We start from the raw sequence: 533,706 nt of genomic DNA, 5'->3' as shown, positions 1-533,706 counted from the left end.
TTCCCTGGCTGTGCTGAATTTATGAAACCTTTATGATGCTTCTTTCGTGTGCACCTGTCCCCCCAAGACTCCTGTACAAACATCCCAGCTAAAGGAAACTCCAAAGGCCACATGACTTTTTCCTTGTTATTTACTTGACTCAGTGTAACTATTCTTTACTAATGGTGTACATTATTTCAATATAAAAGTGATGAGGCACCACATCTGTGTGGAACTTTGGTACTGAGATGAGGAATATTTGAGAGAAATGTGCTCCATGAGCATTCAAGGCACTAAATGCTGCATGGCTACTGTGCAGACAGGCAGATCAAGCGGCAGTTGTGCAATGGGACTCCACTCCACACAAAGTGCACACACACTTCACAGCAGTTGTTGCTGCACCAGCACACGGGACCATTTGGGATAGAGGAAGAACAGAAACATGAGCAGGGCTATAAGTATATGCAACTGCTGGACAATATGTTCCATACAAATTATACAGGCGTCTTAGCCTACGGCTGGAGGTGTGTGCTAAGGTTTGACTTACATGGAGATTTCTTGCAAAAAGCTACTTTAATTGGGCTTTTGACTGAAAACAAGCATTTGCTTTGGGCTGAAAAGCACCATAACGATGTAAGATACTGCTGGTCTCATTAAGAGGCCAAAAAGGCATGGATCTTACAAAAGCAAAATTTTACAAAGCGTTTACTGATACATATATATATATATATATATATATATATATATATATATATATTTTAATTGGAAATGGAGCAAAATCCATTTAAAAGGCACAGTCCTACCAGAATTTTTCCCTGACGGTATATTTTGGCTTTATCCCAATGAGTCATGACACATTCACAAGTGGCACAAACTGTTTTATGTTCTGGCAGAGTAACTAGAATCAAGCAACAGTCCACAAAGTACTCTAGATAAATATAGAATTGAAACAAATAAATTATCTCATTAAGGTGCAAAGAGAGGCAAAGTTATCATACTTAGAACTTTACTTATATTGCATTTTAGCTACTGAATAATTTGATGATTTAGAACAATCTTAACATTGTTAAGCATAGTTCTATAAATTTAAATTCTTTATTCATCCTACTATGCTTACTCAATCTAATCCTTAAGTATTCTCATTGAAGTCATCTATCTTGTGTGAGTAACTACTCAGTCCAAATAAAGACTGCAGAGCATGCCCCCAATATAGTTGGTACAGTTCAAGAGATCAAGCCATGCTTACAAGCAACACTCCCTACCGTGCTCCTCAGTTATGGAGCATCTCAATGTGCTCATGAAGCATTATAATAAACAGGGCCAAACATTTCAGCTGAAAACTAGCTGTGCCATGGGGTATGTGATTATAGTTGTTTACACTCACAGCGTTCCCTTACTGCATTTTCTGGGCTAGTAGTTTTCAGTGTGCTAAACTAGCATCTGTGGAAGGAATGCCTCTTTTTTGTCTGTGTGAGGAGCAATATCAGATCAGCACAGTGAGGGGCTGGTATCCAGAGAGGCAAGACAGAGGGGTAAGTGTAGGGACTAATGGTGACCTGGCAAAGAATGTACAATAATTAATAACATAAAAATAATTGTAAAAATACACATAAGAAAAAAGTGGCTGGAGTTAGAGAACAAACTATTGGGGGTTGGTGGAACAGGAAGAGGATCCTGAAGAAATATAAAAGTGAGCTCTGAGCATATTAGCAATGGTTATAGTCATACTCTACCTGAGACAACAGGAAATCAAGATGCCAGTTCCCTTTAAACCTCTAAATCAGTGGATCTCAGCCTTTCCAGACTACTGTACCCCTCTCAGGAGTTTGATTTGTCTTGCATACCCGCAAGCTTTACCTCACTTAAAAACTACTTGCTTTCAAAAACAGACATAAAAATACAAAAGTATCACAACGCATTATTACTGAAAAAATTACTTTCTCATTTTTACCATATAATTATAAAATAAATCAATTGGAATATTAATATTGAACTTACATTTCAGTGTAAATATATAGAGCAATATAAACTAATTATTGTCTGTATGAAATTTTAGTTTGTATTGACTTTTCTAGTGCTTTTTATGTAGCCTGTTGTAAAACTAGGCAAATATCAAGATGAGGCATCCCTGGTTAAGAACCATTGCTCTAAATCATCTCCCCTAAGAGGAGGTCAATGTAATAACTCATAAAAAGGCCCTTTGGCCAACAGACCAGAGAACAATGATTTTACTAGAAATACAACTAATTTTTAGAACTATGGTAAGAACATAGAAACGGCCATACTGGGTCAGATCAAAGGTCCTCTAGCCCAGTATCTTGTCTTCCGGCCGTGGCCAATGCCAGCTGCCCCAGAGGGAATGTACAGAACAGGTAATCATCAAGTGATCCATTCCCTGTCACCCATTTCCAGCTTCTGGCAAAGAGAGTCTAGGGACACGATCCCTACCCATCCTGGCTAATACCCATTGATGAACCTATTCTCCATGAATTTATCTAGTTCTTTTTTTAATTAAAAACAAAAAATTAAATTAGCCTCCCCCTTCAGCCGCAAGTTTTTGGCATTGTCCTTTACATGTATGGTGTGGGCAAGACTCATATTGAGTTATTTGGTCTCTGGCTCTGCCTGTTTCCAAGTTAAAGCAGGTTGTTGTGAATTTAGTGCTAACAAATAGCAGAAATGGCATGGGAAAAGCAGTGGGAAAACGTGGTTAAATAAATATTTTATGTATTGTAATAGAATCCAATGGATAACAAGGATTTATAGGAGGAGAATGAACAAAGGAAAGAAACTGAACATCAGGAAATACAGCTTATTAGTTAAATTTATTAGTGGGGCTTTCTTTGTCTTTACCCTATGGCAGGAGTGGGCAAACTTTTTGGCCTGAGAGCCACATCTGGGTGAGGAAATTGTATGTGTGGGGCCATGAATGTAGGATTGGGACAAGGGGTTGGGGTATAGGAGTGCAGGGTGCAGCAGGGGGCTCAGGGCAGGGGGTTTGGGTGCAGGAGGGATGTGGGGTGCAGCAGGGGGCTCAGGGCAGGCGATGGGGTGCAGGAGGGGGTGTGGAGTGTGGGAGGGGACTCAGGGCTGGGAGATGGGTACAGGAGGGGTGTGACGGGATCAAGGCAGGGGGTTAGGGGGCTCAGGGCAGGGGTTTAGGGTGTGGGGTGTAAGAGGGGTTTGGGGTCCGGGCTCCAGCCTGGTGCCGCTTACCTTGAGCGGCTCCAGGTGGCAGCGGAGTGCAGTGGGGCTAAGGCAGGCTCCCTGCTTGCCCTGCCCCACGCCACTCCTGGAAGTGACCAGCATGTCTGGCAGTGGCTCCTGGGGGTGGAGTGGGGCAGGCAGCTCCACCACACACTGCACTCGCCTGAGGGTACCACCCCTGAAGCTTCCCTTGGCCGCGGTTCTCTGTTCCCGGCCAATAGGAGCTGTGGGGTGCTGTGCCTGCAGGCGAGGGCAGCACACGGAGCCCTTTCCCACACCCAGGGGCCGAAGGGAATGGTGCCGGCCACTTCTGCGAGCAGCGCGGGGCCAGAGCAGGCAGGAAGCCTACCTTACTCCGCTGCGCCATGGGGCTGGCAATCCTGCGGGCTGCATTGAAAGTCCTGATGGTCTGGATCCGACCCATGGGCAGTAGTTTGCCCTGCCCTGCCCTATGGTGCACCTTAGAAATTTCCAACTGGTTTATTTTTCAGGACATTTAAATGCTGATATGGAAGAGCTAAGAGTTTAAAACCATGTGTCGTCATGGCTTGCGTGGCAGTGTCGCTAAAAGCTGTGTAGTGTAGACATAGCCTCAGTGCTTCTACCACCCCACTCCACCCCAATTTTATCATCTGTAACCCTAGGCACCCTGTGTTCAGACCTAAATACTACTGCAATGATATCTTAGGCTGGGGAGGGATCCTTTAGCAGTGAGCCGGAAACCCAATAGGTACTGCAATGATATTTGTACACAATGTGCCTTGTGAGGTATCATCTGAAAACTCACTCATCAATAATATCATTGAGAAATGTATGGGAGAATGCATTGTGAGGAATCATGGATACTCAGTGATATGCTTTACAGTCTGTGACTGAAAGGTGTTTAAACTAGGCACAGCAGGGGAGTTAATAACAGGTTTTCTAAAGACAAAGCAAAGAGGCTAATTGAGGTGTGGCCTAATTCAATGGGCTATTAATTTGTAGCTGAAGTTGCAGGAAGATAACATTTACATTGTAAATTGGAGCAGGAAGCATCACATTGGAACACAGCAGGGGACACCTTATTCAGTATAGAGTTGCCCCCCCCCCAGAGGAGACAGAAACTGAACCTCAAAGGCTTAGGGTATGGCTACTGTGGGAGCGCTGCTGGGGCAGCACTTTGAAGTGTGAGTGTGGTCGGAGCGCCAGCGCTGGGAGAGAGCTCTCCTAGTGCTGCACGTAAACCACATCCTCTACGGATGTAGCTTGCAGTGCTGGGAGCCGCACTCGGGGGGTGTTTTTTCACACCCCTGAGCACCAAAGTTGCAGCGCTGTAAAGTGCCACTATAGCCAAGGCCTTAATATGACTGTAGCGGGGTGGGAACCTGCTCTGGCCTTAAAGGGCCTAAAACAGCCCAGGAGAGGGCTGTGGCTGGGAGCAAGTAGTTCCCAGGGTGATTGGGGAAGCAGGCTCAGCTGTGGCCATGCCCCAATCAGGGCTCAGCTGGCCTTTATAGGAGGACAGTGGGCCAGGAACAGAGTCAGTCTCTCTAGCTTGAGAAGGGTCTGTCTGCTGGGAAGTTGAACAGTGTACTTGAGGGGAGCAGAGCTGGAGAATAGGGTTAGGGAGCTCTTGCCTGGAAAAGCCCCAACCTGTGGCCTTGTTGGATGCAGCCCAGTGTAGGCAGAGGTAGCTGATCCAACCACCCCACCCACCCCTTGCCTATGATGAGTGGCTTTTACACTGTTGTCTGCCACAGTGACTGGGGTCTAGATGGTGACTAGCAGTTGCCCAAGACTGAGTCAAGGTGGGGAAAGTGGGTGGGGGGTTCCCCGGGTGAGCAGACCCTAAGAGTGGGTGTACTGCCAAGGGGCAGTACTGGTGGACAAGGGGCACTGGGTCCAGGAGGGACATGGGGGGGGAGGTTAGTGGCAAGCAGGACACTGGCCTGCAGAGGGTGTCCAGGTCAAAAGAGCTAATTCCCAGGATGACTGACAGAAGGTGTTGCAGGGGTGAGTCTCACTGTATTACATGACCCTTGAAACAAAGGCAGATTTTGAGAGATGACACACAGATACTTTGGATTGCCCTTCATCTAAGGAGACAAGGAAAACTAGCACCTTAGACTCCGCTGTGGAGCCTGGATACGTAAGCCAGCTATTGCTGGGAAAGGAAGACTGGTGATGAAACAACTGCGAATAAAATCTGTATCTTTTTAAAGTTAGGTCTTAACTATTAGAAATAGTTAAAGTTAAAAATATGGCTTCTATCTTCTATTTTGTATCACTTAACCCATGTCCTTTTTGTTAATAAACAGGTTTTATTTTTATTATAAACAAACTCATTCTTGTGTTTAAAGGGAAGAATACGGTTACCTGACTAATAAGCTATAATATACTGATTTATTTAAAAGAGCAGCAAAATGAATATCTTCTGTAAATACTCAGTGATCAAGGCTATGCATTGCAGAGGAACCTCTGAGGTGCTCAAGGGCTGGTGTTCATTGATAGGCCATGTTTGAGCCAGCAGAGCCTTGAGGAGTTTGCTGCTAAGGAATACAGACTCATTTTGTAGGAAGCTACACACAGTCTAAGCTCCAACAAAGCTCACTCATGAGACAGAGGTAACAGTGGCTTAGAGCTCTGAGTGTTCCCAGCAGCATGTTACACTGTCCCAATACAAACTGGAGCTGTATAGAAAGGGGGTGATGTTGAGGTGGATGGGGGTTACATCCCAAAAGCAGAAGAGAATGCATTGGCAGTCTGAGGAAAAGTTAGTCACAGCACTCATTTCTTCCTAGGAAGATTATGAAATTTTTATCATCTGTGTTCCTGGTATCTGGCCTCTCCTCACACTGAGCCATGCTTCCCAAGCTAGGGGAAATGTGAGTGGGAGAAGGATGCAGTTGGGGAAACAGTATGGTGTCCTTTTGCTGTGAAGAAGCATGGGCTCTGTGTGGTGCTCATCTGAAACATGACAAAGTAAAGTTGTGATGTCTCTTTCCTTCTCCATTTCACTGTTAGGCAGGCATGGGGACAGGATTTTCTGGTGATGCTGCAGTGTGTGTGTGTGTGTGGGGGGGTCTTCATTTGCATCTCCCTTTGCTTGGAAACTCCATATGCAGCTGAGAATATAGTCAGCTCCCAGTCAAATTGCTTCCCAGTTGTGGAAGCATATTTCAGCAACTACCTCTGACCCAATGGAATACAACTGTATCTAATGTTAAAACTATAGACCTCTGATACTACAGCTTATTCATCAAAACATATTTTAATATTCTGGTCCCCACAAAGGCTAATAGTAATGGGCCTTATAAATGCTGATCACTCCTGGAAATGTAATTCCCTTGGTCTAGTCCTACATTAGCTCATGTTTTGAGAGTGTCCCATCTCAATTTCGGGTATGACATGGATCACAGGACCAATCTGATATTGGGTACTAGGCTGGAGCCTTCCCCCTTAAATTTAATTCTTGGATATGTCCCCGGTTGGTGGAGATTATGTGGTAACAAGGCAGCCTGGTTCCAACATACAGCTGTTGTAGCTAAAAAAATTTAATCCTGCAAAAATAGAGAAGTTGATCTCCACCAAATATTGATGCCTGGCTTGGTGCTATGACTAACATCACAGCTAACAAGCAACTGGCACTCCACAGAAAGAGAATGCCTGAAAAATTCAAGCAATTGTGCTGACTTTTTGGAGGTCAGATTTAAGATATGTTGCTTCCCCTCCCCTCCCTTTATACTAATCCTCTTTATTTACTTTGTGTGTTATGGTGAATCTTGTATTTTGGCATTTTTTCCAAATGCAATAAACTTTGTTTAAAAACCTCACAGGTTGGTGTTGAGGACCAGCCCAGTTTGGAACAGCACAGCAGCTGGCCTGCTCCCTGACTAACCCAGTTGCACTGCCTCGGAAGAATCAGCGTGGCCACAGCCCCTGACCTGCTGCTGGTTTAGCAGCACTGCTTAAAAACCTGGCCCACAGAGCAATTCAGCGGTTACTCAATGTGTACCATGCTTACAGCTGTGCTTGATCTTAGTACAGCCCTTGTTCCAGTCCTGCTCCGGTCATCTCCTCTCACTTCAGACATCTAGCTTCAGCCCCTTGCTCTACCTCTAGATTAAGACTCCAGTCCAGTTGACCCTCCAGTTCTGGTATTTGGCTAGTCTGTTAGTCTCATGCTGATCCCTGGCTGTCTTTTGCTTACAACTCTGATTTACCTGCTCTGGCATTTGGCTTCTGCCCTTCCAGTACTGACCCTCAGTTTGTTTCCTGGACTCTGCCCACCCTGGATGCAACTCTAACTGGTAGGCTAAATTCTTGCCTTCACAACTAGGCCTAACCACCCATGGCATGGTGAGCAACAGTGGGTCACTAAATGAATCTTTAATATCTTCAAAATGTGCCTTAGATGTTGTGACATACCAGGGCACAATTCAGATCAACATGTAGCTGTGTTATCCCTGCCCTGCAACCTGGGGTGCCCTTTTGTCATGGTATAATCCCCCACTCTGAACTTTAGTGTCCAAAAGATGGGGTACCAGCACGAATTCCTCTAAGCTCAATTACCAGCTCAGTACTTGCAGCGCTGCCACCAACCAGGAATTCCAGTGCCTGGTACACTCTGGTCCCCCCAAACCTTGCCCGGGGACCCCCAAGACCCAGTCCCTCTGGATTTTAACACAAGGAAAGTAAATCCTTTCCCTCACTGTTGCCTCTCCCAGGCTTCCCCTCCCTGGGTTACCCTGGAAGATTACTGTGATTCAAACTCCTTGAATCTTAAAACAGAGAGGAAAATTCACCTTCCCCACTCCTTCTCTCTCCCCCTCCCAGACTCTCCCTGAGAGAGAAATTAACCTTTCTCTCCCCCTTCCCTCCTTTCTCCCCACCAATTCCCTGGTGGATCCAGACCCAGTCCCCTGGGGTCTCACCAGAATAAAAAAACAATCAGGTTCTTAAACAAGAAAAGCTTTTAATTAAAGAAAGAAAAAAAACAGTAAAAATTATCTTTGTAAATTTAAGATGGAATATGTTACAGGGTCTTTCCGCTATAGACACTGGGAATACCCTCCCAGCCTAAGTATACAAGTACAAATTAAAATCTTTTCAGTAAAATACACATTTGAACTCCTTCCAGCCAAATACACATTTGCAAATAAAGAATACAAACATAAGCCTAACGCGCCTTATCTACCTAGTACTTACTATTCTGGACATATAAGAGACTGTATCAGAGAGATTGGAGAGAAACCTGGTTGTACGTCTGGTCCCTCTGAGCCCCCAGAGTGAACAACAACCAAAAACTAACAGCACACACAAGGACTTCCCTCCCTCAAGATTTGAAAGTATTCTGTCCCCCGATTGGTCCTCTGGTCAGGTGACAGCCAGGCTCACTGAACTTGTTAACCCTTTACAGGCAAAAGAGACATGAAGTACTCCTGTTCTATTAACCCTTAACTATCTATTTATGACACCTTTACATTGACTTGCTACTATAGCCATCAGCATGAAACTCACGCCCAGCCAGGACCGGCTTTAGGATGTGTGGGGCCCGATTCGAAAGCTGCCACTGAAATGCTGCTGAAGACAGCGGTAGCAATTTGGTGGCAGCTCAAATGGCTGCTGCTGTTTCTGGCGGCACTTTGGCAGAGGGTGTGGGGCCTGATTCCTGGGAAGCGGGAATTGCCCTAAAGCCAGCCCTGTGGCCAGCTATGACTGTGTGGTGCAGCCAGCACGCCCCACTCTGCAATTACTAGCTTTAAAGATTACTACAGGGTGACCCCCAATACACTCCCAGTCCCGAATTTTCCTCCAGAAATTTGTCCTGTACTGCCTGCCCTCTTGGACAGCATAAATTTATCAAGTCTGTTATTCCTTTAAAGGAATAATATGCTCACAACTTGTTACCCCAAAGGGTTACCTGACACTTCATCTTGAACACACTCAATTAGATAAAACAGTAAAACAAGTTGATTAACTACAAAGAGAGATTTTAAGTGAGTACAAGTAATGAGGCCTAGAATTCAGAAATGGTTACAAGAAAAATAAAGATAAATCACTTACTAGTCCCTAACAAATTATAATAGATTGAAGCAAAACTTCTTGCCACATGCTTCCAGCAAGATTACTGACCAAACTCTTTCAGGTTAGGACCTCTCCCCCAGAGTCAAATAGCTGCTTCCAGAGAAGGTAATAAGGAGGGAGAGAGGGGTCCCTTGGGGGCAAGGAGGGTGTCTGTCTCTCTCTTTTTGTAGTTTCAATTCCCCTCTTGAAAAGCATTTCTATCTGAGAGACAAGGAGCCTATGTGGAAGAAAACTCCTGGGTGTTTCTTTGCTAAAATGTAGATTTTAAGACTCTGCCTGCTTTCTTGCCAAAGAATCGCCACTTAGCAGGTAATAGTCCATCAGCCTGAGGCATCAACTTGCCCTTTGTGGCTGAGGAACTGGTTTGGCCACTCCCCAGGTTTATCTGGAAAATATACTTTTAGTCATGAGGTCAGCTTATGTTTTATAATTTCATGTACAATGCTGCCACGTGCATTTTGCTAAGATACTGCAAAATTATGCATATTTTGTCAAAATAACAGTATAATCACACCAGTTTCAATTATTTTTGGTCATTTATTTCAAAATACCTGTCAGCAGGTATGTCTGTAACAATACAGATGACAACAAAGATTCAGGAAATGTTTTTTGACAAATAGATTCCTTACTAGGCATATTAATACAGAACTCTGAGTAAAAATTCATTTAAACTACAATACAGAACCATATTTCCCACAACGTTCAGAAGCAGTGCAAAGACTTGGGGGAGTCAGGGGTAATGGAAGATCTGAGAGAGTGGGAAGTAAATTGCTGGGGAAAAGCCAGTGTGTGAACTTGGAGGGTTGTTGGCTATGGGTGGGAAAAGTATGGAATAGGTTTTTTGGGGGTGGGCAGGGAGGGATTGTTAGGGAGCTTCCCTGCAGACCCAGGCTGACCCCTATCCTCTCCTATTCAATCAGGCACATCTTCTCCTGTCCATGTGTCCCTCTACTCCCACTCAAACATCTACTCTTCCCATACCCATGTGGCCTTCACCCCTCCCCTTGTGGCTCTGTCTCCCATTACCACGTGTGTCTATGCTACCACCCAGCCACTCCCCTGTCCCTATGTAGCTCTACACTCCCTGACCCATCACCATGTGGCCCTGTGCCTCCATTCCCATTCAGCTGCTGACCCAGTCTGTCCTCCCCCACTAGCCCTTATGAGTCCCGTCTGACCCCTCCAGCCCTCCATGCTGTCTATCTCCCCATAACCCGTCTCCTGACTTGGCCTGACAAGTGCTGCAAAAAAGGCAGGCTCTTTCTCTTCCCTAGCTGGCTAGGTGCTGCTGCTGTGTTCTATCGCTACAGTACCCTCTGGTGGGCAAAAGGCAGAACTGCAGCAACATTTCAGCAGAAGCTTTTTTCTGCACACAAAAAAAAATAAAAATGTGCCCGGCTCATTAATTATGCACATGCAATAGCACAGAATTCCCCCAGGAGTAATACTATTGATCAGCAATTTATGAGTGTTAAAAGGGTACCTCAGAAGGCAGACCTTCCTTGTACAAACATTATAGTAGTGTGCAGAGCATGAACATGGGTATATTCATAGATGTCTAGATAAACCTTATGGGCCTTTGTGCTTTATAAACACACTGGTCATTTGCATCTATCTCCCCCTAGATATCTCCCAGGAAAACCACTTAATACTTTTTGTTCCTAAAGTCCATTCTCGTCTGGCATAATATAGTCCTTTGAACCCCCTGGTCTCACATCTCACCCCCTTGAGAGGTTACATACAATCCTGGCCAACAAGAATACATAAACAATTCACTTAATATAACAGATCTCCCCAAAGACACTTAAACTTAATTCAGTCAGGTCTCCTAAGGATATTGCAGGAAATGGCTGTATCTGTTACAACTGTTATGAGGATCTTACAGTCTAAGTGGACCTCTGGGATTTCAACTACAAATAAAACAACAGTTGACAGTGCCTTTTGACACAAGTTGTGCTATACACTACTGAAACACGAGGGCCTGTTTTCCAGGCATTAGGCAACACAAGGAAGCAGTGTAATAGATTATCCTTCTTTTTAAACTGACAACAAGGGCCAGATTTTTTTATAAGGGCAAGATATGAAGCATGAGCATATGCGCCAAGGGCTAGCGTGCCTAATTCCTGTTCAAGCACAAACTGTTTTGCAGTTACTCTTCAGAAAGGCAGCTCCTGTCGGAGAGACTGTAGAACTCCACTGTATGGGAGCTATAATATAGCAGAACACTTCTGCTATGACTAGTGTATAGTGGTTGCCATGGAAAAAGTCCATGTTTACCTAATTACCTTGCTGTCGTAATAGAGATCTAGAATAAGAATATTCCAAGGTACCTCAGCTACAGCTCTGCCAGCAATGAAACCATGCGCATATGAGATGGATTGAGGAAGCTTAGTTTTTGTTGAGCAAAACCCAAACCAGCTGCGATTTTCAGACAATCAACCTTTTGGGACAAAATGTGCCTGTTCTAGTGGGCATAATTTTGGCTATCTAAAAAATTCATTGCCAAAACACTGAAATCAATGGTTTCACATTAACAGGTGAGGCTGTGGCCATGAAGATTAACAGTGATCAAAAATGCTTTGATTTTAGGACCTTTCCTTCCAAGATGTGCAAGACATTTTTCTAACCACTGTAACCTGATTCTTTAATAGTTAATGATTGCATTGGTTACCAACTGGTACCAATTCCATGAGGAGGGTTCTAGTTCCAGAATCAGACACAACAGAATTAAAACAAATTAGTTCAATAACCTGTTGGGAATCCCAGGGTGTATGGCAAAGCAAAGCCTTAGCCACTTTTATTAACACAATCAGTAAAGACAAGAAAGCTCCAGAAATCACATAAACAAACATTCCTTGCATATGCTCGTATACTCACACCCCTCCGTAGGGATCTGGAGGTTAGAGACAAAGGACCAGCTCTGTCCCTGGCATGCAAATGAGTCCGACGGTCTAGACCCCAATGCCCAAAGGTCAATGGTAGATAATCACAATGAAAAGCTGAAGGGTCAGTGGGTTGCCTAGTATTGTTACGTACTAACTCTCCTCTTAAGCAAGCTATTCCCAGTTTCCCAAAATCTAGGGTGACTGTCAGGCCATTTTATCTGTGCTAAGGGTCTTAGGCCTGCATCACTTATACTAAGCTGCTTAAGCCAGTATCTTACAGGATACAAGCCTGTAGGTTCCTTGAGTAAAATAAAAGGCTACGCTAGCTCTATTGGCTATACCACAGGGAGGTAGTTATTTCACTGTACTTATGATGTATAACCCAAATAAAAAAACATGGAGTTACATTTCTGTGCTATTCCTTAGCTACGCAAGTGTTATTATTGGAACCTGTCCTCTGTAGCCGTTGATAGGTTTATTAATGCACCTTTTTCAAAAAATAAGGAAAAAAATTCAGATTCAAATACATTTCCAGCTATCCTACAGTGCCAGGAAATCCTGAGTTTCATCAAAATTAAGGCAAGTATTTTTTCCGTTACACTTGAATCATACAGAACAGCAATAGTGTGCAATCTGCTGAACAAATGACCTATGCTGTGTTCTTGTACAATAGTTTTGATCTGAGGCTTTTCTTGAAATTGCATAATATACTGAAGCTTTATATTCCCTTAATGCATGAAACACCCGTTGTTAAACATTTGGTACATGGAATTATATTAAATATTTGACAAAAGTGTGTCTTGTATGGCTTGAAGCCACAAACACAAGGAAAAAAAATCAGAGTTAACTCAACCTTGTTATGCTTAGGTATTGTAACTCATTATATGTAAAATTACTGTTAGCCCTTTTTACCTGAGTGGCTAATCTAAAACCAGGGTCCAGCAGGTGTTCCAGTTGGGAGCAGAAACTGACAAGGGAGTCTGATATTTTCTTCTATGCAGCCTGATTGATCTACACAGGGCCGGTTCTACCATTTTTGCCACCCCAAGCAAAAAAAAGAAAAAAAAAAGCCACCCAGACTGTGTTGCCCCAAGAATGGACGGAATGCTGCCCCTTAGCATGTGCCGCCCCAGGCACATGCTTCCTCCACTGGTGTCTGGAGTCAGCCCCGTATCTACAACGAATATACAAAATTCTGTTTTTCTGAACACAGTAGGAAACAAATAGCATGTGACAGTTCCCCTTTTTGCTGTTTCAAACCTACCTTTTCAGCCAACGTTCTGTACCAAAAAAGCTTTTCCTCCCAGGTTTTAACTCAAGGCCTCCTTATTGTGCTTCTAGGCTTTTTGACTGGCTTTCTCCCTTTGCTTCTGTGTTGTCTCTGTCCCACCCATAGATAATGCCTTGTAGAGCTCTCTCTCTTCCCCCCAAATCCAAATTACTGGGGGAGATTATCTGCTCTTTTTGTTTTAGGTGGGGCTGTTGCTCACAGATATCTAAAATTAGAGCTGAAGATCACAACAGCTCTGGTGAGGTTTAACCCCTTAACATTATCCTTTTATTTTTAAGAGCTGTGAAACTAGGTTACATGTAATGATTTGCCATAGAGTCTCAAAATGGAGTAAGCTAAGAATGGAGTTTGCTGCCTTAATTTGGAATTTGCTTATGTCAGAGGATTTATTTGGGTTTCCCCATTCACAGTTTAGACTGTGTCTCTAGTTACACCTTTGCATTTGCCCTTTTGGGGATGGATAATTTGCATGACTAGTATGGATAAACTGCCTCCCACTAATTTTGGTCAGAAGAGCATTTAAAATGCTGATTAACAATTGCTGCAATGTTCTGTTCAGTTTGAGTGGCTAATTAATTTTACTTTGACACTTTGTTTTATTTGGCAATTGTGAGATGTTAAAATTCTCCTTTTTCCAAAATAATGCGTGATATTTATGTCTAATCCCTTTAGGTTGCCCTGTTCCTTTTGACTTCTGTTGACGCTGGCCGTGCTTTGTTTTTAAAGGGCAACTTTATTTGTTCTTTGAATTCTGACTTTTCCTAGCTGTTTCTTGCAGGCTGCATCCTTCCCAGTAACCTCTCCAACACAGGAGCACACACATCACAGTCCCTACAAGAGCCCACTCGCATTGCCCCACTGTATTTTAAGGGGCCATAAAGCATTTATCTCATTCTTCCATTTCCATCATTACATAAGTAAAAAACATGGCTATTTTTAAAAACAAACTTCAAAAACAAGTACAAATTACAACAATAGTAATAATTTTATATATTATATCTGTAAACATTAGGAAGCCATTTCTAAAACTTTCTATTCTAGTGTCTTCACACATGTATGCATCCTATGCTCCAAACCATATTGCTTTAGTGGGAGCTGCGATTAGCCGAACCTGCGGACTCTGCAGGTAAACAAACCGTCCCGGCTCATCAGTGGATTTCCCTGATGGGCCACGTGTCAAAGGTTGCCAAACACTGATGTAGTGGATAGAGCCCCGGATTAGACTCCAGAGACCTGGGTTCAGTTCCTGACTCAGTCCCAGACTTCCTGTGTGATCTGATCATGTAATCTAGCCTAGTCTTGTAACTTTTTTTCTTTAAATTGAAATTAGAAGTGTATGGATAGGCGAAGAGAGGGATACTTTTGGGGGGGAGGGATCACTCAGGGGTTTGAGCATTGGTCTGCTAAACACAGGGTTGTGAGTCCAATCCTTGAGGGGGCCATTTACAGATCTAGGGCAAAAAAATTGTTGGGGATTGGTGCTGCTTTGAGCAGGGGGTGGGACTAGATGACCTTCTGAGGTCCCTTCCAACCCTGATATTCTATGGAAGTCAGACTATCTGCCAGATGGCTGAACCACAGCCCACAGAGTTTTACAATGCAACTTCCAGCTGCCTTCATCTGTATCATGTACAAGGTGTGATAATGTAAAAGGGTGAGACTGCCTCCTGCTAGCCAAATATGTCTCTGTAGTACCCTGCTTCAGTTTCTCTTCTTGCAGGGCACAGTCCAGAGTTAAAGACAAAAATTCCCTGCTGGGGTTCAGCTTTAGCAAGTTCAAATAAACTTGAAATAAAGGCTCTCTGGCCTGTATGGGTTCAGGGATTGCACAGCCTTCTTTCCTTGGGTCCTGTGTTTCTCAATCTTGGCCTCCCTTTGGCTTCAGGGGCCAAAGTTTACACAGCATCTCCACTTGGCTTCAGGGGCCACAGGTTATTAAACAAGATCAGATTACACAGGAAGTCTTGGGGAGGGGGAAGGGCCACAGAGGGAGCAGGGCTAGGGTATTTGGTTTTGTGCCAATAGAAAGTTGGCAACCCTACATGGGTTGTATGATTGTAATTCCTTGTAGCTTGTATTTCTGAACTCTCAGCACCTCCTCTAGCAGCTTCCTCCAGGAACTCTTTCAGCAGCTGCCTCTATCATTCTTTCCCTTACCTCCCTAGGCTAAGAGGTCTACTACTAGCAGTCCTTCCCCTACTGCTGTCTCCTCCATTATTTTTATGTGTTACTGTGAAGCAGAATCATCTACTGAATCTGCCACCTACAATATTCCCAGTATGTTTATGCCACTACACTCTCACCCTGCTCTAAAAGTAGAGTTTTTTAAATGTTACCCCACTTTCCCAATACTCTCACTATACCCCTCAGAGTATATTCTGTCACCTTAAAGCACCTGAATTCTTCAGAAAGAGCCTTTCTTTCCTGGGCTCAACGGCTTCTTTAACCTTACATGTGTTACACAGCCCATCTTTGTGTCTCTGATCAATAAAAAGTATTGTTTGAACCACAATGACCAGTTAACAGTATAAACACAAGCACTTCACTGATCCTTTCCTAACTCTGGAGTACTGCATTATCTTCTCTTTAGGGCACACTTCATAGAATCTTCTTCCTCTTTTCTCCTTGATCCACAATTCTTGCCATTCCTTTTAAAATCCTTTTAAAAACTAAGCTCTTAAATTCCCCCTTTCTCAAAGGAATCTATATCAAATTCTCCATTTTTTCATTTTTTTTGCTTCTGTAGTTATTTCATTGCTAGGTATCCCAGTATGTGCTGTAATCCAGGCTAGTATTTTGTTCATGTTGAAGCCTACTACGCTACTGTCAAAAACAACATTTAATGTTTTGGATCATGCCTGCTTTCTGAGGTACCCCCTTTAATTGCCAGGATAGCTGATGGAGCATCTGAAAAGATAACAGGTGCAGCTAGGCTATATGTCCCTTATCCATTTGAATGCTAATGTTACTCCTGCCAATTCAGCTGTTGTAATGGCTACAAAATTATATATTCTTTGAGATTTCATAACTTCAGTTTTAAGGATGCAAAAGTCTACTCACACTCCACCTGTTTTTCATCTCCTCCATTCTGAGGGAAGACACAGTGTGCGTGTGTATATATACAGCCTTCTTCCCCAAAGAAGGCTTCTTTGTCCTGATTGGCTGGGAGAGATGGCAGCCTTGCCCCACTCACTCCACAAGGCTCCTGGTCCCAGGCCCTTCAACCATAAACAGGTGTTGGACCGACCACCAGTCTTCACTACCTGAAGGGGACAGTCACTCTCTTACACTCAGTGAGACTGAGAGTTTCATGGTGATCCATCTTCATGTAACAGACTACATTACCAGCTGGTACTCGCAGCTTCCCCAGATAAGAACTCTGTATTAAAAATGAGGATGGCTGCATTCTGCTCTAGTTTATGCCATTCAGATGCAATCCTTAACTAGATGCATATATTACTGCACAATCAGCCTTCTCTACAATTCTTGTTAAAAGGTAAATGGAATGGGACTTGCTGCAAACCATAAGAAAAGCTCACTTGCCTAACAATTATGTAATATTCACCCAGATTTAACAAAGCTCAAGTTACCTGAGTTGGCAAAGTTCCTACAGGTGGTAGAACCAAGTGGCCAAGGTATGCTTACCTTTAATAAATATAATGAATGCTGGAGGAAGTACAAATAATTAACACACTCTCGCTCGGACAAGCTTTAAAAGCTTCACACGATTTTCAAATTAGACCCACATCCCACAAAGTAATTTTCCAAGTCAGTATACCATATGACTTCATTTTATATACCATTGTTCATACAAGCTGTATTCCCATAATGTTTCACAGAATTAATTATTGCAGTAATTGCCTAGTTCAGCCATTGACTTCCATGGAATGACAACAGGGATGACTCAGCCCACAAAGTTAACATAAATATGTTAGTAGACAAAAAGTTAAAAGGAATGGACAACATATAGTTCTGAATGAATTTTTAGATTAGATGAAAAGTGAGTTAGAGAGAGAGAGTTTGAAGGAGAAAGGGGCAATAGAGGAAGGCTGCTCAAGATGTTGGCTATGCTACAGAGAAGGCTCTTACTCTGGGCAATGAAAACCTCTCTTCACAAGGGAAGCTGCAGTACAGACAGAAGCATTGCAAGTACAGTCAAAATACAGATTTTTGCATACAGCCCTGCTAGGTTCAATTAATATTTGGACCAGCTGTTGCCTCAGCTATAGAGCAAATCCTCACAAACGCTTTGATTAATAATTATAATATGAATGAGCTGAAATTATAAAGGCTTGAATAAAAAAAAACTCCATGACAATGGAATCAAAAAAGTGATGGGTTTCTTTAAAAAAGCAAGGAATTGAAATTTAACATGTTTCAGCTAGTTATTTAAAGCCCTTTATGTGGAAACAGGACAGAATTATATTGTAGGACAGGAGCAATACAGCCTGGAGACATCTCTGCTCTGCAGTAATGGGACTGTAGGTCACAAAGCAACAAGACAATCACTAAAAACCCCTTTCTCTACCCAAACCCTTTACTTCGCACACACGTCTGGAGGCTCCCATGCCAGCTGCCACGGAAAGTTGGCTTTCATACAGCAGAGCATGCTGGCTTGCCGATGCATGCACGTTCTATTAAAGCCACCTGCCACCACAGATTTTCTTTACTATGTATAGAAAATACATTTGGTCTCAATGGCTTTGAAATGTCAATGTCATGTCCTCACTTTGCCAGTTTATGGGATCTTTTGGAAGGAAGTCCCCTTCTGAAGGTGTGTCTGTGCCTTTCACTAGGACAGGTTCTGCTGAGCCAATTATCAGTTCACAAACATATGAATATGTCTTTGTTTTTATGTAACATTTTAGTTTAACATTTGGTTTTAATCAGAAGACTTCATTTTGTCCTCAAAGGAGGGGAGTATGGGAAATGCTGTTTCTAATTTTGTCTGAGAGGAAAGTTATTTAATTATTATTATGAAAATTAATAAATTTACTGCAAGCCACTGTCTTCCTGTCTTCGGAGAGTCAACAGTGTTTTGGGATTTGTTTGGGGTTTTTTGGTCAGAGTTGGTGTGTTTTTGGTACTGCCCATCGGCTATTTACAAGAGACAGTTAAAGGAGGGTACTAGGACAAATACCCTGATTGTGGGAATAGCTCACTAGAAGGTTCCTGGACCCTGGGAGGTTGTCTGCCCTCTTCCCCAGGGCAGCACACATTCGAATACTTGAGGAGAAAACTGGTTCTTCATGGGGCTTTACTTGGTAAATCAGGAGCCATTTTGAACCTGGGAAAGGCTTTTTCACTTACTCATCTATAATCCCATGATAACACATCTGCATGGGGAATGGAGTCCTTATGTGGCTCTATTCTGGCCAGCTTATGGAAAGAGACCCCTCCCCTCCTTTCAGGTCTGAGCTTCTTTCCCTGGAAGATCAAGTGTGTGCTGGCTGAGAAGCAGAGTGGCACAATTCTTATTCGGTGGCTACCTGCATTCCGGGTCTCCTTCCCTGGCAGAGCAAGGATCTGCAGGGCTGAAAGCCAGACAAACTCATTTCTTATTTTGTTGTAGCTGGAGGCCTGGCTTCATTGAAATAATAGGCTTCTCCTCATGCCCAAACATGCTGCATGGAGTCCCATAGAGAGCACACAGAGCTTCTGCTCAGGAAAAATACCTCAGCAAACACTTCCTCAAGGTAGGAGGGCAAAGGAGAAAAAGTATAAACTGTGAATTTAAAACCACTTGCCCATTAACAATGCAAATTATTTCCTTGCAAAGGGGATGCTTGCTTTTGCCTTTTTAGAGACCTGGAATCTCTGCAGTTTGGAAGACTTACACCTGAGCAGGCAGTGGGGGGTTCTCTTCTCCTTGGGAATCCTCATGCTCCTGGTTGAGATGTCTCATGACCACAGTGTGCTGGGAGTGTTGAGGATCTGCTGTACAGTCCAACTCAAAAGTCTTATGCCCTGGCAGAGTGAGAGTTGGGGCTTGGAGCAGCAGGACATAGATCATCCTTGATAGCTTCTGAAAAGCTGTCTGTAACACCTCTTGGACTGTCACCTGACTCAGTGCTTGCAGGGCTTTTCCACTACTGTGGTGGAGGCGTAGAGGGAGTCTGCTGAAGGGGGGTGGCACCTGAGGAACCAGAGGGCTATACCCTTAGTGCTACAGAGTTTTCCTAATTGAGGGACAGCAGTGCTAGAAGCTGAACCAAAGTTGCTATTATATGAAAAAGGATACACCTTTACCTTGTAAAACAAAATGGTCACAGGAAACTTAACAGCCAACTTCTGCAGCAGGAGGCAAAATTTCTGGTGGTTTTGATGGAAGAGGTGAAACTCCATCCTGCAGCCTCTACAAGCAACCTTGGACCTCCTCTTAATGGCACAGGTGAGAAATACTACCCATTTGTTAGGAGAGCAGCTGGGCAGCAGAATATAGCAGAGATGAAGGTTCAGATTCTGCCCTTTGAAAGAAGTGCTTTAGTTAAGAATTCTGGGTAACTTTTATCTGTTATACAAGCAGAGGAAGTTCTACCAGGATTATGACCATTCGGAAAAGTAGATCAGATTGTGAGCAGATGGTGAAGTGATTTAGATTCGCCTTCAGAAAACACAGGGTCATTGTTCAACCAGTAGCTAATGTCATGTTTGGGATTAGATTTAAACATTTTATTTTACATTTATTTCAGTGTGTCATGGATCCAAAACACACAGCAGGTTTCCTTAGTAATTTTTTTTTTTACATTAAAGCACATGTCAATTCTTAACCCAAAATAGCATTAGCTAAAGCACAATTTTGTTTGTGGTTTAAAAAAAAATCAGGTCTGAGTTTAAAATTCACTGTAGTACAGGAGATCCCTGCAAAGCCCTGCCTACTACTTAACTCCCATTTTAAGATGTAAGTCAAGTTTAGATGCATGTAGAACTTTGTGTGCCCTTTGCACTTTGCAGAATTTAACCCTCAATGAATAATCCTAAAGATTGTTCTACAATGGACTCTCTGGAGTGATATTTACCAAAAATATGAACCAACAGTATTCAGTGGAAATCTATGACCAACATACAAATCATTACGATATCAGACAGTATTTGAACTGCAGTACCATGCTCCTTCAGTTTAGTTATCAGATACTGGGATGCTTTTAAACACTGAAAGATAGCCCCTACCACAAATAAATAAATGGAGTTGCTGCAATAACTAATGTAACTCATATGCAAAATATTTGACAAGAACACTACAATTTAAAGCACTGTGACCCTACAAAATTAAAGGTACATAAATATTCTATTGCCCTTCATACGTGTTTTACAATATTGACATGTGAAAATTAATTTTACATATTCAGATAATAATCTGCCTCCAACTTTTGACATAAAGTGTATATTTGGCTGTGGAAAATATGTATCTGTTGGAAGAGTTGTTAAGTATGATGTGGAGAAAAAGTAGGGGGGGAGGCTGGTGGATCAATCACTAAAAAAAGCCACAGGCCTGTATCTGCCCAGATTGGCAAGGAGCCTTCCTGTAATTGAAACCTCAGACCAGGAGAATTTCCTAACTTTAGGGGTTCCAGTTTTCAGAAAGAACTTGAAAATACAAGCTTTTGGGACTGAATTTTTGTAATTAAAAAAAAAAAGTAAACAAACAAAAGGAGAAAAATAACCTCAATGGTCACAGTCTCTTCAGATCAGCTGAACAGAATTTCTTTCTATGTAGTACTGTATTAATGGAAGTAGTGAGAGCAGAGCATCACGCCTGAGAGTTGCTCTAGGACACTTTTTGCAACGTTAGCTAACTTTTTTGTCTTTTTTGCTGAAAAACAAGAATTCAAAAATTTTGACCACATCCGTTGCTGCGGGTCTTTTGTACTGGATACCTCAGCCCTGCAAATAAACAAGCAGGGATTGGTGAGAGAAGGGCCAGGAATCCCGAGAGATGCTGATTCCCCCATCCAATGCAGCTAGCCCATAGGGTTAGATGGCATCAAACTGTACTCCTGGACTCCAGCAGGGGTGAATCAGTCAGTTTGTGTTCACCATAAGTAAATACCCAAATATAACCAAAAGTGTTAATAATAAGATTTGAAAATTTTGTTGTGGAAATACTTCACAAACTGACAGTACTTTGTCATAAGAAAACTAATGACAACTACTTTTTTTTAACCCCTTCCTTAATAAGATGAAAAGGAATTTTTTATTTTACTAATTATAAAAGAGAAAAGATGTATTCAGTGTACAGAATACAGAGACCATCATGATTTTGGTGAGCATAACTGCCTCCAAGACACAGCATATTTGGCTGAAAGATTATTAGCATCCTCATATGTGCTACAATATCAAAATATTCCTAGCTATGGAATCAGTATCTATTGTTTGATAAAATAAAAGTTTATTTAAAAGTAAAATTTTAAATACTACTTGTTTCAGCAATAAGTTCAATTATATGGGTGTAAGATTTTGGCCCTGATACTGGAACAAGATGCAGGGAATGGGGGCCTGTAGCAGCCCTGTCCTCTTCAAATGACTTCAACATGCATTTTGCCTTAGCAGGATCAGGCCACATGTGATCAGGAATCTACTCTTTTTATTTGTGTTTGGAAATACAAAAATAGTATTGCTATTTTGAAATGCATATTTACAAAACAGAACGATTTGGTAAATATAGGAAAGAAAAATTACTACTGAGTGCAAAATAGAAGTATAAAATTTATTTAAAACCACCCACAAAGTTCTGTGTAATCAGGAATGATACAATTTGTAATAGTCTTTTTTTAAAAACTCATGACAAGATTTAAAATATATTTTCAATTACAGTATTCATTTAGCCTTATTCAGTTAGGACGATAAAAAAATGAAAATTTACGTTCTAAACAGATGAGACACACACGAAAAATATAACAGAACAGACAATTTCCACAACAACAATCTTTACATGTATGTTTCAACACTATTATCAACATTGCAATGCATCTTGCTACATAAACATGAAATCGTGTACAACAACTGCTTGCACCAAAAACATAGTTTAAGTAAGTCTTTCAAGTAACATGCAGTCACAACTCACAAGTCTTCAAGTACTGCTGGTAAGAGTTCCCTTTGCTGCAGAGAAGATTTCAAGGGTCAGATCCTCACTGATGTAAATCCACATAGCTCCACTAACTTCAGTGGGAGTATGTGGATTTACACTAGATGAGAATCGGGTCCCAAATGTATGAGAAATGAAGTAACTTTTTAACTTTCTTCTGTACATACTGTGACATAATGAAGTGCTTTTTCTTTCTGTTTTTTTTTCTCCATTAGGAACTAAAAACATGTTAATGTTAAAAAGAAAATTGTATTTTGTCTTTCAAAAGTTATTTCATTTTTTCAGGTCTAAATACAGTAGGTTGATAACACCAAAAAACAAAAAAAAAAACACACCACCACTAAATCCCCAAAACACAGAAGTTCAAAACTGCAAAATAAATATTAAATGCATTCCATATAAAGAAATCAAGAAATATACAGAATATATTGATCAAACAAAAATCAATTTTTCCGCTTTGGCATACTGTACCTTTTTATTTTTTTCATAAAAGTCAGGAGAGAATCAAACTGCATTCTCGGAATGTAACATTGTAGCCTTAAAAAATAATGTTGTGTCTGGTAATGCCAAGCTTTTAAACAGCATTTATGACATGTCATGATATTGTGACATTACCAAGAACTGTCCCCTTCCAAACTCAGCAAAGAAATAGCCGAAGAATTTAATGTTAAAGTATTAAATGTCCAATATTAATATTTAAACAGATTTTTCTTTTTATTATATTGGAATATTCAGTTTGCTTCTCTGGATTTGTAATAATTCTTTTAATCTTGGGAAATATTTTGAGGACTAGAGGCTCATAACATTCAGAATGCAAGGGTTGCCATGTGTTTTGCTAGAATTATAAAGTGACATTCACAAAAGTAAAAAGAAGTCTGTTATAGTGATGTACAGCATCACCACAGTTTAGACGTGTAAGAATGAAAAGCAAAAAATTTTTTCTCCCCAGTATTTATTTATTTGTAGGGGGTCATTTTATAATTCCAATACAATAGTACAGGATTATAAGGCTCAATACTTGCTAATGCAAAACTCACACTGGCAGCAATGGAAGTTTTGCATGACTCAGGCATGCAGGATTGGGCTAATGATTTTGCTGTCTAATATCACCAAAAGTAGGGTGGTGAGAAAACTTTGGCTTTTAGCTTTGTGCCTCACATTTCCCTCTAGTGTGGCAATATTACACAGTATAACAAACCTCAATGGATCTTATGTCAGCAGAGAATGGAGCTGAGTGAATTCTCACAACCCCGCTTCAAGTGGTCGAGTAAAGCTGTATAAAAATGTTGTGAATAATTATTTGAGGAAAAATTGCCTAAATTTGCAATTAATATTATTCACAATCCTACCAGTTCTATAGCCAGGTCACTAATTTGAGGTACAAATCCCTTACCACATTCTTTTTGTAGGCAAGTGGGGAAAGAAGGTCAGCCTACAGTTGGATATCTAAATCCTACAAAAGAAGCTAGATTAGAATATCTTTCTAAACTACATTTCTAATTTTCTCTAAACTAAACACCAGCGTAATGATTTGGATCTCGCTGGCCAATGTGTGTGTGCAGCAGAGATATTGTAAAGAAGATCATCCACTGATGATTGCACAGTCAACTTTGAGGCTTGACTCTCTGTTACACTAAGACTTCTTCACACTGCCCTGCTAGAGTAAATACACCTTACTATGTGTCAGTTTCATTCACTTCCACTTGAGTGCCATTTTGTTCTCCCAGAGGGGTGTTAAAGGGCCTTAGCGTAAATGAGAAAAAGGCCCTTTGTTTTTATATTTAAAAAAAAATGTGCATTATAATAGTATATAACAAGAAACAAGTAAGACATCTAAAATGTTTATCAAACAATTCATAAATTCTTCCACAATACAGTATTAAAATGTTCTGTGGCAACAACTGTGATATCGATTAAGTAGCAAATGATTGACATCTATTCCAATGTGAAGCTACAACAGCAATTTTTTAATACATTCAGTCTACTGCATGTGACAACTCTATGTAGCTTAATTGTCAATTGTGTTCTACTTCCTATGCATAGAACATTTTGGCATCTATTTATAACAGTATTATGCCCTTTGACTTTATGTGGAAGGCTGTAATGGTGCACAAAGTCAGTAGAACAGTTGAGTGATACTATAGCCACATTTAAAAATGTTGTCAACCTGAAACAGTGATTGATGTATGACTCAACATATAAAACAATTTAAGGCCCAATCCTGCAGTCATTGCAAATAAATCATTGGGAGCTTTTAGCATTTTAGAATTAGACACCAATGAACACCGTGTCACTGTACCATCAATTTCACTTCATTTGAATTAACTCTGCGGGTTCTGAATCACACAACAGTACAACTTATCTTGATATAGCAGCCTTCATACAAAGTGTCATAAAATGCTTAACAGAAAGAGGCAGAAGAGAGAAGACTTTCAAGCTGGGCACAGCAACTCATAAAAGGAAAAATGACATGGATGAAGATCCAGTAAGAGAAAAGAAAAGAGTTGACATTAAAAGTGATAAACATGCAAGTGTTCTTGCAGATTAGCTATAGTGGGAGAAGAACTGAAGTATGTAGTACTGAGTAGGATCTAGTGTCATTTGTAGGCTAAAGAGAATGGGAAGATTTGGGCTAAAACGTGGCTTATGGCTACAGCCCATTTGGGGTGGAGGGAGTAAGAGGAGGCTGGGGAATAGTAGGAGTCCCAAAGAGAATTGTAACAGAGTGGAGAAGCACACAGCTAAACTGGAACCCCTACACCCCTTCACAGAGTGCAGTTTATGTTCAACTCCTTCCTGCTGAAGCCAAATCAGCCCTGCGTGCTGCTGTGGAGGGAGGAAGAAAAGGCAAATCCATAACTCCACTCCTCTTTGGAGAGTCTAGTGCCAGTGGTGGCATTAACTTTATGAAGTCCTTGAACTCCCCATTGGGACTATGGCTGATCCCTGCACAGGGACAAATAGAAGACACAAAGCAACACCATCTCCTGCTTGTGGGTCTTTGCAGGGACAGTCAATCTTATCTGTTATGTTAAGATCTGAACAGAGTAAATCATACAGAAGGAAGGACAGAATGCCAGAGATACAGCAGTACAAGCAAAGAATGATCTTCAGCTGTGGAGAGCTGAGACTGGGGGCAAAATGGACTTTGTTGGCTATATGTGCATAGAGGGTCAGAAAGGTAGGGTGCCAAAAGTTTATGGAGAGTTTTGAAAAATAAATGGGCAGTTTACAAGTGGATATGAAGACTGATAGTGAAGGTGAAGGGATGGACTGAAATGCCCTCTTCCTTGTCATGAAAAAGTAATTTAACTGCAGCATTCTGGACTCCATGGAAGAGTAAGGCTATAACAGGATGATAGAAAGGGAACTATCAGCGTTAAGACAGAAAATGATTGACATGAATATAGATTTTGAAAGAGTTATATGAATAAATTCTTGTAACATTTCAGAGGTGGAGATAAACAGATTTACAGCCAAGCGAGAGGAGAGATTAAAAAACAAAAGTCAGGAGCAAGGCTGATGCTTACATTGCTACTCTTGGGAGCAAAGGTCTGTACTAAGGAAAATTAGAAGACTTGTATGCTTTAAAGACTTATAATTTCCTGCGTTCAACAGCAAAAGGGTATAGGGTCACCAAGCACTGACAGACAAAATGGGTAAATACAGCAGATGAGCTACAAAGGAATCAGAGCACGAACTGAGCAAGTTGTAGAGTTTGGTGTCATCTATACAGAACAGAAGTTAATGCCTAGGGTTGAAGCTAGCAAATAAAATGCCCTAGAGGGAGAAGATACAGTATACATTAAGAATTATCTCCATTATTTAGAAAACAAAGCAGCACACAAATGACACTTGAATATTACACTCAAACTGAGACATTTAACTAGCTCCTCTGAAACATCTAAAATATTTTAATATAATGATAAAGTTAACATGAAGTGAGTACTAACTTTGAATCATTCATAGAAGGAAAGAGGCAATCTCTAGCATGGACAGAGTCTGATCTCAGTAACACCTGCGTATATATAGAGTAACTCCACTGACTTTAGTAGAGTTACTCTGGATATACCTGAGTGTAACAAATCAGAATCTGGCCCATAATATTTAGAGGCTATTCCTAATCTTCTACATACTTGTGCCTAATTAAATATTATTAGAGATTTTTTAGTCCCTGGGATAGCCTCAAGTGATACACGTCTCTCGTCTGTCAGAGCATCAGGAGAATAGCATTCATATAGTTTTACAGCAGCATACATCAGTACCATATAAACAATATAATTTAAGACAATTTGTCTAAAATATCAGGTAATCCCAGAAAACTCTGATCTGTGGTTTCACTTCTACTCCACTAAAATACTGAGCAATCAGAATCTCAGTACTTTTTACACTGACCATGTTTTTACCATAAGATTAAAACAGGAAGAGATGGATATAAATGTGCCATAGTTTTACAACTACTAAAAAAGGATTGTGTATTTAAAATTTGATATATCTAAATAAACAGTGGTGATATGGCTACACACTACCTAAGCAACCAAGAAACGGCTTAAGGAGCAACTCAAGTCAGGGCTCACAAGCTGCATGCAGTTCTTCAGAGTCTGGTTTATAACTATTTTGGGCTTCATATATCTGATTAGTCCTCCACTTGCTCTATCTGGATCTGAGGCAGAGTGAGTGATGATAGCAGTGCTCCCATCTCCATCCAGGGAACATGTATCTGGCAGATCTAAGTAAGAGTGACCTCTCTTTTTCCAGAGGCCAGTACAGATTGGGGCAGAGAGAATAGAGAAGAAATTGATTCCGCAAGAGGAAGTGGAGGAATGGAATTAACATACATCAGTAAACAGTGACATGATGTGATGACATATCCCTATCAAACAGAAATTGTTATGGCACAGAGATTGCAAGGCAATGCCAGAATGTCATAATACAATTATTGTGTTTCTTTGCACTTTACTTTTTGATGATAAAGTGGCCTTATAGCTGTTACTGGTTGAACAGCTACTTGGCTAAATTAAAAAACAGTTTCCATATGTGATTGGCCTATTCCTCATCTATAATTTCACTACGCGTGATCAAGGGCTTTCATAACGTGTTATAGTTAGCCAGCCAACTCTTCCATAGTAAGAAATAAAACACGATGACAATTTTACTGCAAAGACTTGCCACAAAGATCTCGCTACTGAAGAAATGCTATTTTAACTGCCACAGTGGATGTGAGAGGCCATTCATTTAATACTGCATGAATATCACAAATGTTGATACATGTAAATAGGCTGAAAATGGCATATAAATTAATTTTTCAAATATTGGGAGGGAGTATGTATCCATAATACAAGTATTTCTGTGCAAATTTGAGAAGAAATGAGATATTTATGCAGCCTGTAAATTAGAAAGCATATTTTATCACTTGGCCTGACCAGGTAGCTGATTTCACATAGAATCATACTGATCTTCCCCTGTGTAATTTTTGGTAGGATTGTGCCCTACATTTTAAATATAAAAATGCAAATACAATTTTGTTAACAAGCTTTCCTAAAAATTCTACATTTAACTAGAAGCATATTAACATATTGGCCCAAATCCTACTGCACTTGCATCTGCAGAGCTCCACTAACTGCAGTGGGGTTGTACAGATGTGAATGAGAGTAAAACTTGACCCACTAAAGTTAGCATAATACTGTAATGGTGTTTGAAAGGTTTTTAAAGGAGAAAACAATTGTGTATTAGGTATACTAATAAGCATTAAAAAGTTTCCATTTACCTACAGTTATCACACCATGTTACTTCAGATACTAGAGTTATTTCCTATTTTAAGCATAGGGACACATTCTGGTAACTACACATGACTTTGTTCTAACGGTGGTCACTGTAAGTACAAAACATTGACTTATAAAATTAGGATTATTTGCAGAAAGATATGATCACATCTTAATTGTAGCTTATGAGCAATTAGTCTTTGTATGAGTTTTGTACAGTATTATTACAATATTTCAGGTGAGCTGGAGATATGGCCTTATAGTCGTACTCTCTGCTACTATCTGTGGGTTCTAAGTGTCAGATCCCAGCTTGGTACCTCATTCCTTGGATCAGCATGTGCACGAGAACTGCAGTGGTGACACTCACAATTTCAATGGGAGCTATTTTACTATTGCAACAGTGGCCCTCTTAGAGTTAAACAGGAATGATATTCTCTAGAGAGCATCACTCCTTTCCTCCAAAATGAGGTGGTTGATGGTGCAGGGCCTATTAGAGGGAGGGTATAGGGATATTCCTGCTGGAAATTCAAAGGTTGCTATGTTGTGTTGCAACAGTCCTTGGTGGTATACTGTGAGGTGATATAAAGGGGGTGGGGGACAAACTGTCGTCAACTCTGAGTTACAGATTTGGAGCCCTATAGTGCTGTCTTGTCTAGGAGCATAAACTCCTATTGAAATCAATATAAGTTTGTTACAGATCAAGGGAAGTATACAGTTTTTCCTAGCTGTCTTGTCTTCAGATGTGGTTCCTGACCTGGCTGGCCAATCTGGAAGGATTCTGCTGCTGCAATGTGCAGGAGGTCAGACTAGATGATCATGATGGTCCTTTCTGACCTTAAAGTCTATGCGTCTATGAGGGTGAGAGGAAGTCTTAGAGCAGTTGTGTGGGATGGAAGGGAAAAAGTCACTTTCTAAAATTCGTAACTTTTAAGAGGACAATATTGTTGCAAGTACAACCTTACCCAATACAACATTGATCTGTGTGCACAAGACTGATAAATATTCTGAAATTTACAATAAATAGCACACAGCTGTAAATACAGTAAATAGATGTATTTCTCATACTGAAGTATATTTACTAGAAAATATTTGCTTTTCAGATCACAACCTGCCGAGTGCCACATCAGGAAATAAAACTTGGCTAGCTAATTTTCTTATTAGGTATGATTTACCAAAATGTCATGTTAGAAATTTATTATACATTGTAAAGACAATATAATTTTGTTTGGACAGTATATTTTAGCTGTATCAATAACCTTAATAAAGCAGTCCTGAGGGTTTTCTCAGCTATCAATTAATAACATGAATATCTGTTGTTATGTTAAGACATACTGTTCTCTTTTAACATTGCCATTATGAATCTATTAGGGCTGGATTTCCCTGTTGGACTTGCTCAGTCTCTACTGATAGGCAACTGAGAAGACAACCATACTTAAAGATGCCATTTAAGATCACCTCTTCTGCTTCCCAGCTATTTGAGGAAGCTGCTGTTTTCTCTGTTAATTGTTTTTAGCATTTGAATTGCCTAATCACACACAAGCCTAAAGGTCTGGAAGGATTCAAATGGAAATTCCAGCCATTTTAATATTTCTTGAATTTCTTGTAAGCAGAATAACGGCAATGAAACTTTTCCTACCACATTTGAAATAAAAATATTTAGTAGAATTGCTGAGAAATAAAGAATTCCTTCATTCTGCACTATACATGCATATGGCATAGTGAAATTATTGTGAAGCTAACGTGTTTAAATCTATCAGTGTTATCAGTGACACTTACTAGTAGCAAAGTAATCCTTCTGCTAGAAAATTGACCATGATGCTAAACAAGGGCACTCAGATAGCAAATACGCTGTTGGAGCAACTTAAAATACTACTTACTGTATATACAGCTGTAATTTTTACTATATCTTAGCCTCACAAAAAATAGACAAGTTTTAAAATGGAAATCTAAGGCACACAAAATACCATAATGATTTAATGTATACTGTACTTTACATATTCAAGAAGCAGAAAACTGCTGGTACAAAATGATGGCATAATATTGACTTTTTTATTATTTATAATCCCTTCACATCCTGTACTTGGACTAACAGGCTTTAAACTAAAATTTGCAGCATATGGGGTTTTCACAAACTTTACTTTGAGCTAGATAAAATACAAAGAATGGGGTCCAATCCTCCTGTCCTTATGCCATCAAAATTTCTGCTAATTTCAATAGTCAGTCTACATAAGGATTTTAGATTTAGCACAATATCATTGGAACTGCTCCAACGTGTAAATATTTTCAGGATCAGGGTTCTAGTTAGCACTATATGTAAAAAATAAAATTCACATATTCTTAGTACCAAAACTGTAAATATCACAATTATAGAACTTTTCAAGAAAAAAGCACCTTGTCTAGGTATTAGATAAAGTGGATCTAGACATTTCAGATTATTTTTGTTACAGCACCACTGCATTATAGTATTATCAAGTATATTATTGGTATAAGTTCTCAATAGAAAATACTAACCTCAGTTACATCTATGGGGTTACATAAACTGTGAGGATTCACAGGTAAAATTAAGGTAGAGCTTGATCCGTAGGATCTCATCCCACAACCATTATGCACAAGAGTAGGCCTTACTTGGGTAGTCCCACTAATTTTAATTGGACTGAGAAGGTGAGTAAGGCTTGCAGGACAAGGTCCTTACTTAAACAACTTTTTTGTCTGATGATTAGATGATTCAATAAATAAATAATAAAACAGAAATGAGGAGGAGAGGAGAATCAGAGAAAGAAGAGTGGGATGGATGCTACATTATTTATGAATGGAGTGTCTACTTTTCCTCATTTAGCAAAATGTAATGATAATCATTTGGTGATGTGTCAATTTTCCAACTGAAATGCAAAACATAAATTCAAATGTTTGGAACTAACAACTGTTTCCATATGCAATGTATAAATCATTGTTGAAAATGATACAAAACATGCTTCTAAAAAAACTGAACTGAAAAAGCATTCTTATTAGCTAGTGAACATTCTGGAAGGGAATTATCAACTAAAAACTGCTGTTAAACATTAGATATTTGAAAATTTCTTACTTTTTTTTAATTTGTCAGTTTTATAACTTTTTTTCTGAACAGAGTAAGGCAACTCTAGGGGGTACTTTTTTTAAAAAATCCCAAAACGATCGTACCCCTGAGGCATTAGGAACATTTGGTTGTGTCACATAACTTGCAATGCTTTAGATGAGTGAGACTAATGTGCTTATTGCTCAAATAAATCATAATAATTTCTGTCTTAAAAAAATTAATTATTTAATTCCCAATAGCAACACACATTGACAAGATGTTTCTTCATTCCATATTTGTAAATAATTAAAAGTTTCTGCATTTTATTACTCCTCTGTTTATATGTAACATAAAAATCTTCAACGGAAAAAGGGAAAGTCTAAAAACAATCACATATGTTATTAGCATACATATTGCAATTGTAACAGTATGGAAATCTACACAGCAAGATCAAAATGATTTCTTCTGTAGAGTATGCACAAACCTTAGACAATATGATCCTTATACTATACTAGTTCAAGTTAATTTTAAAAATAGAAAGTGCTTTTAAAATATATATTTACAGCTTACAAACAACTTCCAGCCATCACTAGTGATAACTTCATTTTATACATTATGAAAACTCTAGAGAGAGAAAATTTCATTGGTTCTCTTAAAAGGTTTATCTGTAATTTGGACTTTTTAGCAATGATTGGAAGTTGTTGGAGCAATGGCACCATGAAGTAATAATTCAGCTTATTTTTACTGTTTGATGTGGTTAAGCACCAAGAGCTGTGTAGAGCAATCACTGTATAACTTGATTTTACATCATAAAATGTGAATCTGTTAAAATCCCTATAAATGACTTGTTCTGTAGTAAACAGATTTGATTTAAAGCACCAAAATATAATTTCCTAAAGGTAATAAACTGAATGATTCAATCAAGGTTAATAACCTAACCAAAATCTTCTTTTATAACATATTAAAACTATACAATTTTTTTTGCTTAAAATGTGCTCAAGCACCACCAAATGTTAAAATATAAAGTCACAGTTTAAGATAAATCCCCATTTTTACCTCAGCCTTAAAATGGTTGAGATGAACAAATAGTAAACTACACATGACTCTGTTCTTTAACAGCACCTTAAAGAAATACTGTATAACACTGCACCAAGGCAAGGCATCAGCTACTAAAACCTATGCCCAATGGTTATAGGGCCCTGCAACTCGAGTGAGGGCATAAGAAGACACTGTTATTACATTATCTTGAGTTACTGTTAACGCTCTGCGTGATGGAATTTGGTTGAACTCATTTTCTTCATAGAAAAGCTCTCTGGTTTCACTGCTCTGCTTGGTTTTCTTGCTGCTAGATTTTAGTTCAGTATTTTCAGTCCCTAATCTTTCTGCTTCTTTTTCCTTCTCTTTTGCTCTCTCAGCCATCTTTGCTTCCCACATTGCTAATCCATGTTTTGGCTCATTTAAATTTTTGTGTTGGTAGAAGACTAAAGAGATTCGTGTGGGATGACTGCGGTTTGGTTTCTTAATGGGTGTTGTGGCATGGAGTTCACGTCTTGCACATTCAATTAAGATAGAACCGTGAGAAGGTGCCACAGCAACACCACCAATATCATTGTCCAAAAAATTGTGCTCACTGTCTGACCACATTTCCTCAGCTTTTTCTTCAGAATTCATTGCTTCTGCCAGCACATTTTTTTGCTTTTCATCACTAGCTTTGGAATCACAAATCTGTTCTTGATGGGAGCCACCTTTTTCGACTGGACATTTATGAGATGTGTTAGCTTCATTTCTGGTTACATCCTTTGCTGGAGAGTTTAATGGTACTGACATATCACAAGGGTTGATCGACTGCGAAGGAGAATTTTCTAATTGAAGTTGACAATTTTGCTTGTTGTCTGGTTGGTGTTCAAGTATACTGTGCAGGGGGTCTTTACGGGTTGGGTAGTCTGAAACAGTAATATCTGGAAGAATTGGTGGCACACCATTCCTCTTTTCATTCAGGAAAATTCCAGTATAATCTTTAACTGACACATCAAAATTCTTACATTTAATATAAGGTGTGACATGAGGTTGCTTACTACTGCATTCAAAATACCCGTAGGGAACTGAAAAATCTTGTTGAATATCAGTCACTGCTGTTATGCTAGGCTTATGTGTTAATGACGAATAAGGATGTAAACTATCCACCTTAAAAGGGGAGGAAGCAGTATATTGTTTTAATACAGAGCAACTTTTAGTAGCATTTGAAGTATGTTTCAGGGCATAAAGATGATCTGAAGTCTCCATTTTTATTCCAGGTTGCAAAGCATCTGTTTTGTTCCCTAAAAAAAAAAAAAATGTATACCAAAATGTAAGTATCTTTTCCTTGTTCAGTTATTCAAAATATAGCTATTACAATGATGTTTCCCACTTGTTCTATAATTTGGAAGATATGGACAGTGACTGCATTTTTTCAAAATGATCAAATTTATGGAACTATTTGTATGACTTTAATCACCTCATTATAGACTCGTCAATGCCGGTGTATAAAACAGAAAACGTGCATAAAGATCTTGCCTAAATTATTTTATTCATCCCTCTGCAAAATATTCTTTTATCGAATAAGCGCCATATGTAGAAATATCATAATTCAGTGACTGGTTTACCCCAAATTATGATCCAAGAACATGTTTATTTTAGCTTGTTTCCAATTTAACACAAAAACCTTCCTCTATTATAAGAACTGCTTAATGTAATAGCAGATTATTATTCACACAGTTCAATGGATTTAGCTGAAGATATGATCCAGGTAAATCCACTTTTGCAGAGTGGCAACAACTTATTTGGCTCTGTCTTCTGTTTGTTTGCCAAAGACTAACACGTTTCCAAATTTTGTCTGAAACACACTGGGCTCAATTTGTGTCTGTTCTTGAGTCATAGCTAGTCTTTCTTGACCTGTTGCAAATTGTGCACTTTCATGCGGTGCCCTCCTCAAATGGCTTGTTCTTGTAATAAATAAGAGTTTGAGCTAAAGTCATAGGAAAGACTCCCATTAGCTTTGATGGGCTTTAGATCAGGACCTGTAATTGTTTAATGGCTGCCTTGCTGACAAACTGGCATGCCATAGAGAATTCTTGAACATTTTCATAAAAGATAGGTTCTCAATAAGTTTCTTCCATGCCTCATAAACATATGGAAGCTCTAGTATCTAATGAATACTAACTACAGAAGTATTATTCCCTTTAGTCGATGGTGATACATATATGCCTAACTAAAATGAAAGAAAAGGAAACTGAGGTGTAGTCAACACATAATCCAATTAGTACACATGTGATTTAATTTATGGAGGTTACTTATCTAGATTGACATTTCTGAGTATTAAAAATCATATAGTTCTTTTCTTTTAAAGACTCCCTCAATGAAATACAAAATAAAACCTCAGTCATTTACTTAAAAACAATACAGACACCTTCCTAAAAATATAATACGGTATGTCTAGCCTAGTAATTAAAATGGAATCTGAGTGACATGGTGGGTTCATACCATAAAATCAAGAGAGAAACAAAAATACATTTAAGCTTAGTAAAGACAGAAGAATCACAATTAAATTCCCAGTTGCTGGAAAGAATTTGACATTGCTTGGTGGTTACTAGTATATATTCTTAGTCACCTGGCAGTGAACTCCAGTTGAAAAGGCAACTGTGAATGTTGAGACTACATTTGACATAGTGGTAGAAGTTAATATTTTCCACCTAGAGAATATCCATATTCAAGCAGAGAAACACAAAAACATATTTTTTTGTAGATCTTGTAATATGTGGAGCTACAAACTCTTCTGAAAATAAAACCAAAACAAAAGAGACAAGAGATGGTTATGACTGGAAGAAAAAAATATTACAAAGGAGCCTGAAAAGTTAATTCAAAACTATTAGTACACAGAAATTACTAAGTGTATATGTAGTTTCCAGGGACCCTCTCTCTCCAAACAGAAACTGGACTACTGGAGTTCAGCATATTGCCCTGTTTTGGTGTCACAGTTTGGGACCCATTTTTATTGGCATATAGGAACCAGCTGAAAAGCTTAGCTACAGAGCTTTTCATCTTTAAATTACTGGTTCAGTTCTGCTTCCACCCAATAGAGACCACAAAGTCAGTACCATCTGATGACAGTTTGGTGACACATATTGGACTGAGCAAAGTCCAGTGACTGAATGGTTATGAATAATCCTTTATCTTTAGAAGTGATTCATCCAGAACAGAATATAGGCACATTAGCAGGACTATGTGAGAAAGTTTGCAGTATCTCTACCTTTCTTGTACTTATTCTGTGCATATATGATTTCAAAGGCTGCGAAAATGGGCATTTTTCCCCAAGCACAAAAGTTTTTAAATTATAGAGGTACTCAGATCAGGAGGTGGAAAGTATTTGCAGGGGTCAGAGAGGAGAAAACCTCATTTAACACTCAGTCATCCACAAAGGACTCCCCAGAGCCAGTCATTATATATCAATGCGGCATGCATGCTGTACCTGCTCAAAGCAGCATCCAAAACATGGGCTGAGACTTAGGCCCCAACTCCATGGGTGCTACAAGGCTGGAGCACCCACAGAAAAAAATTAGCGAGTGCTTAGCACCCACTGGCAGCCAAGGTCCCCTCCCTTCCTCATCTACCCCAGCACCTGCTGCCCGCCGGCAGCCCCACCTATCTATTCCTCCCCCTCTCTCCCAGCGCCTCCTGCCTGCTGCAGATCTGCTGTTCCACAGCAGGCAGGAGGCACTGGAGGGAGAGGAATAAGTGAAGATGGGGTGTGCTCAGGCGAGGGGACAGAACTGAGCGGGAAGAGGTGGGGTTGGGGGATGGGGCCTGGGGCTGAGCACTCCTAGAGAAAGTTGGAAGCCGGTGCCTGTGGCCTGAGGGTTGAAAAAAGCTCTTCCTCATCATCATAAAAACAAACAATAATAATTTAGGGTCTCAGCAGAGCAAAGTATGTGCTTAACAAAGTTCACTCAATCTGCTTCTGCTACCACAATATTAAAAAAAATGCAAATTTTATCTGATTGAAAAATTTGTCATGATCACTCCATGGGCACTTCAGAAGCAGGAATACATTTTATAATAGGAAGAGAAGATGTATTATGAGTTATTTGTGGGTACTCCAGTGGAAAAAAGAAAGTAGAGCTAAGTTCAAAGGGGAGCTTTAATCTTAATGGTTTAATAAACACTTGAAAAAAGGACTGTACTGTTTGCCATTCATTTTCCCCATAAAAGGTTTATAGTGATTTACTTAATGAAGAAAGAGGAGAATAAAGGGGTAAAAAAACTGAAGTAAATATGATCAAGTGGCACTCTGATTATAAGTAGCATGAGATAAAGTCAGAGTATTGTATTCTAAGGCCAAGAACTCTAAAGACTATGAAGAATTGTATTCCCAAACCAAAAAGAAAAGGCCTTTGCTAAATGGAGTTAAGGGCATAGGCGCCAGGATTTGTATAATTTTTGGTGGTGCCCAAAACAGGTCCAAGCAGAGCCCTCCGTCCATAGGATGGACTGGGGCAACTGGCCCGGGCCCCACGCTTTGGGAGGGCCTCATGCTTCAGAGGGATGTGGAGTCCAGGGGGATTAGCGGGGGGCCTGGCGCAGGCAGCAGTGAGCGATGGTATGGCATGCAAGGATGGCATGGTATGGTATTGCCACTCTTACTTCTGCACTGCTGCAGGCAGAGTGCTGCCTTCAGAGCTGGATGCCTGGCCAGCAGCCACCGCGGTCCGGCCTCCCAGCTCTGAAGGCAGTGCAGAAGTAAGGGTGGCAATAGTAATTTGTGCATCCAAATTGACTTAAATTCACAGACTATAAATTCTCTAAAAACAATCCACTATAAAATACAAGCCTCTGACAATAGACACCACATATATCCCTCAACTCACCTGGTTACAAAAGCCCAGGAAAAGAGAGGCCTCGTAGATGAGCTAAGGGTCAAAACATTCAAGTTCTGTGCAACCAATGGGGGCTGGTGAATACATCCCATATTCTTTTACATGACTGAATTATGCTGTGGCTTCATTTTGCTTCCAGCTGGCTGCAGTTGAATATCTAGCAGCAATGAAGTGAAAGAGCAATATTAACCAGCTTCCAAAGTCTGTAGCTGGCTTACTTCCATTCTCTGGCTCCTTTGATTAATCACTTCCCAGTTCTTTTCAATTTTTCCTCTAGCTTTGATTCTAATGACATACTGTACTTTTGGAGCCCAATTAAACAGTATGATCAAACTGCTTTGTTGTTGCTCCAGTCCTGCACAGCATCCTAAAACTACCTTAACTGTCTTTCCGAATCTCCAAGTGGCATAGCTGTGCTGTTGGGGAGGTTAAATCCTTCCCTGCTCAGCCACTGGCATAGGGTGTGTGGCCTGGGCACTTCATTGATCCCTGGCTGTGGGAACCAGGGGCAACCAAGTTTAAACAGCCTTCACAGAACTCTAGTGTGTATCAGACACCAGCCCAGTCCCAAGCCAACTCCAGAAACAAGAGACTATAATGGTTGCTTAAAGCTATCTTTACCCTTCCCATTTCTCATCATCTTACTGCTCCATATACAGCTCATCTGCATTAAGGAATCTAGCCCTTGATTTTTATAGGAAAATCATAGTCTGAAGTGGAAATGGAACTCCCTCACTATATAAACATAACTTGATTAAATGCTTCTTTAATAATATATTCATATAGTTTTCTTAAAATTAAAGTGGACAAATTTGGATATACAGCTATCTTTAACACTGCTGAAGTTCTTTGAAGATATTGCTGACAGACAGAAATGGGAGAGTCACAGGATTAATAACAGATGTCAAAAAGTATTTGAGAAAGCAGTTAATTTCTGAGGTATAACCTACAGTAAAATATCAGAAAACTGGAAATCAAATAGGGTGCTGGAGAGAAAGAGTAGTTGTAGTGATTACAAGTTTGGTGGCACCTCCACGGTCAGTTGGAGGATGCATTTTGAACATAACATATAAATGACCTGGGAAACCATCAAAAACAAGATAATCAAATTTGTGGACAAAACTAAAACTGGCGACAAAGGTAATAAGGAAAAAGGTAACCATGTTCCAAAGGATTTGTATTTCTTAGGCAGCTGGGCCAGCAGATGGCTAATGCAATTTAAAGTAAGGTAGAAAAATGTAAAATAATTAGTCTAAGACCAAACTACCAACCAAGAAACCAGTGAAATAATCCAATGTACTAATCAGGAAAAATGATCCAGCAGGTATATTAAAATCTCTCTAGGGAAAGAGTGTAATTTTTAGTGCCAAGCTTCAGGGACTCTCCTTAATTTTTTTAGGAACACAGAAATTGCCGTATCAGATCAGAGCAGTGATTCATTTAGTCCAGTAACCTGTTCCTGACAGTGGCAACTACTTGATAGTGGAAAGGATGGTGAAAAGGTCCCTAATTCTCCAACTTGTGGGCAGGGAGGATTTCTTCCTAACTCTTCCTTGTACCATCTTCTGTTAATTGTCAGCCTCATGTGTCCTGAAACATGAGAGTTTGTATCTTTTAAATAAAATGCTCATCCCAACTAATGTAATAGTGGCGGTTCTCATTTTCCATATCAATTTTAATCCTTTTAAATTGACTAAGATCTTGTCCTCAATGATACCTTTAAGCAAGGAGTTCCATAAGTTAACTATACATTATGTAAAAAAGTATTTCCTTTTATTAGTTTTGGACTTGCTACCTTTCAATTTAATTAAATGTCCCTCTGTTCTTATATTATGAGAAACATTAAACAGGAGCACCTGAGCTGCTTGCTTTGTAACATTCATAGTTTTGTCTAGCTCTTGTCATGTCACTTCTCTAAACTACAGAGCCAATCCTTGCGATCTTCTCATGGGGACGGTTTTCCATGCTTCTAAATTTTCTAATTCCCTGTCTCTGATCCCTTCCATTTCTGCTATATCTTTTTTTAAACTGTGTGATCAAAACTAAACACAATAGTTCAGGTGAGGATTGGTAAATTTCTTAACTGATAAAGTCCTGTCTGCTATCAGAATTGTGGAAGACGTTGCTACATATGGGCTATTCCCCTTCAGCGTAGTTTCCAGAGGCAGTTCAAAGCTGTAGCACAGCCCATGCTAACCACGCTCCTTCTCTAGACAGCTGCCAGATGATTCATTCCAAAGCTATGCAAAAATTTGTAAATACAACTAATAACAATAACGTCAATGCTAACCAATAAACTGTACAGTAGACTATGGTCTACAAGCATAACTATCCAAATTAAATACTGCTCCGTGACTAGAAAGCCATCCAGGGAGGGTAGAATTCTGGGAGATGCTGCTAGCTGCTATCAGAAAGGAAATTATCAGGTAAGAAAGTGATTATTCTGCAGCCCAACATCTCTCACCATTTTGATATGTATGGGAAGTATCAAGCAGTGAGCAGAACTAGGGAGGAATAAGAAAAACAGAATGAGATAGAGAAGACACCTCCCTCCACCCCGGGTTAATTGCCAGAGTGCCAGTGGTATTACTGGACCACCATCTGCAGCACCTTTCTACCAAAGGAGGCCTCTGTGGAGGACAGAAAGTCCACTAACCCATTGTGCAACTGAGCTTGCCTGAGGAGTACACAGTTCCAAACACTTGGGAGGATAGTCTAGCACGGCTAACACTTCCCTCTCAATAGCCAGGCTGTCAGATGTGGACAGTCTGGGTCTGGTGGAATGAGCCTCGCTAAAGGATGTCTGGTCTCACCCCTAGCTGCAATGGTGTTTCCAATTTCAGTTCTATCAGACTGGATACCTCTGGTCTCCTTTGCCAGTGCAGAGCTAGCATTATCACCTTTGCGCCTTCTCACTTTATCTTCTGGATCATCTTTTCTAGAAGTGGAAAGGCAAGGAATGTGTATAGGAGGCCTTTTGGCCATCTCTGTGAAAGAGCATCAGTCCCCAGGGATCTGGGATCTACTTCCGTGGTGAAGAACTTCAACTGCCCTTTGTTCTTGTAATTGGTGAACAGGTTGACTGCCAGAAGGCCGAACTGTGAAATCACAGTTAAGACTTCCTGATTTAGGCACCATTCTGAACTGTGCATCTGTTGAGCCAATCTGCCTTTTGATTCAGTTCTCCTTTTAGGAGTCTTGCTCTTATGGAAGGGAGAGTCCTCTCTGCCCATTCCATTATCTCCACTGCTTCTGTGTGTAGAGTTACACTCCTTGTTCCCCCTCAGTTATTGATATACAAATCACAGTAGTCATGTTGTCTGACTTGAATAGAACATGTTCATCCTTTAGGCGGTCCAGGATCTTTCACAAGGCTAGCTTGATAGCTACAAGTTCCAATGGATTGACTTTCTAGTACCTTTCTCTGGAGTTCCTGGTATTCTGCACTGTCTTGTGCCTGAGATAAGCTCCCTATTCTGTCAAGCTGGCATTGGTTGTGAGTACCTGTGAGTCTGGAAGGCATGTGGAAAAATCCTTGTGGACATTCTGTGGGTCTGTCCACCCTCTAAGAAAATCCTGTACTCAGTTTGGGACCAGTAATCAATCCTGCATGCATGCTGGTGAATGGTTCCATACCTTCAGAAGAAAAATCTGCAGGCATCTGATATGGGACCTCACCCATGGGGTGATTCCACAAAACCAGAAAGCCCAGCAGCTGTAGACACCGAGCTATGGCCAATCTTGCTCACTTTACCAAGACGGATATCAGGTTCTGGATCTTGTGGAATCTATCCAGTAATGGATAGACCTTTGGCACTGAAGTGTCAATTTCAACTCCCAAGTGAACTATCTTTGTGGAGGGAGTCAAGGAACTGCTCTTGGTATTTATCATAATTCTGTGTGCTTGAAGTAGATCCAGTGTCCAAATTGTGGCACTCTGTGGTGCTGCTTGGGTTGGAGCTCTAATCCTGATGTTCTCTAGGAAGGAATACAGGTGAGTGCTGTGAGACTTGAGTCTATCTATTATTACCACCAGCACCTTTGTAAAGACCCTGAGCCTGGGCCCAATGAAAGCCAAATAAGAGAGAGTTGTACTGATAGGACTGTGCCATATGCAAATCTCAGCAGCCTGCGAAGGCATAGTCACATGGGAATGTGGAGATACACATCTATTAAATCCATAAAGCAAGGAAGTCCTCTTCGAGACAGGGGTGCTACTGTTGAAGCTAGGGTCTCCATCTGGAATCTAATTTTCTTCATCCATTTGTTGAGCTGCTTGAGATCCAAGATTGCTCGACACCCCCATCCCTGCGCCTTGTACACTTCTGGATAATCAAGAAAATGAGTATAGTCCTAAGAATTTTTCTTCACAGGGGACCTTGTATATATTCTTCTGTATCCAGGAGATGCAAGATTTTGTTTAAACACTCACTCATGTTTGATGGGATTGCTGTCCCTGGTGAAGATTTAGACAGCCTTTAGGTTTGCCCACTAGCACCTGCTCAGGTTGGATCTGGATTGTAGATGCAACCTTTTTGCACATGGTTTCAAACACTTCAGGGCAACCCCCTGCCCACCTTTGTTGCATTTCTTCTGTATCCTGCTCAGAACCTGAATCTGAGAGCTACCTTCTTCGGAGGAGGAGGTGTCTGAGGGTACATCTACACTGCAATAAAACACACACAATTGGCCCATGTCAGCTGATTTGGGCTCATGGGGCTCGGCAGGGTCCCAGAGCCCAGTCTCTAGCCTGAGCCCAAAAGTCTACATTACAATTTTATAGCCCCATGAGACCGAATCAGCTGACATGGGCCAGCCACAGATGTTTTACTGCAGTATAGCCAGACCCTCAGAGCCCAGGCTCCAGCCTGAGTTTGAGTGCCTGCACTGCAATTTTTAGCCCTGCAGCTGAGTCCTCTGAGCCTAAGTCAGTTGACCCAGGCTCTCAGACTTGGTGCCATAGGTTTTCATTGCAGTGTAGATGTACCCTTCATCAGAGGATAACTACCTCTTAAGATTTTTTTTTGCCTTTTATTTTCCTTTTTCCTATTTTTGGATTTTTTTTTAGCCTTTTTGGCCCACTTTGCAGGTATTGTCACTTGGTTGTGGACAGAGCATTGTCTTTTGTGGCTTGCTTTATGCAGTGCATTGAGCCCTCTGAATATATCTCCCTCAATGTCCTCCACCTGAGGGTTCCACTCCTTGTGGCTGGGGAGTTTCAGTATCAAATTGTTATCTCAGATACAGCAGTGTAAATCTAAAGTAACTTAGAGTGTAGTGGCGTTATGCCACATTTACAATGCAGAAAGTGAGATCAGAGATTCTCGAGAGAGATGTGCTCATTTGTATCTCTTTGTAATACAAAGCAAAATCTAAGTGTGTTTTATTCAGCCAGTATCAGATTCTGCCACTCCCTCCCTTAATCTCAGTATTTAAAAGGAAAAAATTAGAATGAGAAATATTAAAACAACTTTTACCTTTAATTTGATAAAATTGACTTTTTGCAAATCACTTGCTTTGTTGCACCATCCATATAACCAAAGTGATGCAAATAAGAAAACTATAGTCAATTCATACTCCTTATGAAGAAAAAAACATCACAAACAAGCTACCACACAAAATGTGGAGAAACAGTCATTGTACTTCTTTGTATAAATGACTGACATTTAGAGAACTAGCCCTGAAGTAACATTTCAAGATCTTCCTATGGTCATTATTAGAATAAGCAATATCTGAAATCTTTCCATTGTCACCATATCATTATCTATAATTTTTACAATATAGTACTATGCATAAGTTTTTGTGTGATCACCTGCTCCCTTCTGCAAAAATATCTGAATATAGTGACTCCTCCACAAGTCTGTAGAAGGTGTAATATGCAAATATTTCTAAAAAAGTGAATGCTGAGGAGGCAACTGTTTTTTTAAATGAGATAAGACACATAGCACAGTAAGTGTCACTTACCTAAATACTGTGAAGTTTTACCAAGAGTTTCAGGAGCTCCATTTTTCAGCTTTGCTGGTGTTGAATATTTCTTATCCGCTAATGTCTGCTTTTCAACTTGTGTCTTCTTTGTATCTGGCTTCTTTTTCTTTGTAGCTCTAAGTGGCTCAGCTAACATCCGTACTTCTCTAGGAAAAGCAGTAAGCACCTGTATTGCTCCTGCTTTTATCTTAGCTTCCAGTCCCTCTTCGGTGCCAAATTCATCTGTCTGTGAAATTTTGTAAAGAGGCAACACATGTAGCTGTTCATCATTCGGTATCACCCCCACTGAACGGTTATCTTCTTTTGTTAATGTGCAGACCTGACCAAAAAAAGAAGATATAAATGAAAAAATAGACCTCTGTTTACAAGTTATTTGAACACTTAATCATGTAACTGGATTTATGTCCCTAAACATTCCCTACGAGATTCACAGTAACAAAGGAACAGGCCTTTTAAACACACACATTTGACAATCTCAGTGATGGTCTGAAAGGGGATTTAAAATAGGGATGGATTAACTGGTTCTTACAGAGTAATAAGAAATGGCTCCCAACTCTAATTCAAACCTTTGTGAAAGTTTGGTTAATTAACCCCCTTTTCCCAACACTGACTCCGTACTGCAATAAAGTGATGAGGTCCAGAAATCTACAGTCTCTCTGTTCAATAAAACTAGATGCTGTTCTAAGACGCAAGATTTGAAAGGAGAAACCTGCTTGGATTGAGCCTGACACAGACCCCACGCCAAAGTTTTGGATAGATATTGGGGGTATTTATTCTAATAGTTCAAAACCAGGGCTGAACCTTTGAGGTGCTTCCAAACTTCTGGACCTCTGGAGGTTTGCCCATTACTAATGCAATAAATTCACTCTAAAAAAAGTTATTAAAAATCACCATTACCCTTCCTTCATAACTACAGAAGCTTTCTTACCAAGAGAAACATAGACTAAATTTATCTTGTTACATTCCATGCACTTCAAAGGATAAACTTTGCTGTACAAGTTTATGATTAATCAATATATTGATGGTATTCATAAGAGAATGATTAGTTTTCACAAAAAATATACTGCATTACTAGAAAACCATGCATGAATGTCATGGCTTAGCTAATTTTCTATTTGTCCTGTGAGGTATTGACTGCACACCATATAGCCATTGGAGCACCTCCCAAAGATGAGAGTTGCTTTCTAAATAGAAACATGTCATTTCATAAGAATGTAGGTTATACGTGATCCCAACCACTGATGCTGAACCAAAATTTCCAGACTCTTGTCATCTTGCCCATAGTTCCAGGAGGGAATAATAATAATAAAACCTTTATTTTATAGCACATCTGTCATAAAATGCATCACAAAAAATATTTATAGAATTAGTAATATAATTAATAAAACTAATAAAAACCTAAATTAGTAATCTATTTAGGGATCTATAAAGTAGTTGTATGCAATGCTGAATGACTGCAGAACATCAGAGAGAGAAAGAATTTAAGAGGCATAGATAAGAAATGAGAACTTTTTAGGTGATATTTTAAAACAGGATTTTGAGAAGGGCTCTTGAGAAGGGAAGATGAAGGAACAATTAAAAGCTGAAGAGTGGCATATACTGTTACATTTGTCCACATTTACTTAACTCTACTGGCCAGCCTGTTGACTATGGGTGGGGGGGTGTGGAGAGGGAGGAGATCTTCAAAGTCAAAAATAGCAGTTAGGCATCTAAACTCTCATTAGCTTTCAATGGGAGTTATGTACCTGTGCCTTTGAAAATTTTCCCCTATATCTGCAAACATATCTGCATACTAGCCTCAAAAACATGTAAAAATTAAGAAGACTGAATCCATAAGGGAAAGTTACTTACTTTATAGTAAATGGATGTTCTTTGAGATGCATAGTCTCTATCTGCATTCCACTGAGAGTACACGTATGCTCCATGTGCCTGGAGCCAGAGAATTTTGAAAGCAATGTCCCTCGGTCTGCACATATGCCCTGGCTCACCTTGTGCCTCCAGTCGAGGAGGTAAAAGGCAGGATGAACCGATTGCCTCTCCAGTTTCTTCTCCACCTCCACTGCGAATCAAAGAAGAGCTGAAGCCGAGGGGAAAGAGGGCAAATAGTGGAATACAAATAGGGACCATGTATCTCAAAGAACCTCCAGTTACTAAGGTAAGTAACTTTCTCTTCTTCTTCGAGTGCTGGTCCCTGGGTGTATTCCACTGTGGGTGACTAAAAAGCAGTACTCAAATAGGAGATGGGTGCGAGAATGTAGATGGCCGAGGCAAGTGAAGGACTGCCATTCCAAAAGGCACATCAGTGGAGAAGGCCTGTACCAAGGCATAGTGTCTTGCAAATGTGTGGATGGAGCACCATGTAGCTGCCTTGCAGATATCAAGCAGAGACAGCTCTTGAAGTGATGCCATAGACATTGTTGGCATACTTGTGGAATGAAGAGGGGGAAGATTAGACCGCTGATACAAGAGCAAAATGCAGCCCAAGATCCATTTTCAGATTATTTGAGAGGATATAGCCTGATCCTTTCCGCTTTGGTGACAAACAGTATGGGACACTTTCTGATTCCTTTTGTTCTCTGTAGGTAAAAGGCTCAGATTTGCTGAACATGGATGGAAGGAGCCTCCTTTCTTTGGAGGGTGCATGTGGTTTTGGGAAGAACACAGGTAGCTGAATTGACTGATTCAGCTGAAACTGTGCAATTACTTTAGGGGTGAATTGAGGAGAGTGTTTCTCAAATGCAGCCCCCAGGGGTTCTTCTTGTGGCCACAGCCTCCTGGGTAATGATGGGGGGACAGCAAAGCATTCACCCCTTCCCCAAGGCCACCAGTAGGGGTTGGGCCCCGCCCCCCCACTGAAGCCACAAACACCAGAGTAGCAGGCAGCTAGTGTGAGTTCTCCCCTTTCCCAAGGGCAGTGGAGCTCAGGCTTCCAGCTTCAGTCCTAGGGCGCTGGTGGCAGGCTCTGGCCATGGGGCTCCAGGTTCCAGTCACGGGGCTTCGGGCTCTAGCCCCAGGCTCACCCGTCTCCCTTCACCTCTGGTCCCCGCTGCCTTTCCCAGCCCATGGCCCCTGCTGCCTCCCTACCCACCTCTCCATTCAGAGCTTAATTTGTCCCCCGGCTTGCCAGGGCTGAGTAAGTCTGCTGTGAAAAGCAATATTAACAAACCTATAAATATCAGTTTTCACTGGAGCAGACTTACTGGCTAGTAAGTCTTAAAAAGAATGAAAGAAAGAAAGAAACAACAAAAAAGAGAAGAATGTGTAAGGCACCTTATTTTGTTTCTATTCTGTTTAGGTCTAGTAAAGAATAGAAACAACTGTACATTATTTTTATTATTGAGTCTGAAAAAAAAACCCTATACAAATAAATTACAATGATTTGGACATGTATATATGCATATTTATTTGTTTTTCCTAAAGTTAATTAAGTATTTTAGGAAAAATTGTCAGAGTGGCCACCAGCAAGAGTTGGTGGCCACATTCTAAGGCCACCAAAAATTTTCTTGTGAGAACCCCTGATTTAGGGTGCAAATGTAAATGTAATGATACATCGTTCTTATGGAATGCAATGTAAGGACGATCCACCATCATTGCCCCAAGCTCACCAACCCTTTTGGCTGAGGTGATGGCTACCATCAATGCAATCTTCCTGGATAGGGGAGACATGAAACAAGAAGCTAATGGTTCAAACGGAATCTTAGTGAGTACAGAGAGAAGAAGAATTAAGTGAGAAGCCATTGAGAAGCAGACTTTGTAATAGGCAGAAAGGTTCAGATTAAGGCTTTCCAGAATCTGCTAGTCAGTGGGTGCACAAAAATCGAGTAGCCAGGCAAAGGTGTATGGTATGCACTGACTGCTGCCAAATGGACCCATAAGGAGCTGATGGACCAACCTACTGTCTTGAAGGAAAAAATATAGTCCAGGATGACAGGAATACCTGAAGCTTCTGAGGGTATACATCTCTGATGCTCCCACATAGAAAAATGCTTCCACTTAGCTAGGTAACATTTTCTAGTAGAATGCTTCCTACTGTTAGAAAGGCTGTTCTCCACAGCTTCAGAACATTATCACTCTAGGGATGTTCTCCACCCAAAAACCAAGCCCTGAGATAAAGCGGACATGGTTTGGGATGTTTGATCTTGCTATTCCCCAGTGTCAGGATATTGTGAAATATTGGTATAATGATCAGTGTCCAAGATGACCTGAATAGGGGGCTCATGAACTAAAACTGTCTGGGCCAGCTGAGGGCAAAAGAGAATAACTCGTAACCTCTCCTGTCAAATCTTGTGTAAAACTCAAGGCAGGAGTGGTGGCAGAGGGAAGGCGTAGTTCAGATAGTCTGACCTGGGAGAAATAGAGTATTGCCCTGTGAGTGGCAACCTTCGTTCCTCTAGAACAGTATATGTGGCATTTCCTATTTGTTTGGGGGTGAACAGTTCCCTGGTGGGGGTCCCCACAGAGCAAAAATATTGTTCACCAAGTTATGTAACTCCCACTTGTGAGACAGCAAAGTGTCTGCTGAGAGTCTACTAGCATGTTCTGGTTCCTAGGAAGGTAAACTGCCAACAGGATAATCTGATTGCCAACACACCAGTTCTATTGATTGACCACTTCTGCATGCAGGGGGATGGATCACGCTCCTTCCTGTTAGTTGATGTAAAAGATGGTTGTGATGTTGTCTGACATTATGAGGGCATGGTGAGTTTGAATAAATGGAAAAAAGGCTTTGCAAGCTCTCTGATTTGCTTGCAACTCCAGAACATTGATGTACATCCTGGGTTCTCGATATGTCCAGGTGTCTGGGCTGTACGTTTGTCCATATGTGGGCCACAGCCCAACAGCAATGTGTCAGTAATGGTTGCCCTGGCCAGAGCAGAAGCAAGGAAGGGAATGCCATTGCATACGTGGCGGGGATTCTTCCACCATAACAGGCACAATATCACTTTGGCAGGCAGTCACTATGGTGTTTATGAACTGCCAGTTTGGTCAGTACACTGTTTGAAGCCACACTTGTAGGCAACAAAGGTGGAGTCTTGTCAATTGTGTGATGTAAATGCATGAAGCCATATGACCTATGACAGAGACACAAATCTTGACAGGTACTCGGGGGTTGCTTATGACGTAGCTTGAAACCTTGTCCCTCAGCAGATAAGCCCTTGCTGTGATTTAATTTAAGGATACCCTGATGAAGTCTAAAGCCTGCATAAAGGTGAGGATGGATTTTTCAGCATTTATGCTGACCCGCAAAGAGGAGAGGAGTTGCAGCATTGTCGAAGTCGACATATAGGTATTCTGGCATAGAGATGAGGAGCTAATCATTGAGTAGGGGAAGATGGTGAAACCACAGTGTCTGACATAGGCTGCTACTACAGAGACCACCTTAGCGGTACTGTTGGTAACTGAGGCTCCTGATGATCACTCTTCGTTGGTTCCAGTGGATCCCAGTGTTTGTGTTTGGGAGGTGCCGGTGCCACCAGATTGCAATCCAGTGCCAATGAAGCCCTAAGCTTGTGGGCTTTTATGTCACAACTTTGAGACTTAGGATGAACTAAATTCTCTTGGGCTGAGCTTAGAGAATTGCTCAGTTTAGAAAGGGCTGAATCCAACTTCTTCAAAGTGGATTTGAAGGAAGATTTAGTCTCATGCTTATGAGAAAGCTCCCTGCTCTCCCAACAGGACCCTGCCAAAGGACCTGTGGGGATAGACTTCCTGGCTCCTGAGTTTGGACCTCATGGCGGGCGATGCACTCCTTGCTTAGTCAGGCCAATGTATGGGGTTACCCCAGCCTGGGTCCGATTATGGCCCCATGGCCTTTTCCATTAGGTGCTTCCTAAGATGAAGTTCTTGCCCTTCCTGGGTATGGCTGGGGAATGAATGCCAGATACTGCACCTCACTGTTATGTGGGCTTCCCCAAGGCAGTGTTGGTGGTCGTCATTGACCAAGAAGGATCATGGGCCCGAAGCACAATTTTTGAAGCCCAGAGTCCTGGGGATAGTCCAGTACCAAAAACGAGGTACGGGGGGCGGGAAGGAAGGGGAAAGAGGGGTTCTCACCTTGACAAGGCTAACTATAAAACTAACAAATACAACTTTTAAACTCTGAAACTTCTAAGAACTATTTACAGATATCTAAATATGTTAACGGATAAAGGAATAAAGCTGAAACTTTGGGCACTTGAGGTTCCAACCCAGACCATACTGTGATGAGAAGGAACTGGAGAGGTAGTTGGTCTGTCTTGCTCTTTATCTCCATGGTTGGAGGCATGAGGTGAGCCAGGGTGTATGTGCAGCCCCATGGACACTGCTTTCAATATTATCTGGCTCTGGGCGCATATGTACCCATGATGGAATACACATAGGGACCAGCAGTCAGAGAAGAATGCATGTCTATTTTAAAAATTAAAAACCTGGTGCCACTTGTGGTGGCACATTTGTACATGCATGCATTTTTGCACATCAACAGACAAGTGCCTGAAAATCAAGCCTTGCATGTTTTTAATATTTATTCTCATCTCCTATGCTGGAATCTTATCTGGGAATTTCACTTCTTTTAACCATTTTAATCTTTTCAGCTGACCTATAGGGCAGGCAGGGACAGGGAAATACATTTTGCCATGCAGGGCCAAATGAAAAAAAGATAAGAGGAAAAAATATGGAAGGGGGAAGCTCATCCAAGTGAATGTCTATTTATATGACAAAACCAACACAAAATTCTGCACAAGTGGCAGTTTTTGTTCAATGAGGTCCTGGACTTGCACTGAAAGACTGTTACAGGTCAGGGTTGAGGTACATTGGCAGAGCTGTGGGTATGGACAGGGTTACTCCAGAAGACAAAGCATTAAGACTATATCAAATAGAACAGTACATTTATTTACAAAATAATTAAGAGACATCATTATGCATGTATCCAAAATGCAGTGTTGGGAAGTTTAACATTTAACATAGGTAAACTTTCATTCTAAGCATCTCACTTATATACCTGTAAATCTAAGAAGAAGAATCAAATAGCAAGCAGACCAGACTAGTCTATGGATTCAAAAATTAGTCCTTAGAGGGCAGCAAATTATGATCTAAGAGTCTTTTAGATGCTCTAACCGTTTGTAGACAAAGCAGAGAAGTTCACTTAATGTGAAACATTAGGTTCAAAAGCCCTTTTATTAATGGTGGACTCTACATAAAGTAATCCATTGGAAAACCTTTGGAATGTACTGCTGAGAGCATTCAAAGTAGCTTTTTACATGAATTACTATTAATATTCTATTTCAAACCAATCAAAGCAGATTGAAAAAGACAAAATGCTATACTATTTTGGATTTTAAGTATGAGTTATGTCCTGCTGCATCTCCTGCTGTACTAAATATTTTTTTCAAAAAGACACACTAGTTGGATCATCAAGGACACTTAATAGCCAAATGAGAAAATGCTGGCCAAATGGTTTGTTTGGATATCCAATGAACTTGAAGATAAAAACAGTTTCATGTTCAGATAGAAGCTGTTTTATACCCCTGCTCATTTCTGTTACCTTTCTCTGTACCTTTTCCAATTCTAATATCTCTTTTTTGAGATGAGCTGATCAGAACTGCATGCAGTATTCAACGTGTGGAGACACCGGGGATTTCTGTTCCTTTTCTAAGATATACCCATAAATTGAATGAAATGATTAAACCATTTGAAGAAACATCTGTAGCCAAAGAGTTCCGAATCCTGTAGTTCTTTGATCTGCATCTTTGGCCAGTTGAACTTCTTGAGTTGAATCTGATGTAGTCCTTTTCCACTACATCATTAGTAAGACAGATGTTTTGAACTGAAGATGCATCAAAGTGGGCAAAATGCATTTCTGAATTTGGAAACTAAATTTCCTGTATAGTTCTTCTCTATGTAGATTGAGAACAGAACAGATGTCCTTTGGGAACAGAATAGATGTCCATTCTCTCAGATACGCTGCATCATCATCTAGCTCTGCAGTGGCCTGCTAACATGGTCTCAGCACTTTGACAAGACTATCCATTTAAGGTCCACTCGAGTCATAAGAGTGATTCACCAATTTCACAACTGAATTACTTAGCTTACTTTACTTTTACTATTTTCTGAGATCTACAGTAAGTAGTTCTATTGGATTATTACAGGCAGAATATGTTTACAGTAGGTTATGGAAGCAGTTTTGGAAAGCATTTCTGAAGCTCCTCTGCTTTTACAAAATGGAAAAAGCAGCATATCCTTTGAAATGATATTGGTACTCTGAACAACCAGAAAATGCATTTACAGAAAGCATGAGACATGTTCCACAAATAGCTATAATTAGTTATGGTGTGTATCATGTCAGGTCATTTATCCTTGACAACCATCGCATGTTGCAGCTTGTAATACTGTATACATTTATCAGACACATTACTGATATTGTCCAGAATAGTAACATACAGTCACCTTTATCCATTCTGAAAGGGCATTTTAGCTACTACTGTAAATGTCTGAACTTGCATGAAAAGATGATATGATAGATTCATAACCAGAAGAAATTCAATGAGCTGTTGGGGATAAATATTCATTCCACACACTAATTCTAGTGCATGTCAGTAGAAAAGTGGTCTTCTGATTCTTTTTTAGGAACTATTGATTGACTAATAGTTGATTGACAACATTTACTGAATCTTGCCTACAATATACTCTATATTATCCTGTGAAATTCTCACTCTTTATCTGTAGAAAAGGCTGAAGAAACTGTTAATCAGTTCTCCTAGTGAAATTGGTATTTTATTCAGAAACTGACCCCTTGCCTAGGAAGAAATATTTAACTTTTAAACTCTTTATGTCACAGAGTGACTGGTCCCCTGTGATGGAAATAGTCCAGAGCCCTTACACCAGAACAGGTACTCCCAGCTGAGCAATTAAGAGGGTGGAACTGCACCTGGGTGATAAAGGGTCAAAGAGAGTTCAGTGAGGACAGCTAAGAGGTGAAAACATTATCTAAAAGCTATACAGAAAGTCTCTTACTATGGTCCCTACAGAAGGGTGCTGGGGCTGGGTCAGAAGACCCCAACTGAAAGTTTAGTTTTCCTTTGGGAGAAGGCAAAGGCGGCAGGGCAGGCCAGGCCTTGCACTGTCTAGCTGCTCAGACAGCAGGAAGGGACAGTACCTCAGGGAGCATAAGGCTGGGGAGAAGATTTATTGTTTGTTTGCTTTTTGCAAATTGTTAATAAAGAAACCAGGCCCTAGGAGGTCTGTGATTGGATTAGCAAGACTGTACGGTATTTTGTTTAAGGAGTCCTGAAGAATGGGAAAACAGAGGGAGGGCACTGCAGAGGCACTCTTGGCCATGAAGGCGGGGTGCTCAGGTGGAGATCTATTATACTTTACTATTGACATTTGTTTTGTTTTCACAATGAAGTCTGTACTAAGGACTTCCAATAAGCAACTCACTGATGTAACCATATAAAAAGGTATCCTTGAAGTTTCTAGCACTATAAATTCAACCTTTATTTATAGGCCATCTCTGGCAAACAACGAATTGTTGCAGGTCCATTGAGTAGGTGCTTGTAACGAATTTTTAACTGCAGGTTTCTCCACGGAAAAAACTGATGGTAAGCTAAAAATGAAGCCAAACTCAGTATGAAAGATTTGTACAGGACACTTAGATTCAGACAGGCAGACAGCTGTCCTACTAAAGTGTTTTCAAAATCACAGCTTTGCCAAATGAATTAATACTAGTATTAGGTTTAGTAGTACTGGATGTTTGTGTGGAACTTTTGTTGGACTTTTCACCAGGTGGATTAACAGAGATTTGGTGATTTTGATTAATCTAATTACTTGCAGTTATATGATAGCAGATGGAATTTTACTGATACTAACACAGAGATTGAATGACTGTTTTTAAATGCAGAAGGGTCTCTTTACTAATTATTATTATTAATTTGTATTGCAGTAGCATCTAGAGGCCCCAACAAAATCAGTGCTCCATTCTGCTAGGTACAGAGTAAAGGACAGTCCTTGCCTTAGAGAGCAGAGCTGACAGTCTAAATCTAGTTTATGGATTTGCATGTGAAAAGAATAATGGATTGTAAGTTGCATGGTTTAAAGTCTTTATTTTTCACTGTGGACTGTGTGTTTTTATAGAAGAACTTTTCCGCTTTTTGGTTTTCATTTCATGTTTATGTCTGGAATGGAAAACATTAGATACTAGGTTCTAAAGATTAATCGCAAACAGTAAATCAGATTTAGAGAAACATGTCTTCAGTAAAGCATAATGCTGATACAGATAAAAAATAATAATAATTAACATTGCGGAACGTTATCTTTGCCATACATTTTGCATACAATACCAAAAACCAAACCTCTGGAGAACCAACATCATGAACTCAAAGTCAAAGGACGTTTCTCACTTCCTTATGACCATTTTTCTTACGTCGTACAAGTATGTGTGTCCAGTAGGTTATTGTTGTTATGTTTGTAGCAAGAGCGGGGTTTTTGTTCTCTTCTGCTGACATTTTAACTTGTTTACCATGCAAAGTTGTGCAAGTCAGCTCTGCTTTTGCAAGTGTGTTTACAGGAAATTCCAGGAAGCTCTGCCAGCTACACATGACGGTGGAAAGACCTACTTACAGCACTGAACTAATGGAGGGTCGTCATCAAGACCAAATATGGAGCTATTTTTAAACAGTTTTTTATTCTTTTTAAAAGATGGACTGACTGGTCTTTTAAATCCAAATAAGGCTCTCATTTTAAAACAGCTGTCATCGACACCAGCTTTGCTTTAAACACAAACTACAGATAAACCCTGAAAACACCTTCTATTTGTGTCACATGAGCACAATCTGACCTTCAAACTACCCCTTCTCCTCTTTCGGGTTTCTCGAGAGATGTAACTGCTGGCTCGAGCTTTACTTCAATGCTTCAGCTCTTGTTCTATGGAAGTCCTGGAGCATGGATTTGGTTCTCAGGGGCCCAGACTAGTCCATTCACCCCCATCCCTTTCCTTTAAATTATTTGATATAGTTCTTCAAAGTTTCTTGTTTAAGTAATAATAAACTTTGAGAAAACACACATAGAAACAGGAATTTACTTAAATCCCTATGCAACAGCTCGATGAGAGCTATGACCCTATAGCATGGTGAGGCAACATCATTGGAGCTGGCTTCAACCAGATATGACTTTAAGGGCCCTAACAAGCGAAAGTTTGATTTTGTATAATAAAGTGCTGGGCGAAACTAGAGATCCAAGACAAAGCCTGACTAAGGAAGAATTCTGCAAATATTGCTAATTTTGAAATTTTTATTTACAGTTCATCTTTAACAAGGATTGCTGGGAGATAGCCACAATAAGTCTTGCAAAAATTAGTTCACTAAGGTAGAACCTTCTGCCCAAGCAGACGACCACCTGGAAGGGTGCTTTACACATATCTCCACTAACCAAACACCATGAAACAGTCTGTGAAGCAAAGAGAAAATTTTGCAGAGATTTTCTCTGAGAGCAATGTCTTTCAGAGGTGAACAGAGTAATGATCATGCATCTCTGTCAAAAGTGCTTTCTGTCTCTAAAGAAAACTCAGTTAATTTCCTCGTAGTCAACCAAAGCTAGTGGATAACTGTCACAGCCCTACTGGTCCACAATACACAAAGTAGAGCAACTTCAATTACTTTGTATGCATTTGCCTACCAATTCTCCTTCAGCCCAAATGCACAAATTTTCATGAGGGATTGTGGCATGAATCAGCAGTAATCATCCCTCCCTTTTCATATCCTATTCTATAGCACTCCTGAGGAGCTAGAACCTGCTTTTGATGTTCATATTTATACAGTTTGTACAAATTTCTACCAAATCCCTGTCCCTGTAACTGCTTGATTTCCAACACCTTTTCCTCTATTGGCTATCATGTAGTATACAATATGGTTTTGAATGACAGAAAATGCACTAATACGAGGAAAAAATAACCTCCTCGAATTAATTTCTGGTCCTTCCAATTTTCATCTCCCTTGTGACCAAGTCACCAAGTTTTAAAGTGCTAAATAAAAGTATATTGGCCAACTATAGTAAACCATGGGTTCTCAATCTCTCTCTTTCTGAGGCCTCCCTAACATGCTATAAAACTTCAGGGACCAGTGGGGGTAGGAGGTGAAGAGGGATTCAGGGCTTCAGCCATGAGGGAGGCGCCTTGAGGCTCTGGGCTTCAGCTGCTGGGTAGTGGGGGAGGGGAGCTCTGGCCTTCTGCCTGATGGGAGCTTCTGTGCCGTGGGGCAGTTGGGAGCTTAGGGCTTCTACCCCATGGGGCGCTGAGGCTTGGTGCTTCTGCCATGCAGGGTGGTAGAGAGTGTGTGTGTGTGTTGTGGCTTCAACTCTGTGCATTGGAGGATCTCCAGGCTTCAGCTACAGGATGGCGGGGCTCAGAGCTTCCTCCCTGCTGGGTGGCGGGGCAGCAGGGCTCTGGACTTCAGCCACAGGGGGTAGGGCTTTGGGCTTCCACCCCATGGGGTGCCGAGCTTTTTGCTCTGGATAGTCCAGCTAGTCTAATGCCGGCCCTGCCTTGGCTCGCAGACCCTGGGGGGCTACAGACCCGATTGAGAACCGCTATAAAAAATCTCAGCCATTTATCAGCCATAAACCAGATTAACTATCAACTCAAAGTTTACAAAAGTGCACACAACAACTAATGCATGCATGAAAGTCGGGGTAGTGTATATGAAAATCTACAATTTACACATGTGGATTGGATAATAGCACTATGCAAGTTGAGCACATGGTCTTTAGTTGGATGAATTTTGAAAATGTGGGCCCTGATCTTTAAAAACTACTGTACGTGTACCATATGAGGTAGTTAGGATGGGGCTGACCCCTGAACACTTCCAGTTTTAACAATAAAGCACTTCTAGTATTATAATTCAGTTCTTCTTAGAATATCCATTTGTGGCCAACTGATACTTGTGAATTTGTGAACAGGGGCTGCTAACAGGGAGTTTCTCAAGGGAGTTCTCCAGGTGAAGGAGGAGCAAATACAGCATCCGTGGGGTAAGTGACTGTCTGCAGTGTGTGTTTGTGTTTGGGGGTTACTTGCTGTGTGCTGAGCTTGTGTTTGTCAGTCTGTTTGTTTGAAGGACCGTGTGCTGTGGCTGGCAGTTGGAGGCTGTGAGCTTTAAAGGAAAGTTTGAAGCTAGAAGCCTCTGGTAATTGGCTGAGCCTTAATCAGTGGGCGGGGCATTCACTCAGGCCTGGGCTTTATAAAGCCGGGCACAAGCGACCAGGGGCTGCTAACAGGGAGTTTCACAAGGGAGTTTGGCAGGGGAGCAAGAAGAGAGTGGGGGTCCTTTGTCGGTTCTAACTGTGCCCCTGTATTCCCCTTAAAACCTATAAACCAAACTACATTCAAAACTTCTTCCTTTAAACCACCCTTTCATTAACTAGGAGACAATGCAGGCAGAAGCCCAGCAGCAGGGTGGGGCTATCCAGTTTATTATTACACTGAGTGTAGCATGTATGATTACCTGCCCTGTGGGCGGGTGGCGTATGTGTGCAGTCAGTGTAAGGAGCTCCTGGCCCTCAGAGACACGTACAGACTTCGGAGGTCAGGGTGGCGGAACTGGAGGAGCTAAGAGAGACAGAGAGGTATGTTGATGAGGCTTTCTGGGATACTGTAGAATTGTCCCACCTCTGGTCTGACAGCCCCTGCGCTATTGAGGAGGAAGAAAGGCCCAGGGAAGCAGAGCAGTCAATGGGAGCAGAGGGAAACCTTCCCATAGTTGGGCCCCTCCTTCCAGATGGTGCTGGGGTTGCCTCTCACACTGAGGTTACCTCTCTGGGGGAGGAACTCCAGTTGCTAGGAAAAGGCAGGTGTTAGTAATGGGAGATTCTATCATTAGAAATGTAGATAGCTGGGTTTGTGATGACTGGGAGAACTGTATTGTGACTTGCCTGCCTGGTGCGAAGGTTGCAGATCTCTCGAGGCATCTAGACAGACTTATGTGTAGTGCTGGGGAGGAGCTGGTGGTCGTGGTACATGTAGGTACCAATGACATAGGGAAGGGTAGGAGAGATGTCCTGGAAGCCAAATTTAGGCTGCTAGGGAAGAGACTGAAATCCAGGACCTCTATGGTGGCATTCTCAGAAATGCTCCCAGTTCCACATGCAGGGCCAGGTAGGCAGGCAGAGCTTCAGAGTCTCAGTGCGTGGATGAGATGATGGTGTAGACAGGAGAGGTTTACATTCATTAGGAACTGGGGAAACTTTTGGGATGGGGGGAGCCTATACAGGAGAGATGGGCTCCACCTAATCCAAAGTGGAACCAGACTGCTGACGCTAAACATTAAAAAGGTTGTAGAGCAGTTTTTAAACTAGGAGATGGGGGAAAGCCGACTGCTGCAGAGGAGCATGTGGATCGGACACAGACTTCTCTTAGGGGAGAGTCTGATGATAGAGAATCTCCAGTTTATAGTCAGGAGCAGAGGATGGAAGAGGATAATGTAAGGGCCAGATCAGATGATAAACAGTCACATAAAAAAGAATCTGGTACATCAGAAAAGGGCAGACAAATAAACAGGGACAAGTTTTTAAAGTGCTTGTACACAAATGCTAGAAGTCTAAATAATAAGATGGGTGAACTAGAGTGCCTTGTGATAAACGAGGATATTGATATAATAGGCATCACAGAAACCTAGTGGACTGAGAGCAATCAATGGGATATAATCATTCCGGGGTACAAAATATATCGGAAGGACAGAACAGGTCGTGCAGGGGGAGGAGTGGCACTATATGTGAAAGAAAATGAATAAGTAAAAATCTTAAGCGAATCCACATGTTCCATAGAATCTCTATGGATAGAAATGTCATGCTCTAATAAAAATATAACATTAGAGATCTATTATCGACCACCTGACCAGGACAGTAATAGTGATGATGAAATGCTAAGGGAAATTAGAGAGGCTATCAAAATTAAGAACCCAATAGTAGTGAGGGATTTCCATTATTCCCATATTGACTGGGAACATTTCACTTCAGGACGAAATGCAGAGATAAAATTTCTCGATACTTTAAATCACTGCTTCATGGAGCAGCTGGTACGGGAACCCATAAGGGGACAGGAACTCTAGATTTAATCCTGAGTGGAGCGCAGGAGCTGGTCCAAGAGGTAACTATAGCAGGACCGCTTGGAAATAGTGACCATAATACACTAGCATTCAACATCCCTGTGGTAGGAAGAACATCTCAACAGCCCAACACTGTGACATTTAATTTCAAAAGGGAGAACTATGCAAAAATGAGGGGGTTAGTAAAACAAAAGTTAAAAGGTACAGTGACTAAAATGAAATCCCTGCAAGCTGCATGGGCGCTTTTTAAAGACACCATAATAGAGGCCCAACTTCACTGTATACCCAAATTAAGAAACACAGTAAAAGAACTAAAAAAGAGCCACCGTGGCTTAACAACCATGTAAAAGAAGCAGTGAGAGATAAAAAGACTTCCTTTAGAAAGGGGAGGTCAAATCCTAGTGAGGCAAATAGAAAGGAGCATAAACACTGCCAACTTAAGTGCAAGAGTGTAATAAGAAAAGCCAAAGAGGAGTTTGAAGAACAGCTAGCCAAAAACTCCAAAGGTAATAACAAAATGTTTTTTAAGTACATCAGAAGCAGGAAGCCTGCTAAACAACCAGTGGGGCCCCTTGACAATCGAATACAAAAGGAGCACTTAAAGACGATAAAGTCATTGCGGAGAAACTAAATGGATTCTTTGCTTCAGTCTTCACGACTGAGGATGTTAGGGAGATTCCCAAACCTGAGCTGGCTTTTGTAGGTGACAAATCTGAGGAACTGTCAAAGACTGAAGTGTCACTAGAGGAGGTTTTGGAATTAATTGATAAACTCAACATTAACAAGTCACCGGGACCAGATGGCGTTCACCCAAGAGTTCTGAAAGAACTCAAATGTGAAGTTGCGGAACTATTAACTCAGGTTTGTAACCTGTCCTTTAAATCAGCTTCGGTATCCAATGACTGGAAGTTAGCTAATGTAACGCCAATATTTAAAAAGGGCTCTAGAGGTGATCCCGGCAATTACAGACCGGTAAGTCTAACGTCAGTACCGGGCAAATTAGTCAAAACAATAGTTAAGAATAAAATTGTCAGGCACATAGAAAAACAAACTGTTGAGCAATAGCCAACATGGTTTCTGTAAAGGGAAATCATGTCATACTAATCTATTAGAGTTCTTTGAAGGGGTCAACAAACATGTGGACAAGGGGGATCCAGTGGACATAGTGTACTTAGATTTCCCGAAAGCCCTTGACAAGGTCCCTCACCAAAGGCTCTTATATAAATTAAGCTGTCATGGGATAAAAGGGAAGGTCCTTTCATGGATTGAGAACTGGTTAAAAGACAGGGAACAAAGGGTAGGAATAAATCGTAAATTCTCAGAATGGAGAGGGGTAACTAGTGGTGTTCCCCAAGGGTCAGTCCTAGGACCAATCCTATTCAATTTGTTCATAAATGATCTGGAGAAAGGGGTAGACAGTGAGGTGGCAAAGTTTGCAGATGATACTAAACTACTCAAGATAGTTAAGACCAAAGCAGATTGTGAAGAACTTCAAAAAGATCTCACAAAACTAAGTGATTGGGCAACAAAATGGCAAATTAAATTGAATGTGGATAAATGTAAAGTAATGCACATTGGAAAAAATAACCCCAACTATACATAGAATATGATGGGGGCTAATTTAGCTACAATGAGTTAGGAAAAAGATCTTGGAGTCATTGTCGATAGTTCTCTGAAGCTGTCCACGCAGTGTACACAGGCAGTCAAAAAAGCAAACAGGATGATAAGAATCATTAAAAAGGGGATGGAGAACAAGACTGAGAATATATTATTGCCCTTACATAAATCCATGGAATGCCTAGATCTCGAATACTTGTACAGATGTGGTCTCCTCACCTCAAAAAAGATATTCTAGCACTAGAAAAGGTTCAGAAAAGGGCAACTAAAATGATTAGGGGTCTGGAGAGGGTCCCATATGAGGAAAGATTAAAGAGGCTAGGACTCTTCAGCTTGGAAAAGAGGAGACTAAGGGGGGATATGATAGAGGTATATAAAATCATGAGTGATGTTGAGAAAGTGGATAAGGAAAAGTTATTTACTTATTCCCATAATACAAGAACTAGGGGTCACCAAATGAAATTAATAGGCAGCAGGTTTAAAACAAATAAAACAAAGTTTTTCTTCATGCAGCGCACAGTCAACTTGTGGAACTCCTTACCTGAGGAAGTTGTGAAGGCTAGGACTATAACAGTGTTTAAAAGAGAACTGGATAAATTCATGGTGATTAAGTCCATAAATGGCTATTAGCCAGGATTGGTAAAGAATGGTGTCCCTAGCCTCTGTTGGTCAGAGGATGGAGATGGATGGCAGGAGAGAGTTCATTTGATCATTGCCTGTTAGCTTCACTCCCTCTGGGACACCTGGCATTGGCCACTGTCGGTAGACAGATACTGGGCTAGATGGACCTTTGGTCTGACCCGGTACGGCCGTTCTTATGTTCTTATTGCCTGTGCCCACTAAGACATTAATGAATATCTATAACTGCCACAAGTACACACAACACAAGCAATATTTCCTTAGAAACAAAGGTCAACAAGGGTTTGGTTTTTTTGTCTACGCTGGATGCAGTACATTTCTGGCTCCACTGTATACATGCCCAGTTAAGCAATGCTAGTTTAAATATTTTGATAGTCCTTATCCTCAGGGCTTTAATTGTTTTTCATTTTGTGTAAATCTGTTAGTTTTACTTGGTGCTGTAGGGGGTGTGGTAGCCAAACACATTTCTGAGCACCTTTGGTAGCTACAGTATAGGCATGTACATGCTTTGCAGGGTACCTGAGCATAGCTGCATTATGTTCCAAAACTGCAGTTGTTCCATATCATAGGTTCTGCTACTTCAATTAGTCTTTGTCTCTGACTTAAGAAACTAGTATTAAAAAAACTTGACCAGTTAAATAAATCCAGTCTCACCTGATCTCTCTCGTTTTCTGAAATGACTTGGTTGATACCACTCCTCTGGCACTTGGCAGTATGCTAATAGTGATTGCACTAAGATGTGATAAAAAGAGTTTCCTGTAAAGCCATAAATAACACAGGCTTCTCTGACTTCCTCTGCAATCCTAGGTGGTATTTGGCAAGTACTATGCAATGGCTAGCCTTTCAAAAGCCCTCAGTATTAGCCTCCTATAACGGTAGCATTTTTTGTTTTTTTCCCCAACAACCACATCAGAAGTCAAGATGAGTTGATGAAGATAGTGTGACTTTAGGTGGAGCTAGATCTTCAGATCTTAAGCGTGCACCCTGGTGGTAAATTTGCAGTGTTCTAATCAATTCAAACCATCTCTTATTCTGATCTTCTCTCTTCTTATCTCATTCTAGAATCCTAGGGATGGAAAAATCCTATTAGATTATCTACTTCCTCCTTCTGCTAATGCAGGAGTGTTACCTACAGAACATCTAAGTACAAGTTGCCTCGGCCAAGTTTTAATAATTCCAGTGATGGGTATTCCAGCACTTCCCTTTATTCAAATTATTCAAAAATTTTCCTAATGTCCTGCTTAAATTTTCTGAATGTTAATTATTATTCTCCACTTAGAGCAAACTTGGACAATTCTGCTGTCCTTAACAGTGACATAATATATCATTCCTTCTTTATAATCTATCTCCACAACACTTACAATTCTCCTTATCTTCATAGGACAATTCCTCCTTTCCCTTAACCATCTTTGTTTCTCTTCTCTGCTCCTTCTCTGGTTTGTCAATCTCATTTGAAATACTGGTAGAACAGTGAAAAACATGCATGGTACTCCAGATTAAGTAACACTGATGCTATATAAAGAGGAATTATTGCCTTCTTAACCTGTGATATTATACAGTTGCATGTCTGGCATCTCCCTTGCTTGCAGTAGCTTTGGTTCACAGTATTATTCCAAAAAAGAAAAGTTTACTGCATTTTTCCCAACCTGAACCTCATTTTATTAATCTCTGTCATTTTTCTGATCTTTCTAGTTTGATATTTGGGGTGTGATTCTCTTCTTGCACCAGATTCAAAAAAGTATAATTTTGTTAACTTCAAATCACTGACTTATGGTTTACACTGTGTGCATGTGTCTAACAGAGAGGAGAATCAGGCCCTAGATTTGTACTTTATATCCTTTCAGTGTTTGCAGAGGATTCAAAGCCAAGAGAAGTTACATCTTAGTTCATTTTTTTGCTTCCTCTTTCAGATCATTGACAAAACTACTAAAATAAAATAAAACTCCTATGTTAACACTTGTGAAATCCAAACTGATTGCAGTGCCATTTATATTTATTCTTTGCCCATCAGCCATTTTTCAGGCTTTTTAAAAAGTAGTGTTGCTTATGTTTATTTGAATTTAATTTTTTTGTAATAAATGTATTAACACATGGTTTCTAATACTTCAAGAGGTCCCAATATGTCTCACCCACTATATGAGCTTCATGTATCATATTAGTATTCTATGTAGATCACAAAAAGTGATCAGACTCATATGGCATGATTTATTCTTCATGAACCTCCATGCTGCTTATTGTTCATGAACCAGAGTTATGAGATACTATTTGTGCTAGTAAAGAAGAAATCTTTAGGTACCCGTGTGCTGTTGTGAGAGTGAGAAAAGGCACTCTTGCCAAGCAGTGAAGACAGTGTGAAAAGAAGCTGAATGGGCAATTTGAAAGGTGCCATCATCTCTTCTTTTCTCACTAATTTCATTCAAAGCTAAGGAATGCTTCTGCAGTAGGGTCTGAAGCATGGCAGTTTCCTCACAGCCATTGACCCTCTCTGTGCAGGTATCTTTTGCTACCCTACCAACCTCTCCTTCCTATTCAGAAAGGCCAAAAGGAAACAGGCAGCAGCCCTTGGACCACAGAGTCACTTTCCTCCCTTGACTTTTTCCCCAGCCAGTGCCACAGACTGAATGGTATGAGTAGTCACCTATAATTGTAGTTGGTCTCCCCACTCATCCCACCCTTCACCCATTGTTAGAGGCACTGTCCAATAGGACATGAACCACCAGTACAATAGCTATTACTGCACTAGCCATGCTTTCATTAGTTACTTTGGAGCCATTCTTTGTAAAATCCACTGGGCCAAATGAATCCCTTGTGTAAATCCACTGATTTCAATGGATTTACACAGGCATGAAGTTGACCCATTTCAGCTAATCCTTTGAAACAACACAAATACTTAAGAAAAATTCAGATTGACACCTTTAATTCTTATACATCTGTCCTTGTGCCATTCAACTGTAATCATGGCTTCTGCCTCACCAGGGAACACTCTACCTGGTACCTGAATCATCCTAAGAAGATTGTTAAAAAGATTACAAAAGAGTCTGATGGAGTGAAAATGATGCTATATTTATTGGGTAAAAAAGGTGCTTTCATAAAGATAAAGTACATCCAATATTTCCAGATACACAGGTTAGTACATACCCTTGTAGAATTTCTAAGTATTTTTATACCACTACAGAGCAAACAGGAAATATTCACAGCTGCCCTCTGGTTAGCTTTTCCACATAAATATAGTTTTAATACCTTCATTTTTTTGCTCAAATGTGATCTCCACAGAATCAATTCCCATAAAATAAACTAGATTTAAATTGCTCTAGCTAAAGATGAAGTTAATAAAGAATATGATTACACAACTAATTTGATTTGGAAAATTTCACAGAACATACTGCATATGACAATATTCAAAGAAATACAGAAGCGTCCCTAATGAACGTTTCCTGGTGCTGAAATAACACCAATGACTCTAGATAAATAAATGTATATTCAGTTAATCCCAAAATGTTCTTTATAAGGAACCCATATTAATTTAAGATCATCTAAGACATTCCTACTCTAATATACTGTATTTTCCATCATCATCATCATTTCTCTTTTCAGGATCTATTCCTAAATAGGTGGTAGTAGACTTAAGTTCCATGTAATTATGTCTTTTAATATGAAATAATATTGTATGTACCAAAATAATCTTATTTTAGATAGAACCAAGTTATATTAGCATACAAATGTCAAATATACAGTTTAATCTCCAAAGGCAAGACACATTTTCAAATTCTGAATTCTTAAATCTTCCCTCTGAATTTCCACATTGAGGAAGTTCTAGTTCAATACAGTTACACTGAATATACTTTAATTAGTTTTATACTTTTCTGTAAGGTATATTTTGTGAATAAGCTATTTCATAATCTTATCTGAAGACATTCACTACTAGCAAAACACTACAAGTCAATTCAGGTTTGCTGTTCATGGATAGCCATTAAAGACTCTTACAGCCTTAAAGTCAGAGATCCCTATCCAACAAAGCACATGATTAACAGTAAGCATGTGAGTAGTTCCAGTTAAGTGACTGGGACTACTTACACACTTAATGTTGGGCACATGCTCAAGTAATGTGCAGGATTGGGCTATATTTCTTAAACTACAGGAATATGACATTAAATTTTAGATTTTCCAATTTTTGAAGAAGACACTAGCCCTAATTAAGGCAAAGATTTTACATATACTTTTAAATACAGAGATTATGGTTGAATGTGATTTCCAATGACATTCACAAAAGCATCCCGACTATGCAGGAAGTGCTTGTAATTAAACCTCACACTGCTGAAAACAATATATTTACAAAAGCATTCTTGGATTTATTTTGTTCTGAGCTTACCTGTCTTCAGGCTTCATTTTCTAAAAGGTTATTTAACAGAAATGGTGTTCCTTCTCTCACTTTTTTCCACTAATCATACAATGAACATCTATGGTATCAACTACATACCACGGAACGACAACTAGAGGCATTCCTTCCACACTGGGACTATGGGAGACTATCCCCCTTAATTAATACCACAAAGACTTTTTAAAATAACTTCAGCACATGCTCCATGATGTTACCTGGTCTATTTTCCTACCAACAGCTACACCAGCCTAGAGTCTCTCGGGCACCATGGTGATAAGGAAGGAGAGGCTGGTGAATGTGAAAACCGAGAGTGATAAAATGTGACAGATATGAGCTCATTTACATAAGAACTTCTTCTGCAGGAGCGTTATGCAATTCTTGGCTGCAGGGCATGTTTCTTTTATTTTACTTCGGACATCAAACCTTTATTTTGAATATGTTATCTGTCCTGAGGTAGACTGAGCATGCAGGACTTGTGTATCTGAGATAGCTGTAGGTATTTTATCCTAGATTGCACCCTTGCTTTTCTTATTCTGCAGAATAATAAGATGAATAATAATAAGACTTCTGCAGGCTAAGAATAAACACACCCAACTCCTGTGGATATTTATACAAAGATACACTCGTAATATTTTAGCACCTTAAATGCTTCATGCAAATGTATCACTAAATGAAGCAGCATTTAAAAATCACAACAGAGACAGCACAAATGAGAAAATGAAATGTACATACCACAGTGCTTCCATTGTGCATGTTGTGTGTGTCCTTATGGGCGTGGGCACAGAAATCTATACAAGCTGTAACACCAGAGAAAGGCCTACCATCCTTGGATCCAAGCCGACAGTCTGGGCCCATGTGCTCATTTTCCACCTAAAAATAAAATAAACTAGGTTTATTTGGAGATGGCACTGAGAAACTTCAGACTCCGTGGGACACACTAGTATTGATTTTTAACTAAATAAAGGTAATCAGGTAAACTGCTTTATCAGAAAGTAAATACTTTGTTGTGCAACTTGTAATTAACATGTGGCATTCAGTATAACACATTACTGAGACAAACAGCTGAGCCAGATTTAAAGAATTATTAGACTCCTATAAATAATAAAAACTCTCTAGTTACAAAATAATTTACCAGGGTTATTAATCTTCAAGGCATAATCTGAACAACAGTTGGGATCAGGAAGACATTTTCTCCAGGACACAGCATTACAAAATTAAGGTCACTTATCACCACTGCCTGAATCTCACAGACCTACCTGATTCTGAAAAGCATCAGGAGCAAGTTTCTTATAAAGTGGAGCCACATCAGTAGCTAAAGTTTGCAAATTATTTTCAAGATGTTCTTCCTATAGACAAAAATATTTACAGAGTTATAATTTACTTGGAACATTTAGCCCAGTTTGGAGAGGTACGGACACAAACCATCAAAGTCAGGAAATTCAAAATGAACATGGCTTCAATTTTATATTTTATTTATTTTACTTCTGTGGTTCCTATGGTTAAAATAAACCTGCTGTTTGACATGGCAGAGTGTTAAAACTGGTAAAAACACTGTAAATTAAAATAGTCAAACAAATAACAGAGTAGTAAACAATTCATGTTTGCTAGTGGATAGGGGGCACTACTTCATAATCAGTACATAACGGGTTAACTTCAGTTTTGTTTTCCCCTTCACTTGCACAGGTAGTCTAGGAAAAGCAATAAAGCAGACATTCCAGAGACAGAAGGGAATGCTAGCACACCCATGTGCTGAGTACTGGGAGAACCCCATCTCGGAGAATCTTTTTAATATGTTTTTGCTTGTGGAAACTCGTTTTGATGGTAAAAGATCTGCTCCACCTGAGAAATCCTACTCATTAGTGCTGCTTTATATCTGCAGAGTCATCCCACCAATTTAGAACATCATCTTCAACTCCTGTTCGGGAGATAGCTCCTCCCACTGCACCACAGCTGTTGATTGTTTTATCTGATAATGACTGCCTAGGGAGGTATGCACGGGTCTCAGTTAGGGCGTGGACTGAGGAGGTTTCTAATAGAGGGACAGGACTCTTTTCCTCATAGAAACAGAGCTATGAAAATTGGATAAACTAGATGCCTTCCCATGAGGGGGTAATATTTAAGCTCTATTACTTGCCCCAAAATGTGTGTGTTTTCCCTGAAGAATGGCCATCCCAAGAAAATCAGCAAGTGGCTGGGGAAATCGAAGAAGGCAGATGGAATAGGGTGACGTGCTCCTGATTATTTTTTTAAATGTGAAGACCAGACTTTTGCACTTGCAATTCCAGTTGCAGCCTTACAAACACATTACAAAGCAGCAAAGCATTATAACTTATGTTCTGCATGAGACTTTTCCTTCGGAGAATGCATGTGTAGCTACATGCACACATGCACGTTTCAGTCTTGAATTAGATTTACATAATGGCATCACACTGAATTCATACAATAATCAATTTATTATCTAGAGCTAATCCATGTTTCTTCTCTACTGTATTCTAGGTAACAGATCTTTAGTTTAAATCTATACTATATGCTATTCTTACCTAAATGTATTATCATACACTTCTTTACATTAAACCTCATCTGACTCCGTCCAGTGCCTCAAATGATCAAACGATCCAAATCTCTCTGTACATTGAATCTATCTTCTTCTTTATTTGCTATACCTCCTAGTTTTATGTCATCTGCAAAATGATCAATATCCAACATTTAGCTAAGATGAAGAAATACCTATTTGTTAGAATTAGTGACAAACCCAAAAGACGGGAATAAAGGTTTTCTGATGACTTTTCCCTGAACTTTTTCCTGTATTTTTTTTAAAATTGGAATTGGAACTCATTATCTGTGAGTGGAAAGGTGAAAAATGCAGGACTTATAGGAAATATTTAGCTTCAGTGGTATGCAGAAGATTTGGGTTTTTCAAGGCTGACTTTTGAGAAGGAATGAATGTCAAAACGCACAAAAAAGCATGAAAACACCCTTATTGTCTGAACCTGAACAAGTTGGATGTTTGGGTTCTGTGGCAGCAGTGGGTAGGACAGAGTAGCAGGAGAGGTTCACTGATGAAATAATATACAAGTATATATTGAATCCAATTACCTAAGAATAACGGCAACTTGCATATGATGTTTTTAAACAATATGTATTTTGAAGCATATCAGGATATCTGGTCAAGGTGCAAACAATCTTTTCCCTCAGACCTCCAGAGAGAAGTGAGGCTAGAGACAGCTAAGGTCAGAACAAAAGGAACCTTGAGGTTATTTTCACATTCCCTCATGCTGGGTGAGCAAGCATGTCACCGCATAAGACAGGAGTCAGCTGTCATTTTTAAGAGCGTAAGTTTAATGGTCTTCACCTTTCATTGTAAAAAGCTTCGCAACAGCATAAACAAATCCACCAGACACTTTTTAGTAGTCTACTTTTTGTATAATCAGTTTTTATATTTCCTGTGCTATACAAACTGTCCCTCATCAGTCATGTTCACATGCAATAATTAAACAATTATTTGACTGCACCATGTTTAAGGACATGTGTTATCTCAGGGTCTCATGGAGGCATGATACTCAAAAGAAAACCAGTCCATTATACATGGTAGACAGGAGAACCAGTCCATCAGCTGGGCTGACAGCAGTGTTAAAGAGGCAGAACCCAGAGAAGCCAATAATTTATTCTAACACAAGATAGGGAGACTGTACTACAGGAATGCAATCTTTGGGTGTCCAACAGAACTCTACTCTTTTTTATTTGGGTGAGCCCTGAATGGACACAATGTACAGGCATCTAGGAGTGAAGTCTGTAACAGCGTTTCTGAAGGTGTTACTCTGGTATTATTGCTTTTAAAAATATTTTTTTGTTCTATTAGATGTTCACATAGTACATTTCACATGAACACAAATAAAATTACATAGTGTTGCTAAACCTGCACCCAGGAACAAATCAAGAGACACACAATAGCCATATGAAAATAATTTTTAGGGCATTACATTGCATAGCAAGATACACTGAATTTTCATCAAGTGGTGAGAAAGGTAAACGTATAAGTTCTGTGGTGGAAGGGGCGCAGGCAAAGGTGAATGTATGCGTATGTGAGTGAGTAAGTGGACATCTGTAGACTCTACCACTAGTTCTCTAAACATTCCTATCAAATTCTTTTCAGAGAAAGAACTTACTTGTTTAGGGTCATCTGTGAGAAGTCTAAATTTCCTGGGGTTTTTGCTTCTGGCAAATTTACAGCCATTGAAATACATACTCCATGAACAGCCAAATGAGAATGAGGCTCCACAAGTTTCAGGATCAAGTCCTTGACATGCACAAGTGCGGCTACAAGACAGGTAATTACATGACAATCAGCCGGCAAAGCAGAAACTTTCTTTAGATACATAATTACTTACATGACTTTTATAATCCATAATGAAGTAACTGAATGATGTATAAATATTTCTGAAACCTTTAATCAGTTGTTTCTGTTAATAATTATCTATTTATGAAAGTATGATTGGCTTATTGTTCTTAAAGAGTCACTTACAAGTAACTCAAGCCTCAAAACTTTTATCTAACATGAAAATATATATCTCCTTGTTATATACCCACCCTACTGTAATTTTGACGTCTCCAGCTTTGACTAATTAAAAAAAAAATGCAAGTAAGTACCACTCTTATTATAGCTGTCCCGCAACCCAATAAATACTGTCCACAGCTCTGACTGTGTGTGGAACAAGTATATCGAAAGTCATCCACATTTTGAAATGAAAGCATGCTAACATGGAGAAACCATTAAAAATAAATTAGATTTAAGTCACTGAAGAGTTGTAAAAGGATTCTGATTACAGACAGGCCCTCCAAGAATCTGCACTGAGGCAGAGCTGCTCTTAGGGTCTCATCTGGCTGCTGTAAACTTTCCAGTCCATTTACCAACCAATGGGATGAATTAGTTTCATTTCTGATGTGCAAAGGAACATCCCAGGCTTGAGTGCCCAGGCTCTCTCACCTACAAAGCTCAAGAAGTTTGATCAGAACCTACTCTATTCTGAGCAGCACAGCATCAGTAGGAATGTAGCAGGGGTCCAACTAATGCAGAAGCTTAGAGCATGCAGGGAAAGGTTTTGTTTTTGTCTTTTTTAAAGTCTGGACATCTGTATAGAAAATTCGTGGAGAAAGAGAGAGACAGCCAGGCTTTTGGGGAGATGAGAACTGACTCGAAGAAGCCAAGCTGGTAACATTGCTCAGAGGATGGCTGAGCCATGGATGCCTGAAAAAGCAGACAGTTCTTTTATAGCTGGGTAGCTAGGAGAACTGTGCAGACAGTTGAGCAAGGTGAGTGTGGAATAGGACAAAACTACTGAAGTACGCTCTATTTCTGTCTTGAAAAAAAAAACAGTAAGAGGCCTCCATCATCCCCCCCAGTATCTTGGTGTCTGCATTTATTTCAGAAGTTCCATGTTGCAACATATAAAATAATGGCAATCTTCAAAAACAAACCCACAAAACAGTCCAATCAGGGGAAATCAAAATCAATACAAAATGTGGGTACAACTAGCTAAAAAGCATAAGACACTTACAATTTTCCATTTACAAGAGAGCTTGAAAACATTTTACATTTAATTTAAAAACCACCCCATTTAGAGACATTATGGGCTAGATTGTACCTGATATGACATGCACTGATAATGGGGTAGAGCCATACTGCCTGAGAGGGAAGTCCTGGAGCAACTCTACCACCAGGAGATGCAATTCCTCTGGGACTCCCACCATACAGAATAAGTTTACACACTGTGCTGTTCCTCAGGGAGGTGCAGTGTGCTTTCCACTCATAGTCCAGCCAAAACTGATACAGGGTGGCAGTCACATTTCTCCTCCTTCCCATCTCTTTGGGTGATGAGAGGCCTTGGATGTAAACAGAGGGAGCAGTCCGTGTACTCTCTTAGCACATGCATACCTGGTGCACAGTCTGACCCTTAGTGAATAACAGGAATTGAACATCACACTAAAATGACACCCAGTGGTTTGTGTTTTAAATAAGCTTATATATTTTGATTTTTAAATCAAATATGTTTCCTTTTATGCAGAACAACCTACAAAAAATAGGAGAAAATAAACAGGTGCTATGAACGTCACTTACTCTTCATTTAATGCACATCTACGGCTTGTGGGACAGCCGTATTTTCTGAGACTCTGTGTCAGTTCTTTATATAATGTATCAGCCAAAAGATGAGGAATCCCTTCCCAGGCCAAAATCAGAATCACTATGACGGCAGTTTGGCAGTGATGTCCTGCACGCTGACGTACCAAGCACAGCAACTTTTCCTCATCACTACTTCTTCGTATCACCTGCAAGAATCATTTTATTCATTCTTAGATAGGAAAGGATAGGATATATTTCTAAGATCTTGATGCCACATCTTTACTCGCAAAATAAACCCTTACTGACTCACCATATCATCTTATTATGCATTACTAAATAAATAAATTAGATTCAAAACAAAAAACAAAAAAACAAACCAAAATACTTAAACAACAGCTATGTATGTACTTCTCCCATTGAAGTCAACAAGAGTAATTTTTGGGACCTGTCCAATTAACTTCAATGCAAGTTGCATGCATTTAATTAACAGCAAAATTGAGCCCTAACACTGTTAAACAAGCTAGCAAAAAACAAGAAGAGCCAAGGTTAATGTTCTATAAACTTGGAACTTCCTAACTTTAGCTCATTAATATCACAAGCTTAATATTACTGAAGTATCAGAGGGGTAGCTGTGTTAGTCTGGATCTGTAAAAGCAGCAAAGAATCCTGTGGCACCTTATAGACTAACAGACGTTTTGGAGCATGAGCTTTCATGGGTGAATACCCACTTCGTCAGATGCATGTAGTGAAAATTTCCAGGGGCAGGTATATATATGCAAGCAAGCTAGAGATAATGAGGTTAGTTCAGTCAGGGAGGATGAGGCCCTGTTCTAGCAGTTGAGGTGTGAAAACCAAGGGAGAAGAAACTGGTTCTGTAGCTGGCAAGCCATTCACAATCTTTGTTTAATCCTGAGCTGATGGTGTCAAATTTGCAGATGAACTGAAGCTCAGCAGTTTCTCTTTGAAGTCTGGTCCTGAAGTTTTTTTGCTGCAGGATGGCCACCCTAAGGTCTGTTATAGTGTGGCCAGGGAAGTTGAAGTGTTCTCCTACAGGTTTTTGTATATTGCCATTCCTAATATCTGATTTGTGTCCGTTTATCCTTTTCCGTAGAGACTGTCCAGTTTGGCCGATGTACATAGCAGAGGGGCATTGGGGCAATGTATATTACATTGGTGGACGTGCAGGTGAATGAACTGGTGATGGTGTGGCTGATCTGGTTAGGTCCTGTGATGGTGTCGCTGGCGTAGATATGTGGGCAGAGTTGGCAGAGGTTTGTTACATGGATTGGTTCCTGAGCTAGAGTTACTATGGTGCGAAGTGCAGTTACTGGTGAGAATATGTTTCAGGTTGGCAGGTTGTCTGTGGGCGAGGACTGGCCTGCCACCCAAGGCCTGTGAAAGTGTGGGGTCATTGTCCAGGATGGGTTGTAGATCCCTGATGATGCGTTGGAGGGGTTTTAGCTGGGGACTGTATGTGATGGCCAGTGGAGTCCTGTTGGTTTCTTTCTTGGGTTTGTCTTGCAGTAGGAGGCCAGACGTGTACCCAGAAGCCTCCCTGATTGAACTAACCTCATTATCTCTAGCTTGCTTGCATATATATACACCTGCCCCTGGAAATTTCCACTACATGCATCTGACGAAGTGGGTATTCACCCACGAAAGCTCATGCTCCAAAACGTCTGTTAGTCTATAAGGTGCCACAGGATTCTTTGCTGCTTTTAATATTACTGAAACATTCTGTATTAATTGTGGATTTCTATTCTTTATGCTGCAATGCCCTAGATTTGAAACATTCTAGCAGGAACCACTACTGCCCAAAGAGGTCCCACAATCATGGGCTCTGAAGAGGACCATATCTTACCCTCTTCTGTGGAAAATATTTCTGTATTGCACTCTGGGCTGTGTAAGAAATCAGGAAATTTTTTCTGTGCCCCATTGGGTAGAAACAATCAGGAAGATGGGTTAAAAAGGAAATAATTATAGGGGAAAATGACAATCCTGGTATAATTGATCCACTGAAAACCTAACCTCTCCTGTGAATTGATATTGTAATGACAAGACTACCTCTAAAAAGTAAAATGCAGGTACATAAAAGAACATATCACAAAATTACATATACTTATGTGTTAGGATAGTTTCTATAGTTATTACTGGAGATCATATAATTAGAAGAAAGCAGTGAAAAAAGAGGTACATTGTTTTCTCCCTTTTGGCAATAAAACTATGAGTAAGACTTTTCCTTGATGCTGTTTATGTCAATATAGGCCTTAAAATAACTTTAAGAGAACTTGGAAGTTAGACTGTGTTCTGTTGGTCACATAATTTAATAAGTTAGCCAACTTCACTCATTTGATATCGCATACTGAAGACTAGACAGAATACAGGATCATATTATTTGTGATGCTGCAGAAAGGGGAAAAAGGGATACTAAATACCTCTAGTATCAGAGAGGTAGCTGTGTTAGTCTGGATCTGTAAAAGCAGCAAAGAGTCCTGTGGCACCTTATAGACTAACAGACGTATTGGAGCATGAGCTTTCGTGGGTGAATACCCACTTCATTGGATGCACCTCTAATTCCTCTGTATTTAAATTGTAAATTTTTTAGGGCAGGGACCATCTTTTTGTTGTGTGTTTGTATAGCACCTAGCACAGCGTACTCCCAGGAAAATTCTGTGCCACTGTGCACATGCAGAATTCATGTCCCACCCAAGAATATTTTTTTCTCTGCAGAAAATATGTTCTGCTGGAGAGGGGCTGCAGTTATGCCTTTCGCCCATTAGGGGCTGCTGTGTTGCCAGAACAAAAGACAGCTACTCCTGGGTGGGAGAAGCCTTGCAGATAGGGAAGAGAAGAAGCTGTGTTCCTCACATAATCCTCCCCGTGGGGCCAGGTGGGGAGCAACAGGATAGGGGGAGACAGGCAGTGTGGGGTACATGAGGCTGCTGGGGGGAGGTCACAGGAACCCCAAATTCAGATGGGCTAATAGGGAGGATAGATTGGGGCAGAGGCTGAATGGAAGTGGGGGAGCAAAGACAGGGGGAGTGGGTGACTGAGTGAGAGTACAGGGCCACATGGGCTGAATGGGGGGTGCAGAGACACATGGGAATGGGGCGGGGGCCACAGGGCCACTTGAGGATGCGGGAGGGAGTGGCTGACTAAGGGTGCAGGGCCACATGGGAACAGGGGAGCAGAGGGCTGCAGGGCCACATGGGGATGGGGAAAGGAGGGATGGCTGAGTCGGGGTGCACGGACAAATGGGGACAGCAAGAGGGGTTGCAGGGACACGTTGGGATGGGGTAGATGTGCCTGACTGAATGAGAGAGGCTAGGGGTCAGCCGGGGTCTGTATGGGGGACGCTTCCCAACTCCCTAACAATCTCTACCCACCCCGCCCAAAAAAACCCTGTTCCATACTTCTCCCATCCACACCCAACAACCTTCCAAGTTCACTCCCAGGCTGCTTCCCAACAATTACTTCCCTCTCTCTCAGCTCCTCCTTTACCCCTGACTCTCCCAAGCCTTTGGACTGTTTCTAAGGGGGGCAGCAAATACATTTCTGTATTGTAGTTTAAATGAATTATTACTCAAAGTTCTGTATTAATATGCCTAGTAAGGAATCTATTTGTCAAAAAACATTTCCTGAATCTTTTTTGTTGTCTGTAGTGTTACAGACATATTTCCTGACAAGTATTTTTAAATAAATTATCAAAATAATTGAAAATGGCATCATTATATTGTGTTATTTTGACAAATAAAATATGTAGAATTGTAAAGTATCATGCACAGAATTTTTAAATTTTTGGCACAGAATTCTCCCAGGAGTAACAATGAGGTCCTGGTCCATGCCTAGTAATACAAATAATAATAGATAATCAGGAGTACTATTGACTTTATAAGACATGCAAAATTAAGGAAAAATTTGCTTGCTATCTTACTCCTATCTGTTCATTAGGTATTTGCCATAATTAGAGTCAAAGATACATTATGTAATAAACAACAAATAACTAAATAATAACAGGTAGATTCAAATTAGCTTGGCAAGGACTTGTATTCTCCAAATAAAACTGATGGGGTACAGCGGTCTCTCCATAGGGCATTGCCATTCCCACTGAAGGGTCAAGGTTCCATTTATGAGTTTAAATAACCACATAGTAGGAGCTTGGACCTCTCATGGGTAATACTGGGACAAATCTCCTCTTCACAGTCCATTCACACCCAAAATTGAACTATTGAGAGGTAATCCCCACACCTGTTGCAGACATTTGATCCTTAAACTGCTGATATTCTGTTCCAGTATCTGTGTGAGAGAGCAAATCAACCAACCAGTTTATTTACCTGACTATCCCCTTTTGCTAACTAGGATTATCTGTTACAAAGGACAAGTAGTACAGAAATCATATATATGAACCCTAATGTTGTGAGAAAGTCATGAATCACATATGCAGTAACAAGCATGTACAGGCACAGAATGGCAACCGTGACATCATGACAGAAATACAAGCAATAATATACAAAGACACAATCATTCATTACACTACACTACACAGAAAACCCAAACATTCAGCATGTGGGCAAGATAGTGCAAATGCAAGAAGGCAAGAGGCCTTCACCTGCCCATATGATACTTTTAATGTCTGGGTCAACATGTGGGTTGCCTATCAGATTAATGACCCAGCCTCCTTGTTGTTGCCACACGAGTCTAACTGTAGTACACGATCCTTGACCAAGTCATCCATAAGCATATGAAACATTCTGACTAGTTAATGTGAGGGGCTAGCCTCCTTTGCAGTTTCCCTGAAAACTCACAAACAGAGGGTGTTGAACACATTTAATATTAATGGATTCAGAGGCAAACTGTGCCAGTTTAGTTGGAAAAGTAGGCACTATGCTCACTTGTGGTAAGAGAAAGGCAGCTTCAAATAATTTAAATTGAAAGCTGAATAATACACGTAACAAACACTGATATACCTTAAATTTAACAAAAAGCCTACTAAGTACTTCTAATTGCAGTACCAATCCTCAAAAACAGTCCTGGTAGTGACTAAGCAACCACAATTTGTTACATAGACAAAATAACAAGAGTAGGAAAATACTTCATTTTCCATTTGGTCTAGGTTGGAAGTATTTACAGGAAGTTTATTGTGCCTGATATACAATAAAAATAATTTAGAATTCATGACAGTTAATATTTAATAAACTTTTTAAAAACATAGTTCTTCCAACTCAACAAGAGAAGGAGGATTTAATTTAATTGTTCAATATAAAATATAATGTTTCTAGTCTCCCTAGTCTTTCTCTTTCTCCAGCTTCATAACTGGTATGAGAAAGGTTAATACCTCAGTTTCTCAGTGCAAAAGAAAGTTGTCCTTTGTGAGCTCTAATACCTTTCTAAACTGCAAATGTACAGTTCAGAAAATATGATGGACAGGAAAATAATTTATAGAGCCATCATACCTCCCTGGAGTGCAAGATGACTGGAATTTGCTTCTTTATGTATGCAGAAAATAATGTGATACCTTTATTGGCCCCCGAAACCACATTATAATACATTGCCTTTCAGGTCATAAAGATGGCAAATAGATTTATCAGTTGTCTGAGTTTTATTTTTGTGGCTCTTCTGAAATTATGAGTATACCATATGCTCTTAATTGTATTGTGTTGGTTTGATTTCTGCAGCCTTAGTGACTTCTGCTCTTTGTATCCAATGTAAGGTACTTTTCTCGCCTGGTAATCTAGTTGGAATTCACCATGAGGCTAAATAGATACGTTCGGTTCCTCCCTGCCAGCAGATGGTGACAGTGCTGCTAGAATTCTGGTGTAACGTAATTCCCCATATAAGTAGAGCATGCCAGCTCACATTCCACAGCTGACTGGTTGAAATCAGTAAAAAACAAACCCTGTCTCTATTAAGACCTACTCATTCCACAGCAACACCATATCCAACTTTAATTCACATAATAGCAAACATTAGTGGGATGTCTGCACGGCTTGAGGGCAAATCCAGCAAACAAAGTTAGCAGGTAATTCTTGCAATATATCAACCCTTCCAGCGAGGCAAATTGCCAGAAAGAAAGAAAGAAAGAAAGAAAGAAAGAATGTCTTAAGTCTCAGAGTGACTTAACTGTGAGCTCTATTACATCCTTTTATTCATGGATTCCCAAAGAATTATTTGCAGGCCAAGAGCAGCATGTTGAGCTCTATAATACACAGGGCTGCCCAGAGAATTCAGGGGGGCTGGGATCTTCAGCGGCGGGAGGCCCCCCCTTCAGCGATAATTCGGCCACGGGGGGTCCTTCCGCTCCGGGACCCACCACCAAAATGCCCCAAAGACCCGCAGCGGGGGGCCCCTGCCGCCGAATTACTGCCAAAGCAGGCCCCGCCGCTGGGTCTTCAGCAGTAATTTGGAGGCGGGGGTTCCTTCTGCCCCGGGGTGGAAGGATCCCTGGCCACCAAAGACCCGGAGCGGAAGAAGCTCTGCAGGCCCCGTAAGAGTTTTCTGGGGCCCGCGGAGAGAGTGAAGGACCCTGCTACAGGGGCCCCAAAAAACTCTTGTGGGGGACCCTGCGGGGTCCGGGGCAAATTGTCCCACTTGCCCCCCTCTCTGGGCCTCCCTGATAGCACACCTCTCCAGGACTTACAATACAGCCTCGACTATTATAATGTAGGTGCAAGTCAGCTGTCCACTGTTTTTCCCCATGTGCAGGGATGGGCTTCTGGAATCCTGGGTATTAGCCAGCTGGACTGCTCCTCCTTCCTTCCATGGGATTTGTTCTTACAAGTGGGACCCTAAAACATTCCAACATCATATTATTTTCCAATGCACTCTGAGATCAGAAGTAATGTGGCACTTGACTTCTGACCAGGCATTCTACAAAGCAAGTAAAATCAAGGTTTCACTTGATTTCTGAGGAACACTTAATGTACTAGTTTTGGCCTATAAAGTCCTAGATGATTTGGGTCCTCACTACTGAGGAGACTACCTCTCTCGCCGTGCAACAGGAGGCAGTACAGGGTTTCTCAGTGAGAAATTCTGAGCTCTGGAATCCACTTTCTGCATTGATTCCTCTGGACCTAGATTTCATAACCTTCAAGATACCGCACAAATCTCACCTGTAATCCCAGCTGTTTCCTGGGCAGAACAGAGGATGCTACAGAACAGGGTAAGGTTACAAAAGAAGACATAATATTATGTTGGTTGTTAGGGAGATTAACAAGTATAGTTTTGAGGATTATAACCTATTGAACTTATTTTGTTTGGTAAGGTTTGTTTTTAATTGTATTTAATGCATCTAGAGTTTATGAGAGGCAAATAAATAAACTAAAATATGTACTAAAATAGGACTAATGAATTTAACAAAGTATCATCACAGATGGCATTTTAAATCCTGTAGCCTGCAAAATATGCCCAAACTGAGCTAGGCAAAAACTTTATGCTTCACCAAAATATACCAATTCAGTGGGGAAGGATGCTATTCCACTCAATGGAACTGATTGAGAACTGGGTACTCGATGTCACTTAAAAATCCTAACTGCACTGACTTAATCTGTGACAGGAAACAAATGCAATCAATCATTAATCCTAGTATTAATAAAAATCAGTGAGTAGTGATATCCTATTGGATGAGTAGAGAAATCAAATTTTACAAATGTCAGTCCTAGATATTGGCTAACTTGCTTTAGACTGAAGGTCGAATGGTAAAATTGTTGCTAACGTTCAGTTACTTTTACCACACCAAGACAGTGTATCTGTGTTCAGATTTTTAAAATGTTACATCTTTTCAACATTTTACTTTGTTGCACTGAACAAGTATGATGTAATTCAATCAAATATACAAAGAAATACTATTTTTAAAATGGCACTTTCAGATTTGTTTTGATGATTTGTCATTTAGGGCACCCTTTTTTTTTTTACTGCTATTAATATCAGAGAGATTTCTAATTTCTCAGTTACATTCAAATGCCTGCTTGTATCAAATGCTTTACTGAAATCTAAATAACTTAAGACCACTGCATTCAATTTTACTATAAACTGGTAATTATCTGAGTGACTGGCATGATCTATAAATAAGAATCCATACTGCTTATTGTTCATCAAGTTTTACTCTTAAGTGCTTACAGATTGACTCTCTTATTGTTTGCTTTAGTACTGGACCAAGAATTAAAGTTACTGTCATAAACAGATAGTTAAGGGTTAATGCCTCTTTTACCTGTAAAGGGTTAAGAAGCTCAGTAAACCTGGCTGACACCTGACCAGAGGACCAATAAGGAAACAAGATACTTTCAAATCTTGGTGGGGGTAAGTCTTTTGTTTGTGCTCTTTGTTTTGGGGGTTGTTCGCTGTTGGGACTAAGAGGGCCAGACGTCAATCCAGGCTCTCCAAATCTTTCTGAATCAGTCTCTCATGTTTCAAACTTGTAAGTAATAGCCAGGCAAGGCGTGTTAGTCTTATTTTTGTTTTCTCAACTTGTAAATGTTCCTTTTTTGCTGAGAGGATTTTACCTCTGTTTGCTCTAACTTTGAACCTAAGGCTAGAGGGGGTTCCTCTGGGCTATATGAATCTGATTACCCTGTAAAGCATTTTCCATCCTGATTTTACAGAGATGATTTTTACTTTTCTTTCTTTAATTAAAAGCTTTCTTTTTAAGAACCTGATTGATTTTTCCTTGTTTTAAGATCCAAGGGGGTTGGATCTGGACTCACCAGGGATTGGTGGGGGGAAAGGAGGAGGGATGGTTAATTTCTCCTTGTTTTAAGATCCAAGGGATTTGGATCTGTGTTCACCAGGGAATTGGTGAAGTGCCTCAAGGCAATCCAGGGAGGGGAAAGTTTTGGGGGGGACAGAGAGTGCTCTAGACACTGGAATTCTGGATGGTGGCAGTGTACCAGATCTAAGCTAGTAATTAAGCTTAGAAGTGTCCATGCAGGTCCCCACATCTGTACCCTAAAGTTCAGAGTGGGGAAGGAAACTTGACAGTTACACCAACTGGTTGATCATTTCTTGGATTACTCTTTTTATGCATCTTAAAAGATGAACAGTACATTTTCCCCTCCCTCATTTGAGTGTTGTAAATGAGTTAAATAAGAGAGTTAAACAGTTTCCTTGGCTAGCCTTTATGAAACCTTAGATCGGGGTAGGTAACCTATGGCACACGTGCCAAAGGTGGCACGCGAGCTGATTTTCAGTGGCACTCACACTGCCTGGGTCCTGGCCACCTGCCAGGGCAGCTCTGCATTTTAATTTAATTTTAAATGAAGCTTCTTAAACATTTTAAAAACCTTATTTACTTTACATACAACAATAGTTTAGTTATATATTATAGACTTATAGAAAGAGACCTTCTAAAAACATTAAAATTTATTACTGGCACGCGAAACCTTAAATTAGAGTGAATAAATGAAGACTTGGCACACCACTTCTGAAAGGTTGCCAACCCCTACCTTAGATGCATGTATTCTTTCACTGTTTATCAGTTCTTTTCATCAACATCAAACATACAACAGCAGTAATAATCTAATAAAATTCTCATTACAATATAACATAAATTCCATATTCTCAATGTTTTATTAAAGACTGAGATGAAGTTACTGAGTGTTGCAGCAAACATGAACACTCTAATATTGAATTCCTCATCTCTTTTAACTTTGGTTCTGATCTCTGCTTGACTTGTTATTTACCCCTAATATACTTTTAAAACTAAATTTATTTCCTGTAGTTAATTCATTTTTCAAGTTTGCCTTTCAACTTTTCAAATTTTTATTGATACCACATACTCATGTCTTCCTCCTTTCCTTTTTTATTAATTTCACTATTATAATTTCTCCGCTTCCCTTGGTCATCAAAGTAATCACAGCAGCATTTTCTTATTCTTAGGTAAGACAACTGCTTCCTGACATTTATCTGTTACAGTATCTCTTAGGCTCTTCCATTCCCTCTGCATCACTTTGCTTCCAGATATTTGTACACCTGGGTCCTCCTTGCCTGCCTCTGCACTAGTTCATCTGATTTTCTACATTGTCGGACAGTTAGTATATCTGTTTACTTAAATGGTCCTCCCTCAACAGAACAGATTGTTACAATTATGCAGAATAGGATGGTTGTGTTTTCAATTGTAAATGAATTGGCAATTAAAGTGCTTAAAATCAATCTCATCTTACTTATTATTTACATTGGACCATATGTATACAGGATATTAAAGGAGATATGCTATGAACGTATCAAAGCTAGTTGCTAAATTTGCTTTCCAGATTGCAGAAAGTGCAGAAATTAGTTGGCAAAACCTCTCCCAAGAGTTTTTCTGATATTACTTATGATGCTAGTGATGCAACTGACAAAATAAGAAAGTAAATAATCTTTTGCTACCATCTGATTAATTTTGCTCCTTACTGTATAGAAGAGGGAGAAAGGAAATCAATATTTGCAGGATGTGAAAGGATAAAGCTGTTAGGAAAAGAAATAATTTTCAGACTTTTAAGGTTTTATTATAAAAGACGGAATGCAAACACATACACACACAATAAATACTAGGGAAAGTACTGCCTGTGTTATCTGAAAACAAATGGAAATAGCAATTAACTTTTAAAAGTTAATTAACTTTTCAATTGCCATTTTAATTTTATTGGGCTAAAATTTGACATACAAACTATAAAGCCAGCAAATAACTTAAAACTATTACGATGGATAGGTGATTTACTTAGTGTGCAATTATACAGTCAATAAAATGGGTTTGCAATGGTTTTAGATGTTTTTCTAACTAAAAAACTTCCTAATTTTACAAGATTAAATTTTGCAGCCATTTGGGGTTAGATTTTCAAAAGGTCATTTTGGCCAAACTGTAACTATAAGTATTCATTTACACCCATCAGAAAATTGCCTAATTTACAATGACTGTAAGCTATAAAATGTGTTTTGAATGTTTTAAGTGAAATCTAATACTTGTTAAAAGTAGTGGACTAAGCACTGCAGATTGAAACCTCCTAGTCTCAGACTAAGTATAGGCAGCAAAGAGGACCAACTCCCCACAGTGTTCTGCCAACATCCATCAGTCCTATTCTAAAAAGACAGCTTTTGGACATGAGTGTAAACTGAGTCTGTATGACCATTCTATCCTTCGCCTCTCTGCTATTATAGCCTTTTCTAGGAACAACCAGTGATGACTGCACTGAGACCAACAACTCATTCCATGTAGTTTTGATAGGAGGCCCATACATATTTGTACACAAAGCTATACTAGGTTTCATATATACAATATGCTTGATTTTATTTTTTTTTTTGGTACTTTCTTTCAGTGTTGCATTTGTCACCTACTAGTCCTGCACTACTCAGGATGCCAAATCTTCACAGTATTTTACAGCTGGTTTTCACCGCACTGAGTTATTTTGTAACGTAAACTCTATGCATGACATAACAATTCATATTTACTGTTTATATGTAAAAATGTAGGCATCTGAAATAACATGCTAATTTGCAAATTTTTTTTAAAATCACAATTTCAGTCTGTCTGTGTTCAAGTTGTTCCTAACCAGCATCTTTTATTTTGGATCAGTGATGATAAGAATCATGCTTTATACTAAATGACACTTTCTTTTAATTTTTAAAGAATTAAATGTGTTTGTCTCCTGCTCTGATTTATTATGGTATATCCATGGGTTCAATCTAATCACACTAGAGGAGATCGTCATGTCTTATTTAAATAATTCATCTTTTGGTTAGTTAAAATAAAGATGTTTTAGTGAATAAACTGTAATAGGGGAAGATTTTATGGGTAACTGATGAGACAACAACCTCTTGGTCAGAGCAGAAATATAATAAACAGTTGTTATGAAATAAATGATAGCTCAACATATGTTGCAAAAGGTAGAAGTGGGCATCATTTTCTTCTGGAAATACATGGCCCAGTAACTACAATGGGATTACTAAAGAATTATGTCATAAAAAACTGAACTTCCTCCAGCAATTAAGCTAAAAAGTATAACAGAAACAATAGGAAAAGCCCATCTCCCAACCATGACATAATTACACTGCTGCTAAAAAAGCTCAAGAATATAAGTGACATGGAGACTCTCATTGGAACTACTTTGCTCTTTCTTAGTTCAGCTGAGTGTGCAATTTGCTTCAACTGTGCAAATGCTTTAGTTCTACTTACTTGAATTATTTCTTTAAGATTGTTGAAGTAATTGTCTCAACCATTTGCAGGAGCTCTGGAATAAGGAATAAGTTCTCTGTGAATAAAAATTACTTGATGTATATTTTCCCTTAAAATAAGCCAGTCTATCTAATTAGCATGTGCATGAATTAAGGTACACAAGTAGATAAAAATTAGGTTTTTTGGTTGAAGCCTAACATGTTAGGTGCTGAACTGTTTGTGAATAATAAATTACTTTGCAATTTGTTAAAGATTACCAGTATGGATCAGTTAAAACTCAAATACAGTATGAATGGGACACAATCAATTAAATATGAAATTTTACTTGCAAGTAAAATATGAGAACACAGGAAATTACTGGACCAAAAAAATCACGTGACCCAGCAAGTCCTCGTTAGGGCTATTTCATTTCCCCCATTCTCTCCCACCACTCTGCTCTGGCACTGCATGCCTCCCTCTCTCTCTCTCTCTCTCTCTCTCTCTCTCTCTCTCTCTGTTGTCCCATAAAAGTGCACAGATGGCTCCTTGTGGGGTTTTTTGGTGTCTTTTTTTGTATAAGGGTTTTTCTTGTGTCTCCAGGTGGGATTAGATTGGAAGCATATCTATTCCCATAACTATTCTATTTGTGAGTTTGTTCTGTGTGAATTGCCTGTTTATTGACAATTTCCTAATGTGTAGACTTTTTTGACTCTCCCAAGCAGCAGGAACAGTTTATTTGTGTCAACATCTCTCAACTACCTCATTCATACAGTCTGATTCTCCACTGCCTTTCACTTTTGTAGTCATTTACACCGGTGCAACAGGAGTGCAAAATGGGTGTTAAACATTACCTGCTGATCTAGTAGCTTTTTATGCACTGGTATAAATAACTACAAAAGACGCAAGGCTCCTCTAAATTCAGTGGCTAAAGCAGATTGAAACAGGAAGGGGAACTCTCATTGCTCAGTGCTCCAGCCAAAGAGGATGGGATGCTACTCCTACAAGGCAGTGAGAGAAGGGGATGCTCTCACTTTGTTTGTAGCACTGGAAGTGGGAGCACACTCTCCTCTGCTCCCTCTCTCATTAATCGCTGTATACATCTATTAAATCATGTTAAATTCTTATCTTTTCCATTGAGAATATGTGACATATCTTTACATTTACCTTGTCACAGAGATGTTTAAAAATGAATTAACCTACCTGATCTATGATGAAGCTTCTCTAGAGTACTAGCAGACTTTCCGTGAGAAGTGAGCATAGTATGATTGTCCTTAATATACTGAACGTATAGAGCAGTATTTGAGATCTTCTTACAAAAAGTGTTTTACAAAATTTAATTACGCATCATAATACTCCTTTGAGATAGTTACAGTGAGCACTAAGAGGAGTTTCCTTACCTGTAACTGGAGCTTCTTCATGATGTGTGGTCCCTATATGTATCCCACTGTGGGGTTATGCATGTGCACCATGTGTCCGGAGCCAGAGAATTTGAAAGCAGTGTCCGCTGGTCCGTACATGCAGCCTGGCTCACCTTGTGCCTCTAACCAAGGAGATAAAAGGCGGGGTGGACTGACTGCCTCTCCAGTTCTTTTTCTACTGTGATTCAGATAAGATCCAAAGCAGAGGGGAAAGAAAGTGGGTAGTGGAAGACAAATAGGGATTTCACATCTTGAAGAACCTCCAGTTACAGGTAAGTAAGGTCCTCTTCTTCTTCAAGTGATGGTCCTTATTGTATTCCACCACAGGTGACTGACAAGCAGTACCTAAGTAGGATGAGGGTGTAAGGATGTAGACGGTAGGACTGAACAGAGTACTGCTGTCCCAAAGGAGGCATCCACAGAGTAGTCCTTCACCAGGGCATAATGTCTTACATATATGTGCATGGAGCCCCATATGACACTTTACAGATGTCATGGAGAGGCACTTCCTGAAGAGATGCCATAGTTGTTGCTTGCACTCTAGTGGAATGAGCTCTTATCCCATGCAGGGTGGGGCATTTGAAAGCTGATAGAACAGAATGCAGCCAGTGGAAATTGTCTGGGTAGAGATAGCGTGCCCTTGGATTCTTTTGCTATAGCAATGAACAGTCTCAAGGATTTCCTGATTGGTTTTGTTCTCTGTAGGTAGAAAGCTGAACACTGAAGGAGAGGAATCTTCGTTACTCTGCAGAAGGCATGCAGTTTTGGAAAGAACACAGGTAAGTGAATAGACTGGTTAAGATGAAATTTTGCTTTCCCGGAAAGCAGACTGTTGATATGGTGATTTGATTGCTATACACCAGTTCCACAGGGTGAGTTTCTGTACACAGGGAGAAAATCTCTCCCTCCACCCTCCCACTGATGTAGAAGACAGTTGTAATGTTGTCTGACCATAAGGAAACAGTGAACACAGATGAATAGAAGAAAGGACTTGCATGCCTTCTGGACTGCTTGCAACTCCAGGATATTCATGTGCGGGGGTGAGAACAGATTTTTCAGTGTTTACGCTGATTCCCAGTGAATAGAAGAGACACAGAAGTATGGAAGTTAACACATAGGCTTCCCGGCGGGACTTGGCAACAAGGAGCCAGTTGACGAGGTAGGGGAAGACAATGAGACCACAATGTCTGACAGCTATTGCTCAAAATAACTTGGTAAAGACTCAGGGTTGGTCGCTCTTCTGAAGGGGAGTACTCTGAACTGAAAATGGTTGAAGCCTACCATACATCTGAGAAAGTCATTCATCCTGCCCATAGACACTATGTGAAGGTAGGCATCCTTCATATTAAGAGCCGTGACCCACGTGCCCTTTTCTAAAGATGGAATTATCGCTGCCAACAGGACCATATGAAATATGAGTTTGCGAATGAAGCAGTTGAGATGGTGGAAGTAGAGGACTGGTCTCAAACTGCCCTTTTTCTTGGGTATCAGGAAGTAGGCTGAATAAAACCCTCTCCCTTGGAATTGAAGAGAGACGAGTTCTATCACACCTCACTGCAGTAAGGAGTTCACCTATTGTTTGAGGATACTGTCATGACAGTGGTCTCTGAAAAGAGGTATAAGAAAGGGGGTTTTGGAGAAAGTAGGGATGCAAGCCCTATCGTATAGTCAGAGTGGATGACATTCTGCACCCACCCTGTTCATTGTTATCACACTCCAGGTGTTGAAAAAAAAGTGCTAGGTGACTCCCCAAATTTTGTGTGGAGGTAGGAAAGTGTTGGGCTTAGTGTTTTGCAACTCTTGAGCTCCCGTCAAAAATAACATCAAGCCAGGGGCTGAGACTGACATCCCAAACCTGTTGCACAATGTGTAGGGAAGAGGGACTTTTAAACCCTCAGCCTTCTATGTGGTGGATCACAGGGCCTCTGATGGAAAAACTGCAAAGCCATTTGTCTAGATTTGACCGATAGGTGGTGTATATCCCCACCAAGCAGAGGGAAGCCCATCAATCATAGGTGCTAGAACTAGAGATGTGGGGGGTTCTGCTGTACCCCCTGGCTTGAAGTGGTTTCCATTATATACAGGGTTTACAGTTTGATTCAATGGCTGTCAGCACCCCCACTATAAAAATTGTTCCAGCACTCCTGCCTGCAATCCTTCAGGGTATGAAGGGACTTGTTTGTCTTCTGGTTAAAGAGGTGTGATTAATTCATGGGTAGGTCCTCAGTGGTATTCTGGACTCCATAAGGAACACTGATGCATGGATCCTGGGGTTTGGGAGGAGCCAGAGATGGTGGTACTGACAGAACACAATCTAATCTCAATGGAGCCCAATGCTTATGGACTTTCTTGTTGTGCTTCTGGAGGACTTAGGACATCCTAAATCCTCCTGGGCTGAGCCGATCGGCTTGCTTACTACCAAGTCCGACTTTTTTTTGAAGTGGACTTAGAGAAAGACTTAGTCTCATGGTTATGAGAATGCTTTCTAGCTTCCTGACAAGACCCCACGTGGGGTCTGTGGGGGTAGATTCTCCAGCACTAGAGGTGCACTTCGCAGCAGGAGGTGCACTGCTTGCTGAATCAGACCGATATACAGAAGGGGGACGTTTCCCTGAGCTGGGTCCGATTCAAGTCTCATGGCCTACTCCATGAGGTGTTTGTGGAGATGAAGTTCTAGCCCTTCTCAAGTACGGCTGGGGAACGATCAGCAGATACTGCATCTCGCTCCGATGTGAGCTTCCCCAAGGCAATACAGGCAGCACTGATGGTTGTTGTTGATCGAGGATTGTGGGCAGGAAGCCAAGAGTTTGAAGCCCAGAGTCTTGGGCACAGTTCAGTACCCTAACAGGGTACAAGGCAGGGGGAGGTCCCCCTGGAGACTAATCTAATGCTAAACAATAACAACTATAAAAACTGTTAAGCTATTTACAAATTAGATTATTCCTATTTTGTAGAATGAAGCCAAAGCTGTGAACAGTAAAGGTTCTGACCTGAACCATGCAGTGATTAGAAAGAACTCGAGAGGTGGTCGATCCTCCCTGCCCTTTATCCCATCAGTCAGAAACACGAGGTGAGCCAGGGTGCATGTGTGGACCAACAGATGCTGTTTTCAAATTCTCTGGCTCCGGGCGCATGCATAACCTCATAGTGGAATATAGATAGGGACCATCACTCAAAGAAGAATCCAGTTTACAGATTAGTAAACTGAGGCACAGACAGGTTAAGTGACTTGCAGAAATAGGAACAGAATCCAGTCTCAACTCCTGCTGCCCCTACTCCAGCTACCAAACAACTTTCCTTCCTGTTGTATTAGAATTTCAAACCAGTGCAGTTTTCACCATCAGGAAACATTTTCAGAATTTGTATTCACTCATTTGGTTCATATATCGGGTTTTTGTATATTGCCATTCCTAATATCTGACTTGTGTCCATTTATTCTTTTATTTTATTGTACTATGTCTGATTCACCACTGGCCTAAGGCCTATGAGGGACCTTGTATTAGTGGTGTAAATTTGGGCTGCTAATGTGAAGTTCTCACTTGTGTCAGGGCCAAGCAGTGCCAAATCAGGGAGCTTCAACTATATTGAGGCCTTTACCTTTACTGTAATATACCTTTATTACCTGTACTCCTGCTGAAAATGCTGAACTTTATATAATTTATTTCAATCACAGAGGGAAGAATGGCCTGGGTAATTGTAATTATATTATTGGCAATATTTTCACATCAATCTTCAATTTAGAAAGGGCTTATATAATAGGTTAGATTGTGGTTTTGAAGCCATAGTCACAGCAATGGGAACCTCGCCCATACCTTCTCAAAGCAATTCTGGTTGATTCAGTCAAAATTCTTTCAAGAGCATATACCAGAGCAGCCGCTTGTACACAATTTATCTAAGCTTAGTGTGTCTGCTCCCTTGCATACCACTCACCCATGTGGCATTTCCTTCTGCCTTCGAGGTGTTGGGCAGTGCTTGACTTTCCCAGCCTTTACACTCAGACAGTACAAAGACTAGGATTGTGACTGGTCTCTGTGAAGGGGCACAAAGGATTAAGGCTTCTTCCATCCCTTGCCCTACTTGCGAATCCATGCAAGGTCAGACACAGGTAGACCCAAATAAAGCAAAAACACTGGCTGTACACACTGACCAAAATGCTACTTTCAACTGAGATTGGACAGGGTCACGCCGCAACACTGAACAACACAAGAGTGAGCACAAAAACCCATCTGTACATTATTAATTACAGAGATATGGGAAACTAAAAAAACAATGTTAACCCTACTGAAAAACAACCTACCAAATTAAATTCATTTAGGCCCAATCTACACCAGTTCACATTAGTACAAAGCTCCAGTGAAGATCCACTACATCAGTGTACGACAGGGATTGCACTGCTGCTATTTACCCCAGTAAACTATAGAAAAGAGGGAGCAAAGTGAGGAACGGCCAGGTTTACAGTGTACAAACATAATCAAACTGTGGAATTTACTGTTACCAGAAATCAAGGCAAACAGTTTTGAGAATTCAAAAAATGATACTGATATGAATAAGTATGCACTAATTTATCCTCGCTAGATATTTAGGTCAAAAGTTACAAGAAAGCAACCTTCATGCTCCAGTACTTAAGGTGTATATTTACAGGGATTAGGAATTTTTTATGCCATAGGTGTATTTATGGGATGTTTCTGACTTCCCATAAACCATCAAATACAGGCCACTACAAGAGGAAGAATTCTGGAAAGAATTCTGAGCAATGATTTGCTTCAGTATGGAAGATCTTATGTATGTATAACAGAGTAAATAACGGTGAACAATATAAACAGATTAAGAAGGATTTGGTTCTTTTAATTGATTGGGCTAGCCTGAGATAGCAAAGCCTTCTGAATTACTAGTGGAGTATTCTTAAAGCTATTTTCAAAACAGTGTAAGGATATTGGTTCAATAAAAGCTATACGGCTGACTTTTTTATAGTTCTCCAGAACTCTGTAAACCTATGATTAGATATTAAAATTCTATTCACTAGTTTTTCTAATTTAATTGGCATAAATTGTTTCTAAAGTCTGTAAAGAAATCTGTTTCCACAACTATTCGGTCATTGCTTCAACAAGCCTGCCAATTTTCCGTATCTTCATAACATGAAATTCAATATATCTGCTGTCTAAGAGATTCAGTTTTTGATCAACTTTTGTCTTTAAACAGTTCCCTTCCTTCTCTTCTTCCATACTTGCAGGTGGAGAGTTGGCCAGTGAATATAAAGAATATGGAATCTTCAGTGGATTAGGGTAAAAGTTTATAATTTATCATTTTAGCTTTCCTTTTTTATCTTATTACTATTAACTTGTATTACAGTATTGTCCTGAATCATAGCCAACCTCAGGGCTCCATTGTGTTAAGTGCTGTACCTACACATAGTAACAGAGTCCTTGCCTTAAAGGACTTGCAATCTAAAAGACAAAACATACAAAAAGTCTTGACATTTTATTATGGAACTCTATGCTCTATGAAGTTTTACCCCAAGCATAATCACAGTTCTTGGGACAGCTCTTTCCAGAAGCTCTAACAGCCATAACCCACTCTAAAAGGGACAAGGAAGAGTGGAGTGGAGGCAGAACTACGGTCTGCACAAGCCTTGATAGGAAGACCCCCCCACCATGGTGTAGTTCCACTCCACCAATTACTTATTGCTGTTCCTGAATGACAAAACTGACCTCCAAAACCTCTCTCCTCCTTTCCTTTGTAATTAGTACAGGATTTCTCCAGCTATTTCTGTTACTTACACAGTATGTCCAGACTACCTGCCGTATCGGCAAGTAGCGATCGATTTTTCGGGGATTGATATATCGCGTCTCATCTAGATGCGATATATCTATCCTCCAACGCGCTCCCGTCGACTCCTGAACTCCACCAGAGCGAGCAGCGGTAGTGGAGTCGACACGGGGAGCCACGGAAGTCGATCCCGCACTGAGGACCTGAGGTAAATCGATCTAAGGTACTTCGACTTCAGCTACGCTATTCATGTAGCTGAAGTTGCGTATCTTAGATCGATTACCGCCTCAGCGTAGACCAGCCTACAGTTTCCTCTATGTAAAGCAGACTTTCTGTTATATTCTCAGTAATGCTGCTCAGACATTATGACTATAGTTTTGCTTTCCCTTCTTTCAGAGCACCATTCAAATGTCTTCAATAGAGGAAATTAACATTATCTAACACAAATAGTCTTGAAAAACATAATACAATGGAATTCTTCAAACTTCCCGTATCAAACACTATCATCTTCATCTTCTCCCATTGAATTCTATGATGGGCAGTGTCTTGTCTGCCTAACATGACCTTAATTAGCTATAGCAAGTTTATTTAATATTTAGTGTTATATAAATTATGCTTTAATCTTGTAATTTATGCTGGGTGACAGTTAGCTTGTGAAAGGAGATAGGTCCCTTTACATGGTAATGAAACATTCTCTTCCAAACAGCAATGAAGGCTATCGATAGAGCTGATGAAACTTTTTGTGAATGTCTTAGGTACCTCCAGCTAGTTTTACATAATCAAAGTGGGACAGAAAACCTTTAATTAAATGAACGTCAGTGTTTCTGTGACAGCAGATAGGAAAGGAAACAAGAAGCGATATCAAAGATATGATGCCGGTATCAAGAGGGGACAGAGTCCTGTGGCCCCTAATAGACTAACAGACGTATTGGATTGGAGCATAAGCTTTCGTGGATGAATATCCACTTTGTCAGACGCATGTGGTGGAAATTTCCTAAGGGAGGATGAGGCCCTCTTCTAGCAGTTGAGGTGTGAAAACCAAGGGAGGAGAAACTGCTTTTGTAGTTGGCTAGCCATTCACAGACTTTGCAAATTTGACACCATCAACTCAGGATTAAACAATGAACTGAAGTTCATCAGTTTCTCTTTGAAGTCTGGTCCTGAAGTTTTTTTGCTGCAGGATGGCTACCTTTAAATCTGCTATTGTGTGTCCAGAGAGGTTGAAGTGTTCTCCTACAAGTATTTCTATATTGCCATGGTGATCCAGAGAGATCCATGACTAACACAGCTACCGCTCTGATACTTGTATCAAGAGGGTATTCCATGATACCAGGGACAGGAGGAGGAAGAACTTAGTACAGTGCACACAAACTTCCTAAAACTAAGCTGACAGGCTAAAATAAGCCCTTTTTTGTTATTTCCCATGAGACTGTAGCCACAGACTGCCCTTAGAAAAGATTGCTGCTGTTTCATTAAAAGGTTAGTATGTGGGGAAATGAGGCTGTCCCTAGTAAAGATGGCCAACCATTGCCTATTGTTTTCGTTGGGAATGAAGCCAGCTGGCTACTAGGAAAGATGGCTGCCCTGTATGCTATATGTTTAGAAAAGTTTACTGCGAAGACTGACTATGATGATGTCAGGAAAAACTTCACATATCAGAGTCTGCAATGCAAAACCTATAAGTGATGCTATTGAAGCTAATTTAGGGTATACACTAGAAATGCTACAGTGATGCAGTTGCAGTGCTGTAGCAGAGATATTTACTACAGGGACAAAACGAGTTCCATCACTGTAGTAAACCCACCTCTCTCCAAGAGGCGGTAGCTAGATGAATGGAACAATTCTTCCGTTGACCTAATGGTGTCTACACTAGGGCTTAGGTCAGCTTCATTACATCGCATAGGGTGTAAAATTTTTCACAGCTCTGAGCAAGGTAGTTAAGCCAACCTAACTTTGCAGCGTAAACCAGCCCTAAAATGCTTACGCTCATAAGTTAAGACTGATATTACTATGAACCCAAAGAGTATTTTACAACGATCTTACAAGCAAAATTCTGTTCTCACAATTGTTTTATAAAACAAAAATTACAAGAAAAAAGTTCACTTTCTTGTACCATTTCACAGTTGTCTGTAGCTTTATTTTGCTAACCCAATTTCACATTGTCACATAAGCAGCTAATAACATGGATTTAAACTCTATACTTAGCCAATAAATCTCAAGTGATCTAATTGTTTCAGGAATTCTAGGAGTGATACACTGACCAAGTTCTCTCTGACACAGAAAATAACAGGTTTAAAATCCTCTACAGTTCACTAATTCCGCTTATCTCCTACCTCCATGCAAAACCCCAGCGGCTTCTTCAAGACTTTTTAGTGTATATGGGCCCAAGCCAATGCAATCAACAGAAGGGATTCATGGGAGGTGGATTATACAAAAAAGAGTTATACTCTCAAAGTATCAAATACACACAGAGCCTGATGTTGCGTCCACTGAAGTAAGTAACTACAGTAGTTCAGGATCAGGCCCAGAGTGAACTGCTCATGATCAACCTATACAGAAAATTAATCAGCAAAATATTTTACATAAATTAACTACAGTAAATCTTGATTTGCCATCAGACAAGGCTAAATTAACTGAGTAAATTACTTCCTATGAATGATTCACTTAGCTCTTGTCACAAACACTGATAAGATAATGGAACCAATTGTGTTCACTTCATACATCAATGGCCTGCAATAAAGAATGTGCAGTAATGTCATGTTGCTTCTACTATACAATTGGGCTAGCATTTCATACAAACAAGGACAAAACAATTCAGAATGACTAAGATCAGGAATACTGGCTTTATCAATTCAGTATGAAGAAATGTAAGGTAATGACATTAAGTACAAAAAAGCAAGTAAAAGAGATGCATTCACCTTGGCAATATGGCACAGAACAAGGAGATAGTAGCTGATCACATATTTATTACACATACAATTTTGAAATCTTAGGCAAAATTCTGACCTGGAGTATGTAATAAGCCAACACAATTTGATGATGAATAAAATAGAAGTCACAAAAATGCAAGTCTGTGGAAGTTATTTTGTCAGTGTATAAGAATATAATGAGCCCAATGTTTACATTTGTTACACGCAGTTTAGCTCATTTGATTATAAAAACAGTATTACAGGTACCAAAGTGCTAATAGAATTCAAAGGGAGAAATTTTGGTCCTACTGACATCAATAGGAAATGGAAACTCCTTTTTCTTGTGCACTTAGAGTTAAATATGATCTATGAGTAAATTTTTTAATTTAGTTTTCTCTCATCACATTCACAATATTATTTGCTTCATGGTAAGTAACGGTACTTTGTGACTGTGATTGGTGAAGAATAGTGAAAACATTTGATATAGACAAAGTTTACAACAAAATTTCTTCTGCCATGCTCAAATCCCAAATATAGCCACTTTCCGTGAACATTTTGCATTAAGAATATAAATTGTAAATTCTAATACTAAGTATCTGAACTGAAAATAGTATATTTTGTATGGGATGGATCTCTTCTTAATAACAGAGGGAAGAGGTTCCTAAAACTGCTTACCAGAATCTTTGCACAGTGGCAGTTAAACTAGCCAGACAAGGATCAGAATGCTCTCATACTAACTAGAGCCAAAAGCTGAACCTCACACTTAAGAGTTCACTATTGTACCACATTGTACTCACTGGTTTTACAGATTAGGAAATATGGAATTATACAATAAATAGGGCTGTCAATTAATCGCAGTTAACTCAGGTGTACAGGGCTCACTTGATATTATTATTTTTATTACAAATATTCGCACTGTAAAAAAGCCAAACAAAAGAAATAGTATTTTTCAATTCACCTGTACTACAATGCAATCTCTTTATCATGAATGCAACTTATAAATGTAAATTTTTTTACATATCAGCCAATCGCTACGACAAACAAGTTTGTTTACATTTATGGGAGATAATGCTGCCCTCTTCTTATTCACAATGTTATCCGAAAGTGAGAACAGGCGTTTGCATTGCACTGTTGAAGTCAGTGTTGCAAGGTATTTACATGCCAGATGTGCAAAACATTCATATGTCCCTTCATGTTTTGACCACCATTACACTGTACACTTTGTATTCCGTGTTGTAATTGAAATCAATATATTTGAAAATATAGAAAACATCCAAAATATTTAAATAAATAGTATTCTATTACTGTTTAACAGTGTAAGTAAATTTAAATTAAATTAATCATAACTATTTTTATCGTTTGACAGCCCTAGTTGATAGGAAAGATCAATTCCTGTGGGGTCGATTTCCCCGTAAGCTGTGAGATTTGGAAGCATGCGTTCCAGCCTATCAGGGAGACATCTGTAGTAATGATCCTCGTGGGCGCAGGCTGCAAGAATGGAACTCCCCCACACCCCTTTTGTGGATCCTTCCACCAGTTTAGAAAATCGAGGACCCTCCAAGGTACAGATGCCTGCCTGGATAGACTGTGGTTGTTCGAATGTAGACAGTTCTCAGACATTCCTGAAGACACCAGGAATGCAGTCTTGCTAAGGGCGTCACAAATGTACTGGTTGCCATATGGCCCAGAAATTTCAGGCAAGCCCTGTGTTGTTTGTGGGCTCTGTTGTATTGCTGAAATGAGGCTGGACATTGTGGCAAATCTGTCCTTTGGCAAGTATGTTATGGCAGTGGAAGAGTCCTGAGGGGCCCCAATGAAGTCTATTAGCTGAGTGGGTGTGAGGGCAGACTTTTCCTTGTTGATGCAAAGGCCTAGTGAGTGGAACAGAGAGAAGGCTGTGCTGGTTGCTATCTGTACTTCAAGAAATGAGCAATTTTTCAGGAGCCATTCATCCAGTAGGGAAAGATAATTATTCCCATCTGGCAAAGATGGGATGTGGTGGCCAAGAGAACTTTGGTAAAGACCTTTGGGGAGGTGGAAATGCCAAAAGGTAGGACATGATACTGGTAGTGGTCCCAGCCAATCACAAAACATAGGAAACATCTGCGCAAGGGGTGTATGGTGATATGAAAGTAAGTGTCCTGAAGGTTGAGGTGACAAACCAATCTCCCAGATCCAGAGAGGGAATCATCACTGCTAGGGTTACCATCCTGAAGCACTGAGAGCAGACAAAGGTGTTCAAGGTCCTGAGATCCAGAACTGGTCTCCCACCCATCCCCTCTCCCCAGATTTTCTTTGGGATGAGGAAGTATCAGGAATAGAACCCTTTTCTGACTAAATCTGGGGGAACATATTCAATCGCTCACAGTGTTAGGAAGGATTGTATCTCCTGCCTCATGAGAACCTTGTAAGTAGGGTACATGAACAGGGACATGATAGGGAGGGGCATGGAGTAAGGACGGGAACTGGATGGATTAACCTGTAGAAATCACCTCCAAGCTCCACCTCTCTGAGGTGATAAGCCCCCAGGAAAATAGAAAATGAGAGAGATGGTCCCCATAAAGGTGGAAGGGGGAAAGGTGCAGCATAGGATCCAAACTAGGAAAATGTTCATGACCCTCAACCAATGGGTCAAAGGGGTTGTTTTGAGGATGTCACTTTCTGGGAGTTCGCTGTAGAGCAGTGGTTTTCAAACTTTTGTAATGGTGACCCCTTTCACAGTGCAAGCCTTTGAATGTGACTCCCCTATATTTAACCCCAGTTTGAGAACCCCTACAGAGGTTGATCCTTTCTTAGTGAACCTGGGCTTCTTCCTAGAGAGTTCAGCTATTCTTATTTGCTGGTAGTGGAATATGCAAGACCATTGAGCCATCTGTAATCTACTGTATTTTCCCTTTGCCGAAGGTGGCCCAGAGAGCATAGTGTAACCTGATAATCTTTAAGAGAATGAAGTGACACGTGGCATCACTAAGGGCCCCTCAAAAGGAAGATCCTTGAGGGTAAGTAGGCTCCAGGAGGTGAGCTGGTCCTGGCTGAACGTGTCTCTTGGAACCCCTCAGCAATGATGATTCATGCTCTCCTGTAATTCAAAGGTCCTAATGGAGTAGGACCCTGGATGGTACTGGGGACTCTGGATAGAGACCTTCAGGAGTCAGTATGTCAGATGGCTCTGGAGGCAGTACTGAAGTGTGATCAGTATGCCTTCAATGTCTGGCTATAGAAGACAATACTGATGACAATTTCAGCTTGGCTCTGGAGTCCTTGTGTTTCAAAGGCACTGAGTTCGGTGCTGATGCCAATGGCACTCTAAGCTGTTTACCTGATTGCTTCTGGGTATGCGGCATAGTCTTCTTAGCTGGTGCTCTGCCCTTGGTACTGGAGGGGACGGACCTTCAGCTGTACCCATGTGAGGACACTAGGTCTCCTGAGACCCAGATCAATAGGGTGACTTTCCCATTTGCTTATCCCATTCTGGAAAAAGGGGTCTTTTCTTCTTTGAGGGTTCAGATGGTGTTGAAGGACCTCCAGGGTCTTTGGTTAACCTTGTCACAGAGATGGTTGCCGGGGCTTTCTGAGCAACTGGATCCAAAGTACAGGGGGTGAATCTGATACCCCTCCTCCCCCCCGAGTCTCACAGAGTGCTTTACCAACAGGAGTTTTAGTCTGTCCTCCCTCTGTTTCTTAGATATGCTTTAAAACCTGAGCAGAACTTACATTTGGAAATGATGTGAGTCTGACCATAGGCCAGTGGCTCTCAACCTTTCCAAACTACTGTACTCCTATCAAGAGTCTGATTTGTCTTCAGTACCCCGAAATTTCACCTCAATTAAAAACTACTTGCTTTCAAAATCAGACATAAAAAACAGACGTCACAGCACACTATTACTGAAAAATTGCTTACTTTTCCATTTTTACCATATAATTATAAAATAAATCGACTGGAATATAACTATGTACTTACATTTCAGTATATAGTATATAGAGCAGTATAAACATGTCACTGTCTGTATGAAAGTATAGTTTGTACTGAGTTTGCTAGTGCTTTTTATGTAGTCTGCTATAAAATTAGGCAAATATCTAATGAATTAATGTAATCCCTGGAAGCAGGGCTGGCGCTTCCATTTAGGCGGCCTAGGCGGTCGTCTAGGGAGCCAGGATTTGGGAGGGCGGCATTTTGCTGCCCTTGGCGGCAATTCAGCAGTGGAGGGTCCTTCCGCGCTCTGGGTCAGCGGTGGCAATTTTGCGATGGGTCCTTCACTTGCTCCGGGACCCGCCGCCGAAGTGCCCTGAAGACTGGGAGCATGGAAGGATCCCCCCTGCCGCAGAATTGCCGCCAATGACCGGGAACGCGGAAGGACCCCTGCCTAGGGCGCCAAAAACCCTGGCGCTGCTCCTGCCTGCAAGACCTACATGTACCCCAGGTACGCGTACCCCTGGTTGAGAACCACTGACCTAGGCAGTAGAGGCAACTTGAATGTCCATTGCCGGGGGGGTGGGAAAAGACCTATGGCTGATCTGGCAGAGTTTGAAGCCCAGCGTGCTGGACATAACCCATATACAAGGCTGCAGATCAAGGCACAGACTGGGCAAAAGAGAAAGGGAAGGGAATGTCCACCCCTCTCCACAAAGCATAAATAACAAAGAAAGAAACAAAGAAAAAGAAAAAAAATACCAAAGAAAAGAAAGGAAGATAAGTGAGAGAGATAGCAAGCTGCATAGTTAGGTAACAGACACCGCAACACTCTGGCTCAAGCCACAGGCAGTAGAGAAGTAACTTGAGGGACAGTGGGTCTGCCCACTCCCTATATACCAGAGGTGGGCAAAGTACAGCCCGCAGGCCACCCTCCTGTCCGGCCCCTGAACTCCTGCCCCCTTAGGCTAGCCCTCGGCCCCTCCCCTGCTGTTCCCCCTCCTCCAGAGCCTCAGCTCGCTCCGCTGCCAGCACAATGCTCTGGACGGCGGGGCTGTGAGCTCCTGGGGCAGCACAGCTGCAGAGCTGGGGCCTGACCCGGTGCTCTCTGCTGCACGGTGGCGTGGCTGGCTTCAGGTGCTCTGGGCAGAGCAGCTGTAATACTCTCAGCCACTGGTGCTCCAGGCTGCGCTCTAAGGGCACAGCACGGGTTGGATAGAGAGCAGGAGAGTTCGGGGTGGTGGTCAGGGGGCGAGGTTGAATGAAGTAGTGGGAGGCAGTCAGGGGCAGGGGTTCCAGGGGGACAGTCAGGAAGGAGCGGGGGGAGTTAGATGGGGCGGCGGGGGGCAGTCAGGAGCAGGGTTCCCCGAAAGGCAGTCAGGAAGGAGCAGGGGAGGGGGTTGGATGGAGTGGCAGGGGGGCAGTTGGGACAGAGGTCCCCGGGGGGCAGTCAGGAAGAAGCGGGGTGGGGGTTGGATGGAGCAGCAGGGGGCAGTCAGGGGCATGGGTTCCAGGAGCAGTCAGGAATGAGAGGAAGGGTTGGATGGGGTGGCGGGGGGCAGTTGGGGCAGGAATTCCGGGGGTGGTCAGGGGGTTGGATGGGGCAGGAGTCCCGGAGGGGCCATCAGGGGGCAAGACGCAGGAGGGGTCAGATGGAGGTGGTGCCGGGCCACACCTGGCTCTTTGGGGAGGCACAGCCTCCGCTAACCAGCCCTCCATACAATCTTGGAAATCCAATGCAGCCCTCAGGCCAAAAAGTTTGCGTGGCCCGCTATATATCCTCGTATCAGAACACAAGGGTGTTTAGGGTGCACGGGCAGACCCACAGGGACACTATTTGAAGATTATTTATTTTCCTCTGTGAAAAGAACTTTATAATCTTTTTTTGGGTCCTCAATTCACTTAAAACTTATGAATTTTAAAACATCACATGCACATGTAATGAGGAACACTTGCTGTGCTAAGTCTCAAAAAATGATTTGGTAATTCCAAAATTATAGGTAATATGTGCTTAACATACAATATTGCTCATGCACATGTATATAAATCTCTTCGTTTTTGTTGTACAGTCACTGTATTATTATATACACTTTATCTTCACCATTTCAGCTATGAAATTACTTTCTAAATCTACCTCTGATTAGATAGTCCTGAATGTCACAATGAAAATATTTCTAAAACCACCTCCATTAAGATTTCCAAAATCTAGCTGCAAGATTTCTGCCTACATCAACCGTTCCAGCAAGAATAAAGACAACCAGTTCTTTCCTAGCTCCTTCCGGAAACTTGTCTCTGTTACCACATTTCCTGGCTCCCATAAAACAATAAAGTGATACAAGTCATAGGGTAAAAACTAAATGCTATAGCATCTACATTTCCGAGATCCGAGTTCACTTCCTCAAAGATAGTAGTGAGTGCTACGGTATCTCAAAGCTGCACTTCTTTATCCACTTCCACCACACTTTGTTTGTTATCTTCAGGCACTCACAGAACTGAAAGGTGGTTTTAAAATGTCACTGCACAGCTTTCCATCTCTCCTGAGCAACCATGCCTTCCTTTATCTCTTTTACTCACAGTAACGTTGTTCACTAGAGACTCTACCTTCCAAAAACTGTCATGATCCTCCTTTTCTTGATTTGGTCACTTCTCCTTTGAGCACCTTTCTATCTTTCTGTAGAGTAAACTACATTACGACACAATGAACCAGAGCTTAAAAATATAAAACAATACCATGAGTGCACGTTTTCCTCAGCTGTAACAGGCAGGAGATATCTATGAAGAACTACATATTCAACCAAGCATCAGGTGCCATTTATGCTGCAAAACTATATTGTCAAAATGTAAACGCACAAAACAGAATTACACTAACAGAAAAACTTACCCATTTGGCAATCGGACAACCCTGAGAGCTTTTTCCTTCCTTGCCTGTATAAACCACTACCTCTATTCTTACAGCACTTCCTTTTGCTCCATACCTGCATAAAATGAAAAGTTTATGAATATAAACTAGATGCTCTTTTAAACACCTGTTAGTAGTTTAAACTGGGAACTGAAAAGAAACAAAATATTTGTCTATTTTAAGATGTGAAAAAGCACTTTTTAAATTAAAAATAAATCTGCAAATACCATTTTAAAATCCTCCTTTCTTCCCCCAAAAAACTACTGCAGCTAGTGTTGTGTCATTTTGGAAAAAGAAATTGTCTCTTTGATTTCTGTATGTAGAGAACTTGTTCTATAACTTCATTTATTCTTTCATTATTTTGACTCCTCTCTATATTTCTGCATATATATATTTGCTTGTTTGCCTACAGGGCTCTTGAGAACCAAATCTTGACTTCCTTGGGAGTTGAAAGAACCCAGCACTTGGCAAGATTGGAAATTGCTTTTGCTTTAAAAAGATGACAACATTTGGTACTGATGCAATAGTTCAGTCCATGTATATCAGAAAGAGAAGATGTGGTACAAATAACTATTGGGAGGGAAAAGAGGCGAAGGCAGGCAAAGGCCAAACATAATGTCAGCTGTACCATATTATTTTCTTCTTTCATGTTTATACAATAATAAATGATTTTTATCACTATGTAGTGAACTGATTTTTCTCACCTGTTTTCCATTATTTCTCTGACAGCAGCAACACTTGGTCCTGTCCCAAGGTGTGTATAATATGGGCCTTCATCTTTCTCTATAATTTGCTCTGCAGGAAGGATCAGAAAAATAAATTTGGCATTTACAAAATTTATTTACAACATTAAATAATAACTACACAAGTTTGTTACATAATTAAATGTTACAAAAATGGAATTAAATGCATAAAATCTTAAAGCCTTTAATCATGATTAATACATAGTATATTAATAGGCCTTTTCTTAAAGAAGCAATAAAATGCAACCTTTGTGAAATTTGCTGTCTTCCATAACCTGATAATGGACTTCTTCCTTGACATTCTAAATAAATCAACTAACAACAACAACTATATTTTGTACTTCTAGAGCACTTTCTATGAGAGAGTTAAAATATTTATGAATATTTATGAATTAAACCTCACAATACCCCTCTGAAGTAGGGAAATTTTCTTTCTTCAGTTTAGACATAGGGGAATTAAAGCATAGAGAAGTTAAACCCAGTGTCACACAGGAACCGGCAGCAGAACTGGGAACACGACACAAATCTCCTCACTCTCTATTTGGTGCTTTATGCACAAGACCAGAATTTTAGGACCAGAATAAGAAATCAGCCCCAATGAGCATGTTCTGTTGTTTGATCTGATTTAGTTCACACAAGCTGGGGAGTGATTTAGTTCACACCCCTGCACTAACCTGCCACAGATTTAGGTCTTGGCTACACTGGCGCTTTACAGCACTGCAACTTTCTCTCTCAGGGGTGTGAAAAAACACACCTCCAAGCGCAAGTTACAGAGCTGCAAAGCGCCAGTGTAAACACTGCCCCAGCACTGGGAGCGCAGCTCCCAGCGCTGTAAGCTAATCCCCACGAGGAGGTGGAGTACCTGCAGCTCTCCCAGCGCTGGCGCTGGGACCACACTTGCACTTCAAAGCGCTGCTGCGGGAGCGCTCCCGCGGCAGCGCTATATGGCTGCAAGTGTAGCCATACCCTTAGGGCTTGGCTACACTTGAGAGTTACAGCGCTGGTGGTGGCTTTACAGTGCTGTAACTTACTCCCCGTCCACACTGACAAGGCACATACAGCGCTGTATCTCCCTGGCTACAGTGCTGGTTGTACTCCACGTGGACGAGAGGAATAAAGAGAACAGTGCTGGTGCTGCAGTGCTGGAGTGCCAGTGTAAACAGTGATTAATCTTACTACCCTGTAACTGACCTCTGGAATTTTCCCATAATGCTTTTAACTAAAGAACTCTCTTTGTTTTGTTGTGATGCCTCTCTTTGTTTTGTTGTGAACTGGGGGCTCCTGGAGCTGCTTATCTAAAAAACAAACACAGCAATTGTTTGCTCGAGCAGAGGCAGACAGGGAATGTCCACAGCTAGTGTTTGCTTGAGGAGAGAAACAGCACAGGGGGGAGGGAGTCCCATGGAGCAGCTGCTTATCTGGTCTGAAGGTTATTTGCATTTAAGAGTGAATGAGAGAGGGGTGGGGGAAGTGGTCAGAATTTGCAAGGCAGGGTGCTGACACAGTGTTAGCTCCAAAAATCCACACTCTCTCTCCCCCACGCTCCCTGTCACACTTCACCCCACCCCTCTTTTGAAAAGCACGTTGCAGCCACTTGAACGCTGGGATAGCTGCCCATAATGCACCACTCCCAACACCGATGCAAATACTGCAAATATGGCCACACCGCAGCACTGGTAGCTGTCAGTGTGGCCACACTGCATCGCTTTCCCTACACAGCTGTATGAAGAGAGCTTTAACTCCCAGCACTGTACAGCTGCAAGTGTAGCCAAACCCTTAATCTTTGTCACCTGAGTTCTCTGAAAGTCAGAAAACATGAGAGAACTACATATCATTGGTGCCACCAGTTAAGCAGTGTCAGTAAAACTCTGAACACCACATTTGTTCTGAAGGTTTCTAGCCAGAACTTTATTAAACTTTTTTAATGCCAGACCTCAGAACAAATCAACCAAAACAGTTACCTGGTACAGCTGGTCAAAAACATTCCAACATCTTTCCATCAAAATTTGTCAATTTGTCAAAATTGAAATGTTTGGTAGAGAGAGTTTGATTTTGACAATGTTCCAATGGAAATCTGCCTTATTTTCTCCCAGTTCACCTGCTTAGCTCCTGGTCAGCCTGCCAGGTGGACTACCACAGGCTATATCTACACAACAGACCTTAGAGCGGCACAGCTGTACTGCTGCAGCTGTACCACTGTAAGGTCTCCCATGCAGCCACTCTATGCAGATGGGACAGAGTTCTCCTGCCAGCATAATTAAACCACCCCCAGCGAGCGGCACTAACTATGTCAGCAGGAGAGCATCTTCCGCTGACACAGCACTGTCCACACTGGCGCTTTTGTCACTGAAACTTATGTCAGTCAGGGGTGTGGTTTTTTCACAGCCCTGACTGACAAAAGTGCTAGTGTACACAAAGCCCCAGAGAGCAGGGAACTCCTGGCTCCAGGGCAGCCCTGCCAAGGAGATACCCAGAGCCACAGCCTCAGTCCATTTTGTAGTGAATTTCAAAATGTTGCGGGGAGAGTGTTCTGAATTAAAACTAAACCCATTTTCAAAATACTGAAATCTTCCATGAAGTGGAATTACCTTTCTCCCCCCTAGATTTATTCCTTGGCCAACCTGAGTCCTGAAGGTGTCCTTTCACTGTAGGCTTTGAAGGCCTATGGGGTCCCATACTGACCTGTGGACTGCAGTCCCTTCCCACCACAATCCCTACCCACAGCATTCCCCCATGTAGAGTATGTCTACATAGCAGTGTGAGCAACACCCTTGCATCCACACACCAATTGTGCCAACCTTGAGGTCAGACCCAGGGTCCCAGGGCCTTGCAGAGCTGGAGGGTCTGAGCCTGTGCTAAGCTGGGACCTACAGTCCAAGCCCTATTGCTTTCCTATGTGCACATGCCTCTCGTTTAACTTGGGTCTTGGAAGTCCTCCAGATGTATCCCAGAGTTCCCAGCAGCAGAGGAGCAGTGCTGCAGGCAGCCAGTGTAGCGGCTGGAAGTGCCATTACTGCCTAGCCAAGTGTGCTTCCTCTTCCTGCTCTGGATCCTCCTCTCTGCTCCGCAGAGCTTGCCCAAAGCAGGGAGCAAAGCTGACAGGTGGTAAGCGGCTCTCAGCTGCCAGGATTTTGGGCTCATCCCTGCCCCAGTCGTGCTTTGCCAGGACCTCTCCTGCTCTCTCTCCCTGCAGGGCCATTACTTGGTCTAGCTCTGCTTTCTGTTCCTTGCTCCCAGGAAGCCCCCACCCTCCCTAGGGTTGCGTTTGCAGAGGTGCCTGGGTAGCATGCACTGTGAGGGCAGTGAGTGAGAGCCAGCCCCAAAACTTCCCCCCAGTCTCCTGGGGATCTCTTATCCTGCATCGTGGGGTAGGTATGTGAGGGGGCAAGGATAAGTTATCCCCCAGGGGAGGGCTGTTGGAGCACACTGCACCCCAAGCCCTGGAGATGTTCTTCACTGTTTTGCAGCTGGCAGCAGACAGGCTGGGGTTTGTGTGTGTTTTTCCTCTGAAACCTACATTTTATGTGAAATTTCAAAACAAACAGACAAAAATAAATAAAACACAAACCAAAGCAAAACACTTTCATTGAACATTCCATTTTAAAAATTAAGAAATTACAAAGTTTCATTTTAATAGTTTGACAACCCGAGAGACTGATGTCCTAATTATCCTCAGAACATTGTCCTGCCAATGTGACAGCCTACAGGGTGGAGAGTCCAATTCTCAGATTAGATGATAGTTCAATATAAAGCCTTCTCAAACTGCAGTCACTGGTTCTACTGAGACTGCCAACAAATGAGTTAATTATGCAGTTTATGTATTTGTGGGCTCATGGGCGCCTGAGTCCCATCAACAGCACTGCCAGTTAAGAAACAGGGTGGGCAGTAGAGTTTCCCTACATTGCACCACATTCCTAGAGCTAGAGTGTCAACATTGCGTGTAGATATACCCTTAAACCGTTAGCTTCACCCTGTGAAGATGCCCTGTGTCTATGTAAGGCATCAAGGTCCCACACCATGGGTACAAACTGTTATGCCATTAGCCTCATCTCCCACACCCTAGCTAAGGGATTGTCTACACTACCAGAAAGATCGACGGGCAGCGATCGATCCAGCGAGCGTTGATTTATTGTGTCTAGTATAGACACGATACATCGACTGCCTGTCACTCTAGCATTGACTCCGGTACTCCACCTCAACGAGAAGCACAAGGGGAATTGACGGGAGAGCGTCTCCCATTGACACACTGCAGTGAAGACACCATGGTAAGTAGATCCAGGTATGTCGACTTCAGCTACATTATTCACATAGCTGAAGTTGTGTAACTTAGATCGATCCCCCCTATAATGTAGACAAGCCCTCAGACTCTGGGATAACAGACATTCATAATCCTTCTGCAAGGACTCGCACCACAGTTGTGACAAACCAGTTGTAAGGACCACCAATTAAGGCATCACGATCACCCATATCTGTGCCCTATCTCAAATTCTAGGTATGAATGTTCTCCTCTGCCTTGTCAGCCCTGTGCAGTATTTAGAAGGCGGCAAAAAATTCCCTGTGGCTTGGCCAATCTGTCATGTGGAAATTCCTTCCTAACCTTGAAAACAATGATTGATGAACTGGAGCCCATTCCCATGCACCAAGCCAGTGGTCACAAAGTCAAAGGTGGGAAGATAGCCCTTAGCTGGAGGGACGAATGAATGTCTCTCCCTCCCCACACAGGCCAATCACTGATCTGGTGACTTAAAACTTACCAACTGCAAGGCAGAGAAAGCCCATAAAACCACCTCACTGAAGTTACCCACATAAGATGGGGTGGAGGGAAAAGCACCTTCCTCCCTCCCCTTGATGTCTAATTGGCAAGGTCGCAGCAAACAATGACCCTCATGGAGACGGAGGTCTGCACATAAAAATAGTAAAAGGGTGCTTTCTTCTATTAAGAGGAGTGATGTGAATACATATTATTTGAAAGGTGCATGCAATAATTACCTAATAGGCACTTACCAACACAGTCACAGATTGGAAATTCAGACTGTCCTTTTTTGGTAGGTGTATCGATCAGATTTTTTGTAGGAGTGTCTAGGAACTTCATAGGAGATTCAAGAAAACTGCTGAGTGTATTCTTTGCCGGAGAACATCCCAAGTCACCTATACTCCGGGGGTTTTCAGTACCCAAGCTTGTTGATGTCAGAACTGTAATTTCACCTGCACAATCTATATTCCTGAGAGTTTCTATTGTGTGTGGTAAATGGGTCTCACAACAGGTAACTGGGAGTGTTTGCAACTTCTGATCCAATTGTTGATCTGCAGCTTTCTGCTGAAAATTTGCTTGGCCTTCATCAGATATTTCATGAGCTCTCTGGTTAGACTGATTAAGTGTTTGAGGCAAGGGATATGTCTGAATGACATTCATTGTTTGCTGTACCTGAGAATTATTATATTTTTCTGTAAACATCTGTACATTTTCACTTGGTCTGTTTGAATATGATTCTGTTTTAAGTTGTGAAGCAACCATAGGATTACTGGACAGCAGGCCATTGTACTGTGAAGAGGTAACAACAATGTCACTTTTCAGTGGATCAATACCTAATGTGTCACTGGAGCCTACAGTTTTAATGTGCTTAGTTACTACTTCACAGCCAAACAGCCTGTCTTTTGTTTTCTCCCATGGTACCTCAGGTAGATGTCTATGGATTTTTATCTGAGTTTGTGGAAGAAATAATCTAGTTTTTTGTTGTGATGATAAAGTACTTTGATTCAGTTCCTTCTGTACTTTGGTTCTGGGAGATTTTTTTTTTGATGCAGCTATTTTCAAATCCTGTGGCATGGTACGACCAAGTGGTTTTGATGATATCCAAATGTCCTGCAATTCATTATGCTGGTATGCCAACTGCTCTTGCTGTTTTTGATTATTTTCTTGATAGTCCGGTACTTGAGGCTTCTTTTTGTGTCTTTGTTTCCATGGTACAGTTTTTCCTTTTTTATGTGTTGGCTGTTTTTGCTTTACTAACAATGAGCTATAATTGTGCCTTATAAACACAGATTGTTTTTTCTTCAGTAGGCACTGGTCCTGGTTATGTTTTGGCTGAATCTCATGTGATATTAGACTGAGAAGTGATGTCTTTACATCATTCTTCTGCTCTGGACTTGTCTGATTTGATTCAATTATTGCTGCAAGTTGAGTTAACTGTGTAGCTACATCTTCTTCATCCTGGCTGTGAATTCCTCCTTCCTTCATTGCAAAATTACTTTTCAAGTTCAGATCATTATAAGCTTTGTTTTTCTCAAACTGGCTCAATTTGCTACTTGTTTGATGGACATTACATGAATTATTAAAACACGTAGCAATGGTAACTTTATCATATAGAGAGTTTTTCTTGGTAGTATGACCTGAACATGACTTTGCACTAGGTACTGAAACAGATAAAGATTTGGTATCTCTGGGGGATACATGTGATCTATATGATCCATCGGTAGTATTAACAGATTTATCATGGGGTTCAGAAACAGTATTTTGACCGTTGTACAATACTGCCTTATTAAGGGGCTGCTTCTGTGAACGAGCATAGCGACTAAAGAGATGTTGTTCATTCTGTAAGTAAGTCTCTTTGATTTCTTTTAATGTAGAAGAAGTCAAAGAGCAGGAAATGTCCCTTTTGTAATTATGGAGTAAATGGGACGTTGTTTGTTCTGCATGTTCAATATTTTTTGTTTTATCTGGTGCAGATGCTTCTAATGGGACTTCTGATAATTTTGTTAATGCTTCAATAGCTACAACCTGCTCTATGGTTAAATTTCTGTTTTTAATCAGGGACAAAAAAGTTGGCTGAAGTGAGGAGTTTTCAAGTTGTGTCTCTTTGTTTGGTATTTTAACAGCATCTTTTTCAACATGGACTTCCTTTTCAGGCACAGGTGTGTAACATGATCTTTCCTGTGTGTTCACGATAGAATCAGTTTGCAAAACTGAATTGTCAGATCCTTGAAAGGTCTTGCAGATACAGTTTGACTTCTGCCTCAAGAAAACATTTCCTTGTTTTTCTGGATGAGCACAGCAAACACCCGTTGTTAAAGTGCTTACAACATTATTCAGATTAGCAGTATTTGTTTGATGTGAAGGAGAGTTGTTTTCTCTGCAATTGTTTGTCAAATCTGCCCTTTCTTCTACAATTACTTTTGTCTGCGATACATCTGATTCTGATGGTGGATAATGTATGTTTTTAATGCCATTTCTAATGGTTTGTACAAACAACTTTTTTGGCTCAACTAACTCACTAGGAGAGACTGCTCTTTCTTCTTCAAAATTTTGAAGGTGTTCATTATCTGTCACAGTTCCATGGATATCTCCATTGACACAGATGCTAAATGATGGTTTTTCGTTATCTGTCCACTTCTCTGCTTCTAAGCCTGTCATGCTTTCTTTTTCATTAGACTGTACATTTTCAAAGGATACTGTTTGATTTGTTTTCACCCTGTATTTTTCACCATGACCGCATATACTGCATTCCATGAGTTCTGGTCTGAGGCCATTTACTGGTTTGTTTTCTAAATCTGCCTAAAAAACAATACAAAAAATAGTTGTATCAGCTGTTTAAACTGTAAGGTAAGAAGCAGTGACCCTACGCTAATTAAACCCTTTCATGGTTGATGTAAGGAATGCCATGATTGAGCATTAGCAAACAGAGCAGTTCCAGAACAAGCCAGTAGCACAAGCAATCCATAAAAGAATATCTGAAAACTAAGGACTTGATTCTCACTTATACTAAGGACCCCTTACACCACTCTAGCAATAAGTGCAAATGTAATGGACTTTAGTATAACAAGAGTCAGGTCTTCAAGCCTCAATCCTGAAATGAACTTTGTACAAGCAGACACCTTATGCCCCTCTGGAGCTCACTAAGTCTAAGGCAGGGGTAGTCACTTGGCGGACTACTGGCCAAATCGGACTGCCAGACACTTTGAACAGACCCCAAAATCTTTTTATTTACATAATAAAATACTAATAATTAATAATATTATTTTCTCTGGAGTCTGAACCTTGACTATACCTTGCCCAAGAAAATTTGACCTTGACCAAAAATAACTGATTAACCCTGTTCTAAGAGCTTGTCTACATGAAAAAGTTTTACCAGTTATATCTATATAATTATACCAGTATAATTAAGCCAGTATAGTTATACTTGTGTAACTCCCCATGTGGACACTCTTATTTTAGTATAAGAGTAACTTTGGAGGGGGGGGGGCTAGCTTAAACCTCTTCTAAAGCAACATAAGCTAACTCCCACAAAAGTCACTCTTATTCCTGATTAGGTGTCCACATGGAGAGTTAAACTGGTATAACTGTATGTTTAAATTCACACCTTAAATTATACTTTAGACCTTTCCCATGTAGAGACACTCTATGAGAGATTTAAACAGTAAATAATACTTGTGTGGTGATTTTAGATTAACTGTATTTTACCCAATTAAATGCTTCATTAAGTATCAGTACCTCCTGCACAATGCACCATCAAGGCTGTTGTATATACACCATAGTGACTCTAGGAAGAGTATTAGGAGGGTACTCTTTCACTGCACCAGTTTAATCAAAGTCTTCCAAATTTTAGACTTTGATTTAAAATAAAAAGTTTCTAGTCCTAATCACTGTGAATAAAACCTTCCAGATGTGACACAAACATGTCACAATACACAACCGTCTTCCTGAAACTTCAGAGAGCTTGAAACAATGGACAGATTCTACCCCAAGCTCTCAGAGTTGCAACTGACAGCAGGATTTGGATGGAAAGAGGGAGGTCTGAACTTGCAGCATTCAGCTAAATACTGCTCCAACTTTGAGGTCTGCCTGAGGACATTATAAAAAGTCTACATTAATAACATTTTCAAAGCAGGGGAGATGGGTGGGGATCTGAGCACATGCAAATCCCTGAAGGCTTGTGATCAAACTCTACACACCACTTAAGTTCTTTTTAAGCCTTAGCACAGAGTTTAGGCAAGACTTAACTGTATAAGGCCTTGTGAAGGCCCTCTGCACAGGGGTGAATTTTACCATATTTAATGGAACAGAGCACTGTGAAGTTCCTTTTGTGTGGCAAATTGATGGGGATCGCCTGATGACAAGTGGAAAACTGGCACATATACATGGCTCAAGTGAATGTTTGCATTGTATCTCAGCAGAGCACTTTCTGACCACTGAACATTCTCTGATGTAACTGAGCAAATATTTGTATTTTTCCATTTTAACTTCAATATTCTAATAATTTTTTAAGTGAAATGTGTTCTTCATCTTCACTGGGACTACACATATATTACCAGAATCACGTCAGGTGACTAGACGGAGTTGGAACATTTCATATTGGGAAGAATGCTAATAATGTGCATCATACAAGCTATTACTTTATGAAGGAAGGATCTATGTAGTTTAAGAAAACATTAAAGCAGGCCATCTGGGGTGAATAAAAATTGATGTTTTGGTTTCTTTTTTAATTAAGAAATTGATTATTAATTTTAATTGAATTTTTTATTGAAATGAAATACATTTTTATTTTAAAAAATAAACCCATTTAAAATTAAACTTGAAATTATGACAATCTATGTTAAGGCCTAAACTTTCTACAATCCATTAAAATCATTTAACTTTTTTTTTTTTAAAAACCTACATCAATATGCTCTCCTCAAATTTTAATAAGTTAAAGAATGTTGCATTTTTAGTTATATAGAGACTCAGGAGAAAAATATTTTTAACTTTGGGGTCAACTCACGTTATAAATATGTCATAATTTCAGGTACTGCATTAAGTATGTATCTGTATTATTTTCAGTCTTTACAATATTCAGAAACACTTCCTGTTTCTGTGCAGAAAAGCTTTTGTATTAATTACTTTTGGTGTGAGTTTAGCAAACAGATGCAGAGACAATATTTTCTTCATTTTATTCAATGTGGAATTGAATTGTTCAATCTGGGAATTGAAAAAGCAGGAAAGCTTGTTTTTGTTTTCCGATCTATAAATAAAAAACCAATGGCAGAGAATCAGATCTACTAATTTTAAAAATGTAAAGGACCAGATTTTCAAAGATATTTAGGCATCTAAAGAAGCAATTCCTAGCCAGATTCTGAAAACATGTAAGTAGGTTAAGCACCTAACTAGCTCCCATTGATCTCAATAGCTGTTACACACCTAACCTGCTCTGGCACTTCAGAAAATCCCACTAGGCACCTGTCAGCATCTAAATACTTTTGAAAGTCTGGACAATCGTGACCAGAAACAAACTGTCAATTCACTACATAAAATATTAATTGTATCTGCTTAATAAATCAATTAGTTTTAAATGCAAAACATGTTTTAATATGCTTTTTTCTTACATATCTATCATATTTAAGGTAGTTTTATTTAAATCATATAAACTATTTTAAAATGCTGTTTTTGTGCATGTTTATTGAATTCTACTGTCTATCCAATTGCAGAGTGACACAAATCCTGAATAAAAAAATGATTGTCCAGTAAGAAAAATAGGGGTCATTCTCTATTTCATAACATGAAAAAAGTAAAATTTAAGACTCTTGAATAATTATATTAAGCAATATTATTTCTTAACTACATGTGCATATAGTATATCTCCTCGTTAGCAAAAAGAAACACCAAATTTAGTTTAAAGCCTATATTTAATTACAGATCAACATATTTTAATGGTTATATCAAACAATAAGAATGAACCTTTCTTCAGGAAAATAACTAAAAAAGTACAAATGCAAAAGAGGATTAATATCCATTATTTAAATCAAGGTTTCCTTTCAGTCATTTAAATCATTTTGATTTACATCAAACCACCCCAGTAGGCAATGCTTCCAGAAATCCACCATTCAAAACTAAATTTACAGCTCAGACACCAGATGGAGCTTGGTGTTCACTTTAAAACAGTTTTCTCTTTGATAAACAAAATAAGATAAGAAAGCGGGGACCCTAAAGTACACATAGATAACACCATCGATTTTATCAGAGGCATCACGAGACCTGTTGGGTCATGGTTGTGAAAACAGATTATTCAGCAACTATGTAGTAAACCAAAATCTAGGGAAACCAGGTTATGAAAATATGAGACCTTATTTAACAAATTTCATTAAACTGAGATATTTACTTATGTTCTTGTAAGTTGCCCCTCTCTGAACCATCTATCTGAACCAGAAGCTGCATTTAAACTAAGACTTTTTTTAATTTAATTTCATTTTATAAGAAGGTGAACTCAAAGGTGAAACTGTACTTTCTGTTCAACAGAAAGTTTGTCATAGGTACCAAGATCCTTGTTATCGAAGGCAAAAAGGCACTATAAACTATATTATGCCAGTTGATACAGAATGTCTAACAAGTTAATAATGTCTATTCAATAATTAAACTGAAAAAGATGGTTCACAATTGATAAAGGGCCTGTGTGAAGCAGAGCAAATCAGGCTCAGAGAAAGCGGTAGCCCTTACACTGAGGCAATTACCTTAGTCCATGTAACTGGGCATGCTGAATAGGAGGCCTGGGGTGAAACCGTGGTCCCCCTGAAGTCAACAGAAAAACTATCCCTACTCTTTAATGCCTTATCCCATGCCAGAGCCATTGTCTCTCTCTGACAGGAGACAAAGGGATTCTGAAGTATATCCCTCAGCTGCTGGTCATTTTGAGCACATCCCTCAGATCAGTTCCAAAGTTGCCCATGTTCTACACAAAATTGGTGTCCCTCTCACTTTTGCCTTTAGAAGCAAAGAATTACGAAACTGAGGTAAAAGGAAGAGTTCTTTATGTTAAAGGAATGAATCCCCACAATTATTTAAGATTCCAGTATGAATAAATTTATATTCCTTGCATTCTGGATCATTGTCACTCACTTGCATTTTGGGCATTGCCAGACTGAGAGGCATATTCTGAAGAGTCAGAGAGTTGCATAGAAAAAAGAACAGGACAATGTACCAATTTGCTTTTATTCCCAGAGATTGGTTTACCTACCAGCTGGCACCTTCAACACACGAGGGCCATTGACATAGAATACTGGGGTTGGAAGGGACTTCAGGAGGTCATCTAGTCCAACCCCCTGGTCAAAGCAGAACCAATCCTCAGACAGATTTTTACCCCAGTTCCCTAAATGGCCCCCTCAAGGATTGAACTCATATCCCTAGGTTTAGCAGGCCAATGCACAAACCACTGAGCTATCCCTCCCACAAAATAGATAGAGATATACCTTTCTCATAGAACTGGAAGAGACCCCGAAAGGTCACTGAGTCCAGCCCCCTGCCTTCACAGCATGTGAACTACATGATTCTTCAGAGCAGACCTTTAATTCTTTTGTTGCAATATACTCAATCATTTTGTTCTTTAATAAAATAATTTTAGCAAACCTAGTATTATTGCTGGGCTTGAAAATCATCTGGAGAGTCACATAGGCCCCAATCCTGCAAGTGACTAAAGTGTGCGCAGGTGCACTGCTGTGCCTGTGCAAAGCCCCAGTCACCTCAGTAATAAAGGGCTTTATTCTAAAAATCAAAATATTTCCTGTACTCCATAATTTCCACTAACATTTTTGGAAGTTATCCATATGCACTGAGCAGAAAAAACATCGTGATGAATCATGTCATTGGCATGGTTTGGTCTACATCTCATTTTTCCATATAAGAACTGGAATTATCATGACATTTGATAATTTTTATTGGAACATATTCTGTACCATTTGACCATTAGATTTTTTTTTCTCTTTTACTTGTGCAAAGATATTAACACAGAGTCACAAAATACAACAGATTTGTGTTCTTGTGATCAGAATTTCTTGTTTAATAATTAAGGTTGTTTTTTCTTTGCTTGCTATATGAACATAAGAACTGTCATACTGGGTCAGAACAATAGTCCATCTAGCGCAGTATCCGACAGTGGCCAATGCCAGATGTTTCAAAGGGAATGAACAGAACAGGGCATTATCAAGTGACTCATCCACCCCATCATCCAGTCCCAGCATCTGGCAGTCAGAGGCTTAGGGACATCCAGAGTATGTGGTTGCATCTGTGACCACATTACTAATAGCCATTGATGGACCTATCCTCCATGAACTAATCTAGTTCTTTTTTTAATCCAGTTATAGTTTTGGTCGTCACAACATCCCCTAGAAACGAGTTCCACAGCTTGCTATGTCCCACTATAAAAAGAAATATTCACAGAGGACTTAGCAGAGCAGGTTTCACTTTATTTTCTTGGGTCTAGGTCTGGCAGACCAAGTACAGCCCAAGAAAAGCCTCTGCTATAACTGAACAACCTGAACGTAATATATCTTGAGAGCTATGTTGTAAAACTTGAAAGCTGCACAGCCATGGAGCAAAACTTGCAAGTAATGGTGCCTCCAAAAGCCAGGATTTCAAGCACAAGACTCATCTGATTAAAAAAATTAACAAAACTGTGAGTAATTTCAATGAGGGACTAAAGAATGAAGTGGAGTCCTTAAAAGCTGTTTCACCTTCCCCTCATTAAGGTGAATACTGCTCTGTCTGGAAAATGTGAAGTGCTAAGAAATCATATTCAGTCTAAAACTATACAGTGTGGGGTGTAAAGGAGGAAACTGGGGGGAGCTGAATCTGTTGTGAGAATTGCTTGAATATTTAACTTGTATCAGATATTAAATCTAATCCACTCCTTCAGAGGCATCTGCTAATGCTCCTTGCATGGATGAAAAGTCAATCGGAAACAAAGTTTCTGATAAGGGTCAGAATTTAATGGTGACTTTTTTCTTAAAACAAGAATGACCGTGTTCTGAACATACCAAGACAGCTTGGACAGAGACTATACCTTTTTCTTGACACTAAACAAGCTATATAACAAAAATAATGAGTGCCTGACACCCTAAAGGAAGAATTTTCTCATACCAGTGCAGAGATTAGTTCACAGTTACATAGTGTTAAATACTGTTTTTCAGCTAATAAGCTCATTTTAGTACAGAAATATGCAGGAGAAAATGCCTGTGCATCTTCCCATTAGTACAACTCCTCACTTATTCTGCTTACATATTGTGACAAAGAATGGACCAACATTCACCACAGGAGTCCAGAGCCATCTCCAAACTCTATGCAGAACCAAATGCTCTTGGTTGATATAAAGTAAAAGATGATGGTCCTTGGTATCCTGGTTTCAACCCTTTTGTTCCCTACATACAGTAGCACGAGGTACTGTGATAAGCAGATGTAGCCCAGAACAATTACTTCTATGACCTGGAATACAAGATAACACACAGACCCAAATCCCAGCAAGAGCGGTTAATGGGATCAGCCACTCCAGAGGAATTATATAACAAGAAATTATAAGATCCTTGCCCTTCACTGGATGCATGGGGTTCTGCCTAGGTGTTGCACAATGAAGCCGCAATGCAGGCACCAGTCTGATATTCATAGGAATGCTACAAACTCTTAGCCCCCGTGAACGACAGCAATGACTTGAGAGTGCAATTGTTCCCTTGCACATTGTGTCCATACACAGGGAACTGATGTGTGTGTGGGAGCTGAACAGTTGTGCACAAGACTTCTCTTCATCCAGTATTCTAGCTGTACCTACTGCCACACTATTTGAGAACACACAGTTTTCCCTGCAAGTCCATTCAGATTGGCACAGAGCTGGTGGTATCGGAGGGATAACTCTCTATGCTGACAGTGTGCTGCACATTGCTGCCAATGATGGAGGCTTGTACAGGATTTGCTGGCAGACTGCAATTAAATATAGAACAACAGTTGATTCATGGGCCCACCTACTAGCTGATGCTCTGTGTCTCAACATGGACCTCCCTGGCAGTTTTAAGTAATTACATTGCACTACGGCAATATCTGAAACTTTTATATCTTGTAGTAAACTGCATACTTGCTGCTGTGTACACTGGTTTATCTATGCACTTCTTTGCTAATATACTGAATTGCGTCCTATGATAATACATTAAAAAAATCCAGACGCAAAATGTTTTGCCCATCAAGACGAGGATAGGTTGTACTGGCGCAGCACCAAAGGAATAAGCTGGTGACGCCCCTTCCAACTTTAGACAATATTAAAATAAAAGAGTATTTCTAAAAATTACTGAGGTTCTATATCTCCTTACCCTAATCATTTGGGAATATTTCTGAATACCACTCAGAGGAGGAGTTGTGGAAGTGTTTTAGCAGAGGCAAAGGTCAGTTTGTGAGTGTGGGTGAAGACTTGTCCTGGGATTGGAGGGTGCCTTTGGAAGCAGAAGATGATGATCAGATTGATGATACATAGATGAGATAAGTTGCTGAAGGGATTGGGATGATGGTGTTTTTCACTGGGGGGACAAAAGGGGATGCCCTCACTCACGACCTTCCCTTCCTCCAGGATTTCAGAAGTATCCACCATTGCCTATTCAAATATATAAAAGAAGGTACATTCAACCAAAGTAAATAAATAGAACAACTGTCCTCCTCAAATCACTTCTCTTTACGCCTTTTTTTTTTTTTTTTTTAGTAGAACAAAAGATAAGAGCTCAGAGCTCCTCTTCCACCTACTCACAATGTACTCTACAGCTCCAATTGGAAAGTTTGCTCTAGCTAACAGAATTTACATTTGCAGTACTTAGTACCCTTACCCCCACCTGGAAAGAATTCTCAAAGAAGCTTGAGTCTTAAACAAATAGGAGATTTGGAAAACAACAGTCTGCTCCTGTTTTCTCCCTCCCTCATAGAAATAGAGTAAGAAAGGGTTGGCAAGAGGTTCACACATTCAGAGTATGTCTACGTAGCACAGTAAGATCAGGCTCTGATTCAGGTTTAAGCCCAAGCTCCCTTCCACCCACAGAAAAGACTCAAGTCAGGAACTCCTTTGGACTCGGGTCTGCAGACCTTGCTGGAAGGGTGAGTCAGAGCCCAAGTCTTGCTGTGATCTAGGACAATACCCAGGCATCTTGCAGTATGGATGCAAAACAAGTCTATGTTGCTAGGCTTGGGTCTGTAGAGTCTGCCAATACCATCCCACAATCCCCTGGGCTGTGCTTCCCAATCCTTCAATCCCAACACTTCCCACTCGCTTCCCAAGAACAAGCAACCTCCCAGTTCAAATGCTCCTGCTCAGCATTTCAACCTTAATTTCCATGTGGCCTGCTCAATTAGAAATACAATCAGAGTGTGTATTTCATCCATTGCTTGCTTTAATATTAGAGTCCAAATTACAGCAGAGGGAGGCAGTCTGTCTCTGTACAGACACATGATACTTGTAAAGAGATTCTCCTGCATCTCCATGTTAAATCAGCACCTTGTTGAATTTACCAAGAAGTTTCACCATTGCTGACTAGTGATGAAAGTGAACTTCTCATAGTGTAAGAACTCCAGATAGTTGATTATGATCCAGGATAATCCACATGTACTAGGGCTACCTCTAACTCACAAGCCCTCTCCATTATGAGATGTGCTGGTCAGCCACTAGATGCCCAGATATCTCCTTCTCATACATGGATAGCTGTCCTCCACTGACCTGAAACAGAAGTTCATGCTTCCATTGGCAGCCTCCTGACTATCAGTCAGTCCTGCCTATAAGGACTGAAAAACCATAGCTAGTGATTAGACTATTCATAATTCCTCTCCACCCCTGGAAAAAATGATGGGGACGTACAAATAATTTAAATTTAATTTTCCATGTGTATCTTATGATGTGTGATGACTTTCTTTGCTACTCCAACTGACGTGTGAAGTGGCCAGTGGTTTTTGTATGAATAAAATAAAGCTAATTGATAAAATGTATCATCCTTAAAACTTGTATTAAAGCAGCCTCTTTAACAGAGTGGAAAATGTAATTTTTTATCATGGTCAGACAATAACATGGTGTCTCTCTTTTCTTTCAAGGCCCTTTCACGTCCGCAGGGCAGACACACAGCATCAGCAATCTGGGGGAGCAGACCCACCCATTGCGGGCGAGGAGAGAGTCTGGGATGAGCTGATGGAGGAGATTATGTGCCAATTAGTTTTGTCTAGAGAGTTCCAAAAGGACCAAATGGAGCATCAAAAGAATAAAGATGAAAGAAGGGCAGCAAGAGAGAGAGAGAGAGAGAGGCTGCAAGAGGTAGGAGAGATTGGTGGACAGATTCATGGAGCATGACCTCAGGTTGAGAGTGTAGCAGAAGGAGCTGTTCAAGCGATTACTTGTGCTTATGGCTACCAGAGTGCAGGCTCCACTGGCACCATTAGCTCTTGCTCCAGCCCCATGCCCTGAGTCCCCTCCATGTTATTGTGTCCTGCAGACTATGCAGCCCTTGGACAATTCAGGTGGTGCCACACCGCCACCCAAAGCTGATTTGCCAACTCCAAGTGGTTAGCCACAGAGCTGAAGCAGTTTGGGGTAGCCAGCTTCCAGGTGGCTATAGCAACCCACTTTTGGACTGCCATGGCCTTCTTCACGTGGATGCTCACACTGGAGGGTAAGGGTCAACTAAACAAACCTCCAGGAACATGTTCTCCTTAATGCAAAAGTTTAGAACCCACTGTTGGTCATCCCTGGTCCTCAAGATGATGTACTCCCACCAATCTGTGCTTGTAGCCTAGTTCCAGAAGCACTGGTCTACATGGGGGAAATCTGTGACTACGACAACTGTCATGAGCAGCATCAGCATTGCATCTGGCATGTCAATATCCCCTGAGGTGCCTTCAGCGGTTCAAAAATTGTCACCAAAATGTCCCACAGTGTCTTGCAGATGCTTGAAATAGGAGTGACAGCATAAGGTGGAGAAGTTCTTCCACCACATCGAGATCTATGATGATGGTTCCAGCTGCTGGTAGTGTGCAAACACAAAATGGCTAGGCTGGATGTGTTCAAAGGCTAAAATCACCTAAAATACATCTGGCCAACTCCCATGGGACAGACACACAAGTTCTCCCACAACCCACTATGAACCAAACCCTAGAGCAGCATCAGCAGGAGAAGGCCCTGGGAATCCTGGGATATAGCGGTATACACCCAAGTTCTGACTTGGATCTGCGTAGTGCAGTATGGATGCACCAGCATGGTTGTGGGGCCCAGGTTTCCATTGAAGTATGGATGCTCAAGTGTGGGCTTGGAAACACTGAATATGCAAGCCTGCATCATGCAGACTCAGATTTAGTGTGTTGTGTAGACACACCCACACCGGCTTCTGTGTCTGATTTGCCTCTCACTTGTACCAGAGTAAAGCAAGGGAAAACTATTTGAGTGATTGGACACATCAGTGCAAAGTTATTAACAAGAGGAGAATGAGGCCTACAACCTCTAGCTTCCAACTCACTGCAATCCCACCTTCCCATGCAATGACCTGCAGCAGCCCCTGACATTCATGATGAACTTGGGACGCAACTGCCTCTGTATGCCCTCTGCCCCCCTCACTGTTTGCTTCTGCGCGTGTTGGAATAACACAAATTGTGGGTGTGATCTGGAACACAAGATCAGAATTTGAAATGCCCTAGCTGGCACACAAGGAAGCCAGAAAGTAGCACACCAGGTCTCAGAACAGTGACAGCTGGGACTAGAACTCAAGTTAGATATGGAGGAGCGGTTAGGCAACTGAAGATGCAGAAATGGAGGCAATCCCTTAGTTTCAATATAATCAGCTAGTACACCAGTACATCCCCACACTGTTGACAAATGTGCTCACTCTACCCTTGAAACCTGCAAGGACAATTGATTTTACTTTTTCAAAATTGAGTTCTGTGTACCTCATCTGAAACTCCACCAGAGAGGTCCTTTGGGGCCATCTGCCTGTCCCAAGTCCGGATAAAGGAGGAGGGTTGGGCGTGGGGCTAGCAACTCCACCTCGTAAAAAATCAACCTGCTACAGAAACGCCAACAATAGAGACAACAGAGACTTTTACCCCGGAAAAAGAACAGTCTTCAACTCGAAGATGCATGACGTTGGGTGGTAAAAGCCATGAGGAAGCCACTAAGCCGATTATCCTTCTTGCAACCACGAGGATTACCATAGGCACATGGAACGTGAAGACCATGTACGAGTCAGGAAAGACGGCGCAGGTTGCAGCAGAGATGAGGAGACCTGGCGACGCAACCTTCAGGCTGATAGCAAAAAAATGGGCTATACCTGGAACCAGCTAGAGCGAATGGCCCAGGATAGAGGACTCTGGAGATCTGTGGTTGGCGGCCCAAACCCCAATTGGGGTGACGGGCATGAGTGAGTACCTCATCTGTGATCTATGGAGCAAAACCTGTGCTAGTCAAGGAAAGGAGTCACACTATTAGTTCTTTGCCTCCCCCTTCCAGTTCAAACAGAGAAATAAAATACTCCAACTATATTCCAATTCCAGATCTCGCCTTTTTTAAAGTTCTTCTATCTTGCATCTGGGACTCAGTCTACCAGAAAAACATCCAAAGCATTTTAGGACATGCAACACCCAAAAGGTTATGGATACTGGCAAATCTATTCAGCAAAACGGTCCCCTAATGTAGGACCATATTTAAAAAACGAAACCCATGGCTCCCAACCTCTTTAGGTCAATATTGTAACTTCAGTTGGGAGACAAAGAGTTCATGCAAATGATCTCTCAGTTTACCACTCCCCCCTGCTTAAATCTTTGGTCACTGTATTTTCTGCTTAATGGGTGCTGAGAACAGACTGTAAAAAAGAAAGAGGTAAAGAAAGCAACTCATGGCGGATTTGAAGACTAGGAGGAAATACTGGCTTTTGAAATGGAGCATTTCCAGTAAGGACTAATGTTGAAAATAAAAGAAATTTAGACTCAGGAGAAGGCCAAAATGGATAAAACATTGGTATTGGCTGCTTTTAAAGATAATAAATGAGATCACCCAATACCTGAGAAAAAGGTTAATTCCTGATTTACAAATGTAACATTTTTTTATTTCCATACTATGAAAACAGAAATGTCAAAAGCAATCTCACACCACACTATTAGCAAAAGTCTTTCTATCTTTGAAGTTTCCAATACCCTTTGCCTCCTCTTAGCAAACCAGTTATTTATCCAGGAATGAGTGGAATGACAACAGATCTGGTGGAACAGAACTTTTAAAGCAATGTCACTTCACATATTGTTTGGAATGGAAACACCATTCAGAATGACTCTCCTCTTATTAATATTGATCTGAATATTTTTAAAATGTACCAGTAAGTATTCAGATATAACATTGATTCTACTTGCTCCTTCCACACAAAATTCATATTCATCCCTTCTGTCAGGTCCTAAATGTTTGGTTTGTCATCAAAGTAGTTTGCTTCCTGTGTCTTTGGGGTCAGTAAATTCACTTGAGCTCACCTTCAGAACATTTCCCAGACCTGACATTAGACTGCCCCTCTGCCAAAACTTTCACTGATCCCTCCCCTTCTTATTCCAGTAATTCTTTCTTTACGGCCTTCAACTCCCCTAAGCTCCACGTTTGCTCAAAATATAGTTTCATCCCATCCATACTTGTATTAGGAACACATCAGCCGATCCCCAGAAATCTTCACTAGCTTCCTGTCCATTAAAAAAATCCAGCACAAATTCTCTGTAGCTATTACCTCCCTCCCCCTCTTTCCTCTCATCTCCATTTTATCTATACCCTTATCTGTGCTCCACAAATAGCAAGCATCTTTCCCCAGCTTGTCTCTCCACAGAGAGAAAGATCTTTCTTCACAGCTTCTTTCACTAATTTGGAACTATTTCCTTGTGCATGATCCAGATTCAGAAAGACAGAATAAGAGAACCACTCTCTTTTCTTCAGCTATAGTTCCTAATTCTCTCTCTAAAGGCCTGATCCCAAAAGGTGCTGAGCACCCACAATTCACATTAAAAACAATGGGGGTTTGGTGTGCTCAGGACCTCTCACAATCAGGCCTCAAGGGCCTGATCCTGCTACCCTTCTTCCTTAATAACTTCAATGAGACTACACACATGAATATACAGGATCAGCTCCTAAATGATGGTATGTATCAGCGGTATCTATGCTGTAGTTTGGAGCCATTTTTGGCTCTCAAGATTAAATTTGCACCCTCAAAGGCAACTGCAGTAAGGAAGAAAACTTGTATTTGATTATGAATTTAAAATGTGCACTGAGCTTTAAAATTATTTCCATCAGACCCATTGCTACACTAAGTAGATAGGTGACTTCTCTGCCAGGTTAGAGAAGCCTCAGGACGGGATACAATTTCAAATAGCAAAGGACTGTGCTCCTCCCCCAACAGTCACCCAACACACACCTCAAGACAAGGATAAAAGAGAAGCTGAGCACAGAATTGTATTTCTACTCTAAAAGATGCTAATTCAGCCTAGTATCTTTTCTTCTTACTAATTTTTCTAAAATATATTTTAGCATTTGTTTTCTAAACTGAAATGTAGTGAAATAAAAGTGATGCTGATAACACCGGAAAATGTAGTGCTCTGTTAATCCATAAAAGAAATGTGCTATGATCAGCAGCAATGTGCATTTCCTCACATTACCCTCCTAATATTCTTTAACTCAAATTTGGAGTGATTACCTCTAGAGGAAAGAGAAGTTCAGTCTCTGTATCCATCTATTCAAGCTAGTTGCTCTGTCTACATATTTATAGTGTCCATCACAACAGCATATGAATACTGTCTTGTCTACTGAGAATACTAAAAAGCATGTCATTAGGTAGGATAGCCAGCATATTGTGGATCTGTGTTCACTAGAGACAGAAGCCACAATTCACTTTATATAGTTCTAGTACACCAAACTGGCACCAGGTAGAAGCAATTTTCATTCACTATCAGTACATCTTAGATTTGAACTGGTGACTTAGAAGTAACATATTCTACCTTCTATCATCAAAACAGTGAGCCATCTAGTTCCTTAATACAAATACTTTTGAATCTGGTTACATTACTTTTTGTTTTTCTGTCCTGTCACTAATTTTATTATTTATTACTTGTTGCACTCCAATAATGTACTTGGCTCCAATCTACTTCAGACACAGACAATACATATTAGGCATATTTATCTGCTGACTTGAGAGAACTTGTTTTAAAAAACAGAGATCTCAAATACACACCCTTTTCCAGGCCTGAACAATTTCTGTTTATAGCAATGCTCTAGTCTTGTTTTTAAAAGGTTAAAATGAGGGCATTGTTACAGTTTCAGTAAGAGTCAGTGACAGATACATTAAAAGTTTGACTATAGATACTTTAGATGAAAAAAAAAAAGTCACAGGACTGACAAGGTGTGTGTCACCAATCACCTACCTTGTGTGTTGCAGCACTTCCCAACATCTCTTATCTGTATTTTGTCTATTTAGATTGAAAGATCTTTGAAATATGGACTGTGTATTCTTTTATATCTCTAAAGCAGCTAGCACACTCTTCATGCTGTTTCCATTTTCTATTGCACTCTGCTGGGACTTTCACTTTTCTTTTTAACAAGTTTCACTCTTAATGTTCTTATGCACAAGAACAATGCTGTAAAGCTCAGGCTGCAAGAGTGCAGGACAATGCTTATTCGAATAAAAAATAAACTTTTTTGGATTTATAGAAACTTTTCTTTTAGTCAAAGGTTCTTTGAAAAATTTATTTTATAAAAACTAAATTTTGGGCTGCGTTTAACTGGACAGTTGATTAAATATAACAAGACAGACACCAGAAATGAAACAGCAATATGTGTATTTGTTCATAATCAGCTATTTATGATGTGACACAGGCTACTGACCACTGAACTAGCACTGAAAATTCTATCATTTAATTTTCTTTCCCCAAAAAATGTTGAATCATGATGGCAAGGATGGGTGAATAGCTTTTAAGCCTGGGCTGTTAAAGCTAATAAAAAGTGATTCCACTTAATTTCTTTAGCTTTACCATACACAGTACTTTAATATTTATTGTATATTGCTCTGAGATACTTCTATGGATTTGTATATTACAAAATGGGAAATGACTGCCTTGGAAGGAATACTGTGGAAAGGGAGCAGGGGACCATAGTGGATCACAAGTGAAAATTGAGTTAACTGTGTAACGCTGTTGCAAAAAAAAAGCAAACATCATTTTGGGATGTATTACCACGAATGTTGTTCACAAGACATGAGAAGTAATTCTTCTGCTCTACTCTGCGCTGATTAGGCCTCAACTGGGGTATTGTGTCCAGTTCTGGGCCCCACATTTCAGGAAAGATGTGGATAAATTGGAGAAAGTCCAGACATGAACAACAAAAATGATTAAAGATCTAGAAAACATGACCTATGAAAAAATTAGGTTTGTTTAGTCTGGAAAAGAGAAGACTGAGAGGAGACATGATAACAATTTTCAAGTACATAAAAGGTTGTTACAAGGAGAAGGAAGAAAATTTGTTCTTCTTAACCTCTGAGGATAGGATAAGAAGCAATGAGCTTAAATTGAAGCAAGGGAGGTTTAGGTTGGACATCAGGAAAAACTTCCTGTCAGGGTGGTTAAGCACCGGAATAATTGTCTAAGGAGGTGGTGGAATCTCCAACATTGCAGATTTTTAAGAGCAGGTTAGACAAACACCTGTCAGAGAGAGTCTAGATAATACTTAGTCCTGCCATGAGTGCAGGAGCCTGGACTAGATGACCTCTCAAGGTCCCTTCCAGTCCTATGATTCTATGAAAAAAGAATTTACTTAGTAAAAGCCTCTCTGTATGGGTTAAATATCCTGCATAAGTGATTGATTTAAATCCTGAAGCCTTGACCCAGGCAAGAATCTTAATGAAGTAATGGAAACTTTGTCTGAGTAATAACTGCAGGATCAAATCTTTGGTATATTTTGTCACTGAATACACTAACTCCATACAATATTTAAGGATTAAAACGAACACCAGACATGAAATCTGGTCCCACTGAAGTAAATGGGAGGTCTGCCTTTGACTGCATCCCAGGTCAGCTAGTGAAGGCAATAAGTGGCCTTCTTAGTCAATACAATAATATTAGTTTAAAAGATTAATAAATGCCAATAATAATTTTCAGAAGCTTATCTATTTTTAATGGATAAGCTTGTGTTTATGGATTTAAAGATATATACAAATTTACACCTCACTTTTGAAATCTGGAAAGAAATTTTAAATGCCATTCTGTTTTGGGAAACTTAATACATAAATTTTACAAGCTAAGTAAGAGAATCAATCATTTTTACTGAACATTCAATAATGAGTGCAGACAACAATATAGTTATTTGAGTTAAAAAGTTTAACTTTATTTTGTAACGTAATTTCATTAAGAATTTCTAAGGATACATTAATTGTGAATTAAGCGTTAACCTTTCCCCATGCCTGGACATGTATTTCTTGTAAATTTCCTTTCAGCAAATTGGCTTACTTTTTATTTAATAATAAAAGTCAAACTCCATTTCAGAATCATGACAACATTTTCTATGAAATGTTACAAGTACCTTTCAGAATGTTTATTCTTCTAAAATCATGCAATATTTGCAACTCTAACCCTGCAATATGACCTAATATCGTGGACTTCTGTATTCTTACAAAATAACACTGAAGTAAACAGGACACTACACAGGTGAAAGGATCTGTGTTTGTGGTTCAGTTGGGCTGTTCATGGATGTAAAATTACTCACATGCATAACTGTTAGCAGGATCAAGGCCTGAGTTACACCACTACAATCCCACTGGCTTCAACTGAGTAGCACAACCATAAAGGGAGGGAAAAATTAACCCATAAAATTATAGAACACCATCAACTTAAAAATAACACACTGTATGAAAATGTTACCTTTTATTGTTACAAACAACTAGTTTACTATAAATGGAAGATCTTAGAGGAAGAGTTTCCCCCTCCTCATTTCTTTAATTTGTGCATTTTAAAACACTTTGTATATTGTCAGTTTTGCTCCTTCACCTTACATACTCAATTGTCTTTCCCTTTTATTTGTGTGCCATTCACACGATAAAAACAGAGCAAAACTACCTTTTTTTAAAACCACAAAAACTTGCCGAGAGGTTTAAAGGCAGGTATAGTAGAAAATTTCACTAATATTTTTTAACTGGCTAGATTTTAAGTTGAGAGTGTCCCTTTAAAAACACAAAATGTGAGATAGTAATTTTCAGGATAGTATTATATCCAACATGTAGCATCATTCTATCTTCCTCCTCTGTAAGATTCCATTATAGTGGGGCTCCATCCATCAAGTTGTTGATATCTTAAAAAAAGTAATAAAAATGAATTACTTCCAGCTCTGCATTCTGGCAGACGTTCTTCATTAAAAACATATCATATATCACAAGTTGGAATAAATGGCTTAAGATTAGTTCAATCCAAGATCACTAAAAGCATGATCACATTCATTAGCAGCTGCTTTTCTTGTCTTCTGTTAACATTTATATCTCAGAAATGTGTATCATGTGGGTTTTCTTAAAGCAACATAGCTAAAATTGCACTGTGACCAAGGCTAACAGAATACTTGACATCTTCATATTTCCAAACTGGTCCTATGTAGACATGCAGGAACTTATGCATGCACGCATGGGGAAGGAATGAGCCATTTTGTACAAGTGTGTTAAAATATGTATTTGCATCATTCACTGAAATGTGACGGTTATATATTAGATACAAATAAACCAAAAGTACCAAGTATTTAATCATCACTTGCTTTTTGTTTAGCTTAGACTGAACTGATTTTACAGAATTCAGCAGTCACTGGTTCTCCTTTTTCTGGCACACGTGGAGTATACTTAGAGAGTTTATAAACAAACATGTGAACAACCCCAAAATCACAAAGTACATGCATCCAGTTGTAATACTCACTTAGCAGTGTTTATATTATTGTTGACTCTTGTACGAATTCTGGATCCCTCTCATAGGCTCTTCCTTTATTATCTCCATCAATGTAGAAAACTTCTGCGGCCATTCAAAAGGTAACCTTGGCATTGTAAAACCTAGTGACAAGACCATGGATGGTACTTCTTCATCAGCTGTTGTTCTGTGCATGGGTTCCTGACTGTTCCACTTCTATCTGAATTGATAATAGCAATTCTCTGATAATCTGATGCCATAATCAATGTCTGTTTCTTCTGATCTGTGCTTTCATTTTAATAAAGTGTGATTGTAAACATTTCCTCCCTGTGAAACGGGGTGCATTATGCACAAAGTGGGTGAGAAATACCATTAAATAGGTAAATGAAAAAAAGCCACTCTCTCACCCCTCTATTTGAGGCACTCATTTACATTTTCAACAACAGGTACCGCAACAAGTAATAGGTCCTCTTGCATATGTTTTCCATTTATGTACCAGAAACAAAATGCAAAAGGTATTTGCTTCAGTAGGAAGACACGGTGTAATGTTTGCAAGTGAAATTGTAAATACTCTCTCTTTGATATTAAACAGCTATTCCCACAAACACACATTACTTTTGCCTTCAATGAGTGTTTGTTTCCTAGAATTTACAGTCAGATTGTTAGATTTTTATTCACACATCTGTACAATTATGAAAATAATAATAATAGAATGTGTCAGAAAAATAAATTTTGAAGTTACTCTATATGATAACAAAATGGTAGCAATAAGGTACAAAATAGTAAATTCATCAAAGTAAACAAAATCTACAGTAGTCTAACAATATTACCATATGTGAAATTAATGCTTATAGCAGTGCAAACTATTTCCAGCAGGCAAATATTTTCCTATTTTGAGAAAATTATTTTCTATCAGATAGGGTACTGTTATTAAGAAAAGTAGCAGTCCCAACAACTTGTATCTGAGAGTTATATGTAATTGATTACTCCATATTTTCCTCAAACATACATTTACAAGAACTACCTTTCATTAATATCTAAGGCTATGTCTACACCGTCACTTTTAGTGCTAAAACTTTTGTCATTCAGGAATGTGAAAAAACACACGCCTGAGAGACAAAAGTTTTAGCGTGGAAAAGCGCCAGTATAGACAGCGTTTTTTGCTGGGAGCCGCGCTCCCGGCGATAAAGCTACCACCCCTCTTTTGAGGTGGTTTTTTTTTTAAATTTGCTGGGAGAGCTCTCCCCCAGCAGTAAAGCGTGTCTACACTGCCCATGTCATAGCGCTGCTGCGGCCATGCTGTAACATGGGCAGTGTAGACATACTAAGAAAAATTAGAAACACAAACTATCATATTCTTCCTTAGAACAAAGAAAGCTACTAATTCTCCTTTAAAGGAAGTTTACATTACTATTACAGTCAAAATCACATTGCAAGCAAACTCCTTAAAATGCTAGAAGATTATTATTTAATTTTAAGTGTCACTTGCTGGATTCATACATCTGCCATTAATCATTAAAATAAAAGCTCGGTGTTATAATTCAATACATGTTACTGCAGAAATGTTTATGGCATTTCAAATGCCATCATCAATTGAAAAAGGAGGAGCAGAAAAAACTACTATTCCAGAGTATCAGGTATCAGACTGTACATGATGTATATTTCATTTTGGAAAGTTTATTGCCTCCGATATAAAGGGAGTCTAGTTCCATATTACACATAGTGAAAAACAACATCCAGTACTTTTAGAAGAATGACAAACACATCCAGAAACACACTACTTGACATAAGCCAACAACAAATCTTACCAAATACAGATTCAGTAATCATGCACTAGAAGTGAAAACTAGAAGACACAAAGTACAGTATAAAACCAGGGAGAAATAACTGTACAATCACTTCAACAGAGGAGAGATCAAAGCAGAAATTCACTTTCCAGTCCAAAGCCCAACACAGGATATAGTAAGCATGAAAATATTTTCTCAAAATTATCAATAAGATTTTCCATTAAAAATCAAAGATGAAAAACTGTACATAAATCTGTGAGAAAGAAAAGGGCCAATAGAGACAGTATCATGCTCTATAGCAATCTGTCACCAAATCAGACACAATGACAAATGGACATGAGATAAAATCTTAAACATACTGTGAAGCCCTACCCTGGGCAGATATTCAATACAATGTAGCTGCCTCTGACAGAGACCAGACTTCTGTTCTTTTTGCACTTTGACAACATTGGTGTAACTTGTTATATCAACTAAGTATTATAGAATGAACAACAATTAATTTATGGAAAAACATCATTGTCACCAACAGAGGAAAAAAATTCACACTACAATCAAACATTTTTCACCATTTTCTACATTGAAATCAAGTTATAATTCTGATGTCGTGCTACAAAAAGCAATTATTAAAATGAAAAATTAACACGATGATGATTTAATGAAACATGTTAGTTCTATAATTGATTAATTCATTTAATGAATGGAAGGTGGAGCTTTTACTGCTATTGTACCACTACAATTACTGTTATAAAAGATGCAAGAGGTGTTTTAAAATGCACAACTGCTTCCACATTAAAACAGACCCCCTGAGGTTAGACACATTTGCAAGTCAAATACAATTCAAAAACTCTGTTCTTTCCTTAATCTGAGCATTTTATTTAATGTTGTATTACTGAATAAGTTATAATTTTTTTAAACAAGTGTAGTTTCTTGTGAACCATTTATCATGCAATAAGTGAAATAGGTGGATTTTTCATTTTAAAACGTCCAAATTTATAAAATTACATTTTACTGCATTGTACTTCTACCAAATTCCTCATGTCCCAAAGATTTTGAAAATATATGAACGGTGAAACAATGTTTAGATAAAATTCTCACACTTAAGTGCACTTTGTAGGATAAAAAATAAATATCATGTTTATTTAAAGGTCCTTTCATTTACTGTACACAAGTTCTTACTATCCTCTTTAACTATTTTGTAGCTTTAAAATAAGCAAAGAATTCCTGAGTAAATATTTCTATATATAACTTTTTAATGATGATATAGTTCTGACTTTAAATATTTAAATTTCAGATCCCATCAAACCTATATGCTGAAAAAAAATCACCAAACTCTTACTCTCAGCATATAAATATTAAGCTATGCCTAAATGAAATTTGAATTAATCTTCAACACATTGGAAGAAGGTAAGCTTTGTAGCCTACAGACTTGTGCAGAAAGATTCAAATATGTACATAATATATAAACAGAAAAGAAAACCTTCTATGCTTTTAAAATGAGCTAATCCTCTGAAAATCTGGAAAGAAATGATGTCCAGTAGTTAACCCTTTGACTTCCTATTCCAAGTGACAATAAAATACGGTTTAAAATGGGGAGGGGGGAGAGGAGGGAAGTATTATTAAAGCAATGATTGGTTACCTTTAAAACTCTTTGCTTTCTCCTCTGAGGCCTTTTGTTTTCAGTTAGCACCTAAAAAAATATCAAATTGCAAAATAAAGTTTAACTTAAAAAATTAAATCCCCAATTTTATTAGAAAACTGTAATACTGTAAATACCCATAATGCTTTATATGCAGCATTTGAACTGATGGAGACTTTACACTGTAAAGTCACTGCAACCAAAACAAAAAGCTGTGCTATAAAAACGTAGCAGGGAAAGAAAAGACCCTTTTCCCCCCTGAAAGTCTGCCTTAATTAGGCTCTGCATTCTTCACAGCAAAACCCCACGAGGTGGCCATCTTGCTTCCTTCTGCAGAGGAACCCTCTACAGTGTAGCACTTCTTGAGGCTGCTTTTTGGGTATTATTATCATGGTGTTTAAAAGCAGCAGCCCCTGCCTGCCAACGCTGGGGACGTGCTGGGCATGCCTCTCGCAAAAAGAGCTCCAGAAAGGGCCCAGCCAATGGCAAGGCGAGGCCAGCCGCTCCAAACTGATCTTCCCTGCCTAGCCCTTCCTAAACAAAGGGTCTCCTATGTGGGCTTTGCTGTGAGCAGAGGACACAGGCCAGGCACAAGCTGCGACATGGATTCACGGCGGCGGATCCGGCCCCGCGCGGCGCGCGCTGGAGAAGAGGCTGAGCTCGCTTCCCCCGCGCCGCGGAGCGGCCGGGCCGATCTCCCCGCAGCAAGCGGTCTGGCCCGGCCCGGCTCGCGTGTGGGGACGAGGCGACAAGCCTGGGTCGGCGTGAGGGGAGCCGGGCTCCAGCCGCCGGGGCTCAGGCGGCAGGCTCCCACCCCCGAGCAAGGTACGGCGCAGTTTGACTTTATAAGGCAAGGCTACATATTAGCGATATTGAGAGGGGGCGGAGGTGATGCGAGGACATTGCCCCGGGGTGGCCAGGCCCCCGCTGGATGCAGCAGGCGCGTTGCCCACCCCTCTTTGATGGCTGTCAGTCAGTCAGTCAATGTCTGCTGCTGCCGGTGGCCACGGGGGCCGCGCGTTCCTTTGCAAACACCCCCGCCCCGCGGCCTGCGCTGGCTTGTGCCCTTGTGCTCAACACGCTGCTGAGGTTTTATTTTTCAGGGAGTCTGACAAGAGCAGCTCTCAGCCCACTTGGGCCCCAGGCAGACCCCCTCTGAGCGCCCATCCGCTTTTATTCAATACCTCGTCTACTTCCACTTTGCTTTTAATACATGAGCTAATGAACAAAAACCGTCCCTGGATAGTTTAGGGAAAGAACTGAATTAAGTACTTTAGCAAACTAGTTTCCACGTGGGTCCCAGCAACAGAAGTTTCCAGACATCTCTCATTAGACTTAACAAATCTATTTTTTTCTTTTTAAAAGAGGGAATCAGGAATTGCACACAAACTAGGGCCTAGATCCAAAAGCCCCTGACTTCTAGAAAAGACTGTGATTGACCACAGAGGGCTCTGGACCAGATTGGGTCTCATCAGGCCGTTTGACAATTACAATTTACTATTTACTTAAAACTTCACTAAAGAATTTTCAGTAAATGTCTCTCAGCCCGAAAATTGGCTGTACATTTGTGTGCTGCCTCTGGAAATAAAGGGAAATTCACATCTGATAGTAGTTGCCACAGAGAACTGCCCACATTTTGCATCTGTATTTGAACAACACAAATCCAAGTATATGCACATCTATCTACTTTATTGGGGGTGTAAATTAGGCAGCTACAGGTTTAAACATAGAGATATGCACCAACAATCTCTTTTGAAATGTATCAGTTAAATTAGAGGTATTGTTCCTATTTGTTTATTGCATAATACTAGCTACTTGAACCCTAATTTGTTTTGATAGGACTGGGTGACATAAGGTATTCAAGTTTAATGTTATGTTAAAATACATGTGGTTTAAAATAATGTGGTAAACCATATTAAAAATTATGAAGATGTACATATGCAGTGGTTTAATTCTGTCTAATATCCTCAGTTACCTAAGATTTTATGGTCCCGCAAAAATGTACTTTCATTTGTTTAGAGCCAAGCAGTGTTAACTTTTTTAATTTTTAATTAATTTTTTTAATTTAATACACACCTTAATTTGCACGTGTAGCAAGAAATAGAACTAATAAGAGTGTAAGATTAAGCAGGACCATCCTCCATCAGTTAAAAAAAGTTACCCAATATTATTAGAAGTAACATGTAAGATTATTCTAGCTGAGGGGGAAGCAAAATATACAATTTTGCCCTAGTTTATTAGCTGCGTGCGTTTGAGAGTTCTTGGTGTACAACAGGGGTCAGCAACCTTTCTGAAGTGGTGTGCCGAGTCTTCATTTATTCACTCTAATTTAAGGTTTCGTGTACAGTAATACATTTTAATACTTTTAGAAGGTCTCTTTCTATAAGTCTATAATATATAACTGAATGATTGTTGTATGTAAAGTAAATAAGGTTTTTTAAATGTTTAAGAAGCTTGATTTAAAATTAAATTAAAATGTAGAGCCCCCCCAGACCGGTGGCCAGGACCTGGGCAATGCGAGTACCACTGAAAACCAGCTCATGTGCTGCCTTTGGCACCCGTGCCATACGTTGCCTACCCCTGGTGTACAAGTAGTTTTGGGTTTCACTTTCCCCTGTTGTTTGTGTGGGTCTTTAACATAACAACAGGGAAAAAATGTTTAAAATAAAAAAAATGTAATTGACAAAAATGGCACAGAGGCTTAGAGGAAGGGTCAATGTTCAAACTATTTTTAAATCATTATTTGAAAATTATTAGATATCAAGGTCACAGCTTCTATTTAATGAATACCCCCTCATCTTCAACACTCAGTACCACAGAGAATACCAAACTAGTGTAAACTATTATTATTTTGCATGTACACTGAATGCCAAATCAAAGCAAGTTACACAACTTTGTCACCTTGCCACTTAAGCGTGATCTGCAACTTATACAACCATTTACAGCACTGCTGAATTTTCCCTAGTAGATCCTACAACATTTCCAAACAACACAGATATACACTGAAATTCAACAGCAACGAAACAAACTACTGAATGAAAGTGAATAACCTGTTTTGGTAGAGTATAGCTGTGAAATAACCCAAAACATCTATATTGCATGCTGAAATGATACAGCAATTTGTATTAGAATGAAAACAAGACAAATTGTAAAAGGTACATATTCATAATAGTTAATAAAGTGTTTCTGTAACATTTATTGTGAGACCTGTTAAATATAAAACCTTTATTGTATTTTTAGAAGCCTAGCACAGTATTTGTTAAATATAAAAAAATTATATACCTTTTATCCTATATATTTGAGATTCTTTCCTTTGTGCTACCAACTCATAACAAAATGTTATGAATCTATCAAAATGAGGTGTTTTACATAAAAAACAATTGTGATACACATACAATCTATGAACTAGAGCGCACAATGCTTTAACCAGATTTTCATGATGTCATGTCTCTGCAAAATCCATTACATTCCTCAAGGTAAAGTATTCCTGAAAGTTTATGTGGATGTTATTTCAAAGAGATGTACGCGTGCCCAATATAGTTTTCAAATCTTATATCTCAATTATATGCAAATTAATTAAAGAAAGAGAATAGTAACTAATATTGGCTCCAAATGTGAAACTGATTCTCTCTAGGTTGATTGTGCATGCATAACGGCACTCGGATTTCAGACCTCAGTCATGGACTCTACCAGCTGGGTCTTGTTGTCTCCAAAGGTAAAGCCATATACAATCTTAGAAGTCGTCATTCCTTTGCGCTAAGCAAGGACAACTAACCCGTGCTTTGTATCTTCAAAGACATATCCTGAACCAATTCCACATGCAGACTTTCACGGATTTCAGTGTGCATTTTGTGCATGGTAGAATGTAATTCTAGCACTTCGTCTAGTTGAAACTAGAAGGGAGAATCCTTCTTTTGAGGGGAAACATCTTGCATAAAATGTAGTTTAAGGATGAGAACAGGTATCCCCCGGCTCTCCCGTGAATCACCTCAAGAAAATACTAACATTCCACCTACATGAGGCACAGACCTATGATTCCTTACAACCAGCAGTCTACTGAAACTAGCCTGATTCCTTTCTTTAAAAAAATATATTATTTTACTTTCTAAACCCTGGACAGAGTCCTAAGGCATTTCCCAATTCCCTTCCACTTGAAAAACAAAACCTTCTCCCAGAGCAGTCTTAAACCTTGCCAGCCAGGGATTCCCTTCTGAGCAGCTAACACTTCTATCTTATCTGAAAAGTAACCTTTGAGCATTGCAAGACACTGCTACACCTCCCCCACTACCCTCCTGGGGGCTCAGCACCTCTACACTACACTCCTAGACCCTGCCAGATATTTATATTTCAGAAATACTGTTCAATTTCTTTCAGTTTCTCAGACAATTCTGTGTTATAGCAGGATTTGTTGTTTACAAATATTCAAAGTAAGAGTCTCTGTATTTCATTCAAATATATAATTTTACAAAAAATTATCCAATGGTGTGTTCCCAAAGGGCAGGAGTACACATTTTGCTCAACCCAATCTTCTAAAACTTTACAAGGTGAAAAGTATTTCTTGCCATCTACTTGAAGAGGCAAGGAGGCCTTTTGGGTTGTAGTTTTAAAACAGCTGGATAAGCACAGTATAAAATATACCCCTTTTTTTTCTAAAAGTACACCAAAAAATGAAACTGCTGGAGCAGAGGAACATAAAGGGAAAGGGGCTATAATTAAGAAGGCTTAAAGAAAAAGAGGTGAAGAAGCAAAGCAGGAATACAAAGGGAAGGTCAGACTATGCAAGAAGAAAATAAAAGAAAAGCATGTTTAGCCTGGAAAAAAAGATTGACAGAAAAGCTGGAATTCATCCTTTCCTTGACCCTGCCTCTGCTAAAATCCTTTTTCATGCCTTAATCACCTTATTATCTCATCTCCTGCAATGTTCTCTTTTAAGGCCTTCCTAAGTCCATACTCATTAAAAATAAGGAAGAGCATAAAGTTGCTGCTACATTACTCTTTTGCCTGTAGGAAGCACAGTTTCCCCATACTCCATTCTCTTCACTGGCTTGTTATTCATTGATCTTCAAATCAAATTCTAAATTGGCCTTGCCCCAATTTGTTTATTCCTTTTTTAAATTCTCAGAAGGGGTCATGTGACACACACATAGTAAACCTCATTCACAGTGAGCTCTGAGGCCAGCTATTTAATTTTTTTTATCCCCCATTCCAACATTATATAAAAACCACACACACATCACATCGATTCACTGGTGTAAGGATTTTCTGCCTACTTGTCTACTCTGAAGAAGTGGAACTGACATATCTGTAAATCTTGTAGGTTGTGGGGTGGAGACATATAATAGAAGTTTTCCCAAGGTACTGTCATCTATCCTAAACTCATGCTTGATGCAAGAGTCAAAACTGGCTTTACCTTACCTTTCTGCCTCCTCCAACTTTGGGGCTGGCCAGAGGTGGAATTGGTCACCACCACAAGTAAAGTAACTTCAGGCCTGCTTTAACGTACACCAACTGGAACAGTTCTCTAGTGACTATACTACAGCCCAGGAAAAACTGTAAATATCCCCTCCTTTCTCCTACACCAGGGATGGGAGGGAATAACGTGGCATAAAGCTATCTATGCCAAATTTATACCAGCAGAGCATTCTACATCAAGGGAATCCTCAACTTCCCTTTAGGGTTGGTTTAAAAGTCCTTTCACATTATTCCAGCAGCACAAAGGGACCTTAGCAGGATCTGAAAATTTGGCCCAGAGATTTGATTGTCTCTGACTTTTTATTTTTTTCCTCTTTCTTTTTACACTGAGAAAAAACAAGTGAAAAGTGGTATTTTCCTCCAACAAAACAATACATGGTTTAGAATTTTTTTGGCTGAAACATTAAAAATGTAATAAAAAAATCCAATATACATTTTAAATTTTTCACAAAATAAAAACGTACCTGTTTTTAATCAGCTATACTTATGCAGTACAGAGGAGGTGGGTATCCACGGACCATTTTTAGCAAATTTTGTATCCACGCAGGGCTCTAGTGATGGAATCAGCTGATGGGGGCAGGATGCTAGTAGGCAGAGGATAGATTGGGAGCAGATGACTGGTGAGACTAGGTGGGAGTAGTGAGATCATGTATTAGAGTCAGGATTGATAAGAGACAGATAATTCATGGGGCTAGGGAAGGAGAAGAAGTTCGGGGACAAAAGATGGATAGATTAAGGCGGTTCAGTTTGTGAGGAAGGATGGAACAGGGGGATGAAGAGAAAAAGAGATTGAGAGCCTCCAGAAACAGCAGAAGGCTTTAAGGATGTTTGGGGAGTGGAGAACAGAAACTTGTGAGAGGGAAGAGCAAGACAACAAACCATTAGGACTGAAAGAGCATAGAAGGAACAGAACAGGGAACAGAGAGGAGATTGGGAGTATAAAGAATATATGAGCAGGATGAAGTATGAGACCTGGCTGAGTAACCAGGAATGAGTGAGATTCACGAAACAAAGGGACAGGCAATTAGAAAGGAGGAGAGATTTAGAGGGAGAATGCAAATAGAATATGGAGCGGGGGTGGGGGGAGTAGTTTTGTTCATATTTTATTTATTACCAACCAGTTTTTCTAGAATTCCAAATACAGAGCAAGCTACCCCCTGTCCTAAAATCCAGGCATTTGCACCTGGTATTTCACAATGTGGTGAGGGATGATCCAGCCCACCTCAAACCCTCTTCTTAAATCTTTATTGCTCTCTCCAGCCCCTGATTAGTTTAACTGTCTCTGGGCCTACTTTTCCACATTGGCCAATATGACCAGATTTGCAGCAGACTAAAAGTTATGCCCACCTCTAGTTATATGAATGCATGTGGTATGAGCAACAGAAACACTAGTTCACTCTAATCTTCAAGGCTTATAGCTGGAGAAGTATATTAAATTGTTATGGTAAGATTTTATCTAATATGTTGTCCAAATCTACACAATAACTAATACTTTTAAGAATTTTACAAATGGACCTCAAATCTTACGCATCTTGTATTGTTTCTGTTTCTTGCTTACCTCAAAAGGTAGCATTATTGGCGGTGGCGGCTTTTTCAGTTCTTCACATTTTCGCTTTTTACATATCCGGTGACTAGTTTTGCGTTTCCTGCAACAACTGCATTCCTCACAATTAGTTTTCCGTAGACAAGGTTCACATACCCCACACCGTCTTCGTTTCTTTTTTTCTAACATAGGGAGCAAAGATGAATATGAGAGAGGGTAACTGTAAACTGGGTTTGTAAAGGAGGATTGTTCTAAAGCCTCAGTGGAACCGATGCTATTGCTCTTGTTGTCCTGAACAGAATTCAAGTTTATTCCAAAACTTCCTGATTGTGATGAAGAATCCTTATACCACAGTTTTGAATCAGTTGGTGAATGTACATTTATCTCTCTGTCAGAGGTAAGAGTGGAGCTTCCTGTGTTTGAGGACAACCCTGAAATAGAGCCTTCAGAGGAATGTCCAGTATTTTCTTTGAAGACCGCAGTTCTTGTAGAGATTAAGGCTACTATGCTTTTTTCTATGTTTGATGATGAAATAGGGACATAACCTGAGTCCACAACTAAAGTTTCTTTACCAATGTAATTAACAGGCTTCTGCACTGCAAGATTAACTGGTTCACAAACTGTGATCACATTTTTTGTGTCAGATTCTGAATCATCTCTTTTACAGCACAAGTCAGAATTTGAGTCAGGTTCTTTATTAACAGGCATCAAATCCAAGTTGTTTTTTATATGGGATCCAACAAACGAGCCCAAATCTTCTAAATACATGATAGAATTTGATACAGTTGTAACTAAAGAGTCAGAATTTGAATCAGGTTCTTTATTAGCAGGCTTCAAATTTAAGTTCATCGTTACATGGGATTCTGCAAATGAGCCTGAATCTTCTAAATGGTCCTTTGTATTTAATTCAGAGGTGATTACAGAGTCAGAATGAAAAGGTGTGGGAACAAGCTCAGAATTCTGAGCAAAACTTTCATCTGAGCTACCTGTATTGATCTTACTTGATATCCACCCACAGGGCGGCTCTTCACACTCATACTCCTCCTCTGATACTTCTGGATTGTAAATGCTTGGTAGACTCTTTGAAATGGAGACACTTGATTCAGGTCTCCCTATCTTTTTGTCTTGACTATCACATTTAATGGAGGGCTCAATGTCTGTATCACACAGAATGAGAGGGGTTAATTCATTTTGTGCTGAATCTTGTTTTGAAACCCTTTTAGCAGCTTCAACTTTTTTTTCTTCCAATATAGTAAGGGTTTCTTGTTCATACTTGTCCCTTTTTTCTAATCTTTTCTGTGCTGTAACTTTCTTGGTTTTTGTAATTACTGCAGTTTGAGACAGTCTGTGGGAGAATGATCTGCTACGAAGAGACATTGTAAAGCCATTGACGTTTAAAGAATCCTGGTTATGAAAAAGAATATTATCTGTTTTCTCCATATTTACCCAAGATGTTCCAGAAAAAGCTCTAGTTACACTACTCCTGAGAAATCTAACTGATGAGCTCAAAGGTGGTTTCTTTTCTTGTTGCTTTTTCTTTACATCATTTTTTTCTTGCATTGACTTTTTGCATTTTCCAGAACTCACAGCCTTTTTGGAATTCTTCTTGGCTTTCTTTTTCACTTGGCTGGATTTCTTTTTGCCTTCACTAGTTTTCCTTTTGCCTAACTTTTCCTTTTTGACTAATCTGGAAGGTCTGGCGTGGTGAGCCATGTCTATCAAGTAGCTGATATGTAAAAGGAGTAGTGGAAAAAATCATGGGCTCTTGAAGGAATTTTTCATTTCCGTAGAAAATTTCATACTCTTATTGCTGTTCTCTGTCATAATACAGAGTTGAATCTGAAATAAAAAAAGTTTAAGATTTTTAAAATTTAATCATAAAAGTCTGTATATCAATATTATATAAAAGTCTCATTTAAAGCTAAATATTTAAAACACTGAGGCAAAAATAGGAATATTTTAGTTGTATCAAATATTAACGTCTTATTAATATAGCACCCTTTTAATTTGCATATACTCTATAGTCCTTTCAAAGTGGGCATCTTGCTAAAGTGGACAAAGAGCAAAAGACCAAGGAAACTTCACACTTTACTGACTCATTATTTGTACACAAATATATAAAAGAAGCCTGAGTTCACTTCAATTTGTTTCAGGTTAATTAACAGCCCTCCTCCTCCATATGATTCAGGACAAGTGTGTGCCTGGTTACATATGGCTGCACAGAGGATTAAGACCTACCTCCACAAGGCCATGGAGGACCTACTCTTATCATGCCTTAGGAACAGATCACTTGATACACACATCTGCCCACCCCAAAGAAGCAGCCAGAGAGAGCTAGTGGTTCTCTGCCCACATGCTGGCCAGTAGACTTGGCCAGGCGAAAGGTGAGGGAAGTAACCTATATCCTAGAAAGGGGTATTCTAAGTTACTTCTCCTCCCACTGAGCCAGAAAAGAGCAGGAGAGTAACTGGGATTCTGAGTCACAATTCCTTCTGGGATGGTGTGACTATATATTGCACCATATTCAGCACTAAGCCTAAAGCACGCAATCTTGCTGTCACTGTCACATAAATACGTTATATAGGTAGTGGTCACTGCTCCACAGACGTTAAGGTTGTTGCCGCCAATATTCAATATAAGGCTTATCCTGCCTTCCCAATCTCCCATAACTTTTAAGTTTAAGGAATTCCTGGTCTGAAGTTTTCTGTAATAAATGCAAGTCTGATTCTTAGATCAGAATTGTTTAGGGGACAGAGTCAATATATATCTAGGTTTTTATCGGGCTGTCAAGCAATTAAAAAAATAATTGCAATTAATCGTGCAATTAAAAAAATTAATCGTGATTAATTGCACTGTTAATAATAGAATAGCATTTATTTAAATATTTTGGGGTATTTTCTACATTTTCAGATATATTGATTTCAATTACAGCACAGAATACAAAATGTACAGTGCCTACTTTATATTTATTTTTTCTTACAAGTATTTGCACTGTAAAAAACCAAAAGAAATAGTATATTTATCAAATCACCTAATACAAGTACTATATTGCAATCTTTTTATCATAAAAGTTGAACTTACAAATGTAGACTTATGTACAAAAAACTGCATTCAAAAACAAAAGATGTACAATTTTAGAGCTTGCAACTCCACTCAGTCCTACTTCTTGTTCACCCAGCTGCTCAGACAAACAAGTTTGTTTATCTCCTGCAAATGTAATGCTGCCCGCTTCTTGTTTACAATTCCACCTGAAAGTGAGAACAGGCATTCTCATGGCACTCTTGTAGCCAGCATCCCAAGATATTTACATGCCAGATGCACTAAAGATTCGTATGTCCCTTCATGTTTCAACCACTATTCCAGTGGACATGCGCCCATGCTGATGACGGGTTCTGCTTGATAACAATCCAAAACAGTGCGGACTGACGCACGTTCATTTTCATTATCTGAGTCAGATGCCACCAGCAGAAAGTTGGTTTTCTTTTTTGGTGGTTCGGGTTCTATAGTTTCCGCACTGGAGTGTTCCTCTTTTAAGACTTCTGAAAGCATGCTTCACCCCTCGTCCCTCTCAGATTTTGGAAGGCATTTCAGATTTTTAAACCTTAAGTTGAGTGCTGTAGCTTTCTTTAGAAATCTCACATTGGTACCTTCTTTGCATTTTGTGAAATCTGCAGTGGAAGTATTCTTAAAATGAACAATATGTGCTGGGTCATTATCCGAGACTGCTATAATATGAAATATTTGGGAGAATGTGGATAAAACAGAGTAGGGGACATACAATTTTCCCCCAATGAGTTCAATCACAAATTTAATTATTAGTTTTGTAACAAGCGTCATCAGCATGGAAGCATGTCCTCTAGAATGGTGGCTGAAGCATGAAGGGGCATACAAATGTTTATCGTATCTGGCACATAAATACCTTGCAATGCCAGCTACAAATGTGCCATGCCTGTTCTCACTTTCTAGTGACATACTGTAAATAAGAAGAGGGCAGAATTATCTCCTGTAAATGTAAACAAACTTGTTTGTCTTGGCAATTGGTTCAACAAGAAGTAGGACTGAGTGGAGTTGTAGGCTCTGAAGTTTTACATTGTTTTGTTTTTGAGTACTAAATTTAATTAAAAAATAGAAATTAAATAAAAAAAGCTTTATTATATGAACATTAACGTTAAGTTAAACTCAGAGGCAGTGGTATGAAGAATAGGGAACTTGTCAGGAGACCTGGATTCTTTCCCTACTCTGCCACGAACTTGCTACATGACCTTTGGCAAGTCACTTCACTTCTCTGTCTTTCTGTTTTCCATCCTGCCCTTTGTCTGTATTATCTATTTAGACTAATTTTAAGGGGACAGGGATTGTCTCTTCCTATAGGTTTCAACAGTGCCCTGCACACCCAGTGCTACTGTAATGCAAATGTTGCTAAGGGCAATACAAGAGACGACATCTTTAAACTAGAGCTGTCAATTAATTGCAGTTAAAGCCTGCTATTAACTGAAAACAAAATTAACTCATTAATTTTTTAAACTGCATTAATCACATACCTCTGAGTGAGGTATTGGCTGCAGAGGGACCAGACAGCCTCCGGTCAGGTGCAAATCTGCCTCCGGAGGGTGAGAAGAGAAGAGGAAGTGGCTCCTATCCTGACTCTGATGGAGAGGTAGGGATCCTGATCTCGCCATGCCCCAATACCCCCAGCCTGCCCCTCATTCTAGGAACCAACCCACCCCACTCCCCCCACACTATGTCCCATTGCTCCCAGCCAACCCCTCGCTCCGGGGACCGACCCCTCCCCCCGCCACCATGCCTCATTGCCCCCAGCCAACCCCTCGTTCCGGGAGGTACCCCATAGAGAATAGGGGCCTGGCGAGCTCAGCCTCCCTGAACCAGCTCTCCTTCCCTGCCACATGCCGAGTCTCTGAGGTAAAATCTACCCTCCCTTGCAAACAAGGGCTCACTCAGCTGAAGGGAGCCCACCAGTGTTTAATTCAGCCCTGGCACCTCTAGACTTGAAAGTTCATAGCCCCGGCAGCTTTGGGCTTGCTCCATCAGCTATTAATGTAAAAATATTGCTTGATCCCCAGCACCTAATTGCTTGATCCCCAATACCTCTTTCATTACAAATTAAGCCCACCTAGCTCAGTAAAAGGAGGCAATCCTGGTGACCCCAGTAACAGAAACCACCCTTCCAGAAACAAGACACCTCCCTCACCCTCCTCCTGCATAAGTCATTGCTAGCTCCCCATCCCCAATCCTCCTCCTTCCTCTTTAGGCAGGAGGTGAGCCTGGCAAGCTCAGAAACCCAACCGAAAAGGAGCAGCATCAAGAATTCACCCTTCTCCTGCACAGCTCACACCACTCCCATCTCCAAAATATTGACTTTCTGAGATCAAAATATCTTACCCCTTCAATAAGCCAAAACGCCTCTAAAAGGAGGAACAAGAACTAGGACTGAGTGGACTTGCAGGCTCTAAAGTTTTACATTGTTTTGAGTGCACTTATGTAAAAACAAACAAAAAATAATTCTACATTTGTAAATTCAACTTTCATGATAAAAAGATTGCACTACAGTACTTGTATGAGATGAATTGAAAGGCTATTTCTTTTCTTTTTTAAAGTGCAAATATTTGTAATAAAAATAATATAAAGTGAGCACTGTATACTTTGTATTGTGTTGTAACTGAAATCAGTATATTTGAAAATATACAGAACATCCAAACATATTTAAATACATGGTATTCTATTAATGTTTAACAATGCAAATAAAACTGTGATTAATCCCAATTAATTTGTTTAATGGCTTGGCAGCCCTACTTTAAACCCATCCTTTTTAAAAAATCTCAACTATATAGTGTGGAAATGACAAGCTAAGATTACTTAAACCAGGCCTGCACAACATGCGGCCCACAGAGGCTCACTGTGCGGCCCGCGGCAGGATTCAAAAGGCTATGAGCTGCCTGCAGCGGCGGGGAGCTCAGACCTCTTTAAATCCCAGCCATGGCCTGGATTCAAAAGGCTCTGGGCTGCCCGCAACGGTGGGGAGCCCAGAGCCATTTAAATCTCAGCCGCGGCTGGGACTCAAAAGGGTTTGGGCTCCCCACCGCTGCGGGCAACCCAGAGCCTTTTGAATCCCGGCCACGGCTGGGATTTAAAGAGGTCTGAGCTGCCCACAGCGGCGGGGAGCCCAGAGTCCTTTAAATCCCAGCTGCGGCCGCAATTCAAAGGGCTCTGGGCTGCTCACAGTGGCAGGGAGCTCAGACCTCTTTAAATCTCAGCCGCAGCAGGGTTTCAAAAGGCTCTGAGCTGCCCACAGCGGTGGGGAGCCCAGAGCCATTTAAATCTCAGCCGCGGCCGGGATTCAAAAGGCTCTGGGCTGCCTGCTGCGATGGGGAGCCCAGAGCCATTTAAATCCCAGCTGCAGCCGGGATTCAAAAGGCTCTGAGCTGCCCACAGCCGCGGGGAGCCCAGAGTCCTTTAAATCCCAGCCACGGCTGCGATTCAAAGGGCTCTGGGCTGCTCGCAGTGGTTAGGAGCCCAGAGCCATTTAAATCTCAGCCGCAGCCGGGATTCATAGGGCTCTGGGCTGCCCGCAGCGGCGGGGAGCTCAGACCTCTTTAAATCTCAGCCATGGCTGGGATTCAAAAGGCTCTGAGCTGCCCACAGCCGTGGGGAGCCCAGAGTCCTTTAAATCCCAGCCTCGGCGGCGATTCAAAGGGCTCTGGGCTGCTCGCAGTGGCAGGGAGCTCAGAGCTCTTTAAATCCTAGCCGCAGCCAGGATTCAAAGGGCTCTGGGCTGCCCACAGCCACAGAGAGCCCAGAGCCCTTTAAATCTCAGCCGCCAGGGCCGCCTTTAGGCCAATTCATCCAATTCCCCTGAATCAGCCTGCCCCTAAGAGGGCCACATGCCCAAGCCCCAGTACGGTGTACTGGCAAAAGCCAGTGCGCTGTAGCGGGGTGGCCCAGCTTCCCCAGGGGGCAATTTAAAAGGCCTGTGGCTTCCAGGCCCTTTAAATTGCCACCAGAGCACCACTGCTGTAGCCCTGGGGGCTATTTAAAAAGTCCGGGGTTCCCATCACTTCTACCGCCCAGGCCCTTTAAATAGCCACCGGAGCCCCACCACTTCCCCAGGGCTCCGGTGGCTATTTAAAGGGCTGGGGAGGTAGAAGCAGGGGAGCCGCTGGCTCTTTAAATAGCCCCCAGAGTCCTGGGGTAGCGGGGGGGGGCGCGTCTCCAGATGCCTTTGCTGCCCTGGTCCTTTAAATAGCCCCCGGAGCCCCACCACTTCCCCAGGGCTCCTGCAGCTATTTACAGGGCTGGGGCAGTGGAAGCAGGGGAGTCCCAGGCCCTTTAAATAGCTCCTGAGCCACGGGCTGCTACTGCTACTGCTACCCTGGTGGGGGAGGCAGGAGGAGGGGGCACTCACCATACAGGATGGGCTGTACCCCCTGTACTTGCACCAGCTGCCCGCAGCCAACCTCTGCCGCACCTCCTGCCCTGCTTGCACCAGTTCCTGTCTGCAGCCAGCCCTGCACCCGCTGCCCATAGCCAGCCCGTCTCCAGCCAGCCCCTCACCCCTTGCCTTGCCTTCAGCCCTGCACCAACCCCTGTCTCCAGCCAGCCCTGCACCCCCTTCCCTGTCTCTAGCCAACCCCTGCCGCACCCCCCTGCCTGAAGCCAGCCAGTCCTGCACTCCTTTGTCTCCAGCCCTGCCAACCCATGCAGCACCCCCCGTGGCCTTGCCTGAAGCCAGCCAACCCATCCCACACGCCGTCTCAAGCCTGCCCCACACACCTTGCCCAGCTTGCAGCAAGACCCTACCTCCAGCCACCTCCCCGCCACCTCCAGCCAGCCCCATGTGCACTGGTGCCCTGTAGTTCCCAGGGAAGTAACCTTGCACACCTGCTTCAGTGAGGTGGGCAGGGAGCAGCTGGGACCCACACGTGCACCCTAGCACACCCTCAGGGAGTGGTGGAGCTCATTTCTAGTTCAGACACATCTTCTTAAAAAAAGAACTTTAGGTAGGGTTAACATACATCTGTACTTTCCCGGACATGTCAGGCTTTTTGGATCTTAAATCGCCATCCAGGAGGAAAATACAGACGTATGGTAACCCTACTGGTACAAAAAATACATACTGTGGCAGAACTTTTTATAGGGAACCGGTTGCTAAGAAATGAAAGGCTTTTTTTTTTACGTGTTTTTTTTTCTTTCAGTCATCCCTGCCGGGGCCCCGCCGAAAATGTTCGAATTGGGCCCCGCACTTCCTCAAGCTGGCCCTGCCAGCTGCGGACGGGATTCAAAGGCTCTGGGCTGCCCACAGCCGTGGGGAGCCCAGAGCCCTTTAAATCTCAGCCGTGGCCGGGATTCAAAGGGCTCTGAGCTGCTCGCAGAGATTCTCGGCCACGGCTGAGATTTAAAGGGCTCAGGGCTCCCCACCGCCACTGGCAGTCCAGAGCCCTTTGAATCCCGGCGGCGGCTCCAGCAGATGTGCTGGGGCTGGGATTTAAAGGGCTCGGGCTCCCCTCAGCAGCAGGAGCTCTGGGCCCTTTAAATCCCTGCCCCAGCCCCACAAAGCTCCGGGTTCCCACAGCCGCCGGAGCCCCGGGCCCTTTAATATGACCCTGAGGGCTCCCAGCGAGCTCTTCAGCTGGGAACCCCTGGTTGATTTAAAATCAAGTATCACCTCCCCACCCCCAACCTTCCTTTTTGGCCCACAGCTGTTTTGGTGGGGTGGCACTGGGAAAGGAGGGTTTGTTTTTGCAGGGCTGGGCAGTGCTGGGCCGGAGTGTTTCTGCTGGGCCGGGCGGGGGTGTTTCCGCGGGGCCGGGGGGTTTCGGCCCTCAGCTGTTTTCTTTGGAGTAATGTGGCACTCACCGCTTTACGAGTTGTGCAGGCCTGACTTAAACAGTGCTGACACCAACTTTCACATTTAGTTTATTAACATAGACTATTAAACAGAAACATCCCAATGAGCAACCAAATATACTCAGCTCTGCCCTTGTTAAAGAACGTTCACAATAACTACAAAGTCTAAATAACGTTATCTATTCATCACATAGTTCTGTCTTAGAATAGTACATAAAAACTGTAATAACTTATTCTTATGTATACAATGGTTGTAAAATGCCTGGTCTTTCATACTACCTTACACGATCCACAATAATCAAAGATATGTTAACACTTCAAGAGTACTTGTATCATCTATGTAATACAAATTTACAGGGTTTTAGTTGTGATAATCAGTGATTTTCAACCTTTTTTCATTTGCAGATGGGGTGCTGGAACAATTTTTATAGTGGGGGTGCTGTGAAACATTGAATCAAACTGTAAATCCTGGATATAATGAAAACTACTTCAAGCCAAGGGGTGCAACAGCACCCCTAGTTCCAGCACCTATGTTTGTGGACCCCTAAACATTTTTCGCAGACCCCTTAGACACAATCTGCGGACCCCAAGTTGAGAACCACTGTGATAAATCACCCATTTCCACAGTATATAAACACATCCAAATATCAATCTTTTACTGATAAAATAGTTTTATGTACACCTAATGAAACAAACATAATGAAACAAATTTACCCTATGAACATAGGCTAAATATATCCCAAATCATAAAAATATGTCCACTACATTAAAACAGAAATCATTCCTGTCATAGCAAGTAATTAAACATAATGCTAGAATAAATAATTTACACATACGCTTAATTACCCACATCTGATGTTAAAAAGGCATATAAGCAGTCCGGGACCCAACAAAATTAGAACACTACCATTGCCTTCAGTAGAAGTTGGTTCAGACCCTGAATAGCAACACAAATCCAGAGTTGGAGCTGAGCTTGTTTGAATGCTGGTGATAGAGAATTTTTTTGTTTAACTGCATGATCTGTTTCAAGACTGAGGGCTTGTCTACATCAGAAAGTTGCAGCGCTGGTGAGGGAGTTACAGCGCTGCAACTTAGGAGGTGTACACATCTGCAGGGCACCACCAGCGCTGCAACTCCCTGTTTGCAGCGCTGGCCGTACTCCCGTTTTGTCTCGGGTGTAGAGGATCCAGCGCTGGTGATCCAGCGCTGGTAATCAAGTATAGACACTTACCAGCGCTTTTCTTGACCTCCGTGGAATAAGCAGGTATCCCAGCATACCTGAGGAAGCCTCTGGTAATCAAGCTGGTCTCCTTCCCCGGTTTGCTCTCGCGTTCCCCGAACCCCGAGCAAGCAGGTCTCCTTCCCTGCGGTTTGCAGGGTGGTTCGGGGAACGCGAGAGCAAACCGCGGCGAAGCTGGTCTCCTTTCCCGGTTTGCTCTCTCGTTCCCCGAACCCCCGAGCAAGCAGGTCTCCTTCCCTGCGGTTTGCAGGGTGGTTCGGGGAACGCGAGAGCAAACCGGGAAAGGAGACCAGCTTCGCCGCGGTTTGCTCTCGCGTTCCCCGAACAAGCAGGTCTCCTTCCCTGCGGTTTGCAGGGTGGTTCGCGGAACGCGAGAGCAAACCGCGGCGAAGCTGGTCTCCTTTCCCGGTTTGCTCTCGCGTTCCCCGAACCCCCCTTGAAGCCGCCCAACAGCGCTGCAGTGTGGCCACATCTAACACCACTTGCAGCGCTGGTTGCTGTAAGTGTGGCCACTCTGCAGCGCTGGCCCTATACAGCTGTACTAATACAGCTGTAACAACCAGCGCTGCAAAATTTTAGATGTAGACATGGCCTAAGTCAGAATTGCTTACATCAGCAGATCCCAAAGAACGGTCAATGAAGCACTTGCAAGTAGTTTGCAGAAAGCTAGCTAATTAATCACAAGGTGCTGTTCTCCCCTAGTTTCCAACTGCTTTTGCAAGCCTCCAGGCTATTATTTTCAATGAAGAGCCCAGACTCATAGAAGCAGTTTGAAACAAGGAGCAGGCAGCATGTCTGTTGTCCTTAGCGGCCAGCATGCTACACAATAGTAGTAAAAGAAATACAAGCTACTTTCAGGGACCTGAGTTATCAGCCACTAGTGTGAGAGGGATGTTCAGGGGGGAAGAGAACAAGCTCAGCAGGAACTAAGGCCTTGGCTACACTGGCGCTTTACAACGCTGCAACTTTCTCGCTCAGGGGTGTGAAAAAAACACCCCCCTGAGCGCTGCAAGATACAGCGCTGTAAAGCGCCAGTGTAAACAGTGCTGCAGCGCTGGGAGCACGGCTCCCAGCGCTGCAAGCTAATCCCCATGAGAAGGCGGAGTACGTGCAGCGCTGAGAGAGCTCTCTCCCAGCGCTGGCGCTGCGACCACACTCAGACTTCAAAGCGCTGCCATAGCAGCGCTTTGAAGTTTTGAGTGTAGCCAAGCCCTTAGTCCAATGAAGCAAGGGAGAAGGAAACTGAACAGAAAAGGAGCATGTACAAGGAAAGAGGGCTGAACAAGATGTAAGTATGTGCCAGGGTGCTGGACCAACTTTTATAGTCGGGGTGCTGAGAGCCATTGAACCAAACTGTAAACCCTGTATATGATAGAAACCACTTCAAGCCAGGAGGTGCAGCAGCACCGCGAGCTCCAGCACCCAAGAGTAGGTGAATGAGGTGAAGACCAAGGATCACCGGGCAATAGAGAGGAACAGAAGAGTGGGGGAGGGGGAGAGATAAAAGAGCAGAAGTAGACAGTGACTGAATTTTGAAAAGTTCAGTGAATCTCATATTTAAGACATTGAAAATGTATGAACAGTTTTCCAAAAAAGCAGTGTCTGTAGTTGTCACAGAGATGTTATGAGATCCTGAAAGTTGGGACATAGTCTCCAAGATAATCACTCTATTAAAAGGTATTCCACACTTAAAAAAATTTTGAGATCTGGTTTATGTAACTTAAACATTAAAAAGTGTGGACATTACAAGCTTAACAGTAAACTTAGGCTGACCAGCTCTACAGAGTTTGATCCTCCTATAAGTCTATAGGGAAAGCTATAGAGGAAGAAATATTTCATTCATCTACAGAGTATTTATTCATCTACGGAGGAAGTAGTATTTATTATTATTTACCCCCTTCTAAGGCCTGGTCTACACTTAAAAACTTTACCTGCAGAGCTGTGTAGGTAAGGGATCTGATTTTTACTGATATAGTTATACCAGTACAAGCCCTAGTCTAGATGCAGTTCCACTGATATAAGCATTCTTTCACTGCTATATCAGTCTACAGAGGGGTGGGATTTGGGGTTTGCTGCTTTCATGATGACAGCAAAGATAAAGTGGCAAAATGTTTAAGTACAGACAAGGCCTAAGTGGCTGCCTAACCCATTCCTCTGCAACCAATCAAAGCTGGCTGGATATATTGAGGGGACTGCATGATACCACAGCATGTGTAGTAACCAATATCCACACACATACATGCTGTTTTTTGTTTTTTTTTTTTTAAGAGCTGCAAGAATTCCCTTCCCCCTTACAGCCAGCTACTTTGGACTAACTCTGCACCGCCTCCTCCCCCCACCCCCACTAGTGTAGAATGTGAGAGAGGACTCCAGGGTTAACTTTATGAGGGCTGGAGGGGTAAGTGAAGATCTCAATTTATCTCCCTTGCTGCAGCTGCTCAGTGAGGGAGGCTCAGGCCATGTCTACATCTAAAATTTTGCAGCGCTGGTTGTTACAGCTGTATTAGTACAGCTGTATAGGGCCAGCGCTGCAGAGTGGCCACACTTACAGCAACCAGCGCTGCAAGTGGTGTTAGATGTGGCCACACTGCAGCGCTGTTGGGCGGCTTCAAGGGGTTTTGGGGAAGGCGAGAGCAAACCGGGGAAGGAGACCAGCTTCGCCGCGGTTTGCTCTCGCGTTCCGCGAACCACCCTGCAAACCGCAGGGAAGGAGACCTGCTTGCTCGGGGGTTCGGCGAACGCGAGAGCAAACCGGGGAAGGAGACCAGCTTCGCCGCGGTTTGCTCTCGCGTTCCGCGAACCACCCTGCAAACCGCAGGGAAGGAGAGACCTGCTTGCTCGGGGGTTCGGCGAACGCGAGAGCAAACCGGGGAAGGAGACCAGCTTCGCCGCGGTTTGCTCTCGCGTTCCGCGAACCCCCCTGCAAACCACAGGGAAGGAGACCTGCTTGTTCGGGGAACGCGAGAGCAAACCGCGGCGAAGCTGGTCTCCTTCCCCGGTTTGCTCTCGCGTTCGCCGAACCACCCTGCAAACCTCAGGGAAGGAGACCTGCTTGCTCGGGGTTCGGGGAACGCGAGAGCAAGCCGGGGAAGGAGACCAGCTTGATTACCAGAGGCTTCCTCAGGTATGCTGGGATACCTGCTTATTCCACGGAGGTCAAGAAAAGCGCTGGTAAGTGACTATACTTGATTACCAGCGCTGGATCACCAGCGCTGGATCCTCTACACCCGAGACAAAACGGGAGTACGGCCAGCGCTGCAAACAGGGAGTTGCAGCGCTGGTGGTGCCCTGCAGATGTGTACACCTCCTAAGTTGCAGCGCTGTAACTCCCTCACCAGCGCTGCAACTTTCTGATGTAGACAAGCCCTCAGACTACTGTTTTGCACTCATGCAAACCCCAATCACCACTTCAAGAGAGTTCAGGCTAGATACTCCATAATTTTGCATGGGACCAAGGCAGGAAGATTTCAGTGTGTTCCTCTCTGCAAAGATTCTGCTGAGGAAGGAGATAAAAGCCAAGAGACCGACACCTCTCTCATTTTTTGAAGGCAAACAAGGGAAGAGAATAAGATTCTAAAAATAAAAGATCATGGAAAAAAGGCTTAAAATGCCCACAGTAGGGGGTAGGGAACAGAGGGTGAAATGCTGCAGGTTTGATGTGGGGAAAGAGTTAAATGGTGGAAGAGAGGGGGGAAATTATTAAACGCTGGGATGGGAAGGAGACCAGAATGAGAAGTGGGGGGTGGGGGAATTCAGGGATGAAATGTTTGGTTGAGGAACATAAAGAGAGAGCAGAGGATTAAACGTTGTGTGAAGAGGAGGTGAGATGATAAAATAGTGGGGGAGGAAGAAGCAAACACAAACAATGGGATGGTCAGTAAAAAATGATGAGCTAGGGAGTAGAAGTCGTCTATCTGGGAAAGAGCAAGCCAGAAGTAATTGATATTTCTGAACAGAAGTGGACTTAAATTGTTAGAAGGGGTACGTTGGGACAAGTGGAGAATGGATTGGGAAAGGAGGAACACATCCAAGACTGGACTGTGAAGGACAACAAAGGGAGAATGAATGGCTTGGGTACCAGAAAAGGAGAGGAATGGACATGGAAGACAGTGAGTGGCTTTTGGGGAAACACAGCAAATGGATTTTAGAGTTGTGTGTGTTGGAGTGAGTGAGGGGCAGACAAACGAGGGAGAGACTTGGAAGCAGACAAAGTTACAGATTACCCTTTCTTGCATGTTTCAACACACACACACACAACTCCACATACCCTAAAATCACAAGCTCTAACATCCACACACACTTTTTTCCTAACAATTTATCCTTTTCCCTGTAGTTTGTAATATGAAGAAGGGAGAGATTGAAAGAGGAACAATAAGTAATGGGGACAGGAACACTACACACTCTCATGCAAGAGGAGAGGAATTAGAAATTTCTGCCCCACTAGGACTGCCTACACCCACTTCCTAGGATTGCCAGGTGTCCAGTTTTCAACCGGAACGCCAGGTCAGAACGCCTGGCGTCTCTGGTCAGCACAGCTAACCGGGCTGTTAAAAATCCAGTTGAGGCTGGCAGGCTCCTTACCTGGCTCTGTGTGACTCATGGAAGTGGCAACATATCCCTCTGGCTCCCAGGTGCAGGGGCAGCTGGGGGGCTCTGCGTGCTGCCCCTGCCTTATGCACCGGCTCTGCAGCTCCCATTGGCCAAGAACCACAGCTAATGGGAGCTGCGGGGGCAGTGCCTGCGTGCGGAGGCAGCGTGGCAACACGCAGAGCCCCCTGGCCGCCCCTATGCCTAGGAGCCAAGGAACATGTTGCCAATTCTGGGGAGCTGCCCAAGGTAAGCGCTGCCAAGAGCCCAAACCCCCTCCAATACTGCAAGCCCCTGCCCAATCCTGAGCCCACTCACACCCTGAACCCCTCATTTCTGGCCCCACCCTGGAACCCACACCCCCAGCCCAGACCCTCCAACACCTTGTCTCATCCCAGAGCCTCCTCCCACACTCCGAACCTCTCAGCTTCACCCCCCAGCCCGGAGCCCCCTCCTGCACCCCAAACACCTCATCCCAAACCCCACCCCAGAGCCTGCAACCCCAGCCAGAGCCCTTACCCCCTCCTGTACCCCAACCACCTGCCCAGCCTGGTAAAAACGAGCAAGTGAGTGAGGGGAGGAGAGAATGAGCAACAGAGGGAGGGGGGAATGGAGTGAGTGGGGGCGGGGCCTCAGAGAAAGGGCAGGGCCTCAGAGACGGGACAGGGGCGGGGCAAGGGTGTTCAGTTTTGTGCAATTAGAAAGTTGGCAACCCTACCACTTCCTGCTATCAGACCATTGGGAAAGGAACTGGCACATGCTCCTCAAACCACTAGGGCCCCCACTAGCAGCCAGTGCCCACACTGAGGGAGGAGCTGGTAAATCCTGCACACTCCACAAGTGCTTTGATAGTGATACAGTAGAACCTCAGAATTATGAGCATCTTGGGAATGGAGGTTGTTCAGAACTCTGAAACGTTCGCAACGCTGAACAAAATGTTATGGTTGTTCTTTCAAAAGTTTACAACTGAATATTGTTTTAAAGCTGTATTAAGTCTTTACTATGCAGAAGAAAAATGCTGCTTTTAACCATCTTAATTTCAATGAAACAAGCACAGAAACAGTTTCCTTACCTTGTCAAATTTTTTTAAAATGTTTCCTTTTTTTTTTAGTAGTTTATGTTTAACATAGTACTGTACAGTATTTGCTTTATTTATTTATTTTGGTCTCTGCTGCTGCCTGATTGCATACTTCCTGTTCCAAATTAGGTGTGTGGTTGACCGGTTAGTTCATAACTCTCTGGTGTTCGTGACCCTGAGGTTCTACTGCCAACAAATGTTTACAAATTAATATTCCTCTGGTTAATTGCCAGATGTCATATATGTAAACATGATTTATAATTATTTCTGTTTAATGGGCTGGTGTTATGAGTAAGCACAGATTAGGGTTTTATTTTAGTCTGACAGTATTCCTTGCAATGCATTAGTGATTCTCCCTTTTCCAGCAATGAGCTAGAGACAACTCATCCATTGCTGTTCCTTGCATCAGACAAAAGGGTCTCATGGAGAGTGGCATATGGCATGATCTCTCAAGGGCAATTTAATGCAACTTTACATTATCTTAACTTTTGTAGCAGGTAAACAATCTAATTTCAAAATGTTTACACTAACTAGTCAATGTCCAGATATAATGGGTCAATCTAACAAATTGTCAGTTTTAGGACCATGCACAGAGATGTAAAGCTATTCTGCTGACTCACCTGGCAGACAGACCAAATGGGTCCTATTGTCTCCATTCCAGGAGCAGTAAAGGGCTTGAGCCTGAAGTAGAAGGAACTAGAGTGGGAACAGAGGGTCCTGTAGAGAACAATTCTAGAATAGACCACTACAGGTTGAAGCTGGTTTGTTATTTACATTAAAAATAAAAGGGGAAAAGGAAGGGTTTAAGTTTAAACTATATCCTTTCCTTGTGCACTATGCTAGGAGCAAATGCCAGTTAGTTACAATTACAGTCTGCTCTTCTTTATACTGGTATAAATGTGGAATGATTCCACTATTTAAATAATGCCCCATATATAAATATATTCTTCATATAATATAAAAGTAAAAAATCCTCCACATACTATTTTCTTTACATTAGAGTATTTTAGAAGTAATATGTTTGTTTATGACACTAATGTTTTTCAAATAGAATCTTTTAAGAGGAGAAAGAGAAATTGGAAGCATTTAAAAAGATGTAGGTTCTTTAAATGATAGCAGTCTTTTAATGACATCATGAAAGAGAGCAGTGACCCCTCAAAAACACAGCTGCAAAGGAGAAGACAATGTGTACCATCCAGGCAAATAACCAGAAACAGTCACCAACAATGTAAGGACTAGGTTAGGACCCTAATTTTACCATGCTTGGATGCACTCATGAAACAACATTTTGTTTCTGTGTATACATATGTTTTTAAAAAAGTCAGAGATTTGCATGGTGGGGAAAAATATCTTGGAAACTTTCACATAAACTATCTTTGAAAAATCCAAGTACATAGTATTATGGACCAAATTCAGATTTCGGAATTTCGGAGTTGCCATCCTGGATCAAACCAAAGGTCCATCTGGCTCAATATTTTGTCTCCAATAGTGACCAGCACCAGAAGTTTCAGAGGAAGATGTAAGAATTCTGTAGTACATAAGAACATAAGAAAAGCCATACTGGGTAAGATCAAAGGTCCATCTAGCCCAGTATCCTGTCTTCTGACAGTGGCCAATGCTAGGTGCCCCCGAGGGAATGAACACAACAGGTAATCATCAAGTGATCCATCCCTTGTTGCCCATTCGCAGTAGGCAGATGTGGGAAAATCAGCCCTCACATTATATCTCAAGCTAATTTTTAGCATTTAGCAACTGGCTTATGCCCCAAAGCATATGGTTTTGATATCCTTTCCAAGACTTTTGTTAGCATTTAGTATCACTCTGGATGTTCTTGTTACTGTTAGCCATATCAATGTCCAATCTCTTTTTAAATCTTTCTAAATTCTTGGCTTCAACCTAAGTGGCAATGAGTTCCACTGTGCGGGAGCAGTGGTGGTGAAAAGTTTTTTCCTTTTTATCAATTTTGAATTTGTTATCTTCTAATTTAATTGACTGTCCTCTTGCACTTGTGTGTGAGACAGGGAGAACAGAAGTTCTTGATCTGTCTTGTCAGCAGGAACGGTGCCAGGGTTTTTGGCGCCCTAGGCACAAGGCTGGCTCTAGCCATTTCGCCGCCCCAAGCTGGTCCTGCGGCTCCAGTGGACCTGCCGCAGGCATGCCTGCGGATGCTCCACTGGAGCCACGGGACCAGTGGACCCTCCGCAGGCACGCCTGCGGGAGGTCCACCGGAGCAGCCTGTCGCCCTCCCGAATCCTGGCGCCCTAGGCGATCACCTACGTCGCCTAAATGGAAGCGCTGGCCCTGCTTCTCAGTATCATTCATTATTATGTCTCCTTTCATTAGTTTCTTTTCCTAAGGTAAACAATCCCAATCTGTTCAGGTTCTCCTCTTATGAGATTTTCATGCCCCTACCTATACTCGTTACCCTTCTCCGAACCTCTTCTAATTCTGCAATATTCTGTTTGAGATGTGATGACCAGTCCTTTATAGTATTCCAGATGAGGCTTCATCACTGACTTACATGACATCATAATTTTCCCATATTATTCTCCATGAATACACCAGACTTGGTGTAAGCAGCCAAATCTGAATTTGTTCCTAAAATTTCTAATAGTGTAACTGTAGAAATTGGTTAATTAAATTGTTTACAGACTTTACTGTGTGCACAATGAATGAAGCACTGTGGGAAAGGTGCATTGAAGAACCACTCCTCCCATAAAATCCATGGCAAAAAATAACTTTGGCAGATGCTAGATCAGACACCAAAGTCTTGATCCCAAAATCTGTTCTGCCCAGATGCAAAGGTCTACCATGTGGAGCAGCTTGTAGGATCACATCCTTGGTGAGGCAAGGCTGCTTGATTCCTGGCTCAATCCTCCAAACTGCTGAGCACCTTTAATTCTGCAGGACTTCAATAGGAGATATGGGCACTTAGCATTTTGCAAGATTATGCTCTCAATCCACAATTTACAGTATGCACAGTGAATGAGACTGATAACCACGCTTGTCAATATTTTGAAAATAAGACTATAAAAAGCCTTTCACAATTTTAGCTAAATAGATATAAGCGATAAAAAGGCTGAAAGACACAACACCTAGCTGGTGCCACAAGAACAAAGAAACCCTCTTAAATATTGGCATAAAATCATTTTAAAATGTGTACACTTTGTGTGCATGGCCTGGTGCATTCTGACCAGAGGTGTGCAGCTCTGCCTTATTCCATGTTCAGTACAGTCAACCTTTGCTCCTAATATTGTGAAATTGTACTAAAAAATGGTACCAACTGCTCTACTGGCCCAAAGTAACTTTTAAAGGCGCATCACTCAAACTGAAAACAGTTATTACTAATATATATATATATATAATATATATTACTAATATAGTCCAATGCACTTTTCCCCTCTAAGACATAAAGTTTTCTATCCGACACTACTTCTGCACTAAAAATATTTAAAACTTAAATGTTGCATATGTTTTCACAGAGAAACCGTTTTTCTTCTTTAAAAAAAAAAATGGTTGAACCACTTTAACTAAACCGTAACAAAAAAAATTAACCTTCAGGCAGAGACTAAGCCTGGAAAAAATCAGTCTGAAAGGTGAGTGTTTTGGAAAGTAATAAGTGACTAAAAACAGAGCTTAGAATGCAAATACTTAGACAAACATTCACAGTTGTGAGCAGCATGCCAGCTAAAATAAAACACGATCAATAAAGACTTCAAAATATTATAGATTGAAGATTTGTGTTTGCTGTGAAGAGCTCTCAAATGTCACAGAATTATTTTGTACACCTCACTTTTCATTTAATTCTTTGATTACCTGCTTTACATGATAAGTCCATCCTTATAGACCCAAAATATGGTCTGTCTCCTGCCTGAGAAGCACTAGACATGATTCTCTTCAGGGCACATCAATGCTACTCCTCGGCTGCTGAGATACAGCTGCTGTTACCTTTAGTGCTAACTAAACTGTTTCTCCAGCTCTGTCCAAACAGAGAAGTAAACTGATTTTGATTGACTTCAATGGGAGCGTAAGGAGCATGGCACCTAATAGGCTTGGATTCACAGAAGAATTCCCAAAGCCAGAATAAATCTTAGCTTAAAAAAAAAAGTTACTGAAATCAACCGGAGCGATCTGTTATTTAGAAGTCTGCATTTTTATATAAATTTTGTTAAGTTTAATTTCTCCGTTGGCTTTGAAGTTTAAAAAGACACAAATTGACAAGTCATTCTTTTAACCAGTGTTTTTACTAAAAGCATTTTAGATGCATCATATTACAAGGGCATATTTGTCCATTTTGACAATTTCCTAATTTTATATTAAGATTTTTAAAATTGGAGACATTAGGCCAAATTTATTCCTGGTATAACGCCATTGACAAGTTTGTTTACACAGCCTGATTCTTGTAGCTCCACGTGCATGGTGACATCAGCATGCTCATGCCCTGCACTGGATGCCTACATGTACACTTCCTTCTACTCCTTAAAGGAATAGTATCTCATTAAGTTGAACAGCTGTTATGTAGCCAGAGATACAAGTGATGTAATAAATTTAAACACCTCCACAGATTATGTCAATTTGTAACTAGTCAAATTTATCCCTAGTGTAACTCCACTGATTTCTGCTATGTTACACCAGGGATGAATCAGGCCCATTTTTAATAGCATGTCTTTTTGAGATAGTAGAGATGTAAATTATGTTAACCTCTGCCCCCTCCCAAACAAGCCACCTGGCCCCAATCAATTCCTCTCAGATGAGCCACCTGGCCCCAATCAATTTTATCCAGCAAACTACCCTACTCCCTCCAAATTCCCTGAAGACCAACAGTAGATTGTCTGTACCAGATCTCTTCGGAGTCTTGGCAAACCATCATCAATTTAAACCTCCTGACTCCTACCAATTCACCCAGTCCCCAACCAATCTGCCTCTGTTTATTTTTCCAGGTGGGAACTCAGCAGCCCCTCCTCAAGACCAGCAACGAACTTGTAAGGGGAGACCTGGTCTTCCTCCTTTTCTACTACCAAAACATGCTTCTGTGGGAGATATTTTTGGTACTTCCCCACAACTGTTTGTGGAGCAGCAGCAGCAATAGGAACCACTTTCTTGTGACTCACAATTAAGTGTAGCAGGAGGGCCTGCTGACCCTCCATCTCAGCATGTATTCTATGTGTCTCAATGTGAGGGGCCTCACAAGCAAATGGCTGGCTCACTATGCTCATGTTTTTAGGAGTCTTTGGAACCAGCCCTACAGGCAAGTTGCTGTCCTTCTCCAGTTGCCTGTATTGTGATGGGCTCGTAAAATGAGAGGCCTTGTTGAGCACATGGGCAAATGACTTGCCCTTTCTAGTGAGTGCTATGAGATGTGTTATTGCAGTGTAAAATACTTGCCAGTGCCCAAAACAAGCAGCTGGCCCTGCTCCTACTCAAGGCATACCTGGGGGTTTATTTTTGCAAGAGGTAGAAAAGTAGTCAGAGATGTTCTCACGCTACTATTGTAAATCTTCTCATGCAGAGAGGAGCCAAACAATGGGTCAAATTAGGCTTTCACTTACAGTGATGTAAATCAAGAGTGACTCCATACAGATCCATGGACTTACACTGCTGTAAATCTAAATGAACAGACCAGAATTTGCCCCGGGGCTTTTAAAGAGATAGAAAGGGAGAGGACACCATATTTACTTAGACTAAAACCTCCAAACCCACATTAAAGGCAACCTCCAAAGGATGCTGTATGGCCGTTCCTTTCTTTTTAAAAGGCAACTAGAGCCCAAACTCCTGGTCGGTGTCCCTTTAATTGTTCCCTGCCCTTCCACGGAGGTTTAAGGCAGCTTTGCTTGCCTGGCGGGTTTTTCCAGGCAGGCTCCAGCTAGCTGCTGTAGCGCAAACAAGGCAGCAGCACAGGCAGAGCCCGGACTGTCTCAGTCGCTCAGCCAACAAACTGTCTTTCATTTAAATACACGCCAATATTTCTTCTCCCCCCTCCCCCCCAGTCCATGCAGAGCTCTACCGCCCCGTAAGAGAACTGCCTAGACAGCTTACCGACTAGTTGTAAGTTTTACGAGCAGCTTGCCTGGGTGTCCCTGATTGCACTTTCCACGTCTCTCCTAGGGAGGCTGCAGCTAAACTTTGGAACTATAGCAGAAGTCGTTACTATACTTTAACCAAGCCACCAAAGCGGACGTGAAACAGGCTCCATGCATTAAAGGGGGATTCGCCGCCGACTCGGGCGCGTTAACGGCCCCGGGAATTGATACCAAATACATACCAAGGCTGTTGCATTGTCAGTAGGATACTAACAGGAAAGGGCGATCCGTGCATGGCTGGGCGAGTCACAGCTGGCGAGGAGCAAGTGGAGTTCCATGGCTCGTGCGGCGCGTCCCTCCAAGCAGCCAGCGAGGAGAGCAAAATAAGCCCCGTGCGGAATATGGATACCCACTGGCACTGGGGAGTAAACTATGCGGCGCGGCTCGGCTCGGCTCGGCGCGGACGGCTAGCCTCTCCCCAGGCCAGACCCTCTGGGAGGGAGGCTCGGCTATGCTCTCGCTGGACCTACCCCTCCTAGTAGAAAGCAAAACGCGAGCTGGATCCCCCTAGCTGGAGTGGGATTCCTTGCCCTGCCCTCCCTGGCCTCTTTAGGCAGGAGACTGCCCTTTCCCTCTCTCATAACAGGAGACTGCCTGAGGGAGAAATTAGCTGAGAATACCATGTGCAGCGCAAATGCTCCCATAATGCAAGAGATGCCTTCAATAAAAGCGAAATTGCCCAATTCTTTACAGAATCATTAGGAGGGGAGATGGAAAAGATCTATTTGGTTCCTTTGGTCCCTCCCATTTGGAGCACTGCAGGTTTGTCCCCTGGACTTTGTTTTCTAACCAGAAGTTTGCCGTCAGCGTATAGGGGCTTACCTAAAAACAGACACTGAAAATAATTTTAGACCCAACGTTTTGGCTTTAGGTTTTAAAAAATGTGTGAAACACATTCTTCTATTAATTATGGAGTGACTGGTCATGGTTTCATAATTAAAGTTAATCACCTCTTAGTAAGTGTGTCCAGTGTGCCTGTACAAATCATAAATTTATTAGATCCGGGGGGGTTCAGTGTTGGGCTGATATTCAAGATGGTGTGATTGTTGGTTTTAAAACATTGCCCTATTATTTTTTACTCAAACAAGGAGGGAATGTGCACATGTCTATGAAATATGCATCTGTGTGTACATGGCCTATAGTAGAACCAGCATCATAATTACATGCTCATCCATAGGTGCTCAATTAGTCACTCACAGAGAAAGAGAAGCTGCTACTATACCCTTCCCATCCAAAGGAGGATACACAAATATGCTGAGGGAGTTGGAAGAAAAATAAAAGCTCCTGCTGTGTCCCCACCTCCCAAAGAGAAAATAAGAAGCTTCTCTGGTAGTCCCACTCTCCCCATAAATCCCATATGCCTCCATGTTATTCCTCACTGCACACTTTTCTCTACAGCCAGTGCAGAGAAAACTAAAACCAAGGTTAGCTTACAAAACAACATACTCAGCAAGATGGTTACATCAAAGGGGGTGCAACCCTGCTCACTTTTTCAATCAACAATACTAGGACTTTGCTAGTCCTTCGCTGAATGTACTTGTGCAGCGTGGACATGATCCCCTCACACAAAGAAGTTAGATGCTGTACTTCACAGCATGCTGGCTGCTATATTACAGGATGCCTTAAATATAGTCACATCAACAGCCTCTACATACCACAGGTAGTGCTCCTTCTGATATAAGGCAGTGCGCAGATCCAACACATCCACTATATGATATAACTTGGACACTATGTCGACTGAAGTCACAACGAAGTTTTCTTACCACGGTTAGGCCCATGACATTGTCAACCAAACAAGAGTTCAGTTATGGCAAACAAGAGTAGAGAACAACCCTGTAGCCTGAGTGATTCACCTCCCATTAGTTGAACATCAACCACCCAGTGCAGACCAGCCCTGGACCATATAAAACATCTTAATCAACTCCTCACTGGAGTTGGCCAGCCTGTTAATAAAAAATTCATGGCCCATGGCCTGTCCATGACTTATGCTACAAATACTTGTGATTAAATCTTGCTGGAGGTGTGTGGGGGGCCACTGCTCGGGGGTGCGTCGGGGGGGGGGTTCTGCTGCTGGGGGAGAAAAGGGGAGGGCACTGCTGCAGGGCCAGCAACACCAGCTGCCGGTGGCCGAGGACAGTGGCTGCTCAGGGACTGCTGCCAGGGCCAGCAAACCATGGCTGCTCTAGATGGCAACCCGGAGACTGCTCCTGGGGGCCACCAGAGCAGCAGCTGGTTTGGCTGTCCCCAGGGCCACTCCAGGAGCAGCTCATGTGGGTGTCCCAGGGGCCATCTGAGCAGCTGGCCCCGGAGCCACCTGCTTGGGCAGGCCTGGGGTCAGCCACACTGACCCCTGCAGAAGTCACAGAGGTCACAGAAAGTCATGGAATCCATGACTTCCGCGACCCCTGCGACAGACACGGAGCCCTATGCATGTGCATAGATGTAATAAGAGGCAGTATGAGGACACAAGAAGAAGACTTTCCTCATGCCTCTCTCCACCCAGGAGAAAAAACTTCAGACAAAACTGCTCACTACTTCCCAGAGACAAAAGGAGAAAGAAGGTGTGACTGGGAGTAAGAGCAAAGTCATCCCTTCCAAATCCTTCACAGTCAGTCCTGAAGGAAGACTGATGCCATGTCTACACGAGAGTCACTATAAAGGAATAGCTATGGTGCTGCAAATGCTTCCTACAGCGATGGAAGGAGTTTTTCATCACTAAATAATCCACCTTACCAAGACTGCACTGCAGGTTAATTGTCAACTTAACTTTTAAGTGTACATCAGACCTCAAAATATTCCTGTTATTGCCTCAAATATTTTGTCAAACTAGAAAGTGGGTTACTCTCTTTAATCTCTAAACTGGGGAAATGGGCTAGTTCTGTTACTTGCCGAAAACTGCTCCTGCGATGGTAGCAGGGCTGGGAAATACCCAATTTGGGCCAATATGCCAAACTGATACTTCTCTGATGATACTATCTTGTTCTCCAGAATCTCAGGTCTGGTTTACACTTAGAAGTTAGTCTGACATAGCTACAGCAGTCAAGGATTCACTTAGTGCTGTAACTATGCCAACCTAACCCCCCAGTGTAGACACAGCTAGGTCAACAGACAAATTCTTCCGTCTACCACTGTGATAGCTGGTAGCTACCACTTATCAGAGGTGGATTACCTGTAGTGGTGGAAAAACCCCTTCCATTGCTGTAGGATGTGTCTACGTCACCGTAGACATGGCCTCAGTTTTCACTGAATAACAAACAGGAAGTCTCTAGCTTTTTCAAAGATTCTTAAAAATGTGAACTAACCCATGCAAAGTTGAATCTGCTGAAAGCCTGGCATGACAGCTCTGAGAGGTCTGAACTGTCCCATTCACCTTGGTTAGGTGTTAACACACATGCCCAGTGATGATTTTAAATGACAACATTATTATTTAATTCCTTATGTAAGAAAATAAAGGGTGGATCATAGATGTACAAATTTTACTGACACATCTACTTCTGGTGCCACAAGTAGGTGGCACTGGAAAGATACCACCACTGATCTCTCCCTACCTAATCAAGATGGAGCAAAGCTCAAGGAGTCTACCAGAGCCCAAGGACATAGTTCAGCCTCACTGAGGGAGAGCCAAGCTCAGATAGGGCAGTAGAGCCAAGGAGCACACACTATCATATTTTGAATAGCTGTGGCTATTTTTGTTGATTCACACAGGTGATTATTTTGTAGGTGGAGTATGGAAGGTGCCACCCCCCACCCAATTTGATCCTTCTAGAAAGACTGTTCTTGTGGAGAAGTAGACCCCAGGACCTCCTTCACTGCAAAAATTGTTTTTGCTAAAGGAAGAAAGAGAGCCTTGAGCTGCTTCAGAGGGTAAGTCTATACTGCAATGTAAGCCCAGGATTAGTGGGAGTCAAGTCCACAGACCCTGGGTTGTAAGACCAGGGCTTGAGCATCCACATTCATTGGTGACCCTAGGTTTACAATTTCTGGACTCAGACTCCAAACCTGGGACACCAACATCCACACAGCAGTATACTGACTCAAGTCAAACCACCGTATTCCAAACTTCTCAGTGCCTTCCCAGCTGTGGCCACTCTAATCCCTGGTTTGTTGTGCAGTGTGGAACAACCTGACTGTACTACCATATGTTACAGGAAGTTGTCACAATCCACAAAGTTCCCAACACATCCTGCTGACCTGTCTTTTGGGTCTACACAGTCTCGGCAACCACAGCCAGCAACATCGAGGAGTTACCATTTGAAGATCTTCTCTTGCTTGTGTTTTTGTTCCTGTTTCAGCAAACAGGCAGAGTATCCATGAGACGCTGGTGGACATTCTGGTGGCATTTTCTGACCTATCAAAGACTCCTGATGGAGGAGGAGAAGGAGGATTATAGACATGGAAGACTTGAACTGGCTGATGCTCCTTGTGACTCTTGATATAGCCACTGATGGCCCCTATGTAGACCAGCCTTTCAGGAGCAGGGCAACAAGTACAGACTTGTGGGATCAATTGTCATGCAGACTTCAGATGACCAGCAGTGGGTACAGAACTTTTGCATGAAGAAAGCCACATTTCTGGAGCTTTGTGAGCAGCTTACCCCTATCCTCCAGTGTTAGGACACACAAATAGTGGCTGACATGTAGGTCAAGAAGGAAGTCTATAATTGTTTGGAGGCTGGCTAACCAGACTGCTACAAATCCATTGCTAACCAGTTAAATGTTGGAAAGTCAACTTGGGAGATATCATAACGATTGGGTGATTTACCCAAAAGTGGTGGGCATAAACAATATCCCTGAAGTAATTGCTGGTTTATGGATGTGAATGTGGACTGCACCGGAAGAGTTAATGATGCCAGGGTTTTCTGATTATCAAAAGACTATGTTCATGGACAGGCTGGGACACTATTGCCACTAACTGCCATTGTCATAAATGGAGTTACTGTCTGGGGGACCCCACGTACCCTCTTTTGCCTGGCAAAAAAAGGTTTAATTACACTTTCAGCTTGTGCAGAATGGTGGCTGAATGTGTGTTCAGCTGATTGAAATCCTGTTGGTGCTGTCTGCAGACCCATTTGGATTCCTATGTCATCAATGCTGTCTGCATTATTGCGGCTTCCTGTTTTCTTCAACAATCTTTGCAAAGCCCATGGTGAACCATTTGAATCTGAATGGACCTATGACAGTAATAGATTGCTGAACCAGTACACTCAACCAGAAAGTGTACTTACCACAGCTGCACAGGAGGCACCTGGGCAATACAGATCAGGGACACTCCGTGCAGCCCAGTTATAGATTTGCATGGCCCAATGGAAATGGGGGAATAGTACGTTTATAAATGTGCTTGTACAATATTTACAGTAACTGAGGCACTGCCACATCATATAAAAATAGGGGAGAGGGATTGACCGCCATACATTGTACTTGTGAACAATGAACTGCTTTTGAAATGAGGGTGATGGGGATTGATTCCCATGCATTGTACTTGTGAATGAGATAACTGCTTATGCAATGGGGAGAGGGATGTGTGGCAAGAATTGTGGATTTACAGTATGGCGTATGGCTTGAGGTAGATAAAAGTATTAAGAAATAGTGATTGGATTCCACTTACCAGTTGTCCCTTATCATGTGTTTATCTTTATTATTTCAAATACACTTTATATGATGTGATGCACTAATGGTAATAACATTTCTTAGTAAAATAAAAGTCTTTAGTTTTGAACATGAATTAGAAAAAAATATATTAAACCATTGCCAGCCCACCATTAGCATACCAAAACACCAGTAATAAACTAACAACAAAACCAGTAACAAAACAAAGTGCATAAACCAAACATTGAACAGTGAAACCAGTGCCAACAGATAAACCCCTACTGTTGCATGTCTCATACCACACTTTTCCTGTCTTTCCACATTTAGAACACACTTGGTGCTTTTGCGAAGGGCTGGAGGCATTCCAGGGGGTACTTGTCTGCAGAAGAGTGATAGTATGTAGGGAGTATGGGGTCTGCACGGGGTGGAGGTATGCAGCAGGGGCGAAGGACTGCATGGGGCAGATTTACCCTGTCCAGCTGCTATTGAGTCCCACTTGTCTGGGCCACCCAACCATGGAAATGTCCAAAACGTTCCTGGTCTGCAGCACATGGTACTGTGAAGGGGACTCAGCGTGTAGTTTGGGAGCAGAAGAAGCCTGTAGTCTGGTGGCCATAAGCGTTGGCAGCCTCTTGAACAGGTCTTTCTGCTGGATGATATCATCCTCCCTCTGCCAGTGTTCCTGCTCCAGAAACTGAGCTGCAAGTCTCTCCCTGTGCACTGAAATTCTCTCCTCTTCCTCTGCAGCCTGATTGTACCTTCCCTCTTGTCAGGAACCCTTATCCCTCTGGTACTCCACCTGCTTGTTGGCCCTGTCCAGAATGTCCTCCATGAAAAAGCATTTGATTGGACTCGTCTGTCACAATTCTGCATCCCAGGGACCTGCTTCAGTGGGCCTGCACTGCCGAGTTGGAAGAGGCTGAAGGGAGTAAAAGCAGAAATCAAACAATGCATTATTATTTCAGTGCTTCAAAACAGGTTCTGGGTATCTATAGGTAAAAGTGCCTTATGGAATCTCAAGGCCAAAAAATTATATTTTGGAAAACTGAGCTTCAGTATCTTCTGAGAGGATCACCTGAGCTCCAAGAAGCAGAATGAACTCAAATCAGTTAATCACAGTGAAAAGACTACACAAACAATGGGAAATTACAATTGACTATTGCTTTTTTGTTTCAGAATTATAGACCTGGTGGGCCTTTGCATGCGGAGGAGAGTTGTGGCTTACTGTATAAGCCTTCTCTGTACTTTCAGGCATTCCACATTCTCAAGGACATAACGATTCTAGGGGTTCCAGAATGGCAAAGGGAGATTTTATTGCAGGCTGTCAGTGCCAAGCCAGCTGTGTATGCCACAAAGGTTTTCAAACTTATGGTGACAGGGAAGCATATTTATGAGTGGAGTGGGCTGGTGACTTAGAGGAGGGCCTGGGAAATGAGCCCTTCCCTGAAATTTTACTACCTACCTGGATATCTTACAATGGGAAAAAGTTTGCGGCTATCAGCACCCAGTATTGAGTCTAAATTTGTGGGGAAATCAACATAAGAATGGCCATACTGGATCAGACCAATGGTACCTCTACTCCAGTATCCTGTTTTCTGACAGTGGCCAATGCCAGGTGCTTCAGAGGGAATGAACAGAACAGGGCAACAATTGCGTGATCCATCCCTTGTCATCTAGTTCCAGTATCTGGCAGTCAGAGGCTCAGGGACACCCAAAGCATGGGATTGCATCTTTGATTATCTTGGCTAATAGCCATTGATAGACTTATCCTCCAGGGACTTATCTAATTCTTTTTTTAACCCAGTTATACTTTTGGCCTTCACAACATCCCCTGGCAACGAGTTCCAGAGATTGCTGTGCATTGTGTGAAGAAGTACTTCCTTTTGTTTGTTTTAAACCTGCTGCCTATTAATTTAATTGGATGGACCCTAGTTCTTGTGTTATGTGAAGGGGTAAATAACACTTCCATATGAACTTACTCTACACCATTAATAATTTTATAGACCTCTATCATATCCCCCCTTAGTAGTCTCTTTTCCAAGCTGAACACTGACAGTCTTTTTAATCTCTCCTCATATGGAAGATGTTCCATACCCCTAATACATTTTGTTGCTCTTCTCTGTACTCTTTCCATTTCTAATATATCTTTTTTGAAATGGGGCAACCAGATCTTCATACAGTATTCAAGGTATGGGCATACCATGGATTTATATAGTGGCATTATATCTACTGTCTTATCATCTGTCTCTTTCCTAATGGTTCCTAACACTCTGTTAGCTTTTTTGACTGTTGCTGCATATTGAACAGATGTTTTCAGAGAACGATTCACAATGTCTCCAAGATCTCTTTCTTGAGTGGAAGAAGTTAATTTAGACCCCATCATTTTGTATACATAGGTGGGATGATATTTTCTAATGTGCGTTACTTTGCATTTATCAATACTGAATTTCATCTGCCATTTTGTTGCCCAGTCACCCAGTTTTGTCAGACCCCTTTGTAACTCTTCTGCAGTCTGCTTTAGATTCAACTATCTTGAGTAATTTTGTATTGTCTCCAAACTTTGACACCTCACTGTTTATCTCTCTTTCCACATCATTTACTAATAAATTGAACAGCACTTGTCTCAGTACAGATCCCTGGGGGACATCACTATTTACCTGTCTCCATTCTAAGAAGTGAACATTCATTCCTACCCTTTGTTTCCCGTCTTTTAACCAGTAACTGATCCATGAGAGGACCTTCTCTCTTCTCCCATGACTGCTTACCTTTCTTAAGAGCCTTTAGAGAGGGGTGCTTGTTAAAGGATTTTTGAAAGTCCATGTACAATATATCCACTGGATCACCCTTGTCCACGTTTGTTGACCCCCCCCCTCAAAGAATTCTAATAGATTGGTGAGGCATGATTTCCCTTTGCAAAGTTGTGTTGACTGTTCCCCAACAAATCATGTTCATCTATGTATTTGATTATTGTCTTCTTCACTATACTTTCAACCAATTTCCCTGGTACTGAAGTTATGCTTTCCAGCCTATAATTGCCAGGATCACCTCTGAAGCCTTTTTTGAAAATTAGGATCACCTTAACTGCAGTCACCTGGTACAGAAGCTGATTTAAGTGACAGATTACATACCACAGTTAGCCGTTCTGAAGGAACTCAAATATGAAATTACAGTACTCTTGGGTGAATACCATCTGATCCTGGTAACTTATTAGTGTTTAATATAGCAATTTGTTCCAAAACCTCCTCTATTGACACATCACTCTGGGACAGTTCTTCAGATCTCTCACCTAAAAAGAATAACTCAGGTGTGAGAATCTCCCTCACATCCTCTACAATGAAGACTGATGCAAAGAATTAATTTTGCTTCTCTACAATGGCTTTGTCTTCCTTGAAGTTTCCTTCAGCATCTCTATCATTCAGTAGCCAGACAAATTGATTGTTAGGCTTCCTGCTTCTGATGTACTTAAAAAAAATTGCTGTTAGTTTTTGAGTCTTTGGCTAGTTGCCTCTAACTGCATCTTTTACTCTGTTGATTACCTATGGTGGCATTTTTTGGGGTCATCTTACTGTTGTGTTTCTTAATGTAGGCTATACGTTTAATTTGAACCTGTATTATGGTGCTTTTTAAAAGTTTCCTTGAAGCTTGCAGGCATTTCACATTGATGACTGTTGCTTTTAATTTCCATTTAACTAGCTTCCTCATTTTTGTGTAGTTCTCCTTCTTGAAGTTAAATGCCACTGTTAGCTGTGATGAGCTTCTTTGGTATTTTCCCTCTACAAGGATGATAAATTTAATTACATTATGGTAGCTATTACCAAGTGATTCAGCTATATTCACCTCTTGGACCAGATCCTGTGCTCCACTTAGGATTAAATCAAGAACTACCTCTCCCCTTGCGGGTTCCAGGACTAGCTGCTCCAAGAAGCAGGATGATGCTTTAGTGTCCAGGTGGATGATTGCCTCCCTACTGCTTCTGATAAAGTCTGAATGCATCTAACTAGGGACTACAGCAAACACACACAGACTCGCAAAGAAATACACAGCCATCTCCTCCACCCCTTGTAATATTTCTGGACTGCATACAACCCCTAACTGGTTGACCAAACTTCAGACACTGATTTTGTCACTCATAGACTATATTTAATCTATCCCCCCATTCCCATCTTCAACAGTTTTCTATTTACAGGTGGCTTGTAATGTTGTGGCATGCCCACTTTGTACGGTGCAGCATACTAAAAGGGAAGACAATATAAAATTCTTACTTTTAACACCTCAGCACAGCTCAGTAAAAATGTGTGAATTTGAAAGAAAAATTTAATTTTAAATGCTTGTTTCACTGTTTGAACATCCTGATCTACATTTTTAATTCTACGTGGTGGTGGTGGTGGGATGACACCAAGGTGCTGGTATGCAATCTGCCATAAGCAGATATATGCTGCTGCCTGCAGCTTGTAATAAATTTTACATTGGGTCATAAACTAGAAATCCCTCCCCATCCCTATATTAATAACAACAAACATGGGGTAAGAAACTTACCAGGCTGAGCGGCTTTTTTTGCCTTGTGTTTCTGCTGCCAGTTCGGCAGTGGTTTGCTCCTCACCAGAGGCATCAAGATCCTCTTCTGACTAGGGAGCCAGAATGTGCTGTAGCTGCTCTGGTGGCAAAGCCACTTCAGGGACAAGACTGAGCACAGTTCCCAGCACTGGTTAAACTCCTTGTAAAAGAAGCAGCATGATAGCAAGTTCACAAGGTTCGGTTCTCATCCCTGGCTTTCCAGTAGTTGTTCTTGAGCTACTTAATTAGCTCCTTGCACTGGTCACTGATCTGGTGAATCCCCAACGCTGCCAGCTTCTTTGCTATTTCCTGGAACTCATGCTAAAGTCAAACTGTTTGCTTGCCTCACACTATAGATGAACCAAAATCTGGTTGTACTCCTGTGACCAGCTAGCAACCACATGGCAAAGGTCTCCTTTGTGTCAATCACCATTACATACAAAGGAAAAGATTCATTCTGCTTATAGCTCAATGATCAGAATAAAATGGAGGGTTAAATGCCAAGCAGCTGTATTTGAACCAGAGGTGTGACTTCCAGTTCCTAGGAGTCAATTGGCCAGTCTTGGGATACAAAGGACAACATCCCATGGGACTGCATTGATGATCTCTCAGGAGTAGACTCTAGTCTGTGGGCCTGGGCCCAAGCTGCATCCACACTGCAGAATAATAGAGTTTGAGCCTGAGTCCAGACAGAGCCCAGGCTTGAGCCACCCCTCTACCCCCAGGGGACTGGGGCCCATAGATGTGGACTCCATGGGTGCTCCAGCCCTGAAGCACCCATGGAGAAAAATTAGAGGGTACTTAGCACCCACTGGCAGCCAAGCTCACCTCCCTCCCCTTCACTCCTACCTGCTATCAGCCATCACCGATCAACTCCTCCCCCTCCCTCCCTGCACGCTACGGAACAGCTGTTCAGCAGCATGCAGGAGGTGCTGGGAGGGAGGGGGAGGAGTGGAGATGGGGCATGTTTGGGGGAGATAGAAAGAGACGGGACAGAGGTGTGAAAAGGTGGGGTGCGGTGGGGCTTTGGGGAGAGAGTGGAGTGGGGGCAGGGCCAGAGTGGAGTTGGGGCAGGAAGATGGGGGGCAGGGGTGAGGTTTTGGAGAAGGGGTGGAGTGGGGGCAGGGCCTGAGGTTGAGGAGTTGAGCACCCCTAGGGAAAATTAGAAGCCAGAGTCTGCGCTGGAGCCCAGGCCCAAGTCAGACGGAATTGTTTGAGAATGGAAGTGGGGTTTGGGCTTACACTGCAGTGTAGACATACTCTTAGGAGATGGTAGATGATTTAAGGGTGAAGATAGCATTGCTCATGATTAAAGCTGAAGATGTGTCAAGGTAGGAAAAATGACACAGATGCTGTTATATTCCCATTTGTCTGTGACTTGTTTTTGTATCCATAACTTACCCTGCATTGGTGGCTCCTGTCTCATGGGTCTGAGGCTAGCTCCCTGCTCTGGGTGTTGTGACCTGGTGCATGGGGTTGCAGCACTGCTCAGGTCTGGCCCATGGGGATGGAGAGGCAGCTGGGAAAGTTTGAATGAGTTTCACTGTGACCTTGTGCACCAGGTCGCAGGGCCACTCACTCTGATTTGTCCCATTTGACCTTCCCCATGATGACTAAGAGGCAGGTCAGCCAAATCTGAGCTGTGCTGTGACCCCATGCACCAGGTCACAATGCCCAGAGTGAGGATCTCTGCCTGGCGGGACAGGAGTTGCTGGGTTGAGTGCTGGGCAGGCTTGCTCTTCAGGTCCTTCCCTCCCTGCCCATCATTTGTCACATTTTTGTATCCAAAATCACAAATCATGTGACTTGTACTAAATTTACTGTTACTGCTCTGTGACTTTTTTTTATTAAAAAATGCTGTGACAAATCTGTAACCTTACTCATGTGATTAGGGCCCTACCAAATTCATGTCCATGAAAAATGCATCACAGACTGTGAAATCTTGTCTCCCACCATGAAATCTGGTCTTTTGTGTGCTTTTACCCTACACTATACAGATTTCATGGGGGAGACCAGTGTTTCTTGAGTTGGGGGTCCTGACCCAAAAGGGAATTGCAAGTTATTTTAGGGGAATCGTGGTATTGCCACCCTTACTTCTGTGCTACCTTCAGACCTGGGTGGCCAGAGAGCAGTGACTGTTGACTGGGTGCCCAGCTCTGAAGGCAGTGTCTCATCAGCAGCAGTGCAGAATGAAGGATGGCATAACATGCCACCCTTCATTCTGCACTGCTGCCTTGAGCTGGGCAGCCAGAGAGTGGCAGATGCTGACTGATGGCCCTGCTTTGCTTACCATGTCATCCTTACTTCTGCAGTACCACTGGCGGTGGTTCTGCCTTCAAAGCTGGGCTCCTGGCCAGAAGCTGCCGCTCTCCAGCTGCCGAGCTCTGAAGGCAATGCTGCTGCCTGCAGCAGCGCAGAAGTAAGGGTATCAGTAACACAACCCCCACAACTCCTTTTTGGGTCAGGACCCCTACAATTACAACACTGTGAAATTTCAGATTTGAGAAGCTGAAATAATGAAATTTACTATTTTTAAATTTCTGTGACTGTGAAATTGACCAAAATGGATTGTGAATTTGTTAGGGCCCTACTCAAGATACCCAGGGGGAAGGAGTCAAGAGGTTCTTGGATGAGCACAGTATAAATATGTAGAAGAATGCTGGGATTATGGAATGGGGGCATGAGATAAGACTTTTTATTGGGATAAAATGGGAATTAAGTGAAAGTTTCTGATGGTCTTGAAGACTGGATAGAATAAAAGTTGAATGACTTAGAGGTAAGTGGTGAGGGGAGGACTGCAGGAGATGGAGGTATGCTGGGTGAGAGGTAAATTTGGGTTTATAATATAGTTTTTTAGGTGTGTTGAGAACAAGTTGTAGAAGCTGGGTAATATGCATTTTTTGGAGAAGGAAGCAAGTTTTTTTGCGAAAGAAGTAGTTTGTGGTCAGGAAGGCCACTGCTAGGATTCTCCTGTGGGAAACAAAACAAGTGATGAGGAGCTTTCATAAGAGATCCTTATGCATGAGTGGAGAAATTGAAGGGTCAGAATATATTGGAGGAAGGGGAAGTGAAGGAGAGGATCAGCTGCTGTCTGAACATGGGGCAATGGGAGATTGAAATTATTACACATAAGAGAAAACTTGAACATAAACATAAAATCTTGTTTCACTCACAATGTGGACAAATAATAGGGAAGAAATGTATTGCAGCAGAGAGATAATTTTGTCTGTCTGTAATTTCTAATATTTCTCTATGATTTTGTGAACAGCATTAAGTAAATAAACTTATTTTTAAACTGACAATATCATTTTAATGAAAGGAATAACATATACCCAAGTATACCTGGGCAGCAAAGGTACATAAGAAGTAGTGCAACTAATGTAAATAATTTAAAAAAGGAGTTAAGAGAGGTATTAGAGAGTGAAGTCTTGTATTACAGAAGTTTGGTTCAATGCCCTGACCACAACACTGGTTGCTAGAACTCTAGAGATCTAATCCTGGCTTTAACAATGATTTTCTCAGAGAGGAAAATAACTTAAATTCTCTTGTTTCTGGAGATGATAATATTTACCCACCTCAGAAGGTATTAACTATTAATTAGTTAAAGTTTGGAGAGCAATCTGGACATGAAAAATTCTAACTATTAATATTAATACTGCTAACTGAAGAGAGGGAACACACCTAAACAGATGAGCTAATTGTCTTAAATCTCTAATTTATTCATACTTCTTGCAATATGTACTGGAATGTTGTTCATTTGTGTTTCTCTTGGAAGGGGCAGTGTGTCCTGTAGCAAAGAAATGCACTGAATCTGAAGGAATGAGTAGGGATCTTGAGGTTCAGGAATTGTTTGGCAGCAGCAATTCTATGATGATGTACCGTAGTCCTTTGCCAGCTTCATAGACATTGCTAGAAAATGTGAAATTGTACCATTTATAACGTACTTTTCATCTGAGGGACTCAAAGCACTTTTCAATTTATGACTTACAATACTCCTGGGAGGTAGCTAAGTACTATTATACCCATCCTATAAATGGATAAAAACAGGTAAAAGGGGTTAAAAGTACAGAGTGAGGCTACAATTTTCTAAACTAGTCCATACAAGCAGACCTTTGTCCCTATGCAGAGCCCCGTTTACTTGAATGGTATTGTGTGGGAGGCAGGGGTCTGTTCAGATGGCTCTTATTGCAGGCTCAGAGTCCAAGTCAGAGGTACACCATGGAAGAGAAATCTTGAGTCTTGACTCCATGCAATGCTTTAAAAACTTGATTTGTACACACTCCTTCCTGCCATTAAAACCTTAAATATTTTGAACTTTTATATAAAAATGCATTAAAATAGGGTTTGCAGACAGTTTAAAAGATTATTCAAGCAGCTTGGCCCAGATGAGGGGGACTAGACCCTGGGTCTCTGACCTTCCAGTTGGCTTCTGAACCATCAGATTATAGCACACTCTCTTTCTACCACTCATCCCAAAACTCTTTAATTATTTATACAAATTGAACTAGTTTCAACAGCAGAGACTGAGGATATTCCATTTCAGAATATCCCATAGCCTAGTGGTGAGGGCCCTCTCCTGAGAGATATGGAAGGTCCCTGTTCAAAATCTTTTCTCCGCCTCAGGCAGAGGAATTGCACTCAGGTCTCCCACAGCCTGGGTGAATTTTCTAACCATGCAGATAAAAACTGTAACCTCTTCCTCTTCAGCCAGAGTTTTGAGTGGGAATTTATCCAGCACAGATACTGGTTCAGGCCCCAGAGGCAAGATAGGCAGGCATTCTGCCCCTATTTTCCCCTAGTTTGTGGATTGTACTGAGGGGCTTAGTTGGGAGATAGCCATACAAAGCGAGACAACAACGTGCGTGCTCAAAAGCAGAAATGTAGGCACTTAGGGAAATTTTGCCCTACAAATTGGGATACTGACAATACAGAGTTTGGCAGCAGCTGTGCACAGGCTTTGTGGCTTGCAGTGCAGTCTAACACTGGGACATAGGTTCCTAAGTATCTTTGTGGATCTAGGACCTACCAGAGTAGGGGTGGGCAAACTATGGCCCAGGAGCCGCATCTGGCCCTCCAGAAGTTTTAATTTGACCCTTGAGCTCCCTCCAGGGAGTGGGGCCCGGAGCTTGCCCTGCTCTGGTGCTCCATCTGGGAAGCAGGGTCAGGAGCTTGCCCGCTCTGTGTGGCTCCTGGAAGCAGCTGCATGTCCCCCCTCCAGCTCCTATGCATAGAGCCAGCCAGGGGGCTCCACATGCTGCCCCCACAGTCCCCATTGGTCGGAAACCGTGGCCAATGGAAGCTACAGAGGTGGCACCTGCTGACGGGGCCACATCTCCATGTAGAAACCAGAGCAGGGACATGCCATTGCTTCTGGAAGCTGCTTGAAGTAAGCGCGACCTGGATCCTGCACCCCAACCCCTTGTCCCAGCTCTGATCCCCCTCTTAACCCTTCGGTTCCATCCTGGAGCACCCTCCTGTACGTCCAACCCCTCATCCCCTCCTGCACCTCAACTCCCAATTTTGTGAGCATTCATGGACCACCATACAACTTCCATACCCAGATGTGGCCCTAAGGTCAAAAAGTTTGTCCACCTCTTACCAGAGTAATGAAGTTGACAGCTCTCTGAAAGAAGTTACCAAGTAGCTATGAAACCACAGGCCAAAGCCTTTTTTTTCCACTATGCTGAGGCCTCTGCGCCTAGTCTGCAGGAGCATTTTGCACACCAGCCCTCTCTTTGGCCCCACCAAAAAACGGTGGCTGCAGTTTTTCCACCTCCAGTGAACAGATGGAGCCAATCTGGGTAGCCACATATACAACTTGCACTCTTCATTCTTCGCGAGGAACCGAACACCCCAGGCGGGAACTGGGATCCCGGCACAGACATTAGCCTGCCCCAGGGCTGAGAGCCAGAGAAAAGTGTGGCAGGCACCGGGGTGGGTCTGGACAGGTGCAGGGGGAGCCGGCGGGCTGGCCCCGAGCCCGGGCCGCTCTCAGCGCGCACACGAGCCGCCCCGGGGCTGCGCCGCGGGCGGGGGGGAGGATACAGCGCCCGTGCCGGGCCCTCCCTGCCTCTGACGCTATCAGCCAGCGCCGCTCGCCCGCCCGAGCAACTCCGAGGATTCCTGACCCGAGGCAGCGGCCTGGGCCATGCCCAGGCAGGAGAGAGGCGGCCCCGACACCTTCCCGGCGGCGGCTCCGGCGCAGTGATCGTGGCTGGCTGCTCCGCTCCCCTCGGGCTCGGGCTGGGGCACTGGCCGGCACCATGTGCTGGAGGCACCGGGGGCTCCTTTAGTGAACCTTCCTCCGCGGAGCCGGCTGCGCCCCAGCTGCCCCCATGGACACGCAGGGGCCGGCGGGGCCCAGTGCCGCAGAGCACAGAGACTTCTACTGGCTCCGCTCCTTCGTAGCGGGAGGTAAACGCCCCTCGCCCCCTGCTCTCTGCCGGCGGAGGCCGCGGTGAGACCTGCTGCTGGGCACCCGCCATGCCGCCGCGGCTGGGGCTCTGCGCCGCCAGGCTTTGCCTTTCCCCTTGGTGTGGCCAGCAAGCCCATGATAAAAACGGACATGAACCCATTGGCTGCGTGCTGTGCCCCAGGCGCCCCCTGGACACAGGGGATGGGGGCGGTAGTATATGGGGCCCGCGAAGTGGGGGAAGTGAATACCTTTGGCGCAGGAGAGATATGGTGTTTGTTACATGGGGAAAGAGATAAGCGGCTTTCATTTGAACAACCTCACATTGTGCCCTTCTGCCCCTTCACTGATAGGGAAAACTTGGGTGCCAGGAGATTATCAAGGTCACGTGGCAGAGTTAGCTGTAAACCCTAGGCCAGGGGTTCTCAAACTTCCCGTTGCACCATGACCTCCTTATGACAACAAAAATTACTACGTGAATGCGGGAGGAGGGACCGAAGACGGAGCCTGCCCCAGTGCGGGCCAAAGCTGAAGCCCAAGGGCATTTGCCCTGGGTGCAGAGTTGTAACCTTAACTCTGGCCTATGGGGCTGCAGCTCGGGCTTGGGCTTCAGACTTGCTGGGGCTGAGGGCAAACACCAGCCTGGGTGGGTCGCGACCCACATTGGAGTCCTGTCCCACAATTTGAGAACCCCTGCTGTAGGCCATGCTCCATTTTATACTCACCCCAATGATCCTCTTCAGAGAACTGTCAAAAATGGTACCTGCCATGGAAATAGTTAACATATTGTATATAGGTTACCCTAATGTTGTTAGCAACATCTGGTATGGCTTCTGTTGGGGGTGGCAGAGGAATATGTTCGAGCAGGTCTTTCATAACTACTATCAACCCAAGAAAATGAGACAAACAGCCATTTAATTTCTTCTCTAGGATGATTAGTGTTCTTAAGGATTGTGAAAGGATGTTGAGAAACATGGCCATGAACCTTATACCCTCTGCCCCCCCCAATAATTACAGTATAGTTATTTCACTTCCAAAGTGAGTTAATTTAACATGCAATAAAATGCCAGATAATTTGAAACTCTCTCCTCCCAACCAATTTTTGTGTGTGGATGCAAGGCAGTTTGTTCCCCCTGGAAACTAAAGTTATTCCCAAAAAACCTTTCTCATGGTACACAAGACTTTAGAAAAAAGAAATGGTCCCCAATGTCTTGATCCTGCCAGCTAATCAGTATGCATGAAATTGCAGGAATGAGATCTAAATGTTAAGTAGGATTCTTTGACATGTTTTAGAATTATCTAAATAATCAGACTGGTAAAGATGGTTGGAGTCTCTTAAGTGTTTAGGAGGTTTTGGAGATCTGTTGGTGCTAAACCTAAAAATTTGAAGGCAAGAAATTCCAGAGACAGCATTGCTTTAGTATGGTCTCTTTACAGCTCTTTCCCTTTGAAAACCGGATCTTTCTAAAGACATGGTTGGAGTCAACAGAACTAACTAGTAGACAGTTTTTTATATTAATATTCTTTAGAATATTGTAAATAAGTGGTGGCTTGCGAGAGGAGAGTTACCTGTATGTAGCAGGTACCTGTATGTTTCTGCTTAATACAGCTTGTTTATTTCATGCATGTACTCCTGTTTGTATGCTTTTCAGAATTAGAAAAGATCATTACCTAACTTCTAACCGGATGCTGAATGCTCAGGCAACCTCATTAGCACATTTAGGAAAGTCTCTTTTTCATGTGAATGAAATATATTGTGCCTGTAGTTCTGACTTCTGAAAAACAAGTCTATTTTAAAAAAAGAAAGAAAAAGGGGGAAATATTAGAAAATGGTCTATGGAGAAAACAGACTTATTCCCCACACAGATGGGTCCTCATCTCTCATCACTGTTTGTAAAGTGTCTTAAAGGTCTGTCTACTTAAGTTTTTCATTCTGCACTCATCACCGTGAATCTTAGTTTCTAATTGTTCTATGTACCAAATGTTACTGTTGAACCAGCACAGAGCTTGACCATGGAGAGAAAGCAGCCAGGATGACAGGGAAGTTGAACTCTGTAGACTTAAAGAAGAAAAGTAAAAAGAGGATGGGAAAGTTAAAATAACTTGCTGAATAACTGAATGTGGTTGTTGGGGGCATTCAACAGCTAAGTAGAACGGTCTTTTAAAAAAAATCTAAAGATCTATTTTACTAATTTCACCAAGTTTTTTAGGATTTGTTTTAAAAATTAAATTTTTCCTGAAAATGAAAGCTTATTTACTTTTTTAATACTTTAGTTCCTGGTGGGCGGGGGGAACATTGTTCCATTTAAAAAGAAAATATGGTGGAGAAATAGTTGATTTAGCTGTTGACATGAACAACTCAAACTTCCCCTGTTGTTATTGTTGGTAAGGTGTTGCAGGATGTTGTGCCAAAACGACCATTGCACCATTGGATCGAGTAAAGATTTTACTGCAAGCTCATAATCACCATTACAAACATTTAGGTAAGATGGCTACTGTACATTTTAAAAAGTTTTAATTTTATACTATTTAGGAAAGTAGTGTCACTTCTATTTACCAATATGATTGTTGTAAACAAATGCAATGATTGGATAGGCAGTTGCTTTTTATGAGCACAGTTTCATTGTCTGCTTGCTGGATTTGGTAGGCCTGCACACAGGGGACTGTAATTAATGCTCTGAGATTGTTTATCCAAGACCAATGTTCAGTCAAAAAATGTGTTTATAAACAGTGAGATCCTGCAAACCTTATCCATATGTGTAACAAGACTAAGGAAGTGGAGCTACTTGGACAATTAAGGAGTGCAGGATTTGACACTTCATTTAATTTTTTTTTCTTAAATGACTATGTAAACTTCAGATTAACTACTGTAATTCAAAATTATTTCCAGAACAACTGTAACACTGCCCCCTTCTGCACATGATTAGAATCATTGCATGGATGATGCCTGGATATTCTTTCACAACTTCATTGAGTTATAGGCACACAGTAAAGCACAACCTTGAATTGGATGACTTGTACATGTAAAATACTGATTATAAATCACATTAACTTAGAAATCCAATAAATTTTGTTTAAAAAGAACATTTGGCAAGGAGAAATACTGAGTTATAATACAATATTGAAATGATTGTGATTGTATTCAGTTTGACGTACAAAAGCAGAAGGGAACAGCAGGGGCACTTGACTGCAGTAGCAGAGTCTGAATATGCAATCTAACAATCATAAGCTGAAATAGCTGCATCGTTGAGTCTAATATTCTTCTTATCCCCTGATTTTTTGTATTAGAATATGCAATCATCAGTTTATACGTTCAAATCAAATTTCACCATACTGCGGATGTGTGATTTGATACTGGAGTACCAGGAATGGCTTTGATTTGAATTGAATGCATATTTTAATTAAACATTCAGCAGAAAAAAAATATGGGGAAGGGAGAATAGGTGAAAAATAGATGTAGAGAAGATAATGTTACATAGGTTCAGTTAGCCAAAATCCATGTTAAATATTTATACTGTCTCTTAATGTGTGGAGTTAAAGAAACATGGACCGCATGACCTGTATCTTTTAAAATAAAAGCAGTTTTCAATAAATGGTTATTTTTTGAGTGGGAGGAGGGAAATTCTAACCATGTCAAAAGTATTTGTTCTCACTGAAGTTGTAGCAAGTATGAATTTCTAAAACCAAACCTTGTGAACATGAAGAACCATTCTCTTGATGTGTGAAAAATGCCATCCTTTTTGTTTGGATAACTAAACAGAATTTTAGCAATTTAAAAAAAAAATCACTTTTGAGCAGAGGACAAAGATGATAAACTTCAGTTGAATGAGTAAATATTTGTCAAAGTTAGTATTAAAAATTACATCGGAATATGAAAAATGTTTATATATTACAAATAATCTTTACAATTAATTGAAAGAGATGTGAGAAAATATTTGTTTTTTAAAATTTGTTTAATTTATGCATTTGATAGCAACTGTGTATAGTAAAGGCCCTTGACTGGGACTTGGGAGGGCTGGGTTTAGTTCTTGCCTCTTCCACAGATTTCCTATATAATCTTGGGCAAATTATCTCTTTGTAATTCAGTTCCCCATCCTTAAAATTGTGATAATAATGCTGCCTTTTCACAATACCCCTCTGGGATAATAAATTCATCAGTGTGTGTTAGGTGCTTACATACCATGGTGGTGGTGATGTAGTAAAGTCTGTGCATAGTTTTTTTTTTTTTTTCTATTTCACCTTTGTAGTCACTTGTTTATTCCCTCTTTGTGTTCTACACAGCAGTGTTGGTGAAGAATAAATTTAAAAAATAGGAGAATGATTGTAAAACCACAAATACTGACAGACTGAGAGGCAGGTGTAGTAAATTAGTCACTTTGTAATTGACTAGATTTAAAGTTATCAATGTCCTTAACTTCTGTGCTGTTAGTGTCCAGTTTTACAGTATATCTCTGGGGGGATGATATCATATGGAATAGATCTCCCTCCTGCTAGGTTACATTTCCCCAATTCATGGGGCCTCAAATGCATAGATTGATGAGTTTCCACAGAACCTGGGTGATGGGAAGGCTGGTGGAAATAGGCCCAGATTTCCCTCCCTTTGACTACATTTGGGCATTGAAAGCTAGTTTTCTGCCCTCCCCCCCACCCCCCTTACATAAGAACAATATAATCTGGCCTTAGTTATATGCATACTGTCTTATTGTCAGTAATACTTGCTGGAACATTTTTTCATTGTAACTCTGTTAAATATCTTTTTTTGTATTGATGACAGGAGTGTTTTCTACATTGTGTGCTGTCCCAAAAAAGGAGGGTTACCTTGGGTTGTATAAAGGAAACGGGGCAATGATGATTAGAATATTTCCATATGGTGCAATTCAGTTTATGGCATTTGACCAGTATAAAAAGGTAGTTTGATTTATTTTGTTTCCTTTTATGGCTACAGTGAATTTAGTTTTAAAATGATAAAATAACATTAAAACCATGTCATTAACAAGCTCCCCCTTTTTTCACATTGGCCTAAATTATGTATTAATCTATTCATTTGAAAAAATGGGGGCATAAGTGAGAATATTTCCACTTTTGCTATAAGAAAAACTGTTCAAAATTTTAGTTTACTGTGTTTGTCTCACTATGAACAAACTGAAATATTTTTGAAAATAAAGCACTCTTGAACCTGCTGCTGGCCATCGTGCTAAAAAAGTGGCCCCTCTGATTGTAAAGAATGTAGCAGCTCAATGTAAAATGTAACTTTTTCCTTTTTACTACTGTATAGGAAGGTTTATTACTTTTATAAATCAAACAGTTCATTTAAATTTGAAAGACATCCTGTCAGGGTTGGTGAAGCCTATATTTGTCCTGCACTGTCTGCACAGGAAAAAAATTGGCTCTGCTGGATAAAATGTAGTATTTTAGGATCCCACCGGATCTGTGAATTCTCTTCTTGTGTAGTGCATTTACTGTATCTAAAATATTGGAGCTTCAATATTGGTATAATTTTCTACTTGAGCATTGCTTATACTCAATCAAAATTAGGCCTTTACTATTAGAATGTAAAACTTCAAGGGTCAGATCCACCTTCCATTGAAGACAATGGAAGGATTCCAATTGATTTCAGTGAGAGTTGTGTTGACCCCTGAACATGGCTGTGAGGGCTTCCTTCTCAAAGAAGCAAATTCCAGATGACAGATATTTTTGGGGGGAGGGGAAGGAACTACCTGTAGCCAGTTTCAGATGTTTAAATATTTTTTTTTCCTTGTACATTTAGCTCTCTCTGGAAGCTGTGAGTAGTTCAGGAGAATTTTGAGAGTCCAATCTTCGAAGTCAAAAACATTTTTTAAAATCTTTGTATTTTATGTTGTGCTATACACAAGAATACATGCCTTACTTCATAGCAAAAGGGCTTAAGAATCCCAGAGACACCGGAGACCAAATCATGAGGTCTTTCCTCCTTTTAGTCTTAAATTCTTACTCAGATAAATTCCCACTGTTTAATACTGATTTGAAAATAGAGTGTAGGCTTGAGGTAGATCCTAAACTTAGTCTTAGAATCTGAGAATTCCACTTGGTGCAGGACACAGATCTGATCAACAGTGAATTTCTTATTAGGAATAGAACTGTCATACAATACTAGATTATATCTGTAGTCCATCTAGTTTAGTATCCTGTCTGTCAGTGCACATTATTAGATGATTCAGAGGAAGGTGCAAGAAATCCTGTAGTAGAAATATAAAGTAATCTGCCTATGAGGGAAGTTTTTTCTAAACCCTCGTCAGTTGCTTGGCTTATGCCAAAACACATGAGGTTTTATATCCCTTCCAAGACGCTTTTATTTTTTCTTTTAACCAGTATTAATATAACATGGGATGTTCTAGTCTATATAAATTTCCAACCCTTTTAAAATCCTACTAAGTGTTTGGCTTCAGTGAACTCTTGTGGCAATCAATTTCACAGGTTAAGTTTGTGGTGTTGGGAAAACTGTTTCCATTTCTCAATTTTAAATGTGTTCCTTTTCAACTTCACTGGAAGTCCCTTTGCTCTGTGTTATGAGGGTGAATAGAAGGCCCAGTCTGCATTCTTTGTACATTATTTTTATACTTGTATTGTGTCTCATCTCTAATGGAAAAAGTCCCATTTTTTTCAGTTTTATCAATCCACATTTGCTGATATAAAAATATTTTCAGTACAGTGGTATACATAACAAGTGAGGAGTATAAAAAGATGATTGAGAAGTGCTACTACTTCTTAACAGAAATTCAGCGTTCTGTTTTTCATTTGTAGTGTCAAATAGTTGCTAACACATGCTTTGAAACAGTTATATTTACAGTAAACTCTGTGATATGCTTCTTTATCATATATCATGTGACTTATTACTGTTATAAAACTTTTTTACTTTGTAGCTAATAAAGAAGAAGCTTGGAATTTCTGGGCATGTGCACAATTTAATGGCTGGATCCATGGCAGGTACAGATTTATTTTCACTTTCAAACACCACCTATTTTCAAAGGTAAATATTGGTTTAGGGGCTTAGATAGTGTTTCTTGAAATAAAATGCCACTGTAAGTCCATATACAACAAGAGGTCTACCAAAAGACTTGATAGGATGAATATTTCCTGTGGAAAAATTGTTCTTAATTAAAATAAAACTTTAAAGAATATAGCAACTTAAATTTTGAATGTGTTAAATCTTGTTAAAACAATATATTTTTAAAATGCTTTAGAAATGCTTCCCCAAATATTTTTATAATTACACTGAAATCATCTGTTTTTAATCAAATAAACAGTACTCAGAGCATGAAAGTTAAAATAGATTAACTGATAATCATGTCCAAGCTGAGAGAAATATAAAGTAAAAATAATGAGAAACAGGATTTAAAAAAAATTCATTCACTTTTAATTATTTAAGGTGGTTTAACAACATTTATTAAATACATTTCTTAATTTTCTTGAGTTTTCTCAGCTGCTTAGGCATGTTTGATTTAATATATTTTTCTAGATAAGAGAGACATATATGTTCTGCCATGTTTGTGAAATGTACACCGTTCACAAGAAGGACAATAAAAATAAAAATGCATATCTGTTCTGCATTTCTAAGGGGTAGGGATAGCTCAGTGGTTTGAGCATTGGCCTTCTAAACCCAGGGTTGTGAGTTCAGTCCTTGAGAGAGCCATTTAGGGAACTGGGGTAAAAAAATGGTCTGGGGATTGGTCCTGCTTTGAGCAGGGAGTTAGACTAGATGAGGCTCCTTCCAACCCTATGATTCTATTCTATGATTCTGTGCATGTATGAAGAATCTGCTAATATAGTTACAGTACTAAAACTGTATTCCTAAAGGGCTTCCCATGTCAATTTTGATGCATAGGGTTGAAATTAACACCTGACCTTCTGACAGTAAAATACAGTATCATACATATATAGTATAGAAAACGTTAAGTTGCAGTGCAGAATTGGCTTCCCAGCTTGGGTACCATAGATTCTAGTTCTAGTGTGGGTATAGAAAGATATTGGAAACCAACATGAAATGGAGACCCTATCTTATAAGAGAAGACGAGAAGAACTTGGCTTAGTTAGTCTAGCAAAAAGAAGGCTGAGAAGAAATATGTTTATTCTCTATAAGGTCACCGGGGGGCATAAATCAAAGAGGGAGAACTATTTAAGTTAAAGAAAAGTGTTTGCACAAGAACAAATGAGTTTAAACTGGCCACAAATAAACTTAGGCTGGAAATTAGAAGAATGTTTCTAACCATTAGAGTTGTAAGGTTCTGGAACAGCCTCCTAATAATATTAGTGGGGACAAACACCTAATAAATTTATCTAGTTCTATCTTAAAATTAATCAGTAGGATTGTATGCTGGGGTTGTGTGCTAAGATGGAGGTGAGAGGCTGGGTTGGTGGCTCAGGGAATATACCTTCTGATCCTATCTCTTATGTTCCTAAATCACATACTTCAGGATTTCAGCTTCACGTGGAGGGGTCAGATGAAAATTTTGTCCTCCTAATTTGTTTGTTTTTTGTTTTTCCCTTTCCTCTAAAGCATCAAAGATGGCAACAGCTGGAGGTGTGACACTGGATGGGGTGGGCTGGTGCTCTGAGATGGTATAGAGAATCCTTTGTTTTAGATGCCTGACTGGTGGGTCTTGCTCATGTGCTAATGGTCAGAGTTTAAGAGGTCAGAAAGCAATTTTCCTTCAGGTTAAATTGACTGGGCTCCCATGTTTTTTGTGTGTGTGTGCCTTCCTCTGCACTATAGAAGTACAGGTTGCTTGCTAGATCATCTGGGTATCTCACCAAATCAGTTCCCTGCCTATGTCACAGAATAATTCACTTTCCTGAGGGGTGTAATACTTCAATCTAATTCAGGTTATTGGGCTCAATACTGGAGAAACTGGTTGGGGTTTAGAGGCCTATAATGTGCAGGAGATCAGACTAGATGATGTGGTGGTCCCTTCTGGTCTTAAACTCTATGATCTGAAATGGGTGGATTCTTTGGACCTTCGTACGATCCCTGGCCTTATATGACACTTTGGAATATTGTCATGGAACTCATCTCACATGTACAGTCTTCTATCCTTTAAAAAAAAAAAATGAATTCTAACAATTATTACAGTATTAGAAGAAATAACAGTTGCAAGCTGTGAGTGTAAAATACGAGGCATGAATTTTTATTTCTCCACTCAACCCAAAACAGCTAAGGAAGACAGTGGGGAGGTAAAAACTAATTCTTATTCCTACCTTTATATGAAGAGGACTTAATAGTGATTGACATTTTTCACAGTCATTAAATAGGTAGCTTTTGTTTTTTTAAAAATTGACTAACAGTGGATTGCTGATACTGTTGCCTTCAATTAAGTGGAAAAGAACCTAATGAAACAAAGGGTTTTTCCCCTCTCTTCTCCAAACTGAACAAACAAACAAAAGAAGAAAGAACAAAAGAAACAATCCATAAAATCCTAAAAGCTAACAAAATCAGTTTGGCAAGACATGGTCAAGAACTTGGCTGGCTTTATACAGTATGAAATGGAATAAAAGCTTATCTTTCTTGCCCTACTCTTAGGGAAACATGTTTTCAAAAGTTTATTCCCTAGTTTTGCTCTGCTGGTCTTAGGAATGTTGAGAGTCCTTCTGTAGATAGAGCTACTGCATCTGCCACCATTTGAAGCACCATGTTGGTTAGACTACAGTAACTCTTTTGTTTGTTTTGCAGTAGCACAGTGGTCCCCAATGTGGTGCCCGTGGGCACCATGGCGCCTGCCAGGGCATTTATGTGAGCCCGCCTAGTGCCCAGCAGGGGAGAGAAGCCCTGGCACTGCGCCTGCTGGGGACAGAGAACTCTGGAGCTGCAGGCGCCAGTGTTCTCTGTCCTCCCGGCTTCTCTCTGCGCTGCCCAGATCTGGCGCCAAAAAAACACAAAAACAAAACAAAAAAACCCAAACCACTCCGACTCTGCAGAATGGACGAAATGCCGCCCCGTAGCATGTGCTGCCCCAGGCACGTGCTTGCTCCATTGGTGCCTGGAGCCAGCTCTGTATGTGAGTAAGTGTTGGCACCCGCCACTCTTCTGAAAACATGAATGTGCTATTGGCCACAAAAAGGTTGGGGACTACTGCAGTAGCACCTTGAGACCAACCAATTATTGTGCTAAGTACTGTACAAATACTAGCATAAGAGACTGTCCCTGCCACAAGCAGCTTAAAATCTAAATAGACCAGATAGAACCAGTGGTTCTAAACCAGGGGTATGCAGAGGTCTTCCAGGAGGTACATCAACTCATCTAGATATTTGGCTAGTTTTACAACAGGCTACATAAAAAGCAGTAGTAGAGTCAGTGCAACGTAAAATTTCATACAGACAAAATGAGAAAGTAATAATTTTTCAGTAATAGTGTGCTGTGACACTTTTGTATCTTTGTCTGATTTTGTAAGCAAGTAGTTTAAATGAGGTGAAACTTGGGGACACACAAGATAAATCAGACTCCTGAAAAGGGTACAGTTGTCTGGAAAGGTTGAGAACCACTGCAATAGACTAAGTGAGGAGCAGGAAAGAATATAACACACACGTAGAGGGAAAGTAAGGGATGAGCATTGAAGTGAGGGTGGCAAAGGGTCGTAGGAGAAGGGAAAGATGAAGGGTGTGAGCATGGAAGGCAGTGGAGTAAGGCTGAAGTGAAGAGACTGCTTGTGAAGGTCTAGAAGGGAGTTGGACTAAATGGCCATTTAGCACAGAGGAGAGAAAAAATTGAGCAAAGAGTCAGACAACATTAGTGTCCAGTTGTGCAGGTGCAACCCATTTACTTTGCTGGCTTGAGTCTCTGGTTGGCTCTGGGGGAAGCATGGCACTTCACGTGCCCTGGTACATTCGGAGAAGGGGTTTTCTGCAGCATCCTTGGACTGAGAAATGTGTCACAGGGTATGGCTACACTTGAAACTTCAAAGCGCTGCCGCGGCAGCGCTTTGAAGTCTGTGTGTGGTCACAGCGCCAGCGCTGCACGTACTTCACATCCTGATCAGGTTTAGCCTGCAGCGCTGGGAGCCGCGCTCCCAGTGCTGCGGCACTGTTTACACTGGTGCTTTACAGCGCTGTATCTTGCAGCGCTCAGAGGTGTGTTTTTTTCACACCCCTGAGCGAGAAAGTTGCAGCGCTGTAAAGCGCCAGTGTAGCAAAGGCCACAGAAAAGGGTAATTCTCCCTGCACCTCTTCTCCCTTGTCATGCAGCTGTATGTGCTGCAACTGCTTCTGTTAAGTTGTGTTTTTAAACACTGGAGATGTGGTAGTCCTGTCTAGCCAGGGTTGCCAACATTGATAATGTCAGTGGGACTAAATCAGTGTTAGCAAAATGATGGAAACGGAACATATTTCCTAATATACGCAAGTCAAAGGTATCCCTCTGCAATCAGGAGAAAAGTAGTGAGTATGGGGGAAGTACAAGTGAATGCAATGAAAAAAACCATTGTAATGCATATATTCAAGGAGGCCGGGTTAAAGTTACTGTGGAGACTTTAACTCTGAATTTCCTGACTCTTTTGTGATTCAGATTTCAGCCATAACTCTTAATTAACAGATAATTGCTTTATCATTTCCTTTAAGAAAAGAGAGAATTGGTTGAGAGGATAGAAAAAAATGGTAGATATTAGAGAATTGTTTAGAGAAAAAACAAAACAAAGACCCCCCCCTACACACACAAACTCTTTAAAAGGAAGGATTTTGAAAACAAAGCCGTTTGAGTTCTCCAAATGTAAAAACAACCATACTGAGGCACAGAAACGTGTTTCCTCCATGCTTCTGATGAACTATTTTTGGCTGGAACAGTAGGGGAAAACATTGTGCTTCAGTATAGTTGTTTTTAGAATTATTGTTGTTTTCAGAATAATTCATGTGGTATAAGAGTAAGTATAAGAAACTTTAGCCCATCCACTAATTTATAGAAAACAACTGAAAATAAGGGTTTAGAATGAAACTGCCATCTCAATGTTAACTACACCATCCCTATCGCTGTAATCATATTAGGATGAAGGTACAATACAAAAGGAACCATTCAGCTAACTCCTTGAGGTGTAAGCAATTTAATTATATTTTACAGGTCTGTGAACTGTAGAATTTCCTGTAACTTTCCTGGGCTAGGGAAGCTCCTTGACCTGCCTGACAGGTCTGCTAGTCTTCAACTATTTTCTCATATGTACTGTTGCTACAGAGAAAAAGAATTCCTTGTGCTGTAGTCATTGGATTCCATTCATGGTTTAAAAATAAATTCAGCATGGGTAACTTAGTCCATTCCCCTACACTAGTGTAAGACTGTACCTTATGCTATTTGTGTATTTCATGTTCCTTTTGAACATTTACTGACAATATAGCCAGATGGGACTCCCTTTGTTCTTCAAGTTAAACTTGTCATTAGAAGTCCTATATTTGGGGAATTTTTTCGATGTAGGTGTTTTTTAAAAAAAGGATCTGCAGTTTTTGTTTCTTTGTAGAATGATGGAACAGTAGAGAATAGTAGTTTTCTACTTGCCAGGAAATATTATTTTTAATCAAGGCTGGTGTATATGCAATACATACATTTCATAGGCACAATTCTCCTTCAGCCCTTTTTTGGTCTAGAGAGATGCTTTTTTTTTTTTTCCTCTTTAAACTTCCATTTGACCAGGAAGAGTAAAAAGGTGAAATAGTGGTAAGAAATCCTGAAGAGAACTAGAGATGAATGCTTGTACAACAAATCTCACTAACAGCTCCCAGGTCCAAACACCAGTAGGGAAACAAAACAGAGTGTTTGAATTAATCCTTGTTGTGTTTCATGGCTTTATGTTCTTTTTGAAGAAGTGGTTTCTTTCAGCAAAGAGGGAGCAAGTTGTCCTATTCTTACAGGTCAATGCTATGCTCTGACTGCAAATGTCAATTCCTGCCTCTTAGCCAGGAAGTATCCTTACTATTTCTAATCCTATCACATCAAAGAAGCAGCTGTGGAAAAGATATTAGCCCAACTCCAGATAATTATGGATAATTTGATCAGCTGTCAAATTTTGTGGCCTGGGCTGAGCTCCGACATCTCTACTGTCTAATATTTAGGCAGTAGAGATGAGATTAGACCCTAGAATTTATGTTGTCTTTTCCCTTTGGCATTCATTGTCACAGTTTGGCCCTTGAATCTCCCAGAAGAGGTAGTATCTATTCTAAATCAAAAAAGAAATATTGATACTTCCTGCTGTATTTCTGCCTACAGGAGGGATTGTCAACCTTTTTCTTTCTGAGGCCCCCCAACATACTATAAAAATTCCACGGCCCACCTGTGCCACAACAGTGTTTCTGCATATCCAGTAGATGAAAAGCTAAGACCTGTATTAGGGGGTAGCAAGCAGGGCAATTATCTGGGGCTCTGAGAAGCTAACTTGCTCAGGCTTTGGCTTTCAGCTTAGGGCCCCAATGAGTCTGTTCTCTGGTTATTTTGGCGGACCCCTGAAACCTGCTTGCGGCCCCCCAGGAGGCCCCGAATCCCTGGTTGAGAATTACTGGCCTAGAGGAACAGATTAGTGTCTTTCTCCCACTATTTGCCATTGATTCCCAAGAAAACATGGCGATTGTGGCCCACACTGGATTTGTTGAGTCCTTAGGTCTTTTCAGAGTGTACATCCTTTCATTAAACTTTGTGGTTAGAGGACTTCATCAAAAACATGTAAAATATGGGTTTTGTTAAGGCCTTTTCACATGCAGTTTTTTGTACTCCTCCATTCGGAGTTTTCCAGATTCAGATACTGTTTGGATTTTCGTTTGGCCACTTGTATGCACCAAACTCCTGGAGATTCTGTTGGCCAGTTTTTCCCTGAGGAATATGCATCCAACTTTACTTGGATGACTGCCTGATCAGGGCAAGGATTAGATGGTCCATTTCCTCAAATATAATGGTTTTTTGCGAACTGTGAAATCCCATCTGGATAGGACTTAAGTTACTCCACTTTGGAATAGTGTTAGGTGCTCCATTAGGGAAAGTCCAGATGTTGCCAGATAGACTGTAGTCTGTTGGGACTTGCTTTTGGTAGTGCAGGTTAGTTTATTTGCAGTTTACATCAACTGATCCCTGGGTGACACTGCCCCAGAGACACTCCTCATGCAGATGCCTGTTGTTTTGTCTGAAAAAAACACTCCACACTCTCTGAAAGGTATCTTACTCTTCTGCAGTGTGTGTATTGATAATCCAGGGGGCAAGAACCTTTGGTTCTCTGACTTGAGAAGCTTAGATTGCATAATAACCAATGTCAGCTTTCTGGGATGGAGAGCCAGTCTGTGCATTCTTTACAAGCTCAACTGGAAAATCTCATTCAGCTTACTACAATTTGAAGAAACTTCTCTGGAGAAGTCACCTTGTTCTGGTAATGTATAGAAAGATGATGGTGCCTATTTAATCATGGTGTCACTACGAGTATGCAGTTCCAAGAGGAAGCCATTTTTCTGCCAATGTGTAGAAGCTTGTTCCTTCTCTTCAACATATCTCTCCTTGAAGACTTATCTATCTGCTATGGCAAGTCAATTTAAATGTTGATTTGTTTAGCAGGAGTGATTGGTTCCTGTGGAAAACCGTATGAATTTGTGTTTGGTTTTTTTTTTCCCTGAAAAGAAATAATTTCTGATTTTGTCACTGGGATGTCACCAAAGATGAACACCCGAGTTTTGCTTCTTATGGTTCAGTTCCTTCATGGGTTGGGGAGTGGAAGCTTAATCACTGTCCTTTGTAACCTGAAGATTTCATAAAACTTGGCTGCAAAGTTGCAGCAAGAAAATGCCCCTTGTTTGAGCATTCTAATCTCAAGATCATCAGCACCTATGCTTCTAAGATGCTAAACAGAGGCCTTCTGTAAAATTAAATACTTATTGTAATAAATCTGATTCTGCCAATAATATATCTGAATGTGGTTTCTACCTTTCGAAACTGAAAATAAAGATTTAAATATATTTTTAATAGTCTGAAGAGGAGTTTCCAAGATTGCCTGGATTTTATAGTTCCTCTGAGACCCTGAATAATACTGAAATGTATTTCACTTATCTCTCAGTGGTTTTCATTGTAACTGAATCCTACTTTGGAAAACAAAGTTTTACTCACTGGATGGCAAATGTGTCCTTGAATTTTGTTAGGCCTGGATTAAGGAATTTAGTACAACTAATTAGTATGCGCTCATCTTGTTTTCAAGCCTCCATGAGAACCTTCAAATCTGTTATGGCAAAATATTTGGCTTGCTGCCTTTGCTCCCTTCCAGAACAGTTAAGAGGGTATTCCATTAGACTTCTCTCTGCTTAGACTGAAGGGGCTGAAACATGGTCCCTTGGTGCCTGCAATGTGTCAGTATCATCTCATTTTCCATTCTAACGGGTCTGTTCTGCAAGTTTGTGTTTGAGTTTAAAAACTGCAGTATGATGAGCCTACCTCTTTTTTGGATGTTGTTTGCTCTGTCTGCCCTGTATACTGGACAGTACTTGTAGGATGGAGTAGAAGAGAAGTAACAAGACAGAATTTCATACCTTGTAATTGTTTGCTTTATCTTCCTCTTCTCTCTCTTTGCTATCATCTTTGCCCCTTACATTGTGTTTTTTTTCTTTTATACTCTAAATGTTTCTTGATTGTGTGTAGTGGGTTGTGGAGGGAATATTAAAATTATATAACATACCCTTACCTTAATAGAATTTTCTTTGCTTCCTGGGTTATAATTGTAAAATGGGGATGGGGTGTGGGAGGGAGAAACTACAGCAATCTCAGATATTTGTACGTGATTTTAGTTTTCCCTCCATGTTCCTTGTAAACAATTCATGGGTTACGATCTACCTCATATCTTAGTGATAGAGAGAAACTAATTATTTAAATTATGATGTTAGTGAGGACTGTCATTTTAATCTATGTTCTGTTTGTGATCTGCCCCTAAAATTGTGACATCTAAGCCTCTATGCAAATTTGGAGCAGCATGATGGTAGATCTTCAGATTTCTATTGTCCAAGTAAATATCATCTTATGAAGTCTAACCAAAGAAAAATACAGATAGAGAGATTTATAATGGAAGTGATGATATAAGTTAACTGCAGGGCATGTCAATGGTGCTACAATAACACTTGGCCAGATTTTCAACCCTTAATCATGTACGTAGCATTTACTCACACAACACTGACTTCAAATGGGCTACTTCCACAATTAAGTGCTGCATGCATAATTAAGGACCACAGAATCTGGCTCTGTAAATAATATGGCATTAACTAATTTATTGTCATTCAGCTAAGAGTAAATAGAATGATTAAAAAAACAAATTAAATATCAACATAAATTAAAACTATTGTTAGCCATATTTTAAGTTTTCATTTAGAATATCTTCCATGTGTTCAGATACCATTTAAATATACACGTATAAATATATAGTAATTGTATTGTTAGACTTTTTTCTAACATCACTTTTTGGAAATTAAATGTATAAATCTGGGGTGCTTTCTCATTTAATGTTTGAATATTTAAATATGGCAGGATTAGGTCCTATGTCACTGCTCCTACAAAGATTTACTCACTACTCATGCAGGTGAGTAGTCCCACTGACTCCAATGGGATTATTCATATGAGTACAGTTAGGGTACGCTTTGAAGTGAGAGTGTGGTCGGAGCACCAGCGCTGGGAGAGAGCTCTCCCAGCGCTGCACGTAAACCACATCCTCTACGGGTGTAGCTTGCAGCGCTGGGAGCCGCGCTCCCAGTGCTGCGGCACTGATTACACTGAGGCTTTACAGCTCTGTATCTTGCAGCACTCGGGGGGGTGTTTTTTCACACCCCTGAGCGCGAAAGTTGCAGCGCTGTAAAGTGCCAGTGTAGCCAAGGCCTTAGTAACATAAGCCTTTGCAGGACTGAGGTTCAATTGCATAGCTCCTATTAGTGCTGATGGATACAAATGTAAATACTCTCTGCATGTCTGAGTTTTGTTCTCTTAGCCTTTGATTAAAGGTATACTTTTAAATTTGACTTCTAAATGTTGTTGTTGAGTATACATCCATATATTAATTGTTTGCCTTGAAAGGATCCTTTGTTGCTTAAAACTATCTAAGATCAATTAAGGTCTGTGGTGGTGTTCATTTTTTTAAATAGGTATAACAGCAGTCATTTGTACTTACCCTCTTGATATGGTAAGAGCGCGTCTGGCATTCCAAGTAAAAGGGGAGCACAAGTACACAGGGATTATTCATGCATTCAAGACTATTTATACAAAGGTATTTCATTTTCTCCTTCCATATTTGTTAAAGAAAAATGTGGTGTTTATATTTTTTTTTAATGCTGTGCAACATTATTAGCTTAGTGGTTTGAGTATTGGCCTGCTAAACCCCGAGTTGTGAGTTCAATCTTTGAGGGGGAGATTTGGGGCAAAATCTGTCTGGGGATTGGTCCTGCTTTGAGTAAGGGGTTGGACTAGATGACCTCCTGAGGTCCCTTTTAACCCTGGTATTCTGTTTAATGACCTGATGGAAACTAATGAGAATTTGTCTTTGACTGTGTGTGTAGCACACTCTCGTTTTACAAAAGGGTCTCATTTTACTCAAGCTGGTGGAGAGTGGCTCAAACTGGTGGAAATGGCAGAGGACAACAAATTGAGAATAACAGTGGATTAGCAGTGGTATATACTCCTGAGGTTTTTGCCTCAGAGAATAATATTTGTAACGGGGTGGAAAGATAACATACTTATTTGTGCGTATCCCTACTTTGTGATCTTGGGTGTAGGTAGACCTGCCTTCTCCTCTCTGTCTCCTAAGTAGCCAATTTATAGTCCCTCCTCTCAGCATAAGAGGAAGATGAGGTTAATATTAATACCTCATTGTGTGGCTAGCAGTGTCATACAAACGACTTGTCAGTACAATCAGTTCCATAATAATCTAAGTATTTATAATTCTATTTATCAATAATTTGTTTGTATTTTTATTTTTCCTTCAAAAGGAAGGAGGTTTCATTGGATTTTACAGAGGACTGATGCCTACAGTTGTTGGAATGGCTCCTTATGCTGGTACGTTAAAAATATTGTTGACAGCATTATACATGCATCTCACAGTTGTATTTGCAAAATTTGTATTAGCTTCTGTTAAACTGAAGGGCTAAATTTCTGCTTGGACAGAATGAAAAGGGCAAACTGCAGGGAGTCATTTGAAGCTTCCCGATTTTATGGTAGATCAGCTTATGATGATGATCAGTACAAGTTAGAATAGCTGCTGTAACTTATACCACTGGTGAAAATCCCTAAGTGACCTTCCTGAGATGTGAGGGGCCAGTGACTGGGTTCTCTCTCCCTCCCCACCCCTAAAACTTCTCCTATGGAAAAAGGTGCAGGACCTGTTCCTAAACCTGGCCAATCTGGCTGTAGTTGCTATGTGAAAGGCCCACACAAACTAAGGAAAATAGACTGACTGTAAAGGGAAACAATGAAACTGACTGTCTGTTCTTGAATGAAGTAAATAAACTGAAAAGATAAGAGATTTTTTTTTTGTCAATTTCTTTCATTTATACTAATCTTAGGTGTTACTTGTAACTATAACATGTTAAGTTAAAAATCACTTTTTTCAAAGTATTTTAAGATCCTTGGTTAGAAGTTACAGGACAATTGCAAAGTATTATTGTATGCACACTTCCATTGCATGTATAGTACAAAAAAAAATTCTTAAAATTAATGCCACACTTTTTTCCAAAGCGTCTTCTCAACACGTTGCAAATTACAACAAGCTGACTCCTAGACCACACTTAGGTTTGCTATTGGATAAACATGTAATATTTGTATTGATTTATGTAATGTATGTAACTTTTCTCTCTTTCACAGTATTTAATAAAAACCTCATAAAGAATCAGGAATTAAATAATTCATTGTGTGATTACTGTCTTATGTTACAAAGACTATGCGTATCAGTAAGAAACTTGCTGTTTCCTAAAGTCTACATAAAATTACATTTTTCTCTTTCAGGTTTTTCATTTTTTACCTTTAGTACCTTAAAGAGCATTGGACTTGCCCAAGCACCTAACCTGCTTGGAAGGCCTTCATTAGATAATCCTGAAGTCTTAGTTTTGAAAACACATGTAAGCTTGCTATGTGGTGGCTTGGCTGGAGCAATAGCACAGACAATATCGTAAGTTTTGGTGGGGTTTGTGTGTGTTTTGTTTTGGGTTTTTTTAGCTGCACTTATTGAAGAAATTATATGCTGTTTTGAATTAAGAATTTTTCTTAGATGTAATATTTCAGAGTTAACCTTTGTTTACCTGATAGCTCAGAAACTTGAATGCACTGACTTCATGGTACTTCACTTTCTAAATGTGTGTTAATTTTGAAGATCTTTAAAAGTATATGTATCAGATCATATCCTGCTGTCTTTGTTCTGACAAATTTGCACTAAGGTAAATTGGAGTCTTACCGAGAGTTGGAGTTGTTTTATACCAGTTCATTTTAAAACAAAATCATAGCTACAAATATATATTTGTTACTATATTTGGCATCATTTATTTTTATTTCCCCCTCCTTTTCTACTCACTGCCTTTGTCAGATTTTCTCCATGGCCCAGAAGCAGGTGAATTGATTGGATTTATTTATTTGGTATTTAGTTTTTTCTAAACTAGTTAATTACAAATGTCACACATGCATTTCTGTTGATACTTTAAAGGTGAGTTTTCTTTTTTATGCCATTGTCTCCCCACTACATTTTGTTTTACACAAACTGTTTTATGCTCTGTCTGATATTCATGTATCTTCTTTACTTGTCCCTAACGAAATATATTAAGATATTTGATTCACTGTTTATAATTGTGGTGGGGGGAAGTCTCCCTTTTTGGCTAACTTTAAGCTGTGTTGGGCACTGAGTTTGATCCTGGACTCACTATAAAGGGAACGCTGAGGTTTCAAATGGAATTTTCGTGTGTGTGTGTGTGTGTGTGTATATTCATATTTTTGTCGTGCAAGTAGTTAAAATGCTTTAAAAAAAAACAACAAAAAACCTCTCTTCTTTAGATATCCACTTGATGTAACTCGTAGGCGAATGCAGTTAGGAGCGGCTCTTCCAGATGCTGACAAGTGCCTGTAAGCGTTTTATTATAATTTCCTTTTCAACTGTAGTAACTGAATTCTTAAGTGTATAAGTAAACCTCTTAGTTTAAAACTAATACATGATCTACTGTGCTATAGATTCCTTCATATTTTCAACTCGCGGAGATGGTAATATGTTTCTATGCTCTTAACTGAGAGGGAAACTTTTTTTCTTTATTGTGATCTCTTTTTTAAAAATCACAGAAAAGACCTGCTAAATTGACTGCAGATCACTCTCCAGCCTACCCTGACTAGAAGCGTATGGTAAGTCGATGGGAGATTTTCTCCCGTTGACCCCCTGGAGTGTAGACTCTGCGGTAACTCACCCTAGGGTACGCCGACTCCAGCTGCGTTGTTCATGTAGCTGGAGTTGCGCAGCGTAGGTCAACCTACCACGGTAGTGTAGACATAGCAATATAATCATAGGATCAGAAGGGATCTTGAGGGGTCTTGTAGTCCAGTCCCTGGCACTCAAGGCAGGAGTGCTGGGGACCATTGTGTCACCAACTTCCATTGTCTTAAATGGTGCAGGATCTGGCCCCAATGTGAATGATAATTTTTTTCTTGTTTACTTTCACTTTCTTGTAACCACAGTACTGATTTACAATACAGTTATAGTTGGACACAGAGGGTATATCTACACAGCAATTTAGGCCTAGGGCTGAGCCTGGGCTCAAGCCAACTCCCCTTTGCATTCACATTGTAAATGTGCTAACCTGGGGCTCAGACCCAGGATCTGAGCCCATGTTAAACTGTGACCTAGACCCCATTGCTTTCATGTGTGCATGAGGCCCTGACTTGACTCAAGTCCAGGAAGTCCTCTGGATGCATCTCAGAGGAGCAGCGTTGCATGTAACCAGCACAGTGACCAGAAGTACCATTACTGCCTGGGAGCGTACTTCCTGTTCCTGCTCCTCTCGCTGCCACGGCTCCGGCTCTTCTTCTCTGCTATGCAGAGTTTTTCCGGAGTAGGGAGCAAAGCTGCCAGGCAGGAGGCGACTACGGGCCGCCAGCATGTTGGGGGTCATTCCTCCCCTAGCCATGCTGAGCCGAGAGCTCTGCCTCTCTGTCTCCCTTCAAGGCAGCCACTTGGTCCCTGCTCCACTCCCTGGCCCTTGCTCTTGGGCTCCCCTGCTCTCCCTGCTGCTGCATGTGCACTGGCATCTGGGCAGTGTGCTCTGTAAGGGCAGCCAGTGGGAACCAGCCCCAAAACTTCATGGCAGTCTCCCAAGGATCCCTTATCCCTGCCTCTCCAGGTGCATGAGGGACAGTGATAAGGGATCCTCAGGACATATTACCCTTGACTGAAGTTAAAAAAGGAACACATCTGAAATGAGAAAAAGGAATTAAAAACATAATGGCATTGTGCCAGATGGGTAGCAACATCAGGTTGGCATTCTGATGCTCCACTGGCAGCTAATCCTGCTCTGAGCTGGATTAATTTTCAGGTTTAAAATATAGTTGCCATAGTCCACACAGAGCCAGGATTTTGGCACTTGTGAAGCAGAAAGGAGGAGGACTAGGGAGTGGGGTGAGGTGATTCAGTTATATAACTTTTCCATTCCCAGTTGAGTCACTGAGGCTTTGATACTGTATTAAAGAAAACAGTAAAAACACACCAGCTTTTATATCCATGCTAAATTTCCATTCAATGCATTTGAACCAACCCTCTCCCAGCCCTCAAACACTTGGGCCAAATTATAAGAAGTAAGACTATTGGACAGCAAAAAGTAAAGTAAAGAATGCTATTTAGAGAAATGCAAGATTTTCTTTAGCCTAGGAGAGTGAGCTATCAAAGGTGGTTCCAACCCTATAAAGCTAATACATTGGATCAAATCCTGCTTGTCTTATTTGTGTGGGTATTCCTGTTGAAGGAAATAAGACTTACATCTGAGCAAGGACTGAAACCAGGACTTCAGTATTTGGCTCTATAAAATGATAAGAGATCCCCGAGGGGTGCTGCAGCAGATTGCATCCCAAGGCCTGGGATACACTTCACCCTTCTGCAGCCAGCAGCCCGCAGGCTGGGGTGAGTGTGTGTTTTTTCCTCTGAAACCTACATTTTATGTCAAATGTCAAAACAAACTGACAAACAAATATTCTTCATTGAGCATTCTATTCTAAAAATGAAGTATTGCCAAGTTTTATTTGAGTAGTTAAACAACTCTAGAGGCTGATGTTCTAGTTATCCTCAGAGCCTTTTCCTGCCAATGTGAATCAGCTGAAAGGTGAAGAGCACAGTTCTCAGATACCATCTCAAACTGCATTTTTTTCTACTGAAACAGCCACCAAACAAGTTACTTATGCAGTTGATGTACTCATGTGCTCCTTATGGGCTCCTGAGTCACATCAATAGCACCTCCACAGGTAGGAAACTGGGAGAAGTAGAGATTTCCCACAGTGCGCTGTGTTCCTAGTGCTAGAATGTTGACATTGGGGGAGAGGGGCGCTAGGCATTTTGGGATATATTTACTTTGGCTCAGGTCTGGGCACTGCAGTATGGACGCCAGCACCCTAGGTTTGAGCATGGGTCAGAAAATTCTTAACCTGGTGTTAAAATGCAGTGTAGATGCTCAAGTCCAGGGTTTTCTGAAACAGGTAAGCTGACTTGAGTTCCACGAACCCTAGGCTTATGTTTCTGTATAGACAGTCTAAGATCAAATATCTCATGCTCTTCCATAGTGCGCTTTGGTAACACTAAGTGAAAACTCCATAACAGAACATTGTTCAAATCCTATTAAATTCACACTTTTACCAAGAACTGGCATTAATTTGCATGGAACAAATGAAAGTTGAAATCCATTAATTTTCTATTCAGTTATATAAACATCAATCTTTTTTTAGTTCTTTTCGTATAAAAGGTTTGATTACTGGTTTTGGTGATCTCTTCCTTCTTGGGCTTGCAGGAACTAACCATTCTAAAGACACTAGGTCTTACACTCAGTATCGCTGCTAAGTTTGTATTTTGGAGGAGTCCATATCTTTGACTCCCAGGATGGATGGACAGTGGTCATAATGTTGGTATTTGAACATGGGGAAAAGAGGAAGTAAAAGTCCTCAAGTTTGGAGGATTATGGGAGATGTGTTCAGGGAATAGTTTCATTGGTAGCTCGTGAATGCTGAGCCATCTTGCAGTTCTCTGACAATACTTATTTTTTTTTTGGTCCCTATATTTTACCATCTATTTGTTGATAGTTACTACTTTCTTCATTTCTATAAGAACTCCAGTTATTAGGAAGAGACAGGTATTAGTAATGGGTGATTCGATCATTAGAAACAGAACAGGAGTACTTGTGGCACCTTAGAGACTAACAAATTTATTTGAGCATAAGCTTTCGTGGGCTACAGCCCACTTGTTCGGATGCATAGAATGGAACATATATTGAGGAGATATATATACACATACAGAGAGCATGAAAAGGTGGGAGTTGTCTTACCAACTCTTACTTAGTTGGCCTCTCAGAGTTGGTAAGACAACTCCCACCTTTTCATGCTCTCTGTATGTGTATATATATCTCCTCAATATATGTTCCATTCTATGCATCTGAAGAAGTGGGCTGTAGCCCACGAAAGCTTATGCTCAAATAAATTTGTTAGTCTCTAAGGTGCCACGAGTACTCCTGTTCTTTTTGCGGATACAGACTAACACGGCTGCTACTCTGAAACCTGTCATTAGAAACAGAGAGAGCTGGGTTTGCGATTGGGGGAACCGCATGGTGACTTGCCTGCCTGGTGCAAAGGTTGCGGATCTCTTGAGATATCTAGATAGACTTATGTGTAGTGCTAGGGGGGAGCTGGTGGTCGTGGTACATGTAGGTACCAGCGACGTGGAAGAATAGAGAGAGGCCCTGGAGGCTAAATTTAGGCTGCTAGGTAAGAGATTGAAGTCCAAGACGTCCATGGTAGCATTTTCTGAAATGCTTCCAGTTTCACATGCAGGGCCAGTTAGACAGGCAGAACTGTAGGATCCCAATGCTTGGATGAGACAGTGGTGTAGGGAGGAGGGGTTTAGTTTTATTAGGAACTGGGGAAGCTTTTGGGAGAGGGGGAGCCTATACAGGAAGGATGGGCTCCACCTAAACCAAAACGGAACCAGACTGCTGGCGCTTAAAATTTAAAAAGGTCATAGAACAGTTTTTTAACTCAGGGCTGGGATAAAACTGACAGGTGCAGAGGAGCATATGGGTCAGACATCCTTTAGGGGAGGATCTATAAATGGAGACTCCCTATGTCCTAATAAGTAGGAGAGGATAGAAAATGATAAAATACAGGGAGGATCTGATGAGAAACAGGCAAATGGAAAAAAAGTCCCATTCAGTTACGTCCTGCAATAGGGGACAGCCAAAAAATGACAAGTTTTTAAAATGCTTAAAGTGCTAGAAGTCTAAATAATAAACTGGTTGAACTAGAGTGCCTAGTATTAAATGAGGATATTGATATAATAGGCATCACACAACCTGATGGAATGAGGATAATTAATGGGACACAGTAAAACCAGGGTACAAAATATATTGGAAGGACAGAACAGGTTGTACTGCTGGAGGAGTGGCACTGTATGTGAAAGAAAGCGTAGAATCAAATTAAGTAAAAAGCTTAAATGAACTCAATTGTACTATAGAATCTCTATGGATAGTAATTCCATGCTTGAAAAATAAGAATATAGCAGTAGGGCTATATTACAGACCACCTGGCCAGGATGGTATTAATGACTCTGAAATGCTCAGGGAGATTAGAGAGGCTATTTAAAATTAAAAAAAAAAACCAATAATAATAATAATAATAATGAGGGATTTCAACTATCCCCACATTGACTGGGTACATATCACCTTAGGAAGGGATGCTGAGATAAAGTTTCCTGACACCTTTAAATGGCTGCTTCTTGGATCAGCTAGTCCTGGAACCCACAAGAGGAGAGGCAATTCTTGATTTAGTCCTAAGTGGAGCACAGGATCAGGTCCAATTGGTGAATATTGTTGGACTGCTTGGTAATAGAGACCATAATATAATTAAATTTAATGTCCCTGTGGCGGGGAAAACTCCACAGTGGCCCAACACTGTAGCATTTGATGGACCTTTGGTCTGATCCAGTATGACTGTTGTTATGTTGTGCTCAGAAAAAGGAAAAACAGTTATCTGCAGATCTAATGCATATACTGCTTCACTTATCAGTGAAAACAGGCTACTTATAAAAATTGTGCAGCTAGTACTCTTTTCAGAGATAGTTTGGAAATTCATCGTAGGGCAGAGTCTGAAATACAGAATGTGTTCCAAAACTTGAGTCATAAAGAGAAGGGGATGGTCTTATGGTTAACATCAGAATGGCCATACTGGATCAGACAAAAGATCCATCTAGCCCAGTATCCTGTCTTCTGACAGTGGCCAGTGCCAGTTTCCCCAGAGGGAATGAACAGAAAAGGTAATCATCAAGTGATCCATTCCCTGTTGCCTCTTTCCAGCTTCTGGCAAACAGAGGCTAGGGACACCATAGCTACCCATCCTGGCTAATAGCCATTGATGGACCTATCCTCCATTAACGTATCTAGTTCTTTTTTTTTTAACCCTGTTATAGTCTTGGCCTTCACAACCTCCACTGGCAAGGAGTTCCACAGGTTGACTGTAGGTTGTGTGAGAAAATACTTCCTTTTGTTTGTTTTAAACCTGCTGCCTATTAATTTCATTTGGTGACCCCTAGTTCATGTGTTATGAGAAGAAGTAAATAATACTTCATTATTTACTTTCTTCACACCAGTTATGATTTCATAGATCTCTATCATATCCCCCCTTAGTTGTCTCTTTTCCAAGCTGAAAAGTCCCAGTCTTATAAATCTCTCCTCATATGGAAGCCGTTCCATACTCTTAATAACCTTTGTTGCTCTTTTTTGAACCTTTTCCAATTCTAATATATCTTTTTTGAGATGGGCTGTCATAAACAGATAGCTAAGGGTTAATGTCTCTTTCACCTGGAGCACCTGACCAGAGGACCAATCAGGAAACCGGATTTTTTCAACTTTGGGTGGGGGGAATTGTGTGTCTGAGGTCTTTGTTTTTCGGGCTGCCTGCTTTCTCTGAGCTTTGGAGAAGTAGTTCTATTTTCTAATCTTCTGTTTCTAAGTGTAAGGACAAAGAGATCAGATAGTAAGTTATATGGTTTCTTTTCTTTGGTATTTGCATGAATATAAGTGCTGGAGGGCTTTGATTTGTATTCTTTTTGAATAAGGCTGTTTATTCAATATTCTTTTAAGCAATTAACCCTGTGTTGTATCATCTAATACAGAGAGAACATTTGTAGGTATTTTTCTTTCTTTTTATATAAAGCTTTCTTTTAAGACCTGTTGGAGTTTTTCTTTACTTCAGGGAAATTGAGTCTGTACTCACCAGGGAATTGGTGGGAGGAAGAAATCAAGGGGAGATCTGTGTGTTGGATTGCTAGCCCGATGTTGCATTCCCTCTGGGGGAATAGGAAAGTACTTTTTGTTTCCAGGATTGGGAACAGAGAGGGAGATTCACTCTGTTTGGATTCACAGAGCTGGTGTCTGTGTATCTCTCCAGGAGCACCTGGAGGGGGGAAGGGAAAAAGGATTATTTCCCTTTGTTGTGAGACTCAAGGGATTTGGGTCTTGGGGTCCCCAGGGAAGGTTTTTCAGAGGGACCAGAGTGCCCCAAAACACTCTAATTTTTTGGGTGGTGGCAGCAGGTACCAGGTCCAAGCTGGTAACTAAGCTTGGAGGTTTTTCATGCTAACCCCCATATTTTGGACGCTAAGGTCCAAATCTGGGACTAAGGTTATTACATGAGTGGCAGCTGGTGGGATATAGACAGAATCCAGAAGCCAGTAGGAATATTATATTTTTCTTTTCTCTGCTAAGGGCTTTTTAGCAGAGAGAAACAGTTGGTTTTAAAAGGGAACCAGAGAGAATTTTTTTTTCTGCTCTCTCTGGCAGTTTGTGGCTTGCATGTTAAGCGAGAAGCCATTAAGAAACTGTTGAGGGTCTTTTGTCATGCAATAGCCCTCCCATTAGGAGGCAAGTACCAGCACTTATAGGCATGCAAATAAAGTGGTTTTTCTGGTTTCCCTTCATTGAACATTAGCTAGAGAGAGAAAAGGAAAAAAGCACTGTTGCTAGGCAGACTTCAGGAGGCAACAGAGAGCCTGCAGTTCAGAAGATAAACACCGGAGGGCACCCCAACACAAGAAAACAGGAACCATGACTTCTAAGGCAAAAATTGACGCCGAAGAACAAATCAAAGAAGCTGAACACAGGCGACAACTGGAAATAAAACAAAAAGAGATGGAGATGAAAGAAAGAGAAGAACAGATCAAAGAGGCAGCCTACCAAAGAGAACAGGCAGCCAAAGAGGCAGCAAAGGAGGCAGCACACAAAAGAAAACTAGAAGAAGAAGAGGTGGCCTACCGAAGGAAACAAGCAGAAGAAGAGTTGGCCCACCGCCGAGAAATGGAAAAGCACCAAAAAGAAATGGAAAAAACAACAAAAAGAGAATGAAGAGAAGGAAAAACAGAGAAAACATGAACTGGAGTTGGCAAAAGCTGGGCTGCATGTGCCAGCCAACCCTAACAACCCGGCGCCAAATATTGCTCCACAGCACAGGAAATTTCCCACCTACAAGGCAGGTGATGACACCGAGGCCTTCTTGGAAAATTTTGAAAGAGCCTGTCTTGGGTACAGCATTCCCGAAGACCAGTACATGGTAGAATTGAGGTCACAGCTCAGTGGACCTTTAGCAGAGGTGGCAGCTGAAATGCCTAAGCTGCAAATGAATGACTATAAACTTTTTCAAACCAAGGCCAGATACCGAATGGGGATAACTCCAGATCATGCCCGTCGGCGCTTCAGAACCCAAAAGTGGAAACCCGAGGTGTCATTTCCCAAACACGCCTACTGCATTGCAAAAAACTATGAGGCCTGGATAACAGGAAACAACATTCAAACCTTGGAAGAACTGAACCTCCTCATACAAATGGAGCAGTTCTTGGATGGTGTTCCTGAAGACATCACACGGTACATACAAGATGGAAATCCCAAAGATATCGTTGAGGCGGGGGAGATTGGAGCCAAATGGATGGAACTGGCAGAAAGCAAAAAAGCTACTGTCAAGGGGAACGATTACCCCAGGGGGCACACAGACCATAAACCCTACAACCGAGGACAGCCAAAGACCCCACATACCACCCAAGTAAAGCCACAGATACCCTACCCTTCAACCTCACCAGTCTCCAGTAACTCACCTCGGCCCAGTGACCCATCAGATGGAAGATGCTTTAAGTGTAATGAACTGGGACATATCAAGGCCAAGTGTCCCAAGAACACCATGCGAGTGCAATTCATTACACCACCATCACACCAAAGATCCCCAGGCCCGGATGCCTCTCAAATACCCTTGGAGCGAAGGGAAAATTTGAGAGTGGGCGGAAAGAAGGTTACTGCGTGGAGAGACACGGGGGCACAAGTGTCAGCTATCCACCAATCCTTCGTTGACCCCAAATTCATCAACCCAAAGGCCAAAGTTACAATTTACCCCTTCATGTCACAAGCTGTAGACTTGCCTACAGCTCAACTGCCTGTCCAGTACAAAGGCTGGTCAGGAATGTGGACTTTTGCAGTCTATGACAATTATCCTATCCCCATGCTACTGGGGGAAGACTTGGCCAACCAGGTGAGGCGGGCCAAGAGAGTGGGAATGGTTACACGTAGCCAAACCAGGCAAGCTTCCAGACCCATTCCTGTTCCTGAGCCGTCCACAGACGCCCCGTCTGTGTTACCAGAGACCCAGACAGAGGTAGTGGACCCGGATTCCATGCCTACCACTGAAACAGCCACAGCATCTCCAGTCCCAGGCCCGGAACTGGAACAGCAACCAGCACCAGCAAGTGCAACCCCATCTTCAAACTCAACGCCAGGGGGCGCCAGCGAGCTAAAACTGGCAGAAGCAACAGACAGCCATACCCAAAAGGCTCAGCCAGAGCCTGAAATACCCTCAGGTGCACCAGCGGAGAGCGGTTCACCAGCAACGGAAACAACCCCATCACCTACATCGCTTCCAGAGGGACCAAGCCCAAGTCCACAGTCTGAGGAAGAACTGGTGACCCCAGCCTCAAGGGAACAGTTCCAGACTGAGCAGGAAGCAGATGACAGCCTTCAGAAAGCGTGGGCGGCGGCACGGAGCACCCCACCGCCTCTCAGCTCTTCTAATCGATCCCGGTTTGTTATAGACCAAGGACTTTTATACAAGGAAATTCTTTCTGGTGGACACCGTGAAGAATGGCAGCCGCAAAAACAGTTGGTGGTTCCAACTAAGTACTGGGGGAAGCTCTTAAGCTTAGCCCATGATCATCCCAGTGGCCATGCTGGGGTGAACAGAACCAAGGACCGGTTGGGGAAGTCCTTCCACTGGGAGGGGATGGGCAAGGACGTTGCCAAGTATGTCCGGTCTTGTGAGGTATGCCAAAGAGTGGGAAAGCCTCAAGACCAGGTCAAGGCCCCTCTCCAGCCACTCCCCATAATTGAGGTCCCATTTCAGCGAGTAGCTGTGGATATTCTGGGCCCTTTCCCGAAAAAGACGCCCAGAGGAAAGCAGTACGTACTGACTTCAGTGAACTTTGCTACCCGATGGCCAAAAGCAGTAGCTCTAGGCAACACCCGGGCTAACACTGTGTGCCTGGCCCTAACAGACATCTTTGCCAGGGTAGGTTGGCCCTCTGACATCCTTACAGATTCAGGGTCTAATTTCCTGGCAGGGACCATGGAAAAACTGTGGGAAACTCATGGGGTGAATCACTTGGTTGCCACCCCGTACCACCATCAAACCAATGGCCTGGTGGAAAGGTTCAGTGGAACTTTGGGGGCCATGATACGAAAATTCATCAACGAATTCTCCAATAATTGGGACCTAGTGTTGCAGCAGTTGCTGTTTGCCTACAGGGCTGTACCACATCCCAGTTTAGGGTTTTCACCATTTGAACTTGTGTATGGTCACGAGGTTAAGGGGCCATTACAGTTGGTGAAGCAGCAATGGGAGGGGTTTACGCCTTCTCCAGGAACTAACATTCTGGACTTTGTAAGCAACCTACAAAGCACCCTCCGACACTCTTTAGCCCTTGCTACAGAGAACCTAAAGGATGCTCAAGAAGAGCAAAAGGCCTGGTATGACAGACATGCCAGAGAACGTTCCTTCACGGTAGGAGACCAGGTTATGGTCTTGAAGGCGCAAAAGGCCCATAAGATGGAAGCATCATGGGAAGGGCCATTCACGGTCCAAGAGCGCCTGGGAGCTGTAAACTACCTCATAGCATTTCCCAATTCCTCACTAAAGCCTAAAGTGTACCATGTTAATTCTCTCAAGCCTTTCTATTCCAGAGACTTACAGGTTTGTCAGTTTACAGTCCAGGGAGAGGATGCTGAGTGGCCTGACGGTGTCTACTACGACGGGAAAAAAGACGGTGGCGTGGAAGAGGTGAACCTCTCAACCACCCTGGAACGTCTGCAGCGGCAACAAATCAAGGAGCTGTGCACTAGCTTCGCCCCATTGTTCTCAGCCACCCCAGGACGAACTGAACGGGCATACCACTCCATTGATACAGGTAATGCTCACCCAATCAGAACCCCACCCTACCGAGTGTCTCCTCATGCCCAAGCTGCTATAGAACGGGAGATCCAGAACATGCTACAGATGGGTATAATCCGCTCATCTACCAGTGCATGGGCATCTCCAGTGGTTCTGGTACCCAAACCAGATGGGGAAATACGCTTTTGCGTGGACTACCGTAAGCTAAATGCTGTAACTCGTCCGGACAACTATCCAATGCCACGCACCGATAAGCTATTGGAGAAGTTGGGACGTGCCCAGTTCATCTCTACAATAGACTTAACCAAGGGGTACTGGCAAGTACCGCTAGATGAACCTGCCAAGGAGAGGTCAGCATTCGTCACCCATGCGGGGGTGTATGAATTCAATGTCCTTCCTTTCGGCCTTCGAAATGCACCCGCCACCTTCCAGAGGCTGGTAGATGGTCTACTAGCTGGACTGGGAGAATTTGCAGTTGCCTACCTCGATGATGTGGCCATTTTTTCAGACTCCTGGCCCAAACACCTACTACACCTGGAAAAGGTCTTTGAGCGCATCAGGCAGGCAGAACTAACTGTTAAGGCCAAAAAGTGTCAAATAGGCCAAAACAAAGTAACTTACCTGGGACACCAGGTGGGTCGAGGAACCATAAACCCCCTACAGGCCAAGGTGGATGCTATCCAAAAGTGGCCTGTCCCACGGTCCAAGAAGCAGGTCCAATCCTTCTTAGGCTTGGCCGGATACTACAGGCGATTTGTACCCCACTACAGCCAAATCGCTGCCCCATTGACCGACCTGACCAAAAAGACCCAGCCAAATGCCGTTAAGTGGACTGATAAGTGTCAAAAGGCCTTTACCCAGCTTAAGGCGACGCTCATGTCTGACCCTGTGCTCAGGGCTCCGGATTTTGACAAGCCATTCCTAGTAACCACAGATGCATCTAAGCGTGGTATAGGAGCGGTGCTCATGCAGGAAGCAACAGATCACAACTTCCATCCTGTCGTGTTTCTCAGCAAAAAACTGTCTGAGAGGAAAAGTCACTGGTCAGTCAGTAAAAAGGAATGCTATGCCATTGTGTACGCCCTGGAAAAGCTACGCCCATATGTTTGGGGACGGCGGTTCCAACTACAAACTGACCATGCTGCACTAAAGTGGCTTCATACTGCCAAGGGGAACAACAAGAAACTTCTTCGTTGGAGTTTAGCTCTCCAAAATTTTAATTTTGAAATTCAACACATCACAGGAGCTTCTAATAAAGTTGCTAATGCACTCTCCCGTGAAAGTTTCCCAAAATTCAGTAGTTAAAAAGTGTTCTTAAAATGTAAAAGTCTGTTAGTTATATACTTAGTAGTATATGTAAAGGTGCATGTGTTGTATTAATCTGTTTCTTTTCAAGTTCTAGAAGGAAATCGCCGCCAGTGAGCTTCCCCACTGTCTGCAATTTGGGGGGCGTGTCATAAACAGATAGCTAAGGGTTAATGTCTCTTTCACCTGGAGCACCTGACCAGAGGACCAATCAGGAAACCGGATTTTTTCAACTTTGGGTGGGGGGAATTGTGTGTCTGAGGTCTTTGTTTTTCGGGCTGCCTGCTTTCTCTGAGCTTTGGAGAAGTAGTTCTATTTTCTAATCTTCTGTTTCTAAGTGTAAGGACAAAGAGATCAGGTAGTAAGTTATATGGTTTCTTTTCTTTGGTATTTGCATGAATATAAGTGCTGGAGGGCTTTGATTTGTATTCTTTTTGAATAAGGCTGTTTATTCAATATTCTTTTAAGCAATTAACCCTGTGTTGTATCATCTAATACAGAGAGAACATTTGTAGGTATTTTTCTTTCTTTTTATATAAAGCTTTCTTTTAAGACCTGTTGGAGTTTTTCTTTACTTCAGGGAAATTGAGTCTGTACTCACCAGGGAATTGGTGGGAGGAAGAAATCAAGGGGAGATCTGTGTGTTGGATTGCTAGCCCGATGTTGCATTCCCTCTGGGGGAATAGGAAAGTACTTTTTGTTTCCAGGATTGGGAACAGAGAGGGAGATTCACTCTGTTTGGATTCACAGAGCTGGTGTCTGTGTATCTCTCCAGGAGCACCTGGAGGGGGGAAGGGAAAAAGGATTATTTCCCTTTGTTGTGAGACTCAAGGGATTTGGGTCTTGGGGTCCCCAGGGAAGTTTTTTCAGAGGGACCAGAGTGCCCCAAAACACTCTAATTTTTTGGGTGGTGGCAGCAGGTACCAGGTCCAAGCTGGTAACTAAGCTTGGAGGTTTTTCATGCTAACCCCCATATTTTGGACGCTAAGGTCCAAATCTGGGACTAAGGTTATTACATGGGCGACCACATCTGCACACACTATTCAAGATGTGGGCATACCGTGGATTTATATAGAGACAATATGATATTTTCTGTCTTATCTATCCCTTTCTTAATGATTCCCAATATTCTGTTCACTATTTGGACTGCCGCTGCACATTGAGTAGATGTTTTCAGTGACTCCAAGATCTTTCTTGAGTGGTAACAGCTAATTTAGACCCCCATCGTATATGTATAGTTGGGATTGTATTACTTTGCAATTGTCAACATTGAATTTCATCTGAGAGTTTGTTGCCTAGTCATCCAGTTTTGAGAGATCCTTTTGTATCTCTTTGCAGTCTGCTTGGGACTTAACTATCTGGAGTAGTTTTGTATCATCCGCAAATTTTGCCACCTCACTGTTTACCCCTTTTTCCAGATTATTTATAAATACGTTGAACAGGTCTGGTCCCAGCTGAGACCTCTGGGGGACACAACTATTTACCCCTCTCCATTCTGAAAACTGACCATTTATTCCTATCCTTTGTTTCCTATCTTTTAACCAGTTACCAGTCTATGAGAGGACCTTCCCTCTTATTCCATGACAGCTTACTTTGCTTAAGAGCCTTTGGTGAGGGACCTTGTCAAGGTTTTCTGAAAATCTAAGTACACTATATCCACTGGATCCCCCTTGTCCACATGCTTATTGACCCCCTCAAAGAATTCTAGTAGGTTTTCCTGGTCATTGCAGACTGAGCTATCTGTGTTTTTAATGATTGAATCCCCATTATTATTACCTGTCTCTTCCCCATAACTGGAGTTCCCTCACCAAGAGAGGTATCCTCATTGCAAGAGGATACAATGATATCATCTGGCAGGAGGATCCCAACTGTGGGATCGTTTCCCTCTGCTCCAGTTGGATGTTCTCTTCCCTGAGACTTTCATCCGCCTCAACAGCACCGAGGGTGTCAAACCAAGGGTGGGACTGTTCTACTCTGTCCCAGAAAGTCTCATATATGTACCTCTGTGTCTCCCTAAGCTCCTCCAGTTCAACCACTGGTCTCCAAAGTCTGTACACGGTCTCTGAGGGCCAGGAGCTCCTTTCACCGAATGCACAGATACACCACCTGCCCATAAACTGGATAGCCCCCACTTTGTTGCTGGACTTCTGCCTGCATTCCCTTTTTACTCCTGCAACTTGTTCCTTTGTTGTTGTTTTGTTTTTATCAGGGGGTGTTTTTGGCTTTAAGTTTAAAGAATGTTAAGTGTATCGAGCACCACCTCATAGTCTCCCTTTAAACTCCCTCGCAAAACTCCCCTGTTATCCACTCCTGTTCACTAGCTCCTCTGGTCGTTTAGGAGTGGGCTTTTTAAAGCCCTGGTCTTCCTGAGTAGCCCCACCCCCTGGTTAAGGGTTGATGCGTGCTGAAGGGCTTAGGGATCAAAGCCGGGTTAAGAAGCTCTCAGCCTTGCTTAGAAGGCCGCTAGGCTAAGCACACAGGCCCTGAAACAAAAAGACCACACGGAATATTTCAGTCAAGCAGCAAGCCCACCACAAACACACACTAAGGCACGGGGACTGAGGCTCAGATCTGCGTTCTAATCATGGCTCGGCTACAGATTTCCTGTGTGACATCAGTTAGGGCTTGTCTGCACAGAGAGTTAGCATGCAGCAAGCTAGGCAAAAATCTGCAACACACCAGCTTGCCATGTATTAACTGGTCATGTGGACCTTGTTAGCATGCACAAAGTTCTACAGTGCACTTTGAGATGCACTTGTGTAGACAAGCCTTTAATTTTTCTCTGCCTTAACTCCTCATTTGTAAAATAGGGTAACGCTTACATACCTCACAGTGGCACTGTGAGGATAACAGGTGGCAGTTTTGCAACAAAAAAACTTCAAAAACAGACTCCAAAGAGAGACTGCTGAACTCGAATTAATATGCAAATTAGACACAATTAACTCAGGCCTTAACAGAGACTGGGAATGGCTGGGTCATTACACTAATTGAATCTATTTCCATATGTTAGGTTCTCCTCACACCTTCTATGGGTCATCTTAATTATCACTTCAAAAGTTTTTTTTTCCCCTGCTGATGATAGCTCATCTCAGTTGATTAGACTCTTCCTGTTGGTATGCATACTTCCATTTTTTCATGTTCTCTGTATGTATAAATATCTTCTGCCTGTGTGTTCCATTCTGTGCATCTCGTGTAGCTCACGAAAGCTCATGCTGAGATAAATTTGTTAGTCTCTAAGGTACCACATGTATTCTTGTTCTTTTTGTGGATTCAGACTAACACGGCTGCTACTCTGAAACCAGAGAAACCGTTGAGAAGCTCAGATAGCTTGAGTGGTCACATGACTTTCATTAGCTATCCCTTTTAAAAAAAAAAAAAAAAAGGTAACATGAAATGCCTTGTATTTTAGATAATGATTTTCAATATTAAATCTATGTATTGCATAAGGGCTTGGATTCTTTTTATCTTTTCAGTACTATGGTGCAGACACTGAAGTATGTATATAGGAACCATGGACTACGAAGAGGATTATACCGTGGTTTATCTCTGAATTATATTCGTTGTATACCGTCCCAGGCTGTGGCTTTTACCACATATGAGTTTATGAGACAGTTGTTGCACCTCAACTAAATTTTTTCTTAAACTTCACTGAAAAACTACAGTATCCGTCTTCATGTTATGTTTGTGAGTAAATTACTTGAAATGGGAAATTTAATCTCACTGTGAACTATTGGAGTTTTAGTACTTAATTTTATTTGCCAACAAAAAAATAAAAAAAAATGCATGGGGTAATAGAACCTTTTGGAGTCAGAACAGGAAATTGCTTAACATGGACATTAGCTTGCTATAACCAACTCTTTGCACTTGTACCTGTAGGCTTCATTACGTTAATACGAATACATTATATAATTTACAACCGTCACAGTTACATGGAAAGGAACTAGATTTTGATACGGGTTTCAAACTGTCTGATGTTTAGCTTTATGATGTCATTCCAGGATTTCAATATTATTTATCATTGTATTACTTGTTAACCCAGAATTTAAACATCTAATTTTCTTAAATAAATAAATAAGATTAAATTAACTTGAATAAAATTAACCTAATTTTCACTTGCTTGTGAGATTCTGTAAAAGTAGAACTTGGTCGCCCACAATCTAAGGGTTGCTCTATTTTATTGCATATGAATTGTTTGTGTACAGTTAAATAAATTAATGTTCTGTATCTTCTGATTGATAAACATTTCAAGACATGAAACTCCTTCAACTGTTAAAATAAATACTAGTAATGAGATTCATTTAAAAACAGAATCTTGTGATTTTGGAAGTCAATAACTTTGCTTGTTATCTTTTAAAAACAATGCTATTACTAAGTATGCTATTAACTTAAAATAGGATCTGATAAATGAAAATTCCTACATTACAATAACACATTAGACAGATCTCTGGGCCCAATCCTGCAAGATATTGCATACCATTTTGTAAGGTGTTGAATGCCCTCAAGTCAATTTTCTGAGAGTTGAGGGCACTCTACACCGTGTCACATTAGCCCCTAAATACATATTTGTCTTTGTGTTATGAGGTAGGAGAAAGCAGGGACAAGATTGTGTATGCTGCAGCATTTATGTGTCTGGACCATGTGCACACTTTTTGGGGAAGGGGAAAATAAAGGCTATACTGGAGCTTGTTTACAACTGTGGACAGTTATAGTATGAATATATAAAATGGGTACGTGCACTATGCTGGCTGTGCAGTATACTATTACCCTGATTTTTTTTTTTCTGCTACAGTTGCTGCTCTTCTTGAGGTAGGAAATGACTTAACAGATCTGCTCATACATGATCTACACTGATACAATTTCAATTTAAACAACTCCTTCTTAGCTGAAGAAACTGTAAAACTAGAATAATTATTCTTTCAGTCATTTACTTTAAGTAATGTAAGTTTATTTATTGATTGTAAATATTTTGAGTGATGTTCTGGTAATGGATATATTAACTAAACTAGTGATTTCATGATCAATATCACTTATTTTTGATGACAAGGCCACAACCTAGAATTTGAGTTTATAGATCAAGAATAACTTTTGTGGTTGGAATTTTTTCAGTTTATTAAAATATATATATTTCTTTTGATATTTACGTGTTACTGGCAGAGAATGAGATGTATTTGAATTTATTTTATTAAAAAAAACCTTGAATAACAATGAAATATCTTTATACGATTTGTAAATATTGCAGACAACAGAAATGCATGTTTCTGGAATTATACTATATTTCCCCTTGTAGGTAAACATAAATAAAATTGTCATACTTGCTTAAAAGTGACTACAGTTAAGATTTTGGTCTGACTTAATTTTATTTAAAGGAGAATTAATTGTGTTAGTGATTTGTGATCTTGAAGAGATCCTTCTAAGTATATGTGTAGACTTAAATTGCAATTGTAGTCTGAAGAAGAACTCTGCAAAAACAGCATTGTGAGATTCTTTTTTTTTTTTTTTGTTGGTTTTTAACTCAGTCTTGCAAGCTTTGTCAGTGGGGCTCCAGGATTCAAGCTTAGTTCTCTTCCCTTTTAGTATCACAGCAGTAATAAAGGTTTTGCAGGCTAAATTCTGTCTTTAATAACACATGTGAAGCCCTGTTGTCTTCTGTGGGTTTGCACAGGTATAATTAGAATTTAAACAGTCCTGCTGCACAAAATGGAATAGAATCCGACACAAAACGATAACCTTACTCTCAGGTATTGTCAATAGCAACAAGGGCCACGTTCAGTGTCTAAGGTTTCCTTTTAAAATTACAAAACAAAACTGACCTGAGCCCACACCCAGAAATCTGGGAAAACTATATACTTCCTTGTGGCGCCCTTAATAGGCAATACTTTCCCACTTATCGCAAGCACTAAGTTTGTGTATAAAACAAAGAAAACTTGTATTAAGGGCAGAGGGAACAGAGCACAGGAACATTGACTTAAAAGTATGCAAATAATTAAAACACGCACCCCACAGTATCTTGGGCAGTAGTCCTTTAATTCAGTTTCCTCACCTTCCAGTGTGAAAGTCCATTGGACTTTAACACACCATTTCCCCCCATCCCTCTACTGCACCTCAGTTTTTTGTCAAAGGTTAGCAAAGTTACAGAGTCCAATGGTGCGTTCAGATAGGTTCAATTCCAGCCCCTTCGCTGGGGGAAGGGAAGGAGTGCTGCCTGACTCCTGTGAAGAGATGCCTTGCTGCCCATCTCTTGTCTTGCTGCTACTGCTTTTTTGCATCTAACTTAGTTGTCTTGGCTATGCTGGGTTAACAGGCGTGAAAAGCGGTAAAAACTGTTACTAAAACAAGCAGCTATGACTGTGAATGAATATAAAGAGAGTGCCATTTTTGCTGTTTCACTTTTCAGAATAAAAATACGCTTTTAAAATGTATTTATAGTTTTTAAAACAAAACTTATTAAAAAACTGGTTTGTCTTGCTAACCCAATAATCCCAACTTTTTAAGGAAATGTATTGTTGTCTAGAAGATAGGTTAGGTTGGGGGGGATTTGAATTTTTCTAAGTGCCTGAGTTTCTCTCTTTCAACTCTCCCCCCCCCACCTTTTCTGAATAGGTTAGTCTCCCATATGCAGCTAAAATAAGGAGTCAGTTATGAATGCTAAACCAGTGAGAGAGAGCAGGAGGAAAATTATACAAACTTAAGTGTGAAAGAGAATTGAGTCCATTGCCTATTCCATTCCCTATCATCCCCTGCCCTAAAAAGATATTTCTATTTTTCTTTAGGAGAGTTGAGTCCCTCTTTTCCCTAAATTTCTGTGTCTTTGTCTTCCTTCCTCTCCCCAACCCCTGTATCATTCTGTGATCTGGGCTTCACTCTCAGCCAAAGAGAGTTGAAGAGCAGATCAGTTGGCTCCAACCAAGGTCCCATCACTACCTTAGTCAAATCAGCCACATGCTTTCATATTTTTCTCTTTACATGCTCAGCAAAGGAAAATGTGATAGAAAGTTTGATTTTTCTAGTAGGGCTTTCAGGCAATTAAAAAAAATAATTGTGATTGTGTGATTAAAAAATTAATCACAATTAACCGCACTGTTAATAATAAATTTAAATATTTTTGGATGTTTTCTACATTTTCAAATAGATTGATTTCAATTACAACACAGAATAGAAAGTATATTTATTTTTTATTACAAATATTTACTCTGTAAAAAAACAAAAGAAATAATATTTTTCAATTCACCTAATAAGTACTGTAGTGCAATCTCTTTATCATGAAAGTTGAATTTACAAATGTAGAATTATGTACAAAAAATAACTGCATTCTAAAGTTTTACATTTTTATTTTTGAGCCTACAAGTCCACTCAGTCCTACTTGTTCAGCCAGTTGCTCAGACAAACAAGTTTGGATACAATTTGCAGGAGATGATTCTGCCTGCGTCTTGTTTACAGTGTCAGCTAAAAGTGTGAACAAGCGTTCGCATGGCACTTTTGTAGCCAGCATTGCAAGATATTTTTGTGCCAGATGTGCCAAAGATTCATATGTCCCTTCATGCTTCAACCACCATTCCAGAGGATATTTCCAGGCTGATGATGGGTTCTGCTTAATAACGATCCACAGTAGTGCAGACTGCAGCATGTTCATTTTCATCATCTGAGTCAGGTGGCACCAGCAGAAAGCTGATTTTCTTTTTTGGTGGTTTGTGTTCTGTAGTTTCCGCATCAGAGCGTTGCTCTTTTAAGACTTCTGAAAGATTGCTCCACACTTTGTCCCTCTTAGATTTTGGATGGCACCTCAGATTCTTAAACCTTGGGTCGAATGCTATAGCTATTTTTAGAAATCTCACATTGGTACCTTCTTTGCTTTTTGTAAAATCTGCAGTGAAAATGTTCTTAAAACGAACATGTGGTGGGTCATCTGAGACTGCTGTAACATTAAATATATGGCAGAATGCGGGTAAAACAGAGCAAGAGAGATACAGTTCTCCCTCAAGGAGTTTAGTCACAAATTTAATCAACAAATTTTTTTAACGAGCCCCATCAGCATGGAAGCATTTCCTCTGGAATGATGGCCAAAGGCTAAGCGTTCCTATGCCCCTTCATGCTATCTGGCACGTTAAATACTTCACAATGCTGGCTACAAAAGTGCCATGTGAACGCTTCTCACTTTCTGATGACGTTGTAAATAAGAAGCGGGCAGCATTATCTCCCGTAAAGGTAAGCAAACTTGTTTGTCTTAGCGATCGGATGAGGAAGAAGTAGGACTGAGTGGGCTTGTGGGCTCTAAAGTTTTATATTGTTTCGTTTTTGAGTGCAGTTATATAACAAACAATCTACATTTGTAAGCTGCACTTTCACGCTAGATACTGCACTACAGTACTTATGAAGTGAATTAAAAATACAATTTGTTATCATTTTTACAGTGCAGATATTTGTAATAAGAATATAAAGTTAACACTACACTTTGTATACTGTGTTGTAATTGAAATCAATATATTTGAAAATGTAGAAAAACATCCAAAAATATTTAATAAATTTCAATTGGTTTTCTATTGTTTAACCATGCTATTAAAACTGTGATTAATTGCAATTACTTTTTTTAGTTAATCACGAGTTAACTGCGATTAATCAACAGCCCTATTTTTAGAGTTTGCTGTTTAAAAAAAAATAAGCAACTTATTTCACACTTTTCTTTGAATTTATGATGGTGAAAAAGTAGCTGTAGTGGGGTGCCCTAAGTTTAGAATTGTTTTCATATAGCTTTTTAGCAAAGTCATGGCCACATCACATACAGATTAGACTAATTCCCACTTCCACTATGCATTCACCTTGCATGTAAATCTTAGATTTTTTTTTTTTTTGGTCAGAGTGTCCCTATTCCATATTTGTCAAACACAGCTTAAATCAAAATTCCAAGTAAACCATGCACACACTAAAAATATGTAAAAATATAGCCTATTCAATGCCATAATAACCAGTTCTGATATTGTACAATAAGAAACATACAAACACACCACAGAAGATTTTTCCATTGATATTTGATACTTAACTTTAATTCACTATTTTGAAAAAAGTGAATTAAAGTTAACCCCACAGCAGTTGTCCATATCTCTCTTCGGTGGAGCTTGAGGCAGCTCTGATGTGTAATTTAATGTAGTCCACACAGCTTTACACTTATTTTCAAAACAAATTGAAAAAAGTTATGTTCTATTTCCAACCATCTGCCATATATTACATTAGAGAAAGGAAAAGGGCAGGGGATAATGAGACATGAATTGTTAGCTCACTGCTTAGATTCTGCCAGATTGAAATGATCACTGTTGCAGGATGAGCTGTACTTTAGAGCCCTTTTAGTCCTCCTGCGTGCACCCTTCAGGTGATAAGCTTGGCTTCCTTTATCTCTCTCAGGATCCAACCACCTTTGGACTGATCTCTGGGTTGCACCCCGCCTATTCCCAACTGTGTAACCAGAATGGGCCCAATTGTACTTATTAACAAGAAAATTTCTTTCTGCCAGTGTGTGACCCATGACTGACTAAAGTGACATAACACAATTTTATCAAAACAAACATAGCTTATTCACCCAAAAGTACATAGCAAACAGGGAAAAAAACAAGGAAAGTCTGGTTCTTGCCTATGCTATTTTTCCCTTGGAAGTGTTGGGTAAATTGCACTCTGCTCAGACATCCCTTACCCTGGACTAGGAGTGAGAGACAACCCCTCTAGCATGCTATCTATTTTACCTTCAGAGACTGATCTCCGCCTGTTGCTATCTACTTAAGGCCCCCTTCCTTCCTGGGCTGGGGATTTGGTTTAAGTGATCCTTGGATTTGAGATTTGGACCTGGCAAGAATAATCTCAGTTAGCCCAGCTGGAGCTAGGCAGGTGCGTGTTCCCCAATTAATAGTTTCCCTATTGTTTCTTTGGGTACCTTTGATACTTTTTTTTTTTTTTTTTTAAGTACAGTACCTTATCTTTGCTGCGGTTTCCACTCTTACAAGTTTCTTTGATTTGACTCCTTGCAGCTAGGTAAGGTATCAAATATACGAACTGAGGTGCACATGATGTACATAAAAAAAATTCCCTTTTTCTCCCTCATTTGCCACAGAAATAAAGGGGACACTTTCCATTACCATGCAGTGTCAGATGTTTGAGACTGCTTCCCTGAAATCAACACTCAAGGTTTTGAAGCAAAGACATCGAGAGAAATCTTTGGCCTAAAAAGGGACTTTTCTTAACTACTTATGCTAGGAAGAAGATTATGAAGTGACAGTCAAAAAAAGCTAATAGTTTTGGGAATCATTAGGAAAGGGCTAACACCAGCAAGGGGCGGGTACCAGTACCACATGTTCAGCTGCCCTACAGCCAAGCTGGCAGTAGCAGCCTGGGGCCAGGCGCTGGCTGAGCAGAAGTGTTGGGATGGCGCAGTGGCCCTTGAAAGTCACACGGCACTTTCCAAAACGTTAGCTGGGCTAACGTCGCGCTCCCCCACGTCTGAAGCACTCGGGACAAAGCGCCACGTCCTGCTACCTGGGAGCGACGCGAGCTGCTGGCTGCGCTGACCGGCCTTCCGTTGGCTGAGCGCCGCGCGCGCTCGCCGGGCCCTGCACCAACCTGCAGCACGCGGGCAGGTTCTGTCCCGCCCCTGGGCTGAGCGCGGCGTTACTGAGTCTGCGCAACTCTTCCAAACTGGCGGGACTTTCATTCATAGACGGGAGAGTCTCCATGACCACGCCCACTCCCCTTGGGCGCCCCTCTTCGCCCGGTATCGGGTCTCTCGGCTTTCGCCGTCCCTATGGAGCTGGGGCGGGAAAAGCAGCGGGTGCTAGAGGAGCCGATGGAGAAAAGCGTCTGTGAGGAGCTGGCCCAGCCGGAGAGGTACCGCCCGGGGGAGGGGGAGGGATCCGCCACAGCGCGCGTTGTTCGAAATAGGAGCGGGACTCAGAGTCAGCCGCCTTCTCAGCCTCCCCGGCGCTCTCAGTCCTCTCGCTGCGGCGACCGACTTCTCCTTTCCGCCGCTTGTCCCGATTGTCCGGGGATCCCCGCGCCGTGTGCCGAGAGCCCCGACCCTGGGGGACCGGCCCCGCGCCACCGGCCCCGCGCCGGGGCCTGTCATTCCGAGCTGGGGGAACGGCTCGGAAGCAGCTGTAATTGCAGCCTGAGCTTTTTCACTGTGGCTGGTGGCCGTGTGAGGTCGGTGGTCCCAACATGCAGTTCTCTGGTAGGAACTAAGGAGTATTGTTTCCTGGACCCAGCTTGCAGGCCGCGTCTCGGTCCTGAGGAGAGGGGTGGGTGCAAGCCACGTTGCAGAGCTCCCCGGTCTGTCTTTGGGGTGGGTGGGACGGAGTCTCTTTCAAACAAAACAAAAACCTCCTTGGAACAAATTGAATTTGGAGTTTCTAGGCTAGCGGTTCTCAAACTTCATTGCACTGTGATGCCCTTCTGACAATGAAAATGACTACATGACCCCAGGAGGGGGGCCAAAGTTGGAGCCCGCTGCTTGGGGATGCGGGGTGCGGGGTTCCAAAGCTGAAGCCCAAGGGCTTCAGCCTCAGGCAGGGGGCTTGTAAAGTGAGCCCTGTCGCCACCTAGTGCTGAAGCCCTCAGGCTTCGGCTTCAGCCCCACGCTTTGCCCAGCAAGTCTGAGCCAGCCCTGGTGACCCCATTAAAATGGGTTTGTGATCCAGTTTGGGGTCCCAACTCATAGTTTGAGAACTACTGTCCTAGACCAGTGCATTGTTGATGTAGGCTCCAGAGCTCCTTTTCAGCCAGGTTTCCCAGAAAAACTCTACCTTGGGATAGGATGTGGCAGAGGATTGAAAACTCGTTTTACATTAGGAATCTTGCTTCAGACTTAAATATGGACTGGCTATGGCCTCCAAACACCACTGTGTATTTGATTGCATTAATGAAACCATTTGTTAAGTTTTCAGAAGAGAGCAGTTGACTTCTGTGACACAACACTCAGCAAAGGTTTGAACAACAGATACTGTGTATTAAGCATCAACATAGTAGAGAAAAATGAAGATGGTCCTGAGAAACACCTGACAATTACAGCTGCTCAGTCACTTGAAGATACAGAACTGTGTATTCTAAGGAATGACTGGTAACCGATATATAAATATAAACATTTTCTGTGATGGGGATATGATGTTAGATTATGAACTAGTTTTCTGAATGCTCTTTGTGGGTGGGTTTTTTATAGGGGTGTCAACTAATGAGATAATAATGGAATACTATTTATTTAAATATTTGTGGATTTTTTTACATTTTCAAATATATTAATTTCAATTACAACACAATACAAAGTGTACAGTGCTAATTTTATATTTTTATTACAAATATTTGCACTGTAAAACAAAAGAAATACTATTTTTCAGTTCACCTCATACAATACTGTAGTGCAGTCTCTTTTATCATGAAAGATGACCTTACAAATGGACAATTATGTACAAAAAATAACTGCATTCAAAAATAAAACAATGTAGAACTTTAGCGCCTACAAGTCCACTCAGTCCTACTTCTTGTTCAGCTAATTGCTCAGAGAAACAAGTTTGTTTACATTTGCGGGAGATAATGCTGCCAGGTTCTTGCTTACAATGTCATCTGAAAGTGAGAACAGGTGTTTGCATGGCACTTTTGTAGCCAGCATTACAAGGTATTTACATGCCAGATATAACTTAGATAATTTTTTCACATCTTAGGGCTTGGCTACACTTGCAGGTGTGCAGCGCTGGGAGTTACAGCTGTCTTCGTACAGCAGTGTAGGGAAAGCGCTGGAGTGTGGTCACACTGGCGGCTACCAGCACTGCAGTGTGGCCACATTTGCAGCATTTGCAGCGCTGTTGGGAGTGGTGCATTGTGGGCAGCTATCCCACAGAGCACCTCGTCCCATTTTGGCGCCGCGGGTTGTGGGAAGGGGCCGGAAGGGTGCGGGTCATTCTGCTTCCTGTCCCAATGCCCCGTGATGCATCGCTTCACATCCCAGCAGTCCCTGTTTTTCTGTCCACGTTTGGCGCCATTGTGACTCTCCCAACGGTTTCTGTGCAGCTCGATTTCTGTGGGAAATGGAGCCCGAACTGCTGAGGAATATGCTGACGAGTCTCGCCAGCACATCACGTTTGGCAGTTGAGCTATTCCTTAAGCTCCAAAGTGATGAGGAGTCCGACGATGATAGCGAGTCGCCTGATGCGTACGACATGACATTGCTTGTGGCTTTCACGGAAACGCTCAGCACCGTGGAACGCTGCTTTAGGGCTTGGGAAACAAGAACTGAGTGGTGGGATCACATTGTCATGGAAGTCTGGGATGATGAGCAGTGGCTGCAGAACTTTCGGATGAGAAAAGCTACTTTCATGGGACTGTGTGCTGAGCTCGCCCCCACCCTGCAGCTCAAGGACACGAGATTGAGAGCTGCCCTGCTGGTGGAGAAGCGGGTGGCTATTGCAATCTGGAAGCTGGCAACTCCAGACCACTACCGATCGGTCGGGAACCAGTTTGGAGTGGGAAAGTCGACTGTTGGGATTGTTTTGATGCAAGTTTGCAGGGCCATTAATCGCATCCTGCTAAGAAGAACCGTGACTCTGGGGAACGTGCAGGACATTGTGGATGGCTTTGCACAAATGGGTTTTCTTAACTGTGGAGGGGCGATAGATGGGACGCATATTCCTATTGTAGCACCACCCCACCTAGCATCCGAGTACATTAATCGGAAGGGGTATTTCTCTATGGTTCTCCAGGTGCTTGTGGATCACCGTGGGCGTTTCATTGACATTAACACAGGCTGGCCTGGAAAGGTGCATGATGCACGCATCTTTCGGAACACTGGCCTGTTCTGGAAGCTGCAGGAAGGGACTTTTTTCCCAGACCGGAAGATCACAGTAGGGGACTTTGAAATGTCCATTGTGATCCTTGGAGACCCCGCTTACCCGTTAATGCCTTGGCTCATGAAACCGTATACAGGGAAGCTTGACAGGAGCAAGGACCGGTTCAACTACGGGCTGAGCCGGTGCAGAATAACTGTGGAGTGTGCTTTTGGCCATTTAAAAGGGTGCTGACGATCTCTAAGGGAAGCTAGACTTGGGGGAAAGCAGCATCCCTGCGGTTATATCTGCGTGCTGCACCCTCCATAATATTTGTGAAGGGAAGGGTGAAACATTCAGTCAGGAATGGGCCTCTGAGGTTCAACTCCTGGAGGCTGAATTTGCACAGCCAGAGAGCAGGGCTACTAGAGTGGCCCAGCACAGGGCTTCAAGGATTAGGAATGCCTTGAGGGAGGAATTTGAGGCTGAAAACCAACAGTAATGTTTGGTGCCCTGCACGGGAGTGAAGTGCAGTGGTTACAATGTTAGTAGGAATCTGTTTTTCCTAAGCTGATTTGCAGTGCCTGTTTCTTTCCTGGGCTACGGTATCTTTGACTTTCTGCAATAATAAAGACTGTTTTCACAGCCAAGAATTCATTTATTGAAAAGAAAATAACTTTATTGACAGACACACAATATTTTGGGAACCTAAAAGGGCAGGGGGGTGTGGTGGGGAACTGTACAGTCACAGGTTTGAATATGTCATGTCTGGAGTGCTGTGCAATGACTGCTGCACTTCAGGATGCCTATACTGCATGGTGATGGGGGTTGAGTGCAGAGGGTAAGGGTCGTAGTTCTCAGGGCTGTTGGTGAACGTACAAGTGTTGGATGCAGCTGGTGGAGGTAAGAACCTGGATGCTGGGGAAAGGGGTTTGGAGCTGACATTGGGGCATAAGGGAAAGAGCTTTGGGAAGGGGGAGGGCCGGCGCGGTAGTGCTCTGCCTGCATGGCTACAAGCACCTGGATAGAGTCCGCTTGCCACGCCAGGATGCTTATCAGCTGCTTTGTGCTTTTCTTCCTGGCCGCTGCGTTTCTCTGGCAGATCCTGCTTTCCCTTTCCCCAGGACGTCTTTGCTTTTTCACGGCTTCTTCCGCAGGTTTTGGAGTCTTTGAGCTGTTGATAACACGGGCAGCCGAGAAGTCAAGGTCGTGGAAAGGCAAAAAAGGCAACAGTTAACAGAGTCAGCATTGTTTATATCTCAGACAGTTATTCCCACACAGTGAAGGAGTTTACAGTCTTCACTTAAGCATAATTTTCCCATACCAAAGAGAGCGCACGCAACCCACAGGAGCCCCGAAATGGTGAGTAAGGGGGACTGATTGCTTCAGGGCTGTGCAGGGGTTTCTGTGCATTGGGGAAAGCAAACAGCTGCAAGGGGCACCTACACTGAACACTCTCCCAACATTTTCCACAGGAGTTGATCCTCGAAGATCTCGCTGCTGCGGGTCACCTGGGAAGAGCGGGAGGGTCTTCTACAGCAATGCAGATTCCGCTCTGGCCCCTGTGCAGCTTGCCTGCATGCAGCAATGGTCCCCCCACCCCTCGTGGCACAGTGGCGCGGACGCATTAGCCTGACTGGGACAAGGACCACGGTGGCTCTCCCTGTAAACTTGCACAAACGCATTGCCCACGCTCTGGCTGAAACTTTTGAAGAGATTACCAAGGCTGATTACTGCGACGTGATAGACCACATCAATGGGCTATTCCACATCAAGGCATGCATGCATGCAGCCCTAACCCTCCCTCCTCTCCCGAAACATTTCCATCCTGAAAATAAAAGCTGCTTACCGGGAACCCGCTCCTCCTCTTGTCCTTCACCAAGTAGCGGCTGCTGTGACTGGCTACCTTCCTCCTGGCTTGAGAAGAGCTCCTGGCTGCATGTCTCCTGGGACTCCGGGGTGTCTCCCCCCACCCCAGTACCCTCACTCTCGGTTCCTCCTCCCCCCCTTCCTCCCACCCCCCGCTCTGAAGTATCCATCGTGGTCCTCGGATTGGCGGTGGGGTCACCTCCAAGTATCGCGTCCAGCTCTTTGTAAAAGCGGCAGGTCGTGGGGGAAGCGCTGGAGCGATGGTTTCCCTTGCGGGCTTTGCAATAGGCACTGTGCAGCTCCTTCACTTTAACCCTGCACTGCACCGCGTCCCGGTCATGGCCCCTTTCCAGCATGGCCCTTGATATCTGTCCATAGGTATCGTAATTCCTACGGCTGGAGCGCAGCTGTGACTGCACAGCTTCCTCCCCCCAAACACTGATGAGGTCCAGCAACTCACCATTGCTCCATGCTGGGGCTCGTTTGGTGCGTGGAGGCATGGTCACCTGGAAAGGTTCACTGATTGCACTCCACACCTGGCTGAGCAAAGAGGAAGATGATTTTTAAAATTCCCGGGGCATTTAAAGGGCGGGTCACCTGAGGCCAGGGCAGTAGAGTTCGAACTGATGAGCAGAGTGGCTGAGCAGGCATTGTGGGATACCTCTGGAGGCCAATAACAGCGCTTTTGGTGGCCACACTGGCGGAGCAGCGCTGCATCACCAGCTCTGCAATCGTTATTCCCCAGGCAGAGGTGGAGTACATGCAGCGCTGTAGCCAGGGAGATGCAGCGCTGTATGTGCCTTGCAAGTGTGGATGGTGAGTAAGTTGCAGCGCTTTAAAGCCACCACCAGTGCTGCAACTCTCCAATGTAGCCAAGCCCCTTAGCTCATAGAGCCGAGAAGCACATTTACCCCTTCATGCTTTGGCCACCAGTGCTTCCATGCTGAGGACATTTGTTAAAAATATGTGTTAATTAAATTTGTGACTTAACTCCTTGGGGGAGAATTGTATGTCTCCTACTTTGTTTTACCTGCCTTATGAAATATATTTCATGTTATAGGAGTCTTGGACCCAGCACATGTTGTTCATTTTAAGAACATTTTCACTGCAGATTTGACAAAACACAAAGACCAGTGTGAGATTTCTAAAAATAGGTACAGCACTCAACCCAAGGTTTCAGACTCTGAAGTGCCTTCCAAAATTTGAGAGATGAAGTGTGGCGTATACTTTCAGAAATCTTAAAAGAGCAACATTTTGATGCAGAAACTACAGAACCTGAACCACCAAAAAAGAAAATCAACCTTCTGCTGGTGGCATCTGACTCAGATAATGAAAATGAACATGCATCTGTCCTTACTGTTTTGGATCATTATCGAACAAAATCCATCATCAGCATGGATGCATGTCCTCTGGAATGATAGTTGAAGCATGAAGGGACATATGAATCCTTGTGCATCTGGCACGTAAATATCTTGCGATGCTGGCTACAACAGTGCCACACAAACATCTGTTTTCACTTTCAGGTGACATTGAAACAAGAAGTGGGCTGCATTTTCTCCTGCAAATGGAAACAAACTACTTGTCTGAGCAATTGGCTGAACAAGAAGTAAGACTAAGTGGACTTGTAGGCACTAAAGTTTTACATTGTGTGTTTTATTTTTGAATGCAGTTATTTTTTGTACATAATTCTACATTTGTAAGTTCATCTTTCATGATAGATTGCACTATAGTACTTGTATGAGGTGACTTGACAAATACTATTTTATCTTTTCTATATTTTTATTACAAATATTTTCACTGTAAAGTGAGCACTGTCCACTTTGTATTCAGTATTGTGATTGAAATCAATATACTTGATAATGTACAAAAACATCCAAAAATATTTAATAAATTTCAATTGGTATTCTATTTAACAGTGCGATTAAAACTGCGATTAATCACAATTTTTTTTGAGTTAATCGCATGAGTTAACTGCGATTAATCCACAGCCTTTGTTTTTTACTGTCTTCAAGATTAAAACAAAATTCAGAGTATATTATCTCAATACAGTTGACTTAATATCAACGTTAGTGCCATTTATTAATCTTGAGAGCTGCTGGTATCAAATGTCGATTATATTGTTATTTTACAGTTTTCAAATAATTTTGTCATGGCTTAGTAATATTCTAACAAAGATGCAAAATGATGAAATTGTAAGTGGGTAGTTTTATGTTTGAGGTGCTAATTGCAGCAGTTAGTACTGGTCCCAGGTTTGAGCTAATTGAAGTGATGCAAATATACAGAGATGTCCTTGCAGAATTGGGTATTACACAAGCTGATTAAAACACCTCTGTTAACTTTAGCTCCACTGAACAGAAAAGGAGCATATGACAAATTATAGAGGATAATAATTAGTAGGCAAAGGAAGCAACATAGTTTGAATGTAAGAATCTCTTGCTTCCTGAGGTGACATGACTTCCAGGAAAACTGATTCTGTAAAGTATGTAGGTTGCACTTTTTCAGGATGTACAGTCTCAGTAAGAGTGTCATAAACTTAGTTTCATTTCAGATCGTTAAATTTTAGAGTAGCTGTTTAGGGGAAAATACAGCGGAACTAGTTTAATGCAGAATCTCTATCCTCTGGATTTCATGGCTCAGTTTGTGGGAGCTCTACTGCAGATGCTAAAGCAGTTGGCAAACTTCAGTTATATGAAGATAGGGCAGTGCCAAAAAGCAATCCTTTAAATAAGTTAAAGACAGGCATTCAAGAAGAGGAAAGTTTGTGGTAGAGAATTAAATCTTGGTAGGGATGGCGTATTTTCAGAGTTTGATTGCATTTATAAGGGGCACTGGCAAGTACTTCTTCTCAAATGTCTTATTACATTGGATAATCTGATAGAATGTCTTCCTGATTCTGTTCTATTCTCAAGTCATTACTGCAGTTCTTCTTAAAAACTTCTTAGATTTTACTTTCAAATGAGGCTATACAGAACTGATAAAAATCTTGCATAATTCTATTTGACATTACTGTAAATGAGTAGAAATGCAGTTCTGTACAAAGTTCATGATCATGTACAAGATCTGAGTGCAAAATATATTGGATTAGCTTGTGAGACTGCTTTTACTTGGTGGGGTTTGAATTATTTGAAATCTGGCCTGGTCTACACTATTCGTTTAAACCGATTTTAGCAGTGTTAAACCGATTTAACGGTGCACCCGTCCACACTACGAGGCCCTTTATGTCGATATAAAGGGCTCTTTTAATCGGTTTCTGTACTCCTCCCCAACGAGAAGAGTAGCGCTAAAATCGGTATTACCATATTGGATTAGGGTTAGTGTGGCTGCAAATCGACGGTATTGGCCTCCGGGCGGTATCTCACAGTGCACCACTGTGACCGCTCTGGACAGCAATCTGAACTCGGATGCAGTGGCCAGGTAAACGGGAAAAGCCCCGCGAACTTTTGAATTACATTTCCTGTTTGCCCAGCGTAGAGCTCTGATCAGCACGGGTGGCGATGCAGTCCCAAATCCAATAAGAGCTCCAGCATGGACCGTACAAGAGATACTGGATCTGATCGCTGTATGGGAAAACAAATCTGTTCTATCAGAACTCCGTTACAGAAGACGAAATGCCAAAGTGTTTTAAAAAAATCTCCAGGCTACACAGTGCTGCATGACAAGCGTAACAGAAAGCCAAAGAATCAAATGGACGCTCATGGAGGGAGGCAGGGGATACTGAGGACTCCAGCTATCCCACAGTCCCCAGCAGTCTCCGAAAAGTATTTGCATTCTTGGCTGAGCTCCCAATGCCTGTAGGTTCAAACACATTGTCCGGCGTGGTTCAGGGTATAGCTCGTCAATTTACTCTCTCTCCCTACTACATGAAAGAAAAGGGAAAGAAATCGTTTCTTGACTTTTTTCACTGTCACCCTATGTCTACTGAATGCTGGTGGTAGACGCGATGCTGCAGCACTGAAGAGCAGTATCCGCTCTTCTCCCCTCCCCGGTGGCAGACAGTACAATATGACTGCTGTCCGTCGTCACCATCAGCCCGTGAGTGCTCCTGGCTGGCCTCAGGTGAGGCTGGCCGGGGGCACCTGGGTAAAAATAGGAATGATTCCTGGTCATTCCCAGTAGATGGTACAGAACGGCTGGTAACCAACCTCATCATAGCAACTGTGGGCTGAGCTCCATCAGCCCCCTCCCTTTCATGTGTAAAGAAAAGATTCTGTACTGCCTGGACTATCATAGCAGCGGGATGCTGGGCTCCTCTGCCCCGCACCGCTTAATGTCCTGCCTGGACTGTCATAGCAGTGGGAGGCTGCCTCCCCCTCATTTAATCTCACTAACAAGTCACTGTTTCTTATTCCTGCATTCTTTATAACTTCATGACACAAATGGGGGGGAAACTGCCACGGTAGCCCAGGAAGGTTGGGGGAGGAGGGAAGCAACGGGTGGGGTTGTTGCAGGGGCACCCCCCGTGAATGGCATGCAGCTCATCATTTCTGCGGGATCTGACACGGAGCAGCTGTGCTCTCTGATACACTGGTTCTCTAGTACACTTGCCCCATATTCTAGGCAGGACTGACTATTTTTAGAAACCATAAAGGAGGGATTGATTTGGGGAGTCATTCCCATTTTTGCCTTTGTGCTCCCGGCCGACCTCAGCCAGGGGCACCCATGATAGCAGCAGACAGTACAGAACGACAGATAACGGTCATCTTATTGCCAATTTACAATGGCAGCAGACGGTATAGAATGACTGATAACCGTCTCTGCTATCATGCAAAAGCAAATGAATGCTGCTGTGTAGCTCTGCAGTAACGCCTCTGTCAGCGGCATCCAGTACACATACGGTGACAGTAAAAAGAAAAAAAAAAAAAAAAAAGCTGAACGGGCTCCATGGTTGCCATGGTATGGCGTCTGCCAGGGCAATCCAGGGAAAAAGGGCGCGAAATGATTGTCTGCCGTTATTTTCCCGGAGGAAGGAATGAGTGATGACATTTACCCAGAACCACCCGTGACAATGATTTTTGCCCCATCAGGCACTGGGCTCTCAACCCAGAATTCCAAGGGGCGGAGGAGACTGCGGGAACTATGGGATAGCTACGGAATAGCTACCCACAGTGCAACACTCCGGAAATCGACGCTAGTCTTGGACCATGGACGCACACCGTCGAATTAATGTGCTTAGTGTGGCCGCGTGCACTCGACTTTATACAATCTGTTTTACAAAACTGGTTTATATAAAATCGGACTAATCTCGTAGTGTAGACGTGCCCTCAGGGTGTTGTCTGTAAAATGGAAATTTGTGCAGTTTTTTTGGGAACACGTTTTCTCACAAATATTAAAAAATACTGTTTCTGTAACAGTCAGTAAAAATCATACACCTGTACCCCAATATAATGCTGTCCTCTGGAGCCAAAAAATCTTACCGCATTATAGGTGAAACCGCGTTATATCAAACTTGTTTTGATCTGCAGGAGCACGCAGCCCCACCCCCCTGGAGCGCTGCTTTACCGTGTTATATCCGAATTCGTGTTATATTGGGGTAGAGGTGTACTTGTTTTACTAGTGTAAATTGCTTTTTATTTAATTTATTTTCAATGATTTCTCCAGGCTAACTTCTTGAAAAATTGGATGGTTTACTTTGATTTTGGAATATGAACTTTATTTCTAATATATCTTTGTCTTGCAAATGGTTATTTCAATTTGTAATTACTTTATAGGTATTCTGTTCCAGTAGTTCCAGGAGACATCATTCACTTAGAAGGAGACTGTAATTCTGGTACCTGGATAATAAATAGAGACTCTGGATATCTAATTCTGTACCCAGACTTGCTGCTTTCTGGCACTACCGTATCAAATAGTATTCGATGTTTGAGAAAAGCAGTACTGAGTGAAAAGTTCAAGGTAAGTGGTGAAACCATGAAATATAAAACATTTTAAAACTAGTGACAAATCACATCAAAAAAAGTCCATGCTTTGGAGCAGGGACATGAACATTGGCAGATAGTGGCATTTGTCTGGGATGTGCCTTTTGCCATCCATGTGAAAATCTGCTGAAATTTGGCCAAGTTATAAGCCTATGAAAAATCTTAGTTTGCACATTATTAGAGACTTTGTTGAGCTTTTCAGCCAAGTTCACTGGAAAATTCCTTGTGTGCTGAGCAGGACTTTACCTGTAATTGCAGCTTTGGGCTTCTGCAAGCCAGGATTGGGTCCAGGCGCAGAACTGAAAGCAGGGAGAATCTTCCTGTTCTCTCCTTGTTGCCTCCCAGGTGGCATGGGTGAGGAAGCAGCCTGATTTGAATGCAGAGGGGTAGGGAGAGTTCATGGACCCATTCCAGTGGACTGAGGAGAGGCTGGTCCCTACTGCTGGTAGCAGCATTCAAGGGTTGAGGGTGCTGAAATGAACCTGCTATTGCCTGCGTGGGGGAGGGGTGAAGGGCTGGGGGTGGTGCTGTTCTGCTGTTTGGATAGGGGTGACTGGTCCATGCATTCTGGGATGCAGTGGCAACTCTCTCCTGGGGACCATGGTGTGGAGTGGGGCTGACTGTTGGGAAGAGAGGGGAAGACCCTAAAATGCCTTACTTGCAGGAAGTATTGAACCAGCAGGAAGGGGTAAGTTTGTGTCTTTGTGTGTGTGTGCGGGGGGTGTGTCTGCAGGGGCTCTCGCAATGGCTGAAGCTCCTCGGAGAAGCTCCTGCTTTCATGGGTTTCTAAATCTGTGGTTTTTAATTAAAACTCTTGAAAGCTAATAGGTACTCAAATCACTGCTATGTATGCCTATGTCCCCCATATGTATATGTATTCCTGATAAGTCATGTGAAAAAACACCTTATACTATTTATATATAAATATATTGTAAGGAGACTTAAAAGTGCAAACTTGCCCATGGACAAAAATGTAATGCTCAGTGGAGTCTGTAACCCACTCAGGAAAAAAAGAAAATGTAGATGGGATGTTAGAAGGCAATCCTAATGAAAAAAGGGCTTATTCATGAGGATTAATGACCTGTTTTATGCACATTACAGTAAAATGTATTGCTGGTTGTGATTTTTCTTCCTTGTAGAGTTGTGAGTCCAGTTCACGGCAGATGCTGATTGGTACAATCCTTCATGAAACTTTCCAGCAAGGAGTACCAAGTAACTTTGCACATGAAAAACTACAAGACCTTGCCTTCAGAACTGTCCATGGACCGAAGTATCTAAAAGAAATGTAAGTGACATTGCAGATATCTGTGTCTAGATTTGAAGGATGGAAGAAGATAGTAGTTCTGTCTTCCAGTTTAAGTGTTATCTGTGGTGCAATAACTCTTTTAAAGTGCAGGATATTCAGAAGTAGGATTACTAATTGAAGGATATTCCACCAAAATAATCTTTGTTTGTAGAAGATATTCATGGTTTTTATAAAGACGCTTCCTTGTCTGAGAGTAAAATATTTTACTTAAATTGAATTCAGCAACTAAATAAGCCTTCAAAACCACTCGGGAGAGGTGAGTAAAATTATTCTTTTGGCAGGGTGGGCAAGTGGATTTTTTTGGCCTGGGCTATTAGATTTTAACGAGTTTTTCAAACCTTAGCAAATTGTGACAAACATAATTTTAAAAAATACTGTGCTGATCCCTAGAAAATTCTCAACTGACAAAGCAGTGAGGCCTCTCATTTTTTACATTACTAATCCATTTTATGCTACTCATCTTAAATTCTAGCTAAACACACTAACAGTTAGAGAAATCTCTCTTCAATTCCCAAACTCCAATTTTGTATTTGTGGCCAAAAGTGAAAGTATTAGATACGTTTTGATCTGAAGGCCATCAGATTTGTGATGCTAATCTCAAGACTATGATTAACTTTTGCTACAAAGTCCATCAATTATGAATAAGGCTTCATCTTTGTCACAGAAGTCATGGATTCCGTGACTTCTGCAGCAGCCTCGTGTGGCTGGCCCAGGAGGCGCCTGAGCAGCTTGGGCAGTCCCCAGGTCAGTCGCACTGGCTGCTGCTGGGGCAGTCTCTGCCCCCTCCCTCCCCCGTCCCCCAGCAGCAGGAGTTCGGGTGTGTGGGGGCTTGGGGTTGGGGCTGCTGCTTATCTGGGGGCCGGAGGGGCTCCCCCTCTTCCCTCAGCTCCCCTAGCTCCAGATGCTACCTCTGCCTGCAGCCAAGTACTGCGCCCACAGCTCCCACTGGCCACAGTTCCCAGCCAATGGGAGCTGTAGAACTGGGGCTTGGGGCGGAGCGGAGGTAGCTCTAGGGACCTGGGGCCACTGCTTCCCTGGAGCTGAGTAAGGAGCCTTCCCCAGTCCCACCAGCCCCCCCAGCACCCATTCCCTAGGGCCACGACTCCGCACTCCCCTCCCCAGCACCGATGGTGCTTCCCCAGGCTGTGGCCCCCTTCTCAAGCACCTGCAGCATGCCCCCCCACAGGCCACAACTTCCTCCCGAGCACCTGCGCCCCGCTCCCCAGTATGTGCAGCGCCTACTAAACTCTCTCCCTCCCCCCCCACCAAGTTTTAATCAAGGGTATTTTTAGTAAGAGTTATGGACAGGTTATGAGCCTGTGAATTTTTATTTACTGCCCCTGACATGTCCATGACTTTTACTAAAAATACCTGTGACTAAAGCGTAGTCTTAATTATGAACTTAAGTTTGTGCAGAAAGTACTTTCTAAATCACAGGCTGCAGGAAAAAATTCAGTGCTCGCTTGTCCATGGACAGTGAGAAGTTAAAATACTGAACTGATAAGAAATATATTTGTCCCAATTCTCAGATTGGGGTCTTATTCTCCCATGTGAGTTACCCATAGCAGCAATATTTATTTTATCTAAAGGTATTTCTTGCTCTTCTACTTGCTCTGTTGGTAGCTATTGTGGCAGGTTTCTTGTTTAATTTTTGGAGTATTTTCCTTCAGTTGTGTTAGTGTCTAACTTTCATTGCTTTAAAATAAACTAAAATGCCTCTCCTGTCATCACTCTGAGCTTGAATTAAAATTGAGACATGTAATTCAATTTAAGTAATTCTAATGCATAAGTAAATTTAAGGATAATGGATGTCAGATTTGAAATCTAGACCTGATCATACAGAATACCACTAATCTAATCCTTAGTTGGTGCTGCCTAACATTATAGTAGAGTATCCTGTGCCTCTGTTCACATAAATGTTCATAGTCCCCTTTGAAGCTTTTCCTTTTGTTTTTTAATTGAGGCTAATGTTTAGTAAACTACTTCAGAGTGCACAAATATTTGTGTGTAAATCTTTCCGCAGAGATTAAGTCATTTTTCTTTATAGCGGTTTATAACTAATTGTCTCAGATGCTCCATTACTGCACACTCTTAACTTCACATATGAGCAATCCTGTACAGTGCAGAAAGTTAAACACTTGTGTAAGTCTTTGCACGATGGAGGCCTAAATAAACTAGATTCTATGTTCAGTTTTGAATCTATTCTCCTTCACCCTATATCATTGCTTATTTTCTACGTGGTACTTAATGTATATGGGTTCACTTCTACAGGTACTACTTAAATCTGAAACAAGAAGAAATCATGCAAGAAATAGAAGAATATCTTCCATCAATATCTAAATGGGCAGAAGACTTCATGCACAAACCTAGTCAAGCTAACCACAACAAAATGCAGCTAAAACTGTAAGAAAACATTACTTGCACATAAAAACCTGTTTTATTGTTACCTAGCAAATATATCACTAGTGAAATTACTTAACTTCGTCTCGTTAATTTGTTTGGTTCATCTTAATTTTAAAGCAAAAACCTTTATTCTTGTCTGCGTTTATTGATGTGGAGCTGACTCATGGCCTCGCTGTCTAGAAAGTTGGTCTTGTTATGCAACGAATGACTTGGTCCACAGTGAGCTACTTGTTTAGCTGCAGTTGCATTGATTGGGAAACAATATTACAGCTATTACAGGTTTCCATGGTGATGGAGAATGGCTCTTGTAGAAATAACATCTTTTGTTCTTAAAGATTCTAGTCACAGTACTCAGTGTTGGCCAATTCACAGAGTAGAAATTTTAGAATTGGAAGAACTAGGTTATTTGGTCAACTGACTAAGCTATAAAAATATGTAGTTAAGACTGAAAATCATACTTGATCATTGCAAAGTTTTCTTCTTGCATATGCTTCCCTGCCATTTGGCTGCCTGCTCCCAGGGATGTAATGGTCAGTCACCTGGTGATCTATTTCCTTTTTATTCCTCAACAGTGCCAATTTAACTATAAAAGTGCTTTTTAAATAGTGTTAACTTCAAGGTAACTTATAAAAAGGGTAAATATTTTGAAGATCAAATAAATCATGTTCTTCAGAAGGAATTCATGACACTTTAAATATTTTTGCACATCTGAAACATTTGAATTACATTTTTAAAAACATAACTTCTTCAGACTGAGAAATTACCACATCAGTGTACAATTTAAGGTAGCCTTTTGAATTGAGGCCTGATCCACATATAGAAGCTTTGCTTGAGTGGACCTCAAGGATTGAGTGGACCTCAAGGATAGGGCTCAGATTTTTCCGGATGTGATAGCAGATGGATTTCTTCACCAAGTAGTTGAAGAACCAACAAGAGGGGATGCCATTTTAGATTTGGTTTTGGTGAGTAGTGAGGACCTCATAGAAGAAATGGTTGTAGGGGACAACCTTGGTTCGAGTGATCATGAGCTAATTCAGTTCAAACTAGATGGAAGGATAAACAAAAATAGATCTGGGACTACGGTTTTTGACTTCTCAAGGGCTAACTTTAAAGAATTAAGGAAATTAGTTAGGGAAGTGGACTGGACTGAAGAACTTGTGGATCTAAATGCGGAAGAGGCCTGGAATTACTTTAAGTCGCAGCTGCAGAAACTATCGGAAGCCTGCATCCCAAGAAAGGGGAAAAAAACCGTAGGCAGGAGTTGTAGACCAAGCTGGATGAGCAAGCATCTCAGAGAGGTGATTAAGAAAAAGCAGAAAGCCTACAAGGAGTGGAAGAAGGGTGGGATTAGCAAGGAAAGCTACCTTGGTGAGGTCAGAACATGTAGGGATAAAGTGAGAGAGGCTAAAAGCCAAGTAGAGTTGGACCTTGCAAAGGGAATTAAAACCAATAGTAAAAGGTTCTATAGCCATACAAATAAGAAAACAAAGAAAGAAGTGGGACCGCTAAACACTGAGGATGGAAAGGAGGTTAAGGATAACCTAGGCATGGCCCAATATCTAAATAAGTACTTTGCCTCTGTCTTTAATAAGGCTAATGAGGAGCTCAGGGATAATGGAAGGATGACAAACAGGAATGAGGATATGGAGGTGGATATTACCACATCTGAGGTAGAAGCCAAACTTGAACAGCTTAATGGGACAAAATTGGAGGGCCCAGACAATCTTCATCCGAGAATATTAAAGGAACTGGCGCATGAAATTGCAAGCCCATTAGCAAGAATTTTTAATGAATCGATAAACTCAGGGGTTGTACCGTACGACTGGAGAATTGCTAACATAGTTCCTATCTTTAAGAAAGGGGAAAAAAAGTGATCCGAGTAACTATAGGCCTGTTAGTTTGTCATGTGTAGTATGTAAGGTCTTGGAAAAAATTTTGAAGGAGAAAGTAGTTAAGGACATTGAGGTCAGTGGTAATTGGGACAAATTACAACATGGTTTTACTAAAGGTAGATTGTGCCAAACCGACCTGATCTCCTTCTTTGAGAAGGTGACAGATTATTTAGACAAAGGAAATGCAGTAGACCTAATTTACCTCTATTTCAGTAAGGCATTTGACACGGTTCCACATGGGGACTTATTAGTTAAATTGGAAAAGATGGGGATCAATATGAAAATTGAAAGGTGGATAAGGAACTGGTTAAAGGGGAGACTACAATGGGTCATACTGTAGGGTGAACTGTCAGGCTGGAAGGAGGTTACTAGTGGAGTTCCTCAAGGATCGGTTTTGGGACCAATCTTATTTAACCTTTTTATTACTGACCTTGGCACAAAAAGCGGGAATGTGCTAATAAAGTTTGCAGATGACACAAAGCTGGGGGTATTGCTAACGCAGAGAAGGACCGGGATATCATACAGGAAGATCTGGATGACCTTGTAAACTGGAGTAATAGTAATAGGATGAAATTTAATAGCGAAAAGTGCAAGGTCATGCACTTAGGGATTAATAATAAGAATTTTAGATATACATTGGGGACGCATCAGTTGGAAGCAACAGAGGAGGAGAAGGACCTTGGAGTATTGGTTGATCACAAGATGACTATGAGCCGCCAATGTGATATGGCCATTAAAAAAGCTAATGTGGTTTTAGGATGCATCAGGCGAGGTATTTCCAGCAAAGATAAGGAGGTGTTAGTACCGTTATATAAGGCACTGATGAGACCTCACCTGGAATACTGTGTGCAGTTCTGGTCTCTCATGTTTAAGAAGGATGAATTCAAACTGGAACAGGTTCAGAGACGGGCTACTAGGATGATCCGAGGAATGGAAAACCTGACATATGAAAGGAGACTCAAAGAGCTTGGCTTGTTTAGTCTAGCCAAAAGAAGGCTGAGGGGGGATATGCTTGCTCTTTATAAATATATCAGAGGGATTAATATTAGGGAGGGAGAGGAATTATTTAAGCTTAGTACCAATGTAGACACAAGAACAAATGGGTATAAACTGGACACTAGGAAGTTTAGAATTGAAATTAGACGAAGGTTTCTAACCATTAGAGGAGTGAAGTTCTGGAACAGCCTTCCAAGGGGAGTAGTGGGGGCAAAAGACATATCTGGCTTTAAGACTAAGCTTGATAAGTTTATGGAAGGGATGGTATGATGGGATAGCTTAATTTTGGCAATTGATCTTTGATTATTGCCAGATAAGTATGCCCAGTGGTTGGTGATGGATGTTGGATGGGATGGGATCTGAGTTACTGCAGAGAATTCTTTCCTGAGTGCTGGCTGGTGAGTCTTGGCCACATGCTCAGGGTTTAGCTGATCGCCATATTTGGGGTCGGGAAGGAATTTTCCTCCAGGGCAGATGGGCAGAGGCCCTGGAGGTTTTTCGCCTTCCTCTGCAGCATGGGGCATGGGTCACTTGCTGGTGGATTCTCTGCAGCTTGAGGTCTTCAAAGCACAATTTGAAGACTTCAGTAACTCGGACATAGGTTAGGGGTTTGTTATAGAAGTGGACGGGGAAGGGTTCTGTGGCCTGCTTTGTGCCAGGGGTCAGACTAGATGATCACATTGGTCCCTTCTGACCCTAAAGTCTATGAGTCTATTAACACTCTAACCATCTTAAATTAATGGCTAATACTACACATGTAAATATTTTTGCCATTGCCATGCGTGCACACTAATAGAAGTTCCCTGTGAAGATTTAAATTTTTGGAACTCTCATGGGTGTCTGTTTAGAGAAATACAGCAGCTTATATCTGTTTCTAAAGTAGTCTTGTAACTCTTCAGATGATGACGACAGTTACTTGTTTTTTAAACTTGTTTTGTTTTCCTCCTAGACCAAGTGAAGGAAAAATAGAAGATTTATCTTGTAATATTGAAGTTACAGAGTTCCTGGATATTGAAGAGAATATCTGGTCTCCCAGGTTTGGGTTAAAGGGCAAGATTGATGTTACAGTTGGTGTGAAAATACACCGCAAGTCTGGGACGCAATATAAGATAATGCCATTGGAGCTTAAAACTGGCAAGGAATCTAACTCCATAGAACACAGAAGTCAGGTAGAAATGTTAAATATTCAGCATACACAATTGTAATATACTTGTTTGCACTTCGTCTAATAACAGATGGCTGAACCAGTTTATATGTAATATAATTAGGTATTATGGATGGTTTATGATCATCTCAAACCTATATTTATGAATGTAAAGACTTCCACATTTCTCAAGTTATCAGACTTCAAGCAGAGGTCCAGATTTCCATAAGGGAGTGAGGAGGTAATCTCAATGAGGAGCCTTTTGCTGAGTCTTCTTTATTGGCCTCACGGGAGGAAACCAGGATCATTGTGTGGAGACCCTGTATCTTTAACCCCCAGAGCCTTTGTGGGAGGCTTGCAGAAGAGAAAATATAGCTTGAAATTTTGTTCTTTCAGGAGATTCCTGCAGGGCTGGATGGGTAACTATTCATTCCTCCATAGCTGATACAGTAAATCCCCACTTAATGTCCCTTTGCTTAACATTGTTTTTGATCTTACGTCCCTGCTCAGTTACAGAACATGCTCCATTTACAGTTGTGCAATGGTTCGCTATAACATTATTTGGCTGCCTGCTTTGTCCACAGCTGGCAGCTCCCCTACGCCTCCCCCCCCACAGCGTCTCCTGCCCACCAGCAGACGCCGCGGATCAGCGCCTTTCCCGCCTCCTCTCCCCACCTCCTGCCTGTTGCAATCAGCTGGCTTGTGGCATTCAAGAGGGAAGCAGGGAGGAGCGAGGACTTGGCACACAGGCTCCCACCTCCCTCTCCTGCCTGCTGATTGCTGCGGGCAGGAGGCAAGGGAGAGGGGGGGAGCCTGCGCACTGAGTCCTTGCTCCTCCCCCCTCCCTCCTGAATGCCGCAAGCCTGCTGATTGCCGTGGGCAGAAGGGATGGGGGAGGACCGAGGATACTGCATGTGGAGTAAAAGGGGAAGGTGGGGGTATAAGAGGCAGGTTAAGGATGGGGGCTTGAGGGAAGGGGTGGCGTAGGCGGGCTGAGAGTTGAGCCCCAGGCCCTTGGTGCTTGCAGAGTAGGGGAAACTGCCGCTGCTACTGTGCAACATGCTTCTCCTAGCCTACAGCACCTTCCTCCTCCTTGCCTGCCTCATTGTCTCCAGTGCCAGTGGGCTGTGCCTGTGTGGGGTAAGACGGGGGGAGCTCCCAACTATAGTACTGTACTGTATGGCAAAACATTTTTTGCCTGGAACCTAGCCCCCCCATTTGCATTCATTCTTATGGGGAAATTGGATTCGCTTAACATCGTTTCACTTAAAGTTGCATTTTTTCAGGAACATAACTACAATGTTAAGTGAGGAGTTACTGTACCTCAGAGAGGCCTCTTCAGGATCCAGAGAAGGGGAGGTATAATGTTACAGAGGTGGCAGAGTATGGGTATTTACTTCCGGCATCACCAACTAAATAAACAGTTCTCAAATTTCAACTTTTTTAGAGATTTTTATTATGGAAGATATATTTAATGAAAAACATCAATTAGATGATAAGTATTTATTCTTTGTAATCTTATTGGCAATGATAAGGCTGCTTAACTGTACAACCTTAATGTATTCACATGACATGCATATTATGTAAATATCAAAATACACTTTAATATATTTTTTAAATGTCTTCAGGTTGTTCTGTACACCTTGTTGAACCAAGAACGAAGAGTGGATCCTGAAGCTGGATTTCTTCTTTACCTTAAAACTGGCAATATGTATCCTGTGTCTGGCAATCGTATGGATAGGAGAGGTGGTTTTTCCCCAAAACAGTGCTTAACTATTTTAATTTCTAAGAGGTTTTTTCAACATTAACGGTTACTACATTGTTCACTCTTGAAAATATTTATACGGGTTGATGTACCACTTCCAGGAACTAGTAAACAGTGTTGACATAAGTTATTTGTTTTGACAAGAATGCTTAATTTTCCTGGAATAACTTTGGATATTAAAAAAATATACATTACACCAAAAATATCTTTATGATGAATACTGTCTTTGCTATGTACGTGCCCATTGTTTGGGGCTTCAAACCAATTCATAAATACTCACTCACTTTTTTCTTGTTTCTAATCCTGAAAGACTAGATCACTATTTTTTAATTTTTTTTTTTATTTTACAGAATTACTAAAGCTAAGAAACCAACTGGCGTTTTACTTATTCCACAGTATGTGTAAATCTACCCTGGGAAATAAGCAAACACAACTTGCCTCTTTGCCTCCTGTAACTGATGACAGTCAGGCTTGTAAATATTGCTCACAAATGCACAACTGCTTTCTTTATAGCAGGTAAAAGAAGCTTTTGGACTTTGGATAGTAAACACTTCAGTATTAATTAGTTTAAAAAAAAAAGTTTTGGATTGTCCTTGGTGATTTCACAGCATTGATTAACACTTGCCCTTGGTATAATGACTTTCTCCAAAGATAAGTATTGCTCCATTGATTCCTCCCCAACCTTGACAATTTAAGAACCTGTTCCTACAGAGGCGTTCCCAACTGTTTATCTTTATACTCTGTGAGTAATCCCACTGAAGTCATATACAGAAGCCTTTGCAGGGTTGGGGCCTAAATTTGTGATTTATCTTAAGGCTTGTCTACACAGTGAATTGACTGTCATAGCTATAAGAAGAATAATTACACCAGAATGGCATCCACATGGGGAGTTATGCTGGCATAACTATGCTGATATAATTATTCTGCTAGAGCTATACTAAAAGAAATTCCCACACAGACAAACTCTTAATGACTGTTTTAATGCATCACAACTTCTGAAATTTTTCTGCACTTAGTTTCAAAAATTGAATTTTTAATAACAAACTTTTATTTTGTTTTTTGCCTGTCCAACGGTTGTGAACTTTATATTTTATCATGATAAAAGAATACAATTAAAGGCAGTCTCAAATATATTAAATAGGTTTCAATAAATTAACTTTTATTAATTATAATACAGTGATTCATTTGTATGTTAAATTTCAGATTTACATCATTTATAAGCATTGGGTATGAGAGAGTACCCCTAAATATAGTGGCCAAAATTGTATACCTAAAATGATATAGTCAGGAGATCTGGCCCCACATGCCTCTACACAATACGTTTTTAAATTTAAATCACCTATATTCCTGTGATATTTTCCTGTTTAAATTCAGTCTCATAGTGTCATCTTATAAAGACCATCTTAAAGCTGCCTGACATTTTTAGTTAGGTTATAATTGTTTCTTTTCAGAAGTGTTGTTTTCACACGATGCTATACCAAAAAATCTACAGGTATTGCATTTGAAACAGTTGGGGGGCAAGCCCATTATGTATGTTATGTAAGTATGTACATTAAATCAGATAAGGGGATTCCATGTTCATAAGACGAAATGATGCTATATTAATAAATGTAGCCTTCAGATTCTTTACACACGTGGTTTGTTTTCAAGTATCAGAGGGGTAGCCGTGTTAGTCTGGATCTGTAAAAGCAGCAAAGAATCCTGTGGCACCTTATAGACTAACAGACGTTTTGGAGCATGAGCTTTCGTGGGTGAATACCCACTTCTTCAGATGCATGTGGTGGAAATATCCAGGGGCAGGTATATATATGCTAGCAAGCAAGCTAGAGATAACGAGGTCAGTTCAATCAGGGAGGATGAGGCCCTGTTCTAGTAGTTGAGGTGTGAAAACCAAGAGAGGAGAAACTGGTTCTGTAGTTGGCAAGCCATTCACAGTCTTTGTTCAATCCTGAGCTGATGGTGTCAAATTTGCAGATGAACTGAAGCTTAGCAGTTTCTCTTTGAAGTCTGGTCCTGAAGTTTTTTTGCTGCAGGATGGCCACCTTAAGGTCTGCTATAGTGTGGCCAGGGAGGTTGAAGTGCTGTCCTACAGGTTTTTGTATATTGCCATTCCTAATGTCTGATTTGTGTCCATTTATCCTTTTCCGTAGAGACTGTCCAGTTTGGCCGATGTACATAGCAGAGGGGCATTGCTGGCACATGATGGCATATATTACATTGGTAGATGTGCAGGTGAATGAACCGGTGATGGTGTGGCTGATCTGGTTAGGTCCTGTGATGGTGTCGCTGGTGTAGATATGTGGGCAGAGTTGGCATCGAGGTTTGTTGCATGGATTGGTTCCTGAGCTAGAGTTATTATGATGCGGTGTGCAGTTACTGGTGAGAATATGTTTCAGGTTGGCACGTTGTCTGTGAGCAAGGACTGGCCTGCCACCCAAGGCCTGTGAAAGTGTGGGATCATTGTCCAGGATGGATTGTAGATCCTTGATGATGTGTTGGAGGGGTTTTAGCTTGGGGCTGTATGTGATGGCCAGTGGAGTCCTGTTGGTTTCTTTCTTGGGTTTGTCTTGCAGTAGGAGGCTTCTGGGTACACGTCTGGCTCTGTTGATCTGTTTCCTTATTTCCTCGTGCGGGTATTGTAGTTTTGAGAATGCTTGGTGGAGATTTTGTAGGTGTTGGTCTCTGTCTGAGGGGTTAGAGCCGATGCGGTTGTACCTCAGTGCTTGGCTGTAGACAATGGATCGTGTGATGTGTCCGGGATGGAAGCTGGAGGCATGAAGGGTAGGCATAGCGGTCGGTAGGTGAATAGGTTTGTTTTGTGAATAGAAATAGCATTTTTTATGTAGAAGACAGAAAATATTGTGCTTGAATTATTGAAAATAAAAAAAAGTGAACTTTTCATTTGTGGACTCTCCAAATTATTACCGGGGACATCTAGTCACTAATATGAAAGTACTACTGTAAATAAGGGATGTAGGAACAGGTTCTGTATTTGGAATTTCATGCCCACATGTGAAGACTTGGAATAGGATGCCCTTCCCCTAAGTTTGATTTGTTCAAATAGATATTTTCATTTAGCTTTTGTATTTTACCTTATGGTATAAATGCCATTGAATTTATTAAGCATATGTAGTCTTAAAAGGGGGAAAAAAAAAAGGAAGAGTCATCTTAACTTGATGCTTCTGTCAATTTTTAGAGCTGTAGAGCAACAGATGGATTATGTCCTTATTCCTCCTGCTTTGGTACCCATTATTGAAAAAGAGACCCAGCATCTGAAACTTTCTCACTTACAGTATTTCAGTCTGTGGTATCTGATGTTAAGCTTGGAGTCACAGTGCGGAGAGGGCAAAAAGGGACGTAAAAATATATGGCTGATGCCTGCTTCAGAAAGGTAAGTTGGGAGTGAGGGCATTGTCTATGGACAGCTCTTACCTGCTTGGTTTCTTGCAACTCGTGTCTCCTGCCAGAGACAAGATCATTCTTTCAATCCTTGGGTAAATACTCTGATATACAGATACCTGTGATAGCAGGAAGTGCTAGTTCATCTGTGGAGTGGGGGGTCTATCAAAAGCATTGGGCTAGTAGATCTGGTGGTATAGTATCGGCAACCGGTTGTTAGGTGCTTCTTGGGGGGGAGGAGGGGAACCACAAAAGACCCAGGAAGAAGATGATAAATTGTGCTTTGCAATCTTATTTTATAAGAATGAAGGTAATACTTTTATTAGCCTCACCTCCCTGATGTGTGCAGCTGGATATTGTCTGCCACCCCAGCTCCTTGTGTTGTCTCCCTGAATCAAGGCTCTTGACAGGCTGTATTCTGCTCTGTGTCGTATTGCTAGTGCAGGCTGCTCCATAGGTGACTGAAAGTGGACTGAGGGTTCATGGTAATGCATCATTTCCTGTTATAATCTCACCAGTAGCCATGCATAACTTTATTGGAGAAATGCAGTAAGAGACTGTTTCAGTGAAGCATGGGCAGTAATATTTACATTTTACTACTGAAGCTCTAAAAATCAAACTTACATTATAGTGCAATACAACCTTTGTTTCAGAATTTAATGCTTTGACTTATCTTGAGTAATCTCCACTGTGTTGAGAGTCTGTAGACCACTTATCTGGGAGTTTCACAAAACAAGCCGTGTACTTTTTGTTTTGAAGCCTACATATACTTTCTTCCAGCTTTATCGCTTTCCCTGTTGGGAAGCAACATCTGAGAGGGTAGGATAGAAATGTAGTGGGTTTTTTTTTTTTGTTTTTTTTAAGGGTGGAAGAGACCATTATGATCTAGACTGACCTGCATAACACACACCATAGAATTTCACCAATTAATTCCTGCTTTAATCCCATAATTTATGGTTGAGCTAGAATATATATTTTAGAAAAATATCCAGTCTTGAATTGATCAAGGCTTTGGAACATAGCTAGTACATTTATCTTTGGCAGAAAAAGACAGCCAATATGGTCAAACAAAACTGTTGTAGGACATGAAATGAATTACTATTAAATCTTAAACTGATAAAAAGCTACTTCTAGAAAATTACTCAAGGCAGCTTACACTTTTATTTTTAATGTGTTTGTAGAGAAAAGGCCGGAGACTGCATTGGAAATATGATCAGAGTTGAACATGTGGAGGAAGCTTCTGAAGGACAATATCTACATTATTTCCAGCGTAAAAATGGTACCATGCCTGGAACAAACCTGTTGGTAGGAGACAGAGTTGTTGTGAGTGGAGAGAAGACATTACTTGGCTTATCTGCTGGCTATGTTAAAGAGGTCAATGTGACAAAAATTTCCTGTTTATTGGACAGGTAACACAAACAGAAAAATATGGCTGTTTGAAAGGAGGTATGTGAGTTGTGATAGACCCAGGCCAGTTGGGAACAGCAGAGTAGTAGAAGGGAGATATACTGGCCACTGGATAAGCAGTTTTCTGTTCCCTGAGTGACCAGAGCAGGGGCTGCTCCAGGCTAATGAGAACACCTGACTCCAATTAACCTGCTAAGAGTCAGGTGAGGCTGTTAAGCACCTGACTCTAATTAAGGCTCCTTTGATGCTATAAAAGGGATCACTCCAGTCAGGCCAAAGGGAGCCAGGGGAGAGGAAGTGTGTGCGAGGAACTGGGAGAAAGAGGCGTGCAAGAAGCTGATAGTGAGTAGGCATAACGCTTGTACTTCTCAGTCCTCCAGCAGTATCAGACATTAGGAGGAAGGTCCAGTGGTAAGGACAGAGAAGGTGTTGGGAGGAGGCCATGGAGAAGTAGCCCAGGGAGTTGTAGCTGTTGCACAACTGTATCAGGAGGCACTCTAGACAGCTGCAGTCCACAGGGCCCTGGGCTGGAACCTGGAGTAGAGGGTGGGCCCGGGGTTCCCCTCAAACCTCCCAACTCCTGATCAAACACAGAAGGAATTGACCTGGACTGTGGCTTCTACCAGAGGGGAAAGTCTCTGGGCTATTTCCTGACCCACAGGGTGAATCTGTGAGGCAAGCAAATCTGCCAAGGTAGAGGAGGAACTTTGTCACAGAGTGCTTTTTTACCAATCTAAAATTAAGCACTTTTTTTTTTTTAATGCCCACCATCATAAAAAACAAAAACAAAAGCCCTGCAGTGAATTCAAATAGGAAAACTTGGGCTAGGCCTGAAACCTGTGTGTGTTTGTCCCCGGGGGGGAGTTGTCCACCAATTACCTAGGCTATTGGCTAGTAAGCAAAATATTATGGCATGTTTCCAAGCTCCATCTATTTGTGACAACAAAATGAGATGCTGTTCATAGACTCTGTGGAGCTTTATATTATATTATCCCTTTTCTTTTTTTAATGTAGTGGTGTTGGAAAGACTTTTATAGTGGGGGGTGCTGAAAGCCATTTAACGAAACTATAAACCCTATATATGATGGAAACCACTTCAAGCCAGAAGGTGCTGCCACACCTTCAGTACTCCTAGTTTCAGCATCCCTGCTTGAATGCTTTCATCACTAGTGAAATGGGTACCACTGCTGATTTAAATTATCAGGCTTCAGAGTTCTCACCTTGCTGACATGAATAAGGGTAGTTTATTCCTTCTCGGAGCTATTGTTTCAGGCTGCCTGCATACGTCAGGCAACATCACTGACGACAATGCCGTAGGAGGTGTATGAGCAATAAGCAGATGTGGAAGCAAAGGCAATTATATTCCTGCTTATTATTCCTATTATGTCTTTCAGGAACTTATCTAAACTCCCTAAGGACACTATATTTAGGCTAGATCATGAAGAAGGAATTTCTGGTATTGATGCCCCCCTAAGAAATCTTTCTAAACTGATGGAGAATTCTTCTGCCAGGTTTGTAGAATTGAATTGTTTTCAAATATCGTTTAGTAATTGTATAAATGTTCTCTCTGATAGTAATTTTGTCTAATTCCTTCTTTTTTCTCCCTAGTGAAAAGCTTCGTAACTTAATAATTGACTTCCACAAACCACAGTTCATCCAGCGCTTGAGCTCTGTTCTTCCTCCTGAAGCAAAGGAAACTGTTGCAAACATTTTAAAGGGTACACATTATATTTAACTCATAGTAGCAGCTTAAATGTTTCTTTATTTTTTGTAGGACTTCCCATGTGCATTGACTGATACAATTAATCTGTTTAGAAATACATACATCAATTGCAAAGCACCTGGCACCTTACATCAATAAAGTGTGAGCCTTTCTCCTTTAAGATTCAGATCTGAGCAACTCCAACTTGCCCTTATTTCTACTATTTAATTAGTCTTAAACCAGTGAAAAGGTGTGCATGTCTTGTGCATTTAAGCTCTTTAATTTCTTCCTCTTGCAGACTACTGGAGGGAGCAGGTTCAAGAGAGATTTACCTTTCACTAAAAACACCCTTTTTTCTAGCCCAGAGAGTGTAACTGTGAGAACAAACAGCAAAAGTGACCCTGTATATTTGAACTTCTATGAGGGGTAGGGCGTGCAGAGAGAGAAAGAATCTGTCAGATAACTTGACCCCAAATCACCTGAGGCTTTCTAGATCATAACCAACACTGGAAGCAAATATGTAGCCACTATGAAACAGTGAGGTAGTGTTATGTACTTGTAGCAGTTTCTCTTCTCTCCTCCTTCCCCCCCCCCCCATCGCCCCCTTTATCTGTAGTGTCCAGGTGTTTTTCAGGGGTAGCCCTAGATACAGTAACTTGTAGTAAACTAGTCTAGAAGATAAAAAATTGATTATTGTGTTAAGGTCTGCATCAGAGAGGAATGGGCTCAGCCTCCTGGCTGGCAGCAAAAGGGGTAGAGGGAACAGAAGGAAGAAGAGCTGTGTGTACTTGAGAATTCAGAAGTAGTAATGGGTAAAGAATGACTCTAAGACTGCAAATTACACTGTTAAAGGTTAAAGATAATGACTGCTAGTAGAAAGTGCACTTGCAACACCTACTGATTAGTTTAAACCTTTCTTCCTGCTTGTCTGTTTCAACTGAGGTTTTGTCTACACTACCTTGCTTTTAGCGACACGATTGTGCTTCTAAAAGGTGCGCAGTATAGCCATTAGTCAGAAGGAGAAACCCTCTTGCTGACCAAAAAAAAAGATGATAAAGGTGAATCTGCCACGTGTGGCAGCGGCTTTGTCAGCAGGAGAGCACTCCTGCTGACAAAGCGCTGTTCACACCAGCGCTTTTCTTTGGTAAAACTTTTGTCATTTGGGGGTTTGTTTTCTGTTGGTTTTTTTAAACACCCCTGAACAACAAACGTTTTGCTGATGAAATTCCAGTGTAGACAAAGCCTGAGTTTTATCTGGGCTTAACCTAGGCTGGGTAGCTTGCATCTGTTCTCTCCTGGGAAAGTGAACTCGTTCTGATGTTTCTCTTAAATAGTAAGATGCTCTTCCTGCATTTTTTTGTCTCCTCTTGAAGTATTGCATAAATGTTACTCTTGTTCAACAAAATGGAAACCCATATTTGAGATCCTGTGTAGAGGAAGAAAGGGAGGAACAAATCATAAGCTATTAAGATTAATTTACTACTTCTGGAGCCAGGACAGACAATGAATATCTGCTTTTCAGTATTTTTAAATAAACTCTTTAGATACCATTTGTAATGTTATCAAAAATTATGCACCAGTAAACAAGTCGTCTTTTTGTTATGATAAGGGGTTTTTAGTGGGGAGAACTAGCAGTTGAGGTTGCATATAGGACTAACTACAAATATTTAACTTTTTTCTTTTTCTAATTAAAGGTCTGAATAAGCCTCAGAAACAGGCAATGAAACAAGTGCTACTTTCAAAAGATTACACGCTCATCGTGGGTATGCCTGGAACAGGAAAAACTACTACAATATGTGCTCTAGTAAGACCATAATGTGACCTAATGTTAGAAGTAAATTGTTAATTTAAAAGCTTGGAGGGCAAGCATCAAATAAGCTGTATGTGAAGCATCCTCTTCACAATTGAGATTTATACAGGACTGCTGTCTGTGTCATTTACACTGAAACAAATATGGAGCCAGCTTTACTATAAAGAACATTAGCCCTAGTAGAATGACAAAATGTATCCTTTGGTGTCAAGTGGTGTGTGTTTTAATCCCATCCACCAGTCCCATCCTGGAGGTGGGTGATGACATATTGATCGATTTACAATGTTTTAATGCTGTTACAATCCTTTGGCACCAGACTACAATAAAATCTTCAAATTTTGAAGGAGATCTGAGGTTTGGAAACAAGCACTTCATTAGCAGTAGATATGGTCTGAGAACTTAAGGTTTGTCTGCACTGGGATGTTAAGTGCTGGTATAGCTGCACTAGTGCAAACTCCTGATGTTGGCCTGATTTACACTGGTGAAGCTTGCCCCATACAAATTGTGCTCCACTGGTTAGGGACAGAGGGTTTACATTGGTGGGTAAAATCCAAGTGTAGGCAAGAGCCTGCTTGGGACTCTTTTCCCCTCATGTGACTTTTTGGCTTCCTAGGTCCAACATCAATTTAGAAAAATGTAGACTAATTATCCTTTTAAGAAATGAATTACTGATTCCTATATTCAAACTAATATCGGGGTTTTTCTTTTTTTCTCTCCTTGCTACTCCTCTTATTTTAGGTAAGAATTCTTTATGCCTGTGGCTTCAGTGTTCTGCTGACAAGTTTTACACACACTGCTGTTGACAATATCCTGCTGAAGTTAGCCAGGTTCAAAGTAGGATTTTTGCGCTTGGGGCGAGCTCAGAAGGTTCATCCAGACATACGGAAGTTTACAGAGGAAGAAATTTGCAGATCTAAGTCAATTAAATCTATAACTCATTTGGAGGAACTCTATAACAATCAAGTAAGAAAAATAATATTCAGTAGTCCTGCAGCATATTTAGGACAGTATAAATTAGTGTATCTATTACAAATGCTGTACAGAGACAAAACTTATCGCAGAAGGGTCTGGGTGCCTCAGTGATCAGAAAAAAAATCTTCAATTTCTGTCATCAATTCAAGTTTGGCCATTGTCTATTGTGAATCAGGTTACCATCTGAGTCGAGTGTGTGGGTTGTGGTTTGTGGGTGGGTTGTGTGGGGTATGGTGTGGTTTTTTGACATTTCTTTTGCTTGTGTGAAATGAAAATGAACTGGTTAGTTCATTTCTTCTATTTGTATAATAGTAGTGTCTGAAGATCTTTGACTGAGGCCTCATTGTGCTAAACTAATAAAATAAATACACACATACACACTCACTCACTCACCACTAAGACCATCCATTGCCCCCAGAGAACTTACAGGAAGGGTCTATATCACAAAAAACTCTGTTAGTTGTCTTGTTGGTAGGCTTCGCAGCGAAGCAGAGGACTGAATTGGTGTAGGAAGTGACTTGAGTTTTTACCTTTGATCACTTCAGTCAGGGTGCAGTTGGGGTGAGGAAGATTGCACTGCCATCACCATATATGGGCTTGTCTACATCAGAAAGTTGCAGCGCTGGTGAGGGAGTTACAGCGCTGCAACTTAGGAGGTGTACACATCTGCAGGGCACCACCAGCGCTGCAACTCCCTGTTTGCAGCGCTGGCCGTACTCCCGTTTTGTCTCGGGTGTAGAGGATCCAGCGCTGGTGATCCAACGCTGGTAATCAAGTATAGACGCTTACCAGCGCTTTTCTTGACCTCCGTGGAATAAGCAGGTATCCCAGCATACCTGAGGAAGCCTCTGGTAATCAAGCTGGTCTCCTTCCCCGGCTTGCTCTTGCGTTCCCCGAACCCCGAGCAAGCAGGTCTCCTTCCCTGAGGTTTGCTGGGTGGTTCCGGGAACGCGAGAGCAAACCCGGGAAAGGAGACCAGCTTCGCCGCGGTTTGCTCTCGCGTTCCCCGAACAAGCAGGTCTCCTTCCCTGCGGTTTGCAGGGTGGTTCCGGGAAACGCGAGAGCAAACCGCGGGGAAGCTAGTCTCCTTTCCCGGGTTTGCTCTCGCGTTCCCGGAACCACCCAGCAAACCTCAGGGAAGGAGACCTGCTTGCTCGGGGTTCGGGGAACGCGAGAGCAAACCGGGGAAGGAGACCAGCTTCGCCGCGGTTTGCTCTCGCGTTCCCGGAACCACCCAGCAAACCTCAGGGAAGGAGACCTGCTTGCTCGGGGTGCGGGGAACGCGAGAGCAAACCGGGGAAGGAGACCAGCTTCGCCGCGGTTTGCTCTCGCGTTCCCGGAACCACCCAGCAAACCGCAGGGAAGGAGACCTGCTTGTTCGGGGAACGCGAGAGCAAACCGCGGCGAAGCTGGTCTCCTTTCCCGGGTTTGCTCTCGCGTTCCCCGAACCACCCAGCAAACCGCAGGGAAGGAGACCTGCTTGTTCGGGGGTTCGGGGAACGAGAGAGCAAACCGGGAAAGGAGACCAGCTTCGCCGCGGTTTGCTCTCGCGTTCCCCGAACCTCCCTTGAAGCCGCCCAACAGCGCTGCAGTGTGGCCACATCTAACACCACTTGCAGCGCTGGTTGCTGTAAGTGTGGCCACTCTGCAGCGCTGGCCCTATACAGCTGTACTAATACAGCTGTAACAACCAGCGCTGCAAAATTTTAGATGTAGACATGGCCTTAGTCTTTAATCCAGAGAACAGGGACACTGATACTTCCTGGAGGTACCCAGAGTTGATGCACTTTGCTACTACCTATCCTTAGTGTGAAGAAGTCTTGTTTGTCCCTGCCATGCGTCAGCACCCCCTCCACCCCCCCACCAGCCACTGGCAACAGAAACACTCCCCTCTAGGCCCCATAGGCCCCACTATCATTCTGTAGATTAGCAACAGGCACATTCAAGCCCTCCAAGTGTGTCCTTGGAATGTTCAGCCCCTGGCCCATTGGACACTTGCAGCATATTCCAAAGAAACAGTACACCCCAATTTACCAGTACTACCTCAGATTCCTGTTAAATCTGTTTATTTCGCAAGGCATAGCAATTCAAGTAATAGGAAGTAGGAATTTTGGAAACAAATGGTTACATACAAAAAATAACACACATTCTGAGCCTAGACTTGATTAACGAGTCTCATGTCTAGTAGAGTATTGCTCACCCAAAATCCTTGCAGCATTACATAGCCAGCTGGCTGTGACCCTTGTTTCATGAGACAATCTTGGTGTAAGTTTTGTCTCCTAGGTAAAAGATTCGGAGTGCAACCGAAGACACTACATAATACAGGATCAATCTTTTGTCTTGATTCGTAAGCAGGACACCTCCTTGCTATTTTTCTTCCTGTAGATTTCCTCATGTAAATTTCACAGTATCTATCTAAATGTGGATCTTGCTCAGTGTGCAAATAGGCATACAGTGTTATGTAGGTATTATAATACACAAGTGGCCAGCCATTATCTTCTACCTAAAGGGAATATCTCTGAGATAGTCACTGCCTGGTGACCTGCCTAGCTGTACAACTTTAAGAGCATCGTTTTCAGGATAGATATCGAACTTCTTAAATATTAGCCATACATATATTTTTCAATTATTATGACAATCAACTTTCTCAACAAAAGATCTCACATGCCACCCTTTGGTGAACTATTATGCAGATATATGACCAGGGGGGATCCCTGTAAAACCTCTGTACCCCCTGCCAGTTAACACCAAGTGGTCTCTGTCACAGACACCAATCTTGAGGGCAGTCAGTCCAGCACCATTCACAAGCTCCATATTTGTTTAATTGAATTTAAAAATAGAATCCTAAGCACTTAGCAGGAATGAATCATGAACAGGATGTTAATCTATGTATTCCAGAACTACTTTTGTTTTGTTCGTAAATCAATATATTGTAAAGTTTTTGGATTATATGGAGTTTAAGGGCTATGTAAAACTCAGACTCTCAGTATTAAGGGTTAATGAGTTTTTAAAAAAAAAAAGTAGCTTTATTTGATTAGAGGTCAGACTTATTAATGTAGAAATTATATTTAAAATATGAAAAGGGAAGAAAATATCTTTTTATCTGTAAGATATGTCTCATTTTTCAGCCAGTAGTTGCAACAACGTGCATGGGAGTAAACCATCCAATTTTTGCTCGGAAACTGTTTGACTTCTGCATAGTGGATGAGGCTTCTCAAATAAGCCAGCCAATCTGCCTGGGTCCACTCTTCTATTCACATAGGTTTGTGCTGGTGGGGGACCATCAACAGCTACCTCCACTTGTACACAACACAGAAGCAAGGTAGGATAAAATGCTATTGGAAAAACACAAAACGTGTGGTGTTGGGGCAACAAGTGGACTTTCCAGGCACTGACTTACACATCTGATATTTTTTAACAGAGATCTTGGCATGAGTGAAAGTTTGTTTAAGAGACTGGAACAAAACAAGAATGCTGTTGTCCAGTTAACTGTGCAGTACAGAATGAATAGGTATTTAAAACTATTTCAATTACTAGTGATTTTTTTTAATGTAAATTTCAATCTATAAAACTTGAAACCTGCTTTTGTTTTTAAACTTCATAGTAAAATTATGTCACTAAGTAACAAGTTGGTGTATGAAGGCAAATTGGAGTGTGGCTCAGAGAAAGTGTCAAAAGCCACTGTTATTCTGCCAAACTTAAAAAATTTGAAGCTGGAGCTGGAATTATTTGCAGATTCTTCAGAAACATGGTTGAAAGAAACCCTTGAGCCAAACAATCCTGTGTGTTTTCTTAACACAGAGAAGGTAAACTTTGCTTGCATAGTTCCCTTTATCTTCGTGCTATCCTCTCTTCAAAATACTGTATTATTTTTATTTTGATGTTTGTAGACCCTACTTGCAAATTGCTTAAAGTTTAAAATTCTTAAGGCTTTTCTTATCAAACTTGTACAACTTAGAGTATAGGCAACACTATGTAGTCTTTTAAAAAAAAAAAAAAAAAAAAAAAAGTCTTTTCCAGTTGTATACAAAGTGTTCTGAACTTCAAGTGCTGCATTGATCGAAATTATTTAGCCAAGAGACAGTCTCATCCTTGTTGTATGCTTATACTTTATGGTCAGCAGGCAAGAAGTCAATTCAGAAGTCTGAGCATTGGCTGTCTTGAAATGTTTTAGCATCCAGCATCTTTAATGTTATGAAAAATTCTAAATGTGGTTTGTTTCTTGAAATGTACCAACTTCATTAATATTGAGCCTAATTCTGCACTCAGTTACAAGAATGCAACATGAGTGACGTTACTGGAAGTTCTGAATGTGTAACCAAATGGTATCCCTTTCTAACCGTTAGGAGACTGTTTGTTTGTTTGGTTTGTTTGTTTGGTTTGTTTGTTTGGTTTGTTTGTTTGGTTTGTTTGTTTGGTTTGTTTGGTTTGTTTGTTTGGTTTGTTTGTTTGGTTTGTTTGGTTTGTTTGTTTGGTTTGTTTGGTTTGTTTGGTTTGTTTGTTTGTTTGGTTTGTTTGTTTGTGAAGGTTTTCCATGGGGCAGATACGAGTTGCTTAGGATGAACGTTTCCAGCAGCAAGGCAGATTGTGACACTCTGGTTGTAGGGAATTTTCACAAAATCTTTCTCTTTGGACTGTACCCCTATATAATCTGCCTTGCTGTTCTGTGTCTGACTATGGGCTGGAAGCTAACTTGCGGGAGAGAGTGAATTACTTTCGGAATGTACGATGATCATTCATGGGGACTGGAGATGGAATTATCTCCAGGGAAGGAAGGAGGCTGGATTGGAGCACTTCAATGGTTGTGGGAGGAGAATGAGTGTTGTGGGCAGAGACTTTGTGCTCTAGCCACTATACAACACTGCCTAAGGCTGTGTCTATACTGCAAACATTACAGTGGCACAGCTGCGCCACTGTAAGGTATGCAGTATAGCCACTCTTTGTCGGCAGGAGAGAGCGCTCCTGCCGATAAAATAAAACCACCCCCAATGAGGGGTGGCGGCTTTGTTGGTTGGAGAGCAACCCCCACCGACAAAGAGCTGTCCACACTGGTGCTTTTCATTGGTAAAACTCTTGTCGGTCAGGGTGGGTTTTTTTATTTTTTTCCACACCCGACTGACAAGTTTTACTGATGAGAATGCAGTGTAGGCATAGCCTAAGTCCTGTAAGGGAGGCAGCATGGTGTAGTGGTTAGAGCAGGTGATTGGGAGTTCAGAATGTTAGCGTTTCTCATCTCTAAAACTGATTTTTAGTCCCTTCTATATCACTCTACAATGGCTTTGCCAGTCTCTATGGCAACTGGAGGAAGTACAGATCTTTTTTCTGAGCCAGGGATTGATCAACTGCCCCCTCAATGAACTCTCCAGAATTCCCAGCCTCCAAGCAGCACAGACAGCAGAGTCCAGGTCTCCCTTTGTAGCACTTTCACAGGAGCTTGTCCATGCCCCCTTCTGTGGCTGGCTGCCAGAAAGATTTAACTAAATGTATCTCAATTTCTTCATTAGCTTTGAGGATTTTCTTAAAACTGTTAAAGTATATATTTTTTGTGTTTGTTGTGGCTTTCTGAGGAGGGTGTGAAGGTACAGCACCTCTCTTTCCCTCTTCATAAATGTCATAGAAGGCTGCTGGAACTTTGCTTCCAGATGGCGTGTGGTCAAGGTCCATGCCAAGATGGTTGAGTTACTTTTTAATTGTATAGGAGTTTATCAAATCCTACACACCCGCTGCCCGCCTCCCCAGTGCTGGTTTACTGCTTTCTATCCAGGGTTGTTTTTTTCCTGTCTGTTGCTTGCTTGTCAAGTAGTTTGAAAGGAAGCAGTTTTTCCTCTATTAAATTCCTAAATTTCATTTATGCAGTCTAGTGTCTCCTACAATTCTGTGAAACCTGGGCTGTTCTGGAAATGGTTCAGCATCACACTGTAGCCTGTGTTGTCCGTGCCTCCAGAATTCCCGTTTCTGTGGCAGCAGTTAGCAGTGGTTTGCTTTGCTGCTGACCAATTCCTTTGCTAACTTTGATTTTTTTTTTTTTTTAGTGTGTTTTCAGGAGTAGTAAACTTCTCCTTTCCTGGATCAGGTAATTGGCAGCATGGTGGCCTTGCAAAGCACCTTCCCTCTGACACACACCTGCTGCCCCTCAGGCAATGGGAGAGCTGTCCTGGAAACATCAGGCTAAATAAAAGCAGCCATCTATATTGAGGCAGCATTTACAGTCTCTTCAGAGGGTGAATTATTCCCCTCCTATTTGTAGCCATCTGATCCTGAGGAGCAGCAACTTCAGTGCAGAAAGGCCTGATCAGGAGCTTCTGGGCATTTTGGCAAGAGAATCTAAGGACAAGGTTGATGCTAAGTCCTGCAAAAGACCTGGAAGGAAAAGCCCTTTTAGAATCCTTGAAGTCCTTTTTTCTTAGCCCAGGATACTGAAGTGGGTCCACAGCTTCCCCCAAGATGAATCTGCGGCTTCCTATGAACAGACCCCATCCCCCATGCAGAGGGAGTGAAGACCCAAAAGGGAGGAGACAGAGAAACATCTAGAGGATTCCAGGCTCTTGATAAAAAGAGCCACAAGAGACCTTATCCGAGCCACAACAATGCAGGAATCCCAGAAGAAAAGGCAAAAAGAGCCAAAAACAAAGGAAGCATAAAAAGAAAAGAAAAAAATATAGAAGACCGAACTTTCATCCTCTGGCACTCCTCCTCCTCCTGCTCCTCCATTAAGGGAGAACTTTCTGATTCAGGCTCTGAGCAGAACAAGGAGAAAAACAGCCAAGGTTTTTTTCCCCAAGACGAATTTGCTACTGTGTGCAGGAAAATGCCATCTTGTGTACAGCTCCAACCAGATGAGGTGTTAGATGAGAATTCAAAGGGTGAATACCTGCCAGGGAAATCCCTTCCTGAGAAAAGAAAATACCAATGCATCCTTTTTTTGAAGCTGTAACCAGAGATTAATGGGAACACCTTGATAAGGGAAAGCATACAAGCAAAATATATACTTAGCATTTTTTGACTGATGCATGTTTTACAGCATCGATCAGAAATACCAAAGGTAGAGGCCACCCTTAGAAGGAGTCTTTGATTTTTCTCAGCTGCTTTGAGCACCCATGTATGCTTCCTGTTTTGGAAGAGGTGAAATGGCCTGACTATATAATATCTAAAGGCCCTGGATGACAAGGATCATCGTGACTTCAGGACTATCCTTAAGAGAGTGTCCCTGGTAACGGCTTATGTTCGCTAAGCCATCTGCAATTAAATGAGGTTCTCAGCCAGAGACATGGCATGCAAATCAGCAACCTGGTCTGTTTTTATGCACTTGGATAGCAGATGGCCACTGCAAACAAATCCAGAGGTCTTAAACATGATCTTAGTCACTTGGCCTTTCATCTGTGGCACTTTCACCAGGAACAGAAAGCTTGACACTGTATTTCGCAATGGAAACAATTTACAGAGCACTAGGTACAGATGTTCTTTCATACAAGTGGCTGAAGCGCTTTCTTTATGCATTCCCACAACTTCTGCTTGCAGAAGGAGTGATTGAGAAGATAAAATGAAAGGAAGCAAAATTGATAGTTCTAGCTCCACACTTGCCAAACAGATAAGTTTTCAGATTTGGAGACCTGGCATTGGATCAACCAGTGAGTCCACAAATCCTTCACCAAGGTCCCATTCTCTAGCCCAAGTTGTCTCCATGTGACAACAGAGCTATTGAGAGGAAAGCATTAAGTGCACCCTGTTTTCCTCCAAGGTGAATCAGGACTGTACTGGCCTCCGCATAGACTTCAATGCTAAAAGGCTACTTCTCCATCTGGGCATGGGTAAGCTCATGGTGCCACGCAGATAGAATGTCACACATTCTGGATTTCCTTCAGAACCGTATGGACAAGGGACTGTTGCCTAACACTGTAGAACATTAGTTGTCAGATTTAAGCAGTGTCTTACCACACTGAGTCCTTGGGCTCCTCAGCTGAAAGTTTGCAGGCTGAAAGATTTCTCAGAGCAGTCAAACTGGCTGTAGACAAACTTGGATTTACCACTGGTGCTAAAATCCTTAACCGCTATCCATTTGAACTGTTAGCTGTTAAGCCTTTTTAGTTTAAGAAACCTTTCTTCTTGGTTGCTAGCATGTCTGCTAGATGTGTCTTGGAGTTGGCAGCTCAGGAACCATACTGTGTCCCCTATGATAACAAGGTGGTTTTAAGGACTCCAGAATTTTTCTTATCAAAGGTGAATTCCTCTTTTAATTCTAGATGTGCCAGGAAATGAGCTTCTCCTCATTTTTGTCCAAAACCAAAAAGGTGTGGTATAATCTGGATGTACTTAGAACACCAAAGTTCTACCCTCAGGTGCATTGAATCGTTGAGAAGAACAGGCTCCTTGTTCATGTTCTTTCATCTAGAATTCTAAGGCCTTCAGGTATCCAAACTATTCCTGGCCAGATGGATTAAGTTGTTATGCATTGTGGTGACACAAAAGGCACCAGCTAAACCTGCTCTTGAAGAGGTGTGTTTTAATTCTTTTATGATCTCTAGCAACCTCTTGGCAGAATGACATGTGCCTCAACTGACGAAACTTTCAGGACAGCAACATGGTGTTTTATCAACACCTTTATCAAACACTTTAAGACGGACTTTCTATCCTCTTCAGAGGCCTCCTTTGGAAGGAAGGTGCTGTATGCAGTGATCCAAAAATAACTTGCCATTTTACTGTCAAGGGGAGACTTCTATATTTCAGTCTGTTTCTTTGTCTTTCTCTTACTACTTACTTTCCAAGCATCACAAAATTGTGGGAGATGCTGGGCTATGAAATCAAAAAAAGACTTTACCTAATTATCTTTTTGCTAACAGCATCTCTTCTAATTCTGCCCTCGCTGATATGACTTCTGTAGTCAAGGGGCAACATTTATTTTGTCTAGTTTGTGAAGAAGGTAGCCTACTGTACATAGTTCACTGCTTGGTATTAAGGCTATTATTTGATTATGTGCTAGGGTTTCTACACAGCTTCGGAATGATTCTTCTGGTCGGCACCAGGAGAAGGGGAGCATGACCAGTATGGGCTGAACAACTTCCAAAACTGTAGAGCAAGGGTAGGCAGCCTATGGCACCCGGGCCAAAGGCAGCACGCAAGCTGATTTTTCAGTGGCAATCGCACTGCCTGGATCCTGGCTACCCATCCAGGCGGCTCTGCATTTTAATTTAATTTTAGATGAAACTTCTTAAACATTTAAAAAACCTTATTTACTTTACATACAACAATAGTTTAGTTATATATTATAGACTTTTAGAAAGAGACCTTCTAAAAATGTTAAAATGTATGACTGGCATGTGAAACCTTAAATTAGAGTGAATAAATGAAGACTTGCCACACCACTTCTGAAAGGTTGCCGACCGCTGCTGTAGAGAGTAGGGGAACAGCCAAAGTATCACAGAATTGTGTGAGACATTGCTAGAAGAAAGGAAGCAATGAGGTAAGAAACTTTCCATTGTAAAAACTCTGTTGGAAGTGGCTTCAGTTGAAGAGTACTTACAAATTTTATTTCTAAAGCTGAAAAATACTATTATTCTGGAGAGTTCTTCCTGAGGGGTGGTCCTAAGACCAGGTTCAGTTTAAAACCAAAAATGATCTGCCTCCAGTTACCATGGAGACAGAATCACCCCTGTGAAGACTGACATGGAGGTTCCTAGAACGGAAAGTCACAGATAAACAGAATTTTCATTTTCTGTGACATGTGGACAAGCCACTTTGTGCTTCAGTTTCCCAGCTGTAAAACAGGGATAGCCACCTGGATAAATTGCTTTGTGGTTTTAGGATGAAAGTTGCTATTTGAATATTAGTAGTTTTACATGAGCAAGTGTAATACAATTTCATTGAATTACTGAACAAAATATAACTTGTGCCTATGATAGTCATTTGAGTTTTTATACAGGTTCCAGCACCAGAACAGGCAGAAAAAGGTGGTGTAAGTAACGTGACAGAAGCCAAACTAGTACTCTTCCTCACCTCCTTCTTTATTAAGGTATCTCTCTTTTAATGTTTGGAGGGAGGGCAAAATAATTGTACTTTAACAATGGTATAAAACTACTGGAGAATGCAAACCTGCATGTTTAGGAATGAACTAGAACTTCAAGAGTAAACTGAAGGCTAGCTGAATGGCAGTCCAATGCATGGGTTATAATTTCAGGATCTCATTTTGTCTCCTGCCCCTAGCCTGGCTGGGGCTACAGTGCATTGAGGCAGCATGTTTGGTCCTTGAAGGAATGGGGAAGTGCCTCTTTCCTCTTCAGCGATTTCTAGAGTGAACTTGGGGTGGCATTGACTGACATACTCTGGTGAAAGCTATGTTCAGCCTTCTGAAGGACCATCAGCTACAAGGGATTTAAAGTATGAAGTAGAGGGAGAAATGAGGACTTGGAGGACCCCTTCCTTCCTCAAGTGCCAGGGAAGGCCAAAGTGTGGGGCCTGATTTTAACTAATAACTGTGCTTAGACTTCCATTGATAAATGATTAGTCATATTCTGTAGCATTGGGAGTTCCTAGAGGATCTCTTGGTTGTAGAACAGACCCCAAACTAACTAGACTGTCATGTTTTCAAATCACTCTTTCGCTTTTTCTTTCCATTAAGGCTGGCTGTAAAGCTTCAGATATTGGTATCGTATCTCCATACAGACATCAGTTAAAGATAATCACTGACTTGATGACATGCTCATGTATCAGTACAGTGGAAGTAAATACTGTGGACAAATACCAAGGAAGAGACAAAAGTATCATAATAGTATCTTTTGTTAGGAATAACAATGATGGAAATGTGAGTGGACTACATTTAACTAAATGATTCAAAGACATTTCACAAAGTTAAGACTACCATTAACTGAAATCTTCAATATAAGACATAAATACTTTTTACTGAACATGCATGAATATGTTTGTCATAATTACATCTATAACAATTGCACTTACACTGGGAAAACAGAGTGCATAGTTGGCATTTACAAAATAATATAGACAGATTAAGGATATTTTTGTTAAAATGCATTTTTAATTGTATAGTGTCAACAATTTGCTCAACACTTTGATAGCATGCTTATATTTTAAAATGAAATATTTTAAATTCAAATTTAGTTAATTCATACTGTTTTACTTTGTTCTCACTTGAATAATGAAAATGAATTAGTGGGTTTAACCTTTTCGTATTTCTAACCACTTTCATTTTTTCTCCTCCTCTAGCATATTGTTTTAATGTTTGGGTTGGAAAAACTTAACAGTGATTTAACAATGTTATTAGGATTAAAATAATGATAATTTATGTTGGCTAATTTTTTTTAATCTTATAGAAACATAATTTGGAACTAAATTTTACATGTTCCTTTTTGAGAAATATAAGCAATCTTCCTGAGATTTAAAAAATTGAAGATGGGTTGTACTTTTACACTTGTAATTCTTTTAAAAAGTTGGAATGTAAGGTGAAAGAATAAATAATTATATTAATTTCAACAGCTTGGAACACTTCTGATGGACTGGAGGCGTCTTAATGTTGCTATTACAAGAGCGAAGCACAAATTAATCATGCTAGGCTGTGTTCCATCACTGTGCCGCTATCCTCCTTTAGAGAAGTTACTCTGCCATTTAAACGCTGAAGCCATGATATCCTTTTCCTATGCATTTCTGTATATCCTGATACTCTTCCTGGATAAATATGTTCTCCTTAGTTTTAATATTTGAAAATGTGATAAATTACAATAGTTGAAACTGCATACTTCTATTGAAACAGACTGGAATTATATGCTGAGAAGAGTATAGACTACAGAGAGTGCTTTCAAGGGAAGGAAAAAGTGCTGCTAGACTGGGGAGCTGAAGCTCTGTAGCATGGGAATTGCATTTTCAATTTGCCATAAATATACATTATTCTTAGAATAGACAACCTTAATATTTGCCCATATTTGTAACTTGCATTTTTGCCAACAGCTTTCCATTTAGTAATGGATGTTGGGGTGAAAGTCCTCTTTGAACATTAACTATGAAACAATTTCAATAAAATACTTTGTGCCATGGTCCCCATCTCAGTGCTGTAGACTTCTATGTTGCAGCTACTCTACTTATTCAGTAACTTAACAGTTGAATATGCAGCATCTCAAGAAGAACAGGGAGCACCTTCTAGATATTATGGATTCTTCATCTTGCAAAGTTGTAATAGCTTATTGAATTACAAGTTCTCTTATTCACTATGGTCTTCCCCATTGGCTATTGCTACTATGAAACATATTCTGTGTTCTCTCATGATATGTAATCAACACCAGCAGCCAAAGGAGGCTGCTCAAATACCATTTCCTTGAATGTTTTGTCTAGTGTCAGAAATTGTATCTGTAACAGAGCTGTAGCAAAATTTGGGGCAACGTGGCCTGTACCACATGTTCAACCTGTATTATAGTGGGAAAAGTTACCCCTTTAATATGTTTAGTTGGTATGCTTTGGGTCCAGCTAAGTGAGTCCAAAATTTGTAATTGTGTCTTCCACAATTTGCAAATCAGCTTGGATTTTAATGGCTTGTTTACACAATGTGGCAAGAGTCTCTAAAGTGGTGTGACTTGCAAAGTGCTCTAACTGCCTGCCGTAGAACCTGGTGACGTACTCTAAAATTTGGCTGGGCCAGATCTGAGAGAATGGTGGTATGACCTTATGCATCAGGTTGCAAAACTCAGAACAGGGAGCCGGGCCCAGCCCCATGGGATAGAAGCTGCTGCAATGGGGTGAGTGCAGGGCCAATTTGCTCATCAATCTTCCCTTGCACACGAGGCTAGGAGAAGTGTGTTATTGTCTAAGCTCAGTGATGGGCTAATGCGCCCCTGGACATGGCACCCCATCTAGAACCTTCCTGTGATCCAGACATACTGTTTGGGAAACACTGAGCAAGGCTACACTTTTTAACATTTTAAACTAAAGCTACATAAAAACAGGCCTCTATTTAACCCTGTTTTTTTGTCTACCCATTGTATAGTCCACTAGATGTGGTTAGCATGTCAACTTTTTTTTTTTATTTTCTTCAAACGTGTGGAGAGAGAGGGCATGTATTTAAAAGGAATTGTACTGATAGTGCAATAATTAATAAGGCTCCTAGAACTGAAAAAGTTGTTATCTTTATATACATAATCTCTTGTTCATTGAGTCTTTTCATTAGACTTTGTCTCTTCTCAGAGTAATTAGAGAAACCTATAACTGCTAAAAGAGAGCCCGTGAAGTGGGAAGGTTTGAAGATGGCATTGTGATATGCCCAAAAATTACTTTTGACACAAGACAGACCCTTACACTTATAAACTGACTTTTGCAAGAACAAAATATTATCCAAGTATTTGAAGTTTATTTTCCTTAACTTTTTATTACATTTTCAATCTTCCATCAGGAGCACATGAACGTGTCTATCAGTGTAGCCTCCTTTGACTATAAAGATGAAGAATTTGAGGAAGAGAGTCATCTTGTTCATTTTCTACATGTGCTGCTGAATGCAAATAATGGTTTAGTAAACTATGGATGCTAAGTGCAGCATGTAGTCTGAATGGATTTGATTTCAGTCGGCTTTCTCAAAACTGTAGAAATTTCTTTTCACCATATTGCACAAATTCTTATAAAGAAAACAGGTAATTTTATTACTGGTGTGACACTACCATATCAGTAGCACAAAAGTCTTCACTTCTAGAGGCACTAGATAGCTAATCTTGTATTCCATTTTCCTTTGGATATATATTTATCTATATATTTCTTGTGGGTGATAAAAAATTGCTTACTTGCCACTCAGTACAAATAATAGACACTGCTTTGAGTGACAATACATTTGGGATCATTTTGGCTTTGGAGATTTTAAAATGTAGTTCTTACATAGAAATTCCCTTCTTTCTTGCAAACTGTAAGATTGTGTTTTTGTGCCTCTTAGAAAATGAGGAGTTCCCTTTTCTATTTCCAATGCCCATCCTGTGGCCTTCTTTTTAAAGTCTATCCTACGTGTAAGAATATAACACTCTTTTATGTTTTCATACATAATTGTATTCTAGACTTCTCACACTGACACAACTTGATAACATATTTCCATCTTGCACTAGCTTATGGATATGTTCTGAGAAATGTGATGTTGATATACCTATTCGCCTTTAAGAGTTAAATTATTTTAGCAAATGAAAGCTTTTAAAAAACTTATTGGGTGAAATCCTAGCCAACCTTGAAGTCAGTGGCAAGACTCTTTTGACTTTAATGGAGCCAGGATTTCATATGTAGTATTGGCTTTCTTTTGGGAGGAGTTGGGCTGGGGACAGATTTGTAACTTACTGTTAATAAACTTACATGCCAGGTTGTTTCCTTAACTGATGCAAATTTTCCCTTTACTTGACACAGTATAAGAAAGCTGAAATAGAACTACCTCATGCTTAATGCTTTAGTTTATGCTATTAACCTAACGTTAATTTGTAGATTTTAACTTTTGACTCTTCAAAAAGACACACATGCTATTCATTGTATTTTTTCACATTTATTTTCTTTAATGTCAAAGTTGTGTGCAAAGAGTTGTTCATGACTTTAGATGTGGGCATTTCTGGTTTTAAAATTCACTGGTTTTTTTTGTAATATAATAAAAATTTGCTAAATTGTTACGATTGGGCTAGTTATGGCCCTGCTTGAATCCAACAATATATCAGTATTTTCAGTTGAAATGCGTAGACACAATGACTTGCTGTGTAACTGAACTTCTCACGTATGTTACTTCTTTTTTTTTCAATAGCAGCATAAGCAGCTGGTGAAAGATCATAGAATATCAGGGTTGGAAGGGACCTCAGGAGGTCATCTAGTCCAACCTCCTGCTCAAAGCAGGACCAATCCCCAGATTTTTACCCCAGTTCCCCAAATAGCCCCCTCAAGGATTGAACTTACAACCCAGGGTTGTATCAGGCCAATGCTCAAACCACTGAGCTATCCCTCCCCCCTGAGCCCACCGCAATTCACTCTGCAGAGACAGCTTCTGTTGTGCAGGTTTGGCCTAGCTACCCATTCTGTCCTGTTGGGTCTTGATGCTCGCAGATTCAAAGGAGTGCACCACTGGGTCACTTGATGTGCCTGCCTGTATACAAGTGGTCCTCCCCTGCAACATCTGCCTTACTCCCTTCTTGGCCCTGGAGCTGCTGGCCACCGGGCTTTATTGGCCAAGCTGCATGGGTGGTGGGCAGGGTTGGTGCAAGGATGTTTTGCACCCTAGGCGAAACTTCCACTTTCCGCACCCCTGCCCTGAGATGCCCCCCAGTGGCATCTCCCTGCCCTCCACCTTGAGGCACCCCCTGCCCCCGCTCACCCCTGCTCCAAGCATGAGCACCCCGAGCATGCCGTCGCTGCTTCACTTCTCCCACCTACCAGGCTGGCGGTGCCAATCAGCTTAGGAGCCGCCAGCGTGGTAGGCGGAAGAAGTGAAGCGGCCACGGCGTGCTCGGGGAGGAGGCGGGGCAGGGGTGAGCTGGGGCAGGGAGTTCCCCTGTGTGCCTCCCCCCCCCCCTTACTTGCTGCAGGCGGCCCTCCCTGAGCTCTCCTGCCCCAGCTCTCTCCGCCTAAAAGCCAGCGGTGACCAGGGCAGCCGAAGATCCAGCTGTCGCAGTCGTTGCCGAAGAAAATGGCGCCTCCCAAATGGTTGCACCAGCCCTGGTGGTGGGCAGGCTCAGAAAGTAGATTAGGTATGGCTGAGCCCCTTTGAGTCTTAGCAACCTGCCACCTATGATAGGCAGCAAACAAATATTTAAAGGTGGGAAAGTTTTTTTTTTTTTAAATGTGTGTGTAAAAAAAAAATTATATCTGCTTCCAATACTTCAGTAAGCATGCTGGAGCAATCTGGCATCTCTTTCCACAGAATTTTTCCTTCAGTTTTGACTTGTCAGTAATTGCTTATGTTTTGAAGTTTGAGATATTTAATATTATAAGCCAAATCCTCAGCTGTTGGAAGTTGACATACACTGATTTATACCAGCAGAGGATCTGACCCTATTACTGATAATCAAAATCAGTATTATGATAACTTAAATGAAAAATTTGTAAAATTTCACTTACACTTCATGAAAATTAGGCATAAGGGTAAAAGTCAGCCATCTCTCTCTCCTCCAGCAGTTAAAATGTGCCCTCTTCAGAGTGGAGTTTAGCTGAAACTAAGAAATACCTACAGATAAAACTGCACTGCATAAAACTCTTATGCCTGATTTTCTAAGTGGTGAATAAACACAAATTGTTTGATTCCAAACTTATTTTAGGCTAACACTTACAAATAAAGGCTAGTGCTAGCTGCTTCATTCAGCATGACTGTATCACTGCTGGCCTATAGGCACTTTTCTATTGCTTCTCATCTGTACTTTATAATCTCTTCCTGATATCTCTTCATGAATTTCCAGTTATCTTAAACTCAGTGTGGTTGAAGCTGAGCTCTTGATCTTTCCTGTCCAAGCCCTCTCTGTCTGTCACCATGGACATCACTGCTATCCTCCTCATCTAATATTTTTAAATGAGTAATTTTTAACTTGGCCCTCTGGCTGGATCTGTGTGTTCAGGCTATTTCTAAATCTTGCTGTTTATACTTGTCTAAAATCTAAATTCCAGCTTTTCCTTTCTATCCCAGAGACGAAACTTCAATCCTCATCATTTCATGTCTTGACTGCTTTGGGCACCTCTTTGCTGGCCTTGAAGAACAGATTTAAAAATTTTATTAAAGTGAACATTTGAAATGCAATATACACAGATTGGGAGGGAAGGTACTGTACATCTGGGTTCAGGCTTGGGTTACACCCTTGCTTTCCCCAAGTCTATTTCAAATGCTGTTGCTAAAATCTTGGTTCATTGCTCCAATCATGTCAACCTCCTCTCTGAGTGCCTCTACTGCTCTCCTCCCTCGCCCCTCCAGACTTGTCGTCTCCTCAGCCTTTCTAGAATCTTGTGGATGTCCAGCTGTCAGTTCAAGCTCAACATTGCTGAAACAGCACTTAATCACCCCCTGCCCCCTCTAGGCCCTCTTTGCTACCTCCTTTCTCAATCATTTATAGATAGCATCATTGTTTTGCTTGTCACTCAGGCCTGTAAGATGTCATATTTATTGACCTCTTTAGGTCCTCAGTTGCAGGCTGGCTAAATCTTGCCTATTCTTTCTGTATAATATTGCTAAGATATGACCTTTCCTATCCATCCACCTGGATAACTCTTATTGCTGTAATCAAGATGAGAGCTTGGACATACTTTTCTCTGCCCTTGACAAGTCTAATCTTACCCCCTCATATCCATTCAGACTACTGCTTCAAAGACTATTCTCCTTGCCACTTGCTTTGAGCATATTATTCCTCTCTTTGATCTCTCTAGTGGCTCCTCCTCCCCTCTTGTAACAAATGTTGCTTGTCTTCACTTTCAGTGCCTTCCATTTCAATTCCCTGTTTCATTCACTATCCAGCTGTCAACTTCCACTTCCTCTCTGACCTGATAGCAGCTTCTATCATCTGTCTTAAATTTTCAAATAAATGCCTTTGTGCTTTCTCCCATGGTGCCCTTATTGCTTATTGTAATCAGCTATAATGCTACCTCATTCTTCATTTGCGACCCACCTCTTTGAAACTCCTTTTTGGTGATGGTAACACTTTTTCTAGGCAGTTAGACTGGGTGCACTGAGACTGAGATCATGGTCTATCATGCTGACCAATATTGTCTCATTGTGTCTTTTTACTCACTTATCTGTATCAATTTCTTGGCTCCTGTATTACACTTAGTAATTGTCTTTCATCTAGTTATACTCTGCCTCGAATAATGAGGTCCTGGTATGTGTGTAGCGTTTGTAAGTGCTATGGTAGTACTACTACCTACAAGCTTTTTACATTTCAACCCCTTCATAATTTACCCTCCCCCATCTATCTTATCTACTAACCATTCATGTTGCTAATCATGTCTTTGCTTTACCAATATTTCTAACCTCTTATTGCCTGTTAATCAGTTTGTTCCTTAAACAGCTCTGAAGGCTTTTGCATGTCCCCTTATATGTAGGCAAAACTCCCTCATAAAACCTGATCAGCCCTTTCCTTAACTTCTCTTTATAAGAGACCTTTCCTAATCCACCCTGGCTCCTGAGCAGCTGCTGAACTGTGACAATGCCTCTGATTCCTTTTCCTACTCTTCAAGTGTGATGCTAAATGAATTAGTTTGAGGGAGCAAGGGTTTTGTTACATGTACTTTATAAAATAGGGATAAATGTTTGATTATTTACCATAAGAAGCTGGATGTGTGAGCTGCAGCATGTCTGTTAACTTTTCAGTGCAAAGACTTGAACTTTTCTTTTTTTCTTCAATAGTCTTGACAATCAAGTTTCTTAACAGGTCCCTTGTCATAGAGTTCTTTAGGCACACTTTCACTTATGGAAGGCATGAGAATTTTCTTTTACATGTACATATTTCTGCCATAGGTGCTACATCAATCAGACCTTTACATTTATCCCAAGAAACTAGAAGCAGCAGCAAACTGTCAAACTTGGCCTTCTCTTCTTCAATTACTTTTGACAAGTGGAAAAGGGGAATAGTTTATTGGTGCATAAACAAAATCTACCTAAAGTGGGGAACACTTCTAAAATATTTATACAACCGTACTGCGCAAAGGCTGGGTGCTGTACAATTATAGAAGAGACAATCCCTTCCCTCAAGGGTTTACAACCTAAAGCTACAACAAAGCACTGCACTGTGCAATGCAAAATACGCCCATTTGTCAGTACAAAAGGAAAGCACACGCATTACGTCAGAAATGGTACCTGAATGCATACGTGCAGAAGTGAAAGAGACTAACGTTTTCTCTGTACTGGTTGTTATGAGTCCCCCTGGGGCCATTGCTGCACGCCTGTGGAGGACGCTGGTGGCAGCTGAGCCCTGTGTAGTTTGGGCTTCTTATGAAAGAGGAGGGCGAAGACTGGCCCCATAGTTGCCTCCTATTCAGTCGTCAGGTGTGGGGCAAGGCTGGCTGTAGACCCCAGTTTTGCGGTGTCAGCCCCGGACGAGCAGCGGCTATTCTGTGAGGCTAGAGCATGAGGGGAGCTGCGCTGCGCTCTGCCCTGCGTCCAGAAGCAGCCACTCCCCGCTGGTTGCGCTCCAGGGTGGGCAGAGCGGCGCAGGTCCTCCTGCCGCCGGGGGCGCAGTGCGGATTGTAACGGGGGAGCAGAGGAGAAGGAGCCGTGCAAGGGAAGCCCGCCCATGACAAGCTGGCTGCTGTTGTGTGGCCATGGGTAAGGGGCGCCTTTGCTTCCCGCTCGCCCGGGGCAGGCCACACTGGGGCTCCCCGCTGGGGGTGGGGAGGTAAAGGGGTGAGGCGGTGCCTGGGTGCGGAGCGATGCCCCGAGCAGCGCGCAGACCCAGTCCGGCAGCAGCCCGAGGCTGCGGCTGCTGGTCGGTGCCTGGCCTGGCCGCCTCGCGGCAGAACTTGGGGTGGCTCCAGCCGCTTCTGCGCGCCCGAGGCGGGCGGTGTGCGGGAGCCGCCTGCTCCCCTGGCGGGCCGCGGCTCCCTGCGGACAACGGGTCCGAGCGACACCGGGCAGCGCGGTGACAAAGGAGCGGAACCCCCGAGGACTATGCTTGTCGGCGTGTGGGATGCGGGGTGGGCAGCTGCTGGGCGAGGTGCTGTCTGGCTGTGGGGGTGGCGGCTGCCTCGCGGGGAGAAGCCCACCAGAGATTTTGTGGGGACTGGGGAGGGCGGAGCAGTGAGAGAGCCTTAGCCGTTGTGATTGCATGGAGCGGGGGGAAGTGATGAGAAATTGGTTCTTTTTTGGGAAAGAAAGATAAGCATGATTGTTTGGAGTGCTTTTTAGTAGAGAAGGATCTGCTTTTGCGCATCCTGGGCATGGTGCCACTCCTTGTATAGTGAAGTAGAATGATAGCCCCAGTTGTGTTAAAGCGTGGGCATGTGCAGATTGCCATCCTGATATATAACGAAATGGTTCAATTAAAAAAAATATAGGGCTTAAATCATAAAAGGGTTCGACTGAATGGCCCATCTTAGTCTAGTTAGGAGGTGCCTGAACTCACGATACAAGTGCACTGTGAAAGATGTGTAAATTTACAGAATACAATAGGTTTCCAGAAATGGTCCAGCTGGCCCCTATCCAGCAACACAACCTGCTACACTGAAACTTTGTGTCTGCCCTGAATCCTAGTGAAATCAGGGGGACCCCATGTTGTAGCTGGTCACATAATGGTGCAGGATCAGGGGCTAAGAGAGGACTGATCACTTAAAGCTATCTACGTTTCTGTTCTTTTCAGATCTTATCTGTCTTCTGTGAGAACCAAGTAGATGCATGAGGCTTTGCTATTATCAAAGGCACTTTGCATAATGAAAGAGAAACAGTCAGTATCTTCTGTTGGCTCCCAACAAGGTCCTAAATCATGGTGACTTTGACAAATAAGCTGTAATTTTCAGTGACTAATCATATTTTCTGTTGTGGATACTATTTATATATGCAATGAATATCCAACACTCTGCTAATGGAAACTGTATATCGGGGTCGGCAACCTTTCAGAAGTGGTGTGCCGAGTCTTCATTTATTCACTCTAATTTAAGGTTTCATGTGCCAGTAATACATTTTAATGTTTTTAGAAGGTCTCTTTCTATAAGTCTATAATATATAACTAAATTACTGTTGTATATAAAGTAAATAAGGTTTTAAAAATGTTTAAGAAACTTCATTTAAAATTAAATTAAAATGCAGAGCCCCCCAGACCAGTGGCCAGGACCCGGACAGTGTGAGTGCCGCTGAAAATCAGCTCGTGTGCCGCCTTCAGCACACGTGCCATAGATTGCCTACCCCTGCTGTATATCCATATTGAAAGAATATGATATGTTAGGGCCAAATCTTGCTCAACTTCCACAAGTCCGTTAAAGCCAGTGTATGCAGCATAGTTGTGTCCGTGTTGGTCCCAGGATGTTAGAGAGATGAGTCGGGTGAGGTAATAATATCTTTTGTTGGACCAACTTTTGTTGGTGAGAAAGACAAGCTTTTGAGCCACACAGATCTCCTCTTCAGGTCTCAGAAATGTACTCTGTGTGTCATAGCTAAATGTATGGTGGAACAGATTGTTTAGCATAAGTAGTTAGCATATAGTCAATCTGTTCCACCTTGCATTTAGCTGTGATGCTCAGAGTACATTTCCCAGATCTGAAGAAGAGCTCTATGGGTGGCTCAAAAGCAGGTTGGTCCAGTAAAAGATATTACCTCACTCACCTTATTTCTCTAGTGTCATATATGAGCAGTCTCATTGACATTCTTGAGTAAAGTGAGCAGGATTTAGCCCTTTATAGTTATTCTGTTCCATTTAGAGGGAACCTACCAAAAGAAATCTGAGAGTAAAGGCCAGTGTTTCCTCTAATTTTTCCCATGCATGTGCGGAATTAATTTTGTTATGTGCACCAATATGTAGTGATGTGTGATACATCACCTCCATATTGGTGCACATAACAAAATTAATGTGGTGGGGATGAGGCCAAGGGGTTCGGAGTGTGGGAGAGGGCTTCGGGCAGAGGTTTGGGATGCCGGGGGGGGGAGGAGGGAGTGAGGGTTCCAGCTGGGGGTGTGGGCTTTGGGGTGGGGCTGGGGATGAGGGTTTGGAAGGCAGGCTGCCCCAGGGCTATGGTGGGGAGAGAGGACTCCCTCCAGCTCTCTCTCCCTGTGGCAGCACCTGGGCTTGGTGGGGAGAGGTGTATCTCCCCGCCTCGGTAGCTCTGGGGCTGGGGCCGCGGGATAGGCACCTCTCCCCCCAGCCGTGGCAGGTGCGGGGCTGGGTTGGGGCTGGTGGGGAAAAGCATCTCTCCCCGCCGCAGCCTTAGCACCTGCACAGCGCTTAGAGGGAACTTAGGCAAAGGCCACTTATAATATATTTGAAAATAGGAGCATAAAAACCGTGAGTCAGGCCCCAAAATATCACAAGATTGGGTTAAAAATCATGAGATATAAAAAGATGCATTTTTAGTTATTTGCCTTTTCAAACTTTTATTTATAACAGTAAGGGTTAGAAACTTGAAAGAAAACTTAGATTCTCATGTGATCTCTTTGATCTTTCAATTTAGATTGCTTTGGAAAGTTTTACGTATTATAGGTAGAAATATTTTAATGAATTTTAAAAAAATATGGAAAAGAAACTTGGTTTTGTGTGTCCACTTTAAACTTTCCTGTGTAGAACTGTAAACCAGAACTACAGTATTATGCTAGTGGGTGAGGAACTATGTCCTGATCTTACAAATGTTTATGCATGTGCTTAACCATGTTCTACTCATAGAATGTAGTCAGAGGGACTTTACAGTGTGTAAAGTTAAATGCAGGCCTAAGTCTTTGTGGAATCAGGGCTACAATACAAACTGTTTATATGTTAAAGAGATAATTGACATCTGTTTCTGTGCTGGATGTATAACTTGGATTCAAATAATGTTGCTGGATATACTATATTAATGAGACACATCTCTTATACATGTGTGAACGCAGCTTTAGTATCACAGAAGAGTCTCTGAGCCCTGTTAACCAGCTGATTTTTTTTTTTTTCATTGCTTTCTCCATATTCATTGTCAGTGCTGCTTTCACTTGTCTTCCAAGCCAAGCTAGGTTGCCCTTCTGGTCCTGACCAGTGCTGAGATGAATTGAGACAATAGTGTGACTCAAATTATGATATCCCATATAGTACGTGGAAGAATGGAAGGCAATAACAGCCTACTTCATTTTTATTTACATATTACACAAACATAAGATGTGTAAGCGTGTTTGTTTTGGAGTGCATGCTGTTTTATAGCACTGTGACTTTACAGCAGTTAATGTATTTTATTCCTTTGATTAAGTGCAGATTGGGATCCAAGTGCTTTGAACAGGAAAGCATTTAGTGAATTGTTTTGCTTTCATAATTGAAATATGCTTATTTTTCCTTTGTTTTAGCTGTAAAAGACCCCACAGCTGTAGAAAGAGCAAATTTGCTGAACATGGCTAAATTGAGTATCAAAGGACTGATTGAATCAGCTTTGAGCTTTGGCCGTACTCTGGATTCTGACTACCCACCTTTGCAACAGTTCTTTGTCGTTATGGAGCACTGCCTTAAACATGGTCTTAAAGGTGCAGTAATCATTTTATTCATGTATTTCCTGTCCCAAACTATTTTGAAATTTTGTTTCTAGAATGTGATGCGTTATCCTCTTTGTACAACAGTTTGAATATGTATAGCACTCTATAGTAAATCTGAAGCTGTTACCACTCAAAAAAGAGATCTTGGAGTTGTGGATAGTTCTCTGAAAACATCCACTCAATGTGCAGCAGCAGTCAAAAAAGCAAACAGACTGTTGGGAATCATTAAGAAAGGGATAGATAATAAGACAGAAAATATCATATTGCTTCTATATAAATTCACTGTATGCTCACATCTTGAATACTTTGTGCAGTTGTGGTTGCCCCATCTCAGAAAACATATATTGGAATTGGAAAAGGTTCAGAAAGGGGCAACAAAAATTATTAGGGGTGTAGAACAGCTGTCATATGAGGAGAGATTAATAAGACTAAGACTTTTCAGCTTGGAAAATAGATGACTCATGGGCGGTATGATAGAGGTCTATAAAATCATGACTGGTGTTGAGAAAGTGAATAAGGAAGTGTTATTTACTCCTCCTCATAAGACAAGAACTAGGTGTCACCAAATGAAATTAATAGGTAGCAGGTTTAAAACAAACAAAAGGAAGTATTTCTTCATACAGCACACAGTCAGCCTGTGAAACTCCTTGCCAGAGAATGTTGTGAAGGCCAAGACTATAACAGGGTTCGAAAAAGAACTAGATAAATTCATGGAGCCTAGGTCTGTCAGTGGCTGATGGGCAGGGATGGTGTCTCTAGCCTCTGTTTGCAGAAGCTGAGAATGAGCGACAGGGAATGGATCACTTGAAGATTACCTCTTCTGTTCATTCCCTCTGGAGCACCTGACTTTGGCCACTGTAAAAAGATAGGATACTAGGCTAGATGGACCTTTAGTCTGACCCAGTATGGCCATTCTTATGAAGTACTGATAACCATAACAAAATTTTTTTACACACTTACACTTTTTTCTTCTTTGTAAGATACCCCTAAGTGACTATATATGTTTTATCAGTCACCAAGATCAAATGCATGTTACTTATATCTTGATTTCATTTCACTGTTACTCTCACATTGACATGGTTATGCTTCAGCACGTCTGTTTCAAACATGAAAACAGAAATTGCTACTTTATAAGAGTCTTTTTAGAAATTCCCAAACCACTCTGACTTACTTTTAAAGGTTAATCAAAGTTTGTTATATAAATACTTGTATTCACAGTACAGTATTTTAAAACAATTTATGTAGACAATTTCTAACCCAGGTATGCTGTTGTGAACTCTATGTGAGAGAGTGAGCTAAGTAACTTAAATTGTCAACTAAATTATTATGTTTTCCTTTTCTCAGTAAGAAAATCTTTTCTAAGTTACAATAAAACAATCTGGGGACCACTGGAACTTGTGGAGAAGTTGTACCCAGAAGCTGAGGAGATAGCAGCTAGCGTCAGAGATTTACCTGGCCTCAAGTGAGTAGTGTTGGTAAAAACATAACATTTGCTGCAATAAAGTTTAGGGCCTGATCCAGTACCCATTAGAGTCAATGGAAGGGCTCAGACCCTTAAAGAGCAAAATATATTGTGGCAAAACTAGTACTTGGATTTTAGATACTGTGTTGAGAGAATTTAGACGAAGAACCTTTCTCACACTGAAGAAGCTAAATACTTTAAAAATGAAATGCCTTTTATTGTTTTGGTAGAATCATAGAAGAATAGGACTGGAAGGGACTTTGGGAGGTCATCTAGTCCAGTCTCCTGCATTCATGGCAGGACTAAGTATTATCTAGACCATTCCAGACAGGTGTTTGTCTAACCTGCTCTTAAAAATCTCCAGTGATGGAGATTCCACAACCTCGCTAGGCAATTTATTCCAGTGCTTAACCACCCTGATAGTTAGGAAGTTTTTCCTAATGTCCAACGTAAACCTCCCTAGCTGCAGTTTAAGCCCATTGTTCTTGTCCTGTCCTCAGAGGTTAAGAAAAACAATTTTTCTCCCTCCTCCTCGTAACAACATTTTATGTACTTGAAAACTGTTATCATGTCCCCTCTCAGTCTTCTCTTTTCCAGATTCAACAAACCCAATTTTTTCAATCTTCCCTCATAGATCATGTTTTCTAGACCTTTAATCATTTTTGTTGCTCTTCTCTGGACTCTCCAATTTGTCCACATCCGTCCTGAAATGTGGTGCCCAGAGCTGGAGACAATATTCCAGCTGAAGCCTAATCAGCAAGGAGTAGGTGTTCTATAGTAGACCCCTGCCATGGCATCATCCTTGTTTTTTACCCCTTTTGTCCTTACCCAGGGACTTTCAACAGGTCTGTCTCCTATTTCCATCTCAACCTCAGTCCGAGTGTATACATTTTTAATATAGAAGGCAACACCTCCCTTTTTCCCCACCTGTCCTTCCGGAGCAATATCCTTCTATACCAATATTCCAGTCATGCATATTTCCTACCAGGACTCTGTGATGCCAACTATGTCATATTTGTGTTTGTTTACTATCATTTCAAGTTTTTCCCCTCTTATTCCCCAGACATCTTACATTAGTATTCAGACATCTAAGATACTGATTTGATAGCACTCCCAGTTCTGTCTTGTCTCTTCTTTATCCCTGCTATAACAACCCATGCTACCTGCAAATGTAATACCCTTATGTCTCATTTGTACTAATTTTCAAATGTTGCATAAAAATAGTATAACAAAGACTGTTCTGTATGTTAGCTAGTGAACAGTAATCCGCCTGCCTTCTCATTCTTAGCTTGATCAGACATTAAATGAAATCTTGTCTCTCTTTCCAGCATCATAGAATCATAGATTATTAGGGTTGGAAAGGACTTTAGGAGATCATCTAGTCCATCCCACTGCTCAAAGCAGATGCAATCCCTAAATGGCCCCCTCAAGGATTGAACTCACAACCCTGGGTTTAGCAGGCCAATGCTCAAACCACTGAGGTATCCCTCCCCCCTTCAAATATGATGTATTTGATATCAACTGGTGTTGCTGGTATCGAATTATTGAGGGGAAAAAAATAAGGTGATTGAGACAGTCTTGTAAATGTTTTATTATTTTTGGTGTGCTGGTGTCTTTTGGAATCCTCAAGTTTATTTGTTTACCGCTAGCCTTATTTCAAGTACATGATGCTCCCATAGCATCAGCTGGAGGATGTAACTCTAATCCTCATATTGTGGCAAACAGCACAGTCACTAGACCATTGCAGTGACTCTCAGTGATGCAGTTTAGTTTGCTTCATATGCTAGGAAATGTATAGTATCTAATAGAGTTTCCCAGTCTGTTATGTATTCATCCTCTTTGCATTTTGTTCAGTGTTTGGAACACACCTTTATGTTAGTAAAACTATCTTGAAAAAATATAGCTATCTAAAGATAGAGCTGTGCAAAATTTATAGGATTCAGTTTGTGTGGGTCGCAAGAACTGGACCTCCCTGCACAGTTTGTTAGTGGACGTCCACATGCTTCTCTTTCAAACCCTTCTGACTTTGTGAGGATTTGAAAGCAGGGTTGAAAACATCGGGGACAAGGGTTGACAACTGTACAGAGGCCCTAACCTGTGGGGCCCCCTGAACTTTTGTAACTGGGGTGAAATGGAAGGGGGTGGGCCCTGAGCAAACTTGATGTACCTGGGCTCTAAATTTCTCGTGATGGGCCTGTTTGCAAGATATTCTCCAATTTTTTCTAAATAAAATAATTTTTTTTGAACTTCTGTTATAAACATTTTTAAAAGGACACTGTCAGATTAAGAATAATCTATTTTTCTTCCCTGTATTAGTATTAGTACCTTAACCAATAAAAAAGAAATTATATTTTACCATTTTGTTTTTTGTTGTTTTTACTTTCTATACGGTACTTTGCTTGGACAATTAAAATAGTGGTTGTTTTCATTCTCTGATTCTCATGCAGTAGCACAGTGCTGCACTGTTTGGGTTGCAAACACTGCTGGAAAATGTTGGCATCCAAACAAAAACTATTTTCCTTCAAATATTTTCAAAAATAAATCCATGAAAACATTTCTAGTTACAAGGTGGATAAAATCAATAATGTAAGTTTTTTTTTTGTTTGTTTTAAATTGGATTTTTTACTTAAATGCATTTTTCTTTTGGAAAAAAATGTTTAAAATTAAATGTATTATTGCAGCCTATGTTAAGCTAAAATTACTATAGTCTTTTAAAATAATTTAAATTATAAAAAGCTACATCAATAAGCCCTCTGCAAGTTGTAATGAGTTAAAAAGGAGTGGTGCATTTTTAAGTTTATACAGAATCAGGAGGAAAACATATTTAACTTTTGAGGTTAACTTAAGCTTTATGAATATATCACAATGTTGTATACTTCATTAAGTATCTGTATTATGTTTAGCCTTTACAATGGAGTGAATACTGGTATTTACATATTTCTAAATGTAAATACTTTCAGCTTATGTAGAAAAGTTTTTTGCCTTGATTGCCTTTAGTTTTAGTTAGCAGGTGCAGAAAATTTGTTTTTCATTTGTACAAGCTCATTCAAAATTGAGAAACGGACTGGGAAGTGAAAAAGCAGGAAAGCTTGTATTTTGTCTTCCAATCTGTGAGGAGAAAAACAGGTTGGGAGAAGATGAGATCTAGTAATTGTGAAAACTTAAAGGATGTGGAGTGACCCAAGAACCTCTTAATGCTGGCTGGCAAGGGGGTGCAGAGAGGTTATAGGGGTCTCGTGAATCTGACCTTACGTTCCAGTTCACCAAAGTGTGTCATGTGAGGACTCAAATGAAAGCCAGTGTCAGATTTGTTATCAATAATGTGACATGTATACACAGATATTGTGTAAGGACTTATGTATATACAGTATGTCTAGGGCCTGGTCACCAGAAAAGGTGAAAAGTAGGTTTTTCTTGAAGCAAGATATGCTTCTTTCAGTGATAGTTCTTTTGTGTATTCCACATGTGGGTATACATGTGCACAATGTGCCTGAATGTGGAGTTTTTTAGTAGGCAGTGTCCATTGGGCCACTCGTATGCAGTTGTTTCTGGAATTGGTGTATCCGAAATCATATAACCCTCTTCACAGTATACCCACCAGGTGTGCAGAACTCCCCAGCAGCCAGTCTCCGCAGATGTTTTCCCACAGATAATGAATGGAAGTTCCATGATTCTGTTCTGAATGAGATGTTCACCCAATGGGGAACACTGTCTTGGGATCTCTTTGACTTGCAGGAGAACAAGAAACTGTCGCTGTACTGCTCTAGGGCAGCTCTGGCCGTGGCTTGAAGGACAACACCCTGCTGCTACCCTGGATGGATCACCTCATGTATACCTTCCCACCCATTTCACTAATACCACAAATCCTGTGAAAAATCTGTTATGACATGGCTTGAGTTAATGATCCCTTTGTCTAATAAATCAGTTAGTTTTAAATGAAACATGTTTAGATGGACTTTTTTTCTTGTGTATTCTGGATCATTGAAGGTAGATTTATTTAGCTAATAAAAAATGCAAAATGCTTGTTTTGTACATTTGTAATTGAATTCCAGTTTTCCAAATGCAACTTGAAGCAAATCCTGAGTTAAAAAATTATGATCTGGTAAATTCGCCATTTTCTAACATAAGAATGTAAACATTAAGAATGAGTAAATGTATGGTAATATATATGTAACTATAGTATAGTCTCCTTCTTAGTTAAAAAAAATACCAAATGTAATGTAAAGGCTACATTTGGTTGCAAATCAGCATATTTTAACAGTTATGCTAACCAATTAGAATGTTTGGTGTTTTATCTATTTTTCTAAAAAAAAAAATAAAAATTGTGCCTTGTATCTTGACTGATTATTGAGTGTTATTCAAATAACTTAAAATACCTTTAAAATCTGAATTTGCATATTAACAAACTGATTCATGAAGACAATAAGACTAATTGATGTGCAGCTGTATCCTGACTAATTTTTTTTTCTTTTCAGAACACCGTTGGGCCGTGCCCGGGCGTGGTTACGATTGGCATTAATGCAAAAAAAAATGGCTGATTATCTACGCTGTTTAATCATTCAAAGAGATCTCCTCAGGTTAGTGATTTTGTTGAAATTTTATCTTTTTAAGTTTAAAAAAAAAATTTTTAGGAAATCAAGTCTAGTGTTATATTTGGCACTTTACTATCTCATAAAATTTAATTACATTATAACTTCTTGTTTGTGATACTGCAGTTGAAATATATATGAACTTCCATTATAAGCTCCAGGCAAGATTCAGGCTATAAGGGTCTTCCCCACATGGGAAAAAAAATTGGTTATCCTTAGGGCTGTCAATTAATTGCAGTTAACTTATGTGATTAACTCAAAAAAATTAATCACACTTATAAGAATAGAATACCAATTGAAATTTATTAAATATTTTTGGACTTTTTTTCTACATTTTCAATATTGATTCACTTATGACAGAATGCAAAGTGCTCACTTTATATTATTATTTTTGATTACAAATATATGTACTATAAAAATGATAAAAGAAATAGTATTTTTCAGTTCACCTCATACAAGTACTATAGTGCAATTTCTATTGTAAAAGTGTAACTTACAAATGCAGATTTGTTTTGTTTACATAACTCCACTCAAAAACAAAACCGTGTAAAACTTTAAAGCCTACAAGTCCACTCAGTCTACTTCTTATTCTGCCAATCGCTAAGACAAAAAAGTTTGTTTACATTGACGGGAAATACTGCTGCCTGCTTCTTATTTACAGTGTCACCTGAAAGTGAGGACAGGCATTCGCATGGCACTTTTGTAGCCACAGTGGCAAGTTTATTTACATGCCAGATATGCTAAATATTCGTATGCCCCTTCCATACTTCGGCCACCATTCCAGAGGACATGCTTCCATGCTGATGATGCTTGTTAAAAAAAAATGCATCAATTAAATTTATGACTGTACTCTCGGGGGGAGAATTGTATGCTCCTGTTCTGTTTTACCTGCATTCTGCATATATTTCATGTTATAGCAGTCTTGGATGATGACACAGCACATGTTCGTTTTGAGAACACTGTGACAAGCTGATTTGACACAATGCAGAGAAGGTACCAATGTAAGATTTCTAAAAATAGCTACAGCACTCCACCCAGTGTTTAAGAATCTGAAGTGCCGTTCAAAATCTGAGAGGGACGAGGTGTGGAGCACGGTTTTAAAAATCGTAAAAGAGCAACACTCCGATGCGGAAACTACAGAACCCAAACCACCAGAAAGGAAAATCAGCTTTCTGCTGGTGGCATCTGACTCTGATGATGAAAATGAACATGCATCAGTCCACACTGCTTTGGATCATGATCAAGCAGAACCCATTATCAGTATGGAAGCATGTCCTCTCGAATGGTGGTTGAAGCATGAAGAGATATATGAATCTTTAGTGCATCTGGCGCATAAATATCTTGCAATGCCAGCCACAACAGTGCCATGCGAACACCTATTCGCACTTTCAGGTGACATTGTAAATGAGAAGCAAGCAGCATTATCTCCTGTAAATTGTAACCAACCTTGTTTGTCTGAGGGATTGGCTGACCAATAAATAGGACTGAGTGGACTTGTAGGCTCTAAACCAGGGGTCGGCAACCTGTCAGAAGTGGTGTACCGAGTCTTCATTTATTCACTCTTAAGTTAAGGCTTCTTGTGCCAGTAATACATTTTAATGTTTTCAGAAGATCTCTTTCTATAAGTCTATAATATATTAACTAAACTATTGTTGTATGCAAAGTAAATGAGGTTTTTAAAATGTTTAAGAAAATTCATTTAAAACTAAATGAAAATGCAGAGCCCCCTGCTCTGGTAGCCAGGACCCAGGCAGTGTGAGTACCACTGAAAATCAGCTCGCATGCTGCCTTCGGCACGCGTGCCATAGGTTGCCTACCCCTGCTCTAAACTAAGTTTTACATTGTTTTATCAGGTTTTTTTGTACATAATTCTACATCTGTAAGTTTAGCTTTCATGACAAAGAGATTGCACTACAGTACTTGTATGAGGTGAATTGAAAAATACGTTTTTGTTTTTACAGTGCAAATATTTGTAATAAAAATAAATATAAAGTGAGCCCTGTACAGTTTGTATTCTGTGTTGTAATTGAAATTAATATATTTGAAAATGTTATAAACATCCAAAAATATTTAAAATAAATGATATTCTATTGTTGTTTAACAGCGCAATTAATCACAATTAATTTTTTTAATTACTTCACAGCCGTAGTTCTCCTGCATGAGAGTTATATAAGCTACAAAAAGTCTTAAGACTTCTCATGTTGCTTTCGTTACCTGAAAACTGAATAAATGACACATACCTAGTGTTACAGATTCACATGATTGATGCTATGGCCCCAGGTTTGGAATGGTCACTTGGAAGGCTCCCTTCAGTGTGCCAGACCTGCTAGAGGTCTCACCCTTCCTCCTAGTAAGCCATGTGGCTTCACTTCCTCCTAGTAAGCCATGTGGCTTCACTGCCTCCTTAGACTGGACCTCTGGGCCTTCAGCACTCTTGCTTCACACTGTGAGCTCTGTTCAGCAAGTCCAACTGACTTCTCATGGAGACTCATACACTCTTCAGGGATTAATGCATCTCATCGAGCATTTGCAGTGACACACACTGATATCAAAGCAGTAGGTTTTATTTGTTTATTGGAACACTGCATAGGAAGTCTTTAGGGTAGTATGGAGAACTGAAGGTTAAAGCATAGTCCGTTCTGCTTAGCCCAGAGTCCACTGGTTCAAGCTGTAGAGAACTCACTGGTTCAAGCTCTGTGTCTCTGTCTGACCACCTTTGTCAGACTCTAGGTGAGTAGCCAGCTGTTATCCCCCACCTCAGCCTCTCCAGTACTTTGATCTAGAATTTGGGATTGGTGTTCAGCTTCCCTAAGGAGAGATGGGGAAGTCTTTATCCCTCTGGGTCATTGGTTGCTAAGTGTCAATGTCCTGGCAATTGGGTTTGCCATTCTCTTCTCAGATGCTTCACTGCTATGGAGACCAAAGCCCAGACAGCTAGGTGACATCCACACCTATGTGTCTCAGCCTGTCCTGAAAGCAAACAGTCCCTTTCCACCCACTGGGTAACAATGCAGCATATAGGGGAAACTGAGACACAAACAGGACTCATAAAAGTATTACAAAAAATTTCCATTATGTCACACCTAGTCCTTCTCAGACAGTTTGCTTACAAGTACCTTAAATAAATACATTTTAAAATATGAAAAATAATTGAGCGCACACACTCAATAAGAAAACCAAAACGTTATGAAAAAGTTTACCAGTGGAGTTGCTGTGAATTGATACTTTTTATAAACTAGTAGTTACTGGCCTATCCAGCCATGTAGTTCTGGAATTGGATTGCACCAGTTACCAGAAGTAGCTTTTCTTAAGAAAAATCTTCTAGAAAATTTTATCCTATATATTTTAAGGGGCTTAATCTTGAAGTAGGCAGTGCATCTCAGTAACTCAGAAATTTGCAATATACCTCTGCTCTAAATATTAAGCCCCTAATCTTAAAAACTTATGTGTAAACTTCATATGTGTGTGTAGTCTTACTGAAATCATGAGACTAGTTGTGCATTAAGTTACACTAGATCTATTGTAACGAAATATCTGTGATTTGACTCTTAACTATTGCTTTCAGTTTGTGTTCGTCATAGTCTATCACGCTTTTCTATTGAGAACACTGTATTTCTGTTGCATACTCCCAAAACTTTGTTTTTAACAAAAATAAATTCAGAGAAGTAGGAAGAGGAGGTGAGATTTTGACACAGTGTCTGTTGGGCTTGTAACTTTGTTAGTGGAGCATACATTCTTTAACGACTGCTACAGCTTTAGGAAACACTTCCTGCCCTTTTCCTCCTCCCACCAGTCTCTTGTCTGATTTCTTACTCCTTTGATTTCAAGCCCCGATTCTCTTAAAAATTTAAATACACTATGTGTGAAATATCCCCAGAACATTTCACAAATATGGCAAGATTTCCTTTAGCATTTTTACAACACATGTGGCACTATTTCCCTTAATTATCACTTTTCCTGCATTTTCTAGTGTTCCTACTTTTCTCTTAGTTAAACATCAGTGATGAAGTCACAGTATGTACAAATCTGATTAATCTTTAAGAACATCAGAGTAAGGCTAAAATTACAGGAACAAGTCAGATTTACACTCCATTTAGCAGTGACTTAATAAATCTCAGTATGTTAAAATGTTGCAGGAAATAATTAATTATTCTGATACAAGATGTTTTATTACTTTACAGTGAATTTTATGAATATCATGCGCTGATGATGGAGGAAGAAGGAGCAGTTATTGTTGGGCTCTTGGTTGGGTTAAATGTGATAGATGCTAACCTGTGTGTAAAGGGAGAAGACTTGGATTCACAAGTAAGTGAATTATAAACTTCTTTAACTACCTAGTATCAGAGGGGTAGCCATGTTAGTCTGGATCTGTAAAAGCAGCAAAGAATCCTGTGGCACCTTATAGACTAACAGACATTTTGCTCCAAAATGTCTGTTAGTCTGTAAGGTGCCACAGGATTCTTTGCTGCTTTAACTACCTAGTCTTTTTAAAGGAACTTTTAAAGAAAGTGGCCAGTGCTTTCATAGAGGCAGATGCATAGCTGCTTATAAATATGTTCCCATCTGTTCATCCATGTACAAAATTATTTGAACTTAAAGACTTTTAGTGATAATTACTGAATTCCAAATTTCCATAGTTAGGTAGAACTGCCTCTTACTAAATATCAGTTCACTATGGAATCATAGTGGTAAGTTGTCTACAGTTGTTGCTGTTGTTTACTTGTATTATTGTACTGCCTGCAGTGTGTTAGGCACTTATTAGAAGACCTAGTTTGTGCTTTGAAAATTTATAATCTAAGATGACAAGCAACATACAATTGCCAATAAAGAAATGCATGTATATTTTATACATTTTTTAAAATTACATAAATTCAGGTATCCCCAAATACCTCTCTACCCAGTCTTGGTTAGTTTGTTAATTTGTTATATAGGAGACAGGGTAGAAATGAGTCTTGAAGAATGATTTGAAGGAGAAGATAGTGGCCTTGCAAATGAGTTTGAGGGGCATTCTGTGTGTAAGGGTCGATGTAGGAGAAGCTGACAAATAGGGCATTATTGACAGTGAAGAAGGCTGGAGGTGATGCTTTCAGAGGCAAGATAGGATAAGTAGAGAGTGACAGTTACAAAGGGCCTTGGAAAATTAATACAAGAAGCTTGAACTTGGTGTGTAGAGCTCTGCAAATTTGTGGATATCTGCTTTACATCTGCAGACCATTTCTGCAGATAACGGATTGGATGTGGATACAGATTTCGTCTCTGCACAGGTCTCTATTGATGTGTTGAAAAAGAAATAGTGGGGAGGGGACTTAATATAGTCAGAATAATAGGCAAGGGAAGATGATCACAGCATTTGTTTTTCGTATAGACTGGAATAGGGTGGTATGGATGTCAGGCCTGATTAAGGAAGTGATGAAGTTATGAAAAATGAGGGCATGAACAAGAGTTTTAACTGCGTGGACAAAACCTGGATTTGGGCACAACGTGTAGGTGGGGGAAAAGAAGAGGGATAGGGAGGATGGTAGTGGTGTCAGCAGTGAAGAAAAATAGAAGAGTGTGGAGACGGTGGAAGATTTGACCAAGTTTTGACCAAGTGAAGTTTAAGCTGACAGCTGTCCGTCCCTAATGCAGGTTCGGTGAATTTTTTAATTGAGAGAGGAAAATTAAGACTAGACAAATGTAAACTTCAAAACACTACATGGCCGTTTATTAACAGGGAAAGAATCACAGCTTGGGCTGGGGAGGAGCACTTTTACCAACTAACAGTACTATTGGAACAAGAAACCTTTACACAACCTGAAGCAATCTATTTACATTCATCAACAAGAAACCAAATGATTCAAAATTAACTGCTCTTTAAAAAAGGTAAACGAATACACCAAATAAAATAAACTGTGTGCACACTAACCAAATACTACTATCAAATACACCAATTAACTTCAGCAGCAGTTATTACAACGACTCAGTTTTTATATACCATATATACACAACTTTACATTAGATACCAATATATGCAATTCTGTACCAAACAAGAGAGGGGAAAAAAGAAGAGACTAAGCAAAGCACAGACAGAAAAATTAGAAAGCAAGTACCGTATTCCAGGCGCAGCTGACCAGCAGAACAGACACCAGAAGCATACCGAATCCATAGAAGATAACGTTGAAAAAGCAATAAAACGACACATCCTGAGCCGGCTATATCCGGAGGAGACCCCTGGCCGAAGGGTTGATCAGGTCCTTCAGTCTGTACGTGGATACTCCTGCAGATCTTGGCATGAGGCATGGTTTTATTCAAAGGCCGTTTTACACTTGCCAAAATCTGATTGGTCCCTAGCTCCTACGCCCTCCAGGTTCCGAGCTGTCACCCCCTACGTAGATAGAATTTGCACACGGCACACTAGAAGCTGCTAGAAGCTGCACCCAGCACACTAGCACGGTTTTGCACACAACCCTAATCTGACAGTTTGAACTGAACTACGATTGGTCAGATTGGATCCCTTTGCCCATGGCACACTGGTGTTATGCACACAGCACTAACCTGACCCCTGGGTTACCAGGCAGAAGAGCAGGAGACTGCACATGGCACTAGCCTGACCCCTAGGTGACCAGGAAAAAAGAGCGGGAAAATGCACACGGCACTCTAATGTTGCACACCGCACCACGGTGTTGCACACAGTACCAGTGTGACCTCTCGATGACCAACAATTGTCCATACAGACACCATGTTGGAATAAAGACCTTAGGGGCTGCGACAACAGCAAGACATCTGGGAGCCAGTGTGAGACAAGAGTCTGGATCCTGGGAGACAAATCCAGAATGAAAAGATAGATATGTCAGTCGAGTGTAAAGACTGAAACCATGTGAGAGAAGTGTGTGTGTGTGTGTGTGTGTGTGTGTGTGTGTGTGTGTGTGTGTGTGTGTGTGGTGGGGTTCAACAAAGGACAGAGTCCATGGAAAGTGTGAGTAGACAGGAAGAGGGGGGACATGTCAAAAGAAACATTGAAGGAGCAATTAAAAGAGCATGAGGAGAACTAGGAGAGAACAGTATTTTGAATATGAACGCCAAAGGAGGGCAAGATTTCAAGGAATCATTTATTCTCAGTAGTTTAAAAAGTAGCAGAGAGATCAAAGGATGAAGGTGGACTAGGGGCCCTGAGATATGGCCATGGACAGGTTGCTAGAGACCTTGGTGAAGTGAAGAGGGCAGAAGTCTTGTTGGAGGGTGTCATAAACAGATAAGTAAGAGTTAATAGAACAGAAGTACTTCATATCTCTTGCCGGTAAAGGGTTAACAAGATCAGTGAGCCTGGCTGTCACCTGACCAGAGGACCGATCAGGGGACAGGATTCTTTCAAATCTTGAGGGAGGGAAGTTTTTGTGTGTGCTGTTAGTTTTTGGTGGTTGTTCTCTCTGGGTTCTGAGAGGGATCAGACGTGCAACCAGGTTTCTCTCCAATCTCTCCGATACAGGCTCTTATGAGTTTCAGAATAGTGAGTACTAGATAGATAAGGCGAGTTAGGCTTATGTTTGTTTTCTTTATTTGCAAATGTGTATTTGGCTGGGAGGAGTTCAAATTTGTATTTTACTGAAAGGATTTTAATTTGTACTTGTATACTTAGGCTGGGAGGGTATTCCCAGTGTCTATAGCTGAAAGACCCTGTACCTATTCCATTTTAAATTTACAAAAATAATTTTTACTGTTTTTTCTTTCTTTAATTAAAAGCTTTTCTTGTTTGAGAACCTGATTGTTTTTTTATTCTGGTGAGACCCCAGGGGACTGGGTCTGGATTCACCAGGGAATTGGTGGGGAGAAAGGAGGGAAGGGGGAGAGAGAGGCTAATTTCTCTCTGTGTTAGGATTACTGTCTCTCTCAGGGAGAGTCTGAGAGGGGGAGAGAGAAGGAGGGGGGAAGGTGCATTTTCCTCTTTGTTTTAAGATTCAAGGAGTTTGAATCACAGTGATCTTCCAGGGTAACCCAGGGAGGGGAAGCCTGGGAGAGGCAACAGTGAGGGAAAGGGTTTACTTTCCTTGTGTTAAGATCCAGAGGGACTGGGTCTTGGGGATCCCCGGGCAAGGTTTTGGGGGGACCAGAGTGTACCAGGCACTGAAATTCCTGGTTGGTGGCAGCGCTGCAAGTACTAAGCTGGTAATTGAGCTTAGAGGAATTCATGCTGGTACCCCATCTTTTGGACGCTAAGGTTCAGAGTGGGGAATTATACCATGACAGAGGGAATTAAGGATGGAGTCAAGGGAGAGGAACTCAAGGGAACGATTGTAAATTGCCTGTTCAGTTATTTTTTCTTCTTTGGATCGTCCTTATTTGTGGTGCACTTCAGATTGTGCATGTGCTCCTTGCTCCCAGACTAGAGATGTTTCTTCCCTAACAATGTCCATTGGTCTGTGCATGTGCCCGCGCACTTCTTGTGCTTCGTACCAAGGAGATAAATAGGGCAGCCGGACCACTACCATCTTAGTTTTTTCTTACTGTTTGTGCTTTAGAATGGAGCTATGGTATTTGTGCTGATTTCTTCAGGTTCTCTCAAAATAGTTTTAAAAAATTTCTTATAATTAGTTTTTAGGGGTTTGGTTCCCTAACTATGTAAAAAACTGTCCCATAACTTTTCGATCTCCCTCTGGGTTGGAAGCAATCTCTGTAACTAACACAGACCCAGACATTTCCTCTGTCCCTCTCTTGAAACCTGGTCTTCCTATGGTTGCAGGAGAGTATGACAAGAATCCCCAGATTTAAAAGCTGCATCAAATGCCACAAGCCCTTCCTGGTTACAGATTACCCTGACACCTCTCTGTACTGCCACATCCCTTCCAGGTATCTGTAGGTCATAACCAGTATGTAGGGCCCTTCCAAATTCACGGTCCATTTTGGTCAATTTCACAGTCATAGGATTTTAAAAAGAGTAAATTTTGTAAATTCAGCTATTTCAACCTGAAATTTTACAGTGTTGTAAGGATCCTGACTCAAAAAGGAGTTTGGGGGGGGTCACAAGGTTATTGTAGAGGAGGGTGGGGATGCTGCAACTCTTACTTCTGTGCTGCTGCAGGCGGCGGCACTGCCTTCAGAGGTGGGTGGCTAGAGAGCAGCGGCTGCTGGCCAGGATCCCAGTTCTGAAGGCAGAGCTGCCACCAGAAGCAGCACAGCAATAAGGATGGCATGGTATGGTATGGTATTGCCACTCTTACTTCTGTGGTGCTACCTGCAGAGCTGGGCCCTCAGTTAGCAGTCACCACTCTCCAGCCGCCCAGCTCTGAAGGCAGCAGTGCAGAAAGTAAGGGTGGAATGATATGGTATTGCCACCCTCACTTCTGCGGTATTGCTGGCGGGGCGCTGCCTTCAGAGCTGGGCGCCTGGCCATCAGCCACCGCTCTCTGGCCATCCAGTTCTGAAGGCAGTGCAAAAGTAAGGGTGGCAATACTGTGACCCCTCCCCCCAATAACCTTGTTCCCCTCCCACAACTCCCTTTTGGGTAAGGGTCCCAATTTGAGAAACTCTGGTCTTCCCCGAAAAATTGGTATAATATAGGATAAAAGCACACCCAAGACCAGATTTCATGTGGGGAGACCAGATTTCACGGTCCGTGATACGTTTTTCGTGGCCCTAAATTTGGTAGAGCCCTATCAATAGGACCAAGCAGTCGAGGGAATTCTGACTCTGAAGATTCCTCCTGGAGGAATACATGAAAGTGGGTTCAGCCTCTGTACATTGTCCAGAAGAAGACAGGAGTGTCCCCTCTTCTACAGTGCTGGGTGGTTCCAAGACCTCTCCCCACCTACCAGTTCCAAAAGACTCTGGAGAGCAGAGCCAGGGCAGACAGGGAAGGGAGACATAAGTGCTCCCATAAAGACAGGAGGGAAGGTTCTCCATCCAAGCCCTTTAAGTGGAGGGAGAAGTCTCTGTCCTATACCAAGTCACTGGAAGATTTATTCTCCAGTGTTGGGACCATTTGGTACCTAGAAGGACCAGGCTGGGACTTCTTTGAAGAACAAGACCAGAAGCACCCTCCAGTACCAAGACTGGTACTTGAGCACTGAAATCTACCATGTCAGTAGCACCGGATCTGGTGCCCCCTGTTTCAGCAACTTGGGTTATGAAAACGACTCTGTCAAGTCTGTCTCATTTATCAGCTCTGGATGACCTCTTGGTCCTCCCAGAACTGGAGTCAATGCTGCTTTCCAGACTCCTATGCCCAGCACCAAGACTTCAGCCAGTACTGATCTCCCTGCGGTACCCTTCTCTGTCTCCATCCTTGAGTAGAGGTTGAGCCAGACTGTTGCCAGAACCATCAACCAGTAGAGACAATCATTACTGCCTTCTCCTGTACTGAGAGCTCTTCCTTGGGATTTGGGCTCTGAAGCCATGGAGATGAAAGAGGACTGTGCCAGGCACCCATTCCCAGACTATGCTCCTTAGCTGTTCTTTGAGGGCATTGAGTCCTGACAGAATGGCAGGAATCTCCAGGTATCTCACCACTCCCATTTGAGAGAGTATCCCAGACTGTTCAACATCATTCATAGCTTGAGTCTCAGTAGAGCGGCGCGTCGTCTTAAAAAGGCCATCCTCAAACTCAACAGGATGCTTTGGCAGACTCCTGCCATGGTTCCACCAGTATTGAAGCAGCTGAAAAGAGATACTTCTTACTTGTGGAAGGAATGGAATACCTATTCTCTCACCCATCTCCAAAATCATTGGTAGTGTTAGCAGTTACTGAGTGTAGCAGACAGAGACACGTCAGGTCCATGCCACATGAGAAAGAAGTGAAGAGGCTTGATCTAACTGGGAGAAAGGTGTATTCCTTGGCCTTTCAGGTCTCAAACTGCTGAGCGTTGATGGCCAAGTATGATTTTACCATCTATTGGCAGAGCCAACTAGTTTGCCATAAGTACATTAGAAACCAATTTGAGGCTCTGATTGGTGAGGGAAAACTGATGACGAGATCGGCCCTCCAGCCTTAGATGTGGCAGATGTGGTGGCAAGGTCCATGGTGACTGCTGTGGTATTAATGAGACACTTGTGGGCTTTCCTCTTCGGGAGTCCTGAAGGATGTTGAAACTATGGTGGAAGACCACCTGTTTGAGTGATAAAAACTGTTTACTGTGAAAATTGGTGAATCTCTCCACTTGCTGAAAGACTCTTGAGCCACATATCACTTGCTGGGTATTTACACATCTGTAATTAATGATTTAGATAATGGCATACAGAGAACACTTATAAAGTTTGCTGACTATACCAAGTTGGGAGAGGTTGCAAGTGCTTTGGAGGATAGGATTAAAATTAGAAATGGTATGGACAAACTGGATAAATGGTCTGAAGTATATAGGATGAAACTGGCTTTGACCAGCCGAGCTGGCTTGCAGCCACTTAGCTAAATAAACGAATAAAAAAAGTTTGAAAAGCCTATAACCATAAAGTGTAAAAATAAATAACAGCAGTGTTTCCTACCAGAGCCAGCTTGTGGGTGAATATGCTCCCCATTAGAAGGATTAATTAATTTTAATTTAAATTAAAAGCAGCTATAAGAATTGCTTTAAACAAACAGTCTCACCTGCTGACCCTGGCCTTGTGGGTGCCCAGGAATTCCCCACGCTGAAGCAGACCTCAAGGACAAAGCATGGAGGCATTCAGTGGCAGATGCCAGGAAATGATTAAGTGAGCGTAAAGAGCGAAGGCAGGACGCGATGCTGAGGCTAATGGGGGAGCAAAAGGACATGACAAAGCATCCGTTGGAGCTGCAGGAAAGCCAACAGGAGCATAGACTCCTGCTGCATCCATTGTATAATCGCCTCCCCATGTTCCATAGTCTTGTCACCCAGACACCCAAGAACGCAGTGATGGGAGGCTCCGGGCACCCAGCCACTGCACTCCAGAGGATGGCCCAAGCAACAGAAGGCTGTCATTCAAACAGTTTGATTTTTAGTGTGACTACAATAAGCAATGTGGCCTTGTCCTTCCCTCCTCCCCCACCCCATCCGGGCTACCTTGTCCGTTTATATATAATTAATAAAGAAAGAATGCATAGTTTCAAAACAATAGTTACTTTATTTCGAAGGGGGGAGGGTGGTTGGCTTACAGGGAATTAAAATCAGCAAAGGGGACAGGTTTACTTCAAGAAGAAACACACACAACTGTCACACCAAAGCCTGGCCAGTCATGAAACTGGTTTTCAAAGCCTCTCTGATGCACAGCACGCCTTGCTGTGCTCTTCTAATCGCCCTGGTGTCTGGCTGCTCAAAATCGGACGCCAGGCGATTTGCCTCAACCTCCCACCCCACCATATACGTCTCCCCTTTACTCTCACTGATATTATGGAGCACACAGCAAGCAGCAGTAACAATGGGAACGTTGGTTGTGCTGAGGTCTGACCTAGTCAGCAAACAGCACCAGCGAGCTTTTAAACATCCAAAGGCACATTGTACCACCATTCTGCACTTGCGCAGCCTATAGTTGAACTGCTCCTTACTACTATCTAGGCTTCATGAGAAATTGGAAAAAGGAGTAGGTGCAATCGCATGGTGCTAACGGCTGGGAGAGCAGCCTGAGGCAGGAGCCTCCAGCTCGCATGATATTCCAGGCAGTACTGAATTTCCATGAGATGAAACGTAAAGAAGAGAATGACGTGGAGTCTCTGCCTCCCATTCGGTGCTCTAAGAGGAGGATAGCCACATCTGTCCAGGCGCACCTGATCGACCTCACCGAGGTCTGCCAGCAGCACCCAGGAGACATACAACGGCTATCAGTCCTACCGCACCATCTGCCGCGACGGCAAGGAGCTGCTGCTGTGTAGCAATGCAGTACTGCGTCTGCCAGCAGCACCCAGGAGGTGTACGGTGACGGTGAGCTGAGTGGGCTCCATGCTTGCCGTGGTATGGCGTCTGCACGGGTAACCCAAGAAAAAAGGCGTGAAACGATTGTCTGCCATTGCTTTCACGGAGGGAGGGAGAGGGACCTGACCTGACCACATGTACCCAAAACCACCTGCGACAATGTTTTTACCCCATCAGGCATTGGGAACGTAAGCCAGAATTCCAGTGGGCAGTGGAGACTGCGGGAACTGTGGGATAGCTACCCACAGTGCACCACTCTGTAAGTCAGTGCTAGCCATGTTAGGGAGGACTTTCTCCGCTGACTTAATGTGCTTAGTATGAACATACGCCATCGACTGTATAAAATCAGTTTCTAAAAACTGACTTCTATAAAATAGACCAAATTTCGTACTGTAGACATACCCTATGTGTTTTAATATGGCTACATGTAAATGTATACATCTGAGAACAGAGAATGTAGGCTATATTGATAGGATGGGGGAATCGATCCTGGGAAGCAGTAACCCTGAAAAAGGTTTGAGAGTGATGGTGACTAATCAGTTGAACATGAGCTCCCAGTGTAATGCTGTGGCTGGAAAAGCTAATGTGATTGTGGGATGCATAAATAGGGGAATCTCAAGTAGGAGTAGAGATGTTGTTATTTTACTTCTGAATTTGGAACTGGTGCAGCCACTGCTGGATATTGCTCCAATAATACATTGCAGAGGGTTCAGAGAACAGTCACAAGAATGATTAAAGGATTAGAAAAATGTGTCTTATAGTGACAGACTCAAGGAACTCCGTCTGTTTAGCTTGACAAAGAGAGGGTTGCCTTGCTTATAGTTTGTAAATATCTACATGCGGAACAAATATTTAATAAGGAGCACTTCAGTCTAGCAGAACAAGGTATAATACAGTCCAGTGGCTGGAAGTTGAAGCTAGATGAATTCAAGTGGGAAATAAGACATACATTTTTAGCAGTGAGAGTAATTAACCACTGGAACAATTTACCAAGGGTTGTGGTGGATTCTCCATCACTGACAATTTTTAAATTAAGATTTCTAAAAGATCTGCGGTAGGAATTATTTTGGGGAAGTTCTATGGCCTGTGCTAGACAGACGGTCAGACTGGATGATCACAATGGTCCCTTCTGACCTTAGAATCTAAGAATAATACGAGGAAAGGACTTACCACTCCAACCCAGTCACGCTTCTCTGAGGGCATGGTTTTTGGATGGATGTCGGAAATAGAAAAGGCCTACTCAGCTTGCGTCCAGACCATTCTGAGCAGAAGTAGAAAGGACTTTACCAGGAACTGTTATTGTAGCCTGATTCTTTAAATTATTAAATTAATAATTGCATTGGTTGCCAATTGATACTAATTTAATGAGCTGGGGAGTAAAAGGGTTTTATCCCAGAATCAGAAACAACAGAATTAAAACTAAAAAGTTCAATATCTTCTGGGGAACCCCAGAATATATGGCAAAGGCACACTGAAGGCAAAACAAAGCCTTAGCCACTCTTATTAACGCAATCAGTAAAGACAAGAAAGCTCCAAACCACATAAACAAATAACAATATTATAGCATTAGGGATATCTTTGGTATCATGCCTTGCATATGCTCATATACTTACCCTTCCTTGGGGATCTGGCGGTTAGAGACAAAGGACCAGCTCTGTCCCTGGCATGCCAAATTAGTCCGATGGTCCAGAGCCCTAATGCCCAAAGGTCAGTGATAGATAATAACGATGAAGAGTGATGGGTAAATGATGGAAAGCGAAGGGTAAATGATGGAAAGCTAGCACCCGTTACATGGTGGCTTTGCCTATTATGGGGCCTGGGGTCTATCATTAATATTTATTTAGATACCCAGCCTCCCATATCCATATCTAACTTCCTCACCCTAATAACATTGTGATGCCTTTATCCTATAGGTTAGCATAATAATGCCTTTTGACTCACTACCATATACGTCAACTATTGCTAAAGCAAGTTCTGATTAAACATCTGCCAACAATTTTATCCTAAAATAGCCAAGACTAATATCAGTTCTGTATTCCTGTGGATGCCTGGTATCCTTATGTACCAACTCCCCTTGTAAGCAAGTTATTCCCAATTCCCCAAAATCTAGGCCATATTATCTAAGATAAGGGTTGTAGGCCTGCTTCACTTATGCTAACCTGTTTAAGCCAATGTCTTACAGTATACAAGCCCGTAGGTTCCTTGCATTGCTGCTAAATAAAAGGCTGCACTAGCTCTATTGGCTACGTTATGAAGCAAGTGGAAACGATTTCTGTTTTGGTGTGACCAGTGAGGAATTTCCTCTTCATGAGCACAGATTCTGGACATGTAATCCACGGGGCTATCTATTAGTTTCCTTGGGTTACCTTGGCAGCTATCAGTGCATTTAATTCACCAGTCATCAAATATTCTTTTTTCCCCCTCACTTAGTCTCTTCCCACTTCTCGAAGGGTATGACTAGACTGTTCTCTTTAGTGGCTAACCTGGTACCAGCCTGGGACATGAACTTTGTTTTATCAACCCTCACTAAATCACAGTTGAAGCCTCTAGCATCTTGCTCTCTGATGCATATCTCTATGAAGGTAATGTTTTTGGTTACTATCACATTGGCCAGAAGAGTTGGAGTTAGGGGTGCTCATGGCAGGACCGCTCAGTCAGTTTTCTTAATAATACGGTGTTCATGACACTGCATCCAAAGCTTCCATTTACCGGTATTCTAGCCTAAGCCTCCCTCTAGCAGAGAAGTGGCATAACACTCACTGGATGTGCGTAGGACTTTTGCCTTTTACCTGCAAAGGACAAAATCATTTTGAGAGTCTCCTAGGTACTCTGTATCATTTTTGGAATGAAGGAAAGGAGAAGGGTCCATTTCCTCCCAGAGGCTGTCAAAATGGATCTTGGGATTCATCCTACACTACTATGAGATGAACAATAAGCCCCCTGAAGGCAGTGTGAGAGCACATTCAGTGAGAGCTGAAGCAACGTTGGTAGCTTTTCTGAGAGAGAGATCCCTCTTGCACCCATCTGGAGAGAAGCAACTTTGAACTCTGTATGCTCTTTTGCTAGACATTAGCTGCTGATGCAAGCAGCCACCTCTGATGTTTCTTTTGGGCAGGGTAGTTCTATAGTTTGTTGTATTATAGGACTTCAGGCACTGCTTGTGAATCACCTGAAGTGCACTGCACAGGGACAGGAGAATGGGTTACCTTGTAGTAATTTGAGTTCTTTGAGATGTGTTATGCCTATATATAGTGCACCACCTGCCCTCCTTCCCTGCTACCTGGTCACTTACTGGGAACTGGTAGTAGAGAAGGAATTAAGATGACTGTGGTCTGGCAGTCTCCTTTATTCCCTTGGTGCAGAGTATGAGGAGAGTGAGGGCACATGCACAGACCAGATGGACACTGCTAGGGAGAAGTCTGTGGTCCTGGATGTATGGAGCGCATGCTCAACCTGTTGTATGCTACACGTAGGGACAACACATCTTGAAGAACTCTAGTTTTTCTACAAGGTGAATAACCCATCCTTTTGAGGTGAAAGGAAATGAAGCAGTAGTCAGGCGAGAGGGGCAAAAGTAGTATGTTTTGCGAGGATGGTGAAGATCAGATCATGCGTGCATTGTGCTGGAAACAGGCAGTCAGGGAAGACATGAGAGTGAAGGTAAGGGAGGGCAGTAGCCAGGATGAGATAGGATCCAAGGGGACAGGTTTGAAGAGTTATAGACCGAAACGTTGATATTTGTGACAGTATTGGAGGAGGAAAAGTTGTATAAAGAGGTGGGGAAAGAGTGGAAGGGAAACTGTACATCTTATATGTTTTCTCTTTGAAAAAATTGACAGACTCTTGTGCTGATTGAGAGCAGGATATGAAGGGGTCTTAAAGAAAGGCTAAGGTTGTGTATAAGTGGTTGGAATTGTGGTTATGGGAGTCAATGCTTTTGGAAAGTCATGCAGTTTGGCAAGAAATACTGTGGAACTGAAGAAGGTGAGAACAGAAGTGTAGTGAAAGAAGTGTTAAAAATCTATTTACTTAGAAAGAGCAGGATTGCCATATATTTAATAGAGTTCCAGTAATGAGATATACATATTTTTTTCCCTATTACTCCTTGGATGAACCTACTCAAATATAATAAATATGTTCCTCCAAGAACCAAAAAGGATTCATTGGATGTTTTCATTGTGCTCCTAAGGTTATATGATTCTAAACTAATCGTATATATTGAAACAGAAAATTTAAGACTTTTGTTTTTCAAATAATTTCTTAAAATAAAGATCAACTGAAAAAATGTTAGCATTCATGTTTGCATACTCCAAGAAAATGTGTCAAGGCTGGATGACTCTTAAGAGAAGTTGAACTAACTGAGGTTTTGCTAGTTAAATACTTATAAAGGCATGAATAACACAGTTTATTCCAACATTATTCATTCTAGGTTGGTGTGATTGATTTCTCTATGTATTTAAAAAATGAAGATGATATTGGGAGTAAAGAAAGGTATGTTCTGTCAAAACACCTTGGATTTTGCATATGAAGTTAAATGATTTGTTGAAATTTTTAATATTTAGCATATTTATTTTATTTGTTTAGGTTTCTAAAATGCACTAAGTAATTTTGTGCATAACAGTTTTTTGTGTCTAATCCACAGGACCATGTTCCTTCAACCGATTAGTTGATTTTAAAATGGGCTATTTTCTTTAAGTTTACACTTGCTCACAAATTTTAAATATAAATTTACATTTATTTGCAGTAATGCAGTATCAGGTTTTGTCACATGGTACTTATTACTGCACGATACGCTGGTAGAGATGGTTGTTTTGGGCAATAAAATCAAACCATGTCCATGTATTTTCATAGAATTTTTAATATATATATTTTCATGTGCTTATAGAAGATACATCTGTGTTTTTTAATGTATAGACAAATGTGCTTGCTAAAAATTAGTTGCCTTTTCTCTTTAGAAATGTCCAGATTGCTGCAATTTTGGACCAAAAGAATTATGTGGAGGAACTGAACAGACAACTAAAGTATGTATTTATTGGGGTATGTGTGTCAGTCCAGACTTCCTCCAGGTTAAAACACATCTTTTCCCCTCTGCTTGTGTATCATAACATTAGCAGGAGAAAGGTTCAGCGGAAAATATTAAAAATCCTTCCTACTTAGTCTGAGGATGGAGAAGAATTGCCAGACATATATTCTCTCCTGAGGAGACTGGAGGAGAGGAGTCAAATGTCAGTTTGTTGATTCGATGGCTAAACCCTTTTCCTTTTGATCTGGAGAACAGGAAAAAAAACAGGGCAGAACTGAAAGTTATTGAACTACATTGTGTTTACAAGACTCCACAGGAACAGGTGACTGTGCCTCTCCAGAAAATCTTTGCCCTTACTGCATGTGGTATGTGACCACATCAACATTCCACTCTAGCAATGTGAGAAAATTATGATTGCTCAAGGATTCCATAAACTATTTCTTATGCCAACCTTCATGGCGCTTTGGTGGTGGTTGTAATGTTGAGGACCAAGTCTGAATAGAAGAGGAACAAAAATGATTAAAGGTCTAGAAAATATGACCTATGAGGGAAGATTGAAAAAATTGGGTTTGTTGAGTCTGGAAAAGAGAAGAGTGAGAGGGGACATGTTAAGAGTTCTGAAGTACATAAAAGGTTGTTACAAGGAGGAGAGAGAAAAATTGTTCTTCTTAACCTCTGAGGATAGGACAAGAAGCAATGGGCTTAAATTGCAGCTAGGGAGGTTTAGATTGGACATTAGGAAAAACTTCTTAACTGTCAGGGTGGTTAAGCACAGGAATAAATTGCCTAGGGAGGTTGTGGAATCTCCGTCATCGGAGACTTTTAAGAGCAGGTTGGACAAACATCTGTCAGGGATGGTCTAGATAATACTTAGTCCTGCCTTGAGTGCAGAGGTCTGGACTTAGATGACCTATTGAGGTCCCTTCCACTCCTGTGATTCTATGAATGGTTTGGTGGACCCTGACCATATCAGTGAACACTGGAGATGTAGAAAGAGAGTTTTCTGGAAAGAAGAATGTCACAATAAGTAGCCAGTGTAAGTGGAACTTAGTACAGAGGTGATAGCTTTTTCTAATGCACATAAAATTGGTATTTGTATAGATCATGATTTGAAGACCTGTGAATATGCTGCCTCTTCTTAGGAAAAGTAGATGGAATTTAATTAGCGAATGAAGCATGTGGTAAAACAGAGAGCAACTTTCTCAGGAACTGATTCCCACATGATAGTCGAGTTCAGGTTTCCAATATTAGGCACAGCAGAGGCTAAAGTATGGAATATGATGGAGGTAATTTTTTTTTGATGAATGAAAAAAGGGATTGAGGATCACTTCTGCTGGTAGCAGCTTTGCCATTTTACCATACAAAATCAAAGGATGAGGAAAAGATTTTCAGATTATATTTTATTTTCATAAACATTTGATGTGAAATATCCATATCCCATATAATGTCCTATCAAAACCTACTTTTATTAAATCTTTACTTTTAAGAGCAGAACTCCTGGGACTTGAGACGAGCCTCTGTTCTGATTTTGGGAAGTACCATTCTTCCATTGCTGAAATCCCCCAGCAGTGTGTTGCTGTGTAAAGCTTAGGACTTTCATTGTCCAACTATGCCAGAATGACAGGAGTCACAGGATTTGGGTTTAATTAGGCTGTAACCTTTAGTCTTAAAATACCTGGGACTACCCAGCAGATAGAATTGTAAAGTGCAGGTAATTCCATTATCATTTCCTTATACTCAGGGGCTTTCGTCATCCGTCCCTCTTTGCCATCCCACTGTTGGGACCCGGCCACTGACCCCTCTAGATGAGTGTAAAGGGGGCTGTAAAGAATGGAGGATTTGACTCTCCCTCATGGAAGTTGTAGAAATCCCTTCCCCCTTGTCCCCCCTCACCTTTACAGCATGCCTCCTTTAAATCCTTTAACCATCCATTTTTTATCTGATCCATATCCATTCCCAACAGAATACCTGCACCAGACATCTACCACAAGTTTCCATAATGAGTTGCAACTTTAAGGGCTAACCCCCCTTTTACCCCTGTAAACCCCCAGCTTGCTGTGTAGAAGGTGAAAAACCCACCTCGTCTAGGCCAATCCGGCAGTGAGGGAAAATTCCTTCTCAGCCGTTCCCTTCCCCCACCATTCCTCCCGAGAGAAGAGGAGACTGACTGTAATGCCTGCAGTGGATCATGACAAAACTGTGTATTATAACTCCTTCCATGAGTGCGACGGTAACTGGGGCACTGCTCACCTTATCCGGTTAAAGGGGGTTCTCTCAAACTTCCCTGCGTATGAATACTTCCCATTTCTTGTGGTCAGCTGTGGGGGAAAGGAGCAGTGTCATCCCCCTGCCAACTTGGTACAGGTGTACAGTTTTCCTGCTTTCTATCTGGAAAAGGTAATCCGCTTGGGGGCAGGGGCTTAAGCAGGCAATGACCCCCTTTCCACCAGCTTGCCATGCAGGCTTCTTTCCTTCGGTTAAAGGGGGCAATTTTCCTTTTCCGTCCAGCTGAACAAAGCTCCCCTCCCACTCCCCAACTTAATGCATGGTGAGGATGTTCGAAGTATTGCTGTGTAAAGGAAAAAAACTACTGCAACAGAAGTTAAAAATATCTGTAGAAGCTATACTGAAGCTGTATTATTTCAATCTCTTTATCACATTATTTTAAACATCAGTAATGTGCTTGTTGATTATTATTTATTATGTCTTGCGATAGCAACAAGATGCCCCAATTAGTAGTGGGGCCCCATTCTGCTAAACACTGTGTGAACACCTATGAATTCTCTAATGGGAGGTATGAGACAACAAATCGGATGTGACAAATGAAAGTGGGGGAGGGCAAGTGAGTGGAATTGCTGCAGTAAGACCAAGTGAATTGATCGGTTGCCTATGTTTATAACTTGATGATTTCAGGATATTTAAAAAAATATTATACACACATGCACATCCTCCTTTCTGTACTGAACACCCCACGAACTAGCTGCTCTCATGCACATATAAATAACAATCAGCCCTCCATCTAGCCGTTGATTATCAGTTGGGAGCCTTCTATAGGCATCATAGTAGAAGTAGGTTTAGAGGAAAGAGCACTTGTCTGTACAGACAAGGTTGGGGATTGTTCAATGCATAAAAGTCAGCCTTGGAAGATGCTTGTGGGAGATATTGGCAGTCAGACAGTGGAGGAGGCTTGGTGGGAGGGAGAAGCTATATAAGAGATGAGCAAATAAGTAGGAAGGGGCACAGCTATGAAGGGCCTTAAAGATAAGAACAAAAAGCTTGAAAATAATGTGGTGGGAAAAGGAGGGATTTCAAGGAGGAAATGATATGAATAGAATGATGGAGAAGGAAAATGATTTTAGTAGCTGTGTTTTGAATGGACCTTAAGGGGGAGTGGAGGCCAGGGAGGAGTAGTATGCAGTAGTTAAGCTGGGGAAGTGCTGATAATCTGGACAAGAGTTTTAATTGTATGGAAAAAAAGCAGACAGAGCTGTGTAAAACACATTGAGGATAAAGCAGCAAAATTTGGACACTGTGTGGTTGTGAAGGCTGACGGAGCAGGAATCAAAGATGACACCCAAATCATGGGCTTGGGTGGCAGGGATGTTGACAATGTTGTCAACAGTGACCAGCATTGCAGGGAGGAGAGTATATCACATAAGTATTCATTAAAGGGAGATAATCTGTAACATTTTTAGAAACAATTTCCAGCTGCAATGATGCAGTCCTGTTGGCTGATGCCAATAAACTTAGGCCTTGTCTACACCACAAAGTTGCAGTGCTGGTGAGGGGGTTACAGCGCTGCAATTTAGGAGGTGTACACATCTGCAGGGCATTACCAGCGCTGCAACTCCCTGTTTGCAGCGCTGGCCGTACACCCGGTCGAACCTCGGGTGTAGAGGATCCAGCGCTGGTGATCCAGCGCTGGTCATCAGGTGTAGACACTCACCAGCCTTTTTCTTGACCTCCGTGGAATAAGCAGGTATCCCAGCATACCTGAGGAAGCCTCTCTGGTAATCAAGCAGGTATCCTTCCCCGCGGTTTGCTCTCGTGTTCCCCGAACCCCCCCGCAAGCAGGTCTCCTTCCCCGCGGTGTGCTCTCGCGTTCCCCGAACCCCCCCGCAAGCAGGTATCCTTCCCCGCGGTTTGCTCTCGCGTTCCCCGAACCCCCCTGCAAGCAGGTCTCCTTCCCCGCGGTTTGCAGGGGGGTTCGGGGGTCGCGAGAGCAAACCGCGGGGAAGCAGGTCTCCTTCCCCGCGGTGTGCTCTCGCGTTCCCCGAACCCCACCACAAGCAGGTCTTCTTCCCCGCGGTGTGCTCTCGCGTTCCCCGAACCCCACCACAAGCAGGTCTTCTTCCCCGCGGTGTGCTCTCGCGTTCCCCGAACCCCACCACAAGCAGGTCTTCTTCCCCGCGGTGTGCTCTCGCGTTCCCCGAACCCCACCACAAGCAGGTCTTCTTCCCCGCGGTTTGCTCTCGCGTTCCCCGAACCCCCCCGCAAGCAGGTCTCCTTCCCCGCGGTGTGCTCTCGCGTTCCCCGAGCCCCCCTGCAAACCGCGGGGAAGGAGACCTGCTTGCAGGGGGTTCGGGGAACACCGGAGCAAACCGCGGGGAAGGAGACCTGCTTGCAGGGGGGTTTGGGGAACGCGAGAGCAAACCGCGGGGAAGGAGACCTGCCTGCAGGGGGGTTCGGGGAACACCGGAGCAAACCGCGGGGAAGGAGACCTGCTTCCCCGCGGTTTGCTCTCGCGTTCCCCGAACCCCCCTGCAAGCAGGTCTCCTTCCCTGCGGTTTGCTCTCGCGTTCCCTGAACCCCCCTGCAAGCCGCCCAACAGCGCTGCAGTGTGGCCACATCTAACACCACTTGCAGCGCTGGTTGCTGTAAGTGTGGCCATTCTGCAGCGCTGGCCCTATACAGCTGTACTAATACAGCTGTAACAACCACCGCTGCAAAATTGTAGATGTAGACATACCCTTAGTGTTTGGCATAAAACTTTTTGTGTGTGTTTGTATGAGTTTTGGTGTAATACTGAATATTGATTTCTTTATTACTTTCAGTAGCACAGTCAGCAGCCTTCATACAAGAGTTGATTCATTAGAGAAGTCAAACACTAAACTAATTGAAGAGGTATTGTTTCTTAGTAATGTGTAATACTATTTTTTAACCAGTGGTGAGCATGTTTCCTTTTTTCCTCCCTCTACAAGTACAGTCTAATTAACTATATTGAAACACTGCCTAATACATTCAGTTACATTTGTCTCAATCTGAAGAAATAACACAATGGTTGCTGGAACTTGTGGTCAGCTTTATCCCAGTGGACTATTGGTTTAGTAAAATGCTGTAAAACATTGCAATTTCACAGCAGGATTTAAGAGTGTAGAGAAGAACCCTATCTTAAATATACTGGGAGTTGCTTTCAGTTCCATTTTGTGGAGACCAACTTTGAACAAAGGCATTCTTCAGACTACCAATCCACAGGAGAGCTAGATCTAGTGGAGTGGACAATGTATAATTGTCTCAGCTCAAGCCAAAGGACTCTTTTTTTCTAAAAGCTCATTCACAATATGCAGGTATAAGTTTTGTCTGACTCTGTGTGCCAGGTTGCTTGTTTTTTAAATATCCCGTAGTTTCCAGTGTCTTAATACTTGAAGTAGATAACATATTTGGGATTAGGAGTGGAAGATCAGTTTTTTCCCCTTCTTACCTGCCCTGAAAGAGAAATGGGGAAAATATAATATTTCTACATTTAGCAGTTGAGGGGGCTGTTAGTTTATTCTGGATGTGAACAAATCCAGATAATGAACAGCATGTAAACCGCCCCTTACAAATCCTCTGCTCTCCCCATAGTCCACCCCTTCTGACATGCCTTCTGTCTAACTCCCAGGATTAAGTAGGAGCCTCTGCTGAGGCCTGCCTTTATTCTGTCACACTGTAGGACTTTCCTGTCCTAGTGTCCCAGATTTATCTTTCTTTACCCAGGACATTTGCTTGTGTAAGATGCTGCACAGTGCAACATACAGTATACCTGGATGTTCATGTTGAGAAACTGCTTAAAAACAGAAAATATGTCCATTTAACTTGAAGTATATATAAGAACTTTAACAAGGGGGAATAAAGGAAGTATGGATACTTTAGCTAGAATAGAGTACCAATGAAAAGCTATTCCTCTGTACAAGAGATGTAAAATAAAAAAGATGGTCCTAATTTAGATTTATTCTCACCTCAGTATGTGACTCCTACTATAAATGGTAGTTGTGCATGCACACAAAATAGATGTCTTATTCAGCACACTATGAGGCTAGAGTAAGCAGTAATGTTAGCTGTATACATATTAGAGTAATATTAGCTATGTACATATTAGAATAATTTTGGTTTTTTTTAGTGTTCACAAAAATAGTCATACACTTTTTCTCTTTTTTCCCCTTTTAGTTAGCAATAGCCAAAAACAATATAATTAAACTTCAGGAAGAAAATCATCAATTAAGAAGTGAAAACACACTTATTTTAATGAAAACACAGCATCACCTAGAGGTATGTGAATTCAGTAATTAAACGTTACCTGGCTTATCATTTGAATGTTTTATGTTGGCAACTATAGCTCAGCAAATAGTCGAACTGCCTTAAAACAATTTTATGCAAGGAATAGGCTTATGTGATTTTATGTCTTACGAGAAAGCTAATCTAAATATTGTAGGAATCAATCTAGATTAATTTATTATTCTAAACAAATTTTTAGGATTTTTTTCCTTACGTTTTGCATTTAATCTTTGAGATTTTACAACTTTCTGTTTGCAGTGGTTAAAGTAATATTTTACTATAAAACTTGTCAGAAAATAATTTGTGTGTTGAACTGGAATATTGTACATCCTGTACTACTCTGAACAGTCATTATGAATAATTTTAGATTCAGTTATTGAAAAATATTTCTGGATAACCTGGAGATCCCTATATTAGTGATATTTAAATAACTAGGTGAATTAAATGCTTCTGGGGTTACTCAGAGACCCAGTGAAATACTGTACCACAAATTACTCTTCCTGGCCTCAGTTCAGCAACATACTTAAGCACATGCCTAATTTTAAGCATGTGAGTTGTCTCCTTCTGGTTAATGGGATTACTCACATGCTTAAAAATTAGGCATGTGCATAAGTAACTTGTTGAATCACAAGTCTGCAATAAGTTCATTTAATTTTGCAATGTTTGCATTTTTAAGCTGAAATGTAATTCTCAATTTAAAAGTGATAAATACATAATGTAGACAATCTTGGATCCCTTTGGTTCAGTGTGTGTATTGTGCTTACATAGTCCATTGTGAATTTAAGCAACGTTTCTCTCTACAGATTTGTTACATTAATTATAACAATTGTTATATTTATAAAGAAAACCAGAAAAATATGTAATTTCTGCATAGGTAACCAAAGTGGATGTTGAGGCAGAGCTTCAAACGTACAGATACTCCAGACAGGGTCTGGATGAAATGTACAATGAAGCACGCAGACAACTTCGAGAAGAATCACAATTACGACAAGTGAGTGTATTTAAAATGTGCTATGTAAACCTCGACAAGATTAACATTTACTGTCTCTTTAATACGTTATTTGACTATTTCTAGCTTTACATTTTTTCCAGGGGATGTGTGCTGCTAGTAATCTACCACACTGTTTCTCTAACATCATGAAAAGGTTGTTCCAGGTTTTTGAAAACTTGGAGCCATTATATATTTCTTTAACAGTAGTGTCACTAAGCATAATTAGGAAGAATATTGATTTTTGTATGGATAATGTGTTGGATTTTAGCAGCTGTGTTAATTTCAAATGTTTAGCCATCATCAGTATTTTGAGTAGGTTTCCTATATACATGCATTAAATGTTTTTTCCAAAAGTAGAAATTCTTACTGTTTTTGACTTCTTAATATTATAAATAGAAAATTGAGTTTTATTCTTAAAATATTATTTCACTTACAAGAAATTATGCAAATTATGATATTGCATAAAATGAGGTGGCTTTTATTAAGATACAAACAAATGAACACAAGTCACCAGATGCATGACTGAGTATAATATTTACATAATATTTATAGTATCTGTTTTGCCAAGTTTCATAGAAGGCAGAGATTTGTGAAGGTGAAAGATCCAACACTGCAGGACCTGCAGTGTCATATCTTAGTTTTGCATCAGAAATACTAGATAAAATGTTGCATATCTATTTACAAAATCTGTGTTGACAGAGTATAGGGTTGCCAACCCTCTCGGATTGACCGGGAGTCTCCTGGAATGAGCCTCAATCTCCCGGTTGCTATTGAAAACAATCCAGGAGATTTTAATAGGCCAAAAGTCTAGTTGGCGGGGGCGGCGCAGCAGGGCTAAGGCAGGCTCCTTACCTTCCCTGGCTTGGTGCAGCTCCCGGAAGTAGCGGCATGTCCCTGCGGCCCCTAGGCACAGGCAGGGACGGCCGGGGAATCTCTGTGTGTTGCCTCCGACCCAAGCGCCAACTCCACAGCTCCCATTGGCCGGGAACAGCAGCCAATGGGAGGTGTGGGGTGGTGCCTGCAGGATGGGCTGAGCTGCCTGGCTGTCCCTCCCATTGCCTAGAGGCTGCAGGGATATGCTGCTGCTTCCAGGAGACGCCAGAGGTAAGTGCTGTCCAGCCAGAGCCCATACCCCCTCCTGTACCCCAACCCCCTGCCCTGAGCCCCCTCCTGTACCCAAACTCCCTCCCAGAGCCCACACTCCCTCCTGTATCCCAATCCCCTGCCCCAGACCAGAGATCCCTCCCACACTCTGAACCCATCGGCCCCAGCCCAGACCCCGCATCCCCTCCTACACCCCAAACCCCTACCCCGGCCTAGTGATAGTGAGTGAAGGTGGGAGAGGTGGAAGGAAGATGGAGTGAGTGGGGAGTGGGACCTTGGGGCAGGGGCGAGGCAACAGGGCAGGGAGTGGGGCAAGGGTGTTTGGGTTTGTGCAGTTACTTGGCAACCCTAACAGAGTATAATATGTGTTTTTGTGCAACTTGTAGGATATAGAGAATGAGCTAATGGTCCAAGTCAGTATGAAACATGAGATAGAACTTGCAATGAAGTTGTTGGAGAAAGACATTCATGAGAAACAAGACACCCTCATAGGCCTTCGACAACAGCTAGATGAAGTTAAAGCAATTAACATAGAAATGTACCAAAAGCTGCAGGTAAAGGAGAACTTTTTTAAATTGTTGAAACCTCTTTGAAGTATAAATGTAAGATGTATGTGACTTTTGAAATAGTGCATGCTACTCATTTGAAACAGTATAGCAATAGAAGAGTATCCGCTTTCTGAAGCAAATAGTCTTTCATCCCTATGTTAAATTATTGTTTTCTTAGTTTTGCTCATTGTCACTGCTTTTTTAGCTCAGCTCTCTACTTCTGTCTACCATCTTCCTCTTTCAGAATAAGATCTTCATGCTACCTGTATAAGTTAACTACATTTACATAAGGCAGGTTTTATGGAAGTCATTTTAAAGCATCACTGAGATGTATAGAGGACTGAAGCACAAGTGATCATCATGGTACTGTACATAGGGAGAATGATATACCTGGACTTTTGTGCTCCATTTGGGGGGGACCATATTAGAAAGAACAGTGAAGGAATTGTAAAAAGTAAAGGAGGATAGAGAGATGGTTAAATGGGCTTTGAGAGTTATAACTGTGAAGATCAATTAGGAAAATTGGATTCATATTTATTAGAAAAGAGGCTATTAAGAAGGGATATAACATTCTTTGCAATGCCACAGAAATACGTCTGAGGGTAAGAGGCTCCAGATTTCAGAGTTTACAAACTTCAGCTAAGAAATGACCAAACACCAAGGAAATTCAAGAGAAAGTACTTTGTGGTAATTTTCATGTGTGGAACAAGTTGTCAAAGGCAGGAATAGAAGTTAGTTATGACCACTTGAGAGAGTGCATATAGAAATAATATTACACGATGCAAAGAGTAGACAAGTAGATGCATGGACCAAGATGCCACTGTCCACTTCTAAATTTTGTGTGTAGAAAGCAAAACAGGAATAAAGATCTGTCTTTAGTAAAATAAATTGAGACAGTATAGAAAAAGGCTCTTCAATATTATTTTTGGTGTTTATGCAGAGTGTCTGTCAGAGATCTGTAGTTTTTCTGTTTTAATGTGTGTTTTGGAACTTTTGTGTGGTGATATTAACTGGATTTAATGATAATATTGTACCTATATTTAGACCTTGAAGCAGGGATGTTCACAGTTGTCAGAGCCTGGTTAAAATAATGTTAGAATATTAAAATACTCAACTATATCAGTAAGTAATTTAGCTGTTGTTCTGGTACAGACTTAAGGCTTTATCGGTGCCTACCACCTTGCAGGACTGGGCCCAGGAAGACCTCAATGTGAACTAAAACTAATGCTTATTGGTGTTGTTGCTGTGGATATAATGAGCTATTTAAAAAAAAATTAGCACTAAATTTTAGTAGACTCACAAAAAAGATATTTAAAAGAAATAAACTATGTATTACTAAAGAGTGTACACTTGTAAAATTCCAATAAAATGCAAATATACTTTAGACTGAAATTCTATACTTAGATATTTTTCTTGAATATTGCTTTTTTTTTTTTTTTTTAAAGATGGGAATGTTTTAAAAACAAATAAGCAAACAAATCCCAAAGCCATATTACAAATATTTTCCTTAAGAGAATGAACAAAAGAATCAAAATAATAGTTTAATATAAAACTTGCTTCAGTATGAATCTGTTTAATATAGGTTTCTGAAGATGCCATGAAAGAAAAGAATGAAATAATTGGTCGACTAGAGGATAAGACCAATCAGATTACTGCAACTATGAAACAATTGGAACAAAGGTACAGCAGCCATCTCTATTTTACTTACTTTTCCACTTTCATTCCTCCTCCCTTACTGCATTCCCATACAGCTGCCACTGAAACTTGACTCTTCAGTAGGAAGTTTTAAAGAAGCATCGTCTTTTGGAATTGCAACCGGTGTTTTACCATTGATTTTCAAACACACAGATTTATTTTTTGATGTTGTGAAGGCCAAGACTATAACAGAGTTCAAAAAAGAACTAGTTAAGTTCATGGAGGATAGGTCCATCAATGGCTATTAGTCAGGATGCGCAGGGATGGTGTCCTTAGCCTCTGTTTGCCAGAAGCTGGGAATGAGCGACAGGGGATGGTTCCCTTGATGATTACCTGTTCTGTTCATTCCCTTTGGGGCACCTGGCATTGGCCACTGTCGGAAGACAGGATACTGGGCTAGATGGACTTTTGGTCAGACCCGGTATGGCTACTCTAATGTACTGTAAGAGTGGAAAAATACAGCCATAAACCAAGGCTTTTTATCTCGATTCTCTTTCACCTTTCACTGGTGCTGGCATTCTGTGCCTGCACCCAAGATTGTTCTTTCAGCTACCGGGCTCGATGATGGCCACTTCAGAATTCTGATACATTTTTACCTCTGTGTTATATTTTAATGCTATTCAATAAGACTTTGACTCACCAAAGCACATGGTTAACTTTAAGCAAGACTACTCACTTGCTTAAGGTTAAGTCTCTGCTAAGTGTTGTGGATCAGGACCCTGGCTGGCCAAGATTCCAAAGCTTACATTAATTGCTTTGGAAACTCCCTTAGTGTAAAGGATGTACACCTGAGTATTACACCATGAATTAGTAAAATGAAATGATATAATACCAGTGTGTAAATTTATATTGTGGTTACTATATATTTGTTACATAATATAAAGATGTGACTTGTGTGCTTCAGTTATTTAAATGAAGTAGACTATATGGATCATTAATATTTTTAATTGTAAAATGTAACATATCCATAGCCCTGTCATGTTGGTGTTGACATGTCTTACCATTGTTTTCTTTTAAAGCTACTTAAGAAAAACATAATTATGTATTAAAAGATTTAGTGACATGAATATTCTTTTATTGACATCCTTTCTCCTCTTTTTTCTTTCTTTTTTTCCTTTATCCCAATTTTTACATTTTGAACTTTACTATCTTTATCTGTCTTTTTGATTTTGTCCATTACATATGTGAAGTGACAAAGATCTGTTAACTCAAACTAGGACTATTGCAATGTCATTTGTGAAATGTGCCAGCAATGAAGCACAGCACCAATACAAACTTGTCAAAGATATATCATTTTGAAAGCTACTTGGCTATTGATAGAGTAAAATTTGTATGAGTTGGTTTAAAAAAAAATAATGGTTATGACCTTAAATATTATAAAATGGTATTGGGAAATCCTGTATTATAATTGGTCAGTAAGCACTAGTGATTTTGACACAATGTCACAGGCTGGAACGACTTTGTTTTCTGAAATAAAATCATCTCCACCCCTTTCTCTCCTCCCCTCCCAAAGAATAAAAAAAAAAAAAATCACTGTAATAATATTGACGAATCAGAAACTAGAATTTTCTAATGCTATTTAATCATTTTACTTTTTTTAATGTTAAATACAAAGTTTATTTTAAAATGTTAGCTGCCTTTATATTTTTGATTTCTCATTGCCCTGACACTTACCTCCAGTTATAGGGTTTTTTCTCACCCTTTAGTTATAGCACTTTAAATAAAGAACCTCCCTTTCAATTAATTAAAAAAAACCCACATTTTTATTGTTGTTGCACTTTCAAGGCTTCTGTATACCAGAAAACATGTTGTCAACTCTTTTAATGTGGTTGCTGGTATCATCGCTTTCTTGAGTAGTGTAGACAGAAGTATTTTTCCTGAGAACTGGCTAAAACAGCTTATAAAAATGTGCCATAGGTTCTGTCTGTACTTTACAAAAACAAAACCCAAATAATTTCTGGATTTGTAGGACTCTCTTATACACAGCTAAAACACAGTTCAGTTGTGTAGCATAGAGTAGAATGTAAGATGTTTTAACAGAGCTACTGATACAACTGGATACAACTGAACTAAATGAGAACTAAAGACTATAAAGCAGGAACACCTTATCTACATAGAAATCTTCATAGCTGTAATTCTCCCCAGTACATCTTCACCAGGGGTAGCAATAGTGTAAAGTGTAGCATAGGCAGGACTTGGACATTTAGAGGTAGATCCTCAGATGGTATATACATTTTCAGCTGAGGATTTGCTCTTATCTGAGTTGCTACCCTGGTGGAGCTGCACTGGATATAGCTATAGAGTTCGCAAGCTGCTTGTGGAGATACAGATTCTATAGATGGCTAGCATGGTTCTCAGAAAAAAAAAATCTGTGTCCATATTAGTCTTGGAAATTTTAATGCAGTTTCAGCTGTAGTTTAGAAAGGGTCTTATTGGTGTTTTTAGCTTTCCTGTTTCATTTAGTCTTTCACGCTTCTCTGCCTTATGGCATAGCAGCAAGAATTAGCCTTGCTGTGCACTAATATTGTCCCTTCTCCTATCCATCCAGTTGGGCCCTACTTGTATTACAATTACAAACACATCAAGGAACTTCATTACAACACATTGTAGTGTAGAGTGGACCCTAACAGTTTTTCATACCTAGGCTAAATTCAGATGCTTTAAAATAATATGGTTCAAGTCCAGTCTGTTGTCATTTCAGCACTGGCAGTTCTTGGTAACTGTCCCACCAGTGCAGCTTCTCCATTGGTAGCATGAGTGTAGATGGGGAACTGGAGCTTTTATTAACATGAAATCTAATTCTGCTGAAATATCTAGTAATGCTGGTGCACTGTCTGCATGAGCCCTCTGATTGGTTGTCTGGTAGCCACTGCAATGGTAGGCAGTTTCCCAAAGATGGCCAGTGTAGATGCATACTACATTATAAAACATTAGTAGCTGAGCTCCCTAACATGGTTGTGTTTGTAGTTTGGACAGGGTCAGTAAGAAAACTTTCATTTTATTTTACATTTAACAGTGATAAACCGGGAGTTGTGTGTTACTCTACATTCAGCTGACTGGGAAGTGATGATTCAAGCCAAGCCTTGAGAGAAGAGCTCCTCAGTTTTCTCTGAACAACACTTTGAGTGCTTGTGTACGCTACGGATGCTACAGCAGCACAGCTATGGTGCTGCAACAATGCAGTAGTGTAGACACTTGCTACAGCGACAGAAGGAATTTTCCTTCACTGTAGTTAATCCACCTTCTTGAGAGGTGGTGTTCTTTTGTTGACCTAGTGTTGTCTAAACTGGGGCATAGGTTGGCTTAACAATGTCTTTTGGGGGTGTGATTTTTTTTCACACCCCTCAGTGCAATGTAACTAGGTCAACCTAAGTTTTAGGTGTAGATCATGTCTGAAAAGGGAGAAAAAAGGCAATTGTAAAATGAGATACCTCAATTGGGATGGGGCTCTGAATGACATTTTACTGGCTACTCTAATCTCCTTTATATATCCCAATAAGACAGTTGAATATGGAGTAACATACAATTTTTGATTTAGTGTTTACATTTCAGTTAAATTTAAACCTCATCTTTTTGGGGCTGACGAGAGGGTCAAAAAAAGATAGATCGTAATGCATTGGTGAGGTATGAGTGAGAGGAGAGGGCTATCAAAAACAGGAATGCAAAATCCCTTTAAAATCAAAAGGAAAGATCTTCAATGAAAGCCTGACTTCTGTTATTTATTCAGTTTTATTTGTTTTGTTTATCATATGGAGCTATTTTTAACTATGATTTTTAATACACTTTATTTAAATTATTTAATAATGTTATTTATTAGTGGTTATTCTGTAAGTGTAGTAAGACGCTCCAGGGTGTGTTCTGCTGTCTTACTACAGCTGTATTCTTGCTATCTGATTCCAGTGTTCCGTATTCAGGCTCATGTCTAAATTGCATCAAGCCATTCCACCACAACACACACTGTCTTATTGATTCATTAGTATAGACAAAGTAGTTACTGTACTTCTACAGTTCTTGTAAAAATGCTTCCCACAATAAAACGTATATGTACGCTCAAAGTTAGAGCAGTAAGTGATATAGATCAATTATAAAATCTGTATGGTTATGCTTTGATGGCATCTGTTAATAGTGAATATAAAATAAAAACAAATTGGAAGACTTTATCTGCTTTTCTTTCTGTAGTGAAAACCAGAAGCTAGATTTCTAGGCATTGTGTGGCTCTCTCGTTTGAGTTTATGAGTTTCCCCCAATCTTTGTTTTTATTTAGAAATGTTTCTATTTCCCCATTTTTCTTTTGTTTGTCTTCTTCACCCTTTACACCCTAGTTCTAGCCTCAGTTTTACCCAAAGTTGATTTGAATTACACCAGATTGCAGCAAGCAGAGAAGTCTCAAGTGGAAGCTGAGAATGAGGACAAGAAATTCGAACAAGAATGTATGAGTAAATCTGAAAACCTGCAGAAAGAAATCTCCCAAAAGGAGAAGCAGCTGTAAGTATACTTCCCTTTTGGAAAAAGTATAAGACACTTAAAACATTTTTTCCTTTTATGTTGACTTTAAAACATTGTTAACTAAAAATGTAGGGTACATCACATAATACAGGCAGCACATTACTGATGATTTTTAACTGGATAAAGATGCTGTCTAGGAAGACGTATATTAGGCAAGGGCAGGGTGGAAGAAAATCTGTCATTCCAAGTAAATCAAGCTACAAATGCATTTTTTTAAATAGCTGTCCAGCCAGAAAAGGGGGAAAAACAGGCATGTTTTTTGGCTGAAGATACAGTCTTAATTCACTAGGGAAACAGTAGTTAACAGGAACAAAAATTCTAAATTTATAATAAACTAGATTAACCCACATTTTATTATTGTAAATCCTGTAGATATAACAGCATAAATTTACAGAAACTGCATAGAACAATTAAACTATTCAGGCTTGAAAAAGAAGCCAAAATCCTTCAAAGTGTTGGTAGCTGAAAGGCACTCATGAAATCCTTGAGTCTGCTAGAAACTGAAATATTAAATCAAGGAATAAAAGCCAAATTCTGCTTTTACACCTGTGGAATTCCATGGATAGGTATTTGGTCCAGAGCATCAGTGCAGCCACAAATACTGATGAAACAGTCAGGAATAGCAGTAATTAGCACTTAGACTGTGCTATCAGTGCTCTTTATGAACATCCCTGTAATATCCCTGTGAGGTTGGGTGGTATTTCCCCCTATTTTAGTGAGAGAGAGAGAGAGAGTGAATGACCTAAGACTACAGCAAGGATTAGTGCTTGGGAGTTCAAATTTTCCAATCTTGTGTTCAGACCACATTGCCTCTCTTACTGATATGAGTATCAATACTTGTTCAACCATCATGACAAATGTTCGCTTTACCACCACAGTCATCTTCACAGATTTTGGCAAAAGAGCAGTTCAAACCTCAACCTTAGAATTCCGCAATTCTGAAACCTCAAGGTCATGTTCACTTCTGATCTTTTCCAACAAACAAGATGCTGAGGTAGTGTCCCAAAAAGTAAGTTTTTCCTTTAAAAAATGACTTAGCTATCCTGTTATAAAATCGATATGTCACAAGTTCCTCCTGAAAAACTTTCATAACTACAGACAGAACTTTCCACCTTCATTAGGTAGTAGGATTTCAGTCCAGCAGTTTACTCTCATCTGCCATTAGTTTGTTTTCTGTGAAGCTATAAGGAATCATCCTTTGTCCATTTTAAGTTGATGATAGAATGGCAACAGTGGATCCACTGACAGATTGGCCCCAGTTCCGTTAACTGTAATCCAGTAGCTGTGATTAGTATAAAGCAGAGCCTCCTTTATATCATCCATTGGATAGGAATTTCAATAATATCCAGCAACTCAAAATACTTTAGAAGTTATATATTCTTAATTCTGTCCCTATAATCTCCATTCTGAAATTGAAAATAGAGGCTGTCCATTTAAAGTCTTGCTAATACAACACCTTTTGTGAGCACTAGAAATGCATTTAACCACTCATCTTTTCTGACATACAAGATCTGTATTATAATAAAGCTACATGACACTTAAGACAAACAAGAAAGTTCTCTAATATGCATGTTTCAGTTGCCAAAGAATAGTTACTAGGACAGCAAATTAAATCATTGCAAAAGCCAGTTCTTCAGATTTGTTTGACACCCTCAAAGCCTGTCTCAATGAAAGCCCTCTATTTTCTTATAATTTGTTACACTTGTATACAAAATCTTCTTAGGAAATTGCAGATGAATGTCACAACATTAAAAATAATGAACTTGTAAACAAATTAAAATAGCAAACTACTGTTGTTTGTTGGGCTGGACTGATAGTGAAACCAGAAAATTGAAAAGGGTTTATTTTGTTAAAAAGATTATACTGAAATGCACCATGATGGTCTTTTGTTTGCAATTCTAGTGTTCAACTGGAAACAGATTTGAAGATAGAAAAGGAATGGAGACAAACCCTGGAAGATGATCTGCAAAAGGAAAAAGAAACTTTATCTCATCTGAGAGTAGAGACCCAACAAATAATTTCTCTTAAAAAAGTAAATTCTGGAGGAAAACTTTTCAAATTCACGTTAGCAGTAATTTAAAAGTGAACTTGCCAGGCTTTTAAAATATAAATTTAACTCTCTCAGATCTGAAATCCTTAATGGAACAAACATTTCAGCTTAAAAATATAAATAAATTTAATTTTTTTTTTTTTTTTTGAAAAGCAGTCCCTTCTGACCCCAGTAGACTTGAGTTCAGAATTCTGTGTTTTCCATAAGGAATAGTGAAATCCACATTCTCCTTTCTGAATCAAACTGAAGGATATCTCACTATAATCTTGTAATGGGCCAGTGAGGGTAAATGTTCTAATCCATCAAACTCCGTTTATCTTGCTACTTAAAAATTTCATATCACTAATTTCTATACTATCTTTACATTTCTTTACCTTGGAAGTGATTGAAAAGAAGCAAGTATATGGAGGAGGAACGAAATACTCCGCTTGGTCATTTAGCATCAAACTGAAATGAAATTAATTTGCGAGTTGCTACTGTTGCTCTTAGAACTGGATCTGAGATTTTAACAGAAATAGATATTTTTATGTCCCAACCAACTCCCAATGTTCACAATTTGGTACTGGAAAGGCTGATGTTAGAGGATCTGTTAGGAGTTCCTGAAATCCTTTTGACACACCTAGATTACTTAGAATGATCAACCACAAGCAGAATAAAATAATCAGAAATCACTGTTGGGATTCAAGTAGAGTAAATTCTTTTGAATGAAATTCAGGAAGCTAAAAACCATGAGGAAAATGGAGTCTGCCCAGACTCTAAGGCTGGGAGGCACTGCTAAGGGAGAATAGGTCTAACTAATAAACTACTGTGGGTAAGAGAGTTTTTGAAAAGTGCTCAGTAACCTTAAAAATTGCCTGAATATATAGAAATTAACGGACTGTACTATGGGTAAATATACAAAAAATTGCATAGATTCAAAATGTCATTTTAAGTTTAAAACAATTAAAATCTTTCAGGCTGAAGGAAATTACACAGTCAAAAATAGAGGAAGCAATAGATTAGTGAATAGTCGGGGGATAATGCATGATCTGAAACAGGAGAGCAGTGTTTCCATTATTGTGTATTAGCAGACTCCCAAATAAAATACTGTAAAGAGTTACAGAGTATATTCACAGAAGGATATTCCTTAATGGAACAGGTATTTATTGTATACCTCTCTGACACACTCAGTGTGATAGGATTTCAGGAACCTACTGTTGTTTTCAAGTACCGTAATTGGAAAGAATCCACCCTTAGATGTTATGGTTTTTCAGGATTTACTTGGACCAATAGAACTAAAATATAGTGTAGAGACATAAACTATAGAGTTAAATTATTTGTTTCAGTTTCTTTAGTTTTTCAGGAGCAAGTAACATAAAGCATATTTTCTATTTAGAGCAGCTAGCTTAACTAGTAAAACTCAGTTAATAAATGTGAGGATATTAGTGTCTCATTTAAGATAATTTGATCCTGAATTTTGCCCATTGAGGCACTTATTAACAAATTGGCATGTGTTCATATACATTACTGCTGGATTCTCCAGGACTGGTATCAGAGCTGTGTACCCTCTTCTGTTGGTGTAGACCTCTCAAATGGCCTGTCATAGCCTGTGATTGGTGGTATCGTTAGCAAGAGGTAAGGCACACTTGGACGGAGTGTTTGCCTAATTGCTCTTGTCTGTTTGACAATGAGGCAGCAATTTAGTTGGTAGACATTTTCAGGTAGCAAGTGTTGCTGGGATTTTTATGGTCCCTTTTTTGTGCAGTTCAGTGTTTGGGCTATAATTTTGTGAAGAGCTCAGATACTAAAGTGAATGGGTGTTTACAAATCTTTAAATAAGAATTTTAATTACATTCTGAATCTTCATTAAAAAAAAAAAAAAGTCCTGCCCTGTCAGGCATGGTGCCAGATTTTCCCCAGATCCCATACTGACTGCAGCTAGCACTTTGGGAGAAATTTTTGAGGACGGCTAGTTTTCTGACCTATGTCTTGGATTTGAGCGCCCAGTTTCCGGTACTCTTTGCCCCTCTGCCCCTCACCAGATATCAGCAGTTGATATTTCTCGTCTTGAGGAACCAGTTCATGTAAATAACAGCTAAAGAAAAAGGGGGGTAGGGATCTTAAAGAACATTTTATTAGGCAGTCAAGAAACCAAAGCAAACCAGACGAGAAGTAAGTGGACATAAAACATATGAAGGTCTTAAGTTACACCCAGTTTCACCTAATGTAGGTGAAAACTTTGTTCTAGAGGCAGGTCTGAGATAAAAATGCTTGTATTGTTAAACCGTGTCTGCTCGTATCATCTCTCTCTCTCTGTCTCTTAGTAGCATGGTGTCTAGAGGACAAGTCCATCAGTGATTCTCTGCTCTGTTAGCCTTCTTTCCTCTACTCTTCCTTGGTGTCATGTGTCTTATCTCTGACTTCCTCTTGGTTTATGCTGAGAGCCATTGAAGGAGTGAGGGCTCTCCTCTCTATTTTCAGGGTTTCATACTGTCATCATAGTATATGAGTGTCCCTTTCCTCTTCTAGACATGCCATCATGGCCTTTCTATCAGTACCCAGACTATGTAATTTTTTGACAGGGCATAGAATTGGAAGAGACTCAAGTAATCAAATCCAGTCCCCTGCTATCACAGGCAGCCCTGTCCATATAATCCCATTCATAAATTTATCAAGATCTGTCTTTAAACTAGTTTTAGTATCTTTAATCTTTAAGTATCTTTAAATATTTTCAAGTGATTTTATTTTTCTCTCTGTCTGCACATCTACTACTGGATATAATATTTAATGTCAGCCATATACTAGAGTTAGGCTATTTGCTGAATTCAACAGGTGTATATGCAGCTTCATGCCTTCCCCATTAAATGTCCTCTTTCCTGCTGAGACAGCACATTGAATGCTCATTTATATAGCTGCTGCTATCCAATTCCATGCTATTTTTTGCATCACAGTGCTTAGCTGTTGTTATATTCAAAATATAGCATTGCTGGTTTTTGAAGAGGAATTAATTCTTGATTTGCATTTTAGGATGAGGCTTAGTTAAAAAAAGGAAGAGCAGACATGCTTAATTTTTAAAGAACTGACTATGAAAAGAGAGAGAAATACTGTCCAAAATATTTCAGATTTAGAAAGTTTTTCAAGATCTACAGCAAAGAAGTCAATTGAAATTGTCTTGTTTCAAATTACCACTTGTAACTGATCTACAGAAAAGAATTATTCTAAAGATATTTTATTAATTAGTCATTGCCTCTTAGCTGTTTTGAAACCAGAGAATCATAAGGTTTTTTTTGTTTTTAGTAATGGGGGTGTGTGCTCCTTTAGAAAACTGTCATCTGACATCCATTAAATTGTAAGATGAAATACCCATCAGTATATAGTATAAAGAAAAATGTGAATTCTTTACTTCTTATGAGAAAAAGAATCCCTGACTCATACATTCCAAGTAATGTGTTTTCCCTGAAACAGTTAAGATCACCAAAGAATCCTGTGGCACCTTATAGACTAACAGACGTTTTGGAGCATGAGCTTTCGTGGGTGAATACCCACTTCCTCAGATGCATCTGAGGAAGTGGGTATTCACCCACGAAAGCTCATGCTCCAAAACGTCTGTTAGTCTATAAGGTGCCACAGGATTCTTTGCTGCTTTTACAGATCCAGACTAACACGGCTACCCTCTGATAGTTAAGATCACAGCCATCTAAAGCAGGGCAAAAAAAAGAGGCCTCCAGTTGTTTGAGGTGTTTGTGATCTCAGCTGTTGCAAGGAAAATGGGAAGATGAAGATGCCAGAAAGATAGGAAAAAAGTGGCTGTTATATGAATTGTACTCATAGGTGCATGAATACTGTTTCAGCAGTGGAGTTTGAAAGCCAATTGTTTGTCTGCCACAGTCTTATAAGAACCTCAAGGCTCTGAGGTGAAGTGAGCATAAAATTTAAATATAAAGCAAATGTAGATTAAATAGCAGCAGAACATCCTTTCTAAGCATATGTTTGTTATACCTTTCCACCTGCTAAACTTATTTCTCAGATCCCCATACAATATTTTTAGTGACTAATAGGCAAACGAATTGTGTCCAAGGAAGGATGCTGGGGCAGTGGCATACTGGGGGTGGCATAGGCTATGTGAGCCACAGTGCTTCATGCTCCTGCAGATCTGCTAGGACTATGCCAGAGACGAATTTCTTAGGAGAATGTGAAGCACATTTAAAAGGGTAAAGCGCATTTAGCCACATATATATTCTTACCTTTTTTTTGGTCTGCCTTAATCCCACCAATCCTACCTTTCCTTTTAGGGAAATAGTAAAAGAATGGAGTTTCCTTTAGTATTTCTTAGTGCCTGATCCAAAGCCCATCAAAATCGGTAGCAGTCTTTCCATTGACTTCACTGGGCTTTGATTTGAGAACTTACAGCAGAAAAGTTTGAATAGTACAGGAGGAAGCGGAAGTCACATAACATTACTGGATGTGGAACACAGGCAAAACCACTGGTGGTAATTATGTGAACATGTCTTCCCTCTCTCCACCATCATACAGCTTTGTTTATGGGGTTGCTATTTATCCTTTTGAGATTACCAAAATATTATTAATGACTATTGCCCCTTCCTTTAACCTTCTGACTTGACATACAGTACTGGTTAACATGTAAAGTTGTAACACTTACTTATTACATAGAAAGTTACTTTTATGTACTATGTTATTTCTTACTTTAAAAAAACGCCACCTTTTATTTTTTTTAAAGGAATTCCTTAAACTACAGGACAAAAATAGGCAGTTGAAAAAGATATGTCATGACCAAGAAGAAGCTCTCCAAGAACTGGCCTGCAAGCTTAGCGAGTAACTTATTTTTCTTGATGATTTTTGCAATGTAAAATTCAAGATAAAGCTACTGAAAATAACTGTGCAACTACCATGGAAATTAGGGAGGATTACTGGCTTCAAATGAAATTTATTCAGTTCAGTAAGAGGAAATTATCTGACAAATTTTCAGAAGAGAAAGGTGTGTACAAATGGCCTGGGTCTGCATTTTGAACAGATTTACCTTCACATTAGGGTAGTGGGTAGTCTCTAGCAGTCATATAATGGACTTAACTATGTCCATCTCAGAAAAATACAGTCCTAATTAAAAATGCTTTGGGCAATCTAAGAGATTCCTCAGACTTGTTTTATGAAGATCTTCCTGTCTCTTAATAAATGCATTCAAGACATTGTTGGATAAAGTTTGAGCATTTGTGTGAACTCCATTTCACTAAAGACTAATTCTGTTAGGAATCAATAACTGTGGGTTCCACAACAGGAAGATTCATTATAATTTGAGATGATTGCCCACATGGATCCCATTCCCTACTCTTATGCGATGTACATCCCTGGCATAAGAGCTCAGAAGCTTTTAGCAAGTTGTGATCATTAGATGCATGTACATGTCCAATCCTCTCCAAGCGTGCTAGGATTCCAGAGTATAAAATGGGGTGCAACTCCAAAGACTGTTCATTTCATTAGACCATTTATCAGCAGTGGGCTTTGAACACAATTTAGTGTCCTTTAACACTTTCCTCCTCGGTATTTTGAGCAATGTTTTCTCCATTTTAAGGATATTTTTCTCTTGTAAATAGTCATGCCATGACTAATGCTGCTGTGTTTTACATCCTGTGTCAAAAAGAGTATTATCATGTAGCCTAAAGCCCTGTTTATACTGCTTTATTTTGCACTGGTGTAGTTGGACCCAGGATAGATGCTCTACAATGGAATAAAATTGCTTGTACTGGTGAAACTTAACACAGTAAGTTCCAAACCCCATTTTGCACCAGTGCAGTGTGTTAGCATTAAGGATTTGTATCTAGTTTTAGTTACAGTGGCGTAAATTTCTCAAGTCTATACAATCCCTAAACGTATGCCACCGTTCATAGGATTGCAAACTCTTTGGAGAAGAGATCGTGTCTTCCTTGTGTTTGTACAGCACTGAGCATATTGGGGCCCTGAGCTTGGTTGGGGCCTCTGGATGCTACTGTAAATATAAATATTTTTAACAATATATCTGCCAAAAGTTCATAATAATTTACCTTTGACTTTTAAAATAATTGTAACTTCTGAAGTATTTTAACCATATGTGGTAACTAAATACTCTCAATACATGTCTAAACTATGTATAATCTTCTATGTTTAGATCAAAGCTTAAAATAGAAGATATAAAAGAAGCAAACAAAGTATTACAGGTTAGTAAGATTTGGAGGGAAAAGCTGGGAGGCTTTTACTTACAGTTATTTTCTTGAAAATTTTTAAACACACGAGAGAAGATTTGTTTCTCCAAAGGTAAGCATTTAGGATAGATTTTCATTTATCTGGTCTCATGCGCCAGGATGAGATAAACAGGCGTGCTCTGAAGCACTTAATGGAACAGTTTAACTGCTTCTGACCAACTTTAGTTTTGTTTGGAATGTTGAGATGAGACCTTGGTTTTTGTTTTCAATTTGATACCAAAATACCTTAATCTTTTAGTTTAAAAAAAACCTATATGATTATATGAAATAAGCCAATATCTTCTTGGTGAAGTTAAATTCCAGCATATGTTATTTAGTCCTAAGGAACTGTATTATTACTGAATATATATTTATATGAGAGAGCCTGGTGAAACGTCCTTAGAGCTTTTTAGCTTCTGGATGTTGGGTGCTATCCTGAATGCTTATGAAGCTCTTTGGGCCAGAGACCATCTTCTTGTTGTTTGTTTTTACAGTGCTTACATAGTAGGGCCTTGATCCATGATGTGGGGCTCCTAAGCCGTACTACAGTTAGAATAAGTAATGATAAAATTCTTTTCATGTAACTGTTGTTTGAAATAATTTCTTGTGTTCACTCATCTACACCTCAAGCAGAGTTGTGATTTACTGATACTTTGGCCAAAAAGAACTTAACAGTTCACAGTGCTGCTATCCATTTCCCCAGTCTGAAGCATTAGATTGTTGCCACATGAGAGGCAGGATGGTCCAGTGGATGAGGCATTGGATTGGCTTATGTTCTGTTACTGGCTAGCTGTGGGACATCGGATGAATCACTCCACCCTTTATACCTCTTTTCCTTTTTTTGAGTAGTATCCCTGCGGGAGCTCCACTTCAGATGCACATGTATCCCTGTGCCTTTGGAGATTTGTGGTAGTAGCAATGCCTTTTCGACCTGCGCATGCCTCCTACAGATCCTCATGCCCCATACTGAGGCTATATAAAACTGTGCAGGAGAACCTCCCTCAGTTCCTCTCCACCACCATTGGCCTTAGATAGAGTTTAGCATGTTCCTGTTTACTTAGTGCTTGTTTGCCTCTTTTATTAGTGTTTAGCTGTAAAGTTAGTAGAGTAGGTTCAGTACCTTATAGTTGGACTGTTTTTTGTCCCCTTTTTTCTCTTCTTAAAATAACATTTTTGTTTTTTCCTTCCCCCCCGCCAATGAGGGGTTTGAGTAACTTTTTTTCTTCTGTCGGGAATCTGGGCTATCTGGGCTTTAAAATGTGCCTCTCGCATAGAGAAGCAGTCCCTGTTAGTCATGGGCACTCCTACTGCATTCATAGTTTGGGAAACTCTCATATTCCTAGTAAGTGTGAAATTTATTATAGACTTTAAATGATAAAAAAATACTACATCCCAGGCAGAGACTGAGTTTTTTATTCTCTCACCCAGCATCAAACTCTCTGGTCATGGAAGCAGTCACTGAAAGGGGCAGGTGGTGTTCCCAAAAGGCCACTCCTTATAATAATTGATACCAGATATGTCTGTTCGTTCATAAGAGCTATTAATCAGCAACAGTTCAGGATAGCTCATCACCAAGCGCTGATGTCAAAATATGACTCCCTGAACTATGAGCAGTTTAATGATTTTATTGACCATTTACTACAGGAACGTCGAGGACAGTTCTGTGCCATAATAAAGGAGGATCAGGCTTTTGTAAAAGACCTCACTGCAGGCTTCACTAGATGTGGCTAACACTGTAGCCGGGTCTGTTTCCATTGCAGTTGTGACAAGGCTAGCTTCCTGGGTTCAGTTGTCTGGGTTTCCACAGGAGGTGCAATCAATCATGAAGAATTTGCGTTTCAGTGGCCAGAAGCTTTTCATAGATTCCACAGACAACTCACTTCACACCCTAAAAGACTCTAGGGCAACACTTAGGTATTTAGGAATATATGCATCTGCTGATAAGAGAAAATGTAGTATGTCCCACCCTATTCAATTTTCTATCTCCCATAGAACACTGGAACCAACAGCTAGAAGGTCAAGATTTTCAAAGAAAAGGCTTGTAACTACCTTGGCTGCATCATCTGAGCCTTTGGCATTGTCCAAACATCATTTTTGATGGTTTGGTCTAGAGTCCAGACCACCTAATGACCAGATTTTATCAGCTGCATTACACATACACCCCTTCCTCAATTTGGACACCACCTCTCTGTATTTCATCAAGCATGGGAGGCTATAGCATTGGACAAATAGGTATTGGAGGCGATTACTTTGGGTCATACAATCCAGTTTACCTCCAACCTGCCCCTTCAACCACTTACTCCCTCACGATTAATTCTTACACAGGAAATCTCATCACTCCTAAATCTAGGAGCCGTAAAACCAGTCCCATAAGGGAAAAGGGTTCTATTCAAGATACTTTCTGATGCCCAAGAAAAATGGATCTCAGACAACTGGTCAAGGAGGTCAGACACATAACATTCAAGATGGTCTCCCTAGCAGATGTAATTCCCTCCCTGGAATCGGGACTGGTTTGTGACCCTCAACCTCAAAGATGCCTACTTCCATGTAATAATTCATCCTTCCCACAAAAGAGTTTTCAATTCACTTTCAAGCATAATCGTTACCAATACCAGCTCCTACCCTTCGGTCTGTCTTCAGCCTCTAGGGGACTCTCAAAAATTATGGCAGTTGTAGATGCCTACCTCTGTTATCTAGGAACAACTGTAATTCCCTACCTCGACAACTGGCTCCTCAAATGTTGGTCATATCAGGAGATATGGTCAGCAGTGCAAACAACAATTTCAGTATTCTAAAGTTAAGGCCTGCACATAAATCTCGAGAAATTCATTTTCTCAATGATTTCTCTTCATAAGAGAACTTCCTGATTTAATAATGGGCAGATCTTATCTCCCTCTCACCTGGTTTCTTGCTCTAAGGAATCTTGTATGAAGAGTGCAGTTCAGTTCTCAGGTACCAGTAAGGACATGTTTGCAACTGCTGGGACACATGGTGGCTTGCATTTTGTGACTCACAACATCAGATTATATCTTCAATGTCTCCAGGGATGGCTCAGGACAGTTTGTGTACCCAACAAACATGGTTTTAACAAGCAGGTATCTGTACCTAGATAGATCCTACAGTCACTCACCTGGTGGCTGAATCATTGCAAAGTTTGTGCAGGAATACTGTTCAGCCAGAAACACCTTACAGTTATATTAACATTGGATGCTTCCTTCTTGGGATGGGGAGCACATTTGTGTCCTCACACAATCCAAGGCAAGTGATCACAAAAGGAACAGCGCTTGCACATCCATCTGTTTCAATGAAATGTTCACCTCCACTTTTTTCCCTGCTCAGAAACAAGTCCATCAAGATCTTGACAGACAGCATAGCGTGCATGAACTATATCAATCATCAAGTCAGAGGATTTCCTCCCTCACTCTATGCCAAAGCAATAAAGCTTTGAAACTGGTGCATCGCCAGTTGGATAGTCATCTTGGCTTCTTACCTCCTGAGGATACAAAATACCATGGTGGACAACCTGAGCAGATATTTCTCCCTAAATTTTGAATGGGAGTTGGACTCTGGAGTCCTCAGCAAAATATTCCTAGCTTGGGGATTTCCAGAGGTTGACTTTTTTGCCACCGCAGCCAAAACAGAGTGCAAGAAATTCTGTTCCAGAGGAGGATTCAGTCTGTAATCTCAAAGAGACTCTTTCCTCGTTACATGGACCAAAAATCTTTTTTATGCATATCCTCCAACTCCATTGCTCTTAAAGGTCCTTCTCAAGATCAGACAGGACCAAGCCAAAGTCATTCTGACTGCACAAACTTGGCCAAGTCAAGTTTGGTTCCCCAACCTCATCAAACTCGCCTCTCACCCTCTGTGGCAGCTCCTGATCATATCTTGATGGTTGTCTCAGGATCCAGGTCAGATGCTTCACTCTAATCTAAATGTCCTGCAACTGCAAGCTTGGTTCCTCAGTAGTTTTCAGGACAAGAGATCACATGTCCATTGGAAAAAAAGGTTACCATTAAATAGCGGAAAGGAATCTACTAGACACACTTACCTTCAGAAATGGAGAAGATACTATCTGTGGTATCTTTCTCTGACCCACTCATCTCTTTCTCCAATCCTGGACTACTTGTTGGAGCTAGAACTCATAGAAAGGACTGATTTTTTTTTTTTTTTTTTTTTTTTTCAGCAAGCTTCATTTAGTGGCACTGGCAGCTTTACATGCGGTAGAAGGTTTCTCAGTATTTGCTCATCTGACCACAAGAAGATTCTCAGGGCTTGGCTACACTCGAAACTTCAAAGCGCTGCCGCGGCAGCGCCTTGAAGTGTGAGTGTGGTCGCAGCACCAGCGCTGGGAGAGAGCTCTCCCAGCGCTGCACGTACTCCACCTCCTCATGGGGATTAGCTTGCAGCGCTGGGAGCCACGCTCCCAGTGCTGCGGCACTGTTTACACTGGCGCTTTACAGCGCTGTATCTTGCAGCGCTCAGGGAGGTGTTTTTTTCAAACCCCTGAGCGAGAAAGTTGCAGCGCTGTAAAGCGCCAGTGTAGCCAAGGCCCCAGTTTAGAGTCCCTATGCCACTTGTGAGATCTTGACTTGGTTCTTAACTGCCTCATGAAACAAACCTTTGTGCTTGCCTTCTTGGTGGCCATCACCTCTGCTCAAAGGGTTGGGGAGATGGGGACTCTAATGGCAGATCCTCCTTTTATTGTGTTTTCCAAGGAGAATGTATCTTTACAACCTCATCCAAAGTTCTTATCTAAGGTGTCCTCTGGGTTTCATATCAACCAAGCTAATCACCCTCCAGGTTTTTTCCTTAAGCTGCAGCCTACAAAGTAGTCTGCCTTTCATACACTGAACTTTGAGGGTGTAAGTAAGCCTTTTCCTTGAACAGAAATAAGCCATTCAGGAAGACCCCTTAGATTGTTTTGTTTCTGTTTCAGATTGATATAAGGGAGTGCCTGTTTCTACTCGGGGACTTTTTAAATGGATCTCTGAATGTACACCTCTACCTCAATATAACACTGTCTTTGGGAGCCAAAAAATCTTACCATGTTATAGGTGAAACCGTGTTATATTGAACTTGCTTTGATCCACCGGAGTGCGCAGCCCCGTCCCCCGGAGCACTGCTTTACTGCGTTATATCCAAATTCGTGTTATAGCAGGTGGCTTTATATCGGGGTAGCGATGTATTATTGCTTGTTATTATTTTACTCAAAATACACTTCCCCTAAGAGTGACTGTACACTCTGCTAGATCACAATCTACAACTGTAGCCATACTCAAAGATATTCCAGTTGCTAAAATTTGTGGGACTACAACAAGGTCCTTGGTACACACATTTTCCTACCACTATTCCCTAATTCACGCTGCAAGATCAGATGTGTCAGTAGGCAACACAGTTCTTTCTTCAGTGATGGACTCTGTTCTGAAACTCCCACCTCCTTAACAGGTTACTGCTAGGGAGTTGTCTAAAGCAACGCACCAAGAGGGATACTACTCAAGAAGGAGCAGAGGTTATTCACTTTGTGCAATAACTGGAGTTCTTTAAGATGTGCCCCCCTGTGTGTGTGCTCCACTACCTGCCTCCCTCCCCTTTGCTTCAGAGCTGCCTCTGTGGGCTTTGCAGTAGAGAAGGAACTGAAAGTAGTTCACCTGCCCAGCCCTACATAGCTTCAGTATGGGGCATGAGGATGTGTATGGTGCATGTGTGGCACTGCTATCAAAAATCTGATCGAAGGCACAGGGGGTGCATGTGCATCTAAAGTGGATCACTCACAGGGACACACATTGCAAAGAACTCCAGTTACTGCACAAGGTGAGTAACCTGTCCTCTTCCTTCCACTCTTTATTCTTCTTGTTTATTTAGCCTGTGTAACATTACCCAGGGTACAGTCTGGACTGTTGAACAGCTGTGTTCCCTCAATCTCCAAGTTGGGGTGCCTTTTACAATTCTTCGCTGTAAGAACAACCACTCGTGGTCCTGCTCTTGCACAGCCTAACATGTAAAATCGCTCCCAGTTGAATTACATGAATGCTTTGGCCACTCACTGATGAATTATGTACAGGACAACATCACCAACTTCCCAGTCCGAGACCTTCCCCTTGAAATGTGCATCTTGTATTGTCCAGCTCTCTATTGGACAGTGCAAGCTCATATAAGGTCTGTGGTTGGGGAAGTAGCCCAGAGAGTTGTAGCTGTCACGTAACTGTACCAGGAGGCATTCCAGACAGCTGCAGTCCACCGGGCCCTGGCCTGGAACCCGGAGTAGAGGGTGGGCCCGGGTCCCCTCCCAACTCCTGATCAAACACAGGAGGAATTGACCTGGACCATGGCTTCTACCAGAGGGGAAGGTCTCTGGGATGTTTCCCAACCCACATGGTGAATCTGTGAGTCGAGCAAATTCACCAATAAGTGCAGGACCCACCCAGGTAGAGGAGGAACTTTGTCACACAGGACAATAATAATCAGCAGATTGAGTTTTCAAATGATACCTCACAAAGCATAGTTTGTACAAAATTTATCATAGTTTTGTAAAAAGAGTGAACATTGGGTACAAACTGTCACAGCCTGTGCATGTTCTTTTGAGGCAGGATCCATCTCTTATGTTTCTCGTGTGTTTATACAGTGCCTCATGCATTGGGACACTGATCTCAGTTGGCATGATGGTGGTGCAACTTCAAATTCTACTGCAATATAAATAGTAAAGAATAGTGCTTCTATTGAACACTCCTGTCCAGAAGAGCTCCAGAATTTGGATGTGTTACAAATATTTTGTGTTCTTTGAAAAAACATTTCCTCCCCTCCCCTCCCCTCCCCTCCAGGGACAGGTTTGGCTGAAAGACAAAGAGGCTACACACTGCAAGTTATGTGAAAAGGAATTTTCTCTTTCCAAAAGGAAGGTAAGATTGGGTAGAGATCTATATCAATTCCCAGTCTTTAAATGTCATATGTAAAGAACATTCAATTTACTACTCTTAGAGGTACAGCAGAGACTCTCACACATGAATTAATACATAAGTTATTTTAGGGACATGTCCTAAAATGCTTATATTTGAACTTCTCGTCTGTGTTTGTTGTATACATACACACATGGGCCCTGATTCTACAAGATGCTCCATGTGGGCAGATTCCTCTGCCTGCACAGAGCCCCATTCATGACTTCAGGGGTTTGTCTGTGCCGTGCACCTTGTAGGATCAGACCTTTAAGTAGCTTTTTAAGTGCACTGAGATCTGCTACTGCCTCAAGTAAATTATTACAGTTGGTGATATGCCTGCGTGTCATATTTAAACGGCGTTTGCAATGCATATTTATACAAGAGACTAAGAAACTGTGAATGAACATTTTGAATTTTTTGAATGAATATGAATATTAAAACAGCTTGTAGAAGGTTGTATTTGGACATGTGCTTTAACTGCTTCTGAAATTATATTATCTCAATCATTTTATTTTTTTATTTTAAATCCTTTTAGCTACTAGATGAGATTCTGGACAGACCATTTCATTTTCAAATCAAACCATATTTAACTTCTACAGATGTAATTCAACATTTCTAGCATGTTATTTTACAGTATGAATGATACTGCATGCATAGGTCTTGAAGAGCATCAAGCCCCAATTAGTGGTAACATTATTTATAGTGCATTTTCATTTGATTTTGGTAATTTAAGTTATACTAAACTTAGGTCAGAAAAAAAAAAAGGGGGAGGGTTCATAGATCGGTAGCCTGTCTAGAAAAGCATTACAGATTGGGGTTTTTCATGTGTTGTCCTGTCATCTTTACAAAACAGCCATTACACTTCTTACCTAGAATTTAAAAGTTTAATTTCAGAGAGTTCTGTTTCTGTATTTGTTATGACAGCTGATTATCAAATGTATAATACTTTCTGTATTCAATTTAAAATATCCTTTGGTCTCTCCATCTTTATTTAGCATCATTGTAGAAACTGTGGTGAAATTTTCTGTAACGCCTGTTCTGACAACGAACTGCCTCTACCATCCTCGCCAAAGCCTGTACGAGTCTGTGATTCCTGCCATGCGTTTCTTATACAGAGATGCTCTTCTAACATGCCATAAAATTACTCTACAAAATATTTATAAACTATTGCTATTTAACATATTCTATAAAAAGATATAATGTAAAGTATTAACATGTATATTCCTGGAATACAGGCAAGCGGTTTAGATTTGGATTTTCAAAATATACTAAGGCCTGGTCTACAATACAAAGTTAGGTTGATGTGAGCCACCTTGTGTTTACCTTGTTGTGCATGTGTCTACACTTAGTCTTCTACTGATGTAAGTGGCCTGTTATGCTGACATAGTAACACCACCTTCCCAAGCAGCGTTGAGCTATAGTCGATGCGTCATAAGTGTAGATGCTGCGTTGCCCATGTCAACTCTAACAGTCCTCCAGCAGCTGTCCCATAATGCCCAACACTGACTGCTCTGGTTTGTTGTGTAGATGTGGCCTAAGGGAGTTAGGTATCCAGCTCCTATTGCAACTTAATGAGAAATGGGTGTCTAGCACTCTTGAGCTCCTTTACAGATCCCAGCCTTTAATATTTGATTCTGTTTGTTGCACCCAACAGGCAGCAAAGGAATAAAAGGTTTTATATAGTTTTAATGGAGAGAAATATGAAATATTGAAGTTTTTCTTCAACAGAGTTCATGTAATGGTATTTGAAGGACATTGAACAAAAGTTTGACAGGAACCTATCCCCTTTTCTACCCAAACACAGACAGTGGGAATTTGAATAAATGTGCAGGCTGATTCAAAATAATACATTACAAATGAAACAATTTTATAAAATATATTAAATCAGTCTTGTTTAATTAAGCATAAGTATTTATACAGTTAACATTTCCCTTATTTTTAGTTATCTACTTATTTTTTAAAAACTGGGCTATTATTTTAAGAGAAAATATACCCTTATAATGGCCGAACTTACTCTGGTATATGAAAACAACTTCCATTGATGTCAACGGAAGTTCCATATGCATATCCGAGGACAGAATTTTAAATTTAGATTAGTCATAAGTTTACGTTATGTAATTACCTTATTACATTGGAAAAAAATCACTGCTTCACACTCAAAACACTGTTTCATTATAGTGCCTGTTTTTTAATACCTTTGATCTTCAGATTTCTGAGATAAATGGAAATATGTTAATTACAGTGAAAAATCATCTTTAGGAGGAAAAGATTCCAACTGAGGCACTACAGTAATTTTTTTCTTTTCATAATGTTTGCAGGATATAAGAATGTTTTATTTACTTTTAATCTGTGGCAAAAAAAGGAAAAATTCAAATATTTTTAGCAGTATTCTATCTGCTTTTTAACATTTCATCCCCTAGTTTACATTATAATACTTTATTTAGAGGCTTAATATTGAGTTAGTGCATAAACATCCTTCTGTTCCTGCTACCAACTGCAGAATATGTTTACATCAAGGTAAAATGCTTTAAAAGCTAAACGTTTCAATCAAATATACACTAATTGTGGTCTAACTGCAAATTTCAGTAGTGAGTTAGTAAAATGAAGACAATCAGCTTCCAGGAGTGATTCCATTTAGTTGAAAAATATTAAATGAAGGAGCAACTGAATTACAAGGATATAACTCTTTTTATATTAAAGGTTTTAAAGCCCAGTATTACTACTTGTTTAAAAGAACCCTATCTAAATAAATGAGAGAGAATAGAGTTGTAAGGCTATGTCTACACTACCGTTGGATTGACGGTGCTGCAATCAATGCACCGGGGCAGCGATTTAGGGCATCTAAATCAACAGGAGAGTGCTCTCTGGTCGACTCTGGTACTCTACCAGGAACAAGAGGAGTAAGGTAAGTCGACGGGAGAGTAAGTTGACCTAAGCTATGTTGACTCTAGCTACGTTATTCACATAGCTGGACTAGCGTAACCTAGGCGACTTACTGCAGTAGTCTAGACATAGCCTAATACTAAGCAGGACATGCCTTGTGTGAATAGGTTGATCATCAGTTGTTTTAGCTGCCACCTGGCAGTGACAGCTATAATTAGGTTGCATAACATCTTCTGTTCTAACTCCCTGTTTTCACTGGTTGTAACTTTTTCATACTCACCTTTTGAACTGAAATTTTCCAGACTTGATATCAGCTTAAAATGAATTTTGTTATGGAAACTTTTTGAGCAGAAACAATTTGCCCTTTTTTCACTATGAGAATAGTGGAGGTCGGGGAAATAATTTGTCAATTTAGAAGAAAAATTGCAAGTTTTTTTTCAGGTGAGAGAGGTGAAATATGGAAAGGAAATAGTCATAATTGAAGCTGTGCACAACATTGTTCTGGAGCAAAATGGGTTTGATTTGACCAAATGAGTGTTTGAAAAATCACTAGCCCCTTCCTTTAGACTTAGGCTTTCTCCATTGGGGGAAGGCTCTGGCTGATGAGGTGATGTGCTCCTGAGGAACTTAAGAACTTTACCAGCCCAGAGCTTTGTGTAGCTGCAGTGTTAATAGGGTGCAGAGGAGAGGGCTTCTCCTGTTCCCTCTGAAGGATTGACTAGTGTTTTGTATAGCCAAGCTGACCTGGACTTCATGCGTAACACTCCTTAGACTGCAGTTCTACTTTGACAAGTAGCTCTGTAAAAATGGTATGTAATTAGCCTGTATCAATGCCTACAAACAAAGGGGAGAATTAGGGTTGAATGTGAACCCTTAACTTTGTCATATCTTGATATTTGTTTGAGTGCTTAACCATGGGACCTTAATGATTTTTTGTATGCTTTGTGTGTGCAGTTTTTATAGCACTGAGACCCTTTCCTTGCTTTTTCAGAACTTCAAGTTTGATAATTAGAAACTTTTTGAATCTAATAGAGAAGTTTCTGTTCTGATGTTACCTAAGGTAGAGTGGATATCTTGAGTTGTGTGAAAACAGAGTCCATTTTGGGAGCAAAATAAAGAGGTGAAATCTGAACTGTGTCAACATTTTTAAATTTACAAGAACCATTTCTAGACAGAAAAATGTAGTGCATTGTCTAGGTTTGGATTAGTACATTTGCACTGATAGTAAAGTATTTGTACAGTAGAAATTCTTAGAGGAATATTGTTTTGGTATTAGGAGGAGCAGCACTAAACTGGATTTATTGATATTCATCAGAATATTTTTTTTAAAAAATTGGTCTCTTTGTTATAAAGAGTCTTTACAGTCAATAGGCCAGATTCTCCAGCATGTTATAGCCCTTTTGCATCAGTCTACCAATGCCATGAGTCAATAAACCATACGGCCAGTATAATGAGCTATATGACAGCCCTCAACCTAGAGAGTGTGACCAAAGCACCCTAACTCTGTCATTCTCTGGCAGCCTGAACAGCCCATGAGCTTTGCTCTCAGCTACACCAAAGTGAAGGGTATACTGCATGAAAGACAGATTTAGCACTGGGATCAGGGAGTTGGTAATAGTTCTTGCTGACACCCCTCTTTAGCTTTGTCGGTCATCTATTTGAGAATCTGGCTCTAGTACAGGGGTGGGCAAACTTTTGGGGCTGAGGGCCACATCTGGGTGGGGAAATTGTATGCAGGGGCTTGGGGTGTGGGAGGGGGTGCAGTGTAGGAAGGGGTTCAGGGCAAGGGATTGAGGCAGAGGAGGGGAGCGGGGTGTATGAGGGGGCTCAGGGAAGCGGGTTGGGGTGTGCAGTGCAGCGGGGGCTCAGTGCAGGGGTGCACACTACGAGAGGGGTCTCAGGGCAGGCGTTGGGTTGCAGGAGCGGTGCAGTGTGTATGAGGGGGCTCAGGGCAGGGATCGGGGGTGGGGTGTAAGAGTGATTCAGGCTCCGGGGTGGCAGCGGCACACACTGGGGTCAGGGCAGGCTCCTTGCCTGCCCACCCTGTCCCCAGCCCTGTGCCACTTCAGGAAGCACTCTGGCCCCTGTGGGAGGGAGGGCAGAGGGTTCTGTGTGCACTGTCCTTGCCCGGCCTCTAGATACCTCCCTGGAAACTCCCATTGGTGGTGGTTCCCCATTACTGGCCAATAGGAGGTGCAGGGGGCGGTGCCTGGAGGCAAGGGCAACAGATGCAGAACCCCCTGCCTGGGGGTGGCTTCTGAGAGCGGTGCCAGGCCCACAGAGCCACGGAGGGCAGTTCCATGGTCTGGATCCAAAGCCCTGAGGGGCCGGATCCGGGCCGTAGTTTGCCCACCCCTGCTCTAGTACCTGATGTGAACTCCTGCTGAAACCTCCCCAGCAGACTTATGAACTTCTGTTAATGCCTTAATGGGTTGTTTACATCAATCCTAATTGCAAACACTTTGGATGCCACATGCACAGATAAACTCTTCATTTCTAAATGATGTACAGTACCAAAGACAGAAAGGACTTGTTTCTGCCTCTGTGGGTGTATAGAATAAGTGGTTCCACTGCATGTGGAGCGGGAGAAGAATGGATGAGGGTTGGGAGTGAGAGAAATTGCAACAATGTGGTGTTGAGGCTGATTGTGACTGCACTGAACTATTTGCTAGGCCCCAGTAAAGAGAGATGCAACAATTACTGTGCTTACAGCAGCCCGCAGGCTGTTCTAGCAAAAGCTATTTTTGCTCTGTAGTAAGCTAAATTCTGTAGCAAAATTCCTACATTCAGTGGCACTTCGTTGTGGTAGAGGAAAAATTTGTGGTAGGTGTCTTAAAAGTAAAAAAATTGAGATTTTTAATCAAATATGAAAATGAAGAGTATAATCAGTAGCCTATTTATTTTAATATTATTTCCCTTCATTTTGAGTTACTGATATGCCAAAATTTTTTTGCACTGACCACAAAGCTGTATTGTAGCTGTCCAGAGCCAAGCTGGAGATTTTGCCAAGAAACACTTGGGCCTTTTAGCACCTGGGTGGGTGTGGGAGACAGTCTGAGATTGTTCAAAGAACATTTGCAAATGTTCCTTCTAAAGTGATCAAAAATTTAAATGTCAACAATGTGAAATATTTGTCATCTCTAGATTTCAGAGCCATGTATATGAATAGGAAAGTTCACATCTCAAAGTTGTTGCAGGCTGTGCAAAAGCAGGCAGATATCACTACATCAGTTACACTTTTGTGTTGCATTTTCAAGTTCTTCGCAACTGTAAGTGTTAGAATATTTATTGAAGATGTGTAATTGTGTGGTAAAGTCTGCAGTCATGGACTATATGGGGCCACAAAATTGTTCTGCTCCTTGGTGAGAGGGGAAAATTCTCCCTTCCCATCACCTCTCAAACCTGCAGAACTCAGGCTTTGTGAGTGAGAGGGTTTGAGTCAGTGTGACACAACATGATACATCCTGCCCTTTTTTAAAATAGATATTGCATGGCAACTGTGTCTGCTCCTAGAACACATGTACCTGTTCCTGTAGTGTTTTATATCAGTTGAATAACAATACACCCAGCAGTTATTACACGGGATGACATCTCTGTAAGTTGCATTTAGCATACACTTCACCTGAACTCTGCTTAGTACCCCGTTTCTAGTGGGAATACTAACAATCCAAACTTTTGATCAGTTTGAAAAAAACAAACAAAAGAAAACCCACTCTGCCAGAATAAAGCTTCCTTCCTCCATATGAATGTCCCAATCCTGCAATAAGCTTTGCACACTGAGTTCATTGTGGGATTGGACTCCAACTGCAGAATTTACTCCTAAATCTGCACTTCTTGTGTTAATTCTATCAAATAGGGACCTGTTCTCCAAGTCCTCTCCTTCCAAAGTGCTCAGTTCAATGTGATATCCTTTATCACACCACATGCTGGCATGTTTTCCTTTGACTTCCCATTTCTTGGGTCAGCCTCTCTTTTTCCCTTGATCTGTTGGACTCACATAGTTGGCAGGACTGCACTTTACATGGCCAAGCCATCTGAGCCTTCATGCCCTCCTTTTGCTTTATCTGTCAGTGTTACTATGAACATGTCTCTTAACAAGACATTCCTCACCACGTCTTTCTTGCTTACACCACTCATCCATCAAGATCTGCATTTCTGTGGAACAGAGCAGTTGCTCAACACTCAAGTGTCATACATTAAAACTGGATTAACCACTGTTTTCTAGACTTCTCTTTTAAGCTTACTGGTAACTTCCTATCTCTTTCCATTTGACCTAGGCATTTTTTATTCTAGCTCTAATTTTGTTATTATTTCCCCCAAATCTGTACTGGCCAGCAGAAACCCAAAGAGTTACCAGCCCAATTATTTCCTTTATCCACAGATTTGGATTGCTTCTATTATAGGAGCAAGATGGTTTTGAAAAATTCCATTTTTAACTCAGCTTAATAAATCATTCTTGCACATAAAAAGCTTAGTTGTAGCTTTTGAGTAGTCATGCAATTAATGTTCTACTGATCATGCCAAGAATTTGATTGTAATTGCTTATGTAGCTTTTGTAAAGAATTTTCTAAAAGATTGAGAGTTTTGTAAATTAAAATAATGCAAATGTTTGTAAACATGTAGTTTGTTTGAAGAAATAAAATGACATAACCAAACTCTGCACATAAGCTATTATTTAAGTATTTTGAACACTTGACAATTTCCACTATTAAAATACTTTATCTTAATATTGCCTTACACAATGGGCTAAATGCTGCTTGCTTTATTCCTGGATGTACTATCCAGCAGTGGGACTATGTGAATAAAGTGAGCAGGATTTGGCCTAGCATGTAGATTTGCACTGGTTTGGTAGTACCCTAGCTTTCCATGATGCCTGATCTTGAAAGCTGGAGAAATAGGCCCCTCTGGCTGACACCCTGAGAGCTAGGGCCTATAAGGTCCAAATTCACACACTGATTGTCAGAGCCCTGGGCACATGGAACCCCAGTAATGAGCCAGTGGTGAGAGAACATGGAGTCGGTCAACACTACGCTCAGCTGATGCAGCAACTTATGCTGTCGGATGCTATCAAGTGGTCAAGCAGCATTTACATAGAACACATTACTGGACATCAGCAATACCAGGAGGGATGAGCTGGAGTGTCGATGAGAAGCAGTCAGGAAAGTAACAAATACTTCCCTCATGGACTTATTTTTTCCCTTCTCTCTAAATGAGCAACCTATCCTAAATTTTCAGTTACTAAGGGACAATCTTCACTCATGGATATATATTTTTCTTTCTGCTACCAACTCTGTACAACTTTGTTTTCATGAGTAATGTACCCAAATGCATGGATACTAGATATCTAAACTGTATTCTTAAATTCATTCACCTCAGTTTGGGTTATTGCTGATTATGTACTATATGTTATCTTATGACGTTAAAAACAAACTTTGTATTGTGGATAATCTAAGCACTATACCCACATGTACAGACATTTTCCTCAATCTATGTATTATATAATTAACATTAGCTTTAATAAAAATTTTAAATCTAATTTTTTATAGAGATGTAATCAAATAAATTGGAAACTAATGTAAATGATCTTAAAATAAGCATCTATCTTACTGAAATTACAATATTGCTTAATTACTGCACTGCCTTCCTGCTTAAACCTCCACACGGAAACTTTGTTTCCAGATTTTTGTAGGGGAGAAAAAGTTTATAGCATAAACTAGTCTCTTAGAGCACTTCAACTAGGAAAACACAATATTTGCCATTTCTTTATAAATAAAACCACTACCCTCTGTGTTGCTCAACCCATGCTGCCCTGATTTTGTACTATACTAAAATAGCATGTGGATAACACCATCTCAGACATTAGAAATCCGTCTTCATAGATTTACGTGGTCCTGCTGCAGTGTAGGGGGCTGCACATGATGACTTCTTAAGGTCCCTTCCAGCCCTACATTTTTGTGATGCTTTTTTCTTTTTCTGGAGGGCTTTGAGTAAAGATCAATTACTTACCTTGTAAAGTAACTGGTTCTGCAAGATATTTTTGCCTGTGTGGAACCCCACGGCTAGGTGTTTTTGACCAAAAAGTTGTATCTTTTTCCTTCTCCCTTTTACTAAACAGTTAAGGATGGAGAGCTGCTGCCCATGGTTATAGCCCTCTGTACTTGCATGCAATCAGGTCATGTGCCAATGCTTAGCCTTTCCACCTGATCTTACCTGGTTTACTAACTTAACTTCATAGGTTGGCCCCTGCTGTGAGGCTTAACATCATGGAAGAGGTGGTGTAGCTTTTCTATTTTAAATCTGTTTATCCCTTAGAGAGAGCATCACTGATCCCTGGCTGACCTTTGGAGTGCACACCTGATGATGATGGAACTCTAATTTTAAGCATGATCATAAGTATGGAACTCATCTGTGGCAGTGCACTTCTGGATTTAAAAGGAAACATGGCTACTCCCTCAGCCTCATCGCCAGCTGTCCTAAACTTCCTTGTTCCAGTAGGCCTGGGAGACAACAGAATGAAGATACTGTAACCCTGCAATAAGAACAGGAGGTGCTGTTTTGCCTTAGGTTTTTTCCCCTCAGGTTTGGCCATCTTTCAGCTATGCAGAAGAGTTACTACTATTTCAACAGTACAATGCTGAGCTTGTATGTTAAGCTATGTCTACCCCCACTTATCCCTTTTTGAAAGGATAATGTAAAAGTATGGAGGACCATACCCATGAAAGCAGCCACCCAGGAGCATTTTAATGGCCATCTTTCCTTTGCAGGCAGTTAGCTCTGCTCCTTCATCTGAGGAATGTAAAGGACTTCCAACAAATCTACAAGAATGGCCAGGCCTACTTCTGAGAGAAATCTGATTACTTCACATCAGCCTCCAGTATGTAGGTATTTCAGATTTAACATTGAACCTATTGGCATAATGTGTAAGTGTTGCTACCATAAAGATTGTAAGTCATTTTCCGGACCTGAGGAAGAGCTCTGGGTGCCTGAAAGCTTGTCTGTCACCAACAGACAATGGCCCAATAAAAGTTGAGACACAAGGTGGTGAGCAAGTTAAAGTGATAGAAATAAATATCTTCAGACAATTAAACTTCAGATAAGCCCTTCTAGTTCAGTATCAGATGGTAGTGACTCACTGACTGAAAATAGGCCAGCTAGATGGCAATGTGTTGATCTCATTCCATTCCCTCCTATCACAGATGACACCATTTGCTACTGCAATGTAACAATGCACTTACCTTTGGCAGTTGGACCTTTTACAGAAATTAGGTCACAGTGCAACAAGTAGTATGAGAAAGCTCTTTAAGTAAACTTCTATAAGAGCTATCCACCACATTTCAAAAGAAGCTAGGAACAAGGCAAAGAAATGCACAACTTCAGCTATTTTACATGCAAGCACCTAATTTTCAACAGGTCACACTGCATGTACAATAGTTATAGGTAGGGCCTTGTGTAAATCATGTAAAAAAACCACATGACTAAAGGGCAAGGTATTGAATTTGCTCTGAAGGAATTTTACAATTAAATTTAGTCAGTTTCAAGGGACAAATATTTAAAAGGTATAGTTGGGGGGGATATTTTCACAATTCCCATATCCCTGAAAATGATTTACAGAGGGCCTTAGTTATAGGCATATTTGTCCCAACCCAGAACTAGACACATCCAACTTTTCTACTTATGACTGAGGGAAGCTTACTTAGCTTTACCCTAGATGGCTCTCCCCCTCAATAAAGATAGCAGAAAGCCTATCTAATGGAGTGGTGCAGTTTCGTTCAATACTATGCTACTAATATTTTCAGTGTAAGTAAGGCATCGTGTCAGATGAAGTTCACTGCAGTCTAAACCAGGGGTTCTGAAACATTGCACTTCAACTCCCTTCTACAAAAATGGTTATCAAAAAGAACAGGAGTACTTGTGGCACCTTACAGACTAACATATGGAATGGAACATATAGTGAGGAGATATATATACTCACAGAGTATATTCCATTCTATGCATTCGAAGAAGTGGGCTGTAGCCCACAAAAGCTTATGCTCAAATAAACGTGTTAATCTCCAAGGTGCCACAAGTACTCCTGTTCATTTTGCAAATACAGACTAACATGGCTGCTACTCTGAAACATGATTAGTCCCCATTCCTGGGGCCACATAAAGACTTAGCCTGCCCAAGCCCCACTGCCTTGGGCGAGGCGGCCAAAACCAAAGGGCTTCAGCCCCAGGGAGTGGGCCTGTAACCTGAGCCTCGCTGCCCAAGGCCAAAGCCCTGAGGCTTCAACTGCAGCCCCTGGCAGTGGGGCTCAGGTTTCAGTTCTGGCCCCGGGCCCCAGCAAGTCTAAACCAGCCCTGGCGAACCCATTAAAATGGGGTTGCAACCCAGAGTTTGAGAACTGCTGGTCTAGAATATTCAGGATCAAAGCCCCTTTCCCTTTTTCCAGTATCTAGCTAGCACGACTTTTCCTCACCCAGACCAGTTTGGTTGCAACCACTCAGCACTTAAGGTTTGACCTCACCACAAACTCAAAAAGTCTAGAGCACAAATTTCAGATGGGTTGTGACTCAAGCGAGCTGCTGTCCATATTAAAAAAAAAAAACAAAAACAAACCACAAACAGATTCAGCTGGGGTTTTTCATATAATAGGGCCTGCTCTATATAAGGAAGAAGTTGAGGGAAGGAGTGGAAAAGGTTAATACTATTGCAGCTGTAGCTATACTGAACAAGACACTCCCATTTTAATTATATCAGATGTTTTGTAGACCTCTTACGCTAGTTTGACACACACACTTCCTAGCAAAATAAACTCCATTCTATTGTCTCCCACAATAAACACATTTATTACAAACACATTACTAGCAAAAACAGGTGACAAACTTTCAATAACCAAGAGCACATTTGACAAATTAAAGGGAGGCATTTAAGGACAAGCAGTTAAATTTTGGAAGAGCATGGTGGCTGAGAATTATGAAATACCTTTTTCTTCATTATACATCATGTATGTTAGTGTCTTCAAACAATATGGTTCCAAACATCTTACATGTCACAAATGCACAAAAACATTACCCGGACGTAGTTGGAGTGTGTGAAAGTATTTTGAGAAGTATTGGTCTTATGTTTGCTTTCATTTGAAGGGGTATTTGGATGCCAAATAACTCCTAAAAATGATGAGTCCTTTCTTCAGAAAAGAGAAACTGTCGAATTTTGAATAGATGCAGGCTATCATCAGCTATTCAGCAGCAAAACTACTTGTATGTTATTTTCTGAACAGACTCGGGAAAATGAGACCTGTGCACAATTTGACTTAATGTCTTAATATTCTGACATGTTTTGGATAGTAAGTATATTAGAACCAGATATAGTTTAATGTAACTAGTACTCTGCCCCATTTATTTTTGTGTCCTGTCCATATGGAAAAGGAAACTTTAGTAATGGTTGAAGATAATTTAACAAGACAAATTGATTTGTAAGTATACAGACATGAAGATTTATCAGTAAATGTGAAACTTTCTAGATATTAGTGCAAGGATCAGCAAACTGAGGTACTGAGTTGCCCATTCTTATGGACACAGATCAGACACCAACCCCACCTATGCAGTTGTGCATTTGAAGATAGCGCTTTTGACATGAAAAACAAGGAAGCCAAATTTATAACTTTTAGCCTCCATACCTATAACTTAGTATTTTGTTGTGGGATTTTTTTTAATAGTATATACTTGAAAGACAATTTAGAAGAGGTTGTAACCAAAACCAAACTAATCTACTTTTCTATCTTATTCCTTTTAACAAGTGTATTTTTAATCTAAGATTCAATTATACCATGTTTACAGAGAACGGAATCAGTGTTACAGTACAACCACCTTTAATAAACCAATAGCACATCTTAAACCAAATGCATTCTTGAATATGCAATATATCCTTAGGAGTAGCTGGTATAAAAAGTATCAACATCAGTGGTTTGAATATAAAAATTTATTTAAAGTCAGAGTATGCAACAAATAAAACCTACAGAAAACAGATTTTCCCATCACAATCTGTTGCTTACCAAATAATATTGTGAAAACACATTCCTTCAGTCATTATAAAGTTCTTAAAATACAAAAGAAATTAAATTTTGTAAGAAAGTCTAGTAGACCAGATACTGTTTCTTCCAGGATATTTTGTAGGTGGTCACTCTTCAGTACATTCCACGCCATCCACCTCCGCCCATACTGCCTTGCCCATAGTATCCACCACTATTTCCACTGCCACGGCCTGCAAAATAATTGATTACATTATGTACTCAATTCTCTGAGCAGTTACCAGTTTCAGAAGTAGTTCTCAATTTGATCACCTGAGACCTGCCTAGATGATACAGACCCCTTGTTTTAAAACATTAAATTACATTGGAACGCAGCTAAAAATGTTCTTTCCCAGTATTTCTTTTTCTGTGTGAAAACAAGTGCTAGTTGCCAGAAGTTTGATTCATTCACCAGTGGGAGAAAAGGTGGTCTGTAACGAAGACCTCACTTCTGGTTAAAATAAATAAATAAATTCAAGTTTTAAAAATGCATCAATTCTAAATTTTCAGGTTCTCACTTTAAAAAACTTTCAAAGTGATAGTAGGACTCATAGCTAATTCACTTAATTAAAAACAAAACCACTACTTACCATATCCACCCAAGCCATCAGGAGTACCATATCCTCCACTGTAATTGCTTCCCATTCCGCCAACAGAGCCATAACCTCCTTGATCTGGGAGGCAAAAAATGCCATGTTATAACGAGATCAAGTTTGTATTTGCTAATGTTCTAAAATCTGAAGCCATACATACCCATTCCATCTCTGCCATAGCCTCCCATTCCTGAGCCTCCTCCAGCAGTTGAATTCAGAAACAGTTCAATATATCGATGCTCTTTAAGAAATTAAAACAAAAAACTACTCAGTATTTTAGGTCAGAGTCGGTGTTAAGATTAGTTCATAGTAGATAACTGTCTATGTTCATTATGACTACGGTCACAATTTGCACCCTTGCTGATAGTCTCAAAGACAGTGACTTAACTGAATAAACATTGAAGCCTCTTACCCTGCATGTGGTCATCCCATGCCAGAGCTGATATATATTAGCATGTGCAGCATATGCTGCTCTGCCTTGTGAGTAAACAGGTTTCAGACTTTCAATATTTTTTACAAGCTATTAACATGAAATCAAGCCATGAAAGAAAAACAGAAAAATTAAGCCACACCACAATGCAGCCTAGGTGCAAGCTCAGATATTTAAAGGAACTTTCAGGATCTGCAGACGTGAAGTGTCTAAAGGCAAGAGCCTGCCTCTACTCTCTACTTCCACTATGCCTCAGGCTAGCAGGCTCTAGTCCTGTTCATAGCGCCTTAAGAACTGCTTCTCCTTCCTACTTCCAATAAAACATGTATTTCATAGAGAAAGCAGAAGGCAGGGGGAAATAAGTGAGCTGAGAGCATATTGTCAATTTCATCGTAAGTGTTTACAACACCCCACTGACAGCTCTCATCTAGTATATGCGCAAAAGACCTAGGAATCCAGTTAGGGCTGGTCACTGAATGGTTCAAGTTCACACACTGGTAATACTTACGCATGTTATTTTTATCCTTAGACATGGCAGCCACTGCATCTTCATGTGTTACAAACTCCACATCTGCTTCTCCTGTTGCTCTTCCATCTGCCCCAATGTCAATGTGAACTCTTATAGGATTCAGTGGTGAGAAAAACTAAAAAATTAAATTAACAATGTTTGTTCACTAATATCAAAATAATATTCAAGCACTGTATTAAACAGCTTTAGCAACAAAATTTAAATTACAATTTTAAGGAGCTCATTATGATAAGTGACAGTTTAAAAGAAAAATGTTTGGAATTACTGAATAATTTTTGGTTCTAATTTTCTCAGTCAGTCCAATGTTTCTTATTCCTAGAGTATGAACAGATTAATTCCCCTTCTAGGCATGACTATATTCTCTATGAATACTACCTCATCTTATCATAGTAAGATTTATCCAAGGACCTTTACAAAACTTAAGATTCTACCTGTAAGTAATATCCCATTTGTCAAACAGGCAGGCTAGATACAGAAAGGTAAGTGATAACTTGTAAAAATTTAAGTGTACTGTTAAAGCTCTTAACCTGCAAACACTTAAGTATGTGTCTGCAGAACTGGGGCATAACGAGATACCTGGGTAAGGTGCGTATCTGGGAAATTAAGAAATACGGTAAGCCAAATCATGGTTGTTGCCTGTGCCACATGAAAGCCAAAGTACAGAGTAAGTAATGAAAGGTGTTTTGGACCAGGCACTCCCACCAGTCCATAGGTTCAGTAATAATTTTAGGAATCACACATCAAGCAAACTATCAGTCCTACGTAAGTGCGTTCTGCATCAAAGCTTTATAGCAAAGTTCTTTACCATAAAAAGATCCAATGACAGAAGCTGAAATTATGTTTTCATCTTGAATCTGAGGCATGCCCCCCCCCCAATCGGGATTGGAACAATTTAGCAATGGACATAGTGATCAGTCACTTGGAGTCTTTAAATCAAGCTTGTATATCTTTTGAAAAAAATATTTTGTATTTCAAACCACAAGTTATTGGGCTTGATACAGGAATTACTCTAGGGCAGTTATGCAAGAGATCATCTTATAAATAAGGGCTGCTTCCAGCCTTAAAATTGCAATTATTTCCAAATCTGACAAGCTAACATCCCCTGCTAGAACTGAAAAAAATTGCTTTGTATCATCTAAATACAGGCTGGATATTCCCACCTTTTGAACGGCTAGAAGCATTTCTCTCAAATATAGATTGAGATATAACTGCTGTTGGATAACAAGACTAGTGTGGAGAGAAGCCAGAGGGTAATAAGTGGTACCACTTAAGCTGAAGTAGAACCTAAATAGTTTTCATTTATGGCTGGAAAATTTTAGTCACTGGTTTGTAAATCTGATGTCAGAAACACATCACCCCTCCCTTTTTAAGAACTGTTCAATTTTAATTATTTCTGCTGTTTCATAGTATGCTAGTAACATTCTAATAATTCTGAAAAGTTTTAGTTAGGAGCTCTCATATCAAGAACATGTTCTGCAACTAAATCTCAACCAATGGGACTGGAACCAGATGGCTAAGGCATAAACCTGATAATTTTCTCAAAACTTCTAGTCAAAAAAAAAAAAAAAAAACAAAAAACCCAAAAACCACACAAAACTGTGTGCATTAGGATGGGATTTTCAAAAGCATTTAAGGGAGTTAAGCACCCATCACTCATTGATTTTGAGTGAAAGTTGGGTGCCTGTCTACAATACTTCTGAAAATCCCAACCCTAAATGGCAAGTCCAGTGTTGTGTTGCTGCAGATATAAGCAATTGTTTCTGCTTCAAGAGAAACTACAATAGATTGAACGAGACTAACTGCTGACTCTTAGAACAAAAATATGGAGAACTATGAATAAAAATAGCTATGTCTGGTAGAGACAGTAACATGAAAAGCTACAGCACAACAGTAGGAGGAACTTTTTCCTATCATACTTACGTTAGCAATATCATTTTCTGTAGCTCGAAAAGGCAATCCTCTCATATGAACAAAATGACCACCATGGAAACCTGAACTTGCATCTCCAGCTCCACCATAGCCATGTCCTCCCATACCTGTAAAAGAATATTCTTGAGAACCTCATGAAAGGCTGGAAAGATTCAATTACTACCATTGGTTGCTATTTTCATCATGCAACTGCCACTCTTGACTGGGACTTGGTAACAAAAACATTTTAACCCCAATACTCATACATGCCAGATATTTTTACTTTAAATTGACAATCTGGTGATTCCTTCTCATATAAAGGAGACCAATATCTGTTCTTTGGGAATACCCTTTAAAACAGCTCATTATGTATAAAATTTTTAATTCCTGATTTTACCTCTCCCATCTCTCATTCTGTCGTCATAGCCATCATTTCCATAGCCATAGTTATTATATCCACCATAATCATCAAAGCCACCATATCCTGTACAATTTAAGAAGAAAAGTGTGTGAATGTACTATAATTACAAAATTATAATACAATATATGAACAATAACATTTTTGCAACCTTTTGGTAATTCGTATTATGTGCTAATGATAGTAGGATTTTTCGGCATCAAGTGTAAATGAAAAATTCCCTGCATCAATTAAAAAATAATAATATCCTGATGTGTTCTCATACCATTCCTTTACCTTTATAAACACGTGTCACCATTTTCATGGTCCCATTTGGTAATGACACCAAAGATAGCAATCCAGATTTCAAAAAGACTCTCCAAACCTAGTAGGTACTGATATTACTGCCATTTCTGTATTTCTTGACTAAAATGTCAGAAACATGAAGAAACTGACAACAGAACCTTTGCTCATTAGATACACATACCACCGTCATATCCACCACCTCCTCGACGCATTCTGTCATACATACTTCCACGCCCAGCTCCATAATAACCCCCTCTTCCTCCTAATGGTCTATCATATGGTCCCGGTCGTTGTTGTCCCATCATTCTTCTTGGTGGGTCATAGAATCCTCTGATTTCACTCTTACTACTTTTGAAGATTTCAATGTACCTAAGTAAGAGAGGATTTTCAAAGCACAAATAAGAATACATGCATAAGCTGTTTGAAAGTTACAAAAGATTTTGTAGAAAATTATTTAAATGTCATTTCTATAACTAGATGCAAAATCCAATAAAAAAAAGTGACTAGAGATACCATACAACTTAAGTTTCACCTAATGCCTTAAGATTCTTAAGTGTATCAAAAGAAAATTTTACATTGGTAAAATTTACTACTTGAAAATTCTAACTGTAAAAATTAAATTCAAGTCTCTGAAACTTGTTCCCCCAATATAAAATAATACAGTTGAAAAATGGCTGACTATAGATTTATCATAGAATACCCTACACAAAAAGATAAAATTCTGATTTTAGCAAACTACATAGTATTACTATCTTTCCCCCACCCCCAAAGCTATTGTATTTTCCAAGTTAAACTTAGAATCATAAATATAAATTCTTTAAAATAGCCAGTTAAATTATGGTTCCCACCTCCCCAAAAAAGCATTACTGACCCACAACCCCCAAAAATAAAGATTTAACACCATCCCAAACTCTCCATCCCCACCTGTGCCCTATTCTTTCCTTGTGTTTCCCCAGAGCATTTTCTGCTATCTCCTTTGAAGCAAACTGCACGAAGGCCTCCCCTGTGCTTCTCCCCTGGTAGTCCAGCGTCAATGTTATCCCATTTGGCACGATTTCCAACCCTTTAACCCAAGGACAAATAACCCCATCAAGGGGAACAGTGTTAAAGGCTGAAACATTCCCATCTGTAGCAAATACTTAAAGCAAATCTAAACAACAAAAAAATAAGCTTAGTTTCCCCCATCACCCAACAAGACAAGCCAATGATTTTTCATTCAACATTCATGTTTTAGCCATATTTGTTCTAGTAGTGGTTTTTTTTGGTTTGTTTGTTTAAGCTATACAGGAATAAGTCTGCCTACATTATATGAAGATAACTACTAGTCAAATATTTTAACTGTGCTCCAAAATCTAATACACAGAGTAAATTATGTCAATATGCATGATACATTTACTACCTTGACTAAAAGTTAAACATATTCTAGTCTTTACTGAATCTAAACTTATTTGTACTTTAATTAGATGAGTATAATTCACAGTTTGGAAAAACAATCTAAATTTAAAACAAGATTCCCCCTCCCATCCAAAAAAGTGGGTATTAAAAGTTAAACTATGTTAAACATTGATGTTATAGAAAACTACGTCACTGTACTTTGACTATACTAGAGATACCTTGAAAGAACTGAACAATCTCCTCTTTGCTGCAACCAAATGGAAGTCCACGAAGTCGTACTGTTCCATCACTAGATGTATCATTTGGACCATTGTGTTTCCCAGTCCAGTCCATCTTGCTACTTAAATCAACACACTACAAAAAACAAGGAGGAAAAGTTAGTGTTTTAGAATCATAATGTATTGCTACCTCTAATCCCCCACCAAACCCATCTCCATACACATTTAATTTTACCTCAGTTACAAGCTAATATGATACATCATAATGTCTATTACTGTTACATTCTGGAGTTGTACTATGATTTGCAAGATACATTCAGAAGGGTATCAAATATGGTACTGTACTGCCAGAGATTTAGTTGAACACACAAAGCAGACAAAACATAGTACACAAACCCTCTAGAGTCTGACAGTCTCTCACATGCATGCACATCTTCACTTGCCTTGCTTAAAGGGAGTTGAGATTATATAAAAAAAAAATCCCCCTTAACCCTTGACAAATGAAATCTAGTATTATGTCCCATTTTTAACTTGGTCTGCTGTATAGGCCTTTTTTGAAGACACAAGAATAACTTTTCTAAAGATCAGAATGCTTTAAATTAAAAACCTGAAGAGGAATATAGAAAACAAGAACTATCTTGAGAGTCAGGGGTAGACAGTGCAAGAATAAAAATGAAAGCTGAATTGTAACTTGGGTCCTTTGTAATGGCACTTTTAAAATCTCAGTATTATAGTATGATTCAAATTTGATCAAGGGATGATTAATGTTACTACCAAAACACACCAAGAATGTTTATAAATTATAGACGCTTGTATGAATTAAGCACCAAAACACGATATTTAGTTTTAATGCAAATATGCTACTGGGCCAACAAAACAAAATGATTATTATTATACTATAACTACTAATATTAGCACTTACATAAATCAATTTTGTCTTCCAAGCGCACTGTATCTGTTAATGGATTAATTCCCACAACACCCTTGTGAGGCAGAAATTATTATCCCGACAGAGGAAGTCTTTGGGGAACAAGCTGCAGTAACCCCGGGAAAGGGGGGCGACTAATCCACTCTGAATGAGACAGATCCCTTCACAGAGCGGGAGGCTCAGTCAATCCGCGCCTCGGATCACACTAATCTCACGGGGGGGGGGGGGGGGGGGGGGGGAAGAGTGTCTCACAATAGGCCGCGAGGCTGGGCACAGGGATGACAATGGCGAGACCTTGCACACGTTACACGGCGACTCCGCCTCTTCGTCAGCCAGGCCCAGACGTTGCTCTCCGTGGCCGCCCGCCTTTGTGGTCGCGCTGCCGCTCAGCCAGGCCGCAATACTAACTACCGCCAAGCGCGCGCCTCTCCCGCCGCCCGCTTCCAGGCGCCATTTACCGCAGATACTTAGCCATCCCCACCCCCCGAGCGCCTGTCCTCCAGGGAATCCCTCAGGCGCCTACTCCCATCTCCCCAGGAACCTCGCAGCCTGCATCCACACCCCCTCCAAGACCACCCGGCCGCGAGTCGGGCTCCCGCAGCCACTGCCGCGTTCAACGCCACCACTCAAAATGGCGGCCGCGCCTGAGCTAGGCCTCGCGACGCGAAGAGTCGCCGCCGCACCACCCTCACCGAGAGGATTCTCGCGGCCTTCAGCGCCCTCCACACGCTCGCCCGCCCCCCTGCTCGGGGGCGGAGGTGTCTGTCCGCCCCCAGGGCCCGAACTGCTGCAGCCACCTCCTCCGGGTACACTGGGCGGGCTGGGCTGCGACTAGCTCGGGCCCTTCTCCCCGTACTCACCGGGAGATCCTCACACTCTCCTCGGTGTGCGGCGACGGTGGGCTCTATGGTGGAGGGTGGGGGGAGCGAAGAAACCTCCGCCTCCTCGCTTATCACCGGCGGGCGCGTTGCTTGCTTGCTTGGCAAACTACGCAGCGAAGGCAGAAACAGCCAGGTACGATGGCGTCGCGGGCACACAAGTATCGCGATAGCCACGCTACGCACGAGAACCCCAGCTCTGCTCACGCCCAAGGTACCGGGAATGGCGCATGCGCACCTAAGAAAAGCGCACGCACAAGTGACGGACTGGTCGACAATAACGCCCAGTGGCTATTAGGTGCAGGGGCGCATGCGTTATAAAACAGTAGGCGTAAGCGCGCATGCGTAAGGTATTCTTTAGAAGACCTAGCGCAAAGGCAGCGCCAAGGTGCTGCTTAGGCGGTTCCGCTAGGTTCCAGAGCCGAGGGAAGGGAGGTGGCGCATGCGTAGTTGTTAGGTGGAGGGTAGCGGAAGTGAGCGCTATTGTGCCTTCGTAACAGAACCAGACAGCTCTGCCCTGAGGCGCGAAACTCCATGTTCCGGCCCCACAGGCGGTAGCTTCCTTCTCACCTTGAACGCTGTGACCTGCCCAGCAGGCAGGCCAGCACCTTCCCCCGCTCCCTTGCTGCCTTCCCTTACAGGGGCTGGACCTCAGCCTCGCGGGCCAAGATCTCTCGTTTAACTGACCTCTGCCCGGGAGGGGGGGAAGCCCGGCTGTGTGCAGTGCGCAGTGCTTATTGTAGCCACGGAATACGCTGCCAGGGCCAGCGCAGGAGCACGGGGGTTGTTTGGGGTGTTTGCTGAGGGGACAATAGCCAGCAGGGCCGGCTTTAGGGAGTGCAGGACCCAATTCAAATATTTTCGGTGGGGCCCCAGCAGCGATGACTAGAAAAAAGTTTTTAAAAAGCGTTTCATTTGTTAGCAATCGGTACCCTATAAAAAGTTCTGATTTAAGGGATGAGCCACAGTATGTACTTTTTGTACCGATAGGGTTACCATACGTCCGTATCCTGGATGGCGATTTAAGAACCAGAAAGCTTGACACGTCCAGGAAAATACAGATGTTAACTCTACCTAAAGTCATTTTTTAAAAGATGGGCCTGAACTAGAACATGAGGTCCGTTTCACATGTGTGGGTCCCTGCCACTTCCTGGGGGTGTGCTAGGGTGACCAGATGTCCCGATTTTATAGGGAGAGTCCCAATTTTGGGGTCTTTTTCTTATATAGGATCGTATTACTCTCCACCCCCATTCCAATTTTTCACACTTGCTGTCTGGTCACCCTAGGGTGTGCACATGTGTGGATCCCAGCTGCTCCCTGCCCCCCTCATTGAAGCAGGTATGCACGGTTACTGCCCTGGGAACTGCAGGGCACCAGTGGACATGGATCTGGCTGGAGGCAGGGCAGGGGCAGACCGGAGGTAGAGTCTGGCTGCAGGCAGGGCAAGGGGTGAGGGCTGGCTGGAGACAGGGGGCTGTGGGGTGGCTGGCTTCAGGCAAGGCCGCGTGGGGGGGTGCGGCATAGGTTGGCAGGGCTGGAGACAGAGGAGTGCGGGACTGGCTGGCTTCAGGCAGGGAGGTGCAGCAGGGGCTGGCTGCAGGGGGGCAGGACTAGCTGCAGGCAAGGCAATGGGTGCGGGGCTGGCTGGAGGCGGGTTGGGGGGGGCTGGCTGACTTCGGGCAGGGCCGCGGGGAGGTGTGCGGCAGGGGTGGGCTGGAGACAGGGCAGCGGATGTGGCAGGGGCTGGCTGTGGGCAGGGCAGGGGGTGCGGGGCTGGTGCAGGCAGGGGGTACAGCCCACCCTGTATGGTAAGTACGCCTTCCTCCTCCCTCCCCCACCGGGGTAGCAGCAGCAGACCAGCGCTCGGGGGCTATTTAAAGGGTCTAGGGCTCCCCTGCTTCTATACCGCCCTGGTCCTTTAAATAGCCGAGGGAGCCCTGGGGAAGTGGCGGGGTTCCAGCAGTGGGGCTCTGGTGGCAATTTAAAGGGCCTGGGGCTCCAGGCTCTGCAGGGAGCCCCAGGCCCTTTAAATTGCCCCCGAGGAAGCCGGGCCACCCCAGTACAGCACACTGGCTCTTGCTGGTACGCCGTACCGGGGCTTGGGCGCAGGGCCCTCTTAGGGGCGGGACCCAATTCAGGGGAATTGATTGAGTTGGCCTAAAACCGGCTCTGATAGCCAGATGTGTTAGTGCATGTTCAGGATAAAAAAGTTGGGGGCCCATTTTCTAGCCATTTGCCTTGTGGTCGGGTGGGGAGGCAGAACATCTTCAGACATTTGTAATATTGTGTCACTTGGGGCTTTTGCAGCTGGCTACAAACATTGCCTTCAACCACTTGCATGCTCTGCTGTCTGTAGCATTATTAAGGAGAAGGCTGAGAGCATTGGTCGGGCTTATGCTCCACCAGAGCCTAGTTGAGCCAAAGCTGTAATTGTTTTCTCTTTCATTCACTTTAACATAGTCCTAAAACTGTGTTCTCCCCTGGTGTCAGGTCTGGAGCAATTCAATGAAAGTCATAGAATCATAGAAAATTAGGGTTGGAAGAGACCTCAGGACCAACACCAACTAAATCATCCCAGCCTGGGCTTTGCAAAGCCTCTAAGGACGGCGATTCCACCACCACCTCTCTAGGTAACCCATTCCAATACTTCACCACCTTCCTACTGAAATAGTGTTTCCTAATATCCAACCTAGACCTCCCCCACTGCAACTTGAGACCATTACTCCTTGTTCTGTCATCTGCCACCACTGAGAACAGCTGAGCTCCATCCTCTTTGGAATCCCCCTTCAGGTAGTTGAAGGATGCTATCAAATCCCCCCACTCTTCTGCAGACTAAATGAGCCCAGTTCCCTCAGCCTCTCATAGGGATTTGGGGATTGGTCCTGCTTTGAGCACGGGGTTGGACTAGATGATCTCCTGAGGTCCCTTCCAACCCTATGAATCTATAAATCTAAGTCATGTGTCTAGCCCCCTGATCATTTTCGTTGCCCTCTGCGAGACTCTCTCAAATTTGTCCACATCCTTTCTGTAGTGGGGGGCCTCAAAACTGGACACAGTACTCCAGATGTGGCCTCACCAGTGCCAAATAGAGGGGAATAATCACTTCCCTCGATCTTCTGGCACTGCTCCTACTAATGCAGCCCAATATGCCATTAGCCTTCTTGGGAACAAGGGCACATTAATAATAATTGAAGATATACATATCTCCTAGAACTGGAAGGGACCTTGAAAGGTCATCGAGTCCAGCCCCCTGCCTTCACTAGCAGGACCAAGTACTGATTTTTGCCCCCGATCCCTAAGTGGCCCCCTCAAGGATTGAATTTACAACCCTGAGTTTAGCAGGCCAATGAATATCCAGCTTCTCATCCACTGTAATACCCAGGTCCTTTTCTGCAGAACTGCTGCTTAGCCAGTTGGTCCCCAGCCTGTAGCGGTGCATGGGATTCTTCCGTCCTAAGTGCAGGACTCTGCACTTGTCCATGTTGAACCTCATCAGATTTCTTTTGGCTTAATCCTCCAAGTTGTCTAGGTCACTCTGGACTCTATCCCTACCCTCCAGCATATCTACTTCTCCCTCCAGCTTAGTGTCATCTGTGAACTTGCTGAGGGTGCAATCTATCCCATCATCCAGTTCATTAACAAAGATGTTGAACAAAACCGGCCCCAGGACGGACCCCTGGAGTACTCCATTTTATACTGGCTGCCAACTAGGCATTGGTTGATCACTACCCGTTGAGCCTGGAGTCAATGGATATGTGGCTAGATTATATTAAGGACACAGTAATATCAGTGGCTATACAACTATATCAAAAGATATAAATGGAAAGATTAAAAACAAATTTTAAATTTAAAACTGGGCCTGATAATCTGAAAGCACAAAAAGCTTGGTGTCTCATGAAGTTGGGCTAAAAGTCTATCTTAGATGTAGGGGGCGTCATGAGAAAGACTTAATAGCATACATATTATCTAGTCCTTCTGCACACCTACTGAAACTTAACTTTGAGATTTGTGCTAGTGCTTGGAGAAAGATTAATTATTCTGCTCTTTGAAAGAACATTTAAAAGCAACTTTGTAAAGATGGAAAGAATGCAGATTTCTGCTTTCACAATTGATACATTTACATGCTAATCATTTTGTGGAAATCTTATAGCAGTTTGTCTCCTTGAAGATGTAAGTTTAAAACAATTATTTTAAAAGCAATTAAAATGTTATTATCTATGCTATATTTAAACTGGGCCTGACCTTACACAGACTCCACTTCCATTCATTTAGAGTTTTACTTGAATAAGACTTCAGTATCTGATACTCTGTGGATAGAGAGAGTTTCAAACCAGTGTTGTTAACATCAACTATTATGAACATTAAATTCTCTTTTCAATGAAAAATGTTTAATTTTTTAAAGAAGCACATTTTTTGAAGTTGATATATATATTTTAGGAATAAACTAATTTTGTTCCAGATTATTTGAATTTTCGAAAAGCTTTAGAGCAACAGAGCAGGAAAACACATTTATTGAAGTGGAATTTTTTTTTCCAACAGGGAAGAACAGGAGGAATAGAAAGCCCAGGGAACTGTTAATTGGATAAAGAGACTTTTACCTCTGTGTGGCTGGTTCAACTTTAGCTCACGTTAGTAGAGAATAAAAATTTGTGCTACTTGATAACTCTGGTAGTTTCAGTCCAATTCCTGGTGGAATTGTCCATATCACTAAAAACTTGCTACAAGTGCTACCAGTTGGCACTCTGTCAGTCTCACCAGAGAGGACAAGTATTAAACTGGGATGCAGAATTCACTATCCTTTCATTACAAGAGGTGGTTTCATGAGATAAGGTTTGAGGAATATTGGTAGAGCTATCTGGATGCTCACATTGCCTCTGTCTAGTCTAATTTATCTAAACTGTCTGTTTCTTACATTAAACATTTAAAATCAGAACCATACTCTACATTGATACAGTTTCAAGAGAACTGAAGGAAATCCTTGCACTCCCTCTCCCCTTCCAAAAGGGATCCTAGAACCATCCCTACTTAACCCAGGACTAGATTAAATAAGCCTGAGGCATGCCCCATTTCCTTTCCCAGAGAGCCAGGAATAGTGGCATGGGGCCAATTTATAACTCCTTCAGAAACAGCAGCACTGTCACTCCTTCTCTTAGGAAGATCAGGAATGGCAGTGCAGATCTCCTCACTATTTAGCTAAGTAGTCATGGTTAGCTGCTTATGTGGATGTGCTGTGCTTAAAGCACTCTTTCCCTCCTTTCACACAGTCCTCTGCTGGGTCCTTCTGGAGCAGTGGGTCTTGAAATTAACATCCCACTAAGGTGCATGTGATTGTTCCCCCCCTTCACAACCATTGTTTCAGCATGTCTGTAGGCTTAGATGTTGCTGAATCTGTAATATTCAAATCACATTCCCAATCTTTGTAATCATGACAGCTAGATAAACCCTGAAATTCTAGGAATGTGCCTATAATGCCTATCACTGGCTCTGGCCAGGATTTAACCTACTCCTTCAGGAAAAACCTGTGATGGAACCTGCAGTGTCTCCGGACACCAACAAGTTTGCCAGCCCTACCTGTTAAAAAATTATGAGTCAAGCCTCCAAAATGATGAGATTGGCTGAAAATCTTGAGTTTTTAGTTTTAAAAAAGTTTCTGTTATTTTTATTTGCCTTCTGCTGTAGGTGCTGTTAGGTTCACATTTTCAAGATCTCCTCTACAATGAGATCTAGAAATTTACTTAAAAAAAATGAAAGCATAGATTATATAATTATCTGACTCCAGGATATGGGGCTTTAAAAAAAAAACACCAGATATTGTGAGACTCGTGATCAAGTCCTGAGAGTTGGCAATATTGAATGTTTTTTTTCAATCCTTACATCAGCTGATGTATTTCAAAAACTGTTGAGCACTTACACAAAAATGTGTGTACACATCAACGGTTCATTCACCTGCACGTCCACCAATGTAATATACGCCATCATACGCCAGCAATGCCCCTCTGCTATCTACATCGGCCAAACTGGACAGTCCCTACATAAAAGGATAAATGGACACAAATCAGATATTAGGAATGGCAATATACAAAAACATGTAGGAGAACACTTCAATCGCCCTGGACGCACAATAGCAGATTTAAAGGTAGCCATCCTGCAGCAAAAAAGCTTCAGGACCAGACTTCAAAGAGAAACTGCTGAGCTTCAGTTCATCTGCAAATTTCACACCATCAGCTCAGGATTAAACAAAGACTGTGAATGGCTTGCCAACTACAGAAGCAGTTTCACCTCCCTTGGTTTTCACACCTCAACTGCTAGAAGAGGGCCTCATCTTCCCTGATTGAACTAACCTCGTTATCTCTAGCCTGATTCTTGCTTGCATATTTATACCTGCCTCTGGAAATTTCCACTATGTGCATCCAACGAAGTGGGTATTTACCCATGAAAGCTCATGCTCCAATATGTCTGTTAGTCTTTAAGGTGCCACAGGACTCTACTGCTTTTACAGATCCAGACTAACATGGCTACCCCTCTGATACTTGAAAAATGGGAAAGTAGATCATGTTATATTTCAAAACTGGCACGAGATGGCAGTGTTTCAAAACATTACTGATAAACTCTGATTAACCCCCCTCCCCCGATATTTTAGCAGGCCTTCATTTTGTTTAATTGTATTTATAAGGTTAAGATTCAGAACTGTTCCGGTGGAGTAATAAGGACACTCAGTTACTATAAAAAGTTAGCATGTTGTAAGTTACGAAGGATCAGTTGTTCAAGAAAAAGATATGTTATTAAGCAATCATTTTATGTCTGTAATTTGGGATCACTGGCTGCAAGTGATTGAGGAAAATAATTGGAGTTAGCAGACTGTCAAACTTCAATCTATCAGCAGTAGTAATGAGTGAGTTTTGGAAGATTCACTGATTTACTTAAGTCCCAGTACTTTAAAGACCAGATTCTCCAGTTCGGTCAAGGTGTGATCCATGTAAGACTATGGAAGGGAAACTAGAAATGGGTGAATGTGGCTTTAAACTACCTTTACAACTCCCATATCCTGTGGTCAATTTGCACTGGCTTGGACCCCCAGTGCGAGTTAGAGCAGCCTGTTGAAAGGTCGAGCAGGTCTAGCAGTCTCTCTGATTGGTACCAGGTATCACTCTTTTCAGATTCCTTCCATTTTGGTGGCTGCCTCCAGTAAAAGGTGCCTTAGGAATTACACACGATATTTGAATAGGGCCCAGCAGAGAGAGAGTGCCAGAATTACTGACCATTAGTAGAGGATCTTGAGTGATAGGGAGGATTTGGAGGACTTGTGTAAAATTACAAGGAGAGAGTTGGAGTTGTTATAAACTGATGTCAGATATGGAGCCTGTCTGAACTATAATCCCAGCCTTCAGAAAGGCTTGCAATCATGAATGGGATTGAGTTTCAGGATGGTACATTTTTGAATGATCCCATTCTCTCCCACTTAATCAATAGATATGTAAGATAATGAGACAGACAGCTATTTATCACTCATCATGAAAAAGAAAAAAAATGTGTAAAGCATAAAAATAAGAACATATCTTTTCTAGAAATGGACAAATCACTTTATCTTTATTATAACAGAAAATGAGATAGCTTAGTTATTTTACTGAAAAGTCTGATGCTATATTTGCTGGCCTCCTATTGAATTTTTGTTTATTGTTTCAATTTTAAGAATTGGATGAAGATTCACACCAAAAAATTGTAACAGATATGAACCTTTCAGAAACTACACCCTACAGATGATTTTACCAAAAGTAAGTCTATATGTTTTCCTAACTAAATCACTTGCAGCGTAACAAGGAGAATTTCTTTCTCCATATTTTAATGGTTCAAATTTACGAGCCTGTAAGAAAATAAAGCAAAAATCTTGGAGATATGATGGTGTCATATATTTGAAAGAGGATAGGAAAAAGCATCCTGTACATAGATTTTTAAAGAAGGTGAATTCACTCTTTGCTGATGTGCTGTGTTTTAAGTGAATTACATAACAACAATATATTAACTAGCAACATAGATAACATAATACTTAGCACTTTATAAATGGTATGTAAAATGTATAGCAAATGCATATCTTTAAGGCATTGTGCAAAGATTAATAAATCTTCATGTGAGATAGGTAGGAGGAAAGTGTAATTATCCTTATTACACAGGTAGAGAAACAGAAGCATACAGAAATTATTACTTGTACAAGGCTCAATGTGAGTCAGTGACAGATCTAGGAATAGAACATGGTTGTTCAAGAGATCATGACTGTTTGCCTCCAGTTGAACTGCAATGTCTGATTGTATTACATCCCATTGTCTCATATCATATATTGTCACATATAGGATAGTACTAAGTGGGTTATAATACTGCCATCAAGTGTCAAAATGGATTAATTACTTGTATTTTATATATTTAGGGCTTCTATTTTTATGTTTATTAATTTCATTTGTGAGGAGTTATTTTTAGCCATTTTTGAGTTTTATGTAGATGTTCAAAAATAATGTTTTTGTTTGTATATACAGGTTTCTCTTTGTATATACTGTAGGGAGTAATCACTTTGTAATGTTCCCTGGTGCGCTCTAAAGTGGTGCTTTTTCAAACAGTACTCTGTTAAAGTGCATTGGGGAACCCTTAAGCAGGGTGGATCAATTAATGCACAGTACTTTCGTGCACGTCAGAAATCACACCTCTGTAGACAACATTATTGCTCCGTATAGAGAAGCCCTTAGATACAAGTAATGATTTTTGGTGTTTTTTCCAACGCTTATTGTATAAACACAAATTGCATCTTTGTTTTGTATCAAGTTTTTAAAATCTGTGTTTATCAGTTAAAACCAAAAATCAGAAGCCTTATATATTTATTTAGGTTTTGCATATCCTTTAAATATATGATAAATACAAGTTAATATTACATAATTAGATTTACTTTAATAGATAGTGGGTCAGATCCTCAGCTGGTGACTCTGATGACATTACCAAGAGTGGATCACAATTAAATGGTCTGAAGAATGGCGGTAGGCCTTGAGGATGATTTACAGGCATGGGGTTGCAGCTGAGAGCAAGACAGTACACAGTGTTTGTTGGGGGCAGAGTCAGTAGTATACCACAGACCTGAACTTTATGTAAACTATGTCTGCCTCTGGAAACATGGAGCCCACCCATGAGGGTTCTTGGCCAACAGGATGTGTTTTTGGAGGAGGAGCAGCTGTAGTCAATCCCATTCGTGGAGCACTGATAAAATAATAGTATTCTATAGCAATAAGGCCTCCCTCCCAAAAAAAAATATAGTAACATTACTATAGGCTGTAATATTTTGGGACCCTTTTGTGCTCACATATGAAGTGGCATACTACATCCCACTTCTCTTTGCTGGCAGTTAAGAAGAGCACAACAGTACTTGGGAGAAGATATTACCACTGTTTGTGGGGACACAGTATTGCTGTTTAGGGGAGGAAGGGGCGTAGTGTAACAGTCTTCCCCAGTATGAGCCCTGTGGTGGTATTTTCTACTCAGGGCAAACCAAACAAGCTTCATGCATCATGCATAGTGACCTGATTGTCTGTCTACAGTCATGTCATAGCTAGACTCCATCTCATACTGCTCTCAACCACACAATTCCATCTGCAGGAACAAAATATTACTACAGCAGGGATGACTTGTAGCTGGGTTCTAGTTTTGCTCTGCTTTAGTTTGCTTCCTGGGATCATCCATCATAACTCTCACTTAACTAGGTTTGTTTGGTTTTTTTGCTTTTATTAAATAAAAGCCTGCCTTTTCAAGTCTTGGCCTCTCAGACTGTCTGTCCCTCATTCTGCAATCTTTTAATAGTGTCTGTTTGGTCCTTATTTGCTTAAATGAACTCACCTGAAAATCTAGTCTTAAATCCTATGGTCTGGAGACTCTACAGAGGTACTGGAAATCAACAGGGAATGTCAGAATATTTCTAAAGTACTTATCCCTCAGTCATTAAGAAAAACCACTGATATGATTTTAGAGAGGCTGACAAGCAACAGATGTTTGAAAAAGCAACACAAAGTGGATGTCTAAAAATCTGTGCATGACTCAGTCTGATTGCTTAAGGCTTGTCTGGTCTTATTCAAGTTAATTGTTTCTGTAAAATATTTAGATATTAACAGAGAAAGAAGAGAGTTTTATGATCTTTTCATATAATTAATATATTTTTTCCTTTTTCAGGTTCCTGCTTTGGATTAAGGTGGTTCACGCCAACTAATGAGGTCCCTCTCTGTGGTCATGCTACAATGGCATCAGCTGCTGTTATTCCATATAAAAAGTAATGTATATTTATAAATTATTTGATACTGTGACTAAGTTTTGCATAATTTGTCAAATGTTTCTGATATTAAAAAGCTATGAGAGGATTTTTAAAAATATATTCCTCAAAAAATGCAGTTAAGCTACTGGAACATTAAAGGACTGTCTCAGTTGCTTCAGAAAATTACTAGCGACAAGGTGGGTGAGGTAATATCTTTTAGTGGACCAGCTTCTGATGGTGAGAGGGACAAGCTTTTAAGCTACACAGCTCTTCTTCAGGTCTCAAAAAGCGTTGTGCAGATTTCCTTTAAGGACGAGGACTAATATGTCAGACAGAATGCTTGCTTTGTGAAAACACTTTTTGCTTTTAAAAGACAAGCATGGAAACTTAAATTTGTAACTCTGCTGGACACTAAAAATCATGGACTGAGCAGAGACACTGGATTTATGACTTATTACAACAACCTGTAACCCTGACTAACCCTCATTTTATCCTATGACTGAAGAGATGTTAACAGGCCACTCTACCTTGAATGGTTCCTTAGAACATGTGCTAATTTCTTATGCTAGACAATGCGTTCCACCTTGCATTAACTGTGCTGCTGAGAGTACCTTTTGTAGACCTGAAGAAGAGCTCTGTGTATTTCGAAAGCTTGTCTCTCTCATCAACAGAAGTTAGTCCAATAAAAGCACCACCCTGCCTCTCTAATATCCTGGGACTGAAACAGCTACAACTACCCCTTAAATTATTGTCTGTTATAAATAGGACCAAATCTTGAAGTCCATATTCAGAAACCCATAACTTGCAACCTTCCTCACCCATTACTCTCATTAGTGAAGGGAGCCAAACATGCGAAACTGGGCTGGGGCAGCTACTGAAGAAACAGAGTATCTCCTGAGTTATTTCCCCTCTTAGGCCAAGAGGAAATCCCTAAACAGGTTGGGGCCCCGTTGACTGATATCTGGTATACCCATGAACTTCAGCAACATATGAGTTCAATGTGAATTTTGCTGAGGCCTGATCTACACTATGAGGTTAGGTTGAATTTAGCCATGTTAGGTCGATTTTATAAGCAATGCGGCTACACAAACAACCCCGTTCCACCGCCCTAAAGGGCTCTTAAAATCAACTGCTGTACTCCTCCTCAACAAGGGGAGTAGCACTAAAATTGACCTTCCTGGGTCGAATTTGGGGTAGTGCAGACGCAGCGCTGTGCAATTCAAGGTATTGGCCTCCAAGAGCTATCCCAGAGTGCTCCAATGTGACCTCTCTGGACAGCATTTTCAACTCTGATGCACTAGCCAGGAACACAGGAAAAGCTCTGAGAACTTTTGAATTTCATTTCGTGTTTGATCAGTGTGGCGAGCTCAGCAGAACAAGTGACCATACAGTCCCAGAATTGCATATGAGCTCCAGCATGGAGCGAACAAGAGACATGGATCTGATTGCTGTATGAGGAGAAGAATCTGTGCAGGCAGAACTCTGATACAGCAGAAGAAATGCTGATATATATGCTAAAATCGCACAGGGCATGGTGGACAGAGGCTACTCCAGGGACACACAGCAGTGCCACCTGAAAATTAAGGAGCACAGGCAAGCCTACCAAAAGACAAAGGAGGCAAATGGTCACTCCGGGTTAGAGCCCCAGACATGCCGCTTCTGTGATCAGCTGCATGCCTTTCTAGGGGGGGACCCTACCATTACTTCACCACTGTTCGTTGACAGCTGCAAGGAGGGAGCCTCATGCAATACGGATGAGGATTTTGTGGATGAGAAAGAGGAGGAGGAGGAGAATGTGCAGCAGGCAAGTGCAGAATCCGTTTTCCCAAGCAGCCAGGACCTTTTCATCACCCTGGAGCCAATACCCTCCCAGGGCGAATTGTTCCCAGATATGAAGGCGGAGAAGGCAGCTCTGGTGAGTGTACATTTCTAACTACACTGCAGGGATTAAAAGCAATTGTGTTTAATGTTTGATTTGCCCTGAACAATTGGGATGCATTCACGGCTAGTACAGCTTCTGGAAAAGTCTGTTAACATGCCTGGGGAGTGGAAATCCTTTAGGGACATGTTCATGAAGCTCTCCTGGAGGTACTCTAAAAGCCTTGCAGAAGGTTTCTGGGGAGGGTTGCCTTATTTCGTCCTCCACGGTAGGACACTTTACCATGCCAAGCCAGTAGCAAGTAGTCTGGAATCATTGCAGCACAAAGCATGGCAGCGAATGGTCCTGGGTTTTGGTCGCATTCATGCAACATTCGGTCTTTATCTTTCTGTGTCAGCCTCAGGAGAGTGATATCATTCATGGCACCTAGTTGAAATAGGGGAATTTCTGTAAGGGAACAGTAATCCCCTCTGTTTGGTGATCCCTGGCACGTTAGACCCCCGTCATGCTGGGCTGTTTGCGCTTGGCTAAAAGGGATCATCCCGGAGAATAGCCAGTTGGTGGGGAGGGGTGTGCTGCACATCCACCCCAAAACCCGCAGTCCCTCCTTTTAAACAGCAAAACCAACCAGCATTGGTTGCTATGGGAAAGGAGGGTGCTGCAGTTTGAAAGCATTCCCACATGTTATGAAGGTGGAAGAAGCCAATGCAGTGTACCTTTTGGCTTACCATGGCTGCCTTGAAACTGAATTCTGTTGCCCAGCCGTGTGTGATGTGTCACCATACTGGCAGGCGCTCAATATAAAAGGCAAAATGCGACCTTGTATCTAAAACACATGTGCTGTCTGCTGTGAATTGCTTGATTCACTGTGAAAGAGTCTCCCTTTTGTTCTCAGAAATGTATCGTCTTAAATTGTACTCTCCCTTTTTTCCCCCCTTGCAGCCGCAAATGTTTCTATGCTCTCCATATCAACTCTGTCCTGGAGGTTATTGCAGATTAGAAGGTGGAAAAAATGCACCCGTGATGACATGTTTTCAGAGCTCATGCAGTCCTCCTGTGCTGATAGTGCACAGCTGAATGAATGGAAGCATTTGGTGGTAGAGGCCAGGAAAACATACAGTGAACATGATCAGAACACGCAGGAGGAGATGCTGAGGCTCATGGGGGAGCAAACAGACATGATGAGGCGTCTGATGGAGCTGCAGGAAAGGCAACTAGAGTACAGAACCCCACTGCATCCATTGTTTAACCGCCTGCCGCCTTCACCGAGTTCCATATCCTCCTCACCCAAATGCTCAAGAATGCAGGGGAGAGGCTCCGGGCACCCAGCCACTCCACTCCAGAGGATGGCCCAAGCAACAGAAGGCTGTCATTCAAACAGCTTTGATTTGTAGTGTGGCTACAATAAGCAATGTGGCTTTGTTCTTCCCTCTTCCCCCACCCCACCCGGGCTACCTTTTACTAGTTAGCATTGTCAGTGATCTCAAATTTTTTTTTAATAAATAAAAAATTAATGAATGGATTCAAAACAATAGGGACTTTATTTCCTTTGCCAGCTGTGGTCAAAGAGGGGAGGGGATTGGCTTACAGGGAAGTACATTCACCAAAGGGGGTGGCTTTGCATCAAGAACAAACACACAGAACTGTCACACCATAGCCTGGTCAGTCATGAAGCTGTTGTTCAAAGACTCTCTGATACGCAGCGTGCCTCGCTATGCTCTTCTAATTGCCCTTCCACCCGTGCTTCTCATACAAACACTTACTAGGACTTATCTTAATATTAGCCTTCCTGCTAACCCTAGCACTATTTCCCCCTAACCTTTTAGGTGACCCAGATAGAGGGTTAGCTGGTGTAAAACTATCCACCCCTCCACATATCAAGCCAGAATGGTACTTTCTTTTCGCTATGCAATCCTACTATCAATCCCAAACAAATTAAGCGGCATACTTGCCTCCTATTCTCCATTCTTGTACTATTCCTAATATCCATTTTACACACATCAAAACAACAAATAGCCCTATTCCGAACACTGACCCAAACCTTATTTTGATGTTTAGTAATATAAAATTAATGATTTAAGGACATAATATTAAACAATTATTCTACACCATGACTATAGTCACAATACCAGGTTATTTCTTAATCTCGCTAATCACGAGAAATAAGCAACCCATGTTAGTAAGATACAACATTACCAGTTTCAAGCCCATTCCTGAAATAGACTTGTCCACTTTTGGGATGCACTGCTGGCTCAAGGCCCTGTGGTGGAGCAGTAGTTGTATGTTGCGTTTTCTGTTATGCTCCCCACTCTAGGCAGGCTTACTCAGGAGTGGATGTGACTCATAATCTAACTATGAAATACTGTTAGAAAAACTTCATAAGAATGTAGCTGCATTAAAGAAGCAGTTATTGTTCACCTGTCCAGATTTAACAAATAGATAGTATGGTTTTCTTCCCCAAGGGGACTAATAATCAACAAAGCCCAGTAACTTTTTAATATGTCTGCTATCTAAATCTTCCTGACCAAACCAATATACTTGCTGTTTAATGCAGATTTTTTGTAGTTTATTTCTTCTTAGTCTCCATTTCTGTTTAGTATAGAAAAATCACCAGAGCTCAGGTGGGACTCTGTGCAGTAATGTGTTTGTAATCAACAGATTAGTTAATCAGCCATGATTTATTAATGATGAATTAATTATACCTGATTGTGCAGTTCTGCTGGCTAAATGGAGCTTTAAAGGGGTTATTTTATTAATCATCACTGTGCTAATTGCAGACACTTACAGAAAGATCACTAATTAAACATGCAACCATATGTGAAACAAATCAGGCTGCTGAGAAGGGCAAGAATAAGAGCACTTATTTTCTGAACAACAAACTTTATTTTTCATGAAATATTATGTTGTTGACTTGGCGATGCTAATTACCTACCAAGAATGGTTTAATACATTACAGATTTTTGGTCAGCAAAAAATGGAAATTGATCTTTAGGCTACATTCATTAGGCACTCTTTCCAGCCTAAATTCTGGCTGGCTTCTCTCTCTCATGTGCACAGCCCCAAAACAAATTGTTTACAGTCTGTGTCCTTGTTCACATTAAATAGTGAAGAAGTCTTGTTAACTGTAAAAGTGGATAGCCCTTTTGGAAACAGTGCTTGTAACTTAGTGCTCAGTCATCGAGGTGCTGAGAGGTGTTGTAGAACTGAGGCCTTGATTAGGATTGAAATTAGAACAGGCATGAGTGAGCCCTCAGAAAGGGGACCATAGATGTGTTAAACCTTGGTAAAGCAAATATTGGAAAAATATATTTGATATATATTTGAAATATCTTGCATGATATTCTTATCGATAAATTAGACAAATACAATTTAGATGGGGTTACTATAAGGTGGGTGCATAACTGGCTGGATAACTGTACTCAGAGAGTAGTTATTAATGGTTCCCAATCCTGCAGGAAAGGTATAACAAGTGGGGTTCCACAGGGGTCTGTTTTGGGACAGGCTTTGTTCAATATCTTCATCAGTGACTTAGATATTGGCATAGAAAGTATGCTTATTAAGTTTGCAGATGATACCAAACTGGGAGGGATTGCAACTGCTTTGGAGGACAAGGTCATAATTCAAAGTGATCTGGACAAATTGGAGAAATGGTATGAGGTAAACAGGATGAAGTTTAACAAAGACAAATGCAAAGTGATCCACTAAGGAAGGAAAAATCAGTTTCACACATACAAAATGGAAGAGACAGTCTAGGAAGGAGTACGGCAGAATGGAATCTAGGGGTTATAGTGGACCACAAGCTAAATATGAGTCAACAGTGTGATGCTGTTGCAAAAAAAGCAAACATGATTCTGGGATGCATTAACAGGTGTGTTGTGAGCAAGACACGAGATGTCATTCTTCCACTCTACTCTGTGCTGGTTAGGCCTCAACTGGAGTATTGTGTCCAGTTCTGGGCACCGCGTTTCAAGAAAGATGTGGAGAAATTGGAGAGGGTCCAGAGAAGAGCAACAAGAATGATTAAAGGTCTTGAGAACATGACCTATGAAGGAAGGCTGAAAGAATTGGGTTTGTTTAGTTTGGAAAAGAGAAGATTGAGAGGGGAAATGACAGCAGTTTTCAAGTATCTAAAAGGGTGTCATAAGGAGGAGGGAGAAAACTTGTTCACCTTAGCCTGTAAGGACAGAACAAGAAGCAATGGGCTTAAACTGCAGCAAGGGAGGTTTAGGTTGGACATTAGGAAAAAGTTCCTAACTTCAAGGTGGTTAAACACTGGAATAAATTGCCTCGGGAGGTTGTGGAATCTCCATCTCTGGAGGTATTTAAGAATAGGTTAGATCAATGTCTATCAGAGTTGGTCTAGACAATATTTGATCCTGCCATGAGGGCAGGGGACTGGACTCGATGACCTCTTGAGGTCCCTTCCAGTCCTCGAATCTATGAATCTATGAACAGAGTTTTAGGAATTGAAACAAATGGAAAGAATACAGAAGGAAAATAGGAAAAACCCAAAAGTGTGCCACAAGGAGTACAACAAATATGTGTCTTCTTCTTAGGGTGACCAGATGTCCCAATATTATCAGGACAGTTCCAATATTAGGGGTTTGTCTTAAAAAGGCTATTTATTGCCCTCTTGCCATGTCCTGATTTTTCACACTTGCTATCTCGTCACCTTGCTTCCTCTTGAAACGAATACATTGCATTCCAGTCACCTTGATTAAAATTAAATGGTTGATTTTATCCATTTGATCTTCAGAGTGCACATCACAGCTTGCATTGTGTCTTTAAAACATCAATAACAGTGTCTGAATGCTGCAACATTTTGTTTTAGAAATCATATATGAGTTTTCCCTGGGCCTGGACTCTTGTTTTATTCAGATTATTGGCCTTTGTTAATTACATGGCAATTTACTTTAAAGCAACTTACTTTGAGTGGTGGAATTATATAGTACTACATGCTGAAAGTGACCACAATTAAAATAAATAAAGTGTGTAGTTTATATTATTTTTAAGACGAATGATTTAATTTCCAAGGTTTGATCAAATTATATGGTAGATTTAATTAACTGATGATTGAACTAAATGGAAGACACTATGAGGAAGAAGTGGGGAGACTCCACTGTGGCTCCTTTATGGTCATTCACCTCATACAGAGGGTCCACACAGTTGTTGGGGGCTTCTGGAGAATAACTCTGATTCCCAGGGTGGCATAGGACTAATGGAACAGGCCTATGCTCCTTGCTTTATACAGTCCCTGGCATAGGGCTGTGCTGATGGAATAACTATGATCAGCAGAAGCATATTGGGCAGGGAGGGAGTGTGTCTAGATATTCTGGGTCATGAAGGCATCCACAGAGGACCATTCAAAGCCACTATAAGTTAAAATAAGTTCCTGGGTAGGCCAAGAATTCAAAAGATACAAATGTGGCTTAAATCCACTTTTGCTTCCACAACTCTCTTGGCCTGCACTGCTGCAGGATCAGAGCTCAGAAATGACATATAGAAAGGAAACAAAGTTGAAAAAGAGTAAGAGACATAAATCAATATGGTTACTACTATAAGAGAAGCTAAAGTGCAGAAAAGAATGTAAGACAATGATAGAGAGAACCAATAGTGCATAAAATAAGCAATTTAATTCATTTACTTAATGTGTTCATGAAAATCCTTCGTTACAGTTGTCGTACAGGCGAGCATAAACCGAAAAACATACATAAAGTCAAGATTGAAATAAAAAAGATAGCTGCAGAAGTTGCAAATAAAAGCAATACGAGATTTTGCAAATCTCCACACAGCAAGAGGTCACTGGGAGAGAGACCACATGCTCCATGAGGGGATAGTAAGGGAAGCTTAGCAACAGATGAGGCAGATATTGCTGGGAAACTAAACAATTTCTTTGTTTCAGTGTTCATCAGTGAGTGACAGGGAAACATGCCAGAACCAGAGAGAAGCTTCCCAGAGATACAAAATTGAAACTGAATGAAAATTAAGGTTGACACCAGAGCAGGTAAAAATTGAATTAGTTCAATTAAAAACCGAGATGTCTCCAAGACAGGGCAGCTTGTATGTCAGAGTTCTGAAGTGCTTTTTGTAGGAGTTGGCCTTTAACTCATTCTCAGATTTGTAAAGAAAAATATGAAATGAAACATAATTTTCCTAAGTTTTTATTTTATTCCCTTAGCATTTTCTGTACAGCAATCAGAAAATGTGTATAATTCATAAGATTTGGAAAGTAAAAGTAATGAAAATGAAAATATCTTTGGATATTAGAGAAGCCTGAAAGAGAACACTAATTGAATGGTTGTAGCAGAGACTGTCACCTCCTGCTGATATGAACAGACTGGAAAGGGTTGTTTGAAAGTTATGTAAAATTGTGAAAGTCTGTAGGATCTGATGAAAGGCCACAAATAGAAGAGCCAACATTTTCAAAAGGGCTCCCTCCTTTTTTTTTCAGTGCCTCATTTTTTGGGTAGCCAACTTCAAACAGCTAAGATCAGGTGCTTCAAATTGGTCACCGTGAAATGGAGACAACTTCAAATCAGAGCCCATTTTTGAATATTTTAGCTTTAATATCTACTACAGGATGGAAAAAGGGGAATTATAGATCAGTCATTTGAAGTAAAAGGTTGCTTTACAACGTAGTGTCGTCTTCTTTCAGAGACAGATATTAATCCAAACCCTTGATTTTTTTTTTTGTAAAGGATTCAGTAGCATTGCTGTAACTAACACCCTGTGATGGCATTTAAATTTGATCAGCCATGCAAAACAGCACATGCATGCATCAGTTGTGAACTTGACCTGTTGTCTTATACACCAGTCATTACACAGGCAAAACTCCCTTTGACTTCACTGAGTTTTTATTTTTAGATTATAGAATGGGACCCTGTAAGTGAAGGAAAAGATGAGCATTATGTTGATTTGTCTTTGTAGCTTTTAAATTTGTTTTGATGCAAAAGTTATCTTCAGCATTAGAAAATCTCATTTAATTTAATGTTTCAAAAGGGAACCTGAATGTGACATATTACACAGATATTTCAAAACTCTGTTTAGTGAGAGATTAGCTTTTGGGACATTGTGTTTTTCCTTGGCAAATCTTCAGGTGTTTTGCCTTATTAATTGATAAAACCAGACCTCTTCTGCTTTTGGCTTCATGCTCTATGTTATAGGCTTATGCAGGATGTTACACTTTTCAGGGTTCCCTGGCTCACTTGTAACATTATCAAACTAAAATGTTATTTTTCCTATGAATAATTATTGTGTTGCATAAAACTATGAAGTGGGTAAAATTAAAGTAAGCAAACACATGGCACGATCCAAGCGTGGCTTCATCTGTGGGATTATTGGGAGGCAGAGATTTGGAGGAGACAGGAATAACAACAGCTCTGGGATGATGAGGAGAGGCATAGCCTGGGTGGAGCTCAGAAACCATGCTCACATAGAGATTATATGGTGATGAGTGTGGTTTAAATATCTAAGACCAGATCCTCAATGTGTGTAAATTGTCATAGCTCAGTTGAAGTGAATGGAGTTATAACAATTTACACCAGCTAAGGATCTGGCCTCTAGATATTAGACTACCTAGAGCTGGGGGCAGGCTTGAGTAGAGATGAGAGAAGGTCAGAGACCTGAATCTGCAGTCAAAATCAGTTTCTTTGCACTTTTATTTCTGCATTGGACCCAAAACAAAGGGATTGGTCTGGTTCCAGATCCCTGAATCCAAAACCTTTCTAAAATTTGCAGTGGGTGGGGTTAGATTTGGAGTTTTTGATTTTATCTGGTCTCTATTTTGTCAATCATTTTTTTCAATGAAAGCTTCCTCCTGGGGGCACTAACAGAAATAAATTATCTTAATGATAATGAGCATTGCAGTTGACCAAATTCAGAACAAATGGCTACCACTTATATTGTTTCCATTCAGAAGAAATGCCTCTTTTTTTTGAAAGTGAAAAGGCAATGCTCTGAAAAATACTCTGGATATCAACTTCCTGAGGAAATGTGTGATTGACTCATGTGTTTAACACAAACATCTCTTCTATTACATCTGGGTTTTTATTTTTAAGAAATATGTTTATTACAACTATGAAAAAACATGTGACATAATTAAAATATTTAATAGCAACAATAGACAATATATACATTTAATAAGAAACTGAAAACCCTTGCTCAGTAAAATAACAATTTCAGCAGAAAAACAAGATGTAGATTAAAAGCAAACACCTGCTCTTGTAAAATTGCACCACTGCAGCTACTAGCCCAGGAGAGTTTGCAGATGGTTCTGTGTTTGCACACCTGACCTTAGCAGCCCTTCATCAATCTTAGACTGATTGATTCTCCGAAAAGCAGAATACATTGTATCCCAGGATATTTCAAGACACCTTTGAATTAGTTCCAACCAGAAGACCAATTAATTAGTACTTTCTTTCTTTTTAACATTTGCCAACAAAAGATCAACTGTGTCATAAAGGCACAGGTCTGACTGAGGGATGGTGCAGTTATGCTGCCTCAGGGAGAGCTCTCCGAGAAGATGTATCTCAGAAGACAAAACCCTTGCCAGAATTCCTAGACACACAGGGAGTGTGCAGAGTCCATCATTTTCTAAGATTGTGGGGAGGGTCAAGGAAGATTTGGTGGAGCCATGCTTCCTCTCTACATCCTTTAGAATGGTGCAGTGTTATCCCATCCCTTCACGTGGCTGTCTCTGCTGCCACTACAAAGTGGTAGATAGACCATGGCTCCATCTTCTTCCTCTCCTTCCCCATCCCCTTTGAGGTGACTTGCACCTCTGGGAGTTATAGAAGGGAGCAGTCTCTCTCTGCTGTCGCCTGAGAGGAAGGACTGATTATGCCTGGCCTTTGCAAGGCTCCTTTTGCCCTCTTTTCCCTGTGCACCCATGCCAGGGCCTTGCACAACTAGAAGATGGTGCAGCTTGGTTAAAACTGCTTTTTGTAAAATTCATTAATTACAATCTAGAAAAAAATATTATTTATAATATAGATATTTTCTTGTCTTTCCAAAGGCCTCCACGTGTGGAGTCCTTCACGTTATGTACTTGTATACTTGTTCCTGTCTCAGTGCAGTGGGGCTGGAGTAGGTGAGCTCTTGAGGTCCCTTCCAGACCTACATTTCTATAATTTGTTTACATCTTGTCACCCGTCTCATTCAATATTCATTGGAAACCACTGAGGAAGATGGCTGTGTGCTTTGGGATGCAGTGTTGTCAACAGGTTAATGATATTCAACTTTATGTCTTCTTTTCATTGAACCTGGATTCTATAATGTCATTATTTGAATGTTAGATAGATATAGGGATATGGATGAAAGTGAACTGGCTGCCATTCCACTGAGAAAAGATAGAGGTGAAGCTTGTAGGTAGCAAGAAGCATTTGAAGGTATAAATGAAGGCTTGGATCTGCACCTAATTTTTGCCAAAATTGTTTGCATTCTCAGGATCTTACTGGATCCATTCTGGATTCCCATATAGCTTTAGTGGTCTCTGGTGTATTACATAGATGTGTAGATTCATAAGGGATGATTGTGACTATCTAATCCAAACACAGGCCATAGTATTAAACCAAATAATTCCTGCAATGAGGCCAATAACTTGTGGTTGAAGTAGAACTTATACTATAGAAAGACATCCAATCTTGGTTTAAAGACTTTTTATTTAACAGAAAATCCATCACATCCTTTGATAAATTGTTCCAATGGCTAATTATATTCACTTTCAAAAATGTTTGCTTTATTTCCAGCTTTAAGTTTTCTAGATTATACTTCCAGCCATTGGGTCTTGTTATGGCTTTGTACTCTGGATTAGGCAGGCTCTATTACAAATCTTGGATTCGTGGCTATTTGATGGTGCAGAGCACACCTCCTGAGCCTTGGTAGTTTGCCTGATGTTTGTCCCTAACATTGTCACTGATCCCTTGAGCTGGGAGAGGTTTCACTATACATAACTATGTGATTCACAGTTTTCAGTTGATCTTAATCACAAAAAAGTAGTTATTGTTACCACATTCAAACACTTATGTCTTTGTCCTTTAAGGTGACCTGTAAAGAAAAATAATTTAGTACAGATGCTCCCCAGGTTACGCAAGACCCGACTTAAGCACATTCGCACTTATGGAAAAAGTTCCATAAGCCAGAAATAGGATTTTCGAGTTGCAGAAATTTTTGTGAAACGTACAGGTATACATTTCTGACTTACGGAAAATTTGAGTTATGCAAGGCTTTCTGGAACGGAACAATTGCGTAAGTCGGGGGGCGTCTGTATGTTCTTTGTTGTTTTTGCTTCTGTATGTATATAAGTAAGGCCTGCTATATTTTTACATTAGACATTCAGATCTTGTGTATGGACAATTGGAGAAAACAGGTTGGTTTATGACATTGCCAATACCAAGAGAAACTTGATTAACTAACTGAGAAGAAAAACAATTTTTTGAATGTTTAAAAAATATTGTTTGTTTAAAATCTATTTAACTCAAATGCCCGAATATATAGTAATAAGAAAAGCTTTTTGTCTTAAATTTCAATAACTCCTTTAATTAGGGGCTTAGAAAATTCCCAATTCATATCTCTGGATTCCCCAAGAGACCTCCACTAATAAGAGAGAAAGCACAACATGACAGTCCTGATATGTCTAAAGTAATAAAAAATAGAAAAATGACTAACTAACCAGGATGATGGGGGTCTGACTAATTGTCTCTTTTTGGGATCAGAAAGAAATTTTTCCAGTTTGGCCAAATTGGCTGAAGCTGGTGTTTTTTCACCTTCCTTGCAGCATTGTGGAGGCTCAAATGGGGTATAGAAGACTAGGGTTCAGAAGTCTAATATTAAAAGAAAATAGAGTCTATGTAGTTTGTCACAACTTTCAGTTGGTGTCCATTGAAGATAAAGGCTAAAAGTTCCCAGTGGACTTCGTGCTGGTAAAGAGAAGGGGAGACCTGAAGTCTTCACACAACAAGGTCCTCCATTGGTACTTTCTACCCGCGAAGGGGAGGGTTAGAATACTCAGAAGTGAGCTAAGTCCTGAGGAGTAAGCTCAGGGGTCAGCTTAAGTTATTGGTTGTAGATAGTCCTGAAACCACGCACTGGAACTAGTTCAGTGCCTGGTATGTGAGATGGAGTGGGCATGTACTGCCCCGTGCAGTGTTAAGTTAAAGTTGCAGCTTCCTACTTAAAATCCATTCAACTGTCTTTCATTCACCTGTATGTCTTGAGCAAAAAGCTGTGGCCATCTGCTGTCCAATAGGACAATGAGCAGCTGTGCATGAAAGTGTCTAGGGCAAAGTACAAACCACTATAGCAGCATTTCTCAAACTGAGGGTTCTGTCCCAAAAGAGAATTGCTAGAGTATTGTAGGGGGCTTGCAAGAGCAGCAGCTACTGGTCGAGCACCCAGCTCTGAAGGCAGTGCTGCCAGCAACAGCACAGAAGTAAGGGTGGCATGGTGCATGTGTGGGGGTCATCACAGCATGAAATATTTTCAAAGGGGGTTCCAGCAAAAAAGCACTATAGCTATAGAAATTTATAGCACTATAGCTACAGAAATTTTCTTAATGTTCCCTATTAATTTTGGAGAGCTTTAGTTAAAACTGCTGTAGTTCTCACAACCAACTGCATAAGCTGTTAGTTAAACAGTGTGAATGACTTAATTTGCATAGCAGTTACTTTAATTACAATGTCAAAATGTGGTTGTTGGTGTCACTCTGGCATAACCCTAGGTAACTCGGAAAGGTGATAGACCACAAGTGTCAATGAAGCCCTCCTGTTGTAGGCCTCAATGAACCAGTGTTCCTCCATGTTAAACACTTTGTGTAACCTAATGTACTAACAGCTGCAAAAATGTAGTGTTAGCAGTTAGTTTTGGTTGTAACAGCCAGTTCTCTGCTGTAATACACTGAAGCTTGGCTAAAGCCCACTCAAGGCCGTTTTAAGATACTGTGTACATGTCTCAGCAGCAGAGAGGGGGGAGGAAGGGGGAAGTCAAAAGATTGAATGAGAGAAGATACTGCAGCTGGATGGGAAAGGAGGGGGGAGTAAGAAATCAGCTAGTCAGCAAGAAAGTTTTGTAGTAAACAACTGGGATATAAAAGGAAGAAACTGCTTGTTTTAGGGGTGCAGGATCTGAGATTGTTATTTCTCCCTGGCACCTTATTTGAGCTCAAATAAATTTGGTTGTTTGCTTCTCCACCCTAGTGTGTTTATTGGTGCTTAAGCACTCTAGGCAACGAACCACTGTTGCTTGCCTCTGGCACTGCTGTGTCTGCAACAGTTTTTGGCGTCCCTGGGTGGGCTGAGGCGAAAATTAGCCTTGCCTGGATCCCTCCTGGAGGTCAACGGATCGCGGTGACGACCGACGCCCAGTGCACACCGGTGACTTCACCGGGGGCCTCAGCGGAGACGCGGTGTGAGCGACCCCAGAGGGCACAACGGTGCAACGCGCTCAAATAGTGGAGAAGCAGTTGTGGGCGACGGTGTGGAACCGGTCCCGGGTGACAGTGAGGAACCGGTCCCTTGGATAAAGTAGGAACAGTCCGGTTGTCCGGACTTTCTCTGTTAGGATCTGGGGACGCCCAGCATCTACCTGCGACATGGGGCAGGGGCAGAGCAAGGTGGGGAAGGCAAGGTGCTCCCCCCTAGAATGCATTCTGGAGAATTGGAAGGTGTTTGGATCGGATCCGTTATCCAAAACTAGGTTACAAAGGTTTTGTACAGTGGACTGGCCTCAGTACAAATTAAAGGGTCAGGAAAGGTGGCCACCTGAAGGATCAGTAAATTACAGTACAATTACTCCTGTTTTGTCAGTGAACAGGTAGGTTCTGAAACTGTTTGTATGAAAAGCTCTGGTTAAAAAAAAAACAAAAGAAAAAAAACAAACCGTAACTCCTGTTCTTCCCCCTGTCTGGCGGAGTGCAAGGATCCAAAAGCAGGTTAGGGATAGTTCAGGGACAAAGGAGGGACCTGTCTAGGAATGGGAGACCCTATGTCCTAGTGCACTCTCTCCCTGTTGTGGCTGCAAAAAAAAAAAAAGGGGGGGGGCCAGTATGAGTGACTGTTACCGGAAGACGCCCAGAGTACCCTGTGAAGCAAAAGCTCGTGACCAGGACTACTCTAACGCAAGCCCGGTAACTAGTGGATCTTTAGGAGGTCCGACCCATGGTGGGCTGACTCGGCCTGGCATTGTCCGGTGAGGAAGCTACCTGGGTCTAGGAGTGTGTGTACCCATCTTCCCTTCCCCTTTCCTTTCCGTGTGGGCTACTGACAGTCTGATCATCTCACTGGATGCAATCAGAGTAAGCGGCGCCGTCTCCCAGAGACTAGCCGACGCTCTTTGCTGAAGGGAGGTGTAGGAGGGTCGTGGCCATCCTCGTTAGCCTCTCCTGTGTGAGTACCCTATAGGGAAAAATCCTTAGTTTATGAGCCGCTAGTGCGGACAGGGCACCCTCCCTGTGTGTGTAAGTGGAAAATGGGTGGGGGGCAGTCTAAACATTCCATCTCACCCCCTAAGAGTACCCCAGCATATTACATGTACGTACATTATGGTTCAACAACCTGCAGGTATTTAGAGAATTGGAATATTTACATGCGTGAAAATCCATCTAAACAATGCCCACTAGAAGGTACTTCAATCTAGATAAGATCATACATCTAAGAGGAGCGTTTAATCACCAAAAAGCCCTGACACAGCGTGAGCAAATTTGTCTATTGAGGAAAGGAATGGGTTAATTTAAAAATCATCTTGGCCCAGGGATGGAAGGGTGGGGGAGTTGCTCCGCATTCAGGGTCAGGAATCGGCGGACTGTGCTTGGTGCAGGGAGGGGCTGCTTTCAGCCCCAGCTGGCTGTGAAAAAAAAATATAGACAAGAGGTGAACCAAAGGCAATACAAGTTACAGAACTGAGATTACATTTGCAAAGCTTAACTGTCCAGTAAGTGTGCCTTTGTGACCCTGGAGTCGGTGTGGCTTGGTGACACTGAAGAAGCCACAGGCAGCCGATCTGCACTGGAATCTCTGAAAGAGACACTGCAGGAGATTCCAGGGTGTAAGAGAACAGCCCTCCCAAGAGCAAAAGCATGTTGGAAATTCTGGACAAGCTGTATACAGGATAATCTCCTGTCCACCTCTCCCCCTCCTCTGAACATTATACACAGAAGTGGCCAGTCTGGACGTACGTGTGTGGGTATGAAAGAGGCTTGGCATTAATGTTTTCCTGAGTGATGAGGGAGCGTTCCCAACACTCTCTGTTGTTTTATTATTTTATTAATGAAGCTTTAAAATTCAGTTATATGGTGTGTTTTCTTTATCTTCCCCCAACGATCCTGTAGTGTCAGCCTGATCACCTGACACTAGGGATAGATTGGTAACAGAAATTTGTCACAGTTTGGTGAGCAATTAAGAAGGGGGGAGCCCTGCAGAACTTACACCATCTATTTGTTTTACCCTTGTTATTTTATGTTTGCTTTGCTTGGTACTGTTGGTGTTATATGTTGAGAACTGCATGAGTAAAAGTGAGTCCTAATAGGATAAGGAAACACTATCTGGTTCTGGTTCTGTTCTGTTTAACCGGTTACTGTTGTTTTTCTGCTTTGTTCATTTGGACGTTAGGAGTGTGGGCGGAATTGAACCTCTTGTTCGTAATTCCTCCGAGTGGAAGCCATGTGTGCGAGAAAGCTCTGAGGTTGAATTGAGATCCTTCTGTCCCGTCCCTTGTAGTGGTCAGTGTATAGAAGTGGGAAAGTCTGGCTTAGACTGTAATTCCCTCTGCGCTCTGTGTAATTCTCTTTTCTGTTTAAGTGTCAAACAGATGAATGAGTCTCTGGGTAAACCCTCTAAGAATAGTCCTTTAAATTATATGTTAAGTAAATGGCCTTTGCCCAATGGGTCATGTGTTTTTGTCCAGGTGACAAACCTCATGAAGGAGGACTTGGGTAGTCTTGTGAGTAAGAATGTTTAAGGGAAGAGACCAGGAAGGGTGGGGGCTAGTTGAGAAGCCCACCCTCCTAGCTAAACTGGTAGTGGAACAAGTTGGTGCTCATGGAAGGGACGGTTCAGCAAGAAAAGCAGGATCGGGCCCAGGCAGACAGGCAACAGAGAGAGAGACTGGAAAACAGTTTGGAAAACTTTAAGGGTGTAGTGGAAGGAAGGAGTCAGTAAGTGTAAGCATGGGGATTTCAAATACCCAGGACTTACTTGGAATGGTGATTTGAGTTGATAAAAGTGGCTGTTGGGAGACAAGCAAGTGATTTAAGGGGGAGTGAGAAGTTAACTCTGTAGTTGCTGGAGGGAACAGCAGTTGAACTTTGTGAAAATGCTAAAGAAAAAAAGGTTTTTGGTGTCTGTGAAATGTTTGTAAATAAATTCAGGCAAAGAAATTATTGGATTGCAATCATTTGGTTTGGCTATGAACAATTTAGTTAAATTAGCTGAAGAATGTATACAGTGTTATGTAATTGAAAACCTGGGCTGCCTATGAAACAAATACAAGAAAATATGAGGTAATTCCTCTGTTTTTCCCTGAAGTCAACAAGGGTATTTGTATATTTCAAGCGATGATTGTCTGCCCAGAAGGGGTGGGTAGACCTCTGTTTTTTTTTTGTCTTTCAGATAATCAGAGAAAACTGATGCCAGCTGAACAGCATTCAACGTACCATGCATTTACTGGCACAATAGAAATTATGTTTTGTGTTCTATGTTCTGTCCTGTGGTGTTTGTCTTGTGGCCGGAATTTTTGTGTTTAATATTTTTATAAAATAGTCTAGTTTAAAATCAAACAAAAAGATTAAATTAAAATGCAAATACTTGTTTTGTTCAACTTGGAATACAAAGCGTTTGGGTAAATCAGAAGAATGTAATATACTAAAGTCTAATGCATTTCCTTAAGTAAGGAAAAGAAACTTCATTGGTCAAACTGTTAATTGCAAAAATTGTTGTTAAAATTTGCATACCAACAGTCTTTGAAAGTAAGGACATGAAAAGTTAACCCACTCCCCATATTGTATATGGGATCTTTCTGGCTACCTCAGATTTCTAGCCAGAGGGCTGGGGATGAACTAGAGGTTAAATTGAATGAACTCCTCAAAGTGGGTGTACTTGTCCTGGCTTGTTGCTCCAAAGCTCTGTAATAAGGTTATTTTAGTAAAAGGGTGTGTGTGGCATATATTAAATAATAAGACTAATGTACTGTATAATGACAATGTTTATGTCTTCATTGTTGGGAAAAAGGTGTATGAGTAAAAAGTGGAAGTTTCCTTTGCAGGTTAAAAGAAGACAAGAAAGGAAAAAGAACAAAGAACAAAATGAGTTAACTGGAAAAAAAGAATTAGCTAGCAAGCTCAGGCTATAGATAAGACACTGACTCCATTCAAGGACACTGCTCACAGTTAAGACTTGGCTAACAACCAGGAAAAAGAGGGCCTGAATTTGCCCACACAGCTATGAAATCTGAAAAACACTGCCAGGCACTAATGAAACGTGTTAAGTTTCTTTTCTCACAGGTAAAGAAGCGCTACCCAAAGACCCTAGCAGCCCTGCCACTCCTTGGAACCAGGAGACGGGATTGATGTAAAGGTCCACCGACGAAAGACTGCCTTGGCTCCACCCTAGAAAGGCCCTTAAGTCCCGGTGACTACCAACATTGCTGTAAAATGTCAAAGACTAACTGCTTGGACCCAAGATTCTCTCTGCAAAAAGACCCCTTCACATCGGGAGAATTCTCCTACTGATGATTAGCTTATTTCACCTTCTAGCTCCACTGTGCCTTTTGGACAGCAGGGAAAAAGTACAAGGTGACGTGCTAGTAACCTCTCCCTTATCCACTGACAGATCTACTGTGCCTTTGAATTTTTCTAGAAGAATCAAAACCATTACAGGGTTATGTGCTAGTAACTTCTGCCCTGTAGGATGCTGTACCACAACTGTTTTGGGAAAGAAGAAGGAACACTCGCTCCACTGAAATTGCCGAAGTCCAGGAATTCCTGACTAGAAAGGACATTAAGAACTGACCCTGGTAAAGAAACAAAGAATTATACACTGGTGGGAGGACATTTGTGGGACCCATGTTTGGGAATGTGGTATTGAATGGATTTTGGGGTTTATTCTACAGGCTGCGCCCTGTGTTTTGGATAAATCCTTAAGCATATATAGCTCTCTCTAATTAGATTTTAAATAACAAGTACCCAAAAAGTTTGTTCTGCTACTAGAAATTTTACCCATATTGAAACCATTCCAGTGACTAATAATGTATGCTCTTAATGGGAATGCCTTTTGACGGTACCTGAGAATAGTTAAATAACAGGTGTATTATAGTACTACACCAAGAAAAGATGGTATTAAATATAACTGAGGCTGGGAAGGCATTGCAGTGGGATCTAGTATGTTTAGGAATTTGGGATTTCCAGTATGTTTAGGAATTCGGGATTTCCTGAATGACCAGCTGATGGCCATTCGGAGTGATCTTGAGTACCAGACTTGGCCCACTGCCCTTACAGATGCATCAGGAATACCATCTGATCTGTGATCATGAAGACATATGTGGACACTTCCTGGGTGGAAGTGTGGCTTCCCAGGGTGGGGTGTGCGCCCTTATAGGGGATGAATACTGTACTTATGTCCCAGAAAGCGCACAGGATATTAACAAGCACATCCTGTCAGCCAAACAGGCTTTTGAACAGTGGAAGGCCCAGGAAAGGAAACCTACTATTTCTGATTCCCCCTGGGGCTGGTTGCTCAACCTGGGAGAACTAGGGGAAGGTATTGTTCACCTCCTGCTCACTGGTGTGGTGTTGTGTATCGTTACTCTTCTCTTGCTTGCTTGCTGTAAAGCACTCCAGCTCCCGAGAGCTTAATCACATGTTATCCTTTAAATGTGAGAACACTCAGCCAAAAGTTTGTTGAGTATTCTCAAGGAGGGAGTTGTTGGTGTCACTCTGGCATAACCCTAGGTAACTCGGAAAGGTGATAGACCACAAGTGTCAATGAAGCCCTCCTGTTGTAGGCCTCAATGAACCAGTGTTCCTCCATGTTAAACACTTTGTGTAACCTAATGTACTAACAGCTGCAAAAATGTAGTGTTAGCAGTTAGTTTTGGTTGTAACAGCCAGTTCTCTGCTGTAATACACTGAAGCTCGGCTAAAGCCCGCTCAAGGCCGTTTTAAGATACTGTGTACATGTCTCAGCAGCGGAGAGGGGGGAGGAAGGGGGAAGTCAAAAGACTGAATGAGAGAAGATACTGCAGCTGGATGGGAAAGGAGGGGGGAGTAAGAAATCAGCTAGTCAGCAAGAAAGTTTTGTAGTAAACAACTGGGATATAAAAGGAAGAAACTGCTTGTTTTAGGGGTGCAGGATCTGAGATTGTTATTTCTCCCTGGCACCTTATTTGAGCTCAAATAAATTTGGTTGTTTGCTTCTCCACCCTAGTGTGTTTATTGGTGCTTACGCACTCTAGGCAACGAACCACTGTTGCTTGCCTCTGGCACTGCTGTGTCTGCAACGTGGTGGTAGAATAACATAAAAGTGAAATGTTGTATGTGTTTTTTTCTCTTTAGCCAGCCATCTTGTTTCTACATATCTTTTTATCTTTTCACCCAAATCCTAACCGTCTTTGCAAATTTCAGCAAATAAGACAAGAGACCAAAACTTACTTTCTGGTTTTTGAAATAAAGTCCACAAGACAGAGTACTTCAGAATGGGCTTACAGTTGGTAGAATAATGTAACTCATTCACTCCCTGAAAAGGCTAAAGCACTGCTGTTATTAACAAAGCACTATCTACATTAACACTGTGAGAATTGCAAAATTGAGGTCCCAGTCCTGCAAAAACTTACACATGCTTAACTTTATGCACAAGAGTAGTCAAACAGTGGACAACACACATCTAAGTCTTTGGAAAATTAGAGCATGAAACAGCTAATTAGCAGTAGAACTCACATTAGTAATTTTTCACATAACATCCTAAAATATACCTCTAAACAGAATATTCTTAAGATTAAGTGATAGCTTAATGTTTAGAAACATAACATGATCTATCTAAACTAATGTAATGTTAAATAAAGACCCCTTATGTAAGCCTAATACTTAGGGTGGGATCCATGAAGCTACTTAGGCACATTATCCCTAGACGTAAGTACCTGTGAGTCTGGGGTTTAGGCACCCAAGTCCCACTTCGGCTCCACTGCAATCCACAAAACTCTTGCCAAACCCCGCAGACACCTAAACTCATTCATCCCCTAAATTTTTCAGAGTAAAAGTTTCCTAGGCACCTATGTTCCTGCCTTTAGGAATGCACACTGCTGCCTTGTCTCGCACCAAACCCCAAGAGCGATTCACAAACCAAGGCAAGACAGGTGTTCGGCCACCTTAGTCGCATGTGGGTCCCAATCCAGTGCTCAGAGTCTGGCTGGAGGAAGTGGTGATGGTGCCCAGGGTATAATTCTTAGCCCAGTGATTGGAGCACTCAGCTGGGATGTGAGGAACCAAGGTTCAATTTCCCCCTCTGTGCCAGAGGAGGAGAAAGGATGTGAAGGAGGGCCTCTTAAGAGAGATCTCTTACCACTTAGTTATGGGACATTCTGATACAGGACTCCCTCAATCTTGCCTGTTCAAGCTGTTGCACTCTGGATAAATAATGAAAGTGTGATTGAAGGAGAGGGACTATACTTGGGCTCTCCCACCCCTCCAGGTGGGTGCCCCAATTATGGACTACAGCGTCATTCTCATTTGCTTTCTCTGGCCCAGTGACTTTATCCACAGTGGAATAGTCATTAGGCCAGAGAGAGAGAGTGTTCAAACCACTGGGCTAAGTGTTATAAGGTAAACACTATCACCATCACCTCCTCCTCCTGAGGTGGTCCTGACAATTACAGGCCTTTTAAACCTGACTTCAGTACCGGGCAATCTGGTTGAAACTATAACAAAGAACAATATTGTCAGACATACAAATGAACATAATTTGTTGAGGAAGAGTCAACATGGTTTTATCTAAGGAAAATCATGCCTCACCAATCTACGAGAATTATTTGAGGGGGTCAAAAAGCATGTGGACCAAGTGAATGCAGTGGATATAGTGTACTTAGATTTTCAGAAAGCCTTTGATAAGGTCCCTCACCAAAGGCTCTTATGCAAAGTAAGCTGTCACAGGATAAGAGGGAAGGTGCTCTCCTGGACTGGTAACTGATTAAAAGATAGGAAACTAAGGATAGGTATAAATGGTCAGTTTTCAGAATGGAGAGAGGTAAATAGTGTGTCCCTCAGGGGTCTGTACTGGGACCAGACCTATTCAACATATTCATAGATAATCTGGAAAAAGGGGTAAACAGTGAGGTGGCAAAATTTGCAAAGGATACAAAATTACTATAGATGAGACCTAGGCAGACTGCGAACAGCTACAAAAGGATCTCTAAAAATTGGGTGACTGGACAACAAAATGGCAGATGAAATTTAATGTTGATAAATCCAAAGTAATGCACATTGGAAAGCATAATCCCAACTATACCTATAAAATGATGGGGTCTAAATTAGCTGTTACCTCTCAAGAAAGAGCTCCTAGAGTCATTATGTATAGTTCTCTGAAAACATCCACTCAATGTGCAGGGAACAGAATGCTGGGAATAATTAAGAAAGAGATAGATAATAGGACAGAAAATATCATGTTGCCTCTATGTAAATCCATGGTACGCCCACATCTTGAATACCGTGTGCAGATGTGGTTGCCCCATCTCAAAAAAGATATATTGGAATTGGAAAAGGGCAACAAAAATGATTAGGGATATGGAACGGCTTCTGTATGAGGAGAGATTGATAAGACTGGGACTTTTAAGCTTGGAAAAGAGACGGCCAAGGGGAGATATGATTGAGGTCTATAAAATCATGACTGGTGTAGAGAAAGTAGATAAGGAAGTGTTGTTTACTATTTCTCATAACACAAGAACTAGGGGTCACCAAATGAAATTAATAGGCAGTAAGTTTAAAACAAATAAAAGGAAGTATTTCTTCATACAACGCACAGTCAACCTGTGGAACTCCTTGCCAAAGGATGTTATGAAGGCCAAGACCATAACAGGGTTCAAAAAAGAACTAGATAAATTCATAGAGGATAGGTCGGTCAATGGTTATTAGCCAAGATGGACATGAATGGTATCCCTAGCTTCTGTTTGCCAGAAGCTGGGAATGAGCGAAAGAGGATGGATCACTTGATGATTACCTGTCTGTTCATTCCCTTTGGGGCATCTGGCACTGGCCACTGTCGGAGGACAGGATACCAGGCTAGATGAACTTTTGATTTCACCCAGTAGGGCCATTCTTATGTTTATGTTCCTCTGGCCATTTTGTGTAGAGGAATGCAGGTGCCTAACTCATTCTCTCAAAAAACAGCTTAGGTGCCTAACCCACCTCCAACGGTGGGTTCCTGTTTGTGGATTGCTAAACTTACATAGGGACCTCCTTGCAGCCTGGACTTAGATGCTTATCTCCGAGAGAAGGGTAGGGCTTACCATGCCACCCTCTTGGCATCTCCCATTGACTGGCTTAGGTAAGGAACAGCGTACTATGCACTTTTAGGGATGGCATTCTTAGGCCCTATCTCTTTCCTTTCATTGTAGGTGCCTAACTTGGCTTTCTAGATCTCAGTGTTGTTCCTGTTATTTTTTAGGCACCTAAAAGTTAAGCGCTGTCACTCTGTGTTGCAATGCCTACGTCCTGTAGTGGATCCCACCTTAAAAACTCTATGACGTTGTTGGTTTTTTATTGAGAAAACTGAATAAAATACATCTTAATGCTGCATGACAAAGACCCTTAAGCCATAATCTAGGTAACATGAGCTGTTTTGTTTTTGCCACATATAGGAAGGCATTTGAGTGAAAACAAAGATTTTTAAAATTATGATTTTTTTAAAAAGAATCCTTTAGTTTCAGCCTTATGAAACACCATTTTGACAATTTAGCCACACATCCTCCAAACATTGCTGAAAATACAGCCATTTTCCTCAGTTTGTATTTCTTTATGGAAGAATCATATTTTGTATTTTGTTTGTTTTCATTTGTAAAAATGAAAATTAAGTAAGTTTTCAAGTTAAATACAGATAGCTTGATTCCCACCCGCACCAATCTTAATATGAAATGCTCTGGACACTGATTGTGTGTACCTATACCTAAGAATAATAAACTAAATGTCTCATTTATGTAACTGCTTTGACCCATTAGGGGCTTTTAAAGCATGCATCGCTGACTTCAGGGTTGCCTTTGTGAAGCTACTTACAGATCCTAGTTAAATCAGGCATTTTATGGTTTTGCCCTCAGTCCTTTTTGTTTACCAGCAGGAGACAAAATATTTAATTAGTTTTGGGCCATTTATAATCTCTTCTGGGACAGCTCCAGCCACTACGCTGGACGCCACTTCTGAGTTAATTCCAGTCAGGCTGGCCCTTATACTACAACATATGGGTAACCTATAAGCAAAAGTTGCAACAGCAAATATTAGTGGGGTGGGACTTCCCTGCTGGGAAAATACAGTGCAACAAAGCAAAAGGGGGCCAGCGTCACTAGTGGAGGTCAAGGCAGCACTTAGACCAAACAGCATCTGGCAAACTGTGGCAATTGGAAATCAATGAGAAACGGGGGTGGGCTGTAATTTTATGGCTGTTTGCACAAGAAAATAACTCCTCCTGAATCTAAATAAATAAATAAATAAATCTTATAACATCCTTTGACATCATCTTCCATTATGGTTTTACATCTCTGTGTTTCTGTTAGTAAGTAACATTGCACAGTTTGGTCATGATTAGTTTTTGACAGTCAGCATTAAAGTGTGCCATTTGTTAAGTTTATCAATTCTTTGACAATTTGGAGATTTCTTTCTAATTGGTTATATATAGGAGATTTAATTGTAATCCAATTCCAGTGTGTATTAAACTTTGTTAACGATGTTAAAAAAACACTGAGGCTGAGGATTTAACTTTACAAAAGTCAAGATTCAAAAATTATAGGGCCAGATCCTTAGCCAATGTAGACTAGTCTAGTGTTTCCATGACAACATCAACTAAATCACAGTCACATACAATTATGATGTATTCTAGATGATTGATTGTTAGTGTAGATTTTAAAATATAAGTAAGAGGTCCCTTCGTCCTTGATTCTGTGCATTAAAAGGATCAAATTAGTGCTGTATTAATGTAATATTCCTCTCCACTTTATCCAAAATGCGATTGCTAAAATCAGTTTCCACTCCTGACCCTGTAAAGCAGTGATAATCAGACCTCAGTGGTTCAGTAGCCAAATTAGTGATCAGCATTACCCAAAAGAGCCACAATAGTGTGAATTCATTGTTTCATTTAGTATTTATACAGTATAGGATGGGAAATATTTAGTTTATGTATTATTCTTACAGCAAAATGACTGACCAAGTATTACTATTTTATCAACTACAATTGGTTAACATAGTAAAAACATCCTGATTGATTAATAACTTAGATTGGTTAATAATTAAATCATGCAGTGTTTTAATATCATGTACTGCAAAGAGTCATAGGGGAGACATTAAAGAGCCACTTGCAGCTCGCGAGCCTTGGTCTGAGTATCAATGCTGTAAACACACCATCCCTCCACCTTGAATCTGTCATTGGCTTCCCTCCTCTTTTTCAGCTTCTTTACCTTTGGGCTTTATATAACTCTGTTCCTGCCTACATTTTGGTCAAATCTCATCCAGTGCCCCATCTTGCGGTTCTCCGTCCTCTTACTTGACTGGTGTGAAGTATCAGAGGGGTAGCCGTGTTAGTCTGGATCTGTAAAAGCAGCATAGAATCCTGTGACACCTTATAGACTAACAGACGTTTTGGAGCATGAGCTTTCGTGGGTGAATACCCACTTCGTCGGATGCATCCGACGAAGTGGGTATTCGCCCACGAAAGCTCATGCTCCAAAACGTCTGTTAGTCTATAAGGTGCCACAGGATTCTTTGCTGCTTTTATTTGACCGCTTCCTCTCTCCCTGGTCCTGCAAAGACCTATGCACATGCTTAACTTTATGCACTGTGTATAGAGAGTCCCACTGATGTCAGTGGGATTACTTACAGTGTATAAAATTAAGCAATGCATGTAAATTTTTGCAGGATCAGGGCAGGGCTTCAGTCTTCATTTCCCATTCTTTGTTATGCCCCTTCTTTCATCCCACTTCCCTGATACTATACAGCTTCCCCTTCATCCTTCAGATCCTTCATCATAACCCATACCTTCTGTGAAGCCTTCCTATGGTTAGGCCTGGATCCAAAAAGGGACTTAGGCATTGTGATGCTGAGCTTTGCAGCATTTAATTATGTGACATCTAGAAAATCACTGGAATGCAGTCTGTAGGCTCCCTATGCAATCCATGGGGAAAGATAGGTGTCCAAGAATGGGTCCACAAAAGCCTACACACTAGGGGAGAGATGTTTAAGACAGACAATAGGAAATGCTAATGAGAAAGTATGTCCTAAATTCCACCTCTCATGGAGTTAGGCACCTAGATTAAGGCTGCAGGGCGGTGCCTATCTTGGTTGTGATCCATAGCTGTGAAACTTTCCCCTGGACCTAGGGTGACCAGATAGCAAGTGTGAAAAATCAGGACACTTTTATTTGGGGGATGGGAGGCAAGTGGAGGTATAGTTGCCTATATAAGACAAAGCACCAGATATCAGGACATCTGGTCACCCTACCTGAATTCAGGTGCCTAAGTCATTTCTTGTGAGACTGACTTAGGTGCCTGCCTCACTCCACACAAAGTGGCTGGGGGGAGGAAGAAACCTCCCTTATAAACTTCAGCCCAGTGCGTAAGATACCCACAGTTCAATTCTCCCCTCTGCCTGATGAGAAGGAAATGGAAGAGGGGTTTCCCACCTTTCAGGTGAGGTGTCCTAATCACTAGGCTATGGAGTCATTCTCACTCTTTCTCTGCTCCAGTTAATATTTAATTATGTAATACAAAGTGGAAGGCTTCAACAAGAGAGACCCACATCAGAAAATCCAAGTAGTTACGGCACCCGCCTGAGAGGCGAGAAACCCCTTTTCACATCTCTTCTCATCAGGCAGAAGGAGGAATTGAACCTGGTTCTTGCACATCCCATGTAAGTGCTTAAGCACTGGGTTAAAGGAGATAAGGGAGGTTGTGCCTCCCCTACCATTTTATGTGGAGCTATATGTGCTCTGAGCACAACTTGTTGATCAGACTCAGGGGCGGCTCCAGGCACCAGCACGCCAAGCGCGTGCTTGGGGCAGCAAGCCACGGAGGGCGCTCTGCCAGCGCCGTGAAGGCAGCAGGCAGGCTGCCTTCGGCGGCTTGCCTGCGGAGGGTCCACTGGTCCCATGGCTTCGGCGGACCTCCCGCAGGCGTGCCTGCAGAGGGTCTGCTGGTCCTGCGGCTTCGGAGGACCTCCCGCAGGCATGCTGCCAAAGGCAGCCTGCCTGCCATGCTTGGGGCGGCAAAATGCCTAGAGCCACCCCTGATCAGACCCTACAGTAAAGTGAACACCTGGTTTGAGGATTGCTCCAAGGCTGCCTATTGGACTGGGTCCCATTCAGGATCAGGAGGAAGAGATACCCCCATTATAACTCTTAGCCCAGTTTTAGAGCACTCATCTGGGATGTGGGAAAACCAGATTCAATTCCAGCCTCTCTGCTGGAGAGAGAGAAAAGAGACCCCCAGTCATATCTCTCAGGAGAATTCTCTAATCACTGAATTATTGATTCTTCTTCGAGGAGTGTCCCTGTGGGTGCTCCAATTTAGGTGACTTGGCACCTTGTGCTCGTAATCAGAGATTTGTAGTAGCACATGCAGCAGCTGTCTCATGCCAGTTTGAGTGGCTACTTAGCGTGAGCTGCCAAACATCCCTCAGTTTCTTCTCTACCACCTTTGGCTCAGGTCAGCGACAGCAGCGCTCCGTCCAACTTGTATATTGCTTAATCGTCACTTTTATTTGTTCTCTTTCTCATCTTCCCCACTTCCTGTCCTTATTTACCCATTGAAAAAAAACAAAAACCCTTATTTTCTTCGTCCTCCGTCCCTCCCCCCATGCGGCGGGACTCCATCTGTCTTGGGGAAACCCACATATTGCAGAAGTGTCCACGCTGCAAAAAAATTATCTGCTAGGATACTGACAGCCAGGGACCTCCATCTAAAATTACTGATGATGGAGAAATCCCTCTTGCTAGCCTCCGACCCAGAGTCCAGGACTCCTCCTGGCCAACGATCTCTGGCAACAGCGTCAGACAAGGGTTCAGCGCAAACTGTGTCTAAGGACCCTGCACCTAAGAAGGCAACCAAACATCAGTCACAGTCATTGCCACGGAGAGATTTCCCCCACCCCCAAAAGAAGCAGTCTCCTGGGAAAAAATCTGCCCTAGTACCGATGGCACCGAGAACCTCGGACTGAGGCACCGGGAATGTCTGGTACCAAGACGTCCCGAGGAGCCAAGGCACCAGTGCAGCCAGACTCTCATTCAGGTGCACGGGTGAAAGCTAAGCTCCTTAGCTCTGCAATAACAGTGCCTAAGAACACCTCAGCACCAACTAGTTTAATGGCACCATCTGCCGCGTATACACAGCCTAGCAATACCTCAGCACTGTCAGAGCATACCATGCTTCAGTCCATGGCACCGAGTTTCCAGCTCTTTACCAGTCAGGCAGAGATGGCAATCTCCTCTATGCCGGGAACTCCTTTGTTTGGTACCAGTCAGGCCAGGAAAGAGCCGAACAGGCACTCCTGCTAGATCTGCACCACCACTCTCTAGCGACAAGGAAGGGGACGTCTTAAGTCTTTGCATCCCTCGCCATTCTTCCCCGAAACCTGGACCCTCGCACCAGCAACCACCCATACAAGAGCACAACTGGCAGACACTACCATGGATGCCCCCACTCATTGGTACGCCACCCGCTTGGCCATAGTGGGACCAATGGGAAATTTATAGGGCTCAAACTCAAACCTCCCAACCCTCCAGCACCTAGGACCACTCGGTCCCCATCACCGAGAGGACCACTGCCATCAGAAGTCCAGGAGGAAGAGAAAGAGGAGCCCGATGAGGTCCCTGAAGGTGATACACTGCCACCCACTCGTATTTCATTCTCATCCCCGGATGAAACAATTATGCCACCGCCTCCCACTACAGAAGTTTTGGAACATCCTTCCAAGGGGAGTAGTGGAGGCAAAAGACATATCTGGCTTCAAGACTAAGCTTGATAAGTTTATGGAGGGGATGGTATGATGGGGTAGCTTAATTTTGGCAATTAATCGATCTTTGGTTATTAGCAGGTAAATATGCCCAATGGTCTGTGATGGGATGTTAGATGGGGTGGGATCTGAGTTACTACAGAGAATTCTTTCCTGGGTGCTGGCTGGTGAGTCTTGCCCACATGCTCAGGGTTTAACTGATCGCCATATTTGGGGTTGGGAAGGAATTTTTCTCCAGGGCAGATTGGCAGAGGCACTGGAGGTTTTTCGCCTTCCTCTGCAGCGTGGGGCACGGGTCACTTGCTGGAGGATTCTCTGCATCTTGAGGTCTTTAAACCACGGTTTGAGGACTTCAGTAACTCAGATATAGGTTAGGAGTTTGTTACAGGAGTGGGTGGGTGAGATTCTGTGGCCTGCATTGTGCAGGAGGTCAGACTAGATGATCATAATGATCCCTTCTGACCTTAAAGTCTATGAGTCTATGAATCCCTTGATATCTCTTGAGCAGAGCTGCCAGAGACCCAGCACAAACTCACTGACATCCTGCAGGCATCCCCGTCAGTGAAGATATCCCTACTCATTAATTCAGCCATCATGGACCCTGCAAAGACAACATGGCAGATGCCTGCCACTATCCCACCATCCTGCAAACGCTCGGACAGGAAGTACTATGTGCCAGCAAAAGGAGCTGAGTTCTTATTCACACATCTGGCTCCTAATTCACTGGTCATAGAGGCTGTAAACCAAAGGAGAAAGCAGCACCAGTCAAAACCATCCCACAACAAAGACTGGAAAAGGCTCTACCTCTTCGGATGTAAAGCCTATTCCTCGGCCTTACTGCAATTTCGCGTAGCAAACTACTCTGCTTTGTTAGCTAAATACACTTACAACTTGTTTAGCAAAATGACATCTTTTATTAAACAAATGCCAGAGGAAGCAAGGGAACAATACAAAGCCAACATTGCAGAAGGCTCCTTAATTGCCAAAACAGCCCTGCCAAAAAAGCCTCCCTTGACTCCGCGGACACAGCAGCTCGTTCCATCGCCACGTCCATGGTCATGCACTGAGCATCATGGTTCCACCTTTCTGGATTCTCTATGGAAGTACAAACCACAGTCGAGGACCTGCCCTTTGAGAGCCAAAGATTATTTACTGAGAGCACAGATGCATCTCTTCGTACCTTAAAAGACTCATGAACAACCTGGAAGGCCTTGGGTATTTACGTTCCCCCGAACAAGAAAAAACAGGGCAGATTTTATACCCAAAAATTCCATCCTGCCCTGTACTCCCAATCCCAGAGACATTACGATCAACGCCACAAACAAAAGCCAGTGAGGCTCAGGCAGAACCAGGATCAATCTGCCATGTCTCAATCCACAACATCCCATCAATTATTTTGGAGTATTGATCAAGGGCACGAGACCTCTATCTGCTCCCATGTCAGAATACCAGATGACCTCCAGTCTCTTTGGAGACCAACTGTTACTACACTACCCAGTCTGGTATAACATCACTACAGACAAATGGGTGTTTGAAATTGTCCCGAAGGGTTACTCTATCCCATTTACTTCTACCCTCCCCCACACCTTCCCCGTCCCTCTTCAGGGACCCCTCTCACGAGACCCTGTTGCAGCAGGAAATAAACCATCTCCTGCAACTAGGAGCTGTGGAAATAATGCCACCTCAACACAGGGGAAGAGGGCTCTATTCCCATTATTTTCTCACTCAGAAAAAGAACAGTGGATGGAGATCCATTCTGGACTTCAGCAAACTAAACAAATTTGTAAGGACACAACGCTTCAAAATGGTAACCCTGGCAACCATAATTCCAGCATTAGAGAGAGATTAGCGCTCATCCCTCAACCTCCAAGACTCTTACTTCCATGTTACTATTCACCCAGCGCACAGAAGATTCCTACGCTTCACTCTAAGCCATCAGCCTTGTCAGTACAAAGTGCTTCCCTTTGGCTTATCTACAGCCCCAAGTGTATTTTCCAAGGTCCTAGCTGTCGCCGCAGCTCACATTTACAGGCTAGGGGTAATGATGTTCCCATACTTGGACGACTGCCTCATAGGAGCACCAGCTCAGACGACGGCAGTACAAGCCACACAAACCACTGTAACCCTCTTCACCAACCTTGGGTTTCAAATAAACGTCCGAAAGTCCACTCTGGTCTCTGTCCAGCAACTAGAGTTTATAGGGGCCTATCTTGATTGCCTCTCAGCACAAGCGAGGTTACCCCAATGACGATTCCTCAATCTAACCAGGCTAATAACAACAATCACAAACATCAGCCCCCAAACATCCGCCAGAGGCTGCCACAACTTATATAGTCAAACATGCCAGTACATCCATGTACATTGGCCAACCCGGACAGTCTCTACGTAAAGGAATAAATGGACACAAATCAGACATCAAGAATTATAACATTCAAAAACTAGTCGGAGAACACTTCAGTCTCCATGGTTACTCGATTACAGACCTAAAAGTCGCAATATTACAACAAAAACACTTCAAAAACAGACTCCAGCGAGAGACTGCTGAATTGGAATTAATTTGCAAAATGGACACGATTAAATTAGGCTTGAATAAAGACTGGGATTGGATGGGTCATTACACAAAGTAAAACTATTTCCCCACGTTTATTCCCCCGTCCCCCACTGTTCCTGCACACCTTCTTGTCAACTGCTGCAAATGGACCATTTTGATTATCACTACAAAAAGTTTTTTTCTCTCTTGCTGGTAATAGCTCACCTTAACTGATCACTCTTGTTAGAGTGTGTATGGTAACACCCATTGTTTCATGTTCTCTGTGTGTATATATATATCTTCCTACTGTATTTTCCACTGTATGCATCCAATGAAGTGGGCTGCAGCCCACGAAAGCTTATGCTCAAATAAATTTGTTAGTCTCTAAGGTGCTACAAGTACTTCAGAAGGCAGTATTTTAAAAAATAGAGAATTATGTCACCCTGTCACATACCTCTTACCAAAGACAGGTACTAAGTAAAATTCAATTGTGTTGCTTAGAAGATATCTGGTGTAGGCATAATCAGTGCATTTTGGTACTTATCCTATTAAGACTGGAGACTACAATGTAGGATTAGGCAAACCAACAGGAGGCATTCTGATCACTTTGAGGTTTATATTAGGCAAAAAAAAAAGGAGGATTGGAATAAGATATAAACCCCATGGGCTGAGTAATGTCATTTCAGGATGAAATTTTTAACTCTCTTTCAACATTTCCATCGTTAATGTGTCAGAATAATTACTGATTTACTTACACTCCAGGTTGTAGCATAGAAATGGATTATTTTCCTTATGAAAGCTGAAAAAAATCCATTTGACAGGTTAAATTATTAATGCAAATGGTAACTAACATTTTTTTATATTTGTTCCTCAAAAAAGTTTAAAGAAATTATGCAGGGAATCATTTTTGCAATTTAAGAAAATAAAAATGATGAAGCTATTTTCATTTTCAGAATGAATATAAATGTAATTGTTTATGTAGTAAAACTATTTGTGTAACCTCAGGTTAACTCTAATCTGTGTTTTAATTGTTTCTCATACCTATGATTCCCAGCGATATGTACGTGAGAGTCATATATAACTATCAACCATATGATGTCTGCAAGTTTTTGGAGGACATGGCATTAATAAATTTGTTATTGTGCAAGTAACTGGCACATATCAGGAACTAAATTAGGTAGTAATTGTGGGGTATTACAGCCACCATATGTTTTGCACAGTGGTAGATTTGAGATGATATTTTTTCTGGAACATATATAGGATAAAGATGATATGTCAGAGGCTCTCACTATCTGTGCTAATGATAGAAGAAGACGGGGAATGGATGAATTTGAGGTGGTGTTTCATAGCTGATGGGAGGGAAGTGGCTGTGGATGTTTCCTTGTAGTTTTGTATTAAGACAGAACTGATAACACAGCTTCTAAGATCTCATCTGCAGTGAGCATGCTAGCAGCCTGGGATTGCCAGGGATGAGCAGGCCTTTCTTTGCAATTGCTCCTCTCAGAAGCTGTGGGCCTGCGCACAGCAACTGACAACAGGGAAGCTGTCTTCCCTGTGCTTTCAACGATCCCCTTGCAGATGACTGGGACATAGAGTTGTAAAAAAATGGACAAGGTAAAAACAGAGGGAGAGAGGATTGCAGGAGATGGAGAATTTGGACGTGGCAGCAGAGAGGGAGGGGGACAGGTGCTAGGGAAGGGGACAGGTGCTAGGGAAGGGGATTTGGATGGGAGCAGGGCAAGGGCCATGAGATGGGACCAGAAGGATTTGTAAGCACTAGAGGACACTCCTCTACTGAGCCTGGAATTGAATGCATGAGTCCTTCCTGAGTCTCTACATTCCACTTCTGTGAGCAAATAGTTGTGAAACCCACTAACAAAGTGGGTCTCATTCTGCCTCTAATAGCTCATCCACACAGAGGATAACCATACTACTGCTTCTTTAGTTAGTGTATTAGTTCAAGTGGTAGAGGTCTGTGCTGTAGATTTAAAGTGCTCTGCTGGAAACTCAAGATGGGAGTCAGTATGACTCCACTTAGGATTTCTGTTATTTCAGTTTCTTGAAAATTATATTTAAAAGCCTGTGGTTAAAGGTCATTAAGGTTGCAAAGTCAGCACTTAAAAGTCAGAAAATGCCAGAATTAAGGCTGCCTGTGTAGGCTGACTTTAGCTCCCTTATGCCTATGCATTATAATGCAGTCTTTAATTATATTATTACATACTATTTTTCCCACAGGCTCCCTGCCTCATTCAGTGCACAGGATGGATGATGCTCTGGGGATGAATTAGGGTTTTGTAGTGAATGAAGCTGTTGTTTGTAGGACCCCTGTCTCATTTGTTGCAGAAGCTGGAAGGTGTTAATGAGGCAAGTGGCTGAAGGAAGAGAAAGGATGGTTTTGTGGTTAAGGAAGTTGAATGCTACTGTGGAGAACTGGATTCTATTGATGTATCTATCAAGTTCCTGTGTGATGCTGGGCAAGTCTCTTAAATCAATCTTTTCACAGGTGGCCATTAATATCATGTTTCTCCTATGTGATATACCTGTGGCCAGATTTGCTAAATTGCTGAGCAGTCCTGACTGCAACTGAAGTCAAGGGGAATTGAACTTTGAACATACATACACGCTACATAATACTAAGTACTCTGAACAGTTTCTTGGCTTCCAATGACCTATGCCAAGGTTCCTTTGTGCTCCTGCAGCAGTGCAAAGGTACCTTAAAACCATCCTTTGAGCATAGAAAATAAACTATCCAGTTAACCTAGCCCTCTTTTTTCTCTTTTTGAACCAATTCTGATGTTAGTGTGTGTATTCATTGTTCATATTATTCAGCAAATAGTTTGGATAAGCAGCTTTCAGGCTATCGGAAGTTGACAAACTGTTCATGGAAGAATGAGTCCTTTTTTCAGTATTGTTGTTTGAGGACTATAGTGATATTTGTATTCTAGAAACATGTTTTAAAACAAAGTTAAATTGAAAGTTTTGTTCAAAGAGAGCTGAAATGGGAGATATAACTCCAAACTGGACCATTGGGGAAGCTGTTCTTTATGGCTTCCAGGTGGCAGGCCTGCAGTATCACTTTAGAAAATAAGACAGTGAGTGAGTGGGGAACAGCAAAAAATGACCTGGTAAGAAAGAGAGAGAAAAGAGAAGAAAGAAAGATCCCATCAAAGGAATTTCCTTTCACTGGTGAAACTTGGACAGTCAAGCAACTTAACTCCTAAGAGCCCTTACGGCAAATTAAGGTTTGGGAGAACTCTGTATAGAAAAGAAAGTCTTTCACAGGTAAGTTAAAGATGCCCTGGAAAAAGTTACTGCAAGGGATTTTTATCTTATTTCAATACAGTGCTGCTCAGCTTCCTGAGTGTTTGTGTCTGTATCCTTTCTTTCTGCTCAGCGTAACATTCATTTTTGAATTGTTTTGTTTATTGATCTTTATGACTGGAGGTAGGAAAAAACTGATAAATAGCCAAAGATACAAGGCTATATTATATCAGTTATCCTGTCCAGTCTGGTCTAATTGCCTCATCCTGAGCTTTTATTCTGAACTGAGTCAAACATTACCTGAAGCTGGGCCCTTAATGAGATCCATATTTTGGTAGTTATCCACCTGCTGTCAGTTAAGCAGTATAGGGCACTAGTCTTTCAATTAAGCAGTATAAATGGCCTTTGAGCCTGCTGCAGTGATCAAGAGACTTCACCAGGGGAACAGTATTTGGGAAAAGTATTTGGAAGAGATCTACCTGAGAGGCGGGAAAAGAAATAGTTCTGGCCCGAAAGAAAAGGTAAGATAACTATTGTCATTGATATTTCACACATCCTATTCTTAATATAGTTGGAGAAGGTAATGTGTGAGTTCCTAGGCTTCCATCTGAAGTGCTATTGAGTGGTATGATTTTGTATTTGGCTCCCACCACTTCCTTTTAAAATTAGAGCTTGGTCCCAGGCATCCCAGTACAAAGAGGATTAAATCATATTTGCTGTGATAATATAGGTAGGTGACATTAAATTCCTCTTGTTAGCTGTTATAATAATTGGTAATTGAGTAATTAACTTTAAGATCTAGCAGGTAATTTTTAACATACTTTTTACTGCTTTAAATCTTGGTCACATACTGAAGACATCTCAAATCCATAACTCAGGAGCCACTGATAAATCCTGAAAACCCTGACAGTAATATAATATTTAATAGAAAAATTAAAATATCAACTTACATATTAGTTACTAGCAATACATTTCTGTAGTTGTAGTATTCGCCGTTATTTAACAGTACAGTCAGTACTGGTGACTTTGCTTATGACTATACCCTGAAGGAAATATTCTTAGCTGTGTTTTTTCTGTTTCCAACAGAAAAACATGAAATTTTAAGTAAAATGTTGCTCTTAGTTATGCAAGTGTAAATCCAGAATAACTCTGCAAAAGGCAGTGCAGTGATTTTGGATTTGCATTTGAGCAATTAAGAGTAGACTTTGGTCCTTTGTATGTTGTTGAAATCTGATTCACTGAATACATCCAGCATTTCTTTCTGGTATTTCTAATTTGCTGATTTGAGATGATACTTTTCTATTCAGTAAGATTAAAAGAGAATGGTTGGGGAAACAGTTGTATGTAAGAGACACAGATGGGACTGCTATAGCTAGAGATCGCTAAAGAATTCTACCACCACAGTATTATGGCAGCCTAGAACATATATGTAATGGACTCTTGGGAAGATGAATCCCAGGAAGGTCTTACAAAGCATGTGAGAAACTACTGAGAAAATTAGAGCAAATGATAAAATACCTGCAAAATGAATTGAAGTTGAGGACTGAATAGGGAAGGGAAATAGGGCAACATAAGCGATATCTGAGACTGACCAAATTATGAGGGAAATCAAACTATATGAGAGAAAGTGGAAAAATACAGAAAGGAAAAACTCCATCCATATCTCTTCTATTTCTCTTTTGCCAATTAAGCAGTAAAATAGAATTGATTTACCAGTCTCCGATCTCACCTTTTTCATATAGGTAATGGGCTGTACAAATGAACTACGTTTCTTGGTAGGCACAAGATCTTCTGGAAGTTACTGTTCCAACTGTTTCTCTTAGACAGAAGCACCAAAAACAATGTCTCACAAATTGTTGTTTGGACAGTAATATTTTAATATGTAGTGGGTAAAGCTCTTTTGACTGTGGGGAGAATAGGTCAATGTGCATAGAGAAGAATAAGTGAGACATTCTGATGAAATGATAAGATATTTATTTAAGAATTGAAAACACAGTAGATATTTTAATAATGGAATAATGTGGACTGCCCATCCCCACCCACAATCAAGACCATTTAGGCTTCAGAATATTAAGAGCAGAGCAACTGTGCATAACAGCCGGTGTTCAACATCTGTCATGCTGGAGTCCATTAATGTTCAATTGCATTCTATTGTTTTCAGATTATTCAACCTCATTTCATTGTCATTGCTTCTGCTAGGGATTAATCAACTGTTTACAACTACATGGGGTTTTGGAGTCATAATGGAACCAATTAGTATAGAGTTTTAGACAAAAATACAGTATTCAATCCCTAATGAAAAATAACTAATTTACAAGTACTTGCTAACAATTTAATCAAGCTTGAAATCAAATACACATAAATCATAATGTGAAACATTTTTTACCTTCTGCATATTTCATAAAGACAGAATAAAATAAATGTTCCTTGTAAATTTGTGAATCTGTTTAATGAGAGCAATAAAAACATGCTGAAATTATATTAAATACCAAAATTAAACATGGTCTTTATAATCAGCAGCAGAAGTTGTCTTTTGGTGATGGTGAACAAATTATTTGGTTTCTTTTAATTTTAGTTGTTCTGAGCTCCTTTTACTCATTTTACCTATTTGGAGATATTCCTAAGTAGCAGCATTCCCTCTCTATATACATTTTAGACACTTGTGTAATACTGTGTGTTTGAATGCATTATATACGTAACCAGAGGGTGCCTGTGTGTGTATCATTCTCTCCTCATATATTTTGAATTCATTTTCCATTAGATAAGTCCATATTTATATCTTAATTACTATGAAAATATTTTTCAAAATTTCAATATATTTGAACAATTCCTTTATATTAAAAATTAAATATATTGCAGCTCTCCAGTATCCACTGAAATATTGTGCTCCCTACAGAAATGTTTCACATAGTGTATACAATAATATTTAAATTCTGAGTCATAAAGCTTTTCTAATAGATAAACTGTCATCTGGAGTCAACATTCTACAATCCCAAACTGTATTATGTATTTCCACAAAGCATGAAATTATCCTTGTAACAATTACCTCTGCCACCCCTAATAGTTTCTAATAAATACTTTTAGTTATGTATTGACAGATTTTTTTGCTGAGTTGCAAAAGATTATTCACTGAAAAGACTTTTGCCTAACTGTTGTGATTCTTATGGGGCCAGCCAGACACTAGTCCAGATGGCACGTTGTTAGTGCTGGACAGACATGGCTTTGGACATGGCTCTGGGTTTTTTTTATTTTGTGTTTTCCCCCACCCCCCCGTAGTTCCCAGGGTGGGAAGGTACTGAGATGGAAGCAGAGGGCTGCCCACCCACCTGCTGCCACCTGTTCAGCTCTTGCTGCTGCTTTTATAAAGCCTCTTCTTGCCCGTAAGATATGATCACTGCATACCCACAGTAACTGAGGAAGGAGCAAGCTCTCTTTCCCTCAGGGAAAGTCTTTTTCAGACTACCACAGTTCTCCATTACAAAATACATCATCCTGAGAAGACCTGGGGCTTTTTCTGCCAATTGACATAAACTGACCACTGGAATGTGTGTGTTTAATCCATTAAAATCTTGTTGGATTAAATGGACTTTTTTTTCCCAGAAACTGAATTTTTGAGAATGGAGATGGTTTTTATTTCTCTCTTTGCCAAGCTTAAAGAAATGTAAAGAATGACATAACAGACTAGTTGCTAAATACAGTTCTGTTTGTTTTTTCTTTATTAAACAATAAGCAACAATTGTAAAACTCCTGGAAAACTGTTATTTTTTGGAGATGCTGTAAAAAAAAAAACAAAAAACAAAAAAAAACACCTCTTACTCTGACTTTTGGGAACACACTTGAAGTACAGATATTGTGTTCTAAGACTGTTTTTCCCAACACATTCCAGCTACTGCACATTTTTTGGGAGGGTGAGGAAGGCTCAGAATTAAAGTGGCAAAAAATATGAAATCTTCTAAATCAAATGTGGGTTCTGGTTTAGAGTCAGATACCCAGTGCAAAAGTGGAGCAGGCTGCGTAGTGAATTGTGGCTCAGAACGAATGGAGAGTGCTGCCAAAAGGAGACTGGCTGCTAATGCCAGGGAAAGGAGAAGAATGCAAGGACTGAACACAGCCTTCGATCGACTAAGAAAGGTCGTTCCACAGTGGGGTCAAGATAAAAAACTCTCCAAATATGAGACCCTTCAGATGGCATTAAGTTACATTATGGCTCTAACTAGGATCCTTGCTGAAGCAGAGAGATACAGCACTGAAAGAGACTGGATTAACTTTCACTGTGAACACTTCCATCAGGAGAGCTACTACACTTATATGGGACAGAAAATGGAAACAGATAATGACCCATATGCACAAAGAATCTTCAGTTATCCACCTGACCATTTTCAAATAGCTAATTAGAACTAATTATGGACTAGTATAATTCAACAGACCAAATGAGTAATTTTGAAAAGTTAGCAAGAATTAAGCTGCTGAATAAGGTAATCTTGTCATTATAACAGCTATATTCTTGTTTACTTCTTATGCTGATGTTGCTTAAATAAGTTTGCTTTGAAAATTTTTATTTGCTATGCATCTAAAAGATTGTTTGTTTTCCTGTTACTAATGAAATGTGTATAATAAATCTGTGTTGTGTGTATTTTATTTATGAAATATTTGTAACAATCCCTTCATAGTTCATTTGAATCTGGTATTAAATTTTACTTTATCTTTGCTGTGATGGATCACGTCACATAATATTTTACACACCAACAGCCAAATTGATCCATGGTATAACTCAATGGAATTAAACATGGATAAATTTGTTCCCTTGTCTTTTTTTTTTTTTTTTTTTTTTTTTTTAATTTTTATGTCAGCTTTGAGGATACATTTTTGTTTCCTAGCCAAAGGATAACATGAAAAAGATAATTAAAATGAATTCAAGTTAGAGAACTAACTTTAAACTTTGTAAGTTTGATGTATGGGTTGTGTAGGTTTACTTTAATACTAAACAGTTTATCAGAAAAGAGCTAATTTCAAGTAGTGTACAGAATGTTTGTTTTTTTCTTTAAGCTGACTGTAAAAGCAGATGTTTATATATTGTAACATGAATACTGCATGAAAGTAGAGATCTGACTCTTTAAATTTTGTAGGTTTTACCTACATGTATGCTTTGTGTTTTTTTTTTATTTTTTACTTTTTTTCCCCTCCCTAATATTTGGAAGCAATAATCAATTTTGTAAATAAAATGTTTTTTTCTTTTCCTCATTTGAAATGACCTTTCTGACTACTTGAAGGTATTGGGGTCCTACTGTGGATGTAGTGCCTTGGTGGATTTGTTACAGTGAATGTTACAACACTTCAATCAGGCTCTCATCAATTATCTTGAAAAAGCAGCTACTTACTGTATGAAATGATTTTGCCTTTGGGTGCTACTGCAGTCAGAATCACTGTGCTAGGTGCTGTACAAACACATGGTCAGACTTAGTCCATGCCCCAAATAATTTATAATCTAAAAGACTAAATGTGGAGAACGGTGATTATAATATCTAAGTACAGTAGTCAGGTTGAAGGCTGGCATACCTCTTGTTTGTTCCATAGACTTTTTTTTTCCTCTTTCTTTTGGGGGAAGTAGCGGGGGAAGTAGATGAAAAGGGAAGAGGAGGAAGGGATGAAGTTAATGAAATGTTGGGGGAGGTGAAAGTGAGGAGGAGGGCAGGTGGAAAGGTGGACGTGATTGTAGCAAAGTTCGTAGTCTACATAACTTCAAGTGCAGATGATGTCCATTGTGATGTCTGAAGGCTGCTCCTTCTGGCACTACTAATGGGCGGCTTCCAAGAACCAGCTACTTGTTGGTCCTGGCTTTGTACATTAAGGGTATGGGAGCTGCCAGAGGTTGCTACCGTAATTTTGGAACTCATGGAGCTGCAGTAACCTTTGAGAACCTGCTATGACTGAGAAAGGGAACCCAACAAGTGTGTTATCTGGGGAAACACACATGGTTTGTGGTGCAAGTTCTGCATAGTCTCTCTCCTTCCCCCACATGATTGCTATGGGGAGTGGGCAGGATCCTTTCTTTCCCAGTGACAGCTCTTGGTGTGGTCTATGCTAAGGAGAGCCTATTTATTATTACTAGTTTGTATTGTTGTAGTGCATAGGGGCTCCAATGAGTGGTCAGGGCTCTGTTGTGCTAGGTGCTGGACAAACATAGAACAAAAAGGCAGTGCTTCTCTCACCAGTAATGATCCCCTCTGTTATGGTAGGGTTGGATGTCCATTTTTCATGGAGCTTGTCCTGATTATTGAAGGATTGTTGCTAAACAAAAGAATGAAGCTCTTTACATGATTGTGAAATTATGATGGGATGAAACTACTTTACAGACACACAGTGTGCTGTATAACTCTGGCCTGGTCTACAGTTGGTGGTGGGGATGTCTATCTAAAATATGGAACTTCAGCTACGTGAATAATGTAGCTGAAGTCACCATACTTAGATCTACATACCGTGGTGTCTTCACTGCAATAAGTCAATGGCTGACGCTCTCCCGTCAACTCTGCCTGTGCCTCTCGCCCTGGTAGAGTACCAGAGTTGATGGGAGAGCGCAATAAATCGACCCCTGCTGGATTGATTGCTGCCTGTCGATCCAGTGGGTAGTGTAGACAAACCCCTCTGAGACATGTCACTTTTCAGCAACATGGCCACCACATGCAAGAGACTCATAAATATCACCTATGGAGTTGATCTTCAAGTCAGTGGAAGCTTGCTGTTGACTTACATGGAGTAGTGTTGGACTCCACTATGGGCCAAACTATTCCCATCTCTTACAGTGACTCATTGTGTGACGGTAAGTCATTTCACCTCTCTGTGCCTCTTTCCCTGCTCACCATATGTCTGTGTTGTCTATTAAGCTTTATGGGGCAAGGACTGTCTCATATTCTGTGTGCGTCCAGTGCCTAGCACAGTAGAGCCTCAATCTCAACTGAGGTCTCTAAGTGCTATTGTAATACAAATAATTAATAGTAATAATCAAATGCTGCTAGCCTTACTTAGACTATAATCCTATGAAGCCAATGGCATAGAAACTCTCTTGTGTGAGTAAAGTGAGCAGAATTAGGTTTCATATATACTATCAAAATATGACATCCAAATTTTCCTATGATTGTTAAGCAGAACTCCCCACTGATTTCCCTGGGAAAAGTGACTGACATGATATGGACCAATAAACACTAGTTTAGAAACAATGCCCACTAAGCAAAACTTTATTTTCCAATACATTTTACACTCTATTTGTGGTGATGAGCATGGCTTACATTTAGTCTTCCAGATTTGTGGGTTTAGTTTTCATTAAGGAACCCATTTTTAAGGTGTCTCTCATACGAAAGTTGATCTAGATTTTTTTCTTATTCAGTAAGAATTTACAGAATAATCCCTTTTAATGTTCTAAAAGTATTGTATCCATTCTAGCACAGTAAGAAGTCCAGAAATTTATTAAGAACAATAAACATTGATTTATTGAAGAAACAGTCCATGTCCTCTACCCAGGTTTATCTTTAAACAGTTTGGTTTCAGCCACTCATCCTGGCATACTTTTTAAAAAATGCTTAAATACTTTATAAAGCAAAGATTAATAAAACTGCAAGAAAACATTGCTAAAAAAAACCAACACAGAACCCATGTACCATTTAATTTTTTTTACCAAATGGCATCATATAAATGATAGACTGTGTACGCAAATGTTTCTCCAAACTTGTAGTTTAGTCTTAAATCGTACAGAAAACTAGCATGCAAAATGTATGTTAATTCATACAGAAATATCTCAGTGACTACATGCTTTACTTCAAGGTGTAAGAAAGGCCTGATCACTCTGAATTGGTTTCCAACATTCAGCCATGCTCTACAGTCCAGTCATATTTTCAGCATTTCAGAATGATGACTTCAGTATTTTTCCAGATTTTACTGACTAACATTTAGAAAGCTTCATCACCATCCTAATAAAGGGATCATACTGTGCCATCAGTTTCTGAGCTGAACTCCCCATTGATTTTAATGGAGAACTCTGCTTAAAATGATGGTACAATGTGGCCCAAGATTTGAGTATGTTTTATACAATAAGTGGCTCTGTGTAGCTGTGATGGATTCAAGGGGGAAGTATGTTACCCCAGCAGTCAGGAGAAGGCAGGGTCCCATTTTTGCTCATGAAACTATACCTGAACTAATAATGTAGTGCTAAGACTATTGCATCTCAACTAACAGGCAGAGACTGATTGTATTCAGGCCATACAGTAATTGAGAAATATGGGAAAATAAGAGCAAAATCCAGAATAGTAAATATACTGGGGCATATCATGTTCTTAATTTACACCCATATCTGTAGCATCCAACTTCCTTCACTGTTGGCTTTAAACTTGCAATGTATTTCAAAGTCCCTGCGAAGTCTGTTAATAGGCTCCTTCACAAAAGTGTGTTGAACCAATCACAGTAAAAACCCACCTGAGGAAGAGCAAAATGCTGTAAAACCATCAGTATTGTGTGGATTGTATATTTGATTAACTCATTCTATTTCTCTGTGCTCACTACCAGATTGAGGGAGAAATGCTCTTAGCTGTGAAAGGGTTGGCAGGTCCAAAATTCTCCTCTGCACTGAAAGTCTGTAGAGGGAGCTTTCGGAGCCTCCTGCATGTCCTTGAGCCAAACTCTACAATGGTTCACTCATGGGAGTTCTAGGGGAAGTTGTCTGGGGTAGAGGATTAGCATGGCTAGCAGATCCACTGATTTCATGGATTGTCCAGTCCTAAACCTTCTGAGGCACAATGGACTTCAGCGGCTAGTAGAGTTCCTGGGTGGCCATAGGCTGAATGAGTGGCTCTGGCTGGAGGCTTGATCCTGCAAGGTGCTGAACACTCTAGTGGTGATTCAGACAGGCACTTAAGCATGTGTTTGAATTTAAGCATGCAAATAGTCCCATCAATTTTTTTTCATGTTAGTACTCAAGTTCCTGATATTATTATGCATATGCTTAACTGCTTGGCTTGATGGGGGCAAGAGTGCTTAGCACCTTGCAGAGTGAGCCTCTGGTGAGGATAGATTCCATCCTCTGTCTATCCGTGCACTGGTCCCCTGTGCAAAAGCCATTTGTTTAGACTTTGGTGGAGGGGATGAGAATTACACCTACAGAACAAGAGAACAAATTAAAACAAAAGCAAATTTAGCAAAAAGATTCACTCCCAGTTGAAATGTGTCCAATGCATTTATTTTTAAAAAAGACCACTGCTGTACTTCACAAAATTTCTGCTTGCTAGAAGAATGGCTAATAAACACTTGTCTATTTTTTAATATTTTATTATATAATAATATAAAAATAATATTTTAGGGTTTTCCTTCAAATGATTTAGGGCCTAGTCCTATGGTTATTCTGTGCATGGAGCCTCCACTGACATCATTGGCTCTCAAAAACAAGCCCTGAGGAGACTTGTGGTCTTGTTGCACACTTTTTTTTCCAACAATTAATTTCTCTGAAAACATGTCAAAGACACACTTTGATATGCACTCTGAAGCATTTATTTAAATGGGGTGAGGGACAATGCATTATTGAACAGTCAGGCTTTTTTTTTTTAAGTATATTTAAAATATATTTTGAAACCTCTATGTTAACTCTTTCTTCCCATTGAGGATGACTTTGAATCATTAAACCAAAATAATAATAATAATAAAAAATCCATTTAAATCAAGAAAAAAGGTAAAATATTTTAAAGCTCAAAGTGAACATTTTCCTGTTGGAATTAATAAGGCAATTAACAATGAATCACTTGTTCAGTATTTAATTTAACAGATTAAAGTATTTCATTAGATTGTCTTTTATATATTTGCTCAGGTACTGTTTTTAGTGGGTATCAGAGGTCACTTTTCAGAGACTATTTTAATGCTTCTGTCATTAACAGCAGAATTGTTCTGTTTTTGCAGTACTTCTATTACTATTAACAGTTGCAAGTAGCAATTATTTACAGTCAGGAAAAGACTGCACATGTTGGCTCAAATTTTCCGAAGTATGTGCCCTATTTTGCCCTCCACGCTTGCCCACACCAGGCATTCAAAAACTGTTTTTAGTCCTTGCTTTCAGAGACAAGAAAGCCCAGTCCAGTTCTCCTTAGCCTGGGCAAGGCTGCTAGGAATTGGATCTACAGGTTTGACATATTTACTGTTTTCAAAGCAAAGATGCAATACTTGTGCTTTCTAGAATTCTGAACAAAAACACCGTCACTTGAACTACCCTCTGAAATACCCTGAGCCTGTGTGTTAACATGTGTGAAACTATAAGGCTGAAAAGGAACCAGAAGGCAAATAAAGCTACAAATGTATGAATTTAGAAATATTAAATTATTTAACATATACAATTTTCAAGTCACTACATTTAATTGGTGCAAAATTCTACTTAGATGATGGACATTTAGATGATAACTTACTGACTTCATGGATTCTGGCATGGATTTTTTTGTGTTGGCCTCTACTGAATAAGACAACAGGATGCCTTTTTTGTGCAAGGTCAAATTAGTTATTGTTCATTAAATAAAATAAAACAAAACAATGAAACACTGAGCAAGCTGTTCAGGAAGAAAGCACAATCACAGAATCTCTAATGCTTCTTGACATCATATCATTACATAAAGCCATTCTTAACATAATATTAACTTCTCAAATGGACATCACACAAGTTATGTGATAATTCACTATTGCCCTCTGCTGCATACATAAATCTACTTAGTTTTTCCTCATCTTTTTCAATAGTCACCAACACACATGATGTCTTATGCCTTTCTCTACAAAGGTTTCATTATGATGAGCAGAGTGAGATCTATTAGCATTAATATCTATGCACCTGAACTTCCTTTTTATATTCCCATATTGGATTCAGTATAAGCGGAACAGAAGGATTCTGTAGTTATTAACAATACTGGAAATTAATTTCTTGTTTCTTAACAAGAATTAATCTATTTGGTAAAGCTCTCATCTTTTTTGATACAAGTTACTTATACTGGACAAAATTTTGTCGTCTTTCACGTAGCAAAATTCCCATTTAAATTAATAGGAAACTTGTTGGACTATGGGCAACATAATTTGATCTACAGAGACTTCTGCAAGTTTAGGATCAGATTCTGATCTCATTTATTTCATGTACATTGAAGTATCTCCATTGACTTCAGTGTTCAGTGTATGTTGGTGTGAATGAGATCATGATCCTTAGTTAGTAAATAAGAGTGAAAGACAATGTTGTCAGCTGCCAGTATTCGACTGCCAGATTTTGGGGACCTAGTTTGGTTTAACCCAGGGGTCGGCAACTTTTTAGAAGTGGTGTGCTGAGTCTTCATTTATTCACTCTGATTTAAGGTTTCACGTGCCAGTAATACATTTTAACGTTTTTAGAAGGTCTCTGTCTATGTCTATAATATATAAACCAACTATTGTTGTATGTAAAGTAAATAAGGTTTTTAAAATGTTTAAGAAGCTTCATTTAAAATTAAATTAAAATGCAGAGCCCCCCAGACTGGTGGCCAGGACCCGGACAGTGTGAGTGCAACTGAAAATCAGCTCGCATGCCACAGGTTGCCTACCCCTGGTCTAACCTCTGACAATGGGAGGTATTAGGAACCTGTTCTTGAATGACCAAGGATCAACCCTTCATTCATCTGCCTCCTTTACAATACTTCTTCCAGCAAGTCTTTAATAATACTTGCCTCTCTTCCCCACTGCAAAAGAACAGAGGCTATGTTTTGGAAAATATTGCATCTCTTGACCTTCAGCCTACCTGTCATGGGTAGGGTGACCAGATGTCATGATTTCATAGAGAGAGTCCCGATTTTTGGGGCTTTTTCTTATATAGCCTCCTATTACCCCCCACCCCGTGTCCTGATTTTTCACACTTGCTGTCTGGTCACCCTAGTCATGGGTGTGAATCACCTCTCACTTGTGGTGATGTAAATCAAGAAAGATTACAGTGAAGTAAATGGAATTACAATGGTGTAAAACTGGCATAAGGGAGAAGAGATTCAGGCCACCTGTTTGGTCTGTGTTTTTTTGTGTTTTAATTTACATTGTAAGTTCTTTGGGGTGGGAATCACATCTTTCTCTGAATTGGTAAAGCTGTGGGAACATCTACTGCTGTCAGTAATACTAGTAAGTACAATATTAGCACCTATAATAAAATATCTTTATGGTATGATATTTATATGTACTAACAAGTTGAACATACTGCTTTCCCTGTCTTTCAAACTATGCATAGAATGCAGGTAACATGATTGCTCTTGGACCTACTACCTAATAAAGGAGGATTCATTCATTTCTTCTCAACCTGAAACGTTTGTGCAGATTTAATTTCTTAGTTTATATTATTTAATAACTTAGTCTATATATTTAGGCTTGAAAGGGTTAGATTTTTATCAATAAATATTGATTTCACCATACACAGACTGGCAAAAAAAAATTTCCATTGATAACTGAAGTTTACATAAGGCAAAGTAAAAAAAAAAAAAAAAAAAATGCTGCTTGAGATACTTTGTACATGTTGACAGTTTGTATTTCAAAAGCTTTAACTTTTTGAATCTTAACGTATTGTCATCAAGCAATTATCGTCTGAGCCTCCTCGCCCCGATTTTCTGCAACTGTGAACATTTAAATTGATATAAATGCTTAAAACTCATAATTTTGTGCAACTGTGGAAATTTAAATGAATACAATTTTTTAAAATGCTTAACTATACATTATCCATTGAAATCATAAAAAAAATCAAATTCTGTCAAGCCTAAAGATATTCAGTAAAGTTTCTGACAGTGCACTATAGCTTGATTATTTCTATGTATATAAAGTGCTACAATTGCTGTAGAATTTTGTTAGATCAAAATCTGCTTTTTATTTACACTGCTGAAATAGTGGGAGGTTTCAGAGTTGTAGATGGGCGCAGAATTTGGCCTTTCTTAAAAAAGAAATCCATAAACTGCATTAATTTAAATTATAAAATCCAATTATTTTCTTTTTAGAAACATTACTAGGAAATACACCATCACCACATCTTCACTTGATCTGAATCCTAGATGGCTCTCAGATAGGTCGCTTTCAAATCTAACCTATGTGTTACTAACAGTGAAACACTGTGTATCTCCTTCCCAATGTCTTAATATACCCAGTGCCCCATTAACTCTTATGCCTTTATATTTTCATATTTAGTGCATGTACACTTCTAATGTAGGCACATTTTATTTTCAATGGTAATTTTTTTTTAAAAAAAGTGTAGTTTCTCCTTGCTTTAACCTTTCTTTCTTTCTCTGAATTTAGTACCTTTTTTTAAAACTGTGAAAAAGCACTGAATTGCAAAGCAAGCCAAATAAGACCTAAAATTACAGCATCTGTAAATGTGATGTTTAAGCCCCTGTATGATTCTAATTAGGACCCCATGGCTGTCCCTGATCAGGTTTAAAGTAGTGAGTTAGAACTGCTGAAAATAAAGTCCAAATCATGTGCAGGAAATCATAATATACATTCCTAACCTCTAACCATTGGGGTCAGAAGGTTGTCAATAAAATTATGTAAAAGAGAAATATACTGAAAGTGTTTGTTTAGTGCTGTTATTAAATATCCTTTGTTATAGACCCCTATAGCATTCCCTGGTTTACCAACTATTTATCAGGATACAAAACTTACTTTAGTTGTTTATACTAACCACTGTGTTTCTTAAATATTATAACCTTCTATGCATGTTACAGATATATTTTCCCCTGTTTTAATAGTAGGAACTCTACCTGTGATTACGTTTTCTAAATGATCCCGAAAGAAGTTTTAATTGCACCAGGCCACAGTTTAGTCAGTTTAGCAAAAGAGCCATATGATGTGCTTTTTTTTTTGTCAAGGCATGTCAAAAACTCATGTGGAAAGAGACTTGAATTTAAAAATCATAAAGTTATAAGAACAGTACTCTGTGTTTAAAATCAGGGAGTCACTGAAACTGAGGAGGAACAAATATGAAGCATACATGGAAATATACAGTAGTTTCAGCTGTGATCTCTACAGTATGTGCCTCATACAATATAGGATGTTTAGTTTCATGTGTTAATGTCCTAAGCACATGCCTTATATTTTACTGTATGTTTCAAAACACCATAAGTACACACGGCATGGTTTGTACACACACACACAAATATAAATATATACTGTATATAGCTGTACCTCCATGAAATGCTATGTTTATATAGTCTTATCTACTATGATCACGTACAAAAATTATGTTCCAACTTCTTTTCTTTTTCTTATGCAAATCCTTTTAGGATTACATTCAAAGTCACATTCTTTATTCTCTATCACAGTGTCAGTCCTTTCATTGGCAGTATCCAGTTAAACACCACAAATTCTTAACTTTGTTTGTTACAGGAGCTTTAACCGAAGCATTAAAAAGTGGTGTTGATTTTTAAGTGCTAAAACTATGTCTCTTCACTCTGAGATTCTCAGAAAAAGACTTAGTACTGAACTTTTTGCGCTACATTCTATACCACAATCATACTGGAGTAAAATACAAGGCAGCATCTTGTACAATATGTAACTTGCAGCAATTCCAGCAGCAGAACACTTACTAAAAACAAGTTGCTTGTAAACCTTGAGTCTCTTGGTTTGTACCTTCTCGCTCTTTTTTTATTATTATTATTATAGTTTAATATTTCTGTGGGTATAATTGGAACTGTAGGTTTTTAAAGTTCTTCACTTTCCACCACGCTCTGGGATGGGGATGAAAACAACTTTGGACTTTCAACAGCTGAAAAGGCAGAAAAAATGTCGAGTCCTTGACCAGTGAGGTTTGCATACCGGCCACTACTAGGTCGAAACTTTATTGGTAGTGGTATCTGTTGGTGCCATTGGGCTGAAGAAACAAAAACAATGAAGAGAAAACATAATTCTAAGTCAAGTCCACATTTATTTTAACATATATCTAAAAAGCCAATGGAAATTTTCACACCCATTTGGAAAGTGCTGCTTTCCACGTTTCTAAATGGGAACCCCTCTCAAGTCCTTTTAAAAAAAACAACAAAAAAAAACCCTATTACCAATGTTGGGTCTGTTCCTTTAGATATCCTCAAGTACAGTGTCTTACAATGATGCAAAGTCCTGTTGGAGCCAGTGGGTGAAATCCTGGCTCTACCGAATTCAATAGCAAAATTACCATTGACTACAATAGGATCAGGATTTCGCCCACTGAGCCTACTCATGGTTGTAAGCACTACAATCAATAGTAAGTTTGTGGATCAGCAAATAGACAGCAACAAAACCAGAAATCTCCCTCAGCAGTGATTTCCATCCCAGTTCCTCCCCCCAAAACCTCCACACAAAAAAAATCCTTCCCAATTTTTTGAAGATAGATAATTCTGACTTTGGTCCATCTCTAATTTTCATTGCAGCTACTTTAGGTGACTGATTATGAACAAATTATCAATTTGTTAATCAAGTTATTAAGCAAAATAAAAGGAAATATATTGCTTTATGTAATTATAAATCTAGTTGCTAACAGTTAATTAGATTCAGTGATATTAAAATACACATACAGCTTGTACTTGCACATTTAAAAGTAACATTGAACTTTTTTGAAGTTAATAATACTATAACAATGTAGTTCTCAAACCACTTTACACAGCCTCTTTCAACACCTTAATAAGACTCTACTTTTGTGTACAAAACCTCCCATTTTGCACACATGTGACAAACATCTTTCTAACAGAAATCATTTGTGTATCTGTGTGCTAGTTGGATGCACAAATTCAAGAGTCGGTGTGCAGCTTTGAAACCCATTTGGAAAAAGTGTCCTTTAAAAAGCAGATTCATCTTAAATTTTGACATGTAGTTTATTCCATATCTGACAAATGCAATATCTAAAGACTTTATAATCAATCATTTCATATTCAAACATCATAGGGATTTTTAGGGTATAACAGACAATTGGCAGATATAATCAACACTTTTCTATTAGAAAAACAAAGCGGCTAATCACGGGAGAGATGCTTGGGTCCACTGTAAGAGTTTTCTTTGTAAATAAATAAAAGAATAATAAAATCAATAAAAAGATTTACAGGAAATTGGGGCAGAGTTGTAGAATGGATGATTTCTGGGATACGTAAGAACACAGTAAATATTTAGGCTGCAGCATTGTAGTAGCTGGATGAGCAGCACTATGTGGGACACCTGTAAATGACTGTTAGACAAGAGTAGAATCCTTAAATCCCTTTTCTGCACTGAACTTTAACTCTAGCCTTTAAGATTCAGACTGTTTTGGATAAACAGCCTTTTCTTTCTCCCGGTCTCAAACAGGTTTCTTCCCAGATGATACCCTTTGTGTTTGATTATACATATTTTTTTCTTTAAAATTTGAGGTTCACTGAATTGGAGACACTGAAGCTGGAGAAGACTATTAACTATCAGACCCACCTGACACTGCAGGACTGTCCTCTTCTCGGTTTGTTCTAGCTTAGTTCTAAATGGCACAAATGATGAGGCTTTTGTCACTTCCCTTGGCAGATTTTCCACGGAGTCTCTTAGAAAATTGTTTTCTGATACTCAGTCCAAATTTTCTTATGTCATTTCTCTTAATTGGACCACCTAAACAATTCCATTCTATTCTTATGGTTTGAACTCTTTAGGTGTCTGCTATTTATATTTCCTTCAAAATATGGGAAGCTTAAATAAATGTATTTAAATCTTTTTTAAATATTCCAATCTCTCTCTGGCTCCTTATGTCTATCATCAAGCATTAATAAAGTATAAAATGCAATTCTCCATAAGCCCACTGAATGGCAGAAACTGACAAGGATGTGGACTAATTCCATGGCACTGGCAGCTTGCCTGTTTTCTTTTTTTTCCAGCTACCATAGTCTAGTAATTCCTTTTAAAATGTAGATTAAAAGGATTGAGAATTCTCAGCTTGTGGCTAATGCTGCAGAGAAACGGTCTACGAAGTGTATGGGAGCTATCTTATTACACAGTTTAGGCATTCAGGATAAACGTTTTTTAATACCTTACCAGCTACAGATAATGGCTATGCTATTATTACAATAGGCATTCACTTTCGTCTAAGGGTTCATAGCTGCTAAATATCATAGTTTCAGACAGAGTGTTTTATGCCAGATGAACTGTGCATGGTGGCTCTATATGCTTTTGTGGAAGCATACAAAGTGGTTGATAAATCAAATGAAATGCTCAGATACCTACGTGTAGAAAAGACTATTAGTGAACAAACAAATTTTGAAAGACCAGAATTTGCACCTAATCTTACATTCAAGATTTTCTTTTCTAACTCGATCAAAATGAATGAATTTATAACAAAGACATGGAGGAAAAAAGGAGGGTGCTGGACTGCTAAAGACTAAAGGAGCCTTTTAGCATTAAGTCACTGACTTCAACAGAGGCCAGATTGATTTTATTGCCAAGGTTGTTCAGTGGCCTAATCAGTTTTTAGAGTACTTGCCATGGAGCTCTAATGGTTGCATCCCTGCCATCTTCTACTGGACATTTTCATAAAGCCAAGACAGACTTTTTTTTTAATATGGACTGCAACTCTGATAGAAAAATACACCAATTTTATTCAGTTCCTTCGGCTTCTCAAATTGTTCTAGCCTGAGAACTGCGTAATTCTCACTTGCCTAAATGGAAAACTGACTAATAAAATCTGAGAGATCTAGACAATGGAGAAAAGGGCCATGCTCAGAAAGAATGAACATTGCTGCTTGACTCAATGATTTCATTTAATTATATATGCAGAAAGTAACCTTATGGTTCCAAAACCTGTTTCCATTGGAAATTTCTCTCCATAAATGTATATCTTAGAAGTCTCTAATGTTTATGCAGGTAATTGATTATATTTGTGCTGATCCTGTCCCCAAATGAAATCAGTGGAAATGGAGTGGAAATGGAGTGTATCTGACTTCCTTTTTTTATCTCTGTATTGTTTATTGCACATCTTGCAGTAAAACCTGATTAAAAAAATTTTCTTGTGAAGTTATTTAGTAAATTGCATGTAACATTGTTTATTAAATTGCATGTATATCAGGTCATTAATTGAGATGCAATGAGATCTTTGTTTGTTTCATATAAAAATGTCACATTTACCTTGCTATATATTATGAAATTACACTATAAATGAATTAACTGAAGAACAAAAAATGGTTTATTAGGGTCTGACATATGGCAGGGGTGGGCAAACTACAGCCCATGGGCCGCTTCTGGCACATCGGATGGTTTTTATCCAGCCGTCAAGCTCTGTCCAGGGAACGGGGTCGGGGGCTTGCCCCACTCTGCCTGCCTGGTGATCCCCAGCCCTCAACTCATAATTCCACCATCTTCCAGCATGCGCAGAGCCACACTGCACAGGTGTGACTTCACTGCGCTGTTTCTGGGATTGAAACCCCATCCTTACATGGCAGCCCCATTTATGTGGCAGTGCACCCAATCCCCTCCTGGTCTCCTACGGCCCCATCCTTAAGAGCCTTGAAACCACCCAGGGGCTGCACCTGTCCCAGCTAGGATGCCTCCGTCCATGGTAGTGCCTGGTACAGCCTCCTTGGTGTCACTGCCGGCAGGGCCCCTAGGAATCCCCGGTACCTCCCCTGTAGAGTCCCCCCCCCATGCCACACCCCATGAGTCCCACCTCGGTAACATCCTTTATAGAGACACACACACACATCCCCACCCATGCTATACCCCATAGAATCCCCCTCTGCAATCAAGCATTCATGGCTCCCCATACAATTTTCATAGCCAGATGTGGCCCTCAGGCCAAAAAGTTTGCTCACCCCTGACCTATGTCTGCTTATCCTGGTGTAAGAGGCGATGCATAGCTTTGCTTCCTCAGAAGGAACTGTTTATTATTATTTATTTGTATTATGGTAGTGCCTAGAGGCCCTAAGAGAAATCAGGAGCCCATTGTAACTACGCATTGTACAAAAATGTAGCAAGACAAGTCTCTGCTCCAAGATTTTTATAGTAAAAATAAACAGGACAGAGGAAGTATTATCCCCATTTTACAGATGGGGAACTGAGAAACAGATTGTTTAAGTGATTTGCCCAAGGCACCCAGGTTGCAGTAGCGCTGGGAAGTGAACCCAGATCTCCAGAGTCTGGTGCACAGCTCCTGCTCTATCTCTCACCTGCATCCAAGTTGTGATGCAAGAGTGCTAATATGGCCATGCAAGGTGTGTGTGGTTCTTACTCCACTTTGTGGCCATATTAGGCTGCTAACATACTGTGACCCTATAAAAGCAGCAAAGAATCCTGTGGCACCTTATAGACTAACTGACGTTTTGGAGCATGAGCTTTCGTGGGTGAATACCCACTTCGTATTCACCCACGAAAGCTCATGCTCCAAAACGTCTGTTAGTCTATAAGGTGCCACAGGATTCTTTGCTGCTTTTACAGATCCAGACTAACACAGCTACCCCTCTGATACCTGTGACCCTATACTAATAATGGGTCTATTCAATTGTCATCAATGTCAATGAAAAGATTTCAGCAAGAACTGCAAAGTATAAGAAGAACCGAACCACGTAAGTTTTTTTTTGCTTTGTTTTAATTAGCAGTTAATAATAGGACACCTACCATATATATCAAGTCTAGCAGTGCATGAAACAATACCAGCTTCATTTTTCGCGGACAGAGTGTACCAACCAGCATCTACTTTCTTGGCAGGTTGAATCAAAAGGCATACGTATCCTGTTGTGTCTTGATGCATACTGGAAAAATAAGTGTACAGAATTAGTATTTCTCAAGTGTGCATCTGCTGTCTAGGTTTAACATCACATAGATTAAATAAATACTAAATCATAGTCTTAGAGTGCAGCTTTACTCTGAAGGCCTCTATAAAAGCAGCAACTTCATACTCAACACATCTGCTCCTTGCATGTTCTTGGAGTCTGATCTGTTCATTCTAGTGATTCAAATATTTGTTTACTCCTCTCAGCCCTGCAGAGCCATCACAACTGTGGGCTTGTCTACACTACCGTGCGAGGTCGATCTAAGATACAAAACTTCTGCTATGTGAATAGCGTAGCTGAAGTTGACATACTTAGATCTACTTACTGCGGTGTCTTAATTGCGATAAGTCGACGGCTGACACTCTTCCGTTGACTCTGCTTATGCTTCTTATTCTGGTGGAGTACCAGAGTCAATGGGAGAGCGCTCAGCAGTTGATTTAACGCATCTATACTAGACGTGATAAATCAACCCCCGCTGGATTGATCGCTACCCACTGATCCAGCGAATAGTGTAGACAAGCCCTAAGAGAGAGTTAGCTGGATTTTATTCTTTATTATGCATCAGCTATAGAATTGTTAGTAAGTTCCAATTAGTTATACCTGTGCAAACCCATTTAAAACAGTTGTAAAGTATTTATTTTTCTAATGCAGAAACTAGAGATGCAATATATGAAATGGCAGCAAAATTATAATATTAATCCTGGAGGAAAACATTCATAAAGGTAGTAATTAGAGCTGGTTGGAAATTTTGCTGTAAAATGTTTTTTCTGTTGGAAAATGCAGATTCAGTAAAATTGAAATGTTCCAGGGGAATTATTGATTTCAGCAAAAGCCCAGTGGAAACCTGCCTGGTTTCCTGCAAACTTGCCCACCTCTCCAGGTTCTCAGCAGCTCACAAGGCAGGATGTCATGGACTGGGATGAATTTGCACTCTGGGCTGCTCTCCTCTCATCACCCTGGACGTTTCCCTCTTCTCCCCCTCTCCTCTCCTATTATCAGCCCTGGAGTGTCCCTTCCCCCCAGCAACAGCAATGGCAGACAGGAAAAACAAGGATAGGCAGCAATGACATATTTCCAAATGGGAATATTCAGTTTCTCAGGAAAATCTGAGATTCACAGTTTTGTTCTGATCCAGAATGAAACAAAATCTCAAACCTTCTGAATTTCCCAGGTGATGGAAATTCCATTTTCTGGCCAGCTCCCATAGGAACAGTATTCCTAAAGGGTAACAATCACTGTTGTTCAATTACCCCACTTAACTCACCCATACGGGCTATGCTGATGTACAAGGGACACATTAGCTGTGTAACAGGTTACCTGCATACCCTCTTCCCATTGCAGAAAGGGTCTCCTGGCCTCATGCAGGCCAGCATAAAAGATAAGCTTGCTGCAAGAGGGGGATGAGCCAGGGAAAAGGACTGACATTTTATGTTCATGTGGATCCAGGCATCTTAACACTGCACAGGTGGTACTGAAGGGCTGGGGTTGGATTTATGATAGGCTGAAATAGCAGCTGTGTAGGGCAGGCCTCGCAGAGCAGTCCCACAGATTGGACAAATACTCAGACTTCCTGTGGATGTTGAGAATTTCTCCCAAATTAATTAAAAATGAGGCAAACCAGGACAGAGCTCCATCCTGTTTTTAACTATTTAGCAGAATAACCAGCAGGGAGCCAATGACTCCATGTTGAACTAATAGACTGTGAATCTAATTCAAACATTATATTGACTAACAGATTTACAGACGAGTAGGAATGGTGGCAAAGAAATAATAAAATATAATTAATTTCTAAGCTAAACAAAGTCAAGGAAATATTTTATAGCAAATTTTCTTTATTCAGCTAGAATGCAGTGATGTATTTGAGCCAAAATGCTGGATTCCAAACACTTCTGAGTTTTAGAAATGTGGACTGAAATCTGTACCTGGGCTTGCGCCCAAATCTTTCATGTGCTAAACTGGAACTCTGGATCTGAACTTCAAGGTATTAAAAAATCATAATCTGAATATTCTGGTATTGGGCCCATCTGTACTAAAAAGTGAATGCATGAAAAAATTATCTTGTCTGAGAGAAAATTAGCTGCTATTGCCCACAAAAAAAATACAAGGCTTCAAAACCAGCACTTGTTACAAGCCCAAGCCTATTTGCTGATGCTGAGTTTATCTGATGGTGGATTTAATGTCTGACACAGCCACTTTTATGCTCACTTAAAAAAAAAATTAAGCAGATACTTAATGCAAATTTTCTTGTCACTGTATGAATAATGAACATTATTTTAAAATCTACAATATAAAATTGAACCTTTACTTGTCTGCACTCTTCAAACCTTGGGGAAATTAAAGTTTCTAGAATTTTATTGGCAAAAAAAAAACTGCAATTGTGCTTTGCAGAGTTTTTGTTTTAAGGAAGAGGAAAATAATTATTCTATCTGCAGCACTGATGAGATCTCTGCTAGGAATCTTAATATCAAAGATACTAACTACTTGGAAGAAATCCAAAGAGGGAACAATATCAGTTAGAAGGCTGGAGGGATTCCCCATGAGGAATGATTTAAAAGTTAATTATGCTTAGGAATAACTAAGAGGTAGGGTGACCAGATGTCCTGATTTTATAGGAACAGTCCCGATTTTTGGGTCTTTTTTTCTTATATAGGCTCCTATTACCGCTCCCACCCCCATCTCGATTTTTCACATTTACTGTCTGGTCACCCTACTAAGAGGGGACAGAACTGGCTATGACTATGTGGAAGGTGTTTAATGCCAAAGGCCAAATTCTGGAACAGTATTGCTGGGCCACAAAAATGGAAGCATATTAATGCTGCAGACTAGTAGTGTGTCTCTGTATTAAGGGAGGAGTATTCCTGTCCAGAGCAGGAATAAATCTGCACCAAGGATTGGAGTGTGGATAGATGCCAGTTTGGGGGCAAGGAGTTTGTGCACTCAAACATGGAGACCACACTTCTTGACTGCTAGATACTGCCCTGCTAATCCCTTCTGTGGCAGGACCTACAGAACTCTCCTCTGAGTTCTGGGAGAGATCAAATCTGGGTTGCCACCTTCTGCCTCTTATCCTTCCACTTCTAGTTGCAGATTCTGGAGTCCTCCGCTGCATGCTAGCCAGGCAGTATTTGGGGAACATGAATGAAGAGGCATTATTTAGGGTGGAAAAGGGCAGAATGTGTATGTAACTGCAAGTAATGGGATGAAATAAATAAATAACTTCATGAAAAGGAGATCCATTAGGCTGTGGACTAGTGTCTTAAGGGAAGGGGTGGAAGCCCCATCTCTTGGGATATTTAAAACTAGACTGAACAAGGCAGTGGCTATAATATACTGTACAGTACATTCCTAGGTTGGTAGCTGGGTGAGCAATAAGACAGGACCTATATGGTTTTCCACCTCTGACTTCTGTGATTATAATGAGCTCGACTTTCTTATTTATGCCTACAATGTATTGTATTACATTTTAGTCCACTATGTAAACTGAGCTGTAGCTCACTTGTGATTTTCATATTTTGTATAATAATTGACTATACTCTTAAAAGTTAAATCAAATATTTCCCTCTTATCCTAGAATGAGATATTGTTTTAAAAATCCTCTTAATAAAGGTCCATTATCATTTATGATTTCCCCCCAAATCTACCAGTAAAAAGGCAATTTGAAAGATTAAATGACCATTGCAATGTTGGATCCTAGCAGCACTTTACTCACAGCTCAGCCAGCTGATCTCTTTTAAGTTTAGTTTTAAAAGCAAAACGGACATAAATATAAAAGAGAAGCTCATCTTTAAATACAAAATTATATTGTTAAATTGAAAAGCTTATGGCAGTGAAGTGCTGATGCCTATATTGGTAGGATGCACTGAGCAGCAGGCACAATGAAGGTGATGAAGAACTGAGAGGCAAGGGGGATGAAATTCATCCTGGTACAAAGGCACAGTTCAAGGTACTTCTTAAACCCTTCAAGGATGGATTATGTATTGCCAGAAAGGCAAATACGTGTTTTGCAACTGGCCCCATGTAGCAGAGGACTGTGTTGTGGTCAGTATGGGAAGGGGCAATAGGATCTGTGGTGATAAAGTATAAATAACATACTACGCAAGTGGCCCAAAACTACTTTCACCACTATACTAGTCTATTGGCTGGAGCAGTGGCTGTGGGGTGAAGGGAGCTGTGCTGCACTTCTGCACCCGGATCCCAAATTGGGGAAGTGGATTTCATTCCCTTATCCTTCATACTAAAGACCAGTTCCTTAGGCTTTAAGTGGGTGAAATAAATTTCATCTAGCGAGAGGACAAAACCTGCTCTGACAACAAAACTTTCATGCCAACAATCAGCCCAGTCTCAAGGTGACATTAACTGTATGAATGACTGTACAATACCTCATCCTTTCTCTGTTTGCAGGGATGGTTTCATTGTCTTTCTTCCAGTAGAATATTGGTGGTGGCATTCCAATCACTCTGCCTTCTAATCTGACTGGGTGCCCTTCAGGCACGCCACAATTCTGTAACTTCTCCAGGAATGCTGGGGCTTTTTTGACTTCCTTTGCTGGAAAGGAGGAGGAAAAATTACTGTGCGTCGATGACTTTATTTAGTCTTTTGCACTGAACCATTTGGAAACCAACCGTCCAAAATGATTCCTATGACATCTTAGGCCTTGTCTACACTACCAAGTTTTGTCTCCAAAAACTGCCTTTTGTCAACCAAACAGTACGTGGGTACACATTGCACTGTGACTCTTGTTGGGAAAGATGCCCGGTTTTGGTGACTAAATACATCCACCTCAACGAGAGATTTACGTCTTTTTTCCTCTATGTGTTTCTCAACAAAGTGCCAGAGTAGACAACATGCTTGATTTCACCGCTTTAATTGGCTACCAGGAGGTGTCCCACAATGTCCATCATGACCGGCCTGGTCAGCGTTTTGAACTCCACTGCCCTGCAGTCAGGTAAACGACCATATGCCTCTCCCCCTTAGAAGCCCCGGGAATTTTTGAAATTCCATTTCCTGCCCGGCTCGGCGTGGAGAGGGCTCATCACATCTTCCCAGGTGACCTTCGTGGGTTATAGCACCAATCGCTCTCATGCTTGGACCACTGCAGAACTGTTGGCTCTGATCTCTATATGGGGAGAGGAGGCTGTGCAGTCCCAGCTGCACTTGAGCCATAGGAATTGGGATACCTACAGGCACATTTCTCGAAGCTTATACGAAAAAGGCTATGATCAGGATATGCTACAATGGAGAGCAAAGATAAAGGAGCTGAGGCAGGCGTACCATAAGGCGAGGGAGGCAAACCATCACTTCGGTGCTTCACCTAAGACCTGTTGGTTCTACAAGGAGCTGGATGCTATCCGTAGTGGCGACCCCACCTCCATCGCAAAGAGCCCCATGGGTACTTTAGAGGGAATGGAGGTGGCAGCAAGAGGACCTAACCTGGAGGATGAAGTTATTGATGAAGAGGTGGAGTTAGAGGAGGATGTGCAGCTCCCGGCGGGTTACCTGGTGGGGCAGGCAGCCAGGAACTGTTTCCCACTCCAGAGGTATTTAGCCAGTCTCAGCAGTAACTCTCCCGGGAGCAAGAAGCAGGAGATGAGATGCCTGGTAAGTGGCTATGGCTTGTACAGTGCGGAGGTGGGGTCAAAGTATAGAAATGTGGTAGGCTGGCTGTGTTTCTATGAGCTGGACATTTCCTGGTGTAGCTAATTGGCAAGGCAGAATAATGTGTTGATGCACGCTGAGATCTCACAGGAATCCTCCACGGAGGTCTCCAGGAAAGCTTCCTGGAGGTACTCGGTAATCTTATGCCGAAGGTTCCGTGGCAGAGCAGCTTTGTTCCTTCCCCCATTGTAGGAAACTTTCCTGCACCATTCGGCAATCACTTCTGCAGGGATCAAAGTGGCAGACAGATGAGCAGCATAGGGAGCAGGGCAGAGGCCACAAGCATGGAGTAGATGTACCCTCATTTCCCTGCTTACCATTAGCAGTGAGATTTCTGCTAGAATGATCCCCATCTGTGGAAAAGTGCAGGAGAATTTTTTCCACAGAATGCTGCACCACAGCCCTTGCAGAGAGTGTGTGCTCTTTTCCCCATGTGGAGCACCCTCCGGCCCCCCAACACTTACCATGCTTTGGCTGTTTGCAGAGATGTGTGCCTGATTAGGGTCAGTGAGAAAGTGATTTCAATGTAATGATTGCAAAGATGTATATAACTGAAATGTGAATTTAACAATCCCGCTTCTGTGCATTGTCCCCTGTGCTTCACTAGATGTGGCCTTCAGGAACACCCCACACATCTTGGCTGAGCATCTTTGCCAGATAAGAAAGCACCCAAGACGCAGAAAAGACGACATGTTCCAGGAGGTCCTGCATTGCTCCAATGCAAGGAAAAGGGAACATCAGGAGTCCTGGGAAGCTGAACAGTGGGACAGAAAAGAGAATTAGGAGTTTAAGAACATTACTGAGAGGATGACTAAAGTAATGGAAGAGCAAAAGCAGATGCTGCAGTCCTTAGTAGTGCTGCAGACTGAGCAGATCCATGCTCGCCTTCTCCTACAGCACATTCAGAGCACTTTTTTCCATGCCCTCTCCCCCAACTCCACTCGCACATTCCCTTTCACTTTCTGGGAGTTCTTGGTTTCCCCTTCTCTCCACCCCCTCAAACAACTTTCACACTGATAGCTGAACCTACGCACAGTTGTGAAAGTCTGTCCTTCCCTGGTTTCTCATTTCCCAGCAGGCATCTGTGTGTTTCTGTGTGCTGTTTCTTGTTCAATAAAAGCAAAGTTTTTTTTTAAATGATGAATCACTTTTATTTTTTTTCTACAAATTCAGATTGCAGGCACTACCAATACATGCACAGGCATTATAATCGTTGTCTCACAGGAATATAAGGCCCAAAATGACACAATTGCTTCCTAGGAAAACTAACACGCTGTTAGAGATATACATTATTGGTGCTCATTGTCAAAGTGCTGCCTCAAAGCCTCCCTGAATCTAATTGCCTCCCTCGGGGCTCCTCTGACAGCCCCAGTATCTGGCTGCTCAAAATCAGCAGCCGAGTGGCCTGTTCTTATGCCTCAACGCTCCACCTATGAGCAAACCTTTCACCTTTAGCTTCACAGAGATTATGCAATGTCTAGCACGCCGCTATGAACATGGGAATATTATCCTCATTAAGGTCTAGCCTGCCATAAAGGCATCGCCAGCATGTCTTTAATCTGCCAAAGACACATTCAACAGTCATCCAGCACCTCTCAGCCTGTTGTTGAACCGCACCTTACTGCTGTCCAGGTGTCCCGTGTAAGGTTTCATGAGCCACAGCTGAAGGGGTACGCCGAGTCTCCCAGGATCACTATGGGCATTTCAACAACCCGCACTGTAATCTTCTGGTTTGGAAAGGAAGTCCCTGCGTGTAGCTTTCTGTCCAGGCCAGTGTTCAAGAAGATGCGTGTGTCATGTACCTTTCCAGACCACCCCACATTGATGTCAGTGAAACGCCCATGGTGATCCACAAGCACCTGCAACACTATGGAGAATTATTCCTTCCTATTGGTGTACTCTGTCACAAGGTGGTCTGGTGCCAAAATTGGAATATGTGTGCCATCTATGACCCCTCCACAGTTAGAGAACCCCATTTCTGCAAAGCTGTACACTATTTCATGCGCATTTCCCAGAGTCACGGTCCTTCGTAGCAGGATGTGATTTATTGCCCTGCACACTTGCATTAACACAGCCCCAACGGTCGACTTCCTCACTCCAAATTGATCTGTGACCGACTAGAAGCAGTCTGGAGTTGCCAGCTTCCACACAGTGATTTCCACACGCTTCTCTACCAAGAGGGCAACTCTCATTCTCATGTCCTTGCGCCACAGGTCTGGGGTGAGCTCCACACCAGGAAGGTGGCTTTCTGCATCTGAAAGTTCTGTAGTCACTGCTCTTCAGACCATACCTGCATAATGATACGATCCCACCATTCAGTGCTTGTTTCCTGGTCTACCCTATGCAGCTGCTTGTGAATGCCAAAAGCAATCTAAAGTTATTCCTATCCATGTCACACAGAATGTAGGGTGCCTGTGAGTCTTCTTCAGTTAGGAACTTGACAATTGACTGCACTGCCATCCATGATGTCTTCATGACAGTTAACAGAGCATAGGAGAGCAGTGCAGGATCCATCCCTTCTCACATTGATGCTGGGGTGCACAGCAGAGAATGGCCATTGCAAAAATGCAGCGAAAAAGCCGGAAGGCTGTGGAGTGCTGGGACACAAAGCAATGCAGCACAGGACATTTAGCTAGGTCCCAAGATGCGCCGCGATCCACTCCACCTTCCCACAACACTTAGTGACAGAAGGTGTCGAGCTGGACTGTGGGATAGGTACCCACAGCAATGCTCACACTGCCAACGATGGAGCCCCCAATGTGCATGCGATCTGCTGACAGAGGGAGCAAGTGTGAACATGAAATTCAGATTTTTATTATGTCGACTTTTGGGTGTCGACGTCACTTTTGTTGACAAAAATTGGTAGTGTAGATATTGCCTTAACAGGTTGTGATTTTATTTTCTAATGAAAGATTATCAACTTGTTTGAGATCCAAGATCCTTAAGGGAATGTACTGAAAGTCATACATAGAACTGATTTTTTTCTATAGATGAATGTGTATATATACATGCTACCATTGCAGGTAATGAGTGCTGCAGATGTGGATTTCAACAGCACTTTTACCATGGCTGCTCAGGTTTCATCAGGCTTATTTAATAAAATGAGAGGAAAATGAGTAGCATTCAGCATTTTTACATTTAAATATTTTTTTAAACTAATAAAACTGTAACTGTGACATGGTAGGGAGGCCATAGAGTATTTTTAAAACCCAAGGCTATGTCTTTTTCCTGGGGAAGAGATCAAGAACAGCAATGTATGAAGGCAGGGGGCTGAAAAAGAAAAAGATTATGGATGAGTAGGCAGGGGTTTGCACATAGATACTGTACAGAATCATCACAGCCACAAAGGAACAACTGGAACACTTCTACAAAAGAAGCACTGGATTTGATTCTCTTCCTTGCATCTGTTTTACACTGGTGTAACTCCACTGACTGCAATGGAGTTACTTTTGACATACAGTGGTGTGAGAGGAGACTCAAGCTCAGTACATACAAAGTAACAGATACAAGTAATTACAGTATCTTACTGTACATAGTCTTTTTTATTAAAACCTTTCAGTAAGTCTTACCTACAACACTGAGCTCCAGGCTAAATGAATTTTGTCCTGTTTTGTTGGTTGCAATGCAAGTATAAATTCCAGCATCATTTTGTGTGAGAGGATCAATAAGCAAAGAGTGAACACCGGTCTCTCTGACCAACATCTTGTGAGTGCTATCTGGTAATACAGGTTTGCCATTCAGAAGCCACATCAGGTCTGGAGTTGGTAACCCACTCACCTAACAGACAATGAAACAGCTAAAGGCAAGTGACACACACATTCAGCAACGCAATAAATAAACTATCTTAAGATCACATATGTATGAGTGAATGTAGAATAGAAAGTGAGTTCAGAATTTAATAGGGATAGAATCAACTGGAATCTACAGAACTCACTTGAAACACATAGAATTTAATAATACAGAATGACATATTTCTGCAGAAGTCTTAAATCAACACACAATAGAATTTTGTCAGTTGATATGATTATTTTTTACCTCTTATTACATTCTATAGGATTGTTCCATTAGAGGTAGGTGCTCACCCAGGGTCAAAAGCTTCCCTTCAATGGAGAAAAGCCAATGCACGAATTCCAGAAATTGGAGAAGGGAAATGGAACCTACCTGGAATGGAAATTGCTTTTCTCCAATCTTGTGAAATCTCCAATTTGCGTTTAGGTCCCCACAAGCACTGATTGGTAGGAGAGCAGAGCTAGAGAGCAACCAGCCTCTGTGGCATGCTCCCGTAGTAAACTTTGAATTATTCCTAAGGAAAATTCACTAGAAATGGACAATAACTTCCACTCTGTCGTCTTCTCCCTTCAGGGCTAGGGAAGATCTACTTGCATGGTAGTGGGACTAGCAGTGCGTGTGTTTCTCTGTGTATGTGTGTGTATACATCTTCAGATCTGGAATGGTGGAGGCTATGAAATAGCTTAAAGGTCCCTGAGGTCTGCACAAATGTCATACCACTGCTTAGCCCATTTGGGTAGACACTAATCCCTGTGACCCACAACTCCTCAGAGTTGGGAGCATGGGTCAATAAGCTGGGAGGTTTTTCTTCTCTGTGCTCTTTAGAGAAAAAGGGAACGATCGAGGCTGTGTTGCACCTTTCTAAAAATATTAGTCTTCTAACTATCAATAAAATACTGTGAGAACCTTGGGGTGAAAATACAGTATCTTCAATCATTTCTGCCACTTTTAGAGCTATATGGGTGTGTGTTCAAGCACCTTTTACAGGATGACTCAATGACTCAGCAGAGGAGCCCTACATCTCTATGGAAGTTCCTTCCATTTGCCACTCTGCTAAAAGGCTGGTAGAAACTAAGCCACATAAATTGTATGAACTCTGTTGTAAATGAGCCTTCTAGTTTTGGTGAAATGTATTCAGTGTTTTTTATTCCATCTGGCATGTGCTACATAGAAGACACCTGAAGCTCAGGTAGAGTGGTAAGAAATGAGAGAACAAACACAAGAAAGGCATTAAATATTAGAAGAAATTATTGAAGAAAGCCTATTAAAGAAGACCAGGAAGACAGCTACCAGTATGTATACAGAGAGAGTAAGAGTGAGCCATGAAAATACCTTGCAGTCCAGTCTACAAAGTCGCCCCTCATGAGCTACCATGTCTCCAGGTGCCTGCAGGAAATATGGCCGGAAAAAGCGTTCTTGTAGTGGTTCTTTATCTCCTTCTTGCACACGGGACCTTGTTCTGCAATACAAAACTGCAGGTATGTGTTTGGAAGAAATATAAATTATTTTCCTAAAATTTGGTATGGAGCACAAACTGTAGAAAATGATCAACAGATATTTAGGTAAAACCAAAAAGTAATGCCTGAATAGGTGTACAAAGAAAAGCATTAAGTACAATATAATGTGTGCATATTTTAAATTTGTTAGGATTATCAAATGAACTTTTAATATAGTAAAACTGGATTCCTAAGTCATTCCATATTTTTCTGGCGGAATTTATTTTTACTAATCCATCCATTTCCACTAACTCCATTGTAATTGTGATTAACTAACTGTAATAATAGTACTTTGCATTTAATTAGTACCTTCCACCTGATGATATCAAATACTGTATTGACATTAGTGAATTTAAACCCCACAACTTGGGAGGTAGGGAAGCAGCATTGTCCTCATTTTTAGAGAAGTGGAGAGTGAGGTACAGGCTGAAGCCAAAATGACTAGTGATGCTGAGTGTTCAAATTGAAACACATTAAAGGGGCTTGATTTTCAGAAGGCGGGTGCTCAGCAGTTTCTGAAAATTAAGTCACTTTAGGGTGCCTCAAGTCCGGCACCCAAATTCACTGGCAACATTTGAAAACCTTGACCTAAGTGACTTGACTTGATCTGGATGGTGGAGGCTATGAAATAGCTTAAAGGTCCCTGAGGTCTGCACAAATGTCATACCACTGCTTAGCCCATTTGGGTAGACACTAATCCCTGTGACCCACAACTCCTCAGAGTTGGGAGCATGGGTCAATAAGTTGGGAGGTTGTTCTTCTCTGTGCCCTTTAGAGAAAAAGGGAATGATAGACTTGACTTGAACGCATTAACAAAGAAGTACATGGCAGGAGCAGGAATAGAACTTGGAACTGCTGGATGAAATCCTGCTCCCATTGAAGCCAGTGGGAGTTTTGCCTTTGACTTCAGTGGAGCCAGGATTTCACCCATCAGCTCAAAGTTCTGTGCTTTTGGTCACAAGCCATCCTTCCTCAATTAATCAGCTAAGTGCAAACCATCTACCCTCTAGAAACTAAATTACACCAAAATCTCAATGATGGAATCAACAGATGAGCAGATAATGTTGGGACAGATAGCAAATTTTAACCATGCCAATAAAATTCTATGGCTCTGGACCAATCAGCACCAAGAAATTAAAGTAAATCACTCAACCTGAAAAATATTCTGGGTCAAAATGGCAACCTCGGTAAAGCATGTGTGATTCTGGCATTGTACTTCATCTTACCTATGTGACTGAGTAGTTGTTAATCGGCCACGCATGGAAACAGTCTGAACCATCAAGTGGCCAGAACAACTGATTCTCCCCTAAAACAGAATGGAAATAGAATTAATTGTCAGTTAACCACTTGTTCAATTCTTCATTATAAGAGTTTGATCCTCTACAGAACATTACGGAACTAATATATTTTAAACTGTGACTGTTCTACAGGGCTTTTATATAATATCTTTAATAAAACAGTGTTACTTAAATACTGGGAAGTGCCACAAAACAATTTGCAATTTCACATCTTTCAAAATATATTAACATTTAATGGCCCAAGTTCATCCCCTGTGTAGCTCTCCTGGAACAGGGCAAATCTATTGAAATCAAATCCATACAAGTCAATGAAATCAAGGAAAGATCATGCAAGCCTAGAATCACACCAGCGATGAATTTGGCCCACTATAGATATAAATTATAGCAGTTCTATCTTTCTTTATAGAGTAAAACACAAGCAAAGGAACCCACCAACTGTGTGGCTAACTTGATCCTCACTAGACATTTGTCAAAGAACATGTATTTGACAATACAACTGTTGTCCACACATCGAAGTCTATTCTGCTTTGTGAGGCTCACTATAGGTTCAACCAGTTTTACACCAGTGTAATTCCACTAATTTCAATATCATTCCACTGACACAAAACTGCAGTAACAGAGTGGAGAATCAAGCTGTTGTAAGCTATCATGTTACTTTAAGCAATGGCACCATAACTTAATCTATCTGATTTGGGGACTGTATAATCAAAAACATGTGAAACTTGCTAAGGATAGATGGGAAATTTTAAGCAAAACAAAGATAATGTTTTAGATATATAATTTTTAAACATATCACATGCACAACTCATTGTGCACTGAGTTGTGGTCAATTTATAGCAGTTTTTAAAAAAACAAACTATTAGAATGTATAAAGAATGGAACAAAAACTAATACTGAAAATATTATAATAGCATTTATATAAATGTTGCACCCACCTGAAATATTGCATCTATTTCCTATCAGCTTGTCTCAGAAATAGTAGATTTGGAATGGATGACCAAAAATGATTAGAGGCACAGACACATGTTCATATCAAGGGAAACTGATTGTGACTGTTTAATTTAGAGAGGAGATGAGTAAAAGCATAAACAGGTTTTCCATAAATGTCTACTACGTGGCTGCTTCTTACGCATCTGGTTGTAGCCATTGTCACAAACAGGTTGCTGGACTAAATGAACCACTGGTCTGATCCGATATGGCAATTCTTATGTTCCTGATTACTTATCTTTCTAAGATGGGAAAAAAACACATTTGTAAAGAAAAAATTCCCTTACTTGAGGATTTGCAGCCATTATTGTATAGTTTCCATCATCATCATTAGTAGTAGCTTCAATGTGTAGAGAATATGTTCCATCTCCCTCTCTCTTCATTTTGCAATGTTCATTTTTCTTTGAAATCTGCTTGCCATCCTTGAACCAATATACCTGAAAGTGATCATAAAGAAAAGCAGCTACACCTCTACCTCGATATAACGCGACCCAATATAACGTGGTAAAGCAGTGCTCCGGGGCAGGGGACAGGGCTGCGCACTCTGGTGGATCAAAGCAAGTTCGATATAACGTGGTTTAACCTATAACGCGGTAAGATTTTTTTGGCTCCCGAGGACAGCATTATATCGAGGTAGAGGTGTATTTAAATTTGCTTTGCAGTTGAATAGTGACAAGGCAATCTGCAGATAAGAATAAAATATGTTTGCTGAACATTTGCTACTGCGCATTTTTATAAATATTGTAAAATTTGCATATTTAAAATAAACAACGGAATGTTTCAGTATTGGGATAATGTAAGTTAACATTACAGAACTGTTTTCTTGGCTGTATGAGTATGCGCACTGCTAGACATCTCATCAAATCAGCCCATATCTTTGAGACAGAATTGAGACCTTAATATTTTTATCAAGTTTTGTCTTCCTTTGATCAAAAAAGATCTGGAGATCAGTCAATGCAGATCACTTAGGGCTGACTTGCACTAAGCAGTAGTGGGGAGATACTGCTATATTAACTGCTTTACTGATTACTTTGAGAACTACCTATGCAGAACAACAGTCTTGGGAGTGAGGGTCTGTGGAAGTGATATACAGGAAGTTACTGGTAAGTAACCTTTATTTCTGTACATCTGACTATAAGCATCACTTACTTTTGGTATGGGTATTCCAACAATTTTGCAGGTGAATGTAACAGGAGATCCTTCCATGACCCGAAAATGCTTGAGTCTCTTGTCAAAGATGGGTGCTATGCACTTGCCTGTAGGTATTTCATCATGCTGGATTTCATCATCTGATTCATCCACTGGGGTACGTTCCAGGCGAAACTCTATTTCATTCATCAACCTCTGTTCAAAGCTTGAAATCTTGTATTCCTGCAGAATTACATCGGCAGTGATCTGAACAACACTATTACACTCAAAGGTATTTCTAATCACTTGTCTTAAACCAAATGTCATCTAAAAGACCTGAAAATCTAAAAAGCCCTAACCCCAACAGTAGGTGTACTGGTGCATTGTGCAGCAGTAAACACCAATATGTGCACCCGCAGGCTCTTATTGTAACTTTGGTGTATATGTTTCACGAAAATGAGAGTAAGGTTGAGATCTGTCAAAGGGAGTTGCACCTCTTCAATGGGAGCTGTGCACATAACTCCTTTAGGCCTCTCTCGAGAATGTGGCACACTGAAAAAGTAGACTGCGGTTTTCAAGGGTGTTTTCCAGAACTAGTAGCCTACTAAATATATGATGTACTGCCTTTTTGTGTAATAATTTAATTCACATTTAAATAAACAGAAGTATAGCTGCCAAAAGACGAAGATATCAAGATTAAAAAATATGAAATATTTTTGGGTTTACTTACCTTACTGCCAAATCTTGACCAGTGGAGTTAACTTTGGATTTGCACTGGTGTAACTGAGAGCACAATCTGGCCCACAATGTAAAAATGTAAGTTTGAAACTGGTCCTTAGATTATGAAAATATATGTTGCTACAGTGACCATTCCAGTGTGAACAACCAGTTATAATTTGTTTGAATTCATTAAGGGCCTGATCCAAAGCCAGTGAAGTCAATGGAAAGACACATTGCTCAGCTACACCTTCCTCTCAATGCCAATGAGAAGTCTGTCCAAAACCTCTCTCATTATGAGATCTGTACATAGGGCGTCAGCCTCCTCTCTATTTGGCACAAAGATATGGCTCCTACTTCTGTTGAAATCCATAGTAGTTTTGCCATTGATTTCACTGGCAATAGGATTATGTCCTTATCCTATTTCTGACGCAGATGTGTGTCATCAAAATTTAGCTTTAACTGCTAGCATACAGGGAGTGGAATTGTGATAAAATACAGGCTGCTTTGATCTAAGAATATTCAGTAAGGAAAAGTTCCAAGACTCTAAGAGACACATTACAGAAATTACTGGTAAATATTTCTGAAAAGATTGTGATGATTTTTCTTTATACAGGATAATAATATTTTGACTTTCTAAAGCATCTTCCTTCTAAAGATTTACAAATATTTATGAATCAGCCCTCATAATACCCCACATGACCTATTTTAATAGTTTCATGTGCAATATAAGCAAAGATTGCCTGTCAGATAAGAAGTGCAGCACAGTTCCTTTCTCTCAGCTAAAAAGACTCTCCTTTTTGTGGTAACTAAAAGTTGCTATCTACAGACCATAGGCTCCTTCTCCACCCCCCAGCCCTCCTTGTACAACAGGAGCTGCCTTAATAGGCTAGTTATAGATTTCTCTGTGTAAGGGAATCCCTGGCTGGCATAGATCTCTCTCTTCACTCCCTTGTCCTAACAACCCAGTGTAGGGGGCATGGTGGGGATATGAGGGTGTGTGGCTGAGGAATGATACTGTACATTCTGATGCCCTAAGATACAGTTACCAGCCAGTGCACATTACCACCTTCAGCCTTCTCTAACTTATATGGGAGGCTGAACTGGCTAACCCAGAATGGGAGTTGAGGGAGCAGAAAGTGGGGGAAATACATTTTTATCTCCCTTCTCTGCAGTGAATGCAACACAGCCAGATCAGAGTTCTGAGCCCACAAGTCTGTGGTATTGTGCAGGATGCATCCACAAGATGGTGTTACCTACTGCAATGGTTGGTTAAGGTTTGCCGTATGGTTCACCACCAGCTGGCAAGCTGAATACATCCTTACTGAATTTCATCTTGTTTAGTTTTTTCTTTCACAAAGCATGTCTTAGCATATCACTTTATATGATAGGCCATATTCTAATATGTTACACTAGCGTAAATCAGGAGTTACTCTGATTTCAGATCTACTAAGTTTATCATGTTTTCCTGCAGACTAAGGTTTTGGCCTTCGTACAGGTCTATGGGGAAGTTAAGCAATCAATTTGTTTTTTCTGGTGCTGGGAACAGGATTGTGTGGGGGCAGATTCCATATGAAATCAGAGAGCGATTTGTGTATTTTAAGAAATAGCTTTGGCATTAAAATGCTTCATAGTCATCTCTCTTGTTCCTGAAGTTACTCATAAATTAAATCATCCAAATTCCGATACACCAGTTTCTCCCATAAGCAGTGATTCTAAGCAGATATTTCTCTTTTTTTTCCATGTCCACACTTTTCTGATATCTCATTTCATTCTTCTTAGATTTGAAATTTGCTGTGAGAACTTCTAAGGGCTTCTTTGGAATTCTTCAGGTAGCTCCTGAGAGCAGAGAGCAAACACTTGTACAGACTCCCCCAACCATCTGCCAGGATCTGAAAACATTATTACTAGTTTCTCTAAGGCCCCACAGGATGGCCACTGATGCATCTCCAGAATACAGGACATCCTCTCGGTTCTCCCCACCCTACATAACCCCTCCACCCTTGCCAGCATGACCTCTCACACGCTGCACAGAGGGTGTCATTGTTCAGAATGTACTGCCTGACCCTAGCCAGCGTGACCTCACACACATGGTCATGCCACTGGGGGCAGAGGAGTGTTCTCTGGGAAATGGCATCCTCTGTGTATGATACCAGACAAAACCATATTCAGTGTTTTAGTCGTATCAGACAGGCACAAATCATATGAAAACAAGACTGTCTGGTTTCAAACTGGACAAATAGCTTGTCTACCACCAGAACAGAATTTTTTTTCAGTCTTGACATCTTGTATTTCCTTTGAGAGACAAGGTGGGTGAGGTCATATCTTTTATTGGACCAGCTTCTGTTCGTCAGAGAGACAAGCTTTTGAGCCATGAAGAGCTCTTCTTCAGGTGTGGGAAAAGCATTCAGAGTGTCACAGATAAATACAAGGTGGAACAGATTGTGTAGCATAAGTAAACACCTATTTCAAAGGATCATGATTATATAGCTATCACACACTTTACTTTCCCCACAAATGATGCAATTGTGTCCTGACGCTGAGGTTTGTCACAGCATAACTTTAAAGTAGGAAGGTGTATACTTCAGAATGTTTGGCTAGATTTACAGAAACACTGGGAAACATTTTCGTTTTCTTTTGTATTTTTTTTGGTCAAAGGATATTGATATTTTGATGTATGGCTTCTGATCAGAAACTAGCACAATATGTTGCTTCCTACCATGCTGTTAGGAAGAAATCTATCTACGGTAGCATCTCAGAGTTATGCACACCTTGAGAATGCAGGTTGTTTGTGACTCTGAAATGTTCATAACTCTGAACAAAATGATACGGTTGTTCTTTCAAAACTTTACAGCTGAACACGGACTTAAAGCAGCTTTGAAACTTTACTATGCAGGAGAAAAAATGCTGCTTTCCCCCCTTTTTTTAGTTGTTTACATTTAACACACTATTGTAGTAGTTTTCAAACTTTTTTTCTGGCGACCCAGCTGAAGAAAATTGTTGATGCCCATGACCCAATGGAGCTGGGGATGAGGGGGTCGGGGTATCGGAGGGGCTCAGGGCTGGGGCTGGGGGCTAGGGTGTGGGAGAGGGTCAGGGCTCTGGGCTGAGGGTGCAGGCTCTAGGGTGGGACTAGGGATGAGGGGTTTGGGGTGCGGGAAGGGAATTGGGGCACAGGGTTGAGGCACAGGCTTACCTTGGGCGGGTCCCAGTCAGCGGCACAGCGGGGGTGCAGACGTCCAGCTTCTAGGCGGAGGTGAGCAAGCGGCTCCGCACAGCTCTCTCCTGCAGGCACTGCCCCCCCAGCTCCCATTGGCCAGTTCCTGGCCAATGGGAGTTTAGAGCCAGTGCTTGGGATGGCATGCAGAGCCCTGTGGCCCCCCAGCCTAGGAGCCAGACTTGCTGCTGGCCACTTCCGGGGAGCAGCACGATGTCAGAACAGGAAGGGACGAGCCTGCCTTAGCCAGGCAGCACTGCTAACAGGACTTTTAATGGCCCTGTTGGTGGTGCTGACCAGAGCTGTCGTGCCCCAGTGCCTTACATTCCATGACCCAGTAATAAGTTGCAACCCACAGTTTGAAAACCACTGCAATATTGTGCTGTATTTGCTGTTTTTGGTTGTGTCTGATGTTCCTGATTGTGTACTTCCAGTTCCAAATGAGGTGTGTGGTTGACTGGTCAGTTCGTAACTCTGAGGTTCTACTGTATTTTAAATACTTATATAGTCCATATTTGCCATCGTATTTGAGCAACTGACAAGCTCTTTTTTATTGCCTTTACCCTCACAACACCTGAGAGAGGCAGGAAAGTATTATTCTCCCCATTTTACAGATATTAAGTGACTTGCCCAATATCATATGGGAAGTCTGTGGTGGAGCAAGTAATTGAGTCTTGGTCTCCCATGTCCCAGACTAGTATGCTAACCACTTTTCCATTCCTTCCTTGGAATGTTGAAAAGAATAACCCATCAAATAAGTATCTTGATCTGAACATAATATGTTGTATTAGGGGGAATTCTGATCTATGTTGATCACTTATTTTCCAGGCCTGGCTTCCCCAAGTACCAGATCTGTCCAATCAAACTATGCTGAAGGTTTATCTCACCTTTTAAAGTGTGGTTGCAGATTAACAATTGTGAAGTTGGCTGCGAGTCACTAACAAAATGTTGTTCTTTGTGCATTTAAGACATCAGAAAATCTCTTACAACAGCTTTTATCCCTCAGCAGTGCTCTAGCTACACTGTTTTGTAAAGTGTCATGTACAGTTGTGTAGCTACAGGGCTCGGGGGAAGAATAGGGTGATTGAGCAGGTGATTAGGTAGAGGATATAAGGTCAGAAGTAAGGTACAGTAAATTCATGGATAATCTGGAGAATTCAGGAAGGTAACTTTTAGCTACAGTTGAATTAGATGGAACTTGAATGAGGATGTGGAATGTTATGTCCTCATGGAGTAAGCAAGTTGTGTGATCACAACAATCTGATGCCCTGAAAATTTAAAGGATGAGGATTTGGACTACAGAAGCCAATAAACAAACTTTTGGTTTTTATGCACATTGTAATAAGGAAAAAAGAATGATGCATGGCACCTGAATCTTCTCTTGTATAGTCATTTAAGTTAGTGCAAAGGAGAACCCAACCCAACACAACAGAATTGTTGGAACGTGTACTGCTTTTTGAACCTCCAGAGTAGTCCACATCAAGCAACAAAAGGCATTCCATTCTGCCAGTACCAAGTGTAATGTCTTCATGGCACTCCCAGCCCCTAATACCCTAAGGACCACAGCTTGAGCCCAGAGATTTTTACACGGGATCTTTGTTTAGCAGTGCAAAGTCCTACTACTGGATTGGCTCAAATTTATAGTTTTAAACTATATGAGTGTGTTTATTAGCACAAATGCTGATCATGCAATTTTTCAAACCTACAAAGAAATGCAAATACACCTCTACCTTGATATCACGCTGTCCTCGGGAGCCAAAAAAGTCTTACCGCGTTATAGGTGAAACCGTGTTATATCGAACTTGCTTTGATCCACCGGAGTGTACAGCCCCCCTCTCCGGAGCGCTGCTTTATATACAGCGTTATATCCAAATTCCTGTTATATTGGGTCACATTATATCGAGGTAGAGGTTTATAATAACTTTCTAGAACAATGAAGCAATTATTTTCATATCTTTTTTTTTTTTTACCGATTTGTGTCAAAGGCAGAATTTGGAAATGAAAAATCTAGTGACAAGAATTACATATGGTGTAACAAAAGTTGGATAACAATGTTGTACCTTGGAGACATCTTGAGTTGTATAGTTGAAGACTGGGGAATCATTGCTTGGTCCCTGAAGTCTGTGGGCCAATTTTTCATCATATGTTGTTCTCTAGCAGAGGGAAGTAATGGGATTAGGAAGATAGTACCATACCACTTAAAGGCATAATTTTAATGAATCTGGAGCTGATTTTGGAATCAAAATATAATGAATGAAGTTCAGAGGTAATGAAATAATACAACATAATTGGAGAGTCTGATAAGTGTTCTAGATACTTGGGGTATTTCAGTAGTTTTTCTACTGATTTTTATTTGATACTGGTTGCTATCAAAAAGAAGATGCAGAATGTAATTACAAAATAAGGGCATTTTCTCTTTAAATATTGTGCTATTTTATAGCAGAGAATATGGAAGAAGGGAGTCCATCTGATGGAGCCATTTAAAAGTCCCCGCCATAGGCATTTTTTCTTTCTTTTGTGTTTTTTTTACTAAAAAAAAATGGCATGCAAAAATGACTGTTATTGCAACATCCTGATCCTGCACTGTGATCCCTGCTGGCAAATTGCTGTGCTCATGTGGAGTCCCGGATATGTCAGTGAGGCTTCATGCAGACACAGCAGTCTGTGCACTCAGATGACTATGCAGGATCATGGCCTAGGTTTGCATAGTTTAAATTTTAAAAATCAGGAAATGCCTAAGATAAGGTTCCTACAGTACAATTAACTCAGGAATGTCATATTCTAGTGTGTTAAGCTCAGTTTGTGGTTTTGTTTATTTACTAAGGTAATCTGCTTTGATCTGTTTGCTATCACTTATAATAGCTTAAAATCTATTTTTTGTTGTTAATAAACTTGTTTTTGTTTTTGTCTAAAACCAGTGTGTGGAAATTATAATTTAGGGCAGAAAGCTGTTGCTTCCTCCACATTGAGGGAGGGGGCGAATTGTATGAGTTTATGTTGTGTGCAGCGCAAGATGGTACAATTTTGGGTTTACACTCCAGACTGTGTGTGTGGAGGGGTGCCTTAGCAGTTGGGAGGTGCCTTAGCTGAGCCTTCCCATACAGAGCTGATCTCAGTATCTGTGTGTAAAGCTGCAGCTGCGTGTGTTCCTATCTGTGGGTATGCTGGTGAAAGAGCAAGCTTAGAGAACTTGGCAACTTATCACAGCACCACAGTGTGAAAAGGAGCCCAGGCTGGTGGGTCAGGCGGGCTCAGTGGTACCCTAGTTCCAAGTGGCACCCCCAGAGGGAACCCGTCACAGTGACATCTTGCTGTACAGTCAAAAATGAAATATAAAATAGTAAAAATCTAAAATCACAGCCACTCACATATAATACACAGGCATCAAAAATATAAATCACCCCCAAATGATCAGTTCTCAAGTAGTCAGATGCAAAAGGAAAACAGAAGAAAGAGCAAATGTGTGTGTGGAGGGGGTGGGCGGAGGGGAGGACAAGGTGCACCCAAACTGTCAAAGGCAGGCCAACTGAAGTTAATGGGTTTGCAGTGTCCCAACAAGCAGAGTGTGAAAAGCTCAATGATTGTTTTTTAGGTGGTGAATTCTATCAGTGAAGACCATTGTCCGAGAGACACCTTTCTCTGTGATCTTGATTAACCTAGGGCCTTAAAAAAGACCATAACTGTCAGCCAGGGACATAAAGCAATTGGTGTCTGCTCAAATAATTAGGGTACAAATACACAGCAACCCTTCCCGCCCCCCAACAGCAACTCTCAGAGCCTGGGCTCATGGGCTTGTCCTGGTGGGCAGTGTAGACACTCTGGCTGGAAACTGGACTCTGAGACCCTTCCCCTCTTGCCAAGTCTCGGACCTGGGCTCCAGCCCAAGCCCAAAAAGTTACACTGCTGTTTTTAGACAGCGTGAGCCCCTCAATCCTGAGTCAGTTGACCCAGGCTCTGAGACTCACTGCTATAGGGTTGTTTTTGCTGTGTAGACATTCCCAGAGAGCCTAGACTGCTAAGAGTTTTATATATTAATACCAAGATCTTGAATTGTATCCTTTGGCATATTGCCAATTACTAATCCTGTTTTGTCTTGTATTATACAACTGGGCATTCTCCATGAGGGTACCTTTACTTTGGAATTTAGTTCCCTCTCTTCGTCCAAAATAGCCTAAATTTGTATGTTGCTTTTCGGGATGGCTGAAGTACGTGTGATTATAGTCCTTTAAGGTACAGGGTTTTTTGAGGGAGGTTTGGGGGTCTTCGTGGGGTTTGACTGTGTTTTGTGGGATCTGAGATGAGATAATTGTGGTTATCAATGATTGGTTGTTTTGTTGGTGTTGGTGCAGAACGAGTAAAAAAGAAATGACCTCTGATCTGCTGTTGCTGTGTTTTGGTTTTAATGAGATGTAGTTCTGTTATTAGTTAGGGTGCTTAGAAGAGCCCTTGGATAAACTCTAGGCCTCCTGTATCCTGGACATTATCATATTCACCAGGGAAAGGGAAGCATACATATGTGTTTGAGGGCTGTGAACAAAATGGCCATTACTTCATCATCTGTAGCTTTACTCTTTGTACTAACAATAAAACAATCACATGCTGCTCTCAATGTCTCATATGAGATACAGCCAGAGAGCACTGCTGCATGGTTTTCTTCACGGTAAACAACATAAATGTGTGGGTACAATTCCTAATTCTTAGGGCTGCAAGGGTTCTACTCACACAACTAATCCAACTCCTTGTTCTCATTCCTTAATTCTAACTTTTCTTGATTATTGTAGATTTAGTTCCCTTAATTTTACTGTAACACAGGGTTTGGAGATTTCATTATCTTTGTTCTCCTATCAATTATATAACTTGTATGGTAGCTTTCCAAGGAAATAATACTGCTCTTAGCTCACAAGTGTTGTCCAAATAGAAGAACTTTTCCCATTCATAGTCCCATTGAAATGAAGCTTGTAAGCATAATTCAGTTTAAAGAATGGTTATGATGATTAAAGTATTTAGTAAAAATGGCATCTTATTACTGCACACACAGTAAAATTTACATCTGCTATATCTATTAGCAAAAACATGTTTTTACGCCTGCCAGCACTGCACAACTAACATAGCTGTAGAAGACTATATTATAATCTATTCCACCTCATGCATCATCAGCAAAATTACTGGCTATTTTCTGCATCTAGTATCCTTTATTGTTGGTGATGAATGATATACTGGATGAAGCTGAAGGAACACATCTGGATTATAAAATATCATGCTGAGTGCACAGTTAGTAAATTCTTGACTTGTAAGATGACCAGATTTCACGTGAAAGTCATTGTTGGATAATAAATAGGAGAATGAAGACATAAATTTATATGGAATCACTCTTGTGTAATATAATAGTAATTATAGTAATATAATAAAATGATAGCAACACTTTATATTTACAATTCAGCATAGTACATCTTTCATTCCGGATGTTCTCAAGATGCTTCACAAATTGTATTATACAGCAATCACTTTCCCTGCCACTGAAATTCGGACAGCTCTGAGATACAATACCAACTAGGAGTCTGGTGGCACCTTAAAGGCTAACAAATTTATTTGGCATAAGCTTTCTTTATTTAGGCATAAGCTTTTGTGGGTAAAAAACCCACAAAAGCTTATGCCCAAATAAATTTGTTAGTCTTTAAGGTGCCACCGAACTCCTTGTTGTTTTTTGTGGATACAAACTAACACAGCTACCCCTCTGATATTTGAGATAGAATTCAACACTCTGCATAAGAAAAATACTATACAAGAATTTTTAGGAGGAGATGGAGGTAATATGTATAAAAACTAAGGCTATTAATTAATTGCAGTTAACTCATGCGATTAACTCAAATTAATCACAATTTAAAAAATTAATCATGATTCATTGCACTGTTAAACAATAGAATACCAATTGAAATTAAACAAACATTTTTGGGTGGTTTTCTACATTTTCAAATATATCTATTTCAATTACAACACAAAATACAAAGTGTACAGTGCTCACTTTATATTATTTTTTATTACAAATATTTGCACTGTAAAAATGATAAAAGAAATAGTATTTTTCAATTCACCTCATACAAGTACTGTCGTGCAATCTTTTTAGCATGACAGTTGAATTTACAAATGGAGAATTATGTACAAAAAAAACCTGCATTCAAAAATATAACAATGTAAAACTTTAGAGCCTACAAGTCAACTCAGTCCTACTTCTTGTAGATACTTACAGCACTCAACCCAAGATTTAAGAATCTGAAGTGCCTTCCAGAATCTGAGAGGGATGAGGTGTGCAGCATGCTTTCAGATGTCTTAAAAGAGCAACAGTCTGATGTGGGAACTACAGAACCTGAACCACCAAAAAAGAAAATCAACCTTCGGCTGGTGGCATCTGACTCAAATGATGAAAGTGAACATGCGTCGGTCCACTCTGATTTGGATCATTATTGAGAAGAACCCACCATCAGCATGGACGCATGTTCTCTGGAATGGTGGTTGAAGCATCAAAGGACATATGAATCTTTAATGCATCTAGCATGTAAATATCTTGCAATGCTGGCTAGAACAGTGCCATGCAAAACCCTGTTCTCACTTTCAGGTGACATTGGAAACCAGAAGCAGGCAGCATTATCTTCTGCAACTGTAAACAAACTTGTTTGTCTGAGCGATTGGCTGAAGTAAGACTGATTGGACTTGTAGGCTCTAAAGTTTTACATTGTTTTATTTTTGAATGCAGGTTTTTTTGTACATAATTCTACATTTGTAAGTTCAACTTTCGTGATAAAGAAATTGCACTACAGTACTTGTATTATGTGAATGGAAAAATACTATTTATTTTGTTTTTTGTAGTGCAAATATTTGTAATAAAAATAATATAAAGTGAGCACTGTACATTTTTTATTCTGTGTTGTAGTTGAAATCAATACATTTGAAAATGTAGAAAAATTGAAAAATTGGTAATCTATTATTGTTTAACAGTGCAATTAATCACAATTTTTTTTAATCACATGATTAATCACGATTAATTTTTTTAATTGCTTGACAGCGGTAGTAAAAACAATATTGAGAAAATCAAATATAATGAAACTACTAGCTAAGCTCAATATAGGACAATACTCATATCCATTCATTAAATACTTATCTTTTCTATGCAGTACTGATTTATCAGTGTTTGATAAAAACTGAATACAAATTTCTAAAAAAGAACTCTTCTGGTACTCCAAAAAAACAAAACAAAACAAACAAAAAACAAAATAACCCCCCCAAACAAACAAACAAAAAGCCAAGGTAATGCAGAAATACCTGATACAAAAAAAATCTTTTTCAATATTTCATTTTTTGGGACAGAACCCCTCACCCATGTGGCCAAGTACAGAAACACCTAGATATAATGCATCCGTATGTTCACTGTTCTTTTTCCTCCCCTTCTTCATTTCATGTCCTGTTTGAAGACCAATACCAAGAGGTCTTCTCTCAAACTTCCAGATCCTAGTATCAACCAAAGCAGTCTCCTCCCTGAGTTGTGGAGGTATAAAAATGTTAGTGGCTCAGGGTGGGGATTTGGGAAGCAGAAGTGAAAACAGTGGATTTAGCTCAAACACTGAGCCCTTTGTGGAGGAGATGGATTGTTCATTTTGTGGTGGAGCTAGACTTCCCCCCTTTTTTAACATTTACTTTTGTTGAACCTCCCCAAAATTGGATGCTGTCTGGCAAGTTATCACAGTAATTAGAGATGGGTCAAATCTGAACTTCCTCAAAGTTCTTGGGCTGCAGGATTCAGGATTTTGGTTTGGCCTCATACCTAATGATAAATACAGTATATAAATAACTTGTGGTATCAGCAGATAACTTTAATACTATGTAGTCCCCCTTGTTTCTACAGAGGTTATCATGCAGTTAACTTGAAAGACTGACTGGTATTTCACAGTAATTATCTAAGTAATTTGTCTTACTACCACAGCAAGTACAAACTGTAACACTTGTGATTCATCTGCAAAACATACCACATGCCAATTGTTTTACTAGAAGTGTTCTAGGAGGGGAATCCATGAGAGGAAAGGTTAACAGCATAATTAAAAAGCCAGAGATTACAATAGCAGTCGTAACAGTGGGTAACTGACTCCACAGAGCCACAGTTTTCAGATACCTCTATATTCTCTTTCAGAGATGCTTAAAGTTCTTGTTTGTGAGCAACTTGGGAAAATCCCTCCTTTTTGGACTAAGCCTCAGTAAACGGGCTTAGTACAAGGGGTCCCATATAAATAGTGATGATAGAATACTTTCCCACAGATAAAATGGCTACTCTGTAGCCATTAGTACACTCTTAGTCTTTCATGTCCAAGTTCATACCAATATTGTTAAATGGCTGCTGAACCTGCATTATCAAGGAATTCCCCCAGCCTCCTCCAACATTTTGTTGCCACCTTAATTTCTTATTCACCCACATTTTGAAGTATTTACTGATTCTAGTTGATTTCAACTGATACTCACTTTCTTGAGCTTTGTTAAAAACTTATTTAATCAAGCTCACCTAACACTGGCTTTGAAGTTCCTATTGAAAGACATAACAGCTACCACAAACATTTTTTATGATAAGCTGATAATGAATAACCTCTCAATTAATGTTACTCAGCTGTCTGAAAAAATGTTCATAACAAAAAGAATTAAAATAGCATATTAATTCATACTATTTCAACCCAAGTAAACAAGCAATCTTTCATACAATTAGTTCCTCTACGTAAGTTGTATCAAATATGTACAGTAGATGAATTAAGATGTGTGTAATTAATTAAATGTCATGAAAAGTGAGGAAGTGAAATCCAGTACAGGTGAAAAGCTATGCTCAGATAAGGTTTTATATTCCAGCACTGCTACCTCAATATTTTCTATCAGAGATTATCAAGCAAATATAAGAACTCTCACAGTACAAAATTCTACAATCCATACCTCTTTATATCCTTTTAAAAACTCTAGTAAGCAGTACTTACTATGAGACCTCACAGCCTTACACACATCTGTGTCCCATAAGACTCAACATCTATCTTGCTTATGATGAGTGAATGAAGGGCACTTTAATAACAATCGTTATTTTTACCTGCTGACTACTATGTCGACGGACATCCTCTTTGAAATGCATTTTTCTCTGCAAGTCCCTTACAACTGCAGCTTTATTGTCATGAATATAATCATCCGTTGCTAATTGCAGGGGCTTTAGATTTTTCTTCATTAGTCCATGGGTTGCTCTAGAAAACAGATCTGTTACTAAAATGCTAGTAATGATAAATAGTTAATCACTTTTGTAATGTCATTCATTAAACTCTAAATATGCAAAGAAATCAGCTGATTGTTTTATCTATTAAACAGAGAACAAAAACTTACTATCTTACTATGTGCATTTAACTCTCGTTAATGCCAGTAGGAATTAAGAATGCACATTTAGAAAAGAATATGCATTAGATACTACATCTTGGTTCCAGATCCTTCCTTTCTGGAATGAGGTAATCAGAATAACACCAAGCTATTCAAGAAATGTGTGTACATCTAGATGTAGGTACACAGAGACATAGCTGTAACATACCAAAAAAGTTAATGGTGTTTACCTTACCAGGGCAACCATATAGCAGGTGTGTCTTCACCCTCCCCTTCTCATATTTTCCCTGATCATTCATTCCTTTCTGTGCCCTCCCCCCTCCTGGTTCTTCTAGGCCAAATCTCTACTTTTCCATTTGTGAAATGCTGTCTCTTTTTAAACTAAATCAAACTTTAATAAATGTTTGAATATTAAACAACAGTCTCTACGCTAAGAGAATAAGCCTTCCTATGGCCTACCTCTCCCAAAAGCAACTGGGGAGTAAATCTGCAATGTACTAATATAATTAATTAGATGTGTTCTGACTAATGGGAAACATCAGTAGAAGGGGTAACAGTCCATCACTATGAAAAGCACATTTATCTTAGATCATCCCACACAAGTTTGATGTTATCTCACCACTCCTACTGCAGTAATTCTTAACATCACCAATGCAAAATAATGAAACTAAAGTTCTGGTAAAATCATAGAAATGTAGGGCTGGAAGGCACCTCAAGAGGTCATCTAGTCCAACCCACTTTACCAAGGTAGGACCAAGTATACCTAGACCTAAATGTTGGTCCATTAACTCAAATAATTTTTGTGCCCCTCATTTTGATGCTTGCTCCCATATTAAGATGTACATTTGGCCCTTGACTGGATAGGAGCTATTTGCATGTGGAGTTAGCTCTAGGCTGTGAGCCAGGAACAGCAAATGCGGATAATAATAGTTACCTACCATACCTCAGTATTCTGAAGATTAATTAGTTAATGATTATAATGTGCTATATAAACGTTAAGTGTGATTAATGTGAAGGGAACAATTATTCTGCAGTACGTATGCACTAGCTCCAAGGGGGTTTTTGTTTGGTTGGTTTTTGCCTACTGTTGTTGTTGTGAGGTTGTAAAAGCTGCAGAGATCTCATTCACTGTTTGGTGGGGTAAGGGTAAAATCCTAACTAAGAACATGACAGCTCTGTTTCATATGTCTGCCGTCCATGCTGTGACTGCAGAAGAGCCCAGGCATGTGTTGTAGGAATGTTGCTGAGCTCAACAGAAACCAAATACCTGGTGGTGCTGGGCAATCTTAAATGTACTTAAAGGCTTCTTTGAACTTTACTGTGAAAGGCTGGTGAGTGTTGGGAGTAGATGTATATATTTTTTTAATTCCTAGATTTGTCTGTATTTGACATAAAGTTATGGCCATGGGGACTGCACACAGGACAGTGAGTCCGGAGACTCTATGTTTATTTTTGACAGTCACTGCCTTGCTGTCTCTCATGTGTAAGATAAGAACAGTAATGGTGACTCCCACTTTGTAAAGAGTTTGGAGGTCTATTCATGAAAAGATCTTTAAAAGTGTTAGTGTAGTACATGCTAACACAGTGTTGGTCTGAGAGACAGCAGTTATTATTATTAATCTCAACTCTATCAAGAAAACAATGACAGAACACCCTCTTCTAGCCTTTAAACAACTCCCAGCCTCTCCCCGCTCATCATCAGAAACAAGCTTCCTACAGACCAGGACACACCAACTCGAAGTAGTACCAGACCCTGCCAGAACAACAGATGCAGAAACTCTAGATGTATCTTCACTGCTACGATGATCAATACCTCCAACCAAATACCGTTCAAGATCCATGGGTCCTACCCATGCCAATCACACCCTGGGGTGTACCTCATCCAGTGCACTAAATGCCCCAATAACAATTATGTGGGTGAAACCAGACAATCCCTACGTTCTCAAATGAACTTACACAGGAAAATAATAAAGGACAAAAACACCATATCACCTGTGGGTGAACACTTTTCACAAAGCAATCACTCCATATTTGACTTATCAGTCTTCATCCTCAAAGGACACCTGCACAACACCTTCAAAAAATGAGTCTGGGAGCTTAAATTCATAACTTTACTAGACACTAAAAATCCTGGACTGAATAGAGGCACTAGATTTATGTAAAACACTATATAACCTACTAAACCGCCCCCATCCCCAGCTTTTTTTCCCTTTCCCCCCATGACTGCAGGGGTATTAACTGGCCACTTCACCTTGAACAGTCCCTTGAAATATGTGTCTTCTACTTATACTAAACAATCTGTTCCACTCTGAGTACATTTCCCAGACCTGAAGAGGAGCTCTGGGTAAGCTCAAAAGCTTGTCTCTCTCATCAATAGAAGTTGATCCAATAAAAGATATTACCTCACCCACCCTGTTTCTCTAACAAAAAAATGAGACACTTCAAAACATTAATCTTTTGGATATAACATCTTACTTGTTTGGTTACATAGAGCACACTAGTCTGTCACAGAAACCTCTCTCTACTGCTTATTCTAATAATTAAATTATCATTTATTTGGAAACTATTAATTCATCAGAGCTTTTAAATATTTAACAATTGCAAACAAAAATTTTGTAAATTATTTGTAGATATACCTATTCTATATGCCTACCATTGGGTCACCATGTCTTGGTTACCAAATCCTTTAAAAAATTTAAATCATTTACCCACAGTAGGTAAATGAGCTTTAACAGCTCACAGATAAATAGGTTTAGATTTATCCTGTAAAATCTCTTCCTCCCATGAACAGAATTCTCTGTATCCCTGATGAAGTTCTGAAAGTCCTCAATATCTCCTACCTCCATCCATTTTAACCCTACCATCTTGTCATCCTGAGTCCACCCTGTCCTCCAGGTTTCATGTTGTAGCTACCATCCTTCCAGATGGGCCTGCCCCAAAGCTGCCTTAATTGGGCATAAGGTTTGAATGAATCAAATCCTCCTTTCCAAGAAGTAGGCATGCTGCTAATGGATAAGAGCCCACCAATATCTTTATATTTCTATTTCATGAATGACATTATTTCAACAAAACATCTATGTGAGCACAAAACAGAAATTAACCATGGTTTCAAAGTAACTTCCTGTACCAACTTCAGCTTTTAAGTTTGTGCTACTTACGCAGCTGGTGCGCTTCTAGGCAGACCCATAGCATTGGTTGGTGGTATAGAAGGAAGTGAAGGAAGAACAGAACTCAGAAAGGCTACTGGGTTCTGAATCCGGCTGATTGGAGAGACAGAAGTAGGAAGTATGCTGTGGGGCTGAAATTGGTTCAGGCTAGATATAGAAAGCAATAGTGGAGGCAACACTGATTCTTTGGGACTTGCTAGAGGCTGCTCACTTTGGCTTGTAAACCCTCCCGGAGACCTTGTCTGGATTGGTGGAGGAGATTCAATGAAATTTTCCTTGTTCATTGCTCTTTGGGTTCCTTGAGGCACGCTGCTGAATGTAGGCACTGGGGAGCTGGAAGGGGAGTTGATAGGTGGTGTGGTGTTCTGGGACACAAGGAACTGTTTCGGTCGGGTATAGCTGAATGTCTGTGAAGGAGAGACTTTGGCTTCCTTGTATATAGTTGATGTATACTGCTGGTTGAATGAAGTAGCGGAGTTCAATATACCTGTGCTGAATGGCAGTTCTCTTGGAGATGGGGGTGACGGCTGGTGTAGATGCTGCTGTTCAAGCAAGACCTGGTTGTGGAGCTGTTGCAACTGGGTGGGATCTCTGTATACAAAACAAGGATGGATAAAATCTGTCATGTGCCACATCAAACTGTTAAACAGGTTGTCTGCGCTGCCACTGTAGTTCTGAGAGTATAAATTTTCATGTGCAGCTGGTCACACCTCAGGCTCAAAAGGAAAGGTGATGCTAATAACAAAAACTAGGGAGAGCTTCTTTCTTTCTCATGCTCTGTGGCATCAAGCAAAGAGAACGATATCGGGTGCAAAGGAAATATTGTTAAAATAAACCACTCCTTTCCCCTGCTAAAAGCCTTTCTCCTTTCTTCCCAGTGCCATAATACATACTATTTGATTGGAACAGTTTTGTTTTTTTAAACTTTAACAGGTGAAGAGAACTATTTGCAGGAAAATAAAACTCTGATCTGTAGACTTAATTTCCTTTATTTTAAGGGAGTCAGATTCTGCTGTTATGGTTAGTAGTTAGTAGTTCATCTCCACTAAAGTCTGTGAGCTTGCGCTGGTGTAACTGAGAGAACAATGAACTTTTACAATCCAGTATCAAGCCTGCCTTTTTAACATCTATTAAGAGTTTAAACTAAGTGCTGAAGCCAACAGTATGGTAAACAACACGCTGTAACAACTACACTTCAAGAGTAAATGTAATCAGCCTTAATTTGGCTGGCGTTGACATTCAGGCCATGTCTACATCTAAAATTTTGCAGCGCTGGTTGTTACAGCTGTATTAGTACAGCTGTATAGGGCCAGCGCTGCAGAGTGGCCACACTTACAGCAACCAGCGCTGCAAGTGGTGTTAGATGTGGCCACACTGCAGCGCTGTTGGGCGGCTTCAAGGGGTTTTGGGGAAGGCGAGAGCAAACCGGGGAAGGAGACCAGCTTCGCCGCGGTTTGCTCTCGCGTTCCGCGAACCACCCTGCAAACCGCAGGGAAGGAGACCTGCTTGCTCGGGGGTTCGGCGAACGCGAGAGCAAACCGGGGAAGGAGACCAGCTTCGCCGCGGTTTGCTCTCGCGTTCCGCGAACCACCCTGCAAACCGCAGGGAAGGAGACCTGCTTGCTCGGGGGTTCGGCGAACGCGAGAGCAAACCGGGGAAGGAGACCAGCTTCGCCGCGGTTTGCTCTCGCGTTCCGCGAACCACCCTGCAAACCGCAGGGAAGGAGAGACCTGCTTGCTCGGGGGTTCGGCGAACGCGAGAGCAAACCGGGGAAGGAAACCAGCTTCGCTGCGGTTTGCTCTCGCGTTCCGCGAACCACCGTGCAAACCGCAGGGAAGGAGACCTGCTTGTTCGGGGAACGCGAGAGCAAACCGCGGCGAAGCTGGTCTCCTTCCCCGGTTTGCTCTCGCCTTCCCGGAACCACCCAGCAAACCTCAGGGAAGGAGACCTGCTTGCTCGGTGTTCGGGGAACGCGAGAGCAAGCCGGGGAAGAAGACCAGCTTGATTACCAGAGGCTTCCTCAGGTATGCTGGGATACCTGCTTATTCCACGGAGGTCAAGAAAAGCGCTGGTAAGTGACTATACTTGATTACCAGCGCTGGATCACCAGCGCTGGATCCTCTACACCCGAGACAAAACGGGAGTACGGCCAGCGCTGCAAACAGGGAGTTGCAGCGCTGGTGGTGCCCTGCAGATGTGTACACCTCCTAAGTTGCAGCGCTGTAACTCCCTCACCAGCGCTGCAACTTTCTGATGTAGACAAGCCCTCAGTGCAGAGCTGGAGTACATCATTCAGGGAGCAGCTGCAGTTCATGCAATTTTTATTTCCTAGATGTTATTTATAGTGGATGCCTTTGTTCACTTTGCAGTCAAAGCAAATTATTTCCCACATTATGTGATAGATTTTGTTATTATGCATGTGGAAATATAGCATATGGATAATAGGCTGCCTTTCTCCTTAGTGAAAAACAACATAAATGACAACTATGAGATGTGAAGAGTCATTATGTAATAAATTGCTCAATTTTCCTTTAATATCTAACAAAGAAAGATAGACAAGCTGCTATTGCTTATTTTTTTAATGTTAATTTTATATTGCACTTTAGTCTTCACCATTATATAGAGAGACTTCAAACCTTATGGTGCTTTCATCTGTCTATGAATTCACTTACATTTTCTTCACATGAAAATTTATCTTTCTGAAAGTTTAAAAGTATAAATGGCCCCAAATCCAAACTCCATGAATTTAGTGGACCTTCAGATTTATTTAAATGTAACTGTTGTTCTTTACATAATTTAGTGCCCACAAATAACTCTGTTAAAAGAACATTATTAAGTTTTCAAAGTCAAGCACTTAAAAGTTACGAAATGCCAGAATTAAGGTTGCCTGTGCAAGTTTAATTTGGCCTCCTTGGCCATCTGCATTATGATACAGCCTTTAATTACATGATCACATATTATTTTTTCCACAGGACTCCATAGTCATTCAAGTGTTGGGCAACATTAATAATGTTGTGAAGACTTACCATGTCTCTTCTCAGGCCTTTTTTCCTCTAGACTAAACATGCCCAATTTTTCAACTGTTCATCACGTCAGGTTTTCTACATCTCTTATAATTATGGTTGCTCTCTTTTGGACTCCCTCCAGTTTGTTCACATCTTTCTTAACATGTGGTACCCAAAACTGGACAGATTACTCCAGTTGGGGCCTCAGCAGTGTCAAGTAGAGTAGAACAGCTACCTCCCTTGGCCTCCATATAACACTCCTGTTAATACATCCCAGAATGACAATTTCCCTTTTTACAACAGCATCACACTGTTGATTCATATTCAATTTGTGATCCATTATAACTCCCAGATCCTTTTCTGGAGTACTACCATCTAGCTTATTGTTCCACATTTTGTAGTTGTGCATTTGATTTTTCCTTCCAAAATGTGCCAAACAAGCTGTTGGCAAGTCACTTAATCTCTGTTTTCTCATCTGTAAAAGTGATATGATACTACACACATGCCTTAAAGTATTAATTAGTTAATTTTTTAAAGTACTTTTAGATCCTTAAATGAAAGATGCTATGTAGGTTTCCTTGTTTGTTTGTTTTTTATGAAGGGCTCTACACTGCTTGCTAAATTGGATTTGAGGCAAGGAACTCTTAAGTTCCATTAGCAAAAAGATAGAAGTTCATTTCTTTAATGAACTGCAAAAGGGTGTTCAGATAAAAGAGGAAGCAGTTTGAGTGTACCTCATGGTTGGGATTCCAAAAGTTGTCCTTAAACAATATTACACTGGTCCTTAAAATCTCCCCAGACCACAGTGCTCTAATCCTGCACTTGTCTGGTATCACACCATCTTAAACCCCTAAATCTTTTATTTGTCTTAGGATGAGATTCATTTTCTGGGTCATAAAGTTATAAGGGAAGGTCTCATGAATCTTCAGTTTCATATTCAAGAAATACTACACCTACCAGTCTATATGAAATACAAAATTGTATGTATCCACTCCACATAAGATTACATAAGCACAGCTAAGTGAGAAACGTGCAAAGTTTGCTTGCATTTTGCCTGGATCCAGGCAATATGATTAATCTCTTACTTGCAACAACAACACACAAAATACCATAGAATTCACAACACAAAAAGAAATGGGAAAATATTTTTGAATTTTTTTAAATGTTGTAATGCACTTTCATTTCCTCATGAAATACACATGAAATCAGAGGTAGTTTAATGATATGTGATTTCTAACATTTAATATTAAGACTTAAAATTCATTTTACTTACAGTTTTGGTTTAGCCAGTACTGGAGGGGGCTCTTTTGTAGGTGAGGTTGGCTCTGGTATTTTCGTTGTGTGTCCATTAATCCTCTCCTGGAAGTAGTGTGGTCTAACCTGGTTTGCAGATCTTCCTCCATCTTCTGATGATGTTTCACTTCCTTTATCATCTTCAGGCAGTTTAAAGTGCACCCGGAGGCCTATCTTAGAACTTGACCTGGGTTCATTGTGGTTCACAAGGACCCCTTCTAATTTAGGTTTTGGGGGCTGATCCACCACTGGAAGTGAAGGGATGAGTGGGGTAGGATGTTGTTCAGCAGCAATTAAGTTGATTGAGCTCATTGTATGAAGGGCAGCAGTGTTGCTATGGTCCTCAGGCCCTGAAATGGCAAATATTAAACTTATGCTGTTACTTAAATTTGGTGAATTAGATTACAGTAAAATCATAACTATTGCAGTTGGGAAAGCTCAGGTTAATGCCTTATCTAGCTTTGGAATGAATTGTTTGGCTATATTCATACACATACCTATTTCTTAAACGTAACAGAATATTATAAAGAGAGAAAAAAAGAATCTTTCTACAATTGGAAAGATCTAGATCTACACCCCTGTTCTCCAATGAGTTCGCAAGCATCTTCAGAATCGGTCAGAAAAATTCTCTGGCTTTTATGGTTGCAAAGAAAACCTTCCAAACATGAGCAAAATACAAACTAATGCTGTGCTGAGTCTTTTTTCCCATTTACTGATGCATTAACCAGCTGCTTTGTATCTCAGAAGCTCAAAGCAGGTGAGTGGCAACTGAGGATCTGGGCCAACAGGTTCATTGTGGGCTTTATATTATAGTAAGAGAACTGGTACACTGGAGAGAATCGAGAGAGATTACAAAAAAGATTATTGATCTAATCCTGAGGTCAGTGAGAGTTTAGCTTGAGAAAAGACTGGTGCAGGATTTGTCCCTTCATGTCCTACAAAGATGGACAAAAGTACTCTAACTGGAGAAGTGAAGTTCTGAAAAGACACAGCAATCTGCTCTATACAGTATCACAGCCTGATCCAATTATATGTACTTGCAAGAAAGTTACTAAAAATTCTCTTACCTTTAACAGTTAGACAAGCGATGCTAGAGACAGTGCCATATTTATTGCTTGCAGTACATGTGAAACCCCCAGAGTCTTCTGAAAACACCTCAGCAATTACCAAAGTGCAAATCTCCTCTGAAATTCATCAGCAGAAATATTAGTGTTTTATAGCCCATTGTAAGTGAACTCATGCTAATCAAACACATTAGGACATTTTCTAAAAATTTCCCACTATTGCTAAGACTGATTCAGCTTCACCACTGTTAACAATGTTGGCAGCCCTAGCATAAGTTGGCTACCAGCTGTCATTGGCAGATCTGCAGCAATTGGTGTCCATCTATAATAGGGCTTTAACATTGCTTGCACAAGTGAAACTGAACAGGTGTTAGCAACATTGGGAACGTTTTCTAAAATGTCCTTATTACAGTTGCCAACTTTGTAATATTTAAAACCCAGACACTCCAGGAGGAGTGCTAGAACCTTCCCCGCCCCCACCCTCTCAGCCTGGGGCCCCCATGCTCCCCCCATGCCCCTCCCCATTTCACATTACTTTGGGGAGGAGGTGCTCTGTCCTCCCTGGCGCCGGCTCTCCCTGGCACATTTGGCCACCCTCCCTGCCAGCCAGGCCTAAGTGGGGAGTGGGACAGAGTTGTTCCCAGTCGCGGCTCTGTGCAGCATAGCCAGCTGCCTGTAAGAGAGCCTGTCTGGGGAGGGGCGGCGGTGGCAGCCTGCAACCTGCCTGGGCTCAGCTTCCGGGGACAGGAATAGGGTTGCCAGATATCTGCTTTTCAACTGGAACACCCAGTCTAAAAGGGACCCTGGAGGCTTTGGTCGGCACTGCTGACTGGGCTATTAAAAGTCTGGTTGGTAGCGCAGCAGGGGCCTGGGACTAAGGCAGGTTCAGCTGCCTGCCCTAACTCCACGTGGCTCCAAGAAGCAGTTGCCAGGTCCCTTCAGCCCCTTGGTGCATGGGCTGCCAGGGAAGCTCCACACGCTGCCCCCACCCCCAATGCCAGCTCTGCAGTTCCCATTGGCCGGGAACCATGACCAATGGGAGCTGCAGGAGCGGCACCTGCGGGCATGAGGGCTGCTTGCGGAGCCTCCCTGGCCACCCATGTGACTACGGGTTGCAGGAACCTGGCAGATGCTTCCTTGGAGCCGCAGGAAGTGCCGCCGGGATCCTGTACCCCAACCCCCTGCCCCAGCCTGGCGTCCCCTCCCACACCCAAACTCCCTCCAAGAGCCCACACCCTGCACCCCCTTAACACCCAGCCCTGAGCCATCTTCTGCACCCCAAAGTCCTCATCCTCGAGCCCACCCCAGAGCCCACCCCCCCAGTGGGAGCCCTCACCCTCCACACCCCTGCCCCAGCCCGGGGCCCACTTCTTCACTCTAACCCCCCTCATCCCCGGCCCCACACCAGAGCCTTTACCCCCAGCCAGAGCCTGCACCTCCTCCGCACTCTGAATCCCTTGGCCCCAGGCTGAAGCCCCCTCTTGTATCCCAAACCCCTCATCCCTGGTCCCACTCCAGAGCCTGCACCCCCAGCTAGAGCCCTCACCTCCCAGCCCCTGTACCTCAACACCCTGCCCCATTCTGGAGCCCTCTCCAGCACCCTGAACATCTCATTTCTAGCCTCACCTAGAGCCTGCACCCACAACCTATACTGTCCCGACCCCAACCTCCTGCCCCAAACCCGGAGCCCTCTACCACACCCCAAAGCCCTTATCCCCAGTCCCACCTCAGAGACCACCCCCCCAGCCGGAACCCCCAACACCCCGCCCCAGCCCAGTGAAAGTGAGTGAGGGTGGGGGATAACAGTGATGGAGGGAGGGGGTATGGGGTGAGCAGGGACGGAGCCTTGAAGAAGGGACAGGGCATAGGCCGGGTCATAGGGAAAGGGTGTTTGGTTTTGTGCCATTAGAAAGTTGGCAACCCTAGACAGGAGTCAAGCATGCCGGGGAGAGGGAGGGTGGGCTCTGGCTCGCTCAGTCACTGTCCCCAAAGCTGAGGCTGGACAGGAGGCAGCCTGCCACTGCTGCCTCTTCCCTGCCAGGGTCTCTTCCAGGCACCGGGCAGCATCCTTGCGGCCAGAAGAGGCTCTGGTCCCACCCATTCCACTCCCTGCCTGGGCCAGCTGCTGGAGGGAGGCACTCGAACCTGTACGTCCCTCCTCCCCAGCAATGCGTCACCTAACCACACTTTTGGTGTCTGGTCAGTGTTTCTGACCGGACACTGCCAGGTGCCCCTTTTGACTGGACTTTCCAGTCGAAAACTGGACTATATACACGGTTAGAACACAAGTTCCCCTTCACTGAGGAGCTTAAAATTGAATTTAAGCAAATACATTGGGCCAAATCTTTCCAAACTGCAATCAAAAAGGCTTTTAAGGCCCCAAGATAGGTGGAAAAATGGGTGCAGTTACCTGGAAAGAGTTTAGGCACAATCATCCTCTGAGGTGAAAAAACTATACTTAGGGCCTCAAATTTCCAGGCACAGTTTTGCACATGGAGTGAACTGTGCCCACAGTCCCACATCAGAAAATCACTCTCTCTCTACCATGGAGACTTATTGTGGGCACCAAATTTGTGAATATAAATTCGGTAATTTTGTTTGAAAATCAATCTGTGACTATGCTGTTCCTGGCTGAGCAGTGTCTGACATGTCTTGGCAGCTGCCGCAAGCTGATAAACACCCATCATGGTGGGATTGTTTGTATTTAATCAAGCAGCAAGGTTGGATAGCATTTCAAGATTATGTAAGTCTGGGCTGACATAATTTTCTTCAAGGACCAGTGAAGGTTTTACTGTTGCTTTGTAAGAACTTTCCCAGGAAGAATAGGTGATGTATCTTCTATCAGTATCTTGCAGGGGACGGGAGGGTGACCATGGCACATTTGGATTTGTTAACCCTTCTTACTTATTGGGAGAAACAAGTAGCAGTACAGAAATTACTTGCCAATGATGGTAACAGAATAATAGTTCATTATAATGCTAGTTTGTAGTATTGTAGTGCCTAGCTTACGCTAAGATTTGCCAACCACTGATTATATGGAAATCCAGATTCTTTTAGAATGAGCAGTGGATGATGAGTCAGTGGCAACTGCACCGTTGATTACCTGCTAACAGCTGCTTCACATTAAACAGTGATACCACTAGCTGATAAATGATGGCATTGGTGGATTCTGGTGGAAGTTCCATCTAGTCATTCCTGAGCTGAAGTGAAAGCTATTGTGGAGCAGGAGAAAATGTAGGAATCCACAGGGACTTGTTGGAGACTTTAAAACAAAACAAAAAACCTCTCTGCAAGGGGCTGAGGGCAAAAAAAAATGCTAAACTTCTTATTTATAAAAAAGTTTTCAAATGTACACCTTTATACTTTAATTATTAAAGAATAATCATTAGAGCAGAGACTTCCTTATGGGGACGCAATCACAAATTCCAAATCTTCTGAGTTTTTGTATATCTATTTTTGTATTTCTAAATTACACGGTGAAGGGTAGCCCATGCTCAGCCCTGGCCCCTGACATTGGCAAAACCAGTCACCGACAGGATTCTCTGATGTGAGGGGTCGAACTTCTGATGTGGCACTCTCAGATTTCATTTGTTGGGAGCAGGGGTGGTAGGAGGGAATAGCTGACATGGCTAAACATCTGAAACAATGCTCCCTGACTGGCAAACTGGATAAAAATAGTCTATTCCTACATCATCTGATGTACATTTGACCCCAAGAAAATAGAGGACCTTAATACAGACTATTCCATTCATATTTAGCCTGTGAGAAAGAATACTTGGGTCCTAGGTTGGGTCAGATCAGAGCAGAGTGGAGGCCTTATTGTTTTCTTCTAAAATGAAAGAAGTTACTTTGCTTTAGTGGGTCTTCTCTTTTTCAGAGCTTCTATACTTTCACCTTTATAGAACACTGTACAGTAAATAATATTTGTGTACAATGGATAGAAGAAAAGTCTATGTGAAATTTACTTTTTATGTTCAAATGAAGAAATTTGCACCCAGAAAAAATCTGCAGCTATGAGTAAAAATTACCACTGACCTTATTTGTTTTCATTGTTAGAATTCTTTTTATTTTATCTTATTAAATCCTCATGTTTATATAATCCTAAAGAAATAAAACATTAGATTATATTTACCTGGCTCAGTCATAGATCGAGGTTCTAAAGGGGAAAAACAATAGCAAAAGAGTTATTGGATTGAATATATCATTAATTTTATGAATATGCTTTTTTTTTTCACTATGACCCACTATGAAGCGATGTCTCAGTTCTCTATTCACTGTAACATACCTTTCAATATAAATTTCTGTTGATGTGCCAACAAAAAAAACTGAATTTTTAGAGTCAAGAGAACAGCAAATCCATAAAGTGCGTCCTCCTGCTCTGGGCTGGTCAGAGAGTAATGTTCCAATTAACTCTTTGGAACAGCAAAAAGAGATTATCCACATTTTGAAAATAGGTGTTTGTAAATCCACGTGTATACATAGACCTGAAATTTTACTGATTATTTACCACAAATGTGTGCAGTTTGTGTGTGAATCAAGCTAACTGCATAGGCAAATAGGTAACTAGCAGTCCCCAATATACTAGAGGTTAACATTAAAGATTAAACAACACTTCTCAGTTGATGGGACTGTACAGAAATGGAGTAGGAGACAAATAGAGAAAGAATACAGACAACCAGGAAACAGGCAAAGGAGGAGTAGAGGGAGATGGAAGCAAAAGACAGCAGTAACATAGAACTCAAAGAAACTATGTAAGGCAAGGAAGATAAAGGAATATTTGGTCGCAAACTTAAGAGAAACAAAAACAAAAAACAAACAAATAGAAATTGTGATTGCTTGTGTCCCCACTCTAAAGTGCAGTCATATGGGGAAATCCATAATCTGGCTCTTTATAGTTAGGTGAAATCAGCATATAGAATCGTAGGTACTGACTTTCTGATTTCCCCGGGAGTGCTAGACCCCTGCTCTGCTGCAGGCCCTGCTCCCACTCCACCCCTTCCCCCAAAGCCCCACCCCATCCCGCCTCTTCCCTCCCCATTCTGCCCCCTCCCCCAAACGCATCCTGTCCTCTCTATGTCTCTTCCTGACTCCGCTCCTCCCCAGCGCCTCCTGCCCACCGCTGATCAGTTGATCAGCGGTGGGCAGGAGGTACTGTGGGGGAAGGGGGAGGAGTTGATAGGCAGGGTCTGCTGGTGGGTGCTGAGCACCCAGTATTTTTTTTCGTAGGTGCTCCAGCCCCAGAGCACCCACAAAGTCAGTGCCTATGTATAGAGTGTTACAGTGATGTCTCCAAGGAGCTGTGTCTACTCTGTCCATTATTCAGGAAATCAATCTGAATATGTAGGACTGGTTAGACTGGAATACTTTCCCAGTCCTTCCTCAGTAAACTCCACAATAAAACAATGTGAATTCTGACAACTAAATTCTAAATCAGAACTTCAGAATTGGGGCCCACTAGCAAGGACTCTACTTATCACATAATGAAGTTGATTATCTTCCACTGATGTACAGGAGAGCAAGCTTCACCCCATGGAAGAGCACACAGTCTTTGCATTGCTGTTCATGACACCAATTTTAAATTGCAAATAGCACCTCTGAGGAGATGCTCTGAATGAGTACATCCCCTTCACTACACCCTTCCGTGAAGCACCACCTACTCTTTGAGGCAACACTTGCTCCTTGAGGGATCCCAGAGAAGTGGGACTTGTGTGTATCTTGAGCCAATGCAACACTACTGCTGATGGGAACTCTGGTCTGTCAGCATAAACCATAGTTTAACATAGCTCTATGCATTGTAACCAAACATTCCAAGAGCAAATATGTCAGCATTTTTGTTTAAATGTCTATAGTCTAGCAGACAAAGCATTTCCATGCAGGAAACCTACTTTTTTGCAATATTCTAAAATCTGGAGAATCTTGTATTAATGTCCCTTCTCTGTACCATTCAACCTTTGGAGAAGGAGCTCCTTTCACCCTGCACTCAAAGACAACCAGCTGACCCTCAGAAGCTGAAATATCCTGTAGCATCTAAAATATAAAAAAAATTAATACATTGTTTAATGATTCTGGAAGTAAAACTAAGTCTTATGACTTTGCAACATGTTTTTTAAAAAAATCTGATAGACAAGAATGCTGCAGATTTCCTTTTTGCTATATAGCAACAGTAGGAAACAAAGTTTTAAGTTATGTATGCATAAAAAATTAGTTGACTTGTTTCATTTTGAAATGTGTAATCAAAACAAATTACCTTTGTAAACACAGGAGCGGCTATTAAAGGTCTTCCATCCAATCCTTGCAAATAATTAGTGGGGCTTTGACTCTGGAGGTTAAGAGACATGCAATGGTGAAGTTTAAATATACAATGAGTATTATGCAGTACATAGGAGAAACATACAATATCCCTCACACTTCAAATGGAATCTACTGTAAAGTCAGAACAATCATTACCAGTCTATTTAAATGTTTTATCTTGAAAGTGTTTTCTGTTCACAAGCTTATAACTGTTCCTTAGTTTAGGATAGTTATTCCTAAATGAACAGGGAACATCCTCAAGTTGTTGCTGCATTGAAACGTCTTTGCAGTTATATCAGTCCTTGCTTGACTGGCTACTGTATATCACCCTGCTCTGATTGGCTACTGTCCTCAGAACTTTGTCCATTTACCCACAATAAATGGCTGCCTCAGCATCTGACTGGACCCTCTCATAGCCTTACCTCACATAACCCCAATCTTGTCACTATCTACTTATGTTGCTCCTCTGTGTCCCTTGAAAAAGATTTATTCCCCACACCCTGCCCTCTGACCACCAACCCTGTATCTATTCTAGCATTTAAAAAACATGTAAAATATATCTGCAGTACCAGAAGTTGCAGCAGTGGGAGTGCTAGCATAGGTAAACCTTTTGACATATGCCGAGCGCTTAAGCACACTGTGCTGTCAAACCCTGGTCAGAGCAAGTCTTCTTGACAGTGGTAAAAATGCTGGGTGCTGGCAGAGCCCTGAGCTAGTGCTCCCACCATTGTTACAGCTGGTGGAACTGACTAGGTGTTACTAATCATGGAAAACATTTTAGAAAAAAGACTAGGCCTAAAGAGTAATTCCTCTGACTGGTTGAGACAGTCCATTATGAGATTTGTCTTTAGTAACTGGACAACTATATCTTAGCAGTGTGCACTTCTAAATTTAAAATAAAATAAAGTAGACAATGAATTGATAACGGCAGACTTGATTATATCACAGTTACGCATAGTAACATGCAGAGCTTTAAGACATAATATACAAAAGTTTTCTTCTAAAACTACTGGCTGTTCATTTTTAAAAGGATGTTGAATAAGTTAATCTCCAAATTGGATAGGGAGCTTTATAGGGTGAAAGATAGGGTCTCCACAAGAAAATCTTAGGAGAAATCTTATCCCCATTTCAGTCAATGGGAGTTTTGCCATTGATTTCCATGGGGGACCCCTTGACTCTTCAATCCAAATTTTGGATTGCAGATGTGAAAATATATTCCACCCAGGGCCGGATTAACCATTAGGCTAATAAGGCTATAGCCTTAGGCCCTCGTTTTTTTTAGGCCCTACTGGTCAGGCAGAAGGCGCGGCCAGGGGGTTGCGTGAGGGAGGAGAGGGAGAGTAACTTTGCTTATTTAGTCCTGCTGGAGCACGCCCCTGCCAGCAGGAAAGGCAAAGCAGCCCCCTGAGGCTAGGAAGTAGCTCAGCCAGCAGCCACCATTGCACTGCAGGAACACACTGACAGGTATCCGGTTAACACTGGTGACCGGACACTAAAAATCCAGTTACCACATAGGGTGACCAGATGTCCCTATAGGGACAGTCTTGATTTTTGGGTGTTTTTCTTATATAGGCTCCTATTACCCCCCACCCCGTCCCGATTTTTCATACTTGCTGTCTTGTCACCCTATTACCACGGGAACCGATGCCTGGCGTGGGTGTAGTTTAAGCAGGCATTATGCCTGCCCTCCCCCACTCCTCCCATCCCCAATTTCTCCGGAGCTCTGCTTAGCTGTCAGGGAGAGAAGAGGTTCCCTCTGTCCCTCTCCTCCACTGAGGCTGGCAGGCATCTCCAGGATGCTGCCTTCTGGGTCCTAGTGCCCATCTCCGTCATCTTCTGTGTGAGCTGTGTCCCGTTTCTGGACAACTGGTGAGTGCCTGTGGGGGAAGGGGGAGCAGAGCAAGGGGCCGGCGGGGGGAAGAGGCAGTACCAGAGTGGTAGGGTGAGAAGCTTGCACAGAACCTGCACCCACTCTATCCAGCTCCAACCAGAACTAGTGACCCTCCCATGTATAAGGAACGAATTCCCACACATCTGTAGGAAAAACAAAACAAAACATCCCCTTCTGGATACCAGTACTTTAACTTTTACAGTATCATCCATCAAGGGGCTTCAGATTTATGATGCACTGTGTTCAATACTGTATTGAACTGTACTAAAAATTAAAAAAAAATCCAATTTTTTTCTTTGATGTACTTTTCAATACTGGGATGTACAGACAACCAATTTCTTTCCTTATGCTCAGCTTAGTTCCACAATGCATCTTTGTACTTTTAAGGGGTTGCAAAAGTACTGGAGGAAGCTCAACACACAAAGTTGAAGGCTTCTCCCTCCCCTCTCCCTCAAGGATTTTAAATCAACTTGTTAGCAGGCTATGATAGAAAGACTGGCTGAATAGGCTAAAGGCAGGTTCTGTTGATTTACTGGTACTCTAGCAGTTCAATCCTTCATAAAAGTACCTCACATTTGATTTCTTTTGAGTTTCATTCCAAAAACTTAAAGTTAAATAAACCTGAAGTTAGTCCCCATTTTTCTGCCCCAAGTCAAACTAACTTCTTTCCCAAGTGGAAAATGTTGGGTAAGCCTGGATTGTGATTTGAGGAAGGAATCAGAACACAGGCCAATTCCTGCTGATAGTGACACCTGTGTAGCCTTATTGACTTCAGGGAGAACAGGTTTTTGCACAAGAATAGATTTTGGTCCCTTCTGCTTTTTCACATCTGGTAGAAGCAGAATCTCATTCACTTTCCTCCCCTAAACTCTGAGCACTTTAAGGAAAAAATAAGCAAGGTCTGCTTGATTTACACATGCAAATGAAACAGGAACACCAGCCTTAAACAAACACCAGACCTGATGTAACAAGGGTGTCACTACAGCAGCCTTGGTTGGACTGTTCTTTTGAAAGATCCTTAATGGTTCATTTAAGATGCTCTTTTTCAGTGAAGTCTTTTTGTTCAGGAGGACAGAGAACACAACAAGGAATAGCTCTGTTTTGTCAACTCCTAGGGTATGGCTACACTTACATTTGTGCAGCGCTGGGAGTTACAGCTGTGTTCGTACAGCTGTGTAGGGCCAGCGCTGCAGTGTGGCCACACTGACAGCTACCAGCGCTGCAGTGTGGCCACATTTGCAGCATTTGCAGCGCTGTTGGGAGTGGTGCATTGTGGGCAGCTATCCCACAGAGCACCTCGTCCCATTTTGGCGCTGTGGGTTGTGGGAAGGGGACGGAAGGGTGCAGATCTTTCCGCTTCCTGTTCCAACGCCCCGTGGTGCTTTGCTACACATTCCAAGCAGTTTGGCGCCATTGTGAGTCTGCAGCGCAATTTCTGCTACAAATGGAGCCCGAGCTGCTGAGGACCTTGCTGATGAAGGTTGCCAGCACATCACGTTTGGCAGTGGAGCTATTCCTTCAGCTCCAAAATTACAGTGAGGAGTCAGACAATGATATTGATTCGCCTGACACGCAAGACACTAACTTGCTTGTGGCAGTAATGGATGTGCTCAGCACCGTGGAACGCTGCCTTTGGGCTCGGGAAACGAGCACTGAGTGGTGGGATCACATCGTCCTGCAAGCCTGGGATGACGAGCAGTGGCTGCAGAACTTTCGGATGAGAAAAGCCACTTTCATGGGACAGTGTGCTGAGCTCGCCCCTACCCTGCGGCGCAGGGACACGAGATTGAGAGCTGCCCTGCCAGTGGAGAAGCGAGTGGCTATTGCAATCCGGAAGCTGGCATCTCCAGACAGCTACCGATTGGTGGCAAACCACTTTGGAGTGGGAAAGTCGACCGTTGGAATAGTGTTGATGCAAGTTTGCACGGCCATTAATCGCACCCTGCTAAGAAGAACCGTGACTCTGGGGAACGTGCAGGACATTGTGGATGGCTTTGCACAAATGGGTTTCCCTAACTGTGGAGGGGCAATAGATGGGACGCATATTCCTATTCTGGCACCACCCCACCTGGCATCCGAGTACATTAATCACAAGGGGTATTTCTCTGTGGTTCTCCAAGCGCTTGTGGATCACCGTGGGCGTTTCACTGACATTTACTCAGGATGGCCTGGAAAGGTGCATGATGCACGCATCTTTCGGAACAGTGCCCTGTTCAGGAAGCTGCTGGCCGGGACGTTTTTCCCAGACCGCAGGATCACAGTAGGGGACGTTGAAATGCCCATTGTGATCCTTGGAGACCCCGCTTACCCCTTAATGCCATGGCTCATGAAACCGTATACAGGGAAGCTTGACAGGAGCAAGGACCGGTTCAACTACAGGCTGAGCCGGTGCAGAATGACTGTGGAGTGTGCTTTTGGCCGTTTAAAGGGTCGCTGGAGGTGTCTCTACGGGAAGCTAGATTTGGGGGAAAGCAGCATCTCCGCTGTTATATCCGCGTGCTGTACCCTCCATAATATTTGTGAAGGGAAGGGTGAAACATTCAGTGAGGAATGGACCTCCGAGGTTCGATGCCTAGAGGCTGAATTTGCACAGCCAGAGAGCAGGGCTACTAGAGAGGCCCAGCAAAGGGCTTCAAGGATTAGGGATGCCTTAAGGGAGCAATTTGAGGCTGAAAGCCAACAGTAATGTTTGGTGCCTTTGCAGTGCCCCTTTTTCCCTTTCATTTATTTCATTTATTCAAAATACAGTACATAAAAGGGCACGGGGGTATTTCATTTATTCAAAATACAGTACATAAAAGGGCAGGGGGGTAGGGTGGTGGACTGTACATTCAGAGGTTTGAATATGTCCTGCTTGGATTGCTGTTCAATGCCTGCTGCACTTCAGGATTAATATGCTGCATCGTGATGGGGTTGAGTGCATAGGGTAAGGGTTGTAGTTCTCAGGGCTGGTAGGTGAACATACAGGTGTTGGGGGCAGCTGGTGGTGGTAAGAACCAGGCTGCTGGAGAAAGGTGTTTTGTGCAAACACTGGGGAACAAGGGAGAGAGCTTTGGGAGGGGTGGGGGTTACCACGGTACTGATCTGCCTGCATGGCTACGAGAGACTGCATACAGTCCGTTTGGCGAGCCAGGAGGCTTATCAGCTGCTTCGTGCTTCTCCTGGTAGCCAATTCCTTTCTCCTGCTTTGTGTTTGCCTCCACTCATGCATTTTCTCTCTCCATTCCTGCATCTTCTTACTCTCTCTGGCGTACTTATTCGTAACTGCTTTGATCAAATCTTCTTTTGATTTTCTAGGATTTTTCCTCAAGTTCTGTAGTCTTTGCGCAGGCGGTGATAGGGCTGGAGTATTCAAGGGTCACTTAAAATAACAGAAATAGAAGCATTTAATACAGAGGCTACATTGTTTTTTATCACAGCGAAGTAGTTTGTAGACTATTTGTAGCATCATTTACACATACCAAACATAGCACAGAGAGGCCACGGCAGCGAAGGCATGGCAAGCAATGGGGTGAGTGTTTCTGCCGTGACTTCACCTGGGAAGGGGAACTGCCTGAGGGCTCACTGGGGTTTCTGTGCACTGGGGAAAGCAGAAAGCAGGGACCTGAACTGGGGAAAGAAGAGAACAGTGACCTGGGGACCTGCACTGGGGAAAGCAGAGAGCAGGGACCTGGGGACCTGCACTGGGGAAAGCAGAGAGCAGGTACTTTGGGACCTGCACTGGGGAAAGCAAAGAGCGTGGACCTGGGGACCTGAACTGGGGAAAGCAGAGAGCAGGGACCTGAACTGGGGAAAGCAGAGAGCAGGGACCTGAACTGGGGAAAGCAGAGAGCAGGGACCTGGGGACCTGAACTGGGGAAAGCAGAGAGCAGGGACCTGGGGACCTGAACTGGGGAAAGCAGAGAGCAGAGACCTGGGGACCTGAACTGGGGAAAGCAGAGAGCAGAGACCTGAACTGGGGAAAGCAGAGAGCAGAGACCTGAACTGGGGAAAGAAGAGAGCAGTACTTTGGGACCTGCTGGGGAAAGCAGAGAGCAGGGACCTGCACTGAACACTATCCCTACATTCTCAACAGGATTTTCTACTGCCAGATATATCACTGCTGAGTGTTACCTGGGAAGAGAGGGAGGGTCTTCTACAGCAATGTGGATTCCGCCCTGGTCCCTATGCAGCTTGCCTGTGTGCAGCAATGATCCCCCCACCCCTCGCGGCACAGTGGCGCGGACGAGTTAGCCTGACCGGGACAAGGACCACGGTGGCTCTCCCTATAAACTTGCGCAAGAACATTGCCCACGCTCTGGCTGCAACTTTTCAGGAGATTACCGAGGCCGACTACAGAGACGTGATAGACCAAATCAATGGGCTATTCCACCTTTAGGCATGCATGCAGGCAGCCATAACCCCCACCCTCCTCTCCCAAAACATTTCCATCCTAAAAATAAAATCTGCTTACCGGGAACACGCTCCTCTGCTTCTTCTTCACCAACAAGTTCCAGCTGCTGCGACTGGCTAGCCTCCTCCTGGCTTGAGAAGAGCTCCTGGCTGCATGCCTCCTGGGACTCCGGGGTGTCTCCCTCCACCCCAGTAGCTTCACTGTCGGCTTCCTCTACACCCTCCCCCTCTTCTCCCTGCTCTGAACTCTCCATCGTGGTCCTCAGATTGGCAGTGGGGTCACACCCAAGTATGGCATCCAGCTCCTTGTAAAAACGGCAGGTCGTGGGGGCAGCTCCTGAGCGGCGATTTCCCTCACGGGCTTTGCAATAGGCACTGTGCAGCTCCTTTACTTTTACCCTGCACTGCAACGCATCCCGTTCATGGCCCCTTAGCAGCAAGGACTTTGATATCTGGCCATAGGTATCATAATTTCTACAGCTGGAGCGCAGCTGTGATTGCACAGCTTCCTCACCCCAAACACTGATGAGTTCCTGCAGTTTGGAAGTGTTCCATGCTGGGGATCGTTTGGGGCGTGGAGGCATGGTCACTGATTGATTGATTGATTGCACTCCACACCTGGCTGAGCAAACAGGAAGGGGATTTTTAAAATTCCCGGGGCATTTAAAGGGCGGGTCACCTGAGTCCAGGGCAGTGGAGTGTGAAACGATGAGCAGAGTGGCTGAAAAGGTATGCTGGGATACCTCCTAATACCCTGGAGGCCAATAAGAGCGCTTTTGGTGTCCACACATGATGACCAGCGCTGCATCACCAGCGCTGGAATCGCTACACCCCAGGCAGACCAGGTGTACAGCCAGCGCTGCAACCAGGGAGTTGCAGCGCTGGCCGTGCTTTGCAAGTGTGGACACAGAGTGAGTTGCAGCGCTGTAACCCCATCACCAGCGCTGCAACTCTCCAGTGTACCCATGCCCCTAGTCATTCAAAAGCTGAAAGGCTTTAGATTAAGTTTGTTTAATGTTTTTACAGTGATTTTGAAGAGCTAACATAGTACAGAAGTGCTAAATATTATGACTGGGCAACCATCTAAAGATCTGTGTCCTGTCTAGCTGTTACCTTTTTCTTTCAGAAAGCTTAAAACAAACAAATGCAAACAGTAAGGGGCTGGTGCACATAGAACTCATGCTTAAAAAACCTCATGTCAGAGCTGCTGATCACATTCTAGAATAGATAATACTTAGTCCTGCCATGATTGCAGGGGACCGGACTAGATGACCTCTCAAGGTCCCTTCTAGTCCTATGATTCTGTTCTATTATTCTAATTATGGAAGAGCTTGGTGACAGAATGGCCTGACATGGTGAATCACTGGAGATTAATTACACAAACTCATGCATCCAACGACGTGGGTATTCACCCACGAAAACTCATGCTCCTATACGTCTGTTAGTCTATAAGGTGCCACAGGACTCTTTTCTGCTTTTACAGATCCAGACTAACACGGCTAACCCTCTGATACTACACAAACTGGGTATCATCCCACAAATAATATTTGGGTTCAATGTCAAAACAGTAATTCAGTGTCCTCAGTCAGTGCAACACTGGGAGGCACTTTCAGAGCAAGACGGCCTAAAATACAATGCCAGCCAATGTAATTTTCCCACTACTATTTCCTCTACTTCAGTGGATTTTACACCTGAGTGGTTTTCTTGTACATAATAAAAGCTGGCTGCCTCTAAGACTGCAGTCAGAGTGAGACAGGGATGTGGGGAAACACCTGCAGGGCTTGGCTTTGCACTGTGCCATGTGGAGAGCTGAGGGTAGAAGCACATGGTTGAAAGAGGAGAGCAGGATGGGGAATGTTGCAGTGTGCATCCTCATACAGATAAGCACTCAACTACCTAGGAGGAAGGAGGCCTAAGAGAAGGACAGTGTAGCATTCCTCGTCCTACCTCTTACTCAGAAGTATCTGTTTGAAGAATTGAATGTAATGAGAGCAGAATAAACTTGTTAACTTTACATAAATAAATAATATGTAAATACGTATATAGATAAATGTTTGATGATGTCATAATTTTTTTTGCAATATGTAATTCATACTTAGGCCCTTCACTCCCATTAGCCTTAGGCCCCTCATAACCTTAATCCGGCCCCGATTCCACTAGGGGTTTTCGTTCTAAATTTGTTAACCACTCTTACTAAATTTGAAGACTTTAGTTTTACTTATTGAACAACCCGTTTACTTATATCACTTAGCAAAAGCAAAATTAAATAAATGGCAGATAAATCATTGCTCACTGTAGTTACAACTACAGCCCACCTTGTAAAATGGCTGTATGATAGGCAAAAAGCCCCCATCATTTCTAATCAAATAAATACAGAGGTTCTTTACTAAGTAAAAATGGAACAAAGAACAAAAGAAATTGGAGAAATGTTTGTCTGAATTTCTTGTTAATGAACTATAAATTGAAAAACCATTCAGGTATTGTGTACCAAAGAAATGCAAAACACATTTGGTTTTCCTTAATAAAATCAGTCTACAATTTTGGTTTTCTTTAATAAAATTGTTCTACAAAGGGAGGTAGCTACACAGGCTTTATAGCAGCATGCAAGGGGAATCCTAAGCAGGCTGAATGATGACCAGCTTTATGTTATATTAAGTGTGCTTTGTGTTACTGGAATGTCACAAAGTAGATTTAGTGGGGGTAACAAACTGCACAGAACTTGCAAGGAAGAGCACAGGTTGCAGGAAGGAAGAGTTTGGAGGAAGTACGAATAGGGTTGCCAGGCATCCGGTTTTTGACTGGAAGGCCTGTTGAAAAGGGACCATGGCGGCTCCACTGCTGACTAGACCATTAAAAGTTCATTTGACCGCACGCAGTGGAGCAGGCAGGGTGCCTGCCCGGCTCCGTATGGCTCCCAGAAAGCTTCTGGCATCTCCCTCTGTTTCCTAGGCTTAGGGGCGGCAAGGGGAACTCTGCACACTGCTTCCCCTTCTCCCCCCCTAGTGCCAGCTCCGTGGTTCCCGGCCAATGGGAGCTGTGGGGGTGGAGCACAGACTGCAGAGATGCCTGACCGTGCCTCTGCCTAGGAGCCGGACATGCCAGCAGCTTCCCAGGAGCCGCCTGAGGTAAGCGCTGCCCAGAGCCCACACCCCAAACTCCATCCCAAGCCCCAACCCCCTGCTCCAGCCCTGAGCCCCCCTCCTGCAATCTGAACCCCTCGGTCTCAGCCCAGAGTCCCCTTCCTCACTCTGAGCCCCTAATTTCTGGCCCCACTTTGAAGCCCACACCCCCTGCCCAGAACCCGTGCCCAATCCCACATCCCAATATCCTGCCCCAGCCTGGAGCCCCCTCCTACACCCCAAACTTTGGCCCCAAGCCCCAGCCCAGAGCCCTCTCCTATACTCCAAACCCCTCATTGCTGGCCCCACCCCAGAGCCCACATCCCCAGCTGCAGCCCTCACCCCCTCTTGCACCCCAACTCCCTACCCCAGTCCGGTGAAAATGAGCAAGGGTGGGGGAGAGCGAGTGGTGGAGGGAGGGACGATGAAGTGAGTGGGGTGCATGGCAGGGGACGTGGCAAGGGCATTAGGTTTTCTGCAAATAGAAAGTTGGCAACCCTAGGTAGAAGGAAGCCAATTTGTGTGCACATGACTAAAATTATAGCTATAGTTGCATTTCTGTAAATAATTTTCATAATAAAAAGCCTCTTTAGTTTTACAGTCATGAGTTTTTTCATGGCATTACCTAGCATGCGGTATGAGAAACAATGGGGCTGAGGATCCAGACCAGGAAATTTAAACTGGAGAACAGAAGTTGCTCTGTAGAAGACTGACAATGATGATAATCTTCCTGGATATGCTGTTGCCTGTATACCATTATACTTTTTAAAAAGAGTTGTTTTACTATGTTAACACTAGAAAGGGGGACTGAATTCTTCATTACAGGCATTGTATCTGCCATGGGTACTGCAGCAAGGCAAATCCATGTAGGCTGCCTGAGAGGTAGGCTCTTTTTAAGTGAGCATTCCGATTTATAAAATACTTACGGACTGTTAAGTCTTAGAAATTTAAATCATACGTGTGACCTTCATCTGCCAAAGCAAACAGATTTACAGAGGTGAAATACCTCCCCACTGACCTTACTCAGCTGGGTGAGTGGAACCAAAATGAAAATATGTGGCCGGCAGAGTTTTTCTAATCTACATTGCATAACTTGCTGACCAGAGCTTGTTATACAATTTCTTTCTGGGGGAGCAGAAATAGCCCCAACTCAGTATAATTAAATTTTCAGTTTCACTGGCGGGAGGAGGCTTTCACATTTCAAAAGCAGTCTCTTACAAGCCAACAAAACTGAAACCGATGACTTTTTCTGTTTAGACAACTGATGGACTTGCTTGCATGCCCCAGGCAATGCTGTCAAAACTGGGTTCACTCAAAGGATCAATTCTGTTCTTGCTGAAGTCAACAGCAAATTCCCATTACTTCAGTGATTTGGTATCAGGTTTGAAGTTACCAGCTTAATTCCAGGAAATGGAGAAATTTATCATGGTTCAGCAGACCTCATTTTTATATAGGCATCTAAAATCTGTTTGTTGACTGATATTTTGAAAATGTCTGGTAGAGGGCTGATCAGTATAGCAGGATCCCCAGGGTAGTACAATCAGAACTCCCTCAAGATTTTTAGTTAATCAGAATGTAAGAGTGGGGAGTGTGATCCAGTGACCACTTGATGGCCACTGGCAGAGGACACAGGGGTACACAGAGTTAGAGATATCTCCTGGGTTCACCAAAAAGGGTCATGTAAGGTCTTTACTGAAAGCATGTGTCACATTTGTCATCATAATTATTGTGAAATGTATCTGCAGATAATGTGTAATCAGTTATGTACATATACTGAACATTATGTCCTTAAGGACTTGTAGGTAAAGGCAGGTCACACAGAGGTAGCATGCAATGAGTGAGACTTCTCCAGGCAGGAGATGGGAGATACTTATCTCCCTGGCTGACCATTGTGTATTGTGTATTTTACAATGGAAGTCTACTTGCATATTAATTCAAATGCTAATAAATAGATTGTGAATGCTGGAGGAAAAAACAACAGCAGGGTTATCCTGTTTACAAGTAAAGATAATGAACTTTTAGGGGTGTAACTGGGGGTATAGAGGTACACTGGGCATCCTTCAGTCGGGGCAGAGAAACTGCCAATGGGCTTGATCTTATGAAAGGAAGATCTCAGCCATCCTGGTTGAAAACACTGGGAAAAGGATTTGGGGTAAGTCATACTATATGAGACTAAGGAATGTCTTATGAGTTAAGTTTAGGCTCTAGAAAGCATGTTACGATTTTGTTTTATATGTAACCATTTTATTTTTACTTACTATAATTTGAATCTTTGTTCTTTGATAATAAATGTAATCTTGTTTTCACTATAAATATGATGTGTTAAGCAGAGTGGTGATCCTGAGTCACAGCTAGTAAGCTGATGTATACTCTTCCTTTGGGAGTAGAGAATCTATAAGTTCAGTGAGTGTTCAATGGATCATGGGCTGAGCAGGGCTGAGGGAAGCTTGGAGGCCTTGGGGGTTAATGTGTGCCTATTGCTAACAGAGAGAGCAAGAATCAGGGAGCTGACAAGACATCCTCATGCTAAGGGCAGGTGGTAGCGAGGGGCCTCACCATCCTGGTTATCCCTGGAAAGCATCACAGAGAGGTTTTTTTGTACATAAGGGGCCAGATTTTTAAAGGTATTCAAGTGCTTAAAGATTCAAGTAGGCATTAGGTGGGCTTTTGTAAATCCCACCTGGAAACTACCTGCATCTTTGAGTGCCCAAATCTGGCCCAAGATGGCTAATTGTTTCACAGTAACTTGCTACTATATACAGACTTCTTATGCAGATGTATAAACCTTTCAGTTTTTGTAAGTGAGATGTGCTAATAACTATGATGGAGAGCCTTTGGTTAACTAAACTGAGCCTCTGAAGTGAAAAAGACTTACAGAAATCACAAGATAATCTTATTTTGATAGCATATAGAGGCACATTTTCAGATGGCCTTTAATTTTGCTGAAGTATGCAACCATGGGAGCACAATTTCTGTGTTTTGTTGTGTATGCAGCCATGGGAGCACAATTTCTGCGTTTTGTTTGCAAACTGGACATTTGCACACCTAACTACTCAATTTTTGTTTAATGCAAGTATAAAAGTACAAAATGAAAGGCCACTTCTGAAAATGTGGCCCTCAAAATCTGTAGGAGAAAAAAGCTGATGAGCAATTAAGTCCTTAGAGTCCATAAGGGGGAAAAAACGGTAAGAGATTATTTTCCAAGAAAAGGTGGGTGAGTGAAAACTAGTTTGAATATGCTTAGAAACGTCCTCCTCTCTGTACTGGTATAGTGTCACAGAATGAAACGCCTGTTCTCTTGTCAATCAGAACTGATAGATAGCACTCTGTTTCCTGAGAGCATGCCTCATCTATATGATTTCACATGAGAAAATGGAAAAGATAATGAAGGTGTAGAGAATTTAACAAAGGAGGGCTTGTACCTACTGTGTCTAACACCTTTGTTATTATCCATTTTACTCCTTTCTAATGGACCTAGATGTCCAGTTAAATGGATATCTTTAATTTGTGCTATTGCCACCACAATTCCATTGTGTAATTGCCATTATTTATATTTAACTTCCTGGAAGAAATTCAGCTCTCAGTTACAGTGGTGTACATGCAGAGTAACTCGGCTTTAAAGGAGTTAATTCAGCTATACCCTAATGTAAGTGAGAGCTGAATTTGCTGCACTATTTTGTTAGCCCATCAAGCCATAAAATATAGTAAAAATTTGTTGTACAAATAATTTTTGCCAATGTATTTCATACCTTTCCTAAATATTATATAGGTACAATACAATACACCACTAACTATATGCACAGTAAAGTCCAGCCAAATAAATAGCTCATTTACGCTCTTGGCAGAGTAGGCAAATGGGCTTCGACATAACATTTTAAGGAAGTTGCTCATCAAGAATTCAGTCGTATCTGCTCACAACCTTTCAATTAAACAATATGGCTAGTGGTTTTCTTTACAGAGGGATATAGTTTACTCTTAAAGGCAAATATTCTGCTTTCTTTCACAAAGGAGAAGAATTATAAGCTAAGATAAATTAGAAAACTCTAAACAGGAATATTAAAATATAAAATAATATGCTAAATAAAAACATTATAGAAACCATTTTAACACAAATCATAGCAGTTTCACTGAATTAAAATTAATTGCAAAGAGTCCCATCAGGAAAAAAGAGACTACATTACATGTTACGTCTGTCACTACTGAATGTGAACAAATCATCCTGTAATGTGAAGACACTAAAGAACTGACCTACATACGCAACTGCCCTTTACTACATGGAATGTCTGACCTGGTAGAGTGTGCATGGATTCCCTCTACTGGCTCAGATGATGTAGCTGCTCCTTTTGCTCACTGCCTCATAGTCATAGGGTATGGCTATGTTGTATTTAAAAACCCATGGCAGCAAATCTCAGACCCCAGGTCTACAGACTCGGTCTCGCATTATGGAGCTAAAAAAGGCTGTTTAGACGTTTGGGCTCTGGCTCTGAAACCCACCACTTTCCTGGCGCTTCCGATGCCTATGCTCTGGGGGCAAGAAGCTCCACTCTCTCTGCCATATGTTATATGGTTAGCTAGTAGTCATGACATTTATGTGTGCCTGCAACCACGTATCATTATGAAGTTCAGAGCTATAAGGCTATCAGACAGGCACATCATGTGTAAAAATTGAGCTGTATAAGATGTATATTTAAAAAAAAAGATTTTTCTTAAATAGATCATATAGAATATTATCTCCTGTACCTGATAAACTGGCTGACCCACAGTAGATGGCACCTTTGGTGTCTCTTGATGAGTGATTGTAGTGTTAGTAGCAGGAGATGATGCATTCAAAGAGACATCAGTTGATTTCTGGACTCTGTGAAATATTTAAACAAACAAACAATTTTTTCTAAAAATGAGCAGTGTGCTTTTATGAGTAGATGATAGTATTGCATAGATGTTCTCTCTGATTAACTAGGCTCCCACAATATACACAGTATTACAATACTATAAAATCTTCATTTTAGTATTAACTTTAGGTCTCATCTAAATCAATATGATAAATTCAATTTCACATGGGAATATATATGTGGAGCTAATAATTTGCTGTATATGTTTGCCATATACTACTCAGGTGGCTGATTTAGTTTTACAGTATATTATAAAAACCAGCATGGATTAGTCAGTTTTGTGACTGTAAAACTGCTCCAGTCTATAGTGGAGGATTGGACTAGCACAGAGCCAACTTTAGGAACAAGGGATGCATACCATTCCTTCCTCAACTGTATTCAATGCTCCTTAGGCACGTGTGAGGATCTGGCCCTCAGAGTCTAACAGAAATGTTGTTGTCCACTGTGACACAGAATAAATAATCTGGTTCTTAAAGAAGAACAGCAGGAATATCTTCACTTTGACAAAAATACTAAGAATTTTGCTAGCACATTTAACAGATGTAATTTTTTTTATTTCTGCTATGTCATTTCCATTTATAATTCAGCTGAATATGATAGCTGGGTCTGTTTTGTTTTTAGTGCTAAGTAAAAATGATTAAAACAAAGAGACAGTCTTCTTTTTCATTTTCTTTGGGCCATATGTGTGCCTCCTCTGGAAGGTATCAGAACCTTCCCAAGGAAGCGAGTCTCAAGAGTCTGAATAAACACTGCTGCAAACTGAGTATACAGCTTCAGAAAACAGTGGTTTCTCATTTGCAAATGTGAGAGTTGTTAAGTTTTTAGCAGATAACGTAGTATTCATTTCCTTTAAATATAGAGTATTCAAGTTCATTTGATGACAGCTGGAAGCTAAGTAGCAAGAAAAGGAAATTCTGGTTATCCTACATCTAATCCAACATAAGCCTGTTCTTTGGGGACATCTAGCTACTAACTCAGAGCAGCATTCTCTTTACCAAGAAATACAGGACTGCAGTACATGGCTTCAAAATCTAACGGAAGCAAGCAAGCTGGAGACAATCCAGTGATGTTTTCCCATCTCTTTAAGAGCAGGAAAATAGTTGACAGACCTGGAGGCATCCTCTAATAATTTTGCAAAAGAGAAGAACTGTTAGGAATGAGACCCTTAGAAAAGCCATTGCTAGTGCTGTGCAAAACTTTCATTATGAAACTTGAAGACTGGTGGAACTCTCCTGATTTCATATAGGGCTTTTGGTAGAGCAGGGAAAAACTTTTCAAATAATTTTATTTGCCAAAAAAATGCAGTTAATTGGTCAAATTCAGTTAATAGTTTCAGCCAAAACAAATGTTTAAAAAAAAGTCTGAATGTTTTATTTCAACATTTTTGAAACAACATATTTTGACTTTTTGTTTTGAAATGACATTTCATTTTGAAATTCAGCTAGTCTTATTTAAAAAAACAAACAAGAACAACAGAAATAGAGGGTTTAAAAAACAGCCAAAGCAGACACTAAACAAAAAAAGTTGGTTTAGTCACCAGACTGAAAAATCAATTATTTGTTCAGCTCTAGCTTCATGTCAATTCCAAAATTTGAGGAAGATTCATGAACCAAGCCAATTTGAGTCATTTGAGGCTACATGTTCCTCTCTATGGTCTTCTGCTTCAGCAATACATTTTGAAAGAGCAGTACTGGCTTTGACTGACAATTTGGCAGCCAAACTGCCAAAAAGGCTAAGAAATCATTGCAGTTAGGTTTGGAGTTAAAGAAAATCTCAGTGGTTTCAGCATTCAAAGTTGATGTAACCAGGGATGTTTTGATATTTTCAGCACATACCTTGGCCTCCAATGTGGTGACCAGATGGCACCTCTCATTGCAAGCCTGGAAAGATAATATACAGGCTGAAATCATGTTAGGGGCTTCATAATATTCAGAAAGTTGTTTATGAGGGGAGTAGTTTGACAAAATGATGGTGGAATCCTCTGATAAATTAAAAAAGACCTTACAAAACCCTCTTAACTCCAAATCTGGGAAAAGGAATAGCTGGTGTTATGACGGTCTACATATCCTTTTCATAACTACTCCTCTAAGTACAGAAAGCAAGACTACTGCAAAAGCAAATGGACCAAGGCTAAGTCTGAGAGGGGAGAAACAAATCTTCCTGCAATGCAAATTCCAACACTGGACATAATGCCTCAGTAGTTCAGCAGAGTTCCTACATTTTCCTGGAGTTATCCCTAGATAAAGTTCTTTCCCACTGTGAGGACGGAGACACAGAGTCTTGTGGTGAAAGAGGTTCCATGTTTGTTAAAATGCAGACTATACTATTCCTGTCCCTGTTCATTGCCAAAGAATGGCCTCTTGATAGGTGACTGCCAATCAAATTTGATGAAACCTGGCTAGAGGTATCAGCTTGTCCTTTGTCTTTGAGGAACAGGTTTACCCACTCCCCAGACTAGTCTGATAAACACATTTCAGTCATAATTTTAGCTTATGTTCATAATTTTACTTTATAATGAACCCTCACAGGTAGAAGAGGATATAGGTATACTCCTTCCTGGGCAACATTCTAATCAGAGTCCCGTTGAAGGAGGGGCCCACTCAAGTGATTCAGCCACTGATCCAAATGTTGCAACAGCACAGATATATAGTAAATTTCTGAAAGAGTCATCTTCAACAATCTCAGCGCTTCATTACAGTAGTTCAGCTATTGCATCTCCCTAAGGTGCAGAGAGCTTTGTCTAGGATTTGAACATTGTGCTGCTCGATGCCTTAATGCAGGCGCCCTTTGAACATATGAAATCAGTTTCATTGTATTACCTGCCTATCAAAATGACCTTTTTGATCGCTATCACTTTGGCAAGAAGGGTGTCAGAGTAGGGAGCTTCGTCAGTTGATCTATCCTGCTGCAAGTTTCACAAAGATAAAGTGGTTTTGAAAATGGATCCCATCTTTATTCCAAAAGTAGATTTGATTTTTCATTAAGTAGAAGAGATCTCATTGCCTTCTTTTTGTCCACATCCGTCTCATCCAAAGAAGCAGCTATGGCATTAGCTGAATGTAAGGAGAACTTTAAGTTTTGTCTGAAAAGAACTGCATAAGAAAAACAGCCTTGCTGGTCTTATTTCATTAAAAAAAAAAAAAAAAAAAAGCACTAAGGCATCAGAATCATCAATCTCACAGTGGATATGCTGGTGCATTACTGACACATACAGAGTAAAACAATTCAAACCTCCAGTGGGCACCAGAGCTCACTTAGTACAAGTGGTGGTGGCATCATGAGATGAGAAAGGGAGGTCTTTTATGATAAAATCTGTAAAGCTACAACATGTTCATCCTTGTATACATTTACCAAATTTTACCAGATATACAAAGTATTCAGCTGATGCAGGTATTGACTGGCAAGTCTTGCATGCTGCAGATTTCATAGAGTAGGGGAATCCTGTCTCTCAGTGACATTATTTTGTTCCTCCCCTAGGAATTTTGTCACTTTTGAGAAAATCACACGCTGAGGATCTATGGACTTAGCCCTGAGAGAGAATTGGAGAATTTGTGGTTGCTTACCTGACAATTTTTCCCTTCTTTGAAGGGATAGGTCCATGGATCCAGACCTCCTGAAAAAGGGAGATCTTTTAAACTTATGGTTACAGTTCTCTGCAGTAGTTAAATTTTTCTTGTTGAGTATTATTTTTGCAAGGTGCTGATGCAGAACGAGAGATTTTTTGTTTTTGTTTCAGAGTCCAGAGGAGCTAGCTTTGGAAGCATCTTGAAACTGAGGGGGGTCCCTCAAAGGTGAGGGATAGTCTTTTGTCAAGCATCCAGTCAACTTTTGATTCTGTACTTTATGGCTAAAAACAGGTGGTGACCCACACTGAGGATCTGTGCACCTACCACTTTGAAGAAGGGAAACTGCTCACTTAAACAACCACAAATTTCCCCATTTTATATTTTAGAGGTTAAACATATCTTAAAAACTTAATCACACATCTACTTTTTTTTTTACAGTAAAATTTTTGGAATATCTTAATGCAAGCAACACTTACTGATCCATTTCTTCTGTGCTAATTTCACCCTCAGATTCAGAAGAGGAGGCACCTATAGAAGGGCAAAAACATTTCACATGGAATCAAAATTTTCAGCAATTTGTCTAGTAAGTACGCAAACCTCCATTATTAGGATTTCTTATATAGACTTTTAAAATTAGGATTATAAAGTTAAAACAAACCAAAAGATTATGTGCCGTAAAAATAAAGTAATGCAGTATACTGAATTAAAAGCAACACTGTATCCTGAATTAAATGCAACACTACTAATGATAAATCTTGGGCCAATACAGATTTGAAATGGGATGGATTCAAGTGAGGAAAACATTGTCTAAAGTGAATGTCTGGCTGGATGCCCCACAATTCCTCCTTAAAATGTCACTAATATCTAAATCTTTTGACTGTTCTATGCTCTGTGTCTTTGGAAGTATTGTGTGGTCAAATAAGAGCTTATACTTAGACATTTGGTATTACTATCACAAAAACATCAAGGACCTGTAACCACATCTAGTATTCTTTGGGTCATTGGTTCCTCCTCCAGCCAGTGCCTGTTCAGCACTGTTTTGGTAAGAGGAATCATAGCTCCATTTGCCGGTGGCCTGGTATTCAAGACAATATCTGACTCTGCTCTCCCTGTGGTTAGAATCTGTTGTCTTTTTTCTTTGAGGTCCCTAGTAGTGAATGTCTTCACTCAGCAGTGTCTCCTCTCCAATTCCAATTGTCTTTTATAAAAGCAGATGGTGGTCCAGATCTGGAGAGGTAGTAAGCACCTGCTGAGTACCCACAACTCCCACTGTTTTAAGTGGGTGTTGCAGGTATTCAGCACTTCTCATGATTTGTCCCTTCATTGGCAAATTGCAGAAACGGAGAGAGAATATCATTAAGGGATGGTTTGTGATACCTTTATATTGAGTAGTACCTTCCTCAACAAACAGTCTCATTGAGTTTAATGGGAGTAGTCATGGTGTAAGATACTCATTAGCAAGAGTAAGGGTCTCACAATTTGGCCTAAATAGAGTAATATGTTCAAAATACACAGAAAATGGGACTACAGCAGGTTTTGCTAGGTTTGGCAATGTAATATTACATTGCCGAGCCAAGTAGAAGGTATATACATATATATCCCATAAACACTCTTACAATTTAAATACTGAATTTTGGAATCAAATAGATACAAGGAAACACTTTACTCCACATAGATATCAAAACATTTATTAAAAAAAATGCCCATTTCAGAGCAATTTAAAAAAATGTAATGATTTACTATTAGCTTTTTCCTAAGTCAGGAGAAGGTTGTCTGGCTGCTTAAATTTGTCTTTTATGGTCATTTGCATGAAACTCATAAACAATTTAAATTAACAAAAAGTATCTGAAGGTTGCACAGAATTAGATGTTGTTTAAGAACAACCCATGAAAGAACCATAAAATAATGTCATGACAGGATTAGTTGCAAAACTTGCCAGGTCATCAATAAGCCATGCAGGCATTTTATTTGAAGCAGTAAGATAAATAACTGAAAACTTGAAAACTGTCTTTCCATTATATATAAATAAGAGAATACACCCATGGAAATATATGATTACAATTAAAATGACTGAAAAAATTGAATAATGTTGTTATTCTATTACATTTTATGAGACTGAAATATTAAATGAAATTGGGGTAACAAGGCTTAAACTTTGCCTTTGACTCTTAGGACAGAGTTGAGAAAAGCGTTGGGATGAGCCATTAAAAATAAATTAAGCTTATAAGAGTCCTTTGTTAATTCAGGGCCTGAATCAACTGAAGAGCAATCAAGTTTACAGATGCAACAAAGCGGTTCCTCTTTATTCCCATAAACAATAAAAAGGCTCTAGTTAGGTGACCTTCATTCTATTGACACAAAGATGTAGATCCCAAGGTGAGACATCTTTAACCATTCAGAACTCAATAAAGGGTCACTGTCTGCTTGGTTGCAGGCCTCTCTGTTCTCTCCTGTGCAACCACAAATGTTAAACTGCATTATTTTTGCACAATTTTATTTTGTTTTCCCATTTTTATCCAAAATGCGCTGACAAGACTGAAACCAAGCAAAAGTGTAAATGTCTGAAATAGAAGGTAATTTTGCCTTACATGAGCTACAATACAAAAGTTACCTAGTACTGAGATTTCTTTATTGTTGGTAGTGTTACAGCCAGTGTTTAGCCAGTTAATAGTTTTTGGCACCAACAGCTACTGACCAGTCAGGAGGGGTATAGTGCCAAACTAAGTTAGGTCATATAACTCACAATATACACCCACTCTTAACAAAAACATAAAATAAAAAATCCTTCTGCTTAGAGTCTGGAAAGAGAGAAATCAAGATCCTCTGACTTTCTGTTAAAATCTGTGAGGCAGTCCAGTTACTATGATGATGGGTCCAGTGTAAAAACCCAGCCGGGATAGACAGAACCCACTTTTAGCTAAATGAATTGTTTTTGGAACATAAGGATGGAAAATATGAAAGAAAGAGCCTTAAATATGAGAAAACAAATATATTCAGTTTCATTTACAGTACACATTATATGCAGGTATAAGGATCAAAGTATGTGTTGGACTTGTTTGTAAACAGCTACAGGTTGGGGATAACAGGTGAATCTCAGGCTACATTTCAGTTTTCCATGTTGAAATAATAATTATTGCCTGAACTATCATATTCCTCAAATGTTTGTGCAACAAGTACGAGAAAAACAGACTGATGGAGAATTAGACACATAGGTTGAGTTTTCCTTTTTCTAGAGGAGCTACAGAAAAGAACTATAGGGAGATATCACAATCTCAGCACTTTTAGTCCCTGATCTTACAATGAGATCTGCAAGAGGTCCTGGATCTGAGTTCGTTGCAGGCTCAAGGCTTAGTAAAAATGTATTTAAAGAGCAATAAGAATGCCTATATAAAAGAACTTTCAGAGAGAAAATGATAAAATGTATTAATAGACTGGAATTGTTGACTTTTCACTAATCAGCTGTGCAACAAACCAGTAAATTTAGTGCTAGTACATAAAACACACATTTCTATTTTTAAAGATTTATGATCAGTTTCATTTTGCAAAGATTTATAATGTTACCTTCTATGTATATCTCTGCAGAAGTTGAGTCTGTCCCATAGATGTTTGAAGCAAAGCAAGAATAACGTCCGGTGTCTTCTTCAAAAGCTTCAACTATAATCAATGAGTGCAGATCTCCTGACTGGATAATGTGAATGTCTGGTGAGTTTTCAAGCTCCTTTCCTTCACAGTACCACCTGCAAGGCAAGATTACAGTTTATCATAACAAAAACTTGACAACCAGAAGGCAGTTTAACAACAAAACAGATGGCTTATTGTCCTAAGCAGAGACATACCTTAGGCAAATTAAACTGGCAGAGTTGATTGTTTTTGGAACACCTAATTACAACAAATAATAGAGCTACAATCTATACAGTACTTATACCTATTAACATATTAGTTTATTTCAGACAACAATGTGATATTTTTCCAGATACAGGGATCTCACTGATAACTTGATAGGGGAAGAGAATAGAGTCCTAATTTGAATTCAGCTTCAGTTTCTCATTACATCATATGAATTACATTAGATTTACTTCAAAAACATTATATGCACAAATGTACATTAATTTTTTGGACATATAGAAAAATCTAATCTCAAATTTATAACATTTTCAAGCATCTCTTGATTAACTCCCATTTCACTAGCTTGTGTATGTAAGTATCTTATCATTCAAATAGCATACCTTTCTGATGTCTGTTATGTGTGGCCTGGGCATTGGAACGATTGACTGGATCACTATACAGTAGTAAAGACTGTTATTCTTCCTTGTTTTTTGTAATTGGTATCCACGTTTCTGGTACATGTGTTTAACAACTTTTTAAAAAGATCAATGCAGTTATGAAAATCCAAGAGGGACCAGACAAAATGGATTACTCTGTGTGGGCCAAAGGAGGTGGTCTCATCTGCCTTTCCTGCACAGCTAGGCCCAACCCATAATGTTCAGATCCAGATCTGAACTCATCCAACGTTTGGGAGTGTTCAGATCTGGTGTTTTAGTTCAGACCCATCTGTACTTGCCTGGTATAAATTCCTGATATAGAAATTTCTCTTAAACTTCATCCCTGTAAAATGTCATGTTCAGCTTGGAGCAAAGTAAAGAAAAGGACTGGAATTTAATCTAACATGACTCCTTACATTGTCATGTGTTGCTGCATGTTTTTGACCACTTGGTCATTACATATATAAAGTTAATGTGTATATCCCAAGGAAAAGACGTTTTCTACCACATTGTAAGACATCTCCAGGATAAGTCTTCTCAGGGGCAGATGGCCATTCAGGCTGCTGGACCCTAAATTCTTCTCTGGGTCTTGTTGCTATAATTGCCTTTTAATGCTCATTTAGATGGTGCAGATTACACTGGGCCTGAACCTGAAATCCCAAATCCTATTTCTCATGTGAAAACAGGGATTTCAAAACATTTTGTTAGGCATGTAGAGATATCAAATCTCTTTGCATTTCAAAGAGCCAACGCTGTAGAAGACGCAGGAAAGAAAGGAGCATGTCTAGATTTTGTTGTAAAAGCAGCGCCTCATAAGGCAGCTCCATGAGTTTGGTGCTGAGATTACCTATTAGCTCACCCTTACGCAAACAAGTAGGAGGAGAGAGGAGGCTATCCTGCTGCCCCTTAATGATATGGAGGGAACAATGGAGGAAGGTAAAAAGCAGCTGGGTTTCACTCCAAAGCAAAACTCAGATTGATGGAGGGTGGCGAGAAGGAAAGGTATTATGGTATATTGAAGTCAGGAATTAAAAGTTCTGGACAAAATGCAGAAGCATCTGTTTTTAGATATTGAACTAAACTAATTCTGAACTATAAACCTTTTGAGGTTTGTCCAGTTTATCCAGCCCAACAATTTCCACATATACGCAATACTGTTTCTTACAAGCAATAGTTGTATTTTCTGTTTTCTGCCATTTTTCTAATTAACTCAAAGAAATAATTAAAACTGGTTGAATAAAGTATTCAGTGGATATTATTCTGTGAATTCTGATTTTTTTTCAAATACATTTGATTGTCAAATAACTTAATTCCCAAAAAATATCCACTCAGTGTGCAGTGGCCGTCAAAAAGCTAACGGAATTCTGGAGGACTGCTGCTCACGCATCAATGTTCCCTCTAATTTTTTATGTTCATGCGTGACCAGTATGAAGGTGATGTGTCAATAACAAAATTCAGGTAATGAGGGTGGGTCCAAGGGGTTTGGAGTGTGGGAGGGGGTTCAGGGCTGGGGCAGAGGATTGGGGTGTGGGGGGAGGGCTCTGGCTGGGGGTGCAGGCTCTGGGGCAGAGCTGGGGATGAGGGGATTGGTGTGTGGGAGGGACTCAGACCTGGGGGGTGGGGCTGAGGGAGTTGGTGTGTGTGAGAGGGCAGTGGGTTGAGGCAGTGGGTTAGGCTGTGGAAGGGGGTACGGGCTCTGGGCTGGGGGTGTGGGCACTGGGGTGGGGCTGAGGACAAGGGGTTTGGAGTGCAGGAAGGGGCTCCAGGCTTGGGGGCAGGGCTGAAGGATTTGGTGTGAGGGAGGCAGGGCCAGCTCTACCATTTTTGCCGCCCCAAGCGCAAAAAAAACCAAAAATAAAGCTGCCTGAACTGCTGAAGCAGGGGTGCAGGCTCTGGGGTGGGGTCAGGGATGAGGGGTTTGGGATACATGAGGTGGCTCTGGGTGTGGGGGGGCTTGGGGCTGGGGCAGGGGGTTGGGGCATGGTCTTACCTCGGGCGGCTCCCAGTCAGCGTCACAGTGGGCCTAAGGCAGGCTCCCTGCCTGTCCTGGCTCCGTGCTGCACCTCAGAAGTGGCCAGCACTTCTAGCACCTAGGTGGTGGAGGGGAAGGCAGGAGGCTCCATGTACTGGTCTTGCCTGCAGGCACCATCCCCGCAGCTCCCTTTGGCCACTATTCCTGGCCAATAGGAGTGCAGAGCTGGTTCCCAGGGCCAGCTGTATTGGTCACTGCTCAGGCAGTCTCTGGGGCCAGCTGCTTGGGGCTACCAGAGCAGTGGCTGGTGTGGCTGACTGTGGGCTACCCGAGCGGCTGGCTGCAGAGCTGCTCCAGCAGCAGCCGGTGTGGCTGTCTCCAGGTCTGCCTGAGCCACTGGCCCCAGGGCTGGCTATTGGGAGGCCCTGCAGTCAGCCACACCGGGCACTGCAGAAGTCACGGAGGTCTCAAGAAGTCATGGAAACTCTGACTTCCATGACCGCCATGACAGACACGGAGCCCTAATGATAGAGGTCTATATAATCGTGAATGGTATGGAAAAAGTGAATAAGGAAGTATCATTTACCCCTTCACATAACAGAAGAGTCTGGGGCACCCAATGAAATTAATAGGCAGCAGGTTTAAAACAAAGGGAAGTACTTCACATTATGCACAGTCAACTTGTGGAATTCATTGCTGGGGATGGTGTGAAGGCCAAAAGTATAACTGGGTTCAAAAATAATTAGATAAAATAGTGGAGAATAGGTCCATCAATGGCTATTAGCTAATATGGTCATGGATGCAAGCCCATGCTCCAGGTGTCCCTAAGCCTTCAAAAGCTGGGACTGGATGACAGTGGATGGATCACTCAAAAGTGCCCTGTTCTGTTCATTCTCTCTGGAGAATCTGACACTGGCAACTGTCAAAAATAGGATACTGAACTAGATGGATCATTGGTCTGAACCAGTATGACCGTTCTTATGTTTTAACTATTCACCCAACTCTAGAAATAATTCAACTAAGTAAAAGCTGTGTACGAGCTACTGAGCGCAAGCAAATATTATCAAAGAAATGACAAGTAAAAATATATTACAGCAAATATAAATTCATTGTAGAAAACCTTAGGAAAGACTTTCAAACAATAAACTATACTGTGCTTGCACAGTGTCTCCTACCACACATCATGAAGGTCAGATCATTAAGAATGTGTTTGTACCTCAGATCATTAAGAATATGACTAAACAAATACAATTGCTTACATTTAGCACTTCAGTTGCATTAGCATGTTGGAAGTACTGCATTTCAGATCAGTTTGGGGTATATATCAGACAGTATATGAACTCTGGATCGTCCCTAAAGGATCTTCCAGAGAAAAGAAGGGTAAGCAGCCTATACCACTGAAAGATGAACTCTAACAGAATTATGTGCAGACTGATAAGTGAGGCCTGAGGGAGCTCTGTAAAAAACACAGCATGATAGGCATGCAGGAAGAAGTGGAACTTCAATACTTATTACATAACCGAGATACAAACTAGGTACTATTTGTGTCCCGTAAATCATAAAAGCCTAATGTGAGGACAGGGTATATTATTTTGAATAAGATGCAGTATGATCTATACCTGTCCAATTAATTGACTTTGATTGTTCAGTCCTGGAACTTGAAAACTCTATCTCAGGGGTCAGCAACCTTTCAGAAGTGGTGTGCCGAGTCTTCATTTATTCACTCTAATTTAAGTTTTTGCGTGCCGGTAATACATTTAAACATTTCTAGAAGGTCTCTTTCTATAAGTCTATAATATATAGCTAAACTATTGTTGTATGTAAAGTAAATAAGGTTTTTCAAATGTTTAAGAAGCTTCATTTAAAATTAAATTAAAATGCAGAGCCCTCTAGACTGGTGGCCAGGACCCGCAACAGTGTGAGTGCCACTGAAAATTAGCTCGTGTGCCACTTTTGGCACACATGCCATAGGTTGCCTACTCCTGCTCTATTTATTCTGCAGAGGAGTTCCTGCCCTGTAGAGTGAACCCAATTGCCTACCACACTGACATTCTGTTAGAAAGACACTCCTTTATAACTGCAGAGTAGGATTTCAAGGTTGAATGACTGGAGGTATGAGTTTTGTGCCTTTAGGCGTCAGTTTTACCTCCCACTTTCACAAGTTACTAGCCTCTACTGTAACAAGCACTATAAACTGATTTAATTAATAAGTACTTACAAATTTAAAACCACCAATTACAGCTGACAGATATGTAAGCATATATAAAAAAAAGAGACCAGTAACATAATTTTATTGCAACAGACTGAGAACAGGGAGAACTTTGACATATTCTCTGTTTTCCCTTCCTAAATTTCTCACAGCTGAAATACAGATTTGCTTATGTGAAATATATTCACATTGTTTTTGTGAAGTTTTGCCATTGAGAAAATGGCAAAATTTTATGCTCACAACCCTGATCTCTTAGTTGGTCATCATGTAGGGGAGCTTTGGATCACATTCTTCTATCCCCTCCAGTCCTACTTTGCTCATTTTCTAGGTCTTCAGCTCTCAGGTGGGCAAAATTATATGCCCTGGCATGTTTTTTCAGTCAGTGATTTGCCCAGGACAGAACTGTGATCCAATATACTGTACTTCATAGCAACCTCTGATGCTGCCTGTAAGCTTCATGGACCTTGTTAAATATGTATTTCAAAACACTTCATAAACACTCTATTACTGGAAGCCAAATTCAGTAGTGAGGCGCTCAGTCAGAAGTTTAAGAAATACCATTATCTGCAATCGTTATAAAAGGAGCAGAGACAGTTACACACTTTTTAAAAAGCCAAATGGACTATAGATAATTTCCAAAATGGCAGAAGAGAGAACACTTCAAATTAATATAAAAAGACAAAAGCTGTGCACTGAAAATAAAGAAGCTTCAAAAGAAGCCTCTCTTTTAAAGGACTGATTAGGCAGCCTCGTACTATTGCTATTCTACTGACTACACAGTAAGATTATATGGTTCTTTGCTGTGTGTGTGCGTGTGTGTGTGTGTGTGTGTGTGTGTGTGTGTATGACAAAGCACAGACAAAACAAGACACATTACACTAAATACTTTGATACAAGCAATACTAAAATGAAAGGGCGATATGTGCTCCTGCTGATCAACTTTTTGATTAAAATTGAAAGGTTTTATAATTCTATAAGGTAGAGTGGAATCTATTCTTCATTCCATTGTTTGTCAAGGGTATTTTCATGTAAACTGAATGCAGTCTTCTGTTATAGAGCAATACAGATGACAATGTATAACTCAGTTACTGCTGTTCTTTCCTCTGCAGTTACTATTCCTCTCACCCCTTCAAAATGAGCAGCATGAGTTAGTAAACTTCAATTTATGCTTCATAGGCTCAGTTTTGCCATGTAGTATATTTTTAATCACTACTTCCACCTTACTTAAAGATCATACACTAATTGTTTTGAGATTACAGAAAGAGAAAACAAAAAGATCAAGAGTACAAAATGCCCTTGTAATTTTTATAAATAAAAGGTATGTTTTTACCCTAATAGTCCTCTCCTCACTACCACAAATTGTAAAATAACATTTTAGGAAATGTTTTAGCAGGATTTTACATCCATCATATAAAATGTAAGATTGTGATATAATCCTTATTAATTAACATATTATTCTTATCATTGAAATACTGTAATGAAATGTTAGTTACAAAGGGAGTACTGACATTGAGATGCATGGCATGACTAAAGAATCAATACTCTCTGTCACTGACATTTTATTCCTGCCACAAATTGTAGTGATAGTTCCACTACACAAGCCAGATTCACATGAACCCCAACCGGCGTCAAACACTATGGCCAAATTCATCCCTGGCATAACTCCACTGACTTGGATGGAGTTATATCAAAGACAAGTTTGGCCCCATGGCTTAAAGAGATAAAAACTAAGAAATGAATTTTTATTAAACTCTCAGAAATACTTTTCAACCTAATGGTGATTATATGACTTCTAAATATAACTACAAATTAATCAATCACAGATCTATTTTCTTAAACAAAGCAGTGCTCAAATGAACCCTTTTTAGCTATCTGTGTGTATGTTAGAGAGTGTTCTCATAGAAATTTCATGACATGCAGCCTGTTTATAGCACTTCAAATCCTCATGACACTTACAGAACAGTTGTGTGTGCCAAATCATGCAATGTGAATCATAAGTAAAATTAACCTAGCAGAGATGAGCCAAACAGTTTGGAAAAAATTTAGACCCCTCTTAGTCTGAGCGGATAAGGAGGGGCCTCCTGCCACCAATAGGAAGGACATATGTCAGACCTACTACTTTAGCAATTTTTTAAAAAAGAGATGCAGAAGGAAGCATGGAGAGAAGTCCTCACAACCTTTAGCTTCATTAAAAGAATTAGATGGTCCTCACTCCAAATACCTATTGTATATCTGACCTGTAGCTAAAGTAAATGTGACTCACTGTTTCAGAGTTTTTGGGGGGCGGGGGCTAAATTGCAATTCAAATTAACTTTTTAAACAATAAATTCTTTGGAGTAGGGTAGTCGTTTTCTATGTGTTCATGCAATGCCTTGTACAATGGAGCTGCATCTTGACTGCACTCTAGGTGCTACCTCAACATAAATGTTTAATAATAAACTAAGTGTTTCTCCCTAGCTGTGAACTCAGTTTTGGGGTCAGTATAAACAGATTTTGTGATGTCATTCTTTGATTTCTCCTTTTTTATGGCATTGCATAAAACTGATATAAAATATAAGGGATAAAGTTTGGGTACTTTGAAACATCTTTGTAGATAAGCTTAACCAACTTCACCTAGTGATGTGCTTAATTTCTTAAATCTTCCTGAGGCATTTGGTATTGCCTCATTTGCCACCTATGGGCTTATTTACACTACATTTTACACACAACCATCTTTACATTAAGGCCTCAAAGGTTTGGATGGGTCCGGATAAGCATCCAAATCAAAACAATCAAATCTTCAGAGGCTCACTTACCATTACTTTAAATCAGTTTCTTGTGCCACCCACCCTTTCTGTCCTTCACTGAGTGATTACCCACTCAGCTAAGTAAGCTGAGCTGAGTAAGGGAATTTTAGGTTTGGGTTTAGAGGGAAATTTACAAATGAATTTTGTTGCCATCAAATAACTCATATTTTATTTGTATACATTTTCTGGGGTAAAAGTTGTCTCCCCGACAGGGCCAGCTCCAGGCCCCAGCGCGCCATGTGCGTGCTTGGGGCGGCATGCCACGAGGAGCGCTCTGCCGGTTGCTGGGACGGCGGCAGGCGGCTCCGGTGGACCTCCCACAGGCATCCCTGTGGAGGGTCCACTGGTCCTGCAGCTCCGGTGGAGCATCTGCAGGCATGCCTGCGGGAGGTCCACCGGAGCCGCGGGACCGGCAAGTGGCAGAGCGCCCCCCACCCCGGAGCGTGCCGCCATGCTTGGGGTGGCGAAATGGCTAGAGCCGGCCCTGCTCCCCGATACCTCACTGTTGCTATAATAACATGTTTTAAGTGTTCTCACCAGAGCTGGTCAAATAGTTTTCTAAAAATTAATGGGCACTTTTGGAGACAAAAATGCCAAGCTTGGTTTGCTACGATTTGTGGAGTTGTATTATTTATTATGAATAGGTGTTCAGACAACTGCTGGGCATTTGTGAAAATATTTGTGAATCCTAAAGTTTGGCAAATTTTAGCACAAATTATTATTTGTCTGAAAATTCATACTGAAGTATGTTATTTACTATTCATTATTCATCCTTTAAAAAGCATTTTCATCAGCCAGTCAAAGCAGAAACTATATCATGTATCTTAGCTGTTCCATCACACAATGGAAACAATGAATAGTCAAAGTGAACAGTTTGTGAACAACTCATAGTCTGAAAGTTTGGAGTGTTATCGCTGTGTTGGTCCCAGGATATTAGAGAGATAAGGTGAGTGAGGTAATGTCTTTTATTGGATGAAGTTCTGTTGGTGAGAGAGACAAGAGACATAGAGTTCTTCTTCAGGTCTGAAAGCTTGTCTCTTTCACCCATCTTGTCTCTCATAGTCTTAAAGTTATTAATCTAATTATTCAGCAAAAATTGACAAATGACAAATGTATTTAAAGAAAATCATAACTGTATGAATAATTCAATAAGCAAGTAAGTGGCTAAATTAACATTGAATCATATCCATAATGAATAGTTAAATCAGCTCTAGTTGTCATAAAATAGACACCTTTCCCTCCCTACATTACTATTTCCGATCAGATCCCTTAGGAAACTTCCAGTGCCCACCCCTCAAATCATTCAGGCAGTCCCAGGTATGAGAGGTTCAGTTCAAGACTCCAGCCTCTAATATGATTAGGAGATTTTATCACAAATCTCTGACTTCTTCCACCTTGCCATTGAGTCAAAAGAACTAGACTCTGTCTGATTTCTTGCTACTATTGAACATTTGGTAGCAGTTATTCCTATTAATCCATCTGGCGCTGATGGAGATTCTTTGCACTCATCTCTGCGCAGTACTGAAACTCATTGATTTAGAAGCACTGAAATCATAACAACATTTTGGATTTAAATTACTTGTTTAGAAAAGTGCTTGCTCAGTAGTAGTAATGACAGGCTAACGTGAAAAGTAAATCAATAATACCAAAACCCACATTGCAATCCCAATATCTGCTAAAAGTTAATTGACATTTACCTCAGATAGTAGCTACAAAAAGTAAATGCACTCTCAAATGCCCAGATGCATGTTCTTGGAAAAAGAAGGATCATATCGTTTGCTTTGAAGCCCAGAAAAAACATTAATCAAATTTGTAGCTGCAGACAACCCATGATACCATGTTCCTTTTAGGCATTCTTCTCTAGGACATGTATTCCACCACTTTGTGTGCAGAAGGCTAGTACATTCTGTCAAGATGGCTGATACCAGCAATGTGAACTGAATGTCAAATGATAAGGTTAGCTTCTGTGTTTTCTTAATACCATCTTAACACAGGTTTGTGAATCAAAAAAAGAACCTGTTTAAACAACATTTTGTGTTGACAGTCGTTCTTTTTTGAAGTGAGTAGAGTTATTCAGATTTACACCAGTGTAAATAAGGGCAGAATAACTCAGATCAAACCAACATGATGGAACTAAGTATTTCTAAACTTGGCATTTCAAAATCCAAATCAAAACTTCCTTCAATGCAAATGCATTCAAATTTGGTATTTGGATTCAGGCATTATAGGTTCAAGGCAATAGCTTGTATCCAAACCTCAGACTAGAGGTTTTAGTTTGAACCATCTCTAATACATGCTTTTTGAAATAGTCTTTGTAGGGGTAGATTTAATACCCAGGTTGTACTATAGAAACAAATTACCTTTCTGCCACGCAAATACTCCATCAGAATCCATGCTGTCGCATCCAACATGACAATCCATGTCCTCATTCCTCAGGCTCCCTTCCACTGGTCAGTGGGAGGACTAATGTGAGTTAGTACTGACCCACTCCCATATTAACTCGTGCCAGAATGTCCTACAGGCCTAGGAGTGTGTGTGTGTGCGCGTGTGTTGGGGGGGGCAGGGGCAGTGAATTATGATTTGGAGAGAAGCCATTGCCCTTCTCGAACTCCAGACTATTAAAGCAATTGAGCATTCAGAGAGAGGCTTCTGCAAGGTTAGGGGAAGGGACAAGCATTCCATGAACGCCGCATTAAGCTTTGCTTCATGAACTGCTGATAAATTCCTGCTTTTCAGAGGCTGTTGCCTTTTTTGTATCTGTCTTTCTTGGCTATAAGAATGTAGCTGTCTTCTCCTTGCATAACTTCACAGCCATTACACTAACCAACCACACACCTTCTCAAAAAGTGCTACCCTCAAAGTAGGCTGATCTCCAATACTTTTTCTAATCCAAGGTCTTAACACATTTCAGCATCTACAGGCAACAAGATGCCTCTTTATTGTCTTTGACAGCTCTATACACCATGCCAAAGATACCCAATATTTTTAGTGAATACTGTTTGCTCAAGTCCTCATAGCTCATTGGAAGTTGATCCAAAAGTAAATTATTTACTGATTTTATTTTTCTTGGAACCAATGACTATGAGTGAGTCAGGATCATTGTATATGGAAATGTATAATATAGACAGTTGCAATCTTGTGGCACAAAATACCAAATAATGCTCTCATTAGTTCTCACAAATTATAATCTTGGCTAGGTTTGAACCTGGAAGATAGAAAATATTCTTGGTTTTCTGGATAGATTTTCCTTCCACACATGCCCAGTGTTTATTACTGCCCATTTGCATGAGTAATGAAATGTGGGCTTTACAGGCCAAAAGCTGCATTATGCCTTAACAACAACTATTAACACAAAACCAGACAACCCTTTGCAAGCAGCAGGTGTTCCCAGTCTGCTTTTTAACACACTGTAAACTCACACACATACACACAGTACAAACTTAGCCTCTTCCTAGTGTTTACTGTTATTTGTTAGTTTAGTAACAGAATTTTCTACTGAGCCTAAGCTTTCTCCTGCGCTTGGATGCTCCTGGATTGTTGTATTTTCTTTGAGATTCCTCTATCCCTGCCCCTAATTCCACCTGCTTCAGGGAGATGTTCAAACCTTTTATGATCTGGGTTAGATCTCATAGGACCCACTTGGTCCGGCTCCCAGTGTGAGTCAGTGTGGATCTTGTGGAATTTTTTAAAATGTATTATGGGGAAGATCCTTCAAGGCAAAGTACCTGGACAAGTCAGCCTTGGAGTCTTTGGAATCTGAGAAGTTAGAGATTTCTTCAAAGTAGGGAATTTGTATCTAGGACTTGGCAATGTTTCCCCTCTAGTCTCTTCAGGAAAAGCAACTCCCTTACACTACTATCTTCTTTCATCCTCTTTCTCTTCTACCAGACAAAGAGCTGAATTCAGTTTGGCATTTGTGATGATGGAGTCTGAACAAGAGGAGTACAAAGAAAGGCCTCAGAGGAAACTGTTAATTTGAGCAGTGAGTTTGGGCAGGAAACATACTGGAACGCACATTGCTATGCATTATGCTTCCCTTTGATTTCAGCCTAGAAACAATATACACCTACCTCTTCTGTTAACAACAATCAGATCCTTCGGAGGAAGGGTTGAATTCTCCTTTCAGTTACTGTGATGCATCCTCATTGCAGTCATTGGGGTAGCACCCAGGTGACTGAGAACATTTAGTCTATGGGCTATCTTTAAACAAGTTTAGGTTGAGCAACATCAATAAAATCTGATAATTTGAAGGTAAAAGTGAGAATTTCAATAAACTTATTTCCCAATCTGTGTCCCTGGCATACAATGTTTAGCACTTTTATAGTGCCTTTCATCACCAAAGATCTTTACAAACATTACCTAATTAATCCTTGAAATTCTCCTGAGATGTAGGCAGAAACTGTACTACATAGTTTAGCTGTTCAACCGCATGAGTAACATATAGTGATTAGTTAAAGCATTTCACAGTTGAAGACACTAACGCAAAGTGACTTTCCCAAGGCTACAGAGGGAATCCTTGTCAGACCCTGTATTAGCATTAAGGAGTCCTGGCTCTGAGTGTAATAACTAAAGAGGGGATTTTTAATCTCTCATCATTTATATTTTTACATTTATTAGTGAAAATCTCTTAGTCATACAATCCTGTACTTACTCAACCCAAATGCATTCAAACTATAGCAACAAGAATCATGCACATAGCTATATTCAGCTGGTTCCATTGTGATTAATCACTCAGTTCCCATAAAAAGAACAAATCTTTCTCAGAAAGGAGATAACACATTTTCTAATTACAGAGGTGTAGCTCTTAACAGGTATCTCCTCTACAATTCAGAGAAAAAGCATGCCCCCTAAATGTCTTAAGTTTAAACAGCAACAACCCTCTGGATGATTTAAAGAAAGCAATTGTTTTTCCTAATTAATTTTAATAACCAAGATCAAAGAATTTCTGCTACAAACTTCTAAAATGTATACATAAAACCAACTCAGAAGTGTAACACATCCACCTGCCATTACAGAAATGCAAAATGGCAAAAGTTGAATATGTTTACCTGACTTCAGGTGCTGGAATTCCTACCACAATGCAGTCCAACTGCACTTTGGTTCCTTCAGGAACTTCTCTGCTTTTCAGTTTTTGTGTAAAGTGTGGTGGCTGTCCGATAGGCTCATCAAAATATAAAGATGTGGGTGCTGCCTCTGTTGTTAATTCTGTACTTTCTAATTGATTTATACCTTCCAAGTTTGCCTCCTGTCGAACATTTGTTTTTTCAAGTATATGCTCTGCTTTATTATCCAAGTCTTGAGGTACTGGAATAGAAGGTCGTTCTCTCTTTTCTGACAGCTTTGGGAAACTAGGGCTACCTTCTTGAGCAGCCTTATTTTTAGATTCAAGTTTGTTCCTGTAGTTTTTGCATGTTTTAGGTCTTATTCTTTTAGAATTGTGTGCTTTGAAAAGTGAAGAAAGCTCCTCAATAAAATCTGCTGCCTTGTTTAGGAATTCCTTTTTGGATTCTGCTTCAGAACCAAACTGTTGTTTCTTTAGATCCTGAGTGCTCTCTTTGGAACCTTTTGTTTCTGTGACATGATCCAGGCAAAAGTTTGAATGGAGACCATTGTCTGAAGTTGGCAAAGCTGTGGACTGGGCCACTTGTTTGTTTGAAACTGTTTTTCCGCAGTTTTTCACTTGATCAGAGCTATAATGTACATGTGTCTGTTGCTCATCCTGTTTTTCAGGTGGATCTTGATCAATTGCTTGTCTTGCCAGATTTACACTTTCATCTAATTCTTCTTGGCTCAAAAAGGCAGAGAGATCTGGAAGGTCATCTTGGCCAGCTACTTCCTCTGAAGCCCCAGAAGTACTGCCATAATGGAAAGTATGTGGAGATGCTTCTGATCTACTTCTTTCACTGTTCCCTGGATGTCTGGTTTCAGCTAAATAACTCTCTCTCAGAAGTTGAGATATTGAAGTGGAAGATTCTAAACTGTTGTCTTGCATGCTGTCAACAAAAAGGACAAATAGGACCACACCATATCAATAGTAAATTAGTTGCCAGCACAGAATTATAGGCGTCTGAAAAGGAGAACACAAAGTTTTAAAATTGTACTTCTGTTCTGAATTTTTCTTGTAAAAATGGCCTCTTTTTATTAAATAGACCTGTTCTTGTTTATATTCAGAGTCAGATCTGCTGACTTTACCTAAAATAAGTTTTTATTACTTTTGACTCCTATTAGACTTGCAGAGCTATTCTATTCCAGGTAATAGGTCAAACAAATTGTTAACTAATTTCCAGTTGCAAAGCCTTTATGATTGACTATGTGTGAGCCAGCAAGAACCCACTTTGACTTTTAGATTTGGTGTTGAATTTATAGGACTGACAATTAGGAGAAAAACAAACAAACAAATATACAAACAGCTTTACGGTACTTTTAAACTGAGCAAATTTGGTTTGAAATCACTGGAAGTCAATAAGTATATAACCCCACAAAAACAAATTTTGGGGTTAAAAACACTCTACTGGCAATTTTTCATTAAAAACTCATAGAAAATAATATATTAAGTACATAAGAATGGCCACACTAGGTCAGACCAATGGTCCATCTAGTCCAATATTCTGTCTCTAACAGTGACCAGTGCCAGATATTTCAGAGGGTATGAACAGAACGGGGTAATTTTGAGTGATCCATCCTCATCATCCAGTCCCAGCTTCTGACAGTTGGAGGCTTAGGGATACCCTGGTGAATAGGGCTGTGTCTCAACATCTTGGCTAATAGCCATTGATGGACCTATCCTCCATGAACTTATTTAATTCTTTTTGAAACCCAGTTATACTTTAGGCCTTCACAATTTCCCATGGCAATGAGTTCCACAAGCAGACTGTGCGTTGTGTGAAGAAGTACTTCCCTTTGCTTGCTTTAAACCTGCTGCCTACTAATTTTATTGGGTGACCCCTAGTTCTTGTGTTATGTGAGAGGGTAAATAACACTTCCCTATACATTTTCTCCATACCATACATGATTTTATAGACCATTATCATATCTCCAATTACTCATCTCTTTTCTAAGCTGAACAGTCCAAGTCTCTTTAATCTTTCCACATATGGAACCTATTCCATGCCCCAAATTATTTTTGTTGCTCTTCTCTGTACTTTTCTAATTCTAATATATCTCTTTTGAGATGGGCTGACCAGAATTGCACTCAGTATTCAATGTGTTGGAATACCAGGTATTTATCAAGTGGAATTATGATATTTTCTGTTTTATTATCTATCCCTTTGCCAATGGTTCTTAACATTCTGTTAACTTTTTTGACTGTTGTTGCACATTGAATGAATCAGGGAACTATCCACAATGCCTCCAAGATCTCTTTCTTGAGTGATAACAACTACGGAATATACTTGTTCATAAGCCAAATTTTTTTAGTAAAAAAGGGAAGCACCAGAGAAGGGGGTCAGCTTATGAACAGGTATAGAGAGGAAGAGGTGGGACATAGTTCCTTCCCCCAACAGAGGGAGCAAGGAGGGGCAGCATATCCAGCAGAGCCAGAAGGGAAGAGGCAGGGTCAGAGTCTCTCCACTTCTGGTCATGCTGCTCTCCCCCCCAGCCTCCAAAGCAGCTGCAGCTCCGGGGCTGGCAGGCTGTGGCTGCGCTGCCTGGCCCGCCAGAGCATGCTGCAGCCATGCCGCCCAGCCTGCCAGAGCAGCTCCAGCCAGGCCAGAGACATCCTCCCCTGGCCCTCCCCAGATAAGGTGGGAAGGGATGGGATGGAGAGAGTGGGGTCCTGGGTTAGGGTAGAGTCATGTGGGGGGTGGTCACTGGGGTTACTCCCCTGACTCCCAGCTTCTCACCCCGCAAAAAAAATTTCCCAACTGTCAGGTTAAGCAGCTGGCTCCAGGACACTTTGTTTACTTAGGTTTACCTCCGTGCCTGCGGACGCTTGAGGTAAACAAACCATCTCGGCCCACCAGCAGCTTATCCTGATGGCCCGGGAGCCAAAGTTTGCTGACCTCTGAATTATAGGGTCATCTTATGAACGGGTTATAAAATTTTCCATTTTTACTTATCCATCTTGTAGGGGTCGGCTTATAAATGAACCGGCTTATGATCAAGGATAGACGGTAATTTATCCTCCATCATTTAGTATGTATAGTTAGGATTATATTTTCCAATCTGCATTACTTTGCACTTATCAAAACTAAATTTCATCTGCCATTTTGTTACCAAGTTTAATGTAATTCTGCAGTCAGCTTTGGCATTAACTATTTTGAGTAATTTTGCATTGTCTGCAAATTTTTCCTGCTCACTGTTCATGCCCAGTTACAGATCATTTATGAATATGTTGAACAGGACAGGTCTCCATACAGACCCTTGGGGGACCTTGCTATTTAGATCTCTAAATTTATTCCTACTAGGGCTGTCTATTAATTGCAGTTAACTCACGAGATTAACTAAAAAAAAAATAATGAATAAAAAAATTAATCACTATTAATCGCAGTTTTAATCGCACTGTTAAACAATAGCATACCAATTGAAATTTATCAGATATTTTGGATGTTTTTCTACATTTTCAAATATATTGATTTCAGTTACAATACAGAATACAAAGTGTACAATACTCACTTTGTATTATTTTTATTATAAATATTTGCACTGTAAAAATGATAAAGTGTTTTTCAATACACCTCATATAAGTACCATAGTGTAATCTCATTATTATGAAAGTGCAACTTACAAATGTAGATTTTTTTTGTTATATAACTGCACTCAGAAATAAAACAATGTAAAACTTTAGAGTCTACAAGTCCACTCAGTCCTACTTCGTGTTCAGCCAATCACTAAGAGAAACAAGTTTGTTTACATTTATGGGAGATAATGCTTCCCATTTCTTATTTACAACGTCACCTGAAAGTGAGAACAGATGTTCACATGGGACATTTGTAGCTGGTCTGGGGTTCTGTCTGCTGGCTCCTGCCAGACTGGGACTGCCTCCCAGTCACTGGCCCCGCTCAGCACCCTGGAGTTCCATTCACTCAGGCCGGCAGTGGGCCGAGCGGGGCTGGCAACCGAGACCCTGGCTGGCAAGGGGCCGGCGGCCGGAACTCCAGACTGTTAGCGGGCTGAGTAGGGCCGGTGAACAGAACCCCAGACAGGCAGGGGGCTGAGTGGCTCAGCTCGCTGCCAGTCTGGGGTTTCATCCTCCGGCTCCTGCTCTGCCAGCCCTGCTCAGCCTGCTGCTGGCCGGGGCTTCCGTTCACCAGGGCAGCAGTGGGCTGAGCGGGGCCAGCAGCTGTGACCCTGGCTGACAAGGGGCCAGCGACTGGAATTTCAGACTGTCAGCGGGCTGAGTGGGGTCGGTGGACAGAACCCTAGACCGGCAGTGGGCTGAACACGGCCGGTGGCCGGGACCCCGGTTGGCAGCAGTGTGCCAGTAAAAATAGGCTTGTGTGCTGCCTTTGGCATGCATGCCACAGGTTGCTGACCCCTGGACTAGTCCCTACTCCTTACCATAGAGCTGGCTGGGCATGGGGAGGAAAGCATGTTGCCTGTTTCCATTTGAGGCTGTTGGAGACACAATCCCTTACAGAGTGTCTCTGGACTGGGGCAGCTTCATATCACTCCATTTAAGGCTGATGCTAAATGTTACAATCTATCTCTCTGTGGTTTTATACATGGGAATGGTGTGATATTTTACATGAATTGTACAAGTGTAACTAACAGCAGTATTTGTCCCACTGATTTGCCTGGGCAAGTTTGTTATACTGAAAAGTTCATTATCTTTAACCACAATGTCACTCCATTTCTGTGCTCTCTGTAAAACTAAATGCATTGTCCATCAAGACCTGAAGAGGAAGGATGCATTCCTGTAGAAATATGAGCATAATGGATGGTCACATGGAGAGATACAAGTTGAAAAATGACTTGATGAGACCAAACCCTGTCATCTCCTCCAGCGAAATAAAGGTAAATGCTTCATAAATTGATTGGATGGAGAAGATATATGGAATCATCTAACGCTGGCTAGTCAAGATTTCATTTATATAGATCTACTGGGATTACAAATTTCTCATTTCAGTGTGATGTCTGTTCCCATGGTCCTCATTAATCATCACGCATTTTTTCTGCACCTAGACAAAACAAACAAACAGTTGTGTTTCTGTGTGTATCTTCTGAATTTTTGTGCTGGGGCTTGTGTTTTTCCTTTGGATTCTTCATACAAAACATTGAAACACAAATAAAATGATCTCTAATTCCCTGAAGAAGTAAAATTCTGATGTCTGTTAGGTCACTTAAGCCAGTCATAAGGAGGAACGTTTGGCTTAGCAAAAGTAGTTGGAGAATGTACACTAGCAAAAGAGTGCAATAAATAGGTATCTTTCAATAACAAAAAAAGGAGCATTAGTTTGAAAATATAGAATAGCAGATATAATATTTTGGTCATGCAACTTCTTTAGGAAGATCTGTAATAAAAATAAAAAAACCCGAAACATTAAATTACCAAGGGCTAGATTTTGACTAGCCATAACATAGTCACATAGGGGAGTGCAAAGTGTCTCCCCTCTCATGTGGCCAGACTAGGGCTGCTGCCTGATAGCTCAGACCTCAGATACTGGAGGAGAGCTGAGGCTCTGTACCTAACACTGACCACTGTAAGCATGTGGGCAGGAAATAAGCAAAATGAAGACTCCACCCAGCTACGTGCCAGCCAGCAAATCTGGTCAGTTGTGAGATAGGAAAACAAACAGTACTCCAGAAAGGAGATGAGTTAACTTACTTCGTCTTACCCATCAGAGCAGGAGCAGAGCATAGAGTTCCTCCTAGGATGGTGCATCTAGGCATATCTTCATACTTAGGCTGAACATAAAAATTCAATCTAATCCTAGTTATGCTTACATTTTTCTTTAGAGATCATTCAGGGTCAAATTGTTGTATCTAACTCTATTTTCTATTTTCAGCTTGCCTAGAAGATAATTCTTTTGTTCTATTTTTAGTAAGGTAGAAGTTGGCTGCTAGTCAAACATCACACTTTGAGACAGCATTTGGTTATCTAAAATCAGAAATATTGTGAATAATATGATAGCTAGAGTCAAATGAAAAAATGCTGAGTTTCACCAAGGACTTGCTTTGAGAAAATCAAACAATCAAATTACAAATAAGCCTTGAGAGATGTGCAATTTATTTTTTTTATTAAAAGAAGTTCTACTCTTCTACACTCCACAGAGCAAAGTGATAAAGAAGTACATCTGGGTAAGCTAAAGCTGTCTAGATTTCAAAACTAGAAGAGAACAACCCAATCTCTATTGAGGTCCAACACACAATCTAGCAAGATCCCTGGGTTGGAGAATGATAGAACTGAATTTAATTTATTTACGAAAATATCTATACATCTCTTACATAGTTTCTTTCCAGTAATCTAAAACATATTACCAGAGCAATGGCTACAATGTTAAAGGCTTGATTAAAAATTAGTCTTCGTTTTTATATTGCAATGGTAGGTACTACAGAAGAATCTGAACTGCAAAGTATCCAGATTTGGATCCAGTCTTTAACATCTCCTTTCTGTCTCAGATTTCAGGATTTTGGTTTGGCCTGGTTATGTCTTGGGGATTTCCCCTTCATTTTTCTCATCAGAATGTTGGAACAGCCAAAGAAGAGTTTGCCCTGTATAATCTATTCCATGCTTCACGGTGAACTCAATGCACAGCGGGATAGAAGTTTGGGAGTTTAGTCAGTGATGTGTGAGATACCCATACAGTGCTGATGTGATCAATAAAGCTTATACAGAGTTATGGATATCTCTGTTAAGACTCTGTGACTTGACACCCCCTCATCCCCAGTAAAATGCTACTCAACAGAGACCGTCTCTAGCAGGGACACAATAGACTAGATTTTCTCAGATAAATCAAAGCACCAAAACCTTAGTCAAATTTTGTAGTGGAGATTGGAAAAGTTTTAGTAAACCAAAAGTCAACAGGAGAAATTGTGAAGCTACTTCTAAATAGCTTTTTCGTGATATTTAGGATGGAAAATGGGGAGATAAAACCTGATTGTCTCCACTGACGCAAGGACAGAGTCTAGCAACATTGACTATACATGTTTCTTCTGTCCACCATGCTAATTTGGGTTAAATTAACTGGATAAACACTGAGTTCCAAAAAGCCTACATTTTTGCCAATGTTCTGTTGCTAGCCAAGTGTTCTTTAGGGTAAGATATACCATAATGCTCGAATTGGCTTCCACAACTCGATTTTGGCAATGGCTTGACCTAAATGTTGTATGTTGAAAGCAAGGGGATTCCTAAATGACAGGAGTTTGTCCCATGAGACTGTTGTGTACCAATTCATTTTATATAGTATGGAGTCACTTAAATTCACTCACTTGTTGTCACTGAAAGAATCCTGAGTCTTGTTGAGATAAATTATAGTGAAATCTTAGCCAACAGGGAGAATTCTTGGACACATTGGACACAAGTCAGCTCCTGTGTTTGGCTAGGAAAATGCTGAATGCCTGATGTTACAAGCTATCTAATAATAAAGTGGTAATCTGGAAGTGACGCATTCAAACACCTTCTTCGGCATTCAGTCTGATTTTAAAATGAGAAGATTTAGTCAACACATATCATTCCTGCCTGCCACTTCTAACTCCCATTAATAGAATATGAAAGAAACTGAGGTTTAAAATCTCTAGCCACAGAATAACTAGCAAAAACTAGTTAGACTTTTTTCTTGCATATTCAAATTTGTGGGTCAGATGCTTAGAGGTTGAGATGGTATTGCTCTGTTCATGTCACACAAGCTGAGGATTTGTCCCTGTATTTCTACTGCTTCTGGTTAAAAATTAAAAGTTTAAATCATTAGTGATATTAGACTATATCCATCTCCATTTAATTTAATTGAACCTAAGTCATCCCTACCCAATTTATAAAATGTAACATTAACCAAACACAAAAACTTCAACAGTAAACAATTAAATTAGTTTTTAATAATTAAAATGATACATAGGGAATTAAAAAACAAGCACAGAGATGACACATGTTATCTCTCAGATATCTAAAGATCACAATCGCATTCCCACATGCTGTGGGAATTGTCACATAACAGTTGTCCTTGTTTCTGTTTCCTGTTACTGCCTGTTGATATGTTAGACAGACTTTGAGACTCCAGACTCATGAAAGGTTAGGCTGGAGCTGGGGAGTTAAGTCAGCTGTGTTCTGTGTTCCTAAGATTTTTTTTTTAAAAATTATGATTGAAAATTACTTACAAGAAAATGGTATATCACTCAGTTTTAGATACAAGTAGTAGTTTTTAATCCAGTTCCCACACCAATTGCAGTTAACCAAGTAACAGAAATCGCATTTCAAAATACTGCCATGAAAACAAAGAAAAATAAAGGAAGCTTCCCAGTTGTCAGAGAGAGCAACAGCCTCTGATGGGAAAGATAGCTATAATAATAAGTGGGTTAAAATGCAAGTCAGTCTATCGCTTCAGATATATTTTTCTAGATAATTTACTTTTCAACATTCACATTTTAATATGCCCCCTGCTTTGTTTAATCTATAATACATTTTAGAATCCCTAATCATTACAAACATCATTTGATTGGGAGGCTAAGAAATTCTTACAACTGTTTGCTCATTGTTACATAATTTTGTAAATAATAATTTAAATATCTCCACATACTGTTATTCCAGCCTTTCGATTGTATGTAAGTATCTAGTTTCTCATGAATTTTTTTAAAATTGCGGTTATAACTGATGTAAGCTGAGGATCTATGGAGAAAACACTGACTGCCTTTGGGCCTGCTACTGCTTCTAGTGAAGTCAATGGGAATTTTGTCATTGACTTAGATTGGATCAGAATCAGGTCTTTTGTGTGAACAAATCTAATAAAAAAGGTAAGAGAGTTATTGCTGAACTGTGGAGGACAATTACATTTTTATTAGTGAGTGTTGACATTTCTTCAGAGGCCATTCTTATGATTATATATTTTAAGCCCTGCCCTTGAATATTTATTCATCTGACCCTCGATCTCAGTGTTACATCAATGGGATGTCTAAGAAAGAGGCAACGTAGAACTTTCAAACCTTCATGAAATTAAAAAAACACATACAAAATTTCCCTTTTCCTTTATATTGTTCTTGTTTTAAAGCTGCTTTCATCTTGCCATATATTAGGAACAATATTCATGGTATTGGAGTATGGTCACAATAAACCACTTTAATGATTATCGTGCACAACAGATATTATCCTTAGTTCAAAGTTTAGATATGTAGTGCTCTAATAAAATGAGAATAGTTAAGACCCTCTCTTACCCTGATTTTGAGTTGTTTTTGCCTTCTCAGCAGCTCTCTGGACTGCAAAGCAAACAATATTCTTGAGCAATACTAGCTGAAGTTAGATTGAAATTTAAATAAATTCAGGATTAATTTTAAAATGTAAAATTGCTAAAGATGAACATGTTTTCTAAATTATCTATTACTTATCAGCATTAGTGCTGCAGTCTTTGAGGGCTGGTGTAGTTCTTTTTCCACAACCAGATGTCTTCCTCTCCTACTGGGATGTGAGGCTGGAACCAATGTCAATGGGCCCTAAATATAGTATTGTACCCCGGATACTGTAAGCCTTTTTAGACTCAAGTAGTCCTTAATCACCTGGACAGTCCCATTTACATCAAGGATTACCCTCATAAAAAAGAGCTTGTATAACTGGGCCCAGAGATGATGCATAACTGTGGATAGTGGGGGGAGGGGCACAATTAAAACATTCGGGGGGGGTGGTATGTGACCACCCCATGTATTGCCTCTGCCTCCATCCCCTACTCACATCAGTGGGCAGTCTGCAAAGCAAGTAGGGAGAAGTGCTCAGACTCCAGCAGCAGGGCGGAAAAGCTGCCCCATGTAGCGGATGGGGGGAGCTCAGCCAGCCTCTCTGTTTCCTCTCTCCCCATGCTGCACAGACACACAGAGAGTGCTGCCGCTAGGGGGATCCACTTCTTCTTGCTACTGGGCATCCTGGCGAGAGGCATCCCGAGAAATCGAGGGGGGGAGGGCACCTGACACCTGTGTGCCCCCTCCCACACACATTGCCTCTGATTCTGGGCCCATAGTTTATAGGCTTTGAGATTTAGCACTCTAGAGCACTCTAGAGCTGTGTGATGCCTCTGCCCAACCCAAAATACCATAAAGAACATTCATTTGGGTCTATCTAAAACAAACAAACAAAAAACTCAGTTTTCTCAGTAAAATGAAAAACAAACAAAAATTAATTTTGGGTTGATTGAAACATTTTGTTCAACCTGAAACAAAACATTTAGTTTCATTTTGGGATTTTTCAACCCTTTAAAAATTAGTTTAAACAAGTTTCAAAACAAACATCAAAATGTAAAAAAAATATTTAAAATGTAAAAAAAAATCAATGTTTTGTTTAGAAACTTGTATACAATGGTTTGAATTGTTCTACAGTAAAACCAATTTTTTTCAGATGAAACTGTTCACTGAATTCAACACAAATTTTTGAGTAGTTTTGCTTAATGCAAAAATGCCCTTTTTGGCTAATAAAATATTTGTCCCAAAGTTTTGAACAGCACTGCTTTGGTAAATCCCAAGGGAGAACAGGATGTTATGTATAGATACAAAAAAGTCACCACTATAAAGCAAAGTAAGAGTGACAAAACTTTGTGCTCCTATTCTGGCTCCCTTCCAAACATAAAGAGACTTGATTCAATGGGTCCTCCATGCCCAGAACTATACATAAGCATTCCAGGCAGAAGTTAAAGATCAGAGATTGTGGCCCAAATGTTTTAATGAATATGTAGCCTGATTTAGCCTCAGTCTTATCCACCCCAATTCTTTATATTATTCTTGCTAGTATTAGGACTGATCAATGAATGTGAGCACTATGCATAGGACTGAGAACAGCCTGAATACAACCTTAGTTCATGTCTGAAGCCAAAATTTAAATGTTAGTGCTCAGATATCATTTTAATATATTTCATGTGTTCCTTGTTAGGCTGACACATTAAGATGCCCAAACAAGCTACTGTGCGGTATTTTACATTATTTAAACAATGAGCCGTGTTCTGCTGTGTTATATCTTGCACACATGAGGGCATTATTCAATGGGGTTGTACTGGTATACCTGGAGGCAGAATTCGGCTCACAGTCTATATGATAGGGATGCACAAACTCCGTGGAGTTTGAGATATTTAAAGTCGGTTGTCCTGGTTTTTGGGTGTGCAAACTTGCTTTAGATCACAAACCTTTATCTCTTGTAATTTAAACCTCTGATTTCTTAAGTGAGATTCAGTTTAAATAAAAACATTTTCTAGTGAAAAGGAAACCTTTCCTCCTGCCCAGTACTGGTCTATCACAGGTGGATGTCTTATTTACAATAGATAACCTGTATTTTTCCTCATTAGATTTTTTTTCTGACTACTTTTCTTCACTCTTTTTTCCCCACAGTCCTGCTATATTTGTTTTTCTCTCTGCCCATTGTATGCTCCATTTTCACCACAATTTTTTCACTAAATGTTTCTTCCTTTTTTTTTTTTGCAGTCTCTCCTAAGCAAAATGTGAAATCAATTAACAATGAAGTTGTCAGACTTTCAGACTACAAGATTTGAGTGGGTTTGAAATTAAGCAAAATGAGTTTGCCCATCCCTGCAGTACATTGCTTATTAAAACAAGTGAAATATTAATTAGTATAATGGACTGATTTGTACTGTGCAGTACTGATTTACTGATTCAGACAATGGTTTGTGATCTTTGACTGCATTATACAATTGTTCTTTATTGTTCTATGTAATTTTAAAAAACCAAAATCTTACTATAGCATTACTTATAAAAATGTACTTATCCTGCTAATACTAGCTGTTGGCAGGAAACATTGAAGGTCTGTATAATTCCTTTAGTCTCATAACAAAACTGTTGTAAAATTTTAAAAGAATGTACAGGAATAGTACCTAAAAAGTCTGAACTATGTTGTGTCATGGTCTTTAACTATGATAGACTATCGTCTATAACAGCTTGCTCCTGTACTTATTGTAAAAGGCATTTTTAATAGCTTAAATAAGTAATTACTTTTGGTTATCAGTATAAATACATTTAATTTTATTTAATTTTGATAGCACTCTCTGAGGAAAAAAGAGGAAAGAAAATATATCCTGTACTCATGAACCTTTAGGAAGGCCAGGGGAAAGAGTAGAGTTGAAGTTTATGAAATTGGATCCTTTAACATTTGCTGATTTTTTATTTAGTTTACAAACCTAAGAGCTTCTAAGTAAATTTAAACCTAATGATGTGAACAAAAAATCTGCTGATAAAATGATCAGTTCCCTTAACATGATCTGCATAATACTGTCCTGACTAAAAAGATGAGCTCAAGAGCTAGTCTATTCTCTTTTAAATTATGTATTATTTAATATAATTCAAGATGTGCTGCTGATGACTGCTTAATGTTGCAATATATTGGGCCAAACACTTGCCACTGACAGTCAAATGTCTTTCTGAGTGAGGTGGGGTGGAGGAGAGAGCAATGCCCTTCTATCTGGAGTGTTTCTGCAGCTGTTGTGTACATTAATCCAGAGAGCAGATCTCCCAACACTAAAAATAGCCAGCAGTGTCATTTTACTTGAAAAAAAAAAAAAAGAAGAAAGTATTTAACCAAAGAGTCATATTAACTTAGGTTCGATTTTCTTTAAGAAGGAAATGCAAATTACTGTATATTGGTGTAATCTTAGCAATTATAAAGTAATCATTTCATTATATGGTAAAATGGGGAAAAACAAAAGTAAAATTCCTGCAAAGCAATTTTCATAGCATTGCTGCCTTCTGTTTATTCTTCCATCGGACACAAACGGGCTGAGGGAATTTAGGAACCCCACCAATCCTATTCAAGCTCTGCATGATCCTAGAGGACATTGTTTCTCTTTCACTCTAACTCACATGTTTCAGTGTAATTTAAATCAGATAGTTTAAAAGTGATCTGCTCCCTGCATATTTCTGATCTGCAATAAGTAGCACTCAGGTATACATTTTCATCGACCCTCTGTGCACTTGTACAGTGTTATCAAAACACAGTAATGATCTAAAGTAAAGACATTACCTTTTTCAATTCCTCCAGATGTTGATGTCCAACTCTGGCACTCGGCAGTGATGCAATTATCCAGAAGTGTAAAATTAAAGTTATAGAAGCATAGGAATTCTTCAGGTCCTTAGGAACAGAAACAACTAGGAGTCCATAGGTGAAAGGAGTTAACCTTAGTTATAGCGGGGATGGCTGTAAGAAGCCAGATAACCTGTCACCACCGGAGCAATAGCATTTGTCAGTTTGCAGGTCCCAAGTTATTTTGAGCAGCATAAACCATGTGCCTTTGAAACATTCCACCTCATTGGACAGGAGAATATTGAGCAAAGGGATTCCACTGCTATAACAGCACCTACGGACAGCTATTCAATCTTTCCACCCACAAAACCGCTCCTGCAAATGCTTATGCAGTGTTTTGGTGATTCAGTTATGGAATAATCCCAAATATATTTGCATTATATTAATTTCCTCTTGACAGAGAAGTTTATATTTGATAATAGGAATGTCATCATTTAGCCTTTGCATTTACTCTATTTGTTACGGTCAGAATTTATTAGAAGTGTAAGATTACACTCACAGGGAAATCCATCAACATGTAACTATTTAAATGTTATTCAACTATATAGACATAATTCTACAACTTCAAGAACAACTCGTGATAGAGGCATTATTAAACATAAGGTCCTCCTGATTTTTTTTTAAGGCTCACATGTGGCACAATCTTGCCCAAACCCCTAACAGTAGCCAGTAATTATAAATCCTCCATAAGAAAAAAACAACACCCTGCTAATTTTAGAACTTCTGAAATGTTATAGTGAAAATAAACTTTGGGAAACAAAAAACAAACAGACAAACAAGAAGCCTAATGGGGCAAACCAGCTTTAGCTGCAAATAAAACTGAAATGTCAAAATACATGTAGAAAAACTTCAAAATATTCAAAGCAAGTGACAGAGACTTAGCAGCCATGCAACTCTGTATTAACATTATTATATATAATATAGCATATAAGAATTAATTACTGATCAAATTCATGTGACTGAACCCCAGGACATCACTTTGAAAATGCAAAGGACAGAGTTTTTCCTCACACTCATTCCAGATACTGGCAGGAAAGAGCTCTTTGGTTCCATCATCTGTTAAAATATCCATTTCATCAAAGTGCCATTGGATTTCTAGCACATGCAAAAAGTACTAAGCCATAACTCCATCTTTATATATTCTGGACAGTAAATAGGTAATATTGCCATAGCAGCTGGTTTAGCTTTCTGTTATAAACTAGATTTCAACCTCCCTCCAGCTTCACCAAAACAGTAATAATCTGTCTGAAACTTATTGAGTGTGCTCCACTGGCAGAGGAGAATTTTTAGGAAATGTATTTTTGAGGTGGAGTTATGAGACAAAGCATGTAAAGTCTCCTAAACTTTTGGGGTGGTTTTTTGGGAACATTGGGGCAACAACAGCTTGGGCTGTTAACTCCAATTTCAGTTTATTTTGTTGCCTTCACTGATACTGAAAAGTTGAGTAGTGAATTCAGTCCATTTGCAGAGAATTTTGAGAGATGGAGGTCAGAGGTACACTTTATTATCTGTGATATCTGATGTGAACTTACAGTTCAAGAGCAGCCTACTGATAATGTGATCATTCTAAGAGCTGGCATGGGCATTACAATACCTACAGGTGCAGCCTACAAATACTGCAAGCTCTTTGTGGTCTGTTGTGCCTCTCAATATGCCCATAAAACCTACACAGAGTTTGACTGAGATTATAATTATTATAAAATTTGCCTGGGCTTTTGCAGAACTTTGAACTTCTGGCTGGACTACTGTAGAAAGGCACTGTAGAAAGGCCCATTATGATTTAATTTGACCTCCAGAACACAAGGCATAGAATTAAAGCAAGTGATACCTGTATCAAATCAATATAGATAAAAATACAGTCCAATATTTGAAACAATAATGGACATCAAAGTGTCCCAGAGTTATTCATCTATACAGTTAAAAAACTTTCAAGACAAAATTTAAGCTGGAATTACAGTTAATATAGATCAACAATGCAAGATTAAAACCTTTAAAGAATACTATAGTTAGAAAGCCAGTCTTTTGCCTTACAAGACACTCCTCCTTTCTAATGCCATTTTGATAACTCAAATACAAATTATTCTGCCCCTTTTCAGTCTTAACAGCTGGTGTCATGTTAGTAGTGCCCAGGGCCGGCTCTAGCCATTTCGCCACCCCAAGCACGGTGGCACGCCGTGGGGGGTGCTCTGCCACTCGCCGGTCCCGTGGCTCCGGTGGACCTCTCGCAGGTGTCCCTGCGGAGGGCCGCTGGGCCCGCGGCTCTGGTGGAGCATCCACAGGGACGCCTGCAGGAGGTCCACCGGAGCCGCCTGCAGCCTTCTCTGCAACTGGCAGAGCGCCCCCCGTGGCATGCCGCCCCAAGCACGCTCTTGGCGCACTGTGGCCTGGAGCCGGCCCTGGTAGTGCACATAACATTGACAGCCTGTAGAAGTAATCTAATGGATTTACTTCCATATGTGAAAACCTTCACTTTGAACCATCATTTGGACATATTATTTTAGTCAATATAATTATCAAAGCTATATTTCTGGCTTTCAATTCTAAAATATTTTGTACTGAAATACTTTTTTGGTAAATTCTCCCATAATCACCGATGACTTTTGGAATACTCTAATATAAATTTGCTTAGACTTTTTTTTTTAGCAGCTTCACATGAAATAATAGTCTCTCTTATAAAAGAATCCAGAAAACAAATAATATTTAAAATGCTTGCCCTGTGACGAGGAATGTTTATGAAATTGTTTACAGGAAACAGTCAGATATAATCAAATTTGAAGTGATTATAAAAATGGAAAATTTAATATACTCTTCTTTCAGTTACTTTCTTGTCAGTCCTGAAACTCCTGTCCTGGGCATTACTGATGGTGGAGCCAACTGCTGTCACGATAAGGACATAAGAATGGCCATACTGGGTCAGACCAAAGATCCATCTGGCCTACTATCCTGTCTTCCGACAGTGGCCAATGCCAGGTACTTCAGAGGAAATGTACAGAACAGGTAATCATCAAGTTTCAGAGTAGTAGCCGTGTTAGTCTGTATCCGCAAAAAGAACAGGAGTACTTGTGGCACCTTAGAGACTAACAAATTTATTACAGCATAAGCTTTCATGAGCTACAGCTCACTTCTTCGGATGCATAGGTCCGAAGAAGTGAGCTGTAGTTCACAAAAGCTTATGCTGTAATAAATTTGTTAGTCTCTAAGGTGCCACAAGTACTCCTGTTCTTTTTAGGTAATCATCAGGTGATTCATCCCCCCTTGCCTATTCCTAGCTTCTGGCAAACAGAGGTTAGGGACATTTCAGAGCATGGTTTGGCATCCCTACCCATACCGCCAAATAGCCATTTATGGACCTATCCTCCATGAACTTAATGTAACCACACAAAAGCAATCTAAATGGATCCAGTAATCTATTTTGTCCATGCGAAAGTACTCCATACTATTTATCTGACTATTTTTCATAATTAGTCATTTATAAATAAGATTACCATTTCAAATTAATGTTACAAATCCTCCATCCAACAAAGGTTGTTAAAGCACTGTTTCCTTGGTACAGAATGAGCAAAAAAAGTTGTGTGTGAGAGAAAGAGAGAGAAACCAATGAGCAAAGTGTCCGATATTAAATAGATACATAAAATAATCACCCAGAGCTATCAAGTGGCTATGCAAAATTTGTTGTGACTAATGCCAAGATATTTTTAAATAAATTCAAGTCAGAATTATTGGATACAAATGTACTACAAAATATGTAGTTTCTAACACAGGGCATCCTCATCATTATGAAACAGAATGACATTATAGGTGAAAACCTGCCTGTATTGAAACCATTGACTTCAGTGGGGCCAGGATTTCACATCCAATATCCATGACTACAAGTTTAAACAATTTATGTATTGTCACATCACAACTGTGAGAATTAAAGGAAGAAAACAAAACTTGATCTACTTACTTTTCTTTAGGTTTAGTACAGTTTGTTTTCTACTGAGTAAGATCCTGACTCAGCAAAGCTTTTAAACATGTACTTATCTTCAAGCACATCAGTCATTCCACTGATTTCAGTGGCACTAGTGATGTGCTTGAAGTTAAGTATGTGCTTAAGTGCTTATGGGTATAGGTGAAGTTCATGGAGGAATATTATCTTAGCACCCCAAATCCTTAACTCTGATCACTGATATTTCCCCTTTATTGGAGTTTGTAGGCCCCTACACTCCAAACAAGACCTTAATATTTGTAATTAGATTGCAAAACAAGAAAGAATATCCATTCAGCAGAAGACATACTGTTCCTTTTGAACCCATCTAATTAATATAACTAAGACACAGTAAGAAATTTCCAGCTGCTTAACGCATTTGAGTACATCATAACATATTCCAGGTGTTTAACTCACATGAGTATGTCATAACATATTCGAAGAGTTGTGTTATTCACCATAGCATACAAAACTAACCAAAATGCATAGTCCAAATAAGGACTACTCAACTAAAGAAAGTAAAAGGAAATCTAGAAATAGGATATTGAAGCAATTTATATTCACTACAGTGTACAAAAATAACCTAATTTGTTAAAGTGCATGACACCAACTTCAATCTTAATGTACAATGAGATGTGAAAAAATGGACAACAGAAAAGAGGAAAACAAATACCCATGCACCAATGCTATCCAGTCTGAGAGTGTAATCTGAGTACATAACGTTAGCTGCTAGGTTTTCTCATTTATATGCAAATATAATCATATTATCTCAGTTATACTAAAATTCCTCAGTGGAGATAATGCACTATTTTACTAGAATAGTAATCCCAGGTTTGTCATATCAGTGGACTGTCCTGTCCTTTTTACTATTTAAAGGCAATCTTGCAAATTTAACTATAGTAACAACTACTTGCTGTTGTATCTCTCAAGTTTTATTTTATAACAAGTCTCCAGCAACAAAATTGCACATATGTACTGAATACAGCTGCATTTCATTGCAAAGGTATAAATTACTTGTCTAGATGTGTGCATGTACTTTTCTAAATAGGGATTGTAGGGATAATTGTAGGGATAATTGTGTGATGAGATTTTAGTAATTAAAATATAGGTTGGGCTCAAGAATGATTTTAATGGTTTCATCTTTTACTTCTATGTAGATGTGTACTGAAGTTGAGAGATGAACCAGTGCAGTGTATCATTTATAAATTAATTAAAATATTAAGCATGCAGTTATAAAAAAAGATGAGCTTAAGTGAAAACATCCCTAGGAAATTAAATTTATAGTCTTCCTAACCTAATTTACATTAAATTAAAGCAATAGTCAAATCAAGGTTAAAATTGAATTATAATCAATAAATCAATGGTTCAATTTATCTGGTTCAACTTATCTGGTTCAGTAATTACTACAATAAGTCATTAAATCCAATTATAATTTACAAGCTAAGGAAAACAATTCTTTTAAGATTTCACAGAAAGATTATGGGAAGAAGTCTGTTAAAACAGAGGTTAGTCTTAGGTGGTTTTAAAGAAGTATAGCTCTGAGAATGCTTTCCTAGTAACTTCCTACTTTGGCTCTCTCTCCTATGAAGCTTCACAGTTCACACAAAACACATCAGACTTCTGTTTATTTAATCTATTTCTTCTCCCCACTTTAACACAATGCCTGCATCTTTCTGGCAGTCTTGCAGAGATACAAAATGATTTCTACAATCCTCACTCCTAGCAGATTTAGGATGACACATGCTTAACCCTGAGATACTATTTAGATAACAGACTTAAGGCTATGGTTTACACCCCAAGAAACAGTTAGTGATGCACAAAGAGACACACATACACAGAGACTCACGTTAATGGGCATTGGAGTGATTTGTACATCCTCAAATTTGCTATACAGAAGGATTTTCAGGCCTTCCTGTTAAGGTCCTTAACTCATGTGATTGATCTTAGTTTTGGAACTAAGTTGATATTTACCAGTATCTTTATTGACAATAGGATGAACTTGAAGATTTTTTGCATGCAGGAGGAAAGTTTGGTTTCTTCTTTCTCAGTTGTAGGCTTCAGGCTTGGCACAGCAAATGTTCAGTATCTTTCACCTCTTCCTCTTTGTATGGCCAATTCAGGGAAGACAGCAATGTACAACATTGGGTGATGATGCTGTTGTGAGACAGACCCTTTCTCTGCTTTCTGGATGGTTAGAGTCTTTTATAGGGGTCAGTGTCCCCTTATGCTGCATCAGGGGACACCCCAATATTGTCAAAGGCCTGGTACCTGTAATTTTACATGGACCAGTGACCTGGCAGCTTTGTCCTGAAGTCACATAGACGATTCCAGGATAGAGTGTACATGTCTTGCAACAATCTGTTAACAACCATGAACAGACGTTTCTTGAAAACAGGACACAAGAAGGTGTCATGATAAGGAGCTGGTAGGCAAACTTCTACTTAGGCCCCAGACAGATATGTCTCAATTGTTTAAACATAATTAACAATTCATCACCATTGCTACACATTCACCCATTCCCACACCTCCTCATGACAGTGAGTTAATTATGACACTGAAAATAACTCTAAGAGGTAGGGACAGAATCTAGGGTAAACGGATGACCATACCCTGATAATCTTTTGCCCACAAGCCAGAAAGTTGCCTCACGCATCTTCTTAGAATGCTAAATCATTAAACATTTGGCCAATCAAATGTATTTAGGCCTAAAGCCAAATATAGCCCATGTTCTCAGCAGAATGCCTTCTTGAACTGAGCCCTAAAAAAGAATACATTCTAAAATGTACAAGCCAACCAACAAATTATTTTATTCCCTTGAGAGATGACATCAAGATATAAAGAGTTTAAGGGACTAGAAACTGAGAGGTAACACAGATACCCAATGATCCTCCTTTCTTCCAGTGTTTTGACACATTCTTTTGCAATATTTGCTTTTTTAATGGGAAGAATAAAGAAGTGCAGCACAGAACTCAAACCCTGTGGGATATGGGGAAAAGTTTAGGGCTGTCTTCTTCTATGCCTATATTGAAGGAATTCTTCCGTGGCCATTTATAGAACTTGTAGGGTCTCTTTATGCCCTTTCATTCCTTTCCAATTTTTAAAAGATGACCATAGTTCTGATGTCATTTTATGTAAGAACAGATTTTTGTCTGTGGTTTCAATTCAGTTCCAAATAAAAAGATTTCAAAATCAGCAGAACTACCATCATAGTTGGTACCAGAGTTCTGATTACCCATTCAATTTTAATGTGTTAGTTGTTAACATTCACATCCAATAGTGCTGGAAACAATGATTCAGGCTTTTTTTTTTGGGGGGGGGGCGGGTGTCAGGGCTTTGAGTCCCTTGTTAAATCCTTCACAGCCTTATTATATATCCTACTGAGGGCTAATGATTCAAGGATTTTTTTAGCTCTCCTGTGTAACCAATTAGGAACACCATCACATACCCACTTTTGGTTGTGCCCCACCATCTGCTGAGCTAGTTCATTCTTCTGATGAATATATTTATTTATGATTTGGAGAAGAAAGCAGACAGTGAATTAGTAATGTTTCCTGTTATGGGCTGGCGAACCAGCTTCAAATAAAAAAGCATAGCAGTTCTATAACCGGCTTGCTGGTTGGACATGAGTTCCATCCCCATAAGTCTCCATTTAGTGCCTTGTACAAAGCCAAGTTAATTACGCAGACTTGGTGCAGGAGCTGTGAATTTCACCCTAGCTGAGTTGTTTGGGTCATCTTTCCCTGACTAGTCAGTTATTACCTGTTATTCGAGGTAGGATACTCGATTTCATGGTTTAGTCCTATATCTCTTTTTAATCCTGGATATGTAATTATTTAACTCAAAGCCTTTGTTCTTTTGTAAATAAAAATGTAAATATTAATTTCCTGGGTATTGCCACTAAATATGGGTCCATAGTAACTTTCAACCAACATGTGAGATAATATCAGTTTGGATATTTTCTTTTCATAACATTACGCAGTACAGTTCTTAACACCAGCATGCAAGGCATTGGGTGGTTGCACTCAGATACTATTATTAGAAAGTGTAGACATATCAGAAGGATTGAAAAAAACAGCTTACTTTTAAAAAAAAAAATATGACACAGATAATCACACTGGAACAATCTTTTAGTCCTTACTATTTTCTCACTCAGATAAAGCTCCCAGTAATGTTACCATTTAACATGACAAGGCTATTTTTGTATTTCAATACAAGTATTGCCTGAGTAAGGACTGCAGAATTTGCCCACTATCATTAGGTATGTGAAACAGGAGTTAGGCAGGTCAGAGATGGTGTTAATTGACAGGGTCTGATCCTGTTTCCATTTAAATCAATAAGAGCTCTATTACTCATTTCAGTGAGAGCAGGATCAGACCCTTTCTAAGGAGCCATAACTAAAGTCGTAAAGGTACTACTTGACTGTGTGATTAATTGAGCTGTAATCAGTTCTTCTATTCTCCTCTTCATCCAATGCGTTCATGGTTTAATCCTATATTCGATGTGCTTTTCAGTGTGAAATAGCAAACTAAAAATGTATCAATATTTTGCTTGCTTGTATCAGAGAGAGTCCAAAGAGACAATCTTGTTCAATCCCCCCTCCCTCCCTCCCTCGAGAAAATACCCATAAAATGTGGGAGGGTGGAGTTTTTTTCATAGATGGCAATTTTATAAAGAACAGGTAATCTTTTCTTGGTTCATAGAAACATGTATATTTTGAAACTATGGTGTATAATTATAATTCTTCAACTTTGAATTTTAAATATATATCCTTATTACCACTTAAATGAGAAACTGAACAGATCTTGACAGTTTGTTAAAAAAGATTCAGTAGTTATCTATTTTTAATTCCCAGTGAAGGTTTTAAAAAATATTGCATGAGCAGCATCAGTTTCTGTGTAATTTTTCTTGTTTCAGATTTTTTAAGGCGGGTCATCTGGTTAAGAGCCAAAGAACATTGGGTTTTATTTTAAATTAGGATGTTTTCTTTTATAGGATTATTGGGTCCATTTAAAGGGATTGGTCAGCTTGAAAAGATGACTGACTGAAAAAAAGCAAAAATTATTTCTTTCTATTTTTGTTTGTTTACTTTGTGCATCACAGCAATTTTTATATATTTCACTGTTTCCTTTGAATAGTCAGTATTTACTCAAGTTCTCCCTTATACATTTTTAATTAATTTTTTTTTAAATATAGACATAAAGAAAACTGGATTCTTAAACTAATTAATATCCAAAAATTCAAGCGGATAGTTTCTCTTTAACATTTTAACACACAATGCTATCTAAGGCCCCAGTCCTGCAAGTAACTTCATGTGAATGACTGCACCACAACTAAGGTTGGGCAGTTTGTCTGGGGCTTACCCAGGAAGGACAGCTCTGCTTTATGGGCCGGGGGCAGAGAAGAGGAAGCAAGTCAGAAGCTGCTGTAAAAATGGTGCTCAGTGGTTAGCTTTGCAGCAATGACTCATCCCCCTTCCCCCTCAGGAATGTGAGGTCCGAAGGGTATAAAGGTGTGAAACTTGGGTGGGGCAAGTCTCTTTGTTCCACGCAGCACGGAAGCCAGCACCTACCCTCCTTCCCTAGTGGAGGCAAATGGCAGGCTGGGTTAGGACCTGCTATGGGCATTACGCTAGTCGCTCCTTTTAAAGAGGGGCTGGGAAGGAATTTTTCCTGCTCCACCTGAATTGGCTTTGGTGGAGTGAGGTTTTTTTGCCTTCCCCACAACGGGTGTGAGGGAGGACCTTTTCTGGTGAGAAGAAAAGGTGGTAGGCCATATGTCGCAACTTATTTTGTAAGGTTGGGTGGATGTCCAGTGCAGGTACTCCATAGGGAAGGCAGCAAGTGACCAGATAAATGGCCTGGTAAAGGACTTAAAAGGAGGTACTTGATAGGGGAGCAGAATGGGGGAGAGGGTTGGGGACTCCTCTGATTGGTGCAGCAGGGAGACCCCCCCTCCCTGTTTCTCATAGCCTACCTTAACCCTCTTACAAGGGTGGTGGATGGTAAGGTCCAAGCCATGGGTCGGTTGGGGGAGCTGGATGGAAACGAAGGAGGGCAGGGCTGGTGGAAGCCCCTGAGAATTGATTTGAATAATCATGGATTTGCCTGCACTGTACATTTTATCTGCCGGGTTGTCCCAGACATCTATATAATAAAGTTACAGCCTGATTAAAATCCATAACAAGTGTCTCTTGTCCTTCTTGTGGTGTACCCAGACAATGGATTTCTGTGCCTGCGCAGAACCTCCATATGGCTGAAGAGGTCTGCTTATACAGCTTCTGGCAGAATTTGGAACTAAGATAGAATCTCTGATTGACAAATATTGTAGGAATCAAAGAAAACTACTTGTCCTTCCAAACAGCAAAATAAGCATAGAAAATACAAAAAGAAGATTAAGAGGCTCAAACATCCACTTGCTGAGGGGGAAGGATACCCTGTCTGATATCAAGGCACCTGAAAGTATTTAACTGGAATTCCTGACAAACAGTTAAACATTAAAGTCTTTGGTGTTGTACTGTGGTCTCTGCAGCAAAAGGAATTTTGCCAGAGTAAAGGATTCAGACTCAGGCCTTTTTATTTTCTCTTTAATCCTTTTGTTTAAAATAGCTTAAAGTGAACATATGAAAGATGGGTATTACATAACACAGGAAAACATTGATTAAAAACTGATATTTGTAGAAGGCAGAAATTGTGTCCTGCAAAAGAAACATATGATGCATAAATGAAAGAACATCTACATTACATATATATCAATATATGCCCTGTGGTTTTTGCTCATGTATTACCCGTTCCAAGATAATTAACTGTGTCATTAGAAATAGGGGGTTCTACCACTGTTTTTTTTTGGTCTCTCATTCCTGATTGTAGTACTTTTTTTCTTTCACTCTTTACATTAGTGAAAATGTTATGTTATATTTCCAAGGAGGTGAGAATATACCCCTAACTACTGAGAATTTCAAAACACTTTTTTTGAGCAAAAGGTGATAGAAATCTTAGAAATTCCTATTATACAAATCCAAGCTGCCGAAGAGCTACAAGAAGACTAATTTCTTCTGCAATCCCCAGAGACACTAATCCAGGACACTATTGTTTGTCACCTATCCATTTCTAAAAATAATAAAATAAGTGGCTCTCTAAGTTTACAAAATATACTGGAAGACCCAAAGGATAGTGTATCAGCTCTTTATCTGTTAGATTATAAACTTCTCAGAGCAGAGTCTGACGGCTAAACTGTGGTCCCACTGACTACAATAGCAAAAGGATTTTATCCTGTATCTTCCTTTTTGGTTTACAAAGCGCTGATCACACTGATCATATACACCACTAAATTAGAAACTACCACCAGTGATTTCCTTCACAGCACTGCTTCACCCCCTCAAACATCATTTCATATACTATCTTGTAATGATTTCACCAAGATCCCCATGTTTCTTCAGCAAACTGGGTTTCTTTGAATAATAGAATCTTTGCATGCAATAGTAAATAAAATGCTGTCTGAAATGCTCTCATAAAAACTGGATAAGCTAGATGGCCATGGGATGTGGGTCACAAGAATAAAAGAATTATGAGAAATTACAGCCTATATTACATTAATAGTTGAACTAAATCTAGTTGGGTAAAGATTTAGCAACAGGATAAAGTAATTATAAACAAATAATTGATTTAAAGTTAATAACAATATGTATAATTAGAACTTACTCTGCTTTACCTTTGTGGTATTCTTTACCTAGCATATCTGCTACCCTCTCCTTTACGCCTTACGTAAGAAAGTAACTTGTACTGCCAACAGTTCTACTTAACTGTAATACAAAATAAGTAACTAAATACAGGGACCAAAGTACAGAATAGTGAGAAACAGACTGGCTGGAAGCCAATGTGACAATAAAGCATAGTGGTTTTATGGACAGAAAGATGCCTATATTTGAGAATTAATTATCATTAATGTGGACTGAAGGCTTCAAGTCTCACAGAATTTATTTATAAATTCATCCTAAAGATGCTATATTTGAAAAGGAAGGAGGACGCTGTATGCAAGTAATTACTTTATAGAAAGCGTGAAATTTCCACAATGTACACAGGAGACCAAAATGAAAGGGAGAGGTTAGGAAGACTATGCTTTTCTTTATTGCAGTCCATGAAATAGATTAGGGCCCCATTGTGCTAGGCATCATTCAGACATACAGTAAATGATACTCCCTGCTCCCAAGAGGTCACAATCTAAAAAAAACAAAACAAAAGAAAACTGTTATGTGTTAGACTTCAGTGATAGGGACACAGTTTTGGAGGCAGCTAAAGAAAAGTAGGGAACACCATTTTATAGGGGCTAGAACCTTAACATGGTCAGCTGGCTCTTTACCTTTACTTCCTTCTGAAAATCAACAGATTCTCCACTTTTCTGGTTTCTTGACATCTCCCCGAAGGTGGAATTGAAGTGATTTGAGCCACCAACAAATGGTTGTTGTATATTACTATTTTTCTGCTCTATCACACATACTAGCTTTTGGAATTCTCTCAGCTTTGTCCAGTAATTTCCAGCCATATCTCAGCCACTTTTCTTTTTCTTTTTTTGTTATCATTTAAGGATTTGGAAACATTATTGATGGTGCAATAAAAGACTGAGCCAGTTATATAGCTGCAATCAGGCTGAGCTCATCAATGGAGCTGGATTCAAGAAGGAGGGAGGGGACTGTTTGAATAATTTGCTCCCTGGAAAAATAAGCATCAGCCTAAGGACTTGGCATTTCTGTTTTACCAGACACAGTTATTTGGCCAAAAATTGTATAATGGCTGAGGTAAGCAAGCCCCAAGATGATTAAACTGGATTCTTTTTTAATCTAGATCAAAGCTAAAGCACCTCTCCATTGCATTGCCTTTTTCTTGTTTCTTTCTCATTGCTTGCCAAGCTCCATCTAGTGTTCTCAAATATGTAATACATGTAACCATTCTTCCAATCAGTCTTCTATCAAAGAAAGGTATCCTACTTTTGTTGGGCAATCAGCTCAATGACCAATAGGTCTCATCCATTAACTACTAAGATCCAAAGCTTTTAAAATAACCAACAAGGGGAAAACAGTGTACAGAAGTGACACTAGCAGCTGAGCAAAATTCAGTATGTGGCTTTCTTGCTTTATCTTTAGCAAGATGTGCCCCCCTTACCAAATCAATGTGTCATTTGAATAAAGCCATAGAAAACACATTGATATTCCATATTTGACCATAGCTGATTATCATAGAATATATTGGAAATGGGTAATTTTTAGAAAATATGGTAAATACACTATGGACCTCAAACAAGGTGTTTTACAAGTTAGTAGTCCTGTTTAAAAGCTCATTTAATAATGAACATCCTTTACCATTTATTTTACTATATACAATTATATATTTAACCAAAAATATCATAATACATTCTTTACTGGTATTACTTCAGTGTAATTGCATACGTGTAACAGAGAGCAGAATTTGGCCTACTATATTTGAGCTGAAAACCTAAGGAATTTAAGTGAGGTCTATCTGCAACAGCTGCCTTTTTGTACTAAAACAGCAAAACAACTGTGGCGACTATTAGTACAAGCATGATGAATGTTTGCATATGCTGTAATGAAGGAAAGATGCTCAGAGATTGCTGCCTGCTATCTGAGCTGTCTTCACACTGCTGCACTGATTCCTAATGCACAATTTATATAGAATGGAGATAACCTTCAGCACTCGTAAACACTCGTGTATCATTTTCTTATTATGTATGGTGACTTTGAATGTTTTTTTAAGGGTTTGAAGCCCAGTATGAATTTATTTTTAAAGGACCACATAGCTAGTAGGAGTTTGAAGAACTGAAGCCAGAAGCGGAAGCCAACCCATTTTAGAGTCTTAGAGCAACCAAAAATAGAATGAATGGCTAGAACTTTGGAGCATCAGAAACTTGACACCAGCTGCAAACAACAGAACTCTAGAGGAAGATATCCAATAGGACAAGAGATTTAATAACCTAGAAGTGGGAGGTGACAGGCTGCCAAAGGTAGTTACTGGAGGCTAGGGGACCTCAATCTGAATTCCTGTTGTCAGTATTGTTTTTTTTATACTTTTCTTGCTCTGTTTGGGAAGACACCAAACAGACCCCTGATAAAAGGTATAGAAACTTAACCTGGGTGTGGCTCTTTGTCTATCCCCAGCTGGTGACTAGGCGCACTAACCTACAGTAAAAGTCTCTCCTAACTAGAATGGTTTAACTACCAGGCTTGTTGATAAAAGAGGATGGGGACATTAGTTTTCCAACCTATTTTTACAGCTTCTTACCATCACTTGCCTCCCAATCACCCTCAACAGTTTATCAGTGATAATTATGGGTTCTAGCTAGATCCTCTCTGGCTTTGTGCTTAACAGATCTCATAAGATAAGCAGGTATGGGACAAAGGTCAGAGAAAAGCAACATAAATGATCAATTAATCAGCTGAAGAGATTAATTGAAGAGGTAAAAATTAATGTGTATAGCTTGAAGAGATAAGGAAAGTAGCATGATAACAATTTAAAAATATTTGAAGGCTGTAAACACCAAGGAAAGAGATGATTTATTTAGCATGGTACAATAGGTATAACTGGATGAAATGGGAAATAGGCCTGCTTGCATGTTACAATGGGGCAGATCAGGGAGTAAACATAATTCTCATATTTATATGGAGCAAAAGGTCTCAACGCCCTGGGCAAGTGGTACAAAGGGACTTCAATCATTACACCAGCCGGTAAAGTGAACTAGTGTCTACACGTATGTGTGGCTCTGAGTTGAGGGTGTAGATTTCACCTCTCCAACCCATCTACACTTCTGCTGAGAAAGACTGGTTACTCAGGCTTTACACAGGAGAAGTGACTTTGACTTGAACAAGAAAAATTAGGGTCTTTTAAAAGGACAGACAAAGCTTTTACTTATGTTTAAATAATGAGCATCCATTCGCCAACACAGTGCAGTGCTCTTAAGACTCCTGAATCTGAGATGGATGGCACTGTAAAATGTGCCTGTTCCATTTAACTGTGTCTCATGATCAACCATCATAAAGTAGAACTCACAAGTAGGTGGTAATACTTTCCAGAATCATGATGCCTATATTTGTTGAAAACAGGTTTCACTGTCATCCTCACAACATATCCTAGATGAGGAACTAATGGAGAATACTATTGTCTCTGGAGCATGATCCAAAACCCTCCAAAAGTCAACGATGAGACTCCAGTTGACTTTGACTGCCTTTGAATCTGGCCCTTATTGACTAATTATATTGGAGAGTGAAGCGGGGGGTAGAACAGAAGTTATATGGAATTTAAAATTGGACTTCCTTTACTTAGTAATAGTAGCTACTGGCTTCTACATAGTAGCATAGTACATAGTACCTTCTACATAGTTAACTTTCTGAAATCCTCACCTTTGTTAGGTGACTGGGTTGGGAAATAAATTTTAGGTGTTTACCTGCACTCCTGTGTGCCATATTATTATATTAACTTACTTACTCTGCCCTCCCTGGGATTCTTCACTCTTTCCCTTGTACGGCCTCCTCTGTCTACAATTCTCTTCTTCCTCCCTCAGGATACTGAGTCATCTCCTTCTTTAAGTCATGTCTTTAAACTTTACTTTATACTGAAAGTCAGTTAAATCTAAAATAAAAAGTAATTTGTGATCATCTTGTAAAGTGCTTTTGGATCTACTTATCAAAAAACACCATGTAAGAGATAGGTATTATTATTATTATTATATTATTATTATTATTATATGACAAATGTGGCACAAAAATTGTATGTTAACTAAATACAAACAAATTTAAACCTTCTAACTATTGAAGACTCTTCAAGAAGAAACTGAAAATTTTGTTACGAGACTCTACTTTTTTTTATGATATAGTCAGAATTCACTTTAAAATACTGAGAAAGTACACAAACATTTTGAAAATACCTCAGGCAAACTTTTCAGAGTTACTAGTGTGAAAATGAAACTTCTTTAAATAAAATATCTTTTCAAATGAATTTAGTACTTGTGAAAAATTGTGCAAATTTGTGTAACACTGATGGAATCTGAAGTCCTTTGTTTATCCAAAGAGCAAGCATTGTGTGGGCAGTGCCAATGTAAGTGTACCCACTAACATATCATAACCTTGACCAGAGGGATAACATTTAAGAATAGTAGAAGACAGAACTTTTGCATCAGCCGTTCACTCTATGCTGAGCAGCCCAACAAAGGTGACATATGCTCCGAGTGTGATGTGTGTATGTATGTTATTGTTGTGGATATATGTCCTCTATTAGAAAGTGACATGACATCACCAACAAATTTCGAATAACCCCTTCCAACAATCAGCATATATTAATGACTAGATTTAACACAGTTGCTTTGTATATACAGTTCAGTCTCCTGAGCCATTTCGTCAACAAATATAAGCTACCAACTCACCCAATGCAAAGGGTCAAAAGATATATCATAGAATTTAAAATATAGCCTGATCTGACAAACTATGCAATTTACAAATTAACTTTAGACCAACTAGTTCATCAGTGACATGTACTAAATCCTTGTGCAGTCAGACTAGTTATAAAATTAATTTTCTTATTGCCTGGCATGCCTGTAATGCATTTTTAAAATGTCTTCTGTCTGTTTGCTTAGCAGAGGAAGACCATTAGAAGACTCCAGACCCCAAAATATACAAGGAAAAAAACACATCTATTTAGGTAAGTCATTGTGGACATCTAATTAGATTATCAGTGGTGATTTAATGCCAGGCATTTATGAGTCTGAATATGGATTAAAAGAGCTTAGTTTTAGATACCCATTTTTTAAAATCTTGACCATGGTCTTTGTCACACATATATAGGATACATGAAAAATCTTTCCTATGGGTGGAGAGCATTAATTTTGATCTTTCACTGTGCAACTGTCACATTTCAGGGTATAATCCAGAGAAGTGAGGAGTTATGTCACTATCTCCCCTGTAACACTGGGTGCCTCAAGTGTTCTGCTGCTGAGGCTCACCAGCACCCAGTTGACAAACGTGTAGGTCATACTCTGAGCACCTGTGTGCTGTAGATCCCCAGATCAGCCACTCTAACTCCAGCAGCCTGCCTACAGCACAACAGCCCCACCCCGGCTTCCACCAGCTGTGGTTACGATTTTCAGGGTGACCCCAACGCAGTCCCAGTCCCAAATTTTCACAAAACCATCTGCCCAACCCTCTCCTGGAGCCTGCAGAGAAATAATGTTTGTTTGCTTCTTTAAAGAGACTAAAGTACATTACAACTTTTTAACTTAACTGGGGTAAATACACCCTTTCCTTCAAACTCAGCACTAAGTTGGTTTACAAAACCAGATAATTAACAATAGGACATAGGTTAAGTCATGCCAAGAAAAAAATGAAAGCAGAGATGATTACAAGCAGATGTGTGAAAACACATCTATAAGGCTAAAACTTAATCTAGCAAGGTACACGCTGTCTTCAAGATGGTTTCTCTCACCAGTCATGGCTGACATTCCCTCCGGCAGTACCTTCCACAGAAGTACAAGGTACTGACTTCCCTTGTCTTCCTAGGTGAAAGATCTTTGCCTCAGCATGTTTCTCACCTATATTCTGTTTCCAGATACTTGAACCCCCTCTTAGTTGAAGGGCCCATCTTTCTTAGCGTGAATAGCTCTGGCTCTTTGTGTCAATCTAATGACAGATGCCAAAATAGCTTTGTCTCTGCTTATCTCTCTCAAAGTTCAGTGACCTTTATTCAAGATACAGGATGGCTTCCTGCTGTTCTTCCCTTTCTGTGGTCTTCCGATCCCCCTACTAATTTGAATGTAAATGCGGCTTCCATTTTTTTTCCTGGTCACAACTTGCTTAATTTTATTGGAGACAGATAAATGTAACATTACCTCCTATCTTGTAGAGACCTGTTTCTCCCTTTGGTCACAGACTGTGAAGCATAATATTAATGAATATCCATAATTCCTTGTGTCATGTTAATACATACAATTCACAGGGATATCAATCATCAGTGTGTCAGAGACTTTCACAAAACACCTCACTGAATACACGTTTATAATATACAATCAATTGATTTAATTGCTTATTGCTTGAGGTTCAGACCCTCTGTCTTTATATCCCAGATAAAGTTCCTCTAAGCTGTCTTCTCTCACACTTGTTAGGTCAGACATGTTTACTAACTCCCCCCTGACATGCCTGGCATAAACACACTTTATTTATAATTCAAGCATATATCTATAACTCTTAATACATACTGTAACAAGTCCTCTGCCCACTCCTCTTCCTGGGGCCCACTGGCTGCCCCAATAAAGCTCAGAGAGGCTTCTAGTTCTGCAGCACCTGCCGCTTTATTTACACATGTTCTCCCGCCACCAGTGATATGCTATATACAGAGCTTGCAGGCCTTACAATCTCCTCTCCTACACTGTGTCTGCCCTCAGCCTGGAGACTGACCTTCCCCCAGCCATCCCCCTTCTTCTGGCTGCCAGCCAGCCTTTATAGCCCTTGAACCCTCAGGTCTGCAGGTGCAGCCAGTTCTAAAGGCCAGGCACCAGACTTCTCCCCAGCTCCAATCTATTTCCCCTGATTGAGGCTGGCTGAGCAGGGGCTAATTAGGTGCCTTTGCACCAGCACCCTGCTACACATAGTGTATACATATATCACACAGCAATATTAATGATCAGTGAGTTGTTAGTTTTCCAATGATATATTACATGACACCTTTTTAGATATAGATTATGATCATAGTGAGTTTGGGTACACTGAATTGGTCAGGTCAGCTGAAACTCATTACCTGATACGAGAGAGCCCCTTGCCCTCTGGGACTGGAATGCTCTTATGGTCATAGTGACATAGTTAGGTTGACTTATCCCCCACACTGTAAATGTAGCTAGGTTGACAGAAGAATTCTTCTGTCAACTTAGCTACCACCTTTTGGAGAGGTGGATTAACTTCATCAATGGAGAAACCCCTTCTGTCAATGTAAGAAGCATTTACACTATGGTGTTACAGCAGCACAGCTGCAGTAGTGAAGCTGTGCCTCTGTAGTGTAGACATACCCTCAGATTTTCCCCTTTTTATGTTGATTACTGTGCAGTTATGGGTATAGAATTAAATATTATGGTTGAATCTTCAAAGTTTCTATTGTTTAGTGTGTCTTTCAAACTATAATGCTCCTTTGATGTTAAGTGAGATATGGCTACAAACTTTACAATAACAACACTTTATCTACTAGCTTCCTTACATTTCTAATCTTAACCTAAAGAACCTAAACTATGTAGATGTATGTCCTTATTTCTTATAGAAATTTTGAATTCTTTATTTGTCAAGTGATTGATTTTTCTTTTAATTTGTTTTGAGGGGGCTGAGAAGGGGGAGTTTGTTTTGAGGGGGAGTTGGAAGAAATCATCAAAAACTTAATATCGTCATTAAAATGTATTTTAGAATAATTGGGTTAAATATGGATGTCCTTAGTCAAAGCACATAGTGAAGTCAATGGAATAGTAAGGACTACATTAGGGAAGACTGCAAGATTTGGTCCATTGTAATTAAAAATTCTAACTAAATCTTAGGCAATATATTTTAAAAAGTTAATGGTTTTCATAAACTCGATGTGTAAATATGCAGACATTATAACTCTTAAGAACCTTGTATTCAGAGATCATAGTTAATATTAACTCATTAGACATGTTGACAGAGTTTATAATGGTTATAAACAGGCTATTTCTAGGTTCACATCTATTATAAATGCTGCACAGAAGCCAATGGAGGTTATTATAGTTATAAACAGACTATTTCAATGCTCCTGGCTATTATAAACTCATTGGAGAAGCCAATTAGGTTTATAATGGTCATGAACTGACTATTTAAAGGCCCATTTACAAACTCCACCAGGAGGCCAATCGGGTTTATAAAGGTCATAAAATGACTATTTTTCAGAGAGTCTAATTCCTAATATTATTTATTACAATAATATTTATTATTACAAAAAGGGCCAAATAGACCTTGGTTCCAGCCCACGTATTTAAAACTGTGGAGTTATACCAAAAATAAATTTGGTTTGTTTACATCTGATAAGCAGTCTTGTCTGACTTTTGAGTTTATCCTGATTTCATCATCATATAGTATTTTCTGTATGGAAATGTTCACATTTATGAAAATTATTGTCAGTTGGGGACACCATTTTTGCAAGTCTGGGTGACTATCTAAGCATTTTCTGTGGAACATTTTTTGTGGAGTATTTAGAATGTTGAGTTTTAAGCTGAAATTGGTTGTACAGTAACTCTGCACTTAACGTTGTAGCTATGTTCCTGAAAAATGCAACTTTAAGTGAAACAATGTTAAACTAATCCAATTTTCCCATAAGATATAATGTAAATGTGGGGGGTTAGGTTCCAAGGAAATTTTTGGGGGGCAGACAAAAGGCATTATATACTGTACACTACTGTACTGTGCTTGGGAAGTGCCCCGGCTTACTCCACACAGGCACAGCCTGCTGCAGGCAAGGACACAAGGGAAGCACCTTTGCAGTAGCAGCAGCAGCTTCCCCGGAGAAGAACAGGTGTCGGCTTTGCTGGGAATACTCCAGGTCTGCCTTTTCCTGTCCCTGCTCCACTTCAGGCCCACCTCTTCCCACCCCCACTCCACCTCTTCTCCGGAGCATGCCGCATCCCCGCTCGTTCCCCACCAAAGTCCTAAGCACCGCCAAACAGCTGTTTAGCGGCGCTTAGGATTTTCCGGGAGAGAGAGGGAGGAGTGGACATGCAGCACTTCCCCGCTCCTCCCTCTCCCTCCCAGAAAGTCCAAAGCGCCGCCAAACAGGGGAAGCACTGGAAGAGAGGGGGAAGAGGCGGAGAAGAGGAACTTGTACAATGCTTCCTTTTAAAGTCGCTGCTCTTCCACAGACTCTTACAAGCAGTAGACAGAGCAGGCAGCCAAACGACGTTATGAGGGAGCATTGCACAACTTTAAATGAGCATGTTCCCTAATTGAGCAGTGATGTAACTTTGAAACAATGTTAAGCGGGAGGACATTAAGTGAGGATTTACTGTATAGTATTTCTTCTGGTATATTGATTGGCTGTGCCTACCACAAGTGTTCAGGAGGGAGAGCAGAAACTATTATGACTCAGTTTCACAGTGGGGAGAGGCTGAATTTTGTGGCTTTCTGAGACTGTCAGAAATAAAGTGTCTCTTGTCTGTCAGACTGTCAGAAATAAAGTATCTCCAGGGTCCTAGGATTTCCCTTAAAAACATGCTTACAACGGCTTGTGTCTCTGCCCTAGGTCCCTGTCACGAAGCAGGTGGCAGCTCTGTGTTGTCTGTTCTGCAAAATGTGTGTGGCAGGGAGAGGGAATTCTGGATTAGGGATCAGTAATCATGCTTGGTAGCTCCTTGGTGGAGATTGGAGTAAGCCACTGATACTTTCTTCCCCATCAAATAAGAAGACACCAAGTACAGATGATGGGGGTTTGCCGAAGTAACTGCTCTACTGTTGCTGCTTGAAAGTAATATATAGAATTGCTTTGACTTATATTTCTGCAAACGTGAAATTTTGAATTAACGTGGCTTTTTGTATTTTCACATTTTGAAAGAAACACTGTCAAGTTTTTCCAGAAAAATAAAAAGTAGGAAGCCACAAATCAGCTGAATTTGATGTGAAAAATCAACAACAAAAATTGTCACCTCTCTTGCATAATTCTTGTTTCAATGAACAGGAGAAAAAAGATCACTAGCTTGCATCCATTCCAATCTCCTAAATTAAACTTGGTGAGTATTTAGATGGGAGACCTCCAGTGACATAAGGAGTCAGTGGAATATCTGTGTACATTTTGTGCTCTAGATGGCAGTTGTGATTCTATCTTCTACAAATTTTTCCCTGTGGTTCTGGTTGGATTTATCGCACAACTTCAAATTTTCCCCCTAAATCAAAGTAAATTATGCAAAAAATACACCAGTACAGTGGTAAGGTTGAGATTTTAATCACAGAAAAAGAAGGAAATTTCAAGTAAAAGTTCAAACAGGCATCAGGAACTCCCATCTGCTCACATATAGACTTTGGTACTCCACGTGATCTATAGGCCAAAAATGGTTCTATTCCCCTTTTAATTCCAGGACTCTCATCCAACACGAACACACTGCATTCAGTTCATTTCTGGAGTGGGAAATCTCCTGTGTTTAGACCAGATGCAAACAGCACAGCCATACTACCTCCTTGATAATTCCCTTTCAGTCCATGTTCCACCAATAGGGTCATAGGAACAACAAAATGGAATACAGTGGGGGAATCTGCTCACCATCTTAGATGTCTACACACAAATGCAAGAACTATGGGGAATGAACAGGAAGAACTGGAAGTCTTAGTACATAGCTATATCATGACTTAATTGTATCACCAAGACACAGTAGGATGAATCTTATGACTGCAATATCGCTACAGAAGAGTATAGCTTGTTCTGGAAGAAGAGGCAGGAAAAAAAGGCGAGTGTTGAATTGAACATCAAGAATGTATACGCTTTTTCTAAGGTCCAGAAGGAGGTGAGAGGCAGACCAGTTGAAATTCTCTGGGTGAAGAAAAAAGGGAAGGAATAGGGGTGACATCATTGTAGGAGTCTACTATAGACAACTACATCAGGAAAAGGAGGTGGATGAGGCATTTATAGAATAAAACAGAAATATACAAAACACAAGATCTGGTAGTATTGGGGGGCTTTAATTACCCAGACACTTGTTAGAAAAGCAATATGTCTAAACTCAAAATATTCAGTACGTTATTGGTATGTATTGGGAACAACTTTTCATTTCAGAAGGTGGAGGAAATAACCAGGGAAGCAGCCATTTTAGATTTGATTCTGACTAATGCGTGACCAGATGTCTAATTTTTATAGGGACAGTCTTGTTTTTTGGGACTTTTTCTTATAGGGGCACCTATGACCCCCAACCCCCGTCCCGTTTTTTCACAGTTGCTATCTGGTCACCCTGCTAATAGAGGAATTGGTTGAGAATCTGAAGGTGTAAGGCAATGTGGGTGAAAGTGGTAGTGAAATGACAGATGTCATGATTCTAAGGAAATGAAGGAGTGAGAGCAATAGAATAAGGACATAAGATGTCAAAAAGGAGACAGACTCAGAGAACTGGTAGGTAAGTGCCCATGGGGAGCAAATCCAAGGGAAAAGAAGTTCAGGAAAGTTGCCAGTTTGTCAAGGAGACAGTATTAAAGACACAACAGCAAGCTATTCCAATGCAAAGGAAAGATAGGAAGAATAGCAAGAGACCAATATGGCTGCATCAGGAGCTCTTTAATTACCTGAAAATCAAAAAGAAATCCTATGAAATATGGACAAATAGATAAAGATGAGTACAAATGAATAGCACAAAGGAGTTCCACCTAGCAAGGGACATAAAAGGGAATTAAAGAGGTTCTATAAGTACATTAGGAGCAAGAGAAAGACAAAGTGAAGGTCCACTACTTAGCAGAGAAAGAGAGCTAATAACGGACAACACCATGAAGGCTGAGGTGTTCAATGCCTATTTTGTTTCAGTCTTCACTAACATGGTTAATTGTGATCAGATGCTTAACACAATTAATATTAACAATAAGGGGGAAGGAACACAAGCCAGAATTAGGAAAAAACAGCTTAAAGAATATTGAGATAAGTTAGATGTATTCATTTTGGCAAGACCTGATGAAATTCACCGTAGGATACTTAAGGAACTAGCTGAAGCAATTCTGGGAAAGATAACTGAGGGTGGACCTGATAACAGTCTTCAACTGTATGAAGAGCTGTTATACACAAGGCCGGCTCCAGGATTTTTGCTACCCAAGCAGTAGGGGGAAAAAAAAAGCTGTGATCGGCAGCAGCTCCACCGCACCACTTTCTTCTTCAGCGGCAATTCAGCGGCAGGTCCTTCCCTCCAAGAGGGACCAAGGGACCTGCCGCCGAATTGCCGCTGAAGAGCCCGATATGCTGCCCTTCCTCTTGGCCGCCCCAAGCATCTGCTTGCTGGGCTGGTGCCTGGAGCCGGCCCTGGTTATAAAGAAGATGGTAATCAGTTGTTCTCTGTGTTCACGGAAGGTAGGACAAAAAGTAACGGGTGTAATCTATACTAAGGGAGATTTTAGTTACCAAGGGAGATTGTGCAGTCCTCATCACTGGAGGTTTTTAAGAACAGGCTAGACAATCCTGTCAGGGATGGTCTAGGTATATTTGGTCCTGCCTCAGCATAGGGATTGGACTAGATGACATCTCAAGATCTCTTCTGGCAATACATATCTATGATTCTACATTCAAGGAATGCCAGTTGCACCAAAATAGTTCCTAAGTTTGAGTGATGCGTGCAAAGTCAGGGACCTTGTCCTTAATTAAATCATGAAAGGTGGGAAACTTTATTGACCATCAACCCTGCACTAATCAGAATGAACAGAAGACTAGATAGATAGATTCCTTGTTGGCAGACATCCCATCTTTTTGAGAGTTAATTACAGGCAAAACCAATGGGACTGAATTTAAATATTTTGTTCCTCCTACTTACTGGTACATATTTTCTTTCTGCCTTTTCTCTCCTTGCCTACTATTACAGGACTAGAGGAATGAATTAGCATGTCCAATAACCACCTGGGCAGAAGGTCGTCTGAAGCTATTACTGTTACCTAGGGGCAGAGATCCCCAGCTCCTAGGACTATCTTGAACCTTCACACTCTGTGCTTCCTTTTTTTACCATCAACCAGTCCAACACCCATGTCACTCTATGTCCATCCTGCCCTCTTGTAGTCAAATATTACCTCATGGATTTTCTTCCTCACTTGCAGGTCCAGGGCTGCTCCCACTGGTCAGATGCTCCCCAACTCCAAGCCTCTTCCTGGTGCAGCAACCCCACTATCTACTTCAATTCTCTCTCTGCCGCTCTGTGTTGCTGCCCCCTACTCACCAGATACATTCTTTCATAGAGAATCCTCTCTCCCCAACTGAGTACTCCTTGTAGAAATACAGACTTTATCTCCTGGAAAATGTTTTGCTGGGTGGGAGAATGTTAGAAAAAAAATCAGCCTGGGGTGTGGGAGACAAGGGTCATCACAATATCTCCAGATTCCACATAAGCATTATTTACTTCCCATCATCTCCAGTCCTGTCTCATCCAGTGCAGCTCTTCAGTCTGTTAACTCTTGCAGTTCAGCCCCACCCCCTGAGAGAAGAAATCCATCCCTTTTGCTTTTCAGTGAGACTCTCCCTCTTCCTTGCCCCAATCCCTGGGAGAACAGACTCCTCCCTTCTGAGTTCACATTCAGACCTTTCCTTCTGCTTTCACAATGAGATAACCAGCTCCTCCCTAGAACATTTTGTGATAATTAATTTACACTAAAACAAACCAGCACAGGAATGTATCAAAAAGCCAACTCTACTCACCATGACGTGATGTGACCTGCCTGTGTGTGAGCAAGCCTCAGTACAGTGACCTTCCCATCCTGTGCCTCTTTGCTTGTCTTAGTGCAGGCTGCTGCCTCTGTGCTTGCTTTTTACGAAGTAGTAAGAAGGCTAATTTTAGGGCGCTTCATCATCCTGCCATGGAAAGACATGGTGTCATGTCAGAATCAGCAGCATGTGGCACTACTTGGAGCTGCTATTTTATAAGCTAAGATCTGTGTTCTCAAATTAGTCTCTGTGGGAGAGAAATGACTCAGTTATTGATATAGTATTTCTAGAGCAATGTACTTAAAGCACTAAAGATCAGTATTTCATCCTTAAAGAAGTAATCAAGAGAACATTTTAATTACACTTGGATTGATGTCCTATTATCAATCACTTAAGACATTCTGGATACAAAGACTTGGGTTAAAACCTGTTGTATGGAAATTTTCTGGTGTTTCTTTAGCACTTAGCCTATTGCCCCATTAATATAATTGAAACATTCATACAGTAGGGCAGTGGCCACCAACCAGTAGATTGCGGACCAGTTGATCACAATAGGGTTTCCAACCGTTCTGCAACCAAATCCATATTTAAGTACCAAAATAATTTGCCTGCTGTTCAGAGGTGCTGATCACCTGCAGTTCCCATTGACTTTAATGAGAACTACTGGTGTTGTGCAAATAACTCATTTTTCAGTTTGCTGGCAATTCTAAAATAATATATAACAACATAAACATATAAAAAGATCATTTTGGGTTGACCCAAAATAACATTGTAAAATTTTTCAATGAATTGAAAAAATCCAAAACATTTTGTTTCAGGTTAAACAAAACATTTTGTTTCAATTTCAAAAGTTGTTTTGAATAAAGAAATCAAAATGTTTTGTTTTGAAAATGTCAAAATAGAATATTTTCCCTTTTGGGATATTTTTATATGAAAAACTCTGTGAAACTGACACAAAGATGCGAAACATTTTGATATTGCTGAATCTCCATTTTTCATTGAAAAAAAGTTTCATCCCCAAAAATTTCACCCAGCTGTATTTTCAGGTTCTCTTGCCACGGTTTTCCAAAACATTTTTCTTTTGCAAGAACTAAAATAAGTGGACATAAGTGGTGGCTTTTAAACTCCTCTGCTTGCAAAAGTGAAATTTGAGACAAAGAGGTTGTGGAAGAATGCCTTTGAAAGGCATTTGAATCCAAATGCTTATTACTCAGGCAAAATTGCCATTGAGCAAGACGTGTTGAACTATAAGGCCCAAGAAAGGAAAATCTCTCAAGATAACCAGTGAAACAAATTCAAAATATTGCTTTGATATTGATTTTGTTTAAATCTACACCCAAATCATTACTTACTCATATTTCCTGGTGGCACATTACATGGAAATTGTGAGATATCCCAGCATTAAATTATAATTTCTGTTTAATGAACAACTACGTGTATTGCAAAAGAGATGTGACATTTTTGGGATAAATTAATGTATTTTCATACCCAACTCTTCCTTCCGCAGCACATTTAAGCAAATTATAGGGAAATATTTTTCCTTGAAGGAATTGTACCAACTGTAATAATATGATCTTTTATTTTCAAATACATGTATACATCTCCACACACTGGTCGGAGGACATATTACATGTGAGTGTTAATATTTAAAATCTACTTCACATTGTGATTCTTTACAGTTAATATCCTGGTGCTCTCATGCTGAAGCAAAAGAAACATGACTAAAACCAGCAATACAGAGAATGAAAACATGATGACTAGACAAAATATATATATTTCATCTAGATAAACACTACTAGTTTTAGGATAATGAGAAAGGTAAATGTGAATCAGTCACACTTTCTTTAAAATGAGATACCTATATCGTTGTTATCCTGAAAATGCTAAATCATTTTGGCTTTAATCAAATTTGTAAATATATAATGTTCTTTATAAATGAACTGCATCTTTTTAGTTTTAACCCTCAATACTAAAACCAGAGGAACCCTCACTGCTAGAGAAATCCTGCTGAGTCTCTGCCTGGCTGGATGCATGAGAGAGATTTTAGTTTAGGCTAGAACAAGAATGGTGAAGAGAAAAGACCATACACCAATTTATATTTTCTGTTTTCTTATTTTTTTAGACTTTACATAGAAAAGCAAAACAAAAGTGTCAAATTCCACCAGTAGAGTCTTCCCCAATAGTTTGAGAAAGGCTGCTGTAAAGAGTACCTATATACTGGCCTTACTCACAGAACCCTGAAACATAGACCTGCTGAGGAGAGATTTTTCTGACTTCTGGGAAAGAAAATTTGCGTTGCAGACACTGTTCCCCCATTTTATGCCCCTAATCTCAGTTGCAGTGGGTTTTGCTTCCATCTGCCCACACAAGGGGAAGAGACCATCAGTTCCATGTAATTTACCAAGCAAATCCTACAAAAACAGGGAGTATTTATGCTCAGTAACAATATACCACCTGAACATTTTGTTGCTCCCACTGAAAATGCAGTTGATATATATGTTTAGTATAACAAATGATTGTTTTTAGAACTCTCAAACTAAGATTGCAAGCTCAAAACTATATGATTAACTGGAGGCCAAATTGTCCCTTAAATGTGAGCAAAAACAATTTAGATATAAAACATCTCAGTCCATTTCCACTTGCAGAATTTTCTGTAAGTAGTCCCATTAACAGGGTATAATTCTGCCCTTATGCAACTGACTGTGGACTGAGCCTCCTAAATCTATGGCTGTCTCCAGATCCTAGAACTCTCTAGAGATCCATGGAAGCCCAGAGCTTACATGATACCTCCTGCTATTTTTACCTTCTACTTCCATTTCTGCGTTCTTGGCCTGAACTTCTCCCTACCGTTATAGCTCTGTGGAGAGGCTTCTGTAGGTCACAAGAAAGGAGGAAATGAATAAAGCTGAGTCTCTTCCCACTTCTGCACCTGAGGGCAGATGCATTACAGCTCAGTCCCTCTACCTGTGGAAATAGAGAGTGTGATCCAATCCTTGAGAATTTATTTTTATTAGGATTAATTTATGATTGCTGATTCGGAAAGATGACAACATAATAACGTACAATTATAGTAGCAGCATTTGTATTCATGGTAGGTTTTTATATCTCTTTGCAGTTAATTGGCTCAAAGACAGAATATAGAATATTTCCATGGAATGCATTTTGTGAGTTGGTTAACTGCATTGTGACTGGCTAACATAGCACATTTGCCAAATCCAGACAATTTTTGAGCATTTATTCCTCATCTTCCCTACCATGGATGCATCCTACAAGTACTGGGTGGGTTCATAACAAGTATTGTCTGATAGGTTTTCCTAAATAACTATGATTCCATCAACACACACTTCTGTTATCTCATAATGACAAAATGTGTCGCCTGGATCCCTCCTGCACTTTTTTGATTGTGTGTCGCTACGGTGGTCAAATTAGACTATATGCCCTACTTTATAGTTTGAATTACAAGTAATATATTCACTAGGTAAGGTATAACATAAAATAGATTTATGTAAATTGGTATTTACAAAGGAACAAAAACAATACACACAAAAACATGGATAATTCCAAAAGGGTTAACAAGTTAAACTTTCTTCTCATTTATATCAGGGCAAATGTGTTGAAGTCAAGAGGGTTGTAATAATATAAGTGAGGGGTGAACTTGGTTCAGTATGATGCTATTTAGAGTTAGAAGTGATAAACTCTCTTCATTTCCTCAGTGCTTACAGATAGATACATGTGCTTTCAGTACCACAGACCTTCTACCAATTAGTCAGACAGCAGATATATAAATCAGTTCTTGTCTGTTGGGGAAATTTCACAGAATCAAAGGTCAGAGTATCAGAGGGGTAGCCTTGTTAGTCTGGATCTGTAAAAGCAGCAAAGAATCCTGTGGCACCTTATAGACTAACAGATGTTTTGGAGCATGAGCTTTCGTGGGTGAATACCCACATCATCGGATGCATGTAGTGGAAATTTCCAGGGGCAGGTATATATATGCAAGCAAGAAGCAAGCTAGAGATAACGAGGTTAGTTTAATGAGGGAGTGGTTCACTGATATCCAGTCCACCTTCTCTACATCTCATTTCCCAAACTGAAGGCCAAGCCCAACCTGTTGGCTCAAATCAACTCCAGTATTTTTTCCCATCAGATTCCCTGTAACCTGGCCTCACATCCCTTAGATCTTTAGGATCTCCTTGTGCTCATACTGACCACAATCATCTTTCTCACAGAACCTTATGGGGAAGAGATTGTTATCCCTTTCCCCATGAGTTGGTGCTTGGAACATTTTCTTTCCTGACAGACTCCTTTGTGTTCAGAGCTCAGGTTTCTTCTCCAGGGCTCCTAACACTGCTTATGCTCACCAACAGTGTATATAGCCAGTATAGATAATATCACAAAATAAAGGTTAACCAGAATATAAACATAACTAGGCAAACATTGCTTAAAGTGTAGTTAAACATTGCTTAAAGTGTAGTTAAACAGCCTCTTGGTTTAGTTAATTGTAACATTGATCGCACAGGCAGAAAACTAAAGCCTGACATTTTAGAAAGTCAACTGTCTTTTCAGTATCCCAGTAAGATGTGCCTGTTCTCCAGTCAGATTTTCATGTCCCAAGAAGTCTCTCAGGTCTTGTTCACACACACAGTTGCACTGGTTTAACTAAAGATGTAATATTGAACCAGTTTCATGAAACTGGTGCAACTGTGTTGTGCTACTCTCCTCAGAGTACCCAGAACCATAAGCCATTGTGTTACCTCTCTGCCTCAGCAAAAGTGATCTTTGCTGAGGCTTCAACTATGTGTCACTCCCTGCCACACCAGTCCTGTGGGCCTTGTCAGCAAACTCCTTGAGACTCTGCCAATTTTAACCTTGCCTTGCAGGTAACACTTAATGAACCTCAATGACCCAGAGACATCCCTCTGACTGGACACTCATAAAAATTATTAAGTTTGCCGCCTTCAAAGAGACAGCTTGTTGGTGTAGTTGAGGACTCACACTTTAATTCAATATAACAGCACTGAAATAGTTTATTGTGAAATTAAGAATAAGTTTATTAATAAAGAACATAGATTTAAGTGATATTAAGCAAGAGAAAAGGACACTTATAGTTACAAACAAAACACACTTTCTAGTCTCTGAGCCTTAGCTGTAGCAGCTACAGTCTTTTCCTAAACAGCTTTCTCACTGACATTAAGATACCAGCATTACTAGTTCTGGCAGCAGGATGATCCTATGTTCACAGAATCAGAAGGTTCTGTCTCCTTTCCCCCTAAGTGACAGATGACTAGAATGAATTTTTGCTCCCCATATACTTCCTGAAGTCCATTGTTTTTGTCTCAAGAGCCAGGAAGACCTCCCGGGAGTTCAGGCTCCTATGTGTTCCCTGACCAGGCCCTGATACTGTTTCCCCTGCCACTTGTTAGTTTGATTGCTTTATTTACCTCATATGTAAATGTACTTTCATTGCCCTCCGCCTGTAATCAAGCCAGGCAGATGGGTAAAATCCACATTCCTTTGTCTAAGGCAGGCTAGTTTATCTACTGGCTCCGAAATATATTTTAACAACATATTTCCAGCACACTTATATTATTCTTTATAAATAACCCATATATACATCACACAATGATATTCATGACCAGTGTGTCACCAGTTGTCGTCTGATACCTTACAAGACACTATTTGGCAAAATATTCTGACAACAGTGTGTTGAGCGTGCCCTTTGCCAATTGGCATAAGAAGGCTGTTAGGGTCATGTGTGTGTATGAACACTTTTACATCAGTTTAAATAACAAGGGTAAACTAAATTGCTGTAAATCATGTTTAAATTGATACGAGTGTTTATACACAATTGCACTGGTTTAACTAACTGGTTTAACCTGATGCAACTTTTTTGGGCAGTAGACAAGCCTTAAATCCAGTGTCAAATCCCATTATATTTCCCTATATAACTGAAGACACCCTCCTTTTATAGTTCCCAGAGGGTTTGTGTGCCCAGGCCTTAATTCATTCACATTAACTTAATCCTCCAGTTTAGAAATCAGTTCACAATTATAAATGTATTTTCAGGTCACAATATATTTGTTTAAGATCATTAAACAAATTTGTTTATTTTTTTCCGTTTTTATTCTCCTAATTTGCATGGATGCATATCGGTGCACTTGAAAGATCTTTTGTCCATTTCCAAGGACTCTTTTGAATACACAAACCTTGTATATGCAAACCATTTAAGATATCTATTATTTAACTTTAAGACCTGATTGATTTGTAATAGATTTTGCATACCAAAATAGATATTGGTATGAAATTAGTCTGATCAAGGTAGATTTTATATTGTTTTAAATCAATGTTATTCTTGTAATTCTCTTCCTATTGCACACAGGGGACAATGGAGGAAATCACTTTAGGCTAATTTAACACCTGAATATTTATACATATGTTGTTCACAGATTTGTATAACCTATTGGAAAAATGTGTTGCATGATCTTTCAAAAGCAGAGAGTTAAATAGATTACTAATTATTTTTAATATTTAACATGATCTTGACCTGCTAGGTCAAGGGAAGTAGAAAGGGTTTCCTTACCTCCTCCACAGACCTTTATATGATAGTCACTGTGGGGGATCCCATGTAGGCCAGCAAATTATAGCTGACTTTGTAGAATGCGGAGCTGCTACTGGCAAGCCTGAAAGGATCTGACACTACATATTGCAGCCTGGCTTAACGTATCTTGGATGAAATTGCTGAAAGCTATAGTGCTACCAATACACTGTGATTCAGGGGTTGGATTCATTTTAATATTTATACTAGAGGACCACACATGTACTTCATTGCTTAAGCAGGCCAAACTGTACACCCAGCCAGGCCCCTCACCCTGTCCCACTCTCAGGTAAGATTCAAGAACCCTACTGATTTTGGTGAAAATCGGAAAAGCCTGATTTGTAATGATTTCCACCGGTATTATACCTTTGGGCATGAGTGGCTAGCAAATATTCAGGGGCTTGCAGATTGTTTCTATTAGGAGGAGAAACTGATGATAGATATTACTTGTATGCAATCCTGTTTATTTACAAAGAAAGTACACAAAGTACTGTTTCCTAGAACACAGTATGAATGGAACAGGTCGTAGTTTCTTTACTCACAGCTCCAAGCCTTTTCCAAACAGCATTCTGCCCCCAAAGTTCCCTATCCTTGCTTTCTCACAGGGCTTCATTTCCAGTCCTTCTTTTGATGTGTCTAGGGTTCCCTGGCTGCCTTTTCTCTGAACGTCTGTGATGTGTCTGCTGCTACTCTCCCAAACAGCAGTACAGGAAATTGACAAGAATTTTAATTTAATATAACCCACATAACACGGCATTACTTAATATAGATAGTTTTATGGTTATCTAACGATATCAGTTATTTCCCTCCGTAAAGGCAATTTCAATCTTTACTTTAGGGCATCTAGTGTCATGGGGGCAAAGTTCATTTGAGTTCTGTATTTGCTTCCATGTTCATGCATACTTTAAAAACCATAGGATATAGTGTAATACATCTGATTCTGTTTGTTTTTATGAGCTTCTGTAAAGTCTGTTATCTATCTCAATAGCATCTTTAAGCAAGTCTTGACACAAGGCGATTTTACGCCAGCCTGACCACAAGTTTCTCTCTAATCATGACAATCAGTTGACATTGTACATTGAACATGTAGGAGTCACAGATCTGGGACGTTCACCAGGGCCCTGTCTTCTCAGGGTATGTCTACATCTACAATTTTGCAGCGCTGGTTGTTACAGCTGTATTAGTACAGCTGTATAGGGCCAGCGCTGCAGAGTGGCCACACTTACAGCAACCAGCGCTGCAAGTGGTGTTAGATGTGGCCACACTGCAGCGCTGTTGGGCGGCTTGCAGGGGGGTTCGGGGAACGCGAGAGCAAACCGCGGGGAAGCAGGTCTCCTTCCCCGGTTTGCTCCAGTGTTCCCCGAACCCCCCTGCAAGCAGATCTCCTTCCCCGGTTTGCTCTCGCATTCCC

General features: G+C 40.9%; 7 protein-coding genes and 1 long non-coding RNA gene across 37 annotated transcripts; 5 read left to right on the top strand and 3 right to left on the bottom strand.

Annotated features, from left to right (window-relative positions):
* Positions 1-31,852: 31,852 nt before the first annotated feature.
* On the bottom strand, positions 31,853-159,477 carry TET1 (tet methylcytosine dioxygenase 1). 6 transcript variants are annotated; one of them, XR_007775138.1, is made up of 13 exons: positions 158,959-159,477; positions 136,945-138,768; positions 129,915-129,965; positions 105,812-108,359; positions 100,769-100,859; positions 100,047-100,140; positions 71,039-71,247; positions 69,090-69,240; positions 66,180-66,269; positions 65,656-65,793; positions 43,201-43,540; positions 34,974-35,138; positions 33,566-33,645 (listed from the first exon to the last, which is right to left on the bottom strand). XR_007775138.1 is itself a non-coding variant. In XM_050959262.1 (12 exons), the coding sequence occupies exons 2-12, from the start codon at positions 138,640-138,642 to the stop codon at positions 32,504-32,506; spliced, it is 6,552 nt and encodes a 2,183-aa protein (XP_050815219.1). In that variant the 5' UTR covers positions 138,643-138,768; positions 158,959-159,477; the 3' UTR covers positions 31,853-32,503. The 6 variants fall into 6 exon arrangements, 3 of the variants coding, with proteins under 3 accessions (XP_050815219.1, XP_050815220.1, XP_050815221.1); XR_007775139.1 differs by lacking the exon at positions 33,566-33,645 and adding an exon at positions 37,228-37,393 and having other exon boundaries at positions 35,083-35,138; XR_007775140.1 differs by lacking the exon at positions 33,566-33,645 and adding an exon at positions 37,228-37,393 and having other exon boundaries at positions 35,112-35,135.
* On the top strand, positions 130,713-164,491 carry LOC127054097 (uncharacterized). Of its 2 annotated transcripts, XR_007775175.1 has the most exons (3): positions 130,713-130,739; positions 137,229-137,326; positions 162,497-164,491. It is a non-coding gene; the product is annotated as an uncharacterized LOC127054097 (long non-coding RNA). The 2 variants fall into 2 exon arrangements; XR_007775174.1 differs by lacking the exons at positions 130,713-130,739; positions 137,229-137,326 and adding an exon at positions 141,077-141,586.
* A 10,513-nt stretch (positions 164,492-175,004) lies between these two features.
* Positions 175,005-212,605, top strand: SLC25A16 (solute carrier family 25 member 16). Of its 5 annotated transcripts, XM_050959670.1 has the most exons (10): positions 175,005-175,329; positions 177,718-177,810; positions 180,102-180,235; positions 182,227-182,290; positions 192,422-192,543; positions 193,262-193,328; positions 194,274-194,436; positions 195,309-195,377; positions 195,588-195,647; positions 210,743-210,832. In XM_050959670.1, exons 1-9 carry the CDS (start codon positions 175,251-175,253, stop codon positions 195,604-195,606), a joined length of 810 nt encoding a protein of 269 aa, XP_050815627.1. In that variant the 5' UTR covers positions 175,005-175,250; the 3' UTR covers positions 195,607-195,647; positions 210,743-210,832. The 5 variants fall into 5 exon arrangements, with proteins under 5 accessions (XP_050815627.1, XP_050815626.1, XP_050815628.1 ...); XM_050959669.1 differs by lacking the exon at positions 195,588-195,647 and having other exon boundaries at positions 175,008-175,329; positions 210,743-212,605; XM_050959671.1 differs by lacking the exon at positions 195,588-195,647 and having other exon boundaries at positions 175,232-175,329; positions 176,980-177,810; positions 210,743-212,605.
* Positions 212,606-217,488: 4,883 nt separating this feature from the next.
* On the top strand, positions 217,489-262,257 carry DNA2 (DNA replication helicase/nuclease 2). The gene is made up of 21 exons (XM_050959786.1): positions 217,489-218,132; positions 219,181-219,360; positions 228,634-228,817; positions 229,980-230,125; positions 232,418-232,549; positions 236,387-236,606; positions 238,210-238,327; positions 238,697-238,862; positions 241,543-241,737; positions 242,927-243,154; positions 244,547-244,663; positions 244,761-244,870; positions 246,549-246,658; positions 247,403-247,627; positions 250,765-250,958; positions 251,058-251,147; positions 251,241-251,442; positions 257,553-257,642; positions 258,249-258,431; positions 259,121-259,267; positions 261,002-262,257. The coding sequence occupies exons 1-21, from the start codon at positions 218,050-218,052 to the stop codon at positions 261,056-261,058; spliced, it is 3,177 nt and encodes a 1,058-aa protein (XP_050815743.1). The 5' UTR covers positions 217,489-218,049; the 3' UTR covers positions 261,059-262,257.
* Positions 262,258-266,811: 4,554 nt separating this feature from the next.
* Positions 266,812-442,842, top strand: RUFY2 (RUN and FYVE domain containing 2). Of its 12 annotated transcripts, XR_007775146.1 has the most exons (20): positions 266,814-266,876; positions 267,907-268,019; positions 270,561-270,734; positions 272,088-272,205; positions 276,681-276,782; positions 280,976-281,099; positions 294,057-294,118; positions 294,583-294,648; positions 299,705-299,774; positions 301,077-301,178; positions 302,059-302,175; positions 303,666-303,833; positions 305,410-305,507; positions 309,888-310,007; positions 311,931-312,060; positions 316,796-316,890; positions 318,218-318,266; positions 325,112-325,189; positions 326,221-328,146; positions 442,689-442,842. XR_007775146.1 is itself a non-coding variant. In XM_050959449.1 (19 exons), the coding sequence occupies exons 3-19, from the start codon at positions 270,605-270,607 to the stop codon at positions 326,362-326,364; spliced, it is 1,773 nt and encodes a 590-aa protein (XP_050815406.1). In that variant the 5' UTR covers positions 266,814-266,876; positions 267,907-267,990; positions 270,561-270,604; the 3' UTR covers positions 326,365-329,240. The 12 variants fall into 12 exon arrangements, 9 of the variants coding, with proteins under 9 accessions (XP_050815405.1, XP_050815406.1, XP_050815404.1 ...); XM_050959449.1 differs by lacking the exon at positions 442,689-442,842 and having other exon boundaries at positions 267,907-267,990; positions 326,221-329,240; XM_050959447.1 differs by lacking the exon at positions 442,689-442,842 and having other exon boundaries at positions 299,708-299,774; positions 326,221-329,240.
* On the bottom strand, positions 338,051-345,921 carry HNRNPH3 (heterogeneous nuclear ribonucleoprotein H3). 4 transcript variants are annotated; one of them, XM_050959646.1, is made up of 10 exons: positions 345,721-345,921; positions 343,933-344,068; positions 343,244-343,382; positions 342,501-342,688; positions 342,014-342,100; positions 341,629-341,744; positions 339,688-339,823; positions 338,910-338,990; positions 338,747-338,830; positions 338,051-338,350 (listed from the first exon to the last, which is right to left on the bottom strand). In XM_050959646.1, the coding sequence occupies exons 2-10, from the start codon at positions 344,045-344,047 to the stop codon at positions 338,274-338,276; spliced, it is 1,023 nt and encodes a 340-aa protein (XP_050815603.1). In that variant the 5' UTR covers positions 344,048-344,068; positions 345,721-345,921; the 3' UTR covers positions 338,051-338,273. The 4 variants fall into 4 exon arrangements, with proteins under 4 accessions (XP_050815603.1, XP_050815601.1, XP_050815602.1 ...); XM_050959644.1 differs by lacking the exon at positions 345,721-345,921 and adding an exon at positions 344,855-345,344; XM_050959645.1 differs by lacking the exon at positions 345,721-345,921 and adding an exon at positions 344,855-345,337 and having other exon boundaries at positions 342,546-342,688.
* ATOH7 (atonal bHLH transcription factor 7) lies at positions 394,808-395,260 on the top strand. The gene has a single exon (XM_050960755.1). The coding sequence runs from the start codon at positions 394,808-394,810 to the stop codon at positions 395,258-395,260; it is 453 nt and encodes a 150-aa protein (XP_050816712.1).
* Positions 400,790-525,797, bottom strand: MYPN (myopalladin). 6 transcript variants are annotated; one of them, XM_050959286.1, is made up of 22 exons: positions 525,698-525,797; positions 525,076-525,308; positions 487,233-488,177; positions 474,517-474,692; positions 471,432-471,483; positions 467,241-467,355; positions 453,055-453,126; positions 452,693-452,834; positions 450,940-450,963; positions 446,811-446,927; positions 445,724-446,093; positions 441,437-442,036; positions 438,004-438,151; positions 430,955-431,047; positions 424,982-425,203; positions 424,120-424,269; positions 422,774-422,853; positions 421,384-421,510; positions 419,832-420,039; positions 414,987-415,152; positions 410,453-410,586; positions 400,790-405,734 (listed from the first exon to the last, which is right to left on the bottom strand). In XM_050959286.1, exons 2-22 carry the CDS (start codon positions 525,078-525,080, stop codon positions 405,565-405,567), a joined length of 4,116 nt encoding a protein of 1,371 aa, XP_050815243.1. In that variant the 5' UTR covers positions 525,081-525,308; positions 525,698-525,797; the 3' UTR covers positions 400,790-405,564. The 6 variants fall into 6 exon arrangements, with proteins under 6 accessions (XP_050815243.1, XP_050815246.1, XP_050815247.1 ...); XM_050959289.1 differs by lacking the exon at positions 525,076-525,308 and adding an exon at positions 496,486-496,527; XM_050959290.1 differs by lacking the exon at positions 430,955-431,047.
* Positions 525,798-533,706: the final 7,909 nt, after the last annotated feature.

Source organism: Gopherus flavomarginatus, chromosome 6 (assembly GCF_025201925.1).
Source record: "Gopherus flavomarginatus isolate rGopFla2 chromosome 6, rGopFla2.mat.asm, whole genome shotgun sequence".
Classification (NCBI taxonomy): Eukaryota; Metazoa; Chordata; order Testudines; family Testudinidae; genus Gopherus; species Gopherus flavomarginatus.
Note: the sequence above shows the minus strand (reverse complement) of the source record. Positions and strands in the feature narration are given on the sequence as shown.

Bases quoted from the DNA above. Each gene is read 5' to 3' on its own strand.
- TET1 (XM_050959262.1), bottom strand. From the start codon at position 138,642: ATGGCTCACCACGCCAGACCTTCCAGATTAGTCAAAAAGGAAAAGTTA. The intron at 100,141-100,768 runs GTGAGAAAAATC...CATTTTATGCAG, and splicing joins AGAGAAATAATGGAAAACAG to GTATGGAGCAAAAGGAAGTG. The intron at 43,541-65,655 runs GTATGTACATTT...TTTTTTGGTCAG, and splicing joins TGCACAATGGAAGCACTGTG to GTCTGCACATTAACAAAAGA.
- SLC25A16 (XM_050959669.1), top strand. From the start codon at position 175,251: ATGGACACGCAGGGGCCGGCGGGGCCCAGTGCCGCAGAGCACAGAGAC. The intron at 177,811-180,101 runs GTAAGATGGCTA...TATTGATGACAG, and splicing joins TCACCATTACAAACATTTAG to GAGTGTTTTCTACATTGTGT. The intron at 195,378-210,742 runs GTAAGCGTTTTA...TTATCTTTTCAG, and splicing joins CCAGATGCTGACAAGTGCCT to TACTATGGTGCAGACACTGA.
- DNA2 (XM_050959786.1), top strand. From the start codon at position 218,050: ATGGAGCTGGGGCGGGAAAAGCAGCGGGTGCTAGAGGAGCCGATGGAG. The intron at 230,126-232,417 runs GTAAGTGACATT...TCACTTCTACAG, and splicing joins CCGAAGTATCTAAAAGAAAT to GTACTACTTAAATCTGAAAC. The intron at 232,550-236,386 runs GTAAGAAAACAT...TTTTCCTCCTAG, and splicing joins AACAAAATGCAGCTAAAACT to ACCAAGTGAAGGAAAAATAG.
- RUFY2 (XM_050959446.1), top strand. From the start codon at position 267,938: ATGCATGAGGCTTTGCTATTATCAAAGGCACTTTGCATAATGAAAGAG. The intron at 276,783-280,975 runs GTTAGTGATTTT...ATTACTTTACAG, and splicing joins ATTCAAAGAGATCTCCTCAG to TGAATTTTATGAATATCATG. The intron at 301,179-302,058 runs GTATGTGAATTC...ATTTCTGCATAG, and splicing joins AAACACAGCATCACCTAGAG to GTAACCAAAGTGGATGTTGA.
- HNRNPH3 (XM_050959646.1), bottom strand. From the start codon at position 344,047: ATGGACTGGACTGGGAAACACAATGGTCCAAATGATACATCTAGTGAT. The intron at 339,824-341,628 runs GTAAGTATGATA...TTAATTTTTTAG, and splicing joins CAGAAAATGATATTGCTAAC to TTTTTCTCACCACTGAATCC. The intron at 338,351-338,746 runs GTAAGTAGTGGT...ATTATTTTGCAG, and splicing joins TGATGGCTTGGGTGGATATG to GCCGTGGCAGTGGAAATAGT.
- ATOH7 (XM_050960755.1), top strand. From the start codon at position 394,808: ATGAAATCTTCTAAATCAAATGTGGGTTCTGGTTTAGAGTCAGATACC.
- MYPN (XM_050959286.1), bottom strand. The intron at 431,048-438,003 runs GTAAAAATAACG...TCCCTCTGCTAG, and splicing joins GTCGACATAGTAGTCAGCAG to AGAACAACATATGATGAAAA. The intron at 415,153-419,831 runs GTAAGACTTACT...CCTCCTTTCCAG, and splicing joins CCTGGAGCTCAGTGTTGTAG to CAAAGGAAGTCAAAAAAGCC.